General features: G+C 41.0%; 38 protein-coding genes and 1 long non-coding RNA gene across 57 annotated transcripts; 21 read left to right on the plus strand and 18 right to left on the minus strand.

The window, feature by feature from the left end:
• Nucleotides 1–1,012: 1,012 nt before the first annotated feature.
• On the minus strand, nt 1,013–75,105 carry 5-HT1A (5-hydroxytryptamine (serotonin) receptor 1A). Of its 2 annotated transcripts, XM_017158955.3 has the most exons (11): nt 74,767–75,105; nt 47,471–48,130; nt 46,256–46,948; nt 41,979–42,112; nt 31,684–31,793; nt 18,130–18,319; nt 17,918–18,055; nt 12,289–12,519; nt 4,484–5,338; nt 2,150–2,271; nt 1,013–1,140 (listed from the first exon to the last, which is right to left on the minus strand). In XM_017158955.3, the coding sequence occupies exons 2-10, from the start codon at nt 47,493–47,495 to the stop codon at nt 2,173–2,175; spliced, it is 2,475 nt and encodes an 824-aa protein (XP_017014444.2). In that variant the 5' UTR covers nt 47,496–48,130; nt 74,767–75,105; the 3' UTR covers nt 1,013–1,140; nt 2,150–2,172. The 2 variants fall into 2 exon arrangements, with proteins under 2 accessions (XP_017014444.2, XP_070069196.1); XM_070213095.1 differs by lacking the exon at nt 17,918–18,055.
• On the plus strand, nt 32,012–41,985 carry Ir56a (Ionotropic receptor 56a). The gene is made up of 2 exons (XM_017158902.3): nt 32,012–32,665; nt 40,599–41,985. The coding sequence occupies exons 1-2, from the start codon at nt 32,012–32,014 to the stop codon at nt 41,739–41,741; spliced, it is 1,797 nt and encodes a 598-aa protein (XP_017014391.3). The 3' UTR covers nt 41,742–41,985.
• An 11,315-nt stretch (nt 75,106–86,420) lies between the features above and the next one.
• LOC108069010 (uncharacterized) lies at nt 86,421–88,102 on the minus strand. The gene is made up of 3 exons (XM_017158910.3): nt 87,994–88,102; nt 87,827–87,874; nt 86,421–87,748 (listed from the first exon to the last, which is right to left on the minus strand). Exons 2-3 carry the CDS (start codon nt 87,849–87,851, stop codon nt 86,634–86,636), a joined length of 1,140 nt encoding a protein of 379 aa, XP_017014399.3. The 5' UTR covers nt 87,852–87,874; nt 87,994–88,102; the 3' UTR covers nt 86,421–86,633.
• Nucleotides 88,103–89,111: 1,009 nt separating this feature from the next.
• Nucleotides 89,112–92,033, minus strand: LOC138912461 (uncharacterized). The gene is made up of 3 exons (XR_011418006.1): nt 91,846–92,033; nt 89,739–90,231; nt 89,112–89,647 (listed from the first exon to the last, which is right to left on the minus strand). It is a non-coding gene; the product is annotated as an uncharacterized lncRNA (long non-coding RNA).
• Nucleotides 92,034–92,170: 137 nt separating this feature from the next.
• On the plus strand, nt 92,171–93,217 carry Gpxl (Glutathione peroxidase-like). Its single transcript, XM_017158916.3, has 2 exons — nt 92,171–92,398; nt 92,814–93,217. Exons 1-2 carry the CDS (start codon nt 92,187–92,189, stop codon nt 93,190–93,192), a joined length of 591 nt encoding a protein of 196 aa, XP_017014405.2. The 5' UTR covers nt 92,171–92,186; the 3' UTR covers nt 93,193–93,217.
• Nucleotides 93,218–101,581: 8,364 nt separating this feature from the next.
• LOC108069013 (uncharacterized) lies at nt 101,582–102,882 on the minus strand. Its single transcript, XM_017158913.3, has 4 exons — nt 102,835–102,882; nt 102,223–102,354; nt 101,951–102,166; nt 101,582–101,890 (listed from the first exon to the last, which is right to left on the minus strand). The coding sequence occupies exons 1-4, from the start codon at nt 102,848–102,850 to the stop codon at nt 101,706–101,708; spliced, it is 549 nt and encodes a 182-aa protein (XP_017014402.3). The 5' UTR covers nt 102,851–102,882; the 3' UTR covers nt 101,582–101,705.
• Nucleotides 102,883–117,208: 14,326 nt separating this feature from the next.
• Nucleotides 117,209–118,152, plus strand: LOC108069006 (uncharacterized). Its single transcript, XM_017158905.3, has 3 exons — nt 117,209–117,392; nt 117,452–117,670; nt 117,722–118,152. The coding sequence occupies exons 1-3, from the start codon at nt 117,248–117,250 to the stop codon at nt 118,132–118,134; spliced, it is 777 nt and encodes a 258-aa protein (XP_017014394.2). The 5' UTR covers nt 117,209–117,247; the 3' UTR covers nt 118,135–118,152.
• A 2,960-nt stretch (nt 118,153–121,112) lies between these two features.
• Nucleotides 121,113–133,179, plus strand: 5-HT1B (5-hydroxytryptamine (serotonin) receptor 1B). Its single transcript, XM_017159013.3, has 9 exons — nt 121,113–121,694; nt 124,518–125,089; nt 127,377–127,510; nt 128,160–128,269; nt 128,353–128,542; nt 128,927–129,064; nt 130,022–130,366; nt 130,949–131,449; nt 131,830–133,179. Exons 2-9 carry the CDS (start codon nt 124,774–124,776, stop codon nt 131,926–131,928), a joined length of 1,833 nt encoding a protein of 610 aa, XP_017014502.2. The 5' UTR covers nt 121,113–121,694; nt 124,518–124,773; the 3' UTR covers nt 131,929–133,179.
• Nucleotides 133,180–148,624: 15,445 nt separating this feature from the next.
• tn (tripartite motif containing protein thin) lies at nt 148,625–174,177 on the minus strand. 9 transcript variants are annotated; one of them, XM_017158937.3, is made up of 13 exons: nt 173,818–174,177; nt 170,773–170,872; nt 166,516–166,656; nt 165,362–165,497; nt 163,294–163,436; nt 161,281–162,549; nt 157,680–158,383; nt 153,402–153,680; nt 151,523–152,320; nt 149,856–150,015; nt 149,383–149,523; nt 149,154–149,230; nt 148,625–149,086 (listed from the first exon to the last, which is right to left on the minus strand). In XM_017158937.3, the coding sequence occupies exons 3-13, from the start codon at nt 166,648–166,650 to the stop codon at nt 148,873–148,875; spliced, it is 4,056 nt and encodes a 1,351-aa protein (XP_017014426.3). In that variant the 5' UTR covers nt 166,651–166,656; nt 170,773–170,872; nt 173,818–174,177; the 3' UTR covers nt 148,625–148,872. The 9 variants fall into 9 exon arrangements, with proteins under 9 accessions (XP_017014426.3, XP_070068710.1, XP_017014423.3 ...); XM_070212609.1 differs by having other exon boundaries at nt 161,245–162,549; XM_017158934.3 differs by having other exon boundaries at nt 157,680–158,434; nt 161,245–162,549.
• Nucleotides 174,178–182,326: 8,149 nt separating this feature from the next.
• LOC108069005 (E3 ubiquitin-protein ligase Topors) lies at nt 182,327–183,799 on the minus strand. Of its 2 annotated transcripts, none has more exons than XM_017158904.3 (3): nt 183,652–183,799; nt 183,451–183,598; nt 182,327–183,395 (listed from the first exon to the last, which is right to left on the minus strand). In XM_017158904.3, exons 2-3 carry the CDS (start codon nt 183,561–183,563, stop codon nt 182,414–182,416), a joined length of 1,095 nt encoding a protein of 364 aa, XP_017014393.3. In that variant the 5' UTR covers nt 183,564–183,598; nt 183,652–183,799; the 3' UTR covers nt 182,327–182,413. The 2 variants fall into 2 exon arrangements, with proteins under 2 accessions (XP_017014393.3, XP_070068827.1); XM_070212726.1 differs by having other exon boundaries at nt 183,657–183,798.
• A 678-nt stretch (nt 183,800–184,477) lies between these two features.
• On the minus strand, nt 184,478–188,756 carry Topors (Topoisomerase I-interacting protein). The gene is made up of 4 exons (XM_017158990.3): nt 187,898–188,756; nt 187,384–187,844; nt 185,886–187,324; nt 184,478–185,578 (listed from the first exon to the last, which is right to left on the minus strand). The coding sequence occupies exons 1-4, from the start codon at nt 188,285–188,287 to the stop codon at nt 184,725–184,727; spliced, it is 3,144 nt and encodes a 1,047-aa protein (XP_017014479.3). The 5' UTR covers nt 188,288–188,756; the 3' UTR covers nt 184,478–184,724.
• A 361-nt stretch (nt 188,757–189,117) lies between these two features.
• LOC108069009 (uncharacterized) lies at nt 189,118–190,350 on the plus strand. Of its 2 annotated transcripts, XM_017158909.3 has the most exons (3): nt 189,123–189,388; nt 189,447–189,795; nt 189,856–190,350. In XM_017158909.3, the coding sequence occupies exons 1-3, from the start codon at nt 189,200–189,202 to the stop codon at nt 190,023–190,025; spliced, it is 708 nt and encodes a 235-aa protein (XP_017014398.2). In that variant the 5' UTR covers nt 189,123–189,199; the 3' UTR covers nt 190,026–190,350. The 2 variants fall into 2 exon arrangements, with proteins under 2 accessions (XP_044248717.1, XP_017014398.2); XM_044392782.2 differs by having other exon boundaries at nt 189,118–189,388; nt 189,447–190,350.
• Nucleotides 190,351–191,044: 694 nt separating this feature from the next.
• prod (proliferation disrupter) lies at nt 191,045–193,244 on the plus strand. The gene is made up of 3 exons (XM_017159026.3): nt 191,045–191,397; nt 191,467–192,058; nt 192,630–193,244. Exons 1-3 carry the CDS (start codon nt 191,185–191,187, stop codon nt 192,860–192,862), a joined length of 1,038 nt encoding a protein of 345 aa, XP_017014515.1. The 5' UTR covers nt 191,045–191,184; the 3' UTR covers nt 192,863–193,244.
• An 11,539-nt stretch (nt 193,245–204,783) lies between these two features.
• On the minus strand, nt 204,784–211,143 carry LOC108069026 (uncharacterized). Its single transcript, XM_017158929.2, has 4 exons — nt 210,527–211,143; nt 207,199–208,437; nt 205,795–206,502; nt 204,784–205,654 (listed from the first exon to the last, which is right to left on the minus strand). The coding sequence occupies exons 1-3, from the start codon at nt 211,141–211,143 to the stop codon at nt 206,007–206,009; spliced, it is 2,352 nt and encodes a 783-aa protein (XP_017014418.2). The 3' UTR covers nt 204,784–205,654; nt 205,795–206,006.
• A 63-nt stretch (nt 211,144–211,206) lies between these two features.
• On the minus strand, nt 211,207–302,103 carry LOC108069027 (uncharacterized). The gene is made up of 5 exons (XM_070213342.1): nt 301,891–302,103; nt 300,333–300,637; nt 269,264–269,309; nt 258,151–258,200; nt 211,207–211,688 (listed from the first exon to the last, which is right to left on the minus strand). The coding sequence occupies exon 5, from the start codon at nt 211,552–211,554 to the stop codon at nt 211,207–211,209; it is 348 nt and encodes a 115-aa protein (XP_070069443.1). The 5' UTR covers nt 211,555–211,688; nt 258,151–258,200; nt 269,264–269,309; nt 300,333–300,637; nt 301,891–302,103.
• Nucleotides 218,810–373,915, minus strand: Phb2 (prohibitin 2). Of its 3 annotated transcripts, XM_070213341.1 has the most exons (8): nt 373,811–373,915; nt 373,568–373,717; nt 372,709–373,055; nt 372,413–372,646; nt 372,144–372,221; nt 371,981–372,080; nt 371,159–371,288; nt 218,810–218,819 (listed from the first exon to the last, which is right to left on the minus strand). In XM_070213341.1, exons 2-7 carry the CDS (start codon nt 373,698–373,700, stop codon nt 371,164–371,166), a joined length of 1,017 nt encoding a protein of 338 aa, XP_070069442.1. In that variant the 5' UTR covers nt 373,701–373,717; nt 373,811–373,915; the 3' UTR covers nt 218,810–218,819; nt 371,159–371,163. The 3 variants fall into 3 exon arrangements, with proteins under 3 accessions (XP_070069442.1, XP_017014462.2, XP_017014463.2); XM_017158973.3 differs by lacking the exon at nt 218,810–218,819 and having other exon boundaries at nt 371,045–371,288; XM_017158974.3 differs by lacking the exon at nt 218,810–218,819 and having other exon boundaries at nt 371,045–371,288; nt 373,805–373,823.
• Nucleotides 237,470–354,176, plus strand: LOC108069072 (uncharacterized). Its single transcript, XM_017159021.3, has 5 exons — nt 237,470–237,473; nt 353,226–353,382; nt 353,441–353,526; nt 353,757–353,913; nt 353,981–354,176. Exons 2-5 carry the CDS (start codon nt 353,229–353,231, stop codon nt 354,097–354,099), a joined length of 516 nt encoding a protein of 171 aa, XP_017014510.3. The 5' UTR covers nt 237,470–237,473; nt 353,226–353,228; the 3' UTR covers nt 354,100–354,176.
• Nucleotides 260,161–263,040, plus strand: Vha100-3 (Vacuolar H[+] ATPase 100kD subunit 3). Its single transcript, XM_017158928.3, has one exon. It carries the CDS (start codon nt 260,259–260,261, stop codon nt 263,001–263,003), a length of 2,745 nt encoding a protein of 914 aa, XP_017014417.3. The 5' UTR covers nt 260,161–260,258; the 3' UTR covers nt 263,004–263,040.
• Nucleotides 314,027–314,522, plus strand: LOC108069011 (uncharacterized). Its single transcript, XM_017158911.3, has 2 exons — nt 314,027–314,303; nt 314,364–314,522. The coding sequence occupies exons 1-2, from the start codon at nt 314,202–314,204 to the stop codon at nt 314,445–314,447; spliced, it is 186 nt and encodes a 61-aa protein (XP_017014400.2). The 5' UTR covers nt 314,027–314,201; the 3' UTR covers nt 314,448–314,522.
• DptB (Diptericin B) lies at nt 314,569–315,094 on the minus strand. The gene is made up of 2 exons (XM_017158912.3): nt 314,935–315,094; nt 314,569–314,877 (listed from the first exon to the last, which is right to left on the minus strand). Exons 1-2 carry the CDS (start codon nt 315,055–315,057, stop codon nt 314,632–314,634), a joined length of 369 nt encoding a protein of 122 aa, XP_017014401.1. The 5' UTR covers nt 315,058–315,094; the 3' UTR covers nt 314,569–314,631.
• On the minus strand, nt 316,393–316,820 carry DptA (Diptericin A). Its single transcript, XM_017158917.3, has one exon. The coding sequence runs from the start codon at nt 316,769–316,771 to the stop codon at nt 316,448–316,450; it is 324 nt and encodes a 107-aa protein (XP_017014406.2). The 5' UTR covers nt 316,772–316,820; the 3' UTR covers nt 316,393–316,447.
• Nucleotides 317,593–318,122, plus strand: LOC108069017 (uncharacterized). Of its 2 annotated transcripts, none has more exons than XM_070213280.1 (3): nt 317,593–317,743; nt 317,801–317,921; nt 317,982–318,122. In XM_070213280.1, the coding sequence occupies exons 2-3, from the start codon at nt 317,868–317,870 to the stop codon at nt 318,111–318,113; spliced, it is 186 nt and encodes a 61-aa protein (XP_070069381.1). In that variant the 5' UTR covers nt 317,593–317,743; nt 317,801–317,867; the 3' UTR covers nt 318,114–318,122. The 2 variants fall into 2 exon arrangements, with proteins under 2 accessions (XP_070069381.1, XP_017014409.2); XM_017158920.3 differs by having other exon boundaries at nt 317,594–317,743; nt 317,806–317,921.
• On the minus strand, nt 318,497–319,178 carry LOC108069019 (uncharacterized). Of its 2 annotated transcripts, none has more exons than XM_017158921.3 (4): nt 318,982–319,175; nt 318,778–318,923; nt 318,639–318,720; nt 318,497–318,579 (listed from the first exon to the last, which is right to left on the minus strand). In XM_017158921.3, the coding sequence occupies exons 1-4, from the start codon at nt 319,109–319,111 to the stop codon at nt 318,530–318,532; spliced, it is 408 nt and encodes a 135-aa protein (XP_017014410.3). In that variant the 5' UTR covers nt 319,112–319,175; the 3' UTR covers nt 318,497–318,529. The 2 variants fall into 2 exon arrangements, 1 of the variants encoding a protein (XP_017014410.3); XR_011418012.1 differs by having other exon boundaries at nt 318,565–318,579; nt 318,639–318,715; nt 318,982–319,178.
• Nucleotides 319,930–320,388, minus strand: LOC108069020 (small ubiquitin-related modifier). Its single transcript, XM_017158922.3, has one exon. The coding sequence runs from the start codon at nt 320,321–320,323 to the stop codon at nt 320,084–320,086; it is 240 nt and encodes a 79-aa protein (XP_017014411.2). The 5' UTR covers nt 320,324–320,388; the 3' UTR covers nt 319,930–320,083.
• On the plus strand, nt 321,305–323,027 carry Jheh3 (Juvenile hormone epoxide hydrolase 3). The gene is made up of 3 exons (XM_017159014.3): nt 321,305–321,857; nt 321,918–322,122; nt 322,199–323,027. The coding sequence occupies exons 1-3, from the start codon at nt 321,457–321,459 to the stop codon at nt 322,997–322,999; spliced, it is 1,407 nt and encodes a 468-aa protein (XP_017014503.2). The 5' UTR covers nt 321,305–321,456; the 3' UTR covers nt 323,000–323,027.
• On the plus strand, nt 324,122–326,218 carry Jheh2 (Juvenile hormone epoxide hydrolase 2). Its single transcript, XM_017158992.3, has 4 exons — nt 324,122–324,384; nt 324,686–324,885; nt 325,008–325,215; nt 325,294–326,218. The coding sequence occupies exons 1-4, from the start codon at nt 324,187–324,189 to the stop codon at nt 326,077–326,079; spliced, it is 1,392 nt and encodes a 463-aa protein (XP_017014481.2). The 5' UTR covers nt 324,122–324,186; the 3' UTR covers nt 326,080–326,218.
• On the plus strand, nt 326,901–328,584 carry Jheh1 (Juvenile hormone epoxide hydrolase 1). The gene is made up of 4 exons (XM_017158991.3): nt 326,901–327,143; nt 327,206–327,405; nt 327,473–327,683; nt 327,746–328,584. Exons 1-4 carry the CDS (start codon nt 326,934–326,936, stop codon nt 328,547–328,549), a joined length of 1,425 nt encoding a protein of 474 aa, XP_017014480.2. The 5' UTR covers nt 326,901–326,933; the 3' UTR covers nt 328,550–328,584.
• On the plus strand, nt 329,155–330,255 carry LOC108069074 (microtubule-associated protein RP/EB family member 1). 2 transcript variants are annotated; one of them, XM_017159024.3, is made up of 3 exons: nt 329,165–329,186; nt 329,240–329,541; nt 329,596–330,255. In XM_017159024.3, the coding sequence occupies exons 2-3, from the start codon at nt 329,412–329,414 to the stop codon at nt 330,201–330,203; spliced, it is 738 nt and encodes a 245-aa protein (XP_017014513.1). In that variant the 5' UTR covers nt 329,165–329,186; nt 329,240–329,411; the 3' UTR covers nt 330,204–330,255. The 2 variants fall into 2 exon arrangements, with proteins under 2 accessions (XP_044248677.1, XP_017014513.1); XM_044392742.2 differs by having other exon boundaries at nt 329,155–329,541.
• Nucleotides 330,170–331,261, minus strand: LOC108069073 (coiled-coil domain-containing protein 130 homolog). The gene has a single exon (XM_017159023.3). The coding sequence runs from the start codon at nt 331,205–331,207 to the stop codon at nt 330,257–330,259; it is 951 nt and encodes a 316-aa protein (XP_017014512.1). The 5' UTR covers nt 331,208–331,261; the 3' UTR covers nt 330,170–330,256.
• On the plus strand, nt 331,482–335,819 carry MetRS (methionyl-tRNA synthetase 1). Its single transcript, XM_017158995.3, has 6 exons — nt 331,482–331,776; nt 331,866–331,987; nt 332,047–332,882; nt 333,488–333,592; nt 333,650–334,801; nt 334,857–335,819. The coding sequence occupies exons 1-6, from the start codon at nt 331,674–331,676 to the stop codon at nt 335,587–335,589; spliced, it is 3,051 nt and encodes a 1,016-aa protein (XP_017014484.2). The 5' UTR covers nt 331,482–331,673; the 3' UTR covers nt 335,590–335,819.
• Nucleotides 336,363–348,009, plus strand: LOC108069023 (protein DOP1 homolog). Its single transcript, XM_017158926.3, has 11 exons — nt 336,363–336,621; nt 337,142–337,340; nt 338,093–338,271; nt 338,335–339,567; nt 339,644–339,944; nt 340,424–341,192; nt 341,249–341,357; nt 341,853–346,150; nt 346,596–346,791; nt 346,855–347,197; nt 347,264–348,009. Exons 2-11 carry the CDS (start codon nt 337,188–337,190, stop codon nt 347,483–347,485), a joined length of 7,803 nt encoding a protein of 2,600 aa, XP_017014415.3. The 5' UTR covers nt 336,363–336,621; nt 337,142–337,187; the 3' UTR covers nt 347,486–348,009.
• On the minus strand, nt 347,983–349,549 carry LOC108069024 (uncharacterized). The gene is made up of 4 exons (XM_017158927.3): nt 349,306–349,549; nt 348,474–348,541; nt 348,230–348,392; nt 347,983–348,161 (listed from the first exon to the last, which is right to left on the minus strand). Exons 1-4 carry the CDS (start codon nt 349,424–349,426, stop codon nt 348,061–348,063), a joined length of 453 nt encoding a protein of 150 aa, XP_017014416.2. The 5' UTR covers nt 349,427–349,549; the 3' UTR covers nt 347,983–348,060.
• On the plus strand, nt 351,206–352,479 carry LOC108069071 (uncharacterized). Its single transcript, XM_017159020.2, has 4 exons — nt 351,206–351,483; nt 351,551–351,636; nt 351,751–351,907; nt 352,105–352,479. The coding sequence occupies exons 1-4, from the start codon at nt 351,300–351,302 to the stop codon at nt 352,236–352,238; spliced, it is 561 nt and encodes a 186-aa protein (XP_017014509.1). The 5' UTR covers nt 351,206–351,299; the 3' UTR covers nt 352,239–352,479.
• On the minus strand, nt 357,410–360,173 carry LOC108069016 (uncharacterized). 2 transcript variants are annotated; one of them, XM_017158919.3, is made up of 3 exons: nt 359,802–360,173; nt 358,338–358,820; nt 357,410–357,824 (listed from the first exon to the last, which is right to left on the minus strand). In XM_017158919.3, exons 1-3 carry the CDS (start codon nt 359,854–359,856, stop codon nt 357,502–357,504), a joined length of 861 nt encoding a protein of 286 aa, XP_017014408.2. In that variant the 5' UTR covers nt 359,857–360,173; the 3' UTR covers nt 357,410–357,501. The 2 variants fall into 2 exon arrangements, with proteins under 2 accessions (XP_017014408.2, XP_017014407.2); XM_017158918.3 differs by having other exon boundaries at nt 357,410–357,827.
• LOC108069042 (kelch-like protein 17) lies at nt 361,629–371,100 on the plus strand. Its single transcript, XM_017158972.3, has 6 exons — nt 361,629–361,841; nt 365,354–365,548; nt 365,961–366,144; nt 366,886–366,982; nt 368,343–369,675; nt 370,171–371,100. The coding sequence occupies exons 2-6, from the start codon at nt 365,523–365,525 to the stop codon at nt 370,382–370,384; spliced, it is 1,854 nt and encodes a 617-aa protein (XP_017014461.1). The 5' UTR covers nt 361,629–361,841; nt 365,354–365,522; the 3' UTR covers nt 370,385–371,100.
• A 4,531-nt stretch (nt 373,916–378,446) lies between the features above and the next one.
• On the plus strand, nt 378,447–385,650 carry LOC108069049 (putative inorganic phosphate cotransporter). 2 transcript variants are annotated; one of them, XM_017158987.3, is made up of 4 exons: nt 378,447–378,824; nt 383,333–383,469; nt 383,783–384,868; nt 385,211–385,650. In XM_017158987.3, exons 1-4 carry the CDS (start codon nt 378,737–378,739, stop codon nt 385,373–385,375), a joined length of 1,476 nt encoding a protein of 491 aa, XP_017014476.2. In that variant the 5' UTR covers nt 378,447–378,736; the 3' UTR covers nt 385,376–385,650. The 2 variants fall into 2 exon arrangements, with proteins under 2 accessions (XP_017014476.2, XP_017014477.1); XM_017158988.3 differs by lacking the exon at nt 378,447–378,824 and adding an exon at nt 381,867–382,007.
• Nucleotides 385,651–392,242: 6,592 nt separating this feature from the next.
• MFS14 (Major Facilitator Superfamily Transporter 14) lies at nt 392,243–397,645 on the plus strand. The gene is made up of 4 exons (XM_017158994.3): nt 392,243–392,604; nt 395,242–395,432; nt 395,821–396,897; nt 396,964–397,645. The coding sequence occupies exons 1-4, from the start codon at nt 392,556–392,558 to the stop codon at nt 397,141–397,143; spliced, it is 1,497 nt and encodes a 498-aa protein (XP_017014483.3). The 5' UTR covers nt 392,243–392,555; the 3' UTR covers nt 397,144–397,645.
• A 362-nt stretch (nt 397,646–398,007) lies between these two features.
• Nucleotides 398,008–400,100, plus strand: MFS15 (Major Facilitator Superfamily Transporter 15). The gene is made up of 4 exons (XM_017158968.3): nt 398,008–398,198; nt 398,285–398,421; nt 398,560–399,657; nt 399,712–400,100. Exons 1-4 carry the CDS (start codon nt 398,138–398,140, stop codon nt 399,907–399,909), a joined length of 1,494 nt encoding a protein of 497 aa, XP_017014457.2. The 5' UTR covers nt 398,008–398,137; the 3' UTR covers nt 399,910–400,100.
• Nucleotides 400,101–400,134: 34 nt separating this feature from the next.
• On the minus strand, nt 400,135–412,807 carry LOC108069038 (mucin-2). The gene is made up of 6 exons (XM_017158966.3): nt 412,430–412,807; nt 408,484–408,541; nt 402,816–406,174; nt 402,381–402,566; nt 402,043–402,323; nt 400,135–401,371 (listed from the first exon to the last, which is right to left on the minus strand). The coding sequence occupies exons 3-6, from the start codon at nt 406,161–406,163 to the stop codon at nt 400,549–400,551; spliced, it is 4,638 nt and encodes a 1,545-aa protein (XP_017014455.3). The 5' UTR covers nt 406,164–406,174; nt 408,484–408,541; nt 412,430–412,807; the 3' UTR covers nt 400,135–400,548.
• Nucleotides 412,808–425,861: the final 13,054 nt, after the last annotated feature.

The following is a 425,861-nucleotide window of genomic DNA, read 5'->3' on the forward strand; positions in this document are numbered from 1 at the left end:
GGCCAGGTGGGACTTGCTTTATTTCTATTGGTATTTGGTAGTTAAAGATAGACAGATCTGCAAACACTTAATCACTAAGTAATGACGTCGGCTTAGAGTTTTCGTAGAGTTTTTGATTTTGGTTTTCGAATAGTTCGCTTGGTAGTTTAATGAAGGTTAAACATCTTGATATCCTTCGCTTAATCTTAACTATTATGCATCAGTATGCAATTTATTTTCTAACGTGTTTTATTTTTGGTTTAGCTAATTACGTTTTACCCATTTTTCCCGAAAGTAGTTTGCTCTCAAATATTACACGTCATTCGAACTGTTTGCTTATGAGATACGTAATATGCCAGCTTATTCAAAGAAATCCGCGACACACAATTACCGAACTAACACATATGTAATAGTACAACAGTTTTATATGTAATTTAATTTACCTTAATGTGGCTTTAACAATACGTTTAAATTTAATTTAAACTGGCTTCCACCGGTTCGATAAGTTATAGATCCTATATCAATATTACAGTTTAGTACGATGCTCAACAAATGTACTTAGGTCTAAGATGCCTATTAAATGTCTCTAGCTGGGCTATACATAATCGAGTACTCGCTTCAGTTATAACGATTCCAATGCCTTGGTTCCCATTTCCCAATCCTTAGTCAATATCCCAATCCTAATCCCTTTCTTGAAGCAGAGACGAGAGATAGAGTCTAACACCTAACATAGTTATGGGTTATACAATTCACGTTAAGTTGGAAAACACATAAAAAGTTGGTAGTAGATTGCTCTATATGTCAATTATGCGGTAGTGGCTTATATCTAGTTATTTTGATTAGATACTTTTGTATTTCCTTGGTGGCATCTCTCTCTTAACTTCACTTCATTCCCTCAACTTCTTGCTTCTAAAAACAGTCTCCACTCTATAAATTTAGCTATAACTAACATAATATATTTGCATGGGTGTTAACATCAATTCAATCCGCTATTTACACATTTAATGACTAATGGTTATGTGACTGCTCCTTCGACCTTCGTTTTTCGTCCTTCGTAGCTCATCCTTCTCATCGTCTTTGGTATACAAGATGCGTTAATCCTCGCCTGGTTATAGCCGAAGAGGTTAGATCAACATCCGCCCGTCGGTTTAGCAGAAGCGTCTGTGAAAATAGTGCAAGATTCATTAGTAAAGTGTGTGAATTGCTCCGGGGGGGCTAAAAACTTTTTGCATTCACGTAAAAGTTCATCGCCAGGCTAAGCTGAATCTCTGCAAATTAATGTTACTTAATTTAACTTTCATGTTGCCTTTGGAAATGGGAATGAAAATGAATGAATGGCAAAGATTTAGCTGCTGCCACACGCAGATGGCTTTTCCTTCAGCAATGCAAATGGTAACTATTCAAAACTTGTGCCCGCCCTTCTTTGTAGATAAAGCCCCATTTCCCGATTCGGATTTGGGTTTGGGTCTTTAGCGAGGGTTGTGGCATAATTCTAATGCATTGACCAACATCGTGGCATGCAGATGACAGGTCCCGATAAAGGTCTGATAAAAGTTTCGCTGTCGGCCCAAAGTTCTTGTCTCTCTTTAAAGCCCCCACGAAACTCCTTCAGCAGTTGCAGCCGTGACCTCCCTCCTCTCCACTCAACAGTCCAGGCAATATCAATTTTGGGTCAGGTCTCGAGCATTGAAAATTGAAACTTGCCAGCCAGAGACAATAACATAAAGGGAATGCAATTGCGTGTGCGTCGAATCGATTCGAAAGGTTTCCAATTGCCGCCGGCCAAATTGACTAACACAATAACCATAACTGGTGGGTTCAGAGAGAAATTAATACTCTTATATCACCGTAAAAATGTTTGTTTTTTAGCTTTGCGGATTAAACAGGATTTTCCGTTAAAAATTGTGACAATTCTGTTGTATAAGAAAAAATCCAAAACATCAGAGATTAGAAATTTCTCATAAAACTGTTTCAAATAACATTTTCATTGTTGGCTTTATAAATGTTGCTAGTTAAAACAAAATATATATTCTATACTTGATTTTTGGTAAGGGATGTTTTCAGGAAATATTCTAAGGCCCTTCGATGATTTAAAGTAAATAGTTTGCATTGCATTTTTCTTCAAGTGTAGCCATATTGCTGGGTATTGGTTACAGCAAGGATTCCTCACCTTCGCCTCTTCGCATGCACTATCTATAGCTTCCCGCTGCGGTAGTGGACTGGTCGGTGGCCGCCGAAGAGGATACGCTTGAAAGCCTGTCGGAACTCCGGACTGAAGATGGTGTAGATGACCTGCAAGAGGGAATGATTTCAATCAAAATTCAAAGGGAGAGCAGAATGCGGTAGAATGTTGAAGGCAATTTTATTGACTGGACTGAATATGAAGTTGCTGGACTCCCAAGATTTACTATTTTTGGTCAGTGCTGAATTTAATTAGGTATGAAATGGATACAATATAATCCAAAACAATACCTATTTTATTTGAATAATATTTTAAATTTTTTCTTCTAATCAGAATTACTATAATGTTTTCATCACCAAATACAAAAGAGGCTGTGTTAAATCACTATGGACGGCAGTCCATGTAGTGACGAAGCGCACCAGGAGAGTGTGCGAAGGCGACTACTATTATATAGCCGCAAAATTGAAAATCTGCTGTGATAGTCCGATCGTAATGAGTAATACACCAATCGAAAGGTATTGCAAAAACTTAAAGGATTGCATACCAAGACTTTAAGAAAATCAATTGGCTTGGGAGAGAGAGCGGTGAAAGTGAAAAAGTGAAAATTTCGAAATTTGGAGCTGTTGGGGCCGGTGGGGATAAATGCCCCCTCGCAATGTTTTAGTTGTATTCCTTTTAAAAATACCCGTCGAATGAGGGGTCATTTGTCAAAATCCGACGCTCCGTTCAAAAGTTATAGCCAAAATAAGATTTTCTTCTTCTTCCCAAAATGAAAATTAATTTCTGTTTGTCAGTTTGTCCACTTGTCCACTTGTCCACTTGTCCACTTGTCCACTTGTCCACTTGTCCACTTGTCCAAAACATGTTTTTTAAGTTTTGAAAATTTTATATGACGTTCATCACATCGATATAAAAAACTTTTGTTCTACCACTTTTGGAAAAACTCGCTAGTTTAGCGGGAAAACAGCTATAAATAGCTAAAAATCGGAAAGCCGTAACTTCTATACTACTAAAGCTACAGACTTGTGCTGCATCTCGTTTGAAAGGTATTTTTAAATGCTATAAACGCCTTCTATATGCAATTTGTGTAAATGTAATAATTAAAAAAATATGAACAAAAGACAATTTTTTAAAACTTTTTTTTTAGCTTTTTTTTATTTTTCTCAAAAACGGCTCTAACGATTTTCTTTAAAACCTTAAACTGTATAGCCCTTGAGATTCCTTAAATTTTGGTATATAACACATTACTGTAAAAAGTCACGTTTAAAAGTTATTTTTATACGAAAATAGCCACTTTTGCCAGCTCGAACAATTAACGCTCCCTGAGTATTGAATTTTGTGGGAGGGTATCCGAACTGTATTTTAGGGTCATGGAATCAGTAAATTTGCACTTAAGAGTTCCATATAGGAATCTTTTGTTCTACGACTTTTGGAAAAAGCCGCTACTTTAGCGGGAAAATAGCTAAAAATGGCTAAATTTCGTTAGTTTTTAAGTTCTACACTACCAAAGGTACAGACATGTGCTATACCTCGTTTAAAAGGTATTTTGAAATACTTCAACGCCTTTTTAACTTAATTCGTTAAAATACAATAGTTTAAGAATTATGATTTATGACCAATTTAAATTTAAATGTTTATATTAGCACCTATGAGAGCAAAAGTAAACAAACAAAAACTTCTGATATCAAATAAAAACACCTCTTAACGAGGTAAAAAACTAGTGACGATCGCACCTTCAACGTACAAAAGTTCTGATATCAACTTTTGTGACGAAAAATAATTTTAGATGCGACTAAATAAGTACGCTACCTAAAATTTATTCATTCGGCACGCTAAAACAGAAAAACATTCGTGTAGATATTAAATATTTGCTAAAGCGGGCCGAACGAGTAAATTTTAGGTAGCGTACTTATTTAGTCGCATCTAAAATTATTTTTCGTCACAAAAGTTGATATCAGAACTTTTGTACGTTGAAGGTGCGATCGTCACTAGTTTTTTACCTCGTTAAGAGGTGTTTTTATTTGATTTAATTGAGTATGACATAGATCCAAATAAATACCCATTTTATTTCCATACTATTTTAAATTTTTATTTTTAATGTAGATAGTTATTTCGATTAATTTAAAGGCCTCTTAGTTTAGAAATACTCCATAAATACTCAAATTTCAAATGAATTTAATACAGTTAGCATTACTTTTCTTAAGAAACAACTGGAAAATTGTTAAGTAAAACCCTTTTATAATTTCCATAAATATGTATGCCCACTTTCACAACCCCCCACAGAATTTGCTCTGCATCTTGGCCATTTATTATTCAACTCACCGGATTGAGGGTGGAGTTGAAGTAGCCCAGCCAGAGGAAGAGCGAGGCCACGCTGTCGCTGATCTGACAGGCGGCGCAAAGGGGCATGGTCAGGGCCATGACGAAGAAGGGCAGCCAGCAGACGACGAAGGCGCCGGTAATGATGGCCAGCGTCTTGGCCGCCTTCCGCTCCCTCTTGGCCTCCAGCGTCTCCTTCCGCTTGTTCACCTTCTGCATGGGATTGGCGATGCTGGAGAGTTGCGACTGCTGCTGCTGCTGCTGTTGCGGGGGCGGCTGCTGACGGGGGCGTGGCTCTGGGGTCGTCGCCGATGGGGATTCGTTACCGGCGGAGCCGCATAGCGGATGCGACTGGTTGCAGCTCGTCAGCATGCTGGTTTTGGCCGTCATCGGTCCAGCGGCGGCGGTGATACCCTGTGAAGTCGGCGTTTGTGGCGATAGCGCCGATATCGATGTAATTGTGGTGGCATTCGACGTGCTGGCACCGCCTCCACCACCACCGGATTTTGTTGATTTCTGCAGCTGCTGCACTTGTTCGAGCTGCTGTTGCAACTGCGGATCCTCCAGGACCTCCACCCCGTTGGCCTTGCACTGTTCCTCGGTTTCTGCCGCCGACGTTGCTGATGTTGCGGTTGCGGGCTGTGGGCCATCGTGCTCCTGGTCCTCCTCTTGCTCCTCCCGATCCTCATGCTCGTCCTGCTCCTCCTGCCGTTCCGGTTTCTGCCCATCCTCGCACTTTCCCGATGCGGCCGCCCCGTTGACAGCGGACGACGACTTGGCTGCGGACTTGCCCTGCTGCTTGGCAAGGGCAACCAGGTGCGACACGGTGGCAATCTGGCTGCCAGACGTGCTGTGCGCCTGCAATGGAAGTTCGGTTGACTGGGTTTAGTTCAAGTGCAAGTTAATTAACTTTTATTTTTAGTTCAAGATGGTTTTACGCCATTACTCCTTCCTTGGGACCTTCATAGATTTAAGACTTATTTTCTACGTTTTATTCAAAATTTTAAAATAATTTCTATCATTTACTCTTGTGTTAAAAAATACCTCTTATTTTCTGACTTGTATTTAAAATCCTTAAATAATGGCTAATTACACAGGCCGACAAAATGTGACATGGGTCGGTGTCCAGGCCTGCCACCATTTTATTTCGATAAATTAGGCTTTTCTAAGCATAAGTTGCCACTACGCCTATAGTCCATCTGCTCTGGTATTTGCGGTATCTTTCATTTAAGAAAATCACAACATTTCTTCGGCTTTTGGGATATATCTTCAAGAGTGGTCAACCAATTTTGGTAATCTTTTCCGAATTAAATAGTTACATGTCCCTTTTATACGGTCGTTTTGGAAAATTCAATCTAACTCAACCACAAGAGGAGGTGGGCGCATTCAAAATTTTAAAGTCACAGCAAAGTTTAAAAATCTTCATTTGTGAACAGCGTTTAAAAATTAAATAAAAATATTTTCTTCTACAATGCATTTTTAATCTAAAGACACCTTATGTCCTTAATTTTTAGGACACTCATCAGGTTTTTGTGAATTATTTTGGAATTTTTAAAATTGTTTTTCTTCCTTCCTTCACAGTGACGATTTACAAACAGTGGCCAAACCTGTCACAATTTTAAATAACATATTTCTAAACGATCTAAGTAGTTTTGCTTTGAATATAAGCACATGAGCGTAGCCTACTAATCTTTGGGGGCAGAAATGCCTGAAGTGTAATCCCCCTCCAGCTTTTAACTTACGCCCATGTATAAATATTTTTAAAGCAAGGGTAACTTGTGCTCAAAAATAGTTATGCGTTACGTAAAATAGTGACAGGTTTGGGCACTGTTTGTGAATTGTCACTGTGAAGAAAGTAAGAAAAACAATTTTAAAAATTCCAAAACAATTCACAAAAACCTGATGGGTGTCCTAAAAATTAAGGACATAAGGTGTCTTTGGATCAAAAATGTATTGTAGAAGAAAACATTTTTATTTAATTTTTAAACGCTGTTCACAAATGAAGATTTTTAAACTTTGCTGTGACTTTAAAATTTTGAATGCGCCCACCTCCTCTTGTGGTTGAGTTAGATTGAATTTTCCAAAACGACCGTATAAAAGGGACATGTAACTATTTAATTCGGAAAAGATTACCAAAATTGTTTGACCACTCTTGAAGGTATATCCCAAAAGCCGAATAAATTTTGTGATTTTCTTAAATTAAAGATACCGCAAATACCAGAGCTGATGGACTATAGGCGTAGTGGCAACTTATGCTCAGAAAAGCCTAATTTATCGAAATAAAATGGTGGCAGGCCTGGACATCGACCCATGTCACATTTTGTCGGCCTGTGTTATTGTTAGCTTAATAAATGAAAAAATTATTTAAGTTTAGGCTCACAATTAAAAAAATATATTTTTTTGTAAAAAGTAAATGAAATACTTATTAATTATAAAAATATATAAATATTATATGTTAAAATAAAGTGATTATAATAAGGTTTCTTATTAATATAATTTGGATATATGAATTTCTTTATAATGGTTTATTTTACACATTCAAAGAACCTATTTCAGATCACAGAAGAATTATTTAGCCAGCTTTTATACACAGTTCACCAGTTTTTGACCCGCGGATACCATTTTCATGGGCCAAATTAGCATTTTAAATCAGTACCCGCATTGCATTCATAAATTTATTTACTGCTCATCAAATTTCATGGCATTGGGGCCATAAATTTCGGTAAATGAATAAAATCAGAGAGTATATATTTACTTTCGTTAAGCTCGTTGCCCATTTTGGGGCAAAGGGCCCCGTTTCCTTCCCCGTTTTTTTATCAGACCTCAGCCACTCGAAAGGGCTGCTAGGCAATTTGCCGGATGTAACGTACATATTTGAGGAGCCGGTCCTGCTAACGGCTTGTCTAGCACTAAAATTCCCATAATCACCTGTAATTTGAGGCCGGCCGTAGGTGTGCGTCGGGCGGAAGTGGCCGCAAAGTGCTAAAATGAACTTTACGTGTGATAAATTGTGTCTACCGCGCAGCTGGCACCTTTTGCTGACGATAAAGATAATATTTGGGGATGTGAGGGCGAAATTGAATATCGCGATAGTTTCGACAGTTAGTGATCGTTATATTTTTTTTTATTTTTCAATAGAGTTTGCGTACCGGAAATATTTGGTGTATAATATACGGCTATTATATAAACAATTTAAAGAACAAATTGGTCATGTCTGTTTTAAAAAATATAAAAAAGCTGGGCTTAAGATATTTTACCTCACCTATTATTTTTTTGATACCCAATCTTTTCAACATCAAATGAGGAAACTTTGTGCTATTATTTTTCTGCCATCTCCATTGTGGTCGAAAGTAAGCCAAGGTTCAATTAATGTCCTGACCAAATTTTATGACTGTGATGCCGCCATAAATTGTGAAACATATTGTGGTGAGTATGTAATTTGTGTGTCGGGGAAGACATTCAAATTCAAAAAAGTATAAACTGCTGTTCCGGGAACAATGGAACAATATGGGATAAAACGCTGGACATCAGCTTAGTTCACATCGAATTCAATGGCCATTGGACAATTGTGAATAAACACAAAGCAGCAGAATGGAATCACAAAAGCACATATGTGTTTATATTAGGGTGGACCATTTTACTAAGATTAAAGCATTTAATTCTTACAGTTTTCCGATTTTCGAAAATATAGTTTTTTCTATAAAATATAGTGATGTCAGAATATGTAACATTTTTATAACATAACGTTTTCTTTTTTATTAAATAATGTTTAAAATTAAAATTAACGTTGTTTCTCTTTTATAAATTCCAAATTTGGGATGGGATTTAAATAACACAAAGTTTTATCGATGTTTATGCATTTAAATCGAGGTCCACCCTAATGTGCAATTGTGTGGGGACATTGTCATGGGCACTGTACTTGTTTGTGCCAATACCAGCGAGCCGTTCGATCGGCTCCTGCAGCATTTTTAATATGTTGCAAGGCATCAAGGCAAAAATCAAATCAAAGCCAGAACAAATCAAGCCGGAGCGAAGCCAAAGACAAATCAGCAACAAAGAGTCCAATTGCCAAGGCAAAGCAAAGAGCGTAGTTTAATTTACAGATACCGAACAATGGTGAACAATGGAATAGCATGGGGGAAATGAGAAAGAGGAGATGCACTTCGGGATACCGAGGGCTTTGCAATTTTGCACCTGCGGTGAAGGACATCCATTGAAGCGTGGATCGAAAGTTTTAATTTTCATCATAGTTTTCGACCAATTCAGTAATTATGCAGCTGGATATTAAATGTCCATTTTTGCCAGTTTCTCTTTTATTTCGCCAGACTTTTCTGTGGATTTTTTCGGTCATATTTAACGCACACACAACTATAATAAATTTATATATTTGCTTTGGGCCGTGCGTGCAAAAGTGTGTTTGTTTATTTATTTGGCCGTCCACTTATTTGCCCAAGAGGAAGGAGACCAAAAGAGAGAGGTGTGTGGAAGCCATTCCCAAGTAAATATTTAATCTCAGGTCCAAGATTGGGTGAGTGGGTGGGTGGAAGAGGCTGGTAAAAAGAGGAAGAAACGGGAGTTATGTTGGCCAAGCGAATGGAAACGAAAGCTGTTAGCCATAAGCCATCAACATATTTTCCTCAATTACTCAAGCGTATTGAGTGCCTTGTTAGGCGGCCCAGAATCAGAATGGGAATCGCAATCGAAATCCACGGGTCAAGGAGCCAAAGGCCCCAAAAGCCAACCTCCAACTCCCCTTCCTACAACTGAATTTTGGCTCCTGTTGCTATTTTGTTTTCATCCTCTTCATTGGGCATTTGCACTTTTACCAGAACTTTGTAACAAAAACTAAAAGTGGAGGTGAATAACTTATTTATGATCTTTAATTTATAAATAAAACTACAAATTGTATGACTAAGACTTAAAGTTAAGTTTCAAGTCAAAATAATAATGTTGTGATTGTTAAAGTGGATGAAAATTAGAGTGTCACAAAAATCACTACGGCAACTAAAAGTATGCAACAATATATTTTAAGGCCGGAAGTGGTACGGATTTATTGCAAAAAGGCGGCGTTATTTTTATGCTGCATACTTTTAGACACCTTCATTGAAAGCCCTAGTGATTTCTGGGACTTCCTCCATTTTTCAGGAACTGTCTTTTTAGAAAGAGTATTTCATTCTTCGACGTCCGCTGTTATTTATTCCATTCTTATTTTCATTTGAATCTGCCCTTCTCGCTTTCTGGCCTTTTGTCTCTGTCCCGCTTTTTGCATGCCACGGAGGAGGTGGAGGCGTATCCTTGTCACAGCTTATATTTGACTTTGCTATTACTTAACCGGCACGAACCTGGCGATTTCATACCCTCGCCCTCTGACCTCTGGCCAGTCGCCTTGACTTCGCCACCTCGTTTCGCTTCGACCAGTGCAAAGGTATTGGCCCGGCTTGTAGCAATGCAAACAAAACGTTCGAGCAATTTATTTCGGCTCTGCTCTTTTATGGCTTGCTTTCGCCCCTTGGCTTTAATGCGTGTTATTATTGAATGTGTGGCCCCGCTTGGATTATTTTTTAGCCATAAAATCGCTGGACGAAAATTGAAGTACATAAAATGCGGCTAAATACAAATTTGGGTTTTGGGTTTTGGGCCATCTGCCTCTTTCTTTGGGACCCCCAAAATAAACCGAAGGCTTTGCCTGCATTTTATCGCTGACATTTTGGTCGAGTGGCGGATAATTTGCCTGGATTGTTTGGGCTTATCCTTCGGAGTGGGTTTCTTATCCCAGCACTCAGGGCAACAGCTCCATTTGCAATTATCAAATTGCCATTAAATGATTAATTGGTGTGGTATAAGAAATATTTGAAAGACGTTTAAGAATGTTTAAAAAGTAATTTAAAGTAAAATAAAATATTTTTTACATTTTTGAATAAAGTTTCTTAAAATTTGTTTAAAGCAGAGGTACAAAACTCCATTAAACTCTTCAACCAGAAAAGTTGTTATTATTATTTTTGAAAAGTTTATAACTATTTATTTAATTTTAGAAAAACCACTATCATTTTTCACTCGAAAGTTTTACTCAAAATTTAAGGCACAGAATTTCCCTCAATATATATAATTCATTCTTCCTCCAAGAAATATGTCTCTGGAAGACAAGGAAAAGGTTAATCGCACCCCCGCATCCCCTTGGATCATTATCAGGAAATGTTGCCCCAGGAATTCTCAAGTGCATATTGCTGCGACGACAGCCGGGCTAATGAGACATTAGCCGAGTGAAAAAAGGCTGGGCCTGGCTGCCCAAGATGGGGAAGACCAGTGAAAAGGTAGCCAAGAGGAAAAATCATTTCCATCCCCCAAAGGTAAAAGACGGCAGGGCAAAGGGCACATCGTAGTTGGAGTCGCATAATAAAGCGAGAAATGAGCTGAACTCTGGTGGGTTTATTTTTGGTCAGCCTATCTCCCGGACTATCTGTGTGCCTTTCATTAAAGTATGCGTGTGCATTCGGAGCCCAGGACACAGGAAGCACAGCCCCAGATCGTTGGGCACATGTCATGCGTTATGAAATTTAGCTTTAAGCCCAAAAATGCGCATTGTTTTCTCTGATTCACGTGGAAACATTTTTTAGCTGCTCATCGCAAAAAATTGTTTCTTTAAGTTAAACCAAAAAATTTTTGTATTTTATAATATGTAAATAAATATATTTTTTAATATTTTTCTTTACAGAAAATTTAATAAGAATCATTAATTCTTTTTAAGTAATGTAAAAACCAGGGACCGTAAATAATGGTTATCGATGTATTTTTCAAGCAAAAAAATCATCCACTTGGAAAAGCCGTATAAACAAACGAAATATACCAATCGGCTACTATTTGTGTGCTCTATCCATATCCGCAATGATTTTTTACTTCTTGATGTTTATGCATTTTACTCCATTTTAATAATTATTTGTTGAGTTTTTTTCCATCGCTCAAAGAATAATTATTATTATTGTGAGCAAAAAAATATCGATCCAAAAATAATGATTATTTTTTGAGCGTTATTTTTTCGCTCAAAATATCGCTCAAAGTGCGATGTCTTCTTTCTCAGAAGTTTCTTTGAAAAAATGTTTTCGCAGCATTATAAAGTGAGCCTCGACGACCCCAAAAAACCTCATTTATAGATTTGAAAAAAAAGGTTAAAAAATAATTTTTTATATATATGGAAGAGCGATATTTTGAGCGAAAAAATAACGCTCAAAAAATAATCATTATTTTTTGATCGATATTTTTTTCGCTTACAAAAATAATAATTATTCTTTGAGCGATTGAAAAAAACTCAACAAGTAATTATTAAAATGGAGTACAATGTATAAAAATCAATAAATAATCATTAAATATTGATTTTTATTATATCACTTATAATGATTACGGTTTACTAAAAACAGCGTGAATATTTTTCTGTTATGGAAATGATGTTTCCAGAAATTTAAAAATATTTTTGTATACATTATACATAGACAGGAAAAAAGTTCGATATGAAATAGGGACAATTCTACCTTATTTAATATCAATACAAAGCCGATATTATTTATTATTTATTATACAAACTTATCAACTTGATATCGTATCCTATTATATAAAATACCAAATGTAGTATTTTTTGAACAAATAATGTAAAATAAGATAAACATAATCTTTAATCATATCAAAATGATATGAATAACTTGATCTTTAAAAAATATAAAATTGACTAGCACAAATAATCTGATCTTTTGTCAATGTTTTTTCTGTATATAATATGATTCCAATTTTAATTTAAAGTGATTGTTTTGTGAACTTACCTCGACGCCGGCTCGACTTTTGGTGTCCACATTCGAGCTGCTGAACTCGGTGTCCTCAACGGTGTTGACCGTGTTCGTTGAGTTCCCGTCGACGAGGCACAGGGCCCTGCCCCCGGATCCGGGCCCCGAGACGCCCCCGGCACTTCCGCCCTTGGTCTTGGCCGTGGAGAATCTGCCGAGCCGTAGACGCAGTCGATTAAGTTTCGTATCTGTTGCCGCACCTCCGTCCGGCTGAAAGAGATAGAGCGATTGGGCTGGTAAGAGAAGGCACTCTAGTTGCGTCTGCATTGATTTTTCGCCTTTGACCTGTGTGTATGACTTCAAATTAAATTCATACTTCTTCGCACAGCATTAAAATGAATAACAAAAGAGAGCGGCGGCAAATTTACATTTTCGGCTTTTTGTGCCTTACGCTTCAATAAACCGCAATTTGTACGCATATCCAAAAAGAAAAAAAGTTCCAAGCTGAGCCGAAAGATCCGATCCGATCCCCTTTTTTTGTTCTCCTGTTACCATATGCATATGTAAGTGGGTTGCGTTCCGTAAATAAATTGTGTGTATTTGTTACAGTCGCCCAAGAACATCTCCCAAATGGCCCACTTCGTCGGACCGCCCGGCAGCTCAAAATAAATTTCACGTTTGACTGCTCCCAGCGCTTGACCTCTTTGATTTCTTCCCTGCCGCGTATCCTTTTTTCGTCCTTTGGTAGTGTATTCAGTTCGTGGGGACAATGAACTTCGACTTAGAGAGGATTCAGTTTTTAAGAAAAACTCGATTAGCTTCTATTTTTGGGTTTCGAATTAATTGGGATGTCTGAAGAGGGAATCTTTAAAACAAAAATAACCAAGAAAATATTAAATTTCCTAAAGTAAAATTATTCAATTAAAAAGTATAATAATCCTCTTTTAGTTGTAAAATATGTTACATTTTAATTTATACAATTTGTAGTTTTCATTTCACAAAAATAAAATTTGATTGTAAATATATCTGAATAAATAATTGTATTTAGTATTTAGGCGATAACCTTTTAAATAAAGTAAGAAAAAAATCGTAATGTATTTAAAATTGTAAAAACTGTTTCATATTTTGAGAGTCTAATTCAAAGTTCAGTATAACATAGTGAACTTTTACTTCGACCATCTTATTTTCTAAATTTAACCGCTTTGTGCGTGTATTTTTGTCGCCTTCAATCCGACCAAATTAAAGTAATTGAGTAGTCCAACCCTTTGCCATCGGCCTCGTCATCTTTGTCGCCATCGGTTCGGTCTGTTGACCCTTTGGCAAGTCGATATTGCTTTAAATAAATAAAATTATGCTGATTTTGCCTCCGTGTGCGGAAATTTCAACGATGAGCAAAAGGGTTCCGAGTCGATGGTGATCCAAAAATGGTGTGAATATTTGCACAAATAGTATTAAATGGGTTTACAACATGGCCCAGGCCCATGAGTGTGACCTTCATCTTGTGGGCCCCGAAAACTAAGGGAAAATCGAGAAACAAAATCTTCGTCAAGTGTCTTGTGGGTTGCGAAAGTAGAAGGAGGAGAAAGTTCTGCGGGGTTGAATGGTCAGATAGCTTATTAAATATTGAAGAGTTTAAGCTTAATTAGGCGCAGGGAGAAAAGATATCCCAGTGGGAGGTTGAAGTCTGTCCGAAATTAATAAATAACAGGCTTCAGTTTTGCTTTAAGTCTTCAGCTTGGGAGCTGGTATTAAATTTCAATTGAAGCCTTGAAGAAGCCCATCATTGAATCTTCACCTAGATAAATTCGAAGCGCCGGAGAAAAGCCATTATTGTCATGCCAAGAAAAACAATGGCGGGGGAAGTTTACTTGGGGGAAAACTAAAGTATCTACGCACTTGTGTGTTACTTAAATGCCAAGGCAAACATGGCCAACACACACACATGCACACATGCACGTGATAAGAGCGATAAGCGCTCTCTTTTCAGCAGTTCAGCAATAACGATAAGGATGCGGATACAACCTCGGCTCAATGTGAATTTTATGCAGATGTGCTGTCAGCCGACTGTTTTTCGCTTTCTGTTGCTGTTGCTGTTTTTGTGTGTTTAAGCGTTTGCATAAACGATACACTCATTCTTGTCCGTCTGTAGTCCTTAGCCATTTCTGGCACTTTAGCTAATTTATGTAAATTGTTTTCTTATTTAATTGTTTTTCTTGCCGAGACACATGTTCAGCTTCCGAAAAAAGAAATGCGTTCTTACGTATGTGCGTGTGCTCGTGTGTATTCAATAATGTGTTTTCATGCGATTTATGTTGGTCCTGAGTGTGACAAGAATGCTCTGGTATTAACTACACTGGGCAACAAAATTTATGGCTTCAGGAGGCCAAGGGTCCCGCTGGGAAAGCTAGGCTAGGCGAAAATTAAAATAAATCCGCAATAAATAACAGCCAAATCAAATGCAAGCTCAGGCTCAACTGCTAAACAATAAAGACTGCATTTTTCTGTAAAATTAATTAAAATTGTTGTTTAGATTTTCTTTTGGATAGATCTTGTTTGAATATTTGTTGTTGAATATTTACTATTTTTTATATTTAAATTCATAAACTAAACTGAATCTGAAGTTTGATTTATATTTTGTACTCTTACAGTTTATATTTATTTTATATATTTACATATTATTTATTTAATGCATATTTTATTTATAAAATATTTTTTTAACTAAAGAGTGTACTCTCTTCTTTTGCCGTTGGTTTTGTTGAGTATTTTCCCACTTTTGGACCCAGACACAAACACGTCTTCGTACGTCGCAGATGGCGAGTTGGCCAAATATGCTTTTCACTCATGCGATGTCGGGTCCTTGACTGTTTTGTCACATGTTTGGCTATGAAAATAGTGTCAATATCTGTAGCAATCGATTGGACAAGTTGTTGCAAATGTGATTGTGATGATGGTGTGCTCGTTCGCCTGCCCCTGGGCATTTGGCCGTAACGTAACTCAGCCCGCAATGTTGGATTATTAATAACATTTGCCTGACCGCTCGCCCGAACATAATGCCAATAGCTGAATTACAGATAATACCTGCTTCCCTTAATTGCCATTTGCCCGCTGCTTTCCACTGACTTCCATCAGTTAATTGCAAAATCAATGCGTGTGCTTGTGTGTGACCGGCATAAAAATTACATTTAAATTAAAAGTACAAACATCGAGTTACATTTCGGGGAAAATTAGTTTTAGCCAATGATAGTTACATTTGTGAATTCGATTAGGCCGCTTTGTGCCATCGAATTATTTAACAATTTGCCAATAAACATACCGAATGCAAATGCAATTAGCTCGAAATTTATGCCAGATAAAGCAGTCTTAGCAACGAGAAAAAAAACGCAGCGGGTTAGAATCGATTGTATACCCTCGTCAAAGAGCAGGAAAGCAATTTTCGATTTGAAAGCATTTAGTTATAAAAAAATGAACGAATAAAACCAATGAATAACAAGTCGCTGGCCTAATGCCCTTTTCTGTGGATGAAAACTCCCACCGAATGTGGGGAAATCTTTTCAATTCGATCGCACGGTCAACAGAACTGGTGTAAGGGATATATCAGATGTGTGTGCAGGGTAAATATATTCTAAAATCAACAGCAAAGGACAGGGAACCCGACTAGTGAGTGGCACTAAATGGATGTGGCTGTGGATCTCAGGGCGTGTGTGCTGTGGGTGTGCGGGTAAGTGTGTTGACATGTAACTAAAGCACGCATGTGAGGCTGTATTGGGCCGGACATCGACGAAGGACATGGGAGCAGGACATCGGGGCAGGACCAGGGACAGGACATGTGTACCAATGGCAAATAGTGGACAACTTGCCTTGTTTGCGCATTGAATTTGTGATTCCAATGACTTTTTGCTTTAGTCCGTGTGATATGCACACACGTGGCTTTATACAGATGCGGTCAAAACAGTAGAAGGGAACCCTTTTACAATTAGGAATAGGAAAACATAAATGTTAAAATAAGTGTCTAAAAGAATGCAACAATATATTTTAGCCCAATAGTTGTATGAATTGATACAAGAAGACGACTATTTTTTATTCACTGCATACTTTTTGACAGATGTTTTGATTCAAAAATACAATTTACAATTATTGAACGAATAATATTATTCATATACATTTTTTCATCTAGAGTACCTTTGTGAATAATAAATCGTATTCTCCTTGACCAAAATACTACACTATTCTTTTGCCCAAACCTGTATATAAAAGCGCATGTGTTTGTAAGTGCTTGCAAACATTTTTACGTCAAATGGTCATTTTCAATTTAGTAAGCACTAAGCTTAAGCCAAGTAGCATCTTTCCGGCAGGTCAGGCCAAGATTGAGGGGAAAATAAATAAAAAGCCTGGGCGAAAAAGTCAGTTGGAGGGCAAAAGTAGAGAGCAAACTCTAGATACCCTATTGCGTGTTAAAAGTTAAGCAAAGTCAAGCGGAAGATTCTTTTGCAGCGAAAATTAGTTTTTAATTTCGTTGATAAACAACTTGGAACTTGTTGAAAATTCTTTCTTAGCAGCGAAGAAAACAAAATTACAATTTGGCCAGACTTGCCTCGAACACATCCTGTGCGTATTAGTTTGACCAGCTGACGCATTAGGGCCGAAACTTCTGGCCGAAAGGACTCTTACACACACTCTCGCCAGTCGGGACAAGCTGCCACTTATCGCTCAACTTTCGGCCAAGAAGGCTTTAATGTCCACGTGGCGTATGCTTAACTTAAGTCCTGACGGCCGCCCACTTTCTTAGCTCTTTTCCTCCTTCTGCGTGTACCAAAATCCTTTGCGATGCATATTACATCACTCGGGATGCTACTGCCTAATTACGGCCCCCACATTCCCTTTGGGTTTGACGGGCAGTGCTATGCATATTTTAATTGGGCAGTATAATTCCATAAGGTCAGGCCGGGTCCAAGTCATGTGCATAGAAATTTCAGAATGTTGCCTGCGGTTTGGCCTTTGACTGACCCTCGTGCCTCGGTCGAAATTGTGGCCTAAATGGGCGCGGTTTGCTTCGATTGAGGGCGTAATTGCAAAGGCCAGGCTGTGGTTTTGACTTGAGATACGAACTTGCAAGGCGATACAGGGTGTTCATTTCAACGAAACTACAAAAAAAGGCGCGATCAAATTGATATGCGCATGGTAAATTTTTGGCATATTGTTTTTACCGTGCAATAGCGATTTCTCTCCGTCGGAGATTCTCTGACTATGAAAATGAAAGGAAGCAGCAATGGGACACCTTAAATTACGTGAGTGGGAGCGAGAAGTACAAACTCTCTCAATTCGAAGTAGAACGAAATAGCCCTTAAAGTAACTTAAAATCGATCATCGTTTAATATCAATTTTTTTACTGAACTGAACTCTAAACTATGTACTGAACTCTAAACTATTACAAATTATTTAATTTTGGACTTGGTATATATCTAAATATTTATTTAAACTCTTATAGTTTTAGGTTTAAGTTTTGGTTTTAATATTAAATTTTGCAATATTATTTATTATCATGCCATTTGTAATCTATATAGTGCTGTCGACCGAGTGAATGGGACACTGTGCATGTGCGCCATTAAGTCCGGTCAATTACGGTTGCCAATCAATTACGCTTAGTGAATATGAAGTTTCTGCACTATACCTGATTATTATTGACCGCCGCCTCGACGGGTCGCGGTCGTCGGCGATGGATGCGTTTGCGGGCCGTTTGATAGATTTTCCAGTACAACGCCAGGATGACCATCAGTGGCACGTAAAATGTGCTACAGGTGGCAAATACCTGTAAAGGGCAACGAATCGATGATGTGAGTAAAGTAGTCGCCTGAATGCACAGGAACTTGCGCTTTCGCCCACCTGATAGGAAACATCCTGCGATACCATGCACTTCTGCTGTTCGATGCGTTGCAGATAGTCGGGATCCTTCCAGCCGAACTGTGGAGCCAGGGAGACAATCACCGCCGCCGTCCAAACGCAGAAGATCATCATAAAGACGCGGTTGCTGGTCCGCGAGTGGATGTAGTCGATATTGGTCACCGCCCAGTAGCTATAAAAAAAATGTTAAATATAATTTAGTAGTTATTTTTAAATATAAATAAGTTATGTTATTTTAACCCGTTCCCTAAGAGTATTCAAATTAATTCGACCACCCATTTGCAGTTTGTGGTCACTTAAACGTGCTTAGTTACTCGATTATCTCAATCTACAATCCTTTAAATAAAGTGCTGCATAAATCTAGGCGCTGCCATAGATTCAGAAAAAAAATACAGGCGCACAAACTGTATAGCAAATAGCCTTATCCATATGGCAGGGCGACAAAGTAAAGAAACGTGTTCGATATTCAGTTTCCGTCTCACAATTTTCCGTAGCGCTTTGCAACAAACTTTTTGTTGCTTTTTTCTATTTGCCAAGCGGGCCAAAACATGTTTTATGTATGTCTGCGTGCGGGTGTCGGTGTGCGTATGTGTGTGTCTATGGGCGAGGCATTTTAAAATTTCCATTTTTCGTAGCTTGGCAAAATAAGGTTAGTCTACTCATTGATGCTGTGGATACGCAACTTTTTAAACTGAATGGTTAAAAGAGTCTTTGGGGATTCACTCTTAATGATAACAAAATTCAGCTCACATTCTCTTATGTTTGGCTTTACTTTTGGCCCAGTTAGTGTCTTAAATTGAGTTAGCCTTGGCTATTATTGGTCATGCTTGTTTGTTTTGGGGCGAGAGGGCATTTTCTATTCGTTTGAGTCCCCCTCTGATTGTCTGCCAGCTAGTTTCCCCATTTGGTTTGGGTGGAACAACATACCTAAACGAGTTTTTAAAATGATACGTGGTCTGTATCCCACTCGAACACATTCGAATCGCCTCTATAAGTGGAACTTTCGGAGCGTGTTGAGTGTAATGTGGTCTCCTGGCTGATGATGTTGCCATTAAAGTGCTAATAGCCAAGGGGAAAGTGGGGTAATATCTATTTACACAGATTAATTTTCGTAAAATAAATTCAAGTCAGATGAAGACAATGTATGTGTATACGATTTCATTTATGTTTTCGGGACGATGAAGTTTTAATGACCTTGTTAAATTTAAATGTAACTAAAATATTATAAATACCTAGTATTACAAATGTAGGGGAGAGTGGGGGAATTTCGTCACAGGGGCAATTTCGTCACCTGCAATATCTCGGAATCCATTAGTCGTAAAAATATATAATTTTTTTGTTTTAGTCCTTCAAGACGGCCAGACACAACCAATGCATTTGTTTTACACAGAAGGCCAAGATAATTAAGCTATAATATTAAATGTGTTTTAACAGTTCAAAAGCTACATTTAGTTCTCGACGAAATTTTTTCTGTATGCCACAATTCAAAAGGAATAAGATACACGATTTTTTATATAATACACAGTGCTATAATGTGCATTTCTGCGTCAGTGATTTTTAACTTCGCGCCTAATTTCGCAAGAAAAATAATTATTTCTAAAAAAGTACGGTCTGGGGAAATTTCGCCACCCTACGCTAAGGGTAAATTCGCACCTATTTTAAATACATATTTTTATATTTGACGAGATGGCTAACGAACAGACTACCAGCAGCAGCAACAAATATAGGACGTCAACAAAAATGGTACGCTTGATTAGTGTAGCATATTTTCAGGCGTTAAACTCCCTACATTTTTCAGGTGACGAAATTTCCCCAGTTGTGTGGTGATTTTACCCCCCTGTGTGGTGAGATTGCCCCAGTATATTGGTTTTACATTTTATTTTTTTATAAATCACCAAGCTAATTAAAAAAATAGGGGAATGTCACATTTTAAAGCTTGGTGCTAACCGCATTCAACAATAAAAATAGAAATATGATAACGTGTCTCAAGATGGACAAAAAATAGCTTTGAAAAAATGCTGACGAAATTCCCCCACTCTCCCCTAATATACACAGGAAAATAGATGCTTAGGAAATTTGTTAGCTTTTTACCTTTTCTATCATACTCGTTTATTCCTTGGATAAAATAATCTTTTACTTATTTTGCGTAGAAATATGTTTCTTCTCATCTGCGTTGCGGCTTGTGGGAATTAACGCCAGGAAACCACGAGATACCAAAATTTCTCACATGCTAGCAGACGAAGGCTCGAGTTTCCTTCATTTTCCGATGCCGCGCTCTGACCGCAGCGCTTTAAGTGGCAGCCAAAAACAACAACAACAACATCAACATCATCATCGGCCGAAGCCACGGCAAACACATGTTTATGTATTAATTAAATGCAATTTGCATAAACAAATATTATTTTGCCTTGTCGAGAAGGCAGAGAAAGTCCCTCGACTCTTCGCTCGTGTGTGCGCTCGTGTAAGTTGAAATCAACAATTAAATGAGTTGACTAAGCACTCGAAATGAGCCATAGATGGCATCTATATATGTGGCAAGGGTAAACCGATGTGAAGTGCCCTTTCGGCCATAGAGCATAATTTAATTTGTCTACAATTGAGCGCTCAAATGACAGCTTTATAAATATTTGTAAATGGCGCTGCGTGAAAGCAATTAAGTGCCACTTAATTGTGGGAATTCAGCAAACTAATTCTGCATTGAATTCGGTATTTTTATTGAGATATTGAAGCTGAATTTAAGCCGATCACTACATAATTCCATCACCCTTTGCACCGGACTCCTCGCGCATCACGCATACGCCATGTGTGCTGCGCAAATAATAAATAATAATGAATGATGATGACTGCTGATGGCCGCTGACTTATGTCTGGGCTGAATCTGACTTTCCCGGGGACCAGCCAATATATTCCGGCTTGTCCTCTGTCTAGGACAACTCCAGCGGACCAGCCTCCTTCCCGAATTCATTAGCATAATATAATCGACTTCAAGTTGGCAATTTTGATTGACTGCTTAAAATTAATGGAATTTTGTGATTTCGCTGTCAGTGCTCGGCGTGAATATATATGTATGTATTTACTTTTTTACATTTCCCTGAAAGAGGCTTTTTTTTTGAAAAGAATTGCTGTACCGTGCATACGCAATGAAAAATCCATGCAAATTAATAGCGAAACCTAATAAAGTGTCTGTCATGCTTTTGTCAAAGTATTGCCGTGCCGCAATTTATATAACTCATACGAGCAGCGGATAATAATTTGTTATAGAATGAAATATGCCCGCCGGCTCGGTCCGCCGTTAAAATTCAATTGAATCGAAGTCAATCACTTTGTGAGAGTATCTGACGACGTTCGTCGCCAAGCCGAGTTGAGTGATGAATTATAACAATTTATTTGTGAGCCAAACAATTTAAATGCGATTTTTCCATTATGCTTGTCTATGCCTAAGTGTGTGTGTGCTTTTTTTTCTTGCCGGAGTGTCTGATAAATGTGCGGCACTCGAGTGTAACACTTTTTAATGCATTTAAAAATTGCGCGCCTAGCACACAAGAAAGTCATTACTCTTATGGCAGCCCAAAAACGAGAAAATTGAAAAAAGGAAAGGAATAATGGTGGAGGGCTGTAAAGGTAAAGAGTGTGAGTATACTTTTTCCTAACTTATTTTATTTAGGCACTTTTGCAATTATATTATCACGAATTCGTAATTAATTTTAGAAAGCCAGCTTTTAATAGTTGAATCTTTTTTTATTAAATATAAATATGGGTTTCTATCATCGTCATTTCATTTAAAAGTCTTCGTGACAATTATTTTATCCAACAGGCCGCAAACTCATTAATACTAATCCATTTAGAACAAAAGGCAGCGAACACGACTGGCTTTTTAAGCTATCCATAATTAATTGATATTTTCTATATTGTCAAGTGGCGACAGTCAATATTTATCTACGCATCGGATCTTATAATGGGGACTTTTTGCGATTCCCATTTCAATGCATATTTGATGCCTGTCGCCTCCTGTTTGCGTTTTATGCTTTATGGCATTGTTTTTTTCACGTATAGGAAAATGTTGACTTTTTTCTGCTTTCATATGGCCGATATCTCGCCTCAACTAATCGATTGCATTACATTTGAAATCAGCTCAACGAAGAGCAGGGAATAAAAAACAAAAGCATAAACAAAAAGTTGATTTTATTCACCTGCGGCTGCCCTTTTTTGGTCGTCGATTTTCTGTGCTTTGAACAACAGAAAATAGTTGGGTTGATGGGTTCACGTGTGCAAGTAATAGTTTTGTTTTGTTCTAAGCCCTGCGGCATGTGTGGCATGATTAAATTTTTGCAAAAACTACTTGTTCCCTTTCCCATTTAACAATGGACGGAGTAAACAATAGATATGGATCCCATTTTCGCCTTCGAATATTGTGTTTTCCTCCAGGCAGACGCATTGTAATTAAGGTTTTAGAACCAGAATATATACCATTAACAGAGCACCAGCTTTCATGTTTGGTAAAAAGAATTTCGCGGTCTTATTTGAGTAATCTCTCAGATTATAGATGATATAGAATGTGGGGCAGAGTATGTTATTGGATTGAAATAAATTATATTAAATTACATTATATATATATAATTATTTATATAATATAAAAATTATATTTAAATTTAAATTATATTTAAAAACAAGCATATAAAGAGTTCTAAAAATTACTTATATAAAAGTATGCAACAATAAATTTAGGATCCGAAAGTCCTTTTAATTTATTTCGATAGGCCAAAGCCATTTTGTTTAATGCATACTTTTCGTTCTTTTTATATGTCATTTCAAAACAATTACACTTTCTGCCAATATTATTTAAATTACATTTTTAAAAACAATGTAATTGTAAATTTACTCATGAATAAATCGTGCAACTTATTAGTACCATCAGTTTATTCATGAGGAAACTGCGAAAATGGGCCAAATTGATATTTAATCAGGTTTTTTCAGTTGAGATGTCAGAATACATTAGATTATTTTTTATGAATAAAAAATTAAAATCCAATCTGAATGATGTTTAAACTTTAACTACTGGAGGTGTCAAATGTCTTTAGTGCTGTTCACAAAAACGCTTATTTGTTGTTCTCCTTTTTCCCTTTTCTAGTTGCTTTGTTTTTCATAAGGATTATTGCCTCTGGGCCTCGTTTTGTTGGAACATTTCTCGTGTCCTCGGATTTCGAAGCGTCTGTTATGCTGACAAGCGGCTGGCCCACAGCGAAATTCAATTTAAAACGTGCTTACGTGGCCAAGTTCCAAGGAAAATGGCCAGGCGGCATTACCGCATTCTGCTCCTCGAGAGCTCATTTCGGTCAACACAATTTAATATTGCAGGCCAAAGGGCTGCAAATATTGAAATATATATCTTTATACCTTTTATATCTCTTTCCGTTTCCTGCTTGCTCTCAGCTCGGTTAATTTCCCATATAGTACGACGGGAACAACGGCAAGTTTTGGTTTATTCTTTTAATAAACGCAACAGGATTTATCCATAAAACATTGTGCTGGGCCACGCTAAAAGTTTTCTAGTTGCCGCACAGCTGGTGCAGGATGCGTCTTTTCTTGATTACAGGACCCTTTCTTCGGCCAAGTATGTATGTTTACAATAGCGAGCGGAAAAGTGGTGCTAGGAGTTTTTTAAATTTAAAACCTGCTTTCTTTTTAAAGATTAAACAAATTGCCAAAAAATGGCCCTAGGTATATAATTATCCAGCGGTCTAAATTGTTCCAAAATAAATTAAATTATTTAATATATATTTTAATTTGAATAAAATAAATTTTTTAATTTGAATTTGCTATTTTGAGCTTCGAACAATGTAAAAAAATATTGTGTGCTATTTTTGTGACCTCAGCTGTGTGCGAGTTGCGTGCGTAAACTATGCGTGCCCCAGAGGGAGGGCAGCAATTGTAATTTACGACTCACACACACACGTAGACAAAAGGCGATGGGCACATGAAAAACTTATGTAAATTACAAGCAGAAAACAAAGGACAGGCAAAGTCTGCTGGCTGCTCCCCGAAAAAAAAAGCATTCCGCCTGCCCGCCCGCGAATCCTTGGGTTCCTTGCGTTTGCGGGGTGCATCCAAGTGTGCTGATTACTGTCTGGCTGCCCTGCTGCGCTTCCTGCGAGTCCTTATGCGTGTCTGCATCCTTGTCTTTGGGCTGTTTTTTTATTTCTGTGTGCGTCTATTTGTCGTATTTGCATTTGCATTGAATTGGATGCATGCAGCCGTCTCAGACCTCAAAATGAAATGCCCAAGGAACCGCTGCATCAGTTTAAGAAGGACCTTCTCTTCATACAAGTAGTTTGCAGATAACATTTTTTAATATTATTTATTTACGAAAATCTTTAGATTTCTTTGACTAAACAAATCTTTTATTTTATAAATTATCTTATTGAAAAATTTTAAATTAATTGAAAATCTGCTTTATGCCTATTAGTGCAAAGTATAAAATAGTTTTGGACAGTACTAAATTATTGAAAATCTTTTTACATTTAATAGGAAGAACCTTTTAAATTCAAATATAAAAATATTTAATTTTAGGAATTTTAATTCCAGTTCATAGCTTCTAATATAATCGGTCAACCAGTTAATTTTTTGATTACAGGTCAATTATGTTAAATCAAAGCAATTACAGGTTTTTACATTTTTCAACGATTTGCATAATAGCGGAGGCCATTAGTTTGGGTTAAAGACTTCGCGGAGCGGCCACTTAATTATATTTAATAATCCTAATCGTCGACTTTACTCGGACGTCGCCAGAGTCCGGTTTCTCATAATTATGCAGCAATTTGCATGTTGCATGCCGAGTAGTTGCTGTTGAAGAAGCATTGCTAAGAAGCAATGGCCTCCGAGGTCGGGGGAAAATGTAATCCCTAATTAGAAAACGATTTCCCTGGGCTCAATGCAAAGACAAAAGTCCTGACAAAGTGGATTTTCATGTTTCCTTCGGGGATCAGCGGGTGGGATTGGGATCCAATGGAATTTCGTGTTCAAGGGGCAACAATGAATTAACCAGTTGGCTGACTAGCTGGCTTCTTGGCCCGGCTCACTTGGCTATTTGCCTTCGAGTTTCGCTTTGGCAGCGCTACGGTTCCGGCTTACTCCTTGTGGTTTCGGCAAAGTTTTCCCCTTCAAAGCCGGGCAAGTTTTCTTTGGCGTGGGGGGCTGGGATCCAAGAAACCGACCATTAATCACATGGCTAGCAAACTGTGCTAAACTCAAAAATAAATACAAGCGCTAACGCACACAGTTACTTATGGCTTAATAAAAACCACAAACTTCTCAATGCAACTGGCAAAAGGAAAATTAAAATGAAAATGAAGAGGTTTTCTGGTAGTTTTCAAATGCATTTAGTCTTTTGGTTGGCCTTTTAATTTAACTGGAAAATTTTAATTTATCTTCGGTCACGCCTTCGAACATCTCCTGCCTGCTCCATTTCCATTTCCTTTTACTTTTCCTTTATTTGATTTGATTTATTTGAAATTCAATTTACTCTTCGCACTGATTAATCATCCCAGGGCAGCCATTATTTTGATTTATGCGCCGAAACAAACAAAAACGGAGAGGCGAAAGAACGAAAGAACTTGGCCAAATTGAAATTACGCACTTTTGGGGTTAGCCGCACAGTGACAGTTATAGAATTGTAATTCATCTTGGCTGCGGTTGGTCGGAATCTGCTTCTATCCCTCTGCATATAACCCTCTCCATTTTGGTTTCGTGGTTTTGCCAGTTTAAATGGAAATATTCATAAAATTGTCGAGCACACACTCTGCGGTCTTTTGCAGTTTGTTTTCTAATTGCTTTGACATTTCATTTGAAAAGTTGTCTAGAACGGATGCAGAATCAATTAAATTGAGGAAATCGTTACTATCAGTTTCGAATTCTATTCGTCCTTTATTGGCAAATAAACTGTTGATATTAGGGCAGACCCGAAAAGCATGAAATCAAATGAAAGCAATCGGCTTCTCCAGCTAAACTGTAGCCGTAATTAAGGCTTTTTCCAACGCACACACACACTGCTCTGTGTTTGCTGGAAAATATTGATTTAGGCATTTTGTGATGTTGCCACTCAAATGCATAAATCATTAGAATTATGTCAAGCCCTTCTAATCGAGATTGAATAAGCCCCTAATTCACACACAGACAGACTGCCGCCGCATACACATGCAGTCACGCACACACGTAAAACAGCACTTAAAGCCATTTCAGTTTGTTTGTTTTATGAACTTGACTCTGTTTGTAAGTTCATCAGAAACAAAGAACGAAGAGAAAGAAAGAGAGAGAGCATAGAGGGAGAAAGAGAGGGGGAAATCCCAGCTTTAAATGTCACAAACACCTCATTGCGAATGTCGTTGTAACTATTACTTTCCTGATACACATATACACATGACTACACAGGCAAAAATAATTTGAAATAGTCCGTTACCGTAAAAATATTCTATAAAGTTTTTAAAAAATATAATCATTTTAGTTTGGCCAATTTAAAATATTTCCGATGAAAATAATTCGTTTATTTAAAATAAGAGGAGTACTCATAAAATAATTTTAATTATAGTCCTTTACTATAAAAATATTCTTTGATAATAGTAAAATTTAAAAACCAAATTTAAATGTTTTTTAAAAAAATAATATATTTATTTCAAATACGAATATATTTAAACACCAACCAAAAGGAATACTTAACTTATAATAATAAACATTTCCTTATTTATGTCATTCTTATAAATATTAAAAAATAAACCATTTTTTCCTGAATCTGTAGATTTATCTTAGTGTGAAAGGCATTAGAAGATAACGTAAATGTCTTAGTAACATATCCGGTTTTATTGCTCGTTTGCTTTGCTGTTTGTGTTGGTATTGCCCCTGACTTGCGTCGTCTGTTTGCTACTTTGTCTCATTAAACATTTCAAAAGCGACACATAGTACACATTACACACATCACAGTATCAAATGTGTAAAGCAAATGAAGCGTAGTCAGTATATGTGAGTTACCAACCTCTTTCAGCAAGGAAAACTAATTATACTGTTAAATGCGTTTGTTTAACGGCCAATTTAATTAAGGTTATGCGTTTGTTCTGCCCAATCCCTAATCTGCCAGCTGAGCTTGTCCGACGACCGACCGCTACCGTTTTCCCAAAAATTGTTCCAACATTTATGCAATTACAAAAGTTGCCCCGCCCCTGCCCTCGTCTCTTCACACCGCACATGAAAGTTGCGGCTGCAACGCGGTTGCAAGGGTTAAGGTCTGGGGCTTAGGGGGTTAAGAGGTCAGCTGTGGGCAGCAGCCATTGCCTAAAACGCAACGCGACAGCATGAAAATTATGTAAAATAAGTACAATGTGCATTTGCACTTAGCCGAGCGTGCACAGTGGCAGCGAAAAGTTTTCTCATTTGCGCAAAGTGAATCAGAATATTAGCTCGAAAAATTCCACATGAGTACGTACGGGCAAATTATATGACATTAACTAAAATGTTAAAAGCCGATTATGAAATAGAGTGCAAGTAAATTACTATGATCGAATTAAGAAGTGAACCATAAATTATATTGAAAATATAAGTGCCTTTTCAAAATTGTTTTCAGCTTGTTCTGAGAACTGAAAGTAATACCATAGTTATTAACCTTTTAATAAGTTAGTATAAATATTTCAGAAAAATCAGGTAAAATCATTATATAAGTACTTTAGTCACATTTAATAGTTGTATATTACATTTTTGGCAAAAGTTATTCAACCCTTGAACTTATGCAGGAAACTCGCTGGCATGCAAATTTAAACTGGCTCCCATTGTTGTGTTTTTGCATTGAGAATTTGGCTTTCGACCAAGCCGAACAAAAAAATAATCGTGTGACAACAGCAATTACAATTACACATGGCACACAGCACATGGGACCTAGTGGTTGCAGTTGTAGTTGTTATCCTTATTGTTGTTCTGTAGTTGTGGTTAGAGTTGCTGCAACAGCAGCATGCAGCATATTCCAAAATAACTACGAGAAGGGCAACTTGGGGTCCACAGCATCGACGATGCCAACGAATATGAACATGTAATTACGTTTTAAGTGCTAAATTGTAAAATATTTACGTAAAAACTATGTTAACTTAATTGAAATTTAATTGAATGTGTCATAAATGTGTGAACAACAGCACGAGCAACATGAGCAGCATGAGCACGGCAGCAACATGGCCGACAAACTGTTGGTCAATGCGGTTAGCAGTCAGCAATCAGGATAGCCCCATGATCTGGCATTTGGGGTTGGGGAAAAGATGGAGGGGGTGTGGTCGGGCTTCGGCGAAAACTTGGCATTTAAATGCTTTCGACCAGCGTGGAACGCAAAGCCGCGAGGCATTTATCATTCGGGGCGGCCTTTGCTTTTGTTGTTGGTTTCGTGTGCTGCCACTAATAATGACGTCAGCAGCATGCAGACCATGAAATTTATGCACATCGAGCTCGAGTGTATGTGTGTATGTGCAGGAGAGCCTATTCTGTATGTGCCTATATTGCGACGGCGAACAGAATTCGACAGAATCGGCCGAAACGTTGGGTCAGTGCCATGAAGATTAATGTCCGGGCGCCATTTGTGCGGATTCCCAGTTTTCGGTTCCTTTTATTACACAGAACAAAAAAATGGATTTTGAAATGTTTGCGAAATATTTTATTTTATACATCTCTTTATGCGCCATGGTCACACTGCTCCATTTGTAACCCAGAATGGGCACATTTTTTTCAATTTACTTATTTTCAAATATCCTGCATTCATTTCTTTGAACGTACATATTTGGTTCTTTTTTAAATTAATGAAATTAAGTTTCGGTCGAATTTTTTTTCTATGTAAAGGCTTTATTGTGCTGGAAAATAGTAAAGGCAGAATTTACTGGCATTGCTGCTCAGTTTACTCGCCCTTCGTTTTCGTGTTCTTTGTTTTATTTGCCGCTTTCCCTCTGGGAACCCCAACCCCCGATCCTATTTCCAGCTTCTGCAAATACTGTTGGCACTTTGTCTTAATTGCTTAAAAATTACTGACATGGAAAATGAACTCGGAAAATGTTAACCATTCCCCCCACTGTCCCAGCATCATCGCATTGTCAACGATTTGGCTGCCCTAACGGCAAATACTTGCAAATATTATTGTAGCCGAATGTCGGCAACTATTTATCATCCAGTTTGCTCGCCCTGAGTCGGCGGGGACCATTTGACAAACTTAATTTATTAATGCACTGCTCCCATCTCGTTTGGCCCTGCTGTAAATGCCTGCTGCCTGCTTAAAAGCACATTAATTTTCATTTCGTTGGGTGATAAAACAAAGACTTTCCATTTTAAATATCTAGTGACAACTAACAAATAAAATGTGCCCCTAAGTCCTCTCCGGGTAATTGTTTCCCCAACTCCTCCGGATGGCCCCAAAAGTCTGGACCTGAGCCTGAGCCGGGGGCCTTTTATCTTGACGATGATGTGGCACTCGGGCAAATCATCATCGCTGCTGTCATGCCTCGTCATTTGCATACTTGCCAGCAGAAATGGAAGTGGTCCCCCGCTCCACGGAATCAGAATACCCAATCATAATGTGAAGTGGGACTTGGGCTTTCTTTCGTTTTGGTGTCCAGCTGACAGGCGAGTGGTGTTTGCGAGGTGCCAAAGATAGGGCAAGTCTCTTATGTCGGAATGTTAAAGCCCCCGCTTCGGCTGATTGATATGCATGCGAAATCTAAGCATCACTTGGCTTTGTTTATTGACAGGCAATTTGCGGAGCCAGCGCTTCAATTTGCCAATTGACAGCCACATCACAGGGCATCAGCGGGCTTTTTCGGGGATATTTCTTTCATACCTGACCACCGCGCGACCAAGCAGTGCTCAAAAGAATTGTTTTCAAAGTTCAATTAAATTTAAAAGCCAATTAGAGGTTGAAAATAAATTTCCCAAATGCGGTGCGCCATTTTGAAGCATTTGAATGCATTAATTAGTCACAACAACAAATACCGATTTCTCTCTTTGCATTCGTCCACAGAAAAAAATTAATAGGACAAAATAAATATTATACAATTTGATATCCACTTATTTTATGCCATATATTAATTTTATTTAAAAAATTATGAAGTTAAAATTATTATTTAAAAACATTCTAAAACGCTTATTATATTAATTGTATTTATAGGCATATACAAAAAGCATAAAGGCTATAAAAAAATTATCAAAAGTATAATTTACAAAATTAAATATAATTATACAAGTTTTAAGGACAATATTTTGTTTGCCTGCAGGTGGTTCAATTTTAATGAGTCGACCCCGGCATATTGCGTATACGCCACGTTGCAGCGGGAAAGAAAGCGATTTGCATTATTTATGGCTCGACTGGTCGGTCAGTGGCTCTAATTGAAACCGCCAAATAATTGGCCCGCATCGACCTGCAGCTAAGCCAATTAATGGCGACCATATAATTTCAGCTCATGCGGGAATTGGCCAACGGCAGCTGGAAGCTCGCAGGTCGGAGCCCAGTTCTAATAAAATCAAATTACCCGGTCAAGTGCAGCGAACATTTTGGAAATTACAATGTCCAGGGGGAACGGGGGCGTGGCCTTTGCATTTGAGTGTTCATTAAACACACAACAACGGGCAAAAGTGTCACGGGTCGGAGCCATTCAGACTGCATTACGTATACGCCGTGCGGGCCGATTGGAAAATTGCGCCAATCTTGCTGCTAAGTGGCCATAAAACTGCCAGCCAGGACAACTATATTTCCACACCAGCTTTTTCCCCCATTTTCCATTTTCCATTTCCCCACTGCCACTGCCATTGTCATCGGCGGCAAGTGCACGAAAATTAGCTGGTATTGGATGCTTGACAATAAAATTGACATTCGGTTCGACAACGAGTTGAGAATGCCACCCCTTCTCCTCTGCTTTTTCCGAGTGAATAATGCAATTCGTTTTTCGCCATTACCGCCCCCTCGTTCGCCCTTTGTTGTTTGCCGTTTTGCGTTCTGTTTTTTAATCGATTGATTCAAATGTTTGCTGCAAATTGATTGATGGCATGCAGCCATCCATGTTCCCATGGATGTATGTATGTGTGTATGGTGGCCATATGCCAAGGCGGGGAATATGTATATTTTAAATTGATATAGCCATCAGATGGCAGTTGAGTGCGGTGGGGGTGGGGATGGGTCCAAGGAAATATGAAAAATAAACTGCAGAGCAACCTCAAGTGTCTTTAAAACTCATTGTACGAGTATCTATAAATAATAACTCCGTGATTGCAGGGCATTCGTCAGTCGGCATGCGTCTAAAAAATGCTTATATGTTCTGGGTTTACTTTTTCAGGCATTACTGGATTTGTAAAGAGATTTGACATGTTAAAAACTTGATTGATTGATTCGCTTAGCTCAAATACACGCTGCTACATTTTCTCACACACAAGTACGGATGTGTCTATATTTAGGGGGGCTTACGGCCTGTCTTACACGCCACTTACAAGCTGACATGTGGGCCAATTTATCAAGGGGAAAGCGAAGTAATTACTTACCGATCCACGGCAATGGCCACCAGATGCAAAATCGAGGCTGTGCAGCAGAGGACATCGCACGAGGTCCAGATATCGCACAATTCGGGGCCAAGTATCCAACCCTGGCTAATCTGTGAGCATGAAAGGAAAGGGAGAGTGAAAGGGAAAGAGGTGGTCATAAAGCTGGTTAGTCAAATAGACAGTAAAAGTTGATGGCTTATTAAATTTGATGCTACCCCAAGTATGGAGTGTAAAATGTAATGGCTTCTAATAACAAAGCAAACAAGGGTTGGCAGGGCTTTATAAAGGGTCAGTCCTCGAACGATGGGGTCAAATTCGAAAAGCAGCCATGGTGAGTCGCTTCTTCATACGGAACTTTATCCTTTGTGGCCTCATAGCCAGCTGCCAACTGCGGATTCCAGTCGGCGAGGTAGAGATCCACTTGGACAACGAAATTCGTTACTTACTCCAACTGATCGACTCAATGAGAAGTTTCTTCGGAGTTTACTGTGTAATCACATATACAGGTCACATCGATCTGAGGCCTTCGCTCCAGCAGATGATTATGGATAACTTGTCATTACCGATTTTTAACGTTGGTTCCGATCTCGGACCGGTTAATCACCATTATCTGAAGGCTGAAAATTTGGTGATTGCTTTTTTTACTGGCCTGAACGATCCAACTCTGGCCGCTCTTAACGACAAGGAGCTTGGCCATGACAGAGTGTTTTTAATCCTTCTTCACGTTTTGCCGCCAAATACTAAGGAGCTCTTCACAGCGGATTCTATTCGGGAATTATTCAACTGGTGCTGGGATCACTCCATAGATCGCATAATGCTTATTATTCGAGGCGAGAAAAAGATCGAATTATGGTCTTTTTATCATTTAGATGAAATGATCATATTTCAAATCGAAAGTTCTAAACCGTTTTTGGAAAATATTCGAAGGCATAACTACAGATTTGTCGTTCAAGTTGTCAATGATCCTCCAGCTGTTTTTTGGGTGAGCTCAATTACACTGTGTTACAAAACTAATGCTTTATTTATTTACCTCGGTGGATGCATCAAAATCGTGTTCTTATCGAATTCCAAATTTAAACTGTCCTCGCCAAAAAATTCGCCCACGCAAGGATTCTGAGAAGAAGGATCTCAAAAATTGAAAAATTCTACTTTTTAACCTATTTTACAGCCGACGGATTCTTGTTTTCTTATGCAGTCTAAACATTTTAATAGTGCAAAATATTTATACAAAATAATTTTATGATTTTTTTAAGGAATTGAATCCGAAAAAAGACATATCCGTTTTTTTACCTATAAATTATTTTAAAAATGGCATAAAAAAGATATATGACTTCTTTCCCTTATAATTTGAACACAAATTTTAAAAATATTATAAATTCGTTTGCCTGAAAGTTGGCCAATTTCGTAATTTTTCGAACTTTTAGGTCTTTTTCTCAAAATCCTTAACTCGGGGAAGTTTTCGGTGAACGCAGCTCAAATTTCGGATTCGAACAGAATTAAATTTATCATAGTGTTATCTGTTTTATATATGATAAAACCACCTTATGATAAAACGCTTAACATATAGTTTATAGTTTCTACACCCAAAAAATATAGTCATCACTGTGCCCATATTTAACATTTTTTTCTTAATTTTAAAAACTTTTTACCTAATAATTGAATAATAACTCTACAATTAAAATTACAACTGTTTCTTCCTGTATTTTGTAGTTTCAAAAATACATTCTAAGCTGTAGATCAACTGGATTTAGAGTTTATAGAGTGTCTGCTCCATAATCTGTGGATCGCAGATTTTATAGAGAAATAAATATTATAAAATATGAACTATTGTAGGGGTATGATGTATGTCCCTATTAATGAAATACCACACAGTAGAATATATGTTTACACAAAATAGTTTATAGTTTTATTTTATTTCACAAATTTTATCTGGTCAGGATCACTGCTGGCATTCAACTAACTTCGCTCTCAGTTCACGACTCTAACCAACCCCCGACTCTCTGAGAGAGTGAGTGTGGTGAGATCGCAAGAGAGAGAGTAAGCTCTACAACAACAACAACGTACTCTAAGAATATTCAGGAATGTTCTAGAAGGAATACAATAACTTATATATACATACATACTACTACGTAGCCATCCTGCTACAATTCGGCCGTCCTGACATTTCAAGATCCCCTGATCTTGGTTTAATTTACAATTGATTTCATCTAAAATTATCTTACATACTATCAATCTTTAGATTTACAATTCTTTGGATATATTTACAGCTATTTTCGTTTACCAATCCAATGCTTAATATTTTGACTACTCCAGACTCCTTGATAAGGGCAACGCGACAATTGAAAACCTTCCACATCTTTTATTACATACCTATCATTTCTCAAAACTTTATCTATAACATAAGGACCCTTGTGTTTGGGTATTAGCTTCCTTGCGACTCCTACTGCATTATCGAAATTTTTCACCATAATATAATCTCCAACTTTGTACTCTAAACTATCCTTCCTTTTTTCATTGTATCTTCTTTCGTTGTCATTTTGTAATTTGATTTGCGATTCCACTCCATTTTTCCTAATTTTGTCTAAATCTCTAACATCACTAACATTATCTAATTCTTCTAACTTTTGCCTCAATTCATCAATAACTTTTCCTTTCTGTTCGATTCCAAACAACATTTTACTCGGCATTTGTGCAATGCTTCTTTGCTTTGTATTGTTCAATGAAAATTCAACGTCCTCAACAACTGTATCCCAATGCAGTCCTTTTTCCGGATCTGCTAATTTAGCTATCATTGGCCCAATTATTCTATTAATTCTTTCCACCTGCCCATTGGCCTGAGGTGACTCAGTCGCAATTTTTACGTGCTTAATATTATATTCTTCGACAAATCTTCCAAACTCTTCCGATGTAAAACAGCTTCCTCTGTCCGAAACGATACATGTTGGCCTGCTGTACGACCTAAAATAATCTTTCATTGCTATAATAACTTCTTTTGTGTTCGTCGTCTTTGTTGCATACAGCCTAACGTATTTAGTAAAACCGTCTATCACCACAAACAAATGTTTCTTTGATCTTCCATTATCAACCGGTCCGTAATGATCGATATTTATAATTTCGAATGGCACATTTCCTTTTGGTATGCTGTGCAACATTCCTTCCCCTTTTCCTGACTTTGGCGAATATGCCACACATCTCAAACAATTATCAATATGTCTAACAACTTTTTCTTTCATATTCGGAAACCAATACGTCCTAACAATAGCATCCATAACCTTGTCTCGTCCTAAATGACCTAATTCATTGTGATATTTGTATAATATCTTGTCCTCCATTTCTCCTGGCACACAGAATAACAATTTCCCATCATTTGATTTTCTATAAATAACTCCATTTCTCATCTCAAACATTTTATCTTCCTCTTTTTCTAACTTTTTCCTAACATCTTTCAACTTTTCATCTTTCGCTTGACAAATAATTAAATTGTCTTCAAAACTATTCGTTTCTACTACCAGTATATTCGTATTCCTACTTAACGCGTCTACGTGTTGCATAAGTTTTCCCGATTTATGAACTAACTCAAAGTCATACTCAAGCAATTCTAATGCCCATCGTGCAATTCGAGGGTTTAACTCAATCCTATTTAATGTTAACGTCAGTGAGTTACAATCAGTAACTATTCTAAATCGTCTACCCTGCACATAAATTCTAAATCTTCGTAGAGCATAAATTATTGCTAACGTTTCAAGTTCAAAACTGTGATATTTTGCCTCGTCTTTTGTTGTGGCCTTTGAAAAATAAAAAATAGGGTGCAACTTTTTATCCTCTTTCCTTTGTAGTAAGACCGCTCCAAAACCTTGTGCGCTTGCATCTGTATGCAATTCTATCTCGTCTTTATAATAATATAATCCTAACACTGGCGCTTCAACTAACATTTTCTTAAGCATCTCAAAACATTGTAGTTCCCTTTCTTCAAATGCAAACTCTTTATCTTTCTTTAACAGGTCATATAATGGTTTTGCGATCATCGAAAAATTCTTAATGAATCTCCTAAAATACGAACATAAACCTAAAAAGCTTCTAACACCATGTACTTTATCTGGAACAGGGAAATCTCTAACAGCTTCTATTCCTTTATCATTAGCTTGTATTCCCTTGCTGGTTACTAAAAAACCTAAATATTGTACACTTGCTTGTAAAAACTCACATTTGTCCATTCTCAATTCTAGTTTGTTTCTTGCTAAACGATCAAAAACTTCCCTAAGAACATTTAAATGTTCCTGTATCTCTTTACTGGCGATCATAATGTCGTCCATATATATTACTACCTTACCATCCCTAATCATGTCCGCAAAAATTGTATTAATAAATCTCTGAAACACCGCAGGAGCGTTTTTAAGCCCCATTGGCATCCGCATAAATTCAAATTGTCCTAATGGCGTCATAAATGAAGTATATTTTATTGAGTCCTTATCCACAAATACATGAAAGTAGCCATGTTTTAAATCTAATTTCGAAAATATTGTTTTATTTACTAAAGTGTCTAACAAATCGTCAATTAAAGGTAAAGGATAGTTATCTTTAACCATTGTCTTATTAAGTTTTCGATAATCCACACATAGTCGTAAGTCGCCTGTTTTCTTTTTTACTAACACTATTGGAGATGCGTACTCCGATTGACTTGGTCTTATAATTCCCTCGTTTAAGTATTGATCTAATATAACCTGTAACTTTTCTTTTTCTGTATAAGCTAAACGTCTGGGCGAACAACTAAAAGGTTTAGAATCCTCTAATCTTAATTTTATTTCACATCTAACTTCGGGTTCCTTTGGTCTTTGTTTATTTACATAACAGCTTTCTACCATTTTAATAAAATGACGCCTAACATTATAATTCACTTCATTGCCAATTTTGTAATCTGGACTTTCATCTGTAATATTAATATCAAACAATTCCCTTGCCACTAGATCTATTTCATTGCTATTCCTAACTATTTCTTTATCTGTAACTTTACTAACATTTCTAATCATCTGCCTATTGTCGCTAATTTTATCACTAACATTGCTAACTATCTGGTTTTCATGACTAACAATATCACTAACAATCTGATTTTCTTCTCTAACATTTCTAACAATATCACTAACATTTGGAGGATTTTCAATGTTCTCAACCGTAACCATTTTCAAAGTGTCGAGGTTTAAATTAATATTACATGCTTCCATAAAATCTCTTCCAAGGACTACATCATGACTCATAGATTTGTTTGCCACAATAACTAAATGAAAATGAATTTTATTTAAATTCTTCATAACATAACACAATATTTTGCCATAGGTTTCTAAGTAACTCTTATTTAATCCATGATATAAATTTAAAACTGGTAATTTGCAAACATTTTCTGGTACTTTTGATATTTTAATAAATGAAATCGGGCTCCCTGTATCTATGAGACATTCTGTAGTTAACTTGGTATTAATATCATTCATAAAATTGATTTCAACGTATCTTACATAATTATTATTGCCTGTGTTCTTATTTTTGCTCTTCAAACACGTCGCCACAAAATGTCCCATCTCGCCGCACGCATAGCACGATCCTTTCTCCCGTTTTGACTTTCTGCACTCGTTCGCCCAATGCCCTTTGGCATTGCAATTGAAACATCGTGTCTCCTTCTTGTCCTTGAAGTCCAATGATGTCATCGGTTTTCCAACAGATTTCGGCAATCTAACATCGGCAAATGCTCGCTTTATGTGCCCAACATCCACAAAGCTTTGAATGTGCGCCAGATTGCGCAGCCCTTGATTTGTAATACCTTCGATGATGCAGCTCAACATTTCATCTCCATCAATATTAATGCCCTGAGCAAGCATTATCTTGTCGTCAACATAACTCCCGAACGTCTCGCCTGCACTCCATTTGCGATGCTCAAATTTGCGCCTTATCCCCAGCTTTGATGATTTTTCGCCAAACATTGCGATCAGCTCAGCCGTTAATTCCTCCAATGGTAACAAAACACGCCCAGCATTTGCGTGCAACCAAACATTAGCCTTTAATTTTGCTAATCATCAACATTTTTATATAATTTCCGGTTATACCGTAGATGCTTGCGATATTATATATCCGAGTGATCCATTTGCGCGCACATGATTCGCCCGCAAACTCACACAACACTTGCGTAGCCATTCTCAAAGAAATGTCTATACTTTGATTAAAATTGTTCTCCATCTTTTCTTTCTCTCCAGCTTGGTTCTGCATGTTCACTTCTGCACAGTTTCGATTTCTGCCTCCACCTTTGTTCTGTTTGCCGTCTCTTTCGTAGCTTCTTTCACCTCTTGTTTCCTCGCCAGCTTCGCTTTCGTTTTCTCCATCTTCGCGTATATATTCCCGAACTTTTTCACCGTCTTCGCCTTTGTCGTTCTTTTCGCCAACTTTGTTCTTGCCTTCTCCATCTTCGCTATTAATTTCGTCGCCTTCTTCTACTTCGTAATCCTCTTTACCGTCGTCTTCGTTGTTACTTTTGCCGCCGTCTTCTTCCTCGAAATTCTCGATGCCGCCGTCTTTGCAGTTACTTCTATCGCCGTCTCGTTCTTGGAATTTCTCTTTGCCTCCGTCTTCTCCTTTACTTCTTTCGCCGTCTCGGTTCTCCTTCATTTCGTTAAACTTATTGCGTTTTTCGCTCGGTAATTTGTTTAAACGTAAAATCAACTCCTGTTTTGAACCAGTCGTTGAACATTTTAATACACTTAACCATATTTTTAATTGTTTTATCGATACTTTGTTCAAATCCATTTTGTTTTATTAAATTGTTTCACTTTCTTAGTTTTTAAACTTGTAGTTTTTAATTTGTTTGGCACGTGATCGGCCCACTTCTGATTTTGTAGGGGTATGATGTATGTCCCTATTAATGAAATACCACACAGTAGAATATATGTTTACACAAAATAGTTTATAGTTTTATTTTATTTCACAAATTTTATCTGGTCAGGATCACTGCTGGCATTCAACTAACTTCGCTCTCAGTTCACGACTCTAACCAACCCCCGACTCTCTGAGAGAGTGAGTGTGGTGAGATCGCAAGAGAGAGAGTAAGCTCTACAACAACAACAACGTACTCTAAGAATATTCAGGAATGTTCTAGAAGGAATACAATAACTTATATATACATACATACTACTACGTAGCCATCCTGCTACACTATATCAAATAAAAACACCTCTTAACGAGGTAAAAAACTAGTGACGACCGCACCTTCAACATACAAAAGTTCTGATATCAACATTTGTGACGAAAAATTATTACACTCGTCTTTAAATAGACTTTCTAATATTTTCTCATTCGGCCCGCCCTAGCAAACTATTCCAGCATTTTTCCCTTCACAGGCATTTTCTATTGCAGCGTGCCGAATGAGAAAATATTAGAAAGTCTATTTAATGACGAGTGTAATAATTTTTCGTCACAAATGTTGATATCAGAACTTTTGTATGTTGAAGGTGCGGTCGTCACTAGTTTTTTACCTCGTTAAGAGGTGTTTTTATTTGATATCAGAAGTTTTTGTTTGTTTACATTTGCTCTCATAGGAGCTAATATATACATTTAAATTTAAATTGGTCAATCATAATTTTTAAACTATTGTATTTTAACAAATTAAGTTAAAAAGGCGTTGAAGTATTTCAAAATACCTTTTAAACGAGGTATAGCACATGTCTGTACCTTTAGTAGTGTAGAACTTACAAACTAACGAAATTTAGCTATTTTTAGCTTTTTCCCGCTAAAGTAGCGGCTTTTTCCAAAAGTCGTAGAACAAAAGATTCCTATATGGAACTCTTAAGTGCAAATTTACTGATTCCATGACCCTAAAATACAGTTCGGATACCCTCCCACAAAATTCAATACTCAGGGAGCGTTAATTGTTCGAGCTGGCAAAAGTGGCTATTTTCGTATAAAAATAACTTTTAAACGTGACTTTTTACAGTAATGTGTTATATACCAAAATTTAAGGAATCTCAAGGGCTATACAGTTTAAGGTTTTAAAGAAAATCGTTAGAGCCGTTTTTGAGAAAAATAAAAAAAAGCTAAAAAAAAGTTTTAAAAAATTGTCTTTTGTTCATATTTTTTTAATTATTACATTTACACAAATTGCATATAGAAGGCGTTTATAGCATTTAAAAATACCTTTCAAACGAGATGCAGCACAAGTCTGTAGCTTTAGTAGTATAGAAGTTACGGCTTTCCGATTTTTAGCTATTTATAGCTGTTTTCCCGCTAAACTAGCGAGTTTTTCCAAAAGTGGTAGAACAAAAGTTTTTTATATCGATGTGATGAACGTCATATAAAATTTTCAAAACTTAAAAAACATGTTTTGGACAAACTGACAAACTGACAAACTGACAAACTGACAAACTGACAAACTGACAAACTGACAAACAGAATTAAATTTTCATTTTGGGAAGACGAAGAAAATCTTATTTTGGCTATAACTTTTGAACGGAGCGTCGGATTTTGACAAACGACCCCTCATTCGACGGGTATTTTCAAAAGGAATACAAGTAAAATATTGCGAGGGGGCAATTATCCCCACCGGCCCCAACAGCTCCAAATTTCGAAATTTTCACTTTTTCACTTTCACCGCTCTCTCTCCCAAGCCAATTGATTTTCTTAGAGTCTTGGTATGCAATCCTGTTAGTTTTTGCAATACCTTTCGATAGGTGTATCATTCATTATGATCGGACCATCACAGTAGATTTTCATTTCTTCGTGTATATATAGTAGTCGCCTTCGCACACTCTCCTGGTGCGCTTCGTCACTACATGGACTGCCGTCCATAGTGATAACTCTTTTCAAACTGAATTAATACAAGACTAATATCGCTTTTTTAATAATTTTTTTTTCTATCTAATTCAATTTTATTTTATTTGCAGTACAACTCTTCGGAACAAGCAAATGTGACTGGCGGGGACAATATAAGTTTGTCCGGCCCCATCGGTGTGATGATTGTGGATTTTATGCGTCACCTGAATGTGACCATGGACATTATTCCGAGTGCGGGGCACCAGACATCTAAGTATGAGATCTTTCGACAGCCAGATGATCGGAGAGTAGATGTCGTGGCCAATATGGTGTATGGCGACCACCTCCATTTCAGCCCCATAGTGGCGGACTCACAGATCTGTGTGGTGGTGTCCAATCGAAGGATGATTCCTCCGAGCAGATTCATGGACGAAGTTATAAGCCTCTGTGTTCACCGACTCACGTGTCTTGCCAGCATTGGCATATTCCTTGTCAAGTACTTCTCCCAACGCCGACGATCATTTCTGGACCCGATCTTCAATACCATTCGATTTTACGTAGCTATTCCGCTGCCCAATGGTCGTCTCGAACGATTGCCCATAGCGGACAAGATATTAGAGGTATTTGTTTTTTTTTTCGTAGGACTTCTGGTGAGTTCGAATGTATCGGTACTGTCCACTGCATTTACAGCGGGTATTTTCAAACCTGCGATTACAGACGCCGAAACGTTGCGAGCTAGTGGTCTAAAGATAATGACAGACGATCCAACAATACCGTTGGCATTTGATGATGATCTTTTGCCAAGCTCACTGGCGGATCGGGTATTTCTTGTGGACTTTCCGACTATGTTTCACCACATTCTCACCCTTAACGACAGTTACGCATATGTGGTGAAAACGCCCAATTGGCAATCACTTCGACTCTATCAGCAGCGTCTGAAGACCGAGATCTTACGGATTGTTGGGGGAGACCTCTGCTCCAAGAGCCGACCTATGCGAGTCCCCATTAATCCAAGATCGCCGTTGCGGTTTCTTTTCAAAGACTATTTCCATATGGTTTTCGAGTCAGGTCTTCAACAGAAATGGATTCGGATGGGTTTTGAAAAGTTCCGTGAAATTAGGATCCAAACCAATTTGCCCACAGACATTAATGTGAACTGGAGACCGCTGACAATCGAATATTTTGCATATTTTATTAAATTATACATAGGCGGAATGGTTATCAGCACAATGGCATTCGGTATTGAAATGCTCTATAACAGATATAGAAGCTAAAATATATTAACAAAAATGTGGATATATTAACAAACCAAAATTTGATAATTTTGTTTTTATGATAATAATGTCTAATGTTTAAAGCATTTTTGCGACTCAGCAACCCATATTATAACCCATATTAATGTTATAGACATATTTCTTACTAATGATCGCTTGTGAATGTGTGCCTTTTTGAAAATCGATGATAAATAAATACAGCACCGCTTGTGCTTTTTTCGGTCACCCCTTACTTACCTCGTAAACAGCTCCGAGGGGCATTACTAGGCAGGCCACGAAGAGATCGGCGACGGCCAAGGAGGCCACCAGGTAGTTGGCCACGTTCTGCAGATTTCGCTCCAGAATAATGGCCGCAATGACGAAGACATTGCCTGCAATGATCAATGAAAGTTCAACTCAATCAAATGAATAGCACAGAATGCGGGGGTTGGTTTTTTGGTTTCGATTTTTATACGTGCAGGGCTTTTAGCAGCAGCCTAATTGCGAAAATTGACTTGAGACAAAAAGTTTTCGATTCAATTCGAGCTGCAGCTGATGACTGAAAGCGAACCGAGAACCGCAGCAGAACAGATAAAGTTTTTGGGAATTGGCAAACTTCTTTGGACGCACGAGGAACGAAAACCGAGAACCGGGACACCAATGAAATGGGAATCTTATTAAGCTCGTCCCCTCAGCATTGCACTGTTGCAATTCCAGTTGCACTTGAGCTGGCAGACAAAGACAAAGTTCACAAAAGCCAAAATAAACGACATGAGCTAATCGCGCTGTCGTAAACTTTGCCAAAAGCCCCAGATGAGGACGAAGGGTGTGAAATTGACGTGGGGGAATGCTCGAGGGACTCGGGTGAGGACACCACCTTTGATGTCTGCTGGTTTTTTCTTGACTTTTTTCGACTTTTCCCCACTACCCACCCGCCATTTTTCCGCTACTGTCACCGACTACTTGTGGTGCACTTGAGGCTGCAAAGGAAAGGCAGCCACTACAGGTGCGAGACATGCAATTTGTGGCATTGAATATGCCGACAGTCGAGGGCAGGAGGGCTCGCACACGCTCACAGGACCCGCCTGGAGGCACACAGATACGCAAAATATACACACACCCACACACACCAGGCACATGCAATTAGATACTTGAGTGTCAAAGTGAAGGCAAGTAGACAAGCCTCATGCCTGCCAGCTGTTTTTTGCGTTTTTAAGTTCCATGCAGTGTCTTCTTCGCCACAGGGGTCGCTCAAGCAAATGCATCCCAAGAAGATTCATGGTGTTATAATTTTATTATTGTACCAAATGGGAAAAAAAGGTATAGGAATTTAGACCAAATTTAGCGATTACCTTTTTTTTAGCATTTCTGATTGATAAGTTTAAATAATCCTTTATTTAAAACAAATGATTTTGTTTATTGAAATTTATAAATTCCCTACATACGTATAAAAGAAAACCTCAAAACAAAGGTTGAATAACGAGGATTAAAAAGGATACTTTGGTATTATTAAATGATATTCAAATAATTAAAGATTGTAAAAAACCAACAGTTTCGGTTAGTTTACGAATTTTGAACTTAAATTTTAAAATGTCAATATTTTTCACATTGATTCAAATATATTTTTAATTTAATAATGCAATTTAATTTTAGACATCTGCATGAATAACAAAAAATACATATTCGAATTGACAATGTTCAAAATGAGTTGAATGAGTTGGAATGTGTAGGAAAACTGGCTTGAATAAATAAGTGTACTGACGTAAAACTCAGTCGAACCAGAAATGGTGATGGAAAACGAATCGAGTAAATGAGTACACGAACAACTCAGACGAATTTATTCGAATCCATTCGAGTTCTTACATGACGTCATAAGGGCAAAATGGAAAATTAAATTTGTTTTGAAATACTTACATAAATATTTGGCTTTTTGTCTTTTTTTAAAATTACAAATCTACCTTTAGTTTTAGCTCGCCACTGAATCCAACCATGCCATTTTCATATTTAAATCCTAAGAATTCGCGGACCAAGGAGGAGAAGTATAAAATAGTGTAGTGAAGAGGCAGAAAGGAATGGTCTTCCTTCTACCGCAAATCCTAAGAATTCGCGGACCAAGGAGGAGAAGTATAAAATAGTGTAGTGAAGAGGCAGAAAGGAATGGTCTTCCTTCTACCGCAAATCCTAAGAATTCGCGGACCAAGGAGGAGAAGTACAAAATAGTGTAGTGAAGAGGCAGAATGGAATGGTCTTCCTTGGACCGCAACTTCTTAAGAATTTATCTAACAAACTCCAGGATGACAATACTAAGAAGTCGCGGTCCAAGGAAGACCATTCCTTTCTTTATCTGTGGCGATAGAGGCAAATTTTTTGGTTCTGGGATATGTTCATAAAACTAATTGTTTTTCCATATTTTTTTTTAATTCTCGTGGATTTTTGCATGTGTTTTGAGTTTAAACTAAGGGGAGCTTGGTAATTTCGAAAATAAGAAATCATAAAAATACTTATTTATAGACATACATATATGTATATCAAAACAAATTTAATTTTCTATTTTGCCCTTATGACGTCATATAAGAAAATCGAATGGATTCGAATAACTCGAATGATTTCAGCCTATTCAAATATGACATTCTGTTTTTCGTTATCACTCGTTTAACTCTAGGCCTTTTCTGTCATACTCTATACGGACCAAGATGCAATCCATTCTAGTCATAGTGTGCTGAGCATTTACTCAACTCTATTCTATTCGAATGGAATCATTTCAAAGCCTGTTTGATTCCAGTCATGCAGATGTCTATTTAATTTGTTTTGTTTTTTTCAAATATGTAATACGTATTTTTGAATTAAATATACAAATATTTATTGTTACTATTCAAATTTTTTCATGGAGGCAATATATTTCTAAAACGACTAGCAGTAAACATGTTTCAAAATTTTAAAGCACCTTACTATTTAATAAATTCTATCCTTAAAGACTCGACCAAATCAGTTTAAAAACGAATAATAAGTAGGTCAAAAAATACTACCATTAAATTCGTACACTTTTGGGCACTCTCAGCGCTCGACATTTGGTTCCGGGTACTTTTTATTATTTTTCTGCTGTTGAGTGACCAAAAGCGTGAAGCAATCTAGCTAAAATTAGCATTGAAACTCATTAGCATTTTCTTTTTAAATGCTAAATGCTGCTGCCGTCCCACTTGGCCGGCGACAAAAACTAAAGAAGTTCAAAAGCGAGACGCTGAGTTTGAAGAAAAGAAAACTAAGAGTGGGATGGGGAAGAAAGAAAGGCCGGCGGAAGAGGAAAAACTAAATAAACACAAATTAGTGGAAAATCAAAATGAGAGGAGGCGAGGGGAGGGGAAGTGAGACATGTGAATGGGCTTCGGGCCAATTCAGTCCGGAATCCGGATCCTTTGGGACTGGCGCTTAAAATCGTAGCATACTTTTCAGCGCTCGTTATTTTTATTTGCCTCTTGACTTTTGTGCTGCCCGTTTTAAATGAAATGAAATGAAATGAAATCTACTTAAATTAATGAAATCACTTTCAGCCGGCTGCTCTGCTTATTTTGCTTCCTCGCCTCATTTTCATTTGTTACTGCCTGATTTTTATACGTTTTGTTTTGGATTTTACAACGTGAACATAAAGTTTTTCGCTGGAATTGGATTGAGTTGGGCGGGGAAGGGGAACAGTGATTGATTGATTGACTGTCAATTTTAATGCGGCATGTCTTTGCCTAGATGGATGCCGGTTTGTTTGCCATCGGATTTATGGCTAAATGCGTGTAATGAATGTAGCCAACAACAAAAGCGGCCCCATTCCCAATGCGAACGGCCCCTCTCATTCCATTTCCAGTTCCAGTTCGTTCCTCGTCATTGAGCTGCCTTATTAATAACTGAGACTGAGCCGATGCTGCTGCCTCAGCATCTGAGCCATAATAACAACAATAATAAATAATATAAAATGCCCTGCCAGTATCATAAATATCAGTTACGCGTATTTTATTATCTACAACTGAAGCCGAGGCACCGAGGCCCCCACCAAGTCCCTCTGGGTCCTCCTTATTGAATTGTTTGCCATATTCCCCAAGGATTTGGAGGCAGGCAGCAGGCGCGTGCCTGAGACTGGCATTCGAGGAATTTATTTCGGGTGGTTCTTTCGGCTGGGAAACCGGCTGAAATAATTATGTCTATGTTTGGGCATCGGCTTACACTTAAAACAATGTTTAAAGGGAATTTAAAGTTTGGTTTATATTTAAATTGGAAAATTAATATATTTTTATACATTTCGTATATGCTTTATTTTATTTTTTTTTATTTCAAAAAGATTAAAAATAAAATACTCAAACATACACAGATAAAATACGATTTCTTAAAATAATGGATGAAACATTTAATTATCTTCGTACGCCCTTTAAAAAATTATGAAATGAATGGCCACACTTTAGATATGCAAATGTTGATTCAAAAACACAAGTTTTAAAACAACACTTTTGCCAGTGTAGCTCCCGGTTTTTCGGCTTTCAGTGAGTACTTACCAATTATGGTGACCAGTATCATCAGGCCGAGCAGCACCGATGTGACGGCCATGCGAAGCAGCTGCGTGAAATCGTCCTCGGCCACCTTGCTGGTGGTCACATTGAGGCCGGCACTGCCGTTGGTCAGGTCCAGATGGCCACTCCGGTTCAGCATCATCTCCCCGAACAAACTCGAGTCGTTTGACTCCAACAGGAGCGTGTCATTCAGCAGCATGGCGCCCAGGCCGACGGCTACATTCGTGTAATTATTGTCCATGTCGATCAGTTGGAGGGCTGGCGAGGATGCTGCCTCAGCCTGCTTGGAGATCAGGGCCCTGGCAGCCGCTTTGGCCGTTATCCTGGCAGCCGTTGCTGCCACCGAGGCACTGGCTGCTACGGCGGCCAAAGCGGCGGTGGCCAGCGGTGAGCCGGCATCGGTGGTGGTGGTCGCATCGGTGGGCAGTGGTTTAAGCGCCGGGGAGCCAACAAAGTCCGCTCGTCTCTTCGCGGAGCTGTAGTAGCGCTTGCTGTTGTTGTTGTTATTCGTGTCCTCCAGCTGTTCCTCCTCCGGAGCCATGTCCTCCAGCTCCTCCTCCTCGGCGTCCTCGGCATCCGGCTCCTGACCATCGGTACTCTGCTGTTCGGGATGTGGTTCGGCTATCAGAAAAGCCCTGTCATTTACGCTATTCGCTATGTAAATGTAGTCGAGCGCATCTAAATTGGGGAGTAAAAGAGAAAGATTGGCATGATTTCCTGATTACAAACAAGGGGAAAATGTAACACAAGCTAAATTGGAATTGAATTTGAAATATAATAGATTGGGAAATTCAATCGATTTTGGCTAGAAAAAATGTAATATAAATTATAAAGATTCAAGGGGCTTATAACTTCCAAAAAGAAAACAAACTAAATTTGAGTGGAATTGAAATAGAATAGGTTGGGAAATTCAATCGATATAATAATTAAAATAATTATTAAAATAATTATAAAACTTTAAAAACCTTAACATTAAAAAAAGATAAATAGCTTCCCTTTTGGTTTATTTAAATTTAAAAATCAAGACAATAAAGAAATACACAGTTCACTAGGAATATATTCCCCCCAAATTATTTTAATAGGTACTTAAAACATTTAAGTTTCCTATCCCAAAATAAAATTTAATAAGGCAACCGCTTGGTTATGGAAAATATGGATTTAATGACCTAAGTAAACGCTACATTGGCCATGGGTACCCACCATTAAAGCTGGTCTCGTGCGCCATTTTGTGGATATTCGGTGTGTTTTTGGGATGCTTCGCTTCGCTTAATTGCAGCCGCAGCGGAAATGAGGAGTAGACGGAAACGGAAGCGCGACTATGCAACGGCGATGGCGATGGCGATGGCAATGGCAATGGCCTGCTGGCGCATGTGTGCGTCTGTGTGGGTGGTTGGGTGCTTGGGGTGGTGCCGTTGTTTAAGCTGGCGGCCACTCAGACACGCGGGACGGCGCATGGTGACACTTTCCCTACTTTCACCGCTTTCCCCGCTTTCCCCGCTTTCCCCGGTGCTCTGTGTTTTTGTGCCAGCGTGTGCTTGGTGCCGGGCAGGATGTATTATCCTAACGAGCTTTCAAGTGTTTACACGGAGCGTTTACAATTTCGGCTTTTGGCTTTCACTTTTCTTTCCGACTTCCTCTTATTTGTGCTCTTTTTTTCTTTTTAGATTTCTCTGTGTGGCAGTGTTGCTTTTGTGCCGTTGATTGTTGCCGACTTGGCTTTGTTGCTGCTGCTGCTTTGTACTCTTTTTTGGTTTACTTAAGCTCTTCCGTTTGCTGTCGTGTGTTTATGGCCCATTTGATGTGCTATTTTCATATCCTTGAAGTAAATTTCGCATCCGATTGCCTTCTGGTGTCTGCGTTCTGCAATGAAAATTCAATTAGACAATAAATTTCGGTACACAGGCTAACTAAAACTAATAAATAGCAAATTGAATTTCTGCGGCTGCCCTTTACTGATTCGGTTTTTTTTTGCGTTTGCCCCTCATGTTTGGTGGAAAATAATTTCCTGTGGGTCTGCGGCATTTTTGGCTGCGAAATTTATTGTATTCAATTTCCTTTCCGTATTGTGCGTAAAGTGTAAATGAATTTGAAATGCCACTGCCGCCGCTGCTGCTGCGCCCGCTTGTTAAATAATTTAACGCAATTTCTGCAATTACACGGAATCACTTGGCACGATAAATAAATATGAAGACTGGCAAGCCAGGCGTTGTTTTCTTTATTTTCTTTCTTTTTTTCCCCAGGCCTGCCACATACGCTCATACGCACACACACAAACGCATTCACGCACACAAGTTCATGTGTGGTTCTGTGTGTGACTGGCGGAAGTTTTGCGTGCGTGCGACAGGCGCCATTGCCAACGGCTCCTTTCGTCTTCCGCCCCCGCCACTTTTCTCCTCTCATTGTCCCAATGTTGCGACAGAGGCAGCAAAATAAATTTAAAACGCATAAAAATAAGAGCAAAGAGGGAAAACACCCAAGAGCGAAGCTGCCCTGGTAAAATGTCATCGCATTTAGTTACAAGTGTACGGCTACGACTATGGTCAACTAGGTAGTAATTACTCGTAAAACAAATAAAATTTCCAATGTTTACATTCTTAATGTCTACTCGGTATAACGTTGACCAAAGATTATAGTTTCAGAATAATTTTTATTGATTTTAAATTTTTTAACCTATTCAATTCATTGACCCACATTTGTGACCCTCCTTATCAATCCTGAATATAAATATATATGATAGACACAAAAAATTATGTTGAATTGGCTTATCAGAATTCTTGTAAACTACATTAATTTCGGTGAAAACTCTTGCAACCAATTTCGGGTCGACTATATAAAAATATAAACCCAGCGCCACAAATTTAAACAAATGATTTTGTATACTTTCTGGTACATTTTAAATTTATTAAAATTCTACATTTTAAAATTATTATTTTGCTGATATATTTTTTAGCACAACTGTGTGAGGGTGGCATGCGAGTTCATAGTATACATTGCGGCGCCATAAAACCCAAAGCGAGAATGTTGCATGTTTAAAGCCCACACAGCTTATACTACCAGGATCGCTCTCTTGGTTAGCAAAGGGTTATTGCCAACTTTCTGATATAATTTGTACTGGCCTAAAGGTAAATCAATAAGCTGGAATTACAATGATGAAACGGCGATAAAAGGGCTTTTAAATTATTTTATTTATTTATTTCTCTCTTTAACTGCAGATGAACGGGAAATATGTATTTTGACTTTCAACTTGCAGCACTAAAAAATGTTTACTGCTAATGTGCAATTAAACTACGGCTATCAACTTCTTGTCTCAAAGAGTCAGTTTTCAAAAAAGCGGATGTTTGAATTTTTTTAGTTCGGGGCCTATAAAAATTACAGATTTTTTATACTTTAAGGCCAATCTGTTTTTCTCTTTTTGAATCCGTTAACTTGCAAGGCAACCGCAACACAACCTAATTAAAGCTGCTTGAGTTGAGTTTGCAAGGATTTCTGTCAAAGGAGCTCCGCTAGTCGAGTGATTTGGTTACGAATACCACTTTTCCTTCTGAAATTGCACCTTTGCACCTAAAAGTACTTTTTCCATTTGACTTAATTACCAGCCACTTGCCTTAGCTTTTGTCTGACATATGTAAACGATTTCGTATCTGCAATTGAAATTCAGCTTGTGGGTGCAATTTCCCAAAAAAAGACAGCCAGATCTACAAAGAGGAAGCGCTTTTAATTCCTTTGAGAAGGAGACGAGTAAAGAGGCCTTATTACGCAACAACCTGGGGTTTCTCGACTGAAGAAGCCTTTCGATCTGGCTGCGTTCAGAAAGTTCCAACCAAAATAACCTTCAAATGCCAGCATGCGCTTTTGCGAGTGGCCGTGTAACTAACGTTTTCAAGTTCAAAGTCGATTTAATGCGGAAGTTTATGCCAGTCCACAAGTGTTCAAGGTAACTACAGGTGAACTTTTTTAAGTCAAACTTTTCTATAAATTCGCAAAGCCAATTTGAACTTTAATATTATACTGCTTTTCTATTTTAAACTGAATTAAGATGAAAATGAAAAATATTTGTAAAAAAGGAAAATGGATAATAAATAAACGGCTGCAAAGTTTTACAATCGAAGTTAAATGATCTAAAATTTCATAAACCAATATTTCATTTCATCATTTCTTTTTTATTTATTTAGGACTCACTGTAGTATTACACTGGGAATGCGATTTTAGAACCTGGGTAAGTGAGCTGGGCTCGTTTGAAGTGCAGTTGAGTGTGAAGACGACACATGTCGCTTAAATGCACACCCGGCCGCACCTGTCTGATCCCCCCCACTCCCCTCCCCATCCCTTTTGGACATGGTGAGTGCACTTGTTGCGGTTCGCAACTTGTCCGGCAGTCGCCTGCATACATTATGCAAGAGTATGCCAACTGTTTCTGTATCTATGTTGGTGTCAGCCGTGAGCGAGTGCGAGTGGAAGTGTGTGTGCGAATGTGAATGTCAGTCGCTTTTTATAGTCGGCCTTATCGCATATTTATGCAATGGGTCCTTTGAAGCAGCGGCACAGGACGCACAGGGCCATAAATCAATTTTGGTTCACCGCACTCTGCTCCTGACCATGTCCCCCTCCCACTCCCACTCATTCACATTCGCATCCGCATCGCAGCAATTACGAAAATTGCCTATCTATGCAATAGTTGTGGATGCCGCCTTTTACTGCGAAATAGTTCCCAGGCACTTGTTCTTTTTGCCTTCCTTGTTTACCCTGCCAAGCCATAAATCAAGCAAATAACTAAAAGCAGAGGGTTGCGGCTTCAGTTTAAACTAAACGCTAGTTGAAAGTCAAATTAAAATGCAAAATATTCATCTAACCCTTTAATTTCAAAGTGTGTCGATTTTTAAACTTTTGTTGTTACATATATTTTGCCCAACTAAAGTTTAGAGGGAAACAAGGTTTTATGTAACTTTATAAAATACAAATTTTATTTTTGCGCTTAAAATTTGAGACCGAATGGAAATTTTTTGTAGCAGAAATCCATTTTTTGTCAAATGTTATTTGATCTATTGCGAATCCCTTAAATAAAGCTTACTACTGAAATGAACCAAAGACACTAACAAAACGAGATCTGATATATATTTTTGTAAATTTTTTAATTTTTCTTTTTTTTAATCCAAAAGTCCACCTTGATTTAAAAAGTCTAATATTCCAGGATATTCATGTTGATTTAAGTGAATATTGAAAAGCTCCCATTTCACTGACAAAATCGAATTTTCCCGATATCAGAGGATATGAAGAAAAAATATTTTAGGTTTTTCAACAGTTTTTATTTGATTTATTAATTTGTGCAAGAACTTTTCAATCTACCCCCTATGGTGCATGGTACATGCATTTGTGTTGGTGATGCGAGGGTGGGAGAATGGCCCATCAAAGTGCAGTTTTCCGAATGCAAGCCAGAGCGATGTCTCATTGTTTGCCCCCTTGCCAATGCCAGCTGTTTGCTGTACGTGGAAAAAGGCTCAGGGAAAACGGATGTCGGCGGGGCAAACTAAAATAAAGTAAAATAAATGGCATACATTTTTCATGCGACGCTCGATTTCATTCACCGCAAACTCACACACCCGCAAAGAGTATGAGTATATGTGCAGTGTGTGTCTATGTGTGCATGTGTGTGTGTAGATTCAGACATGACCAGACATTTATCAGTTGCTCGCATGCATTCAAAAGATACTAATGTACATATTAGTTCAGCTCTGTAAGTGGCTGCCGACCGCCCTTCGACTTCCTTCGTGCAACTTTCTCGGCATTCCAAGTCCCACTTCCGGTTCCGCTTCGCCCCCCGCTTCTCAGTTGTTGTTGTTGGGTTCCTTTTTGCACCATTTCCGCTTCATTTCATGCGCCATTTTTCTCTATCTTTGCAGTCGAGTGTTTGCGCCTTGTTCCCATATCCTGAACGGCCTTTCATTGGCCTCCTCCATCCCGCCCCTTTTAGTTTTTCCTCTCGGCTTTTCCTCCACTCAATTTCCCAGCCCGCCTTTCACAGCTCTCGCTCTCTTTTGCGGTTGCAGCTGTTATGTATACGTATACAGCTTCAGCTTTGGCGTCAGTTGAATTGCTAGCCCAGTTTTGTTTCCCATTTTCCATTTACCATTTCCACATCCACAACCATTTTCCCTGCCCCGCCTGCAATTGCTTTTGCCAATCAGTCTGCTGCAAATAATTTATATCGCTCGAGTCTGTGTTGGCACCTTGGTTAACTCTTTGGCATGTTTTATGGCTCTTTTGGGTGTGCGTTTCACATAAATATTGCCCATACGCCGTGTTGACCATGCGAATTGCATTTGGCTTAGTTTGTTGTTGTTGCCATTAGTTTTTGTCGAGGGTCCTCCGCTAATTGCTCATTAATATTCAATTGCCAACAGCTTTTGTTCAATTATTTAAGCGCAAGCTTTTCAGCAGAGAAACAAATTGTCAGTCGCCCATCCTACAATCCCCTCCTTATCCCCATCCCCATCGCCATCCCCGCATTCCCCAGCCATGTTAAACAATGCAAACAAACGAGGACATAGGAAGTATGCAAATATTTAAATTCCAGCTTATTTCATGTTCTGAACGCGGGCGTGAAATAAATAACATTCAATGCATTTTTTATCCGGGCCAAAGCTGAAAAAATAGAACTTGAAACAAGTAAGCAAATGCAGGCGTGCAGAAGTCGAAAAGGGATACTCTACTTGGGGTAATTTCGCTTATATGATGCCTGTCTAAAAAGTTTAAAATTTTGATTTACTTAAATAGTCATTTTGTTGTTTTATTGGAAATTTCCTGATTTATTACGCAGTTATTACATTTTTGTTAGAGGCTAAAGTCCTTAATATTTCATGCTAATCTCTTTTATGATAGGGAATAAAATCCCCGGAATTTCAGGGTAAATTTCGATTTCTATTTCCTATCAATGAAATCGGACGGATAAAAGAGCTGCTCGCTTTTTTTCGGTTAGCTTAAAGTTTTGGCCAGTGAAAAATATAAATATGCAACCAAAAGAACAAACAAATGCTAGAACAAATGTTGGCCATGTCGAGCATCAAATAGAATTGTAATTCGATTAAATATTTCGATACAAGCTGAAGTTTTGATGCATGCTAACCACAAGCCCATCAAATATTTAAGCTGTGTATTTCGATGGGAATTTAAGTCGCTTATTGGGGTACTTCGGCGAATTAAAGGAATTTGTAACAACAATGCCTCAGCGACGGCCCGTAATAAAATATATGGCCCGGAATTGTTGGCTTTTAATTACTTTTGAGCATCGTTGTCTGGCAGCTCACGCCCGTATATATCTCAATATTTTGCTTAATGTCGGGTCGGCGGCACGATAATAAATTTCCTCATACAATATCCTGCATTTAAATAACACTTCCTGCACCATGTCTAGGCCAAGGCATCCGTCCACGTCCATACGTCAGTCCCGATGCGATGCTCGACGTTTTCCAGACAGTGAAATGAATTTATTTGCCGGCGGCTCCCGGCTCCCAACCGAACCAGCAGGAAAAACTGAACTCCAGCAAGTGCACTCTGGTTCTCGACCAGTTGATTTTGCCCCGAATGGCGTGCGAAGGCACTTTGCTTCATTACTTTGTGTGTATATCCTGTTCAAAGGACTCCGCTTTCATTTCGGAGCGCCCAGAACTGTGCTACGGATTTTTGTTTATTTTGGTTAGCCAACTGAGGAATGGGAGCCGAGTCGAGTCGGTGCGCCTTCTTTGCCACACAATAAAAATTTATGAGCCATGTGCGTGTGCCAGTAGCCAGCCCTTTTCCTTTCACCAGCCACAAAAAATGGAAAAGAGAGTGTGATAAAGTCTGGCATAAATTTTAAATGTGCCACAACTTGACATGCTTTCTGTTCCCCCTCTGTTTCCCCGTCGGCACCGGCACTTTCCCTTTGCGATATGCAGGTAATGTTGCAGCTGCATCTGTGCTTTCCTCTCCGCTGTTTTGCATTATGCATGATTCAGCCTGCAGGTAGCGACTTTGAGGAGGTGTGGCGGCCACTTGCCACACTCCTCGATCAATTAGTCACGGTACAACACAAGACAGGGTCGCCATGAGGGAATTTCTGGGTGAAAACACCTATAAAAGGACTAAAGGCTATAAATCTTGCAATGGATTCTCTACTTTTATTTTATTTTAATAATTTGTTTTAATAATTTTTTCATTTATTACTTGAATAATTTACTTAATAATTTCTTTTAATTTAAAATTTTTAAAACTTATCTTCACAACAAATTTCCTACTTTGATTTATATCAAATAAAAACACCTCTTAACGAGGTAAAAAACTAGTGACGACCGCACCTTCAACATACAAAAGTTCTGATATCAACATTTGTGACGAAAAATTATTACACTCGTCATTAAATAGATTTTCTAATCTTTTCTCATTCGGCCCGCCGTAGCAAACTATTCCAGCCTTTTTCCCTTTACGGGCATTTTCTATTGCAGCGTGACGAATGAGAAAAGATTAGAAAGTCTATTTAATGACGAGTGTAATAATTTTTCGTCACAAATGTTGATATCAGAACTTTTGTATGTTGAAGGTGCGGTCGTCACTAGTTTTTTACCTCGTTAAGAGGTGTTTTTATTTGATATCAGAAGTTTTTGTTTGTTTACATTTGCTCTCATAGGAGCTAATATATACATTTAAATTTAAATTGGTCAATCATAATTTTTAAACTATTGTATTTTAACAAATTAAGTTAAAAAGGCGTTGAAGTATTTCAAAATACCTTTTAAACGAGGTATAGCACATGTCTGTACCTTTAGTAGTGTAGAACTTACAAACTAACGAAATTTAGCTATTTTTAGCTTTTTCCCGCTAAAGTAGCGGCTTTTTCCAAAAGTCGTAGAACAAAAGATTCCTATATGGAACTCTTAAGTGCAAATTTACTGATTCCATGACCCTAAAATACAGTTCGGATACCCTCCCACAAAATTCAATACTCAGGGAGCGTTAGTTGTTCTGAGCTGGCAAAAGTGGCTATTTTCGTTTCTGAATAACTTTTAAACGCGATTTTTTACATAAACATGATATATACCAAAATTTAAGGAATCTCAAGGGCTATACAGTTTAAAGTTGTAAGGAAAATCGTTAGAGCCGTTTTTGAGAAAATTAAAAAAAAGCTAAAAAAAAAGTTTAAACAAATTTTCTTTTGTTCATATCTTTTTAACTATTACATTTACACAAATTGCATATAGAAGGCGTTTATAGCATTTAAAAATACCTTTCAAACGAGATGCAGCACAAGTCTGTAGCTTTAGTAGTATAGAAGTTACGGCTTTCCGAATTTTAGCTATTTATAGCTGTTTTCCCGCAAAACTAGCTAGTTTTTCCAAAAGTGGTAGAACAAAAGTTTTTTACATCGATGTGATGAACGTCATATCAAATTTTCAGAACTTAAAAAACATATTTTGGACAAGTGGACAAGTGGACAAACTGACAAACAGAATTAAATTTTCATTTTGGGAAGAAGAAGAAAATCTTATTCTGGCTATAACTTTTGAACGGAGAGTCGGATTTTGACAAATGACCCCTCATTCGACGGGTATTTTCAAAAGAAATACAACTAAAACATTGCGAGGGAGCATTTATCCCCACCGGCCCCAACAGCTCCAAATTTCGAAATTTTCACTTTTTCACTTTCACCGCTCTCTCTCCCAAGCCAATTGATTTTCTTAAAGTCTTGGTATGCAATCCTGTTAGTTTTCGCAATACCTTTCGATAGGTGTATTATTCATTATGATCGGACCATCACAGTAGATTTTCATTTCTTCGTGTATATATATAGTAGTCGCCTTCGCACACTCTCCTGGTGCGCTTCGTCACTACATGGACTGCCGTCCATAGTGATTAATACCATATTTTAATAATTTAATTTAAATTTTTAAAAATGTTTGCTCATTTAATGGTGGATCTAAAAACTCGTTTTTTGGATCAAAGTTTTATTTAACTTTAGCTATAATCTTCAGTATTTCTAGAAAAGAGTATTCCAAAATGCGAATAAAATTTATTAGACTCAAAACCCCGTCCCATAATTATTTTGCACATTGCGCCTCTGCACGGAGATGATACTCCTTCAAAGGATACGCCATTTCAGCAACGTGAGCCCACTTCTGAAGATGGCCGGCAGACAAGAAGACTGACGCCTCCCCTATAAAGATGATTTTACGCTTTTGCGCACAATTTACGAAAAAAAAAATAAAAAAAGTGTATGAAAATGTGTGTGCCAGTGCCAAGATGCTTATGTATGTGTAAAGGTAGCGCAGCGGCTCAAAGATTTGTGTGTCGGCCACGTGTGCGACGTGATTTCTTTCTCATGCAAATAAACGTGTAACAAATGGCGGGGGCTCTGATTTTGAAGGGGTGAAAAGTGGTATTGAATCTGTATTTAATACAGGCAAAGTCAGCCGGAGTTTCTGTGCTTTAACTTTGAGAATGGAAAATGGAACCGAAAGATTATAAGAATTTAAAATAAATAATTTTACCAGAAGAATAGAAGAGTATTTTAAAATATTTTTATAAAGAGAAAGATGGAACAATTAAGGATTTAAGTGCACAATATTTTGTAGCTTAAACCATTGGCTCTTGTACTTCTTAACCCGCACTTAATACGTATCGTAATTTCTTTTCGCTTCCCTCTGGCTTATCTTTAAGTCCTGAAAATCCATTTAATGCCTTAGTTTCTGTAAGAGAAGCTGTCTTAATTGGCTTGACCACTGCCCTGACTGACAGTCGTTGCTTCCTCCGTTTTAAGCCACCTGCACCGCAGGCGGTCTGTCAGACACCTGGCCACCACCACCACCACCAGCGAAACCCACTGACCCCTTAAAGAGCCGCCGGCACCACCGCAACCACTTCACACAGGTTGACGCCCCGGCGAGGGCTTTGATTAAAAATTTATTAATATTAAACTTTGCGCTCGCATTGACAGCCCGCGCCGCCCGCAAATACAACAGCCAGGATATCCAACTAGCAGCTACTTTGCATAATTGCAAATATAATCGGCCCAGACGGTGGACAACTCGGTGGGCGGAAAATACGAGAGGGGGAGTCGCTGGCTTTAATTAAGTTGTTAATATTAATGAGGAAATTGTCTGCAGCCTCTCCGCCCGCCGGTGGTCTGATGTTTGATTTTCATTTTGTTATTAATCAGCTTTTAATATATTTAATTAAGTTTTCCGCGCCGGCCGAGCTAAATATGTTGAATATTTCAATAAACAGCAAGCAAAAGTACCCGAGGGGCATTCTTCTACTTCGCATCCACTGGATGGATGCGGCTAATAATCGTTATTGAAAATAGCAATCCAACAGATTAAGCGAAGAGCAGCAGCCCGCAGGACTTTTTACTCTGGATGGGATTGGTATTGGTTGTTGGGTAAATATTATTACCATAGCGTCCAAGAAACTTTTATCGACATTTAAAGCAGAGCACAAAGTTTCTTCCCCCTCCTCCCCCGGAAAAATGGCAAACTTTTTGCTCAGCTTCTGAGGAATTTTTTTCAATTTGCTATTGGGGAATTTCGTTTTCTTCTCCCGGTTCTGTGTTTTATATTGCAAAGTTTTTTTGCTTTCTTATATATTTTTTTTTCGGTCCATCCCATCGACAGAGCTTCATTGGCATAACCCCCGAGGCATCGTTCCACTTTCACTGCCCTCATATGTTTGACACTAACAGATGGCGCGGGGCAGCTGCTCGTGGTCCTCGTTTTCCCACTTTTCCTCACTGTCCGCTGCCCTCGATCTGTGGACGGTCACTTGTCATCTTGAGTGGTCGCTCATTTGTCTGCACAGCTTTTGGAAATTCGCACTTTATTTACGCAACATGCTGTCCCGAGTCCAGGGATACGATACCGTGTTTTGGTCCTGCTCCTAGTCCCTCGACCGATGTCCCTCGGCCGCCAGGCCAATTCAATTTTTCATCTTTGCCTCCCCGGCAGACCGTTTATCTTTTGATTTGTGTTTTGGCTTCTCCGCTCCGCTCCTTCGTGCTCAAGTGTTTACAAATGATTTGCTGTCTTGCTTGTTATACTTTCTTCCTCGCCAGTCGGGACCTCAGGTTTTCCTGCTGCTGTTTTGGTTTTTTGCTTTGTTTCGCTTAGGTAGCCGCCCCCCGAAAATGACTCGAGTGAGTTGTGCTTCCGGCTGTTTTGAAGCTTCTTGGCTGCGAAACGTTTCAATTGAATCGACGAACTTGGAGGTGCGAAGCCATCAAATGCCGCCAGCCAAATCAGCCATCAGCCAAATCGCCCCTACGACTCATTTGCATGCGTTTGAAATTGAAAGTCGGGGTCGCCGCCTTCAAAGCACGAAAACCACCTGCCCTGGCATTCTTAAAGTCAGTTTTAAGTACAGACATCTAGCCGCAGGACAGGGCGCCCAATCGTTTTAGGAGAGTGGCCAAGTCCGAATCCCCAGTTCGGAGATTGCGAGTCGTAACCAGCGAAAATTGAGGCCCTGTAGAACTGTCCTGAATTTGGCTCCATTCCAGCCATTGTCAACTCGTTTCGGGTATCAACAGTGCACAGAAAAAAAAGGAAATAGAATTTTAGGAAGATTAAATTGTTTAAAGTGTCGATGGCACCTTTAAGACATCATATTTTGTAGTTTATATAAATTCATATATTCTCATTCCCTTAAGTTCATATATTCTCATTCCCTTCACACTAATAAATACAGGATCTTAAAAAAAAAAACAAAAGAAAAGAACGACGTGGCCAAATGGATATGCGCATGGTAAATATATCTCTCTCGGAGATTCTCAGACTTGAAAAAACAGCGAAAGAAGCAATGTGGTGACTTAAATTAAGTGAGTGAGTGAAATAGCGCTTAAAGTTACACGAGTGGGAGTGTCAAGTCAAAATTGACACCGTAAAACAACAAATCAATCATAGTTTCATATAATGTTTTTTTTTAGGACTCCTACCCATTTTTAAATGATACATCAAAAAAAAAATAACATCTTTTTAAATTTTCAATCGTCAATATTTGTACTGTATTTCATGGATCCCTGTTGAAAGATACATATCTGTTTAATCCCTGTAACCCAGATTTTTCAGTGTAGGTCCGGCGGAAGGTCTCCGCTGCTGAGCTGCTGAGCAGCTTAATGTGTGTGCGCTCATGTCGACGGATGCGATAGCTGGGCTGCTTTGAATCTGGCGCCCGACGCTCGTAAAACCAGAATATTGGGTGCACAATGTGGGCTAAGGTTGTCGAGGGTGTGGGAGTGGGTGTGAGTGTGGGTTTGGGGCGCTCGAAAGGCGGAGTGCATTTTGTGGCTGTGCGCAATTAAATAAAATCGACTTGTGCAGCCAGTCCCTCCACCCCACACCATCCGAACCACCCACAAAAGCACCCCTCGGCTGGCCTTGTCATTGTTTGCTGATGCTGTAGTTGCAGTTGCCAAGCTGCACTCAATGTTTATGAACAGTTGCGCTCGGCAATTGTCGTTTTAACTGCCAATGCCATGAAGTTTTAAGAGGCAGCCATTTCTGTTGCACTTGTTGTTTGTGTGCTTTGGTGCAGAGAACTCGAGGATTTAGGGAGCGGGCATATGCAAATCAATTGCTTGAACACTGGTACCTCCCACCTTAGCTATTTCCCAGCCGAAGTTCAAGGCGTCGGTAAGCGTGTGCCTTGACCAACAAATGGCAGCATGATGGGCGAATAAGTATGAGTTGGCCCAAATGCGAATGGCCAGAAGGAAGATGGCAAAACAATGAAGGTCCTCAACCGCAAAACCCTGAACGAGAGGTGCTTGACTCCAAGCAGTAAAGTGTTAAAGTCGGTTTGATTCACAAATCTTTGAAAACCAGTTTGCTCTTTCGGTTACGTAGTATTTTTTTTTAAATTGATCTTGATTTAGTTTTATATTTTTCTATAATATATAACTAAATTGTTTTTATCTCAGTTTTCAACCTGTGATTATCCAAGCTTTTCCTGTTGCTATTTTATTTCCTTGCCAAATTTATTGAGCCACTCTCGTAAAAATTTCATTGCAGCCACTGGCATTTTATGTGCTAAACAATACAACGAACACACACACATGCACACAGCTGTACGTTCGCACACATACCAACGAGCGGCAAAGCCATAACAAATGAAAAGCAAACTTGCGGCTTGACATTGATGAATGCACGATGAGATTTATGCTCTGCCCCCTTTATGTGTGTGTGTGTGCCTATCTATGTTCCCGTCTCAGTAATTTTGTCTCTGTGTGTGTGTTCTCTCGCACTCACGCACACACAGGCAGGCTGTCTGGCAGAAATAAATGTTAAGTATACGCATAATAAGCGCCACACTATGTCGTTGTTCCTGCCGTTCACCCTGCCTCCCATTTGCCCACCCACTTTTCCAACCTCCTGCACCTGTGTGTGTATTCTACTCATTTACGCACTTTAAGTCGCTGGCTCAACACATTCACCTGTGTGTGTAAAGGTGGCTGCCACTTCTCTGTTTACCTGGCAAGCTTGGAAAAAAGTTAAGCAAAAAACTAGGGAGAAAAAACCTCCCAAAGCGAAGGAGAAGCAGACACAACACTTAGGCGATAGGTATTCCAACTATTTGCTTCGTTTTGAAACCAATGATATAGCAAATGAATAAATATATTTCTTTTTATAACTAAAAAATGCAATTTTGAAAATCCCCAAAAATTAAAAAACAATGGTGCATTAAAAAATATTGTTTCAAATAATAAAATAAGTGTACTTAAAATAAAAAATAGAACAAAAGTGTCTAACATTTTAAATATTTCTTAAAATTCGAATTGATATTTTTCATTTTCATACAAAATGAGGAAGTTTTATAAACTACTTCCGTGATATTTAAGCAAACACTGCCCTTTTTTTGCTAGCATATCCCAGTTTCGTTGTGAGTCGGCTGGCTAGTTCCCCATCCGCAGTAGTTGCTGTTCTGGCGCTTTTATTTTTAATTGTTTGTTTATTTGCTCGAGGTGGCCAGGGGCCATGGACTGCTCCACTGCTGGAGAGCAGAGTAGTATGGTCGTAGTCTAGGCTTTGGACAGCTTTGTGGCTCTGGCTCAGTTCTGCTGTGCTGTGCTGGGCCTTCCCAAAGCCACGGCATTACTTTCGGTTCTGCCTTTGGCCCTGTGATTCACCTGATTATTGTTTTTCTGGCCGGCCAACTGCAACTGTTGCTGTAGCACTTGACTTGACAGTTTTAATCGCATTATTATGCAACGAGGGGGAGTGTAAGACCAGAGTCCGGCGGGCGGTAATGAATGCCAAATGTCGGGACCTTGACCCAAGGCAGTCCAAGTGCAAGTGCAAGACCGAAGCCAAATGGACTTTATTGTGTTTGGTCAGTGGCGAGTTAAGTGGCAAATGGCAAATACCAAAAGTTGACTTTAATTTAGGTCCAAATGGATCTTCTTATAGAGCTGTGGTATGTGTATGCACTGTGTGTATGCTCAAGCTAAGTGCAGACGATGTGCATTAAGGAGCAGCTTACCTGGACGGAGCAATTAACGCTCCAGCACCAGTAATTACATATGCAGCTTTCGAGGGAGTGCAGAGGAACAGAAATTAATTAAAATGCAATTAATGGGGCTGCCGCCCACTTCAGCTTGTTTCCTTTTAATGGTTTATTTTATGAAATGGCAGCCTTAAGTGCGTTGAACAAAAAATGCCAGCAAATGAAAAAGAGCCAAGCAACTTAAAAAAATGAGTAGAGTCGAGTGGCTCTTACATTGCGTATACGCCGCGTGTGCCTTTTTCCAAATTCCTGCCACATTTATTTGCATTTCTCCACCAGCTGCCTTTTCCCCACGCAGTCGAGTGCACTTTGCTTAATTGATTACGCTCGAAAAGGGGAGCGGAAAATGTGCATAAAGAAAGCAGTCAAAGCTTTTCCAGGTATTCCACCAGTTACTGTGCAAATCATAACATGACATATGGCATAAAAGACCCAGAATAATACACTAAAGAAATTAGTCTGCTATTGCTTTAATCTTAAATTCTATTCAATTTTTTGGTCCTTTATTTCTATACAAATTTTCGTTTAGTTTATTGCAAAAACTTAAATATACTTCTCTAGTACATATGTATTTTGCAAAAGGCACTGAAACTAAGCCATATTTCGACTTCCATAGGCTTAACTTTTACTATTAAGCCTATTAGTTGGTAAAATACCTTTGTGTTTCCATTTTTTATATTCATTTTGTATAATCCCTTGACTAATAGTTAAAATTATTCAACTGAATTGGATTCAATAAATTCGTTGACATTTTAGGAGTTAACTAACGAAGTCAATGTGTTATAATCTAATATTATTTATTTGACTTTTACCAGTGTTTTCCTTTACTATTACCCAGTAAATAGTTAATGTAAATTTATTTACCAAAAAATTAAATAAGTTTAACTTGCTGCCATTTTAAAGCCCCAACAGGTAGATACGCTTAAAGTAGGTCTGTGGGAATTTAGCCTGTTTCTCAGTTTTATTGCAGCTGGCCCAAAGCTCTTGCCAAAGCGGGAAATCTCTCAAAAGACGGGCTGCAAACCATTTGAATCACACACAGAAAAAGGGTTTTAAGGGAAATGGATGTGTTTGTAGAATGGGGAAGTGTATGGGGTGCGGATTGACTTGGGGCTTCCATCATAAACAAGCCGCCCCATTCAAAAGGGCAGGAGGCAGATGGGGCGTGGTTCAGTTTTTTGGGCATTCAGCCTTTTCTGCTATTATTAAAATGTTTGGCTCATCGTCCTTTTCATCTCCCTGTGTGAGTTTCTGTTTTCTTTTTTTTTTTGGTTTAACTTCTGCGTTTATGCCAGGCAAACATGCTTTATGTCTTCTTTGGCTTATGTGTTTGTATATAAAATAAATATGTATGTGTGTATATAGAAATCTGTGAGTTCGTCTGCATTACGAGTGCGCGTATTTTGCGTAAACAATTCGAGTTGTGAAATTTGACTCCTCCTCGTTCCTTTTCGGTTGTCCCTACTCTAGGGAATCCGTTTTGTTTATTTCCCTGTATTTTTTATTTTTACTTTTTTGAGGCTTCCTTTGATTATGCGCCCTGTGTGCTCTGCTCTGCCCGCTGATGTTTGCTCCCAGTTATGGATTATGTGACCGTGGGGATAGATGACTTTTGCCAGCCCTCTCGATTGCTCACTTCTCACCCCGGGGACCGCAGTGATCCATGCGAGGACCCCACTCAAGTGGAAATACTTATGGAGTGGAAGCACTTATAATTAAAAAGCGAATTCCTGTCATTCGTGAAATATCTTGGCAAACGAAAAAAATATCCAAACACTTGGTAAACATTTCGACAAGTCAGCAGAGTAGCGGCATCTTGGAATGCGTTTGTCACGGGACAAACAGGTGTGTTCCACCCACCCAAGGACCATAAAACGCAATAATAACGCACATGAAGCATATTTTACACATGTCTTTGTCGCATTTATCACAATCAGCACCAGGCCAGGGGTAGAAGTTAGATGTTCCCCAACCGTCGACTGAAAAATACTTAAGCAAACACGTCGCATTTTGTGAACTTTTATTACATTTTTTGCCTCTCAGCTACCCAAATGTGTTTGCCAATTGTTCGTCCTCGGTTCGTCCTTCTCCATCGGCATTTTACTCTCCGGTAATGTGGCAAAGTTTTAATAACTTGGCCCCTGTGTTCATGCACAGGTGAATAATAAACATGTTGACAGTCATAACGTTCTTGGGGAGCACTGGTTCAACACATGTCAACATGTGACGCCAAATGATAGCCTCAGGTGTGCGGGGGGAGGGCATCCGGGTTTTGGGTAAGCGGCCAAGTCAATAGCCAAACGGCTTCTGGCTAATAACAGTCGTACTTCATTAACTTCTGCTCGAATGATTTTTTCATTGCTAATGCCAATGATGTTTAGTTGATTATTTGAGTTGGTAAAAAAAAAAGGTATTCATTCAAATAACAATAAATATATTGTACAGCACACTTAACTAAAACTTATTAATAACTTAATAAAAACATGCTTTTAATAGTTTTAAGTATTCAACTCGTATGTAAAATCTTGAAATTATTAGAGAAAATTAATAATAAGTAATTAATTAATGTACATTATTAATTTGCTGCCTACCTTTTCGAACTGCGTAGTAAAGCTAACCACAAATATTTGCATGATATATTTAGGAATTTTCCAGAAGTTGAACTTATGCAATGCTTATGTAGCATTCCAAGAATTCCTTTATTTAATTATTGGCTACCCTAATGATGTATTCAGACGAAAAGGCAAACACCGCTTACATGCCTATGATTAATGTTTATAATGCAACTCAAATTCCCGGTATTGATTGAATATTAAAGTGCCGGTTACGCCTCTGATTTTCTTACTCCTTTGCTAGAAAATCTCCATGACTAGAAATTCAATTGAATTTGATGGGCGCGCACGCACATCGCTCATACGCAACGTGATCCTGCCATGCCGGCAAACGCAATTTACGATTGCAGGCATCGATGGTGGATGCATCTGAAAATTGATGAATCTCGTCCATGGACGCAGTGCAGTGGTAGATTGATTAGTTGCGTTGCCTGGCTACTAGCACGTGTGCGGGTGAAGAGGGGCTTTTTGGGGGTGGGGTGTTAAGGTTAGTGGCTGGAGCGAAAAGTGAGAGGCCCGTGCGAATGGTGAAAGCACTTGGAACGCGTAAAGCAATTAACACGCAATTACCATTTCCACTTTGCCATGTCACAGTGTTGACATTTCTCACGATTCATTCTCGTTTTTCCGCTTCTCCCCTGCTATTCCCATCTATCTATCCTGCATATGGGAGTGCGTGTCTGCAGAGGGTGTGGAATATGTGGGCTGTGAGCGGGCGTAATTGGCAATATGTCTGCGCGTGAAAACGCTGCGACCACGTTGTCGCAGTACAATAAAAGAGAATAAAAAAATTGCAAAAGTGAGAGAATGTTCCGCGAACCGAAATGGATGCACACTATCTGGTTACATTTTTCTGAAGAAATATTTATTTTTTTTTACAATTCCTAAGAAGGAGTAAATATTTTCTGGCAATTAAAAGGCGTAGAATATTTTTATATTTACTCGTATTATTTAAATTATTTCTTAAGAAACTTTAGTTGAGTTACTTTTAAATTTTAGAAATTCATGCAAGATTCTCGTATTTCTTTCTAACTATTGTTTTTCTAAAGCTTTTATTTTCTATATATTTATTTGTACATTATTTATAACAGCGAGTTGTTTAAAAAGTGAAAAAAATAGAAGAAAATAAATAAATATTTGTATTATTTAAAATAATTTAAAATTCTCCAAGGAGTTCATGCACATTAAATAACAAACTTCCTGACAAATTTACAATGCCCTTTGATAAGGTATAGAAAAAGCATTGAAACACTGCGCTAAAGTGCGGGGAAAATGCTTTTGGTTGTAGCTATATGTCAAAGTGAACAGATAACAAATGACAGGACACTTCCCCCAGCCCTGGCCAAAGCCGAAAAGTGTTGGTCAAAATGATTTGCTGGCATTGCTGGGCTGGCTGTGCTTGTGCCTCTGATTGTTTTTGCTGCTCGCAGCTCGTTTGCTTTGTTGTCCAACTGAAATCACTCAAATTGTCACTTGCCCCAATAATTAACATTAATGCGTGCCCCGACTTCGCTGCTGTCTGCCAACATAAATAAGTTGGGCAGAAGGCGCTACGCATCCCCGACAATTGCCATCTGCCATCTGCCTTCTGCGGAGGAGTGAGTATCATCAAGACCATGTTTGCTTTTTAATTACTTTGTTTACTCGCAGCCAAATCGAGGCATAATTAACTCAAATGTCTCTGCCTGCCTGGCGGCGCAATTAAAGCCAAACTTTAGGCATTGCAGTTGACGACGGCGCTCACTTTGAAGTCGCGCAAAACTTTACTTTACCTGATCACAAGTTTAGCGCCATAAATTTTGATTTAATGGCAAGGGGCAAGTGGCTCAATCTTGAGGTAGATCAGGCAGAAGGAGAGGAAGCTAATTGATATAAAGTTCTCTTGATTCCACTAAAATTGTTTCCTATTGATACTTCACTTTTCCAGTTCTTCGATTTCAATTAAGAATATCGCAGCACCTTGAACGATTATATTACGATTTAATACTGAAATTTCATTCAAATAGAGGTGCATATGAACATGTCGAATTAACAACTTAATTTTCAATAATAATAATAATAATATTTAAAACTTTTATTTAATATTTTTATCTTGAACAAATTAATTTAATATAAAATTATATATCCTCATAGTCTAGATATTGTGATATTTATTGACAACTCTATTTCTTTATACATATGTTAGTACTATTTTTTATTTAATATCATTTAAATAATATTGCCACCCCGATAAGCTCTCATGATAAAATATTTGCTTACCCATTTAGACGGGTATTTCGGTGGTCGATCTATTTCGTGCTTTATTTATCAGCCATAATTTTTGCTGGCAGGCCATAAAAAAGCGAAAAGTTTTGTTGACCATAAAACATCGAAGAGAAAGTTGTGCATATTTATGTGCATAAGTATGTAGTATACAGAGTGTGGATGGGAAAGCGTCAAACTCTGTTCCAGTTACAACAATACTGGGCCATGATAAAGTGCCAAGGGAAAGTGGATGCTGTTGGTGTAATTTGTGCTTCTAGTTTTGTTAATTTTACGACTCCCTCTCACTCCTTCGCTGAGTGTGTGTATGGGTGTGTGTGACTGTGTTAGTGCGGCGGCCATTAAATTTTGACATATGCTGCAGGCAGACATAAGCTATTGCTGTCTCACTCTCGCTTACTCTTTGCGGATTGCAATTTACGAGCTTTCTCTCTTTTTAGCCATTTTACATTTGGTAAAACAAACACGTTTCCATTAAAAAGTCTGCGTTTGATGGCAAACCAAGAAATTTGGTATATGTTTGATGATGATGATGGGCGGTGGGTCTAAGGGGGCGTGCGCCTTTCGGTAGGCGTGGCACTCGCATATACACAGCTCAAGGTCAACTCAGCTCTGTGCCAAATTACGAGTAAAAAGGGTGAAAGAAAAACACTTTTTGCATGTTTGATGCAGTGTTGCCCTGCTCAAAGATGAAGAATTGAGGGGAAAAGCGAAGGACGACTTGGTCCGCCCCCTTTTTCCAACCCAATTCGAATTAGCCCGACAAGCTGCGGACATGAGATGTCTGCATTGATACAAGCAATTACCTTTGGCAACAATTAGACTCGGATTTGTAATGACCCTGTAACGGCGGCAATTAGATGAATCAACGACATATATAAAGTATATATATCCACGAGTAATTGCTCGGGTTTTAGCTGCTCAATGCGGAACGTGGGCCAACTGAGGATTGAACTTTAAAGGCGGCCCAGAGAAGCAAGCAACGCTTTAAATTATGCATGGGAAATACAAACGAACACAAGCTTCAGCACAAAATACGAATGCAAATGTGTGGGCGGGCAGGTGGAAAAGGGGGTGGCTGCGGAAAAGCGGAGGAAAGCTGAGACGTTGGGCAAGTTCAAATCGCAGCAGATCCGTTTTGGAATCTCGTTTTGCAGAGCTTTCACTTTGGCATGCTCCCATTTTGTTGCTGGCCGGAAAATTGGGCACGATGCGAAGTGAATTTATTTTGTCATTTTGCATTTGTGTGTGTGCTTGCCAGTGTGTGTGAGCCTGAGAACGATAGCATTCTTAAAAGGACTCAGTCGCATTAGAGGCGAGATAAATATTTTGCCCTGGTTAAAATATTTGTATCATATTTGCCTTCAACTCAAAGAAATTGGACAAATTTTTGCCAGAGACCCCTGAGGGATTTATTTTTTAGGAATAGCATACCTATTTCGCTCGTAATGTTGCGTGCGATTCTAAAGTTGCCTAAGACTCTTGATTGTGGTTGCTCTCGTTTCTAATTTCGACAGAGCTCAGGTCTCACTGTTTGCGGCTAAGATAATTCCACTTTCCCTGGAAATTTATACGAAATTAGAAAATTGAATACGCCCAAAGTCGGAGTCAAAGCCAGAAGGCGAGGAAAATAAGGCAAAAGAATGGGCGTTGCGAATTGGAAAATTTAATTTGCAACGGCCGAAGAAGTTTCTCCAGCAACGGGCATACAAAAAAATACAGAAAAAACAAAAAATATAAAAAAAGCGTATAAAAAGGAAAAACAAAATCAACTGACAAATCTGCACACAATACGAGGACATTGTCATCCTGCTCATTGCTTGCCTTTTTCCCCGTTTTTCCCTTATCCACCCGGCCGAGGGAAACCCGCCTTGGCTTATTGCTTGAGGTTTTTCCTCCTTGGTTCTTTTCGTTTTGCGGGTTTTAAAGACCCGTCTTAGCCGACGCTCGCTTTTGGCCATCTCCGTCTGCTGCCGCTCCTTTTGTTCTGGCATTCGTTCTCATTTGGCCAATTTTTTCCATTTTTTCCCGCCATGGTTTCTGCTCTGCCGTGGCTGCTCTGTTCTGCGCTAAACCAAATTTCAATTATTTTGTTTGTTGCCATTTTCATTACGTTTCGCCTTCATAGTTGCCGCCTGTCAGCGTGTAACAAAGCGTCGAGCGGCAACTTCAAGAAGCAGAGCCGAAAAATGGAACGAAAAATGGAAAATTGCTTATAATGCAAACACTCGCACACACACACACTCACTCTCCAATGTGGAGCGGCCATTGTCCGCAGCCCGAACCCTTGCGACCGCCCGAGGCATCCACCCCCCTCTGTTGCCCATATTTTGTGGTTTTGTTTCGCGAAAGCAGCGCCCCTTTAAGCGACATTAAACTGTTCCAGTGGCATAATGAACTGCCCATTGCACCGTGAAAAAATGTTACTTAAGTAGGTCATTAATTTAAATCCCCTTTTACTTTGAAAGTATTCCTTAAGTATCTACAAATACTGAATTAGTTTTTGAAAGATTCTATCATAATATAATATCATATTGTATATTTGCTGAATGATTTAGATTATTTACACTTATACTAATGTTGCCTACAAAAAATAAAAAAATTTTAAAAAAAGGTAAAAACAACCGAATACAATTTTTTTTAAAATGCAGAACACTTGATATAGGAAAAGATTTCCGGAAAATAAAAGTTTTAAAGGAGGTTTTCTGTCTAGATCTATAAAATCATTAATGGATCTGCCCTAAAAACTAGTATAAATACAAATATATAAATATTGGATTGACTTTTAAGATAAATAAGTAAATAAAAATTTCCTAAGCTAAAATGAGCTTCATGAATTAAAAAATTATGAGTACAGTAAAGTCTACAATTATCTACAATTTAAGGTGCGCCATTGCCTACATTTTAAAAAAGTAACACAATATTCTTCTTGGTGTGTAAATCTTGTTTAATGTTTTTTTTTAGAAAACCAAATTCTGATGTATTTTTCAGAATGAGCATATACAAATAAATATGAATAGTATTTTTAGCGGTGTGTTTACTGGCACTACTACATGGTGCAGAAACAGCAGCAGGACCATCGATGCGTGTAGCCTGTGCTTTGATGTGTGTGTGTGGCTTCCACGGGTTCCACCATGTCCTCCATGCCCTCCGTGTCCTGGCAGCATTCTACTGCCCCCTGTCAAATGCAGCCTTTTGTGTACATTTCGCTGGCTTTGCTGCCATCTCGCTTTCATTCCTCTTCTATTTTATTGTTGTTTTTGGTTTTTGTTTTTATATTTCGCATTCCCTTTTTTTTTTTGTCACACACACGCGATTCCTAGGCCAATTGGTTTTGGTTCGAGCTATGCTTAAAATTCCAGACACTTCTCGGAGATGTTTTCAAATTGAAACTTGATTATGTACTCACAGACGGACCTATCCCTGCCCCTCCAGCTTAGCTTTGCATCCATAGTTGGGGGTTCTGGTGCTCCTTCCGTTCGTTTCATTTCGGCACGCTTTATCGCGCTCCGTTGCATTGTAAATATTTTGCTTAGCCGCGCTTTGACACCAGCTGACACGCAAACGCCGTGGCAAAATATAAATAAGTCGCCGCTGCCGCTCTGATAAACTAAGCTCCTAGTGTACATAAACATACGTATATATAGGGGCCCTCCCTTAAAGTCAATTTTGAAATGCGGGACTCGGACTTGTCTGAAATGCGGAGAGCTTGCTTTTATGGCAGTCTGCTGTTGGCCATTTTTGGACTCTGTTCGGTGCAAAATTTAAGCTTTAGTCAAATTTTATGCGTCGCTTTCGGAGTAGTGAATCAAGTATTTTTCTTATCTGAAATAGGTGGTTTTGTCTGATAGGAAATTTAAGCATTTTTGTTTTTAATGACAATGCAAATAAATACAAAACCAATTATAGTAAGTGGTAAAATTATGTGATATTAACCTATAAAAAATAAACGAATCGATATCATAATCTGGTCTAAGACCTATTTTCTTTTTTTCAGTCGTTCTTACAATAGCGATTAAAGTTACATGAGTGGAAGGGAGAAACCAACATACAAAATTCAAACTGGCCATCTTAGAACATGTTGTTTGCATTTCGAGCATATCAAGTCAAAATGTATACCTTTATAAGATTAAAATTGCTTTAATGAACAGCTGTTTAAGCTTAGCTTAAGTTATAAAAAATATTCTAAAGAATTGTTCAATAAAATTTTCAGTTGGTCGACAATGGAAATAGTTAAGCTCCGAGCCAGGCAAAATGTTTTTCTTATTATTTCCATTTATGTCCTTCAGTCGGAGTTTGAAAAAATACTTCTTCCATCGATACTCGCTGGAATTTAATATTGTTTTCACCACTTATAGTCGGTTTGAATACAAATTCGCATTCTAGTGTCAGCTTTTCCAGTTTGCTTTGCTCTTGCCGCGCTGACAGCTGCCTTTCAAATGCAAAATATATTAGTGTTTTCCTATTTGAATTCTGGCTGGCCTTTTTATTTGTATCGCTTGTGCTGCATTTCGCCGATCAAGGACTTTGGGCTCTGGCATAAACATTTGTGCTGGAAATGTGTTTTTAATGAAGCCTTCAACCAGCCAGCTGACCGGCCTAATAAAGAGTGAATGGCGGTGACCCCATCCCCAAATTTCACCTTTCCAACTGACGACTCGTCGTCAGGTCGTCAAGCGGTCGTCAGAATTCTTGGCTCCGCTTTTGTTCGATTTTCCCTCGCCTTTCCACCGGTTTTCTCCGATTTCCCCTTTTCGGGGCTTTTATGGGTTCTTGCCGTTTGCCACCGTTTGCTTTTCCCTTTTCAATAAATCGCAAATGGCAGTGTGTCCCCTTCGCGGAGCAGGGTTTTCAAAATAAGAAGGCGAATCCTTGACGGGCCAAGTTTATGCAAAGTAGCTTTTAATATGTTTACGACTAAACATTTTTCGGCTGCTGCCGGTTTCGCATCAGGTTAATGTCTACTCTTCGTCTCGCTTCACCCGTCATGCTCGTCCTTCCTGTCCTTTCCCCTTTATTGCACAATTTTTTAATAATTTCTGCCCTTTTAAAGGCAGAAATATTAAACTTTACTGCTGCGGCCGCACATTTCCCTGGCTGGCGCAGCCATTTGATTGTAATTTATTTCGCCGTAGCGGACTCACAGTTGAAGTGGCTTTCGCATTAAAATGGAGCGCTGGCGAAAATTAAATGTTAATGGAGTCGGATGTAGCGGCGCAAATATATATCTTGTACATTTTTAGGTACACAATCTACCCCCTAGCCCCGAAAAACGTTGACAGTTCCATTTCCATTTGCAAAAGTTCCACAAATTTTGTTGTTTTTTGAAATTAATTAACATTTAAGCTGCTTAAAAGTTTCTGGGTCAGTGCCGAATTTAATATTAAACAATTCTGAGGCTGGATTGAGCCAGTCTTGGGCTAAGCAGTCGAAAGCGACTTTGCCCAGTGAGGTCTAAATTTGTTGTTGAAGTTTTCTGGGGGCGGACAACGCGGCGTATGCGTAATTCGCCGCTGGTCAAACACATGGCTGGCAATTGTTTAATTTATGCCGCAGCACGTTGGCTGCTGAGCCCATTTGATGGCTGCAGGGGATTAATGCAGCTCACCGACTGACTCAAAAAACTCGGCTCATTGCCGCAGCCGACGCCCAAATGTAGGCAATAAAAAATTTTAAACCCTAAATTATGCACAGTGAGAGGAAAGCATCCGGGCCCAAGGGCCTGTGCATTAGATTTGCGACCCAAAAGCCAGCCAAAGTTTCAAACATTGTTCGCATAATATAGGAAAAGTTGCACATAAAGGGAGTCGGAGTACTGGAGAGCGGAACGTGCTACTTTGCCACTTGATGATGAATGAAACACCTCGGGCATGTGTGTGCCTCGTTGACGGTGGTTTATATTTGGGTTATAGCATGGGTTAAGGTCCCGACCGCTCTATTCTTTTTATGGGGCTCACTACTCTGAACCACGGCTTCTGTGGCAACGTTAATCTTATTTGCCAGGGGGAGAATGACTGCACGGCAAAAAAAAATACAGTTCTAAATCAATTGAGGGTTACACCAATTTATAATAAATTATACAGTATCAACTCATTTTTTATTGACCTGCTATTCTGCGTTTTTTAATAAGCCTTTCTATATTTTCTGTGTTAATTCAGGCAGCTAATATATGATTTGTTATGCTTATCATATTAGTGATTACTGACTTGGAAAAATAATATGCTAATTTTTCTACCTCAAAGAACTTGATTGTGTAACGTTTTGCTTAGTTAATAAGCGTACTAATAATAATAATAAAAAGTTATTATAATAAAATATTATTTTTGTCTCGTTTTAACGAAAAAAGGTTAACATATTTTTCTATTTAATAACCTTAAATGAACACTGTAGTATACAAAATACACCAATGCCAAAGTAAAGCGGAAGATGTCAATCATTTTTGCCCAGTGCTCATTTCGTGTGCGTAAATAAAAGTAACAAATGTCGCCCAGAAAAACTTAGCGCCAAGGGCGCATATTTTGCCTACTAAAAGCATGCCGGGGATTTTCCCAACTCAGAGTAGAATCGAGCCAAGAAACAGAGTTCCGGATCCCGTGCGTGTGTGTATGGGCGAGTATGTGTGTTGGCCAAGTTTTGGTGCGTGAATTGAATGCAAAACTCGAAAGTTAAATATTTCACGCTTCGTAGGCAGACAGGCTCTGCTTATTTTTTTGTCAGTCTCTTAAATTTAATTAAAGAGACAGCCGGAGCAAATGCGATTACATCACAGAAAACTTTCAACTTTTGCGCCACAGGAAGGGGAAACAGAACGAGAACTGCCAAAAGTGATTTGCACAGTTTGAAGGATTAGCAGGCAGCAGCTTAGGGCCACATCCTCAGCCTTAGTTCCTCAGCCTGCCCCACAATCTGGATCTTCGCCTGCAGCTGTCACTGGCTCACATAAATCTAAACATTCTGATGTTCTACACGCTGGCTGGCATGTCAAAAGCCGCCCGCAGCCTGCGACTCAGGTGAGTGACTACCTGTCCGTCCTCCTCGTTTCCCGACCCTCTTAAAAATCAGATCCTGCCAGGAGAAGGAGGCTTGCTGCGAGCTCTGGAACAACATATCTTTGCATACTTGATGGCGCATAATGGTGCAAAAAATTGTTTACATGCATAGAGCAACACAAAATGTTTTGCATTTACATAATTTTTGACTTTTCAAGTCGCAGCGCATTTTTCGTAATTTTTCCCTGTTGCCCTGTGCAATCTTGTGAACCGAGTGAAAAACGGGAAAATTTCGTGGAATGAATTATGCGCCTCTGCGACTGCCAATCAAATATGCATGGAAATGTTCCCGGGAAAAAATTAAATCCATCCGCAGCTAGACGAAATTAGAACAATATAATAAAGGCCATCCAAATCGTAAAATTCGGCAAAACCATTTTAAGCTCGTTTAATTAGCTAAAATCATGTTGCCAAAAATATGTGCACCATGTTTTTATCGCAAAATATTTATTTCCTAATTTTCTAATTCTCATTAAATGTTTCTGCCCATTTAGTTTCATTTGTTTAATTCGCTATCCAAAAACATACACAACTACAAGTTGTAAAGTTTCGAAGAATATTTGTCTGCTTCTAAAAGTATGAATATAAATATGTTGACAACTTTTATCTGTTTTATTCTATACTTTTCTAAATTAATTAATAAAAAAATGCACAATTGCAACATTATTGGGAAATTATTGACCCAATAAAATTCTAAATAAGCTAAAATTAGCTAATACATTTTTGGCTAACTTTATTATGTATAACTAGTTTTACCAAATTAAAAATTACCGTTTAATTGCTTTCGCCTAATTAAACATGTAAGAATAAATTATACAACTTATTAAGTATTCAGTTTATATTTTTTTTTAACTCTTGGCACTTGATATTCAATATTATTTTTTCAATAAATTATCGTATGAGTATTTCACTTAACTGATTTTTAATTTTTTCTTAACATTTTCATTTGTTTTACTTTCTGTTATCAATCCAAAATTATTAAAAATACAGTGTTTCATTTTTTTTATGACCTGTAATATATTTTCCTCTACTTAAACTTTCAATTACTTACTCATTTATTTGAATGTTCTTTTATTGCTTCGCTTTCAGTTGGTATGATATTTTTTGTGAAATTTTCGATGGCTTTTGCTGGCATCGCCATTAATTGAAAATGCCGCCAAAACTTTGTTTGCACCAAGCTCATGCTTCACACGCGCGCTGATAAGAGCGTTTAAAGTTGGCCAACACGCACACACCCGCAGCGGCCGCGCACACGGACACGGTTACTGATTGAGCCCACACACACACACTCAGGAATGGCAGAAATAGAAATGGCTAACGCGAGTCAGTCGCTTGGCAATTGCTGGCCTGATGCCATGGGCAAGATGCGAAAGTACGTCCAGTTGCGCGCTGTGCCATCGACAAACTGATGATAAACGAAAACTGTTTATCAGCAGCAAGCGTCCGCTGCCGCCGTTGGCAGCGGCAGTGGCAGCGGCAGAGGCAGCGGCGGCAGCTGCGACAGCGACTACGTCATAGCCAAGGCAGCGGCAGCGCCCGAAGGCGTCCTCGTTGGTTCCTGGCCAACACGAAGTCCCGTTGGGCTGCTCTCTTAGCCGAGTGGAGAGTTTTGCTCCAGCAAAGAGCGGTGCGTTTGTAACTCTCCGCTCTCTTAGACGCCTTATCAGTTATTGGGATAGGCTCAACGGCCAACTGATAGGCGCTTTCGGCCATGTACCCAGCGACAGGTACTTTTGCCCCGTTTTCACGAGCCAGACTTTTTGGAAGTCCAAAAATGTTAGATTTCAAATATATTTAGGAATTTTTGGCAATGCTTTTCTACGTTTTTATTTCGAGATTTTAAAAACTTTGAATAAAATTAAGTTTTTTTAAACATATCAATTCGTCGAGGCTTCTAAAGAAACCTCTAGAGTAATTGAAATCACTTTAACATATATCTGACGAAAAGTACAAAACACAATATTTTATACGATGCTTTTTTTATGCTATACAATGTATACATATGTACATTTCATTTTATAATTCCTAACATTGTGTTTTACTTCCATTAAAGTCGTAAGTAAGAGTAACAAAGAAAGCAAACACTTCCAGCTCGTTTCTATTATTTTTGAACAACAAAGTTTAAAAACTTTATAATATTGCATTTTGAAAAAAACTTTTTTTTTTAATTGAATGTACATTTTTTGTAAGTTAAACTTAAAATCAATCATATAAAATCCATGTATTTTATAGGTAAAACCTAATTAAAAAAACGCATTATTTTTTATTTAAATATTTCTGAAAAAATTTCTAATGTGCCAACTCTGCCACATATGTTAATAATAAAAATTCTATATATAAAAAGTAAGCACAAGCCGAAAAAAGCCCTAGCACTGGCATAAATGATGTACGTAAGAAACAGTACAATAATAAAGCAGATAAAATAAACTTTAATTGTCTATTTGATTAAAAGGAATCCCCGCTTGTTGGTGAATTTTTAAATACCCACTGTCTAATTAAGTTGAACGCCATTCACAGACTTTGGCACTGTATTTCACTTCCGTTTTTGCTTCTCTGCTCTGCAATTTTTCCCCCTCCTCCCAGTGAGCTAATGGCCAATAACTAATTCATAATTATGCATTTCCCATTTTTTGCTTTTATCTTTCGTTTCGTTTATTTGGCATTTCCTTGCTCTTCCGCTAGCAGTTCCCCCAAAAGCTTGCCAAAATATTCAACGCAGAGAAGAAAAATAGTTTATATTTTTGGAGAGCGTGCTCTCTGTCCGCCGCTGATGATTAATCAATTATGGGCAACTGTCAGAATCGCAAACAGAAATTGCGAAAGAAAAAAAATGTAATCAAAATTTCATCGCCGGCAGATCCAATAACAAATCGAGGGCCCGCGCAAGTAATGAATTTATTTGCCGCTTTTCATCTGTTCAATAACAAACGTCCGCCTGCCTTCGCCGAACCATTAAAAAGGCTTTGACATGAATGGATAGAGACAGCATGCTGGCCAGGCGAAAGGAGGGAGAGAGAGGGCAGATGATGGAAGCCGACCATTTAAAATATGCATAATCACCTGTCTTGTGTCCGCCGAGGGTAAAGAGCAGTTTGGGAAAATTTAATTTGTCGTAATTTGCTGCACTGACAGTGACGATGGCGAGCAGTAATAAATACGGAAAAGCTCTGCGGAAAATATGCACAGTATATGGAAGAGAAAGGTGGAGAGTGAAGTGAGGAGAAGCTGGGCTTCTTTATGAAAGACAAATTAAAATGCACTTAGCGCACACCTAAAGAAAAACGAGGAAAAAGGCTAAAAAGTTGGCTGCCAACTTTCTCAGCCTGCCTGCGGTCATTCCGGGGGGTTCGAAAATATGGAAAAATGACAGGAGTGGGTTACGTGACCGCTTAAACGTTGTCCTGGCAACAACTTGACATATTTTCTCATTGAGTTTAGCAGATTTTTTTTGTTCTAACAAGGTTGGAGGCACAAGGACTTCTTGTTAATCTCTTTCGAGGAAGGACACCTGTGAAAACTCATTAAATCGCCAAGGAACGAGAAATTAGTGTGAAGTACCACTGTGAACCTTAAATTCTCATTGTGTGAATATTAATAATAATCATTTCTAATAAACAATAAAGATTCTGCTTATCTTCCAGCTTGAAGACAACTTTACTTTATTCGCATTTAAATGTTTTCCATTGTCTCCACGGCACTCAAATTGGGTTGTGAATGGGGTGGAAGAGAGGGGGGAAAAATAAGCCAGTCAATGGCATTATTGTCTCCAGCTTCGCCGCCGGGTACAGTAAATAATGCTTAGGAGTTAGCCACCCCACATTGATGATCCTTGTTTATGCATGCAAATCGTGAGAGTTTTCCCCGATTCAGAGTGCCGAACATAACCATCAACTATGATTCGTTTAATATGCATTCAGTGACATAACAGCTTGTTGTGTATCTCGTAGGCATTAGCCACTGTGCTCGGTAATTGCCTTGGAAAATTGAATTTCCACGGAGACAACGTCGGCTTGACAACACTGTGGTCATCTGGCAGACCCCCTCCCACTTCCCCACCCATCGCCTTCTATCCTGGCATTAGGATTAATCAGGAGACTTGACATTTAATTGTTGCTCTCACTGGGAGCCGACGAAAAGGGGCAACTGAGGGGTCAGCTGAGTGCCTGGCCGGGTAGTTCATCATTTGCCGGGTCCATGGGCATGGGCCAGATTGAATTCATGGGTGGAAAGACTTGCTGGAAATGGTTTAATGCAGTTTGCTTATAGAGCTCCACTAGAAAGAGTGGGTGTCATAACTTTACCAACTTTGATTTGGTTTCCGTATAGGTTTATTTTGGTAAATTTTCTACACTCATAAAAAAAAATCGAAGAATTTCCTTAAAATCTAGAAAATTCTTTCTTGAATTTTTGCCAAAGGCGACCTCACCTTTGTTTCAAGAAATGGTTTTTTTGAAAGGCACCATTAAAACAAGAAAAAATATTTCTTAAAACAAGAAAGGCGATTCTTGTTTCAAAGGTGGTTTGTTTCTTGTTTCAAGAAATTAAATTTCTTAAAACAAGAAAGGGTTTTTTAGAAAGGCACCTTTTAAACAAGAAAAATTCTTTCTTGTTTAAATTTCCTCTCAAGAAATTTTATTTCTTGATTTAAGAAATAATATTTCTTGAAAGGAAGTTTTATATTAACACTGAAACCCTAAAAATAAAATGTAACTTGGTTTTTTCTTTTGCATATTATATTTATTTACATTTAAAACATTTAACACTTAACATTTAAACATTTTTAAATAACACATTTTTGACTCAAGAAAACATTATTATTACCCAAGGTCTGTTGAACTTCATGTGACCTAAGGTGATCCATTTTCTTCGCCTTTCCTCATCTATAAAAAAAGAGTTATTGGGATATCAATGATTTGTTTTTAGATAAACAACTTTTTTGAAATAATGTAATGTTAATAATAGCCAAAATACAAACACGTTGGACAGACGACCGAGAAAGCGGAGCAAGACAGGTAGAAAATGAAGGGTTGAAAATCGAATTTTTGAGAGAGAGAGGCACGGGAGAGACACGTACATACATACATATATATTTACATACAGTCCTTTGCGCGAAGGGAGACCGAATGTAAGCAGGGCAGATCGTGTCAGTTTTAAGAAGGTTAAGAGAGAAACGTCGCGACGCGTAGGTCAAGCGAGCGAGAGAGAGAAGCAGAATATGAAAGGGTTGAAAATCGGGTTTCAGATCGGGTGAGCCGCGTACATGCATAGATATTTACATGCATACATAAGTATGTCAAACAAATACAACATATTTTTCTTACCTTAGAAGGTTTTAAAACAAAATTACAGCTTCGACAAACAAATTATTTGGCTGATGCAACTGCAGGTATTTTCACTCTGAAAAATAAATAAAATGCGAGTAATAAGATAAAGTTATTATAGAACTGTACACCCACAAATTTATGTACAAATGTATGTATGTACGTAGCTCTTAGCTAAAAAACAATTCACCTAAATTGGTATACGCTTGGTAAAGAGATTTGAAATGTATCCTTTAATTACATACATACAATTGTACGCCCGCTATACAAAAAATTATATACATATTTACATACCTTAGAATATTCGGAAAAAGGCTTCACCTCTTATCCGCTTGAAAATCACGTCCATCACTCACGAATTTTTTTCACAACTGACGCTCGGGGGATCAGAGAAGTCGGTAGCCGGGTAGTAGTCGGGCCGAGTAGGCCCTTCGTCCCACTTCGTTTTTCTTGTCGTTAACATTCGGCAGCCGAAGGAAGTCAATGGCTACTTTCCTATATTCTAGGGTCATTTCATTCATATATTCAAAGGTGATTTTGTCCTTAAATACGTACAAAAATGTTTTGGCTGCGACGGCAAAACAAGCATATGAGATTTTCATTTTTCTATTTTTAAGAAAAATTCTTTCTTGAATTTTTTCCATCAAGAAAGGTTTTCTGTAATCAAAGGACAATTTTCTAATAACAAGAAATTTTTTTTCTATTTTCAAAGGTAGGCCGATTCAATGGCGAGATTTCCAAAATTTAGAAATTAATTTTTATGAGTGTAGTAACTACAATAATTTACCTTTAGAGATGACAATTTAGAATTATTTATTATTATCTATAACAGATCGAACAAGACTTTAACAAAAACGGATTATCTTTTCATTTTTTTATACCCTTGCAGAGGGTATTATGATTTCAGTCAGAAGTTTGCAACGCAGTGAAGGAGACATTTCCGACCCCATAAAGTATATATATTCTTGATCAGCATCACAAGACGAGTCGATCTAGCCATGTCCGTCTGTCCGTCTGTCCGTCTGTCCGTCTGTCTGTCCGTCTGTCCGTCTGTCCGTCCGTCTGTCCGTCTGTCCGTCCGTCTGTCCGTCTGTCCGTCCGTTTCTACGCAAACTAGTCTCTCAGTTTTAAAGCTATCAGGATGAAACTTTCGTAAAAGTCGTATTTCTTGTGCAGGTAGTATATATGTCGGAACCAACCGGATCGGACAACTTATAGCTCCCATAGGAAGGATAAAAAAAAAAACGTAAAAAAATTGTAGCTCCGGTGTTTTTTGAAATTTTACTTTCTACTTTTGGGAATATTTTTTTTTATATATTTCTGAATTTCGGTTTTTTTGTTTTTTAAATCGGATCACTATATCATATAGCTGCCATAGGAACGGTCGAAAAATTAAATGGAAATTAATGGGACAAAAATTATATCTTTGTTGGTTTTTATTACATTCCCTTCTACTCTGGGATATGACTATTTTGAAATATTTCCGAAATTCGATTTTAATTTTTAAAAGATCGAACTACTATATCATATAGCTGTGATAGAAACGATCGAAAAATTAATGTGAAATAATAAGAAATTTAACATTTTTGTGATTTGTAAATTTATAGAATGATCTGCAAGGGTATATAAGCTTCGGCTTGCCGAAGCTAGCTTCCTTTCTTGTTTTAGCTTCAACTTAATAAACCTTCAGTTAAATCAATAAAAATATCTTGGTTGGGTTTTTTAGTATACAAGATTTTTACATTTGAACACACTTTTATTTGTATTTTTTAAAATTATTATATTTCAATTTTTTAAAAGATTTATTTATATAAATTTCCATTTCATTTATTTATCTCTTTTCAGGAGGCCTTCGGCTCAATATTGAATATATTTTCTATCTCCAATTATAACTCTCCTTAGGCCCTGACTTCCCTCTTTGGCCTGAAACTTTTCGCTCAGTGTCTATGTGTGCCTTTTGGAAATGGCCTGAAGCACTGGATGGGTATTTGGCATAGACCTTTAAATGCATTCTGTGTGCGCATGTTAATTGCATGGGATTGGGGCAACGACAGCAGCCCGCAGCAACATCTTTCAATTTGTCTTTTACAATGTGATTTATATGCTAACAGGGAGTGGCCAATTTGTTGTAGTGGCAGTTCGAGTTGTTGCCTCAAGTTGAAGGCATTTTTGTGTGTGTTGTTTTGTTTCCTTTCCCTTTTATCTTTTTGTGTGTGCAATGGCCGGAGTGTTTGTTCGACTGTCAGCTGACAACGGCAACAAGCGAAATTGCTGACCATGTAGCAAAGTGTATGTGCGGGCGAGGGTGTGTAAGTGTGCAGTTCTGTTGGGAATTGTGTATCTTGCCAAACCAAAAATTTGCACATAAAGTATCCCTGACAGCCGAGTTTTGAGTTTGTAAAACTTGCACGCAACTTGAAGGGGGCTTTCTGCCGCTCACACACATTCTACTTTTCTCTGGTTTTGCGGTTTAACTTGCTAGTGCGTTACAATATTTTTGACTTAGGAAACGAGCAAACAATAGCAACAACACAACTCAATTACACACGCACTCGAGCCAAAGACACTTTAAAGGACGCTTCAGTCGCCCGTTTGAGCCATAATATTTCACACTACGCGACTCTGTTGTTGACAATTTAAATAGACTTTTCTTGCATTTAAGCCGCTTTGATGTATGCTCTCTCCTTGTTCGCGCCGTTGTTTATTTATTTGCTTATTGATTTTCGCCATTTCGACATTTCGCAGCGCCTGCATCGCTCAGCGTTTTATCGTCGCTCCTGCCAAGCGAAATAATCAACATTTTTTCTGCCATTCTCCCTGTCACTTGGCTTTGTGTCTCCCCGGCCCATGTGTATTTTGTGGTGTGCGTGCGGTTGGTATGCAATTGAAGGTGACACTGAAATTTGCATAATTCTGTTGTCACATGTCGCATACGCCATGTATGATAGCCGCAAAAGGCAATCGAGAGAAAATAAAATCGACTGCTTTTTGCGAGGTTCAACGTTTGACTTTAAAAAAACTGAATGTGGCTTTGAACTTTTATAGGAAAATTCATTAAGTGGGGTTATGGATATCACTATGGACGGCAGTCCATGTAGTGACGAAGCGCACCAGGAGAGTGTGCGAAGGCGACTACTATATATACACGAAGAAATGAAAATCTACTGTGATGGTCCGATCATAATGAATAATACACCTATCGAAAGGTATTGCGAAAACTAACAGGATTGCATACCAAGACTTTAAGAAAATCAATTGGCTTGGGAGAGAGAGCGGTGAAAGTGAAAAAGTGAAAATTTCGAAATTTGGAGCTGTTGGGGCCGGTGGGGATAAATGCCCCCTCGCAATATTTTAGTTGTATTCCTTTTGAAAATACCCGTCGAATGAAGGGTCATTTGTCAAAATCCGACTCTCCGTTCAAAAGTTATAGTCAAAATAAGATTTTCTTCTTCTTCCCAAAATGAAAATTTAATTCTGTTTGTCAGTTTGTCCACTTGTCCAAAATATGTTTTTTAAGTTCTGAAAATTTGATATGACGTTCATCACATCGATATAAAAAACTTTTGTTCTACCACTTTTGGAAAAACCCGCTAGTTTAGCGGAAAAATAGCAATAAATAGCTAAAATTCGGAAAGCCGTAACTTCTATACTACTGAAGCTACAGACTTGTGCTGCATCTCGCTTGAAAGGTATTTTTAAATGCTATAAACGCCTTCTATATGCAATTTGTGTAAATGTAATAGTTAAAAAGATATGAACAAAAGAAAATTTGTTAAAACTTTTTTTTTTAGCTTTTTTTTAATTTTCTCAAAAACGGCTCTAACGATTTTCCTTACAACTTTAAACTGTATAGCCCTTGAGATTCCTTAAATTTTGGTATATATCATGTTTATGTAAAAAATCGCGTTTAAAAGTTATTCAGAAACGAAAATAGCTACTTTTGCCAGCTCAGAACAACTAACGCTCCCTGAGTATTGAATTTTGTGGGAGGGTATCCGAACTGTATTTTAGGGTCATGGAATCAGTAAATTTGCACTTAAGAGTTCCATATAGGAATCTTTTGTTCTACGACTTTTGGAAAAAGCCGCTACTTTAGCGGGAAAAAGCTAAAAATAGCTAAATTTCGTTAGTTTGTAAGTTCTACACTACTAAAGGTACAGAGATGTGCTATACCTCGATTAAAAGGTATTTTGAAATACTTCAACGCCTTTTTAACTTAATTTGTTAAAATACAATAGTTTAAAAATTATGATTGACCAATTTAAATTTAAATGTATATATTAGCTCCTATGAGAGCAAATGTAAACAAACAAAAACTTCTGATATCAAATAAAAACACCTCTTAACGAGGTAAAAAACTAGTGACGACCGCACCTTCAACATACAAAAGTTCTGATATCAACATTTGTGACGAAAAATTATTACACTCGTCATTAAATAGACTTTCTAATATTTTCTCATTCGGCACGCTGCAATAGTAAATGCCTGTAAAGGGAAAAAGGCTGGAATAGTTTGCTAGGGCGGGCCGAATGAGAAAAGATTAGAAAGTCTATTTAATGACGAGTGTAATAATTTTTCGTCACAAATGTTGATATCAGAACTTTTGTATGTTGAAGGTGCGGTCGTCACTAGTTTTTTACCTCGTTAAGAGGTGTTTTTATTTGATAAATAAGGTAATCAAAATATTGGAAATAGTTTACTTTGCTTAGCTGTTAAATTAATTATCAAGTACAGCAATTTAGTCTTGTAATTTCCATTATTTACTTTTCGTAAAAAAAAAACGCTTAACAAATGTAATTAATTTGTGGATACTTTTCACCACAAAAGAAACTAGTTCATAAATCCGATACTATTTGCATAACGATTAAACAAAAATCCGAGAAGAGTGCTTAAATTGTTTTTATAAATCAAATTATACAAACCACAATGTACACAGCAACTGTAAACTTTGCAATTCAATAAAAACACTTTCCATCAAATTGGAACAATTGCCAAAATGATTGCATTTAAGCACCAACTGCCTAATTTATTACCATTTAAATTACAGTCATCGAATTGCCAATAAACCACTTTTAATACGCCAAAATAGTTATGTAAAGCGATATTCGATTAAAACGTATAATTCCCAGAGTGAGTTTAAAAGCGTATAAAAATGATTTGGCAATTTATATTCTCGAGTTTATCTGGCTGGCTATTAGCGGGAAATTTCCCTTTCACTAGGCTCTTTTCGCTCACATAAATTGATGTAGTATTAAAGGCATTTTAAAGCCAAACTCCCCCGCACTAGATCATTCATTTGACTTTTGCTGACTCAACAGTTCAATTGAATTTTATGTTGTTGCTCGCCGCCTTTGACTATGAAATCTAGATTACAACTTTTGGCAACAACTTGTGGCGAACGTAATTACAAGCTGCCAAATGACAACCATAACAGTAACAACAAAAACAGCGACAGACTGGCTGACAGACAGAAAACCAAAGGCAAAATGAGTGACAGAAGGGTGGCAATGGCGATGGCGATGTCCTGGCAACGCTCGTCTTTGTCGTCCTCATAATGAAGCCATAAATTTCAAAAGCAAAGAGATTAGTGAAAAGTGGTCGCCGTCTGCCCTCCTCGATGCCCCGAAAATGCCTGGCAAGTGTGTATTTATTTATATTGCACGAATTTTAAAGTCATCTATTCAGATGTCACAACTTAAAGACGAAGCGGAGCGTGTGGAGAAAGTATGGCAAAAGTTAATGCACTTGCAATGCTGACAGGACCTTGGAGTTGAGCTGAGCTGAGTTGAGTGGAATGGCTGATGCAAGCATTTATTATTTACACTTGTAAATAAATATATATGTGCGAGAGTTTATGTTGGAGGGGGCCTGGTCACTTAGCAGCGGGAATTGCACATACATTCGCATTTACACTCCAGTTAACACCCCAGGGACATTGGCAGTGCCACTGAGTGCACAGAGAGAAATAAATTGATCAATTATACTATAATTTCTTTTGAAGGCAAATTTAGATGTCAACAGCATTAAATACTTGGAAAATTAGAATTAATTTGCCAAGGTGAAAGGCATTTTCAGAACAAATATATCTACAAGTTTTGAACATTATCATGTAACCAATATTTAATTTACTTACCCAATCTTAATCTTAATGTTTGTAGCGATAAAATGGTTGTTTTTTCTTAACCAAACTTGCAAATCAAATCATAGTCGTAATTCAGATGCAGTATTAATTCAAAAATAATAAATGAATTTTGCAATACGTTATTTCTACAGATAATTTAAATATCATCAGCTTTTAATAGTTTGAATATTATAATAAATTTTCCAAGGTAAAAGACATTGGTCCTAGAATGTTTTGAAACAATAATAAATACAATTGTTTATATATTTACCCACACATCAATTGTATTACTGTTTTTTAAACACTTTAAGAATTAAAATTAAAGTCGTCACTTATTTAAATTATAATATTATTTTTAAAATTATATTTTGTTGTGCCCTGGGATGCCTAATTCATTCTTTGAATGTAACTACAAGTTGAAGGAGCTACGCAATTTTACGAATGCTGCGTTGCACTTTTCCGCTTTGGACATGTAGATGTACTGGCACTCTCGTGCAGTTTATATAGATTATATACATGGATTTGTGAAGCAAATTTGTATTTATGCTGATGGCTGGGCACCCATGACACTCGCTTTTCCACTGGGTTGGGGTTGGGTTGTCTTTTCCTGGTCTCCTGACTCCAGACTCCTGGTTCTTTATTCTTGATTCCTGACTCCCAGCACATTATGTGCCCCATTTAATGTCTATGTGCAGCACACACGACGCACACAAGCCCTCTAGCACATACTCTCGCACACACTTACACGACCAGTGAACGTCAAGTGGCGATTTACATTAGTTTTATTGTATACGAAATTAGCAGCATTTAGCATTTAGCAGTAGCAGCGGCAGCAGCCGGCAAAACTTTTGCCTCTCGGCTCCATTCACTTTGCCTCATCCGCATCCACATGCCCCTCCTCATCCCCATCCTCATCCGCAGTCAAGGGTTTGTATGTTAGATTTGTTTGCTCGTATGGCTGCACTGTCGCACTTGGCATATCAATTTTGCCGCCCGGCCCCAACCGCCCACTCCCCTCAGGACATTTCAAGGTAACAAATCGATTTTGTTAATGAAAACGAAGGAAAACTTCAAGGGAAAAGCCACCCTGGGGATCGGAAGCCGATTGAAGCGAAAGTTTGATATTTGTTGGGGGAAACAATGGCCAATCTGCGTGATAATGGCATTCCCGAAGGTTTATTATGCAGCCTCCAAGCTTTGCTTTTTCTTTTCGATTTGCCTTTAAGAACCAAGTCTTTATTTCCCAGATTTAAATACTTTACATTTTAGTTTGTGTATTTAGTTTTTATTGGGTTTTGTTTTTTTTTGTTCCTAAGAAAGTCGGCCATACAAATCCTTTAAATGCATAACTTTAACAAAAATATATGTAAACAATTTCAGGCAGACTTTCCCGGTTGAAGAAAAGTAACGTATGTGCAAAAACAAGAAACCTAAAATTTTTATGAAACCGTGTAGAAGTATGCAAATCTCCTGTATCTAAACCAGATGGCACTCGTTGACCAGGACGACGTCGTCCTCGACCATCTCGCCATTGCGATTGGCATGGTGCTCGTGGTGAATGGGACAGCTGACAATAAGCTCCTCCTTGGGCTCCATCTTCGCTGCCTCCTTCTTGCCCTTCTTCGCCGGTCCCTTATCCTTGCCGCTCTTCAGCTTGTCCTTCTCCAGCTCCAGTTCCAGTTCCAGGTGATCCCCCAACAGGTGATCGATGACATCGGGGTTGTTGCGCAAAGCCAGATCCATGGCGCCATCGAGAAACTGATAGAGGGGCGAGCTGACGCGATGTTGCGGTTCCTTCGGCGGTTCCACCAAGACAGTTCCCTCGAAAGGGGGCTGCTGCAGCAGCTGTTGCAGCATGTAGAGCATCGGTGGCAAAGCCGGCGAGGATTTGTGCTTGCGGTGGTGCTTCAGGGGAGCTGAATTATGGAGTGGACCACGGAGTGGAGTGTTCTCGGCTGCATTCAGCAGCAGCACTCCGGCCAATTCCGGTGGCAGGACTTCCGGGCCGTAGCTGAGCTCCTGCTGCACGCTCTCAATCATCATGTTGGGCGCCAGCAGCTCGAACTCCTTTAGCTCGTGCTTGCCATCCGGCGAAACCAGCTTGTTGTAGTACACATAGGGATTGGTGGGTGGTGGGCGAGTTGGCAACGGAGTGGCCTCCCCCGATTGGCGACGCTTGTGGTGCAATGGTCGCGGCTGCAGGCTGCTGTCGTCCATTAGGCTACCCAAACGCCTCTTGGGACGACGCAGCCCCATCAGATCCTCCAGCTCGATTTTCCCTTCATCTGAAGGCGAAGGCGAGGATGTGGAAGCCATAACAGCCAGTGCTGATGAGGTGGTTGTGCTGGTGGCATTCGTGGTCTTTCCATGATCCACCGTTGTGCGCTTGGTTGCAGCTGTAATTTTCTCCTTTGAAGATGTGGTTGCAGCTGTGGTAGCGGTGCTATTGGCCAACAAGGTGGCCTTGAGGTTCAGTGAAGCATCGTTGCCCGTGACCTTGGTCTTGTTATAATCAATGGCAGCATCGCCTTGGGAACGCTTCATGCGCAGGCAGTGGCCCATCAGCGGTCCCATCATCATTATAAGGGCACCTAAGCCATTAAAAACAAAATTACAGATCATTTTAAGACCAATAAGCTGTTAGTTTTTAAAAGATCCCCAATACTTACACCCGAAGATCAGGGAATAGTTCATCTTGTTTGGCTTGATAGACAGCGCTGTGGAAGACAGGTGAGTGGAAAACGTTAACCGAAAATTGACCACAATTATTTTAGATTGAATATTTTTTCCCGTTTTTTTTTTGTTCTCCACCGAAATAGTTACTATTTGAACTCACTTTATTTGATTGGAGTGGGTTCTACGTGTGCTCGACACAAAGTTTGTACTGAAAATGATTCGAAATGCTCCCTGCCTCATGGCGAGGCTTTGACAGACAGCTGGGGAGCTGGTAAAAGGTTACTGGGGCTCAACAAAAAATCGAATTTCAATATTTTTGTGATGGGAATTTTCCATACACCACCCACACACTCCCATTTGCGGCGACCTTTTCAAGTGCTGCAAATGGCAGCAACAGCAACAGCAAAAGCAACAAAAAGAAAAAAACCGCGCACAAACAATAAGTTTGTTTCGTGAGCCGCAAACAAAAGCAAACAGTGGAAAAAGTTTAGCTTATAAATTTCCAATCAATTTTTCGTGCAAAAATCAAGAGCCCCCACACACAAACACACCCACAGGCACACACTCAAGTGCTCATATAGTCTGTGAGTGTGTGCGAGTAGCTATTACTTGATTAATAAATATTAGCAGGAAAAATTGGAAAATTCTCAGTGAAGCGTAAAAATGCAAACACCCAAACGGAAATGCGATACATTTGCGAAATGGCAAAAGCATTTTCCAAAACACCGTTGCTCACCGACGCACATGCACACACACACGCACAGGACTACCCATTTACTCGGTCTAATTTTGATACCCCTCTAATATAGAACCGCCAGAGATATCACTTGCAGGAATTTACAAGTATTTTGAGAGATAATTTTGAAATAGTTTATTATAAAATCAGTTTGTACAATAAATTCAGTGCAGTAAAACACATGTATAGAGGACATTTTAAAAATTTCCAAAAACACGGATGCTCATCCACGCACTTGCAAATGTACTAATTTGGCACCTTTCTAACAGAGATATCTATTTCTAATATTTATAAATATTTTGTATGAATAATTAGGAAATAGTTTGTGACAAAAGTTCTACAAATTTATTTATATTAGAACAAAAAGAAATCGCTTGTACAGTGGACATATTAAAAATGCTAGAGTCGAAGGCCACCGCAGCCAGTGCTCGGTAACATATAATTAAGTTTAACATTGTATGCTAAGCTTAATTTGTTAAAATAAAATAAATAAAAAATGCTACAATATAAAATATATATATGGTTAAATATGAAATCCATGTTTATTTCTTTTTTGATTAAATGATAAAATATATACATACAGTTTCTAAAATATATACAATATAATTATTTTTATAAATATTTTTGTTTTGCCTTAATAAAGGGTATTTCCATCTCGAACCTCTCTTACTCAGACTGAAACTTGTACTTTCTTGTGACGCCTTCGGCTGGAGGCATTAATAATGTAAAGTGCGTGCGTCAAATGTAAATTCCTTGCTGCCAACGCATGCGATTTCATAAACTTGCGACATTTCCAACAAACAATTCTTTTCGCCCTTCAAGCCAACTTGACGCTGGCGCTCAGGTGGAAGAGGGGCTTTGGAGGGCGGAAAATAAAGGGGGCGCCGAGGAGAAGGCACTTTTGCTTATCAGCTTAAATGTAAATGCCAAGCGAATGCAGTTGAGAAGGGCGGAGGGGCGGCAGCGGGGCGTGGCTGAGCAGCAGCTGTTGCTGCATTGGGGATTTGCACATTTATACTCGAATATTGCTACACCATCCCCCTTTTCCTGGTCTCGTTTTCTTTCTTTTTTTTTGTATCTGCCAAAGTTGATTTTTGGAGTGTATTGAATAAAAGTCGATTTTCCCCCACTGGATTTGTGCGCGTTCGACAAGCGGCTTAAATGCGTACCGTTAATACTCATATCCCTTTTGCATATGTCTGGGTGTTGGGGGCTTTGGCTTGAGTGGGTGTGCGTGTTTTCGCTTTGATGTGTGAGTGTGTGTGTGCCCTGGGTTAAGGTCGTGGCTTATTAGGGGTCCACAAATCCTCAGCCGCAGTGCATCAGCCATCAGCTCGATGGGATTTGCACGCAGACACCGCCCGGGCTCCCAAGGCGATCCGCTATAATTGGTAGCGAAAAATCACGCATACGCCGTGATGGTTGCTGATGGGTCAAGTGGAAAGAGGAGGGAGAGGGTGAGACTGCTCTAGCCCGTTGCTTTGATCTCGGCCGGAATCACAGAGGCAGACTCAGCCAGACTCTCTTATTAAATGTTTCCCTTTCGATTTGATTCGGTGGCGAAGGACACTCAGCCGACACTGGCTTTGTAAACTTTCATTAGTTGCCTCGTTAATATTCCGATTGTTGACACACAAAAGGGAGGAGACCGGCTGGCTTAACCTGTGTATAAAGGAATTTAATTAATAACGTCCTCCGTCCTTTTGCGTGTGCAGCGCGGCGTAAACTTAATTAAATGCGCAAGTGGCAAGTCGCAAGTGGCAAGTAGCGAGGGGCACAGCGAAGCGACAAATGACAAGTGGAGATGCAGCAGCACCTCGAGAAATCCAGGTGCAAAGGTTAAAGGTAACCACTGTATAGGGGTGCAAAAAAAAGAGGAGAATAATCCTGCCCCCACATGTCAACAATTTTTATTGGCCCAAACGCTACTTTTACGGCTACTGTTAATAGTGAAAAATGGTGCAACAAAAGCCGAAATGATGCCAGACGCTTAGACAAAACCAGATGGAAATGGGAAATGGGTTATGGAGGTAGTGGCAAGTTCATAAGATGGCCATAAAACAGCGAGTTGTGGCTCAGCGACTTTAATGCGTTTCCATGTTTACGAGTTTAGTGCGCCGGGTTTATAACCTGTAACTGGGGGCAAAGTTTATTAAGTTTATGCCAAGTGCATCAAATATGCAAAACCGCTAAAGTTGATCATCTTGACTGCTCGATGGATTCGAGGGTCTCACGGAGATGTCTCTTAGCATAATCGCTGGTTATTGCTATTGGACGGGTCGGCCATCACTCATCGCTGATTTTATGAAATTCACAATTTCAGTTGTTGCTCCAACTGCTTTAAGCTGTGAGTCATAAAATAAGTTCACGTTTTCTGAGAGAATAAGTCAATTTTGGGTTCATTTTATTGTCGATAAACCAAGTTTTTCAAATACATAAATTTGATTAATATATACAAAAAAAAAATATAGGTACTTTTTTAAGCAATGCATAGCAATTACAATTTTTTTTTAAAGCTAGGTATATTTTTCGTATAATAGTTTAAGCAGACTTACTAAGTCATATTTTCTACTTATTTGTGTGTCAAACTCCAATTTTTTTACCTGGCCAACAAAATAACAAATTATTTAACAGGAAAACAAAAAATATGAATATTTTATCTAACTTCCTATTTTCACAATGACACTTTTATCCCTCCTTTAAATTTTAAACTTCTTATTTGAAATAAAAGGAGGTTTATTTTCACGGCGTGCGAAAGAGTTTGAACTGTGATTTGCAATCAAACTATAAAATGCACCGGCATTTCGGACAGCTTTTACTGCACACGTTTGACAGACGACGACTAAAGGAGTAACGCCCACACCCCGAATTCTAAATCAATTTCAGTCGAACGCCTTTCGCCTGCCATTGATTTATGGCCCACGTCCAAACGTCGTCTAAGTGGAAAAGCCGAACCGAAAAGAGGCGCAACTTTGCCGAATTATATTTCAATTTGGCAGCGAAAATGAAACAGAAACAGAGCAATACACAATGAACGGGCGTGGCCGGGGAAAAGATGTTAAAAACTTTTTGACAATTGACTTAAAAAGTTTCCTCAAGCTGGCAGAAATTGACTGCCTTTTGTATACAAATAGGCCGAATTCATCCAGGCCACCATCATCACACACACACACATATGGACGGGAAAAAGCGGGAAAGGGCGGAGGAAATGCTGCCGCGGCCATGGAGCGGAAGTAAACACATAAAACGGAAATGAAAATTCAATTATTTCGTTACGATTGTTCAACTTTTTGTTGTTTTCAGTGTGCCACCGCTGTATATGTGTTGTTGCTGTGCCCGTTTCGTGTGGCAGGCGGATACCGAAAAAAGTTTAAAATTAAGTTAACGTGCAACTCGAATCGTGGGTCAGCACATGCAACTTTCGCTCGTTTTGGGCAAATTCAATTTTGGCTGGTACTCTTTTTTTTGGGTCATATGGCCGTTGCGAAACGAAAGGGCCACACATTTAAATTCGATTTTTAACAGTCGCTTCACGCACAATTAGCCTGTCGAATCGATTCCTCAGCTTCGATTTGGAATCCCAAATGCACTTAGTACAGAGTACAGTACGACTCACGATGTTTAATAAAGAGGATGCCTTTCATGGTGTTATGGCGGCGGTGGCCCTGGTGGCAGTGCTCTATACCCGAAGGGGATTACAGCAGGGTCTGCAGGAAATGCGATGGCGACTAACTATACATTCGCTTACCGTTCGAGATACCTATGGAAGTCCCGTGCAGCTCCAAAGTTTTTCCGGCCAGGTGATGCTCATCGTGAACATTGCTTCCAAGTAAGTATGTATATAATATTTTATATTCCTGAAGGAAAGTTTACGCTGGTATAAAGTAACACAAGTTGATCGAAGATGGTCTTAAGTACCTTACGATTTAAATTTTTAATTTTGGGATACTTATTCTTTAGAAAGCCGTTACCAAAAAATAGTTCGTCAATATAATTTTTGTTAAAAAATTGTATTATTTTTTTTATTTTTATTTTTAAAACAGAAAAACACTGCTTTACGATTTTTAGTTTATTCTGATAAAATATGATTCAAATTTCTGTCTTTAATTGCCATTTCTAGTCCCTTGAAAATTATAACATTACATCATAAATGGTTTTCATCCTTAAGTACTTATAACCCTCTGAACTACAGATTAATGTATCATTTAGATTTAATCTTAAGTAAATTTTTTTCCTAATTCCAGATGTGGTCTCACTTCCTCTCAGTACGATGGTCTGCGACAATTAATGGAGGAATACGAGGAACGCGGCTTGAGCATCCTGAACTTCCCTTGCAACCAGTTTGGCGGTCAGATGCCCGAGTCCGATGGCCAGGAGATGTTGGATCACCTCCGCAAGGAGGGCGCCAATATAGGACACCTGTTTGCCAAGATAGATGTGAAGGGAGCTCAGGCAGATCCGCTGTACAAGCTCCTGACTCGCCAGCAACCCGATATCGAGTGGAATTTCGTCAAGTTCCTGGTCGATCGGAGGGGAAACGTGTACAAGAGATATGGCGCTGAACTGGAGCCAGTTGCCCTGGCCCATGACATAGAGCTGCTGCTAGCCGATGCGTCCGAATAAATAACGCAACATGCGCAACATTCTGCTCACTGGCTTTCATAACTGTGACAACGTCACGCGCTATCATTGGGGATTACTGCTGCTGATGTTGGCATCACATGCCAAGCGATTTCTTTCCGTTGGTCTTACCTGGTTTCGCCTGTCACCTTTCCGCTGACTTCTGTCAGTTGCAAATGGCCAAAAGGGGCGACCTTTTGCTCTGCTGCACTTGTCACTTTGCTTTATCAAATTGCAGTTACGGTTGCAGCTTGGCCCACGTCACGTCAACCATCCGCCCAGTGTGACACAATCGAGTGGGTGGGGTGGTATTGGATGTAGGAAGCAGAGCCCAAGGGCGCCAATCGAATGCTTTTTGACCTTGGGTACAACTTTCTTTCAAACTGTTTAAGAGCGCCGTAGTATTTTGAGCAGCGAATTGCAGCAAAATGAAAACAGGCATTTTGATTTACATTATTTATTAAGTCAGTTTCTTTGAAATGTTTTAAAAATGATTTCCGTCTTTGTGACCTTGAAAATATACGTATACCAAAGGGAAAGCTAAACAAACAAGTAAGAACTTTTAAGTGGTTTTGTCCATTAATTCTTAATTTTATTGTAGTTGTAAAAAGTATTTTGGAACAAAACATATATATTTTAAAAAACCTTTAAAATTAACCACAATTTTTAGAAACAATGTATATAATTATTTTAATTATTACCCTGTTTGTTTAATTCATTTCTTTTCCGAAAGCAACCTAAAAGCCCCGTTTTACATACATTACAAAAACCTCAAAAATGTCCGCTTGTCTTAAAATTTTTGAAAAATGTACAAATGCTTGTTATGGCAGGGAATGCATCTGGCCAAGGTCTAAGCGGAATTCGGCTAGCCAGGACAACTTCCTGGAATGCCTCTACGAGTTTGTGCAACCGCAACGGAGCCTGACTCCTGCCGCCATGGATGTGGATGTGGATGCCCCTGTTGCAACCTGCCTTTCGCTTCTGTTTCTGCTTCTGTTTCTGACTTGGCTTCTGTTTTGGTTGCCACTCCTTGTTGGCATGCAAACAAGCTCTTTTCTGCCGGCTGCAATATAAAAACGTGCCTGCACATTTGCCACATGCTTACGCCTCCCCAGCTGTACGTGTGTGGGTCTCGTCCTATGCGCTTCAATGTGTGTGTGTGCTGGGCGGCACGAGTGCCTCCGTGTGTGTTTGTGTGTGTGTGCAGCGTTGACAGTAACCGAAATTGCCACAATTTGCGGCTGTGTACAATTTGGCCACTCATCAATCTGTGCACATGTTAACCAAAAAACCATTACAAACAAGTCAGACAATATCATGAAAAAGGGGTGGGAATAACACTTACATTTCCGGTTACGCATACACCATACATGTATTTTCCCTTTATTCCATATTTAGTTGGTTTTTTTTCGTTCGCTTGGAGATGGAGCATCAGTTGGGTAATTTTGTTTGATGAGCGCATTACGTTTGCATTTTATATTCCGGCTACCAGGTCGTATGTGCGATATCCTGACAAGTGGAGGCATGTGGAGGCAAGTTATTACGCGAACGCCATGGTGGCCTCCTCGCTTACCTAACCCCTCCCCCACCCGCCGAAAAGCAAACCAATTTAATTTTTCAACAGAATCGTTGTCGTCGTCGTTTGGCGGGCGACGTGGAAAAGCCTCAGCGAAAAAGTTGGTTTGTTAGTTGGTTTGGCATTTGTTCGGTTGCCTGAGTTGAAACTTAATTAACATTTGATTGATAAAGGTTGCACACACCGACATTCTCACACTCACAAGCGCCATTTCATGCGTATTGGTGGGCGTGTGTGTGTGTGCGTGAGATTGTTGTCTGCATGCAAATGAAAATTTTCAATGCCGGCGGCGCATTCTCCATTCTCCAGTGATTATTTATGCGAGTGTGTTTGAGTCTGCCTGTATGCGTGTTCGAAATTTTAATTAGTATTATAAATTATTGCCAACGGTGTAGTAATTAAATGTGCGTGTATGTGTGCGCCTATCAGGTGAGGCAGCGCCGAAGATAAAGCTGAATTTTAGCCAATTAAACTTGTATGACAGAAGCGCTCAACCCAACTCACGCCTAAAATGGCCCCCGAAAAATCCAACAACTCATCCACAAATCTCTGGGCTAATTCATTGTCTGATCCTGGCTAAATATTTCGTTTAAATTTGCATGCTAAAATCACCCGAATTGTGTGGCATTTGGCATTGATTTGCCTTTGATTTGATTTGGACAACGTCAATTGAATTTGGCGATTTCATTTTTCATTTTTTTTTTTGCTCAGCCATTGCTAAGCTGCTTAGCACGCCCCCGCCTCCCCCATTTTGCCACGCCCTTTTGTCACATGTGTCCGTGCAGTGGGAATTGCATTTTTCTTATCGCCTTTGCTAGCCATGCAAATGGCAAATCGCAAATGGCAGATGGCAGAGAGCGGGCAAAAAAGGACTCTGAGTCTGACTCCGAGGACGAGGATGGAAGATAGAATGACACAAAGGCCACAAGAAAAGCAAAGAGCCAACCGAGCACTGAATTCAATTTGTGCACTGAAAGTGCTGCAAAATGAACAGAGTTCCAACAGCAAAACCTGATCTGGATGAGCAATACGTTCGAAGCTCGCAGCTCGATTTCAATCATCATTTGACTCACTTTATCATATTAAAAATTTATTGATATTCGCCCAAAAGACCCATAAAATACTTCAACACATTTGCCCCCGAAAATGGCAGAAAAACAAAAAGAAAGCTTTGCGTAGCAAAGGAAAATTCAATAAATTGCCTGGCTCGACATAAAATAATGCTGCATTATAGACTTTAGCCGCCCGCGGCAAAGTAACCGCCAAATGTTGCCCTGGAGAGCAACCAGCAAACACAACAATAATGACAACAAAAGCGGGAACAATGTGGAATCGATGAGCATAAAGCAACCTTGAATGTCCTTTATCGTCAGCGAGGATACATTAGTCGCTTCGTTCTATTGAAAGTATTTATTATATTTATAAATATTATAAGTATTCCAAAATGTTAGATGTTTTTATATATTTTCTTAAAATGTTCTTAATTTCAATATGGATAATTGTTTATGGTTTGGTATGGGTTAACCATATATATTTTAAATTCATTTAATTAATAAATAAAATTCACCGCAAAATTTAAATTTTAAACAAACCCAAACAAAGAACAACAGTATTTAAATAAACACAAAAATTTCTCTAAAATTTCGCCAGCAAAAACTCTGGAACTGGGTTCGTTAAACGTATAATTTCAACAAAATTTCCAAATTCGCATACAATTCGGAAACGTTTGTTTACTTTTGAATGTAAACAGAGAGCAACCCAGCGCAATCGGTGGTCTCATAAATGTTTGAATTTCAAACGAACTGGAAAGAGTATGCCACCATCGAGGGATAGGCCTCCGAATTTGGCTTTATCTCTGCTACGGGTAATTCAAATTGTCGCCGACGAAACAATGACAGTGTCAGATGGAAAGACTCGAGACTGCGACTGCCGACTGAGGGACCCCTTCAGGAATCGATTGCTATTTATGTTTTATGAGACGTAAAATGATTGAGCCAAACGGAAGGCGGCAATCCAAAAAATGCCAAATAAAAGCGGGTGGAACTGGGTTGGGATGGGTGGCGCGGGGTGGAAGTGGGCCCGAGACAGCTGCAAAAGTTTATCGCCAAGGCAGACCGCATTAAATGCGGGACACACGCACATTTACGCATCCCGACGTCAGATAAAGGCGTACGTTTATACCATAGTGTGTGCAATGCTTGGGGAGGATGTCCGCTATCAGGAAAAGCGTTTGCCTGACGTTGATGGAGGACAGTGGGGGAGGGAGTTAGGCGGACCGGGGAAAAGCGTGTAAATTACAGCCGCCAGTTTTTCTCGTTTTTCGGCTCCTGCTCTTTGTGTGTATATCTTGAAAAGTTTGGCGTGTGTTGTTGTCATGACGGCTATCATCTTAACTTGATGTGGTGTTAAGCATTGTGTTGGTGTTGTTGCTGCACTCGAAATGATGAACTGACAGATTTCCCCTTCTTTACGAGTGTGTGTAGTCTCTTTTCTTTAAGTTACTTTAATACTCCGCTTCGACAATAATCCCCGAATTGGTGATTGAAAATTGCGCTTTCCTAATTAATCTTAATTAGTCAGTTCTGTCTTGTCCGCGCATTCATCGATCAAGCAAATTCCTCCACACACTGTATTAAATATTTACCCGCTTACATACATAGTGGGGGTTATTGTAACGCTAATGACTAAATAATTGATCGAAAAGTAATCCCGACTGAGCATAGAGCATAGAAGAAGAAGCGCCAGCCGTAATGCAGCTTTTCAATTTGCTAGACCAAAAATGGCGCTAAGCGGCTTACGGTCGCATGTGTGTGTGCGGCTAAGTGAATAAAAATCTTTTTGCACAATTCATTAAACGCAAATTATGCCCCTGAGATGGTGCTGCATTGTGCCGGGCTGCCTCCCTCTTTTTTTTCTCTTTTTGATGGTATTTGTTTGCGCGGCACACGCGAGGCATACGAATTTAATATGAACTCGCACAGAAAACAGAATCCCCAAAAAGGATTCACGCACACATGCAAAGCGGGATTCATATGAGACAGTGAGAGAGAGAGGTGGAGAGACAATGAACCCGAAGGACACGACTGAATCAAGGTAATAAAGCGAGCCTTCCTTTTGCACAACTTGCCACTTGTTGTTGTCGCGCCTAACAAAACTTTTGCCCGCTGGCGAAGCGGAGGAAACGGCCACGATATAGATAAATACAAGTTGACAGGACAATTTATTGTCACAGTTAGCGCCCGGCCAATGCCATTGTTATGTAAAAGAGCCATCGCCGTCACCATCGCCCAATGGGGCGGGTGCTTTTTGGCATTGCGTATACGCAATTTCGGCAGCAGCCATGAAGCGCATTCGCATTGACGTCACGTTGCAGGCGCCCCTGTTCGTGTGCGAGTTGATTTGGACACCAGCAGGTGGCATTGCTGCTGTAGGTTGCACGCAAAGAAATCGAAATTAGCTAAATTTTAGGAATAAAGCTGCATTTTATCATTCAATCAAATCTTTTAGGACCATTTATAAAACAATTGATCCAGATATTATTTACAGTCCTAGATGGGTCGAAAATAAATAAAAATGTGGGCCAACGTCACTCTTTCTTGCCGGAAATAAATAATAGATATTTTCATGATTTTTATCAAAACCTTGAATGTCCAAAAAAATTCTATCAAATGTATTTGTCAGCTTTGCTTTTAATTTTATCGTGTGCCTTGAGCCCCTTTTCTCTTCTTTTGTGTCTATTGACCTGTGTATGTAATGTATTTACGTATTATCTGCACGATTAGGGGTGTGGAGAAATTTTCCTATTTGTTTTCAGTGTGCCTTGGTTCCCGGTGTGCAGTGCACAGTGGGCACGTGCTGGGGATAAGCAGTCCGGCCATCGGCTGAAGGACACGCATCCCTGCTCCAGTTCTCCCTGCGGCTGAGTTTGCGAGTGTGCGAATGGTTTTATTGCAGGATGGTCATGCAATATGTATAAGCTGATTGCCGGCAGTCCAGCATGGCAGAGGAACAAACAACCGACACAATTACGGCAGCAATCTTAAACAATCATTGACAGCCTCCTCGTGCGCAACTATTTTCCAACAGGTACTCGTACGGCACTCGCCCGCCTTTTCAACGCTCGCTCCGTTGTCTTTGCATGTCAAAGGATCAGAGCAGCCGTGTGGCCTGCCCCAAAGATAAAAGCTCAAATTGAAATTCCAATCGGGTGCTCCACTCGGGCCAAAGCCGTGCCAGTGCTGGCTTTTTATTCGCCTTTTGTTGCCCCCAGTCGTTGTTCTTGTTTATTGAAACAACGGAGCAACAATAAATTTTGTAGCGCATACTTCAAATGTCAAATGCGGCAGCGATAAAAATTTCTTTATTGTACCGCACCCGAACACTAACGCTCGTACGATAACATATCCGCCTGTGTGTGTGGCCAAGATGGCCAAGACCTGCGGCCCAATGCATTCTCTTTTGGCCAACTCGGTCGGACTCCACCAAACTGTTTGGCTTTGACAGTTTTTGCAATTTATATTTATTTCGAGGGCTGCACAAACCATCGGATACGCATAAGTAAACCGACCCCGGCCCCCAATCGCCCGACCCTGCATAAATTAAGATAATCGCGTTTAGTTCGCCCTGACTTCGGCTGCGACTTCGGCTTCGGCTGTCAGATACTTGGCTGCATAATTTATGGCCCCGTGAAGTGGCGAAACCTTTCAACCGGCCGGAACTTTAATTTTGTGTAATTGAACTCCAGCTGCGGTGTTCCCATAATCAATGTTGACAACTTCAATGGGTTAATGGCTAGCTGCTCGCTTAATGAGTTAATGCTCAGGACGCCCGCTGGCAAGTTCGCTGTGAGTGGTGCACAGTGAAAAGTGGGTTGTTCAAATATCTATTCTATTATCAACTGTTATTATCTGGAAGAGATTTTCTTTTATTATTATTTAGTATTATTGCTCCTACCTCTACCTAAGACGCAAAAATTATCAATGCCTAAAAGTCTTTGTTGACCTTTCAGTAATAATTTTAAAACACAGGGGCTTGGAATTCATGTTTAAAGTATACAGTAAAGAGTGTAAGTGTAAGTGTAAGCGTAAGACAAAATAATAATTAAATTGACTTTAATTCTAGTGAATTATGTGATCCAATACGATTTAAAGGTTTTTTGATTGACGTTTTCGCCCTAAGCTCTATAAAATAAGTATTCAAAACTGTTTGTAATGAAAGCGTTTGTTTTAAACACAGATAGAACGCAACACCATCATAAATCTAGAGAATTGTTAGAGTTTTCCGGTGAAGAAAATGAGCGTATAAAAGAGAGAACAAAAGAGTAAAAACGCAATAACTCAGAAGACAATGACCAAAATTATAATAACCTCTGCAAGGGTTTAAGAAAAAACAGATTACTTTTATTTTTAGGGAGAAAAATCAGATAACAAAGCTAAGATCTGTTTCTCAGTGTATTTCCAATCCTTGAGAGTAGTTGGCAGGAATTGAAATTAAAACCCGGTGGAATTGTACTCTAGACTCGATTACTGAATTAAAGTTTTAAGCCGAAACTTCTTGGCCCAATTCTGGGAAGCCCAGATGCCAGATTTGCATAAGTATGTCCAGTCGAGCTGGACGAGTTCATTGCAGCACGTGCTACCCATGCTTAAGCACACATTGTGGTCTGAAGCCCTTTGACCTTTGCCAAACAAGCTGGACCTCGGACCGGTCTGGTTATTATTTTAATGGCCTTTTGAAGTGGCTGCTGTTGTTGCTGTTGGCAATGACCAGGCCATGATTTTAATGCCAATTTAATATAATTTTTATGCTCGGCCCTTGGCAAGGCTCTAAATACGTGCCAAACGAAACCGAATCGAATCACATGGCATCGATATTGCGGCAATGATTTGGCGTATTTACTCGTGAGCACAGAGGAAATGGCAGCATATCATGCTGGGGATATTAAACGGAAATCGATCGATGCTTTTCTGCCATGGTTACGCGGGGAAAAGCCAGACAGACTGACACTTGGTCAGCTCTGACTTTTTTTTTCCTGTTTCCACAGTCAAATTGAATCCGCGCTTTTGGGTATAAAATTAATTTTCCACAGCCCCGCAGCTCAGACATAAGTTGTCCCTTTTTGCCGTTTGGGCAGACCTAATTAAATGCAGCTGGAAAACAAAAACCTACCGTTGACTCGTTCAAGAAGGCGAGTGCAAATTGACAAACTTTCCGGAAACTTTTCGAGTGGTAACTGGTGGGGGATTCAACATGTGGAAGGAGCATTTTTTAATTAAAATTTCCTCACATAAGGGAAATGCCGCTGATGCCACTCGTAGTTAGTTTTTGCTGTAATTAGCCGAGTTGTTAGTCGAATTCAGCCGCAGTTCTCCCACCTCTCATTAACATACATTCTCCTAATTGCAGGAATAAACTTCTTCCGGCTGTGGGGTTTTTTTTTATGCGGATTTACTCAGACTCCGAGCCACTTTTCATCAGTGTCATCAATCAGCTTCAAAAAGGCGTTTTAGTTTTTGTACAGCATGCCAAACCAGAAATGAAAACATGAAGAGGCGGCATTACAACCAAATACTGCGATACTTTATAATGTAAATTTATACATGTTCGGGCTATTTTCAACGTGAAAGGCTAAGATTTTATTTGTATACAAATCACACAAAATATTTTTTAAATCCAAAGATTTGCTTTTAATGCGACCATTTTTTGTTATAGAGAAGTTTTTAGTTAACTTAAATATCTAAGATAATAGTTCGGACTTTAATTTTTGAGACATATTTTGTTTACTTTTGATAATTATTTTGTATATATCTATATGTTAGCAAGGATGTTAGTAAAGATTTAGATGATACCGGTAAGTAAGAAATGTACGGGAAGGTTATTTTTGTTACGTTTCTTGTTTTTAAATCGATATATAGTGTTGTAAAATGTTATCAAATGAAGATTAAACCATCTGAACTGTTAGACCTTTGACTTCATACGGAGGTGGGTTTGGGTCCTCTGGAGCCGTAGCTTGGGGTACTTCCTTTTTTTCATCGGTTTCCACAACCTTAGCTTGATTTAAGGTGGCTGTGTTGATCTCCTCAACGTAGACTCTGTATATTAGAGCACCCATGACCACAAGCAGAACTGAAATTGTTCATTTCACAATTATTTTAAACTAATCATGTTTCATACAAATAAACTTACAGATATACGCATACAGTATATAAAAATCCAGTGAATACCTCCAGTAACTTTCTCTGATTTCGTAGATTAATGTTGCGATGAAAATCACGGATGCACTTAGCCAAATAAGACGAATGTTGGCTCTGTGTTGCTTTTGAGCCATCAATGTTCCGAAAAGGAGAACTCCAGAAACGCAAATTATCAGAGCCTTTCCCCCCTTTGCCAGGTCTGAACGTACTGCAGAATAGTTTACAAATTAGCCTCATCAACTTGGAAAATATGTGTATTTTTACCATTCGGAAACAATTGTGCAGGATCTGCGGCCAAGAGGATATTGACCATGGCAACGGTCAGTTCCAGTTTTTTTCCCATGAAATACATTTCGCTTCCACACTTCGATCTCAACTGAGCTACGAGAAGGCCCCCTGAAACTTAAAAATTCTTGTATATACAAACAAGATAATACACAGATACGTTTAAAGTAAACAGAGAGAATGACTCTTGATCCGACACACTTCTATAAAACGGCTTGATTTCTTTTCTGAACTCATTTGACACCAAGCACAGAAGGGCGGAAACTTATGAAAAGTTCATACGACAAAATGAATGCATAACTAATTCGACAACACACACTCGCTCACACATTGTGCATTCATGTTTATTTGATGGATGAACTTTTCGACACTTTGTGCATTAGAAAGTTTTACTAGTTTGGACTTTAGTGGCAATTATATTTACATTCAGCCAACTCTGGCTCTGAGCTCTTAAGTTTTTCGGCTTTGACGCCGGGCTTAAACAGGTGACGGTTGCGAAAGATTCCTGGGCAAAAAACTTTTCCAACTTTGGGTTTTTAATTAGAATTTGTTTTCACCACCGGAACTCCGACGCTGTGAAAATTCCCATACCTATGGGGCAATGCATCACCAGTAATAATAAATAAAATACTTTTAGGAATTTCCGTGCAAGAATTGAGTGGATAATTTATGAATATTTTGTAATTAACAGGCGAGAAATTTATCATAAATTTCCATATAATTGCATTTTTATGCCATGAAGTTTTTGGCCTTTTTCCCCATAGCCATTATAAATAAACGTGACGGGAGAGAGTGTTTGGAACAACATAAAGTCAGTGGGTGTAGTCGGTATTTAGGTGATTTTGGCACTCATTGAGAAGAGGATTTCAACAACGTTGTTCTCCCACATTCTGCGCTCTCTATATTTTGATAATATGTTTATTATTTCTCTTCTTGTGGGGTATACATCCTATATCAATAGACTACACTTCATCATTTTGTAAGCAAAAGCTTAAAACTACTTGCATATAGATCTAATAATTACTTGGAAAAGTAGAAAATATAGCTCAACCTTAATTAAAAACATATATGAAAATAATTTAAAGTTTATTTATTATTACTTTAGTAGGCATATAAAGAGTATTTAATTTATTGTTCAATTTCTCCTCCTCCGTTTGTTACTCAGTGCTCAATTTTTGATTGTGTATTTATTTGCCGGTTTATTATGCGTAAATATGAAAATTGCGCACAACTTTGACCATTAAGCGAGATCTTCGCTCTTCAGATGATTCACGGGTCATATTTCGGGCCACGCCCATTTTTGAAAGATACTGATTTTTCACCAACTTGGCCCTGTGCAAATCTCAAGCTGAGTGCGTCGAAATGTTGCTCATTTATTTCATTTAAATGCGCATTTAAATCTATTTAAAACTCCACATGAGCCAGTCACAAAGCCACGCCGCACAGAGGCAAAAACGGAATAAAGGGCAAATAAAAGGCAACGGGGCAGGACAACGCCTGACATGAGCTGAGGGATTCCATCTCCAGCTCCAGCTCCTCCTCCAGCCTCGCCGTCACCCACTTCGTGCCCCATCTTTCCCACTCAGCATGATTTAACGATAATGAAGGTATTTACGAGTTCAGCCTTAGCCCGGGACTTGGGCCCCAGCATTCTTTTTTTTTGGTCCGGGCCAAAAGCAAAACTCATCATAATCCAGCGGCAGGAAAAGGTTATCCAAAACACACAGCGGCACATTCGGCGACTTGTATCTACGTGTGTCCCGGCACTTGTGAGATGTTCTTGCCAAACTTTTTTGTTGACGCCGTTGATAAGGACAACAACTACTCAAAGCCGCCAGCTGAGCCCGAGCCCCGAACCCCGAACCCCAAGCCCCAAGCCCCAAAACCCGAAAGCGCCGTATATATTTATGGATTTAGGCCAAGGTGGCTGCCAAGCCACCAGGCGCACATTGCTTGCCAATAAAACTCAATTTGCCATAAAATTGTTTCACAGTCAACATAATTACAACAGCTAAAGACGAGCATAAATTTGATTTTCCAATTTACGATTAGGCGGAGCTCCATTTTCAGTGCCATTTAATATGGCCGGGCGATGAATGCAAAATGTACACAAAAATATTAATATCTAAGCGTGGAGAATTTAATTTCATTTCTAGGGCAAACACCTTTCGTTTATCGCCTTATCCATCTCGCTCGCACTCAGCTCCTTCTCGCTCCCTCCCCGCACTTGAATGCATCTTTTATTACACCTACAGCGTTTATACGACGCCAATTTCATGAATTGGTCAAAAAAGATTGTGCATAAACACACAAAGTTGACTTTTTGTTCAGAAATCAGTTTATGATGCAGGACACCCTATTTGAATTCACGAATTCTAGATTTCATGAAACACTTGGCATAAACATAAAAGCTGTCGGTTCTCAACGGAGATCCACTTGGCCACTGCGCGGATTTTATTGTCCTGCTCATCGCAAAAGCTGCTACCTGAAAAGCCCGAGGGGTTGGCACGTCTTAGCGCTAGTTTGTGGGAAGAAAGGCAACTTAGCCTGGCCAAAATCGCTTACGCCGCTGACGACCACCGTTTCCAGTTTCACCTTATAAAAAACGTAAAAGTTCAATATTTTATTGGTCGAGTTTAATATCTAATAAAATCGGAGCTATTTCAAATACTATTTAAAGGTATATGTATGTAGTCAGAAGTATTTTACAAAGGTTTCTGTAAATAGATTTTAGTTCAATACATAGCGATACTAACATTGGCTAGTGAGAAAGCGGTGACAACCCTTTGAAATTTGATAATTATTATAATTTGTTTTAGAAATACAAAAATTAATTTATATTTATTTGAACAAAACTTCGTTCCAAGCGAATGTAATTCATGAAAAGTTTGGGGCAGGGGAAAACATTGAAAGTATGGAAAACATAAGAACCAAAGGATACTGCTGTGGGCAAGGCCTAGTTAATTGCACGTCCTTGAGATGCTTTCGCAATCGAAGATTTCTTTTTTCTGTTAAGTGCAGTTTGAGGGTGGTTGGGAGGCAGCCAAATGGAATGGAAGTGCCAGCCCTCGAACAAACGACACAGCAAAGACAATGGCTCACTTACGGCTCTTAGCCCGCTGGCTGTTGGCCAAAATGCATTTGGGCAAGGAAATCCCCTGCTGATTGCCGCTGCTTTGTGGCGGATCCCACAGCTTGCTGGCATTATCCGAATAATCGCAATCACCAGAAAGATGCCTTGGTGCAGCATACGTTGCGTATACGCAACGGAATGCCTTGCCAATGCCTGAAAGGCATTTCATTTGCGCTCCGCGTTTGTGTTGCACATTTTCAATTATAATTATTAACGGATCGCTGTTTGACTTTGGCTTCGTCGGGGGAATTATTTGCATTGTGTTTCCGTTTTTTCTTTGTTGTTTGTTTTTTTTTTGCACGGCTCTTTGGCGAAATCACCTGAGTAATGCACTTGATGCTTGCGCAATTCCCCCCTTGCATTGTCCTTGCGCGTTCTGCATTATTTTTCTCTACTCCCACTACCAATTGTAGTTGTTCTTATTTTAAGTAGTTGTTGCTGGGGAGAGGCACTTGTAGTTGCGATTGCTGTTTTCCCCCCCATTTCGCCAAAGGCAACTTTTAACATTTAATGATGCTGCTTTGTATTTTAATACGCTTTGCCTGCTTGGCATGCTCATGCCACACAGCCGACCGCCCAGAGCCCACCTGCCCTCCTTTTTTTCTACCCATGTTACCGCATCCCCCGTCGCTGCCCTTCGAGCAGCACGTGCCATAAGCAGCGCTTTGAAAACTTTTAAGTAGACAAGCCGTGTTCTCCGCCCCGGAGGTTGCCCATCCTTTCAACATCTTCTATTACTTGTCCTGCCTTTTGCGTTTTAAGTTGTCTGCTCAGTTCCAATTTTTTCAGCCGCCTGCCAAGGTGTTTGAAGCAATTTGCGTCGCCCGTCTCGGGTTGCAGTTGTCCGTCCGTTTGGTTGGCTCTCTGGTCGTCCTGGCCACGTCCTTGACAGCAACTCTTCGGCTCGTCCAACTGCCCACCCCCCGGAGAACGGTGCACAAGACACCATCCCACCAACCACCGCCCACCGCCTCTCGCCGCGTGCGGTGTCCAGATTGTGCCAATTTCACCTGTTGCCTGCAGGGGCAGTCGGACAAAAATACACTAGGGAAAATATTAATAATTGTGGGTCTTCAAGGCACGAGTAACTCGATAGTAGTGACTTTATAAAGGTTACAAAAATCTTGTAACGAACATACCTATGTTGAACACAGAATTAATTGTAGAAGAGAATGTGACGATAGTATTTAAGATCTTAAAAAGATCACTTATAAATAGTCTTAGACATCTCTTATCACTATGGACGGCAGTCCATGTAGTGACGAAGCGCACCAGGAGAGTGTGCGAAGGCGACTACTATTATATAGCCGCAAAATTGAAATTGAAATTGAATTGAATTGAAATTGCTGTGATAGTCCGATCGTAATGAGTAATACACCAATCGAAAGGTATTGCAAAAACTTAAAGGATTGCATACCAAGACTTTAAGAAAATCAATTGGCTTGGGAGAGAGAGCGGTGAAAGTGAAAAAGTGAAAATTTCGAAATTTGGAGCTGTTGGGGCCGGTTGGGATAAATGCCCCCTCGCAATGTTTTAGTTGTATTCCTTTTGAAAATACCCGTCGAATGAGGGGTCATTTGTCAAAATCCGACGCTCCGTTCAAAAGTTATAGCCAAAATAAGATTTCCTTCTTCTTCCCAAAATGAAAATTTAATTCTGTTTGTCAGTTTGTCAGTTTGTCCATAACATGTTTCTTAAGTTTTGAAAATTTAATATGACGTTTATCCCATCGATATAAAAAACTTTTGTTCTACCACTTTTGGAAAAACTCGCTAGTTTAGCGGGAAAACAGCTATAAATAGCTAAAATTCGGAAAACCGTAACTTCTATACTACTAAAGCTACAGACTTGTGCTGCATCTTGTTTGAAAGGTATTTTTAAATGCTATAAACGCCTTCTATATGCAATTTGTGTAAATGTAATAATTAAAAAGATATGAACAAAAGACACTTTTTTAAAACTTTTTTTTTTAGCTTTTTTTTATTTTTCTCAAAAACGGCTCTAACGATTTTCTTGAAAACTTTAAACTGTATAGCCCTTGAGATTCCTTAAATTTTGGTATATAACACATTACTGTAAAAAGTCACGTTTAAAAGTTATTTTTATACGAAAATAGCCACTTTTGCCAGCTCGAACAACTAAAGCTTCCTGAGTATTGAATTTTGTGTGAGGGTATCCGAACTGTATTTTAGGGTCATGGAATCTGTAAATTAGCACTTAAGAGTTCCATATAGGGATCTTTTGTTCTACGACTTTTGGAAAAAGCCGCTACTTTAGCGGGAAAAAAGCTAAAAATGGCTAAATTTCGTTAGTTTGTAAGTTCTACACTACTAAAGGTACAGACATGTGCCATACCTCGTTTAAAAGGTATTTTGAAATACTTTTTAACTTAATTTGTTTAAATACAATGGCTTACAAATTATGATTGACCAATTTAAATTTAAATGTATATATTAGCTCCTATGAGAGCAAATGTAAACAAACAAAAACTTCTGATATCAAATAAAAACACCTCTTAACGAGGTAAAAAACTAGTGACGATCGCACCTTCAACATACAAAAGTTCTGATATCAACATTTGTGACGAAAAATTATTACACTCGTCATTAAATAGACTTTCTAATATTTTTTCATACGGCACGCTGCAATAGAAAATGCCTGTGAAGGGAAAAAGGCTGGAATAGTCTGCTAGGGTAAAGACACTTTTTTAAAACTTTTTTTTTAGCTTTTTTTTATTTTGCTCAAAAACGGCTCTAACGATTTTCTTGAAAACTTTAAACTGTATAGCCCTTGAGATTCCTTAAATTTTGGTATATAACACATTACTGTAAAAAGTCACGTTTAAAAGTTATTTTTATACGAAAATAGCCACTTTTGCCAGCTCGAACAACTAAAGCTTCCTGAGTATTGAATTTTGTGTGAGGGTATCCGAACTGTATTTTAGGGTCATGGAATCAGTAAATTTGCACTCAAGAGTTCCATATAGGAATCTTTTGTTCTACGACTTTTGGAAAAAGCCGCTACTTTAGCGGGAAAAAGCTAAAAATGACTAAATTTCGTTAGTTTGTAAGTTCTACACTACTAAAGGTACAGACATGTGCCATACCTCGTTTAAAAGGTATTTTGAAATACTTTTTAACTTAATTTGTTTAAATACAATGGCTTACAAATTATGATTGACCAATTTAAATTTAAATGTATATATAAGCTCCTATGAGAGCAAATGTAAACAAACAAAAACTTCTGATATCAAATAAAAACACCTCTTAACGAGGTAAAAAACTAGTGACGATCGCACCTTCAACATACAAAAGTTCTGATATCAACATTTGTGACGAAAAATTATTACACTCGTCATTAAATAGACTTTCTAATATTTTTTCATTCGGCACGCTGCAATAGAAAATGCCTGTGAAGGGAAAAAGGCTGGAATAGTCTGCTAGGGCGGGCCAAATGAGAAAATATTAGAAAGTCTATTTAATGACGAGTGTAATAATTTTTCGTCACAAATATTGATATCAGAACTTTTGTATGTTGAAGGTGCGATCGTCACTAGTTTTTTACCTCGTTAAGAGGTGTTTTTATTTGATACGAAAAATAAGACGAAATGTGGTATTCAAAGAGTGTGCAACAAAAGATTTGTTCTGGCTTGAACCAACTCACTGGCTTTTTTTGTTTTCAAACTATTCAAACTACAATTAGCCTATCGCGTACGTGGCTCATATATAAATCACACCACTTGAGTGAAAAGTTATCTTCTAAAATATACTAAAATAAAAGAAGCTTTACGTTCACATTTTAAAACATTAAAATTGTTGTGCAGTCTAATTTCTAAAACATATTTGATAGTGCAAGCGGTTTCTTTACGTGCATTCCTCTAGCGGTTTGCAAAGCGAAAAGTTTTGTGGCGGTTTCTGCGTGGCTTTAAACCTCCTTGATGAGGGGAATGCGGGATATCGGTGGTTGAGGGGTCGCTCCTCACTTAGGCGGAAATGAGGTGCATGTGCTGGGCCTCCTTTTAATGCATTTCCAATCTAAGTTGGCCGCAGTTTCAATGCATTGCGAATCGCACCCGTCCCAGCGAAACGGAACGAATCGAAACGTTTCAGTACGAAATGAACGAAAACTTTCTGCCACTTTCGAAATCACAAAGTAATTGCAATTCGAAGGAGAATTGGCGAACAATTTACGAAATTAAGTTCTGACAAAGTTTCGGCGAAAGGTTTAATGCGCCCGCTGACGTGGACGGGCAGGGAAACTGGTCCGGGTTTCGTAACTTTTTCAGAGGGCCGAAAGGCATCAAAGTTCCCAGCCCATTTGATGACGGCAGGGATGGATGGTTGCATCCTGACCTACTCGAAACCGCTTGCCACTCGGGTGCTGGGGTCAATTTGCATCACGAAATGCAGAATGCAGGATGCAGGATGCTCCCTGGCAAATGCAAATGAGACTGCATGGGACACATAGTCATTACAAATTAATTTCACACGTGAGTAAGTCGCAGCAGCTGAAGCATCCCAGCAAAATCAGCCAAGACGTCGAGCAGAACGAGGGAAGACAGCCCAGGGCACATCGCACATCAGGCATAATGTCAGTCATATGACATTCAATTAGGAAAGTTGTTGCATCTTGATGAGTAAATGTGCCATATAATGTGTGCCAGGCCAGCCATTCCAGATGATGGCTTTATCCCCTTTCCTTCAACCAAGTGTCACATCATCGACGTTGATTGGGGGAAAGTAAGTGCACTTCGGCTATGAAAGGCAAATGAAGAACATGAGTTAGTTTTTGTGTTCAAATATTACTACCCTTAAAAAATATGAATAAAACAAAATTCTTAAAGACCTAAGCATTAATATATTAAGTCGATGAGGTTCCCGTAATTTTAAATTACATCTAAATACAAAATAATAATAATAATAAAAACTACATTTTTATATGTACTATCAAACTATAAGTTCAATATAAATAATCGAAAACTAAAATTGTTTTTAAATTTATTGTTTGTGGCAAGGAAATTCTCAGGGAACTAAAATTAATTAATCTCAGTAGATGTTAGAAGTTTAAATTGCTGTTGTTTCCCAGAAACAAATACTTAATACTTAATACTTAAATAACTTTTTTTCTCTGCAAGCCAAAGCCGACTTTTCAGCAGTCGCTGTTGTGTAAGTCGGGGAGCCATATGGTTCGCTTTGAGAGCCAGTTCGCAGAGCTTAGTTATCGCATCCCTGGTCGCACTTCCGCTGCGAATCAATGGAGCTCAGGTGGGTTTCTGGGATTCAGGTGGGCAATGTGTGCTGGGGGAGTGGGGAGTGAGAGTGAGAATGGACAATGGCCGGAGCTGCAGCGGTAAATCTGCTTCACTCACCTAAATTGCAGCTGCAACAAAGCGTTGTCCTTCCCTGGCCGCCCCCGTCCATTTATCACAATGGATGGTTGCTGTGGTGGCGATAGCCGGTGGGTGTCCTTGCTGAAATTTAATTGTTGCATTCGGCCAGGGACAGGATGTGCGTTAGTTGATGGCCAGACACCTGCTTAGCTGGCACTTCATCTATCCTGTGCAATCCTGTTCAGCTTTCTCCCTCCCCCTCTCGCTTCCCTTCCGGCTCCTACCCCTGTGGCTGCATTGCGCTCCTGACTCCCTGGTTCAATCAACTGGCAATTTTTTGTGCACTACTGCTGCTGCTGCTGCTGCTGCTGAAGGGACTTTCGGGCGAAATGAAAATGCCAAGAATATATCCCCTCGTTAAATATTACACATCAGCAGCAGAAGCCGTTCCAGCTCCTGCTCCCTGCTCCTCTCCTGCTTCAGTTTCAGTTTCAGTTTCAGCTTCCTGCGACTGCAGCAGCAGCAGCAGCTTTTACAGCAATGAAAACAACGCGAATCGTTTTTATTAAAAATTTCATTTTCATTTGCAAAAGCGAAAATGTGGCAAATATGAAATATGAGCAATAAATGGGCAAACGTCCATCAACATCCTTGAGCTTCCTTCTTCCATCCGCCGAGTGCTACTGGACACCACTTGCAATAATGCTCTTTCGCCGGCGGCTAAAAAAAATACGAGTGAAATATAAAAAAGGAAAGTAAAGACAAATAAGCGTCGGAGTTCGAAGAATTAAAATTACACAGACCAGTCGAAGAAAAATATGCGAAAGCCAAGGCAAGCGGAAGTGGACCAAAGAAAACATTGCGTGGCAAATTATTAAGGCCAGCAGGAAGTGCCGGTCTATAGAACGGTTATAGGGATTTCGCTCGAAATTAAACGGAAAAAATCGAAATGAATTCACAGGAAATAAGCTCACGATATACGCACACAGAAATAATGTATGTTGCAGTGGTTTTCTTAAAATTATTAAATTGTTATTATCAAAATGAATTAATCACACAAAAGCACCTCTAAACGCCACATAAAAACTAAACTTTTGTTCCGAAAAGTTATTATTCATTCGACTAAATAAATACACATTATTCAGAACAAAAAACAAATTATTGCGAAGACCTAGACCTCTAATGCTGTTAGTTTATTCTTTTCAGTGCAATTTGTTACACATTAATTGAAGGCCTTTACGGACGTATTTTGCCGGAGTGTTGAGCCTGTCCAAACGTCGGCTTCCAAAGTAATATGGCAGAACAATTTTTGATTAATTTAGAGCCGCGGGCAAGGCTCGCTTTCCACACTCTCAAGTGGGAAAAGTGGCCGGGGAAATGGGGAAGCTCGAGTGAGCTCGAAGCGCCAAGCACCGCATTCTGTGCGCAATTAGCCCCACAATGGCCGAGCGCGTCAAGTGAGTGGCTCGCTGACTGGCTGGCTGGCTGGCAGCGTGGAAAACTGGCTGGCAGAACGTCGCCAACAGGTAGCAGCCAATGCCACTGCCACTGCCAACCAGCAGGTGCGACACACGGCCAAAACCCAAACGCAGAGCACATACTCGGGCAGCACTTAAAATTTAAAGCGTTTCGATGGTAATTGCGCGGTCGCCGTTAACGAGCCGCTTGTTAAAGTCCAGCGACGCCAAAAAAAAGTGGAAAGAAAAACGCACGAGTAAGAAAGGATAAGAGGCCTAGGAAACCGAACCCCAATTACCCTATACTATTATGTGCATCTGAAAATTGTTAGCACACACAGTTATATAACAGAGTTTTAAAAATGTCGCATTGCCATTTTATTAAATGTTCATTTCTATACTACACACAAAAAAAAACGCATATCGTTTTTACCATGCAATATTGGTAAAATTGTTAATTTCTATACTACACACAAAAAAAACGCGTATCGTTTTTACCATGCAATATTGGTAAAATTGTTAATTTCTATACTGCACACAAAAAAAAACGCATATCGTTTTTACCATGCAAATATTGGTAAAATTGTTAATAACTAATATAATTTTACCGAATTTTCTCTCTCGGAAATTCGCTGACTTCGAAAAAGACAGTATGACGACTTAAAGTGGGTGCAAACACACATTCTCTAATAGCGCTTGCCTACATTTCGAGCAATTCAAATTGAGATACTGCATATCAAGTCAAAATTGATACCACATAATATCAAATTGAAGTTTTTTTTGTGTGTAAATGTATCAATTAATCAACCCAATTACCAAAATTGGTTTACTTTCAAAGATTCTGATCGAAAATTGAAGCGGTGACTGGTTAAGCTCAAGTACCCCCCGAAAAAGGGAATAGCACGGCTGAAAATTGTTCGGGTGAAGCTCTGGAGCAAAAGGCATGCTCTGTTTTTAACCCGTTAAACGTTAAACGTGCTGATGAAGATGGCGATGGGGGATTGGATTGGAACGCAGGAACCGCGGAAATTGTTGCTGCCCCGCTGCGCTGAAAGCGAAGGAATTATTCTACTGCTCCGCAGAGTGCATCAGACCAGGACCTGCATCAGCATCAGCAGCAACATCAACCCAAAATGCCGCGATGCTCGAAAGGTGACCAGCGACATGGCCATAATGGAACTCGATTCCTGGCCAAGGTTCCTCCTTATGCTTTTGTTGATGTTGCTGCCATTGCCGTTGCCGCTGCCGCTGCCAGGGCATTAATTAACATTTCAATGGAGGACCGCAGTGGAGGAATAATTTCATTGCATTTAACTGAACGACCTTAAAGTGCTCGGGAGAACGGTAGCCACAGGAGTGGAAAGAGGTAAAAAGAGGTGGAGACCGGCAGGCGTTTTTCTGCGCATAATTCAACTTTTTGTGGGCCAGGAGGAAATGGCTGAAAAGAAGGGGCCCTGTGGCATACAATTTGGCTGGGCATGCTGGCCAGAATTGTGCAAGTTCAACGGAAATTAAAGCAGGCAGCAGTCTGTCCAACCTCACTGTAATTTACGGCCATTTCACATATGAAAACCGCAAAAATCGGATTTTGGCAGGCGTAAGAGACAACATCTGGCCAAATTAATCACAAATTGGAGCGGCTAATTGACACCTGGCCATAAAAGCCGGCCCAAGGCAATCGGTCAGCAGTCAGCAAAGTGGCCACAAGACCGCAGCCTAAACAAACATAAACGGAGGGCCGCAAACTTCCGAGAGATAAAAAAATAACAACATGTACATACAATGTGCAGCAGGCTCAAAAGGGTGCAAATGGAAAATAAACAAGGTTTATACCGAATCAACATGGGCTAAAGGCAGGCTTAATCGGGGGAGGATTTATGTATACACACCTACCTTCAATTTTTTTAAGGTTTTTTGTTTGGCCTGATTGATAGCCACATTGATAGATGGCCCACAGGAGGAGTCATTTCATTTCACTGCGGCCGGCGAGTAATTAATATTTACCTCTCCCATTGTTTGGCCTTTTCCACTTAGCTGAGCTTCACTGCTCTTCTCTTCTTTTCTTCAACTTACAAATTACGCACTAATTAAGCAGCTTTCGCCGACTGCCATTTTTCAAAGTCATTCGCGCACTCAACGAGGCCTTGGACTTGGACTTGGGTCAGCAAGGATCCGGATCCGGATCCGCATCCCCATCCGCCGCTGAATTCGAATCAGTCGCTCTCACCTCAGTTGGTGAGTTGGCAGCGCATTAGGCGGCAAAAGTTAATGTGCATAATTAATTCGCTTTTGCACTTTGGCGGGCCCGAGCCCCTCATTTTGTTTAGCGGTCGCTTTTGTTTGTTGCCCCAGCCTGCTCCTCCGTTCGCATAAATCAAGTTGAAACGCAGAAGGACCCACAACGACACCGACGACAGTTTTCAAGGTCATGCCTTAGCTTTCCCGCCACCGAAAAATCCATCATACGCTTTTTAATTGTCTTTGCCACACTGACACACCAGCCATTCCTCAAGCCTAAGCTGCAAATTCAATTGGCATAACATCATGCACAATAAACAACTTCATTTGCAATATTTACTGCCGGATAATTGAAAAGCTTTCAGCCGAGCAGCTAGGCCACTGATGCTGCCGAGGGAGGAGGCTCACATGCGCGACATGACTCGTCTAACATGCAAATGCCAAATTCAATAAACCCAATGGGAGGCAACAAATAGACCAAATTATTACATAGCCGCACGCACAAACACACGTGGCTCAAACGGGGGTTATTGGACTGAAAAGCAGACCTCCCATCACCGAAACCGCTGAGCTACTTAGCAAAAGCCTAACAGAAAAAAAAGAAAACCCCTCCATAGGGGGAAAACAAGAGTTTTCCGACTGAAATTGAACGACAAAAGTGCGTGCAATTGGCAGCCATATTGCCATATACGTAACCATCCAAAAAAAGCCACCCCACCACTCATCCCACCCGCAAAGTGGAATATACTTCTACTTATTGCGGCCATAAGTCGCTGGGGTCGTATGCGTGATATGAGTGTAAGTTAAACAGAATGTCGCTCCCCCGTTCAAATCAAGCATTTTCAGCTCACCCCTGGGGAATTGTGTAATCATTTCTTGACTGGAAAAATTCATTTAGCAATACCCATGCATTCCCGCTCAGCACATCAAGTTGAATTTTTTGCATTACAAACTTAAATTTGTTCTATTTACTTTTCCATGACCACCGACCAGATCCGTTTGCTTGCCCCTATTTACCAGATTACTTTTGCTTTGTTTTAGCTCTCGCCTGGGCCGGGGCTATTAATAAATTTCTCAGCTGGGAATTAACATTTACAGTTAGCTGACCGAACAACTTTGCCCGACAAACTTCAATTGCGTCACATTTATCAAATCGCTGGGCCCCTCGAACGTCGTCGGCCGTTTAAGCAGCGCCCGGGGAATTGAAGTCCGCTCCACGGACCACGGACCCTCCGAAATGTTTCGAAATGTTTATTTGTGATTCTACACACAGAAAATACGTTTTTGAGGAACATTTACTGGTTTAAAATATATAAATTTCTTTCCAAAATTCTTAAAAAAATTAAGCAAAGTATAAATTAGTGATGATTGAATGGATTAATTAACATATATTTTATAATTATTATTACCTATTTTTAAAAAATTAAAAAAAAAATTCTATTCCATTACTACTACTCTTTAGGTCTTCAAGTTCTTGATAACTCTAGATTCGAATCCATTAAATAAAATTACAGGCGGAGGTCCCAATCCTGATTTCTTCACCGGCCAGACACATTTCTACTCCATTATTAAGGGGTACAACAATTACTAAACATATATCTCTAAATTTAATTAATTAATTTTCCAATTTCGATTTGAAAATGTTCCGATTAGATAGCCAATTTCCCTCAGTGCAATGTATCGCTTTGAGAGATTTTGATTTTGGCGCTGAGTAAGTGCATAGTTTACAGTTGCCATTTCACAGGACTCCAGGCTTTAAGGATTTTGCATATTTCGGCTGTTGCTGCCGCTCATAAATAATTCAAATAATTTACACGCTTACTTGAACGCTGCGTGCGTGTGGGTGTGAGTGTGTACGCCTTGTGGGTGTGTGGGTGAGCCGTATCATGTGGTTCATTGGTTTGGGCCAAAAACTGCAACCAGCTAGCAGCACCAGAGCAATCAACAACGTACGATGCTGCTGTTGCAGTTAACTAAACTGAACTCAACTCAACTCTTCACTGCGCACACACATGTGCACACGAACACACACTGATGCAGCCGCAGCAACATAAACAGAAACATCTATATAGGACTCTTGGTGGTTACTGCGGTTTGCATTTTCATATCGTACTCTCTAATATTCCCAACCAGTTGTTGTTGTTGCTGTTGCCTTGGCTGGCACATAAAAAGGCGAAGCTGCTGCGTTTTATGTTGTCACGTTGGCTTCAAGTGCCCCAAAGGGGGAAATCCCATTTTTCCACACACCCCTCACACACACACGCACCACTACCACAACCAGTTTATGGATTAAGTAAACACAAAGAGCGCAAATGAACTTTCCTTGCTCTGGCACAAAATTTTGCAGCTTTAATTTTTGATTTCACAACAAGCAGACCCTCTGAAAGCGAAACTTATATGGCTGGGTTTTGGGGCAAATGAGGCGCTTTCGGTGCACTTTAAAGTAGAAAATTTAAGTCACAATATTACAGACTTTTGAAATAAACAAATAAATATAAAAGTAACCTACAAAAATAACTTTTAATCTTAGGACAAAGTCAGAATAAAATAGGTTCAAGTTAACTCATTTCAGTTTATCAAATTAAGAAAATAAAATAGAAAGTTATTTATTTTTGAGGAAAATTTCATTTCATTTCATTTCATTTATAAATGACATTTCAATTTACCTTTACCTAAATCAGTTTACTCGAAATTTCAAGTCCACTCTAATTTGCATGCATGTATACAGATGGAAATTTCAACCCAATTATGCATTTTTCAGTGAGCGATAACAGAATCCCGGGAAACTTTTAATGCCAGCACAAGTTTTTGTTCCGACAGCCAGTCAATTTGTGGCATTTGGATGGAATGGACGCAGCTTATGTGAAGTTTATGATGTGCCAGTGCCTTATAAACAGGGCGGATTGGGGCTTGGCCATCGGTTGCATGAATGTCGTCTACTCCTTTTTCCTCTTCCAATTCTGGATGGTGGAGCTCATCAAGTCCGCCGGCAGTGAGTACGGGCATTTCGCTTCGGTCCGGAATTAACTGATGAAACTACTAATCCCGCAGATTATCCCGTCAAGTGGGTCCTGTTGTACGGTTTCAACGTCATGTTCAATGTGATCACCATGATGAGAATAGTGAAAAGGGAGAGTGCTGCGGTCTTCTACTGGATGTGCGAGACAGGTGCCCTTTTAATATTCCGCCTGCACCACATCTATTTCCATGAAGATGAGTTTTGGTTGGTCAAAAGCGAGTTGTACAAGGTGTCCAACATTATAATCGATGGTGAGTGCAATTTAACTAAAACTAAAATAAGCTTTAATTTTGTTGTTGCAGTTTACATTGGTCTTTCGATGTTGGCCATGATCTATGTAATGTGTGGCCTGCGTTTTGAGCCAGATAGATCGTTTCCCGAAGGCGAAATGGTGAATGATTGCAAATTCGATCCAGAGGCAGTCAAAAAAGCTGTCCAGACGGATGGGGAAAATGTTTTTGAGAAGAGTGAAGGTCATCACATAGAAAACGTTCTTGGAATGGAGGAACTTAATCGCAAAGCCATGCCAAAACTAGCTGATCTCGAGGATAAGACAACTCCCCGCTTTGAAGCCACTGCCCCCGTAGAGGAAAGTCTTCCTTCCGGAATTTTCTCTATCCACGAGATCCCCGAACCTTCAGCTCCACCAGAGAGTAAGCTCTCCCTCGACGAGGATTTCTTCAACGAGATCAATGATATATCACCCAATGAATAGATAGCCATAAGTTTTAGTTTCGCTGGCAGAGCAACATAAACAATCTAAATGAAAGTAAATAACATTTTCACTTGACCCCCAAAAGTCTGACCGCAACTTTTGGGCAACAAAGCCCAAAACGAAGAACAACAAACAAACAAATGGAGGAAAACTTGACTTAACTTTTCCGAGGGGCGGCTGATGCTTGGCGGGGGGCGAAGTTTTTCGGTTCGGGAAAAGGGATTACGATCAAAGCGTTCGATTGAGTGTGTCAATAAATTCCTGCCAGTCGACCGAGTGTAGAACATTTGTCCGGTAGCGGCGATAAATAGTTGCCACACGCTCCTGTTCGGGGAAAAAAGCAGGCGAGAGAGATCCCTTTTTGGCCGGAAAGTTTCGTGTGAATTTAGTGCGGCTCATTAAGCCGGACAGTGTCAGTCATGTGTGTATGTTTGTGCTGCCCCCGGGTGTCGGTGCCGGGGCCAATGGCTTTTTGTTCAAACTTCATTAAGCTGGAGAGGAAATTGCCAATGGCCCATTGTCATTCACGTTCTATATTCTCGTTCTCATCCTCACTGTCATTGCAGTGGACTTCGTTTAATAATGGCCTGCCGGGCATTTGTCAACGGGATGCTTTGCCTTAGGACCTAGGCTTTAAATGAGCGCGCTCATTAAGAAAATTAATGTTTGGGATTCATTAAAAGTGTCAAAGTGCGCACATTAAAATTATATAAAACGAAGCGACGGGGAGGAGTGAGTCGCTGTCGTAACGAAGCCAACGTCTCGACTGTTGTTGATTTTATTAACAAAACAAAGCATTAAAGGCGCATAAAATGTTGACATAGCACCGCGACTTTGTTCCCGGCTGCTCATAAAACTGTCTCATATTGACGGCTCAAGAACTGCCGCACACAGATACTCACACACAGCCCTTGGATACGCACACACTCTTACACATATATCGGGTTTCTTGTCGGAGCATCTCATAAAACTAAACCGCAATTCATCAGTAAATTCCTTTCTCCTCGACTTCTCTTTGGTCAGCTTGTCTGCCTGAGAATATGCTACAATTTTATGCGCCTCGTAAAATGCGAAAAAATTGTTTTTATTATAATTATTATGTTATGCATGGTGACGGAGCAAGTTTATTGCACTCGCACATAAAAGTCGAAACCTCGATGAAGTGATGATGCTGTCAAACTTTATTCGCTCTTCGGTTCCTCCCCAATTCGGAACTTACTGCTTTTGCTGCTGCTGCTTATCTCGGTGCCATTTATAATGGCAAATTATTTGAGATTTTCGCTTAACTTTTAGCCATTTGAAACAATGACACACGCATTGAGCCAAGTCAACAACCTTCCTTACTGCATCTGGAAATGTGTCCTTGCAGTATCCTGCTGATGTTGCTGCACTGATAAAAAATGACATTAAAAAAAACAAATGTACAGAGCTTAAAAATTATACCAGCATAGACACAGGGAATTATGTACTAAACAGGGTTGATAAATTCAACACAAATGAAAAAAAACCTTTATGAAGGGTTTAATATCATTTACGTGTGTGAAAATTAACAGGCATTTAATTCATTGGCATTTCTATCATATGAATTTATAACATAGGCATTTGTGCAATTAAATAATAATTATTATTGATTTAAAATCATTTAAAACTAATTCAATAGGTAATTATTTTCCGATTAATTGTTCAAACATTTTTCTGTTAAATGTGTAAAGTATTTAAAAGTTTTTTGCAACGCTTCCCCTTTTTGCTCTGAGTGTTGATACAGCTCGAAGGGGCCGCATGTCACGCACTGGAAAATGCTTAACGCTCCCCAGCTCCTAAGAATAAACTCGATTCGAGGAAAAGGGAGCCACACAATGGGAGTTTTACGTGCTGGCTGCTGCGAAGGACGTAGCGTTTGCAGTTAAAGTTTCTGGCTCATTAGTATGATGCTTAAAAATATTAAATGTGTGCAACTCGAGGGTCTCGTAAGTGCACAAAGATAGTTAGTTGGGCGCACATTAAGATAGTTCCGGTTATAGAAGTAAATTGCACTCTTTGTGGTTGCTATGACACAGGAAAGAAAGCAAAGCCAATATGGGCCCACGCGTCGTATGCGCAATGACCAAGCAATTGCAACAATCAATGTTTTATTGTTGAACAAATGCGGTGGGCAGGCAAGACCAGTGATGCCTCAAGCCGCAGGCCACAGAGCCAGGAAAAACCCGAGCAGGCAAATAAATGAAGGCCGTAATTATTGCCAAGGAAAATACAGACGCCGGAACGGGAGCAAAATGTCACGTACTGGCAATAAACCGCTGCTAATTTACGATGCCCCGGACTGCCTCTGGTCCTGGTCCTGATCCTGGCCAAAGTCCAGGACCAAGTCCGAGCCACTAACAAAAGGCCAAAGGACCTAGAGTCGGAAAGGCGGAAGTCAAAAGGCAAACGCCTAAGCAGTTTGACCAACTCGAGAACTCCGGAATGTTTCGCATTACGGCCGCTGCATAGAAATGGCCATCAAATTGACGGCAAGGGGGCGAACCTATCGAAACTGCCAATAACCAGGACAAAGGCCTAATGCGCATTAGCCGCCCTGGAACGTGCATTAGATATATTAAAATCGGGGGCCTAGTGGTCTGAGATCTGAGGCTCTTGCATTGTCCGCCATTGCGTTTTGTTTGCATCCATTAGCGGAAACGCACTGAGGCAGAACAGTGGACTGAACAGCAGATTTTCCCATTTTCCTCGGGCCTAATTTCCAAAAATAATTGCTTTGAAAACCCGAAAACTCAACAGGCAGCGAAGAGCGCTGGATTTTCGAGTTCGAAAATGGTTTCTCTTAAGTTTGTAGACTTGCCAAAATTTGCGTATAAGAGAAGGTCTTGCGGCGCCTGCGTCGGACGGGGAAAAGTCTACAGGAAAATCAGCTGGTTTTGGTAGATGGAATCAACTTCAGAACGGCCACATTGAAGCAGTTTGTCAATAGTTACGCTCAAGACGCCACGCGTCTGCCGAACCGTTTAAAGAACGCCGCGCATAATATCTTGAAATTCTAAAAAATACTTAAAACCCGAAACACCCAACCCCGAAGACTGAAAGCCGAAATCAAAACAAAAATCTAGCAAACAAACTGGTATAAAGAGCAATTTAAATGTTAAGTGAAGTCCTTAAAATCGCCAACTCTCACCTTACGTTTTGTTCCGAATAATTAAACAACCGAAACAAGCGAGACCCGCATAATTAGCAGGCAAACAAGAAAAAACCCCGAGCCTCTTCTGAGTACTAAATCAAAAAAAGATAAATACAAATCAACCATAGACGAGCACACAAACCAACCAAAAACGGAAGCTGTCCTTTGTGTGCGTGTGTGTGTGTGAGAGAGGTCCTCAGGAACTGGGGAACAACATCATCATCATCGTCATCATCATTGGAATCTTCACATCCTTCGTGGTCGCCGCTGCTGTCGTCATCGTTGTCACATCGCGGCATAAATATTTATGTTGACGAATCTACCTGCGGCTGAGCGTCGCTAATGAAGCGGGCAAAATGAAAATGAAAGGACATAATTATGCTTATGTGTGAGTATAATGAATACGAATTTTATTTTTTATTCCACAAGGCCAGCTGGGGGACCAACAGCAGTGCACTTTGTTCGAAACGAGAATGAAAATGAAAAGGAAAACCGCTCGGGGAATTCGTGCATTTTGTTTGCCTTTTCCGTTACGGTTGAATGTCTAGGACTTTTTGCTTCTGGCCAGGTTTCAGGTTTGTTTTGTGCAAAATTGCACTGCTCTTAAGGGGTGGGAAGTTTATTGGTTGCCAACTTGATTAGTTCACGGGAACAGAGGGTCGTGTGCAATTAGGCAACTGCATTAGGGAAAACTTTCCGCCGGCAACTTGGTTGGTAACTTGAGTGCAAATTGCTGTCGTCCAATCATCTTTACAAAGTTTGCAGCGGCACGAGTCCATGAACTCTCTGTCATTGTCTGGCAGCCAATCCATTGTTTCCATTCAGTTGCTAACTGAGTTATGACCCCATTCGGCTGGCTAACATTTCCACTCTACTCTATCCCACCCCCTCCCCCTGCTAATTGGTATATTGTGCGAGTCATTCTGGTGATCAAAACCAAAATCAAAAGGCTGCTAAAAGATTACGCTGACACAACGAGAACGAGAGCGAGCACTGCCAGCGGCAGACATTCAACAGAACTTTCTGTATATTTATTAGAGTATGAATTAATTCAAGTATGAGCAGTGTGTGCGAGTGCTGGGGAAAGAGTTAAGCCTTCGGGGCACATACTGAATCAGATTCGCATAACGGAAAAGGGAGGAGGGGAGCGCGGGTGGGAAAGCCACAGCAGACCGACGCGATTTTCCTTTTTTCTCCTTCATTTTTTTTCGACTATCCCCTAAGGCGAATTTTGTTGCCAACGTTAGCACATTTTTTTTTTCACTCCACCCACTGTGTATGGCGAATGTAATTCATGTACACGACCTTGGTACAGAACAAAAAAAAAAAGAATGAATGTGCCTGTGTGAAAGCAACAACTCGCTTTCATAATTAAAATGCAGAAAGATATGGCCCAGGGTGGCGACCTCAAGATACCTCGCTTAATTCTCAGAAGGGATTACTTAGGCATTGAACTGATTGCTCCTTCACAAACCATCAATAATAGCTGACACTCAGGCTTTAATATTCATAAATGCAACAGCCTTGAACTCCAAACCGCACAAACATTTATGCTGCATTTATTAATAGCGATTCCAGCTGCGGGGCCAAGAAAACCTCTGAAAAGGCGGATGACGATTACCTTGACTATGAAAATACTTCTCACACATGAGCTGCTTGGGCGCATCGCATAGCCATAACCATAGCCATAGCCCACCTTCCGTTTCCGGTGCCTCCCATTAACATTTTAGTCTATGTGGAGAGGCAAGACCGAAAGCAGCCACTATTCAGCGAGGGTTGGGCGAAGCTTTCTCGCGAATTTCGCCGATTGCGACTGCCGGCGACTGCAAGCCATCGAGCGACCTTCGCAGGTCAGGTGTTGGCCCGAGTGTTCGCCGCAGACTGGTTAACTGCCTTCACCTGGGGACACCTTGACACAGACAAAGGTCAGGCAGTGTGCTGAGCGCACAAAGGCCAAGTGGCAACCAAACCAAACTAAAACCATCCATGAGTGAGTTAGGCAGAAATGCAGATGAGCCAGCGAATCACTGGTTTATTGTATTTCTTGGAAAACGTTTAGATATGCACTTCAGTTCCGTTCCAGTTTCCTCGGGTACGGAGAATAGTTGCCGTTGTATCTGTCGTTCCTATAGAGCTCCCCCCCTGTAGGACTGGAAATTCCGGGAGGAGGTAGCATCAGCAACAGCGAAATCAGCAGCAGCAGCTGCATCGTGAAGCCGAGTGTTTGCAGCAACATTTTAAGTGAAACTGAGAAAAACAAGCTGATAGCAAAGCTATATATTAATGGCAAATATAATATAAATTGCACACTGAAAAATAATATATATATGAATTTTATAAATTTGTATATATTTAAAATTTATAATTAAAGAAATGTATTTTACTAAAAAATAGAAGGTACAAATAAGTAAGCCTGTTTCATTAATTGCCAAATTTAAAGTAATTAAATAATGTAAAAAAAGTTTTTAAAGTGTATGGGATTTTCCTAGTTCCAATCGAGATAAGAATCCAGATAAGCCCCTTAGACTAGTTCTAAGAATTTTAAAAATAGCTTTTAATGAGTGCGTAATTTTCCCAGCTCCAATCGAAATAAGCAGCTCCAGGAGTCCCAGGGTCAAGAGGATTGCACTTTTTTGAAGAATTTTAAGAATAGTTTTTAATAAGTGCAGCATTTCCCAACTTCAATCGAGATAGGAAGCTCAGTCTTAGATTTTTTTCAAGAATTTTAAAAATAGTTTTTAATTAGAGTGTAATTTTCCCAGCTTCTAACGAAACAAGAAACACTTAGGAGACCCAGCGTCAAAGTGGCTTACATTTTTTTGAAGAATTTTAAAATTAGTTTTTAATAAGTGCGGAATTTTTCCAGCTTCAATCGAGATAAGGATCCGGGGGTCAAGGGGCTCACACTGGGTTGGCAGCTTGTAAAAAACTTGTGAAAGAGTTCGCTCGATTGAAATGATTAATTAATTGCTGGAATCGAGGTAAACTGAGCGCGTCGAGACGAGCATCATTTATCATGGTGTGGACTTAATTCGAACGGCACCCGGCTTCACTGGGGAAATAAAAAATAAAAAGGGAAATTGTGTTATTTTAGGGCGGTACATTATGATTTCGTCTAAGGCTTTTATTTCTTGTTTTCCATAGACTGCTCTCCCATTGTTTGCCATTCATCTCTGACTCCCCATTGACTCTCGAACCCTATGTTTTGCAGTTTACGTGTTAAGTGCTTGGCAAGCACGATTAAGGCGCTTTATCACCCGCAACAGCGGCAGCAACACGAACGACAAGCACGCCAGCAACAGCAAAATCAGCAGCAGCAACAGAGTCAACAGCAACAGCTGCGACGGCAGCAACATCACCAGCAGCAGAAGCAGCAACACATCGCGCTATAGTCACATACATTGTTACGCCCCCAACCCATAATACACATATATATATATATAAATTGTCAGATATATACACACGAGATGTTGAAAACTGTGACAACAGCAATGGCTGCCGCCGACGACGACGATATTCCAGCGAGCATTTTGGAAATAGAACTGCCAGCCATTTTGCTCAACGAGAGCCTTTTCATCGAGCTGAATGGCAATCTCACCCAGCTGGTGGACACGACCAGCAATCTCAGCCAAATCGTCTGGAATCGCACGGAAAACGGTAATGGCAACGGCAACATTTTCGACCTGGACGCCGAACAACGGGCGACGGTCGAGTTCTGGCTACTGGTCAAAATGATCGTCATGGCCGTCGTTCTGGGACTCATGATACTCGTCACCATCATAGGCAAGTACTTAATCAAAATCAAATCCAAATTTAAATTACCATGGCCATGCCCATGGACATTAAATTATTCTCAAATTTATGCCGCCGGGATAAGGCCGGCAAAAGTTTCCATATCGCCGACGAAAACTCAACTGTAAATGAAGTGAAATTTATGATGCAGAAGATTTTTATTGCGCCCCTTGGAAGATTTTTATTGATTTTTGGGCTTACAAAGATGATTTGCTGCCGCCTGCTCTAAGAAATGGGCCTGCGAATAGGTCCTTGGATGGGTGTCGGGTGCTTAGGGGCGGCTGATTGTTTTGGTTGGCCGGATGATGAACGAGGAGTTCTTTGAGTTAAGCGCCGCAAAGATGCCAGCCAAATAAAAAACGAGCCAAAGTTTCCAAAAATGTTTGCCGCGGCACGTGAAAAGCTATTAAAACGGCGCCAAGGCGTCAAATGCAAATTACGACGAGCACACACACACAGTCTTTTTGGCACACGATGTAGGTTTACACTGTATAGTAAAAAAGTATTCGGCCTGACTTTTTGAAAATTTTTTATTCCGAAAAACTTTAATTTTAATTTAAAAACAAATATTTTTTTGTTTTAATTTAAATTTGTTTAAAAGGTGATTATTTAATACTTTTTTGAGACTACAAGGAAATGCATTGTTCAATAAATTTGATACGGTATATTTCCTCATTTTCCCCTTTAAAAAGGAAATGTACTTCATTTATTTCGTGCAAGGAACCAAAAAGCAATTGGTACTTGTGAAAAGCCTTTATTTCATGTTTCATATTTCATATTATCAAATATAGGAACTCAGCCCAATTATGTGCATTTACTGAAAACTCATTTAAAAAGGGAATATTGAATTTCAAATGGGCAGTGTGTAATTAACAGAGAACAGAAAACAGCATATTGCCTTGATACTAACGTGGTTTGCTCATACTAATTATGCTTTATTACTTTTCGGAAGGGCAATATACTAGCGCAGAAAATATGTAGTTGCATATTTTACTCAAAATGAGATTTACAAGGCGTATGCCCTTTTACTATTTTAGTTAGAAAATTTGAAAAGGAATATTGAATTTCAAATGGGCGGTGTGTTATTAGCAGACAACAGAAAATATCATATTGCAGTTGATTGTAACGTGGTTTTCACATACTAATTAAGCGTTTTAATATTTGATAAAGCAATTTACTCTTTCACTCAAAATGAATTTTACAAGCTTTGTGCGGTTTCTCTATTTTAATTAGAGCATTTAAAAAGCAATATACTGACATTCAAAATATCGTGTTGCATATTTCACTCAAGCTAAAAAACATAGAATATCCGTTCATACAAAGGTACATTAGCAAAGCTAGTCGAACATAAAATGGTATAAGTTCCAAAGAATATTAAAGTAAGACCAATTTATCCGAATTATTTAGCCTAACTTTATTTAGCTCAAGCTTAAAACCACAATATAAGCTTCTTAATGTTCACAAAGCTAAATATTCCGTCATAATTCAATACCTAACTAATCGCTAATTTCGGCAAAATTTTGCATCGTGCTAATACACACACACAAACACAGGTTGATGTGCCGTTGCGAACACACGTCGTATGCGCAACATTTCCCCGGCAAGACATATGCAAATGCGTTTTCTGGCACGGGCCAAGCGACGACAAAACGTTTTGACAACCTGCAGACAAGCACGCTGTCTCAGCAGCTCCGGTTTCGAGGGGGGGGAGGGGTTCCAAAGGGGCTGGCGTCACTCCGGCTGCCGTGGCAAAAAAGGGGGTGAGATGGGGTGGCAGTGCGGCAATTACAATTTGCCAAGTTGCATGCGCTTAATCAAAGCAAGCAACGACAATGATGATGGCGATGATGGAGCTGGCAGCCACCCAGTTCTCATTTGCATCCCACAGGCGAGGAGACACTCCAAAGAGTTCCGGGGAAAAGGAGACCCGGCTACGTGGGAGGCGGACAAGTGAGGCACATGCACGATTGCCTGCAATTAGGCTGAAAGTTGAAGTCTCCTTTGACACGAATCCTTTGCCACTGATTGATTTTGCCCGACTCCTTTGGAAGTTTTGCATTCCCAACTCACCCACAGGCCAGAAAATACACACAAAAGTTAATGATTCTGGCCACTCAACGTTTCCAATTAACTGCATTCGAATTCACTTACTTATTCATCGGCATTGAAGCGGAAAGCTTAGTGCTGCTCTGCATTTGCCGCCTCACTTAATATATATTAATTTATCAATTTATCGCTTTCTAATGGGGTTCCTGTTTTCTGCTTTTACTGTCCACAGGCAACGTCTTCGTAATTGCCGCCATTATACTCGAGAGAAACTTGCAGAATGTTGCCAATTATTTGGTTGCATCTCTGGCAGTGGCTGATTTATTTGTTGCCTGTCTTGTCATGCCGCTTGGCGCCGTCTACGAGGTAAGTAGTCCTTCTCTTTCACTTCACACGGTAAGAAAAAAAGTAGCCCTGAATTTAGAAAAATTATTAGAGGATAAATTGTGAAAAAGAATTGGACGGAATGCTTTATTTAATTTTATTTAAATTAATTATAATTTTTCTAGCACCAAATTTTTTATACCTAGCAAATAAGGCTCAGAACAAACCTAAATAGTTTAAATCGATTGAGTTTTTTTAGTCATAAGTACTGAGTATAAATAAAATAAATTAAAGAAAACTAAAATCACAAATAAGTAGGTTTCGCCAAAGTTTGAGCTAGATTCTTAAAAATTTCTGAAGCAATTATTTAGCAGAACCCCTTTAAATTTAGCTTTCATTATTTAAATTGCCCGTTTAAAGCACCTTTCATATTTTTGCACTGTGTACTGCCACTACCATCGCCGAAGCAACTCGATTACCCTAATGGAAACTTGAGCAGGAATGCTGGCAAATGAAATTAGGCGCCAAAGAGTTGACACTGGCCCGGGGCAACCTCGTTTGCCGGGCGACTAATTGTTTCAATTGCATCATCACTGGCAAACAATGTGTTGCTAAATGTCACTCCTTTCTCTTCATTCCTTTCGTTCTATTTTATGCCACCACCCCCAACCGGAAAACTCCCCGGCTGCAGATAAGTAATGGATGGATATTGGGACCGGAACTGTGCGACATTTGGACGTCTTGCGATGTCCTTTGCTGCACAGCATCCATTCTGCACCTGGTGGCCATTGCGGCGGACAGGTGAGTGCTGCCAGTCAGCCAGCCAGCCATTTCCCGGTGTAACAGATGTAACCGATGGCAATTTGGACCTCCTTCCGTTGCAGATATTGGACCGTGACCAATATCGACTACAACAACCTGCGGACGCCGCGTCGCGTATTCCTCATGATTTTCTGCGTCTGGTTTGCGGCCCTGATTGTTTCCTTGGCCCCCCAATTTGGCTGGAAGGATCCGGATTACATGAAGCGCATCGAGGAGCAGCACTGCATGGTGTCGCAGGATGTGGGCTATCAGGTAAGCAATGCTGATTGCAGTAATCTTTGGCCTGTGGAGTTAAATGCAGTCTGGCATTTGTGAGATGTGGAAGAGGGTGTTAATTCCCATTTATCAGAGCATTCAAGATATGTAGGTTAAATAGAGTGACTTCGAATGTGAAGAGTAACAATAAAATTAAATAAATAAATATTTTAAATCAAAAATTAAATATTAGGTTTTTTTAAAATTACTATTTCAAAATATTTAATAAAAACGTATTACTTAAAAGCTTCCAGAATATTATTACTATAAGATTAGATAAAAACAGACAGGAGTATCAAAATGATAAAAGTAAATTATCAAAATATTCTATAACATATAACTTGCATTCGCTTTACTTATAACTTATTTTTAATCTAATAGATATTTGCCACCTGTTGCACTTTCTATGTGCCGCTGCTGGTGATCCTGTTTCTGTACTGGAAAATCTACATAATTGCCAGGAAGCGCATTCAGCGACGCGCCCAGAAGTCCTTCAATGTCACACTAACCGAGACGGACGTAAGTTAATCAATAACGAGGCAATCTCAGTTGAAGCTAAGTGCCTCACAAAATCCAAGTGATAAATGCCAAGTGTCCACTTAGCCAGCCTCCAAGGCAGAGTGGAAAAATTACCCATACGCCCAGTGGCACAAAGTAAAGATATTCCCCAAGTATGCAGCTATTTGCCTTCTATGGGTTGTTTTTTTTTTGGGCTGGCTGAGTGGATGTTGATGCTGCTGTTCGAGAAGTGTATTTGCTTGCCTGCCATAATGAGTGTGTCATTAACAGAAACAATAATGCGAATGTGGATGGGAAGAGGTAGTTCGGAGGTGGGAGGCTGGTAGTTGGTAGTGGGTGGTCGGGGGAAGTCCTCAGCTGCTCATTAGCATGCCCAAGTGAGCACTCGAAGCGAGCCGCTGCGGCGAAAGCCAAACAAATGCCAACCGAGATTTATGATCACCCCAAAGTGTGGCCCTGGTTTAGGGGCAGATAATTACACTTTTAATAATGCAATGTCTGGTTTAATTTGCTATTTTACAAAATGTGCTTTCCAAATTAAATTCTTGTTCTAGGCTTTACTAAATTTGAAATTTTTACATCTAAATTATGTTTTATAATTATACGGGTAATATGTTGAAAAACAAATCTAAAAATATTCAAATAGTTTTATGAACAGTTAATAATCTAGTTACAAAAAATAGTAATAAATGAATAATAATACATTTATTCTCATTTATTTTAAATTTAACTTAACTTTCAATAGTTATTTTTTCTCCGTGCATGTGGAGTAACTAATGCGATAGGAACGTCGAGAAACTCACATTATGCATTTGAATTGTTTTTATTTCGTTGACAAGACACAAGCCAAATGTGCTTCGCCGAACAGTTTTCATCAAGTTCATAAACAAGTATGGGTTGTAAACAAGTCCAGTACTATCTTTTCGCACGTATTTATTTTTATCAAAAATCCCTCAGTGCGATTCCACGGTGCGGGAGCTGAAGAAGGAGCGCGGCAAGCGGCGGGCGGAGCGGAAGCGTCTGGAGGCGGGCGAGCGGACCCCGGTGGGCGGGGAGGCGGCGGACTCGCAGCTGCAGCGGCGTCCTCGCAAGCGGATGCGTATATGCTTTGGCCGCAACACAAACACGGCCAATATTATAGCCGGATCGGAGGGAGCTGTGGCCAGGTCGATGGCCGCCATAGCCGTGGACTTTGCTAGCCTGGCCATTACGCGCGAGGAGACCGAGTTCAGCACCAGCAACTACGACAACAAAAGCCACGCGGGCACCGAACTTACCACCGTCTCCAGCGATGCAGACGATGTAAGTAGGCCTATTGTTTCACCATGCAATTTGGCATTACAGTGGAGCTTCTGTAAAATCCAATTGGTATTTTTGCATATCGTAATTCAAGGGATTCTTTTAGCCAGGGTTCGGAAATTGACAAATACAAACGTGTTAAAATGTGAAAAATAATTAATAACACACACAGCTCACTTGTGTTTTTTTGTAAAACGTGTTATTAACACGACGTGTTTTTTACTCATTGTGTTTTATAGGTTTACATTTGGTATTCCTATTTATATTTATTTAATTTATTTACATAAATTACTTTAGCTATTTATTTAATTTAACTTAACTTACATAACTAAAATATAGATTTAAATTGATTTTATCTATTTCGTTAGAATTTCAAACCTCACATTTTTAGATTTTACATTTATGTTAACCTTTGCAAATCTAAGAAATATTGTCAAATAGTTTTGAAAAGAAATTTTTTTCGGACTTATAATCTTTAAGAAGTTGACTTACTGAAGCTGGTCTGCATAGTCATAGTCATTTGTTCGCCGCACGCCCTTTGTTCGTGTGAGATTAACCCTTTTGCCCTCCCGCTTAACCCCTTAGTACCGCACCAGCAATGCGAATGAAATCATCACGCTGTCGCAGCAGGTGGCCCATGCCACGCAGCACCATCTGATAGCCTCGCATCTGAACGCCATAACGCCGCTGGCCCAGTCCATCGCCATGGGTGGTGCTGGCTGCCTGACAACGACCTCGCCCTCGGAAAAGCCAGGAGCAGCAGGTGGAGGGGGCGGAAGTGGCGAGGTGGGAGCCGGCACCGAGGGCAGCAGTCCGGGAAAGAATGCCGGAGTGGGCCTGGGCGGAGTGCTGGCCAGCATCGCCAATCCGCACCAGAAACTGGCTAAAAGGCGACAGCTTCTGGAGGCCAAAAGGGAGAGGAAGGCCGCCCAGACACTGGCCATCATCACGGGCGCCTTTGTCATCTGCTGGCTGCCATTTTTCGTGATGGCCCTCACAATGAGCCTGTGCAAGGAGTGCGAGATCCACACGGCGGTGGCTTCGCTATTTCTCTGGCTGGGCTACTTCAACTCGACCCTGAATCCGGTATGTAAATTAGTTCCTGCCTCTGGCCTCATTCTGTTGGCTAAAAGGGTGCTTCAAGTTTTTCCTATAACTTGGAAACTTAGTAATTTTCAAGAACAAAGTTTTATTATCAATATCTAAAATTTAAATTATTTTTAATCTGACTTGGATTGCTTATTATAATTTTTGTAAACTACCGTATTTTGATCACACAAATAGTAAACAGAAATTATAGATATTCCCATATAAATAGTATTCATTTAAAATATATTCAAAATAATAAAAAAAAGTTCTTAAATATTAAAAAAAAAAAAATCTAAATCCCGAAGCAGAAATAATGTAAGAAATTCCGCAATTGACCAAAATATTTTTTCTTTTAAAAATCCTCGTCGTCATACCAGGTTATTTACACCATCTTCAATCCCGAATTTCGACGGGCCTTCAAGAGGATTCTCTTTGGCCGAAAGGCTGCTGCCCGTGCGCGCAGTGCGAAAATTTGATTTCAACTGAAGGATAACGAGGACCAGTATTTGTAATTAAGGTCAGGCAAGGAAAAGAAGAAGCCAAGGTCGGAATTGACTGGAATGCAGTATGCTAAGGAATTGGCTTTGTTATAAGGAGCAACTAGCGAGTAGAGACGATGTTTTAGCAGTGACAATCCTAACTAGCTGTAACTAATTAACTAATTCCTCACCACACACACGTGCCCCAAAAAGACAAAAAACCCGAACAAAAAACAATACAAAAGTGTAACCGAAACCAATCGAGTAACGGAACCTTGGAATTATGCTAGCTGATACTCACTAAGTCTAAGTTATGCGTATGTAATTTATATATATATTTCTAATGTCTTCCCTGTGTCTTAAAGAAATCCAAGCGTAATACGTTTAGAAACCCTAGAACCCTAAGTAATTTGAATGATTAGTGATCGGAGATCGAAGATAGTGATTGGTGTTATAGGCTGGGTCCAAAGAACTTCTTACGCTTTCATATTCTGTGTTAGTTAAACGTGTTTAGTTGTAGCCTAAGCTGAAAGATGCTCAATTAATTCAATTGGATAAGCACATTTACATAAAAGTCAATATACCACAAAAAAAAAATTAACGAATTTACACCACAGACCCATGACGACACGGAAAATTGAAATCCTTAAAAAGCTGCATAACACCATAAAGGGTAAGCCACCGACGTCACGGCTAATTAGTCGGGTTCACCCAACTTTATTCAGCAAAATTAGCATAAATTCAAAACGGAAAGTTAAACTTTTGTTGCTAATATTCCTCATATTCACATACACATACCAAAAAACCGCAACACAAAAGTTTCAGCCATGATACATGATATGCAGTTATATGCCACACGCATTCGTACCTAGTGGTGCAACATATATAGTATACTAAATTTATGGTTCAATTTTTGAAAAGTTTTCTTGTAAATAAACGGACTTACAGTTTTAGCAAATAGTAAATAGTAAACCAACCCAAAACCAAAAACCAAAACAACCACAACAAGAGCAACAACCACTCGAAGAACAACTATATATATATATGTACATGTGGGTCTGAACGAAAGGGCCATTAAGTCAATGCTGCAGTTGAAACCTAATACGCTTCGGTATGCAACTATATGCGTACCCACATATGTCTGTCTATCCTGATGTGTATTTGTAAGTTGAGTATTTTCGTGTGTATGTGTGTTTATGCAACTTCTCGATGTATACTTGATGTCAAAGTTATTAAAATTGTGTTTTATCAAAGGCATATGCGCCTGCATTCGATATTTTATTTATGGTCAAGGGATATGCCCATTGCTGGGGATGTTAACTTTAGGGGTACTTGGCTCTAAATTGATCAACTTTTCAGTACAATGCTGACCGCACGCACGTCTGTTTTGTTTGGAGCTGGGCGAAATGTCAGCGCATTGAAATGTCAAAGTTCAAGTGCACACTCACGCCCCAAGGTGGGTGGCCGTTGGGTTGTCGATGGGTCGGCGGCATAGGAGATGGATTACGCATTGGCATTATCAACGCCGGAACAGGCCAAAGCCGACAAATGGCCCAGAAGAAGCAGCAACAAAAAATCAATACATCATGCAGGACCCAGGGGCGCCACAGTGAAGTGGGGGATTTTGGAATTCGTGTAATACATTTCGGTACTTCGGATCCATCCCGGCCCCCATTGCCATTATTTTTTCCTTCGCCGTCTCTGGCTGCAAGTAAGCTTATTAACAGTGGCTCTCTGCAGATGGAAAATGGAGTGCCGAGTGCCTGGTGGGTGTTCAAGAGCCGAAAGTCAGGTGTGCGATTCAAGAGCTATCAGTCGATGGGACGCAACCACAGTTGCCACTTGAAAATCTTTAAAGTGCGAAGAAAAATGTGAAGATTTTATGTCATGAAAATTCTTGTCATTTTATATCTTTCTCAAATTTATTTTTTCGTTTGGTACAATTCGAAATATATATACTCTTAATAATCATGTTTCATTCAGAAGTCCTCAAAGCCGTATCATAAATTTTTAAATGTGCCTTTTTTATTTCTAAGTAGGAATTAGATTAATTTAACAGTTGTTTTCCTTAAATTCACTTTTATTTTATTTTAATAGTTCGGTATTCCGCCAATCGCAATAAATTTAATGGTTTTTTCCCATCCAACATCCTTACTATTATGAAACGTACTGTAGATTCCAGCACAAGTATACTCAGAATAATGTTTACCAACACTTTTAATTTCCTGTTGGCCCCGTAGGAAATGTCCTGCGGCAGCGTCATAATAAAAGGAGAAAAGAATTACAAAATCTGTCTGGAAAGTGAGTGGAGATTTGGGCTGCCAGCAAAGTTCGGAATAATGACAAATTAAATAGCGTCAACTGGAGCAGTCGGGCCATGCAAATAATAATAAAGGCACTCGGGGAACTTTTCAATTTCTGGCAAACGGCAAATGAAGCGGGAGGAAGCCAAAAGGACGAGTGTCCCAAATGTGTCACATCATCGATATATCTACTCTCATACTCAAACACACACACACATGTGGCTGAGGTGCGTGCCTGTGTGCTCGGGCCTTTATTAGCCTAGTAGCATTATTAATTTCCTCCCTGGCACACAGCAATGGCAATAGCTGCAGGATAATGCCAATAAAATTCGTTTTATTAAAAAATTCTTTTGCCAAAAAATTCCATAAATCGAATAAATATCGAGTGGCACTCTGGCAATCGTTGGGGGAAATCAGGGGCGGGGGACCACCCAGGAGATCCCCGGTATTGGGGGGCAGTTAATATGCCACATGAGTGGGGGCCGGCATTCACCAGGCAGCAGGACCAAAATCCTGCTCTGTTTGCTTGGGCATCAATTTTTGAAGTCTCCTTGAGCCGCACCGAGCGAACTTTGGGCAAGCAATTCAAAAGGTATTAAAAGTATTAAAACAGAAATGAGTGTTGGCCCAAGTATCTATCGGTTGCCCGCATTAGAGTCTTCGAGTGTGTGTTTGTGTGTGGGTAACTTTTAATTGAATTGCATTGAGAGTGTGCAAATTGCTTTAAATGATTAAGGGCTTATGGCCATGGCTTTTGCTAAGCCCCAACTACATGCTTATACACCGAACTTCATGCTTTTTCAACTTGATTTACGTTAAGTTAAGATTTCTTTAAAGTGATTTCAAGGATGTGCTCTTTATTATCCTTATTTCTTGCAGTATATTTCTAGATAAATATTTTTAAAAGGTCCTTCATCGATTACTGTAATCCCGATTTTCATCAGTGTGCCGCTGCAATCGAGCTTAACTGCTGTGGCTTGTGGCCAGATGCCATCGAGGTGTTTATCAACCTGAACGCTATTCATTAAAGTGCTGCAGGTGAGACAGCTCGTAAAAGCGCGTTAACATCACGGCAAGGAAAAAAGAAAAGATGGGCAAAAAATAAGCAGGTGAGTAGGAGTACTTAAAGCTCCTGGCAGCAAACAAACTCATTGCGAAGTTGTTGACACCGCCGGGGGTGCCCCATTCAATGGACTTCGCCAGGACACAAAAGATGAGTGTCCACCGGCCAGGAAAACTTCGACTTTGTAAAGACTTTTTGCAAATTGCGGCCAAGTGCACTTTTCGTTGCCTTCGAATCTGATGCCGCATTGTGGTGCCCGCTGCAGCCATGGACATTTGACAGGCGGGTTGAGGGTGGTAAGGTGGCCTGGTAGCCAGGCAGTCAGATGGGGGGGTCCTGAAAGGACCTGCCTGGAAAACTGCTGCTGCCTGTCTGCACTAATTACGAAATAATTGAAATCATTACGCAAAATGAGTGCAGGCAAGTTAAAGTTCCGAACGGGCAAGACTTCGCCTAAGGTTTCAGTTAATGAAAGAGCAGCTCAATATTTCTGCGAATTCTCTACGCCATCAAAAATACGACTCTTTAGCGCACTCAGATTTCAACGATTCGGTTTGCAGTTGCAGTTCGAAGCACATATACAGGGAAAACTCTTTAAACTCCAATTGGGTAAGATAAATAAATAAAAATATAAAAACTATGAAAATCAAACCCTAAAAAAAGCACTACACTTCATTTGCAGTTTAAGAACTCAAAATGTGAACCCTTACCGAGAACTAAGGATGTTCGACTGTAGATGGGCTGGAAGTCCGCTATCGTGTCAGTGCAGCTTATTCTTTTGGCCAGCAGCTTTTGGCGCTGACAACTAGCGCAAAATGCCAAAAAGGACACGTACGTAATGAACACAAACACGTACGAAGCAGCAGCGACAACGCTCGAGACTTGGCCCAGAGATAGGACCTGGCTTAAAGTTTCAGCTGGCAAAGTTGCAATAGCGCAGATGAGGCAAAAAGGCAGGCCAGCCGGCAGCCCTTGGCCAAGCACGAACGGCAGAGCGGGGCGGAAGAAAAAAACTCAAACTTGCTGGCAAAAGTTTTGCAGTTGCTGCATTTGTAGTTGCTCTCCTGCCCGAAGGGCGTCCGCGCTTGGGTTAGGGTTTTTGTTACGATCTGGGTCTGAAAGTGGGCTTGGGATTCGGAGCTCGGAACTCGGGGCTGGGGATGTGCAGCCGGCATGACGCTGAACGCCAGCGGAAGTTGCCAGCCCGTCCTGTCGACTGTTGCATTTTGGGAACTGGAGATAAGCACCGAGAAAAAAGATAAATATGTTTTTAGAGAGAAGCCCTTGGGATTTAATTTCATAGACATTGGCGTGAATAAAAATATATATTACAGGTAAGTAATTTTATTAAATGCTTTATTTAGTTTAGCTATCCCTCAGGGGACTTGATTGTTTTTTACCCAAAATTTAATGGACCAATAGTTACAGTTTCATGAGTTTGGAATACATTTTCAATTTTGATTTCCAGCTAAAGTTGTTTAAATTTTATTTTGATTGAAATTCATTTAATTATCTTTAAACTCAATAAATATCTTTTTTTTCTTGTAGAAATAAATGATATACCATAGATAAAGTTAAAACAAGAGAGAACGCTATAGTCGAGTGCCTCGACTATTAGATACCCGTTACTCAGCTAAACAACTTATTAGAAATATGCCTTCTTATATGTTTTTCGCCGCTCGATTTTTACCCAGGGATCTCTTTCTAGAAGAGGCTTTCTAGAACTTTCAGTTCTGCCTAGCACATCTTCCGTCTCTCTCTAGCGCAGGTAAATGCACTTGTGAAAAACGTATACGTATACGAGACAAAATGCGCGCCCCATTTCAAATAATTTAAAATTTGCATTAACATAATGTGAATTAGAGTGACCACAGAAAAAAACGCAGATTTTTTCCAATGCCATTTCATAGATGGAGCTAGTGTATATTGTATTGCGCCATCTACCGCCAGATATTGGTACTACTGGTCATGAAAGGCGGAAATGTAGGCGCTGGCCAGGTTTAAGCGTTTATTGGGTTTGTGGGCGTTAGAGTGGGCGTGGCAATTTTTTACTTGGCCAATCGATAGGTATTGACGAAGCGAATACATATCAGTTACTATTTTCATAATAGCTTCAAAACTGTGGGCGTTAAAGGGGGCTTGTGGGCGTTAGAGGGGGCGTGGCACCTTTTTGAAACAAACTTGCGTTGCGTAGGAGCTCCTAGAATATTCATGCAAAATGCCAATCTTCTAGCTTTTATAGTTTCCGAGATCTCAGCGTTCATACAGACAGACAGACAGACAGACAGACAGACAGACAGACGGACAGACAGGCGGACAGACGGACATGGCTAGATCGACTCGGCTAGTGATCCTGATCAAGAATATATATACTTTATGGGGTCGGAAACGCTTCCTTCTAGCTGTTACATACTTTTGCACGAATACAATATACCCTGTTACTCTACGAGTAACGGGTATAAAAACATCTTAAGAGAGAGTAAAGAATGAGAAAATTTTCATTGATGAACGAAAATAAGTAAAGATAAGACGAAAAATAATAAGAAATTGTATATTACAAAAATTGCAACAATTGAATTTTGACTTTACTGTAGATCATACTGAAATAACAACGATCTCACATAGTTCTTTGTTCTCAATCCTTCTTTTTCTCAGTGCACCAGTTAGAAGACGCTTGTGTGTGGTTGCTGTTGCTATTGTTGCTGGCGCTGCCATTGTTGCTGTTCTTGTTGCTGTCCTTCTTGTTGCCAGTTACAAGTGCCGTTTGCTTAATTTTTATGCACTTTCCAGGGTGTGCATGTGCGTGTGTGTATCTCCGGCACAGCGTGTGCATGTGTTTGTGTAGCGCAGTTATTGCTCTTGTTGGCTTTCTACATATTTACTTGGCGGTGGAGAAGTGGGTGGTGGCGGAGCACTTGCGTAAACGAGGCTACGCCGCTGCTGGCCCGCCAAGTTTCGCACAGTTGAAGGGTAAACTTTCCGCCGAACGGCGTGGCCTTGGCTAAGTTCAGACACTGACATTGTGACTTCCGTGCCAGCCGCACACAGCCACGATAAATGAACCCGAAATTGAAATTTAATGTAGCATCATCAGCTGCAACGGCGCAGGCAACATCTGCAGGGCCATCATTTGCATATATGCAGCTGATGGGATTTATGCCCATTTACCAGTGTGCCATCTGATTTCCCGGAGTGGGAAGTAATGCGTATTAACAGAGCTACTTGCATATATATATTGGCATGCACATTGTAAAGCAATCATCATATTTTATATTGTACATGTGCTGCGTTGAGCTTTAACATTCGCTTGATAATTTACTGAAATACAAAAAGTTTTTTTAATTTAATTAATATTTTTGTGGTAGTTTTACGAATGTAATGTCGTTGAATAATTTACGCCTTGTTTTGTCAATTTTAAAACAATTATTATGTATTTTTAATTACGTTTTGTTTTCATCATTTAATAATAACAAACAAAGTGGGACTTACAATAATTTTTTTTCTGTTTACATTTTATTTTTAATAAACCTTTATTTAAGAAACCTTTTATTTAATTCCATTAAAAAAAACGGAAAACAAATACAGCACTTCATTTCAGACCCAATTGTCTTTTCTATTAAATTATTTTTTTTATGATGTTAGTATATTTTACAAAACTTAAACTATCTATTAAATAATACAAACGAAATGTATTATAAAAATAAAATTTCTCCATATTTACAGAACATATTTAAACAATAAGCCTGCTATGTAAAATCATAATTATTAACCTAAGCAGAGTTCTGTCTCATTTATCTTCAAAATTGATTGCACAGCAAGAAGTAGATCCCAGCTTTGGCACCTCAAAATCAGAATTCATTCCATTATGGCCGAGCCCTAGCAATCTGGGCATGATCTCATGGTAAGTAATTGTTGGACCCCTTATCAGATGGAACAATGTTGTTAGTCCTGCGGTCCGTGTGGTCCTTGCATGTCGTCCTGCCGCCACCGACACCCTACCACGCCTTTTTCGCACCTTTCTGGCTTTGCTTTACGCCGCTTGCGTGTTTGTTTAATTTTGCCATTCGTTTTAGTTTCGCCATTCATCGGTCTCGGTTTCGGCCTCGATTCGCCTTTTTACCTTTAAAAGTCTACACGCAGACGGGTTCTCTTCGCGTTTTGGCCAACTGGCTGATTTTGTGTTTACCTTATAGAGTGAAATGTGGGGCCAGAGAGGAAAACACTCTCTTATACGCAGGCTCTTATACCAGTGCCACTCGCATCACGTATACGCAGCGTGGCCTGTAGAGTTCGGCCAATCTTATCAGCACACCAGAAAGGGGGTTGCATTTGCCGGTAACGTCGTGCTGTCACGTTCCTTTTGGCTGCGACTGTAACCAGTTTCCCTCATTATTATGAACTCTTTTCCTATTAACTTCCTCAGCTCGTTTATCTTTTTCCTTTGCCATTGGCACAGTGCAAGTAAACAGAATCGAAATGAGCACTCGCTATTTTTCTCTCCCTAGTTTTGGGACAAACTGTGTGAAATTAAATGGTCGCCGTTCCCACACAGCGGAAAGAGATAAGGAAAAGGTCTCTCCAAATCGAAGATTATTTTGGATTTCACAACCCAAAAAAAATGTTGTAGAAATAACCGTTTTTTCCGCAGTGAGAAACTTTTAGAAAAAAGTATCAGCCATTTTTTAATATAATGAAGTTTATTTATTTTGCATGAAACATTTTCAATTTAATTTATTATTTCTGATTTAATAAGTTCTTTTTTAGTAATTTTTTCTGTGTAACATCATTCTAAATAATATTTTATATAGTTTTTTACCCTGTATAATTTTCCGCGCTCACATCCGGTCGTTGTCAGACGTTAATTAGTGGCTATCATATTTCTGCTCGACCGCAGACTGCCAGTTAGCCAGCGAGCTAACCGACTCATTGCAATGCACCTGCACCCGCTAACTGGAATTTATGGCGTGCAGCGCAGACTTCGTACCTGACTTCTGCCTCTGGCCAGGGTAATCGAAACGAAACGAAATGAAATGAAAAGCAAACCGAACGCAAGCACGCCAACCAACTCCAAACTCTGCTGGCATTTCCGGCCAGGTCGTGTCCGAAAGGCAGGACCAACCCATTTCCCCAACCTCCCCATTTTCTGGGCTGGGCGTTGCGTGCCATTTAGCCGCAAGCTGTCATTTTATTGTTAGCCAAATACAAATCAAAGTGCGCTAATAACAGTCAACAGCAGTGGCAGCACGGGTGGCTCCTTCCAAGTGGGCGTGGCAGCTCGGCCATGGCATGCAAGGCGAAAGTTGACACCTACCGCCCACTCTACAGCTGTGGGTGGTGATGGGTGGTGATGGGCTGTGGGTGGTGTTCGGTGTTTGGGGCGCCTGCTGGATGGCGGCTAATTCCCTCTGATTGCAGTGCAAAAGTGTGAAATTAAAATTCAGAGCGTGATAAACTTTCCAAGCAACAATAGTTCTCTATGAATGGGTGCACATGAAAAAATCTGTTAGTTTCTGTTTATTCTAGCTATCAGAAATATTTTTAATTCTTCATCCTTTTATCGGAACTAATAAGAAAACTTAAGAACTTGCGCCCTAAATAAAAATATATATAAAATTCTCTTTTTAACTTGTACCTACTATATTTTATTATATTTTAACAGAACTTACTTATTTCCTTGATTAATTAATTAATACATATGCGAACCTTATCTAAATTTTAATAGTTTTTTAAAGTCGTAAGAAAATAATTTTAAAATTAGCTAAATTTTTTAAAGGAAATTCGCCTTAATATTTCCTATTCCAAAATTATAATTTTTTGAGAATATCACTGTAGTTAGAGAGTCGGAGCTAGGGCCATTATAATTTTTTTCCCTGTAACTGTATTGGATTTTGTTTCGCTTGCTCTTGTGTTTTGTCTATTTAGGGGATTTTGTTAATTTTCGGCACGTCTCCGGGCTGGTTCGCTGCATTTATCTCTTCATTCAGAGAGTGCTGGCCATGTTAATGAAGTGACACAGCTAGCTCGCTCGCCGAAGTAAACAGATTTTGCAGCAGAGGAGAGGACACACCAGCTAGCTTTAAGTGGAAGTCCCCCGAAATGGGAGAATCGGGCACATGTTGACCAAACTTGAAGGGCTGAGCTTGGCAAAATCCTTGGGTTCGCTCCAGCACAGCAATTACACATGCTCGAAAAGCGCAGAAAGGCAACCAAATCCCAGCCAGAAATCGAGAGGGAAATGGGCAAGGGCTAGAGTTACAAAAGGAATCGGCATGTTGCAGCTGTCGAGTGGCCCCCCGACCAATATATCAGATGTCAGTTGGGCTTTGGCATTTGGCAGCATTTGAAATGTCCAGAGAGTCCAGACAGCCGGGCCGGGGAACATAAATTGTATCTGAAGCCCCCCTCTCAGTTGGCCCAGTGTGATTGTGATGAATGCCGGCAGTCAGGCAGCAGGTATCAAGGTATCATGTGTGCTGTGTGTGTTTTCCGTCCTGCCTCGCAAAGGCAAAACAAATAGACGCAAAATCCCAAATTAATTTGCAGTGACCGAGCGGCCGGCCATACACATTTCTTGCACAATCAGCAGGCGTAACAAATGGCGGTGCATATATCAGGGCCACACCAACACCACCACCCAGCTAATAAAACGGCCTCATTATGCAGGTAAACGTACCAGACCAGCGATCCTTTTGATGTTTTTATGCCAAAGCATTTAATATCAATTTTCAGCTCGGACATGCAACAGGGCCGAACATGAACCGGAACTGACCCCGCCGCTGACCTCACGTACTCGTATCTGAATCGCCATTCGTGTGTCTAATCGCTAAATGGCCAAAACAAAATAACAAAAATAGCCCGGGCAGAAATAATGCCTGCTCCAATTGTTGCACGCCACCATGCAAGTGGACATGGACATGTATACCTATATGCGATATACCCATTACGAACTGGCCACGCCCTCAAATTGCATGCTCTCACGATAATAGCTTACTTTGCATACAAATTGTTGGCAGCGCCTGTGGAAAAATTGCCTCAAAATAGCCCAGTCTCATGTCAAAGTTGGCAATAAATTTGTAATACTTGCCAAAAGGCGAGCAAACGGGGCGTACTCGGTCCCACCCACAAAGAAAAAAGGGTTAACAGAGCCGCAGCACCTTGGAGAATTTATTTAGCTAGACCATAAATTATGTCGGCCTCACAAAATAAGATTCCTGGGCCGTAACCAAAATATTGACAAGAGCTTAAACTACTCCGAGAAATTTTAATTGCCAGGCAGCCAAGGCAAGCCACATTCGCAAGAGCTCAGGATTTGGACGCACAGAGCGAAAAAAGTTCATCATTTAAACGATATTTATGTTGTATTTGCTTATAAACTAATTTTAAAAAAAGTTAAGTATCTTACTTTAAGGCCTCTTGTCTCGACCGATTTTTGAATTTAAATTTAACATTCGTAGGAGAAATTGGCCCTTAAAGTATTACTAAAGTCGACAAATCGGAAGGTTTTCAAATGCTTTTTTAATGAAATGAATATTAAGTATACTTTATATTTTTTTGAGTGTATGGCTAAAGAGCTCTTTAAGTCGGAAATTCGGGCTGAAGCCACAGAAGAATCGAATCCAGTCAAGAAAAAGGGCGGCCGGTACTGTGGGGAATTTCAATTTAACACCAAAGGACGCTGTATGATAAATTGGGCGATACAAAGAGTTATGAACACGAGGTGACCCCGATAGGCATTTGAATATAAATCAAATGCTAGTAGGCTGTGCAAACGACCATTGCCAAGGTCAACTCGGGGCCTTCCTGTTGCCAGTTGCTCGACTGTTTTTATTAACATAAACCGGGAGTGTGATGCCGCTTTGATGAATCGAAAAGCAGACCCCAAATGCGAATACGAATAATATCAATGCGATTTGTGTGCTGATTTGCGAGGGCTTTGTTTTTGTGCAACAGTGAAAAAGGAATAGGAACCGGGGATGTGGATGTGATAAATGGATTTCACGTGGCGCATGATAAATGTTAATTCGTCAACAAAAGCCAAGCAGAAGCAGCTGCTGATGGCGCTATTTCAGCTCTGTTTCTTTTGCCTGGCCGAGACATTGACCTTTGACCGACGCCGTGGGTTAGGTTATACCACATATGCGAGCACATATGCGAGCACATATGCGAGCACATATGCGAGCACAACCCTCAGCTGGGGGATACAAACAGTCTTGACCTCACCCATCCTGCGGCAGGTTGGTCCAAACAATCAATGTAATTACTTAATGCAGGTCTTCAAAACATTGCCTTCGCCATTGCCTTTGATTGCGTAACTGCAATTTAATTTCAATTGCTGGAGCTTCAACCATTGTAGACAGTTTGAGATGGTATTGTGACACGAAATAAATTTAACATCTCTCAGGGTTTTAATTAAATTAAAAAAATTATTTATATACATTTTGGAACATAAAACCATTTTGAATGCTATTAAACATTTTTTATGTGAACCATGAATAGTTATAAAAAAGTTATATTGCGCATAAAGGTTATTTTTTAACAAAAGTTAAATAATCCTTGTAATTTAAAAATCCTTCTTATTTAAAATTACTTTCAAATTCAAAGAACTCTTAATTCCCACACATGCATTCTGAATGTGATTATAATAAACCAGCAGCCATCTCAAATCGGATCTCTTGACTTCACCTACGTCCTGACAAGTGACTGTGCCACTCCAAAAAGCAGGACGTTTGGAATGTCTAAATCCATTTAGTGCTCGAAACTGTAAGCTGCTTTTAGTTTGAAGTTTAATTTTCTCTTACTTTGATTTACGCAAACTAAAAAGCACTTCACATTGTGTCTCCCCTGTGGCCTTTCAGCACCCCATTCCTCGATTTATTTATCCAGCACTTTCTAAAGTTGGTTCGTCTTTGTGTGCTGGAAACGCCTTTTTATCTGTTGCAGTGCTATTTACCCAGACCTTACTGAGCTGCCCTTACCTTGGGCCTTTGTTGAGGGATATATCAGCAGAGTTCAGCTGTCGTTGGAAGTTGAGATTTAAACCTGGTCATGTTCAGTTGGCATCATTACTAGTTTTCTCGAATATCAAATTTCCCATTTACATAGCGTCCATGAAAACGGGTTGAAAAATCGCTTCGGCAGCTGTGGCCACGACTAGATCTGACCATTTTATTTATTAAAATATTTATTTAAATGCAGCCAGCTGCTCTCTTCTTTCTATCACCGTCCATGAGAATGAAAACAAAAGCCAGTTCCAAATGGAAATAATAAAAGTGAAAAGTTCTGGCTGCTGCTGGATGCATATAAAAATGTCTGACACGTTGCAAAAATAGTAGGAAAAAAGTGGTTTAAAAAATACGAAACTAAAACAACGAGAGGAAAATACTAACAAACGGCGGACAAATGGCAAGGCTAAGTCCAAATGAACACAAAAACAAAACAGACCAGGCGCCCAGTCACCCAGTTACCCACCCTCTGCCGCACACACACATGACTGCCTTGCTGGCCATAAAAAGTCACTCAAGTGGTATTAAATGTACCACCAAGTGCAGTCGGCATCGGGAAATGGGAAATGGCAAGTGGCAACTGGAAAGGAAGAGCGGAAACGGATGCTGGAAGGAGCACCTGGCACAAAAGGTTAAGAACACACACACACACATCGCATGTGTGCCCTCGAAATAGAGAATACGGTTTCCCTGGAATCGACTTTCTCTGTTTGCCGTGTAATTTTTGATTGAAACTGAGTGAGCCACTCGTCGCCGCTTCAAGCCACTTATTTATTTGGAAACTTTTTTGCGGCCATCCCAGGCATTAGGCATTCTTTTACACTTAACTGCCAAAAAGGTGGCCAGCTGTTGCTTCTGGCCTTCGGCCAATCCAAAGCTCAATGGCTCTGCTTTTTACACAATTTTTTATTGTGCACTGGCACGAGACAAACGCCCCCGACAAAATGAAATAAGACCGCTGCTGCTGCACTCCCCCTTTTACAAAAGTACGAAAAAAAACACACACACAGCAGCCGGGCAGGCAGGCAAAAATAAAAGTAATAAGCGAAAAGGGTTTTTCATTTTGACCAACACCCGTTCACAGCTGGGGCCATCGGAACAACAATGGAAATGCTTAGAGAAATTAAACCAGGACACGTCTATGGCGGTGCACCGATGCCTGCAATACCCTTGAAACCAGGCCAAAAGGGTGATGAAATATGAAAGAAGCGGGAATAAGGAATAAGGAGCACCTGTCAACAGCAGCCACTAACTGGGTCAATTTGAGTGGTGCGCTTAAGTGGTTAACTAGTTTCACGCTCGTCATGAACACCTTGCCTTCACTTCAATACAAATTAATTTAAGAGAATTACGAAGAAAGTAATTCAAGGCATTTAAATCGAAAATATAAAGTTGCGTCTTAACTAGATAATTTTCCGAACTAAAACCTTTTTAGAAAGTTTATTAAGTTATTATAAGTTAAATAAGAGTAGTTTCTGCATCACCACAAAGGGTACATAAAAACCAATTAAAGGCTTTTCTATGTGAAGGCACTGAATAGCTAATTGATCCTTTTCGGTTTTTGAGAGATTTAATGTCGGAAAGCATTGAATAACTAATTGATCCCTTTGCCATATTCCAGACCACTGATTGGACTTGTTGAACCAACAAAACTTGCCTGTCAATATACGAATGTATTTTGCAGCCACATTTTATTTTGCACTTTGCTTTTGATGCATGTATAAATATCTAACTAAAAAATCCATTTGCCATTCCATTTACCATAAATCTACAACTATTTTGGCACTGAAATGTAAGCCAAAAACCCGAAACCGGCTGCCAAATGAAAACAAACAAAGAGAATTCCGCCCCTCATCGTGGAAACCCTTCGTCCGAGCACTTGAACAATTTTCACTTTTATGCAACTTTCGTTTAAAGCGAAAAACACACAACTAAATGTGTGTACGTAGTATATATGGCGGTTGGATTGGGGATCGGTGGGCGGTGCATAAATTTTTACCAGCTCATAAAACGCTCAGAAACAAGCGAACAAAATCGAATGCCAATAAAAATTGCACAGCGGGGTCAGATTCAGATTCAGTTAAGAGGAGGGTTTCTGTTCCGCGTTCAGATTGTGCGGTCCAACGAATTGATTTTTCCTCTTTTGCGCTGGAAAAGATGCCTTGGCGTGTTCGGTTGCCGAGCAGAAAGTGCAAACAAATGACAATCAAACGCTGGGCGATGAAAATCAAAAGTAATGGCCACCTTGCCACTTGTCCAACTTTGCGCAGCGATAGTAAAAAGATTAAGCTTTCGCAAACCCAAAAAGTTGCTTAGAATCGCTCATCCGCCCCCCTTGACTATTGAAAGTTTTCGCTGCATACTTTACGGCGCTTCAACGCTCAATGGCATAAGGAGCGCTTTTTATGGCCGCCTGCCATTTGGCCGTCGTAAAATAGCTGGGCTGCTGCTGCTGCCATCGCCTGATGTCAAACGTGTTCCAATTAAACGCCCAGCGCCCTCCTCTCCCCGCCCGCCAGCATAGTTAATTTAAATGAAATTTGTAAATTTCGTTTGAAGGCACCAGAGTCATCATTTCGCTGATGAAACAGTGTGGAACACGGGAACTACACAGAAATAAATCTGGAAATGATGAAAAGATATATACTTTATTTTATAGAATGAAGAAGACTTTCAAAACGGCGATAGAAACTTTCAAATAATTAAGATTCATACTCCTTGGCAAACAAAAAATTTAAAAAAATATTTATTTAGTTCCCCTAGTAAACAATTAACAAACAAATTACTAATTTGAAGTTTGAGAACATTTTTTAGTTCTTAACTTCAAAAGTTCACAGCGCCTTAAATGGACATTAAAATTTTTTTTAAAAAATCAGAGATGAAAACCAATGCAAACTCTCCAAAAAAACTGAGTTGGAAGCCAATATAGTTTTTTTCAGCATTTAGTCCTGACATAATGGATTTAAAATAAAAAGAATTTATATAAATAAATTTGAAATAAATTAAATATAAATTTAATAAAATGTTAACCTATTAAATATTATGCTTTTCAAGTGATATACTAATTTTAGTTATTTCCCTTTGTGTAAGGAAAAACGGCGAAATGTCGCTACTTGTAGCTGCCAGCTGCCACGCCCATGCGGGCCATAAAATTGTAGAATATGGGAGAAGAAACAAAAAGCCAGCATGAAACTTGACTAGGGGGCACTTTAACAAATTGTTCGTGTGCTTTAAATTCAGCATACATCGCACACACCCGTAATTTAACGTTACTTTCCATTGATGCGCAATGTAGCAATCATTAAAGTGTTGCAATTCGCATTCGCTAATTGAAAGCAAAATTGTCGCATTACAAAAGTAATAGCCTGAGGGTGTGGGGGATGTAAACGTGAATTGCTGGCCTTATCAAAGAATTTACGTCTAGTCAATCAAAGGTTAATTGCAAATTGTTGCAAATCAAAGAATTTTATCATGGGGAAGCGAATGGCGGTGCCGAGGGTGTAATTCAGCAGTTGGAGGGTGCCATAAGTTGTAGTAAGTAAGCCATAAAGTTTCATCGCAACTCGAACGCACACCCACTCGCACTCACATGCATTTTAATCACATAAAACTCACTTATCCTGGCAACATTTTGCGTCATTTGTAAGAGGCAAGTGTGAATACGATAGAAGTGGAGGATGGATATGGGATGCCTTTGGTAAAAAGGGTATATCAACCAGAGGATAATTGATTTATTGCCAGTAAAAATATAGATAAAATCGATCAGCAAGTTATGAGACTTACAAGTACTTTGATGAATATTTAAATTTATTTTAACGTTTCAAATTGGTTTTTTAAATTCATACCCCTGTTGGAGCGAGGTAAAAATATTTTATTTTTCTCGAAAGGTAAAGAGTATTTAGACTCGGACTTTTCTATCCTTTTTTAGTCCAAGTATTTGTACTACATACATGGCGTATGCGCAACATTTGCCAGCAAACAAATTTATGCGGCAACATATAAATCCTGTAACTGTAGCTGCCACAGTTGCTGCTACCAACTCGGTGGATGCTGTTATTGTTGTTGTTGTTACACACGCCACACGCAGCTGGCAGTTGGAGGCAAATAGTTTATGCGAAAAGCTCCGAAAAAAGTTTCCAATTTGCTGGCACAGAACATCTTAATTTAATAAAGTGCCCCGGGGGCTGGGAAACTGGGGGGGCGGCAGATTTGGAAATTGTTGGGCTGCACACAGATAAATCTCAATTAGGGAATACTTGAATGCAGCAATAAACAGTTGGGCCCCCATTCAAAATGTACGAAAATATACCGAAAGGAAAAGAGAATTTTGTTCACTCAAACTCTGACGAGTTTTCGCTTTTTTTATTCATAGGTTTCCTTTTTTTTCCTTTGGTTGAACAAAAAGTTTTTCGATTTTTTTCAGCTAATTGGCACAGTTTCTAGGCATAGAAATAGAGGCAATAATTGCTTTGGCACTTCGTAACAAAAAATAATTAAAGACAAAATAAATAAAAGAAAGACAAATCGAGATGAGATAATGCAATGAGTTCTCCTCGGGTATCGTGGGTTCGGATCAGAAGACTTGGACGCGGTGATTCTCGCGATCGCAGACCAAAATGTTGCCATTTGACATGATGGCCACGCCCTCGAGTCCTTTGAACTCCGAGTCGCCGGAGCCCCAGGAGCCGAAGGTCTTCAGGAAGCTGCCATCGGGATTGAAGATCTGTATGCGATTGTTGCCCGAATCGGCCACGAATATGTAGCCCTGATCGTCCACGGCCACGCCGCTAAAAAAACAGAGCCACAAGAGGTTAACACTTTGTCAATTAAAAACGGATAATTCGATTTGCCTACCGTGGAAACTTGAACTGGCCGTCGTCGGAACCCTCGCCGCCCACCGTGGACAGCACCTTGCCGTTTACGTCGAATATCTGCGGATACGGAAGAGGTGACAGGAAGGTCAAATAAATTGCGAATGAATCTCGATGGTGAGCATATTTTAATTAAAATTGTTCACATGGCCAGACAGGCATGAAAGGCATGAGGCTCCGGGCCCAAAGGGTACACGGGGGTATTGGCTCACCTGAATCCTGTGGTTATTCGAATCGGAAACAATCACACGATTCGTATTCGATACGGCTATATAATGCGGATGCTCAAGTTGTCCCTCGCCACGGCCGCAGGAACCGAATTTGCCAACGAAGGAACCATCGGATTGGAAAACCTGACGAATGCGAATATTCGATATAAGTTTGCAAATTGAAATGGGCAGGAGCACTCCGCACCGCTCCAAAGGATGGACCGTGCAGGTGCAGAGAGAGAGTACACAAAAACTCGCATATATACATATATACACTCCCAGTTAAGCCCATGAAAATTGCTGCTGGGATGCAGCTCGAGTGTGACAAATTGGGCACGGCTCGAGCCAACTCCCCACCAGTCCCACCTGCCCCACTGAATATATAAATATTTGCATGCAAATCGAGATTGAAGATGGAGGCCAGGAGCAGCTGAAAAAGGCTGCGGATTGGGATGGGGACCCAAATGGACACTCACCTGCACTCTGTGGTTCTCCTTATCGCACACGTAAATGAAGCCGAGTGCATCGGTTGTTACGCCCCAAGGATAATTGAATTTGCCATCTGCGGTGCCCTGCGAACCGAAGGCGCGCAGGAATCGTCCTTGCGGATCGAGCACTTGTATGCGATGATTGTATCTGCAATCGAGAGGGCAGAGGATGCACCGCGGAGAAAAGTTAATTATTAATCATTATAGTTGAACACAAAAGGAATTATTTAAAACTTGATTTTCATTTAAGAGTTAAATACTTAAAGCTGTATATTTAAATGCTTCTGAAATATTCCTCAAAAATCTTGAAATAATCTTAAAATTTACTTAACTTTTTTCAAGCTGATGTAAAACAAATTAAATTTAAATGTTTAGTTAAAGGATAAAAAATCAAGCAAATTAATTTGTTTTAAGTCAAAAATGCATTTTTGGTTTTGATTCTATAAACATGTTTTCCATTTCATTTCGTTTAGAGCTGACATTCAGGGCACCTTGTTTTTCTTAGTGTAAGTGGACGGACCAATTTATAGGGCCATCAAATCGGCGAATTCCCCCGTTAATTGTGAACCGGAGCCAGGAGAGATCTCATTACGGGCCCCCGAAAGAAGATTCGCGGGTTGCCCCATAAAGCGCGACGCCTTGGAATTCCAAGGTGTTGGGCGTGGGTTTTTCGGTTTTCTGGTTTTTAGTCGTGGGTTGTAGGTTGTGGGTCGTCGGATGTGGATGTTGTTCGGCGTGGGCTGATGGGTGTTGGGCTTAGGTCTAAGCCGCTTAACGTGCAAAATCAAAGTTGACTCGCACAATGAGGATGAGTATGCCCCCGGCTCTGGGTGCTTAACGAGATTTTGCGTCAAACAATGACAGCGGCAGCCGGAGGCTTGGAGTTCGGTGCTCGGAGGTCGGCGGTGGGGGAACACTCGTAAAAAGGTTGCAGATAACATGTGCAGGAGCGCCAAAAACTCGCACTCCGCCTGGCTGACCCGGCACATGTTTCTCATTAACGCGGCTATTATGCGCTTAGCCCTGCCAATTAGAGGCGGAGCTAGGACCTGGGAATTAATCATGCGCCTTTGTTTCGACTTAATTAAAACGGAGACTGACCGCCAGCAGATGCTCACCCGGTCGGAGATAAAGTATCACCGCCAACAAAAAAATCCTGGCCATATAATTTTTGTATTTTTTATAACCAGCTTTTGAAGAGAAGCTTACTAAAAGCTGACCCCATGTTAGCCAAAGGCTAAAATATTCTACAAAAAAAATTTCTTTAAAAATATAGGTTTGCCGTTCAAGTTATGACTTTTAAAGGTTCTTTTTAAATTACTCAATAAATTTAAAAATTATTTCGTTAATTTTCTTTAGCTATTTCTTAACAAAACAATAATATTCTAATTATTTTATTAATAAGGCATTTTTATGAAGGCCGTTTTCTCGTCAGCCTGTTAAATTTAAAGAAAGCTTTAAACTCCGATTTTCCATAAAATTATAAGGGGTAAACGCTACTTTAAATCTAAAAAACTGTCGAGAAAACGGCCCCAAGAATATTGAAATTAATCTATATTTAGTTAAATAAATTAACTTTGTATAATATATAGTTTAAACCAAAAATTCCTACATATTATACCATTAAGTTATAAATTCAATTAATTTTATCTCACCTATCGGCTATGATGTATTGGCCGATGCGATTCACCGCCACTCCGGCCAGGCAGTCGAATTCTCCCTCGCCGTTACCGTACTCGCCGAACTCCTTGACGAAGATGCCGTTGGAGTCGAAGACCTGGACGCGGTGGTTGCTGGAGTCGGCGACCACGATGCTATTGTCGGGGCCGACGGCCAGACCGCGAGGCCATGTGAAGGATCCGGGCTCGCTCCCCCGGCCCCCCAGCTGGAACAGCTGCTGGCGCTTGCGCAGGTACACCTGTTTAGGGATAGTACCTGCCGCTCCGGTTATACCGGCTGCTGCCACTGCTGCTGCTACCGTAGGGGACGTAGGGGAGCCTAGCCCGTTTTTTGACCCGTCATCGTCGGAGGAGGCCAGCTCGTTGGCCTGCCTCAAGGGCAGTCCCAGGCTCAGCCGTCGCGATACCTCGCTGGCGGTGCTCCGACCGCTCGAGCCGCTCGTACCGCTCCCGTAGCCGTGCGCATGCGACGACGCCAATGAGGACGACCCGGCGCCCGCCGAGGCGGACGTCGAGCTGCCCGCGTGCGAGTCGCGTGCGCTGCCGCTACTGCCGGCCGAGTCCTTGCTGCCCTTGTTACCGTACTTGTTCTTCAGGTACCGTGCCCAGGAGCTCAAGGCCTCGCCGTCCTTGCTGTCCGTCGCCGAGCTGCCGCCCAGGCCGCTGGACCGCGACGAGCCCGCTCCGCGATCGGTGATCGGGGAGTTGTCGCGCGACTTGAGGGCGTGGGAGGAGCGGCTGCGGGCCAGGTCGCTGCTGCCATAGCCGCTGTACCTGCAAAGGTATCTCGATTAGCAAATGGTTCCGGGGTCAAGCCCACAGGGATGGGGATGGTGATGGGGATGGGAATGGGCTGAGATGGAATGGAGTCGAGTGCTGTGGCTGATTTCGAAAATTATGAGGCGCTTTCAACTGAGAAACAGGAATATAAACTAAAACCATGAACATTTTTCAAAATATTTTAAAATGTTTCTTATAGATTTTCCACCTTTAAAGCCTTAGGACACATTTTCTTTATTTATATTTATATTTTTTCCAATTTGTTACTTTAGAGAAAAAATATACAAATTTATGAACAATGGATTTTTACTCTTTGTGGTCTTTTGAAAATCTTGAAAAAATAATAATTTTAATACAATTAGATTTTAATAAAATTATTACAGTAAAAGAAAAGGTCTAATATATTTATCATAAAACACTTTATAAATGCCTGATTGTATATTAAAATTTAATATAATGTTTATAATGATAAGAAAATTCTAAGACTTATTTTTTATTCCCGATTTTATAACAACCTGATTCTCAGTTTTTCTGATCTCTATGAGTCTGGTGCATGATAACTAGTGCTGCATATGTACAGAGAGATTTAGAGAAGGGGCAAACTTCTTGGTTGATTTCCGGTTAATTTCGGTTAATTAAAAAACGCGCAGAATTTTGTATCTTCCTTAACCACAAGTAAATGACTAAAAAAACCAAAAAAGTACATAAAAAAAGAAGAACCAAAAAGATAAATCTAAAAAGTTGAATTAGTGTATATGGTGCAAAATAAACGAGAACGAAACGTGGCGAACTTCGGACGTGGCACGCACAGAAACTCAACTCAAAAATAAGGAAACCATAAAATCAAATGTAAAAGTAAATTTAAATGTAGAAAAAAAACGATATTAACCGGGGGACAGCACACACGCACAATGAAAGCGCCCAGCGCACGACAAAATACTATCGGCGGGAAAGATACGTATGTAAATCTATATGTACAGCCGATACATATAACCTATGTACAATTTGGAGGGCAAGGTGGGTTCAGGGGTTCGGTGGTAGTATATAGCTGAAAGATCTGGTGTCTCACGCGCACCTTGAGGCCAGGTAAGCGGACGGCGAGACCGTTGTGGGGGACACCGGCTCATCCAGATCCTCGTCATCGTTGCCAAACTGGTGGGACGAGCGGCTGCGGGCCAGCCGGGTGCGTCGCTCCTTCATGGCCAAGTAGCGGGAGCGGCCCGTTCCGTAGCGACTGTCCGAATCGTCGCCCGTTCCGGTGGCGTCCTCATCGAAGGAGGCGGTGGGCGTGGATAGCGAGGGTTGCGTTACAATGGCGCTGCTCTTGCTCTTGTTTAGAAAGCGGCTTGTGTAGCTGCAAAAATGTTGATTCGGTTCGGTTCGGTTTTTGGTTTTGCTTTGGTTTGGTTTGATCTATTCTTGGGTGTTGTGTAATTTATTTCTTAAACAAGAAAGAACGCTATAGTCGAGTTGTTGTCCCGACTATCTAATACCCGTCACTCAGCTAAAGGGAGTGCGAACGCTGTGTCGGGTTGGTGTCCCGACTAATAATCGTAACTCAGCTAAAGGGAGTGCGAGGGAGATAGATATATAATTTTTGATTGCGTATAACTTTTTAATGAATGGTCCGATTTGAAAAATGTCTTCTACATTTCGATAGGTATAAATATACACAACAAAATTGCATTTATACTTCTCGGAAATCTTTAAAGATGTGGGCGCAGGACCCATTTTAAAATCGTTAGTGGGCGATTGTGGGCGTTAGAGGGGGCGTGGCGCTCGGCTAAAATAAACTTGCGCTGCGTAGGAAGCCAAAGAATATGTGTGGGAAATCTCAACCTTCTAGCTTTTGTAGTTTCTGAGATCTCAGCGTTCATACAGACGGACAGACGGACAGACAGACAGACAGACAGACAGACAGACAGACAGACAGACAGACGGACAGACGGACATGGCTAGATCGACTCGGCTAGTGACCCTGATCAAGAATATATATACTTTATGGGGTCGGAAACGCTTCCTTCTAGCTGTTACATACTTTTGCACGAATCTAGTATACCCTTTTACTCTACGAGTAACGGGTATAAACACATTATATTTTTGTAACATTCCTTAATCGTATTAATTGTGCATTTTGGCCTTTTCCGTAGCTGTTGCTGTGTGTCTAATTTTTCTAATTTGTTATCCCCGGAACAACCACCGCTTAATGAACTAACTTTTAACTAGCTTAAGTCCGTGTCTGTAGCTGTGAGTGTAGGTCGTCGCATTTATTAGCCATTAAATTCTATTAAAATATATTGCAAGCCCGAGCACAAAGTTTTTAATTAAATTCACATTTCGCATTATCGAAAGTTAAACAAAGTAGTTGGGAAAAGTTGAGTTAAGTACGTAAAATGATGGCGCCAATAGGTAACCGTGTCTGTGTGTGTGCTTGTGTGGGTGGGTGGTTGGGCGGGTTAAGAAACACGAAAAGCAACAACTACTACAAAAAGGATCAACGAGTACCGGGGCACGAAAAAATCACATAAATTAAATGCTTAAATCTAGGTGAGTACGAGTACGAGTACGAGTGCAGGAACGCAACACAAATGGGGCAAATAAAGCCAAAGCAACAGGCAGCATCATCAGCAGCCCACAAAAGCAGGCAACACTTTTTGCTGCTGCTCGATTTATTCAAAAAAGGAGAAGGACTAAAATTGCCACTGCATTTCTGTTTACACTGCTTAATTGCCAACGATAAAAAGCAGCTTAAACAAGTGGAAGCCATATAGTCGAATGAGACGACCATCTGATACCTGCTGGCCAATATATAAACAACTTGGTTTATTTTTTCCAGAGCAAGTAACATAAAAACTATGAACACATGCTGGGTATTAAATTTAACAAAAAAATTTAATTCTGTAGCTGATATTATAAAATGAATTCTCTTTTTGTTACCTGAGTTCAGGCAAAATCATTTGAATTGATGTAAAAAATTAATATTATTACGTAGTTATTTTAGGTAACTAGAATTATTAGGTTTGCAATATAAGAATTAATAAATTTCTAATTATTTAGTTTTTATTTTATTTTTGTAATAATAAAATGTGATGGATTATTTCCAGAATATTCCTTGGGCACGCTCTATAGAAGTCTCGGGTAACCTACCCCAATAAAACTTAAAATCGTATGCAGCTGGAATCTCTGGCTTTCTCGTGTAAAGCATAAATTCAGCTTCAGTTTCACCAAACAAACACCTAGAGTAAATACGGCAGTGATAAACGGACTGACTGATGGACTCCGGGAAAATATATATGCTGGCATTCGGACTGATAGCAAATACCAATTTATCGCATTGTTCCCGGGAAGTAAGAGCGAGCGAGAGTGATTAAGTGGGGGAAAGGGACGGAGTGCGAAATTGGTGGAGCGGCTGTTGTAATTACATTACGCTAGATTTGTTGCAGGGGAAAAAGGGTTCGGTGTTTGTTGTCGTGCAAAAGTAAAATTAAAGAAGTTTTTGTCGCCCAGGCACAAAGGACTCGCATTGATCCCTTTGAAAAGGGTATTGACAGAGGGACATAAAGGCGGAAAAACAGAGGGACAGACGAACAGACGGATGGACTGACAAAAAGCGAGAAGTAAAGTTAATTTCCAGCCCTTTGAGTGGCTCTTTGAAAGGGCCCATCATCACGACTCTATTTGCCCATTGAAGGTGACTCCGAGTACTCCGAGTAACTTGGCGAACTTGTTCAATTTTATTTCCAGCGAACATTCAAATATTTAATCAATAGGGTTAAGCACTCGTTTAACATGAGTTGGCTTAGTGGGTTAGGCGGGGGATAGGGGATCGGGGCTCGGGCATGGGTATTTCAGAACTCATTCATCGTTAAGGGTTAACAAACAATTGAACTATGAATTGCATTGAATTCGAGTCGCTTTGGCCTGAGTTTCGCATTGAGTATATATATATATTGTATATATCGGGCTAGACATCGGTAAGTCGCTTTCGGTAACGAGCCCGGCTGGGTCTGCTTATGTACGGTATGCTAAAGGGCAGTGCACTGCAAAGATCGTTTTATAGAGAACACAAAGAGAAAGAGAGAGAGAGTGATAGAACGGTGTGTACTGTGTGTGTTTACCTATCCGGGTATTGTGTGTGGGATTTGTGTGTTTCGCTATGTAAAGGTTATGAACTTGACAATTAGACGCCACACGAGGCGGATGAGCAACAAAGTGGCCATTGCCATGTTAATGCCAGCACGGAGCACTTGTACAAAGCTGCAGCAGTGAGATACAATGGGATACAAGAGAGAGTCTTAGAAGGCAGACATTAAATCGCATCGAAATCAAACCAAACCAAACGCAATTATCCATTAGGCATATCGATTAAAGCCACTCTGCAGTCGTGTGTGCAAATGTGTACCTAATTAAAATTGTAAATTAATAGCAGGCCATCTTTTTCACAGGTATGTAATTAAATTAGTGCGGCGAAAAACGAGGAAAACATATTACCAAACTGCACTGTTTGACACACACACAATTTATTGGCCATGCCCATCAGATATGCATTAAATAGCGGTAGCTACTAAGCTGTCACACAGAGAAAAACAACACAGTTCTCTAGGGAATTTAAAACAATACTTTTGAGCGGACAATCGAACTATGTAAATATGTAACTTTGTTACTGGTTATTGGTTTGATTACATTTTATTCAATTTCCGTGACAATTGCAATTTAACTGGCAAAATAAATAAAAACTAATAAAAACGAGGTTTTATTCCCAATTTACTCGGTGTAGGGCTTTTGTGTACTTCCGTTAGCTCATTTTAGTTGTAAATAAATGCCTATTGCATACAGAAATATACAAAACATTTATAAAATTTATCAAATAAAAGCAAACAATTTGCGAACATTATACAATTTATTTATGTCAAATATTCCTTTCACTTTCAGTTTAAAAAATTTTGTAGACTATTGAATTGTTAATTTTTGTATTTTCTTTAAGTTTATTGTCTAAACTTGTAAAGGATTTAATACGGAAGTAGTGGAATTTAAAGTTAAAATGCTTTTGGGCAACTTTTCTATCTATTTTTTTAACGGGACTCCCAAAAAAGCAACATTCACACTTGTAGTCTAGTAACTTATTGAAGCTTAGGAAACCTAACTATGCAATATAAAATACTAGGAAAACTGTTTGGAATTTAATCCTCTGTGCAGATTAACCATACAAATGTGTGTGTTTCTTTTTTTTTTATATATTCTGCTCCGCTCGCCTCATTAGCCATGCAAATTAGTTCGGTTATATAAACTACAAAATCACGAATAAAAAACGATAGACCGTAATCTGTTTTTTAGGGGGGTTGGGTTGAAATACCTGCTGCCAGTGCCGCTGCCATAGCGATCTTCGCTCTCGCTCGCATGATGTGGAGCGGGTACCGCTCGCGTGCGTCCGCTGGTGGTGCCGCTGCCACTCCCATAGCCGCTGCTCGAGGGCGTGGCATAGCTGCTGCGCCCCGCCGCCGCCGAGGAGCTGTCGTCGCGCGAAGCCCTGCGGGCCTCCAGGCGATCCCGGTAGGATCCACCGCTGGTGGAACTGCTCGCTGCCGTTGTCGAACTGGCGGCACTACTGGGCGTGGACTTGGTATTGGTCGTACTGCTGGTGGCACTCGTCTTCGCCTTGGTCTCCGGCTCCGACTCGGACTCGGACTCCGAGCTGGTCTCCTCCTCGCTGCTCGAGCTGGACTCGGCCTTCTTCTTGTCCGCCGAACCATTAGAGGCATTGGCGGTACTGTGCTGCGGCAGGAATCGGCTGACGAAGGGCTTCTTTTCCGGCACTGCCGTGGTGTCCCTGGCACTCGAATACCTAGATGAACTGGGCGCCTTGGCACTTTGACTCGTCGAGTTGTTGCTGCTGCCACCACCGGATGTTGCAGGTGCCGCCGCAGAAGCGGATGTGGCTGCCACAGCCGCTGCTGCCGCCGAACTGGCTGAGCTCTCGGTGGAGGCACTACTGTCACTGCTACCAGATCGCTGGGTCTTCTTCACCGCTGCCACTTGAGCGGAAACGGGCGGCTTCGACTGTTGGATTGTAGGAGTGGGAGTTGCATCAGAGTCTGTGGCGCTGGCGGTCTGAGTTAGTTCATTTTCGGTGTTGGCAAGCGACGGAACGAGTAACGAATGCGATGCAGATGCAAGATATAGAGATTTAAAGATAGAGAAATAGATATGGCAATGCTGAGATGTGGATAACTGATGGGCGGGTGGTCGTGTGAAAGGGGGTGGTTCATTAGGAGCCCTTAGAAATTCTGTGTTTGCAACTGTAATTGCAATAACATGATAACATCATGCAGGCTCCTTGCATAAATCTAAATATACAAACACTAATTACTACGTGCGTAACTTGTGGGTACTACAACTTCATATTTACTCAGAACATTATTAAATTTTACATTTACTTAAATTTGTAGGCATTTGAAATATTTAAACGGATTTGTTATTTGTTAAATACCTTCACTCTATTTTTAATATTTTAAAGTTTCTTTTTGGCTAAATGCAAGCCAAAGCATTTCTAAATGCAGTAGAAAATTTTTGAAAAAAATTTTAATCAGCTTAACAGGATTAAACAAATAAGCTAATAGAAGAAAAACTGTTAAAGTACCTCTATTCACAATATTTGCTTTCACTTGCGACCAAAGGAAATCGTAAAATTCGCAGAAATAACAAATGCCCGGCATGCGACCCTTTTCATTACATATGATACTTCATCCAGTCCCTTTGATGTGGCCCTAATTGATCAGACAACCTTTTCCTATTCCTATTCCCATTCGGCGAATGCCAAAAACAAGACAAATATGCAGCAACTGTGCATATGTCACTATATCATATATATATAGTGTGTGGTATACCCATTCACACAGATACAAACGCACACACGGGCAGCTGGAAACATTGTTAAACTGACGGAAGCAGCCGCATCGCTGACATTCGCATGATGGTGAAATATTCGCCATTGAACCCGGCTCTGTCTGCCATTTTTGGGGGGAGGGGCGTGGCAACAATGTGTGAATGCATGACAGGCGAAAAAAAGGTGGGTGGATATGGGAGGGGGAGGAAACTGGAACAAGGGGTAAAGATATACATACACAACAGAAATATTTACAGCGGACATCAGAAATTGTAAACCAACGGCAACGAAAAAATAAAGAATGGTACAAAAAGTATTTGAAATGATGAGAGAAGAGGGCAAATGTAGGGGGAAACCAAGAGGAATGTCGCTTTGTTGATCAGGGTCTGCGGTTTATTCAGCTCGACAGCATTTGCCAAAGAAATTTAGTAACATTTAAGCAAATTAACATCACTACCACATCGTTTGTCCACTTGCAAGAGAGAATCGCAGAGATATGTAGATATAAGCATAGCGATAGATATAGAGAGACAGAGATAGAGATAGATAGAGAGAGAGAGAGAAAGGGAGAAACAGAAAGATTTGAAAGAAAATACTTGTTACATCAACGGAATTTTGTAATTTCTGGTTGCTTTATTTGCTTTAACTTTTTGTGCAGTCTCTAACTAACGATAAGGTAAAGGATGTTAAACTACGTAAATAAAAAAATATTTATATCCATATATACTTGTATACAATATTGTACAATTCTGATGTCCGAGCTTTGGGCCGAAACTTTGCCTTCAATCGCATTGCATTCAGATTATTTGGTCGGGGCAAAAGGTTCTGACCCAAAGCAGCATTAGGTGAAAGGCGCTCACAAGACAATAAACGTAAGTAAACCAAATGGAAATAATAAAAACAATCGGAGTAAATAAATAAGGACATGAACTTAACGTACACATAAAATAACAAGAACGGAAAACCAGGTGGGTAAATCAAAATAAGAATTAAAATAATAAAAACGTAACAAAATGGGACAAGTTTCGGGCTGAATGGTTTTGGTTAGGTAAGATTAACAGTAAAAGTAACGATAAACAGTTAAGTTCAGTTGCTCTCTCGACCGGGTCGACAAAGAAAATGAGAACACTTACGGAGCGGAGGGGAAGTGTGAACGATGGAGCACAAATAAAGAACGAAGCACACATGGCGTATACGCAATTATCGTTTTAAGTTCTTTCGGCGGGATTTTGCAAAACACAAGGGTAAAATACTGAGCCAGGCCGCAGTGACAGCGTCTCATCTATGCATTCTACACAGTAATTGGTAACTTGATAGCTATCTATGCAAATTCTAATTACTTCAATTCTAATTATAACCTTGGATAGAACTGATTATAATCATTGTTGTCTATAGAAACTTTAAAATTATTTCAGTTACGTATGGGTTTTTCATTCTAAATCTACGCTTTTTTGATCCTTCAGTTACCTATGAATAAAGTAATATATTTTTTAAGCGTGGAAGCTCTATCTGTTATACGATTTCAATCCTCCTCTTCATCATCTTTATCAGTAACCTCAATTTCTTCTTCTGTGTACTCATCTTCATCGTCTTCTTCTTCTGGGCTCTCCTCAGTAGATTTATCTGTTTCTTCCAACGGTTGCTGACTGCTTATGTGATCTACTGGGATTTCTTCTGCTTTTTGCGTTAAATCATTATCGGGTGGTAGTACATTGATCACTGGTAGGATCTGATTCTCCGATTCAACCACTCTTTCCTCGCCCTCATCCTGTTCTTCCTCACTTTCGGTGGCTGTTACTTCTTCATACTCGGAGGACGATTCTTCCTCCTCTGTTACTTCGGAAGACGTGGGCTGCAGAGATTCTTCTGGGGGATTAAGCAATTCCCTAGGAGCCCCTTCTACAGATTCTTCAGCTTGTTCTGCCCCCTCCTCTACCGATTCTTCCTCCTCATCCTCCTCCTCCTCCTCTTCTTCGCTGTCACTGCTCTCACTGGCCACGCCTTCTTCTTCTGTATTTGCCTCATTCACACTTACCTCGGCTCGCGTCGTTGAGGCCGCACTGTTACGCACTGGAGACGCCGCCTGATTGGAGCTGCCGTCGCTTTCTTCGCCGCCTCGATTCTTCAGAGCCGCCACCCGCTGATCGCTGGCGTTGTCGCCACCCGCCGATGACGTCGATGTGGCCGCTCCAGCTGCCGATGATGATGAGGATGCTGCCGCATTCTTGCGCTTCTGGCGTGCCAACTCCTCCTCGTCGGCGGCAGTCTGCTGATTCTTCTGCTGCTGCCGCTGCATGGCCGCCTTTTGGGCCTGAATGGCGGCTTGAACGGCCGCTTGGGCCGCTGCCGCTGCATCGGATTTCTTCTCCTTCTTCTCCTTGCCAATGTCGGCCAGTCGCTGGACGACGCGCGAGCAGTCGCTCAATCGAATGATGCCGCTCAGCTGGCCGCGCGACACATCCTCGCTGTCCAGGACACGATCCTTGCGCTCCTTGAGCTCCTGCTGCCGCTGCTGCTGCTGCTGCTCGCTGTCGGAGTCATCGTTTTGGTGGGACCTCACGAATCGGGAGCGGAAGCGGGAGGACTTGCCCGCCCTGCCCGAGGAGCCCTCGTTGTCGTAGTCATTCTCGTAGTCGTAATCACCACCACCACGGCCATAGCGATCGTTGTTCGCCTGGGTGGCGCTGCGCTGCGGGCGTTCGCCGAATTTGCGGCCGCCCAGCACGGGCTCATCGTTGTAGCCACTGCGCTCCTCCTGCTGGCGGAACTGGGTGGCCAGCCGATGATCGCTCTTCGAGCGCATCAGGCCCGGTTGCAAGGTGCTCGGCGGCGCCAGGTGGGAACTGCTCACCGAACCGCCACTGGGCGTCGAGTGGGGGGCTATGTTCAGGTCACCAAAGGTGGCAAGGTTCATCACCAGCTGATTGGGGTCTATGGAGACCAGGAACCGCACCCGCCGACTGTAGTCGTTGTTCTCATACTCGAAGTGACGCAGGAACTCAACCGTCTTCAGGAAGATCTCCTTGGTGTCCATCAGCTCGCAGTCATCCCACTCCACAGTCTCGTTCATGTACTTGTCCACCGTGTCGCAGTTGCTGCTGATGTTCGTGATCTCCAGATCGAGATTCTCCTTCAGGGTGGTCAGGTTGCGCAGCTCCACGGCCAAGTAGCGATCGATCTCGCCCTTCAGCTGGTCGGAGCGATCCTTGATGGCCTTCGTGATCCGCTGGTATATCTCATCGATCTCCTCCGTCACACTGATGGCGTTCGTCTGCAGGCTCATGGTGTTCTTCTCGATAATCGCCAGCGAGTCCTGCAGTCGGTGCAAGCTGCGACGGATCTGAGGAGAGAAATTTAAGGATTAGTTGGGATTTCTTGCAAAATTTATGTAATATTTACGTACAGAAAATAATTATTTTCATATCCGTGAATATATTGATAAAAAAAATTGTTAAATTGTGATCTTTATTATATCACTTGAGTATTTTGTAATCCATATTGTAAGTTTAAAATTAAAAAAAAAAAGATTTAAAAGGTTTTAGTAGGATAATCGGATATTCCACACACACCAACATTTTATGTTAAGGCTTAGTACTCAACCCAACAAAAAGTCGTCCAAAACAAAAAACTTCATATGAAAAACAACGTCAAAAAATTTTGTTTCATATGAAGTTTTTGTTTTGGACGACTTTTTGTTGGGTTGAGTACTAGCCCTAAATTTCAGGGACCGTAAATAATCATTATTTGAGATTTTTATTTTAAAAGGCCTACTGAGGTTTTTACAAGTTTTAATCAACAATTTAACTGGTTTTTATGCACTTTATAGACATGAACAAATAACAGTTAATTTGCTTTCCAGATTTGTTGAATTGCATATACTTTGTGGACAAGAGAAAAAGAACGTTATTTTTGACGTTTAAAACCAAACATCACAGTAGTCTTTTTAAAATAAAAATCTCAAATAATGATTATTTACGGTCCCTGCTAAATTTAGTTAAGTGTGCAGATACCGGTTTCTTAAAATCTATTTATTTTTATAATTTACCCCGACTATTACTAGTAAATCTTATCTCTTTTTTCTCACCTGTGAGTTGAATCGCGTGATCTCTCGCCGCAGAATGTCCATGTGGGCACTTTTGCAGTCCTCGCAGATCTTCTTCTCGCAGTGCGCACAGTGGGACAGATAGGCCTTTTCCGAGCAAACGCCGCAGCGCTCCATAATTTGACCTGGAAGGGACAGAAAGGGAGGCAATTACTAATCTGTGCTGGCAGCCAAAAAACACACACTTCCAAATGGGCATCACAAATGACTTCCTGCCTGCTTGAGTTGGACAATAAAATGCCAAGTATGCCGACAGCAGCAGCTCATCAATTTGCACTCTTGGCAACAATGTCTTGCCACATGCCAGGGATACCAAGCACCAAGTGAGGGCGTTTAGCGGGACGGGGGATGTGTCGAGTAGGATGTCTGTTGCATTCAGTAATGCGATTTCAAGAGCACGAAATCAACTGCACCTAAGCGCCAGTTATGCAGCTGTACTCGTGTGCATATCTCGGCACCGAGAGAAATACTTGATTGTAAAGGCAAGCCAAAATACTCAGATCTACAACATTAAAAGTATGGAAATTTTTACGTATGGTATCGATAATATCGATATTTTTAAGAAATCTAATAAAATGATTATATGTTTGTAATAAAACGTCAAAAAAAATCAACATTTCCGAAAAACATCTTTCTGTTAATTATATCGATAATGCTGATCTTTTTCAATTCTAATTTTCTAAGTCACTATTCAAGGAAAGATAATTATCTTTTTGGAGAAAGAATTTGAATATTCAAGTGCTGATCGGTAGCAAATTAAAGAAAATGTAATAAAAGAAAAAGTTTTGAAAATCCTAAGATTTTAAAAACATTTAAATATCACTTCAAAGAAGGAAGCCATGACTTTAAGGTGATTTTTTCAATGTGCCCTCCGTTTTGAGTGTGTGTCGCATCCCTTGGCAAAGGATCCTTTGGCTCGTTGACGATAGGACGCCTTCACTGGGGCAATGCAAATAACGAGCCTCAGCAATGGGGCTACAATGCAAACAAGGCGAGGAAGATGTCGTTGCTGCTGCAGCAAGCAGTCGCAGCTTGAAAAAGTAAACTTTTCTGCATCAATTGCTGGCATTGCCTGATGAACACTCCTCGGTAGCTTTCCCAGCTTTTCCTGCTTGACAATAAGCTAGCGGGGGGTGGGAGGAAGAGTGCTTTATGCCAATAGTTGGCTTCTGTATTTTCTCGTTTAATCATATGGAAAAGTGAATTTGCAAATTCCACATGAATGTTGTACGAGTGCTCGTTGTCCCTGCTATATCCATAACACGAAAGCATTCCTTTGTTTCACACATTTGCATAGCCCAGGAAATTTGTGAAGCAGAAAAAATACTGCATTTCAGATGCACAGTAAAATATATTTTCTTGTTTAAAATATACAGATTTAATTTATCTTTCATTATAAATTTTCCTCATATTTACAAAAAGGTAAATTCAATTCGATACCTTATTCAAATAACTTCCCTTTATTTATCACATAATAATTTTTTTCTGTGCTATAGTTAAAGCCAAGAACTTTGTCTGCCTTATTAACTCACACTTGATCCTGATTGCAGCTCGAAAGTTGCAAGCCATTTGCATATTTACCCACGACCCTCAAGTTTTGTCAGACAAAATTGCGTAGTCATGCTTAAGAGGAGGTTGATCCACAATTTGGTTTGGCCCAAATGCAAATTGCTCAAACGAAATCAATTTGGCTTTGCTTAGTTTTAATTGCTATCGGATGGCGAGAGCGTCTGACTTTTTAATTGGAAAGCCAAACATAATGGCAAATGCTAGTTTTTCGGTCATTATTTTCTGGCAGCATTCCTAGCATTTTCCGCTTTGCCGTTCTCAGTGGAATTTAATTAAAGTTACACCACCGATTACATGGCAATACTTTTTATTAATAACATTTCTGTTTGCATGCTTTCTCTTTGTGCATTCGGTTTTTATTAAATGCGAACTAAGCTCTTTGTCAGTTGGAATTTTCCAGCTAATTGTTAATATTTATTACCAAAGGGAAAATGTTTTTTGTGCTTTCGACGCTTAAAAATGAAAATCGCAAAAATCCTACCTGAAGTGGGATCGGGCAGCTCTCCGGTGATTTCGATGTGCAGTTCCAGGAAGCGCTGTAAGGTGACATTCGTGGGAAAGGCCTGCACGCCGTTGTAGGGTATCCGGTGTTCGGCACGACATTCCGGGCATTTTACCTAAGCGATTAGCAAAATAAAATATTGTCATTAGTTTAGTTTATTTATTTAATAACTTTGAAATTAAATTTGCTTTGAAAATATATTTATTTACATATATATTAGTAAGTCCATAATTTTTAATGAGCTATACGCAACTTTAAAAACCTTTCACATTTCGTTAGTTGCATGTGAAGGCATCTTGAGTGCGCTTCTTCATCTCCTGTCATCGTCTCTTTGCCACAAAGATCAATTTCAGCTTGTGGCTTTTCTTTTCGCCTGACAGGTATTGCAACTCGCTGATTCCCTCCCCATATTATTCTGCCTTTTGGGCATCTTTATTCTTTAGTTTGGCCAACACAATGGAAATGCTTACCAATTATTTGCGTGGCGCTGGCTGAAAGCCAAAACAAAATTTATAAATACATGCAGACTGAGGCGCTCTATAAGTAGCGCAGCACACAGATACACACACTTTCGTACACTTGTGGGTTTATTCGAGCCTACATATAACCATGCCTTTGCCATATAATTTTTCAACAAGATATCTACGCAAATGCGCCGCAAGCAACAAGATAAATACAACATTTTCGGGGGCGTCTTGTTGGGCGCCTTTTTGTTTTTCCACCCATTTTATTTGGTTTCATTTCCCTTGCGAGATTTCTAGTTAAGCAGTTACACAGTGGGGGAAAATTATTGAAATTAAATTCAAAAGTATCCAGTTAAAAAAATATATTACAATAAATTTATTGAAATAATACAAAAATATTCAAATAAATTGGAACAAAATTCTAAAATGCTTAAAAATTCTCAACAGCCCAAAAAGCAAAATGCACGATAAATTGAGAGAGCTAATTTACAAGACATTTTAAATTCTGGATTAAATTTTTATTTCTTAAATTAAGCTATATTTATCGCAGTGTACATCAGCGATGTGTGACGTCGGCGGCATTATCCAAATTGCCGCACGCACACAAAGGAGCAAGAAGCCACATGCATTCGCCCAGCCCCGAGAGATGATTAATGATGATCGTCTTACCTGGCGTCGCACATAGTCCACCAGTCCCTCCATGCAGGGCTCCATGCAGAAGGAGTGCTGGCATGGCAGCAGCTTGGGGATGCGGTACCTGTCCAGGCAGACGCAGCACGTCAGCAGCTGCTCGAATTGCTCCATGGCTCACTGGAAGGGAAACAAATGCAAAACAGTCATTAGACCTGATTCGATTATACCGCAAAGAGCGCTGTCAATTTGATATTCATATCATTATAAATTCAGGACTCTCTGCCCACCCGCGTAAGCTCGTCATAAGACGACAGACCGTCTGTCCGGCGGTAAGCTTTGCCACAAAAAAAGCCAGAAAATTCAGGAGAAATCCGATTGCCACGAAATTCTTGCATTTGAATGAACACACAACGACAACAGAGGACTGAGCCAGACCCCAAAAGTCATACAATAAATTGACCGTTTCGTTGTCGTCGTAAGTCGCGAGCCGACTTCATTTGGCCCGGGTAAATACACTAAGCCACAAATCTGCTTATGGCTGCTTCATTAAAAGCGGCTCTGACAAGTTTATTTAGACGAACCCGAGAGACTTAACAGTATCAGATGTTCTCCCCTCTTTTTGCCCTCATCAGCAAATGAAAACCGAGGAAAACGCTTTGATATGAGAATTCTGTATGCCATGTGTATGTGTGTCTCCAATTTCGCTGCACTTGACTTCAAGTATTATTAAAACGTCAGTCAACATTTTCACTAAATAATGAGAAATACGATTCCAAAGTAGCAGAGTCAAAGGATAAGAAATTGTCAAAATGGGGTAAATAATCAGGACATTAAATGCCAAAGGCTTTCAGCATTTCTGACTCACAAGGAGAAACTAGCAGCATGATTCATTTATACGGGTGTGATGCACTTCCTGCAGCTGACAAATTGTATTTGCATTAAACGCTTCACTTGAAGACAGTTTACCATTTAATTTAGTGATTGAGTATTTTTGGCAAATGTATTATTTTTGTAATCGCTATTAATTGATTTATACATCAAAATAATAATAGTATTTTTCACAGATTAAAATGGGCGTTCAAAACATTAATTTTGATTGACTTTAATGGGAAAAATTAAATAATTTGTTTGGTTTATTATTTATGAAATCATTTTTCATAAAAGCAACAACCTCTTCGCGTAAAATTTAACAAAAGCAATATGTCAGAAATATAATTCACTTTCCATTGCACAATTTCATAAGCTACTTGCAGCATTTTTTAATGCTTTCTCACATTCGCCTTCCTCATGGAAAAGGGAACATTGCTGGCAGCAGTTGAGATTTTAATAATAAAAATGACACACATTTCGTATTAAGAGGGAAGAAAATCGGGCAGCCGCGTATATGAAGTATAAATATAAATACGATTTCGCAGTTGCTGGCAATATGCATCGCGTATACGCCGCGTGTGTCGCGCACAAAAACGCCAACCAATGCGCACTTCCTGCTCGTAAATAAGCGCGGAACGTGGGAGTATGTAGCCATGGAATCGGTGCTCCATGTCCATGATGGCCACCGCTAATTGTCGTGTGCCTGTTGGCCATTATTGTCGTGTTTGTCACGGTTTGGTATCGGATATTTAAAGCATCAATTTAATGCGGCCAAAAGTTCACAATGATGCTATCGCAAAAAGTGGATATATGTGCGTATTTATGTGCGAGCTAACCGACATATGCGAACGAAGTGCAATTAACTGGAAAATGCGCTTAAAATCAAATTGAATAGAAATTGTGTCGCCCGCTCAAATTGTGCGTGGTGGATAAAGGCAGAGGCAGCAGGGCGGTCTTTTTAGAAAGTGCCGTCCTTTTTTTTGGTTTCAAGCGAAGTGCAGTGTGTGTGTGGCGAATCTAATTTGACCATTGCATTCGTGAATCGCTGCTGAAAGGATTAAAATGAATAGCGAAAGCTGCTCGCCAGCATAATGAAAGCCACCAGAAGCCGGCATAACCATACAAAAACCCAATGCCCCCTTTTACATTCAGTTTAAATGGGTAAGCGATGGGAGGTCATTCGGCCAAGGGTTGTTGAAAGAAATCCCCGAAATACTCGCACATATCCCTGAATGCATTCACTCTGGCTGAGTAATTTTCGAATATACCGAAACCAATTATCCGTGAAAATGTTAAATGTTCTTGAAGCTAAAATCTGTGTTTTCTGGTTTCCCCTGAGCTTTTGCACTGCTCTCTTTGTTTTCATTTAAATGCCAAATTGACGGCGACAGTTGTTCAATGTTTTGTTTACAGAAAGAAACGTCGAGAGAATCATTAACCTTGAGGGTGTTAAAATTAAGTCGAGTTATGCGGCAGGAAACAGTAAATGGCCAACAGGAAACGGAAACAAGCACACTTGGCTATCTGAAAGTTTTTTGCCAAAAGTAAAAAAGAGAAAAGCTGAAAATGGGTCAAACTTTTCGCGCAGCTGACAGTTGGTGACAGAAAATCATCAACGCAAAGCACTGAAAATTGAAATCAACACAAATAAATTGAAATGAATTCGATGAAATTTGGGTCAGCCGCAACTGAACAGAAATCCGAAATGGAAAATACATGGAAGCCCAAAACTCACCAATAGAAATGGGAAACTATTTGGCAATCCTTGCTGTTGCTGTCAAAGCGGCACTCGAAGGCAATCATAAAATGCAATTGGTTTTGGCAATGCGAGAAGCCTTAAAACTCAATCGTTACCAACTCGTTTCGGGGCACTTTCATTAAATGTGTACAATCGATTTCCGTTCGCCTTGCCTCACTTTCTATAAATCTGAATCGGTGCGATTTCGTTTGAATTTTTATTATATGTAAGTATATATTTTCTTCTTTTTTTTTTGGTTTTGTTTCAATTTTCGCTGGGCTACGCGCCTTGTAGAATTCGATTGGAAATGTAAAAAGCGACTGAAGGCAAGTGAAAATTGCCAAGCACATGAGCAGTCTACAATATTTTAAATATATACAATCCGCCGAATTCTCTCCCGATTTCGCTGTGTATCTGCGGATACTTTATGTGTATATATAAACGTATTTATCGCCAGGAGAGAAGAGAGCGAAACAAAACAAAATGCGCGATCGCAAGAAGAACGCAAAAATATATATTCTTGGTATCGTGCGTGTGTAAATGTAGCTGTATCTATAGCTGCAGCCCATCAATGAGATACAAAGATACAAATGAGTACAAAGATACAGAGAGTACTTGGCAATGCATTCGACTCCAAAATGGAGTTCTCACTTCTCGCCTCGGACCTGGACATCGGCTACTTATTGACTTATCCCAAAAGACTTTCGTACATTTAGTACAAATACATGAACGCACACTCTTGACGTCATCAACTGAGCTGCTTTTCCCATTCGGACGCACGCCGGCATTTTCCATATATATCCCATTGCTGTGCTATTTGTGTGCTTTTGTGTATCTCGCTGTAACGGGCCCTAAAAATAAATTTCATTGAAAATTGGAGCGAGCATCGCGAGAATTCGCCGCCCATCACCGCCGCCCCGGAAAACTAGCCAAAGATTACGCCGTGCTAATTGAAAAGTTTTCACTTCCATCAGACGGTTAGCCCTGCACTTCGTTCCTTAGGAAGTAAGTAATACGGATAATTGGATTAAACCAACTAAAGCTTACAAAGCCCTTAAGTTTATTACCAAAATGTTTTTCTAAAATAAGAGATTCTGTTAAAAAATAAATAACAAGAGATACATTCGTCTGTACGTACATGAAATTAAATACTTTACATCACAATTATAGTTTTTAAATATTACAGTTCATTTCTGATTATTTTACAAAATATGAATTTCGAATTCAATATAATTTCAAAAATGAAATAATTTGATCAGAATAAAACGCCTAAAGCTTAAGTTTCATTCCAATATAACTATAAATATTAAGTAAGTTAACAGAACTTAAGTTTCTACCTTTCTCAACCATTCTTTCCCGAAAACTATCGAATTTAAAACCCATTTCTTCTATGCACTCTTCTCAAGGTCAGAACTCCGTTCCTCTGGTTCTGTATATATCAAACTATCTCCCTTCTGGGAATGCACTGAAAATAGAAACTCACTAGCCCGGAATCCACAGACTGCAGTCTGCACTCCTCGGCCAAAAAAAGAACTGCACAGTATTTTTGGGCTATAAATAAACGGAGCAGACAGAGGAGCAGATGCAATCGAAACTTTTTGAAATTTTAGCTGCACTCCCAAAGGAAAAACTTAAAACTACAATGTAAGTATTGTGACGTTCCAATTTCTGCGGTGATTACTTACGCTTAGTGATGCTGTCTTCTTTTGTTTTGTTTTCTTTTTGACTACGGTATCCGAGGCACCCTTGAACGGGGCCTGTTCCTTTGGCTGTTAACTCTGCTGGCTGAAAATAAAGAAATATTTTGATTTAGATTTATTCAGAAGGCAAAGCAATTGCTAGTGCCAAATTCGATGATTAATCGATTCAGTTTTTGGCCATCGCTCAGCAGGAAACACAGCGAAATGGGAGAGAGACACCCTGGCGACATCAATTGACTCGGCCGCCATTTAATGGTCAGATCGATTGCGCTAAAATGGGAGAAGGGGACGAGGGGCCATTTACCTGGCCATTAACACGCTGTGCATGAGCCGCATGATGCCAACTTAATTATACGGCCTCAAAGGCTGCGGTACGCAAAACAATAATGAGGTGGGTGGCTGACAGTCAAAGATAATGGAGTTCGAAATGCGCTTAAGGTCCTCATTGTAATGTGCATTGCGACAGATAAGCTCCTTGGCTGCACACACTTGACGGGGTTAATGAATGAACAGGTGGGGTCGAACATATGGCATCGCCAGTTGATCATTTTAATTAACTCGCCGTGGTGGGGCTTTCGCCGAAGTTGCTTTCAATTAAAGAAAACAATAAAACAATGGAAAACCAATTTCCGAAACTATAATGACACGTGGCATTCGAACTTCCTTGCTGAAAGTTCTGTATATCGTACACACAAATCCAATTAAAGTTAAAAAAGTTGTTTACAACATTTACATTAAATTTGATTACGTGTATGTGCAGTTGTAAAGCTGACGACGTGACGCAAATGAAATAACAATGTACACAATCTAACAAAAAATCGCTATCGTACAAAATTGCATTAATTTTATGTTGTTTTTACTATTGTGACAGACATAGTGCATAAACCATTTTTATGATCCACTTATCATTTGTGTATATTATATATAGTATTATAATAATATTTTATTATAATTTTTTATTTTAATATTACATTTTAGAAAATTATAACAAAATTGCTAGTATTGAGGCAAACTATATCAACTTTAAATTTTACAAATATTTCTGTTGTTAAACTAAAACTTTATTAATAGTGTTATATGCCACAGAAAGGGCTTTTTAAAATTACTCGTACATGCCGAAATTGGTTTATCCCAAAAAGGTTGTTTAGGCTATTCAGGCAGGCTATTCTTTGTTTATTGCATACTTTTAAACACATCTAAAATTTCTTTTTAATTTATTTTGAGCGCCCCGATGTTTTTGTGGCTCCCATATATATTGATTAATTTTATTGACAAAACCCTGTCAATTATTAATTATTTAATAGAATGCTAGAAATTTAAGTCTTAGAGTAAAGAAATCCACTTAACCGAACTGTAAGGAAAAACTTAAGAGCGAATATAATTGAAAGTAAATAAAAAAAACGTTAAGCAAATTCTGTGTAAAAGCAATACTGTTTCACAGCGACATTATTGGACAACATTCTAAGAAAAATCGCATTAAGATATTGCATCTGAATTCGCTGAATTCTAAAAGGACTAAATGGTTGAATGGACTTCCGCGAAACTTAATCGAATTCTTTTTCCAAGCGAATACGGCCGTCTTTTAAAGACACCTTGAAAATAAAGAGTGGGAGAATGCCTGATTATTTCTTAAAATAGAACGTGGAAAGAGCGAAAGTTAAGCCCATTGCTAACATTAAAATCGTTTTGTTTTGTTTTCAACTTTAATGTCCCAAGAGATTTGGACATTGAATTGACCATATCTAAGTTCTTCCTAGTTTAAGTTCAACAGAGACTTGGATTAGTTTAAACGTTTTGTAAAAATTAGGAATTATTGTCGGAAAAAAAACTTGAAAGCAAATAAATTTCCTCACAATAAAAAAATTTTTGAAAAAGGAATCATCGAATTGTGTAAGCTTTTTAAATAAGCTTTAAGTTTGAATAAACTGCATAAACATATTTGATTCGCATTAATGTTGCCAGATTGCAACATTTCCAGCAGTTCTCAATTTAAGTTATAAAAGTTGGTCGGTAAATTCGCGCTACTAAATCAAAACTAGTTTAAGTGAGTATCTATTGCCGGCAAACTGCAATGGCACTTCTTTAATGCAGCCGGTGACCTTGAACTTCCGACAAGCTGAAGCACTCTCGAAAAGAGCCATGGATGGGTGGTGGGGTTGGAGAGGAAAGGCGGAAAGCAGAAAGAGATGAAAAAAGCAAGGTGCTTGCAATAAGGCTAAAAGGAAAACTGGAAAAAACTGTTGCCTACTTTCAGGCGGCTCACAAATTCAAACCCACACTCGTTCTCCCACCTAATCTTCCGCATTATTTTTGCTTTTATTTTTATATATTTCGAAACGAGAAATTAAATGTTTTCGGTGAGAGGTGTGAAAATGAAAATAAATACACAAGACTCGAACCACAAACATTCCGAAAAAAGGCGAGAGAGAAGAAGAAACAAGCAAAACCGAAACCGAAACAAAAGCAAACAAAGCAATCAATGATAAGCGAGCAGCGGGCAAAAGACAAACACAAATAGCAAAAATGGAAATAGAAAATCTCGGAAAATGTCGCTGATTGAATCGAACTAAAAATAAGGCAGCAACGCGGCGTATGAGCAATGTGCGTCTTGGTGTGCGTGTGTTTGTGTGTGGGCAAATTATTGCCATGCTTTTTGATGAGCTATGCACACACACACACACATACACATTTATACCGATATAACAGATCCTCATCTACATATATTTGTATACATGATTATGTCAAAATGTGTTAATAAATTTTGAACGCGAAGCTGAAGAAGATGAAAATAATTTTGACAGCTTTTCACGAATGTGGGAATCGTGGGAGTGTGCAAAGTGGGCTGTTGGGAAAACGCGATTGTCGGCCAGGTGAAATTTTCCCGAGCTTCTTCTCTCGCCGGATTTTTACGCCTTTCCTCTCGCTTTTTTTACATAATCAGCAGCCATTGAATGCGTCGAGCTCATCTCCATTTGAATGCGTTTCCCAAAACGGGTTTAAAATGAGGACGCATTCCCCCAAACGACTCACTTGCGTTGGTTTCTCCTATTTGCCGATGGTTCGCGTAACTTTTGCAAATTTATTCGCATGCCTTGGCGGCAAAAAGGACTTTCACTGACTTCACTCTCAAACTGAGGTTCGATATCTATTTTCCTCGGATTAAACCAACACTCGCGACGCGATTACTGGTGCCTTTCGCATATATTTCGCACCCTCACGCACTGCGCGACAGGTGAAAGATCTATGGACAGATCTTTACACCTCGCTATATGCACTATCTATATATATTGGTATAGGTATATATAGGTGGATGGGAATCGAACTGGGCTATAGCTATTATCGGCGTATCGGTCCGCACGTCCACTCGCGAGCGTGCCAGAAATGAAAATGAATGTTTTTCTCTGCTCGACTCTCGAACGCTTGATGATCAGCCGTTCTTGAGGTGAAATTTTATAAATATAACCTGAGGCAACAACAAAAGTACCACAAATATTTCTGTGTCTTCTTCCCACTTTCACGTAGCACTTTTCTTGTTCCGCAGCTTCACCCGACCCCAACGAACCTGTGCATGAATTATATATAATATATATACCATAATTGTCGGTAAGAATTCATTTTGCTTTTTACAATGTCGCGCAGAAAGTCCAAGTGCGAATATATATGGTTAAATACATATCATTACCTGTTATTGTTCTGGCTTATTCCGCAGTTTCTACATTAAGCTTTTTACTTTTCCTTAGTCCAGAAAGAAAAGCTAAGGAAAAAGATATTTGCCCACGCATTTTTCAGCCAGAATGATTCATTTTAGAATTCTTCTAAATATTTATAGAAATTAAAGGCGTTTATTGATACTTATATAGGAAAAGGAAATTGATGTCTTAACAAATTTCACGCGAGTTTTATTTGGTTATGGAATCAAGGCTAATTAGAAGTGGTAAAAGGCAGTAATGCAAAAGAAAATTTATTGACTGGCAGTACGGAATGAGATATTTATATTTGGTATCTTGTATTTGATTTATTTGTATTTTTCTTTTGTGATAAAATCATATTTTATATTTTTCACCAAACTATAATTATAATTGTTTTCTTTTTTTTTGTTTATATAAGATATAACTCATAAACTAAAAAAATATTTCTGTGTAGGAACATACATATAAGCTTTTTAATTACAAAATAATTAATTAGATATAAATGTTTTTACAATATCAGAACAGCCCTTATTTGTTGTACTCAATTTATTATTATTTTCACAATGTTTATGTATTACACGTTTAATATTCTATGAATAGAATCATTGCTCTCTGTCATCACATTCAGTATAATTGGTCTGCATTATGCCTTTCTCGCCAGACATTTGGTCTTTTGTCTGGTCATTCGCTTGTTTCCCATGACAGTTTCTTGTCAATAAGCTGATGAATCGAGTTTGCCGTTAAATCATTTTCCGCTAAAAGAGTCAACTGAAACAAAGCCGCAGCAGCAGTCAAAACAAAAACAAATCCAAAAAAAAAACGATTTATGAGCGGGCCAAAACAAAGATGTCAACACATTCGCCAAGGCAGCTCGAGCTGTTGACGGACTCTAGGTCAGTCCCCATTAACATCGCCACAGCCGCAGCCAAATCCTCTAGAACACGCAGAAAAAATCAAAACCAACTGGAAAACATTTGCATATCTCTAAATTCCGAAAAGACAATTTTGAACAAATATAATAAGATCTTTTTGCATACAAATTGAAGATAGTCTTTATTTATATAATGACTTACCATAAAAAACTATTTTTCTAAGACTACTATTCTTCATTTTAATCCCTTTTTGTGCTTTTATATGAGTACGACTTTGTAGAAATGCTTTTTAATAACTATTTATAGGGCCATATTATTTAACCATACCGTTAAGTTTGCCAATACTTACTTGGTGCTATATTTTTTCCTGTGCATGTTTTTCATGCGCAGTTGTTGGTTCGCTTGGAATTGAAATTGCGTAGTGCCGGGCATTGCATTGTGAGCTGTGTGCACTGCAACAAGGCTATCGATTCGGCGACAATTGTATCGCATGACCTATTATTTCCATTTCCATTAGCAGCCGGTCCGAACCGAAATAGTGGCATCCATTCATTCCCTGCATATTTGAGAGCAACTCATTAGGCCCGAGCATGATTAATTAGAACTGATGGATGGCCAATTGACAGATGGCATAACGAACGAGGCAAGGAGCCGCCAGGATACATTATTGATGGACATGCATGCAGGGAATCCGGATCTTCGAGTGAAAGCCACTCGAAAAGGGGACACTTGGCATTGCCGACCGTCGCCTTGTGCTAATTGCCCAAAGAGGGGGAGCCAATACAGGAGCAACGTGGTAAAGTGGCAATAATAACGAATTAGCAAACAATTTCAAGTATTAGCCAACAAGCACAACTAACTAAGAGGGTGGCCACGAGAGTTGCTACCTGATTGGAATTTCACAGGGAAATTTAATTGAAATATCCAAGGGATTAGAGCGATGAAAGTGGGCCTATTTAAAGTCCAGTCAAAGGATGCCATAAGTTTAATTAATATAATAGGATTAACTAGCTTCTTAACTGAAGATTTTTCTCTTTCAATTTCAAGTGTTCTAAGTAAAGAAATAATTACAGAATTTGCTGGACGTTTTAATTGAACTAAAAATACTTATTAAATAGAGATAGGAAAACATAAGTAATTAAGGTTATGGCCTCTAAAAATTTAAATTATTTTCTTCCTTTTGCTTTACTGTAACGTCATTTAAAGTAATTTTCATACTACATACATAGCCGTAATTAACCAAAGCTCCTCGAGGCTTCTTAAGCGTTATTTCCGGTTTTAGAAACTGGCTAAGCACACCTCCCCAAGGGCATTATCCACAGTAGGGGTCCCGCCGAAAACAAACTATTTCCAGTCAGACAAATGGCGTTAAGCACATAATAACCAATTTCTCTAAATACGGCCATAATTATGAACGCCTACACACACTCATGCGCTCAACGAGAACGAACACAAACATACAAAGAGAGAGATCCTTGTGAAGTGCGGCTGCTGTTTTTGTTTTTGTTTCAGCCTACTTCATTTGGGCGCGCTTGTTCTCGCGAACTAAGTTTGTCTCGAAAGGGAAAGTGAAAGTGAGAGTGGGAGCGGGAGGGGGTGAGGCTGAAAGTTGGCAAGTGAGAGCGGGCAAGGGCAAGGATTTATCGTAATTAGGCATGCATGAGCATATGCTGTCGTCTAAGCTCAAGGATGATTCTCATCCTTCTGCGTTTTTTTCTCTGCACTGTCAGAAAATGGAAAAAAATTATAAGCTTTGCGTTGTTTGCGTTGTAATAAACTTATGATTGAAAGGTTAAAAAACGTATCGAATTTGGTTTGAAAACAAACTTAAATTACATAAAAAATTATTTTTTATAAGTCAAATTAATTTTTTTAATAAATATGCTTTAGATGACGATTTTAATGATAATTTTATATCATCTGTTATGCAAGTTTGATTATTTTCCTAATCCCCTTATAAGAAGTGACAGCAAATGTGGTATTCAAGAAGCATGCTACAAGATATTTATTCAGCAAAACAAACAATTCCTGCTTCCGGCTCTAAGTAATTTTAAATATACAAAAGAAAATTACTATCAGAGGTAAAATAAAGCAAAATGCATAGACAAAACATTAATTGTATTGTGTTTAAATGACGTTTAGTTCAAATAAACCATAAATTGTTTCTCTCTGTGTGGGCAAGCACAGACTTGGGCAAACAGCAAAGAACGAGGGTATGGAAGTGGAAGGGGTGATGGTGGGAAAAAGGGCTCCAATGTACATAATTAATTGTGCTGCTGTGTTGGCAAACACGCGGGCGCCGGAAAAGTAGGCAACACGCTTTTTTTGGCAAAACGGTTCGCCATAATTGATTGCCTCATGCACGTCACAAATGCGAAGCCAAAGCGGTGTGTCAAAGCATAAGTGTGTGTGTGGGCTTGGGTGTGTAATTTCCGCCGGAGCTACAAGTATTTTGAAATGAATATTTCTTTAATTAGTTCGCTGCTGGCGAAGCTATTTGCTGCGGCTCCAAAGGGGTTTGGATATGCCAAAGGGCCAAGCCACAAAAGACTTGACCGCAAATAATAATGCACAAATGTTGCCACGCCGCAAGTGTTTCCAGGCAACACTCACACACACTCACACTCGCACATGGCCGGGTTGGAATATTTTCTTAAATTAACATTAGCAACATTTGGAGCTGCCATTAAGACGGTCGCCTAGCAGCCATTTCAAGTCTCTCGCAAGTCAGACCCAAAAGGTCATCCCGCAAGTACAGTCAAACTTCTCTAAGTTGGATGCCACTTTGGCAGGTTCCTTAAATTTAATAAAAACTGTTCAAAATGCAACATCAAAGTAAATATTCCCAAAATTCCACGGTAAATGTAAACGTTAAACAATCAACAGTCATTTTTAAATTTACTACTGTTTATGTTTTTTTTAGAAAATTGGTTTACTGTTTATAATCTTAAAATTTAAATACAGGAGTTTAAGGAGTTTTTTAAATATAAAATTGTAAAACCAGAATAGAATTAAAAAATATTTTTGAAATTTGAAAAATTTTGAAAATAAACTTCGACGTCGCACTGTATGTCCTCTGGGCTCGCCAACTCCGTTCATTGCGGAAAAACAGTTAAGCGTAAACATTGTCGTTGGCCATGTTTAGTTTGGCTTCTTTAAATTATGGCCGGCAGCCTAAGCAAACTAAAGGAAACTTCTGGCCGGGGGGAGAGCGTTATTACCTGCCGCCAGTCAAATTAGCAGGAGCATAAAAAATTACGTATACGCAACGAGGACCTTTTGGACGGCTGTCGCACGTGTTCATAACCCGTTTGCTGCTGCCAAAACAAAACGTCAAATGTTTGTATAATGGCGAACATTAACATTTAACCTTGGAGGCACAAATTACCGGATTCTTGTCACCTTCGCACGCACCATGAGGCCCGAAGCCGTAGCAAAAAACAGAAGCGGCAGTAAGAAAAGTTTGTTGTCCGCAACTTTCTACCTCAGCAGGCGGTCCGCGTTGGCAGACCCATAAAAAATCCTGCTGAGAGGCATCAACAGCTACGGAACATATGCGTCTCCGTCGCACTTCGATGATGATAAGAGTGTGCGGCACTGTGGCATTCTGCCATTCCGGCATCTTGGCATCCCAGAATCCAGGACCCAGGCATCCTTGTATCCTTGTATCCTGGCTGCCACCGCAGCAGCATGACGTCGTCGTCCTCGCCGCCTTGTGATAAATAGCTTGATTTTAAGCGAAAGGCGCGGGAGTAGATTTATGACACACGCATTTTCTCCAGCCAGAAAGTGGAAAGTCAGCTACGGGGAAAATCATCGGCAGCGGAAAGGAAAAACACGAATATCGAATGTCACGCAACAGGCAAGCATAGAATAAAGTATCGAAAAAACGCCCATTCACACCAGTTAAATCTTTACTTCAGCCTGCAAGATGGAAAAAATGTAAACTGAATTTTAATAAAAATTTTACCTCGACCATACGAATTTCTTTTAAATACAGTTAAAACTGTTTTTTTCCGAGAAATAACATGCACATTAAATGTCATTCCAGGGAAATACCGAAAAGTAATCAAATGTAAATTTACCATTTACAAAATAAATATTAATACAGAATTATACATCTTAAAGCTAGCTACATGTATATTTTTTTGACCATTTTAGTTTAAATGAAATTCAAATTAAATTCTTCCTTCAATTTATCAATTTTAATTTGAGTGCTGACCCAAATGGAAAGAAGAAATATAAAGCTGATTGATTGGCTCCTTAAACAGAGATTGCAAATTTATTTTAGTGCTGTATCATGGATAAAAATGCAAAGTATACATGTTTATTGAAAAGTGATGACTGTTTTATGGCTTTTCCACTTCAAATCGTTTACGTAATCGAGGGAGTCGCTGCTTAAGAGTTAAGCTGCGACAATTGTGGCAAAATTGAATCACTCCCCCAGAATCCGTGCGATGTTTTTGATTGAACATTTAAAGAAAGGACCGCGATTGGGTTTCGTGTTTGCGTCCGGATTCGATTTCGAATCGCGTCGCGGTAGTCATGGTATTCCTGGCAATTTTCTCAACATTGCCAGCCGTCGAAGGAGTCTGCTAAGCTGCTTACACCAGCACACACAACTTTGCCGCGCTGGCGAAGCAACCTCAACAATTTCAACATCCGGCTTCTGCTGCAATGTAATGGAAACTCGACGCGAAAGCCGTGCCTCCGTGCTGTGCCAACATATTAAAGTTGGCAAATGCCGAAAGGGGAAAAACAGACGAATGCACTCAGAAAAAGATAGTAATAGAGCACCCTTATTTACTTATTTTGAATACCATTTAAGGTAATAAAAAGGCTGACTACTTAGCTAGCTATACTTACTTATAACGAACTAAAAGTAAAAAAAATATTTAGAGATCCCGAGATCACAGAGTACACATATATCACATATATCTTATTAAATTTTTTTAATTATTCTAATATCTTTAGATTAAGAAAAGATTTATTTCTATCATAAAGTAGAAATTTTGAAAATAGTAAGTAGTGACAATTAAAACATATATTTCTCACTGTGCAAAATCAGATTCCACGGAAGAAGGACTTTCCACCGAGAACTCAGAAAATGTCGGGTTCGGAAATCTAAGGCAAGACAAGAATAAAACCGAAAGTGACACATTGCAGCGGGATATCGAGCGGCACGATGAGCAGATTGTCGGCGTATCTCCAGGGTTAGGGAAAGCCGATGAGCTGCGGGGGCGACAGGTGGCCGGAGGACAGCCATAAATCAGGACCCGGCCCAAAACATTCGGCCTAAATGCGAGCTCATAACTCCCGCACCGCAGCCTTGATTAATTGCTCGCCGCGGCGAATGTGGAAATTATTTTAATTCTCCAACGCCACGCGCATAATTTGAGATAAGCCAAACAACGAAAAGCACTCGGAACCGAACACTTATGCGAGATAATTCGTTGGGGTCCCGGAAAATCTCGGCCCTCCGAGCGGTTGTATATGTTTGAATATTTTATGCAGATCGGCCAAGTCATTTTCATGAAATGCACATTAAAGATCCTTCCTTCGGCTGGCGCCGGCGAGGCAGCGGTGCGTATGCGTGATATCTGAAACGTTTAATTCAAGTCGGCGGCGTAATTTGCAACTCAAACTTAAATCCAGGCTGGCAAACTACTCTTGGCCCGGGCACCGCAGCCCGCCAACTGCCTCACCGCCCCCAATTCAACATCTTAAAATGCAGTGCAAACTGGCAGAAAGTTTTGAATCGTCTCGCTTTTATTTCTTGGCTGTCTCTCACAAAAAAGCCAAGGAGGTGGCGTTTGGTGGGCGGGCGGCTTGGGCCAAGTCAGCAAGTCAAATAAAAAGTTTTTCGTCAACATTACGCAAATTAGTTTGTCAGTCGAGCCAAGCAAATGCAGCCGACAAAACCCTAATGACATCCAGACCAAGGGATAACTTTTGCAGAGCTAAGCCGGGATCCTGGCGGTGATGGAGTCCTTTGGACAGCTTCAAGCTGCACTTTTCATCTACAGTTGGCTTCGCCCGGAGGCTTAAGTTTCTTATCCCGGCCATTATCACTCGATTGGATTTCGGGATTTACTCTTTGCGCATTTGTGAATTGTTATGAGTTAATAAAGTTAATTTAAATTAAAATAATACTTTAATAATATTTTTATGAGGTTTTTTAGACTTAAATTGTTATCCGGTGAAATATTATCAATTTTTCCTCTCATTTTAGAAAACTATTTTATTTCGGAAAAGGGCTTATTGGTTGAAAAATCCAAAAAATTGCAGATTATAAAAGGGGAAACTTGATCAAATTAGATACCGCCGTCATGCGGCATCTTTCATCTTCAGTTAGATGGCCTAATGGCCGAAGTTTACGCCCCCTGACAATTATGATGATTCGATTCGATTTCAGAGGGCCTCATTCGATATGCATTAATGCTCCTTTGTGCCGGCGGAATCATAAAATCAAATATGCATTGAATTACCGTACGGCAGGACAATTATATTATACCTTTTGCCGAAAAACCAAAAATAAAAAAAGGGAAAGACAAGTAAGCCTCACCGAAAGAAAAGGAATATTTAACTCAATTTTCTGGCCGTGAATTTGGTACCACAAGCAGCTGGGGCACCTCTGCACCCGTAATTCCCGTAACTCCTGAAGCGGCGGCCCCTCCTCCAGAGGAAAACCCTAAATCGGCCGCATTTTTCACTCAACATTTTTGTGTTTTTTGTTTTTAGCTTTCCCGTTTATGCGCAAAAGTGCGTGTAATTCAATTTTTCATGCGCCATGTGACATGGGATGTGGGGTGGGGATTGGGGATTGGCTGCTACCTTTTCGGCCGAAATTAAGACAAAAGGGAAATATGCGCTAAAGGCATATTTGGCACGCAATTTTCCACGGCCTGTCCTTATTGATGGCCTGTCCTTTTTTCTCCAGCTATTCAATACCGTTATCGTTATCAATTTTTAATGCCTTTTGGACCCTTTATTCTGTGCTTTAGCGACAGGGAGCATCAATTGTATTATACATGAGTTGAAAGTAAGTGTAATTAGGGACTTATCCTAGCGCGAATGTGGCAGGCGGCGACGTCGTCCACGCACAGCAGTTGAAGGATTCTGGGCGGCGGCTGGGGAGGCGCCAGCGGCAGCAGCTGATCCTGATCCCGATCCTGATCGTGATCCCGATCCCGATACCGATCCCGATCCCGATCCTGACCCTGATGAGTTGGTATTGCGCACCAAACTTCTATTGGTATTGGACAAGCGCACCAGTCGTCCGCTCGGCAGGACGAATCCTTGTGCGGCCCCCTCGAACAGGCTGCGCTCGATGGCCACCTCGAGTTCCAGATCCTCCAGGGGCAGTCCGCTGGCCTGATGGCTGCCCGAGGTGGAGGCGGAGGCCTGCTGCGAAGCCCGTGGTGCTGCCTGCTGGGATGACTGAGCCTGAGCCGGCTGCTGTGCCGCCTGCTGGGATTGAGTTGGCTGATTCGCCGGACCAGCCTGCTGGCTAGCCGGTGGGATCAACGTTGCTGGCCTCGCTCTGGCTGTCGACATTTCCCCGTCGAAGTGGGAACGACTGAAGCGCTCTACCATCAGGTCATCCAGCTCCTCGAAATCCTCATCCTCCAGGGCCAAATCCGCCTCGAAGCCACCGCAATCGTCGTAATTGATGCTCCGCGAGAACTCCACAAAGTTGTGCAGTTTGGAGGACAAGAACTGCTGATCTCTGGCCATCGAGGAGGTAGTGGGACCTCCTCCCTCGCCACCCGGCAAAACCCTGTACAGAGTGTTGCACTCGTAGGCTATGATATCATCGTACGGGGATCGGGCAAAGTTCATCAGTTCGTGGGTGAATTGATGGGTCTTGCCCCCGAAGTAGTGGACCACAGCCAAGCCGAAATCCAGACTTTTGATGCTAACTTCAGTTAGCAGGTTCAAGATGGTCTCGTACAGATAGAAAACATCCGTTTGGCCGGATTTCACGACTACCGAAATATCCCGGTTCACCCAGTTCATAATCCTATGGATCTCGAAGGGATTCCGACTGAGAAGAAAGGCAGTTTAATAAGGCAATTCTTCCTGAGGTTGCCAAAACTCACCGGAAATGTTGGGGCGACCAATCGCGATATCCGGACGTCTCTTCATTGGGAATGGAATATAGAGAGTTGGTGTAGACGTACAAACGCCAGTTGACCATGTGGCGGGGCAACATCGTTGTAACTTTAAAGCTCACGAAACCTCAGCTGACTGAGAAAATTCCTGGAATAAGTGACTTCTCGTTTTCAACAAGTATTATTTACCTTACAGTAACCAAACAAATAATATTTCAATTACAGCGTAAATTGAATTGAAATTGGAAACCTTTTGAGCGCAAAAGTTAAGTTTATTGCGCAGTCACAACTCCTGGGGCTCTCTACACTACACGATGCGGTGTCAAATTTGACAATGATGTTCAGACATGAGGCTTTTTACACGATGCGATTAATATCATTCACAAGCAATCTGGGGGAACTTTTTATATGCAAAAACTTGTTAAATCACACCTCAGTGGGAAAAAATTAAAATTTAAAAACTGAATGTAAATTAAAAAAGATTTCTATTTTAAAAAGAATTTTTACAAAGTTACGAAAGTAAGTTTGGTTTTGTTTGGGGTATTCCATAGACTGTTAAATTCCTTGAAAATCAGAGTTGTCAGCCATTTTTACTTTAAAAGTAATTTAAGGAAAAGTCTTTTTTTTTTCGTTAATAAAAAAGGATAAACAATCAAAAATGTTGTACATTTAATTTTTACATTTATTATGTATTTGATTCGTATTATAGATACTTTTTGTTCTTTGTATGCGGAGTACTCTAAAATTCATAACTGGCCACGCCCATTTATGCAAAAAACATTAACACTCTCGCCACACATTGATCCAGAGCTAGTTGTATGATTTATAAGCTAAGAACAGTAAATTTAGTTGCCATTGTTTATGGTTAGTATATGTCGTTAACTTAAACTAGTACATTTACAACCGATGTGGGGATGGGAAGGGGCCGATCATTGGGGATATCGAATGCATTTTTGGGTGGGCTACATGCGATTACATTTAAATAATTTTGCAGTTGATTGGTGTGTAAACATAATTATATATATTTATATATGTATATTGGATATTGGTTTATGAATATGTACAACTTAAAATGGCAACATTACGCCTAAGATACATCTAGTTTGAGCTTACGCTTACTGGTTTTAGTTACTTACATAGCAAGTTACATTAATTATTATTTTTTTTGGGTTCAGGGGCTTAGGAATCGGAACAAGACAAGACGGAAACCAGTTAAACATTCCTTTAAATAAAAAACTTAAATGAAAACCAAAGTCAATAGCTTATGCTAAAAACGATAGTAGCTCCCGATCCACCTCCTCATCATCGTTGTTCTCGCTATCGTCCTCATCCTCTTCGTCCTCCTCAGCTTTCTCCTCGTCCTGTTCATCTTCGCCTTCACCTTCACCTTCATCGTCATCGTCCTCGTCCTCTTCATCTTGTTCTTCAGTGGCAGTGGCTGTATCCTCGGCGGTTTCCACCTCCGCTTCTCCAACCACATCGATTGCGGGCTCCAGGGTGAAGCCATTCCGTTCATTGCTGGCCTCTGGATCCGCATCTGCATCGGAATAGATGCCCAGATTTGCGTCATTCTCCTCCAGAGCTCGAGAGCTTCCACGTAGAGAATTGCGCAGCAGGCTCAGGGAAATCTCTCCCGAATTCGAATGCTCGTTGAAGAGTCCAATGTCCCTGGGCTGCGTCAGCGTGGATAGTTCTATTAGCGAATTGGCTATGTCGTGCTCGTCCATTGCCGCATTGGCCCGAATCAGGGGATCGCCATCATAGCCCGCTGCCCTCCAGGCAAACGAACTCATCGGATTTGAGCTCGATGTGGCTGTCGAACTGCTGGCCAAACTGGCGCTCTGGCTGGACTGATTGCTGTTGCTGCAGCTTCTCCGCCGCTTTGGCGCACTGCATCCCGGCTCGTTGTCCTCTGTTGGCGCTGGATTTCTCTCTGTATCTTGTGGAACCTCCCGCTGCTGGTCGGGCATTAGAAGCTCCAGCTTGAGTGGTTTCCTATCCTCCAGAGTCGCCTCCGCTTTTAGTGTGGCCCGCAAAGCACTGAGCTGCAGGTTTTCCGTGCTATCATCGTCAGAATCATCACTGCTGGTATTGCTGTTGTTAATGTTGGGTTGACCTGCAGGAAATTTCGAAAAGATTAATTTATTTGCAGAAAAATGTAAGCGTTAGCATATTTATAACCGCATCTATACCATAGGCCAGTTCCAACTTAATCGAATTCAAGAGAATTGTTTCGAAACGGAAATCGTAACCGATTACGGTTTCGTTGTAAAATATTTAGATAATGTGGTGAAATCAATACGTCAGAATGATTTACAATCATTTTAAAAACTAATTCCTCTACTATATGAATTGATTCATCTTCAACGGAAACGTTCGGTCAACGTAGCGATAAGAAATGTCTATTTTCCTACCCCACTTACCAGATGTATCGCTGCTATCGCCAGCTGATTCGTCATCCGACGAACTTGGGCTGTCACTACTGCTTTCCGGTTGCGGCTTCTCTTTGCTCTGCTGCTGCTGCTGCTGCTCCAGTCGCCGCTGCAGCTCCAGAGCTGCCTCCTCCTCCTTCGCCGGTCGTTTCCGTTTGCGGGATGTTTTCTTCTTCCCCTTGGAGCCTTTTCCCGGCTGCTTTCTATTCGCCACCTTGCGATGTCTCTTCTTGGCCGGCTCCGCAATGGATGTACTGCTGGCACTGCTGTCATCGCTGCTGCTGCTGCTGAAGTGGAAGGACGAGGAGCTGCTGCAGCTGCTGGGACTGCTGTCAGGGACGGAGGACCGCTGGCGCGACCGCTTCGAGCGTGTGGAGCGCACCGTGCGCAACTGATCGTGGCGACGCGCCTCCGCCACCACAAGCTTCCAGTTCTTGCCCCTGGTGGCCGCGGCACTCGTGCTGGGGCCCATGAACAATCCCTGATCCCTGGCCGACTGATCCACTGGCGATTGTGGCGCCAGGTCGACTTGCAGACTGGCAGCCGGAGGCGGCGCTTCGTTCTGCTCGTTCACGAAGACCACATCGGAGTCGCTGTTCGAGTCCAGGCTCACCTGCTCGGGCGTGCGCAGGTGCGGTGGCTTCAGCTCCAGCACAAAGACGCACTCATCCTCCTCGCCGGAGCTGCTGCTGCTCTGCAGCTCGATGTGGGCACTCACGGGGAGGGTGGCGCCCGCGTGCCTCCTGCTCGGATTGCTGCCATCGTTGATGGCCGCCACCTCTGCATTGGCAGCCGCATCGCCGTCGTCGATCTCGATGACCTCCGCCTCCTGGCTGGCCACCGCCGCAGCCGCCGCCGGTCGCCGCATGCTCAGGTTGATGGCCACCGTCTGCGAGCCCACGTTGGTGGTGCGCCTTATGGAGATGCCCGGCAGCTCGCTGCCATCGCTGGCCATGGTCACGCTGAAGGAATGTGTGGCGCCGGGATTGGTCACGATCACACTGGTCGACGGACGCACGCTGGGCGGGCTCCAGTCGTTGGAGAACTCCGCATTGACGCCATCCGCATCGCTGTCGCCCACCTCCAAATGCAGATCGTCGCCGTTCGAGGACTGCGTCTCCACCATGTCCAGCAGATCGACCTCCACCTCCTCGGCCACGCGAGCCGAGTACTGAACGACATGGTCGTAGCCGATCATGTCGAAGGGCGAGCGGGCAAAGTTGAACAGCTCGTGGATGAAGTGGCTGGTGCGCTCGCCCAGAAACGGCGACAGGCGGCGACGGAATGTGGGACCCAGGATGTTGGTCATGGGCAGGATGTCGTGCATCAGCTGCATCACAGTGCTCACGCTGTGCGCGGCATTCCGCAGCAGGCAGACGATGTCGCGATGGATCCAAGGCATCAGGCGATGCATCTGGGCAGGGTTGTTTCTAGAGTAAAGCAAGGAGTTAAAATAATCTTTTAGACTAAGAAGTTATTGGCTACCCACCTGTAAAACCGGGCACTCCACTCGCGGAAGTGTCCCGTCAGGCTATCACTGACTGGCAAAGCGTACAGCTTCCTGTCGTACACGTAGCGCCGCCACAGTTGGCTCAACGAGCCCGAGGTGGCCGCATCCTGATCGTGCCGGTAGTAGTTCATCAGCTCCACGCGATACGGCTCAAATCGGCTGTACGAATGCCGCCCGGCTGCCACCTCGGCCGCCGGCAGGATCTCCTCTCCCGCAGCTCCTGCCGCTATGCCCGCCTCAATGTCGTTGGTCATCACGGCCTGGTTCTGCACCAGCGGCATGTACCTGGGACGCCGCACGATGTGGAAACGCAGCGAGGGATGATCCGGCGGAACGGGCGAGGAGCTCTGCACCGGATAACGATCGTAGTCGTCCAGAGTGCGGACATTGTGTATGATGGTCTTGAAGGGCTGCTTGCACAGCGGGCACTCGGGTTTGATCTGTGGGATGAGATTGCTTTAGGGGATTGCTATTGGAGTTGACTGTAACTCACCTTGCTCCACTCGCACAGGCACTTGAAGCAGAACTGGTGCATGCAGGAGTCCGTGAAGCACTTCCGCTTGCAGCGCGACAGGCAGATGGCGCAGTTGGGCGGCGGCGAGGAGCGTTCCGCCGGCGCATTCTCCTCCGTGGCGGATGCACTGGTGCCCGGCTCCCCGTTGGAATTCCCAGTGTTTTCCGGACCCGCGGCAACCGGTTCCTCCGGCTCATTGTCCCCGGATTCGCTGCCGCTTTCCGTGAGATCCGCAAACTTCATGGCAGCCGCGGGTAGAGTATGTGGTCCCGCATTGGATGCCTCGGATCCCGGCTCCACTATGACCGAGGCGCCCACATCCTCCGCCCCCGAATCGGGCACTTCGCCACCCGGGTTCTCCTCCGCCATTCCGGCGACTATATAGCGACTGTAACAGCTATATAGACTGCGAAATCGGCCGGAAAATGGGCGAGAGCTCCGCTCGGAGTTTTGTGTCTACTCTGGCCTCCTCTCTCTCTCTCTGTTCCTCTCGCCCTCTCTCACTCGCTCTCGCTGGCACGCTACTCTATCATCTGGTTCGCAATTCGGGTCTCATGCGTCGTTTTCCACGGGCCTTTCACGGGCCAGCGGCCACATTATCCGTACCCCCTTCCGGTCTAGTCGGTGCTCGAAGGTCCGACGCTGGTTATAGCACTTTTTCCGGACCTCAAATCGCACTTTAACTCGGTTATTTTGACACCTGAAAATGCAGGAAACTCGATTTTTTGTGCACTACGATGTGACCGTTCGCCGCAGACCGAAAAATGCTGGAAGGTACGACTTCTTTATAAATACTTTAAAATTATTTAGGTACGAAAGGTACGGTTCAAATGCTATGAAATATTTTCTTTACTCTCGGGTAAAAGTGTTTATAGTTTTACAGAATATATAAAAAACTGTATCTTTAATTAAACAAATTATATTTTTATCAGTCCTTCAAAGGAACCTCCTTCCCTATAGTCTTTATAGTACTGACGTTTGGTTCAAATATTACTTTTGAGAAGAAAATGTTTTTACAAGGTAAAATAATAGTGCGAATAAGAAATTATCAAGAAGTTCACCACCCAGGTAATAAAATCAATGAGCACCTTCTAGGTACTTCTTTTAATTTTACCAACCGAATATTTTGATATTTTTTATGGACTCCCAATATTTTGGTATTTTATTTAACCAAGAGAGGCTGCTCTGCTTGGGCTATCGATAGTTCTTCGCCCATTGCCTTCTTGTGGCGTCGGTTTCAATTTGCTTGTTTTCAATTGTTGGCTTAAATTCGGCTCCAAAATGAACCGCCGCAACAAGCGCACATCCTATTACCAGTACGAGGTGTATCTGGACTTCATGGAGGACAATCCCCTGATGTCGGCCAACAAATTGGGGCGCACGCAGGATGGTAGGAAGTGGAAAGAGCTCAGCGATCAGCTGAACAAGTGCACAGTGGGTCCTACTTTGGCCCCAGAAGAATGGCGAAAGGTATTGTATAAATACCACATATAATCCAAGTTAACTAATCACTTTCTCCTGTTTGTAGCGCCTCAACGACTGGAAGAACAGTACACGCGCCAAGTACCGCCGCAGCCAGAGTTCAGATGATAAGAGCAATAGTTTGAATACCCTGGAAACTAGAGCTCTGCAGATATTCTCCGCCGAATCGGTATATCGCGAGGTTCCAGTTGCCCCGGGCTTTAAGGAACTGGTGGAGGACCATGAGGAACCGGAAGAATCAGATCAGGAGGAGCAAGAGGAATTGGAGGAGGAGGAGGAGGACGAAGAGTACGAGTATGTAGCACCTCGGGAGCTTCCTTCCCGAACGGTCATCAATGGTCACAGTTCCGGCAAACAGCTGCGTCTGCAAGGTAACGCGCAGATCATCTATCAAGGTGCGTTCTTTCCGAATTCCAGTAGAATTCAATGTATTATATGTATATCTCTTATTTTAGTAACGAACATCGCACCAGCAGCTCAATCCGCACCGAAGGAACCTGCCGCCTCATACGGCAAGAAAATCGAGCAGCAGTTGAAACGCATATCGGACATTCAGGAGGCATCGTTGCACTTCAAGATAGCCCGCTTCAAGTACAATAATCCTGGATTCGAATATGTGCCGTAACTTCACCTAGCTAAAATCGTACTTATAATCGTGTACATTGTAGCATGTAAGCATCGAGGGACCTGTTAATTCGGCTATGAATTAAAAGTTCAAAATTGAGATGACGAATCGGCCCGTGAATAGTTTTTGAACACTTTAGATGTACATAAGATAAGGCACTGTTGCGACTACAGACTACATATCGCACATACTTTTCCCAAATCCAGAAATGGATTTTACCAAAAACCACCGTTCATACAACCTTTGTAATGCTTTCCAAGATATTTTAAAGTTGCCCATTTTAATAGTGAATAAAAAATGCGTATTTTAATGAACAATTAAAAAATTTGATTTTATCATTTAATTGTTTAATGTTTATAATTTAAAAGACAAAATGCTCTAATAATCTAGCTAGGGGCTGTCCATATATTACGTAATCACCTAGGGGGGGGGGGTTCATTGAAATGATTATGTTTGATTACATGGGGAGGGGGGGGTGTTGCACAATGATTACGTAATCATTTTATATGTTTTTTTTTATTTAAAGAATTTTTTTTTAAACTTTTTTTCTTTAAATATATCTGCAAACTTAGATAGGAAAGCAGAGAAAAATTTTTTTTTAGTGGCTGGGCGGAGAGAAAGAGAATGTTTAGTGGTTCAATCACACGAAGAATGCGAAGACCTGGAATGGCTTGACGAAGAGTATGTTGGAGATAATTTCAGCGTATACGAACCGAATGTGTCATACCAAACTCCATTTATCAACAATATTAAAGATTGGGTTGCATCTCTGTTTGAATCCACATATTTAAACAAAAAAAATTTTATTCTTGGGATTACGTAATCATTGGGGGGGGGGGGTATTTATTGAAAGATTACGTTTGATCACCAAGGGGGGGAGGGGGTCAAAAATCAGCAAAAACGTGATTACGTAATATATGGACAGCCCCCTAGAACTATCGCATGGAGCGACAACTATCGTTTCCCCCCGACTGCTCAGCACTGACGTACCGAGTACAACCCTGCTTTGCCAGCAGCTAAAATGCACTAGAAAATCCCAAGCGCCTGCAATTGTTTGTGAACACTTCGCATCGTTTGGTGGCGTCGATTTGCATTTTACGGCTTTTGCCAGGGATTCAAGCAGAGAAACCGATTCCAGGACACACAGCGTGGCAAACGGATGCACGGCAAGATGGATCGCCGCAAGAAACGCACCTCCTCGGAGCAGTATCAGATGTACATCGACATGATGGAGAGCGACCCCATTTTCGCCACCGGACGAGTGCCGCGAGATTACGACCTCAACTATTTGACGAAGAAGTGGAAGGAGCTCTCCGACCGGCTGAACAAGTGCAGCTCGGGACCCACACTCACGCCGGAGGAGTGGCGCAAGGTGGGAATCTATACCTATACCTATATGTTCCTCCTCTAATCCTCCACTAATTTTCCCCCCCAAAAACAGCGCCTGAACGACTGGAAGAACACCACCCGCTGCAAGTACAGACGCAGCCTCCTGTCCACCGAGAAGGACATCTCGATGACCTCCGTGGAGACGCGGGCCCTGGATCTCTTCGGCAAGGTGCCCACCACCACCGGCGAAACGCTGCTCAACCTGAAATCCGAAAAGGAGGAGCACGACGAGGAAATGGAGGAGCTGGGCCAGCGCACCTCGGCGGCGTTTCAAAAGGAACTGCAGGCCGCCGTGGAGGAGGCCATTAACGACGAGGTGGACGACGAGGAGATGGTGGAGGAGCATGTGGACCACGAGGACTTGATGGAGGAGAATCTGACGGATGCCGGCCTCACGGCGTCCACCACGGCGGTCAACACCGGCGGCGGCACATATCGCACCATCGTGGTGGACAACACATCCTTCGAGCACGTGGACGAGGAGCCCCAGACGGTGCAGCCACATGCCGTGGAGTATGTCACCACCCGCCGGCCTGCTGCCGCTGTTATCAATCCGGGAACGGCCTCCGGCAATAAGTTGATCAACGGCGAGCTGCCCGCCAAGCGAATGCGCACGCAGCCCCGGGAGCAAATCATCTACGAAGGTAACTATTCTATTTCGATTGAGGGGAAATTATTGTAGGAAACTATTTAATCAATATTTCATTAAATGGCAAATCAACATATTTGATTTGTTTTTTTTTTGTGTGAGTTCATATCAATTCTAGATAATTTTAAACATGTGAGCTTATAAACTAACTCCATTTTAACATAGTACATTTTTTCTAAAAAATACCAAGAATTTGAATGCCCAAAGATTAACTATTTGTTCCCTTTAAAATATTTGTATTATAAAAGTTGATTAAGTGTATGTACAGTTTACTAAGAAAATTTATACATTTTTATTAGTGCTATTTGGAATTTAAATATTTATTTAATATTTATAAGTATAACTCAAGCATTATACCAAGAATTTGAATACCTAAAGATTAGCTATTCGTTCCCTTCAAAATATTTGTAATATACTAAAAGTTAATTAAGTGTTAGACACATAATATAAAATGAACTTGGTTTACTGATAAATTTTATAAATTGAATTCTTTTGTTTTAAATTTCCCTAAATTTAAGTTTGCTCATCTGCCTCGCTTAAATTTTATTTTTCCCTTACTATTTCAGTTAAAAATGCGCCGCGCTGCATCTCGAACATGCAGGCCGTGCCGCCGCTGCACAGTACAAAACTGGAGCGGGAGCCCAGTTCGCTGACCAACGCGCTGAGCAGCGGCGATGCCCAGCAGATCGCTCACCAGCTCAAGCGATTGGCCGACATCAACTACGAGACACTGCAGTTTGAGATTGCGCGCTTCAAGTTTAACAACCCGGGCTTCCAGTACGATCCGCCGTCCTTATAGTGCCCCCAGCAGCAGGTCGAGATCAGCGGGTCTAGGCAATCAGCAAAAGCTCCAGCTGCAGCTGCAGCACCAGCAAAGACGACGGCGACAGGATCAGCATTGGGAAAGGCAATGGACCGAGCCAAGTCGGCCAGAATTGTATAGATCTTTCACGCGCGCGCTCCGCCGGAACACAAAATCGTAACTTATAGTAGCCAGATTAGTTTAAAATTGACATAGATTTCTGTATTGTAAACAAATACTTTCAAATTTTCACGCACTTCAACTACGATATCCATATGAATAGGCCTAACATTTTAATACCTAAAGTAAATAAAATTGGACAAGTAATTTTAACGCGTTGTATGTAAATGTAAAGAATAAAGTTTACCAATGATAAATATGCGCAGCACAGACGTGCTCCACCTTTTGCCTGTTGTTGCATTTTTAGGTTTATTTATGACGCCACAGCCAGAATCGAAGCCAACACGAAAAGTCCATTAATCAAAGGTTGGGAGATGGCGTCGACAAGGCACACATTGTGTATGGGTTTTGGCCTGACTTTGGGTTCGGGTTTGGGTTTGAGTTTGGGTCATTTTAGCCTGACCGCCAACTAGTGGGCGCACTTTGTAACTGTCAGGAGCGCCTGGAGGCTGCGATGCGAAAGAAATCACTTGTAGCTGTTATAGTGTTCTGATGCCGATGCAACAAGTGCCGATCCGAAGGCCTCTGCTGCAGCTCCTCCTCCGCTCGGCTAACTGCAATGGGCAATAGATCATTTGCAGGCCGTGCGCTGCGAATCATAAATTACCGGCGACCAGGGAAAGGGGAGAGGAGAGGAGGATGGGGAGAGACCTCCGCCATGGGACGACAGCGACGCATGGCGTTCCGTTAGGAATCGCTGCCATCTCGATGATAACTGCACAACACGTCGTATGCTTAATCTGTTCTCTTTGCAAAACTACACTGGTAAAAGGAATAATCCTATTTAGGAAAGATGGTTTTTAATTTTAATTGTGTATGCTTTAGAGTAAATTATAATACTTATTTGGTCTATTTAATATGTATGGCTTAAGAAAAACCTTAAGCAGCAGTTTTAAAAATATTATTGAAATATTTCTTAAAGCAAGGATACCAAATAAAGCTGATATTATCATTGTTTGTACTTTTCATCAGGGACCGAAAATAATAATTATTTTTGATTTTTTAAACCTAAAAGTCAGTCACTTATAATAGTCGCAAAACCAAATGGAATACACCATTTGGTTTCTATTTAGATATCCTTTTCAAATCCGCAATGATCATGGTTTTTTGATTTTTTATTGATATTGCTCAGAAATGAATAAAACACTTTTAAAATAAAGTATTTTCGCATACTTCTGTTCCAGAAGTTATCTTGTATTTAATGTTACATTGTTTTTTAATCATTTTAATAATCATTTGTTGATTACAGATTTTTTTAGAGTGTTTTTCTTCCCCATACGCTGTCGCCTGCGTGGGTGCCGCTCGCTCTTTGATGAAAAGCCCGCTGGCAAAGCTGATTAACCTGCACACACACTTCGGCGGGAAATGAGTGTCTGGGACCCAGATGTCTTCTTCTCACATGGCCATGAAATGGAGGCTCCATCTGGGACTGGAACCAAGTTTGAGCAACTGATGGGTCGTCGCTCAGAGTGCATGCCCAGTCCATTAAACAGTTCGTGTTGCACTCGTTTCGCTTTGGCCATGGATTTCCGACTGGGCCTGGGTTGAGGGTCTAGGTTTGGGATTTTGGATTCTGGACCGGGATTGGGTTTGGGCCAGGGCACACATGACAGAATTGACCCCATGGGCGGGTGCCATAAAAATGCAGCAAAAGAAACAGCACAAAATAAAACCGGAGACGAATGTGGGATGCTGGGACTCGCACATAAAATACCCTTCAACTGAAGTATGCACTTAATAAATAACGTAAAAAGTTATTTAGTAGCGATTAAAACGGGCTTATATTAAAAAGGGACTGCCATTTTAACTGAATGTTAAGTAATAAACCATTGAAATAATAAAATACGTTTGTCGATTTATGATACGTCAAAACTAAAATTAAATTTTAAAATTTAAGTTAAGATATTTCTTGACAGACAAAATTGTTACACTAATATTTTCAGTTTTTTTATAAAGGATAAGAAAGGAGCCATTCGTGAGTTCAAAATCTCATCGGCAAGCTGCTTCATGTATATTGATGAATGAGTCCGTTTCGTCATGTTTTTGTAATGACTAACTCGAAATAGACAAAAAAACTTCGTAAATCTCTATTCGGAATTTTTGTTCGGTTTTTTTTAAGGTACGCACCTTTAAAAGGAAATTGTACTCCCAGAGTAGATTATGGAACCATTTGCAGGATACCATAGCCAGGATTAACGCATTGGCCATTCTCTACACAGACACAGTCAAAACTTTAATCCCCCGGATAAATATTTCAGAGGTAAACAAATATTTCTTGTTAATAGCAGTTTCTGTTTTTGTATTCAAAATTTAAATTTAAATTGAATAAAGAATTAATTTTTTTTTTATTGAAATTAAGAATCATATTTAGTATTACAAAGGCGTTTATTTGACACAAGAAAATAATATTTCATATTAATTTCGATGGCTGGTTCTTGACTGCTGATGTCATTAAATGCGAGTCCACTTCATACTTGATCGACCATTTTTTGTTATAAATAATAAACACTTTATTTATTTAGGTATTAGTATTTTATTTTCTACTTTTGTACAACAATAATATGGATACGTTAGGGTTAAGGCAGAGTTTCAGACCAAGATCATGGTCAAGGCACATATGCATGTTGGGAACCGCCAACTGGAAACTGGCAACCTTTTAACCATTATTCTGGCGCAAAAGTGCAAAGCGTTTTTATGCCGGCGATTATTACGCTTGATCCTGAAGCACCGAAGGGTCAATTGATGTTTGTGATGACGCTGAATTGTGTTGTTGGTGCTCGTCGTACCCACAGCAACAACAACAGCAATAGCAACGAGCAGAAACATGCAACAGCATTGTGGTCGCTTGCCCGCAATTTGCCTTGGAATTTTAAGCCTAGGCGAATATCCCCCATTTCTTTTATTTTATATATATTTTTTTGCCTTGTAGTTGCTGTTGCTGCTGCCGAAAATTGCATTTTCTGGCTGGCAGCGATAAAGCGTCAGCAGCAATATTCGCTTGCGCTCCAGCCAGTTGATATATCACTAGTCAGAGATAATGCCCCGCAGCGGAATCAGGCCATCATCAAAGCCGGCTTTCGATATAGAAATTATTTATAGGCAAAGAAGGAAAACTGAAAAACTGAAGGCGGTGAGCAATCGTAAATCTAAAGATCCTTTTCTTAAAAGCTTAATTCCGAACAATTATTATGGACCGGCTGGATCTCTTCCTCATATCAAATTTGATGGGTCCCAAGTCCCGGATCCCGAGTCCCGGGTCCATGTTGCTGCTGTCCAGCGTGTAATTATATTAGCATGATCTATGCCATTACGCGCACACACATCGATATGCGGCAATTAGTGCTGCGGACGAACAAGTACAACTATCGGCTAAACAATATGGCCAGCGGGCGTTTATGGCCAACGACAGGCCATTATTGACGCCACTCGATGGACTGGCCATCATCGATTGCTGCGGTCGCTCCATGTTGCTGCTATGTCGCTCATGTTGCTGCTGCTGCCGCCGCTGCAGCATGCAAATTGTCGGCGGCCTAAACGTTTCGCAAAAGTCAAAGGGGAGAGGATGTTGGTCAAACTAAGCTCGAAAAAAAGCACTAAGCGCTGAAATGGCGCCCTCTCAGCTGAAAGTCATAAACACGCACTAATTGCAGCCGTGATTTGTTGCACACAGCATTAATGGCGCTCGCAGGACCAACAGAAAGCAGCGGCAACCAGCAACATCGACTCAAATCGAAGCCTAATTGCCCATAAATGGCAGTTTTCGTTGGCGACATCGCAACGTAAAGCTTTCAGCAGCACACACAAAAAGTCGCCAGTGCCCCGTCTCTGATTTATAAACAAAATTTAACAACCCAAACGGCGAGTTAGGGCATTAAAAATGATGTAGTTGCCGCTGTTGGCATGATGTTGCTACTGCAACGGCCCTGCAATTAGGCGCCACTCCTGGCGGGGTGGTCCGCCATGTCGCCAGTGTGGCGATCGAATCGAATCGATCGATCCAGTCGATATACAAATCGATTGCTTGATCTCTCACTTGCGGCAGCAGCAACTCCAAGAATCACCAGCAGCAGCAGCAACATGAAATGTTGCTCGCGTGGTCAGCGCCAATTACTTAGAGCATATCAATTATATTACGGCAATGCATTGTAAAATAAATGCCCAGAATGATAGCCACTTGCAGTTGCTGCTGCTTTTGCTGCTGTTGCTGGTTGTAATTGAACTGCGCGTATTGCGAAATTATTATTTTGTGCATTTGCAATTGCAAGTGCCTACTGGCTAGCACTCCGCAGCACCAACCAACCAACAGACCAGCCAACCTTCCATCCTGCGTGTCTGTTCATATGTTTTCATTACTTTACGTGTACGTGACGCACAATTTGAAATTGCCAGGAGTCGGGGGCCAAAAGGCGGAGGGCCTTCAAGCCGGATACCCGGCGTTCAAATGCGCACAGCTCCAGCCTTCCAGCATTGACTTGCAGCTCCCCCTTTCGACCAGGTTCAGGTCCAATCCACCGTGGATCGTCGTCTGTTTGTGGCTTTTGTTTGCTGTTCAAGTTTACAATTTTAATGCACTGCCACTTGACTGTTGACAGTGGTGCGTTGCTGTTGCTAGTGTTGCTGTTGCTGCTGCTAGTGTTGCTGCTGTGCCAGTGTGTTGGATTATTGATTTTATGCTGTGTACGTGAACGCAGCCTTGCCGGTAGTCACTGCTGCTGCATTTAGCTCTCATTTCGCACATGCCCCAAAATGAAATGCATGTTTATGTTTCCGTTTCTGCTGAAGCCATCATATGCTGATTCATGGTGTTAAGGGGCGAGAGCTTTATTATTTCTTTTCGGAACCAAGGCTAGCTATATTGTGGGTAAGAAGGGGAGCTAGGCGAAATAGTTCTTGAAAGCATTTCTGATTTCTGTGGAAGAAACACATAGGATTGAGTTTCTTTATTTGACTTTCTCAGAATTGAAATACTGCGCAGGCAAGTTATTTAATTTCACAGTTTGTTTGTTATTCATTTTAATTTTGAAAATAGAGTATTATTTGGTTTTCGCAATCGTATTCATGTGTTTGACACAGATACACAGTTTTATATTGAAGTTTAAGTTTGCTGGATGAACCTAGGGATATAAGATAAATTACGATTAAATATCTGAATATTATGATTTTAATGTTAAGAAAATAAAAGAAAAACGGTTTTAAATAAATAACATTTAATGTAGTATTTATAAAATCTAAACTAGATTGTAGATATTTTCATTTTTCTTTTTTATTATAATATTATTAATTTTGTAGCCTGTAAAATTCTATAACCTATTTAAAACATATTTCAAATTACATTTTCCCTGCAAACTACATCTTTGTTTGTTTTATAACAAATCATGGGCCTGGCCCCCTTTGCTCACCTAGATCTGGGTGACCCAAAGCCCATTAAGGGCACTACCAATCGCACTTATAAGGGGCCAACAATGGGTTCCTGGACTGACATCGTTAGGGCGCAACAATTGCTACAATTGCTGAATATGATTGAAGTACTTTCGAAGGTAACGAGGCAGCCGCGGCGAACATGGCCTCCATATCAAACTGGCATCAAACAATTTCAAATGGATCGAATGAGAAATCGACAGAGCTGGCCAATTGCAGTTGGGATGTTGCTGCTGCTGCTGTTGATGTTGCTGCTTTGTATGCATGCAATGAACGTGATCGGTTGCAATTTCAGCGACTCGAGAACAAAGGGGGCAAAGCGAGAGGATCAATGTTGATCGGAGCGACAATGTTGCAGACGCACAGGAGCAACTTCAGCGACGTGGCTCCGGTGTTGCTGCCACATTTCACTCGTCCCGATGATTGAAATTCTAAGGCCAGAGCCAGAGAGTCGGAATACTGCATCCGAAACTGACTCCCAGACAAAGTCGCAGTCCAAAGTCGTCCGCCGCTGACCTTTTCGCATGAGAATCATCGACGGCAGCCGATGATGGATGCACTGCCAAAGCCAACTTGATCTGGGCCCAAAAGAGCAGCAAAAGGGGCCTGAGAGCGATGTCAGCCGAAGCTGTCAGTACGTGCAGCTCGTCTTGGGCAATTTAGGTGCGAGGAAAGTTGGTTTCTTTTCCCAATCGCCCATTTTTCCAGGCATTCATTTTGTGGAACTACGAAAATTGCTTGCATATTGCTTAAATTGCCAGAACATTCATAACTTATTAAGTTTAAAAATATCAGATGATTTAACTTGTTCGTTTTAAATGTATATTTGTAGTTATATAATTTTAAGATATTTATTGCGGTTTAAATTTTAGGCAAGATTTTTTATTCGAAAAAGTTGTAGATTTGTAGTATGATTCATAACTTATTAAGTTTCAAAATATCAGATGATTTAACTTGTTGGCACTAAATGTATATTTTAAATTATTTAAGTTTAAGAAATGAATTGTGGTTTAAATTTAAGGCAAGATTTTGTTTCCGAAAAAGTTGCAGATTTTTAGTATGCCAAATATTAAATTCCCATTTATTGCGTTAGTTAATAAATTACAAATAATCTTAAAAAAAGTTTCCTGGTTTCTTTGATCTTTTTGACAAGGTTAAGGACAAAATAATAGTTTTTCCACTAAATCAATGGAGCTTAATAATCTGTAGTAAAGTCATAAAAACGGGTAGTAGGAACAACAATGTACCCTCTGAAAAATAATGTAACCTGCTTGCGAAACGAGAGTTCACTGTACGCACCACGCGACGGATAATTGCGCTCACCCATCGGAAAGGCAAAAAAAAATCAAAATAAATAAGAAAAGTAAAGAAAAACCAGGCTGGCAGGGAAACTTCTTTGAGTCGTCAATGTTGTCGTTGTTGCCGTTCTATTCCATCGTGGAATTTCACAGCGGAGCATGGAAATTTGTTCGATGGCTTGTCTTTCATCGTCCCTCCACCTCGGTCCACCATTTTTGTGTTTGTTTGATTTGTATTTGATTTGATTTCCAGGCAGAGCAGTTCTATAACACAGAAAAAAAATATACTAAAGTTGGGAAAAATTAAAATACAAATTCTGAACCAAAGCTTTATAGTCTTAGCTTAAAGTTAGTTAGTTGAGATACATTTTCTTTATAAAATATCATATTTTCGTAAGGATTCATATATAGAAATATCCTATCAATAATGATCATGGTATTTAGAATATTCTCTAAGACTTCAAAAGCAAAAATGAAATACCAAGGTTATCCTATAGGTTGTAATTTTCGATCTGTGTAGGTATAGTTCTTTCTCCTGCACCCCTCACTCTCTCCTGCTGCTCACCTACAAGACCTATTCAAATGGTCTCTCAAAGTTTCTTGACCTTTCTTCGTGTGACGCAGTCGCCGTTCGCAATTGTAACTGCACATGCGCGCGCCGTGTTCCTCTGCCGCCTCCGCAGCCCCGCCCCTCCTCCTCCCTTTTCCCACCGCCCCCAATTGGCCGTTTGGCAATTTTGCAGCTTTGGCGCGACTCCTTCTGCCCCCAGTTTCTGTTGCTGCAGTTGTTGTTGTTCTTGCGGGAAATGCGATTGACGGTAATTGGTTGACGTTTGTCTTATTTAAATTTGTTTTCTTTGGGATTTTGCAACGTCGCTGCCTCTGCCTCTGTCGCTGCTGCTGATTTTGATTCTTCTGCTGCTGCTGCTGATTCTTCTGCAGCTACTCCCGCCTGATTCTTGCACGCTCCCATGATCCGATACCCCGTAAAAGATAGATCGAGTATTCTCGAACTAAGTCACTTTTAAAATTGTACAACTCAAGGTAAATAAATAAATATATATCAGCGAATTCTTTAGACTTTCTTTTTAATCAGCAATCTTAATTTGAACCTAATTATATAACCTAAATAAATATCTATTTACCCCCTGAATATCTGTTGTAATAGTTAATTTTTCAGGATATTTTAAGTCTTAACTAAATAAATCTTTCTAATTTAAAGACAATAATAATAATACATGATAAGCTTGGGAGCAATGAATATTAAGGCTTTCTACATGTGTTATGAAACATTAGGAAAAAAAAGAAAATTACATATAATTCGAAATAATCAAGAGTGTCTTTAAATTTTTTTTTTAAATGTTTGATATTTAATTTAGCTGTAATAAAAAACTTTTTTAAATGATATTTACAGGTCACTTAAAAGTTGGGTTTATCGCCGAACTTCTAGCTCCATTTCTAGTTTCCTTTATGGACTTTTCTCAAGCTGTCCATCGCCGAGCCTTCTCCTTTGCCTCCATTTTCTTTGCCAACTTCCACTTCGTTCTGTGGTGCGCAACGTGCAACTTTAATTGAAATGAAATGAGTTTCGTCGATTTGTGTTCTAGGAATTTGTTTTTTGATTGTTTTCTTGTAAATTTGAATGATTATCGAGCCAGTTGCAGCAGTTGTTGCAGTTGCAGTTGCAGCATTTGTTGCAGCAGTTGCGCAATTGCTGCAGAAGAGTTGCAAACAGCAAAAAAAAAAAGAAAACAAAATAAACAAGCCGACGAGCGGAGCGTAATTGCAGATCACATGGATCAAAGACCCTAGGTCTTTATAAATCTACAAGTCTGCTATGTGAGTGCAAGGGAAGTTTGCATTTTTCAGCTCCTCCTCCTCCCTACTTCTCCTTACCTCTCATTCTCCCTCTTGGCCTGATCGATAGCCTGGTAATTGAGCTGCGAGAACTTTTAATTGTGTGTTTGTGTCGCGGAAGCGTTTTCGAACTGGGCCAGAATTTCCAAAGCAAAAGCCAATTTGTTACCGCTATACCGCCACGTATCGCTTCCATCGCGATAAAACTGCCGCGCTAAACGCAGCCACTTCCTCGAGTAAATACTGCAACACGGACAAAAAATGCACGTCTACTAAATTTAAAAGTATTTACAAGTTATATGACTTCGCAAGTTGTAAGTAATTAAGTTTCTTGGGTAAATTATGCCTAAGTGCTACCAATCTCCTCATTTTCGCTATTTAAAATTTGATTTAATTATGAAATAAATTCTTTTGTTAATATAATTTTAATCATTAATTTTAACGAAAATTATTTACATTAAATTTTTAATCGTGGTTGTTATTATAATAATATGATTCACGATATATTCTTTTCGGTGCATTAAGAACCGCGGGAAACCGATGGAACCGTCCGCGATTGAAACCGAAACTGATGCGTAGTTTAGGGCGATTTACACACAGTTTAAACAGACATCCCGATACAAATCGCCAGTTCTTCAGAGGGGGTGGAATAGCGGAGGGGAGTGGTGGGGCAGGAGGCACAGAGCAGCTGCAGGTCCAGTCTTCCTGGTGCCATAACTGTAGCAAATGGCCAGGCAACATGCAGGTCCCCCGGACTCAGTCTCAATCTCGGTTCTTAGTTCTTGATTCTTAGTTCCCAACCCGCACCTTAACCTTAACCTTCTGAAGCCTCATGTCTTTCTTTTGTTACTTTATTATATGCAATGACCTTAATTAATGCATTTTAAATATATTTTGTAAAGTATGCTCAGCAAAAATTTTGCTAATTTATTTACTGTATTAAATTAAGTCAATATTCTCAATAGTATAAAAAGTCTTTACGATGAGGGTTTATATTAAATTATATATTATTAAATGCTTTTAAATTGTAATTTAAAGATTTCTTAAATAAATCTCTGCAAAAATGCCACAAATTTTTTAATATATTTTAAATAAAGTTTTATAAACAAATCCTGAAACAAATATAGGGTTAATTTGAGCCTGAACTTGAGCTTAAGCCGCACTCGCAGCCTTAAAGATCTTCGGCGTGGGCGTCTGTGGTGGTTATAAATTGCACATTTGATGAGCAGAGAAACGTTTATGGTTCTCCCTGATCTGCAGGCTCTTCCCGATCCCCCATTCTTCGGGATCCCCGAAGACTCCTCTGCCTTTTAGCGCTTGCATGCAGCTGATTAATTGTGCCAACGTCATAAACGTGATGATATCGCAATGTAAGCGCATTTTTCATGTTATTCAATTCGTTGCCCCCAGCTCCAGCTCTAAAGCTCCAGTTCCTGGGCCAGCTGCAGCTCCAGTTTTTACGAAGAAAAAAATGTGTATTTAATTAACTCGCTTACGATAAATATTACTTAGTAAAATATTTACATTTAGAGGTATTCAAAAATAAATAATTAAAGGAATTATGGGGAAAAAAACCAAAAGGTCATAATTAAACTGCACAATTGAAATCTCAAGATTTAAGGCGCGAATTATAATATTTTATAATAAGCTAGAAAACCGATTTAATTCAATTTATTTGTTCATAATTTTTCTCCGTGTACTTACAATGTATTTGCATACCGCTTTTATGCGGCATTACGAAAGATTCAAGCAGCGAACTCGCATGGCAGCCTTTCGATATTGCAACTAATTACCAGCATTAACGCAATTTCGTCTTCATAAAGACTCGGTTCCGCATTGCTCCCTCACCCAAAGCCCCCCTGCTATTGAGATCTAATACGATTCTTTGCCCAAAAGCGGACAGGTGTGTATGAGGCAGGTGTTTCGGCTCATTGTCTGCGGCCAGGAAGCATTTGGCATGTGTTCATTTATTTAAACTGATTTTTTTCGCTAGAGCTGCGTTTTCTTTTTTTGTTAGAAAAACTGCGCAATTTTCATCGATTTTGGCCCGAGCTGGTTTGTTGTTTTTGCTGTTATTGGCACCTTTTACGGCCTAGTATATCAGAGTATATAGACATGTGAGATCACATCAAATATTATTGGGGCTTCGTGGCGGGAATTTATAATTTCTATAGTTGCTTGCGGGGTATCATGTATAGGATTCCTTAATAAAAGAATTTTCAATTCCAGTCACATTTTTGTTGGGCTTCTAGATGCTTACTTGTAGGTTTATTAAAAAATACCTTTACTAGGTTTGGTTTAAAAAAAGTATAAATTTAAATAAATATATTCCATATTATAGCTCAGAAGAGCTAAATAATTAATATGGACATCAGCAAAAGTCATTTCAATTTAAAACAAGAAAGGAAGCTACCTTCGGCCAGCCGAAGCTTATATACCCTTGCAGATAAAGTAAATACCTATAGTTTAATGCTCACTCGGTGCAGTTCCAGGGATTTTAGATTCAGCGTGTCTATTTTTTTTAAATTTTGTTTTTAAGTTGTCAAAAATCAAAACGCCTACTTCCTACAAAGTTACAATGATATTTCCTATATTTGTTTGAATATTCCTATGGGAGCCTTAAGATATAGTGGTCCGATCCGGCTCTCTCCGACATATGTACTACCTGCAATAGAAAGAAGACTTTCGGGAAAGTTTCATCGCGATAGCTTTAAAACTGAGAGACTAGTTCGGATAGAAACGGACAGACGGACAGACAGACAGACGGACAGACGGACAGACGGACATGGCTAGATAGACTCGGCTATTGGTGCTGATCAAGAATATATATACTTTATGTGGTCGGAAACGTCTCCTTCACTGCGTTGCAAACATCTGAGTGAAATTATAATACCCTCTACAAGGGTATAATCATCAAAAGACTATTTAATAATCTGTAATTATATTTGTCACACCCGTTTAAACCGCTTAACAAAAGCAAAAGATTGCAATATAGTAATTATAGAAATTCCATCTCCCCCTTTTGGTGCTTAGTAACTTTTCACCTGCCTTACCGACAATCGCTTATGGCCAGATCAGGTTATTATAGAGTCAATTTTCAGGCCGTTAAGCTTTCATTGGATAGCTAAGCCGCCCACACTCAGGAATCAAGACAACTTTCAACGCTCAAGATTGTTTTGCATATACATTTATTTTTCTGAGACATTTATTTAGACACAAATACAAGTTATATTTTAGTTTTACATATGTAGGTATATATATACTCCCTATTTATAGGCCATATAAGCTGGATAATACAACTAAAATGTACAGACTAAACGACTAAGACAATGCAATTGCGATTGCGAGCAGATCGTGGGGAAATTAATATTCCGGGGGGTTTCGGAGGAAGTATCTGGCTCTGAGCAAACTAATTACTAAACAAGAGTTGTTCAACTATGGTTTAATTGTATTCAATCAACAGTTTGCACAACATTTAAATTATGAGGAGGAAATTCATTGCATTAATTTATAAATTCATTTTAGCTAGCTGTAAGTGTTGCATAACATTCTCTAAATGATTGATATATGGTTGTTCGATAATATTGACTTACTATTAGTTACATTTGCCTTTTGCTATCCTGTTTAAGTACAGTACTCTTTAAATATATAAGTATCTCGTTAATAGACAACTAATGTTTGTTGATTTTGAAGTTCGTTTTGTGAATTTTTTTCTGAATAGCGTAAATGGCTTTTCGTCTAATTTGAAAATGGTTCGCAATAATTATTAAATTAAACATAAAATTAAAATCACAATTTTATAGACTTGATGTGTGTGTGTGTTTATGTGTGTGTGTTGTGTATGTGGGGGATTGTGGTGTTGGTGTTTGTTGTGTGTGTGCTGGCAGCCTTTCATTTTCGGGGGAATCCATCCGGTCGAAATATTCTCATCAAATACTCCATTGGAATCTGGTTTTAAAGCATAATTCTGGGCGTAGCAGGGAAAGGCACAATTCAATATTAATTAAAATTGCTGCTGCAGGCTAAATGGTGAAAGCTGTAAAACGGATTGGAGTGGGGAGAACCATTAGTTGGCCGTTTGAAATGTTTGTTTAGGTCTTTTTTAATTTGGTGCACGAATTTAATAAGGAAAAAACAATCAAAACGCAGCACGATTTGCATGGCTGCCCAACTCACCTGCAGGAACACACACAGCGTGCCAAAAGTTGTAGTTGCTCTTCTTTTATTGTGTTTTATTTTTCTGTATTTGTTTTCTCTGTTTTGTGGGGGTCGATGGCAGCTAGAAACGAGTTGGCAACGAATCATCTACATCATCATCATCATCATCATCGTGCTGCTACTTCCTCATCGTCATCCTGGGGAGATACATCCAAATCCAAGCAATCATCCTACAGATACAGCGTCGCCTGCTGCCGCTGATCGAAGTGATGGATGTAGAGCTTCTTCTTCGACTTCTCCTTCGAGGGTCGCAGGTCCCACACCAAGTTGGACAGGCTTCTTGGCCGGGACAGTCGGCGCGTCTTCTTCTCGGGCAGCTTGTTCGAGTCCCCCGACGTGCGGCCTCCGCTGCGGGACGAGTCCAGGGTTCCCTCCCGCGGATTGTGATGGTTATTGCTGCTGGAGCTCCGGCTGTGGGGCAATGGCAGCGGCAGGGGATGCGGACTGGACAGGTAGCCGTGGACATTCAGGATGCTGCCGCACTTGAGCACCACATCCGGCGGAGTGCCCGGCGTGACCGGAGCTCCCGACGCAGTTGCTCCCGATCCAGATCCCGATCCACCGCCAGCTACTGATGACTTGCCGTGGGCTGAGATCGTCGGCGGCGTCACGGAGGAGCAATTGTTGTTGTCCGGGGTCAGCTGCAGGCTGCTGAGACTCTTGTACCTATAGATTAATAAAACAACGGGAGTTGTAGATAAAATACCTGAGTAGTCAACATTTACTTAATTTTACTTTGATAGTTTTTAAATCATAAATAATAAGTTTGGACTAATGTTAATGTATCTTAATCAAGTGATAAAGGCTTTAAGTTATAGGTTGCTCTTAACTAAATTTAACACTTATCCGATGATTTTCGATCTGAATTTGAATATTATTAGTGAGAGTGATATCAAAATTCTTGAGTAAAATAGTAAAATAATTTTAGAAAAGGTTACTTTAATGCAGCGGTCGGCAGCCTCATATTATGTGAGCATAGGGTTTTGTTCTGCCCAGCCGCTGCTCGGTCACGTACACTGTAGAACAGCGGTATGCACACACTCATCGATGAGCTGCCCAGTGCAAATTACTCACACAAATATAAAACAAAATGTCAAAGTATGTGTATGCCGCTGCTTTAATGATTAGGTAACATTTCTGACTTTTCGGTTATTTCTTTTTTATCTGTTAGCTGTTTGCAACATCAGAATATTAATAATAACAGAAAGTGATCTTATAATCCTTTCTTTGTTCTGACTTAATTTAGGAGTATATAAACTCTAACTATCCTAAAATAAATTCTTAATGCAACCAGTTCTTAGGTTCATATATAGTTTTTGCTTTAAAAACTGTAGATTGTTTTTTGGTTTTTTATCTGCTTACCTGATGTGAAACAGCGGCGACTGCGGCTCCAGGGCCTCCTTGCTCGGCAGATGGTTGTTGGGCGTCAGCACCTTGCCGTGATGCGGATGCGGATGCACGCTGGCATGCGGATGTGGATGCGGATGGGGATGCGGATGTGATCCGTGGGAGCCGTGATGGGCAGCTGCCACCGCAGCAGCCGCCGCACTAGCCACCGCATTGGCCGTATTCCCATTCGGAGTCGGCGGCTGCTGCGACTGTGACTGCGTGTGACTGTGACTGTGGACGTGACTGTGACTATGGCTGTGACTGTGACTGTGACTGGTGCTGTGGGTGGTGCCCGTGGAGTTGCCATTGCTGCTGCTCCCAGCACTGTGGGCGTTCTTGATGTAAAGCTTTGGTAGAGTGGGACGCTGGCGCTTCTCGGCCGGCTTCTTGCCCGGAATCGTTTCGATGGGCGGCGGCACCGGCTTGATGTCCTCCTGAATATGGCCGTGATGGTAGTGATTAACCAGGTGATGGTGGTGGTGATGGTGCTGCTGCTGCTGGTGGCCACCGCCGCTACTGCTGTGCTTGTTGGACTCCAGACTGCTGTAGTTGTTGTTCCCGGCGGAGGTGGAGGCCTGGTGGTGGGCCGGAGCCCTGATCAGGCTGCAGTAGTTGCCGCTGCCGCTGTCCGTGTGATGCGATCGCAGAGTGGGTGACTCGCAGATGGGCTCGAAGCGGGCCAGGCCCTTCGAGAGCGGCGTTAGGCCTCGCACATAGTCGTATATATGATCGATCTCGTTGTACTCCTCCGCTATCTCGCTGCTACTCAGGGCCTGCTGCTGCTGCTTGGACCACGAATCGCAGCTGGCACTCTTGCGCAGCACATAGCCGCTCTCCGCCAGTCCACTGGCCATTCCCGCAGCCGACGGCAGCATCACCACCGGCAACCTGCCCCCGTTGCGACTATTGAACTTGGAGTCCTTCTTCTCCTTCTCGCTCAGCTTGAGATCGACGATCTGCAGGCGATCGCGTGCATCGGCCAACAGTCGCTGCGCCTTGTCCAGGAATCGCGAGTACTCGATGAAGTGCTCCAGCTGCTCCATGTTTTTGGCCCGCTGCAGCTTGATCTTGGCGTTCAGCGGCACCGGCACCAGATCCGTGTCCTTCTGCAGGGGCAGAGCGAAGATCCTGTCGATCTCCACGCAGCCCAGCAGCCGCAGTTCGGGCACAAAGGGCTGCTTCAGACCCTTGGGCGCGCTGCCGTGGACGAGTCTGTGGATTGCAGAGTAATAAGTGTGGTTAGAAAGAAAAACCTAATATGGGGCTTAGAAATTTTAATTCATTGCAAATAAATGGCTGAAATATTATACTACATCACCCATTAAAATAAAGGGAATATTAATAAGACGTTAGCAAAGCGTTAGGACCATTAAAATACATTTTTTTAATCCACTTATTATTTCATATTTAAATTGATATATAAATATATTTAAATTTTACCTGCTTTATAATTAAAATGTATATGGGCACTTCCAAAAAAAAGTCCACCAAGCCAAAAACCTTGAAACTTGAATAAAACATATTTCCACATGATTTTGCCCCGATATTAGTTTCTAATTAGTTGAATACTGAGCTTAACTACAAATTTGGAGTATAGTTTGATTATTTTTATGAAAAACCCCACCAATATACGCAAAAATCAGTTTTTGGCTATTTTTTTGTTATAAATTTATAAGGATTTTTTAGGAATGCTAATATGTGACATTTTTCTGTACTGAATGCTTCATTTACATGCTAAACTATTAAGTTAAAAGCAAAACATCCAGCAATTGAGAGATAGAGGTAAAGAAATCCGCTTTACAAAACAGTCGGAAAAAATGTCCCGAGCGACATGTCCCGAGCGAATGTGGTTGAAACTGCATAAAAAAAAAACGGCAAAGAATTTTTGAGTAAAACCAAAAGTATTTCACAGCGACATGTTTGAACAACATACTAAAAAAAATCGCATTCAAATATTCCATCAGAATTTGCTAATTTCTGGTGTTGTATAAACTTCCTCGAAATCCACTTCTATTTTTGTCCCGAGCGAATACGGCAGTTTTTTACCGATATCTTAAAAACTAAAAGTGGTACAAAATTAAGATTTTTACCAAAAATAGAGCTTGGGAAGAGTGAAAAGAAAAGCCCATAATTAAAATTAAAATCCATTGTTTTACAATTTTTTTTCAACTTTAAAGGTATGCAAATGTCCCGAGCGACATTTTGGAAGTGCCCATATATAAAATAATAAGTGGATTAAAAAAATGTATTTTAATGCTCCTATCGCTTTGCTAGCGTCTTATTCATATTCCCTTTATTTCTATCTATCGTCTCATATGATTTAAGTTATTAAAAATTTTACACACAAATAAATAATTATACCCGTTACTCGTAGAGTAAAAGGGTATACTAGATTCGTGCAAAAGTATGTAACAGCTAGAAGGAAGCGTTTCCGACCCCATAAAGTATATATATTCTTGATCAGGGTCACTAGCCGAGTCGATCTAGCCATGTCCGTCTGTCCGTCTGTCCGTCTGTCCGTCTGTCCGTCTGTATGAACGCTGAGATCTCAGAAACTACAAAAGCTAGGAGGTTGAGATTTCCCACACATATTCTTTGGCTTCCTACGCAGCGCAAGTTTATTTTAGCCGAGCGCCACGCCCCCTCTAACGCCCACAATCGCCCACTAACGATTTTAAAATGGGTCCTGCGCCCACATCTTTACAGATTTCCGAGAAGTATAAATGCAATTTTGTTGTGTATATTTATACCTATCGAAATGTAGAAGACATTTTTCAAATCGGACCATTCATTAAAAAGTTATACGCAATCAAAAATTATATATCTATCTCCCTCGCACTCCCTTTAGCTGAGTTACGATTATTAGTCGGGACACCAACCCGACACAGCGTTCGCACTCCCTTTAGCTGAGTGACGGGTATTAGATAGTCGGGACAACAACCCGACTATAGCGTTCTCTCTTGTTTTATATTTGGTTTAAGGCAATTCCACTATGTTATCCATAACATCTACAAGGTGATCTACAATCTAGGCCTTTTTCTAAATTAGATTTTCTTTTCTTTCTTTATTGAAACTCTTTTTAATTTTCTACGATTTAATGTAGTTCCTAAAGTTTCGTAAATAGTTCCTGTACTTAAAAAGAAAACGTTTCATGCACAAGCTGATATTAAGGATATACAAAATATTGTCCTTTTTATATTAAAACTAAAATACTAATTTATTTCGGAGGAAATGGTGAATGCTAGCTCTTTTATTAAGAATTAATTTAAAAATATTTTTAAAAACATTAAATAAAACTCACCTCACGATGACTGGCATCCGCTTGAGCAGCAGATTCTTGACGGTGTGCACACCGCTGATGCTGTCCTCCCTGGCGATGGGCGAGAACTTGGCTTTGGTATCGAGTGGCAGATTGATGATCTCGTCCTTGATGTTCCTGCACTGCAGGTACTTCCCGTTGTCGTTCATGGTGGTCAGCAGTTCGCCGGCGTGGATGGTCCGGTTCATCTGCTGGCATCGGAAGGTTTCCCGCACGAGGACGCGGGCATTGCGCCGCCGCGAGAGCTCCAGCACGGAGTCGATGCATCTCGTGGAGCGACCGTCCTCGCTGAGCAGCTCGAAGTAGCCGCCGTAGGTCTCCGGGATGAGCACCTTGGCGCCCACGTTGGTGGGCTTGCGACCCTCCTTGATCTTGATGGGCTGGGCCAGGATCTGGTACTTCTTGCCGGCGCTCAGGAACAGGGCGGTGCTCTGCAGGGAGGGGGCCGAGAGGGTGGGCACTCCCAGCGCCTGGTGCTGGCCCTTGAGGATCTTGGCCACCGCCGGCAGCGGCTGCTTGGAGAAGTCGCGCAGGTAGACGGGCGTGGCATCGCCGAATCGGGAGGCGGCCAGTATGATTTGGCCATCGGTGGCGGCCATGTCGCGGTTGAAGAACGATAGCAGCTTGCTGCGCGCCAGTTGCACATTAAATGAGAGTAAGTTTCATTGGACTGGCTGCGGATGCGGATGCTGGTGCTCCCCGCCGACGGCTCCCTGCTCGCTGTCCGAGTTCTCCGGCAGCTGCTCCTGATCCTGTTGCTCTTGATCCTCCTCCTCCTCCGCCGCCTCCTCCTGGTTGGCGTTAATCTGATCCTCGAGAGCTCGGCGCTTGGCCAGCTCGCGGTGGCGCAATCTCAGCAGCTGGGCGCCGCGACTGCAGCAGGCGTGCTTGATGGCGTCCTCCTCGTGGGCGGAGGCTAGTCCTGTGTGGTCAGGATAGAGATCCTGGTTCGGGCCCTGGTACGTCAGCAGTCGCGTGGATGTCTGCAGAGCGTAGTTGAGATACTGCATTCGGTTCGATTTCCTCCTCCTCCGCTGGCCACAGTGTGCGAATAGTCCTTTTTTAAGTTGGCTTTTCTCCTTTCAATTCTCTTTGACGCCTCCGCGTTGCGAGTTGGTAAGCTGCTTTACTCGAGTCCTTTGTCCTGCAAAAATCAGAGAAAATAAGGGACGTTAATATGTGTAATGCCACACTCACAACCAGGCAAGGATAAATAGTGAGGCATAGGAAAATAGCTCACAAAATGTGCAAAAGTTTACAATCCCCCAGAGATTAAAACAGAAATTAGAACGAAAATAGTGCAAATATGAATGTTTGATTTGCTATAAAATTTGCTATTTGAATATAATGAATTCAAATAAAAAAATAAATTTGAGTTATGATACAAAAAAATTGAATTTTCTTTTACTTAAGCTTAGCTCTTAGAAAGTTCTAATGTAATGTAATCATTTAAATAAGTAAATGTATTTTTAGGCATATCATGAATCTAAATATAATCCGTATCTTCCCATCTATTCTTCCAGAAATATCGCAGATATCGTTTAGTGTTTTTTTCCATTAGTAAATGACGGAAATAATCATGGGAAGTAAAGTAAGCTGTCACATAGATGGGAAATAAATGCCCACACACCTTTGCTACCCAGTGGACATTAGGTAAATGAAATGTTGGCAACAAATTTCCCCCCTTTTGGTTCGAAGTTGAAATATTCCTGCGTCCGCAGATCAGCTCTTCCAGTTCTCACACAGGGATATGTATATGTATGGAAACCGATACAACGACAGGGTGTTATTTATGAGGGCCATAAAGTAGGGAAGAAGACTTTAACCGAAGAAATGGCAAAGTGCACAAAATGAAAATGCAAGCACCGGAGGAACGTGCATATATATCCCATAGAATAGACAAGACGACTCTGCGACAATGCCAAACATGCCATTAACAAAGGGGCGGCGCAGGAGAATTCGGCGGCGGAGGTGGTGTACATGGCCATGGGCCAACAGCCTGTGGACCAACAAATGGCAAGACATTAAAAGTACTTAAAGGATATTTGCATATTTTATGGCCAAACATAAATGCGGCTGATTACGAGACGTCGTGAAGTGGGAGGTTGTATTGCCTGGATTGCTGGCAGTGGTGCCAAACTATAAAGTACCGGAAGAAGCTAAATTGAGGTTTTCAAAAAGTAGTTAAATAATATCAATTATGGCCTAATGTTGAACTCGCTAAAAGCTTTTGTTTAAATCAAATTTAATCCTGTAAATTAGGGGTCATAAATAATGCCTGAGGTCACACGCCTTTCTTGCATTGGGCACACGTCGGTTCTTCTATGTGTCGCTGTCCGCACAACAATGATTCCATTGATTTTTTTATCGGAATTATCGTAGTTTATGCACTATTGTTTTTGTCTTATTTATGAATGTCTGTGATTTTCTTTTAATTGATATATTTTGTTTATATGAACAAGAAGAAGGCAAGGAAAGTTCTCTTAGAGCCAACTTGTCATCACTGCTGACTTGTAATATTGTAACCGTTGGCTGGACCTTGGGAAATGGGGGATAGATTTCGAGTGTGTGCAACTCACTTTACTAAATTAGTTGGCAATTAGCAAAGTGACCGCACCTGCTGCGGTCCTGATGCCGATGCTCCCTGCCAATTTACTATAGTCTCCCTACGCCCGGAAGAGCATCCATCTCTAATTGCTTTCCTATTCCGATTGGAGCGAGGTTGGAAGTCAGCGGCCATAGCGACCCAGGCAACAACAGCAGTTGAGGCCGTAAAGATTCCGCCATAAAGCATTTAACGAGCCCTGGGGAGTTCCTCCAAACACCCTCCTGTCCAAATGAAATGCATCTGCCATTATTATTGGGTCATAATACAATAAGCCCTAACTGCAGTTGGTCCGCAAAGGTTATTAAATCCTTTTTACTTTCTGGGTGATGCATGCAAACGGTTAATTGAAATCGTAGTGCTAAAAAACGGAAAAACTTTTCCGGGATTATCGAACAAAAGCTCAGATAAAACCTTTGAAGTACACAGGAAAAAATGGAACAATTTTGGATGATTTCATTTTTGAATAAATTTGGAAATATATTTTGTTGGGTATATGAACATTTATACTTTTAAATATTATAGAACGTTTTAATTACCCAGGTGTGAAATAGAATAATTTTGTTTTGTTTTTTTATTTTAATATTTCGAAAATAGCTACTTTTTAGTTTTGTAAAAAATAGGTAATGTTAAAATTTTTTAAATTTTTGATTGAAAGTTCCCAAGTTTTTTTTCGTGTGTATGTGTGTGGAAATGTCAGGCGTACACCTTTGGACTCGCTTTTGTTTAGTGGATCTGCTTTCCAATTAATTGCCAGACAAAGAGTGAGACTGAAACACGGCCGGCAATTAATTTTCACCATGGAAAGTACCTTTTCCTGGAGCAGGAAAGCGGGAAAGCACACACGGACCGAAGGAGAGCGACTGCCAGTTGCCAATTCTCACGCTCAACGTGGCCGAAAGCCTTTGTAACTTATGTGGAAACGTGACATTTTCTCGGCTACTGGACAAAAATTGATGCCGCCGAGCCGTCTTAGCGAGCTGGAGAGGATTGGTCCAGCATCAGCAATATCTTTAGCTGTAGCTGGAGCTGTAGCTAAAAAGCTGCAGCAACTGTCTTGTTTCCTGGCCCGTACGTGTCTGGATTTTTCCCTGGTTTTTATTGCGGCTTCTGTTGGCTTTTTGTTGGTTTTGATGTCACACAATGACACAGTTTTTCACGTGCGGAGCGCTCGTAATTTGTATTTGGCCTCGTCTCGCATTTAAGTTGATCTCATCGAAAATGTCTTAATTAATTTGCGCTGGAAAGTGGCACAAAACCAGCTGCCCCAACATCCCAAGAAAAGATGTACAAAAAAGTGGCGAAAAAAACTGTAAGAAACTCACTTAATTTATGACTGACACGATACAGAAGATGACTTGGCGTGAAGCCCCACAAAAGGTTTATGATTTTTTCCTTTATTTTTTTCTCTGCGGAATCCTTTTCAACATCCTGTCTGCCTGTTGCTATTTGTTGTTGCTGTTTCCTGTGCAACGCGCCAAGAGCCACCGCCCCCAAGGGGCCTCGAAAAAAAACACTTGAGCAAATGAAGCCCCCAAAGAGTCAATATGTGTGAGCGAGGGGAGTTATTATGCACATATGTACATATGCTTATGAAAAATATGTAACCCAAGACGGAGCTCGAGCACATAATGAGATACCCAGCACACACAAAATATGTAAAAAAACAGAATCTACAAAAAACGAGAATGAAACGGAAAGCTTTAAGAAAAAGGAAAGGATGAGGATTACTCGACTAACCAATACACTTTTATGGAATATCTTTAGGTAAGCAAAATTACATTGCAACAGGATGTCTTTTTTCCACATTTAAAAACTTATTTATTTTTTATTGGGAATAGTTAGCTAGCGAATAGTTATAATATGTAATACATAATTATAAATTTAATGCATAACGAATTTGTAAGTATTGAAGATAGAAATAATAATTGATTTTAAATTTTAAACGCTTTTAGCCATTTTAACCATAAATCTAATGGAATAAAAACGTCCCAAAAAACAGAAACCTGGGAGAAAAAAGCTATTCCTATTTTTTGAGTTTATCCAACCATTCGGGTGCCTGTATAATCGAGAAAAACAAGTGCACATTTGAGTTTTAAATGTGGCAACCAGTTTGTACAACTCGAAAATCCTTTTTGCTACCCTTTCGGCACAGGCTGCAGGCAAAAAAGCAGGCAAGTGCGATAAAAGCCACGTCAAAAGGATTAGGGCAGTGCAGCTGCAGATGTGTGAGAGCGTGTGTGCAAACGGAAAATGTCTGTGCACGAAGGTGTGGGTGGCTGGGCTTTTGTTTGTCCCAACAAAGCCAAGAACTGGCAGAAGAAAAATGTATAAAAAATATCGCAAGGAGGTGGAGAGTACACAGAAAAAGGAAAAGTGTAAGGAGCACGACCTGCTTGTAAACCAAAGAGCTCATAAAAGGAAACGCACACACGCACATGCGAGTGTGTGGCACATTAATCACACTAAAGAGTTTTACAAAATGCAACCCGACTCTCCTTCGGAGCTAAAGCCAAAAGTTGTAGCCGTGGCCGTAGCTGTAGTTGCTATTGCTATTGCTGTTGTCACCACTTTAAGCTGCGGCTTAAAAATCGCGTACGTCTCACGCGGCAAGCGGCTTACAGCTCAGGGCTTAGGAGGCTAAGAATCCGCGTCGTCCACCAACGCCAACACTTAAAGCTCTCATCACTCTACAGTGGAACCTCAGTAGCTCTAATTCTATCTGAATGTAAAGGCAAAGGAAACTAGAGGTTTAGGGATATCCAAAAGTTTGAGACCAAAAAAAATAAATGATTTAAAATATAATATGTAGAAAATGTAATATCAGAGGTTTTCTTTTAAAATTAATTATTAATATTGAGTGAAAATATTAGAATATTTTTAAAAACTTCTACTTGTACTTGTAAATATTGACATCTTAAGAATACCTTTTAAAATGCACGAAAAGAACAGATATTGTCTTGTCATAAGTAATAATAACTAAATTAAGTAAAGAACAAATTTTCTAAAGAGTAATATTATGAACTCAATAGGGAGTCTTGACTGTATTCCTCAAACATAAATGCAATATTCCTTCCGCGGAGACGCTTTTTGTCCTTCTTTTTCTTTATTTGATTTCATTTCCTTTTTGTCAAGCGCTTTTCTGTGCGAAAGAAACACCTTCAGCCTCAGAACTCCCCCTTGCTAGCCACTCCCCATCGCCCCTTTTTTCACTCTTCCTCTTTCCAGTTCTCAGTTGCCTTATTATGTCGTTCTTAGCACTTTTGATTACTTTTTATCCGCTTTGGCCGCGGGTTTCATAGCTCACAGCATTTTACTTTTGTTTGCTGTTGCTGGTTTATATATCCAATCCTCCCCTTCTGATTTTTCCCCCGAAAAGCCCCTCTTTTTGCCACGTCCCCCGCCCTGTTCTAGTGTGACTAATGACGTTGTGGACCATGGACAACGCTTGCGTTTGTTTAGTCCCCATCCAAAACTCCATCCCCAACCCAGAGCTGTGATGTAAATAAATGAAATAATATTCTTTTGCTGTTGTCCCGCCATGAAAAATTAACGCTGACCACTCTTGACTTCTTTTTTGGTTTTTGCGGGATTTTTTTTGGTTTATCTGTGTTTTTTTGCACGCTCTTGGTTTCGCACTGCGGACAGCTTGGATTTTTGCTTTCATTTGTCAAGTGGCGCTGGATCGTTGTTAAAATACTCTATAGCAAAGGATTTCCGCAATCTCAATAGGCACTTATTTGTCTTTGGGTATTTCTGATTTTTTTAAATAATTAGAAATGAGTTTAATTTTTAAAACAAAATGTAATCAAAACATTAACGACATGTTATTCGAAATATAAAATCAAGTTATATGTATTTATAAATTGTATTATCTTATCTAGTCTTCGAAAAAATTAGGAAAATTAATATATAGAGTATTAGAAACAGCGGTTTTCCGAAAAGAATGCTTCGCCAGAATTCATTTACTTTATCACAATAAAAGAGGAAATAAAACCGTGTTCGCAAGGGGAAGTGGAAAAGTTTGCTTGCTCAAGCTGTTATTTGAAAAGCATTAATCACATCCATAAAATTCCTTGTGCTTAACTGGAAAAAGAAGATAAATAGCATATAAATAGATTTCCCACTGACGTAGATGTAGATCGAATCAATAGCGGAAATGGAATAAGAACTCAAGAACCAACTGCCGTGCCAAAAATAGTAAAATGATTAACCCAATGGAATTCCCCCTGCGCATTACAGGTGCTATTGAATCGCCCTCGATAAAGGTAAGTCCAATGAATCGAAATTCCACGGTCACCTCTCATTGATAGCCATAAAATCGGAACTCTGGAAGAATACCTATGCGAAACTTGAATGTAAATATTGCTTTGTTTTCAATTTTTCGCATTGTGAGTGACAATTGGGGCCAATGTAATGTGTGGTTTTGTATGAGAAGTGCGTTGTATGGAGTAAAGCTCAAGATGTTAATAAAACAACTGGAAAAGTGATGTGACGCCTTGTATACGGAATTTGAAAACCCTTTTATTGAGCAAATGTAAGTATGTTATTATACTTTGGCATCATTATAGATTTATTGGTGGTATTTTAATTTATTTAATTTTTAAATCCATTTATTGGTCAGTTCGCCTTAATTTTATTGATCACTTAACGTCCGTAAGCTTCTAAAATTCTCCTTCTCGGAAATTAAACCTTTAGCTGCCTCAGAGATTAATAACATATATACATACAAACGTACAAATATATATTTTTGATTTGATGCCAAATTGAACAATCCGCTGAGTCGCGCCCAATTCCCCGATTCATCAGCGGGGGCTGCCACATCACAAAATCAAAATCAAAAGCAATTAAAATGCAAAGCCGCAACGCGTCTCATAGGGTAGAAATGTATAAAAATGTGACGTTGATGAGGAGTTGCCCCCGCTGATGATTTTGAATTTTTTGTTGTCGTTCTTGATTTCTTTATTGAAATGTCGACATGCTTACTAATCAACGAAACGGTCAAAGAATGGGAAAGACCGACGAGAACTTCTCTTTTATTAATCATGCGCTGAATGCACAAAGAGATCGGGAAATTCTGACTGGGGGACAGGGGATCCCTTTCTTGTTGAGACAGGAAATCGAAACCGAAATGCAGCGACAGTTGGCCCAACGTATTTGGTTCGATATTACCGCTTTTGATACAAACGTCGTCAAAGAACCGTTGGTTTCGGCCTTTTGAAGTCGCCTTGGATCCAAAATGTTCATTGACTTTAATTTATGCCCTACGAGTGTTTATTGTTTGCATATTCTTTTGCCCTGACACTTTTCTTCGTTCTTTTTTCTTCCGATATTAACGAAAGTTTTCGTTGTAAAAGGGAAATCCCTTTTTTGGGCTGGGCTAGGTTTATATTTTTCATTTTTGGGTTGGGCTGGGCCATCATCCATCCCGACCATCCTCTCTATTGACCTAGAAAATGGAATACAATAAGAAAATGTTGCGCCCGCCTTTTTGTTTGTAAGTGAAATTTTTGAAAAAAAAAACGCTATCAGCCAAAATGTCTTTGGGAGATGTTTTCCACGCGTTGGCGTTGAGTGATGAGAAAAGTGGGTAAAATGAAGGTAACAGGCGGTTAAGGAAGGTACACATCTGCATTGAGTTGTCAGCTGCGTGTTGGGGTCTCCGCTAATGAAACCGATAATGAATGGGTTAATAGATCCCCATAAATAATAAAAATGTTGAAGAGGCGAAGCTGCATTGAATTTGTTTTGAGCGAAAGCATTAATTATCCAAAGTTCTCAGGGGTTTAATGGTGGTCTTAAAAACTGTTAAGTGGTAAAATGATGAGGCGTACATTTCTTTATGGCTTTTCACATGTTTAGAATGTGTGTATGACCAAAAAATGCAACTTTGAATTGGTCACGAGAATTCATAAATTTTTTATTGTTTTTAAACTTTTGTTGTAACCAGTAAAACTAAAAGATATTTTTGAAGTTAATTATGAAAAAAATGTATGTTGTTTAAAATACCTACTTTACTTCAGTATAGAAAGATTTATGATTAATGTAAAAATATTTGTTTTTAAAATGGTATACAAATTCAACTTACGAAATGTAAATTAAGGGGGCAATAACGTTATAATTAATATTATTATCATTATAAAATGTAAGAAGTTGATCAAATGAATCATCACTTACATGAGTCACAGTGAAAATTAACGTAACCAAAGAAAAAAGTATTTCATAATTTTAAAGAGATTTCCATCTTCTCATAACTAAATTCCAATTTCAATTCCCGAAAATTCCTTTTACCCAAAATGACCCCATTTCTATATCCCCAAATTGATTACATCTTCCCCAAAGTGAAATCTAATTTACCGATCAGCAATTATGTGACATTCATTGCCAGCTGATTTCCCCCGCACACAGCTTACCCCAAAAAAGGAAAAAGAGATCCGAAAAGCACTTTATTAATATCCGATATTTAACCCAATTTCTAGAGCATGACGCTAATTGTATTTTAAATATTATTTGCCACCGATTGCTCACCTTCTGCTCCACAAAAATACAACCGAAATCCACAATTTGCCGTTAAGTTTAACAAATACAAATTTACACTTTTTGTTGATCAATTAACACGCACACAAAGATCCAAATGCTCTTTTCTATTTGCTTTTTACACACTTTTTTTGTTGGTTGTACCAAGTAACGTAAGAATTTCGTAATATTTGTTGAACTGTGGAAATTTCTTTTTGCACAAAGAATTTCTTACTTTCACACTGTGACGAAACCCGCGGAGATACTATATTTTTTTGCCGTAGAAAATTTGCATAAAAACGAAACGAATTTCAGTTTGGATGTTCAAAGCCGCAGCTCAAGAAAAATCTCGCGTGGGTCGAAGCGCACGCGCACAATATCTTAGCCCGCTCCCGATGTTGGGGCTTATATTCTCTGAATTATCTGGCAAAAGTTCTGATCTCTGCGATCGCGTAAGACACCGAACCGGTCGGAGCGACGAGCTCCAAGCTAATGAAAAGCCGAAGTTCTGGGATCCCGAGAGTTGAGTGGCCAGAACGCAGATAAATCCGCTGCCGGCGTCGCAGTCGGCGTCGCTGTTAACTGGCCCGACTTAACAGGGCAATGTTAAACCGGTCCTATATATATATGAGAGTATACCTATACCTATAGCTCTGCCATCCATCTCCCGCTTTGTTTTGGGCTCTAATTTCTAAGCAAACGCTGGACGGTGAGAGATTCGAGATTCGGGACTCGAGAGATTCCCTCAGATAAACGGCAAACAGTTGTTTAATAGTTTTCTTTGAATTTTGAGCATTTTTATGTTGCTGCTGCTCGTTTGATTTGTTTGCCGAGAAATGCGACTCTCGCAGGTATTTAAGTTTCATTAACATTTCGAGGGTCTGAGGAAAGGTCTGTGTCAACCTTTATTTGGTGGCATCGTAATATTCAGCGTCTTTGTGTGCGGTGCGTGTGAATTTTTTATGGTTCATTAAAACTAAAAGCAGAGCTTGCCTGTTCTTAGTTTATTTATAGCAGAAGATTGGCATTTTGGGAGGGACTGTGGGAGAATCTGCGCCGAAACTTAGTCGAGGCAATGAACTTGGGCTGTAATGCATGCTGAAATCGGCCGATTTCCGCGAGAAAGGAGGGAGAGGCCGGCTGAGAGAGAGAAACTGTCACAGACATGATTTACGGCAAGTAAACTTTAGAATATTCAATCGCTCTGGCATACAAAACCTTTCAAAATGCCGCAAGGCCAAAGCCATCAAAAGAGCCATAAAAAAGGCAAAGCATGAAATATGAGCACAAATTATGAACAGACATCACGTCAAAGGATTAACAAGACCGAAAGCTCTGGCGGATTTCAAGGAAGTCCGTCAGCGAGGGCATGAACAAAAAACTGAAAAACCGAAGAAAAGGTCGATAAAAATCTAACAAAGTTTTGTTCTTCGCTGGGCGCGTTAAATGGTCAACACCCATATATCGAAGGGCCTTTGAAGTCTGTGCTTAAAATGCAGATTATGTGCGTTGATTAAATATTGTTTTTTAATTTCTTGCCAGCCGCGCTGTCCAAATTAAAAATGCACAGGCAACGACGTGTGGGAAATGCATAGGAAAAGATTTGATTTTTTCTTGTCAGCATGCCGAGCACGTACTGCTGCATAATAAAAAGAAAACATATATAAAAGTGAAAAAAAAATGGAAATGGAAGGGGCATGGAGGAAATATCGAGAAGGGGCGGAGGAAATTCTGAAAGGCGAGAGAGCGAAAGATGGTTCTTATCAGCGCAAGTTCGTTGCCTGAGTCTTTCGTTTCGGGGCCTTATCAAATTTGTGGAAATCGCTTATAACGGTATAAGGGATTTATCAGGAAACTGTCGGAAGATTTGCATAACACACACGGCGGCCAGACAGCTAAAATAAATCTCCGGGCTTTGTTCGCCTTTGTGCGTGCGCCAATTCTGCGAGCAACCCACACACTGCAGATCATCGCGCACCACTCTGCACCACTCGCCCCCCCCACTCACGTCATGCAAATGAAGCGGCGGTTGAGACTGCGATCTAAAATTAGCTGCAACTTTTGTTAGGCTTCAGTGATTCCGAAGTCTGCACTTTTGTCGCTGTTTTATTTTCCGTTTCGGTTTTTATTTCAGTTTTTAAGCGTTTTTTCTCGCCGCTCGCTGCCTTTCTTTGGAAAGCTTGTCCGCCCGTTGATTGATTGCCCCGCGCTGCAGATGCGGGCTGGGTCTTCCCTGAATGGCGACTCCGCCGTGCGGGCCTAACCTCTGTGCACTGCCCCTCCTCCCGTTTTTCTGCTCCAGCTCCATCTTTCCCTACTTTGCCTTACATTTGACTGCCGACTGGCCCAGGCTCTTTGGATTTTACGCTTAATTTGGCTTTGATTGATGTTTTAGCGTTTGATTCATACGAAAAGTTAGTTTGTGCGGCGGTTCACTGAACTTGCCAACTGCAGCGGTCAAGCGAGGGAAGTTTAAGAGGTTTTGGTTTAGATCAAACAAAAATAAACAAATAAATTAAAAATTAAACATTTCAATATTTTGGGAAATATATAAGGACTAATTTTGAAAAACAAATTTCAAATATATTTCACTGCATTGTTTAAACAAAATATTGTTATTTTACATATTTTAAAGATTGTATTAAGACGTAAACGTATTTATAATTCAAATAAATGTCTGGAAAAAAGATATATGTTTTTTTAGGAAGTCAAGGACTACCAAATATTTGTGAAAGAATGTCACATCTTTATTTCTTCTCTTGATATTGACTTATTCTTTATTATTTGCACTTTTCGAAATGTGAACACTTAACCCTCGCCACCAGCTTTATTTTCATAACTCAAACATTCCCCGACTGACAACTCAACTTGCATTCTTCGGCTGCCTATCTCCGCATCTGCGACTACCTGTGGAACCACCTGCACCGCCCGCATACCCCTGCACCACCACCGCCGGGCGTACATACATTCATCAAGTGAACAGCTGACCCACTTCGCCGCTGGAACTGTTGACTGCCCTTTTGTGATTTGGACACAGGTTGGAAAGCAATTAATTACATTACAACGCAAACGTGGACGTGGCCACCACCGCCACCATCCAAGAAACCGCCAATAACCAGCAGCACCACCTCCGAAAACAACAGCAATGAAATTGTTAACAGCTCCAAAGGCAGCGTCAATCAATCAGCAAGCATTTTACCAGTCAATGGCCTCAGTGGCAGTCAAAGCAAATATAGAACCACTGCCAGAAGTAGAGGTAGAAGTGGAAATATTGCCGGTGGAAGGAATCAGAATCGGAATCGAACTCGCGACTTCACGCTCCGTGTGCCATTATCATTATTTATTTGGTGCGACAAACGTTTCGCCACCAATTAGGGCGAGAAACGCGGACATTTTTCATTCTCTACGGCAGCGACAGGAATGGCGGAAAGTTGCCAATTTGGCTTTCGTTTTCGGTTCACTTATGGCCACGGGTGAAAAGTTCTCAGGCGACTTTCGGTTCTTGGCTAGTTAGATACAGTAAGGACTCGCTTGGTTGTCTTTAAATTATTAATTTGAAATGAAAACTATACAAGATGATTCAATTAGAATTGAAGTACCATCAATCTTTATATAAATCATTTTTTAAAGTTTTGCAAAATGTTTTCAATTTAAGTTGATAACAAAAAATGTTAAAATTAATTAAATTAAATGGAAAATAACTGATATTTGATTTTTAAAAAATAAAAATGTATTAAATTTGTTTCCCTTTAATTTTTTTTCCTTAAAACAACACAAAAAACCTTACGAGCGATCTCTGTAGCTCCCATTTTCTATATCCTCGCCTTAATAGGGCTGCAAGTTCAACTGGCAGCAGCGACTGAAACTGGCTGAAACAATGCCCTGTTATGGATCCGCTTAACAAGGATGACGGCTCCCAGCCAGAGGCACTAAAGTCAACTGGCGGAGCGGTGGATTCCATATTCAAATGCGAGCAAACATGCACAGCATCCGCATCCTACATACAAACGGAAAACGAAACAACAACACAACCAAGGGCAGGCTCCGCCAAAATCAACAAGAAAACCCGAGGAAAACCCCGAAAAAAAACAGAAAACAGGCTAAAAATGAGAAAAAACACAGGCGAAGAAACGACTTTCGGCATCACGTTTCACGAATTCGCAGCAGAACACGGCTCCGACTTCTGGCACATTAAAAGAAAACAAAAGCAGCGAAACACCCAAAGCCCAGAGAGCCCAGCAGCCAGCAGTACACACAAAAAGATTGAAATAAACACGGCTCAGAGCCAAAGCAATAAGTAAAAGTTGCTGCCAAAACGAAGAGCCAGAAGACTTGCAGCGGCAGAAGAAGCGGCAGCAATCTTTGTAATGTATGCTCCTCGGTGCGATTCATTGTTCGACTCCTCCGCCGCCGCTGCCGCCACCACCCGCACTATATCTCGGCTATAACCCCGCCGAAAACCCCTCCAAAACCCCCCTTCATGATCGACGGTTCTGCACGCGCTCACGTTTGGGAGCATCGCGAGCAGCGAAATATTGGGAGAAAATTGCAAATAGAGGCAAACAAATCTAGAATTTGTAAATGGCTTTAAGCGACTTGCAAATGCTCTGGGAATCGAAAAACAAGTGACTGGGATAAAGAAGAATATCTATAAAATAAGGTCTTCCAAGAATGTAAATGCAAAAAAATTTTAAATAAATTAAATTAAATAATTATAATTAATTTTTCAGAGCCCAATTCTACCATATATATATTTCCTTATATTTCTTTCTGTGTACGTCACCTCAAGCTAAGCTGGCAAACAGAAAAAGTGGGAACAATCAAAGCGAAAGATAAGAAAATGCAATCAATTGAAATTCGCATTTAAATCCCTTCGCAGAGCATTTAAACAGCGACGTTTGCTCCTGCCTTTCCCATTTTAATTTCTCCGCCGGATAAAGTGAAAATTCGCTGACTGTTCTTACGGCTTTCTCCCACTTTTCCCCCTTGAGTTCTCATTTCTCTGGCTTTCTGTATTCACTTTTTCTTAGCCACCAATTGACATTTTGGCAGTCATGCACTTCCTTTTCCTTTTTGCTAATTTATCGCCGTCACATATGAATGTGTGTGCTTTAACCCTTTTTCGCTTTGAGGAGATATTGCTACCGAGTGCAACTGCAGTTGCATTCTTATCGAAACCGCACAATCAGCAATGGAAAAAGGGAAGAAGCCAATCACTGGCAACGATGATGATGATGATGATGATGGGGATGCTCTGGATGTTGCTGCTGTCGATGATGCTGCTGCAGTTGCAGTTGCGGATGCGGATGAGTGCAAAAGTTACAATTTCAAAACAAATAAATTCATGCTGCTGGCTAAAAAGGGCAGCCCAAATGGACGGAGGAGTCGCTGTCTCCGGCTTTTCGCCCTAAGCAAACAAATCAAGGAGCGACTCTCGACTCGACTCTCTTTTCGCCGGCAGTTAAAATGCAATGGGGCTTGACTTCAATTGTTCTGCTCAAGGAGGGGGGAAAACAAAACGTGTATATATACACAAAAAATGCAGCAATTATTTCTTGACTCTCTCGCACTCAAACGCTTTTTGTCCTTTTTCTTAGCTGCACTTAAAGGAATATTCTTTTGCCATTTCAGTGCAGTACGGTTTTGAGCTCAGAAGAGTTATAGAAGTTTCTAAAAAATCAATAAAACGAACAAATTTTGCTTTATTTTAAAGTTATTACAATAATAATATTTGTTCTTGAAATAAAGATATTTAAGCGTTAAACCAAATCATTTTTAATCAAAAATCTACGAATTAAACATAATATTAAAATTTTTTAAACATTGTGACACATTTTGAATGCTTTTTTTGGTAATTCAAGATTAATTGTGCAGTTATGAATGCTTTTTTGGTAATTCAAGATTAATTGTGCAGTTAAAAACCTTTTATTAAAAATGTCAAACAGTTTTTTCAAATGGAAGTTCCATTAAAAATAAATCCAAGTATATAAAATGCACAATGGTTTTTCTGTGCCAACTTTTTCAAAATATGCTTGGTTTACAGAAATATTAAATTTGATACTATTTTGTGTTTCAACTCGGATGTCCTAGTTTCTTTACATATTTTTTCGTGTGCAGTACTCTCCGTGCTGTTTTTAGTAGCAGCTACAATAATAATCCATTCCCAACGCCCCCAGCCCCTGCCACTTTTTCGCTGACCCGTTCGCTCCTGCTATTTGTTTGCTCATTTGCTTATTTGCATGGAAGCAATGGCAATGTCGTGCTCGCCTCTGCCCCTGAACCTCCTTCGGTTTATGTGTGGCTTCCTGGCAAAAACTCCTCTCGAATTGCGGACCCCGGCATCCATATGCATGTTTTGATTTCGTTTTCAATTTCAGTTTCATTTGTGGGTCTTCGGCAGGCTGTCCCAGCATGCAATTGTTCTTCTTCGCCTGACAACTTCTGGTCTATTTATATTTGTTTTGTGCTGATCTCAAAGTCAGCACATTGAACTTATCTAAATGCCAGCGGGGCAAAATACGAGTTCTAGCACACGAGAGCATTCAAATAATGTTTTGCCATTTGTTCCTGGCTCCTGGCTTCTGTCCCCAGTTCCTGGCTTTGTTTGTTGGCCTTTATGTCAGCCTTTCGCCTGTTGAAAACTTTCACAGGAAGAATTTTGCTGATTTTTGGGTGCTGCTAAGCAAAGAAATAGTTTCTAAAATATTCGCGTTTATTGGGACATTTTTCTTGGCCAAGCAGATATACATAATTATTAAATAGGTGAGTTAAAAGAAGTCATGGAAAATTAATTTTAAAATTATTTTTAAATTTTACTATATTATTCACTTTATTGACGGTGGGACTAGTCCTAACAAAAAGAAAAGAATTTGTAGTAGGTAATTTAAATAAATATTTGATATTTAATAAATAAAGAGCTAGTCCTTTGAAAAACTCCCCCATTTAACCTTGAACTTGGAGTCATCAGCGTTGGCATCTGAGCAAGGTCAAGTAGGCAAATTCAGCGAAATAACTAAACCAAACCAGTCGGGCAACCCAGTCGGTCCAAGTCCAAGCCCAGTCGCCCCCCGAACCACACCACCCACTCCCTGGGCAGTCTGGGCAAAGCTTAGACTAACGTAATTTAATAAAACGTTTAGCCGATTAGATACGTTCGGTGTATGCACTAAAATGTATCCATTAGATACGCTATCTGGGCTGCAGTGCGGATACGGGATACGGGAGGCGGCAAGTGCAACGAACGAGCCAAGCAGCCAAAGCGTCTCCGGCAGCAAAAGTGGCAGCAGCAGCAGCAGCAGCTGCACTTGCCTGAGCCAAAGTTAAAGCCAAAGCCAAAGCTAAAGTTAGAGCCACATCCAAAGGCAGAGCCCAAAACGCTAACGAGACTTTGGCCACGCTCTCCGTCTTGGCCGGCAATTGCAGTTTGGGTCTAAAGTCTGCCAAGACCGAAGCATAGGACGCTCCCTTTTACCGCGAGACGGTTTTACTTTTGTAAGGCTCTTTTTTTCTACTCTCAGCTCTTACCTCTTAGCTCTTGGCCATGGTAAATCTGCGCTGCCAATCGCTAAAATTATTGCGCTCAATCTTTGTTATTAGATTAACTTCTATTTTGTTTTCCTATTTGACTTTGCCATAAAAGCGAATCGAGCCTGGCCCGCCTGCAGTAACTACCAAAAAGGGTATTTACGACTTGCTCATAATGTTTGGCCATCGAAAAGGGAAAGGGATTCGGGGGTAAGGAGCCTAAAATTGGACTGATTGGACTATGACGGGGCACATTCGAGATGGGTCTAATGATGTTTACGTTTGAAATATGATAACACATTTTGTTTGCCTTGAGATTCTAGCTAAACCTATAGAAAGAGGCCCTCAAAAAAAGAAGGATGTTCAGCTCGACTTGTCTTACCGGCCGAAATTGATTGATTGTAATTTGATAAGGGGTCTTTTTATTTATTTATCATTAAATCAAACTTCATTTTTATTTTTTTTGGAAATGTATGTTGAAGTAATGTAAAGAATTTAATTTTGCATAAATATTTTTTATTGTTTCAAACTTAATTTTTGTGGAAATATATTTTAGAGTAATGTAAGAAATTTAATTTTGTATAAAAATGTTTTTGGCATATATAATACAAATTTATTGGAACATGTTTATTTTTAAATTTGATCAATTTGATTTTATGTGGTATCAATTTCAACTTGATTTGCGGCATCTTAATTCGATATATAAACAAAGAGAATTCGCAAAATGATATTATTTAATATCAATTTTACTAGTATTGCATGGAATAAACGATATAATATTCTAAAAGAGTATTCTCAGATCGATCTTGGCTTGCGAGTTAGCGCAACTTTCTTGTTATCTGCTGCTGCCGTTGTCTTGGCCATTTGAAAACTGAAAGTGCGCCCGGTCAGCGTCTAAGTTGGCATCGGAGCGAGAGGGTTACGGGTCTTAGTTAGCCAAAGCCAAAGCCAGAGTCAGAGCCACGTCTATAGTATGGCTATAGCCATTGCATTAGCCATGCCCAGACCCCTGCATTCGGCTTGGCTTCATTTGTTTTTACTGCCTGGCATTTTGTAGTCATGTCCATTACAAAAGCTGCTGCCTGGCTCCTCTGCCGCTGCGGTTTCCATTGCTGCCCATTTTCCCCGATGCTTTTTGCCATCTTTTGGCCCGGCTTTATCAGTCTGGAGTCTGCCTGTTTTGGGGCTTTTAAATTGGTTTTGTGCTCGCTGGCTTCGTTCGGCCTGCCAAGCTTGTGGCGCATCAATTGCAATGGCAATTCCACTTGGCAGCCTCTATTCTACATAACATTTGCGGCATTTAGAAAGGCCAACTTTCCTTTGTTACTCCAATCCGAGTGTGATGCAACTTTCATTGCAACTTGCCAGCCGCCTTACGTCATTAGCTTGGTTCTGAAGCGATTCCCGCAAAATATGATTCACTTCTCTAATTAGAAAGAAATCTGCCTTCGAGCGGCTAATGAATGAGAGGGGAACTTTTTTTGGTCGGCTTCGGCAAAAAGAATATTTGAAGCAGAACTTAAATCTTCTGCAAGCACTGTAAACTTTTTGGAATTTTACTTTGTATTAAAGAAATTTAATTAACTAGTTAGATAGATTTCAAAATACTATAAACGTGGTAAAAATTATTTTTTATATTTTGTTTTAAAATTTAATATAATTTTACTATTTAAAATTTTCAACATTAAAGTAATATCATTAATGCAAAAATATGAACTGTCCTTTAATATAAAACATTATATATTACGACAAAACTTTTAGAAACTTAGAAAAATATAGGAAAAATTTGGTATACTCCAAAATTAATTTTGCCTACACACAAAAAAATTTGCTTGGTAAAATTGACCAACAAAGATAGTTACGTAACTATTAAAATAGTTACGTGTATTTTGTTTTTGCTTTGGGTTTGTGTCTTTGCTAATTGTGTGTATTTTGTTGTTGTGAAATGACTATTTACTTAGTAGAATTGACAATTTTGCTGGTTGGGGCCTGTTTGACAATTATTACAGTTGATTTTACCAAGTTTTTTTTTGTGTGTACGAATATATTATTCTTAAAGATTCCTAACTCAAGGTGCCCTTTCTTCTCTTATTTAGGGCTGTTACGAAATAGAACCAAATTGCTGAAAACTTTCGGTAATATTTTCTTGCTCTGTGTGCGTGTGACAAGTGCGGTGTAATTGAAAGAAATTAAAAAAGGTAAGCCCGGTCGCAGAAGCAAAGGCTGCAGCGACAACAATGGTAATGATGCTCATGCCCATGCCGTTGACGATAATGTGGCGCGGAAGTGGGTTAAGCCGCTTAAATGTTCTGCTCCTCGGGTTTCCACTTGCCAACTGTTCCCGAACTCTTTCTCGCATTTCTCGAACGTGCAACTCCGCCGCCGACATGTCTGAAAATCCGGCCAAAGAGCTGGAAGTGCCAGAGCGACGGAGGATTTCTTTCCTGAATTTAAATTGCGCACGCATCAAAATTAAGCTGGCCGCAATTAAAAGCAGAGAAAGTGAATCCCGACCCCGCCCAGAGATTTATCTCTCGCGACCGTGTTTTCGTTGGCTATTTGGGAAGCTTTTACTCACGCGTGCCACGATTCTATTTGGGTTTATGAGGTCACCTGCCCTTCGGTCTCTCGGCTCGCACTTACCTGCAAATAGATAGAAATCCCAGATAAGCATTAACAACATTTATATGTAATTTGTTTTAACAACGGCGGACGAGAAAAGAAACGGATTTATAATGGCTGGACTAAATGTTTTATGTTTTTATTAAGTGAAAATTACTAAAAAACCATTTTTTTTCATTCAGCGGTGGCTCCGAAAATATAATTCTGGTTTAGTGGAACAAAGTACTTGGAGTGGAATCGTCTGCCGAAAGTTAATAAGTGAACTTGACAGCGGGCATTGGAAAGTGGGCTTGCCATGACAAATTGAGTAATCAAATTTGGCAGTAATAAAGCCAGCAGAAAGTTAAAACTTGTCAAAGAAATTACGAAATTGTACTTTAAGTGCGTTTTTTATTGCGCATTACTTAAAGGTATAAGATGTATGAAGCAGTAAAACTAATAGATGTTTCAATAAAAAATAAAACGACAAATTATACTGACCCTATACTTTACTGAGTATTTTTTAAACGGTTTTTTTTACTTTTTTTGTTCCTTCATATTGTCTAATATTTTCCAATAATTATTATTCATCTCACATCTTTAACATCATCAAAATGGTATCAACAAATTATAAATTTCTCAACAATTTCACTTCGTTCCCACATTTGAGCAACAGGTGGCGCATACTCAACACTAGAGCGGCGGAAACAAGTTTGCCGCATTAATTTCTAGTCTCAGTCTGGTCAGGTCCGATCTGATCATCTTTTGCGGGTCTAGACGTCGCCACAGCGATTCCTTAATGAAAACTTGGCGCCTTCTGCATCCCCAAGCCCCGCCCCTTCTGAAGGCGTCAAGTGTTTTAAATTGGAAATTTAATTAAAGAACTTTCCTGCACTTAACTCCAGTTTATTTAATTTCATTCAGGCTGTCGCTCGACTATTTTCCCTCACCGCACTGCATAAATTAGCCAAAACAAAAGCTTATTGAACCCAAGAGCAGCCGCCACTTCATGGTCACCAAATCAACGCAAATCGCTGTCAATAATAATACACCGAGCCGCCAAAGCAGACCGTCACAAAAGCTTAATTTTGTAGACCATTCCAGGCCGACAAAACCAAAAAAAAAAAATAATTTGGATTTTTGTATTTTGTTTTGATTCACACGCTCTTTGATTCCAAACAATCGGCCTGCGTCAACGTCAATGTCCCCCACAGTCCAGTTCAGTCCGTCATTTGTCGTTCACGCTTGTGGCCAGCGAATTTGTCAAGAAAAAATAATAATACAACAATACACGAAAAATGGCAAGAAAATTTGGATGGCAACAACAATGTAGTATTTGCCATAAGGTCAGCATGTTGAACGAGGGGAAGCGAAATTAGTTTAACAAATGTAAATGAGAGGAAGAAATGGGTGGGGATGGATAGATTAGCCAAAACAGTTACTGGGAAGTTGAATGCCCCTTGGTGGCGATTTTAAAGCTAGGGAGAAAAGGTTCATTAAATATTAAGCTGGAGAGGAGATAAATGGGTGAACTTAAGTTACAGATATTACAGATATCATCTTAACAACATCCTACAATTTGATTTCTTTTGACTTTTAATAGATAGGGTTTAAAAATAAGTCACTTTTGCCTTTAATACACTTTAACTATTTATAACTCAAAGACTATTTAAAACTTTTTTAGATTAAATTAAACATTTTAAACATAAATTTTAAACGAAATTTGATCATTAATGTCTAGAATAAAATTGTTTTTTTTTTCATTGCACTTTATAAATTTAACTCAAACGTTAATCTGAATCCATATTCATAAATTTATTAATGTGCACGGTTAAATTGTCGTTTTAAACTCAGTTATTTAAGTCATTAAATCTCTGCATCTAGCCCAAAAACTTCAATATTTTCACATTGAGCCCATCAAACTTTCAGCAGTTGTCAAGCTGGAAATAAATTTCAGCCTATAATTATAATCGAACTGATCGACAGACAGCGAGTCAGATTCGGAATCAAATAATTTGCTATTCCCATTAAACTAAATGACATAAGCACAAAGATTTACGCACTCGCGTAGAAACAAGAAATCAAATGTTGTCAGGCAGAGCGTCAAAATTGTAATGAGACAAAAGTTGGCCCACACACATTTTATTCAAAAGATGGGGAAGGGGAAGGGGGATGGCCACGCCCCGGTCTTTGAAAACGATTTTGATTAAAGAAGTTGTCACAGTTGTTTAAAGCGAACAAAAAGCGCTCGATGAACAAAGCGGTTTGATAAGTGCGCGTGGGCGCCTTCTGCCAGCCCACCCCTGCCCTTGCCACGCCCCCTGCCCCTCTATAAGTATAGCCCCTTCCCCACTAAGCCCATTTATTGGGTTTGCCAGCTCTATTTGCATAGCTCTCCTCGGTTTAAGCCTTGAATCGAATTGTGCGCCCTGACTTCGTGCCCGTGTATTATTGTAAAGACTTATATATACTGTACAACAGATGCAAAACAAAAGTTTTTAAGGCGACCGTTAGGTTTAAAGCTCATAGCGATGACCTTGCCTTGGCTCATAGAGAAATCTCTTTGAATGCAGCGAACAATGGCGACGAATTGCCGAAAACCGAAAACCGAACGCCGTCGAGATTGCAGCAATAAATAATTAATAAATTTCTCTCAACGATTCGTCGAAAAAAAGGGTTAAACAAGAAAAGTATAAAAGCAACCCACGTGCAACTTCAATTATTTAAACCGGGAAGCAATTACCGTTATGTCGTCGAAAAGCCATCAAGATATTCACCCATTCATATGGGCATGCAGTGCGTTGCATAAACATAATTTTAGTTTAATGACTTGGTTGTAAACTGATGATTGAAGTCTATTTGGGCGGAAAGATATATTTTTGAATGACCCTATTGTCAGGGCGAATCATACAAAAAATGTAACTAAAAATGGAAAATATTTAAATAATTACTGTTAAAGGGTTTAATGGTTGCCTTGGGAAATCGAATTGGATCCAATTGTTATTAGTTTAAGGGACCTTTTATTATAATTAATCCATCCCTTTTATCTCATTTTTGTTCAATATCTGAAAATTACAAATCTATATATTTTCGTACCGCACTGTCCCTGCTTATGCACTTCCAATTAATAAGAGCGAGAGGGACTAAGTGCAAACGGCAGCCGAGGACCCGGGGAAATATTACAGCTGGAAGAAATCAAGCGTGGGCGGGAGAGGATAAAAAAACAAAAAACTTTCATTGGCCGCCTTCAATCAGAATAATGAACAGCTACAAAATCTGCAATCAGCGTAAGAGTAAGCCGACTCGTTGTTGCTTTTGAGATGAATAACCTCGGAAATTGTGATCGCTTTAAGCCTGCAATTGCACTTTTTATCTGATGGGAGATCCCAGCGGTTGCATAATTTACAGGGGTATTAAAAGCAGGGAAGTGGCTTTTCAAATGCTTAATATGCATATCAGCTGTGCCGGCCCTATTTATTGTTTTTTCTTGCAGAGAAAAATATTTTATTAATTTAAATTAAATATGAACAAATGGTATTGATAAAAAATGAAAAATATAAAACCTTCTTGACAAAAACTATACAAAGTCGAAATGAAAATGTAATAGTAATAATAAAAACTTTTGATAATGCTCAAATAAAATAAAAAAGGGTTGCTATTTTTTCCCTGTGTATTTATTTGTATTTTGTTTTAGCGTGGGCTTTACGGCGGCAAACTTTTGATGCATTTGTCGTAGGTGCCTGTCTAGGGCTTGAATTAAGGTTTAGAGCCCTCGGAACCAGAGATCAAGACCCCGGCCACGCCTGCGGATTGGTGGCAACAGATTTCCGCTCATTTTCGCCGCCGATTAAGTGTTGGCAAATGAAGAAGACTAATGCTAAGTGCGAGACATTTTTGTCGGGCAATTAGTGGGGCTGTTGTTGCCTGAAACTCTCGGCGTTGTTGTTACCATTTAGCCGGGATGCTGTGCTGACAGTTAAATAATAGAAACGTGCCAACTTGCAACTGCTAGTTGCAATTGTTGCTGCTTGCTGCTGATGTTGCTAGTTGCTAGTTGTTGTTTTTGTTGCTGCTGCTGTGCCGCCGAGCACGTAACTCAATAATGCGCACATTCTAACAGCCAGAACAACAACAACAATTAAGCTAACAATGTACCACACGCTAGCGTCGAGCGAGAAGGAGATAGCGTGGAAGTAAAAGTTGTTGTTAGTGTCGACTCGACATAATGAAAATCTGCTGCCCCCTTTCCGCCCCCCGTTTCCCATCCCCCCGGGAAATTGTCTAATGAAAAGCTGCTGTCGACACAAGCGAAGCGTGGAAAAGAAGTGCAGAAAAAGAGCACTAAGAATGGCGATTGCATTGCTTTTTGGGGCCCGGGGACGACTGGTGGGGGTAAGTGGTATCGATAAAGCCTTAAACTTGATGCATCGCCGCCATGAGAGTGTGTGTGTCGTCGACGTTTTAGTGGACAGCTGTGATGGAAAGCCTTTCATCAATTTGGCGTTCATCTGGGAACCCGACGAAGGCTTTAATAAGCCATCAAACACATTGTTTGCCCATCCAGAGAATCCTCGAAAAACTACACTCAGAAAATGAATCGCCCTGAATTTTAGAAAATCGCCTATGGATTTGCTTCACTGGCGATTTTTTTCTTTAAAATAAAAAAATTTTCTACTGGTAAAGAAAATTTTCTTCCAATTAATCAAAATTCATTAAATTCAAGAAATATTCCAGAAATATAGAAAAAAATCGCCAGTAAAGCAAATCCATAGGCGATTTTCTAAAATTTTTTTTTGAGTGTAACAACTTTAATTTATAGATCTCTGAAATCATTTATACTGGTACTTTATCCCACGATCTTAAGTACTTTTTAAATATTTTAATATTGCTAAAGAATAAGATAAATTAGTTTTTCCTTAAAGGGGTTTCCAGATTTTAATAGACCTTTTCTGTTATCTAATAAAATGTAAAATACTTTTGAACAGTGAAATAACTATAAGAGTACAAATGGACATAATGAAAATATATTAAAATAATTTTTTTTGAAAAATAAAAATCAATATTAATTTGTCTACGTTTTATGGCCAAAAGTTCTATAACAAATGTCTTAGTGATTTAAGATAAGTAGCTGTAAACCTCCAATTATTTTTAAGATAACTTGGCATTTGGTGGCAATAATTTATTTCTCCATCTTCATTCAAAGTTTCCTAAAGCCAACTCAGCCGTTTAGCTAAGCTCATGCTAAACATTTATGTGCCCTGGATTATTGGAATCATTTCGATGGCTTCGCCCCAAAAAATTGTTGGCTGCCAATTGATAATGGCCCAGAAAAAAGAAATCCGCATAGAAGGCCAAAAGTATTAAGAGGTCGTGCTGGAATTGCCGCTGTGTCAGCTGCCAAGTGTTAATTACATGGCTGGCACTTCAATTGCCAATTTTCTTAGCCGCTCCCCTGCTGAAGTTGCAGCCCGATCTTTTTTGCATTCAGCTCGGTAGCTGGCTAGGCCAAAAGCTGGTTGTCTTGGCCATCATAATAGAATAGAGAAATTATTATTTTCGCCAGGCGCAATTGGCTTTTTTATTCCGCACATATTTAAGCCAGATTTCTTTCCATGTCGCCGCGGCTGACTTATGTCCATGTTTTTCCATTTCGGCTAAACTTTTCCAGCGGCAATGAATTATAGAACATTACGAGGCAAGTTCCATTTAGCGGCAGAGACAGCAAATTACGGTTGGCCACCGGGGAAGTGGTGGTGGTGGTGGCAAGGTGGCTGGGGATTTGCTTGGGTTATTTGTGGCAAAGTTGCAATTTCCAGGGAACTTCTGGGGCGATGTCTTCGGCGTATGCAAACAAGCTTGGCTGCGGGGGAGAGCCCCGGGCAATCCGCAACTTGGCTTAGAGGTGAGTGAGCTGGTTCGTTGCACCCACTCGCTTAGAAACGGAGGGGCATGCTCCTCCGCAATAAGTTGCCGGCTGAGTAGGAAGTGGCAGTCTTCTGCTTTTACTCCTGCGGACGATAAATTGATTGATTTATGCCTGGGATTCTCCGCTTTGAGATTGTTCCCCGAACCCTATTTTAGGTTTACCCTTGCTGAGGGTATTTGAAACTTTGTATTACAAATATTTATTAAAATTATCATTTTTTTTATAGAATTAAGAAAGCTGAATTATTATACTTATTTTATCTGCTTATTTCTTTAGAATTTCTAGGACCTCAAATAATCTTTATATTTAAAACTTCAAAAAAGAAAACCCAGATTGCACTTTTTAATTTTTTTAACTTTCACAAATAAAATATTTATATACATTTTAAGGACTCTAATAAATAATTAATTTTAGCCGAATGCTTTATAATGTAGATTAGTATTTCCCATAGCTGCACAAGGGCATTTCCATCTTCGGTTTTCCCCACCGAAACCCACCATTCGTGTTCCCCTTGAGCTGGTCATGGTTTTATTGTGCTTTTTTGGCGTTGTACTTCTTGTTGCTTTTAATTATGGGCGTTGCAGCGGTGAAGAGAGTTCTCTTCTCTGGCCGCAAGCCATTAGCAATTTTAATTTATTTATGTATGCGACCAACTAACTCCGACTCTGACTCCGACTCCCCGAGTCGAACTTAAGCCCACAGTGCAAGTTGAGTCAGAGTCTGGGCCGCAGACGGAGTTCCGTGGAGTCCAAGTTCTTACAGTTGGTGCTCGTCATGTCTCGGAACGAATGCTGGCATAAATTAATTTCAAATGCACACAAAACATGGTCTAGAACACAAGTTGGCTAACAACCGAGACACGCCGCACATCTGCCCAACCTCCGCCCCTCAACTGTTGCTTTTAATTACGATTTACATTGCATTATCATCGTGATTATCGGCCCGAGATATTGGATTGGTGGTCCGATCGTGTAACATAACGAATTTCATGCACTTGACCCTCAATCGACTGCCTTTTTGGCAAATCATCGAACCTAAATGCGGAGAGAAACTGTGCAAATATTACGCATTCGCTTAATTATAGCGTCAAGCGTGATGAAAGTGAAAAATCCACAACAACGAGTTATTTAACTTTGACTAATATCGTCGGTTGGCAGCTTCTTCGGTTTGCGGCAAACAAAGATTGGGTTTGCTTGCCCCGCTGACCAAAACAGAAAAAAATAGAAGAAATAACATAGGCGAAAATCTTTCAACCTTGGCTTGGAGCTCTTAGCTTTATGTTCTTACCAGACGTGTGGGATAAGCCGATAATTATCTCGGCGATCATTATCATGATCATCGCGATATATGGCTGTACCGCCGTTCTGGCCATGGGCTTTTATTAGCCAATTTACATATTGATTGCATTGGCTCAGACACTCAGTCACGACGAATAGTAAATATGTTTATTTGCCCAATCAATTTGTTATTTATGCTCAGGCGTCTGTCAGCTGCTGCGGACACGTGCTGCATTCCTTCCGATTATACCATTTCCCAACTTTCCCCGGCGAGGAATTTTTCCTTTGTTTTCTCACACACTCGAAACACTTTTTGAGCCGCAATCAATTATATTATTGAATGCTCAATCTCGGCTGCACTTCCTTGACAGAGCCCCGGCCACGCCCCCACTCACGCCCCGAACGTGCAATTGAAATGTCCATTAACTGGCCGCGATAAAAATCAACGGGAAAAGAGAAACTTATATTGGGAATACTTTATGAACCATTAAGACCGCTAGAAGCCGGGGCTCCACAGCGGATGACTTCACTGACCTTGGCGATCTTCTAAGTAATAATGATCGCCTTCAACTTGATCCGACATGAGCCGCACAGCTTAATATATCTCCAAACGCCTGATGGTATTTATGGATTTCGGACTTGTGGCGCATTTCGAAGATGTTGGCACACATTACCCAAGTAGAGAACGAGTCTTAATTATTTTAAATTTTTATGTGGTAGGTTTAAGTGGAAAAAATAGTTAAATGAGAGAAAGAAACATAATAAACATATTTTCTTAGGCTGCAAAATTGTTGTTTAATTAATAGAACATTATATCGTTTTGTAATAAAAATTAATAGACTTTCTTTAAAAAGACATAGATATAGGGAAATATTTTGTAGCATATTCATCCCTTATTTATAATTTCAGAAAGTATATTGATTTGGTTAAACATCTCTCACTCGGACCATTAAGCTTGTTAGAATCTTTTCCAGCTGGAAATTGCGATGACTTCATTGACCTTGCCGGCCTTCCGATAATGATGATCGTGCCTTGACATTGGCCCATGCTGCCCCACCCCTCCCTCCCTCTCCCTCCCCTCGTCTGGTAAATTCTCCAACTCCAAAGTTATTTTATTGTTTAATAGTTACATCAATCCAGCCAAGTTACTCGGCAATCGAGCTCTGTGTCGGCAATTAAGAGCCAAGTGCTCGCCAGACAATTACCGATTAAGATTGTCTGAAAAACATGTTTGCCTTTTGTTCTTGATGCTGCCTTTAGATTCTTCTTCGTTTTGTTTATATTTATTTATTTTTAGACATGCCATAGACAAGATGAGACACCAATCTCCCACCTGAGTTGCCTGCATGATTAACTATTTGCACACCAGCAAAAGGCCAATGCTGAAAATCGCTTGTTTGTGGCTGCTTAAAAGGTAATTAATTTATTAAACATACCCTGGGAGGAAGGGGAGGAGGATTGGTGCTAGGAAGTACGTTTTCTTGGGTTTCTTAGCTTTCGTTGTTCAAGAACCAGAAATGTTCTTCCAAAAAGATATGATATAAGCATTTATCAAATGATTCATTTACTAAGTAAAGCTTATAAATGTTGGCAAATTAAAAGACGAATGCTCTAAAACAACTAAAACTTAATAAATATCCATATTTATATATTAAATTCATTTAAATTCAAAAGTCAATTGGCCCACAGGATGTTTAACTTTTTAGAATGGCTAATTGCTTTGCTTTATTTATTTAGAGCAAACCGACTAACTGAAACTAATGGAAATTTAATTACTATATCTGTTTAAGCGATAAGTACCCACTTACATAGCTGAGTTAATTTCACCCCAAACCAAAATGCCCGCTCATAATTAATTAGTATTTTATTTAGTTAATGGGTCATGCACCCACGGAAATAAATATAATTATGGCTTTTCTATTGTCGCCTGGCGGATGAGTTATTTGGGCCCACTCTCTTTTGCTCTTTGGCCCGTTAGCCATAATTGAGCGTAATAACCAAAAGTTAAGCTGGAATGCCATTCGCTCGCTGTGGTAGTGGTTAGCATTGTGTGTGTGTGTTTTTGCCCATCTTTGACATTAACCCACAGCAGGCGAACCCCACTTCCTACCGACATTTTTCCCTCCCCATCCCGACCCCATCCGCATAACTCTCTCACGTCGCGGGCCGCAAATAAAACGTACGAAAAATTTAATTCAATTTAATAAGCGAATATGTTGCGTGCCATGGATGCAGAGACATATCTACGGTCTTCAGTGTGAGCGTCGAGCTTGAGTATCTGTGTGTGTAATGCGACGCATTCGTGCATGCCCCACCTCAACCTTCTTGGCTCAAAATTGCCCCTCTCGACCTTACCCATTTCTTTCTTTCAGTGTACACAGGAAAAAACTGAAGATTAAATATTAGATTTGTTAAGTTTAAGTTTCACAAAAAACAAGAAAGGAAGCTAGCTTCGGCAAACCGAAGCTTATATACCCTTGCAGATAATTCTATTAATTTACAAATCGCAAAAATGTTAAATTTCTTATTATTTCACATTAATTTTTCGATCGTTTCTATCACAGCTATATGATATAGTAGTTCGATCTTTTAAACATTAAAATCGAAATTCGGAAATATTTCAAAATAGTCATATCCCAGAGAAGAAGGGAATGTAATAAAAACCAACAAAGATATAATTTTTTCCCATTAATTTCCATTTAATTTTTCGACCGTTCCTATGGCAGCTATATGATATAGTGATCCGATTTAAAAAACAAAAAAACCGAAATTCAGAAATATATAGAAAAAAATATTCCCAAGAGTAGAAGGTAAAATTTAAAAAAACATCGGAGCTAGAATTTTTTTACGTTTTTTTTTTTTGATCCTTTCTATGGAAGCTATAAGATATAGTTGTCCGATCCGGTTGGTTCCGACATATATACTACCTGCAATAGAAATACGACTTCTACGAAAGTTTCATCCCGATAGCTTTAAAACTGAGAGACTAGTTTGCGTAGAAACGGACGGACAGACGGACAGACGGACAGACGGACGGACAGACGGACAGACGGACATGGCTAGATCGACTCGTCTAGTGATGCTGATCAAGAATATATATACTTTATGGGGTCGGAAACGTCTCCTTCACTGCGTTGCAAACTTCTGACTGAAATCATAATACCCTCTGCAAGGGTATAAAAATTAAAATTTATTAGACGTAATTTAAGTTTATATCCAAAATATTTAGTAACTGGTTTAAAAATATAGCAATTTAATAAGAAAATATTTAAAAATGACAAAAACCCAAAAAAATTAAGCCTTTATGCAAAAATTTTTTTTTGTAAATTAGTAGTAGTATCTTATCTTTTTTTTTTAATTATAAAAAAATGGTATCATAAAACAAACAAAATGTTTTTTGAACTATATAAAATTGTCAACAATTTACATTGTTTATTACTTGTAAGACGTGTTTGGTTTGTTGCCTAGTATCTGATTAATTTTTTTTCTCCCTGTATTCATGCGTGCTTTTAAGTGTTTTTGGCCTGCAGGAAGAGCCACGAGCATTCGGGCCAAGAAGTATGGCTTAATGGGAGTACGAGTGCGGTGGACTGAGGCTGGGGAGGGGTCACGTTGGGTTACTCGGAGGAGTCCAAGTTGGCTTTGTGTGTTGTGTTGGCCAAATGTGAAAATAATCGTAAAAGGCAATTAGCGCAAAATAGCTTTGACACTCATTCAGTCAGTTGGCCATGTAGGTTACCCCGCTTTGCCGCCTTCAAATCGCTCGAACTTGTTTTGTTTTTCTATGTGCTTCTTTTGGGCCAATTTGCCTTGATTTAGTTAGCAATTTTGTTTTATTAATCAGATGTGGGTCAGGCTGACGGAGTACAGTAGGCTCTCAATAGGATTTTTTTTACTGTATACATTTTTTATTTTAATTTTAAAAATCTATTTGGGAAGGATAGCTTTGCATTTTTAATTTAATAAATTTAAAAAACCTTTTTTAACTAAATATAAGTGTAGCTAAGTGATTTTATAAGAAAGCTCACTGTTCATGATTCTTTATTGATGGCTTCTTCTGCCTCTTTGGTTAGACTTTTGTGCGATTCACTGCTGCCTAGCAGGCAAATCCATTTTCCTCTCCATGGACTTAGCCCCCGCCATTTCCTCTGCGGCGGATCTTTTGCATATTTCAGGTGAGCCCAATATGCGGCATATTACATTTACATGGCCCGAGCGAGCTGGCTGATTTGAGCTGGCTGACAGACACCCGGGCGATTTTGATTGTGCGGCAACTTGAACCTGAGTCATGCGCTATGTGGCAGCTGAACTGAAGCCATGTGGTTGTTGTTGTCGGTGGCTCGGGGCGGCTGCTGGCTGCTGGGGCACGGGCACCTTCAACAGTGTCATAGTCATGCAACGAAATTGGGTCTGTTCCGTTTTGTGGGTTCGTGTGTTGCAGCACACCTGGGCAGGCCAAAAACAAAGCACACACGAGAAGCCAAAAACAAAAACTGGCTGGCAATGACATGGTCGATGGCAGAGCCTGGATAACCGATTACTCAATCCCCAGGCCCCGCACCCTTGCAGCAACAACAAAGGCTTATAAAAATTGATAGCGTCCGGTGAATGATTTCGAATTTTGTTTACATTTTTTTTTCACTCGGTATTTTTTGGCTTTGCGCTATTGATTTTGATTTTGATTTTTATTGAAATGTTTTCGTTGTTCTCCGTTATTGCTGCGGCTGTTGTCGGACTGCTTATATTGACATATTTATGGCTGCTGCCAAACGGATCGGCCGAGCATAGCCACCCCGAAAAAATTGCATTTGAATGCATAGCATAAATCACGAGGTGCGGTGCGCCAACTTGAACACACCTTTTAACACATTTTTTCGAGCACTTTTTCGGTTTTGGTTTTATTTCGGTAATGAATGGATGTCAAGAACCTTAGTCCTGGCCAGGTTGAAATAAATTAAACAAAAACGCCTGGGGGCTGTAGGCAACCTCAATTAATTATAAAGAAGCAGGAAGGAAATCGACAACTTCTTTACCCGATTTCATATATGTATATAAATCAATGGCAATGTCACCGTGTCGAGTGCTTGGGAAAAATGTAAAATATTACCAAACGGCTTGACAATTCGCGCGAAAACTAGCAAAAATATGTTTCAGCCAGGCGTACCAACGAATTTATGTTTTCAGCCATAAATTTTCTACATACACCCACCTGGGCGCAGCTTGTTTATGGACAGCCAGGCGGTTGGCGAATAATGAAAATGTTTTCCATTTCGATAGCCAATTTCCGCAATTTCTAAACGGCACTGCAGTCGTTATAGCCTTTGCTTTGCGTTTCCCGAAATTATTGAAATTGACTGCTCAAATGTGTCGCACAGGTCGCGACGGGTTTCGTTCCGAGCCATTTGCATTTCGTTTAATTCCCATTTGTGGTCTAAAGTGGCGGACATTGAGTTACTGGAGGTTGAGTGAGCTTCAGCTTTAAAGGGCTTTAGTTATTGGGAACCTAGTATTTAAAACAATCAGCACATTTTCCAAAATATTAAGTTCTTTATATTTTAAAACCCACAAAGAACAAAATAATTGATCTTAGTTTATTATCGATAAAATTTAGGGTAATTTTCTTTCTTTGAGTAATTGGACGTGGTATATTGGACATGGTACATTTCTCCTTGTTAGTGCATTGAGTTTCCCTGTCTGGATTTTCTTCTGGCTAAAACTCTAAAATTCTCCATAAAAACCTCTTGATCTTCCTGCTCCTCTTAAGTGCCTTTGCCCTCCCTTGAAAATTAATAAGCGTTACATATGTAACAAGTCAGGCAGACATTAAATAAAAATTCAAAACTCCAGCCCAGCGAAGACTAGAAAGCCTTAAAACCGCAGAGACAGCGGCAATGGGAGGGGTTGGCTACGAAAGCCTGATATTGGGATGTAAAATGGCCGCCAGGCTTGTGAAATTTCTTAGTTGTCTGCCGTTGTGTTGGTATTGTTATTGCTATGGCCATCGTTATTGCTGTTGTTGCTGTCTGCAGCTAAATTGAACAATGCCACTCAAAAAGTTAAAGTTCTGTGGGTCAGTAGAATTTTCTCAGGCCGCAATCAGCGCAAAGCAGGGCGAGCGGGCCAGAGACGTGGACACAGAGTCGGGCCAACGGAGTTGACTACGCATGCGCAGATGCCAGGCCTCGAATCTCGCAGAAGAAGAAGAAGAATAAGCTCGGGAGGAAAGCCAAGAAGACCCAGCTAGCCGGAGCCCAAGAGTCAGTGTGTGTGCCACTAATGAAACCATAAAAATCAACCGCAGACCGAGAAGAGCAGAGATGAGCAGAAATCTTCAGTTTACAACCCGTACGAGTTCTACACTCACGAAAATTTATGACCGAAATGGGCAAGAAAATTTTTAAAATTTTTATTTCAAAGAGGTAAATTTTTAGAAAGATTTGATAAACCCATTACGATTAAGTTCTGATCTTAATTGAAGGAAGCTTCAAGTTTAAATGTTCAACATTTTTTTTGTCAGAATTAGGCAAAAAAAATGTTGGAAATGTTTACATCTTAAAATCTTATCACAATTTAAGGAATCATTTCCACATTTTCCATAGTGCATCTCAGTTATTAACGTGTTTTTAGCTGTGCCTACGGTTCGGATCGGGTCAGAACGTATATATGGGTAATTTGAGTGCGGGTCTTGGTCTAGTCCAGGGCTTAGTGCTGACCACAAAATGGCCTGCACGAGTTGGAGTTGCATGCAAATAATTACCGAAACGAAACAGAGACAGAAACCGAAACAGAAACAGATGAGGGCAACACACATCCACATCTTCACATGTCTTTCCTCTGCTGTCGGGTTTCTGGGAGTGGAGCCCAGATTGAATATTTCCTGCGTGCCCATCAAGTGAAATCCGTCAAAATCATCTTGCTCTGTGCTGTGTTGACATAGGTAATTAAGCTTAATTACAGCCTGAGAACTATGCTCCGTTGACAGCGAGACAAAAGTACAGGGAAAAAAGCGGAAAGCCCAGTGTGCGAGCGACCTCCTACAAAGATCTTGTGGCGCAAGGGGGGGGTGGTGTGGAAGCGACGGAAGCGTTAAGCGTCCCCCACATAAAACGAGGCTAATATGCGTATTTATGATACACACACTCCATGCTCCATACACTTTCACACAACAGCCACAAAGGCCATAACGTGTCATCATTTTCACTTTTTTTCACATATTTATTTTGTTTTTATTGTGCATGCGCTGGGTGCTGTCACCGTTCTTTCGCTTAACTTTTCCTTTCTTTGGCTGGATTTTGTGTGTTTTTATTTGGTCGGCCCTCATGACATAATTTCTGTTGCAGTTGCCGTCTGAAATTTATCTTACTTACAGCAGTTCCCTTTCTTCTGGTTTCCTGTGTCACTTGAAAGTTTTCTGCCCGTGGGCGACTTTCGGAATTCGGCATACTCTGAGAAAAAGGGTAGTTCTATTGGGCCTTGTCGTTTATTATTATAAAATAATCTCTAATTTGTATACTTAAAAAGGTTTTTTTAATATTATAGCAGATTAAAATCACTGTAAGGATTTGATCTGACATAAAATGATCGAATAAGTTATATGCCACTTCCATTGACTAACTAATTTTTCCAAACCATTCTTAAGCCATTTTCAAGGGCATTTCTGTGCGTTTTTCTTTGTCGCCACAAGAAATTATCATTGGTGCCAAGAGGATCTGGCAAATCTGCAGTCTGCGTCTGGGCCGTGGCCTCCCGATGCGAAATGCGAAATTCCTCATGCCATTATGTGTGTTGGGTGCCTTTATTTTCTTTGCTTTTCTGCTTTATTTTTTTTTCGCCCATTGCCTTTGCCACATCAATGGATAATTTACAAGTCACGTGTGTGTATGAAATTGAAACAAAATGCGCATAAATTTTGTAACGAAGCGAACGTCAAGGCAAGTCCACGGACAGGGATAGGGACAGGGAGCTCCGACTCCATCTCCAACTCCATCTCCTCGGGCATCTGTCTCAGCACATACTATGCCATATGTATTCCCCGATGCCCCATTTCCCCTTTTCCGAGGCTGAGGGGCTTGTCTCGGCACAGGCATTTAATATTAATGAGTTATAGCACATAGCCTGGTCTATATGTTTGACGATGCGTTCATTGCTGTTGCCGTTCCTGCCATTGCCTGTTCTTATTTTTTGCCCATTTTGCAGATGTTGCGGTGTGGCTGTCGTGTCTAGTCCTTTGGCCCGTTGAGAGTTGCATTTAGTCAGGGCTCTGCGCTGCATGTTCAAGTGGCAAGAACAACAACAACTGGCTGACTGACTAACTTGGCCATTAAAGGATGTCGATGGCTTGGCTCTGTTGTTCGCTGCAGGCCTCCCGATTCGTTCCGTTTCGATTTCTATTTGGTTTATTAATGCAGATACATTTATGGATGCCGGGCCATCCACACCCCGGAGCAGCGGGCTCTCGCACGCATTTTAACCAAGTCATTTCCGTGACATACTTCGTGCCACTTTAACTTTTACTCTTTGGTTTATGCTTGCTGCCGTTGTTCTACATGATCGCAGCCCCGAGCTGCGGATGACATTAACCCCGGTCTCGCATTCACAAAGCGAAATCAAGCTGCATAATCTATAAACTCAATTAGACCAAAAAGTATTCCCCAGGGCAATCGAAAACAAACACATCCGATTGGATGGGGGGAAGTTATTGGAGTTTTCAAATATTATTCCATTGTTCGTTAGCTTAGACGCTCTTGTATTTATGGTGAAAAAATGAAAATTATCATATATGAAATTATATCTTTCTTCCAAATCATTTATTATATCTCTTTTTGAATTTTATAAATATTATATATTGTCGTAAAAGCTATTATAATCTCAATACACAATAATAAAAAAACACTCCTATATCAAATCGATATGCACATACTAAAATTCTAGTATTTTTACGCTTATCGTTATTACTATGCATTACTGGTAAAATTAATATTATTATTAATATTATGGAGTATCAACAGCCTTCAGTTAAAATTACTTGAAAGGTTAAATACAAAATGTAATATCGTGAGCAATGCAAATTTAACATTTATTTATAAATATTAAATAAATACGTAACAATTTAATTCGCTCTTCAAATTGATAAAGTTTATCATTGGACTTTGGAATTTCCACAATCTGTACCACTCGGGCAACCCTCTGGTAAACCGGCCACCATTCCGCCCAATGCCAACCCTCTCCCCCACCAACGCCACCACTGACAACTTGCAGACATGTCAGGCACTATCGCAGTTGTAGCTTTAGCCTCATGGCTAAAAGTTGCCTGGCTCGCCGCAGGTTTGTCAAACTCGCAACGACTGCAGTGCAGCAAGCCAAGCCGCTCAAGTCCAACTGCAGCTCGGCAGTTTGTCAGCCAGTCAGGCAGTCAGACAGTAAGGCTGACTGTCCGACAATCTGACAGTCGGACATTCTGGCAATCGGACGGACGGACAAAGTCCCCGCTGCCATGTGGCAACGATAAGCGACAGGCAGCGACCGCGGCAGAGACGTAATTGACACAATTTGAATTTATATATTTTCAATGCGACAAAATGCCGGCAAGGTGACTAAGCCACGAACGATCCGAATCGAAACGAAACGACCGATCCTGGCCCGGCCGAGCCTCTTTATGCACTCAGGAAAATAATGGGGTGTTATATCAATTCATTAAAAAATGGGTTAGTTTATGTCATCAACTTACTTTTCAGCTAACTATTTTTGGTTTAAATTAGTAAATATTTTCGAACGAAAATTATTAAAATTACACGATAAATGGTTAATTTTAATTAAAGTAATTTCAATAAAATTAGTTTCATTAATAAAATAATTATTTTATAATTATTCCTTAAAAAATTATTCATTATTGATTGTTCTCTTTAATTCTTTTAGATTGTTATTTATTCATTTTTCAAAGTTGAAACCACATACTTTTTAGTCAAAGATAGGTTTATTAAACTTTAATTATTCTTAAAAACATAAAATTTTTGTAGTTATTTCATTGTTTTATAGTTAAAAGTTTGAGTTTCAGTGACTAGTGTTGGCCTGTCCTTGGGGGCTGTCGCGACCCATTAATCATCCATTGGCCAAAAAGGGTGTGTGTGTCGTGCTGCTTTTGTTTTAGGCCAATTGCTGTTGCCGTTGCTCTTGCAAACACACACATATCGCTTAAGTAATTAGCCCGGCCAAAACAAATTGAAATTGCAAAGCCTTTCTCTTTGCAGCATCGACAAACAATGAGGAAGTAAATGAACCGAAACTAAGAGCCAAAAATCTAAAGATGAGCCAAAGGGCAGTGTGTCAGATGGAGAAGCAGATGGAGTTATAGATACGGATATCGATGCGGCGTGAAACATTAGTGCTGTAAGTTAATTTTTCGCTTCATCTTTTTTCTTTTTATTTTTGGGGTTAAACAATTGAAATGTAACGCTGAGACGCGTGAGCCAAGTAAAAGGCAGCAACGCAGAATAGAAAGGTGTTAAATTGGCAAGTCGGGGAGTGGGCGTGTGCCTGAGAGTTAGGTAGGGCGAGATGGGGTTAAAGAGAAAGACTGGAGAGGCAGTTGGGGCGTGACACTCGCCGGCAGAGAAAACGATTTCCAAAAGGTCGTTCACTTGTGGTCAAGTTCTTTTGAGGGGCCAAAGCCAAGCAAAGATATCGATGTCGATATGGTGGTGTCGTGTTTTCGAGTTTCCCCGTCCATTTAATTGCATTTCTGATCAATCTTTCCGTCAATCTTTATGTCTTTCTGGATTTGTTTTCATTTCATATTTTTACAGACCATCAATATGTTTTTCTGACTGCATTTGACATTTGGCGTTTGTTTGTTTATATGGTTTTCTATTTGTCTACTCTATCAATCTTTTTTTCAGTACTTAAACGGTCAATGTCGATGTTTTTGTTTTGCTTTTGAAATAATCGGAAGTGCACTTATTGAATCTCTTTCCCAAATTCGCATTATATATATTTTTTAAGCAGTTTAATTTCAAATGAAACCATTGATTGATTTTGTGTTCGTTACTTATATAGTTTTTCTTTTTTCTATTTAGTTGTTGTTATTAATGTAAAAACCTATTGTGTGTGTAATTTTTTATCGACTTAAAAGCTTTTTACATTTTTATCTTTTCTACCAGAAAAATATGTATAAAAAATAATTTAATAGGCATTAAATACCTTCTCAAATAAAAGGCGTTTTATTTCAATAGATTTATTTTATTTTATTTTTTATTTATTTAATTTAGTTATGAATTTTTCTTTTAAGCTTTGCTTTTTGTTGATTTTGCTATTGATTCTGCTATTTATTTAATTTAATGTGTATAAACACATATCTTTTTTCACAAACTGCATCATATGAAACCCCACTAGAAAGATTTAAATTTCAGTTGCCTATAAATAAAATGATCTTAGTTTAAGCTGTATTTTGCATGGCAAAGTTTATTGGCATCTAAATGAAACCCGAATTTAAAGTTGTTTTCTTGAATTGATAATTCTTATTTAGCCTAAGAATATTCCAATTTGTTGTTATTAAATGCAATTATTTTGGGATTAAAAATACCAAAATAAATATTTGTTTATTTCTCTCCGGATTTACTACGCCCACAGTATGGCTTTAATCCTAGTGCCCTACCACTCTTAAATATATTGTGTTTCAGCTGTACGTATTGGTTTTTTTTAATCTTCGATTGTTATTTATGCGCATTTTAAGCTTGTTATTTTGTAATCACACGCCCACGTTTTTTGCTGCTGTACCTGATGTTGTATTGCCTATGGGTTTGTTGCATCCCCAATTCCCCCTTTTAAATCAACCTCACCAGACTGGCCAGCAATTTTCCCATTGTTGTGCGAATTTTTAATGAATATCTCTTCAACACATTGCTCTGTTTATCGTCGGTCTATCATTGTTGTTATTTTGGGTTTGGCGGTTGCAAATGGAACTCGTATATTAATCAATGTTGGTTCGATCTCCGCTCGACCCAGTTAACAATTAAAATTATGACAGGTATGTTTGATGTTTCCGCTGTTGCAGGCCTAATTAAAAATTAATATTTAATATCGGAACGAGCTGCGGCTTGGGGCGTTGCCCCTTGACTATTTCATTTAGCTAAGCCCTGGCCTAATTATAGACTCTAGCCTCTGGCTCCCCGCCTGATTAATGAGCCGCAATTGAATTAGGCCCTGTGTTTTTCTCCCTCCGCTAGAAACGCTTACTGGGTCAACGCGGATTGAGTCAAGTTCGCTGGGCCTGTCAATTCAATTCCCGGCAACGGAGCTCTTTAGCATATAAATCGAGGAACTCCTTAGTCAATCAGCGGAGCCCCACCGCCGGCTGATTGTAATAAAGACATGGCAATCGAGCTGCAACGCCCGCGCCATGTCAGCGATGTCAACGTTTTTGACGTCTCTAAAAACCAATCAACTCTCAAACTAAATCAAAAATCATAAAATATTCGAGAGGACGAGTGGAGGAGTGGAACAGTGGAGATGTGGAGATGCCTTCGGTGCACAGCTCAGCACACACATGAGGCGTAGGAAGCGTGCTCAGGCTGCAGCTGACAACATGAGGAGGAGTTTGGCAGTATCGATGGGAGACGGAGTCCGCAGCAATCCCTGCCAACCGCCGGCTCCAGTGCCTTTTATAAATAAAATTTGCATAAATTTAATAAACCCTCGCCTCGTCTACGTTTCGGCCACAAAAGGCTGGCAACTCAACTCAACTCAACTGAACTCATCGCATCTCCCCAACCTCTGCCTCTGCCGCTGCCACTGCGCACTTGTTAGGGGCCAAGGAGATTTTGTGATTTACCGATATAAGCCAAACCGTTGAAGCGGTTTTGTCGCAAACAAAACAAACGAAAAGCCAAAAGGAAAATCTTAGGAAGTACAAATAAAATAAAATGAAAAATAAGAAAAACTATAGTTACAGAGAGAGGAAAGCCCGTTGTGTCACCCAGAGACCCATAAATAACCGAATCCGAAGTCAGTGGCACAAATAATGATGTGACATGGGTCTCGGCCGGGAAAAGCTATGGCAGAGCCATAAGCAACCTGGTCGAAAGCAATCTCCACGCAGGCTCAGTGGCATCATCATTTCTGCACGCATAAATCGATTGCAGCTTGTTAGCCGACCGCTCGAAGTTCGAGGACCAATGACAATGGTGCCCCAATGGACGGGGACGGGGGAATGGGGCTCCTTTGCATATCGAAAGATGAATGATGAATGCTCTTTCCATCTAAGAGCAGCACTTCCTGGTTTCGGCCAAACTGGCAGCCACACAAATTAATGTCAAAGTCAAAATGAAAATGGCATTTGGCAAGCGCAACGTGCAATGTGCAACGTGTAAGTTGCAAGTTGCTAGTTGCCAACTTGCGGCTCACAAATCGCGCCATAAATTTCAAGCAGCGGAGCTGTAAAAAGAAGGCAAAAATGACAGAAATGCGTTTATTGACCAAATGTGCAGTGGACTCATCGATTACGAGGCCAAGACTTGCCTTGACCATAGCGCATGCGTTGCGGCTGTTGCCTTTTTGCCTCTTTGCCTTTTGGGAAAAAGCAACGCACCGGCGGCGGCACTCGTGTCGTATACGTAATATGTTGTCTATGCCATGCCGGCCATTTGTTGTTGCTGTTGCGTGTGCCATACACAAAAATGTATCGCCAGCAATTTATTTATAAACATTTTTCCAGTTAAATGTCACCAATGCGAAGAAGCAGCAGCAGATGGAGATTGTGTAAACATTTTAGCCCCAGTGATGGCTGAGATCACATTAGCTAGGTTTTGGTTACTGATTTAAAATTAAATAATTAAAAATTAAAATTGACAAAAAAATCATTTAATATACCATTTATTATGACTCTATTATTTACTTTCAATTAAATTCTAAGTCATATTTTCAATGAACTGAGTTCCTGCAGTTTTTCATAAAATGTTTGCTCAATTATAATTGAGATAGATATAGATATAGATAATTATCTATCCAAATTTAAGCTGCCTTTCCACAAAAGATTCCCCTAAATCATTAAAAAATTCTTAAAGTATCTTCTCTTTAGTCAGACCTAATCACATTCTAGCCGTTTGGCTGTTGCTGTTTGCGGCTGTCTGTTTTAGCCAGCATTGCCGGCACTTGGCCAAAAACGGGTATCTCCTAGCCATGCCAATCCGCGGGCCCCATGTCCAAACTATTTCTGTGACTGCCAAGCGCTAAATGTGTGTTACTTCCGAGCAATGTCGTGAGTCGCAGCCTCAGACACAGGCGAACATGTGACAGGGAACACGGCAGGGGCGGGGAAGGGGGGCAGCCAGCCAGCAGGCGACTCTAATGCATGATTTATAGTAAAATATTTATTTTTACTGTTAAGTATATGCCGCAAACAGTGCAGTGAGCAAAAAACCCAACAGCACGATAAAACTGATTTTACAGTCAATAGAAATAAATATTTATTACATATTTATAAAAGCAACTAAATTTATTCCACATAAAAAAGAAACCACGATTCTTATTGAAAAGCGAAATTTTTTAATATTATATATTATATATAATTAGGTTTTTAATAAAATAGCTTAAGTATAAAAATAAACCCCAATTTTGTATTTTAAATAAAAGGAAGAAATGGTTTTTGCATCTACCGTAAGGCTTATACCATTTTCTTATTTTATTGTAGGGACGGAGATAATTTGTAAGCATATCCAAATTTTAATTTATTGTAAGGAAATTGAGTTGTCAAGAAACACCCCTAAATATTTGTAAACTTTGTATGCTATTTGTCATTTTTGTTAGTGTGCCGAGACATGAGATGTCGCATCTCTTGGGGTGGGTGCCCAGCCACATACGGACTGGGGTCTTGGAATGGAACTCGGAATGGGACTGGGACAGGTTGCCACTGATGCTGCTGCTCCTCTGCTTCTGCTGCTGCTTTAGCTTTTGCTTCTGCTGTCATTGTTTGTGGCCTTATCAGTGTGCATGCAAAGGAAAGAAGACCCAGATGAAGTCTAACTGTTATTCCTGGCTGAAGATGGCAGCTTGTTAGCTGGGGGATTCTCGCTAATGTCACTCATACGACACGTTGCACAGAGGCAGCACAGCAAGTGGCAAGCTCCGCCGGCAGATAAAATATGAATGTCAACCGCTGGCGCATATAAATCAGAATGCTATCAGCTGATGACCCCATTCAGAGCAAAGAGCAGAGCGAACTAAAGCTTTTCAATAAAGCGTGTCAAGCATAAATCATTCAAGATATCGTCTCAATCAGCAGAAGAAGAAGGGACAGAGTCTAGGAGGCTAGGAGAATTAAGCCAGAGCCAAAACCCCTTGACAAGCGGGCCAACAATAAGCGATAAGCATCAGCGCCATTGATTTTGCATTGAGGTTTTGGCTATGTGCTCTGGTCTTAAACAAAAGTGTCATAAATCTTGCAGCCAAGAAGCTCGACACACTGGAACCAATCTGAAGAGTTTGCTGGCAAGTGCATTGTGGCCCTGTGACAAAGGGATACTAATGCACGTAATACGTGCCACTTCAATGGTTGGCAATTTCGGAATTTCTCGAAAACCGGGCCAGGAAAGCAAGTTCGAGTGCTGAGACGTGAGCAGGCCACAAGAAACGATGACTGATTCGCTGCCAAAAGATCCTCAAGCAGTCGACCCTTTTTCGGAAATTGATTAACTCGCTCTCGAAGGCGACAAGCAACTTCCTGTCCCATCAATTAAGTAAAACCCTTTTTAATCACACCAGCAATCGGCCGTGTAGCGTAACCAAAAATGAAAAGAAGATTAATGACAAACAGCAAATTGCGCCCAATGTCGCATTAATTGAGGCAATGAGCGCATGAATAAATTCATGAATTTACACACCAGACCAAACCAAAAAAAAAAGCTAAAAAAAACAATGACAAGGCGCCAGCTTCTAAGCCACAAAAATGCGCTTTGAGCCAAGGTCGCTTACAACTTTTGACGGGCTGATTGCGTGATAAAGAGCTTGCCAAGCGCGATGAAGATCGTCAAGAATCACTTAAACGATTCTGAAGTTAATTTCTGAATATGTTTTATTTATGTCGAAAGTAATTAGCTTCATTAAATGCTAATGGTGATGCAGGCTTAAAAAATAAAATGGAAACAAGGTTTATGGTTTCCATTCTAAAAATGTGCTTACCACCAAATGGCGATGCAAAATAAGTGCTATGAGTATATTACTTGGTTATTACCATCGACTTTGTGTAAAATAAATTTAGAACGGAAAATATTTTAATGAGATGAGAAAAATTTAACAACTATACAAAAAAGCGTGTGAAATATGTTATTTCAACATGCTGAAAAACAATTTTGTACGTGTAAAAGTGTCGTAATGTTTAACATATTTTTTTTTTAATTTTTAATAAAATATATATTTTTGTTTAGCTTTAAGCATGCTTTTTAATATCGCACAGTTAATTTACCTAACACTTGCTAGTCAAAAAATGTTTACACTTAAGGCCCTGCCCCTCTACCAATTTCTTGGCGCGTGTTACCGGGCTTTTGGCCAGCATCAAGTGTGGCCAAAAATCGGCTGGCGCTTTAAAATCATCCATCTGAACCATCGGGCAGCAGCTAAATGCTGGCGGTTCGGTGTTAGCCACACATAACATGGCAACACTGTAACACACCCAATTTGGCTTTCGGGCCTCTGACGCTGTCTATTAGCCGGGTTATGAGCAAATTACGGGAGCGCCGCAGCCATAACCAATGCCATGCCCCACAGAAATCCACGGCGGAAAAAAGCTAATTGCACCGCAAACACACGTTGCGATTGGTGGTGCCGAACTCGGTGGTTTGGTGGTTCGGTGGAGCGGCCTACGCAGCCTGCGGCCGTTGTTTAATATGCAACAAATCAACGCGCCAATTGTGGCGTAAAATATTTACATTGCCCCCCGCCGCGGGGCCCATTGACCCCTTCCCGCACGCCCCTGTAAAGGCAGCTGTCTGGCTTTAAAGCCACGAGCTTCTCTATAAAGCTTCCTTCTTATTGTCTAATGTGTCCCCATAATCTTTAAGTGTGTTTTTTGAACCAAAACTAATGAGGCAAATTATTTGGATCCTAGAAAATATTCCTATTTTAATCATTTTGTATTTATGTATTTATTACTCTATTCGCTGAGAAATCCCAATTCTATAGTATAAGCTAAACAATATCATATCAAGGTGATTAATTAATCAATACATTTTCATATTCTTTTTGGTTTATAATATTTAATATTTATATATTTTGTTTCGTAATAAAACTGACTTAAAATCACTAGAAGCTTATCTTAAAAATATTTCGTATTATGCTTTCCAATACAATTAACATTTTTTAACATATTGTTGCATTAAAATTAGAGTTGTTTTTCTATTCTATACAACAACAAAAATAAAATTTAATTATATAAGCTAAACAATAAAATAGTATGGTGAATAAATATTTAATAATTTTATTGTTTTTTGTCAAACAAGTTTTTAAAACCATTCAAATTGTATTGATGTTTAAAGTATTAAAATACAATGAAAACCTGTTGTAGTTTTTATGAAAGCAGCTTACAAATCTACCTACTTATACCATTAATAAACTCTTTGTCTCCCCTGCAGTTTCCCCATTTTTCAACGGGTAATCACCTACTCTGCTGCACTAACCCCGCTCGCCTTAACTCTCTGATTTTGTTTATTGCGTTTAATTTGCGCATTGTTTGTGTGGCTTTTGGGGATAATTGCAGGCATCAATTGCAGCAGCAGTAGCACCCACTCAGCCACAGAGAGGGGCAATCAAATTGCCAGTGGACAGTGGCAATCAGATTGCCTCAGACACCCACACGAACCACCGAACCACTGAGCCACTGAACCAGTGTGGAAAAATTTGCAAAAACCACAAACCGTTCCGTTTGGCTTTCATTAAGTTTTCAGCCGCTTTTTTGTTTTGGCAGCTCCATAATCAACGTCCATTTCGAAGTAACCCCCTAATCCCCAGTATTTGCTTTAGCCATTTGTTTGCTGTTTTATTTTCCGATGTTGTGTTTGCATTTCTATCCCGCGAGTTTGTTGTTCGTGTGTCATTAATCCCCGACATAGAACCAATCAAACGGGCGAAACACAGAAATGATTCCCCACTGTTATTGATGATGTGTTGATTAGGTTCTGACAAACCAATCGCGGTCATGTGAACAACAATCAAAGTACAAAATTTCACTTTGAACTCAAGCCGCGAAAGGGTGGGGGAACTCGGAACCCTGCTGTGGGGGTGGAACCTCTGGGCCTCGGCGCCACTGCAACCCATGTGTGCGGTCATAGGCGAAATTTGGGTCATGTTTGTGTTCGCTCATGTTCGCCAAACCAAAGCAAAAAAAAAGAAAAGAAATAAAAGGAAAACCCTAAGCCGAAATCATGCAAACCAGCGTGTGTCTAATGAAATGCCACCCATGTGCGGCTGCAGTCTTTTTTTTACCTTTTTTTCGTGTTCCAGCGGAAAAGCGCTGGTCAAGATTTGTGGTCGCTGCAGTTACGCCAAAGAGCTGCCACTGAGCTGCAAGAATAACGCCGACTGTCTGTCAATCGTTCGATATTTATGGAACATAAATCCAATCTGAAGGGTCATTCACTAATTGGGGTTTTTCGTTTATGGGGAGAGGTTTTTATGGTCGGCCGGCTGGCTTAGAAAAAATCCACTTGGGGTCGTATTTCAAAGAAACCTCCATTTCGGTCTTCTTTTACAGCCATTGGCAAATTGCTTGTGTACGAGCTGTTTTTATGTTTTTCTTAATTTAAAATTACCATTACAGGCGATATAGCAAATGGGCTTTATTTGATTCCATTTTGTCTAGTTTTCCTACATTAAAAACATAATTATTGGAGTATTATATATTAAATATATTATTCGAAGACTTTGACCTTCCGCACTTCAGTGAATCCCAACCTCTAATTGATTTCATTGAATTTACGCATAATTATTTCCCCCTAATACACAAATCAAATGCAATTATGCCCGAATTCCAATTTACAGTGGAACTTCCGTAACAACCCTCGCCACGGCCTGTTAAGTCACACAGCCACAAAGCGAAGCTACGAAGACAGATCTTTGCATTTATAATTTCATGCCAGAATTCCCTGATAAATTGATATATACATATACGGTGGTGGTTCACTTCACTGGCTGACTATCGGCCCGTCCATGGCCAGTGCCACGCCCCCTTTTCGGCCCACCGAGAGCCCGGCTAATGGCCTGGCCAATTGTCGCAAATTAGTGGAGGCCAGCCCAGCACGCACACACGGCGAATACAGCAAATACACGGCAAGCACACGGGGAACCCAAGGCAGACACACTGGGAAGAAACACACATGCAAACCGAGCAGGTGAAGTGGAGTCAAGACAAGACAACTGGAGTCAAGACAAACACCTAAAGCCAATCCACATGAGCACCCAAGCTAACGGTACTCCGGCGAACAGAAGATGGCCAAGAAGTCGGGGGGCCAAGAAGAGGGCCGAGAAGCCGGAGAGAAAGAACAGCTATAAAGAAGTTTACTGCTACAATTGGCAAATTGAAAATTGCTCGCTGGTGGCGGCGGCGTTGGAGTTTCGAGCTGGAGCTTGAGTTGAAGCTGAAGCCCAAGCCAAAGCCAAAGCTGATGTTCAAGTTGAAGTTGACCGGGCCAAGGCGGAAGCTTCAGACCAAAAGACCCTGAGCGGGCCTAAAGCTAAGGCTACCCCCTCTCCACCCCTGCGATGCGTTCGTCTGGCCAGATAAGCTGACATCCACAACGTGCCACAGACGATGATGCATTTGCCAAGGTACTCGCAAGTAGTCGCTGCCTTAGCCGCTGGAGTTGCCGCACTAGACAGAGACGTTTCAATTTCAAACGAGAAAAGCCATATTACCCGACTCCAGAATTTTGAGATACCCTACGAGGCGCTCTTATATAACCTTTGATCCTTGCTCGAATGTCCTTTTATAGGATATGTAATCGCAAATCTTTTATTTTCTTTACTATATTTTACAAGTTATGGAATGATCAAAACATGTAAAATGACTATTATCCTTATAAATTTATTATTGTAAAAACATTTTTAAAGGTTTTCATCCAATCGATTTTAACATAACATTTTAAGCTATTTGTTTGGTAACATATTAATAGAAATTGAATAAATATTGGTTTATAAAATTCCATAAGTATTCTTTAAATATTGAAGATCTACATATAATAATATTTACTATATTATGTACAAAAACGGGTGGAATAAAAAGTTTAACTTAGATTAGATTAGTAGATTAAAATCGTATATAAAAATCTGCAAGAACAAATTTATTTTCCATGGCTTGGGACTTATATCAATTAAGGAAGGTCAGAAGAAATATGTTCTTACATTTTCCGCTTGCTTCCATCAACTCTTAAATGTTCAAGATACCCTTCTCTGGCATAACTAAAAGGTATTTGTAAAAAGCAACAAAACGGTTTTGGCCGGGCCAATCTGGCAGGCAGACATTTTAATGAAGCCGCCGTCAGGCAGCATTTGAGGCAGCCACTCTTGGCCGTCTGGCTAGTAACGGTGCCAAGTCCACGAGTCTAAATATCTATAAGTCCACGCACCGGCGTCTGAGGCCAAAACGAATGACTTAAGCGACGAACCTGATGAGCTTAGCCAGTGCGTAAGATTACCTAAGCATTGGACTTTGAGTTATTATATATGTAGAGAACACTCTAGAAACAGCTCAAAAATAGGGCCAAAAATGTCACTTTCAACTTTCGCTACCAGTTTTCCCTGCCATCACTTCAAACTTGACCCAATTCTGCGGGGAAACACCCACACGGCGTTTCAAGACCCGGGTTCTCTATAATTAAAAGAGCAAGCAAACGAAACGAAATGAAATGTTAACTTCAAAGTCCACTTGATTCGGGATCCACGCACTTGATTGGCACTGCCGCAATAAAAGAGAGAACTGGGCCCAGTCTGTTTAGGCGTTAATTGCGGGTTCTGGCAAATTACAGACTTGGCCAAGCGGCCACCAACATGAAATGCACTTTCTCTTCGCCCCAGCGAAAAGTGAGTGAGTTAAAATGGATTGTTTTGGATTGGATTGGATTGGATTGGGACTTGAGTTGAGATGTGCGAGGGCGTAATGCCAAAATCGAAGGCTTACCTTTTGTTTAGTCTTCTAATTGCTCCCGAAGATCGCCGATCACATTACCACTGCAAAGAGAGAAGCGAGGAGAAAAACACATGAGTAAGCAAAAGAGAAATGCAAATTAGTTTATGAAAATACTCAAGCAGACAATGAACCCCGCAACTCAGCGCGATTCCTCTTATGGACTCAACTCTTCAAATAAAATCTCGAAAACTACCTTCGCCGTCAGCTACAAATTGACATTGTTTCTGTATTTATTTTCGACACATGTTAGCCCGTTGTTCTGTAAGTGACTTTGATTTCGGTTTGATTTATTGCTTGCAATTGTCGCAAACAGCTAAGAAAAAAAAAAGTGAAAACCATTCGCCTCGTTTTTGTTCACTTTTGCTTTCGAAACTTTCAATTCGGTGACTTAATTTCTTTGCTGCGCCAGCGGGCTAATGAAATCGAACTGCCGCTTAACAATGGCAATAGCACTTTTATTGTCAAAGCTCTGCCAAAGAAATTATCAAGTGCACTTTTACTTTCATTGTCGTGGAAGTGCTAACAAACGAACAAACGGGCCCAAAACAATTTTCACTTGAGTGAGTAATGCCCATTTTCCTCTTAGCATCGGCTAATGAGCCGAAAACGCTTTGCGAGCCCATTTCAAAGGGTCGCCAGTCAGTCACCGAGCAAATTGCCAAACAATTCGAATGACTTTGAATGCGATGTGAAGTCGATGTGTATGGGAAAATGTTTCGCCGCAGAAATGAAATGAATCTCACACAAAGTGTGAACAAAATTGTTTATGTAAGTAAGTTTATTACCAAAAGACAATAGCGAAATGCTGGCCAAACTGAAATAAATGCTTTGTCTTCAGGGGCTAATAAAAGATAGCTTAGGATTTGCAAAAGAGAAAAAATTAATACAGTGCGTTACGTAACATACGACTACTGAAGTATAGTAAATATTCTTTAAGTAATATTGGGCTTTGTCAAATAGGTTAATTTATTCCCAAATTTCTAAGCACACCCTATCCACAGAACTAAATGATCATAAAATGGTTCCATAAAAAGGTATACCATTGTGAGATGTCAACAAATTTTTAGGACAAGCTTATAGTCTTCTGTTGGCCAAACAAAACATTTATACGTCTTTTGTTGCCCATAGAGTTCTTGGCATTATTACGGTTTATATGAACTATTATTACCAATTTGCTGGCAGCTCTCTGCACTCTAATTTATATAATAAATTCTTGCAGCGTTTTGTAACCATCTAATTGAAGTGAGAATTTTGTTATAAAACTCACTGATGTATGACATATTAGGTATAATGGAATTACTGTATGCAAGAATTCCCACAACTTCTGAGCAGTCTGACAATAAGTATTCCCAGCCGAGAAGACAAGGGCATAAATTGCAGTTGGCCAGTTTTCAGTTTTGGTTCACTCTAGCGTGGCGGCGACGGGGGCGGCGGTGTGTGGGCGTGGCCTTAATGGCAACTGCAACGAGTTTGCATGCCGAGCATGAAATTATCTGCAGTTGATCTCGAGCAGGGGGCAGCTTTGAGCTGGACATGTTTGCTACTCGAATTAAATAAAACACAAAAAAAACAAGAAACAGAGCCAACAATGGGAGAGGCAAACAAACGTATCAATTAGCAGGAGTCAAATACCCGAGCCCCAAACGAAAAATAAACAGAGCTGGTAACGAAAATAAATTGTAATTGCAAAACGAAAAAATCATAAGCAATATCAGATTTTAAAGATTATTAACTAATAAACCATTTTAATTTTATATTTTTCGGGATGTAGCTTAAAGCTTCTAGCTATGCACAAAGAGAATTCTACAGTTATCATTTAAGTTGAAAATGTTCTTCAAAATAGAACGACATTTTTAAGTTGAAAATGTTTTAAATGTGAATACTTATAAACTCTATTTATCGTTTCTCTCCAAACCATTCAAACACAGAATAAGTAAAGGGTTTTAAGAAATGTTTTTAAATCCAGAATAATATGCTAGATTTTTTCTCTCTCCATATAGACAATCCCTTTTTCTGACAAACAGTAAAACAAAAGAAAAAATACCAGTCACATTACCGAACTATCGTAATTTCCGTAACAACTTGGCAAAACAATCGGCATGAAGAAGAAATTCAAGAAGCGTCAGACCAAGATCAAGTCCTTCTTTCGCAGCGAGGACATGGAGCTGTGTCAGCTGCTCCTCCACACGGACAATGCCTTCGATTGCCTCATCGAGTTGGGTCACCACGGGACGGTTCAGTTCAACAACGTGTACGACGAGGATCGCCTGCTGAACAACCTGTACTCGAAGAAGGCGACCCAGTGCTACGAGTATCTGCGTCTGGTGGACAACCTGCACAATATGATAGTGCAGCTGCATGTGAACGAGGTCTTCTACCCGGATGTCGACCTGGAGAATCGGCTGAGGGAGAAGGACCTGGCCAAGTACGGGGAGCGGCTGAAGCGCCTCCATCTGGAAGCCAGCGCCGTGACGGAGCACTACTACCGACTGGACAGCCGGCGGTACCGCATGATGGAGCACAGCTTCGCCATAACCAGGGCCAACAAGTACATGACCGCCGACATGGGCAGCGAACTGCTCTACTCGGAGAGCACCGTGATGGGCCTCATGCAGGATGCCACCACTACGGCGGGAGGCCATCAGGCGCAGCTCAACTACATGATCGGTTCGATTCGGGCTGATAAGTTCTATAGCTTTGAGCTGCTGCTCTACCGCCTGTGCTCCTTCAACCTGATCATTCGCTTTGCCGAGATGCCCACGCCGGTCTACGAATTCCATCATGGCCAGAAGCCGGAGAAGGTGCGAAAGTTCGTCATCCTGATGATGACCAGTTCCACGATGATGTGGCCCAAGGTTCTGAAGATCTGCGGCCACTATCATGTGAACATTTACGATTGCCCGCGATCGGCCAGCGAGCGGGAGGAGAAGGTCAAGGAGCTGAGCCAGGAGATCGTGAACGTGGAGAAGGTGCTCAAGGAGGCCGAGTTGATGCGCCGCCAGATCCTTCAGGTTGCCGGACAGGATCTGTTTATTGTGCGGGTGAATCTGCGCAAGGCTTTGAAAGTATACGATTTGATGAATCGTCTGAGGCTGGTGGGTGGCCTAGAGGTGCCTCGCTATCTGCTGGCCGAGGTGTATGTCCCCTCCTCGGATGTCCAGGACGTGAGGCTGATCCTGCGAAATGCCAGCCGTTTGAGTGGCGGCGCAGACAGGGAGGAGACAACGGACGAGGAGGATCTGCAGGAGCCAAAGCCCAAGGAGAAGAAGCAAATGCAATGGGAGGAGGGTGCGGAGGAGGATGAGGAATACGAGTTCCAGCCGGACTTCCAGGGGGACGATGTGGCCGCCCGGGCCATTTTGATAAAGAAAACCCGCATGGTCAATCACATGCCGCCCACGTACTTCCGCCTGAACAGATTCACCCGGGGATTCCAGAACCTAATCGACGCCTACGGAATGGCCGACTACAAGGAGCTGAATCCCGCCCCCTACACCATGATCACGTTCCCCTTTCTCTTCGCCGTCATGTTCGGCGACATGGGACACGGCATTCTGTTGATCTTCTTCTCGTTGCTCATGATTTGGAAGCACAAGGCGATCGAAAAGTATCAGATTGCCTCGACCTCGGAGAACGAGATCCTGAACATCCTGTTCTCCGGTCGCTACATAGTCCTGCTGATGGGCTTCTTCTCCACCTACATGGGCTTCATCTACAACATAGTCATGGCCAAGGGAATCAATCTGTTCGGCTCCAGCTGGAGTTGTCGCTACAATGCGACCACTCTGCGCGATCATATGGTCCAGCTGACCCTGGACTCCTCGGATCCGAACTTCTACTCCGGCCATCCGTATCCCATTGGCATGGATCCGGTGTGGGCAGTGGTGGGCCAGGACTCAATTACCACCACGAACTCGCTGAAGATGAAGATGGCCATTGTGCTGGGCATCTCGCAGATGATGTTCGGCCTTGGGTTGGCCGCCGCCAACTGTGTGCTGCTCAAGCGTAAGGCAGATCTCTTCCTGGTGGTGCTGCCGCAGGTCATCTTCATGGTCTGCCTCTTCTGCTACCTCGTCTTCCTGATCTTCTACAAGTGGCTGGTCTTCGGAGGCCACAAGCCGGCTCCGTACAACTCGGCCTGTGCCCCCAACGTTCTGATCACCTTCATCAATATGATGCTGATGAAGACCGAGGAGCCGCCGGCGGGCTGCCTGGCCAATATGTTTCCCTACGAGCGGCTGCTGGAATACGCCCTGGTGACCATAGCCCTCCTCATGATTCCCATTCTGTTGGCCGGCAAGCCGCTGTATCTGCTGCGAACGCGCAGGAAGAAACAAAGGGCCAGGGATCTCAAGCCGCTGCGCCGGCAGACGATCCGGGAGATGCGATCCACGATGTGGTATTCTACGGACGATATCAGCGAAGTCAGCAGCAGGACGAAGACTGTGGACAACGAGGACGAGTTCGAGATGTCGGAGATCTGGATTCACTCGGGCATCCACACTATCGAAACGGTGCTCGGTTCGGTCTCGCACACCGCCTCCTATCTGCGCCTGTGGGCCCTGTCCCTGGCCCACGACCAGTTGTCGGATGTCCTGTGGCACATGGTCCTAGCCAAGGGGTTCAACAACCACCTGCCCCTGTACTACGGCGTGCCCATGCTCATGGCCGCCTTTTTCGCCTGGGCGATCCTCACCGTGGCCATTCTGGTGATGATGGAGGGCCTGAGCGCCTTCCTGCACACCCTGCGCCTCCACTGGGTGGAGTTCCAGTCGAAGTTCTTCGGCGGCACGGGCGAGTCCTTCAAGGCGTTCGCCTTCCCGCCGTCCAACCAGCGGAGTTAGGTGCTTTTCTACCCTCGTTTTTCAGTTTATGAATAAAAATTTGTGGTTTGTGCAATGCGTTTGTATTACTAAATTGTTTTAGGATTTTCGAGATGTATTTTTTAACATTTTCTATTCTATAAAATTCTAAATTTAATTAAAATTTAATTGCCTTTACTAAACATTTCTTTCCCAGTTTACAAACTGCGGTTCTGCTGTAAGAACAAGCTTATATATTTTGGACGGACCTTCGCTGTTGGCTCCCCCTATCTTTTGGCAATTAACTGTGGCCAAGAGCAAGCCAAGAGCTACCCACGCCCGCTGCTGCGGACTTGGACATTCCTTTGCAATTAGCATTGGCCCGGCTCCATGCAAAAGGCCATAAACCAAAGCTGGCTTTAAACAATTTCCATTTGTTTGCTTTATGCCATTGCCAGCTGCTGCTGTTGCTGCTGCTGCTGCCGCTGTTGCTGGTGCTGCTGCTGTTGCAGTTGCAGTAACGACTGTTGCCGTGGCAGGCTGCCTTCCTGCGATGCGGGCGCTGGAAGTCGTCGACCCTTTGGAGCTGCTCTTGTGCCAGCATAGCTGCTGTTCTGTTCTATTCCACTACGCTGTACTGTTCTTGTCCGTATACTATGTATATATACCCTGTTTCGGCTGAGCAAAAGAGTATATTTTACAGGGGCTTATATTGGAAATTGCATGTTGTAAATGCAGGACCTATAAAAATGGCTGAAAGTTTTTTATGATATCAAGAAAACAAGAAACAAGAATGATTTATTATTTTTGACCTTACAAATAAGCTTTTCAATGAAACAGAATATTTTTATATTCTTTGCACTGTAAAATATTTTTATTCTGAATAAAAAATTGTTAAGAATTTATAACATTTGAACTCAAAAACACTTTGCTTTTTGCTTAAATCTTTTCTTAATTGAGTGAATATTATATTTTTTTTGTAGAAAAATCTTAAATAATTTTCCCTGTTATTCAAACTAACCAATATACCTTCTTGTTGGGTAATTCCTGGTCGTTCTTGCCAGTTTTCCACACACTCACACAACTGAAAATTTTTGTGTCTCTGCTGCTGTTGTTGCCGCTCTGTTTGCCATTAACACCCACGCCAGCAACTTGGGTTGCTGTTCGCTGGTTGCTGGTTGGCTCGGTTGGCCCAAGACTTGGCATAAATTATGAACAGCAACCGATGACGCATGCAGGCCGACCTAAGTAGACTGGCTCGTGCATAAATAACTTTCGTTAGCCACATGGCCCGGGCTGAGGCTGACTTGGCCCGACTTTATTAGATCGCTGCCACGGAAAGCAGAACTAACTCGATGCCAGTAATGTGCAGTAAGTTTCATGACCAGAGCAGGTTTTCGGTCAGCCAGCACTACTATAAGCACTATACGCAATTGCCAGCCCAAAACAGGCTTTGGCTCTATGGCTTTGGCTATAACTTTAAACCGCAGCACGCGCCATTGTTTAGGTGGTGCAGCAAAAAGCAGCGGCAGCAAAAAGCAGCAGCAACAGCAACGGGTGGGTCAAGTTTGTTGCCCAAGTCTTTTGTTTATACTTTCGTTGATGCGGCCGCTGTGCGTGGCTGTAATGCTGGGCCCAATGGCCAACTGCTTAGCACTTTTATGGCCAACAATTGTCAAGTCTCTAAGGGGCCCCAGATTGCATCCACGGCAGCTTAGAACGGGTGCACCGAGAGAAAGATATTAAAATACATTGATTTTTGGTCGTATATTTTTAAAACTAGTTTGAAAACTATTACTAAGTTTTCAAAAATATTAATAATCTATTAAATTAAGTTTTACAACAAACATTAAAAAATTGGTTTTATAAATAAAATTCTAAAATTTAAGGTTTAAAAAACTTTTTTTTAAGAAAATAAGCTTATTTTAATATATTCGATATTTACTAAACCAAAAACCATAAGGACTAAAAATCTGAATAAAGTGAATTTTAAAAATGTAATAATTTATTTAATCGTCAATCTTTTCTCTCTGTGCGCACTGCAAGAAAAGCAAGGTCGCATTGTTGTCTGGGGAGAATCAATTTGAGACTTAAATGCGGATGGTTGTCCGTTTTCTGCTCGTCAGTCGCATCACGTCACGTCACGTTCTGCGACTCATGCTCTTGGGTCGTCAGTTTTTTGAGTGCATTGCCGCTGTCCTTTAAAGGGTTTTGCCCATGGATGCGGCTGCTGGTGCTGCTGCTGCTCCCATGTTGCTGTTGCAGCTGCCGCAACAATGACAACAGCAAAAGCAGCAGCAACCATTGTTGGCACTGCGACTCTGTCTAGTTCTGCTTTTGGGCCTTTACATGCGCGGCCGTAACAAAAAAGGTGTTAAATTCAGCCCATGGCTTGGCCAAAGCGAACTACAGGCCAAAAGCCGGAGCTCGATGCAAAGTCAATGCACTCTGAAGAATTCGCTGGCTCGGCAGAAGGACATTTCCAGCTCCAAACTGGGATGGTGAAGCACCTCAAGTGCTTGTACACAAGCTGGGCGAGCGAAAAAAAATTCAAATGAAGTCAGCAGTCAGCGGTCATCATGATGAAAACATCAACCGAAACAACAAACAATAAAAGACAATAACATCCAGATTTAACTGTAAACATCTGTGAACTATTAAGGCAATTAATTAACTGGCTACACAATTTGTTGGCTTTGCACATTTTGGTCTGGTCATTTCGCTCGTCGGGCTGTCAAGTGGAAAAATGCCATTTAATTCGCCACAAATTGTGCATTGTTTGGGCCTTAATTAAAATTGTCTTTTGTTCATCTTCGTCTTCTTCTTTCTTTTGCTTTGCAGAACGGAAGCTGACAATTGACCATTAAAGAAGCAAAAACAAGCCACATCTGCTAATGCGAAGGGGAAAAACTTTCACTCAGTCGAAATGTTTTAATTAAAATTGGCAAAAAAAAAATCAGAAAACAATGCGTCCGAGCTGGAGAAAGAAATTAATTTAAACTAGATATTGTGTGTGTAACCGGTTGGGATTTCGCATTCGCAATGCTCAGTTGGAAAAGTGAAATTTCTCAGACGCTCTTTGAGAACCCATTTTTGGCATTTAGCAGTTCATTAGCAAGATAGCTACAAAATATGCATAAAATTAATCAGATGGTACCAAATACAGGCCACAAAGGCGGAAAGTGAAAGAATGTAAAAACATTCGTGAGCTGCCCATAAATATAAGAAGAAATTTCCGAAAATAAATATAAATAAAATTTATGATTGTTTTACACCTTAAAACCTTAACTTACAAAATTTTATTCTTTTTTATACAAGAAGATTGTTTCCATATTTGTATATCCAATAACCAATACAATTTTATAATTATGTAAGATTAAATTAATCAAATATGATGAGATAGGGAAACGTTGAGGGCTGATTAATTTATTGTTGCTACTGGCTTCAAAACACCTAAGTGGATCACACGGCTAACAACTCCCGTTGGGAAATATTAATTTAGCTAAATGTTTTGTTTTTGTGTCACAAGCAAGATAAGAATCCAAAATTATTTAGATCAAAATGATAAACCTCCGAGGGAAATAACAACCGAAAGCCATGTGACCCTCATTAAAAGTAAGTTTCATGTATTTATTCCTTTGATCTTGCAGCGGCGACCACACAAACACTCCGGAGTTTGTGGAGAACGCTTTTGATTATTTTCTCAAGCGGTTTCTCTCCACCACTTCGGTCTTTTGTCTTGGCCCAAGTCATGCATAATGAGAGAACCTGATATACGGCGATATACTATATACTCGTATATATGTCAATTACAGCACGATCTTTTGGCAAATTCGCGGCAGCCAACGCCGCCGCCTGACACATTTCCAGTGGGTCAGAAGTCTGATACCGATATTTATGTCACCGGCGACAATAAATTTGTCAGCTCTTTGTTAACCGTTAAGTAAACGCAATGCATGATTTGTGTTTTGTAATGAGGGCGAGTGAGTGAGCCCGCGCGAAAAATGTCGAACGAATCCGCCGACGAAGATGAAGTTGAAGTCGAAGTCGAGTGGTGAACGAAACGGGTTTGGGTTCAGTTCATAAAATATTCATGATATGCCAAATGTTTTGTTTTATTTGCCTTTTTGATTGTTTTGTTTTGTTTTATTTTTTCCTTTTTTGCGAGCAAAATTGCTTAAGATTGAGTCATGGAATTTTGGTTGGGACATCAATATTCAATAGGCAACAGAATAATTTATAATGCTCGGAGACAGTTAAATATTTTCTTATTTTGTTGATTTTTACCGCAGACAGAATACTACAAAAACAGAAAAAAGAGAGTCAAAAATAATTGCATTTTAGAATTTTATTGTTTTTCTCCAGATTTAATTTGAACATAAATGCATGATTTCAGTACCAACCACAAATGTTGTAATGCTTCTTAGCCTTTATTATTAACCAACAAAAAATTATAAAAACAAACAATTTGAAGTGTGACCAGAAAAGCGGCATTGACCATTCAAGTGCTCAAATTCGATGGCTCTCAACACATTGTTTCGATCACTTTTGGGATGCAATGCCAGGAGCAGCAACAACAACACCAACAGCAGCAATATTAACAGCAACAATGGGAGCAATACCAATGGCAACAGCAACACCAATTGCCTGACCTTCAGTGGGCCACTTGAGGCGGCCCGAACTGCCGCACAGCTTCTGCAGCAAAAACCACTCGAACTCGAACACGAAGTTCGCTGGCTGTCAGCCATTTGAGTGACTGACATGCAACACTAGCAACAGCAACATCACCGGCAGCAGCAGCAACATCAGCGGCAGCAGCAGCAGCAACAATGCACAATAGCGTGCCACAGACAGCCGAAAACACCAATTGGTGTCAAAGCAACAAAATGCTACCGAATTGCAACTGCCACAGCCAAGGGAATTTCTCGCTGCCGAAATTAGCAATAAATCAAAGATTGCGAGTCCGGAACGCGGCTAACTAATTTCACTAAAGGAAAACGCGCTATGTAGAGAAAAAAATATCGGAAAATTAAGCTTAAATCTAACAGAAATATTCTAAATTTTATTATAGTTTTTTATTATTAGATTAAAACTTTGCGTATTAAAAAACCAGCCTACAATACATCATTGTGAACAAATAATATATTTAAATTAGATCTTTTACGTGTAAGAAAGATTAAAACTTCAAAACGAAGATCTTTTTAATAAAATAATACTTTTTGACATTTATAAGTTCACTCAATTTTTAACAAATATAACTAGTTTTTTTTCTCTGCACTAGAGTACTTTGCAACCGTTTTGGGCTGCCGAAAAAGGCGCAGAAAGGCAGCGAAAAGCACTTGGAGCCGCGGAGCTGCCCACGCCTCTTGAGAGAGCAACAGCAGCCCGCCAGTCACATAAATAAGTCACCATCAGAGTCAGATTCAGATTTAGATTGAGAATGAGCGACGCTGACGCCGAGCGCACACTTGGCCATAAATCTCGAGGAGCGTGGGCAGGTCGGAACCCCTCCCCTCTAGCCCGAAACCGAAAAAGACGTCAGCGGCAAATGGGGCCACGCCTCACCGAGCTTGTTGGCCAAAAAGCCCCAGAGTGAGAGGTGGCATCAAGTGCGTATTAAACACTCTGCCAGAGCCATAATCAAGCTAATGCCATCTTATGACTCAACTTGAAGCCATCTTCTCGCCGGCTAATGGCAGTAAAAAGAAAAGTGAGCGCTGTAATATTGGTTGATAATCTGTTTATGGTCAACGGAACTAGGCCTCATTACCATATGAGCCAGTGCGAGCTGTCACAAACATAAATAAGCCAGAAAGTTGCCGTTAGGCCAACGCACTTAGCACCAACAGAAATAGAAGGAAATTCCCAGGAAGGGGGGGATCGGGAGGGAGAATTCCCCCCAATTGACACATTTGGCACAGAGTTGGTTTCTGGCTTTTGATTTGCATTTATTTTTAATAAATTGCACGGAAATAGCTATGCCATGGCTCTCGCTCTCGAACTCATGCCAAACCAGTGCGAAATGGGAACGGCTTTTACAGATCCCAAAACTAGTTCATGTAATTTTTATGGCGCTTTAATTTATCATACAAATTTTCTTTTCATAGCTCATTTTTTTTTTAATTTTATAAATAAAATTTGTAAAAAATGTTTTAATTTAATAAAAGGTAAACTAAAAATTGTATACTCTGATATTTATTCTTTTTTATTATTTTGGCACTTTTAAGTAAACCTATTTCTAATATTACACTTGAAATAAAAAAAAGCCCTAATAATAAATAATAAATAAATCCCCAACTTACCCAAACAAACACGTTGAGATGCGGCAGAACCAAATCAGAAGCTTTTCTGTAACGAGCAAACGGGGTAAAACAGTATTTTTTAGTAATTTTCAAAGCATTAAGTCAAAACTTTTGACTCAAAAGGCTAACAAAATACATAAAAATTTACTGAGACATAAATTTGGCGAGGCGAGTGAAATTAAAGTAAACATAAATTGATTTATCCTCTAAGTCACGTCGCAAATTTGACTTAAATTATCACTTCAATCTGATGTACGAGTTGTTAGAGCAAACACTTTCTATGACAAATTCGAGGTGCCCAAACGTGTGCATGGGGCAACAATGGCCAGAACATGTACTCTGGCTAGCTTGTTAACTCATCCAAAAAGTAAACCACATTCTTGAGAGCATTAGAAACTACAGAAAAAGCGAAAAAAAAAACTACAGGCCAAACAAAAAGATAGAGCCATGAATAGCAAGAGCACAAAAACATGTTCAGCGCGTGTAGCAGCAGCAGCGGCAGCAGCAACATCAACTTACATAGCAACAACAGGGGGGCGTTGGGCGTGGCCCGAGTGCAAAATGCAAAACAACATTGAAGACGAGAAAATCTGGCTACTGTAATTTGTCTGCCCACCAAAGACACGACCCCTTCTTCCATATCTCCAAGCCCCTAAACTTGGCTGCAATATGTTTGTCCGTACGCTTGTCCGTTCGTTTGTCCGTTCGTTCGTTTGCTGGGTTGTTGATCGCGTTTGGCCAGCCGGTTGTTGTTGTTGTTGCTCCTACGACTTGGTCCGGGCCAGTTTGCAATTGCTGCTCTACTTTTGAGTGTGTGCTCCGCGCCTCCGCCCCCTCTACTGCCAGCGCCCCTGGGCAGCCACCCCGGACCTCCCCCTCCTGGCCGGTTGTACATATTCGCTTCCTAAAGTTGCCGGCGTCGTTGGCCGCCTTTTGTCGCTGAGGTCAATTTTTATGTTGCAGGCATTTTTCAGCGACACAGCTACGAAAAAACTAAATAGAAAAATTCGTTTTTCTGCACCGGAAAAATATTTGAAAACAACAGAGTATAATTATGAACAAAGCATTAAGTATTTTAATACCCATTAAAATTTATACTTTAGAGCCTTAGTTTTAGTGTCGAATCGTGCTTTAACGAAGAGAACAAATTAATTTTTGCCAACCTAGTTAAATTTTAATAAGCGGCTTTTAAATTGTAAGCTAAATATTTTTAAACCATGGACCACTAAATATTATTATTTGTGAGTAAAATAATTTAAAATACTTCTCTTAATTCTAGCTAATTTTTAATATTTTGTTTATTATTTTCTTTTACAAATCTTATCAGGAAAGTATAGAACTTAACATTTTTCTCTCAGTCTTACATCTTTGACTTGTTTTCCTTCCACATACATTTTTAATAACTGACGTCGTTTTTATACCCTTTTTACGCCCTTACAGAATCAGTATTTGCGCTCTACTTTATGGCAATGTTTTTATGTGCCCTATATTTTATGATATTTATGATTTCTTTGGGAAACTAGTAATTTTCATTAGTTAGCTATTCGACGTGTTGATGAACAATTTAAATAAATGCAGGGTATTTAGGGCCCCTACATTGAACTTTACCTCCTACTCCTTTGGTTCTTTCTCATCTCTTTCCATTTCATTTTTTGTGATCTTTTTTGGGCTGTGTAATTTTTTCATGTTGTCTGCTGCACTTAAAGTTACGTATGAACATTTTGTGTAGGTCTAGTTTGCCGTATGTTTTTTACAGCCTTTGTTGCAGACAAACTTTTTCAACTTGACACTTGAACTGAGAGAACTCCAGCCAAATGAACACTCGACTACAAGAGCCGGCCTCAATGGCCTGACACTTTCAGTTGGTAATTAGTTTTGCGGCCATGCATGTAACAAGCAATTTTGCACTAAAGACCAGAAAGGGAAGCTGCTCACTCAGATCACAAAAAAAATGAAACCAAAATGATGAATTTTGGCTAGAAAATCGATGGCGTAATCTAGCATTGAACAAAGTTGTAGGGCCCTTGTTTATCGGCAACCTTGAACTGTTGCAACTTGCCACTGGGATTGCAAGCCGGTCTGAAGTGACTGGCAACTGATTGGGACAGACTTTCGAGTGTCTGTCAATCAAGTCGAATCCGAATTAAATCATTGACAAATAACAATAATCAGTAACAAGGCTGCTGCCTTTGTTTATTGTTGCATGCGGCATGCAATGCAATGTTGCTGCTGCTGCTGCCCTGCAGCAATGAAAAGTGAAAATTCTTGGATGGCTGCTGAAAACTTTTGGCCCACCAGCGGGGATTTCTACATGTTTTTCCAAACAAATACGAAGAGCCGCCCTTTCCTTTCTCCCCTCTTGTTGATTGCAAACTGTGCCGACGCCATGTGCCACATTTTTGCAGTAAGCTGAAAGTAAAAATAAAGCCCAGTGAACTGAAACTGAAACTGAGCATGCAGCATAAATATGTGAATAATGCATAAACAACTAGAACACACTGCGCACACTGGCAACTGTTGCTGTGTTGCATGTTCGCCAAGAGGCAACAAAAACCTCGAAAAATGGCTCAACTGCAAAAATAAATATGAACATTAACTGGGAAAAGTTTATGCACAGGTAATTAGAGCCAGGCAGTTTTGTTTGAATGCTGAATGCAACTGCAACTCCAGTTGCGTTCCCTTTGCCCAAATAAAGAGTAGGAGTCCAGACTTTGGTGCTACTTTAATTAAATTCTTTTGCATACAATCGGACGGGGGAGCATAGAGTTCTTTGCGGCAAACAATTTTCAAATGCTCTTTGTGCGCAAGTTTCAATTCATAACATGAAAGAAAGAAGAGCCCGACAAAGTTGTGAACTTAAAGGAAAATAAGGGCAATCAAACGAATGGTAAATACTCTGGCGAAATAGGGATAAATATTATAAGGCTGAAAGTTCTTGTACAAGTTTCTATTGAACTTGTTCAAATAAAATCGTATCTTTCAGTAAAAGATGCAATGCAAATACAAATGAGATCGTTACGTGTCACAAGGACCTCAAAGTAAATAACATTCCTTTTGCTGTTTCTTTATTCATCTTATTTTATTATTACACGCTCACACTCGCACTCTTACCTTTAGATGCACTTCTCTAACCCAAAAACCTCAATAACCACAAGCAACCATGAGCCCAGGTTATAGGGCATTGGATAAAAGGGGAGGAATATTGGGAACAGGGGAATTTTCACAGTTGCAACCCAAAGTTCATCAAAACAGCATAACTGCAGTTGCAGTTGCAGTTTTCCGCACTCAAAGCCAAAGACCAGAGCCACCCACTCGGCGCTGAAGCGGGTAAATAGGCCAACGCGAAGGGGGTTATGACCACAGGGGCGTGGAACGGGACTCAAAGGGGGGGCGAACTATGCCCAAGGGGCTCTTGGCTAACAATGCATATGACAAACTTTTGTCAATTTATTAAGAAGCGAAGAAATATGGTTTCTCTCAACGAGCCAGGCTAACCTGATTCCCAGGAGAAGCCGAAGTCGAAGCCCAGGCAACGTGGTCAGCCGGAGGAAGAGTTTCCTGCTGGATTGGATGCACTCGTGGAAACCCCTCATGGATCTCCCTCATGTAACCACTGATACTCATCATCATCATCAGCAGTTGCTGCCGCAGCAGCCAAGACGCAGTTCAAACAACTTTCGTTCGCATAAATTGATGATAACAAAGGCCGGGAATCAGAGTTTGCTACCAAAACTGGTTGCACTGGACGTTTAGTGCACAGTGAAAAAATATAAAGTATTTTTGAAATACAAAATCACAGAGACATCACTGCGTCTATTTAGTAACCGTAGGTTTAGTCCAATAAATAAATGATAAATTAATATTTCTTATATTTTTATTACGCGTGAAATAAAAGAAAAAAAATGTTTTAAATATTATATTTCCTGTTTTAAATTTTTTAAATATTTTTGTAAATTATATCTTTTTAAAATATTATGATACAAATTTTTCCCAGTGCTCCCTTTGCAGCGGCAGTTATGAATTATGTCAAATGGCATAATTGCCAGTCCAGCTCAGCAGCTGCTGCAGTCGTCGGCGGTTTTTAGTTTTCGGTTTGAGTTTGACTTTGAGTTCGAGTTGGAGTCGGAGTTTTGGGTTTTGGCATCGCGCGCTGGCAGGAAGCAATAAATTCTATGCATTGCACTCGATACAATTTGTAGCTGATAGGATGGGATGGTGATGCTGGGATAGGGGTTCTGGGATAGGATGCTGGGGATTGCTGGCGATAGATGGCCGTAGATGTGGATAGATGGCTGGCACAGATGCGGAAATGCGAGGAGCAGGAGCCGAAGCCGATGGAACGGCTAATGAACGTGGCTCTCTGCCTTAACGGTTCTTGTTAAATTGTTGGTAATTTGCTTTTTCAGCATGCCGCTGCTGCCGATCATCAATTTATGCATTTATCTGTGTATACAGTTATGGCACGCATCTTTCCATCTGCTCCACATAGCCATACCTAAATGGTATATGCATACTATGTGTGATAAATTACCCTCTACCATATACATACCCCCTGTTTAACCAACTTTCCCTTGCTCGCTGGAGCTTTGCGAGCAGATTTGTACTCTAATTATCAGGCCTCATGAGCTTCAGCTGGTGCCTTCATCTTGGCCAAGATTTCACACTCATTCCTCCCTCCCTCTTTTGGCCATTTTCCCCGCTCGTCATGCACTTGAATCCGAATCTGAGAACTCGACTGGTGAAAAGTGAAACCGAAAAAGGGAAAACTCTCGGCGAGAAACATGAGAACCCCCAAAGACTTTTACCCTTTCCGAACAACAAATGGAAGATGGCCAAGAGAGGCGGTGCTTTGTGTGTGTAACTCATATTGAGGTTATTAGTAACAAGGCCACTGCAGCCCCCACAAAATGTGTGGTAGGAAGGTAGGAAGTGCCGCATGCACTTTGGCTCTCAAAATGATAATTTATGTCGGCAATATTTGAATACAATTGAAGTTGCCAGCCAGCTGGCATAGACAAAATTTCCAATTTTCAATTTCCCTTTTACAGAGAACAGCGGCAGCGACAGCAAAACAATGAGCAGTCCCAAAGTTCACAAATGTATACGAATGCAGCATTTGAAATTCAATGTGTAACTGTAGCTGCCTCGAAAACTGGCATAAAATAAATGTACAGTAGGAAATTCAAGCATTTCGAGCTGAATGTGTGCCATTCAAAATTGTTTGAGTGTCATGTTTTCCCTCATTTATACCAGTGTTTTCATGGAAAATGCAAAATAAAAATGTGTTCCCTTAACTGCAGACAGTTGTACGTCCATCGGTTTTTGGCCAAAATCTGTTTGTTTTTATTTTGCCTGTTTATTTTCACCAAAAACCTTCAACCTCAGCCTCTCACACACATGACTTCACATTATGACATCAGAAGCAAATTCTTTGGGATTCTTTAAAGCCCCCTTTTGATACGGAGAATGACAATCAAAAACCCATAATTAACCAAAATTAGCGGCTTATAGCATCATAACACAAAAACAAGAACTAAAGCAGCAGCCGCAAAACAAAAAAAGGTTGATGGAAAAAACATAAAACAAATAAAGGCAAACAAAAGCATAAATTTCGCATTCGATGAAGAGGCAAACAAAGAACATGCGCAATATTGTGCAATAGCATAGCAGCTGCTTTAAATAAATAACAAAAATCATTTTCGAATTAAATTAAAAAATGGAAATTTAATTAAAAGACATCTAAGACTGTTAACAAAAATAAATATGTATTTTATAATTATTAAAGAACTTGTTGACATAGTTTAATTATTTTTAACAGCCTATCAGTAACTAAATAAGTTCAATAATGTTTAACTAATTTTAAGTTCGGCTTACTAATTTCTTAATTATTATTTTCTAGAGGTTCTATTATTTTGACCGTAGCTGTAGCTATAGAGAGGGCGTCGGGGATCAAATAAAATCAAAATTGTAGTTAATTTGCATGTTTCCAGGGCGTTTCAAAAGAAACTCGGAAAAAAACGCAGCTACAACAAAGCAAATAAATTATGCTGAGCATTTCGAAAGAACTTTGTGCAACACTGAGAGGGGCTGGCCGCGACCACGACCACGCCCACCGCCAAGGCCAAATACCTTCATTTTTTTCGTATTCCGTATTCTTTTGGCTCTGAGAATTTATTACGAAATTGATGCGGCCGAGAGCTTGTTGCAATTTGGCTTTCAGAGGCAGCTCCGAGACATTGTTTTTTGCTCGAGCGCCGAGCTTAAGTTTGCCCACTGACCAAACATTTAATTACAAAAAACGTCGCGACCTGCAATAAATTTCATTTCGCAGTTGCAATCGCCTCTTTTGCCCGGCGGCCCGGCAAATAAATACATAAAAATTGCCACTTTGCCCGCAGCCCCTTTGTTCTGAGCCAAAGTTGCTGCAGCACTTATCCGGCAGTTTCGAAAAGGATCATCCTTATCCTTGGTCTTAGCCTTGCATAAATATGTTTTTATTTATAAGATGGGCGGCCGGGACTGAAACAAAAAGCCAACTTATTCAAAGCCAGTGAAATTTGTAGCCCTGGTCGGCCTTTTGTTCCGGCCCCTCCATCTCCCTATTCCTCTCTCTTCACCCTTTCGCATAAAGAGTTGGCTAAAAAAAAGTATAATATATATAAGTATATATAAAAAAGCTGAAACTGAAACTTTGTTGCCGCTTCGTTGCGCCTTTTTGCCGGACTTGGCTGCCCCTTTCTGTTGCCTCTTCTGTTAACAGAATTTATTTTACTTCAGCTTTCCGCCCCTCGAATCTCCAACCTCCAACTGAACTGGCAATCTAAGTTGGCGCACTATAGGGATATTCATGTCGGTGGGAGGAATAACTAACTGATAAGAGTTTTAATCGGATCATCATCAACTTGTTCGCGAGCATTTTTTTTGTGCTTTCAGGGAGTACAAAGCCTTGAAAAATAAAATCAGATGGCAATATGGTGTGAAAAGGCTGGGTAGAATGGTGTGGGTATAGAATTGCATTCGAAAGATTATAACATAAAAATTTTTCGTAGTTTTAGAAATTTTATAATATTCCAGGGATTCACAATAAAGTTGGGTTAATCAGAAGAAATAAGTTTAAAAATTAAAGAACATTGTGCCTCGTAGGAACAGTCATGATTTCATTACAGTCTCACTTGATCTGCAGAAATTAATTATAAATTTATGAATGAACTTCAACCCCTTGAGTGGCGACGTCCAATCAACTTGTTTTCCTTTCCTTCATATTGTTATTTGATATGCATTAACTTCGTATGCTCGGCAGCCACTCACACCTGGTAATTGCATTTCAGCCGCAGAGCAATTTTTAACGTATTACAATTTATATTAAAAATGTGGCTTACATCAGCGTGGTTGTGTCCACTCGCCCGCAACTGCCACAAACATCTGCCCCATTCGCTGTCTCTCGAGTTAATTTCGTTTTAATTAAAACACCAAATGTGCAGCGACAATGGCAACTTCAGCTCTCAAGGGAGAGTCCTTCGACTTGGGTGCTTTTCTCCATCCTTTTTCTTTCGACAAGTTTTGTGCTGACGACGCCCATGCGGCGTATACGTAACATAATGTGCTCGCTGGCCATTAACGATTGCTGCTGCCACAAAATTACCTAGCAGAATTCGTGACCTCAGCCAACAGCGCCCACTTTAATGCCATCCCCTCCAAAAACCCCCAAATCGCCTATTCTTAGTCGCTTTAATCAAGTGCACGTGGAGGAGCTCAAGTTGGCCGAGTCGCTTTATCAGGCCATGTAGTGTGCATGTTTATGGCCACAATGGAACGGAATGGTGCGAAGGCGAATCGCCGAAACAAAGGGCTAAAAGGGAGCCAAAAGCAGCAGACAGCTTTGCATGCCTTTTGGCTCGGGCTTAGCCCGATGTCAGCCAAAGTTTCATATGTCATAATTTTATCAGCCAACTCTGTATGTACGGCGTACATGTGTGTATGTATGCAGGCAGCCCTAAAGTGGAAACATTGCGATGCCATTCATGACACGCAGGCATTAAAGTCTGCCACAGACAACTCAGGTGAGAGAGGAAACCATAAGGATGAGATTAGTTTCGAGAGCCGAATGGAGAAATACTCTAGCATCATAATTAGATAAAGTTATTCATATCATTTCGATGGAACTGCCTTACACTTTTACACTTTACAACGTTTGCAACGCAATTGAACACCCTAATTATGTTTATCTTATTTTACTTTAATTGTTCAAAAATACTATATTTGGTAAGTATATTAAAACAGTATTATCATAACTTTTATGAAATGATAAAATATCAAATTGATATGTTTGAATTAGAGCCCTGCATGAATCATTCAATTTTTGTTTTATCATAGTGTGCCATGAAATTTCTGATTTGTTTAATTCAATTCTATGTGAAATAAATTGAATGTTGTTCTAATTCATTTCGAATTGAATGAATCGAATGAATTATTTTATCAATTTTTATGAATTTTCCAGATTTTTTTGTGCTTTCTTTTGAGAACAGAAAGTGGAAAATTTTTAACAAATCAATGTTAACTGCATAGTAAATAAAATTCAGGCAGATTTAATCACAAAATTATGGCCCTTTCTTCTTCAAAATAAATTGTCGTTTGAATTATTTCGGAATTCATGCCATTCATTCATTCAATTCTATTAAACTCAAAATTCAAATTCATTCAATTCTATTAAACTCAAAATTCTAATTAATTCATTCATATAGAAGAAAAAATTCAAAATAATTCATTGAATCCATTCATGCAGGGCTCTAGTTTGAATCATAAATTTGACATTAATCATATCGGCTTTTTATTGATATAAAATAAGGCAGAAATAACCCCATTTAATATCGATGAGCATTCCTTTCAGACTAGACACTCTACTTTTTTATTTATTTTCAATCTCCACCGGCTAAAATATCTCCCAATTATCCCATAGGAAAATTTCGAAGATTTTTAGTTATTTATTTTATTTATATTAAGTCATGGCCTAAGAGAAAAATATTAATAAATTTCTTTACAAAAACATACATTTTGTTCTTTGTACACATGTGACATTATTAAGATACCCTCATTGAGGATAGAGTGACAGGCGGCAAAGTCAACTCGACTCAACCTCAAGTCAAGTCGAGTCACAGGCAGGTGCACACACATGTGTGCGAGTGTTGGGCATGCTAACAGGTACATTTGCTGTTGACTTTGATTATGGCCAAGGGACTTAGGGGGATAGGGGAAGGGGTAAGCTGGCACTGCCTTTAAGGGTTCTGGCATTTTATTAACTATTAGCTTCAAGCGCCCTGAACCCTCCGGTTCCCTCTGGCAACACGCAAGCTCGCAACACATTTCTTCAATTTGAGCGCAAAGTGCAGCAGCAACAGCTACAAGAACTATGAAAAATATTATGTTATTTTTAACACACTGAAAGCGTGTGGAAAAGCTATTTTTAGACGAATCGCCAAGCCACCAGGAAAAAAGTGGAAATGAAAGAAGTGGTTGAGCAGCAGCAGCAATGCCACAATTTGCGGCAACTTGAACACAACCGCATCGCCAAGACTTTGGCTTTCTCGTATTTTTCTTGCCGGACATTTTCTTCGCATTTTCCGCTGCAACCCCATTTCTGCGCTCCATGATTTATAATAAATACGGCCAATAAATTGCGCTTTTTAAGTGTGTCCTAACTCGGATCGCACAGCTTAAAGAATGAAAATGCAATTTCATAGAACAAAACGTTATATTTATTTAACATATGATTTGGCTGCGAAAGCGAAGGCAAACATGATATTATTTTTTGGCTGAAATTGAAAATAAACTTAAGCTCGGCAAACAGAGCCGCAAACACGTTGCACAAACAGTGAAGCGCCAGCAACAGCAACAACTTGTGACAAATGCTGCTAAAAAAAACAACGAAAAAGGCAAACAAAAAAACTTCAACCGCAAATGCATTTCGTTGAAGTTTTTAGTGCTGCGGGGATTGTGGGTGCTGGGTGGGAAATCTAAATCGAAGTGCGGCATGTTGGGAAAACAACAGAAGCACGCAGCAAAAATGCAGCGACTTAATTTTTATATTTTCTAAAATCCTAACTTATTTTTACAAGGAAAAAAATCATCGGATACAAAATAATGATAATAACAGATAATATTCGTTTTATTTATTTGTAAAACATTTTCCTTAATAATATTATTAAAACTTCTCTTCCAAAAACGTTGTGTTATTAATACAGATTGATAAACAATGTCATTAAATATCTTAAAATATTACATCAATTTTTTCCTGTGCATCAGGAGCCGCCACGCTTAACGCATATTAAAACAAACACAGCTACACCCGCGAATGCAATTTCATCGATGGATTAGAAAGGGGTCGGTGGGACTTAGGAGGGTTTGAACGAAAGACATTGATTTGTTTCCCTCTCAAAGTTTGACTTCCAGTCTCTCCGGGGCAGACAACTCACGTAATGCCAAGTTAGAGGTGCAAAAAACACATACCCACAGTAAAAAAAAAACACAAAAAATATACACACTGAGATTTGAGTGCCAAAAACTTTTGAATGGAATTTACGACTCTGCATATTAAATCATTTGGAACACAGCGAGTAAAAATAAAAGAAGTGCCGGGCTGGAGAATGTAAAATTTATGGGGAGATAGGGCAGACAGCAACAACAATTGCAAATAAAATATTCATCGAATGGAGGAAACAAAATAAAATGCAGGGAAAGACAAACCCGGGAAGTTAAGTGAATTGTTGCTTTTTTTCAACAAATGCCTCCCACACTTTTCTATAAAAAAGTTTAGGATTATTTTCCTTGCATTTGTTTTATCTAAAAAAATATTTAAAATTAATAGTCTACAAAATTTGCCTAATAATGTAAAGGTAGCAAAATAGTTATTACTATGCATTTAAAGGATTACCAAGCCAAGGTATTTATATGAAAGATGTTGATGAGCCCACAAGGAATTTGCGCCCATAAATTGTTTTAATTAATCTCGGGCGAAAGCAACCTTCATTAAGGCTTGAATTTCCCTACCCCATCCACCATCCCATCCCTTCCTTTCACTTAAACCCTCTTCAGGAATCGGTTGGCCCACTCCATCATTATCGCCCGGCACTTCCGCAGACGCCTTCGAGCCATTTTTCATTGTAATCCAAAACCGAAACTCGTTGCTGCGGTTACCACTTCGCTCACTGTGACAGTAAATATTGCTGGCACCGCGGCAAGGCCGCAAGTCAGCCGAAAAAAAAACGGAGAAGTAAAAAAGGTTTTTCACACTTAATTGGTAGCACAGAAAAGTACAAACATTCACGCTCCCAAATATCTGCTTATAGACCGAGTTACCCAACCCGCAGCGGTGATAAATTAATGAATATGAACTGCAGCCGAGTGGGAGAGAACCGAAATTGCCCAACCACTACTGCTGGTTATGAAAACTCGTTTTTACTCCTAAATGTGTAGCGCATAGATACAAAATCAAAACAGAAACAGAAACAAAAAACGAACGAAACCGAAACAAAAAATATTTCAGTAATTTAAAACGGAATATTTAAGCCAAGTGACGTTCACGTTTAGCTGAATTATTTTTATTCGTAAAAAATGTGAAAACAAAATCAAGTTGCGGCAGGTCAGTTGATTTGGTTTGCTTCGAGTGTTGAGAGCCGAACTCAGCTGGTATTGCCAACTGTCGACAAATAAATAAAATAAAATGAGATGTGTAATTTATGCACGAGTTTATGCGAATTGAATGTGGGCCTAATCGATTCGAAATGAGTGGTAAAGGCTTGTTAACTGATCTGTCAAAGAGTGAGTTATGCGAGCTCAAGTAAACCTAATTTTTGGGATTACTTTCTAAATACATGCTTAGTGTGTAGATTAATCTCTTTAAAATAATTAAAAGTACTCATATAAGCCTAATTCTTAATTAAATATTTATAAATTAAAACCATATGCTTAATGGTCTTGTATCAAGACTAAATTAAACAGACAACACACAAGCTAATAATTAAGTATAGAAGATAAGTAGAGTATGGAGTATGAAAACCACAATGTTCTTAGAAGTCAAATATTCTGATTTTATGATGTCAAGTATATTAATTCAAGCTAACTGGTTTGTGTTTAGCTTAAATGCCATCATAATTAACCTGATTTCAAAGCTCTTGTTTCACTTGCCAATTTTATACTCATCTCAGCTTATCTCAGGCCAACTCATTAGGCAAACTCCGTAAGCAGCTTTGACAATTCAACTAGAATTTCCACTTAATCGAAGGGGTCAATGGCTGTCAACACTTCTCTCTCACTTCTAATCCCGATATCCTTTCCCTATATCTCTGCTACTACTGCACCACCCAAACAGATGGACAACAAATTGCATAATGGCATTTAAATGGCCCAGACGCATAAATGTCACAAAATGCTACAAATTGCCTTACCAAATGAACATCAATAAAAGCACTTTATGTCGCAAGTCACTTACCGACACAAATGCAGATGTCAGGTACACACACACACACTCGCACGCAGATAAGTAGCTGATGAGGGGAGTTGGCTTCGAGCTGGTCAACAAACATGGCCAACATGTCTATTCAGCAGAATGAAAAAAATACCTCCAAAGGGAGTCGCCATCAGGAATCGAGGCTGGGCAAATGGAAATGCGAACAAACCTGGACTGCGGACTGTGGAGTCCTAACACAAGCCAACGAATCGAAACGAATCGAAACTCAATCAATGATCAATGAAAGGGCCTGACAGGGGTTCCAAAGGGGCGACCGGGGGCGGCGGAGCGGTTGCCTCTTGGCGGCATTTAACATTTCCGTTGTTCGGTCTTTGGGGAGGCCCCAAGCAAAACGAAGAGAACAGAACCGATGAAGAGCTGCACTCGGAGAAATAATTTACACTTCAGTGACTAAGCTCATAAATCATTTTCTTGGAGTAAAGTTGGTAAATAATTATGAAAAACAGAAATATGTCTTGTTTTTAAGATTTTACATAAAAGAAATATTAAAAATAGTATTATGCACCATATGCTTATATACTTTGTTTTTAAACTCAGTTTGGAAAAACTATCTTAACTAAAAACCATTTTATAAAACACTATTATGCACAGCACCAATTTTTAAAGCGTGATTAAATCTAAATCTCAAATTCAACTTTAAATTAAACCGCTAACTATTTAATTTTGTAGAATATCTAATGATTTATTCCGATTTTGTCGTAGATAAATACTTAAAACTAAAATAATATTCTAATATTGTAGTTAATTTTAATAAATATTTTACCGTTCAAAACAAAAATAATTTCAAATGTTTTTATTACTTTATTTTGTAGTATGGTTTCTCGTTGTTGGTATCACATTGACAATTTTTTCTCCAAGTGTGGCTGTTAGCCTGCGGAAGCTGACGAGCAACGGATGTCACTTGCCACCTCGCCCCGCCCCTCCCTTGCCCAGCCCTTGATTAATTCAGTTTTGTTTCAGCTGCATTGCTGCAATGGCAAATATTTTTATTGCTCTCGAATGCTCTTGCTGCTCGACACGAACTAATCGCTTTGGCAAATGCAAATTTGCATTTTATGCGAACGACTGTCGAGGGGGGAGAAGCTCTCTGTTGGCTTTTATAAATGGCCATATCCATGGCTGATTAGCTCCATCTGCTCACTCGATTATGAGGCAGAAGCAGTGGCCGGTGCATCGGTGGCTGCCACCGTATCCTGCCACATACATAAGTAATTAAATGGATCGCCTTTGCGCTCCGCCCCTCAGCAGCTCCCTCCGCCGCTCTTCCCCTCTTGGCCAATTGCCAACTTCCTGCCCGCAGTCATATGGCTTACAAATTATGAGCCAGCTGCCAAACTGACAAACGGGCCAGGAGCACCAAGAGCACCAGCATTCCGCCGATCGATCCCCATGGGATGCGTTTCGTTTCGTTTCGTTTGCCTTTCATTTGGTTGGACTTCCGAGGAGGGAGAGGAGTGATTTTGGGGGGCTCGAGTGGTCGAATGGGGAGCAATTTGTTGCGGCGACAGAAAAATATTTGCAAATTAAGCCGCTTGGGAACTGATCTACTAACAACAGCGTCAGCAAACGCATATTGGATAGCAAATGGCAAATAGTGATTAAATCTCATTTACGTTGAGTGCTCGGATTTGGGCAACACATTTCCGATATAGATTCAAACGTTTTTATGGTTGGACTAATTTGGCTAAATGGTTTTTGGCATTTGCTAAGCCGGCTTAGCTTTGAATTTCATATACAGCGCCAGCTAATTTGATTAAAATATTTTAAATTGTATTTTATATATTTCGGTTTATTAGTTTTATCCGTACATTTCAATAATGTAATGAAAGTTAATATATATGAAGTTCAAAAAGTTCATAAAACGCTTTCTCAATACATACTTCCAAAACTATAATAGTATTTTCCGGATAAAAGGCTTAAGCTCAACTATATACCATTTTTAATAATAATAATATTTCAAAAATTGAAATTGAATTGAATGTCCAGTGCAGCTGCTGTTTCCATAAAAAATATCAGTTATACTTTCGTGAAATCAAAACTGTCAAGCTGTAAAAATACATCCGCTTACAACAGACCTTTTGTAGGGGAATCAATTTCGCTCGAGGAATTCTCCACACTCAAAAAATTATTTTTTCTTAAATATAAAAAAAAAAAAATTTTCTGTGCTTTAAAAAAATACTCTATAAAGAGGAAAAAATTTCCTAATCTTCAGAAAAATTCTCTATTAAACGAGTTTTTTTAGAAAATTTTTTCTCAAATACAGAAAAATCAATTTTTTTTCTAAATTATAAGGTTTATTTTTCTAATCTTCCTTTCTTAATTTAAGGGTTAAAATCGCCATTGATTTTAGAAAAAAAATGACTGAACTTTTCTAAAAATAAAAAAAAATTGTTTTTAAAATTATAAATATTTCTACATAATAGAAATATTGTTTTTCTAAAAACAGAAAAAATGTTTAAAGATTTTTCTAACATTTAGAAAAAAATGTGTGATTTAAAGAAATATTTTTTTAGAAAATAAAAAGTTTAACCGTATTTGATCAATTTTCCTTCTTATACACGTTTTAGAAAATTTTTTTTTAGCTCAAGAAAAAATCGCTATTAATCGAAGAAAATTTCCGGGGTTGGTAGCCTAGGGATCTAACGCGTGCGTGCATGCATATGTTATTCAAGCTTGCGGCTGCAAGTGTGAGTTCAATCCCACGTCGAGACGAAAAACTCATGGTGTCTTTTTGTTTTTTTTTAACACTAATATTTACATATTAATAAAAAAAAATGTATTGCATTTTTTTTAGCTCATGAATAATTATATTTTGATAAAAATGATGTTTAGGTTTTTCAAACTTGAAACATTCTATTACTGTTGCTATTGAACCATAATAAATATTAATATTAATCAATAAATATGTACGAGCAAAATTAAATGAACAACTAAGGGCCGGTTTCTCGAGTGCCGGCTAACATTTCTCGAACAGATAAAGTCCCTGCTAAGGCATTTTGGCTTTCTCGAGCATAAATGTGAGAGCTAACTTTGACAGGGACTCGGAGTCCCTGTTAAGCGTTTTCGGCTCGATAGAATGACAGCTGATTTCCCAGAGCCAACTATGAAGAAGAAACGAAATCACAGCTGACTTTTCCTTTGAATTATACCCAAACAGCTGATGAAATAATCGAAGCAAGCCATTATTTGCGCTTCACAGCACCATTCTGTGCGTTAACAGCACTCTGTAATTGTTTCTCGTTCTGATAAATTAAAGTAGTCGAGAAAGCGGATTTGCTTTTACGAACAGTTTATCTGGTATTTAAGTTTTTCGAACAGATAGCTATCAGGGACTTTGACAGGGACTCGAGAAACCGGCCCTAAAGGGAATAACCAGAAGAGAGCCAGATCAATTTGAGTAAAAATAGGAGAACAAAATGTGAATAGACTTTGTACAGCGCCTCACGTGATGCTTCCGTGGCGCAGCTAGTAGAGTGCTTGACTGCAAACTGTGAGGCGAGCGGTTAGCGGTTCGATTCCCGCGTGCGGCGACCAAGATGTTTTTCTCAAAATAGTAAGTTATTGGGTTTTTATATTTATAATTTGTAATTTGTATACTCATTTCAGTTATTATTACAGTTCCAATTTGAAACCACTCAATTAAAGGAAATTCAAATAAGGTGACAAACAAGAACGAAAAAAAACAGCACAAAGGCCGTGGCGTCACAGAAACAACCGGGTATAATTCGAAGCCCGAAAATAGATTTTTGTATTTTCTAAATTTGAGAAATTTTTTTTTGTTACTTAAAAAATATTTGTCTATATTTAAAAAAACCGTATTTCTATTTTTTAGAAAACCTTTATTTCTAAATTCTAAGAAATAATTTTTTACTTTCTAGCAAAATATTTCTAAATTGCAGTCTATTTTTTTTTTGATTTTTAGAAAAAGTCTTTGATTTTAAAAACCTACTTTCTTTAATATAGACAAAATCGCCAGTAAAGCAAATTCATAGGCGATTTTCTAAAACCAAGGGCGATTTCAATCGATTTTTTTTTTGGGTGCATAGAAATGCCTTTTCAATTGAACTCGCACACGTGACAGCAAATGGAAAAAATATTCGAGACCAGCAGGCGAACATGAAAATTTCATCAGTGGCAGATGACAGCTGCTCTTCTGGGGTTAAGCTGATTTGCTCGAAGTAAAAAAGTATATTTATGTGGCAAGATATGTGGATGTGCTGCTCTTGAACTTGGGTATGGAGATGGAGAAGCAACATATGCGAACTTCAGCCATGTTGACAGCGCGAATATCTCTCTTCGCCTCGCGAAATCCTCTCTTTGACCTTAAACTTCAACTTGAGGTTGGGAAAAACAAGAAAAATGAAAAAGAAACAGAGGAAAAGGCAGAGGCACGCAAAGCCGGGCCAAAAGCAAATAGCCGCCAGCTCCAGCGAAGCTTGATGCGATCGTTGGCTGCCTCGCCAAACGACATGAGCAATTAAAAATTTGCTAAATTAATTTTTTCTCCTCCTTCTTCAGCGCTTTTTTTTCTTTGTATTTTTAGTTGTTTTTTTTTTCTTTTGTGTGCAACTTTAAATAATTTTTCATTCGTTGCGCTCTCCCGCATTTTGGTGTAATTCATTAGGATGACTGCCTTTGGCTGTCCCTTTTCTGGTTTATCCCATCTTTATTGCTACACTTGACATTTTGTCAGCAGTTGTGGAATATTTAATTTCATTTTGGTTTTATTAAATGCGGGCTCGGCTCTTTGGAAGAGGGGAAACGGCTGCAGTCGCTTCTAAGTTGACATTTATTTGTGCATATTGCGTATACGCCATGCATGCCAGCAGAACATGGAATGGCATGGAACAGAACAGCGTACAGCATGCAAAACTCTGGCATGGCGGTTAGCCAAGTTTGTCACAAGTTCTGGCAACCGACCACGCCCCCTTTCGCCCCCTTCCCCCGCCCCTAAACATGTGTGTGCAAACGTTTGGTGTTTATCTTCATTTCGGACTTCTGGCTGGGGGCATTTCCAGCAGCCAAAGTTTTCAGTCGGATTTTGCTCGATTTTGCTCGGAATGGGTTCTACAGAGGGCACAGATTCAATTAAAAGCCTGTCGAATATGTAATTAATTTAAGAAAATTATAATCTACTACTAGCCAACGGAAAATGGAATTGTTAATGACCAGGAAATGGCCAAAAGATGAAAAAGATTAAAATTTTTACACCTTTCAGAATTTAAGGAATTGTACCTACTGTGGTTTTAGACATATTACCTTCTACTCTTGGTAACATTATTTTTTAAATATTTCTGCCATAGGGAAATTAAAGAAAAATTAATAGGAACAAAATTAAAACTTCGATAATTTGTATTCTATTTTCTTCTTTACTGGAATATAGGTTTTTTATAATATTTCTAAACTTTGAATTAAAATTAAAATAGCAGACGCAAGTTAATCTAAATTAAATTTTTTTGTAATATAATCGAAATGATCTGCAAGGGTGAATAAACGTCAACTGGCCGAAGCTAGCTTCCTTACTTGTTTTTTTTTATCTAATATAAAATTTTTATTTATTTTAAGCTTCTTCACTTGCATCCTTTTAAATGGAAATTAAATCAAGGAAATCATAAATCTTAGCAGAACTACACTCATAGAAATTTTCCGGTAAAATCGCCCTAAAAACAAGGAAAATCGCCCTAAAACGGGGGTCAATGGCGACTAGGCAACAAAATAAGGGCAAATTGCCCTAAAAATACGGGTGAATTTGTCATACATTTAGGACGATTTTTCGTAAATCTAGGGCGATTTTTCTATTTTCAAAGGTAATTGCCCTAAAAATAAGAAATGAGACCCTTAAACTAAAGGCAGTTTCCTTTAAATCCAGGGCGATTTTTTTGGACTTATAGGCGAATTGCCCTGGAAATCGGAAAAAATACCTTTAAACTAAAGGCAATTTTTTATAAATCTAGGGTGTTTTTCTGGATTTTAAGGCGAATTGCCCTAGAAATAAGGAAAAATATCCTAAAACTAAAGGCAGATTTTCATAAATCTAGGGCATTTTCTCTGGATTTATAGGTGAATTGCCCTAAAACATGCAAAATGCTCCCCAAAATTTCACGGCTATTTTCATAAATAAAAATACAATTTTAATATATTTTTTTTTTGTTTTTATATTTTTGTTTGTTGTTATTTACATTAACTACAAATATATTTACACAATTTATAGGTTTACAAATTTACATACTCTCCTATTCTTATTGCTAAATGGATTATATCGGGTTTAAAAATTATAAATAATAAATAACTTTAAAAGAAACGGCTTCCCGAGTCTGCAATGGTGTGCTTCGCGTTCTTGCTCCCGGCGTCCTTTTTTCTTCTTGCTGTCGGCACCAACACTGAATGGATCGCAAGCCAATTTAAAGTTGATTGTATCTCTATTAAATGAAAACAGTCTAATTATTATATGATAATAGAAAAAAAGAGAAGCACTTACCTTCAGAGCTTTCCAAAAATTTGAGCAGGTTTATTTCCTGTTGCTTCCTTACTCCTGCTTTTATTAAGTCCGAAAAGTGGTTTGCTAAAGCTGGATCTGAAAAGCGTTCTCGATCTTAAAAAAAAAAGAAAAAAATGTTAGAAATTAATATAAAAATGCACAACCAACACACACAATTTTCATTTAGCCTGCGGTTGCGTTTGCTGCTACTCCTAGAAAAAAAAAGAAGCAGAAAAAGCAAATTTCGAGCACTGACGAAATGTCGCAATAGAAATTTGGGGGCTGTTTTGGCATATGCACTTATGAATGCGGTTTGTCCGGTGCATAAATACAGATTTCTTGTAAATATATACATATGGATGTGTGTATTCTGTTGCATCATCTTTTTAACTCAAGCATTATTTACATATACACATACATATATGTATACTCTTATTAATGATCTTACTTTGTTCTGCCACACTTCTAAAACTTCCGCTTCTGGACCGACTAGTTGAACAGGAATATCTCCTCGTAGCTGCTTCCACTCAAATTTTTTAAAGTTTCCGCTGCATTTTCCTTTGTTACAGATATGTAAATTCAATTAGTTATTAATATCCAAATTGCACAATTATATATGTATGTACTCACCAGAAATCAGAAAAAGAATCGCCTCCCAAGTCCCTTAATAGCGTTTACATTTTTCACTTTTTCACAAACAAAAGGTTTCATACAAACACGTCTTTCACTGCCAAGCGCCCGAAAAATTATGACAAAGTCTAGACAATGCAACTCTTTCTACCCCCACCCTTGCCACTGCAGCGGACGAAAAGTAGCAAAGAAGAAGAAAAAGGGTGGACTTCTCTAAAGTCAAATGCGCTCAGCATCAAAATTCATAGAAAAAGGTCCGCCCTAATATACACACACATTCACTTGTTTTGACCTGTCAACCACACACACATACACACATGTATTACATATGTATCCATTAATTGCGTCTTAAAATTTCGTTTGACTCTTCCTTGTTTTTAGGGCAATTTCAGAACATTTTTTTTGCTATTTTGTTCTACGTTTTAGGGCGATTTCGCCCTAAAAAGAAGGAATTACTTTTGGAGGCGACTCATAAAAATTCGCCCTAAAAAACACGGAAAATTTGCCTTTTTGAAAAGACTAACCCTAAAAAATATTTTCCATGGCGATTTTTCGTATATTTAGGGCTAGCCACCCGTATAATAAGAAAATTTTCCTTAGTTTTAGGGCGACCTCGGTTTTAGGGCGACTTTTCTAGTATTTAGGTAAAAATTTCTATGAGTGTACCTTCACTTCTCTAACAAGAGGGAAATGTTAATGCCCGGGAAATGACACAAACAACAAATTAAACAAGTTCACTCGATTAGCAATTAGAACCCAGGGAAACCAAAGACACGAACTCAGAGGGCTAAGAACTTGGGAACTTGAAGCTGTGAGCTATGAGCTATGAGAAACCTGACAGCACGATTTGGCTAAGGCAAAAAGGGCCAAGCTCGGGAATTATGGGCCATATTATGTGGCTGCAGCTGCAATTGCCCGCCAACAGTTAACAGTTTGCGGATTTCAGTCTAAAGTTTTCAGATTTCGGATGGCGGATTGTGGCTCGTTGACAGTTGGCCCGGTCAAATCGAAGCCGATTTCTAGCCCCAGGCGACGGTCGCATTCCTTGGAGAACAATAACAATAACAAACTCATTGAAAATTGTGAGCATCGATCACGATCTGACAGACTGACAGACAGACTCACAGACTAACTGACTGACATCACCCGCGGCCAGTTTATGAAGGGAAAAATCAGATTTCTGATTGCGTCCCAACCTTTGGCTAAGGTCGCAGTCCCGGGGGTAACCACAAAACATGCTGGAAATCCCCCGAAAATCCTCTTTCTTTCACTCCCTGTGGCGCAATTAAAACTTGTTGAATAGTTTGGAAATTATTTCAGCTTATGCTGCACACACAATTGACAATAATTTCTAACAGTAGCGGCAGCAAAAACAAAAATAAAAACAAAAAACAAACAGGCAGGAGCCCAACAAACAACGGACAATTGCCACATGCAAGCCGAAAAGTTGAGTCACTTTTAAACCGATTATCAGCCCGAAACAAAAATGCTTTCAAGCCCGCTCCGGTCCGGGCCACATTGCTGGCTGGTCTAGGCCGGACCAAAGCCACAATTAAACAATTGCAGCGGCAACAAACAAATTTATGAGCAACTCACTTCTTTTATTCTCGGTTTCCTCTTATAGCCAGATAAGCATAAAGTTGCCATATGGAGAGGCCACAATGCAGGCAACAATTAAGTTCGCTTTTGAGTGCGAGTCACTTTGGCTGGCAACTGGAAAGCTGGCAAGCTGGCTAGCTGGCAGTCCGCACAACATGTCAAATGTCATTTGTCTGGCAATCACGATCCAAACATATTAGATAACTCCGAATTGCAGAATCGGGGAGAGCTGAGATCGCTCGACAGCCAGCTGGCTCAGCTTTCGGTGCTTTATTTCTCTTAATACGATATCAATCAGCCTAATGACACGAATCAATTAAAGACTTATGCAAATCTGATGAGTGCTTCGATTGGAGAAAGAGGAAATATGCAAACAGTTAAGATAATAAGATGCAATGAAGAGTGTTAAAGGTTTAAGTAATATCTGAGCAGAGACTTTTTATTTCACTTAAAAGAGAATGAAATAATAAATAAAAAAACAGTAAATAATTTAATAAACATTTTTAATTCTTATTGACATTTATTAGGAATTATTTCAGAATTTCGATTTCATTTTTATTATTAGTTTGTAATTGTTTACTTTATTAATGCGGTTATTCCACTACATCGTTCGGATCATTCATTAGTACAATTTTTTCTCAGCCCATACGATTTTACGTAGGTGCGAGCAAGATCCGATTTACAGTAGCTCTAATAAATGAGCAAAATTGTACTTTTTAGATTCAATTTTGCTCATACAAAAAAAAATAAAATGGTGGCCTTCGGTTTTTAAAATTTTGCTCATTAATTGCTCATTGCAGCTGACATATATCTGTCTTGCTCGCACCTACGTAGAATCGTATAGGCTGAGAAAAAATTGTACTAATGAATGATCCGAACGATGTAGTGGAATAACCGCATAAGCATTGCTGTGCCAGACTTCATACATTTTTTTAAAAATTATAAAATTTATTAACTTTCAACGTTGTTGAATAGCAGAAAATAAAAAAGGAATTTCTTTCAGCGAACGTTGAACATTCCCACCTGCTGAATCGCATGTAGATATTCGCGTATCTTTTGACATTGATGAGCTCTATCATCAAACGCTTCCCCTTTTCAGTGGCCATTCAAAGGAACTTCCCCGGGGCATTGCACTTCCTGCCTCTCCCTTAACCCATTACTTGCTCTCCCTTAACCCTTACACTCCCTTCCACTGCAGCAATTGCTGACAAATCATTTGGCATTTGACTACGCTGCGCTGCATTTTTTGCCGACCACATTTTTTGTTAGTTTGGCATTTTTACGCTGCGGTTGCCATTTTGGCATGTGCCAAGCAGCCTTTTTTGAGCCCCACATGTCTGAGTTGCCAACTGTCTGGCCATCTGTCTATCGATTGTTGTTGCACTGCGATGTCGCAACAAAAGTGCTGGGTGAAAAGTGGCAAGGTGGAGAGGTTTACCTGTCGGTCCTGTATCGAGGTATTTGTCACTTTTTTGGGCCAATTTGACTGCGCATTGTTGGTGTCGCTGCCAATGCAGTTGGCCATTTTTCACACATATCAATAATATTTTTTTCTTTGCAGCCCCCCTTTTTGTCAGTCTGTGGGCGCGTGCCCCAAATTGCACGACCATGTCCGGTGCAAAAAGTTAAAGCCAAAAAGAACCAAACATGCATGAACTGGAATTATGTAGAAAAATGCTGGCCCACAAAAACAACGCGAATTATTTCATATTCCCCTGTCTACTTTTGAAGTCGGCTAATGAAATTATTTACTTAAAGCCAGTTCTCCTTTTTTACAAGTTTTAAAATAAGGTTAGGAAAATTAAATAGTGACGAAGCGCACCAGGAGAGTGTGCGAAGGCGACTACTATATATACACGAAGAAATGAAAATCTAGTGTGATGGTCCGATCATAATGAATGATACACCAATCGAAAGGTATTGCAATAACTTAAAGGATTGCATACCAAGACTTTAAGAAAATCAATTGGCTTGGGAGAGAGAGCGGTGAAAGTGAAAAAATGAAAATTTCGAAATTTGGAGCTGTTGGGGCCGGTGGGGATTAATGCCCCCTCGCAATGTTTTAGTTGTATTCCTTTTGAAAATACCCGTCGAATGAGGGGTCATTTGTCAAAATCCGACGCTCCGTTCAAAAGTTATAGCCAAAATAAGATTTCCTTCTTCTTCCCAAAATGAAAATTTAATTCTGTTTGTCAGTTTGTCAGTTTGTCAGTTTGTCCAAAACATGTTTCTTAAGTTTTGAAAATTTAATATGACGTTCATCCCATCGATATAAAAAACTTTTGTTCTACCACTTTTGGAAAAACTCGCTAGTTTAGCGGGAAAACAGCTATAAATAGCTAAAATTCGGAAAACCGTAACTTCTATACTACTAAAGCTACAGACTTGTGCTGCATCTTGTTTGAAAGGTATTTTTAAATGCTATAAACGCCTTCTATATGCAATTTGTGTAAATGTAATAATTAAAAAGATATGAACAAAAGACAATTTTTTAAAACTTTTTTTTTAGCTTTTTTTTATTTTTCTCAAAAACGGCTCTAACGATTTTCTTGAAAACTTTAAACTGTATAGCCCTTGAGATTCCTTAAATTTTGGTATATAACACATTACTGTAAAAAGTCACGTTTAAAAGTTATTTTTATACGAAAATAGCCACTTTTGCCAGCTCGAACAATTAACGCTCCCTGAGTATTGAATTTTGTGGGAGGGTATCCGAACTGTATTTTAGGGTCATGGAATCTGTAAATTTGCACTTAAGAGTTCCATATAGGAATCTTTTGTTCTAGGCAGGGACCGTAAATAATCATTATTTGAGATTTTTATTTTAAAAAGACTACTGTGATATTTTGTTTTAAACGTCAAAAATTATGTTCTTTTTACTCTTGTCCACAAAGTATATGCATTTCAACAAATCTGGAAAGCAAATTAACTGTTATTTGTTCATGTCTATAAGTGCATAAAAACCAGTTAAATTGTTGATTAAAATATGTAAAAACCTCAGTATGCCTTTTAAAATAAAAATCTCAAATAATGATTATTTACTGTCCCTGGTTCTACGACTTTTGGAAAAAGCCGCTACTTTAGCGGGAAAAAGCTAAAAATAGCTAAATTTCGTTAGTTTGTAAGTTCTATACTACTAAAGGTACAGACATGTGCTATACCTTGTTTAAAAGGTATTTTGAAATACTTCAACGCCTTTTTAACTTAATTTGTTAAAATACAATAGTTTAAAAATTATGATTGACCAATTTAAATTTAAATGTATATATTAGCTCCTATGAGAGCAAATGTAAACAAACAAAAACTTCTGATATCAAATAAAAACACCTCTTAACGAGGTAAAAAACTAGTGACGACCGCACCTTCAACATACAAAAGTTCTGATATCAACATTTGTGACGAAAAATTATTACACTCGTCATTAAATAGACTTTCTAATCTTTTCTCATTCGTCACGCTGCAATAGAAAATGCCTGTAAAGGGAAAAAGGCTGGAATAGTTTGCTAGGGCGGGCCGAATGAGAAAATATTAGAAAGTCTATTTAATGACGAGTGTAATAATTTTTCGTCACAAATGTTGATATCAGAACTTTTGTATGTTGAAGGTGCGGTCGTCACTAGTTTTTTACCTCGTTAAGAGGTGTTTTTATTTGATTTTAAATACAGCTGTTGCTGCCAGAGAAAAAGAAACAGTCTAAAAATGTGCCACATTGTTTAATTAAACAAAAAAGTTAGGTGAAAAAGCCATCAATGAACAGCAGGATAATTGAATTTGTTAAAACTCCATGAACTGAAAGTGCTCTTGGTTGATGGAAATGTGGAAAATTTACCCTCGGGGGTTTTGTCTAAAAGCCATTTTCAGTGTTTACATTGTCAGCTGCAGCAGTGGGCATTGGCAAACTGAAATAATCGAAAAACAACCACGATTTGTGCCTAAATTATGAATTTCAAATATTACAAAATAATCTCTGTGGATTTCTGCATTTTACTAAAGAAATTCGAAATTGAGTGGTTTGTGGAAAGGGAAAATTATGTAAAATTTGCACACAAAAAAATCATCAATTCGTGCCCGAGTCATTCGAGTTCCCCCTCGAAAATAGTTTTTGCAGTCAATGATGCTCTCAGCACTCCCCTCTTGCTCCTTTCCACCTCTATCGCAGCATTTTCCCCTCAAGTTGTTTGCCTTTGTCCGTTCATTCTGGCTTTTTTGCCCAGACTGTCACCGATTGGTTTTTGTTTTCATGACTTCATTATTGTACTTTTCCCGAACACTGAATTTCATAACTTGAAAACCAATTACGGTGAGTTGGAAACTTTCAACCAAAAACTTGGCAAATTTAAAAATAATTGTCCAGGAATCAAAGTTTTCCGCATCATTAACGATTGTTGTCAAATGTTTGATTTAAAAAATTACACATGTTTTAGTTCAATTATGTCGTCATCTCTTGATTGTATAAAAACGAAAAATTTTCCTCACTTTCGGTGATATAATCTGGAATTAGATTTCTGATTTCTCTCTCCATCTCAAGAATTTCACGCAGTATTTATTCTTTCTTGGCCATTTCTGGGCCATAATTGATTTGCTGAAATCTCGATATGGCAACTTGTAATTGAATATAATTTGCGGGCATCGATTGCGCTGACCTCAATCTAATCCCCCAATGAATCCCTTAATTTGTGGCTGTTGTCTCCCGGACTCAACGTTTTTTCTTTATTATTCTGTTCTTAAGATTTTCTTGGAGTTATTTCCTGGCGGAGGTAGAAATTCATTATCATTGCCGTGGGCCACTCGAAAAGGGGGAAGTTGCATACATACTTGCCACATGCAACATGTTATTTAAGCGTAAATCATTTCTCAACGTTGGTCCAAGAAGAGCTGGCAACTGGCTGGCTGGCAAGTTGCGACTTGGAATTGGAATTTCGATTTTTCACAAGTTCACATGTTGCTCCCCGCGATTTCCTTGGCCGTGGTAAATGCACTGGAGCGCGGAGACGATGATGATGATGATGAAGCCGCCAACGCCGCCGACTACAAAATACAACTATGTACAGTGTACATCCCAGACACAAGGAGAGGCAGCATTTTCCATTTTCATTTTCACACGCGGTCATTAGAGTTGAACCCACTTAAGAAGAGAGTGAGACTCGCGCTGTAACTCCTCTTCGGCTCATTTTTCACACAGCAACAACAATGGCAAAAATGAAAATAATGAAAACAACAAAAAGAAAAAATCTACGAAAAAAGAACTCCTCCTCAAGCTCAGCAATTGCTGGAGAAATAAATTAAATTTAACTTGCATTTTCCCCGCTGCCGCGGAGGGCCAAAGTTGTTCTCATTCTCCCACTTGGCCTTGCATGTACGAGTATCTTACAGATACTTTGGTTTGCTTTGGTTCTGCCCTGGGTTCTGCAGCTCCGCTCCAGCGCGTTCTGCCATATGCAAATTAAAATTAAAAGCCTTTTTGTACTGCTTAACTTTATTTTCTACCTTCCCTTCCATCGCGGCAGCCACTCGAGGAGGATCTGGAGTTGGTCATGGACTTGGACTTGGACTTGGTTTTGGTCTTCGTCTACGTCTTGGTCTCCATCTTCGAGTTGCTCTTGGACTTGGGCTTGAGGTCTGCGGCTGGTCTCGTCTCTTGCCTATGACTTTACAATTTGTTTGGCCTGCTGCGGCCGCCGATAGGCCCTCTGAAGTGTGAAACATGGCTTCACACAAAAATACAGCGAGAGAAATGTTGTACAAAGTAATCAAATTAGTACGACCAAAAATCTATAGAATTTAAGACGAAACCAGTTTTTAATAAATTTAAATGGAGTGGGCAAACAAATAAACGACTAAACAAATAAACAAAATAAACAAATTTTAAGCTCAGAAATTGGTTAAAAATATTTGATAGTTTTTTAATCATATTTAAAATACAATTAAACGAAAAATCGTACTTAATAAAAATAAAATCTCTTCCTTACAAATCTTAATAGTAATAGAACAACATATGATTTATTTAAAATGTTCCTGAAGTAAGTTATTCAATTTAGTAGATACAAAAATATAGATCGAACATTTCTGCCATTTTCTTTCTGTGTAGCCACACAAATGAAGATTCAGATACACATATACAACTCAGCACAAAATGACTGCGGACGAGGCTTCGTCTTCGTCTTGGCTTGTCATTCCAGTGCCACCTCCCCCACCTCCCTCTTACCAACAATAACAACAACAATAATATCAACAACCAAAACAACAACAAAGTCCGCTGGCCAACTCTGACTTCATTGGTTTGGCTCGGCGCTCTGAACTGCGCTGAACTTCTTGAAGCGGAAGTTCAAGGCGTTCACTCAATTGTATCGTGTAATGAAATGTTTTATAACACCAAAATATACACCCAAACACCAGCCGGCTCTTTTGGCCGGTCTCTGATCTTGGCCTTCTTGAGACTTGAGATTCTATCAATACGGCATTTCATTCCTCTGTGGGTCATTGGCTTCTGCCATTCGCCCTTAATCGTCAGCGATTTGATGCCTCATTAGCATTAATATATGTAATATTTATGCAAATATTTACTCGCACATCCAGCTCCACGATCAACTTTTGTTTCTTCTGGCTGGTTCACATCATTTGTCATAGGAAAACCAATCAGTTTATAGCAGCTAATTATGCACCAATAATTAAACTGAAGCAGCAAATCTAAGGGAATCAAAAGGGAATGCACTAGGCGAAGATTGGGATACTCTTTTCAATCTGGGTAGAAAGTACAAAATAGTTAAATATATATAAATTTATTGTATTTTAATTTAAAAGTAAATCTACAAGTGAAAGATACATTAGATCTTTGAAAAGTTTACTTCTTCCAGATAAGAGGATCAGCTAATATATCTTAAAAATCATTTCGATATTCTCTCTAGAGCCTCTCTAGTTTTGTGTGGGAGGCAAAGCCCTAATCGTAGCTTATGTACCCTTAGTAAAGCAATCTGTCAAGAAGAAATCTCCCATATCGCTGGAGTTGAAGTGACAGCCAGCTCCTCCAGTAAAGCTGACTTAACTCTCCCAAGGTTGTAGACCTTCGCAGAGCGAATACCAGAAAAAAGAACCAGAAAAGAACAGCGCGAAGGGGAAGTTCGCGGCAGGGGTAGTGGTAGGGGTTTTTGGAGGAGATGGAGGAGTAGGAAGAACAAAAACGAAATGATAAAGTATTCCAAAGGCCAGGGCAGACACACACAAAAATTGACGTAACTTATTCGCATTTATATCACTCCTCTCATCGGGAGAACCTCCGATACAATACCGACGAGGCATCGGACATGGCCAGAGATTCAGATACAGATACCATCATCAGTGTCGGCTCACGCAACAACCATAAACAACAACTACGGGCTGGCGCGTCAAAATTAATACGTTTTTAAATGCCAAAGCCACGCAGCTTCCTGTAGAGAAAGAGGAAGACAGAGAGCGGGAGAAACCAGAGGCCCCAAACCCATACCCATACCCATACCCATATACCTCATACCCCAGGGCTCAAAGATCCAAAGATCTTCAGGTCCCCAGTAGAGTTCGCCCAGCTACGAAGATACCAAAGTCTTACGCACATGCGTGTAATTGTTTTTATTCTGCCCAACTCCGGTTTCCAGGTCGCACTCAAGACCATCAGATTTTGGCGGAGGAAGTTTGAAGAGTTTCGCAGAAAATATTATTAATCAGAAATAGAACATTAAAATTACACACGTTTTGATTTTTTCAATAAATTTATTGAGTTTTCAAAATAATATGAGAAAACTTCCAAATCGATCTTCTTATAAAATATACAGAATTTAATATTTGTGAAGATTTGGCAATTCATATTAACAAATTTATAAAAAATGTATGTTTAAATGACCTATTAATAAAGATACTATCATGTTTTTTGTTATGGATATTTATCCATTGAATTTAACTACTCTTTATTTTGGTGAAGATAAGCAAAATGTGTACTTCAATTGCTATACCTTAATAAGTAGTACAAACTTTTCTTTAAGCCCTCGTAAATTAATGATGACTGGACCAGAGACCCAAACCGAACCCTTTACGGAAAAGAAAAACCGAAATGTAAATTGAATTTTAAAAGGCAATTTAACGTGCGCGTTGGTCCGACTGTGGCCATAATTAAAAATTATCTCAATTTAACTCTCGACAGGGCAGAAATGCTACAATTCCTGATCTACGCAATTTATTCATTACTTTTTCCCCACCATTGTTGTGCTTTAAATAGTGTAAATTTTTTCTTAATTAAACGAAGCCCAAAGGCAATATGAGTTATGTACAGCATTTGGAATTATGGCAATCCGATTCCCGTGTTGATTTATTGGCATTTGAGATAAGCGAGCAAATTGCATTAAAATTAATGCCAAATTAATTAGCTGCAAGAGGATAAGAAGGGAGGAAAAGAAGCGATTCGGTTTTACTGAAATTTCAATCCGAACCATTCCGCCCACTAACTGCTGCATTTAGTGGATTTTAATTGCATTTCTGTTCCGCCATTCAAGTGGAAAATATTTTTGGTCCAACTGAGTTAAATCTCCAATGGGGATTACCGCAGGATTATGGCGGCAAGAAAATGCATTGTTAGAAAAGAAGAAATGAAAAGTTTAGTACGAGAAATATTTAAGCACATATTCAATTGTCAAATTCATTGAAACTTTGTTTCAAATTATACGGAAATATATTGTTTGTTTGGTGTGAATTTTATAAGCCCTTGTATGCTGTTTCCCCACGACAGCCAATCGAAAAATGCATTTTAATCTCGTCTCTCAATTATAACTTTGTTTTGCTATGCGAACGGTTTCCAATTTACATAAATCAAGTTGATTCGACCTAAGCCAACCAATGCCCACGTGCATCATTTGTACACATATTTCCATCTATGCAATCATTTATACAGTACGTATCAATACTTTAAGGAAAAATCTGATATATTTCGTTTTACAAATGATTTTAAAATTTGTAAAGACTTTTTTTGTAGCAAATTTCTGTTATTATATAAATAAAATTATTAATTATTTTCCAAGCGAATCTTTCTGAGATCTATCTGCTCTTTTCAATCGTCTTACATTTATGTTGTGCACTTTCCGGCCCGCATTGACAGCTGGCGAATAAATGTTGTGAATAAAATTTTACGCCTTTTTATGATTAATTCGTTGTCATTTAATTGCTACGAAATGCGACAAAAACAGATAAAATGCCAACAAAAATATTGTTCGACGCTACATTTGCATATTTGGCAAAAAACTTTGCCCAATTGGCTTTTGAATATTCGAGAGTTGGCCAAAACATAAAACGATAAAAACGCAGTCGCAGAAATAATAATAATAAAGAGTGGCGCGAGTTTATGCAAATGTTGCACGCGTTTGTTGATATTTGTTTGGGGAGTTTTTAGGGGCGCGTCGTCCGCCTTTAAAATGAGTTTAAAACGGCCAGCATCATCATTTAGTTAGTGTAGTCGTAAAATCCCTGAAACTTTAATTGATTTATCCCCATCGAGCATGCCGAGCACGTTCAGCTGGGCTACCATGTCGTATGGGTAATATTTACTGAGCTGCTTGTGAGCGAGTGTGAGGGTGTAAATATAACCGATTAAATAATTGAAAGATGCCGATTAGATAGCACATTACACCCGAGATACGTTTGGCTGGAGGGGGATGTATGAGGAAGCAAATGAGATGCAAAACAATCCAATTTAATTGCAAATTTAAATTGAAATTTTGCCAAATTTGCTTAAAGGCCCCAAGGGAATGGCAGTGGGAGGAGAATTCCAATGAGGACTGTAATTAATCACAGTTCAAATATAATACATTGCACCAACTCACTTTGCTTAGATCCTTGTTTTCCGTATTTTGAAATTGACTCTCAATCTGTTGTTGTGACCGTTTCCACTTGATGAACGTAAATTGTAATTAATAATGCAAAATATCGACACAAAAACGAAACCGACTTCAAAGTAAAGACACAAATATTCAATAAAACACATCAATATTTATAAGCGAAATTTCCATATTTTCGGTTACACACTTTCATTCAAAAAACACAAAAAAGCACAAATATTTATGGAAATTATAAACCAATTTAAATGGTTTGCGATTGAAAATTAAATCCTTGTTGTATGCGGAAAATACTGCAATAAAATAAGGAAAACAAATAAATATTAAATAGGGAGGTATGAATTATGAAATTATGATGAGAATATATTAGGTAAAAAGCTAAGGTTTAGCTAAATTAAAAGAGAAATTAAAAATAACTGACTTACCATTAGAGTAAATTAGCCAATATATGCATTTTAAGAAATGTTTTGATATTAATAAAAATATTTTAAAATTATTTACGAAAAGCAGGAAGAGCGAAACATTAAATATGTAATTTATTAAAAATCAAGATTGCTTAAAAACCTGTAGCCAAAGCCATATAAATTATGAAAAAATCTGCCGGCAAGCAAATGTCTGCAAATTTTCCTTTCTACTTGGCCAACTCCCTTCCCATTCCGGTTCCCCATTTTCGCTGGACTCCGGGGGGATTAAGGCTTTATCTAGGGCTAGAGAGAGTGCACAGGGGGACAGTGGCTACTAAAACTGTCTCAAGTTAATCGCTTTTATTTATTTTCGCCCTGTGCCAAGCGAAAAAAGCCAAACTCACGCACACACACGCCCAGCAACTCGGGAACCTTAACTGCAACCGGTTTTTCCACTCGCACACACAGGGACTTTTTCTTCTTTACTTATTTTTATTTTTTTGTTTTTTTTTTGCGCGCTTTCAGCTATTTTCTTCTTTTTAATATAAACTTTTTTCGTTTGTTTGCTGTTGAAGAATTTATGAAAATCATAAAACAAAAGCGAATTTCATCCCACATGTGCATTAGTGTGTGTATGTGTGTTTAGTCTGGGCTTAGTGTGGCGCGTGTGTTGGTGAGCGCGCTTAGGTTGCAGTTGCAACAGATAGACACCACAAGCGCAAGTACAAGCTTTCATGTCTAGCCAGGTAGCTAAGGCAGCTAAGGTAGCTGCTCTTGGCCAGGTTAACACGCCAGGCCTGGCGACGTCATAAAGTCAGCTGCCGCTTCTGTTTTCTTTTGTTGTGACTTGCTGCCAGCCTTTTGTTGCCAGTTGTTGCTGCTGCTGCTGCTCCCGCTAGATGTTGCTGCTGCTGCAGCAGCAACTATTCGGTTGACAGAGGCTGGCAGCCAGCTTTCAAGGCTGTTTAGAAGGCAGCCACACTCACACACACACTCGGCCACACTGGCATTAATTTCTCCAGTCATTAATTCTTTGATTTTGTCTTACTAAATATATATAAATATATATTTCAAAAACAGGCTACCGTTTCTTAATTAATTCAACAATTTTGTTTTGCTTTCTGTTTTTGGGTTCAAATTACCGTTTTCAATGTGCGGGAGTAAAACGTGTTTTGATTTTGTTGCTGCTGCTGCTTCGACTGATGTTGCTGCCGTAGCTGTTGCTGCTGCTGCAAATATTGCCGCTTCTTTGGGTTTTCTGATTTCAGTTTTCTATGGCGCGGACACGAATTGAGAGATTTGAATTGGAAAAACCAACACGCAGGGCAACGTGGCGTATGCGACTTTTTCGTTCGGCTGGCAGAGCTTAACTAAAATGCCAAACAAAAACGCTCGCGACTGAAGCGCTGTTGGCCAGAAGAAGAAGAGGAAAAGCTGGCCACGAACTGGTTTTCGTGCATCGCCGGCATGGCCCGAAGTCGAAGGCTTCGGCTTATGGAGACCCCCTGCCCCATTTGCCCCTCTTCCAGCTGTTGGAACTCTTTCGTCCGCATTTAGTAGTAGAAAATAGTAGTAGATTTGGTAATAGAAACCAAAAAAAGGTGGCCAAGAGCCAGCAAATCCAAGGCAATTCATTTGTGGCCACAGCCAAACAAATGAAGGCAATTAGCTCCGAAAACCGAATTCTTTTTTAAATCCCTTCAAATGACTTGGCCTTTTCGGAAGCCTCTCTTTCGGTTTTGGCCCGCTCTCTTAGCTGGAAAACTCTCTCGCTCTTCGGCGGAAGTAAAACTGCATCAGCCGGTTTGTTTACCTTTTTTACGTGTCATACTGTTATACCGGCAAAACAGCTGGCACTTGGCTAACACACACACACACACACACACACGACCAACTTCCGTGGTGGCCCGAGTGTTGGTTTTTTACCAGTTAGTGGGTGGTTGCCATGGCGTGTTGATAAATAAGCAAATAAATAAATAAACAGTTTCAAGTGTTTGCCCAAATTGAGTCAAATTTTCACTTCTCTCGATTGCAGTCGCTGACGGGGAAATAAATCGAAATACTTTTGCCCCGATTGATGACTTCATTAAGTGCCATTGCAACAATTAGCCAAAGTTTGGGCACTCGAAACACTTGGCTTGATTGGATTCTTCTGTGTTGGGTTGAAAATTTAAGAGGATATTGATTTGCTATTTGTCAAAAAATACAAGTTTACGGACATCAGTTTCAGGATAGTGATAAATTGCAATGATAATATTGTATACTTCTTACAACTTAAAATAATACAAATCTCAATAATAATGTACCCTATTAATACAATTTAGGAAATGAAAATATAATGTCTAAACGAAAGGAAAGAAATTGAAATAAATAAATTACAGCGGAAATTGTTTTGCATTAATGACCCGATGAGCGTGTCAATGCTTAGTTGCATAATTAATGAATAAAACATTTAAATAATTAATAAGTAATTAAACCAGTTTAATTTGCTTATACTCAAAAATAATTCATGAATCAAAAATAAATAAAGAGCAATCGATAAAAAAAAAAATTCGGTTAGGAACTACAATTAGTAGTATGGTTTGGTAGTGATGGCTATATAACACCATTATTCCTTTGGGATTAATCAACTCAGGTGTGTATTCAGGTTAAAACGCTTATTGACGGTAAATACCTTAATTAATTCGAGGTCCCTGGGCGAAGTATTCCATATGGAATTTAGCTAAACATATGGGTTACGTAATGCAGACTTATCTTTAATCAATTCATTGAAAATCGATTCAGCTAAATACATTTAATTGAATCGCCTAATCCAAGACAAGCTTCGGCTTGACCCAGTGGAATTGTGGCGGATAAACATATCTGCCACTGCTTTTAAATCGCTGCCCTCAATTATTTTCACAAATTGTAATTACTTCATCGAAACAATTGAATTGTTTTCCGGCTACTGTTCGCCCCACTCCCCCGCTTTAAAACTCCACACCCAAAAATACAAATGGTATTGAACACGGTTCGATTGTGAACCTTTTCTTAGCCTTTTGGTGATTTCATAACTTTATTAATTCATTTGTGCATTGTTTCCTTTGATGGCTTTTCCCCCCGTTGTTTACGGGTGGCAATTCAAGCGCGACAAAAGACAAGAAGCCGAAGCCAAACGGTGGCTACAAGCCGCGGCTTTCAAGTCGGACCGGAGAAATTCCAATTAATGAAAATGAGAACAGCCCGGGGGAATCAAAGGGGAGCGAAACAGGCAATAAAATTATGCAAACAGCAGGTGTTGGCCATTAGCTTTTCCAGCGTTTTGCTGCAGTCGCCAATTTGGGTCATTAGCAGGTGTTGTCATCTCTACCAATTTCCTTTTTTATGGCCATGTACCCCATATTCCCCATATCCCCCTTGTCTGGCCGCCGAAACCACAAAACTTCGCCTCGAGCTGTGCGCAACCAATCAAAGTTATTAAAACAAAAGAGCAGCATAAGAATAAGAATTTGGTATGAATATTTTTTTGGGGAGTGGAACGGGCGCTATTCGAAGTGTAGAAAATTTAATTAACTGCTAAATTAAATACACTTTTCGGCATGCTTTTTGGGTTGTTCTAACCCTGTTCCTTAGCTTATTTTTCTGGCTTTTTGTTTGCCGTGGTTCCCCAAAGAATGGCGAACTCCGAACCAGAACGGGCCAAAAACCACTCGACGACCGCGACCACCACCCGCAATGGAGCGTCCAGTTTTGGGTGGTTCTTATTGTTGATGTTGCTGTTGTGCCTGTTGATGTTGCTGCTGTTGCTGCTGCTGTTGTTGCTGTAGTTGCTGTTGCCGCAGTGCGTCGGAAGTTGTCGCCGGCAATCAACAAACCATAACGCACAACAAACAACGGTACTCCAGCCGCCGTGCCAAACTGCCAGCGAAACATTTAACGCCGCTTTGCCCCTCTCTATCCCTCTCGTTCTGCCATTCGCATTGCATATCTGAAGTAGAAAGAGAGGTGAATAAAAGAAATTCATTAAAAATTTCTTTACCTCAGCGCTCAACAAATTAGCCCAAGCTTGATAAGTGGCTGGGAGGAAAATAGAAAAAGAAAGTAATTAAAACCACAAATAGGTGCTGAGGCCCACAAATTGTTCTAAATGCATAAATTAAAATGTTAAGAGCGGATATCAGAAGAAGTAAATAGGGAGTAATAAATTAATTAGCGCTCAAGATAATGCCAATTAAGAACGAATTATTTATATTTTAAATATAATATAACTATTAATGATTTAAAAATATTTTAAATTTCTAATTTAATTTCATTATATAAATATTATAATATTTCTTTTAATTAAACAAAAATAAAATTTAATAAAATCAAAATAAAAATCCTTATTAAAAATGAACCAATAAACCAACAACTTAAATTAAATGATTCTAACTGCAGTTTAATCTAGCAAATTGTAAAGATACAACGAAAGCTAAATGGCCAACATAACTGCATAAAATTAAATCCATTTAGTCTAGGACATTTGGCAATATCGAAATTATCGATCGTAATGAATAGTTTTAGTTCGGTTTAAATCGTCCATTGTTTTCGTTTATCAATTTCCCGGCCATAAGCTGTCAATTTTATGGCCAAAAACGGCGCTTCTCTTTATGAGTTTCAACACCCATTCCCCAAACATATTTCCCCCGTCCTCGCGACGCACTAAAAGTAAATTTATGTTGATGATTTTGTGCGCGGCGGCCTATTGCCATAGTCAGAGTCTCGTGGTTTCGTACCTCGGAGTTTCGTAGCCAAAGTCATGGACATGGAATTCAGCTGGCGGCGCACGCAGACGAAGGCCTCAAATTGGAGTTAGGATCTGAAGTTGGGAGCTTCAATATATATACACTAAGGGGGTGGGGGGTCAGGGGCTCCCGAGGCAGACAATGCAGTTTGGACCGCGGTCATTGGACTGCTGCCCACCCAAAAAGGCGGCACTAAATTGCTTTGAAATGCCGTTAGAACAATAATTGCGCGCACACCATACTGCCAACATATGATTGGAGCGCAGAGATAGAAAAGCCTTTGCCAATTTATTGAGTTGTAAAATTTGGCGGACGGCGGCGCGGAAAACGACCGAGTGCAATGTGCGGCATATTAAAAATAAATAAATTAAAAGATGTAAGCCAGACGGAGGCTGTGCTCATTAGAAGCCAACCGTTGGAGGGAGCAGATGGAGCTGGGCCGGCAGAAAAGAACCAAGGAAAACTGAGGTTTCGACCCTCTCCAGACTAATTGCCTAGCATAAATGGGCTGGGAAATTCCCACAAAAACTTTAGCAGCTTCAGCCAAAATTTGTTTTTATTATTTTAACATTATTTGAAACGGAATATTGGAAAATCGAATATATTTTGTACAGGTTCAAAATTAAATTTAAAAGGGAATAACTCTATACTAATGAATAGCAATTGCTTAAATCTTATATTAATCGTTAAGAAAAACAAAATTTAATACATTGTGTTGATTAAATCCAATATAGAAAAATCGATTAATAAAGATAATTATTATAATTATTTTACGATAGCGAGACCTAGTTTATGGGCCCTTTAATTACAATCTTTAAGACTTTTTTAAGTTTATTGTTTAACAGACATCACTGAATGTATTAGTGATTTAATGATAAATCCATTCGTTTTAGAATTATAGATGTTTTAACCGATATCTCGTACTCAAGACAAATACAGCAAAAAGTTTCTTGAATATGTAATATTTTACCATTTTCTCATATTTTTTTAATGTGCACTGAACTTTATTTTTAGTTCCAGAAATATTAATATTCAAAAATATTCTGTAAAAATATATAATATTTAAAAGTTAAATATTACTCTTTACATATATTTTTTTCAGTGCCCCTTTTTCGCTCCTGCTTTTGGTGCAGACAGTGACGAATGTCACTTCCTTATTGCAAGGTCAGTTGGCAGCTTGTTGCTCCGCGGGACTCCCCTCCCACAAGCCCGTGGATGCGACTGCAACTGCAACTGCATTGATTGATGCTCTGCCAGCTGCCGTTAGTCGCCGACTTGGCCGCCAAAGGAGCAAATGCAAAACTTCACACCAAATTGGCAGAGCCTAATCTGTCCCAGACCCACGGACCGGGTCCAAAAATAGTCAGCCAGGCCAATTGGCCAGAGTCGCGACTTGGTGTGTGTTAACAATAAACATAAATTAATGAAATGCTAAAACAGTCGCGGCAACGCAAACAGCAAACAGCGAACAAGCAAATTGGAAGGGGACATGTTTATGGGAACTGATGGGAAGCCAGCTTCCTTTTCCTCCGCCTTTCCCTGTGCTGCCCCACTGTACAGGTCGCACTCGGCGAGTGTCTCTCACCTTGTTCGGCGCATTTTGTGTGGCCATTTTCGGGGTAATTTGTTGTATCTCTACCATTTAATGTGAGGGAACTTGCTGGTTTTGTGTGTTGAATTTTATTTTTATTTTTCGTCCCCCCCCACTAAATAATTAAAATATCCCGAAAGGGGCACTGAGAAACAAACGGGAAAGCACAGGAATGTTAACGACTCAATAAAGAGATGCAAACAAATGACACCTGTGCCTGAGGAAGAGGTTTTTGCGTCTGCTTGCACTGCCATATAATAATGCCTACACAGATCAAAACTGTGAAGGTTTAACCATTATTCTTTCGGAATGTGTAAAATAAAATTTAAGGATGTTTTGCCATAAAAGTTCCAGAGTGTGGCGATTTATTTCAGCTTTTTTGAGAAATGCAGTCCATAAAATTTGTACAATCTTCGTTTGTTTAAATAAAGTTCATAAAAACTGAAAAAAGGGGAACTCCCATTTCACTCATATAATAGTATTTTTTTAAGAAAGTCAATTGAGGTCAATTGGTATCTTGTAATAGTAAACTCAGTAAATCAGATAGCAAACAGATATAAAAATCACACGACAAAATATCGAGCTAACAAAGAGTTTTGTATAAAGAGTGATCTTATTTTTTCAAGTGGTAAAGAATCGCTGAGTCTTCCGTCTTCAGCCGGGCATGCAAATCATTAGAGTGCTTCGGCAGCCTCCGAGAAAAAGATGCCACAGCACAGTAGTTGAAGCTCATCATTCGGATGTGATTAACTTAAATACACAAGACATAAATATTTAAACGCTTGCGGCCATGGACGGCGAGCGTTGAGCGAAAGCGGCAGTCAGCAGCCTGGCCAAATGAAGCGTGTTAAGTGCGGTCAGGGATGGGCAAAGAGGGGCTGAAGGGGGCGTGGCTGCACAGGGGCATAAAATTGCTTTTAGCCTGGCAAAACGGTTAAACGGCTTTATGCAAATGCCCGGCCAGGCCAAGAATACCACGTAGCATTAACAGCCAAAGAAGTACTCCGGCCGAGGGAGCAACTGACCATGGCCGATTGTGGCACCTTGTTGATCAATAATTGCCACACGACAGCTAAATGGGCTTTAATGCCACGTTAGCAGCGAAGGCCAAGGCAGCAGCGACAGCAGCCGCATCGCAAGGAAACGCAAATCAAATTCTAATGATGTTGTAATGCAGACACCCTGCGAAGAGAAAACCGCAAAGGGGTAGGGAAAGTGGGGGGAAAAACCGAACCGTTTAGACAATGCCCAGGCACGCAAATATTTCCGAAGCAGTGCAAAATAAAGGCTGCAGAAGAAGATAATATTATTAGAATTGAACATGCAATCTGACAAGTGTTTGGTCCGGAGAAAAATATGAAAAGTAGCAAGTAAAAGACTGAAGTTAATATACCCTATTTTGGAATTTAATTGTTTATACGTTTTTCAAAAAATATCCTATGACTTTGACATAAGTTTTCTTAATAACAGATTTTTATACCATCACAAAGATGTTCAAAAAAAAAATCATATGATTCTGATATATGTTTTTATAATAACAGATTTCTATACCATCACAAAGGTATTTAAGTTAAGAAGAAAACAACTCAATATATTTATTTTATAGATTACATAAAAGCACTATAAAACATATCCTAATTGTTTGTTGATATTAGAGCCCTGCATGAATGGATCCAATGAATTATTTTGAATTTTTTTTGTTATATGAATGAATTAATTAGAATTTTGGAGTTTAATAGAATTGAATGAATTTGAATTTTGAGTTTAATAGAATTGAATGAATGAATGGCATGAATTCCGAAATAATTCAAACGACAATTTATTTTGAAGAAGAAAGGGCCATAATTTTGTGATTAAATCTGCCTGAATTTTATTTACTATGCAGTTAACATTGATTTGTTAAAAATTTTCCACTTTTTGTTCTCAAAAGAAAACAGAAAAAAAATCTGAAAAATTCAAAAAATTCATAAAATAATTCATTCAATTCATTCAATTCGAAATGAATTAGAACAACATTCAATTTATTTCACATAGAATTGAATTAAACAAATCAGAAATTTCATGGCATACTATAATAAAACAAAAATTGAATGATTCATGCAGGGCTCTAGTTGATATTGAAACAAAATAAAATATAATTAAATCATTATAAAGATCTTTAAAAGGTTTTCCGTTTCAGCTTTTTCCCAGTTCTAGTGCACAATTAGAGTACCCTACGCGTAGTGTGCAAAGAATCGCTTCCTGGTTGTGTCCAGATCTTGGCCAGGCTAATTGCCGGGCCATGAACATAAACATCGCCCGATTTCCTAGGGAGTGCGGAGGAATAGAAGATCGGGGAATAGGACAGGGACTCAGCCATGGTCATCGTCATCATGGGCGATTTATGATTGCATTTCCTGTGACGGTGACTGCGACTGCGAGCTAAAGGCCGAAACGCGAATTGATCGGTCACCGTTGGTTTGTCGCCCATGGTGCCACCATGGGACTCGTTGGCGGGTGAACGGGCAAATGGGCAAACGGAAATGCCACCGCGGTCGTCGGTGGCCCGTTCTCATTGATATTCCATGGAGACGGATTGACGACGACGACTTCGACCCTTGTCTAATAAGGTATTAATAAGTTTTTGCCTTGGCCAAGACCAGACAATTGCCGTTGCATCGCATTCTTGGGCTTCTTTGTTACCGGCTGTTAGCCGTTTGCCGATTGTTTTTGTTGATCGTGCTGCTGAATTTTAAATGCATGATTACCAATCCACACTAGGCAGCAGCGGTGATTTTATGATTTGTGGGCTTGACTGCCCATAAAGCGGAATTATGATTCTTAGAATGTTGCAATATATGTATAAAGCGTTGGCATATACTTAAAGTATCGTAAACATATTTCTAGCATCTTTTATATGGCCAGTTAATTGGTCATCGCTTGATCAATAAACAAGTCTGCAGAATTGTTATAATGATTTATTATTAGAACTGCAATATAAATAATTGTCCTATACATAAAACTTACAATTCCCTGGATGATTTACATATTCTAATAGTAAGCATGAAATTTAATAAATACTAAATTAAATAGTTATAGTTAAAGGTAGTAAGCAATTTACCATTATATAAAAAAAAATCTATATATATCTATCATATATATCCTTTATCCTTTAAATTTTAAAAAGTTTCTTTCAAGAGACAACCCGTTTAAGTTAATTTGACCCAAGACATTTTGATTTCTGCAACATCTTTGCTGTGCAGTGTAAGTGCGAGACAATGACACCGGCAATCTGACTGATGCAACAAGCTAAAATTAACGTATGAATGTCAGATTGCTGCTGTAGCTGTTGCTGTTGCTGATGGGCTGCTGTTGCTGTTGCTATTGCTGCTGCAACAAAGGTCAGTCAGCGCGTGCTGTTGCTGTTGCTGCTTCCAGTTGACGTGACCCGTTGTTCGCCGGGCCAAGTCAAGTCGTTCTGGAAGTGAAGTTGAGGCTAAGAGTGGTGATTAATCGGACACATGACAAAGATGCGTCAGGTTGTGGGAATCGAACGGAGTCTGCGACCTTAGCCGAGAGTCGGACTGCTGGTTTCGAGATTTGCCATCGATTGGCAACCACTTGGACTGGCTGGACTTGCAGTGGTCACTTGTGACACACTCGAACGGGCTACGTGAGATTGGGGAAATTGGCTACGAGGGGAGGCTGAGGAGTCTGAGGGGCAGGGATACCAGTACTGGGCCTGCTGCAGATGCCAATCGAGAGATAACCACACACAGATACAAGCACACACTCACTCTGGCCTACAATTTCAATACAATATTTGAAATAATTGGCTACAAATCGTCATTGCAGTTGCTGCTGCTGGTTGCTGGTTGCTCGTTGCAGTTGCTGCTGCTGTGCCGCTGCTGCTCGTAGGCCACAAATTGCAGTCGGCTTAAACTGCTGCTGCCTGACCTACGACACTATCTCTCCTCCCCCAAAGAGCTGCCTCAAATTACTATTGATACTGATAGCAACTGCAACAGCAACGTGCAACTTGCAACTGCCAGCAGCATCAGCAACATCAGCAGCATCAGTAACTTTTGTTCTTGTTCTCTTAATGCGTTACGGTAAATATTTTTGTCTTCATTTTTACTGTTAAGATCGAGATGAAGTTGAGGCATCATTCCCTGTCTCCTTCCTGTTGGTCAATGTTGCTGGTTGGTAGTTGCTGCTCCGCCTGCTGCTGCTGCACTCCAATTAGCCAAGCTCTCGCCAGGCAACACATGCGGGTTCTTATGGTTAAAAAAAAACCCGGTGAGTGAGGTTTAGGGCCATCGAGGCTTGGCCAGGTGCCAAGAACTCAATCATTGCATTTGCTGAAACAATTGACGGTTGCTTAATGTGCAAAACGTGAGTCCAATTTGCATGACAACAGCAATACTTGGCAGCAACTAGCAACAACCACAAACAGGCAACCTTCATTAGGGGAGAAAAAAAGCATAAATGTTCTGCACCGAAAGATTTGTGCAGCATTTGATGTCGATTTATTTTAAATCGAAGTTGAACGATTTATTAAACTGTTGCCCATCGCGAGCTTAACTGATCCTTAGGGATGGCAGCGTGATCAGTAAGATTAGGTTCTTGAGGGTTACAAAATCTTAGATAACTAGTAAAAAGTGTCTATCGAATTTAAAAAAGAGATTGAATAGTAGAGAGATTTATTCCCTAAAAATAAAGGTAATAAATTAACGTTAGCTGAAATATGTTAAAATAATATGGAATATAATTATGTTCTCTATTATTAACTCATGAGTCATGACATTTTAAAAACAATAAGTTTTTCTTTTAGTCAGGGTTTTATAAAGTCTTTGAAGTTAGTAAAAAAACGTTAGTAACTAGATACTTTTAGTAACATCCCAGCGTATAATAAATTTAATAGGCATCCGATTCTCCTCTTTCAGCCTGGTGACCCCGATTCGGAGCCTCTTTTCGTGTCACGCAGACATCGCGAGAGACTCACGCTCTTTGGCGATGCCTCATCGGCTGCTGCTGCTGCTGCTCCATTGCATAGGTCACGTGTTCCGTCGTGTGTCTGGCCAAAATATCAGCAATTGAACTATAGACATTTTGGCCAAAAGCAGTAAGCAGGCCAAAATGCCGCGATCCCGCTTTTTGTGTAGCGGGAGTGGAGTGGAGTGGAGTGGAGACGAGGAGGTCGGCGCATCTTGGCAAATGTCAGATGCAAATGCGAAAAGCCAAGAGTCTTTCTGGCACCTGCTAACTCTTGCACTTTTCGCTTGGCCATTTCTTTTGCCGCGGCAAACAGTCACTCAAAAAAAAATTTTAGAAAATCGCCTATGGATTTGCTTTACTGGCGATTTTTTTCTATATTTCTGGAATATTTCTTGAATTTAATGAATTTTGATTAATTGGAAGAAAATTTTCTTTACCAGTAGAAAATTTTTTTATTTTAAAGAAAAAAATCGCCAGTGAAGCAAATCCATAGGCGATTTTCTAAAATTCAGGGCGATTCATTTTCTGAGTGGTGTCAGTCATAATTAATACGCTTAATTTGAGTTACTTACGAGAAGTCTAGCCGCCCGGTGGCCAAGTTCTCGGTGGCTTCATTAAAAAGCCATTAGTGGGAGATGAATTTTGCTGCCTATCATCCGCCGCAACCGCCACCCTTAGCCACTTTCTAATTAGAAAATTTTCCTATGGAGAGCATAAATTTCAGCAATGTTTGTTCGGTTTCGGTTTCCGATACAATCAAAGACAAGAGCCGAGTGTTGAGTGTGTCAAACAATTTAACTGCCTTCGGTCCGAAGGCAAGTTTGCGTGGGAAATGCCGTCGATCGTCACGATCAAAAACGGCGACGGGAAAACTTCACCGTCAACTTCAAGTACAACATGGAAAATGCAAAGTTGATTTTATCGCCGACTCTAACTCGGTCTCTTTGGCTCTGTGTTACTGTCTCGGCCTAAACTGATTTGCCACTTGACAAATGAGTTGACTGCCACATGTGCAATTTGGAAAACAATCCACCCACTTTGGGCCCCATTTCCCCCCACCCTTCTCCCTTTCCCCTTCGATCTAGCAATTTTCCGAGCGGGCCAATTTTGCCTCATGTCAGGCTAAAGCAAAGGAAAACAGAGCGGAGCTAAACAATAGAAATTCTCCCGCTTTTGACTTTGACAATTTGCGCATTGATTTAGAAAATAGCTCTTCCACTGAATTGCAGCACTCTCCATATGAAAATGACATGGAAAGCAGAGGAGAAAAGTGCAGCTGGAATGGGCTTCATTTTATTTTTTTGGCAAATTGAGGCATCAAATACCCTTGAAAATTAAATTATTTAAACATTTCTGGATTTTTTATAAAGAGTGTATCATTGATTTTGCAAAAAAAAAATTATAAAAAAAATATAAATGTACAATATAAATATTTTCTTATATTTAAGAAAGTTTATTAAACTGGCATATTTTGGAAATGTTAAGATTGTTTTTAAGAAATTTTACAATTTTAGCTCGGATTTATAAGATAAGTTATGATACCCCAAAAAGCATCGTATGGAAAGAAAAATTGGAAATTGAAATTGAGGCTATCAAAAAGGAACTTGCCCAGTTAACTCAAGACAACGAGTTGGACTCAAAAACAAAAAACAGAGGCAAAGCGCAACGAATTTTCTGTTTCGGTTATTTTTTGTTTTTTTTTTTTTGAGGATGGAGGTTCGGTGCAGGAAAAAAGTCATCATAGCCTGACCTTCATTGTTGTGTTGCTTCTAACATTTAAATTTGTTTTGCTTTTCCATTTTTTCGGGTCTGCTGTGCTTCTTTTGTTTTGGCTTCTTTTCGATTTCAACAGAAAACGTGCCAATTTTGGCTGCCAGTTGCACGTTCCCCAAATTTAATACAGTTCAGCTGGGTTTGGCTTTGGCTCTAGCTTTGACCTGGTCTCGGATCCAGGGGCTACGGTCTCTTGTCTGGCAGCAAGCTCTTGACACACATCCAAATTCAAGCACTAGTCGGCCTTATCAGGGTCTTATCAGCAGGTCGAAGTTGAGAACTGAGAAGTGAGTTGAGAACGGTTGAAATCGGCGTGTAAATTCAGTCGGACGCAGCATCTCTCGGTGAAATGTTGAGCATACTGTATCTTTGGTTTATTCTCTACCTCTTTGGCCTCGTCCAAGGGCGTTCTGTGGGCGGAGGGTCAGAAAATTTGGATGAATGGCAGGAGGTGAGTTTCTTGACTAAAGCTTTGCTTTAAATAATATACTTTTTCTCGTCTATAATTTAGTTTGCGATACCTCAACCAGATCCCACAATATTTACCTACAATCAGACTGATAAGGAATTACCCTGGGACAATACATGGAATTAACTATTTTAGTTTCAGTATTTATTGTATTTTGAATTTTTTCAAATTAAAGTGCATTATTTTTATTCCGCAAAATAAGGATTTTTGAGCTTAATTTCTTGTTTACCTTTACCTTTATACTATTACAACTATTTCGTTATGGTTTTTATTTATAATTTAATAAATATTAAGAAATTCAGCTAGTAGCCTAGAACCTAAAGGTGTACACACCTCCGGCTCCAAACTGAGGTCGGCTGTTTCCATAGGGTCCTCCAAGATGCTGGCCATACGATCCCGTGGCGTCGAAAGAGTGGCGGCCATTCTGGCTCTGCCAAACAGGAGCACGGGCGTTGAGGTTCAGATCAAATCCCTGTTTGGGGCTTCCACCACCACCGCCATTCAATTGGAACTGGCGACGAACTCTGTGCAGGGGAGCATTGAAATCGGGAGAATACTGGAAAAAATACTTGATTAATATGTGCCCTAAATAAATCGGCTTTTTAGAACTTACTGCCAATGGTTCGGGCTGCATGTTGACAATCTCTCGGGGATCAGGATAGGGATAGGCCAAGGCAACGGAGAAGGCACAGGCACAAGCCAGGGCAATGAACAGAAAGCTGGAGGTAGAATGCATTTTGCTTTGCTTTGACTTTGTCAACTGAATACGGCTAGAATCAAACTCGGCGCTTATATAGCTCGAATCGGTGGCTTATCAATATTGGCAGATGATTCCCCACTTGGGAATCCCATTAAATATGATGGCCAAGTGGTTCACCAGTGGATCCCCACAATTTATTGATAAGAAGTACGTGTAGGTTCTACAAACAGAGGCGACCGACTATGTAAATCCCAACCAGAAACAATGAATGTGAAGGTATTTGGATTTGAGAATCTTTCATGGGTGGCACCTGTGATAATAATCGGCCTTCTGCGGTTTGGGGTCAATATGACATTTATAGAAAATAGCAAGAAACGTGCATTACTGTACCTAGGATTGAACCACTTTAACAACAAAAATTAAATTAGAAAATTCTTTATATTAACCTTTTTCCTATTTTGGTTAACTTGCAAATCTGTGTTAAATCTTTTCAGCAAATAAGTACTTTCTTTATGATGACCTGATTTAAAAGCACATAATAAATCTTCTGCATCAGTAACCTCCATTCTAGAGCACAATTCATAAGTTTATCTTCTGCTTTTTATAATAACTTTTAATTTCTAACAACTGTGACGTTGTTAGTTTTTAATTTTTTTTTAACTTATAAAGCATCTACGACTTGAAATAACTTTCGTCGAAAAGCGATTTCCTCCCAAGAAAACAAAAATAATCAACCCACACGTTCCGCTGCTCCAGGCAAAGCTTAGTTTCCCAAATCGATTTATCATTTTACAAGGTCATCTCAATTTGGCTTTCCTTAGGTCAAATTAATGATGTGAAAAACTCTTGGTAATCCCCAAACTTGATTGTAAAAGAGTTTAGAACACAGCCCCATCATGAATCATTTTTCAAATATTTTAGCAAATCGTATTCGCTTTCGTTGGGGATTGCGTAATATTTAAATCTTGGGGCTAGGCTGCGGATGTTGCGGATTATGCGCCAGCGGCATGATAAATTTCCATCGAAGGTTCTTTCGACAGTTTACGCAATAAATCCAATTAGCAAAAAACATTTTGTCTTGGCAGGTTTCATTAAGACCGCCTGTCATCGTAATTTGTTATTACCCAACGAAGTTGGCCAAACAAGATGTATCAACAATTAGCCAAACTGCAAGATCATCTGTGACCCAGCCTCAGTCTCTAGAAGTCTGCCTGAATGTTCCGGGGTAAACAAACAACGCCAAGGACTTTGATGGCAATTGAGATAGAGAAATTATGGTCAGGTATACTTGGTTATATTCGCTAATATATTTCGCAATATTCTGAACGTACAAAGTGGATAAGGTTTTTAAAAGCAAGATTTTGATGGCAATTGAGATACGAATAATTTTATTTGGTAATATTTTTCGCCGAAATGAAAATGGCGTTTAGAATCTATTTGGGAATCTATAGGTGTAGCTGGTTCCGACATTCCAGCTGGGTTCCGAGTTTCCATAAGGTCCTCCCAGGTGCTGCCCATATCCTCCATTTACACCGATCTCGTGGCGTCCGTTGTCGCTGGTCCATACTTTCTCGCGCCCCGAGACACCAAATCCGAATCCATCGCTCCTCTGGCCACCACCTCCTCCCTGAAGATTGAGGGGATACTGGGGCGGTGGAGTGGACGGCATGGTCATATCTTCGGGCATCGGATGGGCCAAAGAAGCTCCGATGAAGGCAAAGAGCAAGACAAAAGTTATCGAAGACTGCATCTCGGTTGATCTCGATGGACAAGCTTGAGACTGTTGACTGATAATTCTGCTGCAGTTTTAAGGCTCTTTTATAGGACAATTGCACAATGGCAATGACAAAAAGGAATCCCCTATGCAACCTTATCTGTTCAGAACATATACCTACGATGATCATTGCCTCATAATTTAAACTAAAGATCGTCGGTCGGTCACCCAGAGGGAATCCCCGAAACGGTAAACCTTTATTTGCTATAGATTTAGGCAGGGGATTTTTCTTCAATACTCCATATATTTTTGTGATCTATGTCCTCGTTTAAATATAATTGAAACAATAATGACAGACCCTTAAACGATTTTTTCCCTTTTTCAGGTATGAAAATAGAAGTATCTTCAAAAGTTTAATTAAATTTGGGAGTGCCTCACTGAGGTTGTCAATTATATTGTTATAATGTACGATAGTTCGTACATACTATACCCAAAGCGGGTATTCCATTTGTAGCCTTTTTCAAAAGGGATCTGTTATTTTTTTTTAGTTTTAGCCGTTAATTCTTTATTAAAGTTTTGTTTCCCAAAAACCGTCTTTTTTATCCGCTTCATTCCGCTTTTAAAATAAAATAAATATAAGATTTCTCTGACAGCAAAAATTTTAAAGCGTGACTTTTCCTTTCCCAATTAATATTAAATTTGTTTCAGTCTTTGGGTAATGCAACATTTTACGCTCTAATCAACCCATTCGATATTCTTCTTACTCTTAATCTTAAGATATAAACGTGTAGGACTCTTTAACTTTTTACAAATAGTACTTACGGAGTAGTTTAGTTTTAAAAAATTGTAAGCCCTAATTAAATTCTTACATTTAATTTGCCAAGCAAACATTTTATTTTATCTATTTAAAATTCCTATGAAGAGACAAAGAAACCTCCACATTTTGGCTGCTCCGCGGATTTATTCGAAATTTTCGCTGCAGCGACAGCGACAGATAAAGCGATGTTTGTATGTACTCAAGCGAAAATACAAATATAAATATTAAATACACATTAATTGATTAAGAGCAGAGGACAAAAAAAAATGAAAACAGTTCACCAACGACAGTCGAGTGCGGAGGCAGCAAAGAGCGATGTTGTTACAATCGATATTTATGAATATATTGGCCATTATTTTGGTCTGCTGGGTGCGTATAGGGTACGAAAAAAATAAATAACCAATCTCAAACAGAATAATTACTTTGCAGCTGGGACACGTCACATGCCAATCATCGGCTGACGATCAGGAGCTTGAAATCGGCAAAAATGGGGAAGGACCACCGGAAAAGCAAGAATTTCCCTGGGGCAATGATGACCAGCATCTTGGAAATAACTTTTAATATCAAATATTTGTAAAAATATTTCAATAATAAATATACTATAAACTGATCTTGCTTCTTATCAGTAATGCCATTATAACCAAGATGATACTCTACTTTTGGGCTGATCAAAAAATAAAATAAACTTGCATATACAGTGAAGCCTCTTCGCTCTTTTTTTATGTGTTGGCATAATATCGACGTCTTGGATTTCAATATACTTTTTATATATATTAGAAATATATATACACTTTTTAAATTTATTTAGAATGTATAAACTTTCTAAACAGATAAGCAATGCTTATAAATGCCAACATTTTAAAATGGTAACTGAACTTACATACAAATTTATTTATTGGGTCTACTTTCAGGCTGTTCCAACCAAACAATTTATATATATGGATTTATAAAACCGAACTCAACTTAATTTTGTAATATTAACCGAAATAGTAACTAAGGGCAATCAAAACCAGAGTGACATGTGTTACTGTTAAAAAGGGAAATTTAATTAAAGAAACTTGATAGTAGGAAAATAGGATATCTTACCAGCTAAAGGCCAAATTGGAAGGCAGAAACACGGAAAAGTCATGCTAATACAAATTCCGTAGATGAAACATTTCCTCCTGGACTAAAACGCAATTCGTAAGAAATCGTTGGACTGGGTATTTAATATAAAAGGCTTAACCTCATTTAATGCCAAGCACAACAATATCGAGGATAATATCAGGAAAAGCATGACGACAGTAATTCCAATAACAACATCATAGTCAATAGTTCCGGGAAAAGTGTGGTATTTGAACTTCCTTTTCGGGTGCTCAGGTGGATAGTTTACTAGAGAAAAAGTAGGCTAACCATAAATTATAAATGGGTAATACAGGGATTATCTAACCGTAACAATCCAGAATGTAGGCGTAGAACCCGAAACCACTGATTAAGTTCCACGAAGCCAACGTTATGATGACAAACCAACGCTCATTTGATCGATTTGGCATAGTTTTTCTGGCTTTTTTTGTTGCCATAAATAGTATTTGTTTAATATGTAGAATAAACTGAATCACTTTTGCCTGGCCTGCCCGAACTAAAATCAATTTAGCGTCAGGTTCAATGGACTTTTACGACAAGTGCGTGTCAGGTGGATGAAAAACTAATTGCGACCATTAAGACCACGCCCCCTTTCGAGGGTAAGGTGGGTTGCCAGGGGCAGCGGTGGTGCCAAACTTTAGCCGTAACTGGAGCACTCAATAAAATGGGAATTAGCCCGGTAGAGCCGGCATTAATGGCCCGCGATTCGGGACTCAGATTCCGGAATAGGAACCTCTCTATTTCCCCCGGAGGTGGCAGCTTTGACACGCTTCCAAGTATCAATGCGATTTGTTTGCGGCACGCGAACAAACTTTACTTATTTTCATTTTTTTGGCCGCAGTGCATCGGAATTGAACTCGAGTCCTTTGACTGCGGCACAGTAATTGCGTTAATTTCGCTCGAATTACGTTTCACATCATTGTTTTTGCCACGCCTCCTTTTCGCTGTCTTGCATGTTTGGCGGCACTTTTGTGGATTTTTCGAGACTCCTGGCTGCTTGAATCCTTCGATAGTTGCATGTCGACAGCATTATTGTTTGCCTTATAATTTATATAAATTATCCCCGGTCCTTGGTGCACTTGGAAATAAAAATTATTATGTTTAAAAATGGATTTTTGCATACATAAACATAAGCTATTTTCTTAGCAACTTTACCTTACCAACCTTTTTAATAAATTCGGAAAAACAAAACCATTGATAGATATCAAATGTATGTAAATGTGGAAAAGCACAAAAAACTTTTTCTGTTTATTTAAATATTTTTTTAATTTTTATACTGTTTGATTTATTTTTTTAAGTTTTTATGTATACTTTATTGGCAAGTGCAACCCCCACAAAGTTCATTGACTCTGCCCTGCAATGAACATGAAACATCAACGACAAATCATATTTTCATGGTTTTTAGGCCACTAATTGGCTTCATAAACGTCAATGATATCATCATCGTCCAAGGCCAAGGAGTCAAAGGTGTCCTGCTCCTGGATTTTCTCCCCATCGAAGACCATAATCAGGGATTCAGGGGACGTTCCCATTGCAAGGGCATATTTATTCTTGAGAAATGCGACCAAGGGTTGATCCGTGTTCACCTGGCACTGCAGTTTTTGGCCATTAGAGCTACGCAGCCACAGGGATTTGCTCTGATTGGCCATTGTGAGTTTAAAGACAGTATCTAGGACTCTATTTATAGAGTGATAGTAGCCACGTGGCCTTCTGATCGGCCGACTTCATTCATTTTTCGCTTTTTTGTTTGTTTGGAGCCACATCATCAGTGGCAGAAGGGCTGAGATTTATGATCAGTTACCGGCGGAGCGCTTAACAATAAATAAGTTCCAAGAGAGCTTCGATAAGATAATGCTTTTTATAAGTAGCTGGGACTATTCCCAAGTCACCATCGTACTTGTCTGATATATATACTTGTGTGTGGGTCAGCCTATCTCGCTCTGAAATCAATGGGCGCTTCAAGGTGCAGACGTGGGTAAGTAACCCAGTACCCGGCAGTCTAGCCCCAAGCGCACATTGGTCTTGAGTCATTGAAAAGCAGATAAGATGTATAATAAAATGGTTAAAGTCGTGATGAGGAAGGGCTAGAAAAGTAATAGAATAATGGAGTTCACGCACCCAAAAAAAAAAACGATATGAAACATAGATCGCTTTTACATTATGATTATGATTTCAACTTGATATGCGGCCAGGTAAATTTGATATGGTCGAAAAGAGTACTTCATGTAAAAATGATATGGGTTTTGCATAGCCAGAAATTTACATCCACATATCGATTTTACGGCGACATCCTTTTTTTTGTGTGGAGTAACAATGTGTGAACATAAACAAATAATTTATTAATTTGGAGTATATGTTGTTAAATATTCTATTACCTAAGAGTTCAGTAAATAAAATTCAGTTAGGCCCAAAGCAAATTAACTTTTGAACTTAAGGTATAAACTGTCATTTAACAAAACGTAAAAGGTTCATAGATCAAAGAGCACAATGACTGAGCATACTTTGAACCACTGTGCGCGATAGCCAGCACTATCTAAACGAATTTATAAATATTATACGAGCATATACTATAACGGCGACAGCGAATTTCGATAGAGCTTTGCGAGACAAATTGGGGAATGAGAAAATGCGCCGGCAGTCAGTTCTTTCGCGGCTTTCTGGCAGCGCGGTCGTCTTTGTTCCGGATTCGGATCGGGAATCGGCAACCATTATCTCCGGTGGGAGGCAGGTTCATTTAAATTCAAACCGAGTGGCAGCTAATTGCGGGTGTGCTTAGGCCAGAATGAAGTGCCTGATAGTGTTCGGGCTGATTGTGGCCCTGTTCGGTGCGTTTATCGGCTACGGCTACGTGGTGTTCACGGATCTAACCAAGCCCCTGCCCAAGCCGGAGTTCAAGGACAACACCTACTGGGGTCCTGGTGATGGCAAAGACCATGTGCCCGACACAAAGATCTACGAGTTCAAGCTGCAAGTGCCCAAGGAGGAAATCGATGATTTGAGGCAGCAACTCAACCGCACGCTGAAACTCACCGAACCGCTGGACGGGATCGCTTTTGAGTACGGATTCAACACCTATGCCTTGGAGCAGTTCGTGGACTACTGGCGGGACAAGTACCTGACCAAGTGGGATGAGCGCCAGGAGCTGTTCAACTCGTTCAAGCAGTACAAGACGGAGATTCAGGGGTGTGTTTAAAATTATTTTACATTCAAAATAGCATCTTAATGATTTAATTCCCCGTGCAGTTTGAATATTCACTACATTCACGAGAAGGCCTCCGAGGAAGCCAAGGCCAGGAAGCACGTCTATCCCGTGCTCCTGCTCCACGGCTGGCCAGGATCGGTGCGCGAGTTCTACGACTTTATACCCATGCTCACGAAGGACCAAAACATCACTGACTACGCCTTCGAGGTGGTGGCTCCTTCTCTGGTGGGCTACGGATGGTCTGATGTGAGGACTCATTATTTCTACAATAGAAAACATTTTATTAAGTATTTTTTAATGATATGAATAAATGTTTTTCTAGGCCGCCACTCGTCCCGGTTTCAATGCCGCCGAAATGGCCACCGTGATGCGAAACCTGATGCTGCGTCTGGGGCACAAGAAGTTCTTCATTCAGGGCGGAGATTGGGGCAGCATCATCGGCAGCAACCTGGCCACTCTCTACCCAGAGAACGTGATCGGTTACCACTCCAACATGTGCGTCCTTCACTCGCCCCTGGCCATTCTGAAGGGAATCTACGGCAGCTTCTACCCGGAGAAGTACCTGCCCTCCAGATTCTTTGTGGACCATCACTTCCCCGTGTGGGACAAGTGGCTGGATCTGCTGAAGGAGAGCGGCTACTTCCACATCCAGGCCACCAAGCCGGATACGATTGGAGCGGCTCTGACCTCCAGTCCCGTCGGCCTGGCCTCCTACATCCTGGAGAAGTTCCAGACCTGCACGAATCCCGGCCTGCAGCAGGACTTTGGCGCCATAGTGACGGTCTTCGGCCTGGAGGCGGTGCTGGACAACCTGATGGTCTACTACCTGACCAACTCGGCCACCACGGCCGCTCGTTTCTATCTGGAGAACGTGTCCAAGGCCTACAGGGACCTGCAGCTGGATCGGGTGCAGTCGCCGGTGCCCATGGGCTGTGCCCGCTTCCGGTTCGATCTGCCCTCGGTGACCGACTGGCAGCTGCGGGACAAGTTCCCCAACCTGAAGCACTCCATGTACTTCCAGCAGGGCAGCCACTTCGCCGCCCTCGAGATGCCGGCTATGTTGTACAACGACTTTACTACCTTTGCCGGAAAGATTGGCCTGCATGGCGAGACGAATAAATAAATTGTTTTCCTATTACTTACCTCACAAACGGTATTTGTACTTTAACCACGGCATCGGAAAGTCAAATGAGACAGCATTTTGATTCGACACCTGAGAGGAGATAAAGGTATTTGATGTGCCTTTCATTTCCGTTTTCTGGGCTGAGGTCGTCAAAATGGCCCTTGCACTATAATTTTAGTAATTCATTTAAATTGAAAGATTTCTTGAGTTAGATCAATACCTGCAGTTTGTTCCCATTATTTAACCGATTCTCATGTAACTTGTATTAATTGTAAAATTATTGTAAACTGTTATTATGAATTATACAATTATTAATATATTACTAGGTTATATCAACACGGCCGTCCATCGTAAAGGTCTACAAATATTACACCTTTTTCGCTTTACAGACAATTAAAATAGAAAAGGTTTAAGTATACAGAAAAACCGATTACAATTTTTATTCTCTGATAGTATGCTTTCTAATCTGAATGCAAGCCCTTCTGTTAATTTACAAAAAAGCTGATTAGACTGTTTAAGCCTGCACTTTTACAGTAGGCCGATAGGGGATGTTAATATGTACAGTACAATTTTAAGGTTGCATAATTTTAACCGTAGTAATCAAGGCCCCCCTTAGAATGGTCTATCAACATAAAATGAAAAGCAAGAATTTAAAGCTCTGGGTTTTAACTTGCTTGTAATATATGCAAATTGATAGAAATTATTTTACAATGTACTTGCTGTCACTTTATAAATGCTATTGATTGTCTATTGACTTGACTTGACTCGCGTGTCTATAAGTGAATTTCAAAATCATTATTATTATTACACTTTTGGTATTCAGTTCGGTCCAATATATCATTTGTTAGTCTCAGCATGAATAGTTTCTTCTTCAGTTAGCTTGATAAACGAAAGTGACTGATCATCTTCATTAACTAATTCTAAAGCTTTGTTCCATGAATTGCTCTCCTTCAATTTGTTGCCAAAAGCTCCCCGAAATTCTCACATTTTGCGCACCATCATGCTCGCATTGCAGTGCAGTATAGAATGGGATCCATTTGTGATCCATTTGGGATCCACAAGCCGGCTGAAAGCTTTCGTTTGCCGGTTGCTTGTTATTTCTAAATCATTTGTATTCGACAATCGCACACGCCCAGATGTGCAGTTGAAAATTTATATATAGCTGAAATAGAATATAGTATATCCCCATGGCGAATATCTGGGCGCGGTTCCTGGTCGGAGGCCTAACTATCCTGCTGGCCGTTGGCTACAAGAACTATCGGGATCTTTCTGCGCCAGGAAAGAGGCCCGATCTGGATAATAATGCTTACTGGGGTCCGGCGTTAAAGGAACCCTATCGTGAGAACAAGGCCATCCTGCCCTTCGATATCAGCGTGAAACCCGAGGTAAGCTTTTTCAAAAAATTAGAATTTGTTTATTTTAAGTTAATATCAGAGGAACATACAAATCAATCTTAACTATATAGTAATAATAAATAATTAACCATGGTCTTATTAGAAATATAGAAATATAAAATTCGATTAACCTTAAAAATAATTATAATTTCATCATGTTTTTGATTTGACAATGACTTGAATTTTTTGTATCCGTTTCGATCTGATAAAAAACATTTCTTTATAATTAAAAAACAATTAGCACATCTTTATATTTATAAATCATTTAAAAATCCCAATATTTAACCTTTAGATAATTGAGGATCTGAAGAGCCAACTAAGTCGTCCCTTGAAGGCCCAGGAGCCGCTGGAAGGCGTGGCCTTTCAGTACGGCTTCAATGCCAAGGAACTGGCCAAAGTGGTGAAATACTGGCGTGATAACTATCTGGCCAAGTGGAGCGAACGCGAGCAGTTCCTCAAGAAGCTGGATCACTACCAAACTGAGATTCAGGGGTGAGTCGAGCCCATACTAATGGCTTTCCATTTCCTACATGCATAATTAGTTTGCCGGCATGCGGACCTGCATTTGCACATTAACCCCGAAATTTAACCCCGAACGTATTCCATTTTTGCAGTTTGAAAATTCACTTTATTCATGCCAAGCCGAGCCAGGTGAAAGGCCAGAAGCCCAAGAAGGTTCTGCCTCTGCTCCTGATGCACGGATGGCCAGGAACCGTTCGCGAATTCTACGACTTCATCCCCCTGCTGACCACGCCCAGTGATAAGAGCGACTACGTCTTCGAGGTGATTGCACCCAGTCTGCCGGGCTACGGATGGTCTCAGGTCAGTTTTGCTGTCTCAATATCAATATTAATATCTATACTATATTTTATAACATTTATTTAATTTTTCAATTTACAGGGCTCTTCAAAAACTGGATTCGGAGTGGCCCAGGTGGCCGTGGTGATGCGCAACCTGATGCTACGAGTGGGATTCGAGAAGTTCCTGGTGCAGGGCGGCGATTGGGGCTCGATAATCGGATCCAATGTGGCCTCACTTTTCCCCGAAAACGTACTGGGCTACCATTCAAACATGTGCGGCAACAACAGTCCGCTGGGTCAATTTAAGACCCTGTTGGCCTCGTTCTTCCCCAGCTATTTTGTGGACAGCCAGTATGCCGAGTTCTACAAGGGATTGGGCGGCCTTTTCAGCACCATTTTGGAGGAAATGGGATATGCGCACATACAGGCTTCCAAGCCAGACACTATTGGAAATGCCCTGATCGACAATCCAACTGGACTGGCCAGCTACATTCTGGAGAAGTTCTCCACGTGGACGAACCCTTCGTTTAGATCGCTTCCCGATGGCGGACTTACCAAGAGATTCACCTACGATCAGCTTTTGGACAATGTAATGATCTATTACGTGACCAATTCCATTACAACCTCCATGCGCCTGTACTCGGAGTCCATGGTCACGTCGCAGATTGGCTTGAATGTGGATTCCCTGCCCATCCAGGCCAAGGCTGGATGCACCCGTTTCGCCCACGAGATCGTCCACTCCCCTGACTCCGTTTTGGCCAACAAGTTCCCCAATCTGGTGCACAGTACCCACCACTCGGATGGCGGTCACTTCCCTGCTTTCGAGCTGCCCCAGACGTTGTACGATGACTTTGTGAGCTTTGTCAAGAAGGCTGAGTTCTCCTAAGGGAGCTGTTTTTTTACTAGTCTTAAGAATGCATTGTATATTTCCATTTTGTGCTTCAAAGGAACAGCAATGTCTGTTGCGAAAATTAAAACAAATCGGTTGGTGATTGTGTTTGCCTTATCTGCTTTGAAAAAAGAAAGCTAAGGTGTGTTTATTTTTTGTTTGGTAACTTTGATAAGTTATAAAGTGAAGAACAATTGGTCAGTTTTCGTTTGCTTTATATAGGTATATGTACATAGATAAATCTAAGCTCAGAACATGGTTACGTAACTTTGAAGGATAGGGGTATAGTCGACTTTGGTATACCCTTCTATAACGAATTATTTAAAAAGAATTAAAGATTTATTAAAGATTTTTATTCAAAAAGTTGGTTAACATAATATCCAAAACTAGTTACAAAATTAAATTTTTATCTTTTAAAAAAAACAAAGGTCGAGACTACCCTAAGTAAGCTCCAAGGGTATATCTACCTAACTTGGAACCCCAGCTGCGTCGCAAAATATCAGAAATTCGCCAGACTGTCCCTCTTTTTACTATATAACATATACAACCCTCCGATTGTTCCCCCTAAAAAGCTTCAAACAAAAAACCGGCACGAAAGCTTCGCCGAGTAAATAAACAAACAAGCCGATTCAACCGAGTCATCCACGATTTCAAAAGCCGCTACTTCGTCTCAGTGGAGTCCAAAGTAAACCTGTTGATAAGCCTTAACTGATCGACTGTAGGGCGGTCACTCAAAGTCGCTTATCATCGTGAGCGACGAAAACGAGAGCTACGCGATGATATGCTGGAATCGTCGAAGGTGGAGGAGCTGCAATCCCAGTTAGTGTGAGTGGAACCGCTGATAGGAAGGGATGGGCGTTACGGCTAAAATTCTGGTCTTGATACTGGCCATCGGCGGTGGTCTGGTCTACAAGAAAGCGAGCCAACTGTGGGCCGATCTGCCAGTTCCCCAGCTGGATCCTCAGGAGTGGTGGGGCGATGAGGCGCAGCCCAAGGACTATGCCGCCTATTTAGCCAACAATTCGGAGGTGATAGGCAACCGACTTAGTTACCCCGAGAAGGTGAGTGTGCTTATCTATTGTATGGTATTTTTTAATTATTATATGGATCATTATCATCTTAGACCATTGACGACTTGAAGAGCCGCCTGAATCGCACCCTGCGCCTTACGCCTCCGCTCGAGGGCGTGGCCTTTGAGTATGGCTTCAATACCGACTACCTTAAGGAGGTCGTGGAGTACTGGCGCGATGACTACCTGCCGCGTTGGCGGGAACGCGAGGTGTTCCTGTGGCAGTTCAACCACTTCACCACCGATATTCAGGGGTGAGATAAGAGGGCCACTTATCATATCCGCAGATAGTAACGATGGGTTTGGTCTACGGCTTTTTAGGCTACGCATGCACTTCCTCCACCTGATGGTTTACGATGACAACAAAGTGGGCAAGCAGCACTATCCGGTGCTGTTGCTCCACGGCTGGCCGGGATCCGTGCGGGAGTTCTACGACCTCATCCACTTGCTGCACCAGAGCAACCTGGACAAGAACAACAAGTACATCTTCAACGTGGTGGTTCCCAGTTTGCCCGGCTACGGCTGGTCGGAGGTGGGTTTTGGTTGAATATAACCTGTATGTTTCAAGGCTAAACCCCCTTTCTGATTTTGCAGGGCACCTCGAGGAAGGGTCTGGGACCCGCTCAGGTGGCCGTGATTATGAGGAACCTCATGCTGCGCCTGGGATACGACAAGTTCTTCATCCAGGGTGGCGATTGGGGCAGCATCATTGGCAGCAACATTGCCACCTTATATCCGGACAACGTGCTGGGTTACCACTCGAATTTGTGCAACAACATGAGTCCCAAATCCCTGGCAAAGGGTGTACTAGCTGGTTTTTGGCCCAGTTTGTTTGCTCCCTCTGGCTTCGAGGACTTCTTCTTCCCGAAGTCCAATGAACTGCGGTACCTGATGGAGGAGAGCGGCTACTTCCACATCCAGGCCACCAAACCGGACACCATTGGAGCCGCACTCACCGATAATCCTGTGGGCTTGGCCGCCTATATCCTGGAAAAGTTCTCCACGTGGACCAATCCCAGCTATCGGTCCTTGAAGGACGGAGGACTGACGAAGCGCTACAAAATGGACGCCCTGTTGGACAATCTGATGATCTACTATCTGACCAACTCCATCACCACCTCGCAGCGTCTCTATGCGGAGCAGTATGCGCAGGCGCAGCGGGATTTGCACCTGGAAAGAGTTCCCACTCCAGTGCCCACGGGTTGTGCCCGGTTCAAGAGTGACATTATGCAGTTCCTGGACTTCCAGTTGAAGGACAAGTTCACGAACCTGGTGCACAGCACCTACCACAAAAAGGGCGGTCACTTTGCCGCCATGGAGGTGCCCAATGTGCTGTACAAGGACTTCATAGAGTTTGTCAAGACGGTGGAACGTAAATTTAAAATTAAAACGCTGTAAATTTTGTACAATAAAGGCACTTCTTTTTCAAAAAAGGCGGCTTTCAACTGATATCGATAACGTAAAAGGTATCCTATCTGGTTTTGATCCTGGAGAGAAATGGGAAATTAACCATTTTCATGTACCTAGTGTAAAGGTAAATTAAAAAAAACTTTGAGTAATAATAAAAAACAAACTTGTGGTTATAAAATAAAATCTGTACCAACTATTTATTTATTTATTTTTGTATTTATTTAATTAATTAATTAATTTATTTATTTATTTTCTTTTTTATTTATTTAATGCTAAATTTAAAGCTACTTGCTAACAGTGGGTATGAGATTTAGCAGGTGTGCACCTTCAGGTGTACCAACTATAAAAAACACAATTTTATAGTTTAGTTGTCGTATAAACATATTTTTAAACTAAAGTTTTATTGAGGTCCAAACATTTAATTATACATTCATATTATGTAATCTTTTAAATTGCTAATTATATTCATAGTTAACATTTATATTTGGATTTTTAAACACAAACGATATTTTTTGAGCCTTAGCTTTGAAAAAATACTGAAAAGGGTACCTGGTTTAGGAGCCAGGTACACGCGCTCAGTTTCCTCCCATCACTGATCCTGGAAGCATTGCAATCGGGAGTCAAAGTAATTGCATAAATTAGCGGCATATAAATCTGATCAGCTAGAATTTTATAAAGAAATTAACAGGTATATTGTGTGAGAAGCAGGCAGGTCCAGAAGCTCACAGAACAGGAACTATAACCCTACGATTAACCAAACCTAAAAAGTGGGCCTTGAAATCTCGAATACAAAGAAACTTTTCAAAGAGGAGTAACAGTAAAAGGGTGACATTTTCTACGAACCAAAAATATGACCGACGTAAAGTTAACCGTGGCCCTGACCAGCGTCAATGGGGAGAACATGTCCCGGCACGATATGCTCCAGTGGGTCAACACCATGGTCCAGGGGCACTTCAAGAAGATCGAGGAGCTGTGCTCCGGTAAGGTCCCCAAAAAAGATTATTTTCCCCTGCTTAATCCAACGATTTCTCCAGGTGCCGCCTACTGCCAGATGATGGAGATGATCTACCCCAACTGCATTAACCTGAAGCGCGTCAAGATGACGGCCAAACTGGAGCACGAGTATCTGCACAATCTAAGGCTCTTCCAGGAGGCCTTCAACCGCATGAAGGTGGACAAGGCGGTGCCCATCGATCGTCTGATCAAGGGACGATTCCAGGACAACTTTGAGTTCCTGCAGTGGTTCAAGAAGTTCTTCGACTCGCAGGCTCCTGGTTTGGAGAACATAAAGGCCTTGGCCAATGCGCCGGTGAGCAAACCGATCAAGCCACGCGTTTTCGCCAAGGAGCGATCGCCGGTAAACACCAATGATGACGGGCTCAAGGAGCTAATTGGTGAAATGCAGACCCTCAGCCTGAGGAGAGAGGACATTCTGGAGGAGATAAACAAGTTCTACAACAAGTTGCGTTTGGTTGAGGATCTGGTAAACTCGGCGGCCAGCGATACGCAGAATGTTAAACGTGTTCAACTTTGCAAACGCATACAGACGGTGCTCTGCAAGACGATAGATGGTCAGACCAACGAGGAGCCCATTGAAATTAATGATGATGAAGCTGCGGATCCCAATGAAGGATTGTATTAGGTCCTGTATTTTTTATAATTATTGTATTATGTATAAACGAATGCTTTGTGAAGTCAGCTGTTTGAGTCATTATCCGAGGAGGAGTAGTCGCCCACCAAGCTGAGGGGTTTATCATTTGAACTTGAAGCCTCCGTTTCGTCCAGTTTCCTTCGCCGAATGCCCAGATCCTGTAGTTGCAGCTGACTATTCAGCGCCTTCTGCCGCTTGAGGCCACCGAAAGTAGTGGCTGTTGCGCCCGGCAGCGCTGGACGCATGAGCAGCTCCAGCCGCTGCTCGGCCTCCCTTTCCAGCGCCGACCTCGTTTGCAGCTTCATCAGGGCGGCCATTTCCCGGTCCTGACTGGTTTCCGGCAACAGGGCAATGTCCAGACTGCTCTTGGCCAGCAGCTGGCGATCCAGCTTCTGCTGACCCTCGATCTCCTTCTTCTGCTGGCGGAACTCCCCGCGGAGGCGGCAATTGGCCACGTAGCTGTCGTCCCACACACTCATGTTGCGCTCCATCAGCTTCTGGAGCACCGGCTTGGCATCGGCGCCCGCCTTGGCATCCTTGGCCTGGTGCTCCAGCTTGTACATGGCGTCGTCGAAGAGGCGCTTCTGCACCTCCTTGGTTTCCGGCACGACCTGCTCGTTCTGCAGAGGATCCCAGCGGTTCTCCTGCCGTCGGGCACCCGAGAGTATGACATAGTCCAGATTGCCGGGATCCGTCTGGATCTCGAAGTGATTGTCGCACAGGTGGCACTTCATCCGGAACTTGAAGACCGGCGTGGTATAGTACATGCCCACCTTGGTCTTCTCCGCATTGTAGCGCACACCCATGCCGATGTGGTTCTTGCAGCCGTCGCACCAGATGTTGTAGGGCATCTCGAAGCGGATGATGATGATCCCGAGGTGGATCTTGCGGGCGCGCTCCCGCAGGGCGTGGGTGCCCTGGAACTTGTTGAGGCCGCCCTTCTTCGGGTCATAGTCGGGCGGGTAGTACTTGTTTTGACCCTTGCGTTCACCCATTTTTTGCTTATTTTATAAAATGAGTTGGTACCCTGGATTTCCAATAGCCAATGTAAATAACAATATTGAAATCGGAACAGCTGTTTCAAAGCCGCTAGGGGTGGACCAATGGATTAATGGGAAGTAGCTAGAAGTAGCCGGATAATCGATTTATATTTTGTTCAAAAATGTTATAAATAGCAGTAAGCCGTAGACAAGTTGGTGTAAAAACTAGACAACTATTTCATGTCTTCATCTGTCATTTAAATATATTTTATGTTTCTTTAAAAGAAGATATATCAAACATAGCCAAAAATAGCTAGCATACAAGACTCTCGCCAAATTATCGATAATCGCGACGGCGTGACAGTTTTTCCGATCGGTCCACCACCAAAATAATAGTTTCTCGTGCATCCACAATTCGGTTGGATTTTTAACTCTTTTTGCCACGTAAATTGTATTAGAAGTAGCTCGCGATACCGGCAACATGATAATCTACACGAACGAGGGCAATCCGCTGGGACTGCAGCTGCTGATGCTGGCCAAGTTCGCCAAGCGGCCGGTGCAGGTGCAGTTGGTTAACCTAAATGGTGAGTTGTTCCTCGGATTCCCTTGGAATTAGGAGGGGAAATACCCTTAAGTGACTAATTTCTGATGCAATAACCACGGGCCATTGCAGACGCCAAGTTCAAGGATCTGCTGGTGCTGCCCACCTTGGAACTGGACAATGGATTGCGCCTCTTCTCGCCGGCGGCCATTGCCAAGTACCTGCTCGTGGACGAGGGGCAGCGGCGCGATGAGGTAGGTGGCCCAAAAATGACCCCTGAAGGTTAAACTAATCTAAATCTGCCTCTTCCCAGTGGCTGGAGTGGTCTGCCACGTTGCTGGCCCCCGCTTTGGCCCACCACATGGCGGTGGGTCACAAGGCCGATGCGAATGCGCTGCCCGTGCTGAATGCTCTGGTCAAGAAGCTGGATGACAGCCTGAAATCCTCGCCCTTCCTCGCTGGCAACGCACCCAGTGCCGCCGACATTGCCGTTTGGTCGCTCCTGGCTCCCGAGGGCACGCTGAAGGGCGCCCAGAATGTGGACAGCCTGAGGGATTGGTATGCCAGGGTGAAAGAACTGCCCGAAGTGCAGCAAGTGCTGAGCGAACAGCCGCTGAAGGATCTCAGCTTCAATGCACTGCAGCAGTCCAATCGATACGGGGGATTGCATCATGTGCCGCTGAAACGTCTCAGCCTGGCGGATGCGGGCAAACTGCTGGTGGACACCACGCCCACAGTGGCGGACACTGTGACGGAGGAGGAGATCAGCGCCGCACAGGCCGCCTTTACATACACAGCTCCCAAGGAACTCAAGCAGGAGCGCACTGTTCTTCCCAAGGCTGGAGAACGCAATGTGCTTATTACCTCAGCTCTGCCCTACGTCAACAATGTCCCGCATTTGGGCAACATCATTGGCTGTGTGCTGTCCGCCGATATCTATGCTCGCTACTCGCGTTCCGCTGGCTACAACACACTGCTGATTTGCGGCACGGATGAATATGGCACTGCTACGGAGAACAAGGCGTTGGCCGAGAACCTAACGCCTCGAGAGATCTGCGACAAGTACTTTGAGCTGCACAACGCCATTTACCGCTGGTTCGGCATTGGCTTTGATTATTTCGGACGCACCACAACCCAGGAGCAAACAGAGTGAGTTTTACGTGCTCAAACTGGGGATTCCTAACCAGGGTTCGGAAAATAGGACACTCTGTAAAAAACTTGTGTTATTAACATGTTAAATGACAAAGTGATAGGTTCAAAAAAAGTAGCTTACATATGTTAGAAACCTAAATAACACACACAGGTTATTTGTGTTATTTACATGAAGTGCTATTTACACGACGTGTTTTTTACACAACGTGTTTGTAACACAATGAGATGTGACATTAAAACGTCAGAAATATATGTTGAACTAAAAAATTCACGGTTTTCTGTAGTTGAAAAAAATGCATATATGCTTTGAAACGGTTAAAAATAGCTATTAGGATTTCGCGGTCCAATATTGATTCTTCATTTTCCCTTTGATTCGTTAATGTCCATAAAATGTAATTTTCATTTGTGTTAAAAACACAGTGTGTAAAAAACACAAGTGAGCAGTGTGTGCTAACAATTCTTTTTTACATTTTAACACTTTTGTTTTTGGCACATATGTCAAAAACTTACCTCACACTGTAAAATACAATTTTACATGTTTTTAACAAGTGTGTTAAATTCCGAACACTGTTCTTAACCCAACTATCTCTGGATTTTCACAGCATTGTCCAGGAGGCGTTCCAGGATGTCCTAAAATCCGGCTACATCATCACCGAGAGCGTGGAGCAGCTGCTTTGCCAGAAATGCGATCGTTTCCTAGCTGATCGGTGGGTTTAATCTGTTTTTCTGCTTTAAACTATAATTAATTTGTAATTCTTCCATAGTTTCGTAGAAGGCACCTGCCCGCATCCTGGCTGTGGTTACGAGGACGCCCGTGGCGATCAGTGCGACAAGTGCGGCAAGCTGGTGAACGCCACCGAGCTGATCCGTCCCCGGTGTAAGGTGTGCAACAGCGCCCCTGTGCTGCGTTCCTCCGATCAGTTGTTCATCGATCTGCCGAAGGCGGAGCCAAAGCTTAAGGAATGGGTGGACAAGTCGGAGGGCGGATGGACGCACAACGCCAAGGTGATAACGAGGGCCTGGCTGAAGGAGGGACTCAAGCCGCGCTGCATCACCCGCGACCTCAAGTGGGGCATCCCCGTGCCGCACGAGGGCTTCGAGAAGAAGGTCTTCTACGTGTGGTTCGATGCTCCATTCGGCTACGTCTCGATGACCAAGCGCTACACCAAGGAGTACCAGCAGTGGTGGCAGCCAGCCAAGGGCACCGATGTGGAGCTCTTCCAGTTCATGGCCAAGGACAATGTGCCCTTCCACTCGGTGGTTTGGCCCAGTGTCCTGCTGGCCATCAACAAGGGACACACGCTTGTCTCGCACATCATGGCCACCGAGTATCTGAACTACGAGGACGGCAAGTTCAGCAAGAGCCGCGGTATCGGTGTCTTTGGCAACGATGCCCAGGAGACTGGCATTCCGGCAGACGTGTGGCGCTTCTATTTGGCCTCTGCCCGACCCGAAGGACAGGATTCCAGCTTCAGTTGGAACGATCTGGCCGCGCGCAACAACTCGGAGCTGCTGAATAACCTGGGAAACTTTGTGAACCGCGCTTTGGTCTTCTGCGAAAAGAACTTCGACAGCACCGTGCCCGAAGTGGCCACCACTCAGGATGAACTCGTGCTGCTGGCTCTGATCAACCGCGAACTGCGTGGCTATATCAACTCGCTGGAAAAGGCCAAACTGCGCGACGGCATCCGTCATCTGCTGGCCATTTCGCGGCATGGCAACGGCTACATGCAAACCCAGCAGCCGTGGGTGTTGCTCAAGGGCAGCGAAGAACAAAAGAAGCGGGCAGCGACCATTATTGGTCTTTGTGTCAACGTTGCCTGCCTCTTGGCGAATCTCCTCTTCCCCTACATGCCAACCACGGCTAGGACTCTGTTCGGCCAGCTCAATGCCAAGCAGACGCCGCTCAATGCAGAGTAGGTGCTCTTAATTTGAATGATTAAATCGATTTTTAAATCTATTTTATTACAGGAAACCTTTCGCCACTTTGCTCATCCCGGCTGGCCACAAAATCGGCAAACCGGCTCCGCTCTTCGCCAAACTGGAGCAGTCCTTCATCGACGAACTCAAGGGCAAGTACGGCGGAGCTCAGGAAACAAAGACTGCTGATCAAACCAGCGCTGCAGATCTGGAGCAGGCTGTGCAGGCTCAGGCGGACAAGGTGCGTCAGCTGAAGGCGAGCACCAAGGACAAGGCTGTGTGGCAGCCGGAGGTGAACAAATTGCTGGAGCTCAAAAAGCAACTGGAGGAGGCTAAGAAGACTGCGCCTGCTGCTGCCGCCGCTCCTGCTCCCTCAAACGGATCACAAACGGTTCAAGATCTGGAGAAGGCTATCCAGGAGCAGGGCGACAAAGTGCGAAAGCTTAAGGGCAGCACAAAAGACAAAGCCGTGTGGCAGCCAGAGGTAAATGTGCTGCTGGGCCTGAAGAAACAACTGGAGGCGGCTCAAAAGGCAGCGAAGGCAGCTCCCGCCGCCGCTGCTCCTGCTCCTTCAGCCGCCGTCTCTGCAGATGCTGCCCAGGTAAAAGCATTGGAAGACAAAATCGCTCAGCAGGCCGAAAAGGTCAGAACCCTGAAGGCCACTGGCGATGCCGCCGTATGGAAACCCCAAGTTGAAATTCTCTTGGGCCTGAAAAACGAGCTGGCGGCACTGACTGGAACACCAGCCGCCGGTGGACAGGGCAAGGGCAAGAAAAAGAAGTAGACCCTGGACGCCGTCACATCCTAACTATAGCCACGCAGGACATTTTTACCTCAACTCTTCTAATCACGCATTCGATGGCAAATCTTTAGTCACGAACTGGCACAGTTCTATTCATCTCTTTTAAGTTATGCGCTTGCATTTAACAAACCTTCGTATTTATTTGAAGTATGATTCAGTTAGTAATTTATTGAGTTATTGTGAAGGAAACATTAAAATTATTGACTTTTAAAGGAATATAGTTTTGAATCTCGATTAAATAGAACAGGACTGGTTATCGATAACGTGGATAAGTAATCTTTCGCGAAGTGATTCTTTGCAATCGCGGTAATATTCTGTTCCGGCAGACCAACAAAGGTGCAATAAATCTAGGGTTTTCCCTAAAATGTTGTATTTTGGGTCAGCTGTTAATCACTTTTAGAAATTTAGACAATTCAACACCTTATTTTACTATAAGTCAGTCAAGTTCAGTAAAACTTTTCTACAAATAACAGCTGTTTAAAAATTCAACAAGAACCATTTTGGTTTGTACCCTCAATATCCAGATTATCGTTTCTATCTTTGGCGAACTTAAAGTCGAACAATTTTCTATGAAATAGAAATAATAATAAAATTTGAAATTAAGAGCCAAACTAAAACTGTTGACTTTCAAAGAATTTTGAATTTCGATTAAATAATACAAGACTGGTTATCGATGACTTGGCTTAGTGATCTGTCACGAAGTGATTTTTTGTAGTCACGGTAAGTGTTGTTATATTAGTTCTTTATTTGGTCAAAACAGACGTTTAAAAATGGTTAAATCCATTTATAAATTAAGTTTTTAAAGCTTGTGTTGTAATAGTTTGCAGATTTGTGAAATACGCAATTGCGTTGTTATCGCCGCACAAGAATACTGGTGAAGCGGTCACGGTTATCAATCGGTGGTCCATCGCTAGCGAGTTACAGCAAAAAATTTGCCATGTAAATGCAAGACGAAAACAAAAGTGCAATATTAGACAATGTAAAATGTGTTAAAACGGACTAACTTTAGCTGCGGTAAGGGGGGATCTACTAAGTACTAGTGAGTGGTATCTGAAAAGTGAAAATGACCAGCGGACGACAACAACAGCGTACGTCTGACCCGTCACGCGCCCCCCGCGTCCCCCGCCCCATGCCACATCCATGAAAACAGCAGAATATTCGTCATCAGCTGGTCCTCTCTCTTCGCTCTCTCCGACCTAACTGCACTTTGCCAGCGGAGAGAGAAAGAGTTGAAATTTATTCAGAAATTATTTTTCTTTTTTTGTTCCTGCCACGCGACATTAGTTTTCCCACCCGATATTGCCGTCTAGTATAAAATAGGGTCAATTGGCAGTCCCCTCCAATTAAGTGGTTACGCTTGAGCACAAAAGAATCCCCAGTTTTTCACAGGTGCTCCGCCTGCCACACTTTTCAAATATGCAGCCCATCAAAATTTAAGTGAAAAGTAGGAGGAAAAAAAAACAGTGTGTGGGAGTTGGAATTCAAGGACGCAGCAACAAGTGTTTGCTAATTGCTTGCCATTGATTATTCACAGAGCCGTGCGATCAGGAAACCATTGAAACCATCGAAAAGACGTCGACATGGAGTCCGCGGACGCACTCGTCGAGGAGCAGAAGCTCATGGCGGAGGCCAAGTACCGCACCTACATGACCAACATAGACAAGGCGCTGCGCAATTTCGAGTACTCCAGCGAATGGGCGGATTTGATATCGGCCCTGGGCAAACTCAGCAAGGTATAGCTCCCTCTGTGGCAATCCCGATAAGCTGGGAGCAACTGACTCACAGCGGTTTCCGGGGGTTCCTCTTATCGCTACTTGTAATACCCTTGCAGAGGGTATAATGATTTCAGTCAGAAGTTTGGAACGCAAAGTATATATATTCTTGATCAGCATCACTAGACGAGTCGATCTAGCCATGTCCGTTTGTCCGTCCGTCTGTCCGTCCGTTTCTTCGCAAACTAGTCCCTCAGTTTTGAAGCTATCGGCTTGAAACTTTCCCAAAAGTCTTTTTTCTATTGCAGGTAGTATATATATACGTCGGAACCGACCGGATCGGACAACTATATCTTATAGCTCCCATAGGAGAGATCGAAAAAAAAAACGTTAAAAATTCTAGTTTCGGTTTTTTTTTAAATATTACCTTCTACTCTTGGGAATATTATTTTTTTAATAATTTCTGAATTTCGAATAAAATCGGATCACTATATCATATAGCTGACATAGGAACGGTCGAAAAATTAAATGGAAATTAATAGGAAAAAAATTATATCTAGGTTGATTTTTATTACATTCTTCATTGGGATAGAGCATTTCTTTAACATTTCAAAATTTCGAATTAAATTTAACAAAACTCGGACTATATTATATACCTCCCAAAGGAAGGATCAAAAAAATAATGATCTGCAAGGGTATATAAGCTTCGGCTGGCCGAAACTAGCTTCCTTTCTTGTTTTTCAAATTATTCACCCCGACTTCCCTTTCGACAGGCGATATCGAGCAATACGCAGTACCAGGTCATCCCCCGGCGACTGAAGATAGCCAAGCGTCTGGCCCAGTGCATGCATCCCGCCCTGCCCTCCGGGGTGCATCTGAAGGCCCTGGAGACCTACTCGGTGATATTCAGCAAAACAGGGCCGGAGCGCCTGGCCACGGAGTTTATATACAGGTTAGAGGCGTATATAACCCAATTGGTTGCCTGACTAAATCTTCGTTTTGTATCCCCTCACAGCGCCGGCTTGTTCCCGCTCCTTGGCTACGCCGCCATGAACGTGCGTCCCGCCCTGCTGACCATCTATGAAACCTACTTCGTGCCCCTGGGCGACAAGCTGCGGCCCGCGCTGAGCGGCTTCCTGAATGGCGTACTGCCCGGCTACGACTGCGGACTGGATCACTTCGAGCGGATTAGCACGCTGCTCAAGCAGGTCTGCAATGCCGTCAATCCCATGCACTTTTACACGGTCCTCTGGGAGTCGGTGGCCAACAATGCGGCCATCCGTCTGCCGGCCATCACCTACCTGCTGGAGCACTTCAACAAGCGACTGGACATGCAGGAGCAGATCTACATTATGGGACACAACAGGGAGATCATGATGTCGGCCCTGTGCGTCTGCCTGAACGATTCGCTGATTCTGGTGCAGCGCAATACGCTGGAGTTCTTGCTGCTCGGCTTTCCCATGCACACGACGCTGCTTTCGGAGGACGACCTGGTGAAACTGGTGACCAATGGGCTCAATACCATTCTCCGCAGGGATATGTCGCTGAATAGAAGACTCTTTAGCTGGCTGCTGGGCAGCGAGGTGGCCAAGAACTCGCCCACCTATGACACCCTATCGCTGGACACCTCAAACGTCCCCTTGGATGAGGAACCAGAACCGTATTTCATCCGGCATTCGCGGCACATTCTCATCAGAGCTTTAATTACCACGCTGAGACTGAGTCTGGAGTGCGCTCCCATGGACCTGAAGCCCTACAGGATCATGCTGTCCCTGCTCGACAAGGCGGAGATTGGCAGCGCCGTTCTGGATTACGTGCTGCACGACATAATACGCGCCATGTACATCTCGAGTGGCAATGCGGAGGCCTTGAAATCGGCCAACCTGCTGTTCGCCACCTTCGATCCGGCCTACATTTGGAGCTACATGACCAACATGTTCGAGAGAGCCTGCCAACAGGCAAACTCGGCGCAAGAAAAGTCGCAGGCGGGCGAATCCTCCGGAAAGTATGCATGCGACGTGGGATCCGGTGATCCTTGTGTCCTGGAGATCTGCGTGCTCACAGAATTCCTTCTGGAAACCGTTTCTCTGGAGATGTACACTGAAACCACCCGGGTGTACCTGCCCAAGGTGTTCCTGGCCATCACCCAGCTTCTTTCCCTGCACATGGATCACGTGAGCAGCAGCGAGATCACCGCTTCGCTGAAGCTCTGCATGAAGATCGTCTCGCGGGTGCAGCCCATGATAACGTAAACAATAAAAATAGAAACACAAAAGAATCAGGCGATCCTCAGTAACCGGCTTATCTCTTTGTTTCTTTCGCAGAAGTCCCATAAAACTGAACAAGCTGATAGAGCAGAGCGGAGGCTCTTCGTCGGACGAGAAGATCACGGTGAATTCGGCGAGTGAGACCGGCAAAGTGGAGGCCGGAGCACAGGGCAGTTCCCTGGAGAAGAGCAAATCCGATTCCCGGCTAAATCAGTTTGCGGAGAACACGCTGCACAGCCACGAGCCCAACGACGAAGAGCTCATCCGGCGATCGGCGTCCAATCAAAGCGTGGGTCGTCACAGTCCCAACAAGAAGAAGGCCAAGTCAATTTCCCGTCTCTCCGAGTTGGACAAGGATGTGAGTAATGTTGATTGAATGTTAAAATAAAGCAGGGACTGCAAAAAAAATTTTTTTTTTTAAATTGAAAGCCAAAACAGCGTCCAAAAAATATGGGAATAATAACACTTACTAAACCTTTTTTTTATAATAAAAATTAAAAATAAATCTTATTTTTTAATAAAAATTAAAAATAAGTCTTGTTCTTTAATTTTTATTACAAAAATTTAAAAAAGGGCTTTTAAAATAAAAATTTAAAAAAATCGTATTCTCCAATTCTTATTATAAAAATTTAAAATAGATCCTATTCTCCAAATTGTATTATATAAATTGAAAATAAGTTGTATTTAAAAATTTAAAATAATACTTTTTTCCAATTTGTATTATAAAAATCAAAATACTAATTTTTTGATTTTTATTTTTAAAATCAAAAGAATTACGATCCCTGCAATAAAGAAAAACAATAAGATAATTTACTAACAATCATATTTTGAATACAGATCAGCGCCTCGGACACTGGACCACAGTCATCCTCGGATCTGGACACCCCGCGGAGCATAAAGAAGCTGAAGGCCAAGGCAAAGGTGCCTTTCATACGAAGCCCCAAGAAGCAGCGACCCAAGGACATTGTTCTGATTCAGTCAAATGCTTCGACGGAAGTGGGAGATGGACCTAGCGCAGAAGAGCCAATGAGTGCTCCGCCAGATCAGTCGCCGCAGTTTCAGCTGGACGAGGAGAGCCGAGCGACACAACAGCGGGGATTCTCCATTCTCGAGAAGTGCATCCGCCAGTACGAAATCTTCTTCGAGGTGTATCTATCCCGAAAACTGTTGCACATCGAATCGGAGCCAAAAGAATGCTCTGTGAAGGTGCAGCTGCAGCGAACCACGAGCACCAATCACACGTCGAATCTTTTTATGGCCGAGCAGGTGCTGGATCACGAGTGTCCAGCGAGGGAGTCACAAATCGAGCGACTGTTTAATTTGCTACGTGTGGACATTGTGCCGCGTTCCAAGCAGCTGCAGCGCCTGCTCAATCGTTCCTTGCCGCTGCCCGTCAGTGCTAGCGAACTAAGCAGCGACAGCGAGGCGCAGGAGGAGAAGCAACAGAGCCTGCTCATCGATGGGCAGACGCAACGCAGTGTGCAGCAGCTGGCCGAGCTTCAGTTGAGCCTATCCATGCGTGGAGCTGTTAAGCTGGCCGCTACTTTGCTCGTTGAGATGTCAACGTTTCCCAACTGCAACAAACACATTGTGCTGGACAAAAATGGTGAGCTGAATCAGTGTTTAATTTATTGACAATTTTTATAAAGTATTTTCTTTTAGAGCCCGAATTGCCCAACTGGTTGAAGGTCCTGTGCCTGGTGGCCTGCTTTGCCCAGAGCGACAAGGAGCTGCAGGTGGCGTCTATTACCACGCTTTTCGATTTGATAAGGTGAGTGTAAATTAGAACCCTGCGTGAATCATTCAATTTTTGTTTTATCGTAGTATGCCATGAAATTTCTGATTTGTTTAATTCAATTCTATGTAAAATACATTGAATGTTTTTCTAATTCATTTTGAATTGAATGAATCGAATGAATAATTTTTATGAATTTTTTGAATTTGCCAGATTTTTTTTGTGTCTTCTTTTCAGAACAAAAAGTGTAAAATTTTTAACAAATCAATCAGATTATATCACTAAATTATGGCCATTTCTTCTTCAAAAGAAATTGCCGTTTGAATTATTTCGGAATTCGTGCCATTCATTCATTTAATTCTATTAAACTCAAAATTCAAATTTATTCAATTCTATTAAACTCAAATTTCAAATTCATTCAATTCTATTAAAGTCAAAAAATTTAAAATAATTCATTGAATCCATTCATGCAGTGCTCTGTGTAAATGAACTACTTCTTTAATGACTCTATAAATCTATTATTCCCTACAGCCTTTTGCGCTCGCAAATCGAGCATACGACAAGTCCAGGAGTAACCTTTGTGGTGATGCTGCCGCTTCTAAAGTTTGGCCATGTCAGCTACATGGAGCAGCACACGCGGGTTTTTCAATTAGTTAGCTCCATTCTGTGGGATTACCTTGGAGCTGCGGGCATAGATCCCGCCCAGATTGCAGCGCTCCTGCATCAGCTGCACAGCTGCTTGGAAAGCGGTCTGGTGGAAACTATAATCGGCAATCGAATGCAGGCGCAACATTTGCTTCAAGTGCAGCCGCAATCCCGTGCGGATCTAGGAAGAACTGCCCTGCGTAACTTCCAACTGGAGCGCTTGGCAGATGCTCAGCTCCTCTGTCCCACGGAATCGACGGAGAGATTGCGGGAGAGTCAGGCCCGGAGCTTCAAGAAGTTCGAACTGCTGTGGCACCTCGGCAGAGACAAGCAGACTACGCGGGGATTCGAGAAGACGCTGCTGAAAGTGCTGGACACCCTCGCATTGCCACACTACATGTCCGAGCGCACTTTCGTGACCAACTGGCTGCAGGCGTCGCTTCTCCGCGGCGATCTTGCCCGCCTCACAAAGCCTCTCTACAAGATCCTACTCTCGGCCAGCTCCAAGCGCGTTGGCATCGTCCACATGCAGCAGTTGTACCGCGAAGTGGACACCGAGGCCACGCCTGCCTTCGAGCGGGATGTGTACGCCATCAGTTCGGAGCAGGGCAATGTGAAATACCACCACATGGAGAACTCCAGTGGGGTGAAGAAAAAGAGTCCCATTAGGAACTTTCCCAAGAAGATCTTTGGCGTAACATTGAGTGGCGGCAAGGCCAATAAAGTATCCAACTTTGTTAGCGACAAATCTTCGGTGGCCGCCTGTGCTGAGGCCACGCAGGACTTGAACACCATCGGCCTGATCATCAATCCCCTAGAGAATGCCAACGACTTTGATGATGAGACGGATTTGGAGGAGCCGCGCATCGAGATTCCGCACAAGGAGACGCCGCTGGAACAGAAACTGGCATGCGCAATGGACGAGAGCGAACAGGAGCAGCCGCCACCGCAGCAACAGGATCAGAATCTTCAGTACGACCAGGATATTACAGACCATTCGGACAGCAGCGATTTCGAATCAGACTCCGAGCTGCGCGAAACGAGCATTGAGAAGGAAGACAGCCTGACGGTCAGTTCGAGTGCTGGTGTCAGTGACGATGTCAAGCGCTTTGTGGGCGACTGCGAAAGTGTAACCGAGGCATTGACTCAGCACGAGAAGATCAAGAGCCGCAAGACCTATCGGTTGACCAGGGAAAAGACACCAGGCGAAAGCAGCTTCAACTCGCTGGAGCAAAAGGATCATGATAATCATAACATCCCTGCCCTCCAAGCAGATGCGCTTCCAGCGGATGAATATTTCAGAGATGACAAAAAGCTGGGCAAGCGCAAGAAGCTGCTGACTGCGGGCGACAAGAAACGACTTAGCTGCATTTCAAAGACCTCCACGGATAGCAACATCAGTGGCTCCCACGCGGAGCAGCCGGAGCAGGAGGACGAAACAGAGCCGGGAACCGAATCCACCATCAATGTGGAGGACAAGCGACGTAATCTCAGTTTGGAGACCAGCAAACTACAGCCTGATATGCAGAAGACCCTGGAGAAGGGCAAGCAGAACGTGGAAATCCTGCGGCAGAACAATGCAGCTGCAGCTGCGGCGGCGGCAGCGGCAGCAGCAGAGGAGCAGACCAGTCTGCGAAGCTCCGTGAAAAGCAGCGTTTCCCTGACGGATGCGGCGCACCTGTACCACAACCACCTTCTCATCTACCTGGCCATTTACGACACCCGTCAGACGCTGTACGCCCTGCAGACGCTTCGGAATATCATCTGCTGCGATCGGCGTACCTTCCTTTGCCTGTCCATAACCACATCCTTTTCGAGCGCCAGCCTGAAACAGCTGCTCGTCCGCCATCGCAAGAGCATCTCGGGCAAGGGATTCGATGGCGGTGTGGGCAGCTCCGAGTACGCTCAAGGATATCGCGGCTGCATGCAGCTGGAGCTGCTGGTCACGCTCTGCTTGTTCTACGCCCGTGGTTACTTCCAGAAGGAATCGCTGGACGCTCAGCGGCAGCCGCCCACGCTGCAGGATATTGTGAACAATCGGAGAATCCAGCTGGAGAGCATTGAACTGCTGACCCTCATCTGCTCGGAGCTCATCGAGATTGTCAAGGGCATGGGCAAGGGACTGGCCAACTATATTGCCGATCTGTTGGCCCGCGCCAAGCTGCAAAAGGTGATGCTGCACTGTTTGAACAGCTCGGTGTGCAGTTATGGACGTAGAGTAAACAATAATAGCGGCAGCTATGCGGAGCAGGTGCTCAGTTTCAATGATCCCCAGGACGATCAGCTGCACGCGGACTGCTTCCAGCTGCAGCTGCTTCGCTTGCTGTTGGCCGTAATCCGTTTGGAGCATGAGGTGCATCAGCTGCGACAGGATACGCCTCCCGCGGCTGGCGAGGATTCGGCGGGCAATGCGTCGCCCACTCGCCTGGCGGAGGGAGCGACTGCCAATGTGAAGTATTTGCCCAACTGCCTGATCAGCCAGCAGCCCATGTTCCTGGCCGCCGTGTTGGGTGCCCTGCAACAGGAGCGGCTGCGACACTTGCACCGCAACTGGACGGATCTGGTGACCTCGTCGCTCAACTGCTTCTCCTTCGGCTCACTCACGAACATTGTGATCAGCGTAGTGCATCAGCTATGCAGTAACCTCGACCGCCTCGCCAAGATGGGTCTCCCCCAGCAGCGGCACTTCCCGCCGGACTATGTGGTTTCCCAGCTGGAGGCACTGACCATCTTGTGCCACTACTGTTTGCTGGACAACACGCAGCAGACGGCCCTCTCGCACCTCTTCAATCAGGCCTATCCGCAGACCAGCTCGTCGGCGCAGAGTTCCAGCACGGGTCAGTTGCTCAACAGCATTGTACATTCCTTCCTCTCGGCCAGCGAGTCCTCCAATTCGGCGCCGGCTCCCAGGAATCCGCAGCTGCAGGCTGCCCGCAATGCCGTCCTCTCGCATCTGCCGAGGATCATGAGCAGCGTGGCTGCCATTTGGGACAGCGAGCTGGGACAGCTGCGCCCGGTTCGCCAGCAGCTTCTTGAGTTCCTATCGCCGGTGTCGCTGCATCATGGCTGCAACTTCCTTGCCGCCGTGGCGGTCACCTGGCAGCAGCGGGGCCTGGCCTCGAATATGAGCGGACTGAGCATCGCCGAGCAGTTCCAGAGAAACTCCACTCTGCAGGCATGTCCCGCCCAGCTGTCGTTGGTCTCCCTGGTGTCCAGCATCCGGGTAATGCCCATGGATTCTTTCGTTATGACCCTGCACCATGTGGTGCGCTCGCCGCCGCCAATCCACCGACCACCGGCCCAGCTGAGCATCGAGGTGAGCGCCCTGGAGCTCTTTTACTTCTACATGAGATCGGCCCCGGCTCCTCAACTGGCGGATGCCTGGAGCTCACTGCTCGCCCTCATCCGGGATGGCTTGAATCTGACGCCACCGGCGCAGTTCGCTTTGCTGATGCTCTTGAATGAGTTCGTTCAGCGCTGTCCGCAGATGCCGTTCCAGGACAAGAAAGAAGTGCGCGAGCTGCACGACGTGACCTCTCGACTGGTGGACTCTCTCTCCAGCGTGGCCGGATCCTGTCTAGAGCAGACCACCTGGCTGCGCCGCAACCTGGCCGTAAAAGAGGATACTGATGGGTTGGCCAAGGATAACAGCGTGGGAGGTGGAGGCCTACAGCAATATTCGCTGCAGGCTCAGAGTGTTCTGGCCGCCATACTCTCGAACCTACTGGACGTGGCTTACGGTTCGCAGGAAAAGGACAAGGTGGTCAACATAGTGACGCCGCTACTCTACAATATTACGCCGTATTTGAAGAACCACACTGCGCGAAATGTGCCCTTTTTTTACGCCTGCTCCGCTCTGCTGGCCAGCCTGAGTGGCTACCAGTACACCAGAAAGGCGTGGCGCAAGGATATGCTGGATCTTCTGCTAGACAACGCCTTCTTCCAGATGCACCTCTCGTGCCTGCCCTTCTGGCGCATGATCATGGACAGTCTGATGACGTACGACAACACAACGTTCCGCGAGCTGATGACCCGCGTCTCACTTTCGCAGGCGGGCAGTCTGAACATCTTTACGTCCCGGGATCAGGAGTACGAACAGCGCGCCATGCTGCTCAAGCGGCTGGCCTTTGTCATTTACTGCAGCGAGTTTGATCAGCACAACAAGTACATGCCAGACATCCAGGGTAAGTTGGAAAGGAAGGTAGCCCATTGGGAAACCAATTCTTATCATGTCCTGCATAAGTGTACTTGAAAGTCCATTTTTAAAATCAGTTAACTTGAATCTTTTTTTTCATTTGATTTTTTCATAAGGAAAAACAAGTGATTTAATATATAATAAATAGTTATAAAATAATTTCGAATCACCTAAATAATTTGCTTAGTAATTTTATAACTCCAACTCACTTTTATTCTGTGCTTGTATCACTTGTTTTTTTTTTACGAGTGATTAAGTGAAACTCACTTGAACTCACTCACTCTATTTTCAAAAAATTGACTTGTTTGACAATTCAAGTGTACTCATGCAGGACTCTATTCTCCAAATAAGAATTTCATTAGTTTTCATTGCTTAATGGTGCTTCTTTAGGGAATTAATTGACCTAAATACTAACCTTTTGTATGTTTACACAGAGCAACTGGCCAACAGTCTGCGACTGGTTCCCATGGGACCTTCAGTGCAGGCAGCCGTGTTCCTGTGCTTCCGTGTCCTGCTCCTCCGCATGTCGCCCGACCACGTCACCTCGCTGTGGCCCATAATCATTGCGGAAATGGTGCAAGTGTTCCTGCAAATGGAACAGGAACTCAAATCGGAGAGCGAGGAGAGAAAGTAAGTTAATGCAGCTAATAAAATATTATTTAAATCTAATTATTTTGTAAACTATTATTGCAGCCAACAAATGCGTATGCCCTCGGGGATTGACGTGTCCTGGTCCTCTGCTTCGGGAGCCAGCAACGGCTACAATTCTCAGACTCCGATGCAGCACTGGCGATCGGTGCAGTTGGAGGCCTGCAAACTCCTGGAACTGGGATGCGTGCTGCCCGCCACCAAGCTGCCGCATTTCCAGATGTATCGATGGGCCTTTGTGGGCACAGAGTTCGATGTTCACGAGGAGGAGGTGCGCCTGCCGAACGGAAGTCTCGAGAACCTGGCCAGCTTGCCCAGCGCCCTGTATGTGCCGCATGTGAGCCGTGTGGCCAGGCTAATGGACATGAAGTACACCAGTCAGTCGCCGGTTAGTTGTTCGCCTCACTTCCCATATGATTCAATTACCTAACTAATCCCTTTCCATTTATTTCAGGTACTGCAGCGTCCCAGCAATAGACATCTGATGCTGCACTTCCAGCAACTGCAGTCGCTGCAGGAGCTGTACGCCTTCTTCACCACGCTGGGCATCAGTTGCCCCCAGCCGCGTAACTTTGCCGACACTGAGAACGATGTGGCCAACTGCCTGCAGGAGGTCGAGGAGGTGCTGGCCAACGACTTCCTGGAGAAGCTGCCCAGCATAACCACGCCGAGATGAAAACCGGCCGTTGCCCACCGGCAGACACAGTCGCAGATCCAAGCGAGTGGGTCGCTGTTCGAGCTCAAGCTGAATCTTAACCTGAGTGTGGAGTCTGCCATGGAGACGGGCGGTGCTGGCCAGGCTGCCCGCATCCTGGCCGCCGTGCAGGCCAAGCTGACCAGCCAAAGTGCCGAGACGAGCTTTACGCAGACCCAGAACACCAATGACAGCAGCAACAATAAGAAGACCAACTTTCCATTTTATGTCTAAGTAGGAGATGGAGCAGGAGACGATGCCGAGTATGATAGCTAGCTATTTAGATAGAGAACTGGGTCGAGTATATAACTAAAGTCCTTAGTGTGATCGATCGTTTTAAATGTTGAATGTTTAAGAACGCGGTAGCCCAATAGCCAATAGCACCCTGTATGTATATGTAACCAATGTATTTAACTGTTGATAGTTGCTCCCGAGTCGATGTGAATAAGAGATGTGTATAACGACAAACTGCAATCTAATAAAATAAAATCGCATTTTATTGCAAACACTGAGTTGAGAAGAGTGGGGTTTCCCCGAAATAATCTAGAAGAAGGGAACTAAACCACATTCAGGGTGCGCGGGGCCTGACTGCCGGCTTCGTTGTTCTTCAGCTGGAGATAGAAGGAGTACACCAGACGGGCGCTGAAGGCAATAAGTACTGAAAGAAAAGATAATTAGATATATGTGTTAAATCCATGTTTATTATCAGGCATTTCTTTTACTTACAGAAGGTAATGATGTAAATGAGCAGGGCTGCGAAAACGCTGGAGGTTCCAACTGCCTCGCGGTATCCTCCGTAATGGAAGATCACACCCAGAACCGCGAACGGGAAGCTAATTGCTTCGATTGCAGCGAATATCAACCAGACGAGGACCAGCACTCGCTTTTCCTGGAGTTGATAAGGGGATTATGTTTCGTTGAGTAAATTTGTAAGTTCATTTTTAAGAAGTCGTTAATATGGTATATTTACCCTTTGGGTGCCTATCAATAAACAAATATTGGCGACCACAGTGATGGCGAATCCAACAAAGTTGAGAACTGCAAGGAAAAATAAATTATTCTAAATACTTGGAAGAATATGAGCCAATTTTAAGCGACGCCTACGAGATAAGAACATGCTAAATTCATACGCCTTCGGCTCAGTTTTTTATAAAAATAATATAGCCATAAGACCGGATATCAGCAGAACCAGAGCCTTATTTATCTCAATAAAAAAATGTTTAAAACAATTTTGTTGTTATTCCATAAAAAGTTCTTCGTATAAAAAAGGATTTATATTTTTACTTCAAACTTAATAGGTTACTTAAAATATGCCACCTAATAGTTTTTTAAAGTAGAGTTACGTTTTTTCAAATTTCATTCGATTTTTTACATGTTTGTCCCATTAACATAATGAAGTCTTAATTTCAATGCCAATTTTTAAAAGATGCTGCTTGTATTGCCAATGCTTACATCATTTTCAAAATATTTGACAATGATGTGAGTAGTCTAAAATAACAATAAAAATCCAACTCAGGGGCGGATCTGGAGCACAATTTTTCCCCCATTTCCACTTCACTGGATCCGCACCTGGCTTAAGAACAAATAAAATAATAAATTTGTTTTTAAAAAGCCTGGGGAAAACTCGTATGTATATAGTAAAATGTGGTTTGTATTGTCAGATGTCGTCATCGTTGGAAGTGATAAAACGCGTTTGGCTCGAATGAATTAGCTCATTCTGTTATTTTGTATAAACGCCATCACCGTTTATAACGTTTCCGTTTATGGACATAAACAAATGCCACGCCTCAAATTTCTCCTACCATTTGGAGCGAATATCACGCCAATTGTAATTTGAATCAGCCAGTAGATCGCAATTCCCAAGCACCAACTCCGCAATTCCGTATTGCAAGGGCCATTTTCCACAGTAAGGTCGATTTTCATTTTGAGATTCAAAACTTAAATTACAATTTTCACAGATAAAACAATATTATGGCACAAAACCGGTTTGGGATCTCTCAGCGCACGGAAACACAACCGCACTTGGCAAGAATCAACTCAAGAATGAATTCATCAAGTCGTAGTCTCGGAGAAGCAACAGTTGGCCAAAACTAGACAACAAAAATGTACTTTATTTTAAACATTAAGTATCATTTGCCTCTTTTCTTAATATTTCTTATAACTTTAAAATATTATTTCTTATTTTTGTGATATCTTTATGATTGCGTAATCTCAAGCATCGATGAGGGTTGAACCACTAGATAAATAGTTAAGTAGGAGGGCCGAAATCAGACAAAAGTTTGATTACGCCATACAGTTTTAGTATGGGGAACTAACGAAAAACTACCCCAAACATGTTCCAATGTGTTTTCAAGGTTATACAAACTATAATTCTAAATCTTATGATTTATAGTTTATGATTAATTCGTTAAAAGAAAAACACTTAAAAGCTTATGTTTTGAGGTAAACATATGTGTTTGATTAAACCCTAAAAAATAATACAAAAAACTAAACCAAAATTGTAATTTGTATCTATTTTAAAAATTTTGTGTGTTTCTGGTAAAGTGGTTGTGTGGGAAAGTTCTCAAGTAAGTGGCCACTTGTTGCCGAGTGTAAAGAAATAAACACAATTGAAGAGCACCGGAACAACAGCAACAAACAAGCTGGCGAGAATTTTTTGCATGCAAAGGTTACATACATACATATTAAAAGCTGAACGTCATCATATTTATTAATACCTCTATCCAGAAGAACGAACTATAAACAAAATAAAATTGTATTTGTATTTTGCAAAGTGTGTGTATTGGAGCCCTGATTATGAATAATTAGGTCAATTTAAAAAGAAACAAGAGAGAACGCTATAGTCGGGTTGGTGTCCCGACTACTAATACACGTCACTCAGCTAAAGGGAGTGCGAACGCTGTACTTGGGTTGGTGTCCCGACTAATTAAAGGGAGATAGATATATAAACAATTTTGATTGCGTATAACTCTTTAATGAATGGTCCGATTTGAAAAATGTCTTCAACATTTCGATAGGTATACATATACACACCAAATTGCATTTATACTTCTCGGAAATCTTTAAAGATGTGGACGCAGGACACATTTTAAAATCGTTAGTGGGCGTTAGAAAGGCAAAGAATATTTGTGGGAAATCTCAACCTTCTAGCTTTTGTAGTTTCCGAGATCTCATCGTTCATACGGACGGACAGACAGACAGACAGACAGACAGACGGACAGACGGACATGGCTAGATAGACTCGGCTAGTGATCCTGATCAAGAATATATATTCTTTATGGGGTCGGAAACGCTTACTTTTAGCTGTTACATACTTTTGCACGAACACAATATACCCTTTTACTCTACGAGTAACGGCTATAAAAATATACAATATAATGAATATATATATTTTTTAATTTATTCTTGAAATTTAAGTTGTTGAAATAAATATATAAATACATAATATTTACTACTTTATAATAGAAAGCTTAGAAATAAACTTTAATTGCTTATATGCTAGCTGTAAAAATAAATAAATAACATGTGCATATTTTTATGGAAACGTTAAAGAGAATATAAAGTAAAACATCTTAAAATAATTTAACCAAGTAACGTTAGCCAGTCACATGCAATGCAGGTGAACCAGTCACAGTTTTACTGCGTCCACTAGTTCCATCGATCTGGCAAGGCCATTCCAACGAAAGCTTTCAATGAATTGCGACTGATTGCATTTTCACTGCGCCGGTAAACCAAGAAGGTTTTGTTTTCTATATTCTCCGCAATCGCAAAGACAAAGTATTAAATTCCAGCAAAAATGTTGACCTCCGTTTTTTGCATGCGGCTTAACACTTACGGTGTTGTTATTGGGTGGCTGGGAGTGATTTTCTCCTTTTTGGCCACGATCCTGTTGTCCGTGGCTTTGGGATTCGTAGATAAAATTGCGCAGCAGATCGTCGACACTGAAAAAAATGACATGACCGTCAGCGATGTTCGCAATGGTAAGGGTTAATCATTAAGTGCACCCACAAGACAATATTAATGCTACCTTGTTTATCTATTCTGCAGTGCTTATCATACTTTTCAGTATCTACCTGGCTCTTAAAGTGATTAATCTTCTGGCCTCGGCCATGCTGGTCGTGGGTACCGTTAAGGTAAGCCGTTATTTGATCTCAAAACCACGTATTACAGAGTTAGGCATTTGTATTAGGAACTAGCCAGACGGTGATTTTAAAGGGAGTTCTATAGCAATGTCTTGTATTTTTCAGGAACGTCATCTGCTCCTGCTTCCCTGGCTGATTAACAACGGTGTGATCCTGGCCCTTTCTATCGTCACACATATTGGACTCTGGGCCCAGGTCATCGGATCCGCGATGCCCTTCATGAGCGCCCTACCCATTTTATTGATCTCGGTGTCTGTTCTCCGTAAGTTTTTCAGTGACTCATTCTCTTGTATACCACATGTATTGATATACATATATATACAAAGAACTGATTCTGAAAATGTGTATACACATTAATTGTTGTGAAATTGTGAATCCCTTATCGCGCGGGGCTGTGTGATCTTACTGTAATTACCATCGGACACGCCGAGCTGATTGTTCTCCATTTGCTCATTTCAGTGCTCAGCTGGTATCTGTACTACGGGATCTACTCGCTCTTCAAGCAGATCCAGGCCTCCAGTGATCTGCAGCGCCCGCTTATCCCGCCGGTATCCCAGCAGACCAACTCCTATCCCAGCTACACCAAGATATAAGCTGTTAAGGTGTCCTGGACGGCGTCGAATACTTTTCGAATCCTTTCAATGCAGCTTCCTTAATTAACCCCATTCTTCATTGCTAGTAACATTATAATTAGGTACTATGCAGCAGAGAAGGAATATTATGTACACCCTATATATTTACTTACACGCGTCTCTATTTTTATCTATTTGAACGAAATTGCCAAAATTCGATTTTCCTATTGGCTCTGAAAATATATTTTGTATACACACATGATATACCTATCATTTATTCAGGTGGTGGTGTTCAGGTGGATTTCAATCTGAAAGTGTGATTCCCCACTTTCAAAAAAAGTTACTAGCCCAAGTAAAAAAAGCAAAATAAACTAAAGCAAAGAGTCAAAAGCAAAAGCTCCAGAGAAAAGGTATTGAAGAAATGTATTTATTAAAAGCTTTTATAATCGTATTTATTTTGATCATTTTGTACTTCTAAAGGATACCTTATAGCTTCCATAGGAACGATCGAATAAAAGTGACAAAATGAAGGTGTTAGAGCTATGTTTTGAAGAAAAATATTATATATAAAACATATTAATATAAAACATTTTGTCTATTTTTTAGTAAATAACCATTTTACACCAATTTTACTCTGAGATAGATATTTTGTAAATATCTTTTCAAGAAGAGGAGTAAATCTTTTTATATACATATTTGGTATTTTCATTAATGCGTTCAACCCATTCATAAGCAATCGCTTAAGAGAGGTTTAAAAGTATTTCTCTATTGTCTTGATCAAATATTTGTATGGTTTTCTGGGCTACGTTCCCTAATCTTTTTTTGGGGACCCAAGAATATCTCTACGGCTTCCGCTTACATTTGAAGCTCTCAAATAATCGTTTCCACGCCGGATAGGAGAAAAACTTTAGTTGAAACTGACAAAATTCAAGATTTATTAGTTTCGCGTTGACAGCGGGCTGGGAAGGTCTTGTTTTTTTTGTCCAATTTACAAGAAGCGGATATACGAACATGTTGACCAATGTGTGCTGCATGCGGCTGAACACCTACGGTTCGGTTATTAGTTGGTTAAGCATCATTATGTCGTTCTTGGGCACCGTAGTTTTTTCGGTGCTCATCGCCCATAACATTTTCGATTTTGTACCAATTAAAATCCTTAAAGCTGGTAAGAATTAAAAAGCAGTTCAGTCCAGAGATCAATTCTATATTTCCGTGTTTTTCAGTGCTTGTAGCCGCCCTTTATGTTTTCTGGACCCTGTTGGTGGTCAACAATGTGGCATCGATCATGTTGGCCGTAGGCACCATCAAGGTAAGTTATTATTTGTGAACGGAAGGTTTAAGCTGATCCTTCAACTTAAAATATAGTGGTGCTAATTAAAATACTTAAAAGTGATTCATAGAATTCGGAGTGGAATTTGGAAAATCAAATGTAAAAATCCGGCTTTATTAAAGTACCAAATTTAAAGAAATAAAATATTTTTAATAATTAACTAAGTTGTCAGTGGAATAAATAATAATATGGGAATATTTTATTTTCAGAAAAACCATCTGCTCATACTTCCATGGCTGATAAACAATGGACTTCTCCTGGCCTCCTTCACTTTCATCTGTATTGCAATATGGACTTCTCTTGCTATCCACCATGAGTCGTTAAAACTTATCCTGATAATGTTTCTGGTCTTTGCGGCAATTCTTGGTTGGTCTCCCTTAATACAATCATATCACTCATTCAATGCTGATTGTGTTATATCTCATCATTTTAGTGCTCAGCTGGTATCTGTACTACGGGATGTATTCGCTATTCAAAACTTTCCAGGCTCAAAGGGAATCCCATACAGCTGTCCATTTTGAAAGCGCTCTACCTAAATATCACGAATATTAATGTTGTTATAACAAAAATATCCATTAATTAAGACGGCAATTATTTTTAAAATATCCTCTTAAAAAATCGTATTCTGTAATTCAATATAACCACATATATTTTAATCAAAAAATGGTAAAATCAATAAATTCTACATTAAAAAGTGTGCAACCGAAAATTGTTGTTTGACTTTACTGAACTGTAATGGTTTGACGAAATGCTTTATGCTATTTAAGTAAAGTACAATTAACAGTGGTAATTAAGTAAATTAAAGGCTTTTTAATCATTTCCGACCTATGGGTTTTGGAACACTAGAAAGATTTACAAGCTTTTCTTATAATTATTATTTACTTAACTGGAATCAAGTCCAGCTTTAAAATGAGCAATCACTTTTTTCGGGGCGCCTTGGTAAGTTCGGAACGAAAACATATACAAAAGATAAAGATAAGGCGACGTTCCACACAAAGTTTAACCCGCACAGCGAGGCTTATAAGTAAGTAACTCTCTGATATCAAGACCATTTTCTGTGTTCTTCTTATCTTTTCTTCAGACACATTTTAGGCAATCGCATATATTATGGCTGTTTTAAAAATCGATTCCACACCAAATAGAATAATAATTATAGTAAAAATTGGTAAAATTCCAGATTAATTAGCTTTGCGTTGGCAACGGGCCAAGAAAGTCTTGTTATTTTTGTAATTGTAAGCAAGACGGATCCGAATACTGGAAAAATGTTGACCACCTTGTGTTGCATGCGGCTTGATACTAACGGGGCAATTGTTAGTTGGTTTAGCGTCATTTTCTCCTTCCTAGGCACTTTAATGTGTTCCGTGGCCATTTCTGTAGACGTTTTCAATTTGGTCAATATTAAAATACCTAAATTTGGTAAGATTTAAAAAAGGTTTGCTAGCAAATATATCAATTATTCTGCGTCTTTCAGTACTTGTTGCAATCCTTTATGTTTTTTGACTCTGTTAGTAGTCAATGTTGTGTCATCGGTCATGCTGGCCGTAGGTAACATTAAGGTAAGTTATTGGCTGTAAGCCTAGCCTAATATTTTGAGGTATAATAAAAAGGAAAGGTTTATCCGTAACCCTTGAATCAATTGGTGCAGATAAAAATAAAAAAATTGGTTCATAAAATTCTTAGAGGAATGTGAAAAAGTATATGTTAAATTCCGGCTTCACTTTATTAGGCCATTTAGAATGGCTATGAAGTGAGTTGGTTTAATAATTCACAAATCTTTTTAAACTATTTTACCTTCTTTGTAGTTTAGTGAACCCTATCTATATACCTAAGAACTTAATATTTTTAGAAACACCCCCTTTTCATGCTTCCGTGGCTGATGAAGAATGAGTTGCTCCTGGCCTTCTTGACTTTCATTTTCATTGCAATATGGACTTGTCTTGCTGTATACGACGAGTCGTACAAACTTATCCTGATAATATTCCTTATCTTCGCCATTCTTGGTAAGTCTTACTTTAAACCTACATAATATGATCAAATCAATATTACTATCGCATTAGTAGCTTATTATGCTATACTTAATCGTTTCAGTGGTCGGCTGGTACTATGGGTATTTGCAAGAATATCCAGGCCCACAGGGAATCCCAAACATCTGTCAGCTTTGAAAGCGCTATTGTAAAACTATCCTGTAATTAAGTCGCCAATTACTTTAAAAATATTATGCTAAAATACTGTTTCCACATCACCGAACTTTTTCGCTTTTCCTATTCACAACGACAAAATAAGAACTTCATTTAAAGGGGTAGTTCACCAGTTTCCAGCTGACGAAAAATTGTTATAAAACAGTATCATTAACGGAGAAAAATAGTATCTAACTTTTTATTTATTTATGCTGCGTGAAAGTTTGCTATACATTATGAAAATTTTTTTTCAAAACCTATTATAATGACAAATATTTTCTTAATCTTTGCTTCCAAATACATAACGGCTATCTTTTCAGCTTCCGCATAAATTTGAAATTTGGAACCAGACTTAGCTAATTTTTAAAATGTTACTTTAGTTTTGAGTTGCCAGCGGACTTAAGAGGACTTGTTCCTCTCGTCAAATATACCCAAGGAAGAACTCGAATCCTTCAAAAATGTTGACCAGCGTATTTAACATGCGTCTTAATACCTACGGCATAGTTACTAGTTGGTTAGGCGGTATTGTATCTATCGTGGGCATAGTTTTGTTTTCGGTGGTACTCTCCTCAGACGCTATCAATGATATTCCTTCTGAGGCAAGAGCTGGTAGGATTAATAATAATACTGCACCTCCTAGTCAAACAACTTACGATTCTGTGATTTTCAGCAAGTAAAGTTAGCCTGTATTTTTTGTTGGCTCTACTAGGAATCAACACAATGGCATCGGTTTTGCTGGCCGTGGGTACCTTGAAGGTAAGTTTTGATCTGTTAAAGGAAGGTATTACAGATCTATAGACTTGAATTGTAATTAAAAAATACTCAAGAGGTGTTACCCATTTGACAAATACGCCACAATATAATACACATCTTAAAGAGATTTCTTTAAATTGTAAATCGGTTTCTCAGTTAGTTCATAAGGCTTAAAGTAATCAAATTTATATTTTCAGAAACAACATATGTACATTGTTCCGTGGCTAATGAACAATGGCTTGGTCATGGTCTTCTTAACTTTCTTGTATGTTCTAACATGGGTATTCCTCTTTAAATTTGAGGTTGACTGGGAGAATATACTTCTAACCGTCTCGATCTACACTGTCATACTTGGTGAGTCATACATAAACCACACTGAATTATTTTCGTACCCAATTCTGATTGAGCTCCATTTGTTCGTTTCAGTGCTCGGCTGGTATCTGTACTACGGGATCTACTCGCTATTTAAGCAGATCCAGGCCTATAGGGAGGGCAATGGGTTTGTCTGATTGGAAAGAGCTAAGCCCAAATATAACCCGATAATAATGTTGGTATAGAAAAACGCGATGGAAGGAGTCACCAGTAGCTTTGTTAAGCAATTTTGAAATTGGTGGGATTATACATATTTATGTAAAACACAAGCGTCTACCCAACTGTACTATTTGAACTTTATAAATAACTTCTTAAATAACTTTCAGATTTGTAACATTTTAGTTAAGAGCATACTAACACTTTTTTAACAAATATATCCTTTTAATCTATGAGAAATGGAGATTTCAAATATTTTGCTAAGAACTCCTTTTGTATTGTCCTTTTTTGTGGTCCTTTTTGTGAACCTTATACATACCTTTCCCTGGAAATGAAATAAACTTTTTGCATTTTTGATCTGATAGATTCAAATATATTTTCTACACACACAGAGGGCGTATAATTTAAACCTTGCTGGGGCGGCGTTCGTTGCAGCTACTTAGTTACCTACTGATAGATGTTGGCTTTTAATTCCATGATTCCCAGGGACTCACTGTCATTTTCCCAGGCCCAACCACATGTAGCTGGGGTCTATGAACTGGGATCCGCGATATCCCTGCGGATTGCGCGACACCAGCGATCGGATCTTCTGGGAGGGTCTGTAGCTTCGCAGGGCGTGCAGGAGCTTCGATGTCTTCCGGTCGTGCTCCTGCTGCTGGGCGGGATCATCCGGAGCGTCGGGCGGCATTGGCGGCAGGTGCAGGGGGTGCGGGTGCTTCCCCTCCAGCATTCGCGTTTCCGACTCGCCCAGCTGCGACTGCTCTGCGAAGCGCAGGTTCGCCTCCAGTTGGTTGAAGAAGCCGCCCAGATTGGTCATGGCTCCTAGAAGAATGAGTAAATCTCACTAACAATGGTGTGTTTCAAACACAACTGCATAACATTCCTAGATGCTTTTAAAAACGCTTCTTGAATCTTTAAAACCGTATTCTTTACAGTTAAGAGTGGTATACAAAAATGGTTTTATTTTAAATAAAATATTTAAAGGATGAATCCAATTATTTGCGACTTAGCTAGGACCCTAATTAAGAAATATATAAAAAAATATTTTACTGCTGCTTTTTGGTTGTTTGAAAAATGCTTCCGGTTATGACTAATCACGTGGAAATTCCCAATCAGTCAATGCAGAAGCAATATTTTTTCTTTTGTGTTTTTGCCAAGCATGATAACAATTAAAATTCCCAGCCTTTTTTTCTAAGTGAAATTAGTTTTTAACTAGATTTAAAAGAATTTCAAAAATGTGGTGTGTCAACATTATTGCATTAAAGGATACAGTAAAGCTAACTAGCAATGAATCTTCATTGATTTGTGGCCCAAGTCCCAGTTCGTACTCACCAGCACTGATTGAGGGCATATAGCGAAGCGAATCCGGCAGATTTTTGCGTTTCCATTGCAAGTTGTAGGCGTAATCGTCGTTATCGGGTGGCCACTTGGGGGGTGCCCTTTTGGCCTTGACCTCCTCAGCTGGCGGAGATTGCCACTTGTGCTGCACCTGCAGCTGCTTGAGGTGCTGAAGGTGCCACTGGCGACCAAACAACTCCGGATACGGGGAGAAATAGTTATCTCCGAATTGTTTGTCCATTTCCGCGCCTTTCGCTTTCGGCAGGGGATTTCCGCTATCAACACGGTAAAGGTCGTCAAAAGCCCGTGACGTCGGCGGCGGTATAGAGTCGCTGTCCCCGTTCCCGTTCCCATTGAAGTCCCAGTCCGGATCCAACTCCCAGTCCCGCTGCCACTCCGCCGGAATTTGGCGGTCACCACCAGTTGATGTCGCTATTGCCACCTGTGCTCCGCCGAAGGGTGCGTTTCGCAGTGGAGCTGTCGGTGGAAATACATATCGGCATAAGGGCCCATTAATTGTGTGCTCCCTCAGGATTTCGGGTTAGTCACAGAAGAACAAACAGGGTTGGCTTTCCCCAAAAACGGCATGACATCCAATTTCCGCTCCCGCCCTAAAGATTTTAATTAGTGATAGGCGCAATGACTGCTAATAAAAGGTCAACTTTCAATTTGAAACAAGTGCCGAGAAATGAGTAATGGCCGAAAATGTGAGATAGTTGGCCTGAGGTTACCGCATGGAATCTATATTAGGATCTATAGTAAAGGATGAAAGCGTGTCTTGTAATATGAATAATTAAGAGAAAACTATATATTCTTTTTTGGAAATATATCAAACTGATTTATTTACTCTAGGATAGCTTGTATTTATTTTCAACTGTTAGACATTAAAATTAATCAACGCAGTTTCTTCGCGCAGTGTAAAATCGATATAAATAAAAATATGCACATATTCTTTATACGTATTTTAAAAATCGACTATCGACTATCACATACCCTTTACTCAGCCAAATTAAGTGCGACCGAGATGGGTTCATAAATGCAGTAAAGCGACTGCTTGCACTGCTTGAATTTTATTATTTGGTCATAACTGTTTAATAAATAATCCGATTTAAAAAAATGTCATCTATATTTCAAAATGTATTATTAAGGACAAATATTGCGTTTGTACTTTTTTAAAGATGTGGGCGCTAGACACACGACAATACTTTCCCTTTAGTATTATTCACATATGAAGGATAGATATTATACAAACTTCGTTTTGCTAAGCTCTTTCACTTTTTTATTTGATTAAAGATCCTATTAAGATAAATTATTTAATTCCTTTAAAAATCAAATTTTCCTAAAAGTTCTTTACAAAATTTGGTGAGAGGTAAAAACCTTGGAATTTGTGCTCCAAAAGCATACATTTTTGAATATCGTTAGGGACCAAATTCTAGACCACTCCATTTACCAACTTACCTGCAAAGAGCAAGACCATCAGCAGAATCCGTCGCCGCATCAGCAGGCGCGACATTATGAGGCTGGTTTTTCGTGGGTCGTCTTCGGGGTGCTGTTACATTTTACGGACACACCACCGCTAAATAGTTTGCAAACACATCTCAACCGATTGGCGGAATTTCAAAGAAGATAGCTGCTCCCACGGCGGAGATCGAATTCCACGGCGGAGGACTGACGACTGACGGCCAAGTCGCTCGCTCCTCGCGCTTTTATAGCTCCTCGCGGGCTGCGAACCAAACCCAACTCCACGGGAATCCTTTCGGCCACCGCGCCAGCACCTGTTGCCCGACGACAGGACGACAGGTCGTCAGGACGGTGATAAAGGACACTGGGGACATGCGCACCAGCCGGATGGACGTATCACCTTTGCTTGGTTTTTGAAGTGCGACTTGAGCTTCGGCAATTTTCTAATATAAGTATGCACGGAAATGGCAAATAGCATTGGCAATTGGGAGTCGAGTGTCCAAGTGCCGCTCTGGATGGGATTCCGTTCCACCGTTCGGGGCCAATAAGGCTCAGGTGTGCCAAAGGACCCGTTTTGTGCAATTATCCTGTCATATTGCGCAATTTTCCCAGCAACCGATATTGCTCCAGGTGTAAGCCGCTCTTGCCTCATCCTTTATTCCCTCAAAGACATCCATCCGACTATGACTATCCCAGTATCCCAGCATCCGGCTGACATGACGTCAAAGGCTTTGCTCCTGAGTTTGGCCACCGTATTAGCATAATTGGGTCAGTGGCTGGCGTCGGTGGCTTTGAGCGGCCATTGTGAGCCGTGCATCCATTTATCCATCCAGGAGCTGCACCACCACCTTCGGTCTGGGCCGCCGCTCCACGCTCCTCGCTCCTAATTGGATTTGCATGCAGCTTCTTTGTGGCACGCTGGGCGCGCTAATGGTCCGGAGGTTTGGTTTGCTTTGGTGGCCCCCAATGCTCCTTTGGGCCACAGGACAAGGACGGGAGAACTAGTGGCCCAGTGGCCATTGGCCGGCGAACGCCAAGTTTGCCTCCACAGCGTTTAAAAAACTTTCAAGCACAAACTGTTTGTTAATTAAGCTTCAATTACAAGTTAGCCCAAGTCAACTCACGGCGCATCTACATTTGTTTAAGTTATTTGCATTGGCAAAGTTTAAAAATTTAAATCAATTTAGTGCGCAGTTTAAAATCACAAATAGTGTTCAAAATTACTTTTAAATGAATAGAAGTATACTTATAAGCACCAAAATCTATGTTAGCTTTTCATAAAACATTAAACCCCATTTAATCATTTAGTTTTCAGGTAAGTTAATGGCCGCAGCCTAAGTCAACACAAGAGTCTGTAATTGTGGCTTTATTTGGTGGCTAGACTGTTGATACCTGAAAAAGTGACAACAAATAAAAAAAAAGAGAGAATTTTGAGAATTACTATAAGTAATCGGAATATATAGGGTCCTAACTGACCGGGTCCTAATTTAACCGTGTTCCGAACGAAATAGTCTGAAGAGATTATAAAAATCTCTCTTATATCTAAACATTACAATAAAATAATATGTTTAAATATAGTGACTTTCAGATTTTAAATAAATACTTTTCAGGTATTCCCTTCACATTAATTTGTAGAAATAAAATTCGTATAAATTATAATAACTATTAAATTTTGAGTGTAGTCTCTACAGAGGCTTAAAAAGTCGTTGGGGACTGCGAGCTTTTCTAGCGTTCCGAAACCCAAGCGTTCCGCTCCACAGAAAGCTTTGGGGTTTCGGTTTTTGGATCCAAGTGGATTTTCGCTCAGTCGCTCTTTAGATTTCGTGCCGCGAAGTAGCCGTTAGCACAGCACAGTTATTGTTGCCGTTGCGACCAAATAATTGGCTTCACAGCAGTTGAAATTCGTAGTGAAAAGTGAACTCCACCTGGAAAAGGACTCGCCAAAGAGCCACCAAAGAATTCAAGTGCAATTAGGAATAAAGACTCCTGAGGGAAAAGGAGCAAACAAGGAAAGACCCAAATCATTTTTGGGATAAGGTGCGGCGACTTTTTATTTTTTCGTTTTTATTGGTTGGGAGGAAGTGGAGGGTGTGCACATGCCGTTGCATCCTGTTAACTCCTTTTTGGCCACCCCATGGAGTTTTTCACCAGCCAGTGCGCCGGCGCCATGGGGAAAAACGGCTGTTTTTCGTATTTCCCGCGCTGCCAGCAGGTTGTCGACCCGGCCCAAACCCCAAACCCAGACCGAAAATCAGAAATGCCGGCTGCCACAATCACTTTCCTTCAGTGCGTCGCATTTCCCAGCCCTTATGCCATTTTCTAGTTCCGTTTTCCCGTCCCCCTTATGTGTAACATCTGGATTACCAAATAGACCAATCTGTCGGCTTACGCCGCGTATACTTAATGATGACTGCCCATTGCTTTGCTGTCTGTTTACTTGGCCCACATCCAGTTGTAACCCTCAGCCATATTCGGAGGTGGGAATCTTTTTACCAAGCACGCACTGGCACTTGATTTTCAATTTGGGCGCGGGCGTCTTCAAGAGTCTCTTGTTCTTTTCGCTAAAACCGAAAAAATGTGCTAAACATTTTGGGAACTCTTTTGGGGATGACGAATTTTGAGTTCTCTACAGATTGTTATATGAAGTTATTAAGGGTATATACAAAGAAAAAAATATTAGAGATACTATCTCATTCTGTTCTTTCAAAAGTCTTAATAAAACAATGACTTATTATATAATATCTACAATTGTTATAAATTGTTATAAATTTAAAATTTAAAAATAAGCATTTGGTGAATGACGAATTTAGCCAGCAGTTAAGACAAAAAACAATAGCTTATGGAAACCATCAGCTTGATTTGTTCGCCACCCTTAACATTGTATTTAAATCGCTTAAGATTTCAGTGACAATCGAATTTCTGGGAAATATTTTTCGGAATATCTGACCTACAGAGAAGCTGACTGAAAAGTACCCATTTCAAAGTTCGGCTTCATCAGACGGGCAATCATTTGGAAATACCACCGTTCACCCCGTTAAGTTAGCTCCTATAATTTGCATCTTATTCACTGATTTTTAGCTGTAACTAACGCTGAGTCTGACGCTCGATTTCCGCTCGATTGCCGAAGCAGTTAACCTTGGGGGTCGCAGAATATTGCATTGCACCAGCAGCAACAATAGCGGGTTAATCATCAATGAGGCGTGCAAGAAGCATGCTTAAGGCCTTCGGATTTTGCATTGTGATTTTTGCTGTCCAACTCACGTGGAGGTGGAGCATAGGTACATTTGTACGTATGGGGGGCCAACAACAATTGGGCGAGTAGACTACAACCGGTTCAATGTTTGCACAATATTCTCTGTAGCTCCGTGTGTTTTGGGTTCTTATATTTGTTTTTATTTTCGCTCCGCTGTTCTGCTCTGTCGCCAAAAGCATTAAATATTACTGAATGAGTGCGGCTCTGGCCGTCGGTTTACCCACATTTCGGGCTCTACGTGCGGAGCATGCTGGCTTGTTAATTTGAATTTCACACTCGAAACTCTCGCTGCGACCACCAGATGTTGCTAGGGACCAGCTTCCCGCTCCCTCTCCAAGTCTCCTCTTTGATAATCATATTTTTAGTAAAGTTTGTTTTATATATTAAGAGCCACCCTTGCTTGTTGACTCAGCGAACCCCAACTCATCGCACACCTGAAGGTCAGCGAGAGTTACACCTTTGCTAAAACCCGCTTCCTGCTCCACCTTTCCCACTTCCGGTTCCTGAACCTTCGCCTCCTCCTCCCCCATCCCCTTTTTGTTTGGCGTTGCGTGTGTGTTAGACATGATTGCCCCTTTAAGTACACAGAAGGAAAAAAGTATAATTAATAAATTAATTATACCAATTGTATTTAAAATTAAATTTTATCAACTGAGCAAAACTATTAAACAAAACGGAATTAAATATAAATAATTTAATTTTAATTATTCGAAAGAAGTTGATATCTCATCTTTCAAAAGATATAAAAAATTGTAATATCTGCGATTTTTCTCTTTATTTTTCTTCTTTAAAGTATTCTATCTTCTTACTATTGAAAATATTAATTTCTGGTTTATCATCTGTACAATATTTCTATTGTACTTGGCGATACAGATTGCTATTTTCAACTCTTTGCCTCTGTGCATAAATGAGCTCAACTAACTGGTGAATAAAGTTCACATTTAGCATAATTTCATTGTTTTTTGTTGGCCACAAGCAACCGTTAGTCGTGTTAGCTTTGTTACTGAGACAACCGCACCGCATTCTGACCCTGGCTGGGTGCCTTTAATTACTCATACGCCGAGTGTGACGAAGAGTGCTGACCCCGCCCAAAAGTGAGGACCGAAAAGGGGCGACTGGCTGCAGAATGCACCACGAATTGAGGGCTGTCCCACGATGGAAACTGGCCTGCTTTTGATTTGGCAGGGCAGTAAACATTTAGCCTAATGGGGCTTCTTTTCCAGGGAGGGTAAGGGGGGTTTTAGTCGGCGTTTTTAGGGGGGTGCCGAGCAGCCGGCGGACATTGCCCTCCAGCACAATTGCGCCCTCAAGCATGGCAGGCCGCCTCGCTGGCTGTTGCTCAGTTAAAACTAAAAAACACAAACTGAAATTGTCGTTAATTCGTTTTGTGTGCAAAGTGAAATTTTGTATGTTTTAAGCGGCGGCTGCTGGTAATGTTGCTACTGCTTTTTCGTTGGCTTGTTTTGTTAATGCAGCGATAAATTCGTGACGTTAAATTCACAAACATGTGCCAGAGACACGTTTTGTTGACCCCAAAGAGAACTTTCCCAGTGTGATATGAAAGCTCCCTTCACTGTGAAAAAATAGGTGGTGGTTACAAAAAATACCCCTATTGTAATATAAACCTTAAATAATAAAACCTTATCATCATATTAATGCCAAATAAGAAAATATAACGAAACTCCAAGAAAGAAAATGATCTACTAAATTCAACGTTAATCTTTTTTATTTATACCTACATTTTTAAATTTATCAAGGTCATTGAACGCCTAAAGTATCTGACGTCTAAAAAAAGATAAAAACATTTCGAAATTAACATTTTCGGATTATCATATTAATATTTATAACTGACAGACGTGAATGCTTTTCTTATAAGTATATTCAACTTCAATATTATGTTTCCTTGTGTACATAAATCTCTTTGCTTTTTTTTGCTGGCAAACAGTAAAATTGACAAAATGCGCAAGTTGCATGCGACAAGCAATTTGGCGAGGCAACATCCTGCCCCATTTCCTAGGTCCTTCAAATGCTCCCACCCATATCCACTCCACATCCTGACATCAACAATCCTTGGCTGCCGCTATGAACAATGGTTAAGGCGGTGGAGGAGGCACTTAACCCAGTTTTTAGTTTCATTCAGATGCTTCCTTCACTTTGACATGCCAAAAAGCCCGAATGATATCATGTCAAGCCAACCATCCCTCTATCCGTGTGACCCAAATTCTGAGCCATTCTATTCCATGCGGGTGGCCACAACAATTGTCCCAGGTATTGATTTTTGCTCCCTCCATTTTAGCTGAAGTTGCGAGCTGAACTGCCAATGAAAAGACTGAACTGAACTGAAGACATCAACCGAGGACCAAGACGAGGAAATGTTTTAGGAGCAGCAGCTGCAGCATTGCGATAAGGGAAGACCCGCACTAACCCCACATCATTAACATAAACATCGGCCAGACGAAGTCGCAATGTTTCTGCCAGTGAAATCAAATCAGTAAGTGCACTGGAAAAATAAATTGAATAAGAAATACTTTTTTCAGTGAGGTAGAAAAAACTTGTCTTCAGTCATTTTTTTAAAAATTGTTTTCATTTTTGGAAGGAAATATTAATTCCCTTAAAAATATGATTAGAAAAAGATATGTATAATATTTACTGTTCACCAAAGCCCCTTGAAATTCGAGTGGCGACTTGATGCTCCATTCAACCCCCAAAAATGAGAGCCCCACGACATAACATAACATAAACAGGAACATCGAGCATAAACAACCCCCGGCTTTACAGCAGAGGGAGGAGTGTTCCTGTTTCTGTTTTTGCCGACACGTTGTCGCCGGCATTATCATTATGTTTACCAGACTTGATTTTATGGAGGCGAGGATTTTCACGAGCTCATCAAATTCTCGTTGCAGTTCCGGCGAGGCCAGCGGGAACAACGAGGATGTCACCACCACCAGCAACAATTCCACACAAACGCCCAGCGATCTGAGCCCACCGGGACCCAATGAAGAGGTCCTTCCCCAGGCGCATCACCAGAATCCAGGCCACTGCATCGCCTCCTTCGCAGCCATTAACCAGATGAGGAACAATGCGCAGGTGAGCCTAAGACTTAGTTCGAAATATCTAAAACAAGATTTAGAAAAAGATTCGGCATTAATCTGTCTAGTTTTAAGCAAGTTATGGTCAGGGTCAGATCAATTGCTTTCGCTAAATTCAGCAAACCCATACCGTAGATCATATCATCTTGTAGCGAATATTCCGTCAATTGACACTTCTTGATATTGCCGTACTAATTGCATTAGGCGTGAACATAATTAAAATATTTATTTAGAATGGGCGCGTGATTGAGGTCGTCGCAAGTCCGAGTTTACGCTTGCCCACATGGCGCATACATAATGTCTTTCGTTCGTTTCTCTTTTATTTGGGCAGGCGGCAAAACATTAATTGCGCCTGAGTTCGAGACCGATACCGCCCTCCCTCTCAGAGTTCAGCTGGGTGAGGCTATTAGAGCAAATTGCCGATTTAGCCGCCCAGCGGGTGGAATGGATGAGTTGGCCTTAACCAGAAGCGAGCCATGATGTAAGCGACACTTTGCTATTTAAAAGTGCCTCCGGCATCGGGGGTCATTGACTGCGGTCACCCTGTCGAAAGTTATTGATGGAGGGCCCTTCTAAGGATTCATGATTGTGGGGAAGGAGTTCGGGATTTGGAGTGCAAATTGAGCACGTAGCCGGGTATTAATCGGATTTGTAAAGCGACACTTTGTCTGCCCCGTCAGGAGCTCCATGTCTCAACAGCCTGCCCTTCTCTACTCAAATTTCTCCTGCCCGTTTTCAGCTCTGCGATGTTCGCTTGGAGGTGGGCGGCGACACCATCAACGCCCATCGAGTGGTCCTGGCATCCGTATCGCCCTATTTCTATGCGATGTTCAACGGTGAGTACACTTGAAAGGCAGAAAAGCAATCCTTTTCCGGTATTGTAGGGTCTTAGAGATAGATATTGAACTATTTTGTTGTTCATGCTTAAGTCAAAGAAAGACAAATAACAAATACATATATAAATAAATAAATTACTCTAAAATAACTAAAACGTAGTCTAATTTACACTTTTTGAAATGGTTATAGATATGGGCACTTCGAAAAAAAAGTCCACCAAGCCAAAAACCTTGAAACTTGAATAAAACATATTTCCACATGATTTTGCCCCGATATTAGTTTCTAATTAGTTGGATACTGAGCTTAACTACAAATTTGGAGTATAGTTTGATTATTTTTATGACAAACTCCACCGATATACGCAAAAATCAGTTTTTGGCTATTTTTTTGTTATTTTTTGGACCTGTTTCTGTTGTTAATTTATCCTATAGGAATGCTAATATGTTACATGTTTCTGTACTGAATGCTTCATTCACATGCTTAACTATTAAGTTAAAAGCAAAACATCCAGCAATTGAGAGACAGAGGTAAAGAAATCCGCTTTACAAAACAGTCGGAAAAAATGTCCCGAGCGACATGTCCCGAGCGAATGTGGTTGAAACTGCATAAAAAAAACGGCAACGAATTTTTGAGTGAAACCAAAAGCATTTCACAGCGACATGTTTGAACAACATTCTAAAAAAAATCGCATTCAAATATTCCATCACAATTCGATAATTTCTGGTGTTGTATGAACTTCCCCGAAATCCACTTCTATTTTTGTCCCGAGCGAATACGGCAGTTTTTTACCGATATCTTAAAAACTAAAAGTGGTACAAAATCAAGATTTTTACCAAAAATAGAGCTTGGGAAGAGTGAAAAGAAAAGCCCATAATTAAAATTAAAATCCATTGTTTTACAATTTTTTTTTCAACTTTAAAGGTGTGCAAATGTCCCGAGCGACATTTTGGAAGTGCCCATATGTTTTTATATTTTATTTTTATAATATTGCAATGTTTATAAATTAATTAATTAAACAAATATAAATAATAAGGAAAATCTCTCTATGTACTTTGATCAATGATTATATATTTCGATAGGTTCAGAGCTTTATAGCATTCCTAAGCTTAAAATCTATTACATTTATGATATAGTTATTAATTAATTATATAGTTGACTAATTTTCGATCTTTCATTTTATTTTTATAATATTGCAATGTTTATAAATTAATTAATTAAACAAATAGAAATAGTGAGATAATCTTTCTATGTACTTTACTCAATGATCATATATTTAGATAGGCTCAGAACTTTATGGCATTCCTAAGCTTATTTATGATATAGTAAACTGATATGATACTTACCCCTCTAATATACCAGACGACATGCTGGAGCGCACTCAGGGATTGGTGCGCCTGCACGACGTGGACAGCTCGGCGCTGCGGCAGCTGATCGATTACACCTACACCGGCGAGATCACGATCACCGAGCAGAACGTCCAGGTGCTGCTGCCCGCCTCCGGGCTGCTCCAGATGCACTCCGTGCGGGATGCGTGCTGCAAGTTCCTGCTGCGCCAGCTGCATCCCTCCAACTGCCTGGGCATCCGCAGCTTCGCGGACGCCCACTCCTGCAAGGAGCTGCACACGCGATCCCACAAGTACGCCCTGCAGAACTTCCAGCAGGTGGTGGGCACCGAGGAGTTCCTGCTGCTGCCCTTCGAGGAGGTTCGCGAGCTGATCTCCAACAGCCAGCTGAACATTAGTTCCGAGGAGCGCGTCTTCGCCGCCGTTATTAACTGGGTGAAGCACGATCTGGCCACCCGGAGACTGCACATTGCCGAGCTGATGTCCAATGTCCGGCTGCCACTGGTCAGCCGGGACTTCCTCATGAGCTGCGTGGAAACGGAGACGCTCATGCGCGACGACTCCGAGTGCAAGGAGCTGCTGCTGGAGGCCATGAAGTACCACCTGCTGCCCGAGCAGCGCAGCATAATGGGCAGTCAGAGGACCCAGGAGCGTCGACCGGAGGGAATGAAGCCCTATGTTTTCGCGGTCGGCGGAGGCAGCCTGTTCGCCATCCACAACGAGTGCGAGGTGTACAATCCGCGCTCCAACTCCTGGAGTCCAGTGGCGCCCATGTTGTGGCGACGATCCCGTTCGGGAGTAACGTCCCTGCACAAGCAACTCTATGTGGTTGGGGGCTACGACGGCGTCAGCGATCTGGCCACGGCGGAGAGCTACAATCCGCTGACCAACAAGTGGAGCAACATCACCCCCATGGGCACGAAGCGCAGCTGCCTGGGCATCTGCTCCTACGACGCCTTGATCTACGTTTGCGGTGGCTACGATGGCGCCTCCTGCCTGAGCAGCATGGAGCGCTACGATCCGCTTACTGGGATTTGGAGCTCCTGTCCGGCGATGAGCACGAGGCGAAGGTATTGCCGGCTGGCCGTGCTGGAGAACTGCATCTACAGCCTGGGCGGCTTCGATTCCACCAACTACCAGTCGAGTGTGGAGCGGTTCGATCCGAGGATGGGTCGCTGGCAGCCGGTGCCCAGCATGACGGCCCGCCGGAGCAGCTGTGGAGTGGCCTCCACGGATGGACATCTGTACTGCATCGGCGGCAATGATGGCACCATGTGCATGTCCAGCGGAGAGCGGTTCAATCTGCGCCGGAACAGCTGGGAACCCATTGCAGCCATGCACTCGCGAAGGTATGTATAGAAATTTTTAATGTCCTACTCTCACCCGCCTATACGGTGCGCCTTGTGGTATTCAAGGTATACCAAAAGAACATTTTTGAAAAAATCCTGTTTTAGGGTCTGCGAATTGGCTTCAAAGTTTATCACCCATACGCACTGTTGCCTTCGTTTAAAAAGTTTTTCTAATCAAGGTGGCATAAATTTCAACAATTCAGTTGATCCTTTGCTTCCCATTTTTTACAAATTATTCCAACAAAATTCATAATTTCACAAGATAAGAAATGGGAGAATGATTTTTTTCGACCAAATTCGAACAGTTATACGTGTCGTATGAGTAATTATTATGAAAACTTTGAGGACGTTTCGCAGGGTCTATTTATTTTGAAAATATATTTTTTTGCTTTCTTTGATATACCATGTGAAGGGGAGATAATAGAATTTCATTTTTTTGGACCGCCCTAATGTACAAATAACCTTGCTTAATTATTTCCCTGGCCTTACTTGCAGATCCACCCATGAAGTGGTCGAGGTGGAGGGCGCCCTGTTCGCCCTGGGCGGCAACGATGGCAGCTCCTCGCTGAACTCCGTGGAGCGCTACGATCCGCGGTTGAACAAGTGGAGCGTGGTCAACGCCATGGTGGCCCGTCGCAGCTCCGTGGGCGCCGCTGTCCTGGACTGTTTCCATCTGGAGCGCGGACTGGTGCAGACGACGAACTTATGACCCTTGGCCAGCATCACGGAGTCCTTCGCCGCAGCCACAGTGAGCGGCAGTAGCAGTGGAGCCGTACCTCCATCGACGGGTGCGGGTGGAACCCTGACCGTTCCCAGTCGAGCGGAGGCGGCTGCCTTCACGGCCAACATCGCGCTGAGTAGTTCCGCTCCGTCGGCCAGTGCCACGCTGCGTCGCCATCGGCGGGACACTTCTGGGCTGGCCGAGAGCCGCAGGGCCAACAGCAACGCCAGCAGCAGCGGCAGTGAGAGCGGCAGCGGCAGCAGCAGCGGAACCAGTGGAGAAAAGCCTCCGGCGACGGCCTGATCCTGGTCCATGTCGCGTCGCTTCTAAGCGACCTTACAAATTAACACATTCATACAAAGCTAACCCCACGCGCCTAATGCAGGAATTTGATTGTTCGAGTTCGTTATGAATAGATTTAGGAATATTTATACGATTGGGAGGAGGCCGTTCGATTGCTCAACCAAGGATGCAGTCCCATAACACACACACACCTACATGTTTCTAGTCAAGATCTTTCACACACACACACAATAAATGGGAATGCCGCCGGGGGCGGAGGACACAACTCCTGAAGAAGCAACCTAATCTGCCTACAATTTACATACATAAACCTCTATACACTTAAATTATATACTGTATACACTCTTATGTACTATTCTTATGTATTTTATACACGCAATTAAAACGATAAGTCAGTGTTTCGTAGTCGACGTTCTGTTTTGTACTAGGATCTTGACAGGAAGCCCCCTCTTATGATCAGTGGATCACATCATCCGCTCGGCCATGCTGCTCGCCACCTTGCCCACGTTCTTCTCCTTCTCCGCCGGCTGGGCAACCTTCGAGGCCATTTTCCGGGCATCCAACCACTCCTTGGGCAGACCGGTGCCAACTGCAAAGATTGGGGGATTGGGATTAGTGGAGGGATCGCTGCTCGGGGCGCCGCTTCGTTTTTTCACGAATGTTTCCGGCCGGCAGGTGCGAGCTAAAAGTACAGAGCTAATTTACACAGGGACACAACGATCGTCAGACAGTTCTCAGTACGCATTTATTTTCAGTTTCCGTTTTACGTGACTCTCGATGATGGGACAAGGAAAGTTAAATGCTGGTGAGGCCATCCGCCCGCACTGGCCTCATTGGTCCACTGAAGAGCCGTGCCGTGCTCCGATCCTTGGCACCCGCCGAACGGATGTGGGATGAAGCTGCCGCCGGGTGGCAAGGTCTTCGCACTTGGCAGACAGTTCGTGAAAAAATGAAGCCGATGCGCCGCTTGGGGGTGGTTACAACTAAACGGTACTTAGGCTCTAGCTCGAAGGAATTGCAATACGAATTAATTAACAACGAATGTGGATCGCCTCCTAGTCCAAGTCGCCGGCTACTGGGTTGTGCGATTGGGAGAAACGTTAACAGAACGAAATTTGGTAGCAAAAAGGAGAGAGAGATGGGGTACGGAGAACGCGTTAGAAGTTACTCAATTATAAAGGCTATGTCTAAGTTTTGGCCAATGTGATTGTGAACCAAAAGCACAAGTGTTTTTAACTTAAAAGTAAACTCTTTCGGTTATTCAAAACGAGAGCTATTTACTTTTGTAAACCTTCTCGGTCATGTCATCGAAGTCAGAGTCCTGGATGTTGAGCATCAGGCTATCCGCCGACAGGTAGACCTTGTTCTGTGAGGTGGCAATCTGTGGGGCAGAAAAGAGTTTTTCATTATCTTTGAATTATAACTTGGATTAAGCGATTCCTACCGTGCGGGCAATGCTTTGGGCGGCACGCAGCTTGCGCAGCTTGAGGTAGGCTGGGTTCTGCTTCACGGCCAGACCTAAGTGAACATATCAGTTAAGGAGAACCATTTGGTGGCAATAGTGGGTAAGTCTAGGGCCCTATTTACGCATGACTGTGAAGCCAAAAGTATCTGTTAAGCTTGGAAGACCTAGCTCACAAGATACTTAAGACATATCAGTTGAATATGTAAGGGTTTTAAAAAGTTTATAAATAGAGTTTTGTAAAAGGATATCATTTTAGCAGCCTCGGCTTCTCCCTCCGCCTGGACAATCTTCTGTTGCTTCTCCTGCTTGGCGCGCTCCACGAAGAAAACGGCCCGCTGTGCCTCCTGCTGGGCCACCTGCTTGGCCTCAATGGCGGCCGTGTATTCCTTGCCAAAGCTCAGCTCGGTGAGGGACACATCGTCCAGGATGATATTGAAGTCGCGGGCGCGCTCGACCAGCTCCTTGCGGATCAGCAGGGAGACCTATTGACAAAGAATCGAATTTTAAAAACCCATTTTAAGATGGCTATTTAATAGATATTCACCTGCTGGCGCTGGGTAATCAGCTGCGAGGCATTGAACTTGGCAATCACACTCTTCAGCACCTCGTTGCAGATGGAGGGCAGCACCTTCTCGTCGTAGTCCACGCCCAGCTGCTTGTGCAGGTAGGGAAGGTTAATGGAATCGGGACGCGAGAGCACACGCAGCGAGATGTTGATCATCTGCAGATCCTTGGAGCCGGTGGGCGAGGATATTTTGCGGGGACGCGAGCGAATGTCATAGATGATGGGGTACTGGAACCAGGGGATGCGCACGTGCAGACCCTCGGAGTAAATGTCGTTCTGGATGCCGCCAAGACGGCTGAAGATGATGGCGCGGTGACCACCCTCAACTGTAAAGTGCGATAGAATTATAGATAATTTTAATGAGTACTATCAAAACATTTTAGATAGATAACCGGAATATTATTCATGATTATACAATTTACAAACTGGCAATATTAATAAAAATATTTATAAAGAATAAAAATAATAATAATAATATTAAATAAACATTTTATACTTTGTACTTTGTGTGATATGTCAACATTTACCAAAAATAAATGGAGTTTGTTATGCAATCATGGGAAGATGAAAAGGGGGATTGGATAATAACAATAAGTAAAACCCAAGGGAATTTATAAGTTAAACTATCCCATTATCTCATTGTCACCTAATTAGACTCCAATAAGAACATTGCAAGTCCAATTGCAAGTTATGAAATCCGGGAAACAGCAGAAACACACACATACACCCATGGCTGTATGGAACACTTTGAGGTTATGTCCACATGCCGCTACTGATACCATGTTTGTGCTGTTTACCCGGCAAATCGGTGGCTATATGCGATCGGCCATATCCTTACCGGTGTACAGGGACTGGCTTACGCCGTAGGCAGCCGCTCCCACGGCGGCCAGGACCTTCAGTCCGATTCCCAGTCCCGGCGGGCCACCTTTGCCCAGCTTGCCCGCAAGATCGTTCAATTTGCTCTGTGCCATCTTGTTTGTGTCCTTCTCTGCAGCGAGGAATTTTAAAAATATTAGACAATCGTCAAAGGCAGGGCACACTCTCTAGAATTTGATAATAAACGTATGATTTTTACTCGTACAAAATTGGGAAACCTTCAGCACGTTCTGTTTAGTGTGACCGTTGGGCACTTTTAATACCATATTCTATTTTCAAATATACTAAATATAGACATAAGCGCTTCAGAAGTCAGGAGTGTGTATCGGCTGTCAGGATGGTGTATTTGCTAAGTGCTACTGTTAAGAGTTTACATTGGTTAGACAGTTTCCTTTAAAATTACTCATACGACACATATGCCAGCTTAAATTTAGTTAAAAATATAGTTATGTTAACTTGTTATACCTGTTACTAGTAGAGTTTCGCGAATGCCAGGCCCCCTTTAACGCCCACAAATAGCAAAATTGAGACTCCACTATCTAAAATCTGTTAACAGAGTAATGGGTATCTGTTAGTCGAGGCAAAAATGTATATATAATTTGAACACAACAATTCAAATTTGAAAACGAAACAAGTGTGAATTAAAATCCAATGTACAAATTAATTCCTGATAACTTACCACTAATTACTTTGAAACGTAGGCAAGAGCTAAAAATAGATCAACAAAAGCATATGATGAGAGCCGTCTGGGGTTTTTTGTTGCTAGCAGCACTTAAACTCACTTGTGAGTTTTTTGTAAAATTGTGACAATTACAATTTCGAGCGCATAGCTCCAGTGTGCTGGAGCGGAAAGGAATTTGAATCGGCCGGAGAAAATTTTTATGCCCCTTATCGAAACAGTCGGGGGCCCCTCACGCGGCCGTGTTTCGACAATCTGATTTCAGGACTTACCCTCTACGCAGTGTTTACTGCCCAGTATTTATTGCTTAGCCCCTTCTGATATGATGATACGGAAGTGGCCGATTAGGCTCTATTGCTTTATGGCGCTTGTCGCAAATTGGCAACTGATGGATTTGTAATTAATTTCGGCCAGCATCGATTAGATAAGGGATGTGAAAGACTCTGTTTTGCGGCTGTCAAGTGGCGCGGAAATTTCCTCGAATTAGCTGCGCTAAAAGCCGAAATTAGGATTGCCAGCTGACGCACCTGCCACCTCTTATTTGATCAAATCACGTTAAGATGTTAACAAGTGCGCCATAATGGCTGATGAACTTGGCTCTGACGTCGACATCGATTTAACCACGGGCCTAAGACAACGTAGGCTTAACAACGATGGGCTTAATTTCGCATTCGCAATGCAAAAGGCATACAGAATATATGAGAGTGACGTTCGTGCTTGCACTCCCAGAAATCCCCAAGGAAATCTACATATTAAGCTTAACCACACAGAAAATAATGTAAAATTTGATAGCCATATTATTCGGATTTTCAGCATCTGAATTTCTAAAAAGAACTATTTGTTTTGTTTTTAATTGGTTTATTATTCATGAATCGATCATCATCATCATCATTTTTTTAGATATGTAAAGTGGAACACTTCATTCAAGTACTTTGCGAGATTTAATTTCTGTATCATCCAGAAAACAAGTGGTGAATAATTAATATAATTAAAAATGAGGGTTTATCATTATCATAGTTTATGCTTCATTTCTCAGGAAACATTATATAAGAAGGGATATTTTTATTCATATTACAAATTAAGGATAAAGAATTTCTATAAAGTTGATAATTATAATTTTTTGCGGTGCATTAAATATGTGATGAGTTCGGTTTAAAGACCGCAAAGACTCACTATCGGGAATACCCACGTTCTAGAGGGGGGATGGTGCAAATGTGGAAGTGGGTGGAAGTACCCAATCAATGTCATCCGAGCGCGTTAATCGCGGACCAAAATCGGCTATCGGGGGGCTATTAACATGCGCAACGGGCCGCTGAAAAAGCCAAATGCGAGTACTCGACTATGGCCAACATCGGATCGGTCGTACTTAGCTTAGTTATTGGCGGGGCCAACGAAGCTTGCCAATTTAGCGGGAGTTCGTTCGATTTCCATTGAGCGACGCACACTTGAACTTGAATTTCCATGTGACACGGCGAGGGGGTGTAATACTAAAGCTATAGTTTAGTATTGAGGAACTAAAGTCGAAACGCCGACTTGTCTGTGGCCAAGTTCAAACAAAACAGCACGTTTTGCATATTAAGAACTTGAGAGTCACTCATCGCAGATCGGGGGGAACTTATGCTGAAAGTCTCTATATAATATAGCTCGAATCTGAAATGCATTAACAACTGATCATTTCGCTGGGCTGGAAAAAATGTGTAACGGAATGTAATTGGCCGAACACCCGAGCGATAAAATCCAACGGAGGATGTGTAATTGCATTGACTGGCAATTATTTTGAGCCAATTCTCCGCCCCTTTTGCCACCTGACACGTGAAAAGCGAAAAAGTGAAACAAAAGCACAGACATCATACGGTTCTGCCAGTGGAGCATAGCGTGATCACTTGTTTGGGGGTGGATATTCGGATTGGGGGTGGTCGGAAAATGGGAGATCGGAAAATGCCGCATCATTCGCCAGCGGAAGAGCTGCTCTGCGGCGGACCTTTCTAATTTATATAAACCAATAATCGATTTGCATCCGACAGCGAGTTATTTTAGTCACTGATGGATCTATTAACAGGTATCTCTTGGGTTTTGTGGGGAACCTTTTGTGCCTAGCACGAGATGGGGGGAATCTCAAACCACATTCGGCTATCGCAACACAATTAATTCGGTACCGCTGAAGGTTTTAATAATTTATAAGGCAGTCTGGCAAAAACTAAATTGGGGAGATAAAAGGTTTAATAGGTCAGTTAGATCACAGTATTACGTTTGTTAGAAAACTATTGATGAAATCAGAAAATTATCAAATAGGTTTATAAAAGTTTAAACACTTTTATAACATTTTATTGGAGTAAAAAATACGTGATTTATTAAATTTTGTTCGAAATTACTTGACCTTGTGAGGTCTTTTAAAATTACGAGTGCCCTAAACAATTCGCGTACCTCTTTTTTAGAGATTGGAGAGCTTTAAGTATTTTATTGTATATACTTTAACGTAGCTACACAATTATCATAATCGAATCTCACTTGATTTAAAGTCACTACTTGAACTATTATATTTCGACACAAATCTCTGTCCATAGAACTTATGATTGTGAACCTACTTTTAAGCACTTTAACAAGTGGTTTCAAATCACAACGCACCTTTTGATTATTTTAAAACCTCCATGGAGGGTATTGAAACTGACTTATCGGCCAAAAAATTGATTCGTGACTCGGCCATCTTTGAGATCCCGAGTTATTTTCGCTCTCATTGACTCGCAACTCGTTTGAGGAGCTCGAAAATCAAATAGCGGCATCATGACAGGTGTATTAGGTGGAGATCCATCCCCCCGCCTGGTACCGAATTGGGCATCGATATTTGAGCGGATTTAAGATCGTTTAGCACACCCCTTGTGGAGCACGCGTTCGGCTATTTTGTTCGATGCCCGATTCCGCTGTTTAGCGTCTGGCGAGATAATCAGTTTGTTTTCATTTCCACCGGCGACATGAGAGACATGAGACGGGCGTGTGTCCAAGTATCTGGCAGATACTTCGCCTCAACTGTCGCGGAGCTATCTAAAGCACTTGTTTGCCCTGCTGACGCACCATTAGATCGAACTTTCATTTGCGGGGCCGTAAATTTGGCAAGGTGCGATTTAAGCCAAAGCCAGAGACGCGAGAGTCTCGAGGCAATGAGATATCTCTATCTACGTGGCGCGGTACATAGTTGCAAGAAATTCCAGTTATTGTCTAAAAACAAAACAATGTGAAATCACAATCGCAGATCGCTTGAGAGAGGGAGAGATCCGAAACGAATTCCATTGGGGCAGCCAGGCATGAACTATGCATAACTAAGAATTTTAACCAACACTACTGCACATTTCTGAGAACATTTCTAAATGGGCAACCTTAGACGGCGGGTGAAAGTGAAAGTGCCCTAATGTCAAGAGCACTCGGCACTCCACTCACTGCCAGGAATTCCCAAAGACCCCTCTAGATAGTTAGATAGATCGTTAAGCTTGAAGTTCCGTGGCATCCACGAGTACGCCAAGTGATCGCTTAACCAGTTTTAGAGCTACGCCACTCGGCGCTCTTTTATTTTATTTTGTCAGTTTCTGTTTCGGCTCGGGTATCGGGGTTTCCCTGGTCGGCCAATAATTCAATCTCTGTTTACCAAAAAGTTTCATTCATTCGCTGAGGTGAAGACCCCCAGCGCTTCGTAAATTTTCCACTGGCCCATTTCGGTGCTTTCGGGGTGCAAGCCGTTCGCATCGCCCTCGGGATTGATACCGAAGAATATATCATTATGTCAAGATCATCACAAGAGGTTCCTTTGATTGGGTGCGAGGTCCGCCCACTTGACTACCCATGTATGTTGTAGTACTACGACGTCGGGCGTCCCTGACAAGTCGGGTAATCTAAAGATGACTTCGATAAGATTCGATTCGGCGGATATCTCCGTGGGCAGAGCGCCCACCACCCCACGGATGGCTGTCCACGAACCGGGCAAGTGGCAAGTGGGGAATTTCTCCTTCTCCGTCTCCGTCTCCGTCCGCCGGAATCGCACTGGAGTGGCTACCTAGCTTCATCGAATCTCCGGTGACGTATTGCTGAGCGAGCGCCGAGCGTGTTTGAGTGGCGATCGATCGGGCAGCAGTATAAATGGAGTCCCCGCGCCGACTCAGCGTTCAGTCGGTCTGAAAACGCAGCGGCGGCGAGAGCGGTACTTAAGTACTACCCATTAACTTTCGATTCAAACCAAAATCGGGCAGTAACGAAAGCAATTGCAACAGTTGTGAATATGGTGACATTTGCCTCGATCGCTGGCCAACATTTAATTACCACGCCTCATTAAGAACGGCCCAGCCGTAAAAGTGCTAGAACAATACATACAACCTACAACCTCCCACTGCCAACGCTCTCAGCGCCGAGAGTTTGTTTAGTAAATATTTATTTAAAAGTATACCATATAGTTAAAACTCAGTCAACATGAAGCTGATGTGCTGCGGTGGCTCAAACGGATCCATGAGCGTGGACGCGAAGAATTCCACCAAAGAGGATGAGGCCGTGGGCAAACGTAAGTGGAGCGGTTCGATAACATTAGCTACGAGCTACGGTTAGATAACCCCAATAAGTCGGGTCTTAAGTAATTGATAGGACTTGTCGCCACTCGAGGGGATCGTAAATTAAGCGGATATCGAAAAAACCGTTTAAAAACTGGGTTACGACATTGGAGGTGTTGGGAAGCGATCATCGCTATTACGCTATTCCAAACGCATTGCCCTTTCTGGAAGCCATAACTATTCAAAAGTTATGAGCAATATTATTTAACAGCCCATAAAAGTTCACTGACCACTAAATCAAAAAATGTGTTTTGCCTACAGAATTTTATTAGAATTCTACTTTTCCTGCTTGAAAAAAAATCGAATAATGGTTAATCAATTTCACGTGATAACGCGAACAGCTTTTCATTACTGTCATTTGTGCGCAAAAGATCGAACATAAAACATCGTTAGCCGAAAGTTTTCCAAACCTGAAGTGCTGTTTGATTAGGTTGAACAATTAATGTTCAAGTGCGGGCAGGTTGCTAATTTCAGTAAATGTGATTAAATCTTAAGTGGCAGTGACGGTTACTTTTTCGTTTTGTTATTGTTATTCCTTAATTTTATTACTTTTTTGCCAACTGCAACAAGTGTTTTCTTGGTGCCAAAATGGGGGTTTAGTCACTGGATCGAGTTCGGGCTAATTATTATGGGCCAAACTGACTCTGGCCATTAAATATGAATTAGTTGGGATTAGGGGAAGGGGATGGGAAAGGGGCCTGTCCGGAGAATGGATAAATCGGATACAGACAGACAGGAAGCGGGCCCACAAATATAAATCATCAAAGTTCGTATGCAAATCGCGACCCAGGGCAAAAGTAAGCACACACACAGCAGTCCGATTCATTTCATTTAACTTTTTTTTGTTTGGGTGGCAGTCAACCGGGCGTATGAGGAATACGAAATAAAAAATGAGATAAACAAAAACAGCGGATCACAAAGAATGCTCCAATACTCGACAGGCTGTCTGGGGAGAATCCAGTTTAGTGCCGGCGGCTAATGAGCAACTATTGCAAAAATACTGCGACTAAACAACGGCAAACATCGGCTACGGATTCAGATTCAGATTGAGATTGAGAGATACGATTCTTTGAACAATTAGAGTCGGCCGCGTATATGGCGAAAACATAAATCTCGCATATTTCCTATTATGTTCCTGCTTTGACTAAACGGAACAACAACCACTTGGTTGAAGTCGAGGGGGAAGTGGATTTGTATAAGTGGATATTTGGTTTTGTGGTTACTCGGATATTTGGATATTTTAGGGATAAAACCTCTGCTAAATACATATTCACATTTGCATTCGTGTTTATATCACTAATAAATCGCAAATCTTTATTTAGAGCTGCGTGCAATTACCGGGCGCCAAGTGGCCTGCATGCAAATTCATTAGCACTTGACAAAATGCGGGAACTCTTCCGTCAGAGCATAAATTACACAAGTGCGCTCAAAATAAACATTGAAGTTTTGATTATTTGTAATTGTATATTTAAATAATTTCACTAAATATTCAAATTAACAAGGCAGGCGCCATGGCGCCCGATAAATAACGCAAAAAAAGCTAAGCGAGACGAGGCTGACACCGCAAGTCGGGTCACAAATCACAGGTAGAACTGAAGGTTATGGAGCTGATAGGCCACAAACTACAGAGGAAAAATATAATAAAAAATATTAAATAATTATAATTAATTAATTTAAAATATACAAATTAAATTCATTCAAATATAAAATCTGTTTCTATACTATAACGTTTTATTTTTATTTGACGTCAAGCCAAAAGCCATTAAACACTTTATCCACTTATTAGAATAACATTCTTTAAAAACCAGATATTTGTAAAAACGTTATCGTTTTTATTCGTGTGTTGTGGGTGGCTTTATCGTTTAGAGAAACCCGCTCTGCTAGTTTTTGTGCGTTCGGCTGATACTGATACTGGTCACAAAACTCGGCCAAAGAGCCGGCTTATCAGCCGTCCATCCATCCGTTGAGCGGCACAAGGTGGCCAAGTGACTGGGCCTTGTCTGGAGCAGGTTGTGACACCCATGTCGGATACATCAGCCACTTGACGGCCAGTGTCCCCTGGCCAACACCCACCTATCATCGCGGCCTATCAAAAATGTCATCGAGTGGCGCTCGCTATCTGCTCAATGTGAAACTGAAGTGCCTGGACATTTGAAAGTCGTTGGTCTTAACGTCTTCGCCGTGGAGTTTCCACCTGCCAAATTGGCCATATCCTTATCAGCCATGATAGCGGCAATAATACCCCTTCTTAAGCTGTCATGGATTTACCCCAGAAGCGTGTCCAGAGGTCTAACTGAAATTCATTCATTGTGAGAAACTGAAATCAATTCAAATTCAAATTCGTAATACCATTAGGTGCCAGCTGGTAATTACATCTATAATTGCGTGACTTGTGGTTAAAAAGAGCTTTGAAGTTTGGATCTAGTTCTTTGTAGACTTTATAGCTCTGGGTAGTAAACAATAACATTGCAGCTTTGGGGGGCTAGGCTAGCTTTTTGGGGCTTGAGCTTTGCGATTGAATGAAAAGCTTTGGTAATACGATCCAATTTCCACCTGCTGCTTTCAAGTTCAAAGCTAACGGAAAACGATTTGAAAATCGGTGGGCTATAAATTTCAGATAATTTCAGATCAGTGATAGGAGTCTACTATAGTAGCACGCCTTGGCCAAGTGATCATAGTTTTTGAATTAGTGCATTCATAACGCCTGAATTGGTTACATCAAAAGCTGGAGATAAGCCCACCCCCAGGGGTCGAAAATGGGTTGAAGCTTCAGGGGGTGGCGGTGCAACTGGGGGGAACGAGCAACTGCCACGCGCTTTTACACTGCCAACAAATCACAGCGACAGTTAACGTCACAGGTCCAGATACAGATACAGATACGCCTCGGGCTGTAGCTCTATGTACAGATACGTGTACCCCATGCACCACCACAACTACCGGGCGATGCTGGTTAGGTGATCTGACTATTTGCGTAAACCACCTGCGGATGCTCTGCCAAGAAGCCATCAGTTAGTGAACAGGCTCCAAGCCGAACGGTAGTGCCTGGCTGTGAAATCCCACACTTTTCAACGAAGAGCTAATTAACCCAGTTAAAACTATGGTTACCACTGTGAAGAATCGTCGTTTTGAGGATGAAGGTGGGTCCTGTCTTAAGGTGTTCTATAAAGCTTAAGAGTCCATTTATAAAACTAACGAAGGTATTAGGGGAAAATTTTATCAAATACGAATTAAAACACGTTTTCGAAAGTTCTCAAAAAAGTTCAATATATGAGTGCTTAAAGAAGTTAAGTTTTTAGGACCAAAGAGTTGGCCAAAATATATAAATATATCCCCCAAAAAATCTAGAAAACTAAAGTTAACAAAAATGTTAACAAAAAATGAGGATATAAAATAAGATAATTAAATTTAAAAAAAATTAAATTAAAATATAAATCACTGTAATCATTTAGGTCACTCCCCTTAAAATATGATTTTTTGTTTGTTTTCTCAGTGTATGAATAGGATTTGTAGTTACTCTGAAATAAAGTGCAATAATTTTCAAACAAATATTTTACCTTGAAAAAAATCTCAAAAACCATTTAGAACCTCAAGATATTCCCAAAATAACCACAGCTTCTTCCCAAGATCTTGCAAGATCAAGACCAAAATTAGCTGTCACCAAATTGCTTTGAAGCTCTTATCAGCGATGATAAGAGAGAATATCCATAAAAGACGAGCCCCCGTTTTCAGTGAATCCATATAAAAGTAAAAAGGGGTGTGATTCAGGACTTTACGGGCCCACTAAAGCCCTTGGTGTAAAGCCGTTGTAACTGGCATTTTATGGCCCACTCACAGCCACTTAATCTCTGTCAGAACACTCGAGATTAAACAAACACCGAACATTAGCCCCTACATACAGATATAGATTCATATCTAACTAAAATCAAGGCTGAAGGGGTCAAATGAAGGGGGTGCTGGGAGTCGCAGACATCTGCGCTGAAGTGTGGCCGACAATTCGGCGCCATATCTATGAATGGAATTTTTTCTCGAAATCCAGAAACCAGAAACAGAAGCTGCCCCCCAAATGCAAATAGAAAGGCAAGTAATTACGTCTCCACCGCTTGTCTGGCTGATAAGGGATGATAAATTTGGGCGTAAATTACGGCTAAAGTGGGAGAAAGAAGCGCCAGAGGTAGTACGTTGTCCGTCATAAATCTATTTCGCTGGGGGCCCGCTGTCGGATCTTTTGCCTCTGAACAAAAAAAAACGCAAAAGGAAATTCCGAATCTTGGCCACCAGCGACCTACAGGCGACCTACAGACACAGCCCCACTTTAGTTACATATATATACCTCTGATAGTGCGCCTGATAGCTGATAAGCATAGCTAATCGATGGCTGACTGCCCATTGATTGGCCTGAAGATCAGTTCGCGAGTCAGATTACCCAACCCTACCTAATCGATTACGTTCTGATTGCTTTTAGATTCCGGCTTGGGCGTGCGTCACCTGCAGGTCTTCCTACTCTTCTTCGCCCTCACGGTGGCCTATGCCCTCCGAGTGAACCTCTCCGTGGCCGTGGTGGCCATGACCGATGCCGCCTCCGTGAATCCCAATTTTCCTGTAAGTATTTGCTGTAAAAATAAATACCCCTTTGATTTACTAAATATTTTAAAAATGATTAAAATGGTTATCTAAAAGAAAGTCTTTGCTAAGTAATTTATATTTCAATTTTTTTATAGTAATCAAAAATTTGTTTAAATGCAATACAAATTTGGTATTCCAAATAAGAAACTTAATACAATATAATTATAATTTAATAAACCCTAAAAAATCTTATTTTTAGATAAAGTTGTATTTCCTTTAACGCAAATAATTTCACTATTTAATTTGAAATTCCAAAAAAACTAAATTTATTTTATTACCTAATTTTCAGGAGTACGATTGGTCGGAGAAGACGAAATCCCTGCTGCTGAGCAGCTTCTTCTGGGGCTATGTGGTCACCCAGGTGCCAGCGGGTGCGTTGGCCCGCAAATACGGCGGCAAGGTGATGATCCTCACCGGCCTGTCCATCTGCTCGGTCCTGAACGTCCTGACACCCCTTTGCGCCAGGATCGGAGGCTGGCAGCTGGTCTGCGCCCTGCGAGTGATCGAGGGTCTGTGCCAGGGAGTGGTCTTCCCCTCGACCCACACCATCCTGTCCCACTGGGCGCCGCCCAGGGAGCGGGCCACCCTGGGAACGTGTGCCTACTCGGGCAACCAGTTCGGAACGATCATCATGCTGGCCACCAGCGGAGTGATTGCAGCCTCGCCCATTGGCTGGCCCAGCATCTTCTACATCTCCGGCGGAATCGGTTGCGTGTGGTCGGTGGTGTACTTCTTCTTTGGCGCAGGATCGCCGGCGGAGTGCAAGAGCATCTCGGCGGAGGAGAAGAAGCTGATCGAGATGTCGCAGGCCAGCGAGGTGAGCAGTGCCCAGGAGCTGCCCAAGGAGCAGCTGCCGACGCCCTGGCTGAGCTTCTTCACCTCGCCCGCCTTCCTCGTCCTGATCGTGGCCCACTCCGTCCACAACTGGGGCTTCTGGACCCTCCTCACCGAGATCCCCAGCTACATGAAGAACGTCCTGGGCAAGGACATCAAGTCGAATGCCCTGCTCTCCTCGCTGCCCTACGTCTGCATGTTCGTCATGTCCTTCGTCTTCTCCACGATCTCGGCGCAGCTGAACAACCGCAACTGCATTACCACTGTGACGAGCAGGAAGCTCTTCAACTCGATTGGTCTCTGGATCCCCATGATCACCCTGATTTGCCTGGGCTACGTGGACACCGATCAGTCGGAGCTGGCCGTGGTGCTGCTCTGCTTCACCGTGGGCATGAACGGAGCCACCTACCTCGGCTACAACATGAACCACATCGATCTGTCGCCCAATTTCGCCGGAATCCTCATGGGCATCACCAACGGAGTGGCCAACATCATGAGCATCATCGCCCCGCTGATCGTGGGATTCATTGTCACAAATGAGGTGAGTTTGAAATATTATAGGATCATTAAAGGATAAAATTTGGAGATCATGAAAGAACTGAATTAATTATTTTCTAATTTTCTTGAGATAATTAAATTCCAAATACTTTATACAATCTTCAAATAATTTTCAAAAATTCTAGTTTAGCAGACAAAGAAAATGAATTTAAGATATACATTGTCTTTAAGATATAATATGCTAATTATTAGAACCTATAGTTAAATTCTGAGAAAAGACAAAAATAATTTAGATTTTTAAATTCCGATATCTTTTTTAGGTGTCTTAAAATACTTGTATTATCCAGTTTCCTTACTAATATGTACTTTTTCATCTGCTTTCCAGCACGATCCCGAGCAGTGGCGTGTTGTGTTCTTCATCGCCGCCGGATTCTACCTGGTGGGCAACACTCTGTACGTGATCTTCGGCAAGGCGAATGTGCAGCCCTGGAACGATCCTCCGGCGAAGCCTCGTCGCAACTCCACGCCCCAGGTGGAGTCGCAGCACTAGACGTACGGAGGGTCTTGAGTTTAGAGAAATGGGTTCAGAAACCGCTAGTCAGCTAGTTCCGTTCTCCTCCAAATCCAAACCATCAATCCTAACTGCAGCCGGGCACAATGCATTCTCGCATTGGCCGTGTATATTTGTAAATTGTATTTGTTAACTGTGACTACATCGTATTTGCATTCCCCTCGTCTTAAGTTCTAGTTGTTAAAGACTAATTGATAAGATCAACCATGCGAAAAAAAATAATAAAACATGCATGAGCAACATGTGCAAAGAAAGCCACAACAATGTTTGATTCCCACACGGTGTGGCGATTTAATGTGGGTGGGAACCGGTCGCTATTTGAAGGCCAGATAAATGCGATTATTATTAAAAGTTTTAAATTGACTGCGGGAAAAGAGCTCTAGATTTTCTTATATTTATCAGAAAACAAGGGATTACGTAGTACTTTTTAATTACGAATTATTAACGATTATTTCGTTCTTAGTTTTCTTTTTTTAGGCAATTCCAAGGTAGCGAACTACGGCCAGCCGGAGTTTATTTACCCTTGCAGATCATTCCTATAATAATACAATAATGTTAAATTTGGATTTACTACCTGCAATAGAAATAAGACGTAGTAAGCTTAAAAACTGAAATACTGAACTCGTCTAGTGATCCGATCAAGAATATACTTTATACTATAAGTTGCAAACTCCGAATGAATTCATTACTCCCTCCACAAGGGTAAAAGATTTGATTTCAATGACTTGAGAATGTCATGATTGGTTCAGTGACCATAACTAATTTAAAATGGTTGATGTGTGTAGTAGAAAACTTGTCTGTAAGGTGTAAAATGTGAAGTATTTATAGATTTCCTTATTTATGAATGGCGACGATCATTGTTTTAAAAAGTATGCTTTAAAAAACAAAGATCTCCATGTAGAATGTAATTTGTGTGTCAAGTAAACTTTATGTTTGTTTGGATGAAGAATACATGTATAATACATGTAGAGGCTACCAAGGTAGTTTTGGGTGATCACCCTGGTTCAAAATGTTGTATCCCTAGGAACGTGTATTTGGAGTTTTGGAAATGCGATCCGATTAGCTACAAATCCAGCCAAAATGTATTGTGGCCAACAGCACCTATCTGAGGCCCTGCTGACGTAGCAAATAACGCAGATTTGAACCGAAAACTTAACGCTGGGCTCCGCCATCACATAAAGTTGTATCACAAAACTAAGACAAGCTGGCAAATCAATTTTGCAATCATTTAATCCCCGTTTCGAGCGTATCTCTCACATGCTATGAAGAGTGCCGTGCACATTTTATAGCTTCGAACTCGGCGGGCAAATGGAAATCGAGGGATAAGACGGCTGGTGTGGGGGGATCGGTGGCATTTCAGTGGCGGGGCGAACTTGTTGATAAGCGGAATTTGAATAAATGTTTTTTTCCCCACCTCAAGCACGCGATATGGACAAAGGCAGTGTTATGTGTACGGCGACTTATACAAACACATAAGTATTTTTAGTTGTGTGACGGGAATGCGAGAGAATTTGAGTCAACCTAATTTAAATTCGATTCCCAGTGAAACTATCATTTCGAATTGGATCTCGTGCTGGGTAAGTTCCGAGTTCTGGGTGTATCAGCCATTTTCATTCCCCAACCACATGCTCTGAAATCTTGAGCTCTTAAGCAACCGAGTGATAAGGGAATCCATTAAATGCCCATTTAAAGGGAGTTATTTTTATGAAATCTGAAGAGATCTTATCAAGTCGCAATAAAACCGTAAAGTGAACCGTGGCCACTTGTACTATCGGCCAAGCAATTTCCTACACAGAGGGAAAGTACAAAAAGTCATTTTGGTAAATGTAGTCATTTTGTACACTTAAATATTTTTAAATTTATATTAATTAATTTTTAAATTAATTTATGTTAAGCCATATATAATATTTTGTTAAAAAAAAAGGATCAAAGTCAGAGTTAAACGTCTTAAAACTTTGATAACTTCCCGTGATATTTTCATGAACCATAATTTAAATGTTTTACTTATTAAATTAACAACTTTTGTTATTTCTTATCTGAAAAAATAGTTTAGAAATGAGCTGTTTATTCTCAAAAATTACAAAAAAAATAAGGTGAAAAAAAATAAAAGAATAATATAAAATGTTAAAATTATATAATTAGGAAAGTCTTGTAAATAATCCTGAAAGTATCAAAAACAATAAAATGTTTTGGTTACAGAATTATTAAAATACTATTGAATAGATATCTGAAGGTTAATCTCTCCCGGTGCAGGGCTTCGGTTAGTCTTCTGGCCTCGGTTTTTGGCCATCACCGTAAACTGGTTGGATGGGGGATCGGGGCCCAAAATAAAGTGTGCAAATCTCGACCAGAATGGGGAATGAGAAATGCGTGATAGTCGGCCGACTCGGTGTGAGTCGGCAGTTTCTCGAGTGTCTCTCTCCTCGGTGGTGAAATCATGGGTAGCACACACCCATGGGGTCCCAACTTCATGCCCCCCTCCACACTCCCCCCACAAAAGTGCAAAAAAATGACAAACTCATTTTGTGACTCGTTTTCGACATAAAAATATAAAGAGAGGGAGAGCCAGCGCACACGTGAACGAGGCGCCGAGCGGCGGAATCGGGTGCCTTCGTCGTGTGCGGGAAACGTGATCAAAGATCGGCCGAGAGAGCCCCAATGCTCTCGGGGTCTCGGACTTATGGGTGTGTGAGTGATTCGGATTGGGGCCTGCAAAATGGCAAAAACAATTAGCACAGTGCGGCGCCCCATTCTCTTTTTCTCTCTCTCTTTCTCTCTGATCGGCGATCGCATTCTTTGTCCCCCTCTCGCTCTCTCTCTCTCGCTCACTCTCCCTCTGTCTCTGTCTTTAAGGTTATCGCTTAATCATTTTTGCACTGTTAACGCAAATAATACCCAATGCTGTTTGTTGTTTTTTGCAACAAATTATATTCGTATTTATATTCAAGCGAGTGTTCAGCTGTCTCCGCAGCGATAATGAATTGTTAATTTCCATTTCACAACCAAAGTGTCGCTCGTTTTAGCTACTTTTGGGGCCCATTTCTGCCCAGTCATCCTGAGCACTTTTCGCCTGATCTTTGGATCTGGGTTTTAGCCCTATGTCGCTAGATAATCGCCTAATGCCCCGTGATGTCACGCCGCAGGTGATAAATCACAGCTACTGTTCGCCAGAGTCGCCTGCAAAATGATAAGGCTTACACAATAAACTGTGAAATACGCCTTTGGGCCATAAACCCTCGAAATCTTCCGCGAGATAAGATTCTAGATTCTGCAGTCGCACTGCGTCCACGCGAGATTTGTCGAGTGACTCAAGGCAATCGTTATTTCTTTCCACCTCCGGCGGAAATAACCGCTCCGAAAAAGATCTATTTATAGGGGATCGCCTCTCAGGCTTCCCGACTGCAATTAAATTGAATAAAATTTTGAATAAATTTTTCCGCAAATATGCGTCTTTGAGTGTTTGCCAACTGGCTGACCCACAGACATTTCTTTCTTCGCCCCCGAAGACGGGGTGCTAATAGAGGGCCGCGCCCCCAGATCGCCACACCCACCAGCAGACCGCCGATCAACATCCAATTCCAATACATCCGATAAAAGTTTCCAGCGACCCACGCTAATTGAAATTGGCGGGTGGCAGTGGACAATGGACAATTGCCGCTGATTGGACACAATTCAATTACGCCGCCAGTCGGTAACTCAAATATGCCTTAGGAATTCACACAATCCCAATCGATTTGATCCCCCGCTGTAATGAGCCATTTGCCCAAACATTTAGATGCCACAGAAATATAAATTCCAATATTGTGATCGATATAACTCGACTTGTTTGCATGCAAAGCCATCTAAATTTGGTCATAAGTCGAGCGATCGACGCTGGAATACTCTTTTCCACTTATTGAAATTTATTGGCTGGCCAGCGGTAACTGATATTGATCGAAATTAATTAATGCTATCTTTAGGAATAGAAAAGTTTCAGCTATTTAAAGATGTTAGGTAACCTTGATTGGTTTTATGAGAGCCGCACGACTTTTTAGTCGAGTCACCACAGTGTCTAATTGTTACCGAATTAGAAAATGGCATAAAGTATTTTGTTTAATTACAAAAAAATTTAAGACAATTTACTAAAATTAAACATTTTAATTGAAATTCTGATCTCTCGGGACAAAGTTCATGTTTTAAATGATTTAAAATATTTTTAACTAAATATTTATAATAAATACTTTATTTGTGCCGGTTTTTAATCAAGAATTTAACAATAAAAATACAAGGAATCTAATATTAATCGTTATTAGGAACATTACATTTTAAACAATTTATTTTCCTTTTTTATACAGTTTGTAACAGTTTCAGGATGCATTGCACCTATGGAGTATTAAAAAATAATCTTTAAATGCACTTGAAGATCTATTGCTGCCAAATTGCACCCTAAAATGGGATATACCCTCCCCGAAGAGTGCGAACAGAGACTTATTTCCATAGGCCAACATTTGCGGAGAGCATTAAAATGCTGTTGGCGCCAACGCCTCAAACAATGTCCGTGTGTCCCGGGGACATCGTGATTAGCAGTGGAAAAAAACTCCCAACGAGCATTGGAAAGGAGCCAGAACCATCGATATAGATGGGTACACAACACCGGATCACAATTAGCCCGTTTAGAGGGTTTTTGTTTGGTTACACCTGGCGTATACGTAATGCAGCGTAAATAATTTTCCGCTGCGAGATCGATATTTGAACAATTCGTGTAAGAAAAAGCTGCATATTAATTAGTCTAGAACAGGGCTCACATGTGGGGGTGCGCCATATGGTGGGTGGGCTCCTCCAACCCCCGGATCCAGCGATCCTACGACTTCATCCCTCATCCCCTATTCCCCAGCCCCCGATCCCCCGAATAGTTGACGTCAAGCGGACTGACTGTTTACCATTCGTCAGGCGATAAGCTCTGGTGCTGTAACAATCACATCCATCAGTGCCTGCCTTTTGAAGTGGGCGTGTCACCCGATTAGATTGCCATCGCTGGAATTTCGCGACATTCTCTAATTTTAGCCGGCCATAAATCCGCAATTCGCTCAAATCACTTACCAAAAATGTCCCATTAGGGGCGATGGCTAATTCTTTAGCCGCAGATCCGGTGCCGATAAGAGGGTTATGGATTGGGGACCCGTGGGCCCGGCTAATCGAATGCCCTCCGAAATCGGAAGCCGATAACGTGCATATGTCTCGAGATTCGCAATTCAGGCAGCCAGTAAATGAACGTGCCTCGAAACGTGTCTGCCATGTGCCAAAATTGATTTGCCATCAACAAAATGCACGGAAAACAAATAAATATAGCAATTGAATGAGTAAAAGTCCTGCACTGAAAGTATTTTTAATGTTTGTTTGTATGAAAGTCAATCAGTAAACAGAATAATGTAGTTCATTCAGAACAAAATAGAACATATTCATAAGCAATCATCGTTTCATAGCTCTTTACCTATCATATATTCAATTTTATAAATTGAATCAATACTTTTAAACTTTTGCAGTTTTAAGTTTTAGGTCTTAACTGAACTTAAATATTTAGATAATTCTTTAGGAAATAACTAGAACATGCATATTAATAAAGACTGATCCAACTCTAGGAATAAGAAATGATCTGTTATTTTCCGCCTTTAATCCTTAAAATTTCTAGAAATAAATCATAAAAACCATAATAAAATGGTGTACTAAAAGTTTTGCTCTCTGTAAATACGGGAATGGGAGTGGAGCGTTATCAGCCAGCAGCTGTCGTCATTGGCCCCTGACTCCTGCGCCTGCCCCTCCCCCCACTGGCCGTCGTCCCTTGGGTGTTTGTCAGAATCAGAATGAATTTGCAGAGCGTTTCCTGGCCGAACTATGGAGAGAAGTGGGCCGGGGCGCGGGGATCGCCCAGTGGTCGGCTCATTTACTTAGTCGAAAATCAAAGTCTGAAGTGTCGCTCGCTGATAAGCATAAATAATTTGTTTTAAACATTTCATTTTCAGCAATTATATTTTGATAAGCCCCGTGCGGGGAAGAACAACAAAAGCAATAAAAATGGAAACCAAATAAACAAGTGGAGTAATTAAAGTGAGGCAAGTGGAAGGGGGAATTCGTGTCATCTTGAAGTGAAAATTGCATTGATCAAAGGGTCTGTGACTTATGCAAGCGAGTGAGAATAGAATTGAATCAATGGTGTCCATCGATCACCCGGAGCGCGGTTATAGATCGTCTCGAGGCTGGGTTATGTCATTAGCCAGCACACGGAGAGTTCTTGGAAGATGTACTGTAACCGAGATGAGGTTGTTCCAGGCTTATCAGTGGAACACAATAACCTCGCCGGCGATTTTCGAGGCACCTTATCTCGGGTTGGATGAGCTGTTTACCTACAGGTCCGCAGGACTTTAGGATTTCATTCATGCCCATGGTCTGCTCTTGTATCTGGAAGATACCGGATTGTCCGAACAGAGAGATTTCGAGAGAGAAAGAGAGAGAGATTTAAGTAGGAGAGGCAGAGCGATCTGTGACTAATGTTACAGCCTGCTGCAGCCACAATACCCAGAAATCGGAGGTTCGGGTAGCGGGTAGCGGGGTAACCACTTGGCCCGAACTGATAACCATGTGCTGGTCTTGGTGTTGTTTACTTACTCCCGTTCGCCGGTTCACCCAGAGAGAAATCCACACACACACACACGCACAAAGAGTATCTGTGAGTGCCAGCGTGTTCGGTTTGACTGATAGCGGAATTCACGCGATACACACGCTCTCTCCGGACGATTCGTGGTGTTCGTGAGAGAGCGGCTGGTCGAGCGGTCGGGCGGGCCGAGTTCGATCATATTTATAAAAGAATCGACCGCCGCCAGTTACTCAAGCAGTCGCAGTCGTTCGCCAGAACGTTCAAAACCCGCTCGTCGCTAGAAAACTCACAGTTTTGAAAAGTCCTACGCCCAGAATCTCTGGATCCGTAATCGTTTCGTTTCGAAAACCAAAGGGAAAACACGCGTAAACGGCAGCAGCTACACACATGTGCGGCAACTTCATGACGGAACCGGAACACGCTGTGTGAGATATCGAGAAATTCCAGTGACCCAAACGCGAACGTTAACGTTTCGAGAAAATCGCATAAAAAGCACTATACAATATAAACTCAACCCGCGCCGCACACATGACAACTGCATTGACCATGGTAAAAACGGGTGGTAAATACGCCAACGGTAAGTCCAATAGCAAGGTAGAACACACCCCCACTGGAGATCGATCTCTCTCCAAGCCTTACGTCCACTTGGACCACCGTCCGAAGCACGTGTCTTATGTAAGCGTCGCGATCGTTCGACTTGATCCGAGCTTGTGTTGCCGGAAACCGCCTAATTGGTTCTCTAACAGCACTCCCATATTCCTATCTCGATCTCTATCTCTGTCGCCAGTTAGCTCCATTTGTAGAATCACTTTTTTTTTGTTCGTTTTCATTTTTAACCTAGCTGCTCAACTGGAAGCGATGCTTCAGCGGTTCACGCAAATATCAGAAATAATTATACATCTATACAGTCTATAGACGACCTCCACTGCACAAAACTGCATCCTCCGAGATACAATTTAATTTTTCCTCAATTTATTTACGTGCTTTTTTTTTCTGTGATTTTTCGGTTACGCTGACAAACAAAATAAAATCACATTTTAGCACTTTCGAGTGATAAAAATAAACAAAACGAACGAAAACGAGAAGGGAAGAGAGGTGGTGGTGGTGGCAGCACCAGTGTTTCTGCGCCAATGAAATAAAGAACTTTAAATAGATCCCGACATTACGGGGTTGGGGGATAGGGTGGGATGGGGAGCAGCCAGTTTAGTCAGCTGATAAGCCGTAAACCCAAAGACAAATTCACAGTTGTAAAATAGTCCGCCATCTGTACACTTGCACGTTCCAAATGCATGTGCCGCTCCCCGTGTTGTCTTTCCTAGGTTCTAACGGTAAACATAATGGTCTCGCTGTGTGGGTGGTGGGTGGTATAACAGCAAAGGCGACGCTGTAACCGGCGATTATCTTATCACTCTGCCGCCTGGGGACTGGGGTCCTCTGTCCGCGCCTGGAAAGCTCGGCGGCGTTCCAGTTTTATCGGGGCTCGGGCTATCGGTTATCAATACGGCACACTTGACTCACTTAGTGCTGTGTGTCCTTCGCTTGTCCGTCCCACTAACGGACAAAGCACTGGCGGTGACTGTACCGGACCGGCAATCAATCAAAATATACGCGAATATACTATAAATGGTGCCCAATAAACACTCCAAGCTGGAGCTCTGCCTTTATGGAGGCTCATAAATGCTGATTGATTTGGCTCGTCGTGTATTCCGCAGAAAATTAGTTTGCAATCGTTATTTCGGTCGTAGGTTTTAATGTATACGGGGGGGTATCTGATTCTTTTCTGGCACTCTCCGTCTCGAGACAAAAAGTTCTATATCTTGGCCATAAATTTGCTCAGCGTTACGCCTAAGGGGGAAGACATTGCGCAAATAAATTTAAAAACGTGTCAGATAAAGCGTTCTCACACGACCACGAGTCATCGCGTTCAACACGCGAAAGAGACGGCGCGACCGCGGGGGAAAGAGAGAGGAACCGAGAGTCAGAGAGAGACAGAGGGAGCGCCACTCAACCGGGCAGAGGAAATGGAAGTGGAAGTGGAAGTGGGAGAGAGAGCTCAAAGTTCGGACGTCAGTTTCGGTTTCGGACGGCAATTCAAATGTGAAATTACTGGAAAAACAGTACAACTCGTGTAGCTTGAATCACCATCATCCGATGGTTATTATTATACTGTTTTATGAAACTTAAATGAGTTGTTAAAACTAAGAGTTTCACAAGTATTAGTAGTGCTACGATTTTTTATTTCATCAGTAGTAGATTTTTTTTATCAAAAATGTAGTTTTCTGGAATTTTTTATTTTTGCCAGTTGTGATAATTTATTATACATACCATTGTGATTTCCTAAAAGATTAAAAAAGGAATTTTAAAAGAAATACAACTTTAAGAAATTGAAACTGTAGTGGTTTCGGACTGTAGTTATAATTGATGGTTTGGAATCAAACTGTAGCTTGGAGTTCAATAGACCCCAGTGCCTTGTAAGGCCGCGTTGCAAGGTTGCCAGCGGTGGAGCGGTGTTGCAATGTGCACCACCCTCCCACCGCCCACCGCCCACTTTGCCGCCGGCCCACTCCTATTTATAAAGACTAAGCCATTTATGGCGAGCCAAAGTCGGGTTTAAAAATAGCCAAATGCACGAAAACAAATCCGCGTAAGGCAGAGACCAGTGAGAAATGCGATGTGCAATGGTGTGCCGTGTGCCACCGGCAAGAGATCGTCACGTGAGGATCGGCCGATCGGGCGATCGCCTCGAACAGGTAGTGTGTGGACCACATGTACCTTATACTTTATACCTCATACTTTATGGCATGGTATAGTACAGCACCGTCTCGCTGCATTTTACACGACATTTTACAATAACAAAGACAACGCGGGGCTGCGGGTCTCTCAATGCCCGATTCTCAATATTCGCAGCCAACTTTGGTCGAGTGGGTGTATCTGTATACGTGATCCACCCATCTCTTTCTGGCCCGCTGGCATGTGCGTGCGTGAACAAGATTTTGACATAGTCAAAGTGTTTTATAAATAAACGCGCCCCACATACTTACATGGCTACCAGTTTGGGCTTAGTGAGCGAGAGATATAGAGAGAGAGACAGCCAGAGAGAGAGAGCTCCGATAAGAGGCTAAGAGAGACGGAGAAAAAGCGCCACATGTGAAGACCCCTCTTCCCAATAAAATATTCCCACTAACCTTCTCCTCCGACATCTCTCCACCTACAGAGAAATTCCTCGGGGTGAGGCATGTGCAGTGCATCCTGTGCTTCTTCTGCCTCGCCATGAGCTACGCCTGGCGGGTGAACCTCAGTGTGGCTCTGGTGGCTATGACGGACAACAGCACCATCCTGGCCCAGAACTCCACCGATGCAGGCGGGCTTTCCAGCAACTCCGAGATTGACATCTTCAACTCGAATGTAAGTTTCTCTTCTGAAGATTTAAAATGTATTTTGATGTGATAACTAGAAAACCTTCAGAAATTATGTTTATTATTTCCGAATACCATAATTCTATGTGGTTTCTGAGGTTTTCACTGTGAACTTGAAGTTAGCACTGATAGTTACAGTCCATCAATATACATACACAGAGAAAAAAAAAGACCAATGATAGTCATAAAACGGGTATTTTTTCATATTAATTTTGTTCCGTTCTGGGTTCATATCAAAATGATATTTCCGAACATATTTTGTACCATATTATTATGAAATCTTACCATTTTGGTATGGAAAAATTGATATTTTTCTCTGTGCTTCCCAACGTTTAACTACCCTTGAACACTTTGTAATAATTTCCTATCCTCTACAGCGGTACTACAATCTGACCAACTCGGATAAAGCCAACATGCAATCTAGCTTCTTCTTTGGCTACATAGTCACCCAGGTGCCGGGTGGCTACTTCGCCCAGCGCTACGGAGCCAAGACCATGCTGTTGTACGGACTGGGCATAGCGGCTATTATCACGATGCTATCGCCGTTGTCCCTGCAGTTCGGAGTGCTCCCCTTCGCGGCCATGCGATTTATAATGGGCCTGGCCCAGGGTGCAGTGCATCCGGCCACGCACGCGCTGTTGGCCAAGTGGTCGCCGGCCGAGGAGCGAGGAATGCTGGGAACCCTGTGCTACTCGGGCGCCCAGTTCGGAACGGTGGTGATGCTGGCCACCAGTGGCCTGATCGCCGATTCCCCCTTGGGCTGGCCGAGCATCTTCTATCTGGGCGGAACTGCGGGCTTCCTGTGGATGATCTTCTGGTACCTCTTCTCGGCCAGCACGCCCGAGGAGCACCGTCTGATTTCGCCGGAGGAACTGAAGTTCATCACGGACTCGCGCAGCGATGGCAAGATGCAGTCCGCCGAGAAGCTGGCTCCCACGCCCTGGAAGGCCATCTTCAGCTCACTGCCCTTCCTGTCCCTCCTGGTGGTGCACTGCACCCACATGTTCGGCTACTGGCTGCTGCTCATGCAGATCCCCACCTACATGAAGCAGATCTACCACGTGGACATCAAGAACGGAGCGCTGCTCTCGTCGCTGCCCTACATGGCGATGCTGCTCCTGAGCTTCTTCTTTGTCTGGCTGTCCAAAGTGCTGCAGAGGAAGGAGGGCCTGTCGCTGTCCTTCAACCGGAAGATCTTCAACAGCATCGGCCACTGGATACCCATGCTCTCGCTGATCGCCCTGGGCTATGTGCCCACCGATAATGCTCCGTTGGCGGTGACGCTGCTTACCCTGACGGTGGGCATCAGCGGAGCCACCTACCTGGGCTTCCAGGTGAACCACATCGATCTGTCCCCGAATTACGCCGGCACGCTGATGGGCCTCACGAACGGAGCGGCCAATGTGATGAGTGGGGTGGCGCCACTGATCGTGGGACTGATTGTCACCGATGATGTAAGTTTGATAGATCATAATTGTTAGGAAAAGTAGTTACTGATGCGATATCCTCATCCTTTACAGACTAGCGTTACCCAGTGGCGTGGAGTCTTCCTGCTGGCCGCCGGCTTCTACTTCCTGGGCAATCTTCTGTTCGTCATCTTCGGACGCACCGAGGTCCAGTGGTGGGACTCGCCGAGGGACAACAAGGAGCAGGATGCGGAGCAGGGCGCTCCCCTTGCGCCCAATGGCCAGGTCAAATAGAGACCGCACCGCATCCAGAATCATCCGGGCTGTTGTTTCATAGTTTCGTAGGCGTAGTTAGTTAGTTAGAGATCAGAGACCAGAGACCAGACCAGCTGAAAGTTAACTTTAGTGACAATCGCGTGCTTCCATTAGCGATATTATACGGTAATTGCTTAGTCTTAAGGCAGCGTAAATTATTATTGTTTGCAGTATTTTCCATAATGTACATAATCCAAAAAGAAGAAAGAAAAAAACAACAAACAAACAAACCAATTAAACTTGCAACTTGAGAGAAAACGTTCAGTGTAAATAGGGACAGAGCCCGCGAGGAGAGAATTCGCTGCTGCAACACCAACTCTAGTAATTGTTATGTTTTAGTGTTAAGTTAGGCATTAACGAAAACCAATCTTGTGATGAAAAAAGGAAACTAAAAAAGGCAAAAAAAGAAAAATGAAGACAATACTAGCCATGAATAAAACAGCTCAGTTCGCAGCTGCAAAAGAATCAAAGTATACCGAAATCAATGGTGTTTTATTTGGAGGGGTATTTGAATTTGATAGCCAGTCGCCGGCTAATTATCGATAGCAGCGCACTATCAACTCTATTGCAACAATCGAATAGTGGTGGGAAATAATAAACTATTTCCACTAGTTTTTATTACAGGAGCATATTTGATGGTGCTTATGTTTGTATAAAAAAAAACAACTTTTCAAAAGTAGTTTACTTTATTAAATTGTGTAAATTGTTTACTCAACCCATATTTGTATGGAAAGTTCTTAAAAATTTGAATTAAGTCACGTCTCCGCCTCCAACTATCGTCGCACTTGTTAGAGCGATAGTTTCGATAGTTCCGCCCCTAACAACAAGTTTTGTTGTTTTTAGCATCAGCTGTGTTTATGTTTGGACGCTCAGCGAAGGCGTATTTTCCCCCCATTCCGAGCCCGAGCCGCCCCATCGCACTAATCCAACGCATCATCTAAGTTGGCTACGTGGAAGAGAGTGCACCTGCAATATGGTGCTTGGATGGCTGCCATGTTGCGGACGCAATGGGTACCAGCAGATCGGGAATACGGGTGAGGACGTGCGATGGGTTACATGACCTTCTGGCCTTTGTTTCCGCATCCGCGATGACTTACGCCAATTATTGCGCACTTTGCAGGTCCCCGGTTCGGAGTGCGTCATCTGCAGTGCATCCTGGTGTTCTTCGGACTGGCGGTGGCCTATTCCCTGCGGGTGAATCTCTCCGTGGCCATTGTGGCCATGACGGATCGCAATGCCAGCAATCCGGATTTTCCTGTATGTATTTCGATAGGAGCTCCGGATGAATCAACAATTTGGAATAATTCAATGGAAAGCTGATAAGAGTGCTTTCGTTTCATTCAGAGCTCCAATATAAATTTCTGAATCAGCAATTATAAAACTTGTTTTTCGCAGGAATTTGACTGGAACGAGAGCACCAAATCGTACCTGCTCAGCAGCTTCTTCTGGGGCTATGTGGTCACCCAGATTCCCGGCGGCTATCTGTCCGCCATCTATGGCGCCAAGTACATGCTATTCTACGGCGTGCTCATCTGTTCCTTTCTGGCCCTGCTGACACCCTTTTGTGCCGTAAGCGGTGGCTGGAAACTGGTGGTGGTGCTCCGGGCGGTTCAGGGACTCTGCCAGGGCGTCATCTTCCCCTCGACACACACGTTCCTATCGAAGTGGGCACCGGCGGAGGAGCGAGGTCGCCTGGTGGGCTACAGCTACTCAGGCTCGCAGTTCGGAACCGTGGTGATGCTGTCCGTTAGCGGTTACATTGCATCCTCCTCGCTGGGCTGGCCCAGCACCTTCTACATTCCCGGATGCGTTGGCATCGTTTGGGCCTTCGTGTGGCTCTATCTTTGCTCCAGCACTCCGGCCCAACATCCCACGATAACGCCAATGGAGCGGCGATACATTGAGTCCTCGGGTCAGGCGAGGAGGCCCTCGGATGCGGGACGCGAGGAACAGCCAAGGCCGCCGACTCCCTGGCTGAGCATCCTCACCTCGGGTCCCTTTCTGGTGCTCGTCCTCGCCCACTGTGCCAACAACTGGGGCTTCTGGACTCTGCTTACGGAGATTCCCACCTTCATGAAGAACGTGCTGGGCATGGACATCAAGAATAATGGACCGCTATCGGCTCTGCCCTACTTTGCCATGATCCTGCTGACCTGTGTTTTCATCTGGCTGTCGGACGCACTGAAGCAAAGGGGAACGGTTATCCCCTTGGGCTTCTCCCGGAAGTTCTTCAACACGCTGGGAATGTGGCTCCCTATGCTCGCGCTGATCGGACTGGGCTACATCACCGAGGGTGAGGCCAATGTCCGCCTGGCCATTGGACTGCTCACCGCGGCGGTGGCAACCAATTCGGCCACCTATTTGGGCTTCCATGTAAACCACATCGACTTGTCGCCCAACTATGCGGGTACACTGATGGGCATTACCAATTGTGCTGCTAATTTTATGAGCATACTGGCTCCGCTGATCGTGGGACTGATAGTTTGGGATGAGGTAAGATCTTTAATCTTCTATGATTTTCTAAATTATTATGTTTATTTTTTCCAGACGAATCCGTCGCAATGGCGAATAGTATTCTTCTTCACCGCCTTCGTTTATTTTATCGGTAATCTGCTGTTCATGCTTTTTGGACGCACAAGGGTTCAACCGTGGAACGCTGCTCCTTCGACGAGAACGCCCTCGCCAGGAGGAGGAGGAGAGCCAGACGAAGCTAACGAGGATCGAGCCCCGCTAATCGACGCATAAACTATAACAGAACGTAAAACGTGGCCTAGGGATTGGTTGTAAATGTGAAACTTTTGTACCTTGAGGGCGAAGCATTCCATGGAATTGATGAATCGCAATTAGTATCGTATTACTAGCTATACACATGACGCATATTTATGTCTACATACGGAATATATATACTATTTATGTATAAAGCATCGGAAACACGCTGTGTGGATTTTTCGTTTCGGTTTTATTGATATTTGTATCTGCATTCGTAATGTTAGTACACAACGATGTACATATGGTACAAGACTTATATGCTGGCTATGTGGTATCCTGACGTAATGCTAACACTAAGATCTATCAACTAATTGTTCTAAATGGAAGCATCAAGAATTTAAGAAAGGAAGTTCTCTTTATAGAAATTTCGTATAACGTTCTTACGGAGTAGATTACTTCTTATCTTACATGAAATCCTTTTTAAAAAAATTCCTGGAAATCTTGTTTTTTCCATCTGCTTATCCTTAACATATTTGTAGTTAAAGCTAGGTAATTACAAGTGGATACGGTTTTGTATGTTGGGCCATCGTCCTGGACCCCTGAACCCCATCCGTATCCCCTCTGCCCCTATTTACATGATGAATCTCTTCACCTTCCGCTGCCGGAGGAGTGTGCTCAGTGCAGTTTGTGGTTGGCGGGCAGATCCTCGGAGCGGATGCAGCGTCCGCGGTAGCAGATCTCCGTCTCGGAGGTGACTTTGGTCGAAGTGGAAGTGGCGTACACCACGTGCTCCATCAGATCCTTGTGGAAGCTGTCCTTTTTGCTCTCCGCCACGGTGGCTTCCGTGGTGGTGGTGGCCTCATCCGCGGGCGCCAAAGTGGTTTTCTCCAATTGCGTACCCGGACTGGTGCGTCGGATACTCGTGTACTCCTGGCGACGCTTGCCCACGGCAGCCAGGGCGGCGGTCACTGCCTCGTCCTCGCTCTCCTCGATGGCAAAAAGATCGTGCAGCTGTTTCTTCACCTCCGAGAAGATGCTCGGCTGCACCTCCAGGTCGTCCACATCCGCCGCCGTGTCCATGCGCCGCGTGGCGCTCTCCTCGCTCGCGGGCAGGGTGGAGGTGATGGTGGCCTCCTCGACGCCCTGGGCGGTGGTTACCTCGTACTCCTCGGGCGTCGTGGGAGCGGGCACTGTGGTGGTCACCACCGAAGTTTCTGTCTGGGCCTCGGTGGAGGGAGTCAGGGGAGTGGTGGTCTTGGGCAGCTCCTCCTTTTCGCTGGCTGCTTGAAGGGCATTGTAGAGCTGAGGTCCCAGATTCTGGGACTCGGCCGTTTCGAAGTTCTCGGCGTTATCCGAGCTGCCGGATAAACGATTCTTCTTCTGCCACTTGCCGCGTCTGCTTAGGCGACTGATGGTACTGCTGGTGGACTCGGTGGTGGCGGCCTCCGGGGCCTTGCCCATCACCTCCTCCAACAACTCGGCAAAGGATTTCTCTGGCCTAGAAGAAAAGGTATACAAAATATCAGTAGTGCAACGTAGTTTAGGGCAAAGTTAATTTCTCATTTCCAAGAAGCTAACATGACGTAAAATAAACATAGCGCCTCTAGCTTTAGATTTAATAAAAGTATAATAAAATTTGTAAATTAGAGTTAGGTTAAAATCAGGGACCGTAAATAATGATTATTGAATTATTTTTTGAACCAAAATATAAGGAACTTAGGATCAACATACGCAAAAAAGGAAAAATCATTATTTTTGAGTTTTAAAATAAAAATAAAAAATAATCATTATTTTTGATCGGAAAAAATAAAACTCAAAAATAATGATTATTGTTAATTTTTATTTTTTTCGAAAAAAATAAAAATATTTTAAATTTCATTTTAAAACTCAAAAGTAATGATTATTTTTGAGTTATATTTTTTTTTTTTTTTAATAATGATTATTGTGTGAGTTTTAAAATAAAAATCATAATGATTACGGTCCCTGGTTAAAATTATAGACACAAAATTAACTGGTCCTGCGTGACTAGCGAATTAAATTATAAGTATTACATATGTAGCGTTAGGAAGAAGAACTAAATAAATAAAAAAAAAAATTGTTTCGATATGCTCAAGAAAAAAAAAAAGTAGTAGGTTAATTTACACAGAAATCAGAAATCAAAGTTCTTACTTCAGATTGGGTGCCATGATGGTGGTGCGCTGAACCGTCGAACCCCCCAGATCGGCAGCCACATTGATCTCGTAGGTTTCCGGCTGATTGGTTGGCCCGGCGGTCACAATCTCCGGTTCGCTCTCGAAGTTGTGCGTCTCGGTTTTGTACTTGGGACTCAGCGGCTTGAAGCTGTTCGAGTTGGCATTGCTGTTGGCTGTTTCCGAGGATGGCGACCATTGGGATTCCTGTCCCTCCAGCTGGAAGGGTTGCTTGTACCGACGACGCTGGGTGATGGGTGACTGGAGGGGTAACTAATGTTAGTAGAGCTATTACAATTTTCTAAATAATGAACTAACCACTGTGGCCTCCTTTTCCTTGGGCTCCTGGTTGTTGTAGCGGCTCAACTTGCGCAGATTTGGCTTCTGGGTGATGGGCTCGGATTCCTCTTCGGGCGCCACTGTTGAAGAGGAGGCGGGATGCGATGGACGACGCTGTCGCTGACGCACCTTCACCACTCGACGGGGTGGCAGTCGAGCGCGGATCTAAAGAAATATTAAATATGTTTGAGTAGTAATTTATATAGAAACCCGTCACTCAGCTCAAGGGAGTGCGAGGAAGATGAAGATTTCAAACTTTGGTCGCGCATAACTTTTTAACGAATGGTCCGATTTGAAAATTTTCTTCTACAATTTGATAGGTTTTCATAAACACAATAAAACTGCATTTTCCGACGAAGAAACGGACTGACGGAAATGGCTAGATCGGCTAGTGACCCTGATCAAATTTCTTACCGATGGCCTATCCTCCGAGGGTGTGGTGGAGGTCACTGGTGCCTCTGTCGTCGTGGTTGTGCGCAGTCTCGGGTAGTTCCTTCTCACGAAGGGCGAGCGACGTGTTGTGGTAGTCGTGGTCAATGGAGCCTCAGTGGTGGTTGTGGTCGTGGTCGTGGTGGTCGAGGGCGTTGTGGTGGCCAGTGTCGTGTAGATGGGGCTCACCTCGTTGCGCACGATGGCCTCCGTGGGACTGAGATCCTCCTGGTTGGGGAAGTAGCCGGGACCGTAGTTGTCCTTGGAGAACTCCTGGTAGTGCTGGGCAATCTGCATGGACTCGAGGAGATTGCCGGGGAAGCCGCTCTGCTCGCTGCCGCCATCGATGCTGTTGCTGGGAGTCACCGTGTACACCTGCTGAGACTCGGAGGCGGGTCCTTCGGTGGTGCCCTGTACATCGTAGGAGCTGGGAATGGCAGTGGGGCTGGTGGGTCGCCTAGACGGAGCCTTGAACACCGGGTAGTTCTGCTTGAGCACATCCCTCTGGTAGTCAATGTCCTGATCCTCGTGCGGCTTGCCGTTCTTCGAACCCTTCCGCGGCTTGGTCTTCAGCGTCTGACGCTCCTCGGTGGTCGGCCTGTAGCGGATGCGATTGGGGTTGCGGATGAGGGGATTCCGGGCACTGGTCGGACGACGAGTGGGGGTCACTGCCGACTCCTCGGCACCATCTCCGCTGCCGGTGGAGGCATCTGGCGCAGTGGTTCCTCGACTGCTGTATGGCCTTCGGATGCGGTGAGTGGGCAGCTTGCCATTGGACTCCGATTCCGAGTAGGAAACGGAGGAGGTCACCTTGGTAACTGCCGGCTTGCGGGTGCGCAGCACAGGTCGCCTGGTGGGTCGCGTTTCCGGTTCCGGTTCGGCCAATGGAGTGGTGGGTACCGGTGGCTGCAGCTTGTCCTTCTCCTGCAGATTGTTAACCAGTCCGGGAATATCCGGAGTCAGGGCAGGCAGCTCCGAGGGCACGTGGTAGGGATTTGGCTCGTACTCCACATTGCTGTTGTCCAGAATCTCGTTCTGAACCTGGTTATAGCTGGGCCGATGGTTCAGTGGCGCCTGCTGATCGACACTGTTGTAGCCCACATCCGAAGTGGTCACCGGAACGGCAGCGGGAGTATACAGATTGACCCGGTGCTTCGTCTTGATCCTCTGGGTGGTGGTGGTGGTGGGCAGGGGAGCCTCGTAGTCCGCGGAACTAGGGGTATATTCGAACGGAGGGTTGGTGGTGTGAGGTCGCTGGCGGAAGGCATCCTGCTGACGGAAGTACTGCTTCATGCGGTGCTCCTCCTCAGCCGTGGAGGCAGTGGGCGGTCGGGTGGTCAACCGGGGAAGTGGCTCCTGCACCGGTTCCTGCACGTACTGCGGATACAACTGGCCACTGGAGCCGGGGAACTCGATCTGTGGTCGCGTGCTGTAGGTGAACAGGGATTGCGGAGCAGCCGTCGTCGAAGTGGTGGACGTTGTGGTCGTCGTAGATGTGCTCGAAGTGGAGCTGGTAGTGGGTTTGCTACCCAGGGTCTTGAAGAAGTCATCGCCGCCGATCTGGTTGAGAGTATCGAAGGGGTTTTGAGTCTGGGCCTTGGTCGGCGATGGTCGGTAGATCGACTGCTGTTGTTGCACCTGAACGTTCTGCGGCCGCTTCTTCTTGTGTCGCTCCTGCTTGGCGGGAATCTTCGGGGAGCTCACCTCCTGGATGCCATCCTGCACGTAGTAGTAGCTGAACTTGTTGCCCCGCTCGGGAACCTGACCTTGGGCCGGGATCTGTGACTGAGTGGTGGTCTCGAACGGATTGCGGGTGCTGCTGACGGCGGCATAGGGTCGTTGGGGTCGCTGCTGCTGGCTGGAACCGATATCCTTGGCCCTGTTGACCACGATGGAACCCACATGGGGCTCTGGCAGCAGGATCTTGTTGAAGCCATTTGGAGTACGGTAGCTCAAGGGAGCCACGAAGAAGGAAACGTCACTCAAGTCGCGATTGGAGGTGAGCTGCGACAGATATGGCAGATCGAACTTGACATAGCCCTCGGGAATGGGCATGCCAGCTGGTCCCACAAAGATCTCCGGTGTCTGCTTAGTGGGCGAGTCGATGACCGAGATGCTGTGGGCACTCCTCAGGGCGGTGACGACATCCGATTGCGAGGGACGGGAGCTGGATCGCAGCAGGAACATGGCCAGCGGAGGCTGATGGGCCTTCGGCTTGGGCTTCGCTGTGGTGAACTGCGTCTGTGACTGAAGCTGCGGCTGTCCGAAGCTCTGGAAGATGCTCTGCGGCTGACTGGTGGTGGTACTGGGCCTCGAAGTGGTCCCCGAGCTGAAGTAATCACTGCCTCCACTGGGATCCTGGGTGTAGAACTGGTTGATCTGGTAGGGATTCACAGCAGGCAGACCGGGATTCACATTGAACTTGTTCACCTCAAAGTTGGCACTCGATCCGGATTGCTGGCGCTGCTGGTTGTACAGGGTATCGTAGGGCACATACAGCAACTGGACATCCTGATCGCGGGAGGAAGATGGAGCCGACGAGGGAGCTGGCTTGTTCGAACCAAAGAGGGTATCGGCTTCGGGATCCACGGGAAAGACCTGTGGCGTCACACTGTGCAGGGAGGCCTGGGTGGGTAGAGGCTTTCCTAGGGTCTTGGGAGGCAGAATATCCTGCACGTAGTTCTGCTGATGAAGTGGCTTATTCAGAGCCTGTGCCAAAGGCTTCTGGGAGCCCAGCGAATGGAAGTCTGCGCCGAAGGCTTGTCCCTGTCCCTGTTGTCCGAAGAGAGATGGGGGACTGAAGAGCGAGGAGGGAGCCGGGAATCCTGGAGCTCCAGCACCGAAGGTGTGCTGAATCTGGTAGCCCGTTTGGAGGGTGGGCGGCGCCTGAGCCTGTCCCTCGTTGTTGCCATGGAAGGGCATCTCGAACTTGAAGAACGACTGCGAGGTGGGCTCCTGACCAACTCCTGAGGCCTTCAGCGTGGATGGAGGTGGTGGTGGCGCCTGGCGAAGAGGCAGCGCCTGACCCGCTCCATTGGGATACCGCTGGAACTGAAAGGGGTAGTCGAACTGGGAGCCCGTCTTGGTCAGATCGCCGAACCGAGCACTGGGCGGAAAGGTCTGGGAGTAGGTCAGCACGCGTCCATTGCCCGAGCGATCCTTGCTTCCATCGAGGGGCTGTGCCAGGGGAATCCAGTCGAGGGAATCCGTTTCCGAGGTGGCCACATTCTCCAGTTGCCTGGACCACTTGGCGGAGGACTCTTGGTTCTGAGCCAGACTAGCCGTGGCCAATAAGCACAGCCAGGCGGCGGTGAGTTGCATGCCTTGCTTCATAGCTTAAGTGCCTGGAAGGAAATATAGAAATAAATTAAATAAATAATATTATTACTATTGTACTCTTTTTGTTCAATTTTAATTATTTTATGTTAAATGTAACTATTTTTTTCTTTTCTTTTCTTTTGTTAATTTTTTGTAGTCCTCTTATTTAATTTTGTATTAGATTTTATTAATTGTCGCATCGGAATAAATTAAATTAAATAATGAAATTAAGACAAAATCGTATATTTATTAAGTATTATATTAAATCCTAACTTTTAAGTCGACTATACCAACCTAAACTTCTTTTTAACAGTAGCCAAATCCCATAAAAATCCTATACAGTTTGGTTAATTATTTTTTGCACGCAAAGCTTGACATTCCCAAATGCCAGTTTATTATATACAACATGAACAAGAAGTCACCTATTGATCTTCTGAATTTACACCAATTTATAAAGAAGTAATTCTGCTGAAAAACTACTACATTTTGGGTCATTTCAACCCACAATTATCGAGATTTCACAATGCAAATACAGAAAACATTAATGAATTGCAGGTTGTTTTCAGGCCGATCGCAAAACTTCGATTAAAGGTCAAAAATAGTGGGTTGAATGCCGAAAATGCCAAAAGCCCGAAACCGGAACACAAAAAACCCCCAGAACTGGTAACTAATTGTCCCTTGTAATTATACAGATCCAAATGCAAATTCTGCCTAGTTCCACCATTGAATTTGCAATGAGACCTTTTCCCATACTGCATCTGAACCCATTTGATTGCCCAACCAAGGTCGCTGGGCGTTGGATGCAGCTGGATTGTATAGTCGATTCTGGGCGATTTACATTTTTCACGATCGCTTGTGACTGCGGGGTTCAAGTGAAAGGTTTCTCCTCGTTTCGCTGGCTAGCTAACTGACTGGCTGGGTCGTAAATCAAGAGATAATTGCAGGGGTCTTGGTCTTGGCGGCGGCATCTGGATTGGTTTGCTGGTGTGGCAAGTGTAACTGTCGGTGCAACTGGTCGGCTAGCGGACTGTGGCCATAACCGCTCCAGCCAAGTGGCCATAATTGTGCGCTTGTTTGTTGTTTTCATTTGGCCAATGCGAGAAATTGCAATACTTAAGGCGAAATGGCAGCGGTTTTTGGCGTGGCTCTGGTAATGCGCCATTGGGTAGCCATGATCCATGAACCGCGATCAATGATCGGCGACAGATTTCCTCATTGCAAAACCGTTTTGCATACGTCTGCGGAGAGATGCTAATTGCGTCATCATCGGCCGGCGTAATCATTAGGCCTTCCAAGTTAAGTAAAGAGACGGCCAGAAGATTCGCCATATGAATATGCGAAAACGAAAGTGAGGCTGGCAACTGACCAAACCTGATAACTGACCACTGACCACTGACCATCGACCACTGGCCAAGTGAGCACACAACTGCAGATCGACGAGCACTTTCGTTTTCACTTTTCCACTGAATTAATTGCACATATGCCCCCCAACGAACGGATGCCGCATTAAATGGGTTAAACGAAAGCAAAAGTCCGCCAGAGTCCGCAAAAACCGAAAAAAACGAAAACAGTAAAATAATGCGAAATATCGTAACAGCGAAAAACGGAACTTGCAGCGGTGCAGCAAGTCGGGAGAGCACTGTCTACAGTCTACAGGTGGCACAGTGAAAGAAGAAAGTTCATTCGGCGGCCAGCCCGTTCAGTGTGCTATTAAATGTTAAGAGGGGATGGCGGGAAAATGATAGAAATTAGACTCACTTGCGGTCAATATTTCGGACCACTCCGCTGGCTCCGAGAAACCAAAAACCAGTTATCAAAAGGTTCAACAAAGCAAACAACGTCACACCTCAGTGGGCTTGTTGTTGTCTTTTTCCTTTTAATTTTTTCAGAGAGGCGTACTGCACTTGAAAACTCCGTCGATCATCGAAAGTGAAATGTGACAATGCCCTCGGAACTCGAAGTTTCCCTTTCATTTCGGGGCACACACACACATCTCGAGATATCGAAGCGGACTTTCCTCGCTGGCGGGGGCGTGTCTTTAAGAGTCTTTCGAATTAATTGGAAGATAGGATACGAAATACGAAATACCATAAACCAAAGCCACAAAGCCGGATGTAAACAGGCTAAGAGCTAAGCCGCTTATAGATCTACATAGTCTTGAATCCATGAAGGGATTACAGTTCGCCTTCTGGCATTGACATTGTTTCATCGCTTTGCTGATCATTTGGGTGTGATTTAATTGGATTACCTGTGTCCACACCCCGGCACACGCACCACACCCACAAATCCGACAAGGTCACTCCATTTCCATTGTACGTTATACATTTACACTTACCATAAACAGCGGCAGCAGTCGACAGCTAACTAACTTGGCCCGAAGATCGTCGAGGTAACTGCAAGGCGAAAAGCAAATCCAAACAATGTGGCATTAGTTGGCGAGTAATTAAAAGGGATGCAAATGATGGGGATTACAAGAGTGAGACTTTTGGATGTGGTAATACAGATGTATCTCGGTTTCTAGAGCTCTATAACTTTAATTTCATCTAGAGGCTGCAGCGGCCACGCTTAGCTGGCCACGCAAGAAACACACCTACTCTCCGTTCACCTGGGGTATTTTTCGTATTTTTTGTATTTTTTCCTACTTTTTTGGAAACGCCTGCGGATCTGCAGCTGGGTTATTAGAGCGCAGCAAAGCCAAGAATGTGCGTGACCCAAGTGACTCACTATTGGCAAACCAATCGAAACTATGCCAAAGCGTGACACACACTGTCCGCACAGAAACTTGCACAATTCTCACATTAAATATTGACTGATTGTATCGGTGATCTGGTGCTGAAATCCGAAATCCTACATCGGAGATCTTTCAGTTAGAGTTACGGCCAATTAGCGTGACTGGCTAACGACAGGGCCCGGGATTGATGGCCACCTTATTCATATATATTGTGACTACAAACGCATAAATTATCCAGAGCCAATGAACTCGTCGCCAAACAGAAAATACAAAACAAAAACGTAACGAAAGCGACAATGAAATGCACTTTTCCGTCTGATGGCTGCCATTCAGGGGGCGTTGCTAGCCAGGCCTGCCGGAAAGAGCCCCAATACCGAATGCCAGAAGGAAAAACGGTAGGAAAAGCACTGATTTCTTGTTCGACTAATTCCTCAAATTTTATGCCACAGCGACCCCGAAGCCGAAGAAATGTTTGAAATTATTAAACGAAATGTAAATTTCACGCAACGCAGAAAAAAACAAAAACTTTCATTTCTCGCTGCTTTCCAAATGAGGTAAGTGGTTGGCTGATGGCTGATGATCGTGGAGGTGGCTCGCCTATTGGTGGCACCTGCTCAGCAAACCAAAACATGCCGCTGGCATTTGGCTTGCGTAATCCCAAGAATTTATGCCCGAGCATTTGAAAGCGAAAGTCTTTCTCCCCGATCATTTGGCATGCGGGGGAGCGGAGGTTGCGCAATCCACAATAATAAAACCGGATAACCGGATACGTTGGGCCGTTTGACGAGCGGTATTCACCGCCTTAAATGGCTTATCGCAAATCGAATTGCGCAAATGATGGGCCAAGCTAATTACAAAACTCTTGCCACAGTCCTCGTCGCCACTGAGCCGCAGATAACTGGCCCAAAACAATGTGACAATTGCAACAGAGCAATACTGGAGCTGCCTCCTCTATAGTATAAACCTAAATATATATACATATGAAAAGCCATAAAGCAAGCGCTGACAACACAAAGCGGCAGCAGCCAACTGGAGCAGCTGAAGAAAGCAAGAGTGGCTCGGAAAACATTCAGCCAGCCACAAGTACTTGTTGGCCAGGTCTCGAGACTCGAGTGTGGGGCTCATTCTGGCCCAGACTTGGACTTGTGCAACGCGCGAGGGTATCCACATAAACCGCCTGCCGCAGATATATACCAGTATATGCCAGTACAGTATGTGCCCAGATGAACATTAGCAATCAATCCACATCCGTGACCAAGACACGGAGTGTGAGAAAAAATTCAGTAGGCCAAGACACTTCAACTTGTCGGCGGGGTCTAGAAGGAAAACACAGAGACAAAACGGAGCAAAAAGCCCCAAATGGTTGCCTTGTTTTAGCAGCCGGCTGCTGACTAATCAACTGTGTGGGTTTTCGAGGGGTGCCGATGAGGGGGTGCCTCTCATGCAACTGCAAATCACGATTCGGCTCCAGTGGACCACCAATAAATGCCCGGCCTGGAAGCCATTTGAATTGATTTTTTTGCATTGGCTTCAATGCACTTTAAATCTGATATTGCTGAATGCAAGGCAATTACTCACACTTAGAATTCAGTGCGTGTCACAAGTGCTGGATAATTATTGTTTTGAAAGACCGCTGAGCATAATCGATATTAATCTTTCAAAACGAAGGTGAAAAATGCTTAATTCATTAGACGACTAATTTTGTGTGGTACATTTTATGGGGAATTCATAAGATTATATCTTATAAGTATTAACAATTCCTGACTTTTACTACGTTTTATAAAATTTTATATGTAAATTTACATTTTATACTTTTGTTATTTTCGTATCAAATAGCATCAAATAGATTTTATTTTTTTAAATAAAAATAAGGAAATATATGGGCATTTAATTCACATTAAATTTTATTTTTTACTAGTCTGATTTACAATGATCTTGAATTTTGCACTCAATTATTTTTGACAGTTAAAAAAAGTTAATAAAAAATGGATTTTATTTGTAAGTTGTATTTTAGTATCCACAGTAAAATCCTGCTAACACAGTATAGTAGGACATGTCTCATAAATATCAGAATATGCTCATTAAATGATTTTATATTATTCAATTTTTCCATTGTGTAACCAAAGACATTTGGATAATTGCTCATTTATTTTTAATTTTAGCAAATTATCGTGTTACCGAACCTAACATATAGCAGATAACTGACCTAGCATTATTAATTTCTTAATTTAACAACTAATTAAAGTCCGTGAGGCACCAAAAGCGAAAAAACGCGGTGACCATTAGGTTCTGCAACACATTCCGGCGAACAAAGCCAGCTAATGAGCCAAGTTCGGGTCTTAAGTCTTTTGTTTGGCCCGCTGAGAAAGTCGTAATCCCGGGGCTCAACGCTTGACAAATTGAACATTTTGCGGTTGAGTAATTGAAAGCCGCGAAAGACGAAGACCACACGGCTAGGATCGCTGGGCACGTGCTGAGCGATGGAAGCTTCTGCAGCTACGCAAAGTCATTCGCACGTTTCACTTTCATCGGGGGGGTTTGGGTATTGAGGAGGCAGTGGCAAATAAACACATCAGGCGCCACATTAAGACATGACAATAAAGAAAAAGTGAGTCTGAGCGGTATTATATTTTCTTGACACTTTCGCGAGTTTTGTGTCTTCCCCTCCCCTCCCCCGCAGTCCACCTCCTTTATGTTGGCTGGCATTGGCCGATGCGGCGGCTACGTGATTTCAGTCCGCTGCCAAAGGCTACGATGTGGACTTTGCTGGACGTGGGACAGGCAATTGGCCGGCCGGCGGCCATCGCCTGCGTTTATTGTAATTAGAAAGTATTTAATTTCGAAAACGCTGTCCGCTCGCATAAAAAAAAAAAAACTATATGCTCGCATAAAAATAAATAAAAATCACAAACAAAAAAAAGAAGTCGTGAATAAGTCGTAATTTATTTTTTCCCTTTTCTGCTTGCCCTCATGTTAAAATGACAAACAAACGAATAAGTGCGCACATTAGTTCCGTTAAGATCAGAGGCCAGATCGCAGATTAGGGAAGAGAAATGTCGGTTTATGTAAATTGGCCCGATAAACAAGATTTTTCTTGTCCGAAACCAAAAGTTTCTCCAGGTGAAAATTGGGTTAATGAAGTGGAGATGGAGTTGTGGATGGAAAACCCAAACGAACCCAAAGAATACACCGATGGACCAGTTTCTTTTCTTTGGTCAGGGGTCTGGCTAGTGGCCACCTTATCTTTTAATGAGGAAGTCTGCCCATAAAGCTTGACTCAACTTGACTCTCTAGAGGATGGACGGCCGTTTGGTTAGACGGATGGCTAGATGGATGGACCGTAAGTCTTTGGGCAAACAAATTGCATGCCAGTTAACGAGTGTCGGTGGGCAAAAACAAAATGAAATTTCCAAATAATTAGAGCATGAAAAAATAAACAGCAAAATTGCCAAGACAGCCAAATGCGTTGAGTGTGTGGTTAGTGTTGAGTGGAGAGCTAAAATTTCTATTCGCCTTTTTTGGCAAAAAAAAAAATACATCCAACACTTACCGCTCTCCCCTGCTGCTTCTTCTTCTTCTTCCTGGACAGCCGCCGATGTTTCTCTTTCACTTGGCTTAATTCAATTAAGACCTTAATTTGCCAAACTCGCCAAATTAGCAACAATCCAAGCGTTTTACTTTTATTTTTTTTATTTATTATTATTTTTTTTTTTTTTTGATTTCTTGAATTGCACTCGAATTCGAATTTTTACACTTGAAACGGCAGGTAGCTCACGCACTTTCAGCTGGTACCACTGTGCGTATACTCGATACGTATGAGTGTTACAGTTACAGACCAAGTTGCTATTTAGCTTGCATTAACAGTTAGCCGGAGCTGGTTTCTAGACGCGTCTGCATCGTTGGCGTGCCGTTAACAGACTGAAGAAATGAAAAGCGTCGCGGGCCAAAGTAAGTAAGAGTGGTTCGCTCGTGGTTTTCATCCAAGTGCCTCGACGTCGCAGTCGGCAGAGCAGTCGCCGTTGGCAGAGACGTCGCAGTCGCAGTCGACTTCGACTTTGGCGCAACTAAAGCGGCTTTTTACAGCTTTTGGGCCAACAAAAGACTTGGCCAACAGCAGCGGTCTAAGCTCCTAGCTGAAAAGATCCTCAAATGATTTGTTGTGGTTAATTGAATTTAACAGTGGAGGCGATGGGGATGTAACATTACGAGGGGGGAGGGAAGGGGGGAGTGTCCACAAGAATGCACTAAATGCAAATCAAGTCGGCCATAAATGTTAACATGTTTTAGCATTAGTTGCGGCGATGCTGTTCCAGTTTTGCAATCTTTGTTGGCGACAAGTTTTTTCTGCTGGGAAAATCGATCCGACTGTGTGGGTCTCATGAATCGTGTTACACCCCTCGCTGGTATATATCTACTATATATATCCGAAGACATAACAACAATTCCATAATTCTGACTCAGTGCCATGTGGCTTTCGAGCCGTGCATCTAGCTTTTAATTGGCTTTTTAGGCTTTGCTCTGCAGCCAAGGTCGTTTTGTTGTTACACAAATTCCATTATGAGTTTAATTGAATTGTTTGTTTTCGTTTTTTTTTATGCGTTTCCTCGTATTTTTGGTTGGTTTGCTAACAAACGTATAAACCCATTGATATTTACCAATTATAACGCGTTGAAACCATTTTTTCTACCTGACCTTTGCCGCGTTTGCTTTTGTTACAAATTAGTTACAAACTTAATAAAAACTATAATTTTAAAAAGCGCCAAATGTGGAGCGATGTGCTTAAATATATGGTTAGGGTATTTGCCATAATTAGCAGAGGGAAGGAACAATGTAACTTAGTATTAGGCTGTATTAATTAATAAATTACAATCCACACAAAACAAAGGGCACTTAATTTTGAAAAAAGTGTTGAGCATTTTGTAATGTGTGAATCATTCTAACACGCAATTTATTTATTATAATAAATATTTTTATATTTTAGTCAGAACAGAAATCAAGTATAAATTCCAGCTAATACATTTTTCTTTCCGTGTGCCAAACTTTGTTGCCAAATATTTCTTAGCCGGCAAGAATTGGCCTTAAAAAGAGGTCTTTTTCAGCTTCTTTGACGGGCAATTAAAATATTCTCATGCCGGCAGCCGCACAGTTTCCGCCAAGCAGACAATTGTCCAAGTGAGACGTTTACGGATCGTGGAAATTGAGTTAATTAGCATATTATCCAGCGTCCGCCATTGCCCATTATGCATTGGGTAATTTTCAATTTTCCATCGGCAATCGAGCAGGCGAGTGCATGAGTGCATTGACAGGAGCAGCAGCCATCAGCTTGGCCGCAAATCCAATCAGTCAACTTGTCATAACGCCTGCCCACCTGTCTCACCTGCCGCCCCCGGGTGGGCGTGAGTTATGTGCGGACCGATGACGTACGAGGAAGGTTTCCACCTCGCGGCCTGAGTTATGTGACGGCATCTTTTGGCGATCATTCAACCGCGACCGCCTCGAACTTCCGCCGACTGATATTTCGACTAGAACAAAGCACTTTCACCTGCTTCGTCGTTCGAGAATCAATCGAATTCAATTGGTGGAATCCAATTGGTTAAGAGCAATTAGCGTTGACCTTTTCACAGGTGTCTGTCTAGCTGGCTCACACGCCCAAGGCGATGCCAAATGGCAAAGGTAAATCGGATCGCGACCTTCAGCCCTGCTTATGAATGGCTTTTCCCGCGCTCTTTGCGCATTTTCCACGACGTATGCGGAAAAGAGTAGCGAGATTTGCATAAAATTCGAGTCGAATGTTTCCCACAACACTACCGAGATAGATAGATAGATAGATCAACTTAATTGGGTCTGTTTTTCTGGCATAATTCGGCTTAATTAGCCGAAGAATCTTTTCGGGGCCAGGAGGCGATTACGAGGAGCGAATGGAAACTGGCTGATGCAACACCACGACAAGAAGACATAAATTTCACTTATGCAATCCCGTGATTCCACTTGACGAAGGAGAGAGCTGGGATGTCGATGCGTCGACGCATCGGGAGAAGAAAAAGTGCATTTAGGCTCACGAAAGTAAGACAACTTTTTGCCCCTGCCCCTCGGGGTGATGCCCAAAATGCTGGCCGGTGCTTTTGGCCATAAAACGCTTCCTGCTCCCGCTGCATCGGTGTGCATTGGTCAAAATGTGGTCGAAATCTAAACTGGATTGCCGCCGGAGAGCCTCTCGAGGCGACTCGCTAGTTTCCTTCCTTGTGTGTGGATTTGGGTTAGCCAAACATTTATCTGCCGCTCGAGCTGTTGGTTTTTATGTTGATGTAGCTGACGATCAAGATGGGGGGATAAAAACGGGAGGCGAAGTGTATCAGTGGGTGAAAACAGCAGGAGTTTGGCCCGAACAATGGGGCTCTAATCAGCTAATTTTCTACATGTTGTTCGGTGTTTTTCCTAGTTTTTAGTGCAGTACAGTATAAAGAGAAACCAATATCAATAACAAAGGTTTATAAACATTTTTTATGTTTTTATACATTTTTCTTTAAAGGGGTAATACAATATATTTTATGGTTCCGCTACCGCAACATTTTTCAATTATTTCCCAGGCCATTCGAAGAGCATCCACTCTCCGCATTTCACTTTCCTCAACTGCACTTATTTTGGTTCACTCTGCCGACTGCAATTAACATTTTGTAATACGGTGACCAAAAAAAACAAAAACAGATGGAAAACACACATATGTATATCCCAAGCACAAACAACATCGCGATGAAAAATTACGACAAACAGAAAAAAACATTCGCTTTAAACGGCCGCGCGGAATGTGTGTTTTGTCGGGCAGCGAATAATTTTACCACTTTCAAAAATGATTTTCAATTTCACTAAACTATAGGCCAGGGTGTCGGCAAATGGGGACTAAGTGAAGAGATCCGAACGTACACATAATAATTATGCATGCGGCGTATTAAAAAGCGCGAACCTTAGAAACGATTCAAAAACCGAATGAAATCGAAAACGAATTGAATCGAATCGAGCTGAGTTGAGTTGTGGCACTGGGAAAGTGGTGGCCGCGGGGGGGATGATGGTAATTTCACTTTCCTTTCCCAAAACTCGCTGCAGTGACTCCGACTGCATTTCAATTTTCCGCATTGGGCGTGTGTGAGTGTGTGCCCGGTTAGTTTTTCATTTTCATATCGTTTTGGAGTGGTCTCTTCAGTTGGCATGTTAATGTAGGTCCGAAAGTCTGATCGAGAGCAGAGCACTGCGGCCAGTGGAGAGCGAAAGTCCAGTCTAGACTCGCACAGGGAAACAATTAAACCCCATGAAAGTGATTATCGAACGCAATTTCACTGCCAAAATTTCTGGCTTAATGTAATTTCAATTACGTGCTGGCCGGAAACGAAATCGAAGACAGGCAGCCGCTGCCCGAAAATGTCAGTAGTCGCTCACGATGTCACAACCGATTGTTGGCAAATTGTAATGTGTTCCTCGGTGAGTCACGGATCTACGCGGTGGCATGCAGATTGTTGCGAACTGTCTCATTCATCAAATTGCGTGCAGTTAGTTCAGGGCGGGTCAAGGAACTAGATCCCCGAGATACAGTCTGATCCGGCGATATAATAACCAAGTTTGGGCATTAATTTTCATTCGATAATAAAAATAAATTCATGAATGCCACTAGAAAGTTTTTGAAATTCAATTAAAAATGGGTATAAAACATAAGTATAAGCTTCAAGCGTTAGGATCGAATTGAAAACCATTAATATTTGTAGTAAATTAAAGCTTGTGTAATTGTATTGTACAGTTTATTAGTAAGCACTTGCTGTAAAATTTAATTAAAATCATTTCAGTAGTATACTCACCATTTAAAATAGGCATACCTAATTACCCAAGCCTATAAGATACACACAAATCGATATGCGGACCTCTGGTGCCAGAATTTCCAAAGCAAAAATTGTCTAGATTTGGAAAAAAATTGGTACAAATTGCTAAAAGTTATGAACAATTGGCTAAAAAATTGATAACTAATTAATTAATTTAATTTAAAAAAAAATGTAAAACTCCTAAAAGTGGCTGGAAATGCCACTTAATGGCTAAACTGGGTCACACGGTCAAATCGATATGCGCATGGTAAACTTCTGTTATTGCATACGCATAACTTTTTTACCGAAATATCTTTTCTGAGATTTTTTGACATCGAAGAAGAAAAGAAGAAGCATTGTGGCGACTTAAAAAGGTACAAACTCTCTCAATTTGAAATAGACCGAGATAACGCATAAGTGGAAGAGAGAAAGACAAATTCGAAATTCGATCTGGCCTGTTGCTTACATTTCGAACATATTGAATTTAGGTGCCCGCATATCAAGTCAAAATTAATACCAAATAACATCAATCATAACATCGATGGTCGTTTCATATCATCACTTTTTTTGGTGCACTAGTCTTCTGCAACGCACTGTAATGTTCGCTAGTAATGCAATGTTTGCGGGCAAATAAAATTCAATCAAAATTCAACCGCCTTCAAGTGCACGCTGTTTGTGGGTGCGCTGTTGACTATGAGTGAAATTTCGCCTGTCTGCCTGTGTTTGACATGGAAATTAGTGGCTGCAAACAGCGGTACAAGCGCTGCAGAGAAATGTTATAATGTCTGCCTAATGAGCTTGGCACACCGCCGCGTATACTTGATGTACATACGCATAAGAGTGCGGTGTACAAATGCCATGAACATGAACATTTTCCAAAGCCAAGCCCAAACAGTCCACTTCAAGCTCGTAGCTTTGCGCTTTAATGCTTCAATTCGCTTGTGGCTTCTTTGGCGCCTTTGGCTTTTGAGTTTTCGTTTTTTTTGTCTTTTTGGCTTGTAAATTGTAAATTGTTTCAAAGCGAAGAGCTCTCACCTCTTCTTGCTGTTTTTGTTGTCGCGGCCCATATTCGTGTTAATCATTCGCTGAATTGCACTTTATGGCGTTAGATAAGGGTCTTGCTGGTATTTTGACAATTGACAAGCGATTATATAAGCTAGCGCTGCCGGGCAGCCGATGTCCCCCATTCGTATGATTTTTGCGCCATTGTCGCGATCTCGATTCGCTCCACTCCCCAAATTGAAATGCACTTAAGCGAGCGTCGCACGTTGGCGGATGCTGCAGACGCGCTGGCACAGATAAATCACCAAAAAATCATCAGCGGCGGCTTGAACAGTGATTGATATATGTATCTACTGGTTCTCTTGGGCGAAATCGAGTTAAGTTTTATGACTGCTGCACACGAAAAAATTTTGTAAAGGGTTTTTACAAAATTTCTCTTGAAGCGAAATAGAGTCTTTATAACATTCCTCTATAAAACATTGTATAAAATAGTTCAGAAATTTATTGAGAATTTTTTTAACATCTTTAAACACCTGTGAGAGTCAGTATATTTTTGCCTAAGTTGTGAGAGTCAGTATATTTTTGCCTAAGTATTAGCGAAGACATTACAGCTAAGTCATTCACCCCAAATGCGGCCCTGCTATTAGCGAGGATCCGATCCTCACACTAATCAACCGAAAATACCATACTTAAGGATTTTGGGGATTTCACGCATACGACGTTCACACTAGAAGCCATGATTTCCGCCTCTTTTATATCAGCGTCTCTCGTGACCAGTTCGTTCGCTCCGTAAAAATTACTTAATTCGATCGCATCCAATCATCCGCGAGTGATTTTCCTGCTAATCTTTGCATATTTTCCCCTATTATTGTTCCTATTCTTGTTGGTGAGTTAATTTCTCGGAAATATTGTCGTTTTCTGACTGGAATTTCCCAGAACACAGAAACCACCGACCACGTGCGATTTCCAAGAATTGCAAAAGTTTGCGAGCCCTCCCTCTGCGCACAGCAAGGAGCTGGAGCCGCTACAGCGGTAACATTTTTTTTTGCATCCGTGACACGCGAGCACGACGCCCAGGATTTGCATCAGCTCTACGCCTGGATTTAACATTTCATCAAATCCCACTCCTGGGTCGTATTTCATCATCGCCACGCCTGAATCTACATAAAGGATTTTTGTAAAGGCGCACCCCGCGTGAAGTGGATCTTTTCTCCTTTCCACGCCTGGACTACCGTACTGTTCGTCATCCCGGACCTAGTTTGTCAGCGTCCAACCGCAAGCGGCATCAAGGAACGCCGTTTCTACCTCACCAAGCCCGCGTGAGGTTTTCATCGTGCAAAAACTGCACCAAAATCGACAGGTCCGAACCGGTCGGACGAAATTCGGACGAATCCCACCGGCGCCGATTCATCAAATCCGCGCAAGCACGCGCAAACACGAAGTCTCATCCCAATTGGAATTTCAGTTCCGATTCTGGTTCCAGTTCACGTTGGCCGGGGCTGCCAACTTGTTCTTTGTATCGCATTAAGTAAAAGTAGTTTAGTTTGCTTCTTTCCCAACACAATTAAGATACGATTCTAATTTACTTTACGATTCCTATTTAGCCAACATTATTTCGTGTGTGCTTATGATATAGATTGACATATATTACCATTACATAAACACTTCAAAGTTCTACAGCACACATCGATCGTCATCAGGCCTGCTGACTTCGTTGGAGAGTTCGTAAGTACGGCATAGCCGTCAAAACATTTAACTATATATTCATTCTTGTCTAAGCCCACACATTTGATATATATATTTATCTATCTACAATCATATAATCGTTGTCATATATAGGAGAATTAAATAAGAAGCGTTTGCATTTGATTAACGTAAAGTAATCGGCCTCAGGGCCTCGGATTGAATAAGAATATCGTATATCGATAACATAATGTAATCAGCCACAATTTAACGTAAAGTAAATACTTTCATTTCCTTTTTCTTTTTGACAATCGTAAATACAATCACGACAGTATAGAGAGTCGCTTAACGTAGACAACGTTTTAGTCTTAAGGACTTAGTTTTAGCATTATTAGAATTAAGAATGAACCGTATTATCGCATTTGGAGTATTAAAGATGAAATTTAATATGAATTAAATTGTTATCTTTTGAGGGCCCCTAAGAGAATGTAGCGCAGCGGTTGTTTAAGGGTAGAGTCTGATGAGGCTTTACAGGTAGGGTGGGTATAGAAGGAGGCCATTACCACCTGGGCCTCCATCTTCGATAGGTACACTCTCTCGTCCGAATCTTAGCCGTTGGGTTTAAGTTCTTATCGTTATCGTTTCTCTGTCTACTACTGTTAGTTCTGTGACACTCTTGTTCTATCTTAACACAAACCCACACCCAGCTCCCTGAGTAGGCCGGTCGAAACGTAGACAGAGGTGTTAGGGTGGACAACGCTCATCGAGTGTGTTCGTTACAGAATTAAATGGCGCCCAACAATGGAGCAAGCCCGATGCCTGATCAGGCATCTGTCGTTTGACAGCCGAGCTTCCCGAAAATAGTCCAATCCATCCATTTTTGAAAAATTTTAGTTTCAGTCGGTATTTCATTTTTGACTTGGATTTGATGGTCTCTGGACAGATTCGGAGCCATACCAGCAAAAATGTTATACTTTTGTAATATGTTTTTCTATCAGTTCGGTCATAGTCGAACATTATAGTTAAAAACATTCCAATTTGATTATTTGATACTTAGGATTTATAGTTCTGATTTAAAGTCGGTTCTATACCAGGTTTTCAGTTTTCAAACAATACCTCCTTTTCAAAATAAAATCGAGACTTGCTCTAGCTGGATAGATTCGGCTAGTTCCTCTTTTATTTGGAAAGGCTTCAAAACATAATTTTATTATAATTAATTCCGCCAACATTTACAGTTTATAATTCGTACCTATCGAACAAAAATCAACCTGCTGCTGCATTACTCCTCAGGATAAGCCCCTCACATTTTTATGATATTATCGCATTCCGTATTTCTCAAAGATTTCTCTCGTTTTGTCATTGTTGAATGATTACCGTATATTTCTATCGCATATCGTACCATAACCTTTTCGCTTTTGATATTTTCACTTAATAGTTAGCTATATTTAGTCTATATTTCGAATCCCTGTGAATCATTCGCTCCAAGGTTTTCTTCTATTAAGTTTAGTCAGTCCTTTCGTTTAGCCAATCGTTTAAAGATGTCGGTTAGGCACAGCAACGAGAACCTAGTTTCTCTAGGGGATGATAGTTCAGTGACGTGCACCCTCTGCAATGGAGTGGTTTTCGATTTGGATTTAATTGAAACTCCTTGTAAACATTGCTTTCACAAGGCTTGTCTACAAAACTGGTTGCAGGACAACAACACTTGTCCAACTTGCTCTCAACCATGTGCACAGTCTCAGACAGGACCTAATCCTAATCCCGGAATGGAAAATCGGATGACGACTAGATCTATGTCTCGAAATGCTGACAATCAGAATAATGTTATCATCGCTCAGAATTCTAACCTGAATTCTCAGCAAGACAATGGACAAGCTAATAACCCAAATACAACCGAAGACCAGGAACAACAAAGTCTCGCGAATCAACTACGCGCATTGAAAGAGAACCAGAGGGCATTCCAAGTAAGCATGATCGAAAGCCAGAGAGAATTTCAAGTATCCATGACAGACAACATTACTCAGATGTTTAGCCAATTGAATAGGTCCACATTTGTCAATAGCAGTACAACTCAACCGCAGCACGAATTCCGAAACAATTCAGGACAAGCTGATTTCCAGAACAGTCAAGGTCAAAACAGTCAGCGAGTCAGGAACTCTCCAGATGTTCGAAGCGATCGCAGCGATCTTTCCTTGGATCGTCCTGACAGGATTTCAAGCGTAATTTCAAATTGGCGAATCAAGTTCAGTGGTTCAGCGAACGACATCGCTGTTGAGGATTTTATATACCGTGTAAATTGCCTCACCACACAAAGCCTAAACGGAAATTTCGATTTGCTGTCGCAGTTTGCAAATTTGTTATTTGCAGGTCCTGCCTTATCTTTTTACTGGCGTGTTCATAGGTCGGTAGATGAGATGAGTTGGCGTGTATTGTGCAGGCGTTTAAAGGAAAGATACTCGGATCAAAGATCAGATCGTGAAATTAAAAGCGTTATGCGTCGTCGTAAACAGGGTTCAAACGAAAGTTTTGATGACTTCCTCGACGCAATGCTTATCATAGCCAATTCTCTTCGCGAGCCCATGCATGATAGCGAGCTAGCCAGCGAAGTCCGTCAAAATCTGAAGTCAGATCTTAAACTTGAGCTATTACATGTTGACACTCCTTCTTTGGAAACGTTGCGTAAAGCGTGTCACCGCCACGAAGAATTTTATCGTAGCACTCGTTCGAAGCCAATTCAACGCCCGAATCCAACAAAGCGGTTCGTCAACACAGTTCTCCGTCAATACGATTCACAAGATCAGTCCGAAGAAGAATCCGACGTCGAGGACGAAGTCTGCGCAGTTAAGCCTGCGGACAAATTCATTTGCTGGAACTGTGATGAAAAAGGTCACATGTACCATGATTGTCTGAAACCTCCCCGTAATTTCTGTTACGGTTGTGGCGCACCCGACGTATATAAGCCCAGTTGTGCAAAATGTAATCCGGTATCGGAAAACTCCAAGCAGGACATTCGCAAGTTCCAGAAAGTGGATGTCCGCCGTTAGCCTCGGATAAGCAAAGTACTCCGGATGCTGCGGCAACGGACAATTTACCTGATTCGTCTATTTCCAAACCTGACGTAACAACTACTCCAACTTTCAAGCCATATCACATTCGTTTGCAAGATTATCTAAAACGAAAACTTCAACTTTGTAATGTCAATTCAATTTTCGCTTCCACACGTCGTTCTGCCATGCGCATTCGCGAATTCTGGAAGCGCAAAAGAGCTCTTAATCGTTTCATCGTTTCATCTATCATTCATAAAAAGAATGACATCCGGCCTTACACAATTGTAGAGTTATTCGGTCTCGAATATTCAGCTCTCCTAGACAGCGGAGCCAACAAAAGCGTCATTGGTGGACAACTTGCCCAACAAATAATATCCGAAAGACAGTATAACAAGTTCAAGGGCGTAGTTCGTACCGCTGACGGTCAAATACAATCTGTGGCTGGCACAATCTCTATCCCTTTGACGTACAAGTCCATTGACTCAAACTTTGAATTCTTAATAGTACCTTCCATACAGCGGAGCGTGATATGTGGTATGGATTTCTGGGAATGTTTTGACATTTCCGTCCAACTTCCGTTTTTTGTTAATAAGTACAATTGCAAGCCGCATTACGACTCTTCTAACATCTGCTCATCCAATGCACAGCAAAGCAAGGCTTATACGACGAACCAGCGTTCACATAACCTACTCACAAGACCCCGATCATTTGAAGTAGGACAAGAGGTAACAAAACTTGACCTTGCATTGAGCAACGCTGACAACAGTTTCAACACAAAGCTATACCCAATCAGAACAAAAGCGCGAGTTAAGGAGAAACTTGGCCAATCAATATATGTCCTGGAAGACATGAATGGCAAAGAACTTGGTAAATTCCATGCCAAGGACATTTGGTAATCCCTCCTGACTCCTTTTTCAGCTTTTATTGTTAGTCACAGGGACTAAAAATCAAAACTGTGGTTGTGAGAGTCAGTATATTTTTGCCTAAGTTGTGAGAGTCAGTATATTTTTGCCTAAGTATTAGCGAAGACATTACAGCTAAGTCATTCACCCCAAATGCGGCCCTGCTATTAGCGAGGATCCGATCCTCACACTAATCAACCGAAAATACCATACTTAAGGATTTTGGGGATTTCACGCATACGACGTTCACACTAGAAGCCATGATTTCCGCCTCTTTTATATCAGCGTCTCTCGTGACCAGTTCGTTCGCTCCGTAAAAATTACTTAATTCGATCGCATCCAATCATCCGCGAGTGATTTTCCTGCTAATCTTTGCATATTTTCCCCTATTATTGTTCCTATTCTTGTTGGTGAGTTAATTTCTCGGAAATATTGTCGTTTTCTGACTGGAATTTCCCAGAACACAGAAACCACCGACCACGTGCGATTTCCAAGAATTGCAAAAGTTTGCGAGCCCTCCCTCTGCGCACAGCAAGGAGCTGGAGCCGCTACAGCGGTAACATTTTTTTTTGCATCCGTGACACGCGAGCACGACGCCCAGGATTTGCATCAGCTCTACGCCTGGATTTAACATTTCATCAAATCCCACTCCTGGGTCGTATTTCATCATCGCCACGCCTGAATCTACATAAAGGATTTTTGTAAAGGCGCACCCCGCGTGAAGTGGATCTTTTCTCCTTTCCACGCCTGGACTACCGTACTGTTCGTCATCCCGGACCTAGTTTGTCAGCGTCCAACCGCAAGCGGCATCAAGGAACGCCGTTTCTACCTCACCAAGCCCGCGTGAGGTTTTCATCGTGCAAAAACTGCACCAAAATCGACAGGTCCGAACCGGTCGGACGAAATTCGGACGAATCCCACCGGCGCCGATTCATCAAATCCGCGCAAGCACGCGCAAACACGAAGTCTCATCCCAATTGGAATTTCAGTTCCGATTCTGGTTCCAGTTCACGTTGGCCGGGGCTGCCAACTTGTTCTTTGTATCGCATTAAGTAAAAGTAGTTTAGTTTGCTTCTTTCCCAACACAATTAAGATACGATTCTAATTTACTTTACGATTCCTATTTAGCCAACATTATTTCGTGTGTGCTTATGATATAGATTGACATATATTACCATTACATAAACACTTCAAAGTTCTACAGCACACATCGATCGTCATCTGGCCTGCTGACTTCGTTGGAGAGTTCGTAAGTACGGCATAGCCGTCAAAACATTTAACTATATATTCATTCTTGTCTAAGCCCACACATTTGATATATATATTTATCTATCTACAATCATATAATCGTTGTCATATATAGGAGAATTAAATAAGAAGCGTTTGCATTTGATTAACGTAAAGTAATCGGCCTCAGGGCCTCGGATTGAATAAGAATATCGTATATCGATAACATAATGTAATCAGCCACAATTTAACGTAAAGTAAATACTTTCATTTCCTTTTTCTTTTTGACAATCGTAAATACAATCACGACAGTATAGAGAGTCGCTTAACGTAGACAACGTTTTAGTCTTAAGGACTTAGTTTTAGCATTATTAGAATTAAGAATGAACCGTATTATCGCATTTGGAGTATTAAAGATGAAATTTAATATGAATTAAATTGTTATCTTTTGAGGGCCCCTAAGAGAATGTAGCGCAGCGGTTGTTTAAGGGTAGAGTCTGATGAGGCTTTACAGGTAGGGTGGGTATAGAAGGAGGCCATTACCACCTGGGCCTCCATCTTCGATAGGTACACTCTCTCGTCCGAATCTTAGCCGTTGGGTTTAAGTTCTTATCGTTATCGTTTCTCTGTCTACTACTGTTAGTTCTGTGACACTCTTGTTCTATCTTAACACAAACCCACACCCAGCTCCCTGAGTAGGCCGGTCGAAACGTAGACAGAGGTGTTAGGGTGGACAACGCTCATCGAGTGTGTTCGTTACACACCAATCAAATGTGTAGAAAAAAGTCTTCAACATTTTAATTGATACTCTGATTTCCAACGGCCTTTAATCCCAAAACAGAGAAATTTTTGTTTACAAAATTATTTCTTCTTATGTAATTATTAATTTTTCGTCAACTTAAAGTTAGTTCATCCCTAAAACGAAATTCGTTATGTTTAATAAATTACTGGCCACAAAAGATTTACGATAAATTTTAAGTTGGACCAAGTGCAATATTGTGGGAATACCTATAGAGAAATAATTTGTTTCTTGTGTGCACCTCAGCTGTTTTCTTTTGATAAAGCATAACGATGTTGCCGCTGACGCAGGCGCTGACAGCGAAGTCCGGATTGCGTAAGATCCAGGCCACGACAGGCGGGCCGTAAATTGGCCGAGATTTTGCGAAACGCAGCTCGAGCAGTTGCAATTTCATGCATGCCGATTTTATGTGAGCAACAACATTAAAGCAACTACACCAACAAGCAGCATCGAACCTTATGACCATTGTACAATTTGG

The sequence above is a fragment of the Drosophila takahashii genome, chromosome 2R (assembly GCF_030179915.1).
Source record: "Drosophila takahashii strain IR98-3 E-12201 chromosome 2R, DtakHiC1v2, whole genome shotgun sequence".
NCBI lineage: Eukaryota > Metazoa > Arthropoda > Insecta > Diptera > Drosophilidae > Drosophila > Drosophila takahashii.

What these genes read in the sequence shown, in the direction of transcription:
- LOC108069023 (XM_017158926.3), top strand. Translation starts at nt 337,188, where the DNA reads ATGGAGTCCGCGGACGCACTCGTCGAGGAGCAGAAGCTCATGGCGGAG. An exon ending in TCTCCGAGTTGGACAAGGAT is followed by an intron (nt 339,945 to 340,423) that starts GTGAGTAATGTT and finishes TTTTGAATACAG; the next exon opens with ATCAGCGCCTCGGACACTGG. An exon ending in GTACATGCCAGACATCCAGG is followed by an intron (nt 346,151 to 346,595) that starts GTAAGTTGGAAA and finishes ATGTTTACACAG; the next exon opens with AGCAACTGGCCAACAGTCTG.
- LOC108069072 (XM_017159021.3), top strand. Translation starts at nt 353,229, where the DNA reads ATGTTGACCAATGTGTGCTGCATGCGGCTGAACACCTACGGTTCGGTT. An exon ending in TGGCCGTAGGCACCATCAAG is followed by an intron (nt 353,527 to 353,756) that starts GTAAGTTATTAT and finishes TTTTATTTTCAG; the next exon opens with AAAAACCATCTGCTCATACT. An exon ending in GGTCTTTGCGGCAATTCTTG is followed by an intron (nt 353,914 to 353,980) that starts GTTGGTCTCCCT and finishes TCATCATTTTAG; the next exon opens with TGCTCAGCTGGTATCTGTAC.
- LOC108069071 (XM_017159020.2), top strand. Translation starts at nt 351,300, where the DNA reads ATGTTGACCTCCGTTTTTTGCATGCGGCTTAACACTTACGGTGTTGTT. An exon ending in CGTCAGCGATGTTCGCAATG is followed by an intron (nt 351,484 to 351,550) that starts GTAAGGGTTAAT and finishes TCTATTCTGCAG; the next exon opens with TGCTTATCATACTTTTCAGT. An exon ending in GATCTCGGTGTCTGTTCTCC is followed by an intron (nt 351,908 to 352,104) that starts GTAAGTTTTTCA and finishes TGCTCATTTCAG; the next exon opens with TGCTCAGCTGGTATCTGTAC.
- LOC108069017 (XM_070213280.1), top strand. Translation starts at nt 317,868, where the DNA reads ATGTTGTTACAATCGATATTTATGAATATATTGGCCATTATTTTGGTC. An exon ending in CCATTATTTTGGTCTGCTGG is followed by an intron (nt 317,922 to 317,981) that starts GTGCGTATAGGG and finishes ATTACTTTGCAG; the next exon opens with CTGGGACACGTCACATGCCA.
- Jheh1 (XM_017158991.3), top strand. Translation starts at nt 326,934, where the DNA reads ATGGGCGTTACGGCTAAAATTCTGGTCTTGATACTGGCCATCGGCGGT. An exon ending in TTCACCACCGATATTCAGGG is followed by an intron (nt 327,406 to 327,472) that starts GTGAGATAAGAG and finishes ACGGCTTTTTAG; the next exon opens with GCTACGCATGCACTTCCTCC. An exon ending in CCGGCTACGGCTGGTCGGAG is followed by an intron (nt 327,684 to 327,745) that starts GTGGGTTTTGGT and finishes CTGATTTTGCAG; the next exon opens with GGCACCTCGAGGAAGGGTCT.
- LOC108069010 (XM_017158910.3), bottom strand. Translation starts at nt 87,851, where the DNA reads ATGAACTATTCCCTGATCTTCGGGT. An exon ending in CTATTCCCTGATCTTCGGGT is followed by an intron (nt 87,749 to 87,826) that starts GTAAGTATTGGG and finishes TTAATGGCTTAG; the next exon opens with GTGCCCTTATAATGATGATG.
- LOC108069038 (XM_017158966.3), bottom strand. Translation starts at nt 406,163, where the DNA reads ATGAAGCAAGGCATGCAACTCACCGCCGCCTGGCTGTGCTTATTGGCC. An exon ending in CCTCGGAGGATAGGCCATCG is followed by an intron (nt 402,567 to 402,815) that starts GTAAGAAATTTG and finishes ATATTTCTTTAG; the next exon opens with ATCCGCGCTCGACTGCCACC. An exon ending in AGGAAAAGGAGGCCACAGTG is followed by an intron (nt 402,324 to 402,380) that starts GTTAGTTCATTA and finishes TTACCCCTCCAG; the next exon opens with TCACCCATCACCCAGCGTCG.
- LOC108069009 (XM_044392782.2), top strand. Translation starts at nt 189,200, where the DNA reads ATGAACCGCCGCAACAAGCGCACATCCTATTACCAGTACGAGGTGTAT. An exon ending in CCCCAGAAGAATGGCGAAAG is followed by an intron (nt 189,389 to 189,446) that starts GTATTGTATAAA and finishes TCCTGTTTGTAG; the next exon opens with CGCCTCAACGACTGGAAGAA.
- LOC108069049 (XM_017158987.3), top strand. Translation starts at nt 378,737, where the DNA reads ATGAAGCTGATGTGCTGCGGTGGCTCAAACGGATCCATGAGCGTGGAC. An exon ending in GGATGAGGCCGTGGGCAAAC is followed by an intron (nt 378,825 to 383,332) that starts GTAAGTGGAGCG and finishes GATTGCTTTTAG; the next exon opens with ATTCCGGCTTGGGCGTGCGT. An exon ending in CCGTGAATCCCAATTTTCCT is followed by an intron (nt 383,470 to 383,782) that starts GTAAGTATTTGC and finishes CCTAATTTTCAG; the next exon opens with GAGTACGATTGGTCGGAGAA.
- prod (XM_017159026.3), top strand. Translation starts at nt 191,185, where the DNA reads ATGCACGGCAAGATGGATCGCCGCAAGAAACGCACCTCCTCGGAGCAG. An exon ending in CGCCGGAGGAGTGGCGCAAG is followed by an intron (nt 191,398 to 191,466) that starts GTGGGAATCTAT and finishes CCCCAAAAACAG; the next exon opens with CGCCTGAACGACTGGAAGAA. An exon ending in GGAGCAAATCATCTACGAAG is followed by an intron (nt 192,059 to 192,629) that starts GTAACTATTCTA and finishes TTACTATTTCAG; the next exon opens with TTAAAAATGCGCCGCGCTGC.
- MFS14 (XM_017158994.3), top strand. Translation starts at nt 392,556, where the DNA reads ATGACAACTGCATTGACCATGGTAAAAACGGGTGGTAAATACGCCAAC. An exon ending in TTGACATCTTCAACTCGAAT is followed by an intron (nt 395,433 to 395,820) that starts GTAAGTTTCTCT and finishes TATCCTCTACAG; the next exon opens with CGGTACTACAATCTGACCAA. An exon ending in GACTGATTGTCACCGATGAT is followed by an intron (nt 396,898 to 396,963) that starts GTAAGTTTGATA and finishes CATCCTTTACAG; the next exon opens with ACTAGCGTTACCCAGTGGCG.
- LOC108069020 (XM_017158922.3), bottom strand. Translation starts at nt 320,323, where the DNA reads ATGGCCAATCAGAGCAAATCCCTGTGGCTGCGTAGCTCTAATGGCCAA.
- DptA (XM_017158917.3), bottom strand. Translation starts at nt 316,771, where the DNA reads ATGCAGTCTTCGATAACTTTTGTCTTGCTCTTTGCCTTCATCGGAGCT.
- LOC108069074 (XM_044392742.2), top strand. Translation starts at nt 329,412, where the DNA reads ATGACCGACGTAAAGTTAACCGTGGCCCTGACCAGCGTCAATGGGGAG. An exon ending in GATCGAGGAGCTGTGCTCCG is followed by an intron (nt 329,542 to 329,595) that starts GTAAGGTCCCCA and finishes CGATTTCTCCAG; the next exon opens with GTGCCGCCTACTGCCAGATG.
- Topors (XM_017158990.3), bottom strand. Translation starts at nt 188,287, where the DNA reads ATGGCGGAGGAGAACCCGGGTGGCGAAGTGCCCGATTCGGGGGCGGAG. An exon ending in GCCTGTGCGAGTGGAGCAAG is followed by an intron (nt 187,845 to 187,897) that starts GTGAGTTACAGT and finishes CTCATCCCACAG; the next exon opens with ATCAAACCCGAGTGCCCGCT. An exon ending in TGGAGTGCCCGGTTTTACAG is followed by an intron (nt 187,325 to 187,383) that starts GTGGGTAGCCAA and finishes GCTTTACTCTAG; the next exon opens with AAACAACCCTGCCCAGATGC.
- tn (XM_017158942.3), bottom strand. Translation starts at nt 166,650, where the DNA reads ATGGAGCAATTCGAGCAGCTGCTGACGTGCTGCGTCTGCCTGGACAGG. An exon ending in TCACGCGATTCAACTCACAG is followed by an intron (nt 162,550 to 163,293) that starts GTGAGAAAAAAG and finishes TTCTCTCCTCAG; the next exon opens with ATCCGTCGCAGCTTGCACCG. An exon ending in CGAATAACCACAGGATTCAG is followed by an intron (nt 149,231 to 149,382) that starts GTGAGCCAATAC and finishes CCGTATCCGCAG; the next exon opens with ATATTCGACGTAAACGGCAA.
- LOC108069006 (XM_017158905.3), top strand. Translation starts at nt 117,248, where the DNA reads ATGGACGCAGCTTATGTGAAGTTTATGATGTGCCAGTGCCTTATAAAC. An exon ending in GCTCATCAAGTCCGCCGGCA is followed by an intron (nt 117,393 to 117,451) that starts GTGAGTACGGGC and finishes CTAATCCCGCAG; the next exon opens with ATTATCCCGTCAAGTGGGTC. An exon ending in GTCCAACATTATAATCGATG is followed by an intron (nt 117,671 to 117,721) that starts GTGAGTGCAATT and finishes TTGTTGTTGCAG; the next exon opens with TTTACATTGGTCTTTCGATG.
- Ir56a (XM_017158902.3), top strand. Translation starts at nt 32,012, where the DNA reads ATGGTGAGTCGCTTCTTCATACGGAACTTTATCCTTTGTGGCCTCATA. An exon ending in ATCCTCCAGCTGTTTTTTGG is followed by an intron (nt 32,666 to 40,598) that starts GTGAGCTCAATT and finishes TTTTATTTGCAG; the next exon opens with TACAACTCTTCGGAACAAGC.
- MetRS (XM_017158995.3), top strand. Translation starts at nt 331,674, where the DNA reads ATGATAATCTACACGAACGAGGGCAATCCGCTGGGACTGCAGCTGCTG. An exon ending in GCAGTTGGTTAACCTAAATG is followed by an intron (nt 331,777 to 331,865) that starts GTGAGTTGTTCC and finishes GGGCCATTGCAG; the next exon opens with ACGCCAAGTTCAAGGATCTG. An exon ending in GATCGTTTCCTAGCTGATCG is followed by an intron (nt 333,593 to 333,649) that starts GTGGGTTTAATC and finishes ATTCTTCCATAG; the next exon opens with TTTCGTAGAAGGCACCTGCC.
- DptB (XM_017158912.3), bottom strand. Translation starts at nt 315,057, where the DNA reads ATGCATTCTACCTCCAGCTTTCTGTTCATTGCCCTGGCTTGTGCCTGT. An exon ending in TGCAGCCCGAACCATTGGCA is followed by an intron (nt 314,878 to 314,934) that starts GTAAGTTCTAAA and finishes TATTTTTTCCAG; the next exon opens with TATTCTCCCGATTTCAATGC.
- Vha100-3 (XM_017158928.3), top strand. Translation starts at nt 260,259, where the DNA reads ATGAAGAAGAAATTCAAGAAGCGTCAGACCAAGATCAAGTCCTTCTTT.
- LOC108069073 (XM_017159023.3), bottom strand. Translation starts at nt 331,207, where the DNA reads ATGGGTGAACGCAAGGGTCAAAACAAGTACTACCCGCCCGACTATGAC.
- Phb2 (XM_070213341.1), bottom strand. Translation starts at nt 373,700, where the DNA reads ATGGCACAGAGCAAATTGAACGATCTTGCGGGCAAGCTGGGCAAAGGT. An exon ending in AAGCCAGTCCCTGTACACCG is followed by an intron (nt 373,056 to 373,567) that starts GTAAGGATATGG and finishes CGCACTTTACAG; the next exon opens with TTGAGGGTGGTCACCGCGCC. An exon ending in TGATTACCCAGCGCCAGCAG is followed by an intron (nt 372,647 to 372,708) that starts GTGAATATCTAT and finishes CTTTGTCAATAG; the next exon opens with GTCTCCCTGCTGATCCGCAA.
- Jheh3 (XM_017159014.3), top strand. Translation starts at nt 321,457, where the DNA reads ATGAAGTGCCTGATAGTGTTCGGGCTGATTGTGGCCCTGTTCGGTGCG. An exon ending in TACAAGACGGAGATTCAGGG is followed by an intron (nt 321,858 to 321,917) that starts GTGTGTTTAAAA and finishes TTCCCCGTGCAG; the next exon opens with TTTGAATATTCACTACATTC. An exon ending in TGGGCTACGGATGGTCTGAT is followed by an intron (nt 322,123 to 322,198) that starts GTGAGGACTCAT and finishes ATGTTTTTCTAG; the next exon opens with GCCGCCACTCGTCCCGGTTT.
- 5-HT1A (XM_017158955.3), bottom strand. Translation starts at nt 47,495, where the DNA reads ATGGCGCACGAGACCAGCTTTAATG. An exon ending in GCACGAGACCAGCTTTAATG is followed by an intron (nt 46,949 to 47,470) that starts GTGGGTACCCAT and finishes TCCCCAATTTAG; the next exon opens with ATGCGCTCGACTACATTTAC. An exon ending in CCCTCGGAGCTGTTTACGAG is followed by an intron (nt 31,794 to 41,978) that starts GTAAGTAAGGGG and finishes TCATGCTCACAG; the next exon opens with ATTAGCCAGGGTTGGATACT.
- Jheh2 (XM_017158992.3), top strand. Translation starts at nt 324,187, where the DNA reads ATGGCGAATATCTGGGCGCGGTTCCTGGTCGGAGGCCTAACTATCCTG. An exon ending in ATATCAGCGTGAAACCCGAG is followed by an intron (nt 324,385 to 324,685) that starts GTAAGCTTTTTC and finishes TTTAACCTTTAG; the next exon opens with ATAATTGAGGATCTGAAGAG. An exon ending in CGGGCTACGGATGGTCTCAG is followed by an intron (nt 325,216 to 325,293) that starts GTCAGTTTTGCT and finishes TTCAATTTACAG; the next exon opens with GGCTCTTCAAAAACTGGATT.
- LOC108069005 (XM_017158904.3), bottom strand. Translation starts at nt 183,563, where the DNA reads ATGTTGCCCCGCCACATGGTCAACTGGCGTTTGTACGTCTACACCAAC. An exon ending in TGGTCGCCCCAACATTTCCG is followed by an intron (nt 183,396 to 183,450) that starts GTGAGTTTTGGC and finishes CTTTCTTCTCAG; the next exon opens with TCGGAATCCCTTCGAGATCC.
- LOC108069013 (XM_017158913.3), bottom strand. An exon ending in TGCACAATTGTTTCCGAATG is followed by an intron (nt 102,167 to 102,222) that starts GTAAAAATACAC and finishes ACTATTCTGCAG; the next exon opens with TACGTTCAGACCTGGCAAAG. An exon ending in TATACTGTATGCGTATATCT is followed by an intron (nt 101,891 to 101,950) that starts GTAAGTTTATTT and finishes GAACAATTTCAG; the next exon opens with TTCTGCTTGTGGTCATGGGT.
- LOC108069011 (XM_017158911.3), top strand. Translation starts at nt 314,202, where the DNA reads ATGTTGAGCATACTGTATCTTTGGTTTATTCTCTACCTCTTTGGCCTC. An exon ending in ATTTGGATGAATGGCAGGAG is followed by an intron (nt 314,304 to 314,363) that starts GTGAGTTTCTTG and finishes TCTATAATTTAG; the next exon opens with TTTGCGATACCTCAACCAGA.
- LOC108069019 (XM_017158921.3), bottom strand. Translation starts at nt 319,111, where the DNA reads ATGGCAACAAAAAAAGCCAGAAAAACTATGCCAAATCGATCAAATGAG. An exon ending in CTACATTCTGGATTGTTACG is followed by an intron (nt 318,924 to 318,981) that starts GTTAGATAATCC and finishes CTTTTTCTCTAG; the next exon opens with TAAACTATCCACCTGAGCAC. An exon ending in TGTGCTTGGCATTAAATGAG is followed by an intron (nt 318,721 to 318,777) that starts GTTAAGCCTTTT and finishes ATTGCGTTTTAG; the next exon opens with TCCAGGAGGAAATGTTTCAT.
- LOC108069024 (XM_017158927.3), bottom strand. Translation starts at nt 349,426, where the DNA reads ATGAAAATCGACCTTACTGTGGAAAATGGCCCTTGCAATACGGAATTG. An exon ending in CGTGATATTCGCTCCAAATG is followed by an intron (nt 348,542 to 349,305) that starts GTAGGAGAAATT and finishes TTTTCCTTGCAG; the next exon opens with TTCTCAACTTTGTTGGATTC. An exon ending in TATTGATAGGCACCCAAAGG is followed by an intron (nt 348,393 to 348,473) that starts GTAAATATACCA and finishes TATCAACTCCAG; the next exon opens with GAAAAGCGAGTGCTGGTCCT.
- Gpxl (XM_017158916.3), top strand. Translation starts at nt 92,187, where the DNA reads ATGTTTAATAAAGAGGATGCCTTTCATGGTGTTATGGCGGCGGTGGCC. An exon ending in ATCGTGAACATTGCTTCCAA is followed by an intron (nt 92,399 to 92,813) that starts GTAAGTATGTAT and finishes TCCTAATTCCAG; the next exon opens with ATGTGGTCTCACTTCCTCTC.
- LOC108069027 (XM_070213342.1), bottom strand. Translation starts at nt 211,554, where the DNA reads ATGCAGTATCTCAACTACGCTCTGCAGACATCCACGCGACTGCTGACG.
- MFS15 (XM_017158968.3), top strand. Translation starts at nt 398,138, where the DNA reads ATGGTGCTTGGATGGCTGCCATGTTGCGGACGCAATGGGTACCAGCAG. An exon ending in CCAGCAGATCGGGAATACGG is followed by an intron (nt 398,199 to 398,284) that starts GTGAGGACGTGC and finishes CGCACTTTGCAG; the next exon opens with GTCCCCGGTTCGGAGTGCGT. An exon ending in CCAGCAATCCGGATTTTCCT is followed by an intron (nt 398,422 to 398,559) that starts GTATGTATTTCG and finishes TGTTTTTCGCAG; the next exon opens with GAATTTGACTGGAACGAGAG.
- LOC108069026 (XM_017158929.2), bottom strand. Translation starts at nt 211,143, where the DNA reads ATGGCCGCCACCGATGGCCAAATCATACTGGCCGCCTCCCGATTCGGC. An exon ending in CGGATGCCAGTCATCGTGAG is followed by an intron (nt 208,438 to 210,526) that starts GTGAGTTTTATT and finishes TGCAATCCACAG; the next exon opens with ACTCGTCCACGGCAGCGCGC. An exon ending in TCGCCGCTGTTTCACATCAG is followed by an intron (nt 206,503 to 207,198) that starts GTAAGCAGATAA and finishes ATTAATCTATAG; the next exon opens with GTACAAGAGTCTCAGCAGCC.
- LOC108069042 (XM_017158972.3), top strand. Translation starts at nt 365,523, where the DNA reads ATGTTTCTGCCAGTGAAATCAAATCA. An exon ending in AGATGAGGAACAATGCGCAG is followed by an intron (nt 366,145 to 366,885) that starts GTGAGCCTAAGA and finishes GCCCGTTTTCAG; the next exon opens with CTCTGCGATGTTCGCTTGGA. An exon ending in TTTCTATGCGATGTTCAACG is followed by an intron (nt 366,983 to 368,342) that starts GTGAGTACACTT and finishes CTAATATACCAG; the next exon opens with ACGACATGCTGGAGCGCACT.
- 5-HT1B (XM_017159013.3), top strand. Translation starts at nt 124,774, where the DNA reads ATGTTGAAAACTGTGACAACAGCAATGGCTGCCGCCGACGACGACGAT. An exon ending in CGCTTGGCGCCGTCTACGAG is followed by an intron (nt 127,511 to 128,159) that starts GTAAGTAGTCCT and finishes CCCCGGCTGCAG; the next exon opens with ATAAGTAATGGATGGATATT. An exon ending in TCACACTAACCGAGACGGAC is followed by an intron (nt 129,065 to 130,021) that starts GTAAGTTAATCA and finishes AAAATCCCTCAG; the next exon opens with TGCGATTCCACGGTGCGGGA.
- LOC108069016 (XM_017158918.3), bottom strand. Translation starts at nt 359,856, where the DNA reads ATGTCGCGCCTGCTGATGCGGCGACGGATTCTGCTGATGGTCTTGCTC. An exon ending in GATGGTCTTGCTCTTTGCAG is followed by an intron (nt 358,821 to 359,801) that starts GTAAGTTGGTAA and finishes TTCCACCGACAG; the next exon opens with CTCCACTGCGAAACGCACCC. An exon ending in TATGCCCTCAATCAGTGCTG is followed by an intron (nt 357,828 to 358,337) that starts GTGAGTACGAAC and finishes TCATTCTTCTAG; the next exon opens with GAGCCATGACCAATCTGGGC.